We start from the raw sequence: 576,716 nt of genomic DNA, 5'->3' as shown, positions 1-576,716 counted from the left end.
AAAGATTGGAGTAATACCCCAATCCCCTCTGAGACAAAGGAACTAGCACTATGAGCCCAGCCTGGAGCATAGAGTGCAATACCTTTTTGAACTCCAGGGGCTTGTCCTGAAGACCCGTGGTGAAAAACTGGCTGGGAGGCCTCCGCCGGAAGGAGAGGGCGTACCCGTGAGAAACTACTTCTCTTTCCCAAGTGTCTGAGGTGGTCAGATGCCAACACTGGGTGAATTGAAGAAGTCGGCCTCCCACTTTGGGGTCCCCCAAAGAGAAGCCCATCCAGTCAGGCTGAAGGTTTGTCGTCAGACTTGGGAGCAGGACATTGGGTACTCCAAGCCTGCTTCTTTGGCTTTGTAGGTTTCTTGGTACCTGCCCGCCTCGGAAAGGACTGTACCCTAGACTTACCCTGGGTTCTATAGGGCCGAAAGGACGAAGAACCCGACCCTGATGGGACCGTAGCCGACGACAGGCACGCAGACTTGGCTGCCGCCAGAGTAGCCACAATTTTGTCCAGATCAGGGCCAAATAGGACTTGTCCATTAAAGGGCAAACCTTCCAAACGCTTCTTGGAATCTGCATCTGCTTCCAAGAACGCAACCATAAAGTGCGGTGAGCTGCCACTGCTGCCGAGGAGATCCTGGAAGCAAGGAGACCTATATCCAAAGCTGCCTCATTAATGTAGATGGCTGAATCCCTGAGATTACCCACCAACACCACCTGGTCAGGTGACGAGTCCGTGTCCAGAGACGCCTCCAAGCTATCAACCCAGCGCTCCATAGTCCTGGCCACCCAGCACACGGCCATAACCTGTCTGGCCGTCCCCCCAGCAAGGCAACACATGGATTTCAGACTTATTACAACCTTGCGATCCATAGGATTCTTTAAGGAGGACATGGAGAGCATAGGTAATGTAGCACTCTTCACTAGACGTGTGACATGCGAATCCACTTGTGGAGGGGTTTCCCACTTGAAGAAATAATTATCTGCAAAGGGGTATGCCACAGCCAAACGCTTTTGAGGCTGGTAACACTTACCCAAAGTTTTCCACGCTTCTTCCAGATGATCCACTAGGTGACCAGATAGGGGAAATACAGTGGTGTCACCTTTAATATCCTTAAAGGCATATTTTGATTTGGCCACAGGAGGATCGTCATCCGCAATAACCAAAGCCATAAGGACTGCACGTATAAGGCCAGATATACAGACCTTAGACTTAGACTCCGTCTCCTTAGTACGGAAAGGCTCCTGGTCAGAAAGGTCAAAAATTTCACCGTCATCAAACGATACATCATCCTGACCATACTGATCAGCCTGAGACTGCAAAGGTTGCTTATGCGGCCGCAATGACGACTCCCCCTGTAACGTCTGACAGGTGTTGCACCGTAGTGGACAGGGAACTAACCCAAGCAGGCTCTTGTACGACCTGAGGGGGCGAAAGAGGGAAACTCTGGGGTACCACTGTCTGGGGAACCACTGTATGGGAGACGACACCAATGACTGCTGTGAAAACCCCATCTGGGGAAACGCAGGGGGCGTCGCTAGCTGGCCCACCAGGGTTGTAAGTGCCTTAGCAAAACAAGCCCAGGGAGGTTCCTGCACAGTCGCAGAGACAGCAATAGGACGTGAGAGCAGAAAACACACCTTACATAACCCCTCAGAGTGCCCATCACCCTCCACCAATTGTACATGACATATGGTACATTTTGGGTGCATGGGAAAATCACGGTCACTGTCAGACAATAAATGTATAGTGAGGTAATAAACACCCTGCAACACCGCACCGCAAGGGCTTTAGCCGAGAAGAAATGGGATAGGTAAAATGGCTGACAGTCAGAAATAAAGTACAGGCAGCAGCGCTAGCATGAAGTCACATACAATGCAGAATAAACCCTGCACTACAGCGCTGAGCTCAACTACACAGACAGAGTCTGGTAGGAAACAGCGCCGCATACTCTGACCTTGCACTGCGGAGGAGAGGTATGCAGGGGGGACCCAGACCACGATGCCAGCATTCAGCAGCCTCTGCCACACTTTGCAAAAAAAAGATGGCCGCCAATGAGCAGAGAGGAGGCAGGTCCGGGGAAGGAGAGGCTGCACACATGGCTCAGACCACTGTGGAGAGGCCGTGTGCAGCGGGGGAGGCGCCGGCTACTGTGCAGGGAAGGCGCGCTCCCCAGCCTGCAATTAACCCCCAGGACGCCGGACGTGATTCTGGACACCGCCGCAGCCCGCTGTCCCAAGAGCTAAGTGGATGCGCAGGATAGTACCTGGCTCCACACTGCGGCCAGTCCCCGGGGAGCCCCCTACCTGTGGACGTAGGACTGTGTATTCCAGCAGGGACCCACCACGGGAGCCCACCGCTTACCTTATCCCCGTAAATCCAGCCACAGTCCAGGTAACCGGGGTCACCGCTAGCTGTGACCCCAGTTACCTACCAGGATCACCGGATCGGTACCGGCATCAACCCAGCGCACTGGTACACTGGTACCAGCGTGGTGGAGTGACAACATGGACGTCAATACTGACAGTCCATGTTGTACACTCAGATGTGCAGCCACAGCTGCCCGACAACTTCAGGGGCCAAAACAGCCCCCCTCAGTTAGAGGTGCTCCGACTCCGAGCCGGGAACCAACGAAACTGGGTGAGTGTCTGAGGCTCGGGGGCGGGGTATAGGAGAGGGACCCCAGTGCATCCTGGGAGGCTGAAAACTTTAACTCTGTGGTGCCCGATGCCTGACATCATCACCTATACCCCAAGGTATCCTGTGGAACCCTATGGACCCTGCAGTAGAAATGATTGGTTAAGATTTTCTGTACAGAGTTACGATCTTTTATAGGATTATTCGTAATTTACTCTAGTACTTTATAGTTTCTTGCTCTGTTCTGTTTCTCTATAGGTTGTTCTTACTATGTAACTGTGGTCATTGTCTGTGTGTCAGGGTATTTTACATCTACTCTTATAAAAAAGTGTCATTGCAGATTCTTTCACATAATACACTAATGCCCCTGTGACCTTCACCGTACTGCTGGTGTCATCACATAATACATTAATGCCCCAGTGATATATGATATAACACAGTATGAGGGTGAGCAGAGACATGCTATGGGGAATGATATAACACACAGTATGGGGGTGAGCAGAGACATGCTATGGGGAATGATATAACACAGTATAGGGGTGAGCAGAGACATGCTATGGGGAATGATATAACAGTATGGGGGTGAGCAGAGACATGCTATGGGGAATGATATAACAGTATGGGGGTGAGCAGAGACATGCTATGGGGAATGATATAACACAGTATGGGGGTGAGCAGAGACATGCTATGGGGAATGATATAACACAGTATGGGGATGAACAGAGACATGCTATGGGGAATGATATAACACAGTATGGGGGTGAGCAGAGACATTCTATGGGGAATGATATAGCACAGTATGGGGGTGAGCAGAGACATGCTATGGGGAATGATATAACACAGTATAGGGGGTGAGCAGAGACATGCTATGGGGAATGATATAACACAGTATAGGGGGTGAGCAGAGACATGCTATGTGGAATGATATAACACACAGTATGGGGGTGGGCAGAGACATGCTATGGGGAATGATATAACAGTATGGGGTGAGCAGTGACATGCTATGGGGAATGATATAACACAGAGTATGGGGGTGAGCAGAGACATGTTATGGGGATTGATATAACACAGTATGGGGTGAGAAGAGACATGCTATGGGGCATGATATAACACAGTATGGGGGTGAGCAGAGACATGCTATGGGGAATGATATAACACAGTATAGGGGGTGAGCAGAGACATGTTATGGGGAATGATATAACACAGTATGTGGGTGAGCAGAGACACGCTATGGGGAATTATATAACACAGTATGGGGGTGAGCAGAGACATGCTATGGGGAATGATATAACACAGTATAGGGGGTGAGCAGAGACATGCTATGGGGAATGATATAACACAGTATGTGGGTGAGCAGAGACATGCTATGGGGAATGATATAACACAGTATGGGGGTGAGCAGAGACATGCTATGGGGAATGATATAACACAGTATGGGGGTGAGCAGAGACACGCTATGGGGAATGATATAACAGTATGGGGATGAGCAGAGACATGCTATGGGGAATTATATAACACACAGTATGGGGATGAACAGAGACATGCTATGGGGAATGATATAACACAGTATGGGGGTGAGCAGAGACATTCTCTGGGGAATGATATAGCACAGTATGGGGGTGAGCAGAGACATGCTATGGGGAATGATATAACACAGTATAGGGGGTGAGCAGAGACATGCTATGGGGAATGATATAACACAGTATAGGGGGTGAGCAGAGACATTCTATGGGGAATGATATAACACAGTATGGGGGTGAGTAGAGACGTGCTATGGGGAATGATATAACACACAGTATGGAGTGACCAGAGACATGCTATGGGAAATGATTTAACACATACTGAACATAGATAGCTATAATGTGTGGTAGGACAGTCACTCTACAAGGACATGGGGAAAGTTCATATCCAGCAGGTTTTTTCACAATGATCCTTTTCTGCTACAAAGGCAGAAGTCACCTTGTCTCTGTCCAAAAGGGATCTCCCACCTAACTTAACATCATATGTCCAATGTTCTCCACTATTAACTTCTCCATACGGAAATCACCCACCAAACGTCCCCAGCTCCATTGAAGGCAGCACCAACCTAGCTACCTCCCACCTGATGCCCAAACACCATGCCTCTCCTTTATCCCCAAATATAGGTCACCCAACTAGCCCGCCCCTCCTCTGGACCACACATGCATATGTGCCCATGCAGAGTTGAAAGTTTCTGCAAGTTATGTCTGCCTGCATCTGGATAGGTGAGAGAGAGGCAGGCTAACCTAAGCTGGGTATGGTTTTTTCAAACATGTCCAAAACAGAATTGATCATCTTTCCCCTTTACAAGTCCCCAACCTCTCTCCCTCTCTCGCTTTCTGACGATAACCTCTTTCTCTTAACCACTCATCCCCCAAGTTTGCTGCCTACATGACATCTTCAACTCCTCCCTGTCCTTTACCCCACACATTCTATATATATATATATATATATATATATATATATATTTAATTCTTGCTGCATTTCCCACACTCAGAACATATAAGTGACTGTGTTACCTGTGTGAGTTCTCTGATGTCTTACAAGATTTGATATCTGTGTAAAACATTTCCCACACTCAGAGCATAGACATGGTTTCTCACCTGTGTGACTTCTCTGATGTGTAACAAGATCTGATTTCCGCGTAAAGCATTTTCCACACTCAGAACATGGAAATTGTTTCTCAACTGTGTGACATCTCTGATGTCTAACAAGATTTGATTTCCTCGTAAAACATTTTCCACACTCAGAGCATGGAAATGGTTTCTCACCTGTGTGACATCGCTGATGCCTTAGAAGAGCTGATTTCCGGGTAAAACATTTCCCACACTCAGAGCATGGAAATAGTTTCTCACCTGTGTGACATCTCTGATGAATTAGAAGAGCCGATTTCCATGTAAAACATTTCCTACATTCACAACATGGAAATGTTCTGTCACCTGGCTTAGCTGGCTGATGGGTAAGAAGCTTTATGGTCCATTAAAACATTTGGCATCTACAGAAGAGGGAAATTTTTTATCTATTGTACAAGATTTAGCAGATGCACCAATATCAGAGTTATCAGGAGAACACTCCCCATGATCAGAGGTAGCAGGTGATATATTTGCACTGTGAGGTACTGGATGTATAATTGGGGTAACTGGGTTTTCTCCAGGAGAATCTCGGGTGATATCATCATCTATTTTACAATTCTGAGTTATAACGAGATGATCCTCTGAGACATTCCGGCTGTGACATCCATCTGCTGGGAATAATATACATATACTGAAATATAAATGTTTGCCCACAATAAGATTCATTATTACACAATACAGACTGTGGTGAATGTTCCCAAATTGCCATGAAATGGGCAGATGCTGGGGGTAAAACATAAATAATTAACTGGCACCTCCTGAAGCTGATTGAGAGAATGCCAAGAGTGTGCAAAGCTGTCATCGAAGCAAAAGGGGGCTATTTTTGAGGAATCTAAAATATAAAACATTTTGATTTGTTTAACACTTTTTTGTTTACAACATAATTCCATGTGTGTTCTTTCATAGTTCTGATGTCTTCAGTATTAATCTACGATGTTGAAAATAATTTAAATAAACAAAAACAATTGAATGAGAAGGTGTGTCCAAACTTTTGGCTGGTACTATATATATATATATATATATATATATATATACACACACACACACACACACACACACACACACACACACACACATACTAACCACTTCCCTAGATAATCTTGTCTTTGCAGCTGCCCTGAGTTTGGGGCTGTGGGGGTGACCAGGTGGTTGTTTGGTGCTGTGGGGGTTGGGGGTAACTTCATGTGGCTGCTAATGACAAAGAGTGGTGAGCGGGAGGCCAGAAGGGGGTACAACTGTTTGGCAAACAATAGTGTGTGGGGGGAGGTAAGGATGGGCCAGCTGCTGCTACTACTTAAACTACCTACCTTTACCCCCTCCCTACCCCCAGCACTGGCTGCCCCTAGCTCCCTTCTTGCCCCCCAGCACTGTTGAAAATGCTGTCTGCCCTTACTACCCTGTATCCCCAGCTCTACTCCAACTTCTTCCTGCCTTTACCCACAGCTTTACACCAACTGCTGCTTGCCCTTAACCCCCTCTACCCCAACTGTTACCTGCCCCCAGCACTGCCCAAACTGCTTCCTGGCCTCATCCTCCATAATATGTGATGGGGCCCAGAAACAGTGTAGTAGGACCCCAATTTCTAAAAGTGAGGGGTCCCTGGGACCCACAATATTTTTTGTTCAGTGAGATCACTGCCACTTGGATCGATGTAACTGAAGGTCCCAGGAATGGACACAAGTTATCCCAACAGAAGCAGGCACAGATAGATCGAAAGCAGCCTCCGGAGGACCAAGCGAATCAATGCCTGGATGATCACAATCTTTTCCAAAGGCAGAAAGACATTCTTCAGAGAGCTGTGGAACAGCATACCAAGGAATATCACCCTCCTATGCGACAAGACAAAAATGGTCTCTTAAAAGTTATTAATCCAACAGTGAAATATTAACACCCGATGTATCATATGAACATGAGAGTGAATTATGTCTGAGGAAGGTGCCTTAATGACCTCCCTTGTATTCATGTTTGGGAATCAGAATGTGAAAAGAGGACTTGTCAGAACTCTTGGTTGGTACTGCAAAAATTATTCTGAGACATAAAACAGGAGACTAACAGGGACTGACTGAGATGTCTCCTGACTCCCCAACTAGGCAGATACATTTCCCTCATTAGTTTGTACTGACAGAGGAGAGTGAAGGATAAGAGAATGTTGTAGTGCCTGAGCAGGGAGAATATGTGACGCTTTTCTGTAATAAGTGATTATTACTCACCTGTGCTGATATCTGTAGGGATTTCCTCCTCCTTACACTGCTGATCACCCCCCATATACATCTCTTCTTCTCCCTCTATATCTTCTACCTTTATATCAGTCACATACGTCTCTTATCCCTCTGTATCTTCTACCTTTATATCAGTCACATACGTCTCTTCTTCTCCCTCTATATCTTCTGCCTTCATATCAGTCACATACGTCTCTTCTTCTCCCTCTATATCTTCTGCCTTCATATCAGTCACATACATATCTTCTTCTCCCTCTATATCTTCTGCCTTTATATCAGTCACATATATCTCTTCTTCTCCCTTTATATCTTCTGCCTTTATATCAGTCACATACATCTCTTCTCCCTCTATATCTTCTGCCTTTATATCAGTCACATACGTCTCTTCTTCTCCCTTTATATCTTCTGCCTTGATATCAGTCACATACGTCTCTTCTTCTCCCTCTATATCTTCTGCCTTCATATCAGACACATATGTCTCTTCTTCTCCCTCTATATCTTCTGCCTTTATATCAGTCACATACGTCTTTTCTTCTCCCTCTATATCTTCTGCCTTTATATCAGTCACATACGTCTTTTCTTCTCCCTCTATATCTTCTGCCTTTATGTCAGTCACATATGTCTCTTCTTCTCCCTCTATATCTTCTGCCTTCATATCAGTCACATATGTCTCTTCTTCTCCCTCCATATCTTCTGTCTTTATATCAGTCACATACATCTCTTCTTCTCCCTCTATATCTTCTGCCTTTATGTCAGTCACATACATCTCTTCTTCCTTTATATCTTCTGTCTTTATGTGAGCCACATATGTCTCTTCTTCTCCCTCTATATCTTCTGCCTTTATATCAGTCACATACGTCTCTTCTTCTCCCTCTATATCTTCTGCCTTTATATCAGTCACATACATCTCTTCTTCTCTTTCTATATCTTCTGCCTTCATATCAGTCACATACGTCTCTTCTCCCCCTATGTCTTCTGCCTTATTATCAGCCAGATCTTCACCCTAAATAACCCATAAAATATTGCAATCAGACTTCAATGAGATAACACAGACTAAAATTAGTAAATAAGACACATACAGCTGTTCTACACATCAGGAAAACAAATATAATACAGAATATACCTGGCGCCAATCTAGTAAAAACCTTAAATTAAGAAAAAACTTTTGAATTAAGAAAAATGAGGATTTATAAATAGATGCTGATTCTGCATGTCTCTAAATGGGAGATCTACTCACAAACCTCCTAGCCTAATAGGTGAACAGAGAAAAAAATTGGAAGAGAGCGCTGAAAACAGCAGTAATTATAAATACATTTATTAGATAATTAGCATAAAATTATATTATGATCAACATATAACAATTGCCAGCCAGCAATAACATAATCCAATAACCGGTTATTGGTCTGTAAGATTTAAATAATTACACACAAAAAAAAAGTTATAAAAATAATTTCCCATAAAAATATATAAAGCGACCTATTGCATTTAAAGGGTATTCCATAAGATGTTATATATCCTCTAAAAACAAACCACAAAAAAGCTGCAATACTTGTTTGGATAATCAATTATGAAGATACTTTTGTAGCAATAAATGTAGCTTTTCTTTCAGAGAAAGAAAGATACACAGTTTAACTCCTATTTGGCTTAATATCAAGCTGTCTTATAATACACACGTTCTCCGTTTATAAATAATTCAGCAGCTTCACTTGTGTAGCAGCTGAAAGCAATTTAAAAGATCTTATAGCAGTGTATTGTTTCTTATATTATCAGCTTAAATATGCATTTTAAAATAAACATATGTTAACCAAAAATATTGTGTATCAATCCTCTCTATTATGCAATTTGTTAAATATCCAACATGGCCATGTGGTAAAGAAAAAAGGAAAAAGGAAAAAAAGAAAAAAATATATTTTTTGTAGTGGAAAAAATTGTTCTTTTACCAGGATGTTGAGCCCGCAACTTTGGTCCACCAGACTTTAAACCGCTTTGAATGTCTCCGACTTCTTTAGCCCTCTATAGGGATTATAATGATCTGTCCCCTCTCTGTATGTTGCTCTACAGAGGAGGCATTTGACAGATAGGCTAGCTCTCTGTTCAATTCCTTTAGAGAGCAGGGTTATCCAATTGGTATCCTACAGAAAGCACTAGAGGAGGCCAAGACAACAAAAAGAGAAGACCTATTAAAATTAGAAGGCAAAAAGGCTCAGAGGTTACAAGAATATCAAAGAGGAAATACAGTAGGGGATAGATCAACACTATTTATTACCAAATATAATAGTTGTGAACATGAAATAAAATCAGCTATAGGAAAGAATTCCTCGATTTTACAAATGGACAATATCCTTAAAGGACAAGTCGATCTAGGCGGAAAGGTTATCTTCAGAAAATCCAATAACCTACAATCCAGTCTTGTTTCTAGTAATTTTCAAGGACTCCAACAAAATATAGAGAATAGAAACACCTGGTTACCCACGAAACCAAAGGGTTTCCATAAATGTGGGAGAAACCTATGTAACACATGTAGTCACACTAAACAAAAAACATTAGAATATATATCACATACGAACAATAAAAAATTTTATATTAAGGATTTTATAAATTGTCAATCATCTTATGTAATATATGTAATACAGTGTAAGTGCGGAAAACAATACGTAGGTAGAACTACTCGGAAACTCAACATCAGGTTTATGGAACACTGGAGGAACATATGTAAAGGTATAAAAACACACCCCCTTTCGAGCCATTTTGCCTACTGTAAGGAAACTTCTAGCAAAGATATAAATATCATAGGAATCAAACAAATTAAATCTACAGCACGAGGGGGGGATGGATTCAGCCGTCTCTGCACAAGAGAAGCCTTTTGGATTTACCAACTTAGAACTCTGGCCCTCATTCAGAGGCGGTCGGAGGATGCAAGCGGTCGCTCAGAAACTGGACGGCCGCTTGCATCCTGACAGCCCGCCTCTGTTTCAGTCGTTAGGCTGTGGGTTTACACCCACAGCTCTAATGACCACTAGGGTGATGGGGGCTTATGACGAGACCCTAGGGTAGGGTCTCACTTGTCGTAAGACCCGGAGAGCTTCTGGCTCTGTCAGAGCTGGAAGCTCTCCACTGACATCACTAGTAATGTCAGTGGGGCCTCCACCGAATGGCAGGCGTTCCCATGGGAACGCCTCCGTTTGGGCACTGTCGGTCATAGCGGGTCTCACGCATGCGCATGAAGGAGCCGGCTCCCTCGTGCGCATGCGCACTGGACAAACATCGATGCGGCCGTGCGGTCGTAGATCGTACGGCCGCCTCTGAATGAAGCCCTCTATTCCCAGAAGGCCTTAATGACACGATTGAACTAAATAGCGTTTTATTAGATCTCAGGCTAGATATACTGTCCCTTGGAGACTAGTTAGGATCAAAGTTCCCTTTGGACTATACAGCCCCCAATGGGAGAATATGTAACAGGTTTGGGATCTCTTCCTTTCTGTTTCTTCTCACCCCCCTCCCTCCACATGAATCCCTTCTATATGGGAAATTATTTTTATAACTTTTTTTGTGTGTGTAATTATTTAAATCTTACAGACCAATAACCGGTTATTGGATTGTGTTATTGCTGTTCTACACATCATACTGTATATTGACAGTCACTTTGGTATATTAGTGAGACCCTAAATCCCACCTACCTGATGCTCCTGTGGGATCCTGTGGTTCTCCTCTGTACAATCCTGGGAATAAAGAGGACGGAGACATCTCTCTGGGGTATTTCTGTTACTAGGTCCATCTGTAGGAGACACAGTGACTGAGTACATTGTATATATGTGATTATCAGGTGATGTGTGTATATAGGAGGCCCCCATACCTGCTCTCCCCTGTATAATAAATTAAATTCTTCTCTTACCCAGTGATGTGATGGGCCAGTGATCATCACGTCCTTGTACAGATCCCTGTGTTTCTCTATATACTCCCCCTCCTGCATGGAGACATAGACAGTGACATCCTGACACCTTATAGGTACCTGACACACAATGATAGTCATCACCCAGACACATTCCCTGGTGTTACTGTATAATGTCCCATTCCCAGCAGTCACCTCTCCAGTCATCATCCAGACACATCCCCCGGTGTTACTGTATAATGTCCCATTCCCAGCAGTCACCTCTCCAGTCATCACCCAGACACATCCCCTGGTGTTACTGTATAATGTCCCATACCCAGCAGTCACCTCTCCAGTCATCACCCAGACACATCCCCTGGTATTACTGTATAATGTCCTATTCCCAGCTGTCACCTCACCAGTCATCACCCAGACACATCCCCTGGTGTTACTGTATAATGTCCCATTCCCAGCAGTCACCTCTCCAGTCATCACCCAGACACATCCCCCAGTGTTACTGTATAATGTCCCATTCCCAGCAGTCACCTCTCCAGTCATCACCCAGACACATCCCCAGGTGTTACTGTATAATGTCCCATTCCCAGCAGTCACCTCTCTGGTCATCACCCAGACACATCCCTTGGTGTTACTGTATAATGTCCCATTCCCAGCAGTCACCTCTCCAGTCATCACCCAGACACATCCCCCAGTGTTACTGTATAATGTCCCATTCCCAGCAGTCACCTCTCCAGTCATCACCCAGACACATCCCCTGGTGTTACTGTATAATGTCCCATTCCCAGCAGTCACCTCTCCAGTCATCACCCAGACACATCCCCTGGTGTTACTGTATAATGTCCCATTCCCAGCAGTCACCTCTCCAGTCAGCAGCCGAAGGATCTTTTTGATGAGTTCCAAGATATTCTGGTCTTTGATTCTCTTATATATGAGTGAATGAGGTCGAGGCACCGTGATGGGGCTCTGGGTGCTGCTCAGTCCTCCTGACATACGAGGATGGATGCTGGTTGTCTCACAATCACTGAATGTCTTCTTCCCTACTGTATAATCCTATGTATTGGGGTAATCACCAAATATCACTGCATACACTTCCAGTTCCCTCATCTTGCCCCTGTATTATTATTAAATATATATACGTGAGGTCACAGTGAAACTCCCAGATCCCCTCACCTCCCCCAGTCATGTCCCTGTATTATTACTATAGATATAAGTGATGTCAATAACACTCCTAGATCCTCTCACCTCCCCAGGCATGTCCCTGTATTATTACAATATATATAAGTGATGTCACTGTGACACCTCCAGATCCCCTCACCTCCCCAGTCATGTCCCTGTGTTATTACTATAGATAAGTGATGTCACAGTGACACTCCCAGATCCCCTCACCTCCCCAGTCATGTCCCTGTATTATTACTATAGATAAGTGATGTCACAGTGACACTCCCAGATCCCCTCACCTCCCCAGTCATGTCCCTGTATTATTACTATAGATATAAGTGATGTCACTGTGACACCCCCAGATCCCCTCACCTCCCCAGTCATGTCCCTGTATTATTACTATAGATAAGTGATGTCACAGTGACACTCCCAGATCCCCTCACCTCCCCAGTCATGTCCCTGTATTATTACTATAGATAAGTGATGTCACTGTGACACCCCCAGATCCCCTCACCTCCCCAGTCATGTCCCTGTATTATTACTATAGATAAGTGATGTCACAGTGACACTCCCAGATCCCCTCACCTCCCCAGTCATGTCCCTGTATTATTATTACTATAGATAAGTGATGTCACAGTGACACTCCCAGATCCCCTCACCTCCCCAGTCATGTCCCTGTATTATTACTATAGATAAGTGATGTCACAGTGACACTCCCAGATCCCCTCACCTCCCCAGTCATGTCCCTGTATTATTACTATAGATAAGTGATGTCACAGTGACACTCCCAGATCCCCTCACCTCCCCAGTCATGTCCCTGTATTATTACTATAGATAAGTGATGTCACTGTGACACCCCCAGATCCCCTCACCTCCCCAGTCATGTCCCTGTATAATTACTATAGATAAGTGATGTCACAGTGACACTCCTAGATCCCGTCACCTCCCCAGTCATGTCCCTGTATTATTACTATAGATATAAGTGATGTCACTGTGACACCCCCAGATCCCCTCACCTCACCAGTCATGTCCCTGTATTACTATAGATATGTGATGTCACTGTGACACTCCCAGATCCTCTCACCTCCCCAGTCATGTCCCTGTATTAATACTATATAAGTGATGTCACTGTGACACCCCCAGATCCTCTCACCTCCCCAGTCACATCCCTGTATTATTGCTAGATATAAGTGATGTCACTGTGACACTCCCAGATCCCCTCACCTCCCCAGTCATGTCCCTGTATTATTACTAAAGATATAAGTGATGTCACTATGACACTCCCAGATCCTTTAGAATGTAAGCTCCTATGAGCAGGGCCCTCTACCCTCTTGTGCTTCTCCTTACTCTACCTACATCTACTTCTTACTCTCTACCAGGGCACGTAACACTTGGTTGCTTTGCATTGTTGCTGATATGGGTGTTATGGTCACAAATGTAGCAATGTACACTATCCTTGTCCTGTATTGTATTGCATTGCATTGTTTTGTACTGTAAGTCACTGTAAAACAACCTATTTGTTTATGTACTTTGTAAGGCGTTGCGGAACACTTGTGGCGCCATATAAATAAACGATAATAATAAAAATCCTCTCACCTCCCCAGTCATGTCCCTGTATTATTACTATAGATATAAGTGATGTCACTGTGACACTCCCAGATCCCCTCACCTCCCCAGTCATGTCCCTGTATTATTACTATAGATATAAGTGATGTCACTGTGACACTGCCAGATCCCCTCACCTCACCAGTCATGTCCCTGTATTATTACTATAGATATAAGTGATGTTACTGTCACACTCCCAGATCCCCTCACCTCCCCAGTCATGTCCCTGTATTATTACTATAGATATAAGTGATGTTACTGTCACACTCCCAGATCCTCTCACCTCCCCAGCCGTGTCCCAATAGTATTACTATAGTTATAAGTGATGTCACTGTGACACTCCCAGATCCCCTCACCTCCCCAGTCATGTCCCTGTATTATTACTATAGATATAAGTGATGTCACTGTGACACTGCCAGATCCCCTCACCTCCCCAGTCATGTCCCTGTATTATTACTATAGATATAAGTGGTGTCACTGTGACACTCCCAGATCCTCTCACCTCCCCAGTCATGTCCCTGTATTATTACTATAGATATAAGTGATGTCACTGTGACACTCCCAGATCCCCTCACCTCCCCAGTCATGTCCCTGTATTATTACTATAGATATAAGTGATGTCACTGTGACACTCCCAGATCCCCTCACCTCCCCAGTCATGTCCCTGTATTATTACAATAGATATAAGTGATGTCACTGTGACACTCCCAGATCCCCTCACCTCCCCAGTCATGTCCCTGTATTATTACTATAGGTATAAGTGATGTCACTGTGACACTCCCAGATCCTCTCATCTCCCCAGTCATGTCACTGTATTATTACTATAGATATAAGTGATGTCACTGTGACACTCCCAGATCCTCTCACCTCCCCAGTCATGTCCCTGTATTATTACTATAGATATAAGTGATGTCACTGTGACACTCCCAGATCCTCTCACCTCCCCAGTCATGACCCTGTATTATTACTATAGATATAAGTGATGTCACTGTGACACCCCCAGATCCCCTCACCTCCCCAGTCATGTCCCTGTATTATTACTATAGATATATGATGTCACTGTGACACTCCCAGATCCCCTCACCTCCCCAGTCATGTCCCTGTATTATTACTATAGATATAAGTGATGTCACTGTGACACCCCCAGATCCTCCTACCTCCCCAGTCATGTCCCTGTATTATTACTATAGATATAAGTGATGTCACTGTGACACTCCCAGATCCCCTCACCTCCCCAGTCATGTCCCTGTATTATTACTATAGATATAAGTGATGTCACTGTGACACCCCCAGATCCTCTCACCTCCCCAGTCATGTCCCTGTATTATTACTATAGATATAAGTGATGTCACTGTGACACCCCCAGATCCTCCTACCTCCCCAGTCATGTCCCTGTATTATTACTATAGATATAAATGTCACTATAAACCCTTAAATCCCCTCACCTCCCCAATTAGCAGATATATAATCTGTAAGGTTTACTACTATATTGACTGAGATTGATTTGGTCCAATGACATTAATGTATAACACTGACCATGATAATGTCATTGGACCAAATCAATGTTAGTCAATATAGTAGTAAACTTATTGCCTCCACCTCAAAGACACAAGCTGTACATCAGACTGTAACTGTTAATGAGATAGAGGCAAAACACACATCAGCAGTAATCCCACTTCCGGGTCCAGTGGAAGCGATCACGTCACCTGCACCCAATTCATACCAGAGGAATACCCTGTCCCCTCCTGGACACATCTCCACTATTGCTTCACTACAGAGAAAACACTGCAAAGGGGGTAAGTGGCACCGATGCCTGGCACTGCCTAGCGCATCAGGGTAGCCGCTCAGGAACCTCTTGTGCTGCCATCTCCTACTAATTTCTCTCATCCCAGAGAATGGTTGACCCACTATATGTGATCACCTATACTGAATGCTGACTGTACACTCTGGGAGTAAATACATGTCTGATCCTTCATTGCCATAGACAATATCAGACTGTATAGATCACATCAATAAGCTGCAAGCTATTATACTATTACAGTGACTGGACCGAGTGTAAGTGTTATAGACATCTATATAATGGTGATCTATGAATATATTAAGGACACTTTACATAGCTGTCTAGGAGGAGAGATTATATTCCTATGAATACAATATTATGACTTAATGCACAATATATGTGTATTATACATTGCACAGCCTAACAATGTGCAATGTTCATATATTAACCTGCTCAATGAAAACCTGCTCCCTGCAGAGCGTAACAAGCTCAGATGTATATTAGATGCCTCTATAATGTCCGAATAGCAATTTCCTCACTGCAGAGCTGAATAATGATTAATACATGTATAATATCCGGCTCGCTGGGCAGCTTACCTAAATCTGATGCCTGTATAGTAACCGGCTCGCTGGACAGCTTACCTAAATCTGATGCCTGTATAATAACCGGCTCGCTGGACAGCTTACCTAAATCTGATGCCTGTATAGTAACCAGCTCGCTGGACAGCTTACCTAAATCTGATGCCTGTATAATAACCGGCTCGCTGGACAGCTTACCTAAATCTGATGCCTGTATAATAACCCGCTCGCTGGACAGCTTACCTAAATCTGATGCCTGTATAATAACCGGCTCACTGGGCAGCTTACCTAAATCTTATGCCTCTATAGTAACCAGCTCGCTGGGCAGCTTACCTAAATCTGATGCCTGTATAATAACCCGCTCGCTGGACAGCTTACCTAAATCTGATGCCTGTATAATAACCCGCTCGCTGGACAGCTTACCTACATCTGATGCCTGTATAGTAACCGGCTCGCTGGGCAGCTTACCTAAATCTGATGCCTGTATAATAACCCGCTCGCTGGACAGCTTACCTAAATCTGATGCCTGTATAGTAACCGGCTCGCTGGACAGCTTACCTAAATCTGATGCCTGTATAGTAACCGGCTCGCTGGGCAGCTTACCTAAATCTGATGCCTGTATAATAACCCGCTCGCTGGACAGCTTACCTAAATCTGATGCCTGTATAGTAACCGGCTCGCTGGACAGCTTACCTAAATCTGATGCCTGTATAGTAACCGGCTCGCTGGACAGCTTACCTAAATCTGATGCCTGTATAATAACCCGCTCGCTGGACAGCTTACCTAAATCTGATGCCTGTATAATAACCCGCTCGCTGGACAGCTTACCTAAATCTGATGCCTGTATAGTAACCGGCTCGCTGGACAGCTTACCTAAATCTGATGCCTGTATAATAACCGGCTCGCTGGACAGCTTACCTAAATCTGATGCCTGTATAGTAACCAGCTCGCTGGACAGCTTACCTAAATCTGATGCCTGTATAATAACCGGCTCGCTGGACAGCTTACCTAAATCTGATGCCTGTATAATAACCCGCTCGCTGGACAGCTTACCTAAATCTGATGCCTGTATAATAACCGGCTCACTGGGCAGCTTACCTAAATCTTATGCCTCTATAGTAACCAGCTCGCTGGGCAGCTTACCTAAATCTGATGCCTGTATAATAACCCGCTCGCTGGACAGCTTACCTAAATCTGATGCCTGTATAATAACCCGCTCGCTGGACAGCTTACCTACATCTGATGCCTGTATAGTAACCGGCTCGCTGGGCAGCTTACCTAAATCTGATGCCTGTATAATAACCCGCTCGCTGGACAGCTTACCTAAATCTGATGCCTGTATAGTAACCGGCTCGCTGGACAGCTTACCTAAATCTGATGCCTGTATAGTAACCGGCTCGCTGGGCAGCTTACCTAAATCTGATGCCTGTATAATAACCCGCTCGCTGGACAGCTTACCTAAATCTGATGCCTGTATAGTAACCGGCTCGCTGGACAGCTTACCTAAATCTGATGCCTGTATAGTAACCGGCTCGCTGGACAGCTTACCTAAATCTGATGCCTGTATAATAACCCGCTCGCTGGACAGCTTACCTAAATCTGATGCCTGTATAATAACCCGCTCGCTGGACAGCTTACCTAAATCTGATGCCTGTATAATAACCCGCTCGCTGGACAGCTTACCTAAATCTGATGCCTGTATAGCAACCGGCTCGCTGGACAGCTTACCTAAATCTGATGCCTGTATAATAACCCGCTCGCTGGACAGCTTACCTAAATCCGATGCCTGTATAGTAACCGGCTCGCTGGACATCTTACCTAAATCTGATGCCTGTATAGCAACCGGCTCGCTGGACAGCTTACCTAAATCTGATGCCTGTATAGTAACCGGCTCGCTGGACAGCTTACCTAAATCTGATGCCTGTATAATAACCGGCTCGCTGGACAGCTTACCTAAATCTGATGCCTGTATAGTAACCGGCTCGCTGGACAGCTTACCTAAATCTGATGCCTGTATAATAACCGGCTCGCTGGACAGCTTACCTAAATCTGATGCCTGTATAGTAACCGGCTCACTGGACAGCTTACCTAAATCTGATGCCTGTATAATAACCGGCTCGCTGGACAGCTTACCTAAATCTGATGCCTGTATAGTAACCGGCTCGCTGGACAGCTTACCTAAATCTGATGCCTGTATAATAACCCGCTCGCTGGACAGCTTACCTAAATCTGATGCCTGTATAGTAACCGGCTCGCTGGACAGCTTACCTAAATCTGATGCCTGTATAATAACCGGCTCGCTGGACAGCTTACCTAAATCTGATGCCTGTATAGTAACCAGCTCGCTGGACAGCTTACCTAAATCTGATGCCTGTATAATAACCGGCTCGCTGGACAGCTTACCTAAATCTGATGCCTGTATAATAACCCGCTCGCTGGACAGCTTACCTAAATCTGATGCCTGTATAATAACCCGCTCGCTGGACAGCTTACCTAAATCTGATGCCTGTATAATAACCGGCTCACTGGGCAGCTTACCTAAATCTTATGCCTCTATAGTAACCAGCTCGCTGGGCAGCTTACCTAAATCTGATGCCTGTATAATAACCCGCTCGCTGGACAGCTTACCTAAATCTGATGCCTGTATAGTAACCGGCTCGCTGGACAGCTTACCTAAATCTGATGCCTGTATAATAACCGGCTCGCTGGACAGCTTACCTAAATCTGATGCCTGTATAGTAACCAGCTCGCTGGACAGCTTACCTAAATCTGATGCCTGTATAATAACCGGCTCGCTGGACAGCTTACCTAAATCTGATGCCTGTATAATAACCCGCTCGCTGGACAGCTTACCTAAATCTGATGCCTGTATAATAACCCGCTCGCTGGACAGCTTACCTAAATCTGATGCCTGTATAATAACCGGCTCACTGGGCAGCTTACCTAAATCTTATGCCTCTATAGTAACCAGCTCGCTGGGCAGCTTACCTAAATCTGATGCCTGTATAATAACCCGCTCGCTGGACAGCTTACCTAAATCTGATGCCTGTATAATAACCCGCTCGCTGGACAGCTTACCTACATCTGATGCCTGTATAGTAACCGGCTCGCTGGGCAGCTTACCTAAATCTGATGCCTGTATAATAACCCGCTCGCTGGACAGCTTACCTAAATCTGATGCCTGTATAGTAACCGGCTCGCTGGACAGCTTACCTAAATCTGATGCCTGTATAGTAACCGGCTCGCTGGGCAGCTTACCTAAATCTGATGCCTGTATAATAACCCGCTCGCTGGACAGCTTACCTAAATCTGATGCCTGTATAGTAACCGGCTCGCTGGACAGCTTACCTAAATCTGATGCCTGTATAGTAACCGGCTCGCTGGACAGCTTACCTAAATCTGATGCCTGTATAATAACCCGCTCGCTGGACAGCTTACCTAAATCTGATGCCTGTATAATAACCCGCTCGCTGGACAGCTTACCTAAATCTGATGCCTGTATAATAACCCGCTCGCTGGACAGCTTACCTAAATCCGATGCCTGTATAGTAACCGGCTCGCTGGACATCTTACCTAAATCTGATGCCTGTATAGCAACCGGCTCGCTGGACAGCTTACCTAAATCTGATGCCTGTATAGTAACCGGCTCGCTGGACAGCTTACCTAAATCTGATGCCTGTATAATAACCGGCTCGCTGGACAGCTTACCTAAATCTGATGCCTGTATAGTAACCGGCTCGCTGGACAGCTTACCTAAATCTGATGCCTGTATAATAACCGGCTCGCTGGACAGCTTACCTAAATCTGATGCCTGTATAGTAACCGGCTCACTGGACAGCTTACCTAAATCTGATGCCTGTATAATAACCGGCTCGCTGGACAGCTTACCTAAATCTGATGCCTGTATAGTAACCGGCTCGCTGGACAGCTTACCTAAATCTGATGCCTGTATAGTAACCGGCTCGCTGGACAGCTTACCTAAATCTGATGCCTGTATAATAACCGGCTCGCTGGACAGCTTACCTAAATCTGATGCCTGTATAGTAACCAGCTCGCTGGACAGCTTACCTAAATCTGATGCCTGTATAATAACCGGCTCGCTGGACAGCTTACCTAAATCTGATGCCTGTATAATAACCCGCTCGCTGGACAGCTTACCTAAATCTGATGCCTGTATAATAACCCGCTCGCTGGACAGCTTACCTAAATCTGATGCCTGTATAATAACCGGCTCACTGGGCAGCTTACCTAAATCTTATGCCTCTATAGTAACCAGCTCGCTGGGCAGCTTACCTAAATCTGATGCCTGTATAATAACCCGCTCGCTGGACAGCTTACCTAAATCTGATGCCTGTATAATAACCCGCTCGCTGGACAGCTTACCTACATCTGATGCCTGTATAGTAACCGGCTCGCTGGGCAGCTTACCTAAATCTGATGCCTGTATAATAACCCGCTCGCTGGACAGCTTACCTAAATCTGATGCCTGTATAGTAACCGGCTCGCTGGACAGCTTACCTAAATCTGATGCCTGTATAGTAACCGGCTCGCTGGGCAGCTTACCTAAATCTGATGCCTGTATAATAACCCGCTCGCTGGACAGCTTACCTAAATCTGATGCCTGTATAGTAACCGGCTCGCTGGACAGCTTACCTAAATCTGATGCCTGTATAGTAACCGGCTCGCTGGACAGCTTACCTAAATCTGATGCCTGTATAATAACCCGCTCGCTGGACAGCTTACCTAAATCTGATGCCTGTATAATAACCCGCTCGCTGGACAGCTTACCTAAATCTGATGCCTGTATAATAACCCGCTCGCTGGACAGCTTACCTAAATCTGATGCCTGTATAGCAACCGGCTCGCTGGACAGCTTACCTAAATCTGATGCCTGTATAATAACCCGCTCGCTGGACAGCTTACCTAAATCCGATGCCTGTATAGTAACCGGCTCGCTGGACATCTTACCTAAATCTGATGCCTGTATAGCAACCGGCTCGCTGGACAGCTTACCTAAATCTGATGCCTGTATAGTAACCGGCTCGCTGGACAGCTTACCTAAATCTGATGCCTGTATAATAACCGGCTCGCTGGACAGCTTACCTAAATCTGATGCCTGTATAGTAACCGGCTCGCTGGACAGCTTACCTAAATCTGATGCCTGTATAATAACCGGCTCGCTGGACAGCTTACCTAAATCTGATGCCTGTATAGTAACCGGCTCACTGGACAGCTTACCTAAATCTGATGCCTGTATAATAACCGGCTCGCTGGACAGCTTACCTAAATCTGATGCCTGTATAGTAACCGGCTCGCTGGACAGCTTACCTAAATCTGATGCCTGTATAGTAACCGGCTCAAAGAAAACCTGCTCCCTGCAGAGTGTAACAAGCTCAGATGTATATTAGATGTCTGTATCATGTCTGACTAGCAATTTCCTCACTGCAGAGCTGAATAATGATTAATACATGTATAATAACCGGATCACTGGACAGCTTACCTACATCTGATACCTGTATAGTATGCAGCTCGCTGGACAGCTTACCTAAATCTGATGCCTGTATAATAACCGGCTCACTGGGCAGCTTACCTAAATCTGATGCCTGTATAATAACCGGCTCGCTGGACAGCTTACCTAAATCTGATGCCTGTATAATAACCAGCTCACTGGACAGCTTACCTAAATCTGATGCGTGTATAGTAACCGGCTCACTGGGCAGCTTACCTAAATCTGATGCCTGTATAATAACCGGCTCAAAGAAAACCTGCTCCCTGCAGAGTGTAACAAGCTCAGATGTATATTAGATGCCTGTATAATGTCTGACTAGCAATTTCCTCACTGCAGAGCTGAATAATGATTAATACATGTATAATAACCAGCTCGCTGGACAGCTTAACTAAATCTGATGTCTGTATAATAACCGGCTCACTGGACAGGTTACCTAAAGCTGCTCCCTGTATAGTAACCGGCTCACTGGACAGCTTAACTAAATTCGCCACTTTCCACTCGCACGTCCTTGAGGGTGAGAGTTGGAAAGTAAAATCTTTATTTTTAAGTGAAAATGTGGGGGAACTGTGCTGAACCCCTTGGACATCCCCCCCCCACCCTAATTAAGCAATTGGAAGTTTCCAATTAGCTTAATTAGTGCTAAAATTACATTTCAGTTTTTGGGGTAAAACAAAACAATGGGCCTGATTCAGAGCCGTTCGCTATTTGCGGTCGTTCGTTCAAAAACAAGGGGTGGCTATTCAAATGATCCGTTCGCAAATTGCAGTCTGTTCACACCTCTAAGTCTGAATGAGCGAGCAAAACATACGCTCGTTTATTTGTTAAAAACGCCCCCTGGCCGCTCGCACCATACGTCATGTCCGCTATTTATTAGATTAATCGAGTACATCGACCGGCGTATGAACTGCTCGCTATTCTTGTGGTTGGTTTTTGCTACCACAATTTTGCGAACAGTTCTGGCTTAAAAAAAACCCAGTGACGTGGTCAATGACGCTGCTGTTTTAAATATGCACACCCATAAAACGCCCGTTTTGACCTTTAAGCACGCCTGCGTTCTGATTTCCACTCCCCGTTTTCAAGCACCTTCCCCTGTTACCACCCACATACGCCTCATCCTGTCACTCAAATTATCAGGCATTCGCTATTTTGCGAGCACATGAATTTCGGCCGCACTGACTGGTCCGCGCATGCGTATAACGATCCGTACGCATGCGCAGATGTGCGAACATCGCTCGGAACGAGCGTACTGCCGCTAGCGAGTGGCTCTGAATGAGGGCCAATGTCCTCAAATTATTCCAAAATCATCCCTTTTGTTACTTTTATTTGCATTTCTTGTTTAATTCGTTTGAGATTAAACTAAAAAAGTTTGTTTTTTTTATCATTTTCTTGCTTTTAAAAAAAAAGCACAAATCAGCCATTTGACACCATTTTAAAACCTACAGTAACTTCCTAATGGCCACAAACAATCTCCTATACGGTCCTGCTAACAAAATTATCCATTTTGGGGGGTCCAGGATTGCCTCCACATATTTTCATGCATTTCTCGCAAATTTCATTTGGCAGTCAATTTGCCCCCCTTCGCTGTGAGTAGTGCGAATAGGCATTTATAATTGGATTGGAGAATTCTCCGTAGTGCGCTTCGCGGCAAAGAGTCGCAATTCACACCTAATAGGAATGACCCCATAGAGCTGTACACATTATATACAGAGTCCTAAGAAGATGGCGGCATTATATACTGACCCCGAACCCGGCTGATTGGCTATACTCTATCTCTATGGATGAGACATTTCTACATATATATAGTTTTTAATATTTTTGCCTTTTTCTCATTATGAGATTGAATTATATAATTGTTATTGAATAATTAACCTCAGCAGGTGATACATCCCATTACACAGGCCTCAATCTTTTTGCTAATTTTTTTGTTCATTATTCAAATTTTACAGAAAATAAATGTTGTTTTAAGTCTGATATATACTAAATATACTTCTATATACTGTAACGTCTGAGTGGTCTCCACTTATAGGAGGCCCCAATCAGAGTCTCCGTTATCTGTATAACCACAGTCAGACATGTAACACTGAGTGACCAGTAAGTCTCCCCTTTCCCCCCAACCATAGAGCCCTGGTCAGTGTCAGAGGTTCCTGTGACCCAGCCCCATAAGGCTCCTCAGAGGCCGGCACACAGAAGGACACCACAGGCTACTCCCTCTGTATAATAATAATAACAGGACACCACAGGCTGCTTCATCTGTATAATAATAATAGGACACCACAGGCTGCTCCCCCTGTATAATAATAATAACAGGACACCACAGGCTACTCCCTCTGTATAATAATAATAGGACACCACAGGCTACTCCCTCTGTATAATAATAACAGGACACCACAGGCTGCTCCTCTTGTATAATTGCAGGACACCACAGGCTGCTCCCCCTGTATAATAATAAAATGACACCACAGGCTGCTCCACCTGTATAATACTAATAACAGTACACAAAAGGCTGCTCCCCATATCTAATAATAAATATAAGACACCACATGCTGCTCCTCCTGTATAATAATAGCACACCACAGGCTGCTCCCCTTGTATAGTAGGTACCACAGGCCGCTCCCCCTGTATAGTAGGCACCACAGACCACTCCCCCTGTATTGTAGGCACCACAGGCCGCTCCCCCTGTATAGTAGACACCACAGGCCGCTCCCCCTGCATAATAGGAACCACAGGCCACTCCCCCTGTATAGTAGGCACCACAGGCCGCTCCCCCTGTATAGTAGGCACCACAGGTCGCTCCCCCTGCATAGTAGGCGCCACAGGACGCTCCTGTTGCTTAGTAGGCACCACAGGCCGCTCCCCCTGCATAGTAAGTACCACAGGCTGCTCCCCCTGTTTAGTAGGACACCACAGGCTGCTCCCCCTGTATAGTAAGCATATTACCCTCGGATGTCGTACAGTGATGTCTCCTCTCTGCATTGTCCGAACTATTTGCAGTTATAACTTCCTGTTTGTGGAACGCACAGTCTGGAAGCCAAGTGGAACGCAGAGAAAAAAAGTCATGTGGAACGCACAGTCCGGAAGTCGTGTAGAACGCACAGATCGGAAGTCAGGTGGAACGCACAGACCAGATGTCAGGTGGAACGCACAGATAGATCCTCATAACCCGAATAACAATCCTGATGTCAGGTGCAGGGTGGAGCTTGGGGCGGGGTTACAGGCAGTGTCAGGGTGGGAGGGACTCTGGGGCCCTCAGGAGAGATGCGGCAGCAGCTGGTGACCCCACAGTGCCCTGAGGAGCAGCTCCATTGTCACTGATAGGTGTGCCCGGTATGGAGGTGATAGGTGTGCCCGGTATAGGGGGTGATAGGTGTGCCCGGTATAGGGGGGTGATAGGTGTGCCCGGTATAGGGGGGTGATAGGTGTGCCCGGTATGGGGGTGATAGGTGCGCCCGGTATGGGAAGTGATAGGTGCTCCCGGTATGAGGGGTGATAGGTGTGCCCGGTATGAGGGGTGTGATAAAATGCCTGGTATGGTGGGGACTAAGTGTGTCCACTAAGGGAGGAGAAGGTGCTAGGTTTCTCAATTAAGGGTATTGGGTCACTAAGTGTGCCCAGTAAGGGAGAAGGTGGTGTAAGTGTGCTGATTAAGGGTGCTGTGTCATTAAGTGTGTCCTGGGAGGGAGGAGAAGGTGCTAAATTTGTCAATTAAGGTTGTTGGGTCACTAAGTGTGCCCAGTAAGAGAGCGAGGGGTGCTAAGCGTGCCCAGTAAGAGAGGGAGGGGTGCTAAGTGTGCCAGGGAGGGAAGGGGTGCAAAGAGAGTGTTATGCTAAGTCTGCCCAGTAAGTTGGGGTTCCATTTTTGACTCGTCAATCCAGTCACTCGGGCTGTGATCAGTGGGGTACTGGAGTGCATCTATTAGGGCATGGGTGCATATTAAAATTATGCAGGGCTTGGCGCCCCTATGTAAGTGCCTAGCGGGAACGCTTTTCAGGTTGACTGTCTTATATTCAATTTTGGAAGATCTGATACAAATAAAAGTGACAAACATGCAACTTTAGAAGAAGCCAGGAAGGGGGCAATAACTTTCATGCCACTGTGTGTGTATATCTGTATCACTGAAGCCCCGGGTCCTATCCGTGTCTGACCCGGGATACCGAACAAGGGTTGAAAACAGGGCTTCTGATGACTTACCCCATTCAGACTGCCCATTGGACCCGGGTTATTCCTGGGTCATCGCTGTTCACACTAAACACTTGGAGATTATGTCATCTCCAAACTCCAAAGTTGGCCAATCAGCAGCCTTTTAGGCATGACCTGGGTCATACCTTTCACACCACCAGCTACCCTGGTTGGAGCCGGGAATAACCATGCTAGCAACCCGGGCTGACCCTTTCACATTGAACCAGGACCCAGATCATGCCGAATTGTATACATACATATATAGACTGAATGGCAAAAAGTAATGGGATAGCAGTATGTAAAGGTAACGGTGGGTGGCGTCACCATACTGTGACGTCTTGGAAATGCCCAGATCTGCACTGGCTAGGCTGCTCATGGCAAGGCAAGGTGAATTGTTGGTGTTCAAATTTGTACATGACAGTGGGTGTCTGATGGATGGGACATTCTAGTTCTGAAGTTGTGCGGACTCGTGATGTTGCTAATTGAACCCTGGAGGACTGGCAACATGGTGTGGTCTGATGAGTCACAGTTCCAAATTGTGTTGGGCTGATGGTAGGGTTAGGGTGTGGCGGAGACCCCAGTATGAATGGCCATCGATGGTTTCCATTGGATCACCATCAATGGCACAAACACCATATAAGGTGAACAATTGAAGGTTTGCACCCCTTGATGGTCATCTCTGATGTGAGTACAGTGGGTCGCGTGCCCCACCAAAAATTCAGTGCTGCTATGAAAAGAAGGCTCCCACTAATCCATCGATTGCAGGGAACCACTGATTTTCTGGCATCAATGGCAAAACTTGTTAACATTGGCCTGCAACCATCGATGTTTTGAAAACATGGATGGCCATCCCTAGACCCCAGTTGTCAACAAAGTATTGTGCAGGCTGGTGGTGGTCCCATAATGGTATGGGGTGTGTTCATGTGGCATGGGTCAGGTCCGCTGGTCTGATTGAACATGTCAGTGACTGGTAACTGCTACTTTGTATTGCTTGACGACCAATTACAGCAATTCATGGACTTCATGTACCCCCACAACAATGGAAAAATAAATCCTAGCCCATCTGGGCACTAAATAAACAATAAATTCCTTCTCTCAAAGTGGTAAGACCTACAGTGCTCACCACAAACATGGGCATATGCACAGTACTTACAAGTAGTACATCACAATGTCTATGAACAAGCCTGACTGCCTGCTCTCCCAGATATGAGACACTGAGCCAAACCCTGAAACAGTTTATATCAGCCTCATACAGGCGCAGTCACTAATTAGCCCGCTCTCAGGCTGAAGGCCTCAACATCTGAAACGGCCTTGTGGATGGAGCCATCCCTCCTCTCTCACATACACACCCCCAGGACCAGTTATCCAGCTTTATCTTAAAGCCCAAACTCTGATCAAGCAGACACAGACATTTCCGGGGGTTTTAAAACACATAGGTCAGAAATCTTGGACAAACATATTTGCCATTTAGCTCTTTACCAGTGCTTCTATCACAATAGATATATATCTATATAATATATATATGCTACTCAAGTAACCAGAACACAAGTGTTACCATCAGGACAACCACATACATGTGATCTGGATTGTTTCCCGAAAGTGAAGCCAAGTAACCTCATGAAGGAATAAAATGACATCTGGATAATTGAGAGTAATCCCGTTACTGACTGTGGGCCTGATTCAGCAAGGATCGCAATTGGTCGCAGGCTGGGATCACCATCATGGTTGATGGTGCCGGGTGGCCGTACAGCTGAATAAGCCTCCGCTTACTCAGGCTGGCCGGCTTGCGAGTCCAGACAACTGCGTATGTCTGCGCAGTCTCTGGGCTGCACACTCCCAGAAAACGGGGCGGGCACAACAAGAGAGGGCATGCACAATATGGCAGGCACACCACTCGCCTCCCATTACCAAATGCAACTCTCTACCCCTGGGCAGACCAAGCGGGAGCTAAATCCATGCATCTTCATACACTGCACTTCAACGCCAAAGAGGCACACCACCGCGGCTGCACAGGTAAGCGCAGTACCGAGCTTTGAAGATTCAGTTCATCTCCATTTAACTCACCAGATGGGGCCCTTCACAGACCTTACTATTAAACACCCAGACTTTCATTCCCAGACTTCATAATTTACATCCAACATCCTTTGTATGGACCTTTACATTTAATGTACTCCCACCTTCATTCCACCACCCACCACCATTTACCCAGTATCCAACTGGGAGAGCAGCTCACACCCAAACACTCTATTGTAGTATTTGCAATGGTGGGCAAAGATCTGACATTTATCTTGCATTCAGGATTTACAACAGAAAATCCCAATATCAATAAGGGCGTGTAGACTTCTAATATCTACTGTAGAGTTACAATCCCTTCAGTATCTTCTGCCTTTTCTCCATCCTAATAAAGCAGGACTGTAAAAGTTCTGTACAAATAAAGATCAATGAGACTATAGACACTTCTTTGTTTTTAGATAACCTTGCCCTGTCACGGGATGCTCAGGGGGCCCGGAACTTACCTGTGGGGTTGCAGGCTGATGGCGGTTAGCGTGGTGTGCGGGAAGGTCCTTGAGAGGTAGCGCTAGCCCAGGATGCAGCCTTGGTTTGTCTGCCACTCACCTCCGTGCCAACATACTTGGGCTTAGGTGTTCAGTCGTTGGGAGTGGTGTCTGAGTATTCTCCCCGGGGTCTGCTAGGGCTTTCATGCATGTGTCCTGGTTTCCGCAGTGCCGAGCATGGACGCAGCCATGTTGGTCTATATCATCTGACTAGTCTCTCCCAGTGGATAGTCTCTCAGCTGATCCTCTGATCCAATGACTAGCTACCCAGGGGTATTTTAGTCTGACTCCAGGAATTAGAAACTGCTGTTCAACTTCACTGTTCTAGTGACTTGTGATGCTCAACAAGTGTTGCTCTGTGCTATTTCCTTTGGAGTGTTGCTTCAGCCTACTCACAGTTCTCCAGTGTTCTTGTATTAGCTCCTATGCTAATTCTCAGTCTGAAACTTAAGTTCTCTCTCAGAAGTCCAGTGTTTTATATTGTTTTTCCTGTACATCTTGCAGTGTGCTGCTAGCTCTCCCGCAGCTTCCCTGTTACTGAGGTGTCAGGTTTCCTGTTAATTTCTAGTTAGCTCTCAGTTGGATCTATAGCAATCCCCAGTACATGCCTGGGTCCATTTCTCCATGCAAATCAGCACCTGAATCTGTTGCAGTTTTCATTACATTTCCCTGTGTTTTCAAGCAAGCCTGTGACTAGGCTCTAACATTCTCAAGTTCATCACCAGTGTTCAAGCATTCCGTTCATCACCAGTGTTCAAGTATTCCGTTCATAGCCTGTATTCTGTTCATCTGTTGTCTACTAGTTAAAGTGTCATCCTTGTTTCCTCGTCTCTCCAAGGTACCTAGTCAGAGGGCCGCAACCTCCTCACTCAGTGCGGCGAAACCCACATCCCAATTGGAGGGGTCATTGGTGAAGACCACCGAGTAGATTAGACTCTGTGCCTCTGGCTAGGTCTCGCCAACACCTGGGTTTGACCTTTACTGGGGAAACTAGGACTGTCACATTCTTAGCCATCCGAACCCCCCGGCTCACCGTCCTCCACAGAGGGACTCTTGCACTGGATCGTGACAGGCTGTGAGTCTGTAACTCTGATGGGTGCCACCATCTTGGATTTGGTCATAGGTCAGGAAGGAGCCAATCCAGTTGAAATGATTCATTATGGACTCTGGCAGCCAATCCAGCTCCAGCCTTGGGTACTTAAGGGCTTCCTGGGTGTCCTCAGTTTGCCAGTTGATAACGCTAAATAGTTCTGGATTACTTACAAAGCTTGTTATAGAGAGCACTGAAATAATTCCACACAAATACAGATTTTGAAATAAATGACAATGCTTTTACTTAAAGACAGCTTAATCATACATATATTTTGCCAAATACAACAAAAAAACATAGGTTATACCAACAGCAGTAGGGAAAACTTCTAAACAAAATGTGACACCCAGTACAGAATAGCAGTCAGCTAATACCTCATACATACGTAACGGCACCCCCGACCCTCGTTCTGTGCTCTCTCCTCTGTCTGCTCCCCCTCCCTCATTCTCTAATCACATTTATACCTTAACTTTGTTTATACCTCCAATTAATCTTTGTACGTACTAAGTCTTTATTGGCTATTTATGCCTTAGACATAGTGACATAATTCTGCGTTATATTATTGTTCCCATGTAGAAATCTGACATGGTCGCCCATTTATCCCTCATTTCTGCTTATTGCAGGTATATACTATCTCAGTTACCTCATTTGTTTATATAAAAGCGGAGACCTGCTACTGTCAGCTATTCTGTGTGTTAACATTTTAAACCTATAATTCTTATTGCTAAAACAAAATATATATATCAGCTCAGCCTACACATATCTCCACAGTTAATCACACGTGCAGAGACATAAAACACTAATCTCTATACACTTTATAATACATCATATAACATACTTTTAACAAAGATATAAAACAAAATGGCTGCTGCATCAGACACACACTTGCCTACATTTAGAGAAAAGGCAACTCGCACAAGAAATATATATATATTCTCATTTTTATATATGCCTTAAACTGCAGTGTGGGAAAGGTAACATAAGTATATATATATATATATATATATATATATACACACATATGAGTTGCTGAATGAATATGTACATGCACATATTCCTGTTTGGTCACAGTACAATGTCTTACACAGCTAGTCTGTGTGCTAGTTCTCTGTGCTCCTTGTCTTGCATTTGCCCTCAGTGCTCAGCTGGATAATTTGTTGCTGCCTGCTCCATTCATAGTGACACTGCCAGTCTGTTCTGATAACCTAACCACCACCTGCGCTATGTTACAGAGCCTCCTCCACCAGTATTCCCAGCCAGCACTGGTACTAGGTTCCCATACCTCAGCGTCGCCAAAGTGTTGTTTGAATACCCGGTGGGGTTACGCTTTTCTTGTTTTGGGTTTCTGTCCTGCGCATCACCCTATTAGGCAGAGACATTCATGAACAAGTACCCACTTTGTCCAGCCTCGTTCCAATATCAGGAAACTGCTCGCAAGGACTTCCCTGCATCCAGTCCGGGTCCACTTCCCTCAGGATGTAGTCAGGGTCCTGGCGGTGCCCATCCTGGTGGTTACAATACCGGCTTCAGGATCCCCTATGTTATTAGAGTTAGGCACTATCAGGAGGGTTAGGCTGCGGGAGAAGGTTAGGCTGCGGGATTGGTGGGTTAGGGTTAAATACCATTATGCATCAGTTTTAACCGTTGGGATTCTTCTGCCGGTATTGTAACTGTTGGGAAGGTCACCGCCAGGATATTATACACAACCCCATGTTACATGTAGTTTTATCCATCTGTTAGTTTTATATGAAAATTCAAAAATGTAGTGTCTGCTCTCTGATGGTCTGTTCTTGTTTAAAATGTTATTTCAGTCCTTCCCCGAACAAGATGTGCCCATAATTATTCCAAACTCCTTCTAGTGATGTCACACACTTCCCCATTTCTAGCAGTAATATTACACCAAATCCCCTCCAGTGATGTAACCCACATCTCCATTACTAGTTTTTTCAAATATGTCCAAATGTAAATTTAATATTTCTTCCTAACCAGGTCCCCAATACCTCCATACTGGTTATTCCCGATTGTTGCCTGGATGTTATCTTTAATTCCTCGCAGTCGTTCACTCCGCACAGTCTCAATTTATCTCATGTTTCCCACCTGTGTGACTTCTCTGATGTCTAATGAGATGTGATTTCTGTGTAAAACATTTCCCACACTCAGGACATGGAAACGGTTTCTCACCTGTGTGACTTCTCTCATGAGTTTCAAGACATGATTTCTGTCTAAAACATTTTCCACACTCAGAACATGGAAATGGTTTCTCACCTGTGTGACTTCTCTGATGTATAACAAGATCTGATTTCTGTGTAAAACATTTCCCACACTCAGAACATGGAAATGGCTTCTCATCTGTGTGACTTCTCTGATGTTTAGAAAAATGTGATTTCCGTTTAAAACATTTCCCACACTCAGAGCATGGAAATGGTTTCTCACCTGTGTGAATTCTCTGATGTGTAATGAGATGTGATTTCTGTGTAAAACATTTCTCACACTCAGAACATGGAAATGGTTTCACACCTGTGTGACTTCTCTGATGTGTAACAAGATTTGATTGCCGTTTAAAACATTTCCCACACTCAGAGCATGGATTTGATTTCTTACTTGTGTGATTTCTCTCATGTGCAACAAGATATGATTTTTGTGTAAAACATTTCCCACACTCGGCACATGGAAATGGTTTCTCACCTGTGTGACTTCTCTGATGTATAACAAGATCTGATTTCCGTGTAAAACATTTCCCACACTCAGAGCATGAAAATGGTTTCTCACCTGTGTGAATTCTCTGATGTGTAACAAGTTGTGATATATATGTAAAACATTTCCCACACTCAGGGCATGGAATAAGATTCTCACCTGTGTGACTTTTCTCATGTGTTTTAAGATTTGATTTGGTTGTAAAATATTTTCCACACTCAGGACATGGAAATGGTTTCTTACCTGTGTGACTTCTCTCATGTATTTCCAGACATGATTTCTGACTAAAACATTTTCCACACTCAGAACATGGAAATGGTTTCTCACCTGTGTGACTTCTACCATGTGCTCTAAGATATGATTTGGATGAAAAACATTTCCCACACTCAGGACATGGAAACGGTTTCTCACCTGTGTGACTTCTCTCATGAGTTTCAAGACATGATTTCTGTCTAAAACATTTTCCACACTCAGAACATGGAAATGGTTTCTCACCTGTGTGACTTCTCTGATGTGCAACAAGATATGATTTTTGTGTAAAACATTTCCCACACTCAGGACATGGAAATGGTTTCTCACCTGTGTGACTTCTCTCATGTGCTTCAAGATATGATTTATATCTAAAACATTTTCCACACTCAGGACATGGAAATGGTTTCTCACCTGTGTGACTTCTCTGATGCACTATAAGCTTTGATTTCTGTGTAAAACATTTCCCACACTCAGAACATGGAAATGGCCTGTCACCTGGCATAGCTGGCTGATGGGTAATAAGCTGTGTGTTCTGTTGAAAACATTTGGTATCTACAGAAGAGGGAAATATTTTATCTATTGTACAAGGTGTAACAGACGAACCAATATCAGAGTTATCAGAACAGTCCCTGTGATCAGAAGGATCAGGTGATCCATCTGAACTGTGAGATACTGAGCGTATAATTGGGGTAATTAGAGAATCTCGGGTGATATCATCATCTATTTCACAATTCGGAGTTATAACGAGATGATCCTCTGAGACCTTCCAGCTGCTACATCCATCTGCTGGGAATAAATTACATATATGGAAATATAAATGTTTGCCCACAACAAGATTCATTATTATACAATACAGACTGTGGTGAATGTCCCCAAATTGCCATGAAATGGGCAGATGTTGGGAGCAGTATATAAATCATTACCTGGCACCAAAATATACTATCAATAAATCTAAATATATACTCATGTGCCAGAAACTGAGACAGCTACTTCCATTCCCAGTACATGACACCCCACAAAAATTTGTATCTTTCTCAATTGATTTACTATATTTAGGCAGATATCTGTGTAATCTGTTATCATACAATATGCAGTGACGATGGCAGCATATTACGATATAAGTGACAATAAACGAAGCTTGATACTAAGTGTTTTCATGCAGTCACACAGGTGGCAGAGGCTCTTTCAGCAGGACAATGCATCACCACACTGGTCCACAGCCACCAGATTATTGCTGGAGTAGCTGTCCTATGAGTTTGGCATCATGAGTTGGTCTCTCATTTGCCAGATTTAAACTAAAAACCAGTGCTGATAGAGACAGGTGTAACATGCTGCTGCCTCCAGGCTTGTAGGGAAGAGGTGTAATATACATGAGATGTAGTGTAAGATAAGGTGTAAGCACCAGTGCTGATAGAGACAGGTGTAACATGCTGCTGCCCCCAGGCTTGCAGGGAAGAGGTGTAATATACATGAGATGTAGTGTAAGATAAGATGTAAGCACCAGTGCTGATAGAGACAGGTGTAACATGCTGCTGCCCCCAGGCTTGCAGGGAAGAGGTGTAATATACATGAGATGTAGTGTAAGATAAGGTGTAAGCACCAGTGCTGATAGAGACAGGTGTAACATGCTGCCCCCAGGCTTGCAGGGAAGAGGTGTAATATACATGAGATGTAGTGTAAGATAAGGTGTAAGTACCAGTGCTGATAGAGACAGGTGTAACATGCTGCTGCCCCCAGGCTTGCAGGGAAGAGGTGTAATATACATGAGATGTAGTGTAAGATAAGGTGTAAGTACCAGTGCTGATAGAGACAGGTGTAACATGCTGCTGCCTCCAGGCTTGCAGGGAAGAGGTGTAATATACATGAGATGTAGTGTAAGATAAGGTGTAAGTACCAGTGCTGATAGAGACAGGTGTAACATGCTGCCCCCAGGCTTGCAGGGAAGAGGTGTAATATACATGAGATGTAGTGTAATATAAGGTGTAAGTACCAGTGCTGATAGAGACAGGTGTAACATGCTGCCCCCAGGCTTGCAGGGAAGAGGTGTAATATACATGAGATGTAGTGTAATATAAGATGTAAGTACCAGTGCTGATAGAGACAGGAGTAACATGCTGCCTCCAGGCTTGCAGGGAAGAGGTGTAATATACATGAGATGTAGTGTAAGATAAGATGTAAGTACCAGTGCTGATAGAGACAGGTGTAACATGCTGCCTCCAGGCTTGCAGGGAAGAGGTGTAATATACATGAGATGTAGTGTAAGATAAGGTGTAAGTACCAGTGCTGATAGAGACAGGTGTAACATGCTGCTGCCTCCAGGCTTGCAGGGAAGAGATGTAATATACATGAGATGTAGTGTAAGATAAGGTGTAAGTACCAGTGCTGATAGAGACAGGTGTAACATGCTGCCCCCAGGCTTGCAGGGAAGAGGTGTAATATACATGAGATGTAGTGTAAGATAAGGTGTAAGCACCAGTGCTGATAGAGACAGGTGTAACATGCTGCTGCCTCCAGGCTTGCAGGGAAGAGGTGTAATATACATGAGATGTAGTGTAATATAAGATGTAAGTACCAGTGCTGATAGAGACAGGTGTAACATGCTGCCCTCAGGCTTGCAGGGAAGAGGTGTAATATACATGAGATGTAGTGTAATATAAGGTGTAAGTACCAGTGCTGATAGAGACAGGTGTAACATGCTGCCCCCAGACTTGCAGGGAAGAGGTATAATATACATGAGATGTAGTGTAAGATAAGGTGTAAGTACCAGTGCTGATAGAGACAGGTGTAACATGCTGCCTCCAGGCTTGCAGGGAAGAGGTGTAATATACATGAGATGTAGTGTAAGATAAGATGTAAGTACCAGTGCTGATAGAGACAGGTGTAACATGCTGCCCCCAGGCTTGCAGGGAAGAGGTGTAATATACATGAGATGTAGTGTAAGATAAGGTGTAAGTACCAGTGCTGATAGAGACAGGTGTAACATGCTGCCTCCAGGCTTGCAGGGAAGAGGTGTAATATACATGAGATGTAGTGTAAGATAAGGTGTAAGTACCAGTGCTGATAGAGACAGGTGTAACATGCTGCCCCCAGGCTTGCAGGGAAGAGGTGTAATATACATGAGATGTAGTGTAAGATAAGGTGTAAGTACCAGTGCTGATAGAGACAGGTGTAACATGCTGCTGCCCCCAGGCTTGCAGGGAAGAGGTGTAATATACATGAGATGTAGTGTAATATAAGGTGTAAGTACCAGTGCTGATAGAGACAGGTGTAACATGCTGCCCCCAGGCTTGCAGGGAAGAGGTGTAATATACATGAGATGTAGTGTAAGATAAGGTGTAAGTACCAGTGCTGATAGAGACAGGTGTAACATGCTGCCCCCAGGCTTGCAGGGAAGAGGTGTAATATACATGAGATGTAGTGTAATATAAGGTGTAAGTACCAGTGCTGATAGAGACAGGTGTAACATGCTGCTGCCCCCAGGCTTGCAGGGAAGAGGTGTAATATACATGAGATGTAGTGTAAGATAAGGTGTAAGCACCAGTGCTGATAGAGACAGGTGTAACATGCTGCTGCCCCCAGGCTTGCAGGGAAGAGGTGTAATATACATGAGATGTAGTGTAAGATAAGGTGTAAGTACCAGTGCTGATAGAGACAGGTGTAACATGCTGCCCCCAGGCTTGCAGGGAAGAGGTGTAATATACATGAGATGTAGTGTAAGATAAGGTGTAAGTACCAGTGCTGATAGAGACAGGTGTAACATGCTGCCCCCAGGCTTGCAGGGAAGAGGTGTAATATACATGAGATGTAGTGTAAGATAAGGTGTAAGTACCAGTGCTGATAGAGACAGGTGTAACATGCTGCTGCCCCCAGGCTTGCAGGGAAGAGGTGTAATATACATGAGATGTAGTGTAAGATAAGGTGTAAGTACCAGTGCTGATAGAGACAGGTGTAACATGCTGCCCCCAGGCTTGCAGGGAAGAGGTGTAATATACATGAGATGTAGTGTAAGATAAGGTGTAAGTACCAGTGCTGATAGAGACAGGTGTAACATGCTGCTGCCTCCAGGCTTGCAGGGAAGAGGTGTAATATACATGATATGTAGTGTAATATAAGGTGTAAGTACCAGTGCTGATAGAGACAGGTGTAACATGCTGCTGCCTCCAGGCTTGCAGGGAAGAGGTGTAATATACATGAGATGTAGTGTAATATAAGGTGTAAGTACCAGTGCTGATAGAGACAGGTGTAACATGCTGCCCCCAGGCTTGCAGGGAAGAGGTGTAATATACATGAGATGTAGTGTAAGATAAGGTGTAAGTACCAGTGCTGATAGAGACAGGTGTAACATGCTGCCCCCAGGCTTGCAGGGAAGAGGTGTAATATACATGAGATGTAGTGTAAGATAAGATGTAAGTACCAGTGCTGATAGAGACAGGTGTAACATGCTGCCCCCAGGCTTGCAGGGAAGAGGTGTAATATACATGAGATGTAGTGTAAGATAAGGTGTAAGTACCAGTGCTGATAGAGACAGGTGTAACATGCTGCCTCCAGGCTTGCAGGGAAGAGGTGTAATATACATGAGATGTAGTGTAAGATAAGGTGTAAGTACCAGTGCTGATAGAGACAGGTGTAACATGCTGCTGCCCCCAGGCTTGCAGGGAAGAGGTGTAATATACATGAGATGTAGTGTAAGATAAGGTGTAAGTACCAGTGCTGATAGAGACAGGTGTAACATGCTGCCCCCAGGCTTGCAGGGAAGAGGTGTAATATACATGAGATGTAGTGTAAGATAAGGTGTAAGTACCAGTGCTGATAGAGACAGGTGTAACATGCTGCCCCCAGGCTTGCAGGGAAGAGGTGTAATATACATGATATGTAGTGTAATATAAGGTGTAAGTACCAGTGCTGATAGAGACAGGTGTAACATGCTGCTGCCTCCAGGCTTGCAGGGAAGAGGTGTAATATACATGATATGTAGTGTAATATAAGGTGTAAGTACCAGTGCTGATAGAGACAGGTGTAACATGCTGCTGCCTCCAGGCTTGCAGGGAAGAGGTGTAATATACATGATATGTAGTGTAATATAAGGTGTAAGTACCAGTGCTGATAGAGACAGGTGTAACATGCTGCCCCCAGGCTTGCAGGGAAGAGGTGTAATATACATGAGATGTAGTGTAAGATAAGGTGTAAGTACCAGTGCTGATAGAGACAGGTGTAACATGCTGCTGCCTCCAGGCTTGCAGGGAAGAGGTGTAATATACATGAGATGTAGTGTAAGATAAGGTGTAAGTACCAGTGCTGATAGAGACAGGTGTAACATGCTGCCTCCAGGCTTGCAGGGAAGAGGTGTAATATACATGAGATGTAGTGTAATATAAGGTGTAAGTACCAGTGCTGATAGAGACAGGTGTAACATGCTGCCCCCAGGCTTGCAGGGAAGAGGTGTAATATACATGAGATGTAGTGTAAGATAAGGTGTAAGTACCAGTGCTGATAGAGACAGGTGTAACATGCTGCTGCCCCCAGGCTTGCAGGGAAGAGGTGTAATATACATGAGATGTAGTGTAAGATAAGGTGTAAGTACCAGTGCTGATAGAGACAGGTGTAACATGCTGCCCCCAGGCTTGCAGGGAAGAGATGTAATATACATGAGATGTAGTGTAATATAAGGTGTAAGTACCAGTGCTGATAGAGACAGGTGTAACATGCTGCTGCCCCCAGGCTTGCAGGGAAGAGGTGTAATATACATGAGATGTAGTGTAAGATAAGGTGTAAGTACCAGTGCTGATAGAGACAGGTGTAACATGCTGCCCCCAGGCTTGCAGGGAAGAGGTGTAATATACATGAGATGTAGTGTAAGATAAGGTGTAAGTACCAGTGCTGATAGAGACAGGTGTAACATGCTGCTGCCCCCAGGCTTGCAGGGAAGAGGTGTAATATACATGAGATGTAGTGTAAGATAAGGTGTAAGTACCAGTGCTGATAGAGACAGGTGTAACATGCTGCTGCCTCCAGGCTTGCAGGGAAGAGGTGTAATATACATGAGATGTAGTGTAAGATAAGATGTAAGCACCAGTGCTGATAGAGACAGGTGTAACATGCTGCCCCCAGGCTTGCAGGGAAGAGGTGTAATATACATGAGATGTAGTGTAAGATAAGGTGTAAGTACCAGTGCTGATAGAGACAGGTGTAACATGCTGCCTCCAGGCTTGCAGGGAAGAGGTGTAATATACATGAGATGTAGTGTAATATAAGGTGTAAGTACCAGTGCTGATAGAGACAGGTGTAACATGCTGCCTCCAGGCTTGCAGGGAAGAGATGTAATATACATGAGATGTAGTGTAATATAAGGTGTAAGTACCAGTGCTGATAGAGACAGGTGTAACATGCTGCCCCCAGGCTTGCAGGGAAGAGGTGTAATATACATGAGATGTAGTGTAAGATAAGGTGTAAGTACCAGTGCTGATAGAGACAGGTGTAACATGCTGCCCCCAGGCTTGCAGGGAAGAGGTGTAATATACATGAGATGTAGTGTAATATAAGGTGTAAGCACCAGTGCTGATAGAGACAGGTGTAACATGCTGCCCCCAGGCTTGCAGGGAAGAGGTGTAATATACATGAGATGTAGTGTAAGATAAGATGTAAGTACCAGTGCTGATAGAGACAGGTGTAACATGCTGCCCCCAGGCTTGCAGGGAAGAGGTGTAATATACATGAGATGTAGTGTAAGATAAGGTGTAAGTACCAGTGCTGATAGAGACAGGTGTAACATGCTGCCCCCAGGCTTGCAGGGAAGAGGTGTAATATACATGAGATGTAGTGTAATATAAGGTGTAAGTACCAGTGCTGATAGAGACAGGTGTAACATGCTGCCCCCAGGCTTGCAGGGAAGAGGTGTAATATACATGAGATGTAGTGTAAGATAAGGTGTAAGTACCAGTGCTGATAGAGACAGGTGTAACATGCTGCCTCCAGGCTTGCAGGGAAGAGGTGTAATATACATGAGATGTAGTGTAAGATAAGGTGTAAGTACCAGTGCTGATAGAGACAGGTGTAACATGCTGCCTCCAGGCTTGCAGAGAAGAGGTGTAATATACATGAGATGTAGTGTAATATAAGGTGTAAGTACCAGTGCTGATAGAGACAGGTGTAACATGCTGCCCCCAGGCTTGCAGGGAAGAGGTGTAATATACATGAGATGTAGTGTAATATAAGGTGTAAGTACCAGTGCTGATAGAGACAGGTGTAACATGCTGCCCCCAGGCTTGCAGGGAAGAGGTGTAATATACATGAGATGTAGTGTAAGATAAGATGTAAGTACCAGTGCTGATAGAGACAGGTGTAACATGCTGCCTCCAGGCTTGCAGGGAAGAGGTGTAATATACATGAGATGTAGTGTAAGATAAGGTGTAAGTACCAGTGCTGATAGAGACAGGTGTAACATGCTGCCTCCAGGCTTGCAGGGAAGAGGTGTAATATACATGAGATGTAGTGTAAGATAAGGTGTAAGTACCAGTGCTGATAGAGACAGGTGTAACATGCTGCCCCCAGGCTTGCAGGGAAGAGGTGTAATATACATGAGATGTAGTGTAATATAAGGTGTAAGTACCAGTGCTGATAGAGACAGGTGTAACATGCTGCCCCCAGGCTTGCAGGGAAGAGGTGTAATATACATGAGATGTAGTGTAAGATAAGGTGTAAGTACCAGTGCTGATAGAGACAGGTGTAACATGCTGCCCCCAGGCTTGCAGGGAAGAGGTGTAATATACATGAGATGTAGTGTAAGATAAGGTGTAAGTACCAGTGCTGATAGAGACAGGTGTAACATGCTGCTGCCCCCAGGCTTGCAGGGAAGAGGTGTAATATACATGAGATGTAGTGTAATATAAGGTGTAAGTACCAGTGCTGATAGAGACAGGTGTAACATGCTGCCCCCAGGCTTGCAGGGAAGAGGTGTAATATACATGAGATGTAGTGTAAGATAAGGTGTAAGTACCAGTGCTGATAGAGACAGGTGTAACATGCTGCCTCCAGGCTTGCAGGGAAGAGGTGTAATATACATGAGATGTAGTGTAAGATAAGGTGTAAGTACCAGTGCTGATAGAGACAGGTGTAACATGCTGCCTCCAGGCTTGCAGGGAAGAGGTGTAATATACATGAGATGTAGTGTAATATAAGGTGTAAGTACCAGTGCTGATAGAGACAGGTGTAACATGCTGCTGCCTCCAGGCTTGCAGGGAAGAGGTGTAATATACATGAGATGTAGTGTAATATAAGGTGTAAGTACCAGTGCTGATAGAGACAGGTGTAACATGCTGCTGCCTCCAGGCTTGCAGGGAAGAGGTGTAATATACATGAGATGTAGTGTAATATAAGATGTAAGTACCAGTGCTGATAGAGACAGGTGTAACATGCTGCTGCCTCCAGGCTTGCAGGGAAGAGGTGTAATATACATGAGATGTAGTGTAAGATAAGGTGTAAGCACCAGTGCTGATAGAGACAGGTGTAACATGCTGCCCCCAGGCTTGCAGGGAAGAGGTGTAATATACATGAGATGTAGTGTAAGATAAGGTGTAAGTACCAGTGCTGATAGAGACAGGTGTAACATGCTGCTGCCTCCAGGCTTGCAGGGAAGAGGTGTAATATACATGAGATGTAGTGTAAGATAAGATGTAAGCACCAGTGCTGATAGAGACAGGTGTAACATGCTGCCTCCAGGCTTGCAGGGAAGAGGTGTAATATACATGAGATGTAGTGTAAGGGAAGGTGTAAGTACCAGTGCTGATAGAGACAGGTGTAACATGCTGCCCCCAGGCTTGCAGGGAAGAGGTGTAATATACATGAGATGTAGTGTAAGATAAGGTGTAAGTACCAGTGCTGATAGAGACAGGTGTAACATGCTGCTGCCTCCAGGCTTGCAGGGAAGAGGTGTAATATACATGAGATGTAGTGTAATATAAGGTGTAAGTACCAGTGCTGATAGAGACAGGTGTAACATGCTGCCCCCAGGCTTGCAGGGAAGAGGTGTAATATACATGAGATGTAGTGTAAGATAAGGTGTAAGTACCAGTGCTGATAGAGACAGGTGTAACATGCTGCCCCCAGGCTTGCAGGGAAGAGGTGTAATATACATGAGATGTAGTGTAATATAAGATGTAAGTACCAGTGCTGATAGAGACAGGTGTAACATGCTGCCTCCAGGCTTGCAGGGAAGAGGTGTAATATACATGAGATGTAGTGTAAGATAAGGTGTAAGTACCAGTGCTGATAGAGACAGGTGTAACATGCTGCCCCCAGGCTTGCAGGGAAGAGGTGTAATATACATGAGATGTAGTGTAAGATAAGGTGTAAGCACCAGTGCTGATAGAGACAGGTGTAACATGCTGCCCCCAGGCTTGCAGGGAAGAGGTGTAATATACATGAGATGTAGTGTAAGATAAGATGTAAGCACCAGTGCTGATAGAGACAGGTGTAACATGCTGCCCCCAGGCTTGCAGGGAAGAGGTGTAATATACATGAGATGTAGTGTAAGATAAGGTGTAAGTACCAGTGCTGATAGAGACAGGTGTAACATGCTGCCCCCAGGCTTGCAGGGAAGAGGTGTAATATACATGAGATGTAGTGTAAGATAAGGTGTAAGTACCAGTGCTGATAGAGACAGGTGTAACATGCTGCCTCCAGGCTTGCAGGGAAGAGGTGTAATATACATGAGATGTAGTGTAATATAAGGTGTAAGTACCAGTGCTGATAGAGACAGGTGTAACATGCTGCCTCCAGGCTTGCAGGGAAGAGGTGTAATATACATGAGATGTAGTGTAAGATAAGGTGTAAGTACCAGTGCTGATAGAGACAGGTGTAACATGCTGCTGCCTCCAGGCTTGCAGGGAAGAGGTGTAATATACATGAGATGTAGTGTAAGATAAGGTGTAAGTACCAGTGCTGATAGAGACAGGTGTAACATGCTGCCCCCAGGCTTGCAGGGAAGAGGTGTAATATACATGAGATGTAGTGTAAGATAAGATGTAAGTACCAGTGCTGATAGAGACAGGTGTAACATGCTGCTGCCTCCAGGCTTGCAGGGAAGAGATGTAATATACATGAGATGTAGTGTAAGATAAGATGTAAGTACCAGTACTGATAGAGACAGGTGTAACATGCTGCCTCCAGGCTTGCAGGGAAGAGGTGTAATATACATGAGATGTAGTGTAATATAAGGTGTAAGTACCAGTGCTGATAGAGACAGGTGTAACATGCTGCCCCCAAGCTTGCAGGGAAGAGGTGTAATATACATGAGATGTAGTGTAAGATAAGGTGTAAGTACCAGTGCTGATAGAGACAGGTGTAACATGCTGCCTCCAGGCTTGCAGGGAAGAGGTGTAATATACATGAGATGTAGTGTAATATAAGGTGTAAGTACCAGTGCTGATAGAGACAGGTGTAACATGCTGCCCCCAGGCTTGCAGGGAAGAGGTGTAATATACATGAGATGTAGTGTAATATAAGGTGTAAGTACCAGTGCTGATAGAGACAGGTGTAACATGCTGCCTCCAGGCTTGCAGGGAAGAGGTGTAATATACATGAGATGTAGTGTAAGATAAGGTGTAAGTACCAGTGCTGATAGAGACAGGTGTAACATGCTGCCCCCAGGCTTGCAGGGAAGAGGTGTAATATACATGAGATGTAGTGTAAGATAAGGTGTAAGTACCAGTGCTGATAGAGACAGGTGTAACATGCTGCTGCCCCCAGGCTTGCAGGGAAGAGGTGTAATATACATGAGATGTAGTGTAAGATAAGGTGTAAGTACCAGTGCTGATAGAGACAGGTGTAACATGCTGCTGCCCCCAGGCTTGCAGGGAAGAGGTGTAATATACATGAGATGTAGTGTAATATAAGGTGTAAGTACCAGTGCTGATAGAGACAGGTGTAACATGCTGCCTCCAGGCTTGCAGGGAAGAGGTGTAATATACATGAGATGTAGTGTAATATAAGGTGTAAGTACCAGTGCTGATAGAGACAGGTGTAACATGCTGCCCCCAGGCTTGCAGGGAAGAGGTGTAATATACATGAGATGTAGTGTAATATAAGGTGTAAGTACCAGTGCTGATAGAGACAGGTGTAACATGCTGCTGCCTCCAGGCTTGCAGGGAAGAGGTGTAATATACATGAGATGTAGTGTAATATAAGGTGTAAGTACCAGTGCTGATAGAGACAGGTGTAACATGCTGCCCCCAGGCTTGCAGGGAAGAGGTGTAATATACATGAGATGTAGTGTAAGATAAGGTGTAAGTACCAGTGCTGATAGAGACAGGTGTAACATGCTGCTGCCTCCAGGCTTGCAGGGAAGAGGTGTAATATACATGAGATGTAGTGTAAGATAAGGTGTAAGTACCAGTGCTGATAGAGACAGGTGTAACATGCTGCCCCCAGGCTTGCAGGGAAGAGGTGTAATATACATGAGATGTAGTGTAAGATAAGGTGTAAGTACCAGTGCTGATAGAGACAGGTGTAACATGTTGCCCCCAGGCTTGCAGGGAAGAGGTGTAATATACATGAGATGTAGTGTAAGATAAGGTGTAAGTACCAGTGCTGATAGAGACAGGTGTAACATGCTGCTGCCCCCAGGCTTGCAGGGAAGAGGTGTAATATACATGAGATGTAGTGTAAGATAAGATGTAAGTACCAGTGCTGATAGAGACAGGTGTAACATGCTGCCCCCAGGCTTGCAGGGAAGAGGTGTAATATACATGAGATGTAGTGTAATATAAGGTGTAAGTACCAGTGCTGATAGAGACAGGTGTAACATGCTGCTGCCCCCAGGCTTGCAGGGAAGAGGTGTAATATACATGAGATGTAGTGTAAGATAAGATGTAAGTACCAGTGCTGATAGAGACAGGTGTAACATGCTGCCCCCAGGCTTGCAGGGAAGAGGTGTAATATACATGAGATGTAGTGTAAGATAAGGTGTAAGTACCAGTGCTGATAGAGACAGGTGTAACATGCTGCCCCCAGGCTTGCAGGGAAGAGGTGTAATATACATGAGATGTAGTGTAAGATAAGGTGTAAGTACCAGTGCTGATAGAGACAGGTGTAACATGCTGCTGCCCCCAGGCTTGCAGGGAAGAGGTGTAATATACATGAGATGTAGTGTAAGATAAGATGTAAGTACCAGTGCTGATAGAGACAGGTGTAACATGCTGCCCCCAGGCTTGCAGGGAAGAGGTGTAATATACATGAGATGTAGTGTAAGATAAGGTGTAAGTACCAGTGCTGATAGAGACAGGTGTAACATGCTGCCTCCAGGCTTGCAGGGAAGAGGTGTAATATACATGAGATGTAGTGTAATATAAGGTGTAAGTACCAGTGCTGATAGAGACAGGTGTAACATGCTGCCCCCAGGCTTGCAGGGAAGAGGTGTAATATACATGAGATGTAGTGTAAGATAAGATGTAAGTACCAGTGCTGATAGAGACAGGTGTAACATGCTGCCTCCAGGCTTGCAGGGAAGAGGTGTAATATACATGAGATGTAGTGTAAGATAAGGTGTAAGTACCAGTGCTGATAGAGACAGGTGTAACATGCTGCTGCCCCCAGGCTTGCAGGGAAGAGGTGTAATATACATGAGATGTAGTGTAATATAAGGTGTAAGTACCAGTGCTGATAGAGACAGGTGTAACATGCTGCCCCCAGGCTTGCAGGGAAGAGGTGTAATATACATGAGATGTAGTGTAAGATAAGATGTAAGTACCAGTGCTGATAGAGACAGGTGTAACATGCTGCCTCCAGGCTTGCAGGGAAGAGGTGTAATATACATGAGATGTAGTGTAATATAAGGTGTAAGTACCAGTGCTGATAGAGACAGGTGTAACATGCTGCCCCCAGGCTTGCAGGGAAGAGGTGTAATATACATGAGATGTAGTGTAAGATAAGGTGTAAGTACCAGTGCTGATAGAGACAGGTGTAACATGCTGCCCCCAGGCTTGCAGGGAAGAGGTGTAATATACATGAGATGTAGTGTAAGATAAGGTGTAAGTACCAGTGCTGATAGAGATAGGTGTAACATGCTGCCCCCAGGCTTGCAGGGAAGAGGTGTAATATACATGAGATGTAGTGTAATATAAGGTGTAAGTACCAGTGCTGATAGAGACAGGTGTAACATGCTGCCCCCAGGCTTGCAGGGAAGAGGTGTAATATACATGAGATGTAGTGTAAGATAAGATGTAAGTACCAGTGCTGATAGAGACAGGTGTAACATGCTGCCCCCAGGCTTGCAGGGAAGAGGTGTAATATACATGAGATGTAGTGTAAGATAAGGTGTAAGTACCAGTGCTGATAGAGACAGGTGTAACATGCTGCTGCCCCCAGGCTTGCAGGGAAGAGGTGTAATATACATGAGATGTAGTGTAAGATAAGGTGTAAGTACCAGTGCTGATAGAGACAGGTGTAACATGCTGCCCCCAGGCTTGCAGGGAAGAGGTGTAATATACATGAGATGTAGTGTAAGATAAGGTGTAAGTACCAGTGCTGATAGAGACAGGTGTAACATGCTGCCCCCAGGCTTGCAGGGAAGAGGTGTAATATACATGAGATGTAGTGTAAGATAAGGTGTAAGTACCAGTGCTGATAGAGACAGGTGTAACATGCTGCCCCCAGGCTTGCAGGGAAGAGGTGTAATATACATGAGATGTAGTGTAAGATAAGGTGTAAGTACCAGTGCTGATAGAGACAGGTGTAACATGCTGCCCCCAGGCTTGCAGGGAAGAGGTGTAATATACATGAGATGTAGTGTAAGATAAGGTGTAAGTACCAGTGCTGATAGAGACAGGTGTAACATGCTGCCCCCAGGCTTGCAGGGAAGAGGTGTAATATACATGAGATGTAGTGTAAGATAAGGTGTAAGTACCAGTGCTGATAGAGACAGGTGTAACATGCTGCCTCCAGGCTTGCAGGGAAGAGGTGTAATATACATGAGATGTAGTGTAAGATAAGGTGTAAGTACCAGTGCTGATAGAGACAGGTGTAACATGCTGCCTCCAGGCTTGCAGGGAAGAGGTGTAATATACATGAGATGTAGTGTAAGATAAGATGTAAGTACCAGTGCTGATAGAGACAGGTGTAACATGCTGCCTCCAGGCTTGCAGGGAAGAGGTGTAATATACATGAGATGTAGTGTAAGATAAGATGTAAGTACCAGTGCTGATAGAGACAGGTGTAACATGCTGCCTCCAGGCTTGCAGGGAAGAGGTGTAATATACATGAGATGTAGTGTAATATAAGGTGTAAGTACCAGTGCTGATAGAGACAGGTGTAACATGCTGCCTCCAGGCTTGCAGGGAAGAGGTGTAATATACATGAGATGTAGTGTAATATAAGGTGTAAGTACCAGTGCTGATAGAGACAGGTGTAACATGCTGCCCCCAGGCTTGCAGGGAAGAGGTGTAATATACATGAGATGTAGTGTAAGATAAGATGTAAGTACCAGTGCTGATAGAGACAGGTGTAACATGCTGGCTCCAGGCTTGCAGGGAAGAGGTGTAATATACATGAGATGTAGTGTAAGATAAGATGTAAGTACCAGTGCTGATAGAGACAGGTGTAACATGCTGCCTCCAGGCTTGCAGGGAAGAGGTGTAATATACATGAGATGTAGTGTAAGATAAGGTGTAAGCACCAGTGCTGATAGAGACAGGTGTAACATGCTGCCCCCAGGCTTGCAGGGAAGAGGTGTAATATACATGAGATGTAGTGTAAGATAAGGTGTAAGTACCAGTGCTGATAGAGACAGGTGTAACATGCTGCCTCCAGGCTTGCAGGGAAGAGGTGTAATATACATGAGATGTAGTGTAAGATAAGGTGTAAGTACCAGTGCTGATAGAGACAGGTGTAACATGCTGCCCCCAGGCTTGCAGGGAAGAGGTGTAATATACATGAGATGTAGTGTAAGATAAGGTGTAAGTACCAGTGCTGATAGAGACAGGTGTAACATGCTGCTGCCCCCAGGCTTGCAGGGAAGAGGTGTAATATACATGAGATGTAGTGTAAGATAAGGTGTAAGTACCAGTGCTGATAGAGACAGGTGTAACATGCTGCCCCCAGGCTTGCAGGGAAGAGGTGTAATATACATGAGATGTAGTGTAATATAAGGTGTAAGTACCAGTGCTGATAGAGACAGGTGTAACATGCTGCTGCCCCCAGGCTTGCAGGGAAGAGGTGTAATATACATGAGATGTAGTGTAAGATAAGGTGTAAGTACCAGTGCTGATAGAGACAGGTGTAACATGCTGCCTCCAGGCTTGCAGGGAAGAGGTGTAATATACATGAGATGTAGTGTAAGATAAGGTGTAAGTACCAGTGCTGATAGAGACAGGTGTAACATGCTGCCCCCAGGCTTGCAGGGAAGAGGTGTAATATACATGAGATGTAGTGTAATATAAGGTGTAAGTACCAGTGCTGATAGAGACAGGTGTAACATGCTGCTGCCCCCAGGCTTGCAGGGAAGAGGTGTAATATACATGAGATGTAGTGTAAGATAAGGTGTAAGTACCAGTGCTGATAGAGACAGGTGTAACATGCTGCCTCCAGGCTTGCAGGGAAGAGGTGTAATATACATGAGATGTAGTGTAATATAAGGTGTAAGTACCAGTGCTGATAGAGACAGGTGTAACATGCTGCCCCCAGGCTTGCAGGGAAGAGGTGTAATATACATGAGATGTAGTGTAAGATAAGATGTAAGTACCAGTGCTGATAGAGACAGGTGTAACATGCTGCCCCCAGGCTTGCAGGGAAGAGATGTAATATACATGAGATGTAGTGTAAGATAAGGTGTAAGTACCAGTGCTGATAGAGACAGGTGTAACATGCTGCCCCCAGGCTTGCAGGGAAGAGGTGTAATATACATGAGATGTAGTGTAAGATAAGGTGTAAGTACCAGTGCTGATAGAGACAGGTGTAACATGCTGCCTCCAGGCTTGCAGGGAAGAGGTGTAATATACATGAGATGTAGTGTAATATAAGGTGTAAGTACCAGTGCTGATAGAGACAGGTGTAACATGCTGCCTCCAGGCTTGCAGGGAAGAGGTGTAATATACATGAGACGTAGTGTAAGATAAGGTGTAAGTACCAGTGCTGATAGAGACAGGTGTAACATGCTGCCTCCAGGCTTGCAGGGAAGAGGTGTAATATACATGAGATGTAGTGTAAGATAAGATGTAAGTACCAGTGCTGATAGAGACAGGTGTAACATGCTGCCTCCAGGCTTGCAGGGAAGAGGTGTAATATACATGAGATGTAGTGTAAGATAAGATGTAAGTACCAGTGCTGATAGAGACAGGTGTAACATGCTGCCCCCAGGCTTGCAGGGAAGAGGTGTAATATACATGAGATGTAGTGTAAGATAAGATGTAAGTACCAGTGCTGATAGAGACAGGTGTAACATGCTGCCTCCAGGCTTGCAGGGAAGAGGTGTAATATACATGAGATGTAGTGTAAGATAAGGTGTAAGTACCAGTGCTGATAGAGACAGGTGTAACATGCTGCCTCCAGGCTTGCAGGGAAGAGGTGTAATATACATGAGATGTAGTGTAAGATAAGATGTAAGTACCAGTGCTGATAGAGACAGGTGTAACATGCTGCCTCCAGGCTTGCAGGGAAGAGGTGTAATATACATGAGATGTAGTGTAATATAAGGTGTAAGTACCAGTGCTGATAGAGACAGGTGTAACATGCTGCCCCCAGGCTTGCAGGGAAGAGGTGTAATATACATGAGATGTAGTGTAAGATAAGATGTAAGTACCAGTGCTGATAGAGACAGGTGTAACATGCTGCCTCCAGGCTTGCAGGGAAGAGGTGTAATATACATGAGATGTAGTGTAAGATAAGATGTAAGTACCAGTGCTGATAGAGACAGGTGTAACATGCTGCCCCCAGGCTTGCAGGGAAGAGGTGTAATATACATGAGATGTAGTGTAAGATAAGGTGTAAGTACCAGTGCTGATAGAGACAGGTGTAACATGCTGCCTCCAGGCTTGCAGGGAAGAGGTGTAATATACATGAGATGTAGTGTAAGATAAGGTGTAAGTACCAGTGCTGATAGAGACAGGTGTAACATGCTGCCCCCAGGCTTGCAGGGAAGAGGTGTAATATACATGAGATGTAGTGTAAGATAAGGTGTAAGTACCAGTGCTGATAGAGACAGGTGTAACATGCTGCTGCCCCCAGGCTTGCAGGGAAGAGGTGTAATATACATGAGATGTAGTGTAAGATAAGGTGTAAGTACCAGTGCTGATAGAGACAGGTGTAACATGCTGCCCCCAGGCTTGCAGGGAAGAGGTGTAATATACATGAGATGTAGTGTAATATAAGGTGTAAGTACCAGTGCTGATAGAGACAGGTGTAACATGCTGCTGCCCCCAGGCTTGCAGGGAAGAGGTGTAATATACATGAGATGTAGTGTAAGATAAGGTGTAAGTACCAGTGCTGATAGAGACAGGTGTAACATGCTGCCTCCAGGCTTGCAGGGAAGAGGTGTAATATACATGAGATGTAGTGTAAGATAAGGTGTAAGTACCAGTGCTGATAGAGACAGGTGTAACATGCTGCCCCCAGGCTTGCAGGGAAGAGGTGTAATATACATGAGATGTAGTGTAATATAAGGTGTAAGTACCAGTGCTGATAGAGACAGGTGTAACATGCTACCGCCTCCAGGCTTGCAGGGAAGAGGTTCAATATCCATGACAGGAAAAAGGAAGACAATGTCTAGATAGACACCAGATGTTAAACTGTCAATAGGTTGACAGGGACAAAAGGTAAACATAAAAATGGTTGTCTCTTTTTTTTTTTTTAGGGTTAGGCATTTACCGGAAGGTTGGGATTAGGCACCAGGAGGGAAGGTTGGGATTAGGCAGCAGGAGGGAAGGTTGGGATTAGGCACCAGGAGGGAAGGTTGGGATTAGGCACCAGGAGGGAAGGTTGAGATTAGGCACCAGGAGGGAAGGTTGAGATTAGGCACCAGGAGGGAAGGTTGAGATTAGGCACCAGGAGGGAAGGTTGGGATTAGGCACCAAGGGGAGGGTGAGGGTGACAATTAGAGTCAGAAGGAAAAAAAAATTATAGAAACCCGTACTTTACCAGATAATCCTGCATTTGCCGCTGCCCTGGGTTTGGTGCTGTGGGGGTTGGGGGTAATTTCCTGCGGCTGCTAATGACAGAGAAGAGTGGTGGGTGGGCGGCCAGAAGGGGGTACAACCATCTGGCAAACTATAGTGTGTGTGGGGAGGTGAGGATGAACCCTCTGCTACTTACTTTAAGATATGTACCCTTTACCCCCTCCCTACCCCCAGCACTGGCTGCCCCTAGCCCCCTCCTTGCCCCCCAGCACAGTCTTAACTGCTTCTTGCCCTCATCCTCTCATAATATATGATGGGTCCCATAAACAATGTAGTAGGACCCCAATTTCTAAAAGTGAGGGGTCTCTGAGACCCATAATATTTTTAGTTCAGCGTGATCACTGCCACTTGGATAGAAAATGTAACTGACGGTCCCTAAAATGGAACCTTCAGAACTGATCGGCCTCAGGGGACATAAGTTATCCCAACAGAAGCATGTACAGATGGATCGAAACCGGCCTCTTCCGCAGGACCAAGCAAATCAAAGCCCGGATGACAACAATGTTTTCCAAAGTAAAAAGACCTTCAGGGAGATGTGGAACAACATGCCCAGGAATATCACCCTCCTCTGTGACAGGACAAGAACGGTCTCTTTGAAGTTATTAATCCAACAGTGAAATATTAACACCTGATGTGTCAGACGAATATGGGACTGAATTATGTCCAAGGAAGAGGCCTTATTGACATCCCTTATATTAATTTTTGGGAATCAGGATGTGAAAAGATGTCTTGTCAGAACTCCTGGCTGGTACTGCAAAATTTATTCTGATACATAAAATAGGAGCCTAACAGGGACAGACTGAGATGTCTCCTGACTCCCCCACTAGACAGATAAATTTCCCTCATAAGTTTGTACTGACAGAGGAGGGTGTAGGATAAGAGACTGTTATAGTGACTGAGCAGGGAGAATATGTGACTCTTTTCTGTAATAAGTGTTTATTACTCACCTGTGCTGATATCTGTAGGGATTTCCTCCTCCTTACACAGCTGATCACCCCTCACATAAGTCTCTTCTCCTTCTATATCATCTGCCTTCCTATCAGTCACATACGTCTCTTCTTCTCCCTCTATAGCTTCTGCCTTCATATCAGTCACATACGTCTCTTCTTCTCCCTCTATAGCTTCTGCCTTTATATCAGTCACATACGTCTCTTCTTCATCCTCTGTATCTTCTGCCTTCATATCAGTCACATACGTCTCTTCTTCTCCCTCTGTATCTTCTGCCTTTATATCAGTCACATACGTCTCTTCTTCTCCCTCTATATCTTCTGTATTTATATCAGTCACATACGTCTCTTCTTTTCCTTCCGTATCTTCTGCCTTCATATCAGTAACATAAGTCTCTTCTTCTCCCTTTATGTCTTCTGCCTTATCAGCCAGATCTTTACCCTAAATAACCCATAAAATATTACCATTGGATTTCAATGAAATAACACAGTCGAAAATCAATAAATAAGACACACAGCTGTTCTACATATCATATAGTGGCAGACACTTTGGTATATTGGTGAGACCCTAAATTTCCATCTACCTGATGCTCCTGTGGGATCCTGTGATTCTCTTCTGTACAATTCTGAGAATAAAGAGGACGGGGAAATCTCTCTGGGGTATTTCTGTTACTGGTTCCATCTGTAGGAGACACACAGAGACTGAGTACATTGTATATATGTGATTTTCAGGTGATGTGTATATAGGGGGCCCCCATACCTGCTCTCCCCTGTACAATAAATGACAGTCTCCTCTTACCCAGTGATGTGAGGGGCTGGTGATTCTCCATCATCACGTCCTTGTACAGACCCTTGTGCTCCTCTATATACTCCCCCTCCTGCATGGAGACATAGACAGTGACATCCTGACACCTTATAGGAACCTGACACACACAATCATACAGTCATCACCCAGACACCTCCCCTGGTGTTACTGTATAATGTCCCATTCCCAGCAGTCACCTCTCCAGTCATCACCCAGACACAGCCCCTGGTGTTACTGTATAATGTCCCATTCCCAGCAGTCACCTCTCCAGTCATCACCCAGACACATCCCCTGGTGTCACTGTATAATATCCCATTCCGAGCAGTCACCTCAGCAGCTGAATGATCTTGTTGGTGAGTTCCAAGACCTGTTTTTTGAGTCTCTCATGTATCAGTGAGTGAGGTGGAGGCACCGTGATGGAGCTCTGTGTCCTGCTCAGTCCTCTTGACACACGGGGATGGATGCGGTTGTCTCACAATCACCGGGTGTCTTCTTCACTACAGTATAATCCTATGTATGTTGGGGGAGACACCAAATATCACTGCATACACTCCAAGATCTCTCATCTTGCCCCTGTATTATTATTAAAGATATATGTAATGTTACTGTTCCACTCCCAGATCCTCTCACCTCCCCAGTCATGTCCCTGTATTACTATAGATATAAGTGATGTCACTGTGACACACCCAGATCCCCTCACCTCCCCAGTCATGTCCCTGTATTATTACTATAGATATAAGTGATGTCACTGTGACATCCCCAGATCCACTCAACTCCACAGTCAGCAGGTTTACTGTATTGACTGAGATTGATTTGATCCAATGACATTAATGTATAACCCTGACCATGACAATGTCATTGGACCTCAATGTTAGTCAATATAGTAGTAAACTTATTGCCTCCACCTCACATAAAGACACAGGCTGTACATCAGGCTATAACTGTGAACAAGATAGAGGCAAAACACACGTCAGCAGCAATCCCACTTCTGGGTCCGGAAGCGATCACGTCACCTGCGTCCAATTCATACCAGGGGAATACCCTGTCCCCTCCTGGACACATCTCCACTATTGCTTCACTATAGAGAAAATCTGCACCGGGGTTAAGTGGCACTGATGCCCTACACTGCCTAGCGCATCAGGGTAGCAGGTCACTAACATCTTGTGCTGTCGTCTCCTACTAATCTCTCTCTCCCCAGAGCATGGTCCCCCAGTCTGTCATTCAGCGTTACATGCCCAGCACATCACTGAAAAGCAGGAGTGGGATGACCTATATAGCGTTGGATATAACCTCTATTCTTTATCTTATGCTCTTTTCTGTGCCTTATTACAGCCGTCCCACTATATGTGATCACCTATACTGAATGCTGACTTTACACTCAGTCTGGGAGTAAATACATGTCTGATACTTCATTGCCATAGACAATATCAGACTGTATAGATCACATCAATAAGCTGCAAGCTATTATACTATTACAGTGACTGGACCGAGTGTAAGTGTTATAGACATCTATATAATGGTGATCTGTGAATATATTAAGGACACTTTACATAGCTGTCTAGGAGGAGAGATTATATTCCTATGAATACAATATTATTACTTAATGCACAATATATGTGTATTATACATTGCACAGCCTAACAATGTGCAATGTTCATATATTAACCTGCTCAATGAAAACCTGCTCCCTGCACAGTGTAACAAGCTCAGATGTATATTAGATGCCTGTATCATGTCTGACTAGCAATTTCCTCACTGCAGAGCTGAATAATGACCAATACATGTATAGTAACCGGCTCACAGGACAGCTTACCTAAATCTGATGCCTGTATAGTAACCGGCTCGCTGGACAGCTTACCTAAATCTGATGCCTATATAGTAACCGGCCCGCTGGACAGCTTACCTACATCTGATGCCTGTATAATAGCCGGCTCGCTGGACAGCTTACCTAAATCTGATGTCTGTATAGTAACTGGCTCGCTGGACAGCTTACCTAAATCTGATGCCTGTATAGTAACCGGCTCGCTGGACAGCTTACCTAAATCTGATGCCTGTATAGTAACCGGCTGGCGGATGAGCTAAGTAATATGTGAGGACTGTTGCTCATTGCAGAGCTGATCAAGGTTTGACGTGTGAATAGGAAACGCCTCACGGTGGAGCTGATTAACACTTGCACAGTAACCTATACATTACAGAGCTGTATATATTACATACAGAATCCTAAGAAGACGGCGGCATTATCTACTGACACCGAATCCGGCTGATTGGCTAAAATCTATGGATTAGACATTTCTACGTATTACTGTATATAGTTTTTTATATTTTTGCATTCGTTATTGAATAATTAAGGTCAACAGGTGATACATTCCATTACACACAGGTCCCCAATCTTTTTGCTCATTATTTTTACTTTATAAAAAATAAAGTTAGTTATAAGTCTGATAAATGCTAAATATACTTCTATAGACTGTAACGTCTGAGTGGTCTCAATTTATAGGAGGCCCCAATCAGAGTCTCTATTTCTCCGTTATCTATATTACCAGTCAGACATGTAACACTGAGTGACCAGTATGTCTCCCCTTTCCCTCCAGCCATAGAGCCCTGGTCAGTGTCAGATTCCTGTGACCCAGCTCCATAAGGCTCCTCCGAGGCCAGCACACAACCAGACACCACAGGCTACTCCCTCTGTATAATAATAACAGGACACCACAGGCTGCTCACCCTATACAACAACAACAACAGTACACCACAGGCTGCTCCCCCTGTATAATAATAATTATAATAACACGACACCACAGGCTGCTCCCCCTATATAATAATAATAGGACACCACAAGCTACTCCCTCTGTATAATAATAACAGGACACCACAGGCTTCTCCCTCTGTATAATAATAATAGGACACCACAGGCTGCTCCTCCTGTATAATAAAAATATTAGGACATCACAGGCTGCTCCCCCTGTATAGTAGGACACCACAGGCTGCTCCCGCTGTATAATAATAATAGGACACCACAGGCTGCTCCCCCTGTATAGTAGCACACCACAGGCTGCTCTGCCTGTATAGTAGGACACCACAGGCTGCTCCGCCTGTATAGTAGGACACCACAGGCTACTCCGCCTGTATAGTAGGACACCACAGGCTGCTCCCCCTGTATAGTAGGACACCACAGGCCGCTCCCCCTGTATAGTAGGACACCACAGGCCGCTCCGCCTGGATAGTAAGACACCACAGGCTCCTCCCCCTGTATAGTAGACACCACAGGCCGCTCCCTCTGTATAGTAGGGCACCACAGGACGCTCCCCCTGTATATTAGAACACCACAAGCTACTCCCCCTGTATATTAGGCACAACAGGCTGCTCCCCCTGTATAGTAGGACACCACAGGCTGCTCCCCCTGTATAGTAGGACACCACAGGCTGCACCCACTGTATAATAGGACACCACAGGCTGCTCCCCTGTATAGTTGGACACCACAAGCTTTTCCCCCTGTATATTAGGACACCACAGTCTACTCCACCTGTAAAAAAGGCACAACAGGCTGCTCCCCCTGTATAGTTGGACACCACAGGCTGCTCCGCCTGGATAGTAAGACACCACAGGCTGCTCCGCCTGGATAGTAAGACACCACAGGCTCCTCCCCCTGTGTAGTAGGGCACCACAGGCTGCTCCCCCTGTATATTAGAACACCACAAGCTACTCCCCCTGTATATTAGGCACCACAGGCTGCTCCCCCTGTATATTAGGCACCACGGCCACTCCCACTGTTTAGTTGGACACCACAAGCTGCTCCTTCTGTATAGCAGGCACCACAGGCCGCTCCCCCTGTATATTAGGCACCACGGCCACTACCCCTGTTTAGTAGGACACCACAAGCTGCTCCTTCTGTATAGCAGGCACCACAGGCCGCTCCCCTGTATAGCAGGCACCACAAGCTACTCCCCCTGTATAGTAGGACACCACAGGCTGCTCCCCCTGTATAGTAGTTACCACAGGCTGCTCCCCCTGTATAGTAGGCACCACAGGGTGCTCCCCCTGTACAGTAGGCACCACAGGGTGCTCCCCCTGTACAGTAGGCACCACAGGGTGCTCCCCCTTTACAGTAGGCACCACAGGGTGCTCCCCCTGTATAGTAGGCACCACAGGGTGCTCCCCCTGTATAGTAGGCACCACAGGGTGCTCCCCCTGTATAGTAGGCACCACAGGTTGCTCCCCCTGTATAGTAGGCACCACAGGGTGCTCCCCCGGCAAAGAGGCACCACAGGGTGCTCCCCCGGCACAGTAGGCACCACAGGGTGCTCCCCCGTAGAGTAGGACACCACAATCTGCTCCCCTTTATAGTAAGACACCACAGGCTGCTTCCCTGTATAGTAGGACACCACAGGCTGCTCCCCCTGTATAGTAGGACACCACAGGCTGCTCCCCCTGTATAGTAGGACACCACAGGCTGCTCCCCCTGTATAGTAAGACACCACAGGCTGCTCCCCCTGTATAGTAGGCACATTACCTGCGGATGCCGGACACAGTGATGTCTCCTCTCTGCGTTTTGCCGCCCGAACAACCTCCCGGAATGTACAGTAATACTTCCTGCCTGTGGAACGCAAACACCGGAAATAGGTGAAGGACACAGACCGGAAGTAAGGTGGAACGCAAACACAGGAAATAGGTGGAGGGCACAGACCGGAAGTCAGGTGTGACGCACCGACAGATCCTCATATCCAGAAATAACTATCCTGACGTCAGGCGCTGGGCGGAGCCGGGGGCGGGGTTACAGGCTGTGTCCGGGTGCACAATCCCATCTGGTATCTGCTCATACTGTAGGGGGAGCTGTGGGGCTGCCCAGTATCTGTGTGAGTGCTGGGAATGCCCCCTACAGTGATGTACAGGGGGACATGCCGCCTACAGCGTTATTTACCCACCACAGGTGCCCTAATACACCTACTACTAAGTGTGCCCAGTAAGGGAGGGAGGGGCTCTAGGTGTGCCCAGTAAGGGAGGGAGGGGCTCTAGGTGTGCCCAGTAAGGGAGGGAGGGGCTCTAGGTGTGCCCAGTAAGGGAGGGAGGGGCTCTAGGTGTGCCCAGTAAGGGAGGGAGGTGGTCTAGGTGTGCCCAGTAAGGGAGGGAGGGGCTCCAGGTGTGCCCAGTAAGGGAGGGAGGGGCTCTAGGTGTGCCCAGTAAGGGAAGGAGGGGCTCCAGGTGTGCCCAGTAAGGGAAGGAGGGGCTCCAGGTGTGCCCAGTAAGGGAGGGAGGGAGGGGCTCTAGGTGTGCCCAGTAAGGGAAGGAGGGGCTCCAGGTGTGCCCAGTAAGGGAGGGAGGGGCTCTAGGTGTGCCCAGTAAGGGAAGGAGGGGCTCCAGGTGTGCCCAGTAAGGGAAGGAGGGGCTCCAGGTGTGCCCAGTAAGGGAGGGAGGGAGGGGCTCTAGGTGTGCCCAGTAAGGGAGGGAGGGGCTCCAGGTGTGCCCAGTAAGGGAAGGAGGGGCTCCAGGTGTGCCCAGTAAGGGAGGGAGGGGCTCCAGGTGTGCCCAGTAAGGGAGGGAGGGGCTCTAGGTGTGCCCAGTAAGAGAGGAGGGGCTCTAGGTGTGCCCAGTAAGGGAGGGAGGAGCTCTAGGTGTGCCCAGTAAGGGAGGGAGGGGCTCTAGGTGAGGCCAGTAAGGAAGGGACGAGCTCTAGATGTGCCCAGTAAGGGAGGGAGGGGCTCTAGGTGTGCCCTGTAAGGGAAGAGGGGGTGCTAGGTGTGCCAGTAAGGTTAGGAGGGGGTGCTAGGTGTGCCCAGTAAGGGAGGAGGGGGTGCTAGGTGTGCCCAGTAAGGGAGGAGGGGGTGCTAGGTGTGCCCAGTAAGGGAGGGAGGGGTTCTAGCTGTGCCCAGTAAGGGATGGAGGGGCTCTAGGTGTGCCCAGTAAGGGAGGAGGGGGCTCTAGGTGTGCTCAGTAAGGGAGGGGGGCTCTAGGTGTGACCAGTAAGGGAGGAGGGGGTGCTAGGTGTGCCCAGTAAGGGAGGAGGGGGTGCTAGGTGTGCCAAGGGAGGGAGGGGCTCTACGTGTGCCCATTAAAGGAGGGAGGGGCTCTAGGTGTGCCCAGTAAGGGAGGGAGGGGCTCTAGGTGTGCCCAGTAAGGGAGGGAGGGGCTTTAGTTGTGCCGAGGGAGGGGCTCTAGGTGTGCCCTGTAAGGGAGGGCGGGGGTGCTAGATGTGCCCAGTAAGGGAGGAGGGGTGCTAGTTGTGCCCAGTAAGGGAGAGGGGATGCTAGGTGTGCCCAGTAAGGGAGAGAGGGGCTCTAGGTGTGCCCAGTAAGGGAGGAGAGGCTCTAGGTGTGCCCAGTAAGGGAGGGACAGGCTCTAGGTGTGCCCAGTAAGGGTGGGAGGGGCTCAAGGTGTGCCCAGTAAGGAAGGAAGGGGCTCTAGGTGTGCCCAGTAAGGGAGTGACTCTAGGTGTGCCCAGTAAGGGGGGGAGGGGCTCTAGGTGTACCTAGTAAGGGAGCGAGGGGCTCTAGGTGTTCCCAGGTTGGGAGGGAGGGGCTCTAGGTGTGCCCAGTAAGGGAGCAGGGGGTGCTAGGTGTGCCCAGTAAGGGAGGGAGGGGCTCTAGGTGTGCCCAGTAAGGGAGGGAGGGGCTCTAGGTGTGCCCAGTAAGAGAGGAGGGGGTGTTAGGTGTGCCCAGAAAGGGAAGGAGGGGATCTAGTTGTGCCCTTTAAAGGAGGAAAGGTGGAGGTCCCATTTTTGACTCATCAGTCCACAGAACATTAGCCCACAAGGCTTGGGATTATCCATGTGGGGTTGGGTATGAAATGTCGGCAGTCAGAATCCCAACGCTGAGATCACTACAGGGCTAACATACGACATTTGTTGATCGGTATGCTAACCCTTTCTCTCTGATGCCTAACCCTAACCTCCTCCCCTAGTGCCTGAACCTAACCTCCCCATACCCTAATCTAACCATGCACCCATAGTGCTAGACCCTAATCCTCCCCCTAGTGCCTAACCCTCCCCCCAGACCCTCTACTTACCTTCGGCATCCTGATCGCCATGATGCCGGATGCATCCCATCAATGAGCTTTTGGCACGTCAAACAAACCTTTCTGTGTGTCCTCTTGGCTAGCAGTGGCGGTCACCTTGTAACTCTCCCATGGATGCCATCTTTGCCCAGTCTCTTTCTTATGAAGGAACCCTGACCGGAGACAGTAACTGAGGCAAGCGATACCTGCGGCTCCATAAGTTATCCTCTGTGTCCTGTTATCTTCTGGGTCCTGTTATCCTCTGAGTCCTGTTATCCTCTGGGTCCTGTTATCCTCTTGGTCCTTAGGTTGTCCTCTGGGTCCTGTTATCCTCTGAGTCCTGTTATCCTCTGAGTCCTGTTATCCTCTGGGTCCTGTTATCCTCTGGGTCCTTAGGTTGTCCTCTGGGTCCTTAGGTTGTCCTCTGGGTCCTGTTATCCTCTGGGTCCTGTTGTCCTCTGGGTCCTGTTATCCTCTGGGTCCTGTTATCCTCTGGGTCCTGTTATCCTCTGGTTCCTGTTGTCCTCTGGGTCCTGTTATCCTCTGAGTCCTGTTATCCTCTGGGTCCTGTTATCCTCTGGGTCCTTAGGTTGTCCTCTGGGTCCTTAGGTTGTCCTCTGGGTCCTGTTATCCTCTGGGTCCTGTTGTCCTCTGGGTCCTGTTATCCTCTGGGTCCTGTTATCCTCTGGTTCCTGTTGTCCTCTGGGTCCTGTTACCCTCTGGGTCCTGTTGTAATCTGGCTCCTGTAGTCCTCTGGGTCCTGTTGTCCTCTGGGTCCTGTCACCCTCTGGGTCCTGTTGTCCTCTGGTTCCTATTGTAATCTGGCTCCTGTAATCCTCTGGGTCCTGTTGTCCTCTGGGTGCTGTTATCCTCTGGGTTCTGTTATCCTCTGGCTCCTGTTATCCTCTGGGTCCTGTTGTCCTCTGGGTCCTGTTATCCTCTGGGTCCTGTTGTCCTCTGGGTCCTGTTGTCCTCTGGGTCCTGTTATCCTCTGGGTCCTGTTGTCCTCTGAGTCCTGTTGTCCTCTGGCTCCTGTTGTCCTCTGGCTCCTGTTGTCCTCTGGCTCCTGTTACCCTCTGGCTCCTGTTACCCTCTGGCTCCTGTTATCCTCTGGCTCCTGTTACCCTCTGGCTCCTGTTATCCTCTGGCTCCTGTTGTGACTTCCTGGATGAGCCTGGATGATGGGCACTTGGAGGAACTTTGGCAGCCGACCCCTCCCGAGGATGAGCCACCACTGTTAGTTCTCTCTCAGCGGTATAGTCTTTTTTTCACTTCTGTATATCAATGTGTCTGAGTCTGTATACGAAGTGCAACGAAAATCGTCATGATAAAAAGCTGCGGCTGCTGCATCTTAGCGCTCCGTGTACATATTCAGACTCGGTCGCACACAGATATACAAGTGTCACATATCACAATAATCAGCGCAGTCTTGTGCAGCGGTTCTGGGGTATCACGATGCTACCACAACTCAAATTCAGGGAAAAAGACGCTCGGCACACGGTGCTTCTTGCTGAGACCTTTTATCCAGCATGACGTTGCTGGAAAGGGTCTATGTATGTTATGTTTCCATTGGACAGGACTGGCAGTAACCGAGCCTGATTGTGTCCAGTCTTATTCATCCCAATTATCAGTTCCATTTGGTTCATTATTTGAATGAATAAGGGGCAATTACTATATCACACAGGGCCAGTTGGTGTTGAATAACTTTTTTTCCTTTCCAAAGTCAGGCTGTGATCAGAAGGGCACCAGAGCGCCCCCATAAGGGCAGGGGGCATTTAACACCCTTGTAGCCCCCTGTAAGAGCCTAGTGGGAACATTACCCAGGATGACTTTGTCTTATATTTAGTTTTGTTTGAAGATCTGAAACAAATAAAAGTGACAAATATGCAAAAATAGCAGAAGCCAGGAAGGGGGCAAAAACTTTCATGTCACTGTGTGTGTATATCTGTATCACTGACCGACCTGTATCTGACCTAGGATACATATGTATACACTGTAAGGCCAAAAGTCATGGGATAGCAGTAAGTAAAGGTAATGGTAGGTTGCATCACTGTACTGCGACATCTTGGAAATTCCCAGACCTGCACCATTTTTAGTCTGACATGTCGTGAATCAGGTTGACCACCATATAGGCTGCTCATGGCAAGGCGATGTGAAATATCAGAGTTCGATCGGGGCATGATAGTGGCTGCTTAGCAAATGGGACATTCCATTTCCAAAGCTGTACGGACATTCAACATTCCTCAGTCTGCGATGTCACATCATGTACCAGGAATACGTCATGGAAGCCATTACTACCCACCGTGCACAGCGCAGTGGCCGACCACAGGTGCTTAATGATAATGACCATCAGCATCTGGCCAGAATTGTCCAAAGTAACAGACAAGCGACACTGGCTCAAATCACATCCACATTCAGTGCAGGAGGTACCAGGCACATATCCAGCAGGTCAGAGCTTCCGTGGAATATGAGAGCAGAAGACCCACAAGAGTGACCCAGGTAACACTACGACACCAAAAACAGCATCTCACCTGGGCTCCTTATGTTGCTAATTGGACCCTGGAAGACTGACATGTAGTGTGGTCTAATAAGTCATGGTTCCAGTTGTATCGGGCTAATGGTAGGGTTAGGGGGTGGCGCGGACCCCATAAGGCCATGGACCCCAGTAGGGATGGACATCGGTGGGGTGTCCATTGATGGTTACCGTCATTGAGCCAATCAATGATTATCATCAATTGCACAAACACCATCTATGATGAACCATTGATGGTTTGCACCACTACGATTGTCACCTCTGCTGTGGGAACAGCAGGACGTGGGCCAGTCAAAAGTGGCTGGGGCTTAGCACCGCCAAGGACAGGGCAAAGGTGTATCATGGCAAGAAAAAAAAAAGAAACATCGGTTGCCCTCTCATCCATCACTGGCAGAAAACCATTGATTATCTGCCCTCAATGGCAAAACTAGTTAACATCAGCCGGAAACTTGATGTTTTGAAAACATCGGTAGTCGATGGCCATCCCTAGGCCTTAGTTGTCAACAAAGTATTGTGCAGGCTGGTGGTGGTTCCATAATGGTGTGGGGTGTGATCATCTGGCATGGGTCACGTCCGCTGATTTGCTTGAACATGTAATTGACCGTTAACCGTTACTTTGCATTGCTTGGTGACCAGTTACAGCCATTCATGGACTTATTGTACACGAAGATGGAATATTACAGTCCTCTCTCCTGATGAGACGAGCCTTGCTTAGGGTTGTCAGAGATCACCTGCCTGAGCTCCCCCTTCATGAGAAGTCCATAGGGGCATTGACAACCCAGAGCAGACCCCTATATGGTTGCAACTAGCTGCTAATATGTCTTTAACCACCTAACTGGCGTGGTGGCATGTGATGTGTCCGGAGCCAGAAGTACTTTGTCCGGTAAGGTCACATGACATGCCACCACACCAGCCGCTCTGTCCCCCGGCTTCTGCACAAGGACAAAGCAGTTACCCTCTGATCCCCTGGAAGTTAGGCGGCGGTCTGTGACTGCTGATAGTGCTGGAATCGCGCCCCAAAATATTGTGCGCTCAAAGTAAAAGTGCGAGATGGGGAAATGAGTTCCCCTCCAAGCACAAATATGCTGATCTCTGCGTGTGCTGTACTGAGAATCAGTGGCACTCTGCAACAAGGTGAGGGGGTGGCGCTAGGTCTCGGAGGGGAGGGGGCCATTTTTTGGCATTGAGATGGATATTAGTGTTGCCCATTAAATATATTCTCCTGCATCCACTAGGGGACACTGTAATGTACTATTATGGAGATTATATGACTTGTGTTGTCCAAACTATGTAAAAGCTAAAGTTCTTTATATGACATTCCAGCAGGGGATTACACATCAGCAATTGATATCAGCCAGGTGAGATGCAGCGCAGCATGACTAGGGCTACAGTCTAAAGCTGTTTTATTATGTCATCAACTTCCTTATATATCATCTCATTATAATGTTCATAAGTAAATAGTGCCATCATTTCATCTGTATCTATAATCAATCCTTTTTATATTGTAAAGTGATTTCTTTTCATTTATGTTGCCTATGTACAAATGTCCTGGGATGTAACTTAATGTCCGTAGGTAAAAAGTGTCTTGAGTTCCAGGAATATCAGCAAGAAATAAGGAAAATGATACATAAATGACATCTAGGTATTCTTTTTTCAAAAAGTGCATTTTCTATACGTGTACTGTAACCATAGCATTTCTAATATTGTTTCAAATACTGTAGTCTTGCCAGTGATTTATGTGACAAGCTTATGTTTTACACTCTACTAGTTAAGTCTACTCTGCTCTGTGTAGATCTGCATTAGTTTGCCTATGTCTGGCTACCTTTTACCATTGGACAGGTCAAAGGGTTGAATCCTCCATTTTAGTACTGCAGTATCTCTGTGTAACATGCTGACAGGCTGTGAAGTCTTCTGAACCCCACAAGGCTTATATCTTCTTACTGCTTACGCACACGCTCGCACACATGCATGTGCACTTTATTCTCTTATTTGTTATCACAAGTACAGTGACCTCTGCAGAACAAAAGTTGTATTATATGGACAAACATTCCGGTCTATGTTAATAAATGTACAAAGTTCCAGAAAACTCATTGTCTGTGGATTAAGAGATGAACTTGGTTTAGCTATGTGAATAGTTACACACTGCTTACGTGTAATGAGGGTCAGAATAGCAAGAAGATAACCTTTCTGCAGGCTCAAGCTATACAGACTTCAGCCAGGCTGGTGCAATCTCACCCATTACAGATCCACGATCCGGTGACTACGTCCATACAGCCGGAACTGCCCACAAGTTCGCTCCTGACTCATTGTCACACGCAGGTGGTCCCAGATATAGGGCGTGTTGTTGCAGTCAGTTTCACCACATGGAAGTCAAGTGTGTGCAGCACAGACCATCATCAGTCATACACCTGCAAACACCACGTCATGGCCGATTATAACTCTAATGTAGGAGGTGCTGCAAATGCAGATGATGAAACCCCTTCACAGCCCCAGCAGGCCCAAGATGGCACCAAACCTATACGTACAGTAAAGCTATCTTAAAAGTCCAGGGATAATGACATCAGTGAGAGAGCTGAATACCAAGAAAGACTAAAAAAAAAAGCATGGGATAGAACTGAAACGGATTTGCTTAAAGTGACAAATGCAAGGAGTGTTCAGGAACAAATTCAAAATACTCTCGATCAACTCAGGTCCAGTTATGTGACCTATAGATTGCAGTCAGAGAAATATTCCACCTTTTTAACTAAAACAAATGTGGAAGAAAGCTTGAAGGAACGTGACATTCAGAGAGACATTGATCAGGGACGTGACATTCTTATATGTAATGCAATCACAGATGCTGAAACTAGATTAGACTGCTTGAGGGAAGCTCAGTCCCAACGCTCTAGTTCATCTAGGCATTATTCAAACAAATCAAGATCATTGCATTCCAGCATGTCCACAATGAGTGCTGCCGCCATCAAAGCACACGCAGACACTGATGCTGCAAAAGCACGAGCCGCTTATACAAAAATGGAGATCGTATTAAAGTTAGAAAAAGCACGTCTGGAAGCCAGTTTAGAAGCCCTGTGTCAAGAGAAAGAAGCAGCTGCTGCTGTGGCACAAGCTGAGGCTCTTGAAGCAGCCGTAAACCGAGATAACAGAGAGGATCTAAGTAACCAAATTATGTCAGAAGAACCTAATAAACACACCAGAGAATATGTACTAAGTCATACCAGTAAGCACAGCAGCTCACCCTGCTCTGTCATTGAGGAACCAGTTGCCAATGCTGAACCTTTAAATATACAATCCGACAGGAACATTGGCAGTCTCTGCAATAATTCACTTCACCAAGCTCACATACAAAGTGGAGACAAGCCAGAGGATTCACTATCTTGCTTTCAAGAACAAAAACCTTACAGACTACAAATGCCTGACCAGCAGAAACCTGCCCCTCTCATCAGACAAAATAAGCAGAGTGATACATTAAATCACAACATCCTAAATACACCTCATCATACGCAGTCTGTTAAATCAGAGGTGACAGACTTAGTTAAATTCATGGTTTTCCATGAGCTAGTTAACATAGGACTTACAAAGTTTGATGACCGTCTAGAGAACTACAGATCGTGGAGGTCCAGCTTTGTGAACTCAATCAATGACCTGAACATCACTGTAAGTGAAGAACTTGATCGGTTAGCAAAATGGTTGGGAAGCAAGTCTTCAGGATACGTGAAAACACTGTCAGTCAATGTGAATAATCCCTCAGTAGGACTCAAGCTAGTTTGGGAATGACTTGAAGAGTGTTACAGTAACCCGGCAGTTATGGTAGAAGCCCTTCTCAACAAAGTTAAATACTTTCCCAAAATTTCTAACACAGATAATCAGAAATTACGAGAACTTGGAGACCTGTTGCTAGAATTAGAGTCAGCTAAATCTGATCCATTTTTACCAGGGCTAAGCTATTTAGATACTTCTCAAGGGGTGAAACCCATTGTTGATAAACTTCCATATAACATACAAGAAAAATGGACTTTCCAAGGCTCAAGGAAGAAAATCAAGTTGCATTTCCTCCATTCTATTTCTTTTCTAAATTCATTCAGAACTTAGCAAAAACAAGAAATAATCCAAGTTTTGCCCTTAACTCCCAAACTACAGCCAGTCCAGGTTATCCACAGGTGAAAGAACTGCAAAACGGTACAATAACTCCAAAATACCTATTTAAGTACACAAGACAGAGGTGAAAACATTTGCGACTTCTCCTTTCACATTGAGTACACCAGTAGAGGATCCAGATAGACAGAGCCCTCTGCACAAGACACCACACCATCTTAAGAAATGTCGTACTTTTAGAGAGAAACCTTTAGTAGAGAGAAAGAATTTACTTAAAAACTTTGGAATCTGTTTCTGATGCTGTTCCTCTACAAATCACCTCTCTAGAGACTGTAAATCTACAATTAAATATTTAGAGTGTGACAGTGAGAAGCATGTAACTGCTTTACACCCAGACACCTGTAACCCAAATTCTACCAACACCCTCAGCCCTGTGTCAAAGGACGGCGGGGAGAAGGAGAGTGAAAAGATGGAAACCTTAGTCACATCTACATGTACTGAGGTGTGCAAAGAAGGCGATACCAATCGATCCTGTTCAAAAATATGCTTGGTCAAGGTGTATCTCAAAGGACATTCCGAAACAGCCATCAGAATGTATGCCATTTTGGATGATCAAAGTAATAGATCTTTAGCTGAGTCAGAATTCTTTGAACTATTCAACATAGGGGAGAACCCCACTCCATACACACTAAACACGTGTGCCAGGACGAAAGATACATTAGGAAGAAGAGCAAGTATACTTATAATGGAGACTGTAGATGGAAGTCTAAAACTTTCTCTGCCTACACTTATAGAGTGTGATCAATTGCCAAACAACAGGAGTGAGATCCCTACACCTGACATTGCACGTCATCACCCTCACTTAAGAGCTATTGCTGATCACATCCCACAATTGGATAGCACTGCAAAAATTCTTCTTCTGCTTGGCAGAGACATACTGAGGGCACACAAAGTTTGTCAACAATGCAATGGCCCTCACAATGCACCCTTCGTTCAAAGACTTGACTTAGGATGGGTAATAGTGGGTGATGTTTGCATTAACAAGGTGCGCAGACCAGACCATGTCAATGCCTTCAAAACAAGCATGCTGGAAAATGGTCATGTATCCCTATTTGAATCATGCCCTAATCACTTCTTTATAAAAAAAAAAAGTCTTACCAGAACCTCAACAAGGTCCAGTGACTCATACTGACAGAGAGCTTACTACATGGAAGAAAGGTGGTGAAGGTCTTGGTGATGCTGTATTTCAGACAACAAAGGATGACAATAAAATTGCACACTCAATGGAAGACCAGATAGTTTCGAACAGCACCCGAGTTATGAAAGCGTTCAACTCTGAAGATTATGCAAAGGACTTAAAGAACTTAGATCTAGGTGTTGATACTCCAATTCAGCACAGTTTAGGAATAAGTTGGGATATAAAGACAGACACCTTTACATTCCCAGAGTCAAAGGAACAAAGACCATATACTCGAAGAGGTATTCTGTCAACAGTCTCTATGACCCACTTGGTTTTGCAGCTCCAGTAACAGTACAAGGGAAGTCTTTGCTAAAGGAGCTTTCAGCAGATTCACAAGACTGGGATGCACCACTACCTTCAGGAAGGAAACAAGAGTGGGAGATGTGGAAAGATTCCTTACGTTCCCTAGAACAAATCCAAGTTCCCCGTTGCTACACCCTTCTGTCACTTATTGCAGCAAAACACAAGGAGATTTGTATTTTCTCAGATGCTTCTACAAAGGCCATAGCTGCAGTCGCTTACCTAAAGGGGACAGATCCTAAGGGAGCTTGCCATGTTGGATTAATTCTAGGTAAAGCTAAGTTGGCACCACAACCTCAACACACTATCCCAAGACTCGAACTGTGTGGAGCTGTACTAGCAACAGAAATAGCAGAGCTTATATTAGCAGAATTAGACATCAAACCAGATGCAGTTAAATTCTACACTGATAGTAAGGTGATTCTAGGTTACATATATAACCAAACTAGAAGATTCCATGTGTATGTTGGGAACAGGGTGGAAATGATCAGAAGATCTTTCTTTCCGGAACAATGGAACTATGTGCCTACAGATAAAAACCCTGCAGATCATGTCACTAGGTCAGTTCCTGCAACACTTCTGATGAGTACTTCTTGGTTAACAGGTCCAACATTCTTGTTACATCCAAAAGATGAATCACTCATTACCAGAGACTCTTTCGAATTGATAAACCCTGAATCTGATGCAGAGCTTCACCCACAAGTAACTACTTTGTTCGTTACTACTGTTACAAAGGATCAGTTTGGTCTACATCGATTTGAATGGTTTTCAGAGTGGATGACCCTCATAAGAGCTGTAGCATGACTCATTCATATTTCACAGTGTTACCACAATAGATCCGATGATGGAACACAAAATTGTCAAGGGTGGCACATTTGTGAGAGATCATGCACTCCAAATGAACGCTATCAAGCAAGAACCTTTGTTCTCCACTGCATTTAGCATTTAACTTATGCTAAAGAGATTAGGTGCATCAAAAAGGAGGAAGAAATCCCTAAGGATAGTCCTCTCAGGACATTAAATCCCAGACTTGATGAAAAAGACTTGTACAAAAGACAGTGGAAACAGGTGCAGTATCTTGCTAATACCTTTTGGAATCATTGGAAGCGTGAGTACCTGACTATCGATGCAAATGGCAATCTAATTGCACCAACTTACAAGAAAATGACCTTGTGCTACTTAAAGACAAGCAGGTTAATCGAAATGAGTGGTCAATGGGACTAATTGTTGCAACCTTTCCCAGCGGAGATGGAAAGATTCGCAAAGTAGCAGTCAAAGTAATTAAACATGGAACTGCTAAGACATTCGTCAGACCAATTACAGAGACTGTGCTTCTTATGTCTCATAAGGATCATGTGTAATTCTTATCATTGCATTATTATGTTATTGTTCTTTTTCTTATGTGTTTGCATAGGTATATAATGATATCTATAAATATCAGACGGGGAGTGTACTGTAACCACAGCATTTCTAATATTGTTTGATATACTGTAATCTTGCCAGTGATTCTATGTGACAAGCTTATCACAAGTACAGTGACCTACTCTGCAGAACAAAAGTTGTATTATATGGACACACATTCCGGTCTATGTTAATAAATGTACAAAGTTCCAGAAAACTCATTGTCTGTGGATTAAGAGATGAACTTGGTTTAGCTATGTGAATAGTTACACACTGCTTACGTGTAATGAGGGTCAGAATAATATGTAAGCTTTTACTAAACTAGAATTTCTACTTCATATATACATGATCATTTATCAATATTTTATATCACTTATAAACATTGCAAGGTTATAGTAATAGCTTAATTTAGTTCACACAAATTCCTTTATTAGAGAAAAGTAAATCCACCCTCTGAGGCCTTTGGACCTTGCTTCAGAAACACCTCACTTATAATTTCCTTGATCCCTTTTTATAATTCTTTACATATAAACCTCTGAATCGCATCTCCCCTATATTAGGGAAGTGTTATGTTCAATTTAAAACCTCTATACAATCCTGCCTATGACCTCTAAGCAATCCTGCCTAAGACCTCTAAACCTCAGATGTCGCTATTTAGTGTTATCAATAGTCACACACAGCAATAAATATCTTCAGACATTGAATGTGTTTCCAACGCACAAAAAAGTTATTATTCAGTAAATAGAAAAGGTACTTAACACACACAATATAAACAATACCTGCAATAGTTACATTCAATATAGGTGCAGTCGATACATACGTATGCGCTCTGGAACCAGACCCCGGCATCAAAATGAAACTTCCATCACAGGAACAAGACTATGACTGAACTAGCTGGTTTCAGAGAGCCTGCTTATGAACCCTAACAGAGATAGGCAATACAATAGACATGAGCTGGCATATCTTCATTGGTTCTTCTTCTTTGATCTTCTGTTACGGTACAGTTCATTGGTCCATTCATACTTGAGATGTTCAGCCTTCCAGTGGCTCTTTGTGTGCTTTTTCCCGCTGCATAGTTAATCACTGGATACTCGATTCAATGTTCGTTTTCTTTCCCAATTCCATACAGTCCATAATTTGCAGACGCATGTAGCGATCTCCTCACCGATAGGACCGGAGATCTGCAATTACACAGCGGATCAGATTGGCACCAAACATGATCTGTTTATCTCGTACTAAACCATAAATATCATATAACATGCACTTTACAATATTGCTGATATAAATAAACTCTTGAATATTAACCTTTTATACAGTGGGACCATTTTAATGTAATTGTGTAATATGTAAGTATAGGCACAGTGGGAAAAGATGCTTGTTAGCGCTGTGCGGATGCGTGTTTGTACAGTACAGCATGGTACATTTTGGGCATGGTTATTCTTAAAATGGGCTTAGATACATCAGGGTATGGTTTCTGAAAGGATTGTTAAAAGTGTTCTTGTACGACTGAGTCGCACAACGCTAAATGACAACATCGCCATATGTACTTAGATCGTGAGCTGTATCTAAAATGGCGCTGGGTGAGAAGTCGCAAAATAGCGTCTTGCTGCCATTCGCAAGATGGCGTCATGCAGGTTCCGATTGTAAACAGATTCTGTGTCAGCCAATCATCCGGCTTCGACAGACCACCCCTTGATAGCCAATCAAACGCTATCACAACCTATTTGAATCTTTTTAGCTATGCATGAGAATATACAATTTAATGCTATTATGGTATGACACAGTTTGGTCATTTGAACCATTAGATAATGCATCTCAAGGAGGGTAAAACAACCCTTATACGCCATCTGCGGATACTATAAGGGATCATTGGCAGGATGTGGGAACTCATCTAACCTATAAAGGAAGTTTGGAATGGGGGAATGGGACTTCATTACCTAAGATGACTTAAAATAACATCAATGATATATTCATGCATACCCACACAAATCCAGATCACATTATCACAGGGTACATTCTAATTCAGGGTTGTAATACAGTACTTCCTTAACCTTGGTATCCATATCTCCATCACTTACCATCACCATCTCAATTCCTCGATCCACCCTAGGATGTTTCCTGCACTTCAACACATTAGGAACACATCTGACACATAAGCCAATTGCTAAGATGACACTGATTATAAGGATCAGAAGTTTACCCACTGTAGCCACCAAATTCTGGACCCACTCTCCTAGGCCGGAGAACCATTTCACAGGGTTCACCACTCCTTTACCTGCTCCTCAACTTCAGTCAATGAAGCATTATGGTTCTTCCGGAATTCCCATTTTAACTGCAGAATTTCGTCCATCTTCCGGTCTATCACCTCCTTGGGATCACTGGTGTTGTTAGTAATGTATGTGCAGCACTTTACTCCGAATTGGGTGGCCAATGTTACACAATACCCTCCAGTGACAGCTGTTAAATAATTTAACACTAATCTGTGTTGCACCAGTTCTTTCTCGTAAGCTTGTAATTCCTGACCTGCATACCTAAAGGTGTCATCATACATCTTGGTGATATTATCTATTAATTTTGCAAGGTCTTGAATATATCTAAAATTTAGAGTACCCCGAGCGATCCTGGTGGGATCTAGCGCTATCAATACTTGGAAACCAGTTGTCTCACTAATCAACTGTGTAGCTGTATGTACGTCACCAGGTATCATGTTTCTTTTGTCACGATGTTCATAATGTGTATGAAGATATGGAGATGGGGTGTTTTTATGAATACTAAGCATTTCACCATGTGTAAGGGTCATAATTTCTGGAAGTATTCTTCCCAAATAACACAATCCTTCTGAACTCAGGGAGAGCCACTTGTACGCTTTCCTACCACATATAAAATACACGTCGTCCGGGAGAACATAAGGGATTGAAAACATCATAGTCATTAAACACATTTCTCTTGCATATAATCCTCCTTCAGGTTCTCCCATTTGGTCCATACATGTTTCCGGTTGTATAACTCTGGCACAGTATCCCTCTGGTACCCTGCCAACCATTTCTTTGGTATCACTAAGTGTATACCGATACCTAAAGTGTCTCCCATTAGATCTAAATTGTGCTTAACAGATCATTGTGCTTAATTGTGCTTAACAGATCATCATCAGCTCTTATTGAGAAGGTCATCATCTGGTTATTCCCCGTCACTTCCCAACTCCCTGGTTTATTGGGGTTGGTTATGTTGAAACATAAAAGTGATCTATCTACTTGGAATTGATGGAGTTTGAAATGAGGTGGCTTGGATGAGAGGAATTTTCCATTCAACGTTTTCCCTTTTTTCAATTCTAAAATTTCTGAAATATTCAATGGAAATGGCACCAACCCTACATTATGCTGTCCCTGAGGCACGTGTGAGCACACCCAACAATCAGTTTGATTTAAAACTTTGCCTACCATGTTATGATAATCCTCTAAAGGATACCCACCCCAATACGGGTTATATCTAGATTGGCACCGTTGAATACATTTTTCATCAACTAGGGACCCACAAAGTTCACAAATATAAAAATCTTCAGACGATAAACCTTCACACTGTCCACGAGTTTCAGGTATCACAGATCTCTTAAATATTACTGTACTAAGATTAGTTAGACAAAAATATATTTTGAATTCCCGCACAGAGATTTTAATAGAGTTCATAATGTTGGTCTTAAACCCCCCTATTAATATATTTCAATTAGAATTGCATCCATATTACAGTGCGTATTCTACTTTTGAGTACTTTGGTATGGGGGAAATGGTGCTACCCTGCTCACTAAACAAGTATGAAGTCACATCAAAAAGAAAAACAGTGTGAGACTATTCAGGTGCACACAAAGACACTAGGATTAGTAATAACTAAACTAATAAAACATAACTTTTATTTCATATATATATAAAAAACGTTTATTTGTGTTTTTATTTTTATTTTTATTTTGCTGTTCCTTTAAAATAAAAGAAGATAAGTGTTCACAGTAAGAAAAAAGTGTTTAAAATTAAGGCCCTGATTCAGAGCTGGACGCTCTGACCAGAGCGCTCGCTCTGAATCAGGGCCCACCTCCATAATTATGGAGCGTCCTCCTGGACGTGCGTATAGCTGTGGGTCACCACCCACAGCATATACGAGCATGCAGAATGATGGTCGCGATGGTCTTGACCATCGCGACAATCGCCACTGCGAGCCGAAGCCTGCGGTTGAGTTTCTCAACTGCAAGGCCCGGAGTGATTTTGGCTCTATCAGAGCCAAAATCACTCCCACTGACATCACTAGTGATGTCAGTGGGGCCGGCTTCTGACGGTAGGCGTTCCCTTGCCGCATGAAATGCTTTGATTATGTACTCATTTGGGCGCTGTATTATTCAGACGTGGACCACCCAAACTCTATTTCTAAGGTCCGGGCTGCCCGTAGTCTATAGCCTCATCACTGCGTGTAGGCTATTCTGGATATTAGAACCACGCGCTTGTGTGAGCACCGAGTATTACAAATGCGCTAACATCATGGACCACCCAGACTGTGACTCAGTGGTCTGAACTCTCTACAGCCGATACGTATTTCGCCGGATGTCCGGCTTCCTCAGGGCAAGATTAGTCAGACACTCCCCTGATTGGCATAGCACTCCTCCTCTCGACTCCACTCCATTAACATCAACATCAGCTCCCATCTCCTTTATCTGTCCTATGTCACAGAAACTGGAAATCTCCAGACAAGCCCAGATGATGGAAACTCTGGAAGAGAATACAAAAATGAACACAGCGGACCAGTCCATTGCTGCAACTCTGATCTACAAATTTCTTTAGCTCAGATATCTCACTGTCACCTTTTAATCCTCCCGGAACAGTTTCGCAACTGACAGGTCCTCGTTATCTGCATCGACTCTGCCCTGTATCTCCACCAGTTGGTTAACCTTCCTACAGTGAGTGGAATGGACCCAGGTATCTCTCTCGGCCACCTTCAAGGATGTTGTACTCGTCAACAACACCTGATACAGACCTTCCCACCGATCAATCAGACAACCTGAGCGTAAAATTTTTTGGATCATAACAAATTCTCCAGGTTTAACATCATGACAGTTTGTCTCTGGCATATCGGGTGACAACAATTTCAGTTTATGCTGCTTCAACTGTTTACTCGTTGTTATAAGATACCTTACAGTGACCTCATTGTTACTTTTCAGATCTTCCTGTGGACTTACAATCAAATGAGGTTGTCTCCTGAACAGTATTTCAAAGGGGGACAGATTAAGAGGAGGTCTAGGAGTGGTCCTTATGCTATGTAGGACCAACGGTATTGCTTCTGGCCATCCTAGTCCAGTTTCAGCCATGATCTTACTTAATTTATTTTTGATAGTACCGTTCACTCTCTCCACCTTGGCACTGGCCTGTGGTTGATAGAGGGTGTGAAGTTTACTATCAATACCCATCAACTTACACATACTCTGGAAGACATCGCCGGTGAAATGAGTACCCCTATCACTCTCAATTATTCTAGGGATACTGTATCTACATACAAACTCCTGTACAATCTTTTCAGCAGTAAACACAGCAGTATTAGTGGCAGCTAGATAAGCCTCTACCCAATTAGAGAATACATCTGTACAAACTAATACATACTCAAGATTCCTGCAGGGTGGCAATTGGATGAAATCAATTTGTATTACCTGGAATGGTCCATCTGTTGAAGAGATGTGGGATGGTTCAGTTGGTATTGTTTTCCCAACATTCTTCCTTAAGCAAGTCAAAAAGGACATCGCCCTCTTCTCAGCTTGAGAAGAGAAGCCCGGTGCACACCAATATGCCCTGACCAACTTACACATACCTTGTTTTCCCAAGTGAGTCAGACCGTGTGCTGCCTCAGCCAAGCTTGGGTAGTATGCCTTGGGTGCCACCGGCTTACCTTGTCCATCTTTCCAAAGTCCAGAGGACTCCTGTCCTCATCCCTTTGACTTCCAGACTGCCTTTTCCTGGGTAGAACACAAATTTTGCATCTCAATTAATTTCTGCATGTCAATTGTTTGAAAAACCATCATTTGTTCAACAGGTAAATTTACTTTCAACCCTGCTGCCCACTTGGCAGCTTCATCTGCTTTGTTGTTACCCAAAGACACTGGGTTGTCCTCACATGTATGAGCTTTACATTTAATGACGGCCACTGCCTTTGGCATCTGGATCGCTGTCAACAGTCCTTTTATGTGCTACTGAGTGACTGCTGCTGTCATAAAATTTCTCAGATGCCATAGAGCCCCGAAATCGTGCACCACCCTGAACGCATATCTGGAGTCAGTGTAAATATTAGCAGATTTTCCTGCTGCCAATTCACATGCTCTTCTTAGTGCTACTAACTCCGCCACCTGGGCTGAGTGAGGAGGACCAAGAGGTTCAGCTTCTATGATGTCTTTGTCATTTACAACAGCATAACCTGTATATAATTCACCTGTGTCTATTTGTCTATGACAACTCCCATCCGTGTAAAGCATAAAATTTTCTAAGGGTGTATCACATATGTCAGGCCTAGCTGTAAAAGTTTGTTTCAGATAATCCATACAATCATGCGCATCAATATGCCCACTGAACTCACTTTCACTTTCCGCCAGCAACTCGTCTCCCTCCACCCTTTGTGCATCACGTTGCACATATGGTAAATACGTTGCTGGGTTTAACGTATTGCATCATTTAACAGTGATGTTTGCAGGTGCTATTAGAGCTAGTTCCCACTTGGTGAACTGAGCTGAAGAGACGTGTCTGGTTTGGGCAGAGTTCAGCAGAGCAGATACAACATGGGGAGTATAGACAGTCATATCATGGCCCAATACTACTACTAACAGAGCGGTGGCAGCAACCCTTCTTAAGCACGTTGGGAGTGATCTTGCCACAGTGTCTAATTGGGCACTGTAGTATGCTTCGGGCCTACTGGCATCACCATGTTTTTGTGTGAGGACACCTACTGCGCATCCTTCAGCTTCCGTACAATACAATTCAAATGGTTTTTCATAATCAGGTATTCCCAATGCAGGTGCTTTTGTTAGACTATCTTTAAGATTAAGGAAAGCTTGCTCTGATTGTTCTGTGTGTATGACACGAACGGGCTTTGAGGATGATGCCAATTCCTGCAAAGGCAAGGCCAAAATAGAAAAACCTGGAATCCACATTCTACAGTGTCCATACATTCCCAAGAAGGTACAAATTTGCTTTTGGTTTTGCGGCAGGGTCATGGTCTGTATGGCTTGGATTCTGTCATTTGTCAGATGTCGTAACCCTTGGGTTAGGCAATGTCCCAAGTATTTAAACTTAACCTGGCATGGCTGTAATTTGTCCTTAGCAACCTTGTGTCCTGTTTGCGAGAGATGAAGTAACAAAAGTTTAGTATCATTTAAACATGACATAAATGAATCAGAACATAGCAATAAATCGTCTACATATTGTATTAGAACAGATCCATTGGCAGGTAGAAAGGATTGCAAACAGTCGTGTAGGGCCTGGCAGAAGATACTAGGGCTGTCTATGAAACCCTGGGGAAATCGTGTCCATGTGTATTGTACCCCCTTGTAAGTGAAAGCAAAGAGGTACTGACAGGGTGTAAGGGAACAGAGAAGAAAGCAGAACAGAGGTCAATGACAGTGAAATGGGTTGCATTTGATGGGATCTGCATAAGGATTTGGCACTACTGGGAATTGGCTCTCTACCACCTTATTAAGTCCTCTAAGGACCTGTACTAGCCTGTAACCCCTCCCTCCAGCCTTCTTTACTGGAAAAATGGGACTGTTAGCTATACTTGCTGTATGTACTAAAATTCCCTGCTGTAATAACCGTTCAATCATGGAATAAACCCCTAATTCTACCTCTGGTTTTAATGGGTACTGGGGAATTTTTGGAGCTAGCCTATCACTTTTTAAGTTTACTATTACCGGAGCTACGTTTGCCATTAATCCAGTGTCCTGTCCATCCTTTGTCCAAAGCGAACTTGGTACAGTATCTGAGATAACATGTGTTCTACCTGGGATGACTTTTTATATGTAACCGTAGAGTGGAACATTAAACTTTGAGGAGTGTCCAACACATCCCTCACCTCATGTGCAAATCTCTCTGGGACATCTATAAATATACCATCAGGGGTACAATAGATGACACATCCCATCTTACACAATAAATACCTTCCCAGCAGGTTAGTAGGGGCCACTGCCGCCAGGAGAAATGAGTGCCTGGTATGCAATGGACCAATAGTAACCTCTGTAGATCTGGTTAAAGCATAATGTTTCACTTTACCTGTTACACCCATTGCTGGTACTGTCTCACTGGTTACCTGTAAATTGGATGAAGAATTTAAAACTGATCTGGTCGTCCCTGTATCTTCAAGAAAAGGATATTTGGTACCAGTTACATCAATTATCATTACCGGTTCTTCCCTAGTATCCCCAGTTAACCTGACTGGCTGTAGACTACAGGTATGACCTGACCCCTAGAGCTATCTTCTTCTAACACAGCATTCACAACCGCTATGTGGGCAGGTGATAGCTGTGGCTGTCCTGAATAGTGTGGGTGTCCCTCCTGTTGATACCTAGGGAACACCTGGCTTGCTTTGCAAAACCTACTTATATGGCCCTCCATGGACAATGCATTGCTACATCCTTTGTGTTCACTATACCCTGGGCATCCGGATTCCCATTGGGAACAGTTATTGTCCGGACAGGGTGGATGCCTAATGTACTACTACCCAGGGCTGTATTACCAGGTTGAGGGTTCAGCCTCTGACTATAACATATGGGGTTTACAGCTTCCGTAACTACGGGAGTTAATATTTCTTGTACTACTACTGGTGAAACCCCCTCTCTTGCTGGTGCCGGTGGTATTGTTACTTGTGCTTGTGGTGTGTGTAACATTTGGGTAACATGGGAAAGAGCAGACATTACAACAGGTTCATCATCTGCATCATAAACATGTTCCTTATAGTTGCAAAGAAAAGGGTACAAATTACTTGTTAAATTTTTATGATTTTTGTGATCGACTGCACCTTCACCTCTATCCGCATCGGGCGGCGGTGGTGCATATGTGTTAACAGTACCTTTGGCAATGCTACTTTGCAGTGCATGCTCGTTCCCTGGAGTCACTTGCAAGCGCTGTTTAGTGCTGTGCCTGTGCTCACTTGCACAGTGCATGTGGCACTGATTTGCATCACATACACTCCGCTGTTCCACACAATACTCTCGTGCTGCCACAACTTTAAACAATCATTAAACTTTACCCTTTTGTTTAGAGACCTCACCAAGCAAATACTGTCTCTAACATTGTTCAAGACTTATACATCAAAGCTACCAATCTTGGGAAAGGGCTTTCTACATTTCTTGGTCATCTTGACCCATATGTTACAGTATGCCATAGTGTACGCACCATACTTTTTAAACATTACATACCTTGCCGACCCTTGCGGCCCTTCCATCAGCAGCACTTTATCGATCGTTACTAGAGATTGTTTAGCACCCATATTTAAACAGTGTTAGGCAATTTCCAGAAAACGTCGACCTGTGAACGATTTTCAAAGAGCTACGTTCACGCACTCCCTCCCGCTATGCAGAGCCAACCCTTCTACCATTCACAGCCGGCTTTGCACAACGAGGAGCAGAATAAACACCTATTGTACTTACCCTACTTGTGGCTGTATTACCAAGCTTCAACCGCTCGCTTCTGCAAGCTTATACACCGGTTTCCCGCCCTTAGGGATCGTGTGTTAGCCAAAAACATAAAGAAAAAGAAAATGACTTGCTTTGTTAGTTGTTTCTCTTTTCCTTGTGGTAAATCACTTCAAGTTTTACCACACCGTTCCCTACTTCGAGTTTACTCCCACTGGTAGCATTTAGAAATTCCAATAACCCCTAACCTTGCCAGCAGTTTCACTCCCACAACACCCACTTCACAATCAAAGTTTACACAAAATTATGCGGTCCGATCGCTCTGCCCAAGGACTCTAGCTGATAAATGGACTTTGCGATTAATGGGTGTTCGGACCGAGAGGAACTCCCTGTCTCTCGATAACCACAATGTACCTGCTTTGTACACTGGCCCAGTGGTTTATATATCCTCGATAGGTTTATATATCCTCCACTGAGTTTACAATTTGAGGTTTGACCATACAGTGACCTCCACCCTCTCCAGGCTTAACAGACAATAGCCCCCACACACATGCACGCTTCAATCACTACCCTACTTCTGCGCAGAACAATGAAACCTTTTCCCAAAATCACAGCAGCACAATTTAGAAGTTTGAACAGGTAATCATACTACAAAACACAATGATTTATTTATTTTTTTTAATAATTTTATTGGAATTTTCAGGGTACAACAAGTAAAACACATCTGCATATACATTGGCATAGAAGAGACAAATGACACAAAAAGAAACAATATTCCTAGCCAAATGAGAAATAACAATAACACAGATAGGCTTCACAATTATAGAATGAAACAATCCCTGTTTATTTTATAGGTGATAAGGAATATCACTATCAGGAATGAAAAGGAGGAAAGAAAGACAAAGGGGAACAAAGAGGGGGGGATGCGAGGGAGTGTTAGTAAAGAACAGCAGGGGGGGTAAGGGGCAGGAAGGGAAGAGTTGGCATGGGGAGTCACCTCCGAGAGGTCATATTAGGCTAGGAATGCCTCTCCTGATAGGCTAGCCACGGAGCCCAAGTCTCCAAAAACGTAGAAACATTTTCATGAAGTAGACTAGTGATATATATTAGGTTATATGTAAGCCAGATCGAGCCCTGCAGGGCAGCCATGGACGGAGGGTCCAGTTTTTTCCAAGACGATGCAATCGCGCAATTAGCGGCATTGAGAATGTGCCTAACAAGGGATTGGATGAGTCTGTCACTGCTACCGACAGGTCGCGGGAGGAGGGAAAAGGATAAGCACGGGGGAATGGAGACATTTGTGACCTGTAGAATCAACCGATGCACTCTCTCCCAATAGCCTTTAATTTTAGGGCAATGCCACCAAATGTGAGCCAGGGTCCCCTCTCCTCCACAGCCCCTCCAGCACCTATCTGAGGACTGAGGGAAAATAGCCCGAATTCATGTAGGGACCAGATACCACCTATTCATTCTCTTGTATATGTTTTCCTTAATTCTGACACATATGGAAGACTTCGCCGTCAGCTCGCGGATCTTGATCCATTCTTTAGATGATTTTTTTTAAACATGCGGCAGCAATACAGAGAATATGCAGACACTAATGTGCGACTTACCCCCTAATACACTAATTTTACATGGAAGGAAAACACTTTTTATTTCTCCATCCCTGGTTCTAATCAGCATGCCTTGTTCTTACCTGGTTACGGTAGCGCTCTCTCAGCAACAGAGATAGTAGCAGGTTTTTCCAAGGCAAAGCATTCTTTTCCTGTCTATGGCGCCTTATGCACCCTTTTGCTGAGAGACCGATGCCATTGGTAACCGTGGAAGTGGCAGTGAGATTTCACTCTACGAGCCCCCAACTTTTATGTTCTATTTAAAACCTCTATACAATCCTGCCTATGACCTCTAAGCAATCCTGCCTAAGACCTCTAAACCTCAGATGTCGCTATTTAGTGTTATCAATAGTCACACACAGCAATAAATATCTTCAGACATTGAATGTGTTTCCAACGCACAAAAAAGTTATTATTCAGTAAATAGAAAAGGTACTTAACACACACAATATAAACAATACCTGCAATAGTTACATTCAATATAGGTGCAGTCGATACATACGTATGCGCTCTGGAACCAGACCCCGGCATCAAAATGAAACTCCATCACAGGAACAAAACTGTGACTGAACTAGCTGGTTTCAGAGAGCCTGCTTATGAACCCTAACAGAGATAGGCAATACAATAAACATGAGCTGGCATATCTTCATTGGTTCTTCTTCTTTGATCTTCTGTTGGTCCATTCATACTTGAGATGTTCAGCCTTCCAGTGGCTCTTTGTGTGCTTTTTCCCGCTGCATAGTTAATCGCTGGATACTCCATCAATGTTCATTTTCTTTCCCAATTCCATACAGTCCATAATTTGCAGACGCATGTAGCAATCTCCTCATCGATAGGACTGGAGATCTGCAATTACACAGCGGATCAGATTGGCACCAAACATGATCTGTTTATCTCGTACTAAACCATAAATATCATATAACATGCACTTTACAATATTGCTGATATAAATAAACTCTTGAATATTAACCTTTTATACAGTGGGACCATTTTAATGTAATTGTTTCATATGTAAGTATAGGCACAGTGGGAAAAGATGCTTGTTAGCGCTGTGCGGATGCGTGTTTGTACAGTACAGCATGGTACATTTTGGGCATGGTTATTCGTAAAATGGGCTTAGATACATCAGGGTATGGTTTCTGAAAGGATTGTTAAAAGTGTTCTTGTACGACTGAGTCACACAACGCTAAATGACAACATCGCCATATGTACTTAGATCGTGAGCTGTATCTAAAATGGCGCTGGGTGAGAAGTCGCAAAATGGCGTCTTGCTGCCATTCGCAAAATGGCGTCGCGCAGGTTCTGATTGTAAACAGATTCTGTCTCAGCCAATCATCCGGCTTTGACAGAAGCATTAAACCCTCACTGACTACTTTGGCCCCGATTCAGACCCGGACACTAGGCAGCGATAGCACGCTGTGGGCGATTGTTGCCCTTCTGAGCATGCGTATTCGGAAATATGAGCATTATTATTATTGATTAGTGAATATATAAAAGTGGGGTCTGAGGTTGTTGGTCTGAATGACAAATACTCTGTTCTTAGTGACTATCGGTCAGTATGTATTACGTTGGTTCTGATCTAATGGTGTCTAATCTGGTTGTAGTTTCCATGGCTGTGATACCAATTTTGCAAATGTAAAAATACGTCACATGCGCAAATATCGGTAACATTGACGCAGATTGAGCAGTCATTTTGCCCTTATGTCAGGTCGGACCTGCTGCAGCCTTTATGAGCTCTCCTGACATGCAGCTGTGTAGAAAAAATTGCATGGACTAATTTATTCATGCCCATGAAATGACGGTCACACGGACAGACACGCCTGCGTTTTTCAGACCACCCCCAAATCCTGCCCGCCTGTCACTCACTTTGCGATGGATTCCTCTGTGAATCCTTAGTCACAATGTGATCACTGCACATCTATGATCTAATTCAGGCCCATTGTCCCTAAAGTACAGCGGGGAGTGGTCTCTCCTCTGCATGTGAGCATCTGTGGATGTGACCATGGTCCTGGTGCCTCCAAGTTTGGAAATGATCTGTTATCTCTTCATCTCCCTCTAATACTTCCAGGAATCTCTCTCCCCAGGCTGCTCTGTGGCCAAATATGGGCTCAATAAGAGACGAGCAGCCAGTCCCTGGGGAACCAGTCCCTCTGCTACCAAGTTGGAGCTCTTTGGACGTCTTTGTAGAAACGAGCTGGCTGTGACCCTCTCTCACCAATTGCAGCTGCTAATGGAAGGGGGTCTCTTGGGACCTGGAGGCTGCTGCAGTCATTCCACCAGGGAGGTAAGATAAGTGCTCATTATTATATTACACCTTGTATCTAAATCTACAGGGAGCCAGCACCAGTGGTAACTTGAGAATGGCACCACAGCACATGTTATTAACCCCTCTCAGTGCCGCGGCCCATCTTGGCCACGTGGGCCGGGTCCCCAGTCACACCCATATTATATCAGATTTCTTCACAATTACAAATGTCACTTTGTTTTTATTCTTCAGAGATGAACACATCAGAGAATGTCCCAGGCACCTCAGAGTGAGGTAACCATGAAGTCACCATATAAGGTGGATGATAGAAAGAACAAATATAGCTTCTACTCACCTCTATCGTCTCAATATAACAGGCGGTAGAAACTCTCCCCAGCTCCCGGCACTAATTGAGATGTCTAAAAAATGGCACTTGACAAACTAGCAGCATATTTGGGAAGCCACGTGTCAGCCTTCAAAGAATAAACAATATTAAACACAAAAAGATTTCGACACAGTGCTTAGTATGGAATAATAATTAGAAATATACCACAATGTTCAATAAAAGTAATACTTTATAAGTTGAAACAAATATAGTAAAATTGCACAATGTTATGCACATAAATAATCACAGAAAAGATACCTAATAAAAACCATGTAAAATAACATTGTTGCTCCTTAGGAAAGACTGGCAGCAGCCTATGGGGTCAATCCAATTAGGTGCGATTTGCGATTTTCACTTCGAATTCGCATAGCGTATTCATTTTGTAATGCTATTAGCAACTCGCACTGAATCAGTCAGACTGAATTCGCAACGTTCCACTCACACCTCCATGAGGGGGAGAGATGGAAAGAAAAATCTCTATTTTAAGGTTAACATTTTGGGATACTGTGCTGAACCCCTTGGACACCCCCCCGCTAATGACCAATTAGGCATTTTGAAATTCCTAATTAGCTTATTTAGTCCTATAATTACATGTAATTTTTGGGGGTAAAAAAAAAAGACCCAAATTCACTTCAATATAATTTTTTTCATTAGGTTAGGCACCCCAAATTTAATTACAATAATTTTTTAGTTGAAAAATAATTATTTTTAGCATTTTTTACACATTTTTGAAATTGCCTGCAAAGTACCCCAAAATCATAATTTTTCATTTGCCTTTGTTTAATTAGTTTTAGGTTAAACAAAAAAAGTTTTTTTTTTATAATTTTCTTGCATCTTTTCAAAAAAACACAAATCAGCCATTTGATACCATTTCAAAACCTACAGTAACTTCCTAATGGTCACAAACAGCCTTCTATACGGTCCTGCTAACAAAATTATCTGTATTTTGGGGGGTCCAGGATGGTTTCCCCACATATTCATGCATTTCTCTCAAATCTCATTTGGCTGTCAATTTGCACCCCTCCACTGCCAGTTGTGCGAATGAGCAATTTTTATTGTATTGGAGAGTTCTCGGGAGTGCGCTTCGCTGCGTACTGTGCGAGTTTCAAGAAATAAACTCGCAATTCACACCTAATTGGATTGGGCCCTATAAGTTTAGTTGCAGCTTGACATATATAATGAACCAAATGTCTGTCCACACATCAAAGAATCGAATAGATGGATAAATGAATAGTGGATAACAGCCAGTCAGAGATAAATACAATTGGAGTATTTTTGTGTCTGTGCTGGAGTCCCAACACAGGCACTCGTAGGTAAAATCTCAATTTAACACAAAGAACCAGTGCTAAAAAGATGGACGGTAAATCTTTAAACAATAAAATTACATTTATTTGTAAAAAGCCAAGAAATAAGTATAATGTGCCACACACAATGAATAGATTGCCAACACTCTTAATATCTAGGTTCCACAAAGATATTATATACGGTATTGGAGCATAAATCTCTGTTCCTGTGTATTGAAAAAATTATATTGGTGCTGGTCTCTTTGTGTTTTATAGTGTGTGACTTAACAGGGTGTGACTATCCCTACACCAGCTGCTCTTGTGACAGCCCATCCCAATAGATTTTTTCTTTTGGTAAAATCTCAATTTACACTACCGGAGCTGGCTCTCATCCACGGTAGTCTCCGTAAGTAAGATGTCAGCTAATCAGAATTAGCCGTGCCTGCGGCTGTAAGCACGTGCCGCCTGCCTTTCCTGGGAACACTGTTTGACCGATAATATATCCACACTGCTCCCTTCTGGGAGTGTAACAAGCCGATAACAGATCTAATAGTCACAGCTGAGAGACCACACCACTTGTAACTCTATGGTATCAGGTCTTCCCCCATATCTCCAGGCACATGTTTCGGTTATAGGTGCGTGTGAGAGCAGTGACCACTACTCCGGATATCAGTGGTTTTGGAGCAGAATCACTTTCAAAGTCCAAAAAGATGGTGACTTCTGCTGTAATAAAGAAAATCAGACCCACTAGTGTCACCACGTTTTGTCTCTATATTTAGAGATTTTTTTTCAAGACTGACCATCGGCTCTGGGGTTGCTGTATATATCCTTATGGAGAAGGCTGCTTTTCATTAGTATCAATTAGGTGTTTGTGTGACATGTATAACAAAAGATAAATACATAAATGCTACTTTTGATTCAGAGGAAATCATTCTGTTATCTTATCATACATTGTTTTCATTTTTATTATAAGCATTATTATGTATATTATATACTCCTTTCTCTTTAGCATTTGTTTTTTTTGTATTTAATTCATCTGCATCTGTATTACTGATCAGTTGACATTAGAGAGAATTTATTCCAGCCTATGTGATTGATAACGTAATATGTTCTGGATTACTTACAAACTTTACTTGCTATAAAGAGAAATGAAATAATTCACACAAATACAGATTCTAAAATAAATGACAATGCTTTTACTTAAAGACAGCTTAATTATACATGTATTTTGCCAGTGCAGACTTACAACAAAAACATAGGTTATGCCAGCAGTAATAGGGAATACTTGTAAAATAAATTTGTGACACCCAGTACAGAATAGCAGTCAGCCAACTTCATACCTACGTACGGCAACGGCACCCCCGACCCTCGCTGTATGCTCTCTCCTCTGTTCTCCGACTGCTCCCTCCCCCCTCTTTCTCTTGTGAGCTTTATACTATAATTTTGACTAAACCTCCAATTAATCCAATAGGTAATGTTAATTTAATATTCGTACATGCTAGGCTCTAATTGGTTATGGGGGCCTTAGCCATAATATTGACACTATTCTGTTATCTTTTTGTTCTCATGTAGAATTCTAACATAATTGCTCATATATCCTTCATTTCTGGCTATTGCAGACAAATGCTATCTTCATTTAGATCATTTGTTTATATAACTGAGACTTGCTGTCATCTGTTCTGGACATGTTAAAACCAATACATTTTAAACCCATAATCCTCATGGCAAGAACAATGTGTATAACAGTTTAACCTATACATATCTCTGCAGCTAATCACACCTGCAAAGCAATAAAATACTAATCTCTACATTTTAATACATCATGTAACATACCTTTAGTTAAAATATCAAACGAGATGGCTGCTGCATCAGACACACACTTGCTTACTTTAGAGAGGAAAGGGAAGGCCTCATCCTCTGTAGGCCTGAGGCCATTCAATAAATGCAGTCTTCTGCAACTCGCACAACTAATATATATATATTCTCAATCATTTCTATATGTCCTAAATTGCAGTGCAGGAAAATAAAGTTACATAAGCATGCATATAGTCAGGTGCATAAATATTGGGACATTGACAGAATTTTCATATTTTGGCCTCTATTCACCACCACAATGGCTTTGAAATGAAACAAACAAGATGTGCTTTACCTGCAGACTTTCAGATTTAATTTGAGGGTAATTACATCCAAATCAGGTGAGCGGTGTAGGAATTTCAATGGTTTCTATATGTGCCTCCCACTTTTTAAGGGGTCAAAAGTAATGGGACAAACTAAACAATCCTAAATCTATCTTTTACTTTTTTTACTTATTTGTTGCAAAATTAAATATCATTAAACAAAATAGAGGCACATTGTACAATAAGTGTATAGGTGGTGATAAGGACGGCTGTAGCAGACCCCCATTTAAGGTGGAGGTGTGGCTTGGTGGGTTATCCTCACATTTGGGAGCCACTATTTTCAGGATGTAAGGTGCACAGATCATTAAGACACAGTAGAATATAGAAAAAACACTTGAAGTGAGATTTATTTAGAAGTCAGAACTGATTACAGCAGAACACAATACATGAAGGGAAGAGCCAGATACAACTGCAGGGCTTGGCGCAGACATCCAACACATCACCACCATGTCCACAGATTGATGCAAAAAGGGTCCTTCAGCAATACAGGGTCCTAGATGGATAACGTTGTTCAATGTCCCACATAATCCAGTGCAATGGGTTCCACAACAGACCCCTGGCAAAGCTTCAGCCTCAGGTCAGTGATTCTCCTCCTTATACATGATATGGGGAATGATATAACACAGTATGGGGGTGAGCAGAGACATGCTATGGGGAATGATATAACAGTATGGGGGTGAGCAGAGACATGCTATGGGGAATGATATAACACAGTATGGGGGTGAGCAGAGACATGCTATGGGGAATGATATAACAGTATGGGGGTGAGCAGAGACATGCTATGGGGAATGATATAACACAGTATGGGGGTGAGCAGAGTCATGCTATGTGGAATGATATAACAGTATGGGAGTGAGCAGAGACATGCTATGGGGAATGATATAACACAGTATAGGGGTTATTTCCATATGGAAATCACCCACCAAACCTCCCCAGCTCTATTGGAGGCAGCACCCAACTAGCTACCTCTCATCTGATGCCCAAATACCATGCCTCTCCTTTATCCCCACATATAGGTTACCCAACTAGCCTGCCCCTCCACTGGACCACACAATGCATTTGTGCCCATGCAGAGTTGGGAGAGTCTGCAAGTTATGGCTGCCTGCACTTGGATGGGTGAGACAAAGGCAGGCTAACATAAGCTGGGTATGTTTTTTTCAAACATGTACAAAACAGAATTGATCATCTTTCCCCTTTGCAAGTACCCAACCTCTCCCCCTCTCTCGCTTTCTGATAACCTCTTCATCCTGGGCATCCCAAGTTTGCTGCCTGCATGACATCTTCAACTCCTCCCTGACCTTTACCCTACACATTCTTAATATATGTCACTCTTGCTGCATTTCACACTCAGAATATAGAAGTGATTATGTCACCTGTGTGATTTATCTGATGTCTAACAAGAGTTGATTTGCGTGTAAAATATTTACCACACTCAGAACATAGAAGTGATTGTGTCACCTGTGTGATATTTCTGATGTGTAACAAGAGTTGATTTGCGTGTAAAATATTTACCACACTCAGAACACGGAAATGGTTTCTCACCTGTATGTATTCTCTGATGTCTATCAAGATCTGATTTGCGTGTAAAACATTTCCCACACTCAGAGCATGGAAATGGTTTCTCACCTGTGTGACTTCTCTGATGTCTATCAACATATGATTGACGTGTAAAACATTTCCCACACTCAGAGCATGCAAATGGTTTCTCACCTGTGTGACTTCTCTGATGTCTAACAAGAGTTGATATCACTGTAAAACATTTCCCACACTCAGAACATGGAAATGGTTTCTCACCTGTGTGACGTCTCTGATGCTTTAGAAGACCTGATTTCCATGTAAAACTTTTACAACACTCAGAGCATGGAAATGGTTTCTCACCTGTGTGACTTTTCTTATGTATAACAAGATCTGATTTCTGTGTATAACATTTCCCACACTCAGAGCATGGAAATGGTTTCTCACCTGTGTGATGTCTCTGATGCTTTAGAAGAGCTGATTTCCATGTAAAACTTTTACCACACTCAGAGCATGGAAATGGTTTCTCACCTGTGTGGCTTTTCATATGTATAACAAGATGTGATTTCTGTGTAAAACATTTCCCACACTCAGAGCAAGGAAATGGTTTCTCACCTGTGTGAATTCTCTGATGTGTATCAAAAGTTGATTTGCGTGTAAAACATTTCCCACACTCAGAACATGGAAATAGTTTCTCACCTGTATGTATTCTCTGATGTATAACAAGATCTGATATTTGTGTATAACATTTCCCACACTCAGAGCATGGAAATGGTTTCTCACCTGTGTGACTTTTCTTATGTATAACAAGATGTGATTTCTGTGTAAAACATTTCCCACACTCAGAGCATGGAAATGGTTTCTCACCTGTGTGACTTCTCTGATGTTTAACAAGATCTGATTTCTGTGTATAAAATTTCCCACACTCAGAGCATGGAAATGGTTTCTCACCTGTGTGACTTTTCTGATGTATAACAAGATTTGATTTCTGTGTATAACATTTCCCACACTCAGAGCATGGAAATGGTTTCTCACCTGTGTGACGTCTCTGATGCTTTAGAAGAGCTGATTTCCGTGTAAAACATTTAACACACTCAGAACATGGAAATGGTTTCTCACCTGTGTGATGTCTCTGATGTATAACAAGCTCTGATTTCCATGTAAAACTTTTACCACACTCAAAGCATGGAAATGGTTTCTCACCTGTGTGACTTTTCTGATGTATAACAAGATGTGATTTCTGTGTAAAACATTTCCCACACTCAGAACATGGAAATGGTTTCTCACCTGTGTGAAATCTCTGATGCCTTAGAAGAGATGATTTTCGTGTAAAACATTTCCCACACTCAGAGCATGGAAATTGCCTGTCACCTGTCTTAGCTGGCTGAAGGGTAATAAGGTTTGTGTTCTGTATAAAACGTTTGGCATCTACAGAAGAGGGAAATATTTTATCTGATGTAACAGATGCACCAATATCTGAGTTATTAGGAGAACACTCCCCATGATCAGAGGGATTAGGTGATATATCTGCACTGTGAGGTACTGGAGGTATAATTGGGGTAACTGAATCTCGGGGGATATCATCAATTTTACAATTCTGAGTTATGAGATGATCCTCTGAGACATTCCGGCTGCTACATCCATCTGCTGGGAATAATATACATATACAGAAATATAAATGTTTGCCCACAATAAGATTCATTATTATTCAGTACAGACTGTGGTGAATGTCCCCAAATAGCCATGAAATGGGAAGATGTTGGGAGTAATATATAAATCATTAACTGGCACCAAAATATAATATCGCAACTATATACTCATGTGCCAGAAACTGAGACAGCCACTTCCATTCCCAGTACATGACACCCCACCCCACAAGAAATTGTACCTTTCTCAGTTGATTTACTAATATATAGGCAGGTATCCGTATAATCTGTTATCATATAACTTGCAGTGAAGATTGCAGAATATTACTATATAAGAGACAATAAATGAGGCTTCAGAGTAGGTGTATTAATGCAGTCACTTAGGCGGCAGAGGCTCTATCAACAGGACAATGCACCACCACACAGGTCCACAGCCACCAGATCATGGCTGGAGGAGCTTTCCTATGAGTTTGGCATCATGAGTTGGTCCCTCATTTCCGGATTTGAACCCAATAGAACACATGTGGGATGACGGGTTCTACCAGCGGTGAATATAAGGGAATTGTGGATTATTCAGGAGGCCTGGTGTATACTATATACACAGCGCTTCATACAGCTTGTGGAGTCCATCCCTACAATGTGTTACTGCTGTAATCTAATCTGAAGAAGGACCTACCTGTTACTGGATGGGTGTCTCTAGCACATGAGCGTAAACATAGAGGGAGAGAGGTTTACTTGCTTCTATTAGTAATTTGTAGTATATTTTGTGACAAAAAGATGGTGTGTCTAATGTAGAGCTGAACTGTGCTTTATATCACTAATCCATTCTCTATTAATGAAATTGAAGCTGAAACAGGTGTAACATGCTGCTGCCTCCAGGCTTGCAGGAAGACGTACAATATCCATGAGATGTAGTGTAATATAAGCTGTAAGTACCAGTGCTGATAGAGACAGGTGTAACATGCTGCTGCCTCCAGGCTTGCAGGGAAGAGGTGTAATATACATGAGATGTAGTGTAAGATAAGGTGTAAGTACCAGTGCTGATAGAGACAGGTGTAACATGCTGCTGCCTCCAGGCTTGCAGGGAAGAGGTGTAATATACATGAGATGTAGTGTAATATAAGGTGTAAGTACCAGTGCTGATAGAGACAGGTGTAACATGCTGCCTCCAGGCTTGCAGGGAAGAGGTGTAATATACATGAGATGTAGTGTAATATAAGGTGTAAGTACCAGTGCTGATAGAGACAGGTGTAACATGCTGCCCCCAGGCTTGCAGGGAAGAGGTGTAATATACATGAGATGTAGTGTAAGATAAGGTGTAAGTACCAGTGCTGATAGAGACAGGTGTAACATGCTGCTGCCTCCAGGCTTGCAGGGAAGAGGTGTAATATACATGAGATGTAGTGTAAGATAAGGTGTAAGTACCAGTGCTGATAGAGACAGGTGTAACATGCTGCTGCCTCCAGGCTTGCAGGGAAGAGGTGTAATATACATGAGATGTAGTGTAAGATAAGGTGTAAGTACCAGTGCTGATAGAGACAGGTGTAACATGCTGCTGCCTCCAGGCTTGCAGGGAAGAGGTGTAATATACATGAGATGTAGTGTAAGATAAGGTGTAAGTACCAGTGCTGATAGAGACAGGTGTAACATGCTGCTGCCCCCAGGCTTGCAGGGAAGACGTACAATATCCATGAGATGTAGTGTAATATAAGCTGTAAGTACCAGTGCTGATAGAGACAGGTGTAACATGCTGCTGCCTCCAGGCTTGCAGGGAAGAGGTGTAATATACATGAGATGTAGTGTAAGATAAGGTGTAAGTACCAGTGCTGATAGAGACAGGTGTAACATGCTGCTGCCTCCAGGCTTGCAGGGAAGAGGTGTAATATACATGAGATGTAGTGTAATATAAGGTGTAAGTACCAGTGCTGATAGAGACAGGTGTAACATGCTGCCTCCAGGCTTGCAGGGAAGAGGTGTAATATACATGAGATGTAGTGTAATATAAGGTGTAAGTACCAGTGCTGATAGAGACAGGTGTAACATGCTGCCTCCAGGCTTGCAGGGAAGAGGTGTAATATACATGAGATGTAGTGTAAGATAAGGTGTAAGTACCAGTGCTGATAGAGACAGGTGTAACATGCTGCCCCCAGGCTTGCAGGGAAGAGGTGTAATATACATGAGATGTAGTGTAAGATAAGGTGTAAGTACCAGTGCTGATAGAGACAGGTGTAACATGCTGCCCCCAGGCTTGCAGGGAAGAGGTGTAATATACATGAGATGTAGTGTAATATAAGGTGTAAGTACCAGTGCTGATAGAGACAGGTGTAACATGCTGCTGCCTCCAGGCTTGCAGGGAAGAGGTGTAATATACATGAGATGTAGTGTAAGATAAGGTGTAAGTACCAGTGCTGATAGAGACAGGTGTAACATGCTGCTGCCTCCAGGCTTGCAGGGAAGAGGTGTAATATACATGAGATGTAGTGTAAGATAAGGTGTAAGTACCAGTGCTGATAGAGACAGGTGTAACATGCTGCCCCCAGGCTTGCAGGGAAGAGCTGTATCCATGACAGTATAAAGGAAGACAATGTCTAGATAGACACCAGATGTTAAACTGTCCGTAGGTAGACAGGGACAAAATGTAAACACAAAAATGGTTGTCTATTTTTTTTTAGGGTTAGGCATTTACCGGAGGGTTAGGGTTAGGCACCAAGAGGGAGGGTTGGGGTTAGGCACCAGGAGGGAAGGTTAGGGTGAAAACTAGGGTCAGAAGAAAAAAAAAATGTATAGAAACCCCCCCTTTCCCAGATAATCCTGCATTTGCCACTGCACTGGGTTTGGTGCTTTGGGTGTGAACAGGTGGCTGTTTGGTGCTGGGGGTAACTTCCTGCGGCTGCTAATGACAGAGAAGAGTGGTGGGTGGGCGGCCAGAAGGCAAACATAATCAACTGGCAAACAATAGTGTGTGGGGGGAGGTGAGGATGAACCCTCTGCTAATTACTTTAAGCTATCTACCCTTACCCCCTCCCTACCCCCAGCACTGGCTGCCCCTAGCCCCCTCCTTGCCCCCCAGCACAGTCTTAACTGCTTCTTGCCTTCATCCTCTCATAATATGTGAAGGGTCCCAGAAACAGTGTAGTAGGACCCCAATTTCTAAAAGTGAGGGGTTCCTGAGACCCATATTTTTAGTTCAGCGCGATCACTGCCACTTGGATAGTAAATGTAACTGAAGGTCCCTGGAATGGAACCTTCAGAACTGAGCGGCCCCAGAGGACACAAGTTATTCCAACAGAACTATGCACAGATGAATCGAAACCGGCTTCTTCCGCAGGAGCAAGTGAATCAAAGCCTGGATGACGACAATGTTTTCCAAAGGAAGAAAGACCTTCTTCACAGAGGTGTGGAACAGCATGCCCAGGAAGATCCTCCTCCTCTACAACAGGACAAGAACGGTCTCTTTGAAGTTATTAATTCAACAGTGAAATATTAACACCCGATGTGTCAGACGAACATGGGACTGAATTATGTCCAAGGAAGAGGCCTTAATGACCTCCCTTGTATTAATGTTTGGGAATCAGAATGTGAAAAGAGTACTTGTCAGAACTCTTGGTTGGTACTGCAAAAAATTATTCTGATACATAAAATAGGAGACTAATAGGGACTGACTGAGATGTCTCCTGACTCCCCTACTAGGCAGATACATTTCCCTCATTAGTTTTTACTGACATAGGACAGAAGATTGTTTTAGTGACTGAGCAAGGAGAATGTCACTCTTTTCTGTAATAAGTGTTTATTACTCACCTGTGCTGATATCTGTAGGGATTTCCTCCTCCTTACACAGCTCATCACCCCTCACATACGTCTCTTCTTCTCCTTCTATATCTTCTACCTTCATATCAGTCACATACATCTCTGCTACTCCCTTCATCTCTGTCAAATACATCTCTTCTTCTCTCTCTATATCTTCTGCCTTCATATCAGTCACATATGTCTCCTCTTCTCCCTCTATATCTTCTGCCTTTATATCAGTCACATATGTCTCTTCTTCTCCCTCCATATCTTGAGCCTTCATATCAGTCACATACGTCTCTTCTCCCTCTATATCTACTGTCTTCATATCAGTCACATATGTCTCTTCTTCCTCTATATCTTCTGTCTTCATATCAGTCACATATGTCTCTTCTTCTTCCTCTATATCTTCTGTCTTCATATCAGTCACATATGTCTCTTCTTCTCCCTCTGTATCTTCTGTCTTTATATCAGTTACATACATCTCTTCTTCTCGCTCTATATCTTCTGCATTTATATCAGTCACATACTTCTCTTCTTCTTCTATATCTTCTGCCTTTATATCAGTCACATACATCTCTTCTCCCTCTATATCTTCTGCCTTCATATCAGTCACATACGTCTTTTCTTCTCTCTCTATATCTTCTGCCTTCATATCAGTCACATACGTCTCTTCTTCTCCCTCTATATCTTCTGCCTTTATATCAGTCACATACGTCTCTTCTTCTCCTTCTATATCTTCTGCCTTTATATCAGTCACATACGTCTCTTCTTCTCCTTCTATATCTTCTGCCTTTATATCAGTCACATACGTCTCTTCTTCTCCCTCTATATCTTCTGCCTTTCTATCAGTCACATACGTCTCTTCTTCTCCTTCTATATCTTCTGCATTTATATCAGTCACATACGGCCCTTCTTTTCCTTCCGTATCTTCTGTCTTCATATCAGTCACATACGTCTCTTCTTCTCCCTTTATGTCTTCTACCTTACCAGCCAGATCTTCACCCTAAATAACCCATAAAATATTACTATCGGATTTCAATGAAATAACACAGTCTAAAATCAATAAATAAGACACACACAGCTGTTCTACACATCATATATTGACAGTCATTTTGGTATATTGGTGAGACCCTAAATTCCAATACCTGATGCTCCTGTGGGATCCTGTGATTCTGCTCTGTAGAATTCTGAGAATAAAGAGGACGGGGACATCTCTCTTTGGTATTTCTGTTACTGGTTCCATCTGTAGGAGACACACAGTGACTGAGGACATTGTATATATGTGATTATCAGGTGATGTTTATATATAGGAGACCCCATACCTGCTCTTCCCTGTACAATAAATGACATTCTCCTCTTACCCAGTGATGTGTGGGGCCGGTGATTCTTCATCATCACGTCCTTGTACAGACCCTTATGTTCCTCTATATACTCCCCCTCCTGCATGGAGATACAGACAGTGAGATCCTAACGCCTTATAGAAACCTAATACACACAATGTTACAGTCATCACCCAGACACTCTCTCTGGTGTTACTGTATAATGTCCCATTCCCAGCAGTCACCTCTCCAGTCAGCAGCTGAATGATCTTGTTGGTGAGTTCCAAGACCTTCTGTTTTTTGAGTCTCATGTATCAGTGAGTGAGGTGGAGGCACCGTGATGGGGCTCTGGGTCATGCTCAGTCCTCCTGACACATGGGGATGGATGCTGTTTGTCTCACAATCACCGGGTGTCTTCTTCACTACTGTATAATCCTGTGTATTGGGGAGACACCAAATATCACTGCAAACACGACCAGATCTCTCATTTTGCTCCTGTATTATTACAGCTATACGTAATGTCACTGTGACACTCCCAGATCCCTTCACCTCTCCAGTCATGTCCTTGTATTATTACTATAGATATAAGTGATGTCACAGTGACACTCCCAGAACCTCTCACCTCCCCAGTCATGTCCCTGTATTATTATTAAAGATATAGGTGATGTCACTGTGACACTTCCATATCCTCTCACCTCCCCAGTCATGTGCCTATATTATTACTATAGATATAAGTGATGTCACTGTGATACTCACAGATCCCCTCACCTAACCAGTCATGTCACTGTATTATTACTATAGATATAAGTGATGTCACTGTGACACCCCCAGATCCTCTCACCTCCCCAGTCAGCAGGTAGATAATCTCTAAGGTTTACTACTATATTGACTGAGATTCATTTGATCCAATGACATTAATGTATAACACTGGCCATGACAATATCACTAGACCAAATCAATGTTAGTCGATATAGTAGTGAAACAATTGGCTCTACTTCACATAAAGACACAGCCTGTACATCAGGCTATAACTGTGAACAAGATAGAGGCAAAACACATGTCAGCAGTAATCCCACTTCCAGGTGCAGTGGAAGCGATCACATCACTTGCACCTGATTCATACCAGAGGAATACCCTGTCGCCTCCTGGACACATCTCCACTTTTGCTTCACTACAGAGAAAAATCTGCACCGGGGGTAAGTGGCACTGATGCCCCCTGCACTGCCTAGCGCATCAGGGTAGCCGGTCAGGAACCTCTTGTGCTGTGGTCTCCTACTAATCTCTCTCACCCCAGAGCATGGTCCCCCAGTCTGTCAGTCAGCGTTACATGCCCAGCACAACACTGAAAGGCAGGAGTGGGATGACCAATATAGCGTTGGATATAACCTCTATTCTTTATCTTATGCTCTTTTTTGTGCCTTATTACAGCTGTCCCACTATATGTGATCACCTATACTGAATGCTGACTGTACACTCAGTCTGGGAGTAAATACATGTCTGATACTTCATTGCCATAGACAATATCAGACTGTATAGATCACATCAACTAGATGAAAGCTATTATACTATTCTAGTGACTGGACCGAGTGTAAGTATTAAAGACAGCTATATAATGGTGATCTATGAATATATTAAGGACACTTTACAAAGCTGTCTAGGAGAGCAGATTATACTTCTATGAATGCAATTTTATGACAATGCACAATATATGTGCATTATACATTGCACAGCCTAACAATGTGCAATGTTCATATATTAACCTGCTGTTAGGATCCGTGGGTAGCAGATCATCTTGCTGGCAGGTCCCAGCCATAGTTGCGACTGGGACACTGCATCAGGTCCTGTCCTTGTTCCAGCTGTTGCAGGCAGCTGGAATCCTGTTTTGTCTGTGTACAGCTCATAGCCTGTCATTCCTGCCTGTCTCTGTGCACTTCCCAGGTGCATACTAGTTACTCATCTGTCTATGTGCAGAGCTCAGGTGCACACTAGCCTGTCATTAGGAAAAGCTCTCTGCAGGAAATGGCTCTGATTGGACCCTGTATCTCTTAAGTTACAGCCAGCCCTGCACTCAGTACCGGTTATACTGTCTGACTACCGTGTATGTTGCTCTAGCCACAGTTACCTGAGTTCTTGCCGGTCTACCAAGTTCTACTGTTATTGTATCCTGATCCTGTCAGTAATCAGGCACAAAAACAGACAAACCTCAGGTGCACAACTCCAAATTATTGATAATATATAAATGCAATAAAATTTTGCAATCAATAGAGGTTTTTAGAATAATCTTGGCCAAGGTTATGGGCATACAAACCATATCCAGGTAACCTCTTTAGGGTAGGTCCCTAACATACTAGGATTCAAATCCAGAGCGCAGGACACCCCTAAACTGGCCCAGCTAAGCCGCCCCAGGTCACCGTCATAGTAAGAAAGGTGCATTGTGAAAGAGATAGATAGGAGCAGCTACTGCTGCATATAAAGAATGAAAATAAAAAAGTGAAGTACATGTATAATAAACAAACAGTGAAGGGTTAAAATGTGTTATATAAAAGAAAAATGTGTTATATTGCGGTGCCCTGAAACAGATCAACCAAAGCAATCCAGGGGGACCCACGCCCCAAAAAGTAACCAAAGTTACACTACAGTATATAACTTGTAGGAATTACCTAGAATTGTGCCTAATACTAGTGTGCATATACTATACCAGACTCCATGCTTTTAATCCAATAAGGTAGGGGTGCTAATCCAGAATGGGGGTGTCTCCTTTCCCTCAGAAGTGCAATAAAGCACATTAAATGGAGTATATGGGAAAGATTCCTGGACTTCACACCCTGAATATATATATAATGGCAGTCCAGGAATCTTTCCCATATACTAATTTAACGTGCTTTATTGCACACCTGAGGAAAAGGAGACACCCTCAGTCTGGATTAGCACCCCTACCTTATTGGTTTAAAAGCAGGGAGTCTGGTAATGTATATGCACACTGAAATTAGGCACAATTCTAGGTAAGTCCTACAAGTTATATACTGTAGTGCAACTTTGGTTCATTTTTGGGGCGTGGGTCCCCCTGGATTGCTTTGGTTGATCTGTTTCAGGGCACCGCATTATAACACATTTTTCTTTTATAACACAGTTTAACCCTTCACACTGTTTTTTTATTATACATGTACTTCACTTTTTTAATTTCATTCTTTATATGCAGCTGTAGCTGCTCCTATCTCTTTTACACTGCACTTTTCTTACTATGGCGGTGCCCTGGGGTGGCTTAGCTGGGCCAGTTTGGGGGTGTCCTGCGCTCTGGTTTTGAATCCTAGTATGTTAGGGACCTACCCTAAAGAAGTTACCTGGATATGGTGGGTAGGCCCATAACCTTGGCCATGATTATGCTAAAAACCTCTGATTGCAAAATTTTATTGCATTTATTTATTATTAATAATTTGGAGTTGTGCACCTGAGATTTGTCTGTTTTTATGCCTGCAATTAGTCTCATCAGGTAGCACCTCCCATTATATAAATATATATATATATATATATATATATGGAGAAAGTGAAACTGATAAAAGAGCGACCAATGTGCTAATCAATATTTTGATAAAGTGCAAAGTGAATCAATAAATAATGTGCAAATATGCAAGATTGAGTTATGTGCAAATAAACATAAATAGTATAAAGTGCATGTAGTTTAGTATGAATGACAAATATAGTTATGATTAAAAAAAGGGGGTAATTTATTACAAATAACAGCTGACCCTAATATATAGGGCAGTATAATAATGATTAAAAAACACAAAAATACATATATAAAATTACAAAGGGTAGGGATAAGGAATAGAGGGCTTATCTGAATCGCAATTAGGTAAGTTCATGTAAGGCTGGAACCAGGAGTCTCCAACGCGTTTCGTCCGTATAGTGGACTTCTTCAAGGGATGTACCTCTCCTGTTTGGGACCTGATATATATACCCCTTCAATAAGGATGATGGGAGGTGCTTAGAATTATGACCACTTCCGTTTTTTTAGAAAAGTTATTCAAACATCGTGGCTAATATATAGCTAAGGTAAAGTTCATTTATATAGGTAGATCGCTTCCACAGTGTGTGATTTTAAATAATAAAACTTGTTTGTTTTGGTGTTGTTTTGCGGAGTGAGCCTGGTCGTCACGTGATATCCGCTTCCTCACCTCCGCCCTGTTTGATGCAGCCTCTTACGTCACTTCCGCCCATTCACTTGCGTTGCACTACTCGTGTGTGCTGGATCATCATCTGCTATCCGCTGTGTTATTTCCGCCCGGCTGTAACGTGGCTTCTCGCGTCACTTCCGCCCATACGTTGTGAATGTTGTTATATTGTTAGCGGCCATGTTGCTGCACTTTATTTTCAAACGGCGGACATCTTGGTACTCCTTTTTATATCGGTATTTTAACTTTAAAGATGCTATTTCCACAGGAGATATTTCGCATATAACATCTATTGGTACCTACATAATGAAAAAAGTGGTTTTGTTAATATGTTCATGGGTACAAGTTAGTCAATATTCCCATATGCATCTAATATGTTGTTTTTTTTTTAAAAAAAATCACAGGTATTATCCAATGCTCAGAATTTATAAGAGAAATATTAATAAATAATTGTCAGTAGAAGACAGGAAGATAGCATATCATATATTATTTACTAAAAGTTAAAAAAGAGATGGATGCATGAAATCTAATAATTAATGTTTCCATCAATACACTTATAAGTATATGATATAAAAAATCTCAAAAAGATATATATTTATATGTGTTTTCCATATCCTAGAGTGGGATTTCTGGAGGAAAGTCTTTATATTATAGTCCAACATATAATTGGTCTTGATTTAAATCCTTCATATAGTTGATATCAGTTGGTCCTTCTGGTCCTGGATAGTCTTCAAATTCATTAGATTGACAGCTTAATAGTTAAGTGAGGCATTCTTGGTCCAAAAATGTTCGGATCATGACGGCATATTTTTCAGTCTCAATCTGGGACTACAGTACCTGGTATTCCCCAAAGGTCCCCCATCCGGGTACTAACCAGGCCCAACGTTGCTTAGCTTCCAAGATCAGACGAGATCGGGCATTTAAAACGAGGTATGACTGTAGATAACTATGAGACTCTAAATTACCGTCTAGGTTGATCACAAAAAAGGGGCTATCTCATAACTATCATTGAAGCCTCGTGGAGTCAAGGTATTGAGTTCAAAAATCCAGTACATTTCTCTTCTAGGTAGTTTATTCGCCAGATCTCCTCCTCTTTCTCCAGTTTGTACAAGTTCAATGGCCTTGAAAGTCAGATCATCAGGATTGGAATTATGATGCTGTAGGAAATGCCTTGAGACCGTGTGTCCCTCAACCTTATTTCTGATATTCCGGATGTGTTCCTGTATACTCAATTTAAGTGGTCGTTTAGTCTTACCCACATACTTGAGACCGCATGAGCACTCCAAAAGATAAATGACTGATGTGGAATTGCAATTAAGATGATGCTTAATTTTATATTCTTTATTATTCGAAGAATTCTAAAAAGTTCTCCTTTGTCTATGTAAATATTTACAGACAATGCATTTGCCACACTTATAACATCCTGGGCAGATATGAAATGTATTATGTTTTGGAACGGTAGTATTTCTTAACATACTTGGTGCAAGTATATCTTTCAGGTTTTTTGCTTTTCTAAAAACAATGGGAGGTTTCTTTGGGAGGGCTTCTTTTAAAACCGGATCCATCTTTAAAACTTTCCAATGTTTGGTGAAAGTATTTCTAATTTTGTTTTCATGGGCATTAAACGTAGTGATGAAGGGAATAATATTACTTTCCTCATTTGTATTTTTTTCTTTATATACCAATAGGCCTCTTCTCTCTAGTGATCGAGTCTTGGCAGCAGCTTCTGTCAAAACTCTAGTAGGGTAGTCTTTTTCAATAAACCTGGTGCTATAGAGTTGTATTTGTTCGCTGCAGTTCCTCTTGATTCTATGGAATGTTGAATAGGGAATATTCTCCTTCCACTTTCTGAGATGACCACTTTTGTAGTGAAGGTAACTGTTGGTATCTACCTTTTTTATAAAATTCTTTGTATGGATCTTTTTACCTTCTCCTATTAAAATCAAATGTAAAAATTCAATGGAGGTTTCATTGACGCAGGATGTGAATTTCAAATTCATATTATTTTTAGAAATATGATTTAAAAACAAATTAAAACTCTCTTTGGGTCCTTCCCATATTAATAAAATGTCGTCAATATATCGTTTGTATAGTATGATATTTTTCTTAAATGGGTTGTTGTCATAAACATATTCCTTTTTCCCAACATCCCATAAATAAATTCGCAAAGCTTGGTGCGAAAATGGTCCCCATTGCGGTACCACAGATCTGGTGAAAAAATGTATCTAAAAACTTAAAATAATTATGGTTTAAAATAAAAGCAATAATATCACATAAAAAGTCTGTGTGTATGTCGCTTATTGATGGATCCGTCTCAAGAAATTTTCTACATGCATTGATCCCCTTTTGATGCTCAATGCATGTATACAAAGATTGTACATCTATTGTCGCCCAAATGTAGGAATCTTTCCACTCCAATTTCTCTAAGATCTGTAGTATATTTGTAGTGTCTTTAAGATAAGATTGTAGATCCCTCACATACTTGCACAAAAAAATGTCCACATATTCCGATAAGTGTGACGTTAGTGAATCGATTCCTGCAATAATAGGTCTCCTGGGTGGATCAACCATAGATTTATGTATTTTTGGGAGAAAGTAAAAAATGGGAGTGGTGGGATTGGTAACAAGAAGGTATTGGAATTCATCTTTAGTTAGGATGCCATTGTGTAAACCATATACCAATAATGTTCTTAATTCTTCTATATAGTTCTCCATAGGATCACTTAAAAGCAAGCTATATGAATTAGTGTCTCCTAGGAGTCTATAAGATTCTTGAGTGTAATATGATCGGTCCATGATGACCAATCCACCCCCTTTATCTGCTTGTTTGATAACAATATTGTTATTACTTATTACTGGGGGACCTCTGGGACTACCAGGTACTGTAGTCCCAGATTGAGACTTAAAAATATGCCGTCATGATTCGAACATTTTTGGACCAAGAATGCCTCACTTAACTATTAAGCTGTCAATCTAATGAATTTGAAGACTATCCAGGACCAGAAGGACCAACTGATATCAACTATATGAAGGATTTAAATCAAGACCAATTATATGTTGGACTATAATATAAAGACTTTCCTCCAGAAATCCCACTCTAGGATATGGAAAACACATATAAATATATATCTTTTTGAGATTTTTTATATCATATACTTATAAGTGTATTGATGGAAACATTAATTATTAGATTTCATGCATCCATCTCTTTTTTAACTTTTAGTAAATAATAATATATGATATGCTATCTTCCTGTCTTCTACTGACAATTATTTATTAATATTTCTCTTATAAATTCTGAGCATTGGATAATACCTGTGATTTTTTTTAAAAACAACAACATATTAGATGCATATGGGAATATTGACTAACTTGTACCCATGAACATATTAACAAAACCACTTTTTTCATTATGTAGGTACCAATAGATGTTATATGCGAAATATCTCCTGTGGAAATAGCATCTTTAAAGTTAAAATACCGATATAAAAAGGAGTACCAAGATGTCCGCCGTTTGAAAATAAAGTGCAGCAACATGGCCGCTAACAATATAACAACATTCACAACGTATGGGCGGAAGTGACGCGAGAAGCCACGTTACAGCCGGGCGGAAATAACACAGCGGATAGCAGATGATGATCCAGCACACACGAGTAGTGCAACGCAAGTGAATGGGCGGAAGTGACGTAAGAGGCTGCATCAAACAGGGCGGAGGTGAGGAAGCGGACATCACGTGATGACCAGGCTCACTCCGCAAAACAACACCAAAACAAACAAGTTTTATTATTTAAAATCACACACTGTGGAAGCGATCTACCTATATAAATGAACTTTACCTTAGCTATATATTAGCCACGATGTTTGAATAACTTTTCTAAAAAAACGGAAGTGGTCATAATTCTAAGCACCTCCCATCATCCTTATTGAAGGGGTATATATATCAGGTCCCAAACAGGAGAGGTACATCCCTTGAAGAAGTCCACTATACGGACAAACGCGTTGGAGACTCCTGGTTCCAGCCTTACATGAACTTACCTAAATGCGATTCAGATAAGCCCTCTATTCCTTATCCCTACCCTTTGTAATTTTATATATGTATTTTTTAATCATTATTATACTGCCCTATATATTAGGGTCAGCTGTTATTTGTAATAAATTACCCCCTTTTTTTAATCATAACTATATTTGTCATTCATACTAAACTACATGCAGTTTATACCATTTATGTTTATTTGCACATATCTCAATCTTGCATATTTGCACATTATTTATTGATTCACTTTGCACTTTATCAAAATATTGATTAGCACATTGGTCGCTCTTTTATCAGTTTCACTTTCTCCATTTAAGTATTTTAACAAATCACCATTGTTATCACACTACTGTAGAGCTGACACCTATACCATTAGGGAGTGCTTTTATCTTTTGTTACCCTATATTTATCTCCCTGTGATTTTATATGTACATATATAATTTTTAAGGAAAAGTAAATTGTGCTTTTAGTTCACTTGGCGCTGTAGTCTACTATATTTACTCTCTCTATATATATATTTATATTCAGGGTGTGCAGTCCAGGAATCTTTCCTATATACCTGTCAGTAATCAGCCCTGCTGTATTATTACCACTGTCTTCTCAACTCGTGTGAGCAAGCTATTCTGCTAGCAGTGTTCTCCACCATACAGCCTCCAGTTTGTGTTTCTGCCACAACTGTGTACACCTGCTTGCTGTTTGGCTCCTGCACCTCGGCCCACATGGCTGCACCGTACTCTATCTGCATCATCACGGCTCAGTAGCCACATTCCGGCTACTGAGCTGCACTACAATCCCAAGACATCCCACAGACCATAGTGACCTGTTGCTGCTAAAGCACCTTGTGTTCTCTCTGTGTTGTGCCATCTTTCTGCAGCCTCACTCCAGCTAGCTCCAGTTGTGGAAGGACTGTCACACCTCTACCCAGTCTTGTCCGTTGTCAGCAATCCTGCGGTCTCATCGCCGTGAGAACCGTTTCACCAGCTCAGCAAAAACCTGCTCCCTGCAGAGCATAACAAGCTGACTAGCAATTTTCTCACTGCAGAGCTGACTAATGATTAATACATGTATAATAACCGGCTCGCTGGACAGCTTATCTAAATCTGATGCCTGTATAATAACCGGCTCGCTGGACAGCTTACCTAAATCTGATGCCTGTATAATAACCGGCTCGCTGGACAGCTTACCTAAATCTGATGCCTGTATAATAACCGGCTCGCTGGACAGCTTACCTAAATCTGATGCCTGTATAATAACCGGCTCGCTGGACAGCTTACCTAAATCTGATGCCTGTATAGTAACCGGCTCGCTGGACAGCTTACCTAAATCTGATGCCTGTATAATAACTGGCTCGCTGGACAGCTTACCTAATCTGATGCCTGTATAATAACCGGCTCGCTTGACAGCTTACCTAAATCTGATGCCTGTATAATAACCGGCTCACTGGACAGCTTACCTAAATCAGATGCCTGTATAGTAACCGGCTCGCTGGACAGCTTACCTAAATCTGATGCCTGTATAATAACCGGCTCGCTGGACAGCTTACCTAAATCTGATGCCTGTATAATAACCGGCTCGCTGGACAGCTTACCTAAATCTGATGCCTGTATAATAACCGGCTCACTGGACAGCTTACCTAAATCTGATGCCTGTATAGTAACCGGCTCGCTGGACAGCTTACCTAAATCTGATGCCTGTATAATAACCGGCTCGCTGGACAGCTTACCTAAATCTGATGCCTGTATAATAACCGGCTCGCTGGACAGCTTACCTAAATCTGATGCCTGTATAATAACCGGCTTGCTAGGCAGCTTACCTAAATCTGATGCCTGTATAATAACCGGCTCACTGCACAGCTTACGTAAATTGATGCCTGTATAGTAACCGGCTCGCTGGACAGCTTACCTAAATCTGATGCCTGTATAATAACCGGCTCGCTGGACAGCTTACCTAAATCTGATGCCTGTATAATAACCAGCTCGCTGGACAGCTTACCTAAATCTGATGCCTGTATAGTAACCGGCTCGCTGGGCACCTTACTTAAATCGGATGCCTGTACAGTAACCGGCTCGCTGGACATCTTACCTAAATCTGATGCCTATATAGCAACCGGCTTGCTGGACAGCTTACCTAAATCTGAAGCATGTATAATAACTGGCTCGCTGGACAGCTTACCTAAATCTGATGCCTGTATAATAACCGGCTCGCTGGACAGCTTACCTAAATCTGATGCCTGTATAATAACCGGCTTGCTAGGCAGCTTACCTAAATCTGATGCCTGTATAATAACCGGCTCACTGCACAGCTTACGTAAATCTGATGCCTGTATAGTAACCGGCTCGCTGGACAGCTTACCTAAATCTGATGCCTGTATAATAACCGGCTCGCTGGACAGCTTACCTAAATCTGATGCCTGTATAATAACCGGCTCACTGGACAGCTTACCTAAATCTGATGCCTGTATAGTAACCGGCTCGCTGGACAGCTTACCTAAATCTGATGCCTGTATAATAACCGGCTCGCTGGACAGCTTACCTAAATCTGATGCCTGTATAATAACCGGCTCGCTGGACAGCTTACCTAAATCTGATGCCTGTATAATAACCGGCTCGCTGGACAGCTTACCTAAATCTGATGCCTGTATAATAACCGGCTTGCTAGGCAGCTTACCTAAATCTGATGCCTGTATAATAACCGGCTCACTGCACAGCTTACGTAAATTGATGCCTGTATAGTAACCGGCTCGCTGGACAGCTTACCTAAATCTGATGCCTGTATAATAACCGGCTCGCTGGACAGCTTACCTAAATCTGATGCCTGTATAATAACCAGCTCGCTGGACAGCTTACCTAAATCTGATGCCTGTATAGTAACCGGCTCGCTGGGCACCTTACTTAAATCGGATGCCTGTACAGTAACCGGCTCGCTGGACATCTTACCTAAATCTGATGCCTATATAGCAACCGGCTCGCTGGACAGCTTACCTAAATCTGATGCCTGTATAGTAACCGGCTCGCTGGACAGCTTACCTAAATCTAATGCCTGTACAGTAACCCGCTCGCTGGACATCTTACCTAAATCTGATGCCTATATAGCAACCGGCTCGCTGGACAGATTACCTAAATCTGATGCCTGTATAGTAACCGGCTCGCTGGACAGCTTACCTAAATCTAATGCCTGTACAGTAACCCGCTCGCTGGACATCTTACCTAAATCTGATGCCTATATAGCAACCGGCTCGCTGGGCAGCTTACCTAAATGTGATGCCTGCATAGGAACCGCTCCCGGCTGAGCTAAGTAATATGTGAGGACTGTTGCTCATTGCAGAGCTGATCAAGGTTTGATGTGTGAATAGGAAACGCCTCACGGTGGAGCTGAATAACACTTGCACAGTAACCTATCCATTATAGAGCTGAATATATTACATACAGAATCCTAAGACGATGGCGGCATTATCTACTGACACAGAATCCGGCTGATTGGCTAAAATCTATGGATTAGACATTTCTGCATATTTATAGCTTTTAATATTTTTGCATTTTCTCATTAGGAGATTGAGTTATATAATTGTTATAGAATAATTAACCTCAACAGATGATACATCCAATTACACACAGGCCCCCAATCTTTGGCTCATTATTTTTATTTGATAAAAATAAAGGTTGTTTTAAGTTTGATACATACTAAATATACTTCTATAGACTGTAATGTCTGAGTGGTCTCCACTTATAGGAGGCCCCAATCAGAGTCTCCGTTATCTGTATAACCACAGTCAGACATGTAACACTGAGTGACCAGTATGTCTCCCCTTTCCCCCCAGCCATACAGCCCTGGTCAGTGTCAGAGGTTCCTGTGACCCAGCCCCATAAGGCTCCTCAGAGGCCGGTACACAAAAGGACACCACAGGCTGCTCCATCTGTAAAATAATAACAGGACACCACAGGCTTCTCCCTCTGTATAATAACAGGACACCACAGACTACTCCCTCTGTATAATAATAATTATAGTAAGTAAAAAACACCACAGGCTGCTCCCTCTGTATAATAATAATAATTAAAGGACACCATAGGCTGCTCCCCCTGTATAATAACAACTGGACATCAAAGGCTGCTCCTCCTGTATAATAATAATAAAATGACACCACAGGCTACTCCCCCTGTATAATAATAATTATAATAAAAGGATACAACAAGCTGCTCCCCTTGTATAATAGCCGGACACCACAGGCTGTCCCCTCTGTATAATAATCATTATAATAATAACAGGACACCACAGGCTGCTCCCTCTGTATAATAAAAACATTAGGACAGCACAGGCCGCTCCCCCGGTATAGTAAGCACTACAGGCCGCTCCATCTGTATAGTAGGACACCACAGGCTGCTCCCCCTATATAGTAGGCACCACAGTCTGCTCCCTCTGCATAGTAGGCACCACAGGCAGCTCCCCCTGTATAGTAGGCACCACAGGCCGCTCCCCCTGTATAATAGGCACCACAGGCCGCTCCCCCTGTATAATAGGCACCACAGGCCGCTCCCCCTGTATAGTAGGCACCACAGGCCGCTCCCCCTGTATAGTAGGACACCATAGGCCGCTCCCCCTGTATAATAGGCACCACAGGCCGCTCCCCCTGTATAATAGGCACCACAGGCCGCTCCCCCTGTATAATAGGCACCACAGGCCGCTCCCCCTGTATAGTAGGCACCACAGGCCGCTCCCCCTGTATAATAGGCACCATAGGCCGCTCCCCCTGTATAGTAGGCACCACAGGCCGCTCCCCCTGTATAGTAGGACACCACAGGCCGCTCTCCCTGTATAGTAGGCACCACAGGCCGCTCCCCCTGTATAGTAGGACACCACAGGCTGCTCCCCCTGTATAGTAGGCACATTACCTGCGGATGCCGGACACAGTGATGTCTCCTCTCAGCGTTTTACCTCCCTAACAACAACCTCCCGGAAATTAGTCATACTTCCTGCCTGTGGAAAGCAAACACCGGAAAAAAAGGTGAAACACACATACAGGAAGTTAAGTGGAACGCACAGGCCGGAAGTCAGGTGGAACGCAGAGGCCGGAAGTCAGGTGGAAAGCACAGACAGGAAGTCAGGTGGACCGCATAGACCGGAAGTCAGGTGGAACGCAGAGGCCGGAAGTCAGGTGGAACGCACAGACAGGAAGTCAGGTGGACCGCACAGACCGGAAGTCAGGTGGAACGCAGAGGCCGGAAGTCAGGTGGAACGCACAGAGTGAGCATAATTTCCAAAATAACTATCCTGACGTCAGGCGCTGGGCGGAGCCGGGGGCGGGGTTACAGGCTGTGTCCGGGTGCACAATCCCATCTGGTATCTGCTCATACTGTAGGGGGAGCTGTGGGGCTGCCCAGGATCTGTGTGAGTGCTGGGAATGCCCCCTACAGTGATGTACAGGAGGACATGCCGCCTACAGCGCTATTTACCCACCACAGGTGCCCTAATACACCTACTACTAAGTGTGCCCAGTAAGGGAGGGAGAGGCTCTAGTTGTGCCCAGTAAGGGAGGGAGGGGCTCTAGGTGTGACCAGTAAGGGAGGGAGGGGCTCTAGGTGTGCCCAGTAAGGGAGGGAGGGGCTCTAGGTGTGCCCAGTAAGGGAGGGAGGGGCTCTAGGTTTGCCCAGTAAGGGAGGGAGGGGCTCTAGGTGTGCCCAGTAAGGGAGGGAGGGGCTCTAGGTGTGCCCAGGGAGGGAGGGGCTCTAGGTGTGCCCAGTAAGAGAGGGAGGGGCTCCAGGTGTGCCCAGTAAGAGAGGGAGGGGCTCCAGGTGTGCCCAGTAAGGGAGGGAGGGGCTCCAGGTGTGCCCAGTAAGGGAGGTAGAGGGTGCTGTGTACTCAGTAAGGGAGGGAGGGGATGCTAAGTGTGCTCAGTAAGGGGAGGGGTGCTAAGTGTGCTCAGTAAGGGAGGGAGGGGGTGCTAAGTGTGCTCAGTAAGGGAAGGAGGGGGTGCTAAGTGTGCTCAGTAAGGGAAGGAGGGGGTGCTAAGTGTGCTCAGTAAGGGAGGGAGAGGGTGCTAAGTGTGCTCAGTAAGGGAGGGAGAGGGTGCTAAGTGTGCTCAGTAAGGGTGGAGGGGGTGCTAAGTGTGCTCAGTAATGGAGGGAGGGGGTGCTAAGTGTGCTCAGTTAGGGAGGGAGAGGGTGGTAAGTGTGCTCAGTAAGGGAGGGAGAGGGTGCTAAGTGTGCTCAGTAAGGGAGGAGGGGGTGCCTGGTGTGCTCAGTAAGGGAGGGAGAGGGTGCTAAGTGTGCTCAGTTAGGGAGGGAGAGGGTGGTAAGTGTGCTCAGTAAGGGAGAGAGGGGGTGCTATGTGTGCTCAGTTAGGGAGGGAGAGGGTGGTAAGTGTGGTCAGTAAGGGAGGGAGAGGGTGCTAAGTGTGCTCAGTAAGGGAGGAGGGGGTGCTAAGTGTGCTCAGTAAGGGAGGGAGGGGGTGCTAAGTGTGCTCAGTAAGGGAGGGAGGGGGTGCTAAGTGTGCTCAGTAAGGGAGGGAGGGGGTGCTAAGTGTGCTCAGTTAGGGAGAGAGGGGGTGCTAAGTGTGCTCAGTAAGGGAGAGAGGGGGTGCTAAGTGTGCTCAGTACGGAAGGGAGGGGGTGCTAAGTGTGCTCAGTAAGGGAGGAGGGGGTGCTATGTGTGCACAGTAAGGGAGGGAGGGGGTGCTAAGTGTGCTCAGTAAGGGAGGGAGGGGGTGCTAAGTGTGCTCAGTAAGGGAGGGAGAGGGTGCTAAGTGTGCTCAGTAAGGGAGGGAGGGGGTGCTAAGTGTGCTCAGTAAGGGAGGATAGGTTGCTAAGTGTGCTCAGTAATGGAGGGAGAGGGTGCTAAGTAAGGGAGGGAGGGATGCTAAGTCTGCTCAGTAAGGGAGGGGGTGCTAAGTGTGCTCAGTAAGGGAGGAAGAGGGTGCTAAGTGTTCTCAGGGAGGGAGGGAGGGTGTGCTCAGTAAGGGAGGGAGAGGTTTCTAAGTGTGCTCAGGGAGGGAGGGGGTGCTAAGTGTGCTCAGCGAGGGAGGGGGTGCTAAGTGTGCTCAGTGAGGGAGGGAGAGGGGGTGCTATGTGTGCTCAGTAAGGGAGGGAGAGTTTGCTAAGTGTGCTCAGTGAGGGAGGGAGGCGGTGCTAAGTGTGTTCAGTGAGGGAGGGAGAGGGTGCTAAGTAAGGGAGGGGGTGCTAAGTGTGCTCAGTAAGGGAGGGGGTGCTAAGTGTGCTCATTGAGGGAGGGAGAGGGTGCTAAGTGTGCTCAGTAAGTGAGGATGAGGGTGCTAAGTGTGCTCAGTAAGGGAGGGAGAGGTTGCTAAGTGTGCTCAGGGAGGGAGGGGGTGCTAAGTGTGCTCAGTGAGGGAGGGAGAGGGTGCTAAGTGTGCTCAGTAAGGGAGAGAGGGGGTGCTAAGTGTGCTCAGTAAGGGAGGGAGGGGGTGCTAAGTGTGCTCAGTAAGGGAGGGAAGAGGTGCTAAGTGTGCTCAGTAAGGGAGGAGGGGGTGCTAAGTGTGCTCAGTAAGGGAGGGAGTGGGTGCTAAGTGCGCTCAGTAAGGGAGGGAGGGGGTGCTAAGTGTGCTCAGTAAGGGAGGGAGGGGGTGCTAAGTGTGCTCAGTAAGGGAGGGAGAGGGTGCTAAGTAAGGGAGGGAGGGATGCTAAGTCTGCTCAGTAAGGGAGGGGGTGCTAAGTGTGCTCAGTAAGGGAGGAGGGGTTGCTAAGTGTGCTCAGTAAGGGAGGGAGAGGGTGCTAAGTAAGGGAGGGAGGGATGCTAAGTCTGCTCAGTAAGGGAGGGGGTGCTAAGTGTGCTCAGTAAGGGAGGAAGAGGGTGCTAAGTGTTCTCAGGGAGGGAGGGAGAGGGTGCTAAGTGTTCTCAGTAAGGGAGGGAGAGGGTGCTAAGTGTGCTCAGTAAGGGAGGGAGTGCTAAGTGTGCTCAGTGAGGGAGAGGGTGCTAAGTGTGCTCAGTAAGGGAGGGAGAGGGTGCTAAGTGTGCTCAGTAAGGGAGGGAGTGCTAAGTGTGCTCAGTAAGGGAGGGAGGGGGAGCTAAGTGTGCTCAGTAAGAGAGGGAGAGGGTGCTAAGTGGGCTCAGTAAGGGAGGGAGGGTGCTAAGTGGGCTCAATAAGGGAGAGGGTGCTAAGTGTGCTCAGTAAGGGAGGGGGTGCTAAGTGTGCTCAGTGAGGGATGGAGAGGGTGCTAAGTGCTCAGTTAGGGAGGGAGAGGGTGCTAAGTGTGCTCAGTAAGGGAGGGAGGGGGTGCTAAGTGTGCTCAGTAAGGGAGGGAGAGGGTCCTAAGTGTGCTCAGTGAGGGAGGGAGGGGGTGTTATGTGTGCCCAGTAAGGGAGGGAGAGGGTGCTAAGTGTGCTCAGGGAGGGAGGGAGGGGGTGTTATGTGTGCCCAGTAAGGGAGGGAGAGGGTGCTAAGTGTGCTCAGGGAGGGAGGGGGTGCTAAGTGTGCTCAGTGAGGGAGGGAGAGGGTGCTAAGTGTGCTCAGTGAGGGAGGGAGAGGGTGCTAAGTGTGCTCAGTGAGGGAGGGAGAGGGGTGCTAAGTGTGCTCAGTAAGGGAGGGAGAGGGTACTAAGTGTGCTCAGTAAGGGAGGGAGAGGTTGCTAAGTGTGCTCAGTAAGGGAGGGAGTGGGTGCTAAGTGTGCTCAGTAAGGGAGGGAGAGGTTGCTAAGTGTGCTCAGTGAGGGAGGGACGGGGTGCTAAGTGTGCTCAGTAAGGGAGGGGAGTGCTAAGTGTGCTCAGTAAGGGAGGGGGTGCTAAGTGTGCTCAGTAAGGGAGGGAGGGGGTGCTAAGTGTGCTCAGTAATGGAGAGGGTGCTAAGTGTGCTCAGTAAGGGAGGGAGGGGGTGCTAGAAAGGGAGGGAGAGGGTGCTAAGTGTGCTCAGTAAGGGAGGGGGTGCTACTTGTGCTCAGTGAGGGAGGGAGAGGGTGCTAAGTGTGCTCAGTAAGGGAGGGAGAGGGTGCTAAGTGTGCTCAGTAAGGGAGGGAGGGGGTGCTAAGTGTGCTCAGTAAGGGAGGGAGGGGGTGCTAAGTGTGCCCAGTAAGGGAGGGAGGGGGTGCTAAGTGTGCTCAGTGAGGGAGAGAGGGGGTGCTAAGTGTGCTCAGTAAGGGAGAGAGGGGGTGCTAAGTGTGCTCAGTAAGGGAGGGATGGGGTGCTAAGTGTGCTCAGTAAGGGAGGGAGGGGGTGCTAAGTGTGCTCAGTAAGGGAGGAGGGGGTGCCAAGTGTGCTCAGTAAGGGAGGGAGGGGGTGCTAAGTGTGCTCAGTAAGGGAGAGAGGGGGTGCTAAGTGTGCTCAGTTAGGGAGGGAGAGGGTGCTAAGTGTGCTCAGTAAGGGAGAGAGGGGGTGCTAAGTGTGCTCAGTACGGAAGGGAGGGGGTGCTAAGTGTGCTCAGTAAGGGAGGAGGGGGTGCTATGTGTGCACAGTAAGGGAGGGAGGGGGTGCTAAGTGTGCTCAGTAAGGGAGGGAGGGGGTGCTAAGTGTGCTCAGTAAGGGAGGGAGAGGGTGCTAAGTGTGCTCAGTAAGGGAGGGAGGGGGTGCTAAGTGTGCTCAGTAAGGGAGGATAGGTTGCTAAGTGTGCTCAGTAATGGAGGGAGAGGGTGCTAAGTAAGGGAGGGAGGGATGCTAAGTCTGCTCAGTAAGGGAGGGGGTGCTAAGTGTGCTCAGTAAGGGAGGAAGAGGGTGCTAAGTGTTCTCAGGGAGGGAGGGAGGGTGTGCTCAGTAAGGGAGGGAGAGGTTTCTAAGTGTGCTCAGGGAGGGAGGGGGTGCTAAGTGTGCTCAGGGAGGGAGGGGGTGCTAAGTGTGCTCAGTGAGGGAGTGAGAGGGGGTGCTATGTGTGCTCAGTAAGGGAGGGAGAGTTTGCTAAGTGTGCTCAGTGAGTGAGGGAGGCGGTGCTAAGTGTGCTCAGTAAGGGAGGGGGTGCTAAGTGTGCTCATTGAGGGAGGGAGAGGGTGCTAAGTGTGCTCAGTAAGTGAGGATGAGGGTGCTAAGTGTGCTCAGTAAGGGAGGGAGAGGTTGCTAAGTGTGCTCAGGGAGGGAGGGGGTGCTAAGTGTGCTCAGTGAGGGAGGGAGAGGGTGCTAAGTGTGCTCAGTAAGGGAGAGAGGGGGTGCTAAGTGTGCTCAGTAAGGGAGGGAGGGGGTGCTAAGTGTGCTCAGTAAGGGAGGGAAGAGGTGCTAAGTTTGCTCAGTAAGGGAGGAGGGGGTGCTAAGTGCGCTCAGTAAGGGAGGGAGTGGGTGCTAAGTGCGCTCAGTAAGGGAGGGAGGGGGTGCTAAGTGTGCTCAGTAAGGGAGGGAGGGGGTGCTAAGTGTGCTCTGTAAGGGAGGGAGGGGGTGCTAAGTGTGCTCTGTAAGGGAGGGAGGGGGTGCTAAGTGTGCTCAGTAAGGGAGGGAGAGGGTGCTAAGTAAGGGAGGGAGGGATGCTAAGTCTGCTCAGTAAGGGAGGGGGTGCTAAGTGTGCTCAGTAAGGGAGGAAGAGGGTGCTAAGTGTTCTCAGGGAGGGAGGGAGAGGGTGCTAAGTGTTCTCAGTAAGGGAGGGAGAGGGTGCTAGTAAGGGAGGGAGAGGGTGCTAAGTGTGCTCTGTAAGGGAGGGAGTGCTAAGTGTGCTCAGTGAGGGAGAGGGTGCTAAGTGTGCTCAGTAAGGGAGGGTGCTAGTAAGGGAGGGAGAGGGTGCTAAGTGTGCTCAGTAAGGGAGGGAGAGGGTGCTAAGTGTGCTCAGTAAGGGAGGGAGTGCTAAGTGTGCTCAGTAAGGGAGGGAGGGGGAGCTAAGTGTGCTCAGTAAGAGATGGAGAGCGTGCTAAGTGGGCTCAGTAAGGGAGGGAGGGTGCTAAGTGGGCTCAATAAGGGAGAGGGTGCTAAGTGTGCTCAGTAAGGGAGGGGGTGCTAAGTGTGCTCAGTGAGGGATGGAGAGGGTGCTAAGTGCTCAGTAAGGGAGGGAGAGGGTGCTAAGTGTGCTCAGTAAGGGAGGGAGGGGGTGCTAAGTGTGCTCAGTAAGGGAGGGAGAGGGTCCTAAGTGTGCTCAGTGAGGGAGGGAGGGGGTGTTATGTGTGCCCAGTAAGGGAGGGAGAGGGTGCTAAGTGTGCTCAGGTAGGGAGGGAGGGGGTGTTATGTGTGCCCAGTAAGGGAGGGAGAGGGTGCTAAGTGTGCTCAGGGAGGGAGGGGGTGCTAAGTGTGCTCAGTGAGGGAGGGAGAGGGTGCTAAGTGTGCTCAGTGAGGGAGGGAGAGGGGTGCTAAGTGTGCTCAGTAAGGGAGGGAGAGGGGTGCTAAGTGTGCTCAGTAAGGGAGGGAGAGGGTACTAAGTGTGGTCAGTAAGGGAGGGAGAGGTTGCTAAGTGTGCTCAGTAAGGGAGGGAGTTGGTGCTAAGTGTGCTCAGTAAGGGAGGGAGAGGTTGCTAAGTGTGCTCAGTGAGGGAGGGACGGGGTGCTAAGTGTGCTCAGTAAGGGAGGGGAGTGCTAAGTGTGCTCAGTAAGGGAGGGGGTGCTAAGTGTGCTCAGTAAGGGAGGGAGGGGGTGCTAAGTGTGCTCAGTAATGGAGAGGGTGCTAAGTGTGCTCAGTAAGGGAGGGAGGGGGTGCTAGAAAGGGAGGGAGAGGGTGCTAAGTGTGCTCAGTAAGGGAGGGAGAGGGTGCTAAGTGTGCTCAGTAAGGGAGGGAGGGGGTGCTAAGTGTGCTCAGTAAGGGAGGGAGGGGGTGCTAAGTGTGCTCAGTAAGGGAGGGAGAGGGTCCTAAGTGTGCTCAGTGAGGGAGGGAGGGGGTGTTATGTGTGCCCAGTAAGGGAGGGAGGGGGTGCTAAGTGTGCTCAGTAAGTGAGGGAGAGGGTGCTAAGTGTGCTCAGTAAGGGTGGGGGTGCTAGTAAGGGAGGGAGAGGGTGCTAAGTGTGCTCAGCAAGGGGGGGGTGCTACTTGTGCTCAGTGAGGGAGGGAGAGGGTGCTAAGTGTGCTCAGTAAGGGAGGGAGAGGGTGCTAAGTGTGCTCAGTAAGGGAGGGAGGGGTTGCTAAGTGTGCTCAGTAAGGGAGAGGGTGCTAAGTGTGCTCAGTATCGGAGGGGGTGCTAAGTGTGCTCAGTGAGGGAGGGAGAGGGTGCTAAGTGTGCTCAGTAAGGGAGGGAGAGGGTGCTAAGTGTGCTCAGTAAGGGAGGGAGGGGGTGCTAAGGGATCTCAGGGAGGGAGGGGGTGCTAAGTGTGCTCAGTAAGGGAGGGAGGGGGTGCTAAGGGATCTCAGTAAGGGAGGGGGTGCTGTGTGCTCATTATGGGAGGGGGTTCTAAGTGTGCTCAGTAAGGGAGAGAGGGGGTGCTAAGCCTGCTCAGTAAGGGAGAGAGGGGGTGCTAAGTGTGCTCAGTGAGGGAGGGAGGGGGTGCTAAGTGTGCTCAGTAAGGGGGAGGGGGTGCTAAGTGTGCTCAGTAAGTGAGGATGAGGGTGCTAAGTGTGCTCAGTAAGGGAGGGAGAGGTTGCTAAGTGTGCTCTGGGAGGGAGGGGGTGCTAAGTGTGCTCAGTGAGGGAGGGAGAGGGGTGCTAAGTGTGCTCAGTAAGGGAGGGAGGGGGTGCTAAGGGTTCTCAGGGAGGGAGAGGGGTGCTAAGTGTGCTCAGTAAGGGAGGGAGGGGGTGCTAAGTGTGCTCAGTAAGGGAGGAAAGTTGGAGGTTTGGTGGTTGTCCATGTGGGGTTGGGTATGAAATGCCGGCAGTCAGAATCCCAACACTGAGATCACTACCAGGTTAACATACAAACCCTAATCTCCTCCCCTACTGCCTGAACCTAACCTCCCCCACCCCTAAACTTAACCTTCCCCCCATAGTGCCAGACCCTTTGCCTAGTGCCTAACCCCAATCCTTCCCCCAGCCCCTCTTCTTATCTTCGGCGTTCTGGTGGTGATGTAAGCGTTGGCATCGTGACCTCCATGATGCCGGATGCATCCCATCAATGAGCTTTTGGCACATGTCAAACAAACCTTTCTGTGTGTCCTCTTGGCTAGCAGTGGTGGTCACCTTGTAACTCTCCCATGGACGCCATCTTTGCCCAGTCTCTTTGTTATGAAGGAACCCTGACCGGTGACAGTAACTGAGGTGAGTGATACCTGCAGCTCCTTAGGTTGTCCTCTGGGTTGCGTTATCCTCTGGGTCCTGTTATCCTCTGGGTCCTGTTACCCTCGGGGTCCTGTTACCCTCGGGGTCCTGTTATTCTGAGTCATGTTACCCTCTGGGTCCTGTTGTCCTCTGGGCCCTGTTACCCTCTGGGTCCTGTTGTCCTCTGGGTCCTGTTGTCCTCTGGGTCCTGTTGTCCTCTGGGTCCTGTTGTCCTCTGGGTCCTGTTGTCCTCTGGGTCCTGTTGTCCTCTGGGTCCTGTTACCCTCTGGGTCCTGTTACCCTCTGGGTCCTGTTGTCCTCTGGGTGCTGTTACCCTCTGGGTCCTGTTATCCTCTGGGTCCTGTTGTGACTTCCTGGATGAGCCTGGATGATGGGCACTTGGAGGAACTTTGGCAGCCGACCCCTCCCGGGGATGAGCCACCACTGTTAGTTCTCTCTGAGCGGTAGAGTCTCTTTTTCACGTCTGTATATCAATGTGTCTGAGTCTGTATACGAAGTGCAACGTAAATCATTGTGATAAAAAGCTGCGGCTGCTGCATCTTAGCACTCCGTGTACATATTCAGACTCGGTCGCACACAGATATACAAGTGTCACATATCACATTAATCAGCGCAGTCTTGTGCAGCGGTTCTGGTGTATCACGATGCTACCACAACTCTGCTTGCTGAGACCTTTTATCCAGCCTGACGTTGCTGGAACGGGTCTATGTATGTTATGTTTCCATTGGACAGGACTGCCAGTAACCGAGCCTGATTGTGTCCAGTCTTATTCATCCCAATTATCAGTTCCATTTGGTTCATTATTTGAATGAATAATTAAGGGGCAATTACTATCTCTCCTTCATCCACTAGGGGACGCTGGAGCTGAAGACACTGGGGTATCAAGTGTAAATGTAGAGAGCAACCCTGCAGAGATAAATACTAGTGAATGAATATTATATCAAAAACTCTTCAGATATACCCTTCTTCAAAAATGATCTGTTTATGGTGTCATTCCAACTTCCGTCATCATTATACAGGGTTCGGTGCTACCTTCCTCACTGAAACATGTACTTACTGTATATCAAAATAGAAAAGTAGGATGAGGATCAAAAGGAGCACTCCTGACGTTTATCTGTATCATACGTCTGTATCTTAATGCATAATGTATACTAAGGGCCAAATGTAATAGGGTGAGAGTTTAGGAAAGTGAGAGTTTCCTGACACTTTTTAAACTTTGCCAATGTAATAGAGTCCAAAAACAAAGTAACAGAGTGAACTTGCATATTTTTTTAGTCTTAAAAAACTCTCATGATTTAAAATCTCATTCAGATGTTTCCCTATTTTGAAGAGAAAACTGAACCAATGTGACACGTTACTGCTAAACTCTCACATTTTCTAAACTCTCACCCTATTACATTTGGCCCAATATCGATAATACATAACCTTTATTTATACCCCTTTCAGACCGAAAAGCAAATTACCGGATTAAACACTTCAACCCGGTAATTTGCCAATTTACACTCGTATTTCTCCTGTCTGAAAGGGTCAAGCCGGGTGTAAATTCCCGGGACTTCGATGCAGGAATTTACCGGGGTAGGAGACACGGGAATTTAGACCCGGGTTGACCCTTTCAGACAGAAGAAAAACCCCTTGTAAGGGCAGTATTAAATTTGAGGCGAAAAGTCGTTATTGGCAATAATTTATCGCCGATGATGTTGTTTTTGCCTGTTTGAATTATCCCTTTATTCAATTAAATTGAATTTTCACCGATGCAAGAACTCAATGTAAAAAAAATGGGGATAATTTTTCTCCAGCCTTTAGCTGGCGAAAAAAAGTGCAGGAAGCAGCTGACACTATGAAGGCGGAGAAACGCGTAGAAGGAAGGATCAGACTGCTCCCCGAATGACTGGACCACTGGCGGTTTAAACTTAGGACTGGCTAAAATATTACCGAGACTGAAGATCACCGACGGGTGACTGTATCGGACTTACCATTCACACTGGTGTACATACACCTGTCAGCAGAGAGCCAAGAGAAAAGTCCTTAGAGGGGATTATTATATGTTTTTTTTGTGATTATTATATGTTTTTTTTGTGATTATTATATGTTTTTTTTGTGATTATTATATGTTTTTTTTGTGATTATGTTTTTTTTGTGATTATTATGTTTTTTTGTGATTATTGTTTTTTTTGTGATTATTTTATGTTTTTTTTGTGAACAGCATCGGAGTTGAGAACTCTAAAAACCTAACCAGAACTGTGTTATACCAATTCTCTGTTGAGGAAATCAATATCCGTGTTTTAGCAAAATTTTGTCCTTGGAACTAACGCAAACTGATATATACTGCTCTATTAGATACAGATCACTCCAAATAAAGGAGTAGCTTACAGCTTATGAAATACAGCTACTGTACTGAATACTGTTAAGAGCTGAACATACTGTGCTTATATTTCATGAACATATGTCTGTAGAGAAGAGCACAAAAGTGCAATTAACCGCTTAGTTTTTGCCTATGCTGCTTATTTGTGCTATTTGAGTTAATTTACCCTTATTTTACTTTTTTTGTACATACCTTATGCATTTTCATGTGTTTTTAATTCATTTAATTTGATTTATTTTTACTTATTACATTTTATACTGTTTAGCGCCTGTCAGTGTGTGTTTTTGGGGTTTGTCAGTATTGGAGGGTCCAGTTCCTCCAGTCTGCGGCTGCTGTCAGTTTTAAATCACTATTTAGATTAACCAACTTTTTGAAATATACATTGATGTATTCACATTGTAATTTTTGGTACCATTAGAACTTAGGGGAGTCCAGCGCCTGTCTGTTTGTGTTTTTATGTTGAATAGAGTTTACCCGTTACTCTGTTTCAAAAAGTATCCTCTCCGCTTCATTTGAGTTACTTATATTGTCACATGAGAAACAATGTATCTTAGGGATAGTGCCTACGTCTCACGCTGACTGTACTATATGTAGATCACTTGTTCCACAGGTTCACTGTCGTTCATATCACTGATTGCCCAATATATCTGCCAGTGTGTACCCAGCTTTAGGAGCTGTTGTGGGGAGTTGGGAGTAAGGGGAAGAGAAGCATATGAGAGAAGAGGGCCCTGCTCGCAAGAGCTTACATTCTAAAGGGGAAGGGCAGACAGGGGGTGACATATAAGGGGGAGGCATCGATAATCGGTTTCATTAATGCCCCCAAATTCCACCGGATTGACCATTACTACAATTAATAGTCAATACAAGACAATTTCAGAAGAATAGGCATTAAAAGCAGAGCACCACTATTGGGTTACATTACACACAAGACAACACCAAAGACAGCTCCCCTTCATCACACAGCTTAACACAAATGCAACCCAGGTCATAGGATTCATCATCAATCCCTGGCCCAACCATCTCTTAGATGACCAACTTGCGAACATGCTTCTGGATAAACCCAGACTTATCCAGAAAAGCCGCGGACATAAAGGCCCTCATTCAGAGCCGTACGCTCTGAGCAGAGCGCACGCTCTGAATGAGGGCCGGGCTCCATTTTCATGGAGCGTCCTCCTGGACGCTCGTATAGCTGTGGGTCACCACCCACAGGCTATACGAGCGTGCTTTGCGATGGTCGAGACCATCGCGACCATCGAAATTGCGAGCCGGAGCCTGCGGTTGAGGTTTTCAACCGCAAGCACCGGAGTGATTTTGGCTCTATCAGAGCCAAAATCACTCCCACTGACATCACTAGTGATGTCAGTGGGCCGGCTTCTGACGGGAGGCGTTCCCGTGGGAACGCCCCCGTCAGGGAGGCACGCCCCCGGCACGCCCACCAAAGGGGGCGTGCTGTCAATCAACATTGACAGCACGCCCCCTTTGATCGGACACAACGAGCGAAGGACTTTCCTTCGCTCGTCGCGTCTGGCGCATGCGCACGACGGAGCTCCCTCCGTCGTGCGCATGCTCAGTGCATAACATCGACCCACTTGCGAGCGGACAGCCGCTCGTGAGTGGGTCTGAATCAGGCCCAAAGTCAGCTGGTTAAGAACCACATTCCACCATTGTCACACAAGAAAACTGACCAGCACCACAACCAAAGATGGGTTCTACTACTGTGGTACATGGACAAACTGCAGAACACTGAACGACAGAAGCATCAAACCCACCACCACTTCTCCACACACACAGGCAAAGCATACAACATACGGAACCATATCACCTGCAACACCAGTCACGTTATATACTGTACCTATTAGAGTGCCCATGCCACCATGAAACGTTAGAATAACAAAATACATTAGGAGCAAAACAAACGGACAAGACAACCTCAACGTCCTCCTCCATTTACTCAAACACCACAACAGAAGCACAAAAGGACTCACATTCACAGGCATCAAGACACCAAAAACTGGAGAGTAGGTGACCACACCAGGAAATTAAACAAAGAATAGATTCCGGGATTTTGTCCTAAAATTGACCGTTAATGAATCCCTGGATTTGCCAGCCAATGATTTTTTAAAATAATGACTTATCTTTCCCTGACATACAGTATAAAGTGCTTCAGTCTCTGACACATTGTTTAATAATGTAATTAGTCTTTTTATGTATAGACTAATACATATTATTATGATGTAATGAGTTTGATGTAATAACTTTAATGATAATTTAAGACACAATAATTTTGATGTAAGATACTAATACACATTATTATTATTATTATTATTAATAAATAAAATTATCATTATTTTTAAAATCATTATTATTATACATTATATGTATTTTTGGACTGGAGGTGATCAAAAGCTTATTTACAACTATTGTTTGTTACACGGATTAAATCAGACAAAGATAACTTACCACAAGCCTTAAAAGTTATGGGCGACAAAATTATACAACGCGGTTATGGCAAGACCGTGGGTCAGGAAGCTCTTGATTAATGTATGGGGCTTGACATACGTGAACTCCTGAAAATAGACAGAGATGATCGGAGGTCTGAACGCCTGATTTTTTCTACGACTTTTACAATCAGTTCCCATTTCATAAAATGTACAATATAACGGCCCCGGCACATTGTGTACGCTGAATCATTTTTTGGGTGAATTGTGCCAAGAACCACCAATGTTTTGTTACAAAGGTAGTAACTACATTAAAGACGTCATTAAGAATTCTGACGTAGAGGGTAAAGGACCCATTGGGTGGTTGGCACGGTAGCATTGGGGCATTTCACTGCTCAGGCTGCATTAATTGCAGATTTATGTTACCTGGTGACAGCTTCATAGATCCAAGGTCCAATAGATCATATAAGATCCATCAGCGTTTCACTTGCGAAAGTAAATTTGTCATATATGCAATAAAATGTCTGTACAATCACATTTATATTGGAAAAATCATCCGTATGCTAAAAGAATGAATAGCAATGCAGTTGAAAAGTTAGACACCAATACTCCGCCTGTGCCAAGGAATTTAGACTTCAAAAGACCATTCAATAGAGGGGTGATTGGAATAAATATCTGCTAAAGCGTAAAAGTAGATGGGTTGGCAATCTACAGACATTATCACTGTTTCAGGAGGGATCAGACAAAGAGATCCCAGATGGGTGGATCCAAAAAAAGAAACTTCAACAAACCATTTGATATATAAAAGTGTAAATTTATTATAGTACTTGGTTACAGCCGTTGAGTCCTTTATTACATGGTGAACATTCGGTGATTTTTTATTGGTTTGTTGTTTAAAAAAAAAATATTTTTTTTTATTTGATTTTTATTTTCTGTTTACTTTCATTATTTTGTTGTATTATTAGGGGATATAATTATATTTGTATAATTTGTGTTTTGCGCTGAATTTGGACAAGTTGAATGCGTTCCTTGTATTTATTATCCATGTTGTTTGTTGAACAGGTAATGACGTCAGCCAAACTCCATGCAGACATATCGTTATTAAAGCTGCACACACACAACGATTTTGTTACCAACGATTTTCTGAACGATTATCTGTCAGATTTTTTAAAGTGTAATGAACGATTTTTTTGAACTGCAAACGATTTTTGCATATTCCCTTAAAGAAAATCGTTCAGTTGACAAGTCTGACTGAACTACAAACGTGAACGCGAATGAACGATAATCGTTCATCGTTTGAAAAAATTGTTCACTTTCTGAGTCAAACGTTTATCGTTAAACGATATCGTTTAATGATAATCATTCAAAAAATCGCTGTGTGTGTATGCAGCTTAAGGTATTTGTATTATCCTGCCTTATTGCTGGTCCGATAGTAGAATGTTTTTTCTGGCGTTGTATATGTGAGCGCTATATTGATAAGTGGATGGTGCCGTGTGTGACAGGATGCTTCCTGGTAGCTATGGACATGCAGACACCTGGCCGGGTACTGCAGGTTCTCCCATTGGCTTGTATGCCGGACCGGACGTGATGCAGACCTGATTGGCACTATGGAGGCTGTAATGATTGGCGATGTGCCGCCATGCTGGAAGCTGTGTCTGAGCCACTTGGATATTGCATTCTGGGTGTAATTAGGGGACTGCATTTTTACACTGTATGATAGTTCTCTATATATATCAGGGCTGGGGCTTCAGTAACGCACCAGAGTTTGCAAACAGGTGTTTGTGATCTTATTAGTGAATGGGGGCTGAGTTATTTGGTTGGTGCCTTCGTGTTCCTATGTGTGTAGCAGGTATTGTGTTGTATTTGATGGGTCTCTGAAAAAGGTGGAAGCTTCTACCGATATGGACATTGGGCCCATGCATTCTTGATACTGATGGTAAGATGGGATAAGTTATGTACTACGCCTGTATATATACTGTTTTGAAGGAATCTGATAGCTGCTATTTATAAACAACACATTTGTGCACTTTATCATTGGTGTTCTGGTCTCTTACTGATCTCAGATGGGATTAATGAATGAATTTATGACTATTTAGTACGTGACTACAGCACCGAGTTTTTATCAAATTCACAAATGTATTTCACCCTAACTGTCCCTTAAAAGATATAGTATATATTTGTATAATAAATCACCCTTCTTAAGCTTATATTGTATACAAAACAAAGCATAGACATAATGACCACATGGAGTTATGAACATGAATGAAGCTGTTGATTGATGTGATTATAGTCCGTTATATAACCTGACATGTGTAATAGATAACTAGTTAGCATTCTAGAGCATGGTGACATTTAATAGTCTTTGTCACAATCTGTATATAATGCACCAACTGAGAGCAGAACACCACCGAATAGGCTCGGGAACTCCATTTTGGTGACTCCTGATACCCTCCACCCCTGCTCTCAGGTGATATTGCACCATAGACATAGTTTCTCCTGTATCAGTATCAACATAACAGGATACAGTTTTACATTTTCTATACTAGAACCAAATTTACCAACTAGTCATTTACCACCTTTAATCACCAAATATATTGCTAAAAACATAAGCAAAGCATATCCTACTAAATGTAAGATCCACATGAACCACCCTTTGATCCCAGAGAACAAATCAGCTAAATGTAGCCAGGATAGCCATCCTGTACCATCTAGATCATACTCTGAGTCATTGTGAGCTTGATCCAGGTGTCCATGTTTTTACTTAATTCTTTCCAGCTTACTGGAGTAGCTACTGTACATATGGGAGTGATTGTTCCAGCCATCAGTCATTCCATGTAGAGCCCCTCTAATTTTCTTTGCTCCAGTTGTTGTATAATGTCCATGGTGAGATAGGTCAGTCTCCTGTCCAGTCATCCACACTGTAAGAATCACTCCCACCATCACCACAGAAGATGTCCTTGTTCAGGTCTTGGGCCCAGCAGATTGAAATATGGCATCTTTGTGGTGTTCTATGTAGTCCTTGGATACAACCTGTGTGTGGGAAAATAGATAGGATTAGTGTCACCCTCTACTAACACATAGGGAATAAGGGATTAGTAATTATTGATCATCCTGACTGATACTATTTATGATTAAGACTTTACGGGGAGGTCTGATTACAAATCATAACCCAGTAATGTACAGATGCACTCTTTACAATATCATGTTGAAGGATTACACTGGAAGGACTGGATAATATAAAATACTGATTAAGTAGAGTATTTTCTGTATGGGAAAGAAATATCTTGGACCTTGATACATATTTTTTTCCATATGCCTTTGGACTAGAGATATAATAACTCCAAGATGATTTTTATTGCTTAGATATAATCCTGAAATATACCTACAAAACAACTCTCCCATACTAATCCCCATAATGGATATTTGGGATTGAGGTACCTAATGAGGAGTGGAGAAAATATGAATGTGATCCTAGGTTATTTTCCAGAATTAACAACTACATTTGACCTCCCCTATACTACTCAGTGGATGATATTGGATACTGACGATTATCCTATTCCCTATTTAAATAATAATAAACCATAAGATTGAACATGGTGGAACACACCCGGATACACAACTAAGACATTCTTACTAATAATAATCAATAAATACACAGAGGGACTCTTTGTATACACTCTTTTTTTATTATGTCAACACAATATTTGTGTGTCTGTGTCTAGAAACAACTTGTTTCTTTTAAGCATTTCACTGTTTGTGATTATATATACGGAAAAGGATTGAAATACCGGCGGCTGTTCAAATCCCAACAGTGGAAGCCCAACAGGAGAAGATCCTGATGCCAGGTGGTAAGTATCCTAACTCTCCTCTGCCCCCCTAGCCCTAACCCTCCCTTGGGGGTTCCTAACCCTAACCTCCCCTCAGTCGTTCCAAACCCTAAGTCCCCTTGTGGGTGCCTAATCCCAACCCCCCTTTCTGCACCCTAAACCTAACCCTCCTGGGGGTGTGCCTAACCCTAAACTCCCCCTAGTGGCACCTAAACCCACCTTCACCTAGTCTAATCCTAACCTTCTCTGGAGGGTGCCTAATCCTAAATCCCCCCCAGGGGCCCTAAACCTAAGCCCTCCATCCCTGAGGGAAGTTGAATACTTACCTGGCTCTTGGTGATCAACATGGCAGGGGTCAGTCTTCTGGCATCGGGATCAAGATAGGCATGGAAATACCGATGCCCAAGTCCCATGTCGGGTATGTAGTGTTGGGATTTAGACCAGCAGCATTGCGTCCACCAGTCTATTAACTACATCCCATACACGCAGGTATATATTTTACCAATTAAGAAATAAAGTTTATGTTTTAGCTAGAAATCAGTGCAACACAATAAAAGACTACTCCTTTCTGTTCTTCTAATCTTAGTGTATGCTATAGTCCTCAGTAGGCGGCACCTCCAACTCAATAACTGTACTATGATATGAATTATATATATGTACAGCATTCTACTGGGTGATATGGGGTCTTTAAGCTATTTATACTAATATTGTAGTACTGGTGCAGTAATTGTTTTCCCTTGTTTTGTGAGCATACTTCCCAAGGACCCTAATTTGTCCAAAAAGAAAGTGGTTTCAAGCAGATCATTTGGATGTGTCATGACACCGTTTGAAACAGTGTATCAAGATAGACTGAAGTGCACTGAAATAATGACCCCCTGAGCCAAAATAATTGGTAAAGTGTTTAAGATTGGAACACCGGGGAATTTAGGCACTAATGTTCATCTCATTCAATTCGGGTCAAAGTCCAAGGGCTTGTATCAATCAATTGGCCATCAACTTCTTTCTTATACACCAATACATCCTGTACCACTACTCATCCCCCCTTGTCAGCAGGTCATATTATAATATCTGTATAAGATGACATATCTCTCAAAGCTTCAAATTATGCCCTGGTCAAGTAATTGTGAGATTTCACCTGATAATGCTTTTATACCAAAGTTTTGTGTCTGACCCGGAGGCTGGAACAGATTTTTAACCTGGATCAGACCTGGAATTTCCCCAGCACCGACCCAGGATACTCCTGAGTCAGCGCTGTTCACACCCGAGTCGGGTCTGCAGTGACTCGGGTCTTCTGGCATTGAAGTGGATGTTTGGAGATGTCATCTCCAAGGGCCACTGAAGGCGGCCAATTGGCCAGCATGCAGCACGATCCAGGTCATTGTGACCCAGATCGCACCATTTACACTGCAGGGTGACAGGGGAACGACCCTTGGCCAACCCTGCAATCCCTGGAACTGGGTGGATCCATTTATACTGACAAAAATCCTGGGATGATGCACATTAACCTGGAATTTTTAGCTCGGTGTAAAAGGGGTATTAGATTCAAAAGGCATCACCTCCTTATCAAGCATATTGATGTAAGTTCTTATAGACGCATTATTTGAATTAGGCTCAAAGGTGGATCTGTAGTTTAATTTTTTCAACTGCAGAGGAACATCTGAGACCTTGTCAATCACAGGTTTGTGATTCCTTAAAGTGCTCATGTCATTTTAATTGTCAATTCACTTTGTATTTTTGCTATCCCCCAGTTCCTGCCATCAAAGTACCTTAATCTCAGCATCCGTCAGTTCCCGCATACACAAATTAAACACAGGATTCCTTGGTTTCTTCTGTCTCATCCATTGTCCGCCCCTCTGTGTATGTCTTCTCCAGGATCTTGAATTTGTCTGTGAGTGTGGTCACCTAAAGGGACACAGGATAACATACCACATGTATTATCACCATTATCAGAATCACTACATCATGAGAGGAACCAGAGTTATAATGAAAACAATGGAAGCCACGTCTCCTAAGCCTGTTACCTTCACCTTGGCCTCCATTAATCCATAAACACATATGATTTTGGTCATTGATGACTTTAGACAATTTACATATTTTAAATTGGATTAGATCTTTTATATGTAGCTAATTGCATTTGGAGTTTCTCCATCCAATTCATATTAATGTCTGATCCCAGTGTCCTTTTGTGTGCTGCTTCAGAGGGAGATATTTTCCCTTTTAATCACAGTTAATTCACATGTCCTCAATAACGAGTAACATTAAATCGTAATGACATTTGTTTAATATTGCAATCCAACGTTTGCAAAATTATGCATTATGTCACCCAATGGTAGGGGAATTCTTAACACAGAAACCGCACGTTATGCACTTTTCTTTATAGTTGTCACTTTAGGGTTACTCCATGATAAAAAATAATCCAACTCTCTCTATTTAAGTGTAAGCAGGTCACGGTAAAGCTGATCAACAGGTTTAGTCCCAGCGTCATCATATGTCTCCTTAATTAGGAATGATTCAGCCTCTGATTCTGAAAGTGACCATACCTGTCCCTGTGTCTGTATAGCCATATTAGTGGCTTCCCACATCTCATCAGTCATTTCTGCCATAATGAATCAATGCTGTGTAGCACAATTATGTAGTAGGATAAGCAACCAATATGTACAATATGAATATTCTATAAATGGTAGGACCATTATCTCACCATATCCATCAGTGCTGAGAGACGTTCTTCCAGCTGGTGGCTTTTACCCATGTTCTCCATCAGTGCTGAGAGACGTTCTTCCAGCTGGTGGTGTTCACCCATGTTCTCCTTATGGAACTGATGCAATGCGGCCACACTGCATGGGGGACAGAAATAAAAACAATGTATCCTGTATGATGTGTACATTAGAAATAGCAAAAGAAGAACAAAGTAATAGAATAGAGTGATAGACATACAGTATCAAATACTACGTGACTGTATATGTTGCAATAGCAGTGGCACTTGCGGAAATCTTTTGGACTTAAATTTGTGTGTTTTTGCCATGAGGCAAAAAGATGGAAACACAACTACATGGGGCACACTTGCTATTACTTATTTTATCACAGATTTGAGTTCTTTGATATTGTATCCCTGGAAGCACCACCAACATATATATACACTATTAGATTACTTCTGATTTATTGTGATACTGTCACGTGGCCTTTTACAAGCACATGCTTTTGGTGTGAGCTGAAGTCCCAGTTTCAATTTTAAAAAGTTGGGAGTTATGTTTTTAGTATATGTTTTACAAGTGTCTAGTGCTGGATCATCTCCCATTGTCTTCACAATTTTTTGGGCTTGTAATGTGTAATGTGGCACCTACAGAGAAAAACGTTGCCTACCCCTGTTCTAGAGCAAGATGTGAAAGCCATAATAAGACACTTCCAGATATGAGACTGCCTGTGGCTTGGAGCAGATACTCTGTTAAATAGTCAACCTTGTCAGACTGCATGATTTCCCAGGTATCATTGTGCTAGTAGCCATGGTTGTGGCATCTGTGTTGCATGTTTGTAACCTACTGATAACCAGCTGAGGGTTCCTTATCTCAAGGCTCAGAGATATACAGAATACCTGTCTGGGCAGCCATTAGCATCATGGGCCATATCCCTAAGTTGTCCAACTCCCCCATCAGCCTGCCAGCCATAGCCAAATGGCTGTCATGGTTCCCCGACAAGGCAGATGCAAATTTCATCCTACATTGCAGTCTCCAACAAAGTGCAAGCCAGGACACACCACAATCTAAATTCTGCCATTGATTTCCCACACATAGTCCAGAACAAGATGGTAGGTCCATTTTCCTCACCACCTATATGTGATCTCACCATATCTCCACTCAGTGTAGTTCCCTAAAAGGAGCAGGCAAATTCAGGCTTATCCAACACTTATCTTACAACAGCTTAGTGAAACACTCCATTGACAAAAACATTTGCAAGGTTCTTTACTAGTCTTGCTGGGCAGGAGCACTTGTGGCTAAATTAGACACTGAGTCAGCTTCCAGAGTTATTCCAAGTAACCAAGCTGTTTCAAACTTGTGGGTTTTAAATTTCAGTCACATTACTCTAGACAAATGCCTCGCCTTGGGATTTTGTGTGCTTATTTAGAGGAATTTACCATTTTCATACACTGGTTTCTGTACCTGGAACCAGCACAGCATCATAGGTGCAGTAACTAGATGATTTCCTGCTAACTGGCCTGCCAATTCTAACAAATATCAGCCTATGCAATTCTCACTGCAGCCCTTGCTCACCTCATTTGGAGCCCGCCTAACAAATAGACAAAACTGAAGGTCCTAGCACATCCATCACATTGTTGGACATTGACTTAGACACCTTAGCAGGCTGCTATTAGACAAGGTCAGCACCCTGTGGGAACATCTGTATGCAGTCACCCAGCCTAAGGAAGTAACAACAAGAAGTGCATAATCCTTCAGGTACCTACTTTACATGTACAGTCATAGCCATGGGAAGGGTGTTATGCAGGAAAATCTAAATGGCCAAGGCAGGCATAAAGGAACCCACCACTTTGTCACATTGTCCCAGAATATACACCAGGACATACAGTACCAGTCAAAAGTTTGGACACACCTTCTCATTCAATGGTTTTTGTTTATTTGAATTATTTTCAACATAGTACAATACTGAAGACATCAAAACTATGAAAGATCACATAAGGAATTATGTTGTAAACAAAAAAGTGTTGAAGGAGTTCCCAGAGGTGCTGAGCACTTGTTGGCTGCTTTTCCTTCACTCTGCGTCCAACTCATCCCAAACCAGCTCAATTGGGTTTAGGTCGGTTGATTGTTGAGGCCAGGTCATCTGACGCAGCACTCCATCACTTGTCCTTCTTGGTCAAGTAGCCCTTACATAGCCTGGAGGTGTGTTTCGGGTCATTGATTGTTGAAAAGCAAATGATAGTCCCAGTAAGCACAAACCAGATGGGATGGCATGGCGCTGCAGAATGCCGTGGTAGCCATGCTGGTTAAGTGTGCCTTGAATTTTGAATAAATCACCAACAGTGGCACCAGCAAAGCACCCCCACACCATCACAGCTCCTTCTCCTCCTCCATGCTTCACAGTGGGAGCCACACATGCAGACGCCATCCGCTTACCTTCTCTGCATCTCACAAGACACAGCGGTTGGAACCAAAAATCTAAAATTTGGACTCATCAGACCAAAGTACAGATTTCCACTGGTCTAATGTCCATTCCTTGTGTTTCTTGGCCCAAACAATTCTTTTCTTCTTGTTGTTCATCCTTTGCAGCATTATGACCACGAAGGCCTGATTCACGCAGTCTCCTCTGAACAGTTGATATTGAGATTTGTCTGCTACTTGAACTCTGTGAAGACTTTGGACCTCATTCAGAGTCGGATGTTGCGGCCGCACGGTCGTAGGGGAAAGGGGCCGGATATGCAAATGAAGCGATCACAAGTTGCGGTCCTAAGATGAGATCGTTAGCTGAACGACCGAGGGTAAGAAGCGATCGTAAGACTAAATCATGCCCCCTTCTCGAACACAACACACGTCATCTCCTGGGATATAAGGATTAATCGCGTCCATCGGGAACCATCGGAGCTGGCCGTAGAGCTTAAGGTTGACCATACCCTCTCTTAAGCACTATGATCAAGTCAGTGTTCAAACCTCCCATGTCACATGTGCCATGACACTACTTTGTTAATTATGCACTCCCATTAAACGCCGTTTGCATAATTAGGCATGCCTGCGTTCGAATCTCCACTCCCCCATTTTCAAGCACCTTCCCCTGTTACCACCCACAAACGGTTCATTCTGTCACTCAAACTAACGACCTGGCTGTGTTCAAGGAGAGAGAAATTTCTGATCGTAACAGCTAGTTTGCGCACGCGCATTGTGAACTTTACGCATGCGCAGTTTAGTGAACATCGGCTGTGTACGACCGTGCGGCAGCAATGACCGACTCTGAATGAGGTCCTTTATGTGGTCTCTAATCTGAGGTGCTGTTAAGTAGCAGTTTCTGAGGCCTGTAACTCTAATGAATTTATCCTCTACAGCAGAGGTAACTCTTGGTCTACCATTCCTGGGGCGGTCCTCATGAGAGCCAGTTTTATCATAGTGTTTGATGGTTTTTGCAACTGCACTTGAGGATAAATTCAAAGTTCTTGAAATTTTCCTTATCGACTGACCTTCATGTCTTAAAGTAATGATGGACTGTCGTTTCTCTTTACCGAGTTGAGTGGTTGGTGCCATAATATGGATTACAACAGTAGTCAAATAGTGGTGTCCACTGTGTTCTAACCAGAGCCGGACTGGGACTAACCCTACCTCTGCACCACACAACTGATGGTTTCAAACACATTAAGAAGGCAAGTAATTCCACAGGTCGACTCTTGATAAGGCACACCTGTTACTTCAAAACCATTCCAGGAGACACCTCATGGTGCTGACTGAGAGAATGCCAAGAGTGTGCAAAGCTGTCATCCAAACACAAGGGGCTACTCTGAGGAATCTAAAATATAAAACATTTTGATTTGTTTAACACTTTTTTGTTTACAACATAATTCCATATGTGATCTTTCATGGTTTTGATGTCTTCAGTATTAATCTACTATGTTGAAAAGAATTCAAATAAATAAAAACCATTGAATGAGAAGGTGTGTCCAAACTTTTGACTGGTACTGTACATGTATGGATCTCATTCCAAGAGAATTTTAATGGCATCCAGTTTTGGTATCAAGCATGTTATAGCATAAAATAGATTGCTCTTGGGGAGGTATCAGGGCCTACTTCCAGGGGGAATGGTGTGTCAAACCATGGCTAACATGCTGAGAAAGCAGAGGCTTCACCAAAAACCTATGGCCGTTATAGCTATCGCCCATTGTAATAGCCCTGGGACTCAGATAAGACCACACACTATTTTGGCTCAACAATTTAAGCATAGTCCAGGCTATCAATAGACAACAAGCGTCATCACAGTCTTCGCTAAAGCTACTGCAACATTTCGTACTCATGTTCCTTACAGGGAACTTCATGTTTAAGGCCCGGCATTTCTCAGGCCCAGTAAATATCATGGTAGATAGCCTATCATGCTTCCAGTGACAATGATTCAGAAAGTCTGCCCTTAGCACCCAATTAAAAGCCTCCTTTGGCCACATCCTAAAAAAATCCTAAAAAGGTTCAAATTGGCTCAAAGATCTCTTTTAATTTCTTTCTAATGAGACTCAACTAGGCTCAGAGATCTTGAAATGAGGGAGGGGTTAGCTCTCATCTTCCAATGTATCAATCCCCCCCTCATACACACATGCCAAATGTATTAAACAATTTGTGAGCCTGCCTACATTTGCTGGCTAGGGTTACAGGTATCTGTGGGTCACAGCAGGGTGCCAGATGGTAGACCCTAAGATCTTGCTTTGTGGTCAAGATGTCACCAGCTACTCCTTTAGGCCATTCAGCAAGAGAGGTCACTACAGCTGCATCCATGGCTATGCACATGGGCAACCCACTGTGTCAACGCTAATGGTAGGAAACATACAAAGGCACATCAGTGCATAGGTGACTGGCTTAGCTGAGGAAGCTGGGAGTGAGGACTGGCATGCACCACATGAGGCCAACATGTGGATGGTGTCTGCTGCCCCATCTGTTAGTCTCCACCAACATCCTCAATTTAACAAGTTTCATTTATTTAATAAAAGCTGTGACGTAATTTCCCCATGTACAAGGCACTTTTCTGATTATTTCTTGTGTTGGGTGTTACAGGCACAGCACGGAAAGAAAAGATAAAGGAATCAGAAGGCAGCACATTATCTATGGCCCCTACACCTGAACTGCGTAACCAAATGTTCCCACTAGAAATTAGCCACTTTTATCCTTCCCCAGAGATCTGTACACTAGTGTGGGTATTAGGACATATGCCATTCATTACTGTACAATGTAGTAACATTAGGGAAGTACAAGGAGATTTTACCTGTCGGCTGTTTCTTTCACCAGATGTTCCTGGCTCTGCCGTTCTTGCTGTTGCTTTGTATGCTGGTAGTTGTCCTTCATGTAAGATTCCCAGGACAGCAGCGATGACTCCTGGTCTTTTTCTAGCTTCAGTCCTGCAAGGACAATGTGTGACAATTTCTGCAACCTGATTATTACAGAGCTTACACATATATGCTTAATCCCAAGGCAATGGCGGTTTCATACTCAGTACACTGTAGTCTTGTGCTTGTAGATTACAAATGGTGTCTTTCAGGACAATCAGGACAAGGTACAGATTGTACAACAGGATGAATGGTGGTGGAAAAGGTGGGCGCTCATTGTATTCTTTTATTAGACCAAAGCGATGAAACTTCCAGTAGTGATCTGTCTGATTATCAACATCTCCAATTGTCTTACTGAGACAGGAAGAAAGAAAAAGTTACAAACATTGAAAATAAACCATGCTCTTCTCAATCTATAATCTGTACAAAGAGGTGTGGGCACTGAGACCTTATCTCTTCTGTACAACAAAGAGTGAGGCCTTATCATATCCTTATACCAGGTGGTCTGACCATAGAATATCAGTATAACATATAGTGGGGCCTTATCATATCTCTATAACAGGTGGTCTGACCATAGAATATCCTTATAACAGATAGTTGGGCCTTATCATATTCCTATAACAGGTGTTCTGACCATAGAATTTCTGTATAACAGATAGTGGGGCCTTATCATTTCCCTATAACAGGTGGTCTGACCATAGAATATCCTTATATCATATGCTGGGGCCTTATCATATCCCTATAACAGGTGGTCTGACCATAGAATATCCTTATAACAGATAGTGGGGCCTTATCTTTTCCTTATGACTGGTGGTCTGACCACAGAATAGTCTTATAACTGATAGTGGGCCTAATCATATCCCTATAACTAGTGGTCTGACCATATAATAGTCTTATAACAGATGGTGGGACCTTATCATATCCCTATAACAGGTGGTCTGACCATATAATAGTCTTATAACAGATAGTGGGGCCTTACCAAATCCTTATACTTGATACGGCATGCGTGGAAGTTGCAATTATAAAAATAGATTTTGAATAACTTTGGAGGGAGGAGCTAATGTGTGTGACCTGCTAAATGCTTCCAAAAGGCCATAAGAATGACAAATGTCTCTATAAACACATTACAGAATGACCTTTATAGTTTATGGACACCTCTCACGCATTGAGTAAATTGCATGATATCACCTTAAGAGACAGTGCCATGCTACTCACGTGTGTTGAAGAGACCTTGTATATGTTATAAATCACTAACCTAATATAATGGACATGGAGCGAGGAAAAGAAGTGAATGATTTTCTCCTATATCTGCTCAGATTCACTTAAGCTAAAATGTACTTAATATTCAATTATATATTCTACATTCAAATACATAGTAGAACTCAGAAAAAGTTTTGCCTCTACATATACTAACTTGAACTTAGAGTGATGAGAAACCAAAACTTATGTTTTCCATGGACAATGCAGAATACACATATAACATGTTGATCTGGCTGAGATATATTGACGACATTCTGACAATTTGGAAAGGGAAGTGAGACTACTAAATGAAAGGCAAAAATGTGCATCTGGCTCCTTGAGGATAAGCTAGTGCTATGCCTGTCCTTCCTTACTTCCAGCACTCAACCTTCTTCACTGAGGTTACCAGGTACTTCAATTGACTTTACAACTAGATAAGAAAAGTATCTACTGAACTTAAGTTGCTACAATTATCAATCAATGCTGATACTAACTATATTACACTTGTTACATATTGGTTCAGACTTATATGAGTAAACCTTTATAAGTTGGCTTTTTAGATGATTGGTATTACTGTATATGTATATATTTACATTTTTATTTATTCACTGTTTTATAACCTGTATGTGACTAATAAATGCACTGCTTGATTTTTATACCCTGGCACAAAACCCTCTTACTCAGTATAGAAAAGGTGTAAAAAAACATGAAAACAGGAAAATTAGTGCTAGTAATGGCAGAAGAACAAATTGTGTGTTCAGAAATGTCACAAATCCCTAAGGAGAGTCTAAGGGTGTCTGGAGTACTACTGTAACCCTCTAGCCTATAGAGGAATTAGTGAATCCTTGCACGTGTTTTGGTTATATTTATATTTATTATGTTTATTCTGCATGCACCTACAGTGATGTCTATAAAATGCTGTATTATTATATTTGGTGTTATATACTTTTATATGTAAGTATAAATGGAATTAAGTTATAAATATAAAGGTTTTAAGAAAGGTCTGGGGATGTTAAATGGGATTGTAGACTCACACCCATTATGAGACAAAAGTGATAGCAATTTCCATTCAGGACACAAGAAATGAATTGGACCAGGCTGGTTTAAATAGTGTTCAAATTCTAAGCAACATTTATCTTCTGATGAATCATATGTACTGTCTATGGAGAAACACGTAAAGACCCACTAATAATGGTGCTTGGACTTCACCTCTTGTCACCTAGTGTACCCACCTGCGACTGGGGAGCATTGCAGGACTGTGGCAAAAAGGAACATAGGCCCTCATTCAGAGCCGCTCGTTAACAGCAGTACGCTCGTTGCGTTCCGATGTTGACTAACCGCGCATGCGTCGGTTACACTGCGCATGTGCGTACGGCAGATTGCGAGCTTTTCTTGACTCGTTCCTAAAATAGCGTACAGGAAGTGACATGTCAAATGTGATTGACAGAACAGGGCGTTTTAGGGTGTTGACGGGGGTGGAGATGGAAAAACGCAGGCGTGGCGAGGCATTTTTGGGGCGTACATACATTAGCAGATGCGAGCGTAAAATGTGTTCGGACCGACTCATACGTCACTGGATGATCCTCTTTCACTTCAAAATGCTCGCACAGCTTAGGGTCTGGATTACTCGACCACATTGGCGATGGCTTTCTCCTCCGTCCCGGGACTCCTCGATGTTGTTGCGATTAATCGCGGGAGGGCAGAAAAGCAATTAGTGTTGTATTGAAAACCGGCTTGGTATGTGTTTGGAAAGCAGTTTTTTGGGATAGCACAAAACCGTACGCAGGTGGAACTCAGAGCTGCTAATGTCAGGATGACACAATCAATTTGCGTACATTTGTGGGCGTTTATTTTGGCCTCAATTTGGTGGTTATGGCCTATTGTAACAATAATGTCATCATGTTTTAATTTTCTCACCATTTTATTTGTGCCTCTTGAATTTGCCTCGTTATATGAATTTTTAAACGTTCCTTAAAGAGCCCTTTTTTTTTTTTTTTGGCCAGTTTTTGCCTTTTGGGCCAGGATTAAATGTAACCCATTTGTACAATAATTTCACAATCCAATGTCAGATTTTTTGTTTCAATTTATTGCTCAAACAAATAAAAAAACAAATAAAATATTGGGGACATATTTTTTGCCCAAAGATATGTTCACAAATCAAACAAATTGGCCCAACATAACGGTTGACATAAACATACAAAAAAAAAAAAAAAAACATTTCACAAGAAAGGAGAGGGAAGTTTTGACCATAAAGGAATATGAGCCAAGCACAGAAGGATTGTGGGAAAAGTCACCATTGCTGTCACCGTTTTTTCACCCGTTTGGATGGGGGAGGGAGGGCGCCAGACCGGGTCCGGGATGTCATCGGGCTGGCCTGTCCAGAGGCAGATGTTGTGGCCTCTGGACTAGGCACAGGGCTAGGCACATTTGGAGGATTGGCTGATGTTGTGCCAGAGGTGGAGGATCCTGATGTTCCGGCAGGAAGGGAGGTCGGCTCCACCATGTGCTGGCGAACGAGCTGCTCCAGGGCATTGGCTATGCGGATGTTGGCCCTGGTATTTTCCGCCAGGGCCTGAGCAATGGTCACGTTGGCCGCAGCATTTTGCTCCAGGGCCTCAGCCACCCGTAGCAGACTGGCGTTCATCCTCTGCAGAATCTCCGTATGGAAATCCGATTTGAAATTGAGTTCTGTGAGGAGGGACACTGCCTGCGAGGGGGATTGCCCTGGACTGGCTTCTGCAGGGTCCTCAGCCGGATGTACTGGTTCCTCCCCTGCCGAGCCAGCAGAAATTCGGTGGCCAAGGCTCCCCTCTGGAGCAGAGTCATCCGCCTGTGTCTCTGTTAGGAAAAAAGAGAAAAGCCTCACATTAGAATCTACATATTGGCACAATAACATTTCTGAGTTGATGGCATCAAAAGATTTACCTGAGACAACATGAGGAGCCGCAAAGTCTGGCATGTCCGTATCCATGTTGGACACGCCAAACACCTCCACAGACTGCACACACCCCTGTGCCAGCTCTTCTAAATCCGTCAACTCCAATGACACAGGGGTGGGACCCCCACCTGTCCCCCTTGCATGCCTAGCCCTGTCAGCAAGTTTTTGCTTTAGGTGATATTTGAAGTCGCCCCATCTGTGGGAAAAAATGGAAGCCATTATCCTTTGTTTTAAAATGGTGTTTGTTTTTAGGGGGGGCAAGGGTTTACTTACCGCCGTTTGACATCCTGGGCTAGACGGACATAATCACCCACCCTATTGACAGCAACAGCTACCTCTTCCCACATTCTCCACTTCTAGCTTAGACTCATATTCCTGTCTGCCTGTGGCAGGATGTCCACACACTTCTGTATCAAAACCTCCATCTCCTTTCTTGTGAAATGTGGCTGCCTTTTTTTTTTGGCCACTTTGGCCGGAATACTCGGGCCAGCAGCTTCTTCCATGTCATCCTCCTCACCTATTTGTGTAAATTTTGAGAATTCACAAAATCACAACTTGCCCAATCTTATGTTTCAAATTAATCATTGATACAAAATGCATGAAAGACTTACCGCCTGACTCTTGGGCATTGTTTCCCTGGTCTGTCGCCATGTCTGAGGTCCAAACAAGAAATACACCAGAATTTGAATGTGTTTTCGTGACGTATTTATACATGCGTCCTTATTTTGCGGCCGCATCATTGATTGTGCGTCCCTATGATCCCTCCTTAATTTGTGCGGGAAACGAAACACTATTTATGGCTTGGTGTGTCTCGAGTCGAGGTGGCGTTTTTGGATTGTTGGAGGTTACCTTGGCTGGAGTTTATTGATTGCGTATAAAGGAGTTGGCGGTTGGAGATTCTTTTGTTGGGTAGATTTGCGTTTTTATTTTCCGTTCTCTTTGTTGGTTTATATTTTTTGGACCTCGTTTCTTGATTTGGTAAGTTTTGTGAAGTCTAACTTTTGATCAATTGTTGTTTCATTGTGTTTCTTCTTTTTTGTAAATTTTGGATCCATAATTTCTTCTATTTTAGTTTTTGATTATTTTCGAACCAAAAGACCTTTTCATTTGGACTCTTATATATTTGCTCTTGGTAAGTCCATTTTTTATCTTGTATTTGCGAACTAATTAGCGCATTTTTACTACTTACTCTTGTGACTTGTATTTGCAAACTAATTAGCGCATTTTTAATACTTACTCTTGTGACTTGTATTTGCGAACTAATTAGCGCATTTTAAAATGCTTATTAATCATTTTAACTTTTTTGAAGTTTCCCTTTCACTTTTTGTGCAAACATTTCAACCCATTTTGATGTACTGTGTGAAATGTCGTTTTGCTGTTTTGCCAAATGTGTGTTTCGCATATTTTAAGTTTGGTCTAGCACAAAATTTAGAAACAAAAATGCACAGAGTGAAATGTGTCAAGTAATTTTGTTGTTTATTTTCAGTTTGGACGTATCATGACAATACCCCGGCATGTAAGCAGCAATGGATGGTATCATCAAGCTAAGTTGTTTTAATTTACTTTTGGGGTGTGTCAAAAGCCTTACATTGAAATCTTTGAATTTCAGGTAGATCTGGGGCGGATTGTTCTGGCCATGCTCCCGGAAGCCGACCAACCTCAATCTCGTCCCAGGCATAGGCATCGTAGGCATGCAAGGCCCCAGATATTTCGAACATGTGTCACCCTTTTTGGAATGCCCGATGATGAGGTTTTAAGACACTACCGTCTACCTCCCAAAATCATCATAGACACTCTCTCATTAATAGAAAGTGATCTGGAGCGGCAAATTGACAGTCCAACAGCAATACCACCACTTACGCAATTTATGGCGGTGTTACATTTCTGTGCCTCAGGATCGTTTCAAACAACGGTGGGAATAGTGGTGGGCATCTCCCAATCCTCCTTTTCCCGGATCCTGAGGGCAGTGATGGAGGCACTTTTCAAGCACCTCCATCATTTTATTCAAATGCCTTTGGATATGGGTGCCCTTAGTGTGGCCAAGGCCAATTTTTACCAAATAGCTGGCTTCCCACACATCATAGGGGTTGTGGATGGTACTCACATACCACTTCAGCCTCCAGCACGGCTGGAGGCCATATTTCGAAACAGGAAACACTATCACTCCCTGAATGTAATGGTGGTATGTGATGCCTCCCTCCAGATCCTGTCCCTGAATGCGAAATTACCCGGAAGTGCACATGACTCCTTCATCATCCGGCAATCAGGGATATGGCACAAATTAAACAGCCTACAAGCTGGTGATGCGTGGCTTCTGGGTAAGTGGAGACCTTTAGTACATAACAATGTTAAGCTTGATACACAGTGTTCCTGATGTTGTCTATTCTTTTTCACAGGAGACAGTGGATATCCTTGCATGTCCTGGCTGCTCACTCCTTATTTGGCTCCCACACCAGGCCCACAAAGTGCATATAATTCCGCACTTACAGCCACCAGGCAAGTGGTGGAGCGCTGTATCGGCCTTTTAAAAGGCCAATTCCGATGCCTCCACCGCTCTGGTGGCGAGCTCATGTATTTGCCGGATATGGTGTCGAAAATTGTGGTCCTGTGTGGGATATTTCACAACATCGCCATAAGGAGTGGTGTCCCAATGCAGCCAGAGGATGCCTTACCTGAGGATGGCCCCCCGAGGTTGGTCGGAGGTGAGTATGTGGGGGGGCCATACGCGATGATGTGGTGGCCAGATTTTTTAGGTAAGTTTTTACAAAACAACAGTGTTTATACCTAATGTGTTTGGGTTTGTTTGCGAACCTCTAATTTTTTGTTGATTTTTTCACCATCTTCTGTTTGTTCACATAATCTTTGGCACTCCAACGCTCACTACTTCCAGCTACCCTTACCAAACCTGGATCTGGACATTTTGTGAATATATTATGGAACCCATATCGCAACGCCATGTTTGTGGAATCATGTTGGCATGGTACTTCGTCAACCAGTTCTTGATTTGTTGTTTTTGTTTGGTATGTGTTGTATTTGAGATTATCACTGTGTTTTTTTTGTGAGTGACCACTTTGATTTATCAGTTATGTTTTGAATAAATGTTTGTAGAGTGAAATGTTCTTCCTTTTTTTGGACGTTACCAGCAAGTGTAACCAGGTTCACACACGGTACATTTGACTAAGGGGTAATCCAGTACTGTCGCCAGTTGAGCTAAAATGAAATATGTTTTCAGGTTCAAAACCCACACCAAAAGGAAGCCTGTACAATCATTTGGCTTTGTAAGATTGGCCTAAGCAGCTTGCACACCAACTAGGAACCTGTAAAATGTAGAAATATCTAATTGACACTACACCCAAAAAGGGAAATGACATTGTGACTGTTATGTGTTTCTTGTGGCTGTTTTACATACAAATACAAAACCCAATCTTACTTTAAAAAAATGGAAATCCTTGCAGGAACAGTCTACTTATGTCAGGGTAAACAATCTTTGGGTTTGAAAAAACGAATTAGCCGGAACGTATGTTTGAAAAATACAATTTATTTTGTAAAAGAAAAAGCAAAAAAAAAAAACTAATGACGAAGGATGCTAGACAGACGGTCAAGGGCCACGAGCACCCCAATTATATGTTGGCGCATCTGGGCCACACAGTCTTGTACATCTTGACGACGCCTCTGTTCCTCTGTGGGTGAGAAAAGTGTGTGGATTAATACAACAATAGGGAAACCACATTAAAAATTAAAAAAAACAACGAAATGACTCCAAAAAAAAAAAAAACTCAAAAAAATGAAATGGGGGCTGCAAAAAATACAAGGCCTATGTACAAATTCCCCCAAGTGTGATATGTGTATGTTGAAATCAGCAGGAACAGGTAAAGGCAATCTGCTAAATCACCAAAAGTCGACCCAAAAACCCCGAATAAAGGAACGACACATGATTACATACAAACAGTTTGTGCTTAAAAAAAAGGCTAAAGAAAAACATACCGGTTGACAAAACGGCAGCTCCGGAAGTCCCACCATCGTCCTCCTCGGAGGAGCCTCCATTCCCCAAAGATCGGGGCGGGGTTATTACGGACTCCGGGGAGGGGGTAATTGGAAGAGGGGTGGTTGGAGGAGAGGGGGAAGTGGGACGGAGGGGAAGGAGGCCCGACATTTCTGGGAGAGGGTCTTGGAAGGCTGGGGAGGAGTGGGGAATAGGGGAATTATTGGGGGTGGAGTGTTGGCTGGGGGTTGGGGAGAGTTGGCGTGACCGCCGTCTGGCCGGACAGTGACGGCGTAGTCTTGGCTGTCCCCCTAAAAGATGTCAAACAAATTGTGGTTAGTTTCAGCACAAATCCTGGCCAAAAAACAATTTAAAATCAACCCCCACAAACAAAAAACATGCAAATATGAGGAGAATGAATAAATATGAAATAGAGGGAAAACATGGCCATGCAAATATGAGGAGAATGAATAAATATGAAATAGAGGGAAAACATGGCCATGCAAATATGAGGAGAATGAATAATTATGAAATAGAGGGAAAACATGGCCATGCAAATATGAGGAGAATGAATAATTATGAAATAGAGGGAAAACATGGCCGTGCAAATATGAGGAGAATGAATAATTATGAAATAGAGGGAAAACATGGCCAGGCAAATATGAGGAGAATGAATAATTATGAAATAGAGGGAAAACATGGCCAGGCAAATATGAGGAGAATGAATAATTATGAAATAGAGGGAAAACATGGCCAGGCAAATATGAGGAGAATGAATGAATATGAAATAGAGGGAAAACATGGCCATGCAAATATGAGGAGAATGAATAATTATGAAATAGAGGGAAAACATGGCCATGCAAATATGAGGAGAATGAATAATTATGAAATAGAGGGAAAACATGGCCATGCAAATATGAGGAGAATGAATAATTATGAAATAGAGGGAAAACATGGCCATGCAAATATGAGGAGAATGAATAAATATGAAATAGAGGGAAAACATGGCCAGGCAAATATGAGGAGAATGAATAAATAGGACAGACATGAAAACATGCACACGCAGTTTGGGCCACAAAGACAAACATGAAAAACAAAAAACATAAAACTTACTTTCTGAAATCTGCATGCGAAAGCATGCCAGCAAGCTAGGCGTTTGCCGTTGCAGGTCCGACCACCTGCGCTCCAGCTGGCCGATGTTGCGGCGTGAGCCGAAGGAGCGCAGGCGGGCCCGTGCCTCCGCATATGCGGAACGCTTCTGCCGGTTGGTGATGGGTGGAGGCTGGCTGGTGATACGCCTATCTATCACCTCCGTTAGCACCAGCAGCTCGCGCCTGGTGAATGCGGAGGCTCTCATGATGGCAATGGTGTTTTTCCTAAAAATAATTTTTGATAAAGTGGCCAAAAAATTACTGATTGGCTAATGTATTTGGGAAATTAACAGGAGCAATTCTATTGGTTAGTGTATGAGTCATGTGTTCGACAGGGCCAGAAATCTCTGGAGAGTTATGATAGGCTTGATGCAGTGACATGCGTAAGCAAATTTAAATAAAGAAATGAACCCCGGGTAACATGCGGGGATCCAAAGCAATAGAACAATTGTTTAATTGTGGGTAACATGTTTTTTGAGCAATAAAAGCGAATGTTTAAGCCGTACGTATTCTGCGGGAAAACAAACACTGACAAGAGTAAAGTTTCTTGCATTGTGTTGAAAAAAAAACAAAAACTAATTGATACATTGATTGGCATGATACGATTGATGGAGGTAGGCAGAATAAAGGAGCAGGTAATCGACATCTGACAAGGCCACTTCCGGTTTATACTTGTGCGTGCGTTCCCTTCAAGCCATTTCGGGGATGTACGCTCGCTATTTCGCACGCTCGTTAGTTAGAGGAGGGGTCGTCAGAGTTTGGGGAGGATTTTTAGATGCGTTCGAAAATACGAGCGAACCCTTGAATTTAAATATTTTTGTACGTACGCCTAACGTACGTTCGCCCGCTTGCGAGTGGGTCTGAATCAGGCCCATAGTTTTTGGCTGAGTGACATTATTGCCGCTCTTCATAAGAACACATGCCATCGGGGTAAGAATGCAATCATCCTCCATATAGGCCCTAACTGTGGTTGATTTTTATACCCCAGTGCAGATTTTGTTTATTATTCTGGTGTATTTTGTGAGGTTGGCATTGCCTCATTTGAGGTCTGTATGAGGATTTGTACACCAGCTAAGCTGCATAACAGGTGCCAAGTCATTATTAAGGATTAATCTTAGTAAGAAGGTATTGCATTGTCACATGAGGCAGAAGAAGATTCCTAGCTGATGGGACCTTTTGTCCCTGTCAACCTATTGCCTGTCTATTATCTGTTGTCTATCTAGATGTTATCTATCTAATTCCTGTCTATATTTTATATCAAACCCATCCATACCTAAAATATAAAAAAAAATGTTTTGCCAACTACATCCATCTAGCTTGGCCAGTATATTACATTAACTAGGGACATGTTAAGAAGCGACTCATTGATAAATCTTCCTTAGCAGGCAGCAGCACCAGTGTGATTGTACATGAGCAGTTTTATTATTTATTATTGGTAAATCTCTGCCCTGGCAGTCTAGCGTGTTCTATCCTTCTGGTGGTCCGGTGTGAAATGGCACCAGAATTACTACGGGAGGGACTTCTATCAAATCCAAAACCTGTGAGATCTGATGCCAGGATGATGACGTTTTGCCTCAATTTGGAATCCAAACCTGGTGGCAATTCCCGAGCCGGGGCTCGGATCTACTCAGATCCCTGAAGTTTGGATGGGCTCAGTTTTTAGAAAACCTGAGCCTGCACATGTGTAATAATAAGAGGTCAAATACACAAGTGTGATCTAGTAGATTATTCAATGCATGAGAAGTGTTCTAGAATACAAGACTACCATTAATGGTGAGCCATGCCACAGTATCCATTACTCTGCATGAGTTATTGGATATATCATGCCCCACAAGTGTTCTGTCCCAGAAGCCAAGACTCATTGGAAGTGACAGACACAATTTATATGAGAACCATAGCAGACAAATCATGGAGGAATTATTCTTACTTGATCATTGCAATCAACAGATTGAGCAGAAGAATGTTGGCAAAAAGGAGATACAAGCACAATAGAAGTGTGGTCAGCCATCCTGGGAATAATGGGTTGCCAGAGCCATCATTATAAACACATTTAGGCAAAGTAGGATCAGTGCCATTCTGGGTACATTCTGCAGGGTCAAAGTTAAAATCTGATGAAAAAATATAAAATACAGTTATATTATTATCCTCTAAATCTTGTGCCATCTATGTACAGCAGGACACTGTGGAACTTATGCTGAGTTGGACAGAAATAGAACTTTCTTGATCCTCCACTAGATTCATATAAAAAAGGCGAGTACCCGCCAAATGTCTACATAGTGTGGTACCTCTCTGCCCTAGTTACCCACCAGTCATATTATTGGTGCCTCACTGTCCTGATTAACTGCCAGTCATATTATTGGTGCCTCCTTGACCCAGTTACCCACAAGTCATATTATCAATGCATACCTGCCCTGGTTTTCTGCAAGTCATATTTAAAGTTGCTACCTGCCCTGGTTATCTGTCAGTGATATTATCAGTGCCTACCTGCCCTGGTTACCCGGCAGTCAAATTATCAGTGCACACATGCAACATTCTATATAAGGTGCAACAGATCAGCCTGGATCAGACATATTAATGCTTATATAAAGATGTGTGTCACCTCTTTGGAGTACTTGCAAGTGGATAACCTCAGTCCAAGTACAGCATGAAAGCAAGTAACATATTCCCTGCACATAGTTTCACATTCAACTCAGCATAAGCCCCCTTATTTCAATATGAAATCAGTCATAACCAGCCACATAGTACCAGGTAACTTACTGTCCATGTCTGGTGGAAGCTGTCCAAAAACAATTAGATACGGGTAATAGACAACATCCCGAATGATCCAGCTAAGCCTAGTTTCATTAGAGTATAGAATCACCTGATTTGCAACTCCATAGGCAAAAATAAAAATAACCAAAAGGAAAAGGAAGAAGAAAATGTCCTTCACCTGGAGAAAGCAAATTAATAACACAAATACTGATCAATTACACAAACACTGATCAATAACAAACAATGATCAATACCACAAACACTGGTCAATTACACACACTGATTAATAACACAATCACCAATCAATTACACACAGTGATCAATAACAAACACTTATTAGCTGCAGTACACAAACACAAATAAAATGCATACACTGTTCAATAACACACATTGGTCAATAACACACATACTGATCAAATTACACTGACTAATCAATACCACAATTTATGATCAATACCACTAACACTGATCAATTACACACACTCATCAATAAGACAATCAATTACACAAATACTGATCAATTACACACATTGATCAATAACACAATCACTAATTAATTACACACAGTGATCAATAACACAGGCATTGATCAATTCCACAAACAATGATCAATTACGCACACTGATCAATTAAACAAATACTGATCGATTACACAAACACTGGTCAAATACAATACACAATCACTAATCAATACCACTGATCAGTAACAAACACAGATCAATTACACAATCACTGATTAATAACACTGATCTGTTATACAATCACTGATTAACTACACAAACTCTGATCAATTACACAAATATTGATCAATTACACACACTTATCAATAACACAAACACTAATGACGTACATAGACATTAATCAATTACACAATCACTGATCAGTAAAACAAACACTGATCAATTACACAAACACTAATTAATTATACAATCACTGATCAATAGCAAAATCACTGATCAACTACACAATCACTGATCAACAACTCAAATACTTAACAAACAGTTATCAATTACACAATAACTGATCAGTAGCAAAATAACTGATTAACTACACAATTGCTCATCAATTATGCAATTACTAATTAATTATACACTCAATGATTAATTACATTAAAGTTGATCAATTACACGAACACTAATCGATGGCAATGATCAAAAACAAAAAACACTGATTAATAACACTGACCAATTCCACAAACATCAATTACACATACACTGATCAATTACACATACACTGATCAACTATACAAAAACTGATCAATTACAGTACACAAACTCTGTTCAACTACACAAACTCTGTTCAACTACACAAACTCTGTTCAACTACACAAACTCTGTTCAACTACACAAACTCTGTTCAACTACACAAACTCTGTTCAACTACACAAACTCTGTTCAACTACACAAACTCTGTTCAACTACACAAACTCTGTTCAACTACACAAACTCTGTTCAACTACACAAACTCTGTTCAACTACACAAACTCTGTTCAACTACACAAACTCTGTTCAACTACACAAACTCTGATCAATTAGACAAATACTAATCAATAATATAAACACTGATCAATTATTATTTTCCATTCTCTAAATGAAAGAACAGAAGGATCTGGGAGCAATGATGGCAAATACCGATGGGTATTGTATAGGAGGGAATCAAGGTGGCAGAACGCTTCAGATTAAATTACGACTACATGTGTAAGATCCTGCGGCCAATTGAGAGGGTAAATATTTCATAGAACAGATTTTAAAACTGTGTATCTCTAATTGTGGGTGTACAGGGAGTCTCCCATATCCAAATATTCCGAAATACGGAATATTCCGAAATACGGAATAATTTTGGCATGACTGAGTTAATAAAACCTTTGATTTTTGATAGTTCAATGTACACAAACTTTGTGTAAGGCACAAATTATTAAAAATATGGTATAAAATTACCTTCAGGCTGTGTGTATCAGGTGTAAATGAAACATAAATTTATTTCATGTATGTACACAAACTTTGCTTGAGCCACAAAATTATTGAAAATATTGTATAAAATGAGCTGCAGGCTATGTGTATAAGGTGCATATAACACATATATGCATCCTGTGTGTATATTGGGGTCCCATTCCCAAGATATCTCATTATGATATGCAATTATTCCAAAATACGGAATATTCCGTTATCCAAAATACCCCTGGTCCCAAGCACTTTGGATATGGGAGACTCAACCTGTGTATATATATATATATAAAATATACATAGTCTTTGGAATTTTCTCAGATACGTATCTCACCATTCTACGAATCATAACGATCTTAGGACCTAGAAATTTGCTGACGGTGAAGATATGGACGAGACGGAAGCAGAATACCATAAAGGCCTGGGACAGCAACACTCGGCCCAGATACTCTGTTTCCATTGGACCCAATCTAGAAGAGAAAATACATTTAGCAGAAGAATTTGCTTCTATAACATAAAGCCTGGCTTAGAGATGTACGTTATTGGCTTTTGGACGCAGCTGCTATGTGAAAATATGCTACTACCGCAGGAGGTTGTACAGACAGGTTCCTCCTGCCAGCTTCTGTTATCTGCTGCTCAGTCCAAAAATAGCCACAGACCCCTCTGCATGACCATCGGGCATCTGAGTAATCCTCAGGCTACTCAGAATGGGCAGGAAAGGCGCAGACAGTGGGATCAGAGTCTACAGAATGAGACAGATAACACTGTACAACGCTAAGACAGGCCCATCATTGTCTAATACAAGTCACAATAATATCCAAATGCTGGAAAAAGACAGACATCACTCACACTCCCTTTCTGTACTCATATACAGGCATCACTCACACTCCCTATCTGTACTCATACATCACTCACTCCCTATCTGTACTCATATACAGGTGTCACTCACACTCCCTTTCTGTACCCATATACAGGCATCACTCACACTCCCTATCTGTACTCATATACAGGCATCACTCACACTCCCTATCTGTACTCATATACAGGCATCACTCACACTCCCTTTCTGTACCCATATACAGGCATCACTCACACTCCCTATCTGTACTCATATACAGGCATCACTCACACTCCCTATCTGTACTCATATACAGGCATCACTCCCTATCTGTATGCATAAAAAGGCATCACTCACACTCCCTATCTGTACTCATATACATCACTCACACTCCCTATCTGTACTCATATACAGGCGTCACTCACACTCCCTTTCTGTACCCATATACAGGCATCACTCACACTCCCTATCTGTACTCATATACAGGCGTCACTCACACTCCCTTTCTGTACCCATATACAGGCATCACTCACACTCCCTATCTGTACTCATATACAGGCATCACTCACACTCCCTATCTGTACTCATATACAGGCATCACTCCCTATCTGTATGCATAAAAAGGCATCACTCACACTCCCTATCTGTACTCATATACATCACTCACACTCCCAATCTGTACTCATATACATCACTCACACTCCCTTTCTGTACTCATATACATCACTCACACTCCCTTTCTGTACTCATACATCACTCACACTCCCTTTCTGTACTCATACATCACTCACACTCCCTTTCTGTACTCATATACAGGCATCACTCACACTCCCTATCTGTACTCATATACAGGCATCACACACTCCCTATCTGTACTCATATACAGGCATCACACACACTCCCTATCTGTACTCATATACAGGCATCACACACACTCCCTATCTGTACTCATATACAGGCATCACTCACACTCCCTATCTGTACTCATATACAGGCATCACTCACACTCCCTATCTGTACTCATATACAGGCATCAGTCACACTCCCTATCTGTACTCATATACAGCATCACACACCCTCCCTATCTGTACTCATATACAGGCATCACTCACACTCCCTATCTGTACCCATATACAGACATCACTCACACTCCCTATCTGTACTCACATACAGGCATCACTCACACTCCCTATCTGTACTCATATACAGGCATCAGTCACACTCCCTATCTGTACCCATATACAGACATCACTCACACTCCCTATCTGTACTCACATACAGGCATCACTCACACTCCCTATCTGTACTCATATACAAGCATCACTCACACTCCCTATCTGTACTCACATACAGGCATCACTCACACTCCCTATCTGTACTCACATACAGGCATCACTCACACTCCCTATCTGTACTCACATACAGGCATCACTCACACTCCCTATCTGTACTCACATACAGGCATCACTCACACTCCCTATCTGTACTCATATACAAGCATCACTCACACTCCCTATGTCACAATTGGTGCTCGAGGGTTACCTGTATCAGGTGATGAACTGGAAACACTGGAGGCCAGCTGGACTGGAACCATGGGGGATATGAATAGCTCTTTTTATAAAAGAAGTGGGTAGCAGTGAGAACTGCCTTGGGTGATGAGTGACTGGAACCTTGAGAGGTTGGAATGAGACCAGAAGGAACTTGGTGGGACCGGACTGGGACCGGCAGGTAGGCAGACTGAGCTGGTCGGGGTACCAGTAGATGAGCTTGCAGACAGATGGTAGCGTGGAAGCTACTTGTTGTGGCTTGGGAAGCCGTGGGTAGACGTGGTAGCATGGAAGCTACTTGGAGTGGCCTGGGAGCCGTGGGCGAGAGGTGGTAGCGTGGAAGCTATTTGGTGCGGCCTGGGAGCCGTGTGGAGAAGCTGGTAGCTGGGTAGCCACTTGGAGAAGCTGGTAGCGTGGAAGCTACTTGGAGCGGCCTGGAAGCCGTAGGCAAGAAGTGGTAGCATGGAGGCTACTTGGTGCGGCCTGGGAGCCGTGTGGAGAAGCGGGTAGCGTGGATAGTCACTTGGAGAAGCTGGTAGTGTGGAAGCGACTTGGAGTGGCTTGGGAGCCGTAGGCGAGAAGTGGTAGCGTGAAAGCTACTTTGTGCGGCCTGGGAGCCGAGTGGAGAAGCGGGTAGCGTGAATAGTCACTTGGAGCGGCCTGGGAGCCGGAGGCGAGAAGTGGTAGCGTGGAAGCTACTTTGTGCGGCCTGGGAGCCGTGTGGAGAAGCGGGTAGCGTGGATAGTCACTTGGAGCGGCCTGGGAGCCGTGTGGATAACTGAACGTAGCAGGCTTTACAGATAGCACTGGTCTAGGAACCAGCAGGAGCCTGGGACACACTGGAACTCAGGTACAGCTACTGCACAAGTTGTACACCATGGAACGTAACAAGATGTTCAAGCACTGAGTGCTATTAGAGGAGGATCTATATACCAAGTGTCTGGCAGCGATTGGTGGATGCAGACAGGTGGTCTGGCAGTGGCATTCAGAGTGGAGCAAGACACAGCATGCAAAAGGAGTATTCATCTCTGCAGCTCTGAGAGTCAGGACCACACCTGTGATTCCAATTAAGACTAGCAATGCTCACAGACAGAGCAGGGTCCAGGTGGTTAATCAGTTTGGCTAGGAGAGCAGTCTGCACACACAGATATCACAACCAGCATGATTCAGTCAGAGCAGATGTCCCAGGAGAATTGCAAACACAGATCCATGGAGCAGCTGACAGAGGTAAGTCTCAAGGCAAAAAGGTGACAACTAGACAGGATCGTGACACCCTATCTGTACTCATATACAGGCATCACTCACACTCCCTATCTGTACTCATATACAGGCTTCACTCACACTCCCTATGTGTACTCATATACAGGCATCTCTCACACTCCCTATCTGTACTCATATACAGGCATCGCTCACACTCCCTATCTGTACTCATATACAGGCATCGCTCACACTCCCTATCTGTACTCATATACAGGCATCACTCACACTCCCTTTCTGTACTCATATACAGGCATCACTCACACTCCCTATCTGTACTCATATACAGGCTTCACTCACACTCCCTATGTGTACTCATATACAGGCATCTCTCACACTCCCTATCTGTACTCATATACAGGCATCGCTCACACTCCCTATCTGTACTCATATACAGGCATCACTCACACTCCATATCTGTACTCATATACAGGCATCATTCACACTCCCAATCTGTACTCATATACAGGCATCACTCACATTCCCTATCTGTACTCATATACAGACATCACTCACACTCCCTATCTGTACTCATATACAAGCATCACTCACACTCCCTATCTGTACTCATATACAGGCATCACTCACACTCCCTATCTGTACTCATATACAGGCTTCACTCACACTCCCTATCTGTACTCATATACAGGCATCATTCACACTCCCAATCTGTACTCATATACAGGCATCACTCACATTCCCTATCTGTACTCATATACAGACATCACTCACACTCCATATCTGTACTCATATACAGACATCACTCACACTCCCTATCTGTACTCATATACAGGCATCACACACACTCCCTTTCTGTACTCATATACAGGCATCACTCACACTCCCTATCTGTACTCATATACAGACATCATACACACTCCCTATCTGTACTCATATACAGGCATCGCTCACACTCCCTATCTGTACTCATATACAGACATCACTCACACTCCCTATCTGTACTCATATACAGGCATCACACACACTCCCTTTCTGTACTCATATACAGGCATCGCTCACACTCCCTATCTGTACTCATATACAGGCATCACTCACACTCCCTTTCTGTACTCATATACAGGCATCACTCACACTCCCTATCTGTACTCATATACAGGCTTCACTCACACTCCCTATGTGTAATATACAGGCATCTCTCACACTCCCTATCTGTACTCATATACAGGCATCGCTCACACTCCCTATCTGTACTCATATACAGGCATCACTCACACTCCATATCTGTACTCATATACAGGCATCATTCACACTCCCAATCTGTACTCATATACAGGCATCACTCACATTCCCTATCTGTACTCATATACAGACATCACTCACACTCCCTATCTGTACTCATATACAAGCATCACTCACACTCCCTATCTGTACTCATATACAGGCATCACTCACACTCCCTATCTGTACTCATATACAGACATCACTCACACTCCCTATCTGTACTCATATACAGGCATCACACACACTCCCTTTCTGTACTCATATACAGGCATCACTCACACTCCCTATCTGTACTCATATACAGACATCATACACACTCCCTATCTGTACTCATATACAGGCATCGCTCACACTCCCTATCTGTACTCATATACAGATATCGCTCACACTCCCTATCTGTACTCATATACAGGCATCACTCACACTCCCTATCTGTACTCATATACAGGCATCACTCACACTCCCTATCTGTACTCACATACAGGCATCGCTCACTCCAATAGAATTATTTCAATCTTGAGTTGAGCTTTGGACACTGTCTCCAAATCAACAAATAACATATCTTACTCCTGTAAGACAATCTCTAGCTACACCCATCATATCTCTTTATGAACAAAATCTCACCTGCAGATGAGCCCCAGAGCAAACAAACACAATGAAACTACATCCACCTTGTTCCAGAACTCGCTGATGTACGGGGTAAATCCATGTTCCTTCTCTTTAAAAAATAACTACAAGAAAAAACATCCTGACTGTCAGAGAAATGAAAACTTCATGAGGAAAACGTGACGGTATGGAAGCATTAAACATATCACATTTTTACTAAGAATGGGAAAAGGTAAATTATAAATGTACAGATAGGCAGAGAAAAACAAGATAAAAAGAGACAGGTAAATAAAGAATAGAGAGAGAAAGGCAACAAGAAACAGGATACATAGAGAGACAGGAGGAGAGAAACAGGATACATAGAGAGACAGGACGAGAGAAACAGGATACATAGAGAGACAGGAGGAGAGAAACAGGATACACAGAGAGACAGGAGGAGAGGAACAGGATAAATAGAGAGACAGGAGGAGAGGAACAGGATAAATAGAGAGAGACAGGAGGAGAGGAACAGGATCCATAGAGAGACAGGAGGAGAAGAACAGGATCCATAGAGAGACAGGAGGAGAATAACAGGATAAATAGAGAGACAGGAGGAGAGGAACAGGATGCATAGAGAGATAGGAGGAGAGGAACAGGATACACAGAGAGACAGGAGGAGAGGAACAGGATACATAGAGAGACAGGAGGAGAGGAACAGGATAAATAGAGAGACAGGAGGAGAGGAACAGGATACATAGAGAGACAGGAGGAGAGGAACAGGATACATAGAGAGATAAGAGGAGAGGAACAGGATACATAGAGAGACAGGAGGAGAGGAACAGGATAAATAGAGAGACAGGAGGAGAGGAACAGGATATATAGAGAGACAGGAGGAGAGGAACAGGATACATAGAGAGATAGGAGGAGAGGAACAGGATACATAGAGAGATAGGAGGAGAGGAACAGGATACATAGAGAGATAGGAGGAGAGGAGCAGGATACACAGAGAGGCAGGAGGAGAGGAACAGGATACATAGAGAGACAGGAGGAGAGGAACAGGATACATAGAGAGATAAGAGGAGAGGAACAGGATACATAGAGAGACAGGAGGAGAGGAACAGGATAAATAGAGAGACAGGAGGAGAGGAACAGGATATATAGAGAGACAGGAGGAGAGGAACAGGATACATAGAGAGATAGGAGGAGAGGAACAGGATACATAGAGAGATAGGAGGAGAGGAACAGGATACATAGAGAGATAGGAGGAGAGGAGCAGGATACACAGAGAGGCAGGAGGAGAGGAACAGGATAAATAGCTCTCTATACAGGAGGAGAATAACAGGATAAATAGAGAGACAGGAGGAGAGGAACAGGATACATAGAGACACAGGAGGAGAGGAACAGGATACATAGAGAGACAGGAGGAGAGGAACAGGATACATAGAGAGACAGGAGGAGAGGAACAGGATACATAGAGAGACAGGAGGAGAGGAACAGGATAAATAGAGAGACAGGAGGAGAGGAACAGGATACATAGAGAGATAGGAGGAGAGGAACAGGATACATAGAGAGACAGGAGGAGAGGAAGAGGATACATAGAGAGACAGGAGGAGAGGAACAGGATACATAGAGAGATAGGAGGAGAGGAACAGGATAAATAGAGAGACAGGAGGAGAGGAACAGGATATATAGAGAGACAGGAGGAGAGAAACAGGATACATAGAGAGATAGGAGGAGAGGAACAGGATAAATAGAGAGACAGGAGGAGAGGAACAGGATACATAGAGATACAGGAGGAGAGGAACAGGATACATAGAGAGACAGGAGGAGAGGAAGGGGATAAATAGAGAGACAGGAGGAGAGGAAGGGGATAAATAGAGAGACAGGAGGAGAGGAACGGGATAAATAGAGAGACAGGAGGAGAGGAACAGGATACATAGAGAGACAGGAGGAGAGGAACAGGATACATAGAGAGATAGGAGGAGAGGAACAGGATACATAGAGAGACAGGAGGAGAGGAAGAGGATAAATAGAGTGACAGGAGGAGAGGAACAGGATACATAGAGAGACAGGAGGAGAGGAACAGGATATATAGAGAGACAGGAGGAGAGGAACAGGATAAATAGAGAGACAGGAGGAGAGGAACAGGATATATAGAGAGACAGGAGGAGAGGAACAGGATAAATAGAGAGACAGGAGGAGAGGAACAGGATACACAGAGAGATAGGAGGAGAGGAACAGGATAAATAGAGACAGGAGGAGAGGAACAGGATACATAGAGAGAGAGGATGAGAGGAACAGGATAAATAGAGAGACAGGAGGAGAGGAACAGGATAAATAGTCAGAGACAGGAGGAGAGGAACAGGATAAATAGTCAGAGACAGGAGGAGAGGAACAGGATAAATAGAGAGACAGGAGGAGAGGAACAGGATACATAGAGAGACAGGAGGAGAGGAACAGGATACATAGAGAGATAAGAGGAGAGGAACAGGATAAATAGACAGAGACAGGAGGAGAGGAACAGGATAAATAGAGAGACAGGAGGAGAGGAACAGGATACATAGAGAGATAGGAGAAGAGGAACAGGATACATAGAGAGACAGGAGGAGAGGAAGAGGATAAATAGAGAGACAGGAGGAGAGGAACAGGATACATAGAGAGACAGGAGGAGAGAAACAGTATAAATAGAGAGACAGGAGAGGAACAGGATACATAGAGAGACAGGAGGAGAGGAACAAGATACATAGAGAGACAGGAGGAGAGGAACAGTCTAAATAGAGAGACAGGAGGATATGAAAAGGATAAAAAGAGAGACTGGCAGAGAGGAATAGGAAGAGAGAGAGACAGGAAAAGGGGAATGGATAAATTGAGAGACAGGAGGAGAGGGACAGGATACATAGAGAAACAGGAGGAGAGGAACAGGATACATAAAGAGACAGGAGGAGAGGAACCGGATACATAGAGAGACAGGAGGAGAGGAACAGGATACATAGAGAGATAGGAGGAGAGGAACAGGATACATAAGAGAGGAGGAGACAGGAGGAGAGGAACAGGATACATAGAGCGACAGGAGGAGAGGAACAGTATAAATAGAGAGACAGGAGGAGAGGAACAGGATACATAGAGAGACAGGAGGAGAGAAACAGTATAAATAGAGAGACAGGAGAGGAACAGGATACATAGAGAGACAGGAGGAGAGGAACAAGATACATAGAGAGACAGGAGGAGAGGAACAGTCTAAATAGAGAGACAGGAGGATATGAAAAGGATAAAAAGAGAGACTGGCAGAGAGGAATAGGAAGAGAGAGAGACAGGAAAAGGGGAATGGATAAATTGAGAGACAGGAGGAGAAGAACAGGATAAAAGAGAGACAGGAGGAGAGGAACAGGATAAGAGAGACAGGAGGAGAGGAACAGGATAAGAGAGAGACAGGAGGAGAGGAACAGGATAAGAGAGACACAGTGCTAATCCCAGGCCTTCCTGACTTGCAGACTGAATAGCAATTGACACACCATTTTCATACAGAATATAAATTACAGAACATCACACAATATCATAATTTGTGAGGGCCTATTCTCCACATATATATGTTTTATATTTTTGTTTGGCATATAGGAACATGTGATTACCACTTTTTACTCAAACTTCCGGTTCTGTTTATATTTGGTTTTACCAATAGAGTTTTGCTTTTATTAGGAATACTCCCACCCCTACTAAACTATCCTTGAAAAAGTGTCCGGAGTGACATGAAACGTTGGACTTAGTAGGGGTAAACATTCAGGAGAAGCTGGGAGAGACACTGGCATCTGATGTCATGAGAAGCTGCCGCAGTGGCTATTTTCTCCTGAATCCCCGCTGAAGAACACCGGCAGTTGTTAGGGTGAAGAGGAGCAATGCAGAATATCACCGATCTCTAGGTAGGGTTAAATAGGGTCACCAGCCACCACAGCCCAACTTGGGGCACAAGTGGACTCTCCCAGTCATGGACACCGGACCTTCCATCGCCTTCCCTTCTCCAATACCAATTTTTTTTAAAAGACTAATAAACATTGTGTTTATCTTTTTGTTTTGGTTGATGCTTACTCTTTTATATCACATACACAAGCACTCGGTTTTTTAAACCTTAAAACATAGAAACAGAATTTGGCGGCAGATAAGAGCCACTTGGCCCATCTAGTCTACCGCTCTTCATTTATCATTTTGGAAACTTCAACCCTATATGCTCCTTACAGGGCAGTATTTATTAATATTTATTCATATGCATCCTCGTGTGTTTCTATCTCTCTTCCTGTTCCTCTAGTGTCCCCCTTCCAATTCTTGCAGTGAGTTATTCTCACCCCCTCCCCCTATTCCTCCCACATTTCCTCTCACCCCCTCCACCTATTCCTCCTATGTCTTTCTCTCATCTAGGCTGTGTCATGCAGTATAATCTGACAATTATCCCACATTGTTTTGTATTGATGTGGATTATTGCATATCCCAATTCAAATGGACCCCATACATACCCAGTCCCCATGGCACCACGTGTGTTGTCAACATGCTGACTCTGCCATTATTATTACTACAACACTTAGCCAAGACTCCTGCAGTAATCACACTGTCTATAAGTCACTGATGGACTATATAAAGGACACTGGCAGGTACAGGGCTGTTACTATACATCAGTATAATATAAATAATTTGAATAGTACCTGTCGTAGCTCCTCACACAGGAGGGAGAAGACCCAGACATACAGAAGGTATTCTGTCCAAGATGGGAACGTCTGAAAATCGATCATCAGGACATAAGCAAAGAGCCCCAGGAAGATGATGTATGACACAACATTATAATAGAACTTGATGATTGGGGAATTGTAGAAGTCCTTAAACTTCACCCAACAGCTGCAGGGTTTACATTTGAGAGAGAGAATGAGACATTATCCATTAGTATCATAACGGTATGAGAACATCATTCAGCAGCAGAGAAGACTAGACGTTTTTTTTCACTGTCACCATTTAACGTGTTTAGATGCTGAGCCTGTGGACATTGTGATAATGTAGATGTAGAACACTGGGCCTGATTCAGAGCCGGACGCTCTGACAAGAGCGCTTGCTCTGAATCAGGGCCGTCCTACCTAAAATTGGAGCGGCCTCCTGGGTCACCCACAGCTTATGCGAGCGGCCAAAAAGATGGTCGCGATGGTCAAGACCATCAGGCTTGCGACGAGACCCTTGTGATAGAGTCTCGTTGGCTGCAAGCCCGGAGTGCTTTTGGCTCTAGTGATGTCAGTGGGGCCGAACCCAGATGGTAGGCGTTCCCATGGGAACGCCTCCATCTAGGCAGCCACGCCCCCGGCACGCCCACCAAAGGGGGTGTGCTGTCAATCACCATCGACAGCACGCCCCCTTTGGTGCGAGACCCATAACGACGGCTTCCCCATCATTATTCGGGTCTCACGCATGCACACGATGGAGGCGCCTCCGTCGTGCGCATGCGCATTTGGGCAACATGGTCCCGCTTGCGAGTGCTCTGCGCTCGCGAGCGGGTCTGAATCAGGTCCACTGTTAGATATTTGCTCAGTGTCCTTTTTTGTTAGATGTTAGTATAATTCTCACCTATTACAGAGCCTTTTGTGATACCCCATATAATTCTAGATGCTGATTAATATGAGATGCAGTCACTATGTCAACAATCACAATATTGACAGTCATAATGTCAGCACCAAAATGCCAACATGAGGGTTAGGCTATGCTGCACAGGGGAGTGTTAGGGCTAGGCTGTAAGAGCAGAGGGTTAGACACTGGGGGAGGATTAGGCTAGAAGTGGAGGATTAGGGCTAGGTTGTGGTACTTAAGGGTTAGACACTGGGGGGAGGATTAGGCTAAGGAGTGGCGGATTAGGGCTAGGTTATGGTAGTTAAGGGTTATACACTGGGAGGAGGTTAGGCTAAGGAGTGGAGGATTAGGGCTAGGCTGTGGTAGTTAAGGGTTAGACACTGGGGGGAGGGTTAGCCTAAGGAGTGGAGGATTAGGGCTTGGTTGTGGCAGTTAAGGGTTAGACACTGGTGGAGGATTAGGCTAAGGAGTGGAGGATTAGGGCTAGGCTGTGGAAGTTAAGGGTTAGACACTGGGGGGAGGATTAGGCTAAGGAGTGGATGACTAGGGCTAGGCTGTGGTAGTTAAGGGTTAGACACTAGGGGAAGGGTTAGGTACTAGGGGGAAGGTTAGACTACTTTAGAGGAGGATTAAGAACTATGTGGAGGGTTAGTCTACAGGGTTGGAGAATTAGACACTAAAGGGAGGGTTAGGCTACAGGAGAGGAGGATTAGGTACTAAAGGGAGGGTTAGGTTGCAGGAGTGGAGGATTAGGCACTAGGGGTAGGGTAAGGCTACAGGAGTGGAGGATTAGGCTGCAGGAGAGGAGGATAAGGCACTAGGGGGAGGGTTAGGCTGCAGAAGTGGAGGATAAGGCACTAGGGGGAGAGTTAGGCTGCAGGAAGGGAGGATTAGGTACTAGAGGAGGCTTCAGCTGCAGTAGTTTAGTGCTGTAAATGTTAGGGTGAGGCTGTGGGAACAGAGGCTTAGGTACTGGGAGAGGGTTTGGCAGCAGAGTGGAGGATTAGGGCTAGGCTCTGGTAGTTAAGGGTCAAGTACTGGGGAAGTTAGTTTTAGGCTGTGGGAGCAGAAGGTTAGGCACTAATGGGAGTTTTAGGCTACTGGTGAAGAGGATTAGGCACTAGGGGAGGGTTAGGCTGCATGAGTTATGGATTAGGCACTAGGGGGAGTCTTAGGCTGCGGGAGCAGAGGATTAGGCACTTGTGGGAGGGTTAGGCTGCAGGAGTTGAGTGCTGTAAATGTTAGTGGTAGGCTGTGGGAACAGATGGTGAGGCAATGGGAGAGGGTTAGGCAGCAGAGTTGAGGATTAGGGCTAGACTGTTTTAGTTAAGGGTTAGGTACAGGGGGAAAGTTAGGGTTAGGCTGTGGTAGGCAAGGGTCAGGTACTGGAGGAGTTTTAGGCTGCGTGAGAAGAGGATTAGGCACTAGTGGAAAGGTTAGGCTGCAGGAGTGAATGATTAGGCACTAGGGGGAGGGTTAGGCTGCAGGAGTGGAGGAGTAGGCACTAGGAGGAGGGGAGGCTGTGGGAGCAGAGGGTCAGACACATGGGGAGTTTTAGGCTGCAGTAGCGGAAGATTAGGCACTAGAGGGAGAGTTAGGCTGCAGGAGTGGAGCATTAGGCACTGGGTGGAGAGATAGGCTGCAAGAGTGGAGGATACAAAAACAACGGTGTTAGATGTTAGGAAGGCTGATTTTGCAGTGAAGATGTGTAAGCGAATCTTTGGCAGAGTGGAGGAACTTGAAAGGAGCAGGTGAGGTGGGAACATGTTAAAAGTGCAATATTAAAGGCAACAGACCTTTGTATCAAAAGGGTTAGGGAAACCACAAGGAAAAGGAGCCAGTGTGGTTTGGGAAAGAGGTAGTAAGTATTGTGAATGCAAAAAAGATGGCCTTTAGGAAATACAAGCAGACGTAAAGTAATGAGGACAAAGAGGAGTATCTTGTAAAACAGAAGGAGGCTAAGAAAAGCTGAGGAGAAGATGGCACAGTCAGTGGGTAAAGGGGGCAAAACTATTTTTAAGTATCTATAGAAAGCAAAAGGAGAAAAACAAAAGGTGGAATAAAAAGACTAAAGACAGAAAGAGGGAGTCTTGTTGAGGGAGACAATGTAATAGCTGATCATCTTAATCATTATTTTTGCTCAGTAATCACTACTGAGAGAGAGGGGAAGGGGCCACAGTTACGTTACAGGTGTGATCAGAAAAATGAGGTAGGAACAGGCACATTTACATAGGAGAAGATCCTAACAGAACTCTCAATACTGAAAGTGGATAAATCAATGGGGCCAGATGGGATACATCCAAGGATACTAAATGAGCTTAAAGGGGTGCTGGTAACACCATTAACAGAATTATTCAACCAGTCACTAGCTACTGGTGTAATTCCAGAGGACTGGAAAAGAGCAAATGTCCCACTGCACAAAAGTGGAAGCAAGGAAGAGGCCAGCAACTAGCAACCAGTGATCCTTACATCAGTAGTAGGGAAATTGATGGAAACACTCTTAAAAGAAAGATTTGTAGATTATCTCAAATCCAGCAATTTGCAGGATCCCAAACAGCATGGATTTACTGGGGGGAGATCATGTCACACAAATCTTATTGACTTTTTTGACTGGGTGACTAAGGAAATAGATAAAGGGGGGCCATAGATATAGCTTATCTAGACTTTAGTAAGGCTTTTCACACTGTTCCACATCAGACTGTTAAATAAACTGGAAAGCTGGGATTGGATACAAAGATAGTTGAATGGATAAGATCATGGCTGTTGGAGTTGAGTTCTGTAAATGTTAGGGTGAGACTGTGGGAGCAGAGGACTAGGCACTGGGAGAGGGTTAGGCCGCAGAGAGGAGTATTAGGGCTAGGCTGTGGTAGTTAAGGGTCAGGCACTGGGGGAAAGTTAGGGTTAGGCTGTGGTTTAAGGGAATTACTCGCCACTAGATTACAGTAAAATAAATCATTAGTCCGAGAAGACACAGTCGGTGCAACCAAACTGTTTTGTTGACTTTTCTAATCAGTGGTGACATGATGAATATTACAAACATGTTGACAAAAAAATAACAAACCTGATAAAGATAACTAATACAGGCTCAATATTACCTAGATTGCTGCCGGGGGAGAGGGTTCAGCTTCCTATTCTAGCACTAACCTTCAGCAGCACCCTATTGTAGTTACTTTCACCACACCTTAACAGAGAGGCAGGAGGTCCCAAACAGCAATACTATTATCTTTACTTGAACAAGGTGGATGTAGAAGACTATATGCACTTTTGTATATAAGAGCCATGAACATTGGAAATAATGTACAATAAATATAATTTCAACCAGAGCTGCCCCTATAATTTAAAAAGGGGCATGGTCTTGTTGGGAAGGAAAGTACCCCAATTCAAATTATACCATAAAGTAATGCAACCTAATTCACATTACAATACACAGTAGTGTCTCTTATACACATTATGCCACACAGTATTCCCCTTTAAAAATTATGCCACACAGTAGTGCCTCTTACACATTATGCCACACAATAATGCCCCTTACACATTATGCCACACAATAGTGCCCATTACACATTGTGCCACACAGTATTCACCTTTAAACATTATGCCACACAGTAATGCCTATTACACTTATTGATTTATCTTTACACATCTATTCTTTTACACTTCACTATCATCTTTTTTCCCCTTTTCATGTGATGCCCTGGGGATGGTCCTAGGCTGGAATTTTTTTGGGTGCCTTGCTTCTCGGACGTGAACCCCTTAATGTTAGGGACGCTGGTATAGAGGAGCCTTGATATCGGCCCAGCGCTTATTCATATATTTGCAAATGTATGTAACCAATACCTCTGAATTTCTATTATCATGTAGGATTCAAGTATTTTTGATTTAGCTGCAGTGTGCTGGGGGCAAATTCCTTTTTTCTGTGTTCATTACAAGAGGTTACCCTTTGGGCTACATGGGGCACCTGCTACCTTCCAAAGAATGATGAATAGGACTCTATGACCCCATAGACGATATGCTGCAGCTTATCTGGATGATGTGGTCATACATAGTCCTGATTGGCAGTCTCACTTACCCAGAGTACAAGCAGTGTTAGACTCCATCTTTAAGGCAGGTCTGACGGCCAACCCGAAAAAGTGTTGTCGAGGGATGAAGTAAAATATCTGGGATACACCATTGGCAGAGGTTTGATAAAACCACAGCTCAATAAGATTGAGGCAATACAGAACTGGCCACGACCCCTCAATAAGAAGCAGGTGAGAGCCTTCTTAGGGATCACTGGATACTATAGGAGGTTCATACCCAGTTTTGCCACCATTGTGGTCCCACTTACTGACCTTACCAAGGGCAAACAAAAAACCATGGTGGAATGGGGTCCAGAAGCGGAGAAAGCTTTCCAAGAATTAAAAATAGCCTTATGTACCCAACCTGTTCTGGTGACCCCTGACTTTGACAAAGAGTTTGTGGTACAAACCAATGCGTCCGGTGTAGGCATCGGAGCCGTCCTGTCCTAAAGCAGAGAGGGTGAGGAACACCCTATTTTTTACCTGAGCAGGAAATTGAATATCCATGAGAGAAACTATGCCACAGTGGAGAAGGAAGCTTTGGCCATAAAATGGGCATTAGAAACTCTCAGGTACTATTTGGTGGGAAGAAAGTTCAAACTGATTACTGATCATGCCCCTCTGAAATGGATGTCCGAAAACAAGGACAGTAACGCAAGAATAACGAGATGGTTCTTGGCACTACAAACCTTTAAATTTTTGGTAGAGCACAGACCAGGAAGCCAGCTGGCCAATGTAGATGCATTGTCATGCATTCATTGCTTGGGGGCTTCAGTTGTTCTGCCCCACAGGTTAAAACAAAGGGGGGGATATGTGATAGGATCACTGGTAAAGTGGTCAGTGGTAGATACAGTACATTTGTCCTAGGTTTTTGACCTATGTGTTCTAAAAAACCCCAGGAGAAAGTCTGCAGTGAAGCAGATTTGAGTGTCGGCTTTTGGAAAACCCGGTTTGGGTCCTGGCCGTGTGGATGTGAGGAGAGGGTGGGCTCAATCCACAACCCACTCCAGGTTTTGGTTTTTAGGCCTGTTAGCAGGCTTATTAGGATCTGCACCTGGAACTGGTGGATATAGGCTGTGTGTTATTGTAAGCTAGTGTCTCATATCTGGGAGAGCAAGCAGACTGGCTGGTTCAGAGACACTTGGTGAAAACTACCTGTAAGTCTTGGTCATGCGCTTGTGTTGATGGTGGAGGCAGTAGGCCCCACTGGTTCTTTAGAGAGGGAACCTCTTGTCTAGTTAGCGCCCAGACGGACTAGAGTTTACTTTTATGTTTTGTTTTCCTTTTCCATTGCACAATAAAAGCTGGTGCCAACCAGCTAGTATGAGACCCCAGACTGGTGTACTATTTTTTCCGGCTGCTGTGTGTGTGAAGAGGGAGCCCATCTACCCCAGGAGATGGAAGAGAGAGAGATAGAGAGAGATAGAGAGAGAGAGAGAGAGAGAGAGAGAGAGAGAGAGAGAGAGAGAAAACACGGCTCCCACAGGTGTGTGTAAGTCAGGTGTATTGTAATTTAACAATTACTCCAATACAGCAACAAATCCCAATATATAAGGGCGTCAACTCAATGTCAAAAAAGAAAATACTGGTAAAAGTATTAATAATAAATATAGAAATTGGATTGACTTCAGAGCGACTAAGTTGCTAAAATGTGCTCATAACGTGAATTCAATAAATATTATAAATGAACAAACCCAATATAAAATTCATAGAAATAAAGTGCCAGTGCATAAATACATATAAACCAATAATAAACAATTTATTAAGAAACACAAATTCATATAATGGAAAAAATAGGGGACTGGGGGGAGGGAGGGAACATAGGGAATATACAATATTATAAGAGTAAGCAATATATGCTATTCAAATGGATAACTTAGTAAAGGAATATAAAAGAAGGATCAGAATAAAAAATATTTCATGCCGTTTAAAAAAGGAAGCATTCCTTTTTTAAAAAATAAATAGATAATAAATAAATTAGCAGCTTAACTGAGTGGACAAAGTGGAGGTGGATTATTTCATATGTCCAAGAGGCAAGGTCTGGTCACTCCCTATATATATATATATATATATATATATATATATATATATATATCATTGTGAAAGTGGGGAGGGGGTTGGTGGGTCCTGTTCTCTGTGGTGGTAGCCATTGTCAGGTATGTGGGTGTCAGCAGTCACCATTTAAATGGTCAGGACCATATTCTGTATTGTTGTCTACTCTCCAGCACATATTCAATTGGGGGAGGAAAAGAGTGTTCTGCTACCATTATATTATAAGGTAGGGAAGGCCATCGTTGGGGTGGCCATCGATGGTTATCATCAATGGTCCCATCGGTGATTGCCATTGATGGCATACAAACCATCTTTGGTGAACCATCAATGGTTTACACCCCCTTGATGGTCAACTCTGCAGCGGGCACGATGACACACAGACCAATAAAAATGGGGGTGGGGCTTAGTGGTCACTGGGGATGGGGCTAAGCTCTATCCTGCTGATAAAAAAAAACATCGGCTCCTGCTCATCCATCGATGGCAGTGAAACATTTGTCCTCTAACATCGATGGCAAAAGTAGTTGACATCAGCCAGTAACCATCAATGTTTTTGAAATGTCGATGATATTATAAGAAGTACTCCACCTGAAATTGTCTAGTTATTAGCACTGTGTCTGTATAAGAAAAAATAGAATTACTGTACTATTACATTTCCCCACTTCTGCCTCATATAGAGCCTCGGTTTTCCATTATTCCTTACGTGTGAATCTCGGCTGTATTACTGTTCTTGTCATTTTTATGTTTGAACTCAGCATTTCCAGCTTTTCGATAAAGATAACATGAAATTAGCAGCACTGCCAGCATTCAGCTCTCACTGTACAGCTACAACAAATCCACAACTGAAGTAGGGCACAGGCTGCAGACTTGTTTAAAAGCTGCATAGGTTTTTAATTCAAAGTGTTTTTTTTCTAAGTGGTATTACATTTATAGCATAATTTAAAGAGTAAGACAGGAGATAAACAGGAGGAACACAGGAGGGCAACATTTAAAAAGAACTGTCTACAACTTGGAAACAATTGAAAAGGATCTTCTGAGCATCTGGGCACCCTGTAACTCAGCCACCTACTGTCATTATAACCTGGACACACCTTTTGCCATCACCCTGCTTCTACATTGCCAGCAACTACCAGTTAGTTTGCTGCACTTTTATTTTTGTATTTATGTTTTTATACTCTACACCAGGGGTGGCCAAACTCGGTCATTGAGAGCTACCAACAGTGCATGTTTTCCAGGTCTCCTCACAGAATGACAAGTGAAATAATTAGCTCCATCTGTGGATCTTTCAAAATGTGTCAGTGAGTAATGACTACACCTGTGCACCTGCCGGGTGACCTGGAAAATGTGAACTGTTGGTAGATCTCAAGGACCGAGTTTGGCCACCCCTGAACCACTGTCAGTTTTACTCTATAAAAATGTAGTATCTACCATTGTTTCACATCTATACATTTTTAAGAACACTTTATCCTAATTTTAAAGTCCTGCATATTGAACAGCTCCAAACTCCCTTTCTTTATAATATACTCTTGTAGTTGTGCCTTTACATCTACTAGCACTGCTCTCCTTCTATCTGATTGTTGGACATGTTAACTGTACTATTCCTGTATCTCACACTCATCACTACTATCACCATTTCTCTCCCAATTCCCTCATCTACACTATGTGGTCCATTTACTAAAGTGAGAGTTTTTAGAAGTGAGTTTTAAAAGTGATGTTGCCCAAAGCAACCAATCAAATTCTAGCTGTTATCTTCTAGAAGGTGCTAGGTAAATGTTAAGTAGAATCTGATTGGTTGCTATGGGCAACATCACTTTTAAAACTCACTTCTAAAAACTCTCACTTTAGTAAATTTACACCTCTGTCTCTTTTCTTATACTCCCCCCTCACTCAACAGCTACATAATACTCTCCTATACCACCAGTTCCCATCTATTTTCTCCCTCCATAGTCTCCCCCACCTTCTCCTCCCCATCCTTCCTCTCCTCTGTCTCCCTTCATCCCATTTAGTACTCTCCACTTCATCTCCCATAACTCCATTATTATTTACTTCTATTCCACCATGGTCCTGCTACACCACCACTAAGCCCTGCACCCTCTCTTTTCTCAAAGTTTCCTCATCTCCACCCACACCAAACTAAACCTCCACTTCCTCATTCAGAAGCCCACCAGATACCCATACTCTCCTCATCCCTCTTCTCTATATCACTTTCACCTCCACACTATAGAAACCCTAATAAGCTCATTATTCTCTCTCCTCCTAATTCTGTCACTCTCTCCTGTGCCCTCTGGAAAGCCAGTTCTGTCTATAATAAACTGGTCCCACTCCATGACAGCTTCATCTCCCTGAATCTCCTAACCATCACTAAATCCTGGATCTATCCAACTGACACCACTTTTCCTGCAGCTATCTCCATTGGGGGCCTCACATTATCTCACACACCCTGGCCTGGAGATTGCCAGGCTGGTGGTATTGGGATCCCTCTATCCTCTGGTCACTCCCACCAACTCTTACCTTCTAAACTCTCCATTTTATTCTTTCCATTCATCATCCATGATATTCGCCTCATCCAACTTTTTGGAGTAGCTGCCTTTTATTGTCCCCCTGGCCTTAGTTTAAAATCCCTTGATAACTTTGCTTCCTGGCTACTAATCTTCAAATGGGCTCTCAAGACCCCTTTCTTCCTTAAAGCTTTCCAGTACTCATCCTAACCCACTACTCCATGTTCCTTCCTCACAATCTAGCCCATCTGTGTAACCCGTTTGTCTGCCCCACCCATAAAGGAATGTAAGATCTCATGAGCAAGGCCTCTTACCTCACATGCTTCTTCTTCCCTTACTTATACTTTCATTTACAATGGCACCTAACACTTGGTTGCCGACACCCTGCTGCTTATTTAAGTGTTATGCAGCAATGTTTATAAATCATGTATTTGTCCTGCATTGTTTGTACTGTCAGCCACTGCCAGGCACCACCACTGGCAGCCTTTCTAGCAGGGTGGTGCTGGCTCCTATCATTTTCACAGCTCCTTCTATGACAGAATCCCTCACCACCTCCACCCCCCTGTGCCCCGGCAGCCTCTCCATAACTCTGTTGCTGAGCAGGACACAGGGGGGTGAGCAGATGGAGGGATGGATCTCCAGTCTAACTGTCAGCTGCAGCAGACAGCTCTTATATACATCTCTCAAACCGGACCCTCTTTCCCTGACAGGAGCCAAATCACTCCCTACCTCACTATACCCCTTCTTCTGTGAATGCGTATCCCATACAGAGACACATCTTTGCCACATAGAGATGTACCATATAAACACGGAATACATATACCAGTGTACATAAATGACTTCAATAAATATTGTTAATATAGAACTAAATGGCTTTTACCTAAGAGAAGTGTACATTTATGATATATATATTTATATATATATATAGAATATGTCATCCTCACATATGTATTATTATGAATTACAATGCACATGTTTTTAATAATATCTATACATAATATATATATATATATATATATATATATATATTGATTGATTGTGACAGGGTCAGCATAATTCCACATGAAGTAAATGTGGAATATCCAGATCTCCCAGGTTTGGCAGAGCACAGGCATTGGGATTGTGTAATGTCCAGTTCTAGTGTTGTCTCAATCAGAATCTGGAAGGCAGCTGATTAGGCACCTGTGTGAAGCTGGTTTAAGAACTGCAGAGTCACTGGGAAAACTGAGCCTGTCAGTGAGATAGTCGCCCAGCTTATAGGCCCGGGGGTGACTAGTGTTAGGGGTCCTGGACCTGTGAGTCCACTGAAGAAATATTGCTATTTGGAAGACTTTGTGTAACATCTTGCCTGTGGAACTGACATATCCTGTAAACCTGCCTGTGGTGAGCAATAAAGCTACTGATGGATTTTACCCAGTCTACGTGATACTTGTCACATTTGGAACCCAAACAGGGACTTGCTGGAAATTGCTATGCAGCAAGAGCCCAGATACAGTGACCGGATCCACCCACAGCAGCAGTGAGACACATTGCAGGATGCTAGCCACTGCACAGTGGCTTGGTGAGTCTGAGTCGCTTTACAAGCAGCTGGATAGGTGAGTGTGGTAGGCCAGCCATAAAGCAGTAGTTGTTCACAGTGATAATTTGTCTGTGTATATGCAAATTGTGCACAATATAAAAACTACTTAATTCCTATGTATGTGGTTGAATACCCAGGGAATGTAGTGCAGTTTTAAAGCCAGCTGTTATAGATTGCTGGGGATCTGGCTTACAAAAGAGAATTTATAAAGCCTCCTAAGTTTGTCCATAAAGGGATAAAGCAGGGTAATATGGAGGAGCTTTTGAAAAGTTTTGCTGAATTCGCTGCAGGACAACAAGCTCTGGCAGCAGGGCAACAAGCACAAGTGCAGGGACAGCAAACTTTGATTCAGGGTGAACAAACTCAAATTCAGTTACTACATGCAGAGTTAACTGAAATGAAGAAAGGTGGGCAGAAGCAAGAGATGTTATAGAAGCTTACTCCATCTGATGACATTGAAGCTTTTCTATGCACCTTTGAGCATACTGCTGCATGTTTAAAATAGCCTGAGGAGGAGTGGTCTGCCATACTTGTGCCTTGTCTCACAGGGGAACCTCAGAGAGCATATTTTGATTTAAATGTGACTGAGGCAAACTCCTATCCACACTTGAAAAAGGCCATATTAAGCAGAGTTGGAGTGACTGGCCTAGCAAAGCTCAGGAGTTTCAGGAATGGCAGCTAAATTTGTCTGAAGCTCCAAGGGTCCAGCTGGCCAAATTAGCCAGGCTGAGTAAGGCATGGTTGCAGCCGGATAAGAACTCTGCTCAGTGTATAGTAGAGGTGGTGGCTTTGGACCATGCTGTGTGGGTACTAGACCATGTGGTGCAACAGTGGGCTCTACTGGCTGATCCTCAAACATTTGAGGAGTTAGCGATGGTGATTGAGCGGTACCTGATTCTTGGGAAGTTAAACAGAGCTAAACAGGGATTCCAGCCAGTTCCCAAGCATAGAACCCAGGTCGCAATTGTTAAAGCCAACAATCCAAATCCAGTTCTGTGTTTTGACTGTGGCGAGCCGGTCATTTGTGCTGGCACTGCCCAAAGCAGGGTGAGCCGATGGACTGTAGTGCTGGAAAAACAACTTGGCCAGTTGTCAGCAAGACTGCTGGAAGCACTTCTCCAGTGCAAACCACCTTGTTTCATTGATGGTGCAAGTGGAAGCCGGGGGTCTGGGCCTTAGTGGATACTGGCAGTGAATTAACCATCATCTCTGCCAACCTGGTTCCACCTGGGGCTGATCAGGTGCTACCCCTAGGTTATATGTGTACATGGGGATGTAGAAGAATGCCCCTGAGTGCACTTCCCAATAGTGATCAAAGGGCAATCCCTGAAGATGATAGCCATAGTAGCCGCCAGACCACCCTACCCATTGATCCTAGGTCGGAACTTTCCATTGTTACAAGAAGTGGTTACCTGGCATGATGATAGCAGAAGGTCCACATCAGAGTTGTCCAAGGAGCCAAGCTCTGCTGTTTCCCAAAGTTTGGTGGCTGTATCACCTTCCGTGGCCAATGAGCAACAGGAGGGGAGGGAGACCGGGGCACAGTGGGTTCCCATTGGCAAGGAAGTGTCCTTGAAGGACTTTGGCCAGGATCAACAGAATGATGGGAACTTGATAAATGCATTTGAAAATGTTGTAGAGAATCATGGCTGTACCAGCAGAAGGTGTACCATACTTTGCATTGAAAAATGTTTTGTTATATCGTGTAACCTATTTGCAGGGTAAGAGAGTAGACCAATTGTTGGTTCCCCAGAAACACGAGAAGTTGATGTTAAGGGCAGCTCATACACACCTGTGGGGTGGCCATTTGGGGGAGGAGATATCTCTCCAGCATATTCAGTTAAGATCCTACTGGCCCGACACTCATGCAGCAGTAAAAAAGTATTGTCAGGAATGTCCAGTGTGTCAGAAGACAGCACCCCGGCCAGGGATTCGGGCACCCTTGGTTCCTGTCCCTGTCATTTCTTTACCTTTTGTGATAATTGATATGGATATGATAGGGCCAGTGGAAAAAACTGCTTGTGGACATCAATACATATTAGTGGTGGTAGAGGTACCCCAATCCTTTACATGATTTAGTCCATTTGAACTCCTCTATGGGAGGCAACTTAGAGGTATTTTAGATCTGTTGAAAGAAGGATGGGAACAACAGTCATGCCAAGAGACTAACATCGTTCAGATATTGACCCAATTGTATGGCAGTTTAAGGCAAATTGCACCACTCATGAACGAGAACATGGATAGGGCACAACAGAGGCAAAAGCGTTGATATGACGTGACTGCAGTTAATTGGTCTTTTAAACTTGGAGACAGGGTACTGTTTCTGGTACCCACCAATGAGAGCATAATGTATGCCCAGTGGCGAGGCCCATTTGAAGTTATAGAGGCAGTGGGACCTGTTAATTATAAGATTCGACAGGACGGTAGAAGGAAAGAAGTGCAAATCTACCATGTAAACCTGTTAAAAACCTGTTCAGCCCTCTTTGGTTGCCAATAAAACCCCAGAATGTCAGGTACCCATTGTAGTTACCCTTAATCCCCGCCAGAAACAGGAGGCGGTGAGTTTAGCAGCATGGCACCAAGATGTGTTCTCTGCCATTCCAGGGAAACCCCAACTTATCCAGCATGATATAGTTACTCCTCCCGGTTGTAATAAAACAGAGGTCATACTGTATACCTGAGGCAGAGCAGGCAGCGGCTAAACAGGAAGTAGAGGAAACGCTGCACCTAGGGGTCATAGAGGAATCAAATAGCGATGGAATAAGTCCATAGTTTTAGAGCCTAAGTCTTCAGGTGCTTAAAGATTCTGCAATGATTTTCGCAAATTAAATAAAGTGTCACAGGTTGATTCCTATCCGATGCCCCGGGGTGGACGAGCTGGTGGAGAATTTAGCAAACAGCCAGTATCTCACCACCCTAGATTGGACAAAAGGGTATTGGCAGATTCCTTTAACTGAGGCTGCTAAGACCAAAACAACCTTCTCTACCCCAGAAGGTTTGTTTCAGTATAAAATGCTGCCGTTTGGTCTGCATGGGGCTCCGGCAACCTTCCAGAGGATATGAACAGGTTGCTGTGATCTCACAAGGAATATACAGCTGCATATCTAGATGACATAGTCATCTTTAGCCCTGACTGGGAGTCACACCTTCCAAGAGTAGAAGCAGTGTTGCAGTCTTTACGGGCACATGGGTTTACTGCTAATCCTGAGAAGTGTGCCATTGGAAAGGTGGAGGCAAAATATTTGGGATATGTTGTAGACATAGGGCAGGTAAAACCTCAGCCCAGTAAGGTGAAATGGGCGCCTGGTCGTACTCGACAGAATGACTGGCAGGGACTGGATCCTCTCAGATCCAGGCCCGCCACCGATGCCCGCACAGACTCCAGGTCCCAATAACATCACGAGCCATGATTGGCTCATAGTGGCCATCTTGGAATTTCAAAAATGGCGCTATGTAGGCCCTCCGCTGATGCCAGCACAGGCACCAGGTCCCGCTGTTGCCGCTGCCCGGGTCTCGCCACTGCCGATGACGTTGCAAATTGTGATTGCCTCACGTCGGCCATCTTTAACTTTCAAAAATGTCCTCCGCAAGCCAATCACAGCTCGCGACATCATCAGAGGTGGCGAGAGCCAGGCAGCGGCTGCTGTGGCACCCGGCACCTATGAAGAAGACAACAGAAGTCCTGGGGAGGTGGTAACCATGCAAAAGAGCTAATTGGCTGATACCTACCAGACAAAGATGCTGAAGCCCTGGCAGGTTGGCGCCCACCAGGCAAAGATGCCAGAAGTCCTAGTGAGTGGCGGCCATGCTAAAGAGCTGACATAGGCTGCCGCCCACTAGGCAGAGATGCCAAATCCCTGGTGGGTTGGCACCCATCAGGTGAAGAAGCCAGAAGTACTAGTGGGTGGGAGCTATAAATAAGAGCTGATACAGGCTGCCACGCACTAGGTGTCGATGCCAAATCCCTGGCGGGTTGGCACCTGCCAGGTGAAGATGCCATAGCCCTGGCAGGTTGGCGCCCGCCAGGCGAAGATGCCGGAAGTCCTAGTTGGTGGCAGCCACAAAAAAGAGCTCACACAGGCTGCTGCCCACTAGGTGAAGATGCCGAAGCCCTGGCAGGTAGGTGCCCACCAGGCAAAAATTCCAGAAGTCCTAGTGGGTTGCAGCCATGAAAAAGAGCTGTTACAGGCTATCACCCACTAAGCGGAGATGATGAAGCCCTGGCAGGTTGGCACCCACCAGGCAAAGATGCCAAAGCCCTGGTGGGTTGGCGCCTGCCAGATGAAGATGCCTGAAAGTCCTAGTGGGCGGCAATAAAGAAAAAGAGCTAACACAGGCTGCCGCCCACTAAGTGAAAATGCCAAAGCCCTGATGGGTATATGCCCACCAGGTGAAAACACCAAAGTTCTGGCAGCTTGGTGCCCGACAGGCAAAAACACTGAAGACCTGGTGGGTTGGCACCAGCCAGATGAAGACACCAAAGTCCTGGGGTGGCAGCAGCCATGCAAAAGAGTATAAAGGCCGCTGCCCCCAGGTGAAGGTGCAGATAAAATAAATTTTAGTTAAAAAATTGGTGTCTGGTTATATTACTATTTCTTTTACAGGTGTACAGGGTACTACAGGTACCAGTTAGCCCAAAATGCTCCGCTTGCTTGTTTTCCAAGTACCAGCATGCGGTGGAGGCTTGCTGAGACCTATAGTTCACCTGTAAAAGAAAATATTCTTTAAAATGCACCACATTACACAATCAACCCAGTACCCACCACCCAAAGGTGCTGGGAATAGACCCGGGCTATCAGCATGGTCCTGGGGTGCCCTGGAGAGGGGGATCCCTTTTTTGGGGGGTGTCCCCAGCTTCCCAGGGATCCCTGGCCTGGGCTGACTAGCAGTCAGGGATAATGCTTCGGCTAGGGGGTCCAGTGAAAGGGCTTCCCTTACTGTGGCATCACCACCCCGCTAGAAAAGATCCTGTGCTGGTTCTGGTAAATACAGGGGGTCCCTATGCATTTTTTCTTCCTGTATTTCCAGTACCAGGACCGGCTCAGAGCCCAGTGCTGGTTGCGCTGAATACGGGTGATCTCTGCATCATTTGTCCCCTGTATTTTGGCAACCAGGGCTGGTTCTGACTGGCCCGGTACTGGTTGTGCTTAAGTACAGGGGACCCCTATGTCCTTTGTCCCCTGTATTTATGCACAACTAGGGGGGTGGGTCCCTTCACACAATCAACCATCCAGCAGGACTGGGTGAAAGGCACGGGGGGTAGCGGGCATTAGTTGCGGCCAGGAAACCTGTGGTGGTGGTGCAGGAGTTAGGATTCAGAGGAGGTAGCAGCACACAGATACAGGCTCTGTTCTGCATCTGTGTATAAATAAACAGAAGCATGGACAGAATTAGTAAGACCTGTCTGTGCTTCTGTGTTTAAAAAAAAACCTGTGTAAAAAAAAATAGCGTGGACTCCCCCCAAAAAAAACCCCAGCACTGGGCTTTGGAGACTCAGTACTGGTTGTGCTAAATACAGTGGAAAAATTACGTAAGTGTCCCTAATGTTACAGCACCAGGCTTTTCAGAACCAGTCCTGGTTGCTAAAATACAGGGGGACAAATGATGTATTGGTCCCCCGTATTCAGCGCAACCAGCGCTGGGCTCTAAGCCAGTCCTGGTTCTAGAATTACAGGGGGAAAAATGCGTAGGGTCCCCCTGTATTTAACAGAACCAGCACCTGACCCTTTCTATGGGGGGGTGATGCCACAGCCAGGGGAGTTCTTTCATCGGGCCCCCTAGCCAAAGCATTACCCCTGACCACTAGTAAGGCCAGGCTGGGAATCCCTGGGGAGCTGGGGACCCCCCAAATAAAGGGGTTCCCCTCTCCAGGGCACCCCAGGCCCAGGCTGATAGCCTGGGGCTATCGACCTGTGCTTAATACAGAAAACCCCTACGTTGTTTGTCCCCTGTGTTTAGCACAATCAGCACTGGGGCTCCAATGCCCAATGCTGGTTGTGCGGTGGGGGCACATCATTTTTTTTTTTAAATTACACATTCATTTTTTAAAACAATGCATGGATGGATCTCATTGATCCGTCCATGCATCTGTGTCTTATTGATTTCATCTTCTCTGGTGCATGCCCAGCACCAGTGAGTCCCTCTGTAGCCCACTGATGCTTCTGTGTATGGTTCTGTTGCTGCCACTGCTCTGCACCCCCACTGCTGCCACTGCCCCACACACCTGCAGCCTGCCCCTGCAGCTGTCTCTCCCTCTGCATCCTTAAAACACCTCCCGTGTGTTGTCTGCTCCTCCACCTGTGTTAGTGTACCTATTTGTTGTCCTTCTGCCCTGAATGTGGCCCAGTTTGCTCATCAAAACCCTGATGGTTAATAAATTATACAAAAAGCAATGAAATTGTGTAGACTAAAACACCTTACCGTTTCACATTAAGGATTTTTAGACATGATCTGAAATTTCACAAAACCTACTGAATTTGTGCCACTCAAGCTAGAAAAAACAATGAAATTATAATCATTAAGGCTGATGCCTTAATAGACGTGTTCCTTGCACAATACAGATATGGTATGCCATCAAACCCTGTTGTTAACTGAAGATTCAGCACTCTCACAGAGTGAGATTGCTGTCACTCACAAAATGGTGGAGCTGCTAATTCACAGAATTGTGTGCTCATTGGAATTCACACATGCAGTCTATGCAACTGAGGTCTGAGCAGTTATGTGGCTCCCACATCCCACTCAGTGCCCACAATCTTCCCATTCATTCACTACAACAATCCCACTGGGCTCCAACATCCTTCTCACTCCATACATCCATCTCATTCAGAATACACATTCAGCTCCCTATTTGCTAAAACTATCATAGTCTATGCATGTACAATGTCTGTGCCTCCATGCTGCACAGATAGTGGTGTGTCCTCCCCCAACTGCGGACACTAGGACAGTGGGAGGTATGTATATATGTCATACTGTATATAACATTTGTCAACCCATGTGCACATATTACCTCAGAATAAATTTTTTAGATTAATATTGTAGAAACTTTAACCATTAACTTGGGTTACATATAATTATGTGGCCCTGGAGGTCTCTCTGTAAGCAGCTGGTGTGTGTGGTGCAGGTGATTGTTGCTCCAGCTGGGGAGAGGGTCTTATTTTGTGTAGTGTAAGTGAGGATGGGATTGGTGGATCCTGTTCTCTGTTGTCATTGCCAATGTGTTTTGGTGGGTGCCATTGTCAAGTATGTGGGTGTCAGTGATGTCACCATTTAAATGGACAGGACCACTTCTTTGCCTACCTGGTACAAATTGCTCTGCTCCTGGACTTTCCACCTAATGTATGATTGCAGCCACCTGTGTTGAGCTAGGAGACAGGTGTTTCACCACCACAGGTGTGTGCAATCATACATTAAGTGGGAAGTCCAGGAGCAGAGAAATTTGTACCAGGTGGAACAGGTCATGTTGGCTAGTCTGCTGTTGTCTACTCTCCCTCACACATTCACTTGGGGGGGTTATAGTGTTCTGCTACCATTATATTAGAAGGTAGGGATGGCTATCGGTAGGGTGGCCATCGATGGTTACCATTGATGGTCCCATCAGTGATTGCCATTGATAGCACACAAACCATCCACGGTGAACCATCGAAGGTTTGCACCCCCTCGATGATCACTATTGCTGTGGGCACGCCGGGCCGCAGTCCAATCAGTAATAACCGTAGGCGGGGGAGGCTAGGCTCCTTCCTGCCACTAAAAAAACACATCAGCTCTTGCTCATCCATTCATGGCAGAGAACTATTGGTTCTCTGCCACTGATGGAAAAAGTACAGTAGTTGACATCGACTAGTAATCATTGATGTTTTAGAAACTTCAATGGTCAATGGCCATCCCTATTATAAGGTGCTCACAAAGGACAGTACTCCACCTGAAAAAGCACTGTGTCTGTATAAGAATAACTAGCATTACATTTCCCCCACTACTTCCTAATATAGAGCTTCAGTTTTCCTTTATTCCTTACCCGTGATTCTCGGGTGTATCACTTTTCATGTTATGTTTTTGCTTGAATTCATAATTTTCAGATTCTTTTCTAGAAGAAAACAGAATAAATTAGCAGCGTTTCTAGTGTTTAGTACTCGCTGTACAGATCCAGTATATCCACAACATGTTATTATATTTATCAGGCAAAAGGACATACAGCACCAAACCACAAATAGATTTTCCAGCCTCAGGGCCTGATTCAGACCCGGACGCTATTTGCGGACGCTCGTTCTTAAAAAGGGCCAGATATTTAAATTGAACGCTCGCTCTTTGCGTTGTGTTGATGCCTCTATGTCTGTGCAAGCGTCCGAAAAATGTGCTCGCTATTTTGTAAAGACGCCCCTTTGCCGTTCGCATCATACGTCATCTCCATTATTTATTAGATTAATCGGGAACATCGAAAGGCATCTGAACTGCTCGCAGTGCCTGTGGTAGGATTTTCTTCCCGCAATCACTGCGAGCAGTTCAGGATAAAAGACAACCAAGTGATGTGGTCGATGACGCTCCTTTACTAATTATGCACTCCCATTAAATGCCGTTTTGACCGTTAGGCACGCCTGCGTTCGGATCTCCACTCCCCCATTTTCAAGCACCTTCCCCTGTTACCACCCACAAACGGTACATTCTGTCAATCAAATTAGCAGCCCTTCGCTGTTTTATGAGCGCAATGACTGGTTTGCGCATGCACAGTTGTGCGACCATCGCTCAGAGCGAACGAGCGGCCGCTTACGAGCAGCTCTGAATCAGGCCCTCAGTTCAGTTATCAGCACTCATCATTCTTAGGGGGAATTCAATTATGCTCAAGGTTTACTGCGCTGGCAATAGCTCCGGGTTTCACTCCAGAGCTGTTCATATGTATAATCTGCATTTTCCATCTGCGGTAAACCATAGGTTAATATGTGCTAACTCATAGATTTCAAGCAAATGCTGGAGCTATCGGTTTCCCTGCGTGTTACATTGCATAGTCTGTATTTTACTGTGGATTATTATTTGCTGCTCCTGAGGTTGTGAGAAGAAATCCTCCCATGGGGCTTAGTGCCCAGGACTCCTGCAGTCAATTGAATCAGGCAGTGAATTTATTTAGCTGTGGAGTCATCCCCTAATACCTCTTTTCCCTCAAAAACAAAGGTCCGACCTGGGTTTTGGACATGGTTCCAACCCTGGTCAGACCCAGGTCAGACCCATTTACACTGCACCTTCGATCTGGGTTACTCCCAGGTCAGCCCTGTTCACACTGAACCTGGGTCTGCCCTGCTAAACCTGTGAGGTCATAAAAAGTGTGAGGTGACTGCTCCACAAGCACAAATCAGCTCATTTTAGGCATGATCCAGGTCAGATAACCCGGGTTGCACCGTTTACACTGCACCATTACCCGGGTCCATCCTGGGTCCAACCCTGGTAGCTACCTGGGTTGGATTGCTGGGTCACTTGACCTGGGTTATTTTTTAGAGACCCTTTTACACTGAGCTGCGACCTCGGGTAAACCCAGGTTTTTGCTCTGGTGTAAAAGGAGTATTATACCTCTTTTCCACCAAAAACCCAGGTCCGACCTGGGTTTTTGGACATGGTTCCAACCCTGGTCACACCCAGGTCAGACCCATTTACACTGCAGCTTTGATCTGGGTTACTCCCAGGTCAGCCCTGTTCACACTGAACTCAGGACTGCCCTGCTAAACCTGTGAGGTCATAAAAAGTGGGAGGTGAATGCCCCACAACCACCAATCAGCTCATTTTAGGCATGACCCAGGTCAGATAACCCGGGTTGAACCGTTTACACTGCACCATTACCCAGGTCCATCCTGGGTCCAACACTGGTAGCTACCTGGGTTGGATTGCTGGGTCACTTGACCTGGGTAATTTTTCAGGAACCCTTTTACACTGAGCTGCGACCCGGGTAGACCCAGCAAAAACCCAGGTTTTTGCTCTAGTGTAAAAGGGGTATAAGTGAGAAGAACTCATAACTGCAATGTTACTAGGTCTGGTAGACTAACCTGTAGGAGATGAGACCACTGTAGATGAGGGGAAACAGTAACATACACAGCAAAATCTGCAGAAAGCCATTATCCACTGACAGTTTCCCCCACCAGGTCTTCGTGAGGAACATCTGTGGAGACAGACAACACATACAGCTATCACATCATAACATCCTGATTACATAGTGTGACAATTATTAATGTCCCTATTTAATGCAATCTGATTTTAAGTTACTGTAACATATAAATATAAAATCAGTTTGACATACCGGCACTTACACTTTTGCGCTGTCCGTCCCCTGCACACATGCTTTAGTAGGCTATATCACAAATCAGCGAGAGATGGGGCTGTGATATGTCACCTTACATGATAGAGAGTGGCCTCCCTGCTGTCCTCCTCCTTGGCACCACCGGCACTCCGATGCTAAACTTACAGTAAATAACCACAGCAGGTGCCCTCCAATCACCTTATCCCAAAAGGGAAAGGAACAAACAAAAACCATGTAAGGTGGCACTGTAACCGACTTGACAAAAGCACTTGAAGTCCCAGTAGAGATATCAACATTTAAGAACTTTACTGTCCAGATGAAACAACATTAAAGTTCTGAAACATTGATATATATATACTGGGACTTCAAGTACCTTTGTCAAGTTGGTTAGGGTCTGTGTGGGCCTGCCTCAGAGGTGTGCACTGCTGATCCTGAGGGTGCATCTGTTTATGGTGTTGCTACAGTGATAATACACAAATCCTGGCTTCAGTAGCCTGCTTGTAAATGAGCAAGCACTGAAATGCCCACTCCCAGCATCTCCGCGCATTGTAACGCCGCCGGTGATACATCACGTGCCACCATCAGCGCAGCACTGCGTGCACTATCTACACTTTCACAATCCCCAGGTACAGTTTAACTGTGGCTGTAACTCTGCACCGAAATCACTGATACACCCATGGAACGTACAAGCCATCGTACTTTACTCTTAGTGGCAATGTCAATCAGTCAAGTTACTGTAAGAGGATATTCTATCATGGGTAACATTACTGCACTTCCTGGGCTATTTTCGGTAATTGCACTTCTGCATTTGTAGAGTCCTGACTAATTAGGCTGAATTCTGCGGCAACACTGCTATTCCTGCCACAGCTGTGTGGCTGACATCCATCCCCAGCATACATCCACTGTGGGGATGACGACTGCTGGGGGCACTATATAAAGGGCACTGCATAGGGGGGGACTATTACTGGGGGCACTATATAAAGGGCACTGCATAAGGGGATACCACTACTGGGCGCACTACATTGTGGGGACTGCTACTGGGGGCACAGCATAAGGGGGAACACTATATAGGGCACTGCATTTGGGGGGACCACTACTGGGGGCACTGAGTAAGGGAAACTAATTGGGGGCTGTATAAGGGGGACCACTACTATGGGCCTGCATAAGAGGGACCACAACTGCATACTGGGGGTACTGTATAAGGGGCACTACTGGGGTTAAGGTGCATATGGATAGGAATGTTCAGCATGAAAATAAAGTGGTGTGTCATGTTGACACGCCCCATTTTTAAGTGACCACGCCCATTTTTTTTTTTTTTCCGTGCGCAACTTCGGCGCGCGCACATATCCAGGGGGGCTCCCTTTTCAAATTTGCCTTGGGCTCCAAATACCCTAGTTATGCCACTGGTATTTCTACTAACAAGGGATATATACAATTTCTCTAAAAAGAATCTTGTCTGAAGGTTTACATGGAATTACAAATCAGCAGTGCTTATGCTATTAAGGTGACCTGGAACATTTTATTCTTGTTGTCAGAATATTCTATCTAACAAACTTTAGGAGATTTTTTTTTTTTTGCTGACACAAATAGTAAGTTATAAAGTTGGGCCAGACTCAGCTATATACTTTTCTATTCTTTTTAATTATTAATCTTTATGAGCACTAGGTGAATCTTTAAAAGTATTACTATACCAACTGATATACTGTTGCAACAAGTGAACTTTTATTGGATACCTTGTTTTTATTAATTGTAAGTAGGTCTCATCAATAGCTGGGGGAATTGTATGCGTCGATATTCCATCTGAGATTATTTCTTTTCTTCTTATGCACTATAATTATTTATATATTTTTAGCTGTTGTTGTGTCATTTTAAGTCTGTCTTGTACTTCATTAAATTATTAACTATCATTTAACACATTTGGCTTTTGTGGAGTCACTGTGCTCCTTTACATGATTGGCAATATCTTTGATATATTCTGTGGGTCAGATCCTCAAAGGTAGCAGCAGTCCCACAAGCCACTTATTTTTATATCTAAATAATTGTTTAAAACCACTAATAGACATTATTGTGTAGCTCCTTATATCTTTGTGTATTGTTTAGTTTCCTGTTGGTACCCATATGAGGCGCCTGGGGTCAGGAAATATGTCTTAAATGTTTGTTTAAGTATTAGAGTACATAGATTGGCAGACTCCATCAGGAGGGATGTCATTATTATTATTACCAGTAATTTATATAGCGCACACATATTCCATGGCGCTTTACAGAGCATATTTGGCCATTCACATCAGTCCCTGCCCCAGTGGAGCTTACACTCTATATTCCCTACCACATGCTCACACACATACACAAATATTCCCTACCACATGTACACACACACACACACATACAAACTAAGGTTAATTGTTCTTGGGAGCCAATTAACCTACCAATATATTTTTGGAGTGTAGGTGGAAACCGGAGTACCCGGAAGAAACCCACGCAAGCACAGGGAGAATATACTAACTCCACACAGTTAGAGCCATGGTGAGAATTGAATGACCTCAGTGCTGTGAGGCAGTAATGCTAACCATTACACCGTCTGTGCGGCCATTGATTATAGATATTCGGACTGTCATTTTGGCTAGTGAATACCACATCTAGAGTTAGTTGTTGGCACCAGATAAGTTAATATGCTTACACAATCAGTTGAAGTCACTGTGTCTGTTCTGTGATTCTGACTCAGTTACTGGGTGAGCCAATCATCCTCCACAGCATAGATCCAAAAGTAAATCCAAGGAATCCTTATGATGAAGGATCAATTATTTACATTCCACTCTTTTGCCACAAGTCAGTGACTTAGTGAAATGGTGGGATACTGTGGTATTCTCATATAATCTGTGGACTAGGTGGGACAATTAGACCCCAGATTATGAGGTAGTCTGTAGAGTAGGGGGGAACACCCCAGATTTTGAAATAGTCTGCTGTCTATGGGTAACAGTGACAGCCATCCCTTGGACTCCCATGGATGTAATGTACCTGGTGATGGGTTCTGAAGGAAATGTAGAAATTCTTTAATAGGTGCAGATCACTGATACAGGGCACCTCAGATAAAGATAAGTTACAGGATATGGAAAGCAGACACAGAAAGTATATTCAGGATAAAGATTTGCAAAAACAAGTGAATCAGCGTGTTGAAATGGCAAGCAGATTGAAATTGGAGATGGAACTGGATGACTTGGATGATGATATGTGCTCATTGAACCTGAGAACAGTCAGGACAAACTCAGATGGTCACAGAGTCAGATGTTGGGAAAAGGAAAGAAAGTCAGATTAATCTCCATTATCCTGATTGGAGATGTCTAAATTGTGAATTTTGTAATGTGTCAGGAGATAACAACTTATGTCAGAGTTGTGGTTCACCCTGGTCTGAGTTTTGTCCCCCTTATAAAAATAGACCATCCCAAGAGAAATATAACAAAATACTTAGACAAACTTAGGGGTAAAAGTACCTGGATATGTATATTTACTAATGGTTTACATTATTAATCTAATAAAATTTGTGCACTATGTAAATATCATCATCCAGGAGTACCCCCCAACCTGTTAATGGGCCCCTCCGCTCCCCCTCTGTCATACAGAGATACTTTAAAACCTACAGGGATTTACCATATGACAGTTAAACACAGATATGAAGGATCAGATGGGGAGTTTTAACACACAGAAATAAAAATGAAGTTTCATACAGTGTAATGAATTGTGTAGAGGACAGACAGGAGTGTAAAATGAGAGATACATAGAGTTTCTGCCAGGATAATTTAGTCCTTGCTGATAACAATGGAATGTCTGAAATACAGAGTTTCACAGAGGTGTGTAGCTGGGAGGCAGAGGATGAAAAATGCAATTGTACTTACAAGAAAACTGAAATTAATGATGAATGGAGGAGTGAGCATGTAATGAGAGAGACAGGCAAACTCATAACAAAAGATCAGACCAGTTCAGATCACTCAGATGAGGTGACAACATGTGAGAATGATTATGAATGCAGAGACTATGCCAAGAGATCACAGTTGAAATTGATGCAGGAAAATGTGACGAGATGTGGGCAGAGAATCAGGAAGCATCTGGATGCCCATTACAAAAGGTGGAGCTAAGTGAAGGGGTGGAATTGATGCCTGTCACATTTCCTGATGAGACATGGGCATTACTAAGAGCCAGGGGGTGGGAGGCAGGCAGTATTGCAGTCATAGGTCATGCCCCTGAGACAGAAGATGATCCCCATGAGGAAAGTATATTTACAACATGTGAAACTCATTCTGTAATTGTAGAATTTAATAACGAAAAGTGGGAGTGGTGATTTTCAGTAACCTGCAGGAGGGGTTGGTGGAAACACACTGACACTGATGAAGAACAACGTGCCTTCACTTATGGTGATGCACAACAGTTTTGCACTTACAACAGAAACTGATTGGGGTTTAGTTGACATAGATTTTGTGAATGGTAATGAAATTCAGACCCCTATGTATCTCCTGACAAACCTTATCAGTCAATGGTTTTGAAACAGCCAAAAGATGTACATTTACAAGCTGAGATGTTGATTGCTGCAGAGATATCAGCAGAAAAATTGGATGTGCATTACAAAGAAGCACAGAAAAAGACCTTGATAGATGTAGAATATTCTACAATAGACTAGCAAAAAGGAGAAGAGTTAATTTATACAGGCCTACTGTGATTTAATACTCCACAGACATACAGATCGGAGATTTGAGTTGGTAGAGCTCAGAGAGATAAGTTCTTTACTCAACTGGCCTAGATCCAAAAAAAAAAAAGGATTTATATAAAAGTAGACCTCAGGCTGCATCCCTAGAACCCAACACACTTCTCATTATTTTGAGAGCCATAGATTAAATTCACAAAGAAAGAGTAGAAAGACATACTAAATCTACCCCTTAACCTGTTTATGTTATAACCACAGACAACAGAAACTATTGAGACACCTCTCAGCTGCCAGACTCAACAAGTATGAAGTAGCATTACTCCCACCATCCTATGTCACCATCAAATGATGTACAGTTTTTTTACCCAACTACCCTATTACCGCTGGGTCCAATAGAAGGGAAACATAATTATAATAATGATGCAGATGACCGTGTAAGAGACTCAGATATCATAACTTTTTTCTCTGATGACTCTGATTGTCTTGACTTAATGATACTAGAGACAAGTGACATTCCTACCATGGCTTATGCACCTCTTCAGGATGCAAAGCTTCACCCTTTTGTTGATGGGGTGAGCTGCACACAGGTAATGCAGTAACCACAGATACTGATATTCTTATAGGAGGCCCTACCTGCCTTCCAGCTCAGCACAAGAAGCCAAACTGTGAGCCCTAGCAGCCACCTGTAAATAGGTAGAAGGGCACAGTAAATATTTATACTGATTCAAGATATGCATATGGAATTGCTCATGATTAAGGCCCAATAAGGAAGATTTTATTAGGTCATCTGGCAAGCCTATTAAAAATGCAACAAAGATAAATATGTGGACGTGTGCGCTATTCAGCTGCTGGTAGGTGGTATCAAAAATGAAAGTGTCCCCACACCTTCACCAAGATATAACATGCACAACAAAGGTATTGAAACCTCCTTTCTAGCGCTGACAATACATTACAATTGCAGATTCCCTCTGGGGTTTCTCCCAGGTAAGTCCCCACAGGATGTGTGAGGTTACTTTCAGTATAAATCCCCGGGTTGATACCCAAAAATAAGGGGAAATGGTACATATAGTGAAGTACAATTTATTACATATAAACAAACAGATATAAAATTAAACACAGGAAAAATGGCATCCAAAAATTAGAGAGAGAATAGAGTATTTATCCCCATTGGCTGAAAAGGCTGCAATTACCGGCTGGATGTCTTTTGCAAAGTTCGTAGTGAACACAAACCCGTGTGATGTCCGGAATCTCTCACTGGTTGTCTGCTTTACCCTACTCTGCCGGATCACGTGCTGCCTGCCTCTGAGCGGTGACTCCGTCTCCTCATACACCAACGCATTTCTACCCCGTGCTGGGGTCTTTTTCAAGGTGGTAGCGGATGCCTTCATGCTTTCTCATCTCTCTTAAATACTCTATCTAATCATATGGACACGGGCACAGCTGATCCCGCTCAGAGGCAGGCAGCACGTGATCCAGCAGAGGAGAGTAAAGCAGACAACCAGTGAGAGATTCCGGACATCACACGGGTTTGTGTTTACTACGAACTTTGCAAAAGACATCCAGCTGGTAATTGCAGCCTTTTCAGCCTTCCAACTTGTCTGCTTTTGTCAATTTTTTTTTCTTACAAACACATGTGGTTAAGTTAAAATCATATATTTATTTATCACTTGTGATGTAGAATCTCTATATTCTAATATTCTTCATAAACAGGGTCTTTGTGTACTGGATATGTATCTCAAATTAGATAGTTCCCTTAGTGATGAGATGCCAATTTATTCTAGATTCAGTTGAATTCATATTAACACACAATTACTTTACTTTTGATAATACATTTTTTCTACAGGTGATGAGTACCGCCATGGGCACCAGGTTCGTCCCAAGTTTTGCAAATTTAAATATTGGCAGGTTGGAGGAGTTGATGATTTGGAATGGTCCATTTGGCACAAACCAGGTGCTTTATGGTCATCACATAGATGATTTGTTTTTAGTTTTTGATGGTGATTCACAGCTGGCTAGTTCATTCACACATTACCTTAACACTAACACTTTTGGTTTAAAATTCACTAGCACTATGCACAGGACATCTATTACTTTTTTGGATATTACCCTTTCGGTTACGGGAAATACTGTGGTCACATCTACATACCACAAGGAAGTTGACAGTGGGAACTTTCTCAACTATGGTAGTTGTCACCATCGGCCGTGGTTGAGGAACATTCCCAAGAGTCTGCTTTATAGATTGAGGTGTAACTGCTCTGATATAGATCAATTTAATACTCAGGCTAATGATTTATTGAAGTCTCTCTATGTACAAGGATACCCTGTGGACATTTTAGGTTCTGCTTTTGAATCAGCCATGGATAAAGACAGGGATTCTCTACTCAGTATGGTTGACAAGACTTATAGTGTACAAAGTGTAGACAGACAGTTTTGATTTAAAATTTGTGACTTGGCTGAGATGGGTGTTCTCTGACTTTCCTGATGAAGACTGCGAAGGTGCACAAGATGTTTTAGAGAGAGTTGTGTCAAATGTTTGGGAAACTCCTGGATGGTGGGATACTGAATGTTAAAGCTCCCTTTCCCTCCATGTCCTGGACAATGCCCACAATGCACCACTAGATAGCACCATGTAACTAGTTCTTTTACCCTCCAAACTGTTTCAATATTTAACAATATTTGGTTTCCTAATTTATTTACAATATATTTACTTTTTCTTTTTTATTTGTGGTAACTTTTATTACTTTATAATTTAAAAAGAAAAATTGCAAAAAAAATCAATTTGGGGGGGATACACAACTTTTTGGGGGGATTTTTGTACTTCCTGTGTAAATATAGACTTTTTTCAGCTTATGTGTTTGTTAATTTGAGGTAATAAAGTAGAAAATGATAAAGTGAAAAAAAAATTGTGACTAAATATAATTCCTTTTCACAGGATATGAAAACTGTCATTAATAAGTATTATCCAATTTTGAAAACTGATAATGTACTCTCTACTTGTTTAGGACAAAAAACAAAAATCATCTTTAAGAAGGCAATGAACCTTTAGAGGCATTTAGCACCAAGTCATTTCAGATCTAAAGCTATTTTGGATGGTAGGCCTAATAATTGGTTGAACAACTATTCCCACGCAATGAGAAAGGGGAACTTGGTTGTATTACTTGCCAGTTTATGATAGACAAGAGTACTTGTCATAAATCATATTCAAGTGGTCTACCATTTGATATACACAACAATATTAACTGTAGAACATCATATGTTATATACGTCATCACCTACATCTGTGGTATTCAGTATGTGGGAAGAACGACCCGCATGTTACTTACTTGTTTCTTGGAACATAGAAGGAATGTTCAAAAAAGGAGTGAAAACTCACAGCTTGTCACGACATGTTAGAACCCAGCATGGGGGTGATGTAAAGGTTCTCAGTCTACAGGGAATTGAGCATATCAAAGAAACATCAAGAAGTGGGGATAATTTTTATTTATTATGCAAAAGAGAGGCCTTTTGGATATTCTGATTAGGGACATTATTTCCATGGGGGTCTGTATGATTGCATTGAGCTTAATAACATTTGTACCTAAGTACTTTGCGTCATAGTTTGGGAGTCTTTATCTGATTACAATTATAGTTTTTTTTATTTTCTTTGGCCCTATTTTTTGTGAGTGATTATTTGTAGTTGATCTATTGTCAACTTATTAAGTGAAGTCTACAATATCACATTAGGGGATCCTGAGGTATCAATTTCCATCTGAATTATTCATTGATAGATAATTCCCCCCCACATTTTTTTCATAAAACATTAACTTTTTGGTTAGTCTTCTATAGGATTTGATCACTGTTTTTTTTTTGTTACAGATCTATGCTATTAGTCTGCTGTGCCACAGAGTTTCGCTGCTGTGTAAGAATCAAATATTCCACAGTTATTTATTTATTTATGTTTGATAACATTTACTGATTAATAATCAAATATACAAGTTTTACATCTAGTATAATGCTCATTGCTATTAATAAGATAATAACATATATCTAAATTATTTCTTAAAATAGAAACTTCTACAAAAAAGTGTTGGCAGACTTCTAGTGGGATTCGAACACTGGTTGCCTGGTCACTGGTCCATGCTATTAGCTTGCTGAGCAAAAGAGCTTGTCTGCTTTTTAAGCTTTAAATATGTCATCTATCTAGATACTTTTACTGATTAATAATCAGGTACACATGTTTTGTTCTTGCATAATGTTTAATTAATTTTAGAATAGGTGTATTTATATGGAGTTCTCTCTGATGCAATTGTATTTCATTAAAATATTTTATGGGACTATAAATGTTTTTTATGATGAACTTATTGTATTGTTAGCTGTGCTGGTGATTTCAACAATTATAATCACCTGGGAATAATTATTATGCAAAATGATATGTGATTGGATATTGGCCATTTAAATATCTGGTCTGACTGAGCCACAATTTTATCTTCTGAGGAAACCATTGTAGGTTCTAATAACGGAGAAACGTATTAAGTTTGTGGATCTAATACTGGCTGATTGACGAGTGGACCCGCTTAACATTGTGGTGCTATGGATGTAAAATCTCCGGTTTTCTATACAAGAGCCGTGACATCTTTCCATATCCTGGTGCTGATGTGTTGCTCCCATTGCTTATGAGGTCATCGCACTGGCAAGCGGTAATTCTGATTACCAGATGGGGAACGTAATTCACAGAGGATTGCCCTACACCGTTACTATCTGGGGACTTTGCCTTTGCTCAGGATTTTCCTAAGGGTGGTGAGACTATATGGATGCAAATTATGTTGACACACTGGCTCTGCTAATCAAGTACCTATACCACTAGTGGATCTCCACATGATCTTTTGAATGATATTTCTAAGCAACTATAATCTGCCAGTCATCAGTGATATTTCTCTGAGTACAATATATGTTGATATAGCAAATTAGCTATATTGTATATTTTATCTCAATCCCATTGATGTATTTTTATGTAATGTTATATGTGCATTAAAAATTTTTATTAATGAATTCAGCGCTCCCTTGGGTATATATATAGATGGTTGAGTGCCGTGGATTAAGCCTGTCATTTATTTAAATTTTGTGGTCACACTTGCTAGGGCACCCTGTTTTTCAAATGTAAGACAAACTTTTTTCTTTTTCCAGGTGCTTATTAACTGAAATCCCTGGGTGTGGTCCTGTCTCTTTAAGCCAGGACCCATTTTCATGTTTAAAATGTATGCAAGCTTGAGCCAAAGGTGGCAGACCAAGATCATTTTTCTGAGAATCAGTGTAGGGACTGGCCAGATGGGAATGACCGTGAAGCGATGGTCAGCTTAACAAATTATTGCAATATTTTGTAACCAACATTCCCTGTATTTAAAGGAGTTGCAGTTTGAAAAGCATGTGAGTGCCGAGTTTGTATGATATTTTTATATATATATATATATATATATATATATATATATATTTATATACACACAATTGGTCTATGTTGTTCTTAATTGGGTAGCTTTTCCAGCGCTATTATTGGGAGCTGCTATATAGCTAACAATTGTTTTGTTATTGTATTTTATTTGTTGCACTATATTTTTATACATAGGTATTTTTATGCCATATATTGCCTTCCTGTGTCTTTTTGCAGAGATGCAGACTTTGGGTGAACAATAGTTCAGCTCCACTTCTAAGGGAATCTTACTGGTTAGGACATGGGGCAGTTACTGTATAACCAGAGTGTTTTAAGTTTTATATTATTGAAGGTTTGCAGTTTCCATGGTGAAAAGCAGAAAGACAACAGCATATAGAAATTGTAAGATCAGTATGGGTTAACTATACAGTGGTGATTTCAACAGTGTATCATGGGTCTCTAGTTACTGTGTGGGAAAAGACTAATATTACCTTTAGAGATGGTAAAATATATTTAGCTGATGGTTCGTTCATTGCTTCATTGTGGGAAGTTCTCAGTTCTCTCCAGAAGGTGTTGCCATTCATCCAGTGCCAGGCACATTGCCAGTAACTCTTGATTTCCAATGGTATAGTTTTTATCAGCAGGAGAGAATTTTCATGAAAACCCACACAAATCCATTCTTCCATCTTCGCAGTTTGGGACTGTACTGCCCCTACTCCAACTGAGGAGGCATCAACCTCCTGAGTAAAGGGTTGATCCAGCTGTGATTGGCGGAGGATGGGTGCTGTAGTGAATGCTGTTTTCAATTTCTGGAATGCCAACACAGCCGAGGTTGGCCAGCGAGAAGTATTAGCTCCTTTCTTGGTGAGAGCAATGATTGGAGAAACTAGAGTGGAACATTTTTAAATGAACCTTCTATAGTAGTTTGGGAATTGTAGGAAGCGCTGGGTGGCTTTTAATGAACAAGGTTGGGGCCATTCTAAAATGGCACTTAGTTTGACAGGATCCATCCGAGGGGAATTTCCAGAGATAATATGACCCAGGAATGGCACCGAGGATTGCTCAAACTGACACTTAGAAATCTTCCCAAAAAGACAATGATTTTGGAGACATGATAAAACCTCTCACACATGAAGTCGATGCAATTGTAGGTTCTTGGAAAAAATTAAAATTTCGTCTAAGTAGACTACCACAAATTTATAGAGAATGTCCATGAAGAGCTCATTTACATGGAATGCTGCTGGTGCATTACATAATCCAAAAGGCATCACAAGATATTCAAAGTGACCATCCTTGTATTAAAAGCAGTTTTCCATTCATCCCCTGCCTTGATGTGAATTAGGTTGTAGGCTCCGCGGAGATCCAGTTTAGTAAAGAAATAAGCCCCACAGACTTTGTCAAATAATTTGGAGATGAGTGGCAGGGGATACTGATTTTTAATGGAAATTAGGTTGAGCCCTTGATAGTCGATGCAAGGCCTGAGCCCTCCATCCTTCTTGCCTACAAAGAAGAACCCTGCTCTGGCCAGAGAGATTGATGGCTGGATAAATCCTTTGACTAAATTTTCTTTAATGTAATCAGCCATGGTCGCTGTTTCTGGTACCGAGAGAGGATAAATAAGGCCTTGAGGAGGCATCTTTCTGGGGTAAAGTTCTATACTACAGTCCCAGGCACGATGAGGAGGCAACTTGTCTGCCGCTTGTTCACAGAACATGTTGGCAAAATCACGATTAGGCTCCGGTAAATAGGGATCAGGGGAAACTTCAAAAACTCCCGGAACAGGAGATTTGACAACAGAGCTGACAGCAACTGAATGGATATGGATCGTAATCATATGGGATAAACATCCTTGAGAACAATTTGGTCCCCAGGTCAGAATTTGCATATTGGACCAATCCAATGTAGGATTATGTTTTCTTAACCAAGGTAGACCCAAACTAAATCATATATGGTCTTCGGAAGGACCAAAAATTCCAGCATTTCTTGATGAAGGGTTCCTAACCTGAGTAACACTGGATGATAGATGGATGAGATAGACTCTCCAAGAATGGTGTTGCCATCTACTCCAGAAAGAGACAACTTATTGCGTAACGGGGTAACTGGAATACACAGAGTTCATACTAAGATTCGGAAATAATATTTCCGGTTGCTCCGGAATCCACCAGGGCTTTTAAATTCTTTGTCCTGGACTTGTGGGAAAGGGACACGGGTAAAAGGCTATCCATTATCTGGAAAGGCTTGATCACAACCCCTAACTGAACACATGGGTCTTGTGTTTCCTGAAAGAAGAGGACAATTCTTGAGTATGTGCTCTGGAGCAGCACAATACAGGCAGATTCCATTCAGATGTGGTCAGCCAAGATTTATTAACCTGCATGGGCTACACCTTGTTGGTGGCAGGAGAAAAAGCATGGGTACTGCGGAATGGCCGGTCCTGGAAATGATCACCTCGCCCTCTACTAGCCCATTGATTCCTATAACATAGGTCAATCTTGATACATAAAGATATTACATCAGCAAAGGACTCTGGAAGATCCCGAGAGGCTAGCTCGTCCTTCATCCTCTCAGATAGCCCATGAAGGGAAGCTGCTTTGAGAGCCTCCTGGTTCCACTTTAGTTCCAAGGCGATGGTTTGGAATTGGACTACATATTGTCCTACAGTGCAAGTTCCCTGATGGACACGAAGGATATCTGAAAAGGCGGAATAATCAAGTTCATCAAAAATTATTTTAAAAGAAGAAATTAAGTTGTCATAATTGGACACCAGAGGATCAGCTTGCTCCCAAAACGTGGAAACCCAGTCCAGAGTAGTTCCTGTCAATAGAGAAATAACATATGCCACTTTTGAATTAGATGTAGGAATATTTTGTGGTAAACACTCAAAATTGTATTTCACATTTATTAATAAACCCCCAGCACCATCGGTAATTACCATCAAAGCGATCTGGAGATGCAATTTGGAGGCGAGATTTTAGAGGCACTGCAACTTGAGGCTGAACTGTAGGATCTGAAGGAGCTGAGGTGGCAGGAGGTGGAAGTATCATAGCCAAAGTAGTCTGGACCGAAAATAGTTGTCCTTAGAGCTCCTGTAAATACTGAGCAACTTAATGCTGTGCTGCCTCCTGATTATCCATATGTGAGGCAAGATCCTGTAATGCCCCAGTACCCTGGGACCCAGAGGCTTCCATTGGGCCTGAACAAACTGTCACACTTGACACTGGAGTATTGAAAGCAGGAGTCCAAGGTTGCAGAAGAAATCGGAGGTAAGGAGCCTGAATATATGATCTCCTCATCCACAGAAATTGGATATTGATGAGACCTGATCAAAGGTGCGGAGTCTAACCTGCTGTGAGGTAATCTCCAGTGACCCCTACAATTGGAATATGGGTTTCAGCTGCTCCCGGCAGACAGGTCGCGGTCCTTTGATCAGGTATCCAAAATCCATGGAAATATAGAGTCACACAGATGGTGGCCCAAGAGATATGTCTCTAAAAGAGGCACTACTGCACCAAGAGATGATACTACTGTACCCACAGGTTGAGATGTTAAACACGCTATTGTACTCGGAAGTGGTACCTTACACGCCGGCAGAGGTTTTATGACACACTGTTGCACTAAGAGCTGGCACCTGGGTTTGCACACAGGCATAGATGTTCTGATGCACTGTTGCACTGAAAGGTGGCACTTGGAATTTGCACACAGGCAGAGATGTTTAGGTTGCACTGAAAGGCAGCACTCGGAGAGGCACACAGGCAGATATGTTCAGTCGCACTGTAGCACAAGTATATAACACTTGGAATACTTGAGGTAATAGCAAGGGAACCTGGAACGAGGACACAACTAGTTTACACTAGAAATGACAAACATTGTTCAATCAACTTCCTGGAATTCTGGGGCTGGATATATATCCATAGGTAGCTTTTGATAGAAGGACAGCATCAGCTGACTAAGACCATGCTACCATTGGTGGAGATTCTATCACATGAGAAGGACTGTCACGGTGGCACCCATGACGGAAACCACAATATCCAAAACACAGGGCCGCCCATAGAAATCCACTAGCACTTAAGGCAGAATCCTCAGCATGTCACCCACTGCCACACCTGACGTCTGACTGCACAAGAAGTCAGGGGAAGCTGGCACAGTGGTGAGTAATGGACGATCCTAGGTTGAAGCCTGACAATTATTGTCTGTTATCAGAGCTTTTCTGTCCTGCCATGTCCAAGTAAACATGATCTGTCTTTGGGTAAGACTCTGGGATTATAAGTCTCAGGACCTCATGCAGAGTCGGTCGTTGCGGTCGCACGGTCGTAGGGGAAAGGGGCCGGATATGCAAATGAAGCGATCACAAGTTGCGGTCCTAAGATGAGATCATTAGCTGAATGACCGAGGGTAAGAAGCGGTCGTAAGACTACATCACGCCCCCTTCTCGTTCACCACACACGTCATCTCCTGAGATATAAGGATTAATCACGACCATCGGGAACCATCGGAGCTGGTCATAGAGCTTAAGGTTGACCATACCCTCTCTTAAGCACTACGATCAAGTCAGTGTACAAACCTCCCATGTCACATGTGCCATGACACTACTTTGTTAATTATGCACTCCCATTAAACGCCGTTTGCATAATTAGGAACGCCTGCGTTCGGATCTCCACTCCCCCATTTTCAAGCACCTTCCCCTGTTACCACCCACAAACGCCTCATTCTGTCACTCAAACTAACGACCTGGCTGTGTTCAAGGAGAGAGAAATTTCTGATCGTAGCAGCTAGTTTGCGCATGCGCATTGCGAACTTTACGCATGTGCAGTTTAGCGAACATCAGCTGTGTATGACCGTGCGTCCACAACGACCGACTCTGAATGAGGTCCTCAGTAACAAGGCTTTAATATGTGCTTATATGTGCTTCTGTGTTTATAGGTGGATGATTGAGTGAGTGATTGATTTATATTGCACATGGGAATGTGTATCTGTCCCTTTTGAAACCTTCCTAAGATTAAGCACATTTAGCAAAACGTGCATCAGGACGCCACAGGACACGCGCTACATGGTGTGCCCTGCATGTTTTTACCTGTGTTTCCACGTAATGACTTCTGTCTGTTGATAGTGATTTACATGAGACATTCATGATTCTATGGAGCGAGACATGGAGCGACGGTTTGCCCGTCGCTATCCGGGTCTCGCGCATGCGCATGACGGAGCCGGCTCCATCGTGCACATGCGCTCTGGACCACCATCGATCCGGTTGCGAGCGCTCAGCGCTTGGGACCGGGTCTGAATCAGACCCTGAGTAAAGTACTCTCCCTGCGATATTCAGCATAATTGCAATGGCTGTATTGCCAGGAAACTAATAAATATGGACGGCGATTGTGCCACAATATAGTTTGATACAACGAATGAAACAATGGCCCTCATTCAGAGCCGTACGCTCTGAGCAGAGCGCACGCTCTGAATGAGGGCCGGTCTCCATGAAAATGGAGCGTCCTCCTGGACGCTCGTATAGCTGTGGGTCACCACCCACAGGCTATACGAGCGTGCATTTTGATGGCCGCGATGGTCGTGACCATCGCGACCATCGAAACTGCGAGCCGGAGCCTGCGGTTGAGGTTTTCAACCGCAAGCTCCGGAGTGATTTTGGCTCTATCAGAGCCAAAATCACTCCCACTGACATCACTAGTGATGTCAGTGGGCTGGCTTTTGACGGGAGGCGTTCCCGTGGGAACGCCTCCGTCAGGGAGGCACGCCCCCGGCACGCCTACCAAAGGGGGCGTGCTGTCAGTCAACATCGACAGCACGCCTCCTTTGATCAGACACAACGAGCGAAGGACTTTCCTTCGCTCGTCGCGTCTGGCGCATGCGCACGACGGAGCTCCCTCCATCGTGCGCATGCTCAGTCCAGAACATCGACCCACTTGCGAGCGGACAGCCGCTCGCGAGTGGGTCTGAATCAGGCCCAACATGTCTGAATACAATTGGGTCAATTTGAAAAAGGATACAATTATCAATAATATTATTTTAATTACACTGAATTGATACAGTACTTGTAGCACAGGATATAAGTTTACTGAATCAAACCACACTTGGAGATGATTTTGAGCAGAATGGTAGTAAGGAATTCACAATTTCTTCCTCCAAATCACATGGTATACCACAATAGGAAATCAGAAGATCCCTAACTGAGTGACTACTACCTGTTATGGAATTGATCACAGTATTGGTTATTGCTATAATTAAATGGGCAGAAGTACATATAGGAGCAGATATGTGAGATATCTCATGGTGCGCACACACGATACGAGTTTTATGAGCGATTTGAACGATATCGTTCATATCGTTATCATTCATATCGTTCACTTTTTGGCAGTCACCAACCTGACAACAACCAACGATGCGCGATAATGAGATCTGTAGTCTTTCATAAATATCTATCAGTGTGTACATCCAATGTCTATCATATATATCTATCAGTGTGTACACCCAATGTCTATCATATATATCTATCAGTGTGTACACCCAATGTCTATCATATATATCTATCAGTGTGTACACCCAATGTCTATCATATATATCTATCAGTGTGTGCACCCAATGTCTATCATATATATCTATCAGTGTGTACACCCAATGTCTATCATATATATCTATCAGTGTGTGCACCCAATGTCTATCATATATATCTATCAGTGTGTGCACCCAATGTCTATCATATATATCTATCAGTGTGTACACCCAATGTCTATGATATATATCTATCAGTGTGTACATCCAATGTCTATCATATATATCTATCAGTGTGTACATCCAATGTCTATCATATATATCTATCAGTGTGTGCACCCAATGTCTATCATATATATCTATCAGTGTGTGCACCCAATGTCTATCATATATATCTATCAGTGTGTGCACCCAATGTCTATCATATATATCTATCAGTGTGTACACCCAATATCTATCATATATATCTATCAGTGTGTACATCCAATGTCTATGATATATATCTATCAGTGTGTACATCCAATGTCTATCATATATATCTATCAGTGTGTACATCCAATGTCTATCATATATATCTATCAGTGTGTACATCCAATGTCTATCATATATATCTATCAGTGTGTACACCAATGTCTATCATATATATCTATCAGTGTGTACACCCAATGTCTATCACATATATATCTATCAGTGTGTAGACCCAATGTCTATCATATATATCTATCAGTGTGTACATCCAATGTCTATCACATATATATCTATCAGTGTGTACATCCAATGTCTATCATATATATCTATCAGTGTGTGCACCCAATGTCTATCATATATATCTATCAGTGTGTACACCCAATGTCTATCATATATATCTATCAGTGTGTACACCAATGTCTATCATATATATCTATCAGTGTGTACACCCAATGTCTATCACATATATATCTATCAGTGTGTAGATCCAATGTCTATCATATATATCTATCAGTGTGTACACCCAATGTCTACCACATATATATCTATCAGTGTGTAGACCCAATGTCTATCATATATATCTATCAGTGTGTACATCCAATGTCTATCATATATATCTATCAGTGTGTACACCCAATGTCTATGATATATATCTATCAGTGTGTACATCCAATGTCTATCATATATATCTATCAGTGTGTACATCCAATGTCTATCATATATATCTATCAGTGTGTGCACCCAATGTCTATCATATATATCTATCAGTGTGTACACCCAATGTCTATCATATATATCTATCAGTGTGTACATCCAATGTCTATCATATATATCTATCAGTGTGTACACCCAATGTCTATCATATATATCTATCAGTGTGTACACCCAATGTCTATCATATATATCTATCAGTGTGTGCACCCAATGTCTATCATATATATCTATCAGTGTGTACACCCAATGTCTATCATATATATCTATCAGTGTGTGCACCCAATGTCTATCATATATATCTATCAGTGTGTGCACCCAATGTCTATCATATATATCTATCAGTGTGTACACCCAATGTCTATGATATATATCTATCAGTGTGTACATCCAATGTCTATCATATATATCTATCAGTGTGTACATCCAATGTCTATCATATATATCTATCAGTGTGTGCACCCAATGTCTATCATATATATCTATCAGTGTGTGCACCCAATGTCTATCATATATATCTATCAGTGTGTGCACCCAATGTCTATCATATATATCTATCAGTGTGTACACCCAATATCTATCATATATATCTATCAGTGTGTACATCCAATGTCTATGATATATATCTATCAGTGTGTACATCCAATGTCTATCATATATATCTATCAGTGTGTACATCCAATGTCTATCATATATATCTATCAGTGTGTACATCCAATGTCTATCATATATATCTATCAGTGTGTACACCAATGTCTATCATATATATCTATCAGTGTGTACACCCAATGTCTATCACATATATATCTATCAGTGTGTAGACCCAATGTCTATCATATATATCTATCAGTGTGTACATCCAATGTCTATCACATATATATCTATCAGTGTGTACATCCAATGTCTATCATATATATCTATCAGTGTGTGCACCCAATGTCTATCATATATATCTATCAGTGTGTACACCCAATGTCTATCATATATATCTATCAGTGTGTACACCAATGTCTATCATATATATCTATCAGTGTGTACACCCAATGTCTATCACATATATATCTATCAGTGTGTAGATCCAATGTCTATCATATATATCTATCAGTGTGTACACCCAATGTCTACCACATATATATCTATCAGTGTGTAGACCCAATGTCTATCATATATATCTATCAGTGTGTACATCCAATGTCTATCATATATATCTATCAGTGTGTACACCCAATGTCTATGATATATATCTATCAGTGTGTACATCCAATGTCTATCATATATATCTATCAGTGTGTACACCCAATGTCTATCATATATATCTATCAGTGTGTACACCCAATGTCTATCATATATATCTATCAGTGTGTACACCCAATGTCTATCATATATATCTATCAGTGTGTACACCCAATGTCTATCATATCTATCAGTGTGTACACCCAATGTCTATCATATATATCTATCAGTGTTTACACCCAATATCTATCATATATATCTATCAGTGTGTGCACCCAATGTCTATCATATATATCTATCAGTGTGTACACCCAATGTCTATGATATATATCTATCAGTGTGTACATCCAATGTCTATCATATATATCTATCAGTGTGTACATCCAATGTCTATCATATATATCTATCAGTGTGTGCACCCAATGTCTATCATATATATCTATCAGTGTGTAGACCCAATGTCTATCATATATATCTATCAGTGTGTACATCCAATGTCTATCATATATATCTATCAGTGTGTGCACCCAATGTCTATCATATATATCTATCAGTGTGTACACCCAATGTCTATGATATATATCTATCAGTGTGTACACCCAATGTCTATCACATATATATCTATCAGTGTGTACACCCAATGTCTATCATATATATCTATCAGTGTGTACACCCAATGTCTATGATATATATCTATCAGTGTGTACACCCAATGTCTATCACATATATATCTATCAGTGTGTACACCCAATGTCTATCATATATATCTATCAGTGTGTACACCCAATGTCTATCATATATATCTATCAGTGTGTACACCCAATGTCTATCATATCTATCAGTGTGTACACCCAATGTCTATCATATATATCTATCAGTGTTTACACCCAATATCTATCAAATATATCTATCAGTGTGTACACCCAATGTCTATCATGTATATCTATCAGTGTGTACACCCAATGTCTATCATATATATCTATCAGTGTGTACACCCAATGTATATCATATACATCTATCAGTGTGTACACCCAATGTCTATCATATATATCTATCAGTGTGTGCACCCAATGTCTATCATATAGATCTATCAGTGTGTACACCCAATGTCTATCATATATATCTATCAGTGTGTACACCCAATGTCTATCATATATATCATCAGTGTGTACACCCAATGTCTATCATATATATCTATCAGTGTGTACACCCAATGTCTATCATATATATCTATCAGTGTGTACACCCAATGTCTATCATATCTATCTATCAGTGTGTACACCCAATGTCTATCACATATATATCTATCAGTGTGTACACCCAATGTCTATCATATATATCTATCAGTGTGTACACCCAATGTCTATCACATATATATCTATCAGTGTGTACACCCAATGTCTATCATATATATCTATCAGTGTGTACACCCAATGTCTATCATATATATCTATCAGTGTGTACACCCAATGTCTATCATATCTATCAATGTGTACACCCAATGTCTATCATATATATCTATCAGTGTTTACACCCAATGTCTATCAAATATATCTATCAGTGTGTACACCCAATATCTAGCATATATATCTATCAGTGTGTACAACCAAAATCATTTGACCTGCACTACAGAAAGTTGGAGGGAAATTTATCAACGATATCTATGGTTGTTCATGTTGTTCCATGTGTATGCAATATTAGTGTGAGATAATCTCCAATCTAATTATGCAGGGAGACATCATTGTCAGATTTGATCATGATCCATATAGTCTGTTATATTTAGTTTATGTTGGTCTCACAATACTGCTATTGGAATATCAAATTGAATTATTCCGGAGTTGATAGCTTTCTAATGATAGGGAATATATTGAAATGTGAAGGGGATATCTTTCAATCTTATCACCCCAAGTGGAGTACATTGTGTCAATGATAATTATCATTTACCTTATCCATTTGTGATTATAATTGCTATGAATATATCAACAACAGATAATATAGGGAGCATATATGAATAATTAATTAGGACAACTAACTATTATTGGGTTATATTCAATGTTAATAAATGAATAAGTGTACTATACATGCTTTTCATAACAGACAGAATTAGTAATTTTGTGTGTGGATACCACTGACTTTTAGATAACTTATACACTTATTTTATAAAAAAAAAATATTTAAAATTATGAGAAAAACTTAAAAATTATAATATTTTGCTGATTTTATTCTACTGAATAAATAAAAGTTATGTTTTAGTATATAAGTGAGGGTCACTATGTAATCTAAGAACAATTGGATATCAGTCCATGAGTGCCCCTTAATAGGAATACTTTGTTTCTTTTTCTTTGATTGTGTCCAACTTTATTCCTGGGTGCACCTCCCTATTATTTTGAAGTTGAATAATACAGTTAGACTACCAGGGACAATGAGTATTTAGATCTGTGCCGACATTCTTCTGTTCTATATAGCCATTTTTTAAAAGATGACTATAGGAAATTATAAGTAAAACTGGGAGAAGAATAATGTCCTCCTGACCTGTGTAGGAGACTGTCAGGGACCTCAGTAAGTATCCCTGATGGGTTGCACCCAAACTATGGTCAGAGTGCAGAACTTTGAATATTTTTACTGTATCTTTTATTGCCACCCCCTGTTGTCAATACACAATGGGGCCACAGGTCTCCAAACCATTTATCACAGCTATACAGGCTTGGTGACACAACTCCCATACAGGTAATTGGTCATCCCCTGCTTCTAACAATTAATACCAGATAATAGCATAACGCCAGCATTCTAATAGTCTCCTCAAAGACTGTGGCCCTCATTCACAGGCGGTCGCAAGAAGCGATCGCTCTCTATGAATGAGGGTGTGCGCTGCCTTTTTTAAAGTACGGCCTCCTGGTCGCAAGCTAAGCTGTGGGTTACCACCCACAGCTTAGCTTGCGACCAGGGTGATGGTCGCTATGGTCATCACCATCATGACCATCGGGGCTTACGACGAGACCCTAAGGTTGGGTCTCAGCACTCATAAGCCCAAGGGAGCTTCCTGCCCTATTTGAGCAGGAAGCTCCCCACTGACATCATTGATGATGTCAGTGCGGCCGTCCACAAAACGGCAGGCATTCGCATGGGAACGCCTCCGTTTGTGTAGGCTCCCCCCCGCCTACAAAATGGGCCGAGCTTTGGATCAAGTTCGACAGCCGCCCCTTTTGTAGAGAGCTCTGGAGCGTGAGATTTTCTCTCTCGCTTCGGGGGTTGCGCACACGCAGTGCGGCCGCTGTGCATGTGCAGCCCTTACCATGGAGTCGGTTGCGAGCACATCGGCGCTTGCGACCGACTCTGAATGAGGTCCTGTGTCCTGGAGAGAATAAGAATCAGACTGATAAAGAATACTTTATTTACAAAATGATTGTAAAATTTCTATAATTTAAGCATTGTACTAAGAAGAAAGGTTACATGTGCTGCAATTTTACAGAATTAGCACACATGTTATCCATGCTGGAACTACAGCAGAAGCAGAAGTCAGTAGAATCTCAGTCATAATGATCCCCAAAATCTGAATGCAGAAGAAAGGATGCTTATCCCTCTTATCAGATTACTATCACACACTTGTGATGACTTCATCCAAGTCTCTGCTGACTGGTTAATTAGTTAATCAAATTTGCATCCACACAGACCCGCCACATCACTATTAACTTAAATTCAAATATTTTGACATAACTTCAGTGGGGTAAGGACCACCTAAAATGTGGTTTGCTCACATTAATCTCTACTATTTTAACTGCAATGTGAGTGTCAATATGATGCATTGTGATGGGTGAGAGATTATGGACCTCATTCAGAGTCGGTCGAAGCGGCTGCACGGTCGTACGCCACCGATGTTCGCTATACTGCGCATGCGTAAAGTTCGCAATGCGAGTGCGCAAACTAGCCGCTATGATCAGAAATTTCTCTCTCCTTGAACACAGCCAGGTCGGTAGTTTGAGTGACAGATTGAGGCGTTTGTGGGTGGTAACAGGGGAAGGTGCTTGTGAACGGGGGAGTGGAGATCCGAACGCAGGCGTGCCTAATTATGCAAACGGCGTTTTATGAGAGTGCATACGGTTTATGGGAGTGCATAATTAACAAAGTAGCGTCATGGCACATGTGACATGGGAGGTTTAAACACTGACCTGATCGTAGGGCTTAAGAGAGGGTATGGTCAACCTTAAGCTCTACGACCAGTTTCGATGGTGCCCGATGGTCTCAATTAATCCTTATATGGCCGGATATGACGTGTAATGTGTATGAGAAGTGGGCGTATTTTTTATCTTCCGGCCACTTCCTCCCCTTGGTCGGGCTGCTAATGATCCGAACTTAGGGACGCAACATGCGAGTGCATCATTTGCATATCCGGCCCCTTTTCCCGTACGACCGCTTCGACCGACTCTGAATGAATGGGGTCCTATATCTCTTCAGCCACCTATTCGAGGGATTTCCTAATCGCATCAAACCTTAGCTATTTTTTAAGGAATTTTCCAAGCTCTGTGGGACGATGTGCGCCCTGAATGAACATCGTCCCGCGTGTCCCTGGCAGGGGTGTGCTCAGTGTCGTTAATGACACTGAGCACACATACTGAACAAAATCAAGAACGATTTAATCCCCGAACATGTCCAACCAGACAATATTGTCAGGTTGGACAGGAGGTTCGGGCGATGAAAGAAAACTACAAACGGCAAACGGAAGCGCGCATTTATAGTTTTTGTTCATCGTTTTGGGGCAACTACTGAATGATTTTTTTGAACGTTTTGTCGTTAACAACAAATCGCTCAAAAAATCATTCCGTGTGTACGCACCATTAGTTAACATAGAAGTAACAATTTTACATCCTAAATCGGATGAAAGATGATGAGGATTTTGATCTGCCTTTATCTAATCACACATGAATGATCAGATGGCATACACTTGAGGTTTGGTTACCTCCCAATGTGCTTCCTTCCTTTAGATGCAAGTACTGACAAAATGCTGTGCAAACCACATGTCCTTTCAGGTAATTGGAGTGTCCTAGTGACAAAGTTACCCTAAGTCAATGTAAATTTTAATTTTGGCTTCTTGGTTCCAGGATGTCCTCAGAGCTATGCATTCTAATAACCACACAGGCTCACCTCAGTGTGCCCTTAGTGAATTAACATGCTAATGAAACTTCCTATTCATCTGTGTCTGCAGAAATCAATTCATCTGTATATAGTTCCTGTGAGACACAGTGGAATTATCATTCTATAGACATACTGTATGTCACATATCGACAAAACACATAACTGGCAAGGCCCTAACATTGATATTTATCCACATGTACATTTGACTAGCAGTGAGTGCAAAGTCCAGATTCCTGTGAGGCTGAAGGTGTCAGGACTGGCAATGGATGGGCTGAGCTCTCCAAAAAAATAGATGCAATGGTTCAAAAACTTCTTTCCCACAAGATGAGAGAGGACTGCTCCAAGAGAAGAGTCAGAGTAACCAACATCAACAACAAAAAGTAGTTTGGGATCTTCCAGTGCTGATGCAATGAAGCTTCTGGCACTTTGGGCAGCAATGTATAAATAGCTCTTACTAGAAAACATGCTTTTCATTCTTCAGGATAGACCAATTACCACCTCCTGCAATGTTGCAGGCTTCATACTCAGACTCCCTGAGAGGACAATATATGCTCACAATTGCATTTACAGTAGGCCAATGTATAGTTCTGTCATTTCTTATGGAGTCTTTCTAGCACAGGTCCTGATTTAGATCTGGATACAATGCAGATAATTACACAGATTGAGTGATTGTTAGCCATGGTACATGTGTGTAAGCCACTCTGAACTCTCAGTGATTGATCTGTGATTACACTCACATAGAGGATTCACTTGCAACATGAGTGACAGGTAGTCAGCATTTGGGGGAGGTAATGGGGAGTGGGTAGTAAAACTCAGGCATGTCAGTACTGTTTTCTGGTTGTCCATATTATTAGCAACTAATTTCTGGCAGTATTAGAGCCCTCTGTGTGTCTGGAGACCCGCTGTGTCTGCGGCACCTTACACGTACTCAGAAGACTGACGGACGCCTGATCTACATTTGAAGTTTCTGGTTTTGTGCGTGATCAGCAGATGTCAGATGCTTTCAGTGGGTGTCTTTATGCACTGGATGGCGAGTGAGTCATTAGCATGTTTTGCAATTGCAATACATAAGAGAGAGCAGCTGCGATGGCATTTGAGGGCACATCTGAATCAGGCCTACAGTGCAGACACGTTTGAAATGTTCTTTGACTTTATCCAAAAAATTATGTTGTCCAGATAAGAAACTATAAATTGATCTAGTAGATCTCTTTAATGAAATTCTGAAAAGCACCTCATCTCACAACCCTATTCAAACAAGACTGATAACCCCATGGAGCTCAAGCTCTACAAGATTTTTACCTTTCTATAAGGAAATTCATGAATTTAAGGGAATGTGAACTTTTTTTAATGTAGTCTTATTTAACTCCCTGGAGGTGATATTATAGGATCCAATGTTTTAAAATGGACGATTTTCTGGTGACTCTGGGCCTGATTCAGAGACGAACGCTCTGACAGAGCGCTCACTCTGAATCAGGTCTGTTTTTTTTTAAATGGATCGGCCTCCTGGCCGCTCACATAGCTGAGGGTGACCACCCACAGCGTTTGCAAGCGGCCAGGTTGATGGTCACGATGGTCTCGACCATCGTGACCATCGGGGCTTGCGACGAGACCCTTGTGGTAGGGTCTCGCCCATCGCAAGCCCAAGAGAGCTTTCGGCTCTAACAGAGCTGGAAGCTCTCCACTGACATCCCTAGTGATGTCAGTGGGGCCGCCCCCAAACGGCAGGCGTTCCTTTGGGAATGCCTCCGTTTGGCCGGCCACCCCCCCGGCCCGCCCAAAAAATGGGGCGAGCTGTCACTTACCATCGACAGCTCGCCCCCTTTGGTGCGAGACCCGGAGCGATGGAGCGCCCGTCGCTATCCGGGTCTCACGCATGCGCACGACGGAACTGGCTCCTTCATGCGCATGCCCAGTGGGCCACCATCGACCCAGTTGCAAGCGCTCAGCACTTGCGACTGGGTCTGTATCAGGCCCTCTGCTCTTTCAAATGAGTGTGACCCTGAATTAATGAAAATGAGGATTTGGAAAATATTCCCCCATTCCTGGACGTTTTCATTTTTCAGCAGTATAGGACGTTATTGTCTGGTGATCACACTGATCAGTAGATAATTATTTTAAGGGGGCACAAAATTTGAAAGAGTCAGTTCCACTGAAGTGAGGATGCCTTAACTCTGTAGGTGCCGGGATGGAGGAAATAGTGGACTTTCAGTACCTCCTCCCACCTCCCAAACCCATCACCTCTAATTCAGATATTTTTCGTACTGTAGAGTAAGACCTCTTTAATGCCATGTGTGCCAATACTAAGGATGAGTGGGACTTACCTTCAGCATTTATGAAGCACATGCTGAGAATTAATCATCCTTAGTAATGATGTAATTATAGGACCAGACAATTTGAAAATAAGATAAAGAACTGAGTATACCAACCTGAACACCTCCATGAGACATAAAGATCTTAGCATCTGACTTCCGTGCAAGTTCCAGGATGGTGGATTTTCCCCATTTGGAAGACTCATGGATCAGGAGACTTTCAGCTCGTTTCTTGTCATTAGAATAACATTCAGAAAAAACATCTAACCAAAGACACAGAAAAGGCTTCAGAACATGGTGGAAGAAAAGATAATAAGGACAGAAGGAAAAATACATAGGGCCATATTCAATTTGAGGCGAAACCCAGTTATCTGTGATAGTTTATTGCCGATGATGTATTTTTCCCTATTGTCATTATCCCCGTATTCAATTACAAAGACTTTTTGCCAGTGCGAAAAGTCAACATAAAATAAAGGGGATAATTTTCGCCAGCCTTCATCTGGCAAAAAAAATATGCTGTATTGGGGTTTAGGGGTGCAGGCTTTAAAATAATAGCCTGCAGCCCTGGGAATGACCCCTAAAAACAATGTGTGCAAAAGAAATTTTTGGGGAAAAAATCGGGACACCCCAAATTTTTTATTTTATTTTGGGGTTAAAAAACAAAATGGAGAAGACACATGCGGCAGGTGTTTTCTTTATTGCGGGTAGTAGCGGCAGGTGAATTTTTGAAGAATTTTTAAAAATCATTTTAGGGACATAAAAATATGCTTGCACCCATTTTCATTTACCCCAAATTTGATGGGTATAGTTATTTTTTCCCCAAAAAATTGCTAAATGCTCTTCTGCATCACCTTCTTCTAAGCCGCATTTATGCACCTGCCGCGGCTATTTAAAAACCTGATTTCCTTCAGCAGGCAAAAACGGCGGTACCCATAGTGACCAATCGTGTCAGGACATCTTTAGGGGGGGGGCAAGGATGATTTCCCAAAAATAAAATTTTTTTTGCCGCTTCCTGTTTCACCGGGTCCCGTTTTCGCGTCCTTTGAAATTGAATGCGGGGAATATCGGGCACGCGCGCAAGACTTTTCTGCCTGGAAAACAGGCGAAGGAGGTGAAAAGACCAGCAAGCGAAAAGTCTGGATTTTTTGCCTCAAATTGAATACGGGCCATAGATGGGAAGTTTGATTCAGATGAAGAGCCTGATTGAGATTTGGGAATACTGTAAAGCTGGGTACACATTTAACAATATTGCTAATGAATTGTCCGATTCTGATGCGTTGGAATGACAAATCAGCAATATCGTTCAGCGTGTATGTACTACATCATGAAGTGTGCGCTCCCGTGGGGTCGTCAGTCATGTCTCCTGATCTTATTTATATGCAGTAAGATTAGGCTATGTGGCTGACGATCCCATGCAGTGCTATGGTGGGGAGGTGGCTTTTCGGATGGTCATGCATCAGATTGCCCAGTGTGTACGGGCGTTCCAATATGTCAGCCCATCCGCGCTGGGATAGTGGGTCACATTGCTGGGTACACAATTGTTCAGTGTGTACCCAGCTTAAGTAACTGTGCATCTTGGTGACACCATGCTACACTACAAGTGGGGCAGATGTAAAATGTGCAGAGATCATTAGATTTGGGAGGGTTGCGTCCAAACTGACATCTAATTTACAGTGTAATAATAAAGCTGTGCAGCATCCGTGAGCTACATGCAAAAGCAGCCAGTATTTACCCCACTTGCAAAACAAATGTATGTATTTGCACCCCGTGCATTGCAACATGGTTTGTCCAGGTACACAGTTACTTGCTCTGTCTTACTCTATTCCCAACTCTGAGTCAGGTCGTAAGTGTTTATAATATTGCTCCATTATTGGGGATAATGGACGGGATGTACTAAGGTTGCGGGGTACATTCTGCCAGTCACCACAGCCTCACTAATCCCATATGCAATTAGTATCGCAAAGGACAGCTCTTGTGATAAGAGCTGTACTTTGTGAAGCAGCCGATGCCGGGTGAGGGGGTATCCGTGGGACCCCGCCCCCTCCGAGCTCCGGGAGCTTCCTGCTGGTCACCTGTGCAGGAAATCCCAGGCTCCTCCTCCTCCTCCCTGCACCTGCAAGAAGATTAAGAGGAGGCGGAGGCGGAGGACCCAGGTGGAACACGGGCCGGCATGCAGGACACTCAGGTGAGTGAGGGCCAGTGCTGGGTGTCTGTGAGGCAGTGGCAAAGTGTCGGGTGCGGGATGTGGTAAGAAGCCCATAGGCTTCTATAGGGTAACACCAGGTTTTTCTGGTGTTACCCCCCTCACCAATAATAGGGTGGCCGAGGCTTAGTACATATGCGGTAAAAACCCTGAAAACTGAGTTTTTACTGCATTTTTTCTTTAGTACATCCTGTCCAATAGTAATTATCTTACCCTTAGCTCGCTTCTCATATTCATCAGCCAGTGCTGTTATTTCCTCCATTTTCTCACTGTCCTCCTCCTCATTAGCCAGGGCTTTCAGGACCTTGGTGCAAAACAGGGCCCCAGCTACACAGTCCCGTGACTGTAGGGAACAGAGGACAACTTACTGCACAGATCAAGTGATCACCCCAAACCCTGGAGCGATTATTTATTGCAATTGTCATATTTCTCTATTTTAATGTTTTCATTTCAATGCTATGTATTTGCTTAAAATGAATATTCCTGTATATTGTGCATCCAGTTAGTATAAATTGTGGCCCTTTATGTGCAATGAGAGTGAGGGGTGAGTGTAAGAAGAGGGGGCCATAAGATGTATTATAATGTAGGGGTAATAAAGTACATTAGTCATACTAGGTTCCAGACGGTCTCTGCAAGTTCTGACCGATGTTGGACAATGCACCAGATGAGGAGATCACGTACAGGGTGCTCCAGCGGTTTTGTCTGAAAATGACACATAACAGGTGACAATCACTACGGTGGTTCCAAGAAACAGCAATAACAGCTTCAAGCTCCTGGCTCTATGGCCCTGATTCAGAGCAGGACGCTCTGACAGAGCGCTCGCTCTGAATCAGGGCCGGGCTTGACCACCCACAGCTATTGGGAGCGGCCATGATGATTGTCGCGATGGTCAAGACCATCGCGACCATCGGGCTTGCGACGAGACCCTTGTGGTAGGGTCTCGTTGCCGCAAGCCCCAGAGAGATTTCGGCTCTAACAGAGCCGGAATCTCTCCACTGACATCACTCGTGATGTCAGTGGGACCACCTCCAAACGGGAGGCATTCTCAAGGGAACGCCTCCGTTTGGCCGGCCATGCCCCTGGCCCGCCTACCAAAGGGGGGGGGGGAAGCAGTCACTCACCATCAACAGCTCGCCCCCTTTGTTGCGAGACCCGGAGTGACGGAGAGCCTGTCACTATCCAGGTCTCGCGCATACGCACGACGGAGCCGGCTCTGTCGTGCGCATGCCCAGTAGGCCACCATTGACCCAGTTGTGAGAGCACAGTGGTTGCGACCGGGTCTGAATCAGGCCCTATGTACTCTGTATATCTACTCTTTATCGAATAAGCTCACTGGTACTAACAACTACTATACTAGCTCCATGCTAAGGACACATGCACATATTATCTATATACAGTATACAGAGGTTATTCACAGCTGCTGATAATCAGAATCCAAAAAAACCTTTATTTAGAAAGTATTAAATCCCAAGGGCAATGATATAATATGCCAGGAATGACACCAATATAATGTATTACACACAAATACAAAGGAACCCAGATATTCACCCCTCTCACAGAAAGTAACTGATATAAGAAACATAAGTATGCTATAATTCAATCATTTGGCTCTTTTGAGCATGAAATTTACTATTGTTTTAGGATATTTTGCTGTTGTTAACTTTTTTCACAAAGGCTATATTTCATGTAGTAGCCTCTCCTTACCCTGCTGTGCGGGATGTAGTTATATTACCGACAGCCGGGATGCTGGCTGTCAGAATCCCGACATCAGAAGCCCGGCCCGGGACTAAAGTAAGGCATCGAAATCCCAACACCTGTCACCAAAATTCTGACAGCAGCCATCTCGAACAAAGGTAAGCGAGGCCTGTTAGGTCTTAGCCATGGGGGGGATTAGGTTTAGGGACCCCTGGGGTGAGATTAGGGTTAGGCACCACTCAGGGAGGGTTAGGGTTAGGCAACGCTAATGGAGGGTTAGGGGGGAGGGAGGGGAAGGGTTAGGGTTTGTATTTTTTTTTTTTTTACAAAAAATGTGTCTAAATCGCAATTTGATGTGACTAGGATGCACAAGGAGGCTTTGCAGATTTATTCTATATGCAAGACTTGCATACCGGTGTGCACCTGAGACTGTGATTGGAACTTGGTGTGGAATAAAGCTGTGGTTGTCCATTCGTAGCACTTCATATGCTGATTCATACACACTAATGGTGCATACACACGGTACAATAAAAATGCACGATATATATCGTTATCATTTATATTGTGCATTTTTCGGGCCCTTCCAACCCTGCAACGACCAGTGATGCACTGGCATGTATGGACGATAGCGGGCTGAAGCCGAATTTATAAGAAACATTATATTTTACATAATTCAAAATTTACATTTGCTTTATAATGAATACAGCTCATGCAATTCAATATGGCCTTTGCACAGCCATTTTGCTTTGTACACACTCAAAAGAAGTAATGAGTTGAGATATCTTTAAGGACAACTCCCTATGAAAGTGTTTATCTGAAAAAGTGTACAAGAGCTTGTCCATTTATGTATAATTCTGGGCAAGAGAAACATATGTACCAAATATAGAGATATAGTGATGATGAGCATCTCATGAAGGAATCTATTTCTTTGCCAAAGGAACGAGGCAACAAGAATAAACTATGTCTATTTGATGAATGTTATATTTGAATATGCTTGCATAATGTGGAATAATGTAGAATCTTATGATGTCGTCAGTGGGTGTACAGGGGGGTGTATTAAATGAAGATATAAAACCTCTGTAATGAAATCAATCGTTGTTATAGTTGCATTATAACCCTGGGGGGATATGTGCTCCCAGTTAAGGTCTAGATCTATTTATTTAATTAATTAATAAATTATAAATTCTTAAGTGTAATGGATTGGAGTCTATATTACTTTATGCAACAATGAAACACCAGGTAAAAATTAGGATTGAACAAGCGATATCAACCCTCACCCTTGCATGCATTTCAACCTGGTCGATATCGACCAAGTTACATAGGGACCCTTGATCGTTGATTGTGGGTCACTGACCCATCATTGCTGGGTTGGTGGTGTGCTGGATGATCAATATCAACCGTCCAGCACTCAGGGAGATCGTACAGCAATATCATTATCACTGACGATTGTCCCGTGTGTCTGCACCATAACACATACAGACACATCTTAAAAAACATATATACTTACTATTTAAACTGCTGATTCAACAGCAGGTTGCTCATGGGGATGATGCTAAGATGTGCAAGGACCTGAGCATCTCTTCTAGCTATACTGTATATATATATATATATATATTTTATTGTATACATCCAAAACACCCAGCCTGTTACAAACCCCCTGATCCTTACCTTTCCCTGGCTTGTCTTTTCTTCTGGGTACAATGGCTCTGTATGCCTTCTCAGAAGCTCTTGTAAGACATGGGATATGTGGTGTAGATTAATGGTGGATGATCCTTTGACCTTGGCCGGTCTCTGTAATTTGCTGTGAATCAGAGTAGATGGGTCGGTGTCATTGTACAAGTCTGTGAGCGTTTTCCTGGTGAGGAACTCTGAGAGACTCACTCCATGATCCAGGAAGAGTTTGACAAAGTCAGGTTTATCTTCAGTCAATGACTGCCTTAGACTTTGGTAAAGGTCAGAGGGCTGCAACAGAACAAACCAGTACAAAGTGCATGGATAGAAAGGACACATACATATTAATAATTAAACAGAATATTAGCAAAATGGATGGACCCAGGCTTTCTAGTCCCAGAGTCTAGATGGGTGAAGACAGTAACAAAAGCCTATATATCATGAACACTAGAACATTAGCTTAAAAATTAAGGTGCCTATTTATCATTGGGGGCTGGGTGAACGCTTAGTAATTAAGTGTCCAACTCGCCATGAGTTTTGGCGCTGAATACTTAATTACAGGAGCAATTCCTTATTTCTCTGGTGTGAGAACAGCTGCTCTGAAAAGTAGATTTCTCCATGATCCCCTATATGAGGTTCTGGTTTTGTTGTGGACCCGGGGTGGTAATAGGAGCAGACACTGAAGCAGATTTAAAAATAAACGTGGAGTTTTTAATGAGTGGCTTAACAGACATGAATGTGGACAAACAAAAAGTCCGGGTTTAGCACTAAAGTGCACTTGGGAAACTGTAGTGAAGCAATGGGAAAAAGTCCAGGTAGTGATAACAGAGGGCAGTCCAGTATTCCAGGGTGCGTGAGGCTGAAATTCATTGCAGGCTGAGGTGAATGGCAGGCTGAGAAATAATCTCCAGGGAAAATGCAAGTGGAGGCAGGGTGCAGGGTAACAGCTGACACAGGTACTCAGGCAAGGGAGAGGCAATGGAGGAGGCAGGAGAATCCAGCGGGGCTGGAACAGGCAGGGTGAAGCAGGCTAGATAATGATACCAACAGGCAGGTGAATGAGCACAGGATCTCTCTCTCAGCTCTCCCTGAGAAACACGTTGCACTGGCAATGAGAGGAAGCTCAGCACTCCCTTATATACCCAGTGCTGCACTGTGACAGGCCAGAGAGAGCATGTGACACACCATGATAGGGCAACTAGATCACATGACCGGAGGCAAGATGGCAGTGACAATGCCAGAGCAGAACGGAAGCACCACCAGGCCTAACCAGACCAGAGTGACAGTATGCCCGCACAGGACTATGCGCAGCCAATGTACCCCACCAGATACCAGCACCACCACTAGATGCCCCTCGCCATAGCGTCCTCACAGGTAATACCTGCTGGCCGGCATGCCGAGAAACCCTGGTCGTGACACCCTAACATGGCTACTGAAATAACTGGTGCTGTGATGGCCTTCTGGTTATGTGTGATCTGAGGGCATGCATGCAAACAGCCACAGGGCCACCATGTGGAAGGAGTAGGGCTAGATGAGCAGATGCCATCTAAGGATGGCATTGGTTCCTTCAAGCAAAGTCTGAAAACCTCCATAGACCCCTCTCACAGCAGGAAGCTACAACTGAAATATAAACATTTTTAAAGACAGAAAGAAACCTGCTGACATATATGATAATATGATAAACTTGGTGAAAAAATTGGTCCATCGGTTATAGAAATAATACAATCCCATAAATTGAGTTTATGAGCATTCTGAAATGTCTTAGAGGAAACTTAGATTTGATTGTGGATTAGTGCATCTGAGGAGATGTAATTGGCGCTGTGGATATATTAGGGTGTCATCACATTGAAAATAAAGCTTATGTGTGGTGTGTAAACATGTTTAAATGTCACCAGGTGGGATCTGTAGGTACCGCTGACGTCTCCAACATTTCCCCTAAGGGAGCTATTGTCACCTGATCTTATTAGGGCAAGTAGTCATCTGGAGGCATGAGGATAAGTCGCATGACCGCTTGCATTCGGCCATGTTGTGCTGGTTAGTTGGTCAGCTACAGAATCACCCATGGGTCAATTCTAGGATTTGAAATATGCTTAAATGGATTATCTTTTCTGGCTTGGCAAGTGGTTGCCTTTCCTTCTTTCCCATGCTTAGGTTGACTCCCTGGAGCCAGGCCTTGTTGTGAACTTTGTAATTGGGGGAGGCTCGATGACCACCCTCCATTATGAAAGAGGAATAAATTCTCAAAGCCAGCCTGTATGAGATACTCTCTGCCATGTATATCTCACAGTTTCTTTCTTGTTTATTGTACAGGCCGAGACATAGGACATACAGGCTATATGGTTTCAAGAATGGAAAGATGTAAGGTTACAGGTTTTTCTTATCAAATATGAGTAGAGATGTGTGCTGACCTCTGTGTTTAGTTTTGGATTTGCCCAAAATTCCTTATATGATTTGGTTTTGAAGTTAATTAATAATGTTAAAAAACAGGTTAATCATTTTTAGTTCCTACATTACTATTAAGATCGTTGCTGATCATTTAGTACATCCAGTTTTATAAATGAATACCTCATTTTAATAAGAAGATATTGACAAGACTGGGGATAAGAACTTGAAGATTTCTCTGTCACAAGTCACAGGTGGGTAGTGGATGCTAATTCGTATTTGGGATTGGCGAGACCTATTACTGAGGCATGGGGCCAAATGTTATACGGTGTCTGTTCACTAGAGCTCACATTTTTTTCAGTGTTACTAAAACTCTCCATTCTCAAACTCGCATCCAGATGTTTTCACATTGAAAACAATCAACTCGCCCAATGTAATAGTAATAGGGTCTGTTTTAGGCTCGCAAAAAAAAGATAACCAAAAGTCCCCAAATAATAGACATGCTTCAGGCTACCGAGTACATCCTGAGCAGGTCAGATTAACACAGAAGCATGCACATATCCATGAGATATGTACATGTTTCTGTGTGTACTTATGTAAATCATTTAAAAAGTAATTAAAAAAATTACATGCACCCCCTCCCCAAAAGCCTCACCAGCCCCGGGCTTTATAAAGCCTGTCCTGGTTCTAAAAATACAGGGGACAAAATGCGTAGGGGTCCCCTGTATATTAAGAACCAGCACAGGGCTTTGCAGAGCCGGTCCTGGTTATGGAAAAATGGGACAAAACCAGTAGGGGTCCCCTGTAAATTCCATAACCAGCACCGGGCTCTTTCTAGCGTGGCAGGGGGGGAGGGGTAATACCACAGCAAGGGTAAACCTTTAACTGGTTTACCCGGCCAAAGCATTACTCCTGACCACTAGTCAGCCTAGGCCAGGGATCCCTGGGGAGTTGGTGACCCCCCAAAAAAGGGGTCCCCCTCTCCAGGGCAGCCCAGGCCTAGACTGATAGCCCGAGGCTATCCCCGGCACCCTAGGGCAGTGGATGCCGGGTTGATAGTGTTAGGCATTCAGCATGGAATCCCGGCTGCGGCAGCCCGACCAAACAGCAGAGACTGGCAGCGGAAGACCGACAGCGCTGGAAATCCCAATCATCCCTAAGGTAAGTATATAGTATACTAACTAACCCCCCTAACCCTAACCCTCCTTAGGGGTGCCTACCCCTAACCTCCCCCCTCTAAGTGCCTAACCCTAACTGCCCTTCCCTGCTGCCTAAACCTAAGTCCCCCTGGGGGGTGCCTAACCCTAAGTCCTCCCGGGGTGCCCTAAACCTAACCCTCCCCCCCCGCGGCTGTGCACTCGTGGTGCGCGGCATCCTTTCGATCGGGATGCCGGGCGCCGGTCTAGATTTTAGACGCCTGTCATTTAACCCTAGCCGGGATAGTGTAGACGGGAAGCCGGCGGTCGGGATTGCGACCGCCGGCTTCCTAAATGAATCCCAGTGTTAGTGTGTAGTGTAAAATAAATGGTTAAATATTGTCTTTATTTGTGGAACTGAGGGCAAACAAGGACAGTAGTCGCTCATAGAATGGGTAATGAGGTTATACCACAAGCTGCTCTCTCGGGAAGTATCCCCACTTCCTTAGACGGTTAGAAACCGATAGATAAAGCGCTCTGTGGTAGTAGAGTAAGTAAGATTAATGCTTAAGATCTGACTAGATCTTGATGCTCATGTGGATCTGTGTGGAATGACAAATGAGGGTGTAGAGATATGTGTAACAACTGGTGGTCAAAAACTTGAGGCTGGGTGTTCGGACTGGAGTCCCCTAGGATTGAAAAAGTCCAGTGATACAGGAAAGTTCACTAGTATCGCTGTATAAGTCAGTAATGTACGTATACCCAGGTAAATTATCCACAGTATGGGTAATGTTCAACAAGGGAAGACAATTGTCCCAGGTTGGAAAAAACTGTCGGCAGGGTGTTGTATGGGTATGAATAGACCTTGTCCGGGAAATGTTTATAAGTAGCCTCCTCCTTCCCTGCCCTCACCACCTCAGGAAAGGAAGGCAGTATCAGAGTGACAGGTACACTAGAATGCAGTGTCTTAGGTGAGGAATAATTGCTTACCTGACCATGATGCCTGCTGGTCCTGCACATTCTTGCATCCGCAATCACTGTGTGTAAGTGTAAGTGAGGAGCCTATAATGGATACTGATGACTATGTACTCAGGTCTAATTCAAAAAACTGTTTAATGAACAGTGAAAATAACAAAAAATACCCATCAAACAGGGATTATTGATTAAAAGTACATGGGTAATTGTAATAATGACCCAACGCATTTCATCTCACTAGGAGACTTTTTCAAGGGCAAATGTTGTTTGTAGTGACCCCTCCATATTATATAGTATCCTCCTCATTCGTTAGTCCCCGGGTGTGGTGGCGCTGCACTTCCGGGTGTTCCTTCCAGGTTGTGCACGCCACATTTATGTAGTGGAAGTCAGACACTGACCTCCGTGAGTAATATTATGACCAGATGCCTGGCAGCGAAGTCTCAGTGCCGCCTTCTAGTTGCAGAGAGTTGGAGTGATGTAACCGTCCATCTCTCTTGTCCTCAATAGTGGCGGCGGCCATCTTTGGTTAGATTATTTGTGTATAATGTACAGACCGTTTGTTGTAGGTTTAAAATAGCGGCCATAATTGGGTGTATTAAGATAATCACAGTTATAATCCATAATGATGAGTGGAAGGTTATACTGAAGTCTAATTCAGTAATGGATCTATTAGAAATATTAAATAAATTATATTAAACAATTGGTATCATAATAATAATAAATAGGTGGTTGTGTTTAATGCACACCAATTTATCTGTAAGTATCTTCATTATAGACAAACATCAGTCTTGGTTAGTAGTAAATAAAGCATTATAGAATGATCAAATGAATTTATGGAGACAGATGGTGATGATTGTGATGACTGCAGGATAATCCTCAATATATATCAACAGATTATTTAGTGTGCATCAGCAATGTGGGGTGTTTTAGAGATCTTATTTGTGGAACTCCATGTACCAGCAAGCTTCCCCCGCATGCTGGTATTTGGAGAACCACAAATACCAGCATGCGGGGCATTACAGGCCCACTGGCACTTGTGGCACTTGTACAACCAAAGCAATACATACTGTAAATGAACACAACATACACCGTGAAAGTAAAATTTTATTATTACATACATGCACACTCACACTCACTATCACACATACTCACCAAAGTAATCCACATTGGTACCTATAAAAAAATCCATACTCACCTCTCCTATACGTAGTTCACGTTCACTTCATTCCCTGTAGGCATCCAAAGGGTTAAAATGATAAACCGGGAAAAAAATGTACCAAGTCGAACTGAGTAAACACGTGCGCCCAGTCATTGAAGGAGCTGCCAGCCAATTAACGGCCATCTCCGTCGGAGCAGCTCGCTGATTGGCTGAATACGGTCAGCCTGTCTTCCCCATAGACTTCAATTGGGAGAAATCTCCATTGAAGTCTATGATGGGAACCGCGACATTGTACCTACTGAAGTAACCACAAGGTTAATTGAAATTAACATTATCCACTGTCCCTGCGGTTTAGCATACATAAGAAAGATGTATTGTACAGTAAGGCAAAGAATGGCACAGCACTGCACACCATCAGGCAAGCCTTAAAGGGTAAGGACAGTGACCAACTGGTAGCCCGCCACTTTTGTGTACTTACACATCCTCTGGCAACTCTAACCTACAAGATTATTGATCAAGTACCTTTGTCCAAGAGAGAAGGAGACAGAGAAAAACAACTTTTACAGTTGGAGGCCAAATGGAAACACTGAATGAATACTGTAGCACTTTTTCGACTTAATGTCTCCTGTTTCTTTTGAAACTTTAACTTTTTTCCATCTTCTACATACAGGTTGGACCTTGGAGATACCGATCCTATTTGAGAATGTATAGTGGTCCTCCTTCTAGTGGAGTTGATATCACAGAGGTCCCTTGTTTGGCTCCTTTGGCTGTTTTGCAGTATTGGCTGATTTTCAGTATTTGTCATCAGAATTTGTCATCATTTTTGTCTTTCTACTATCCTGGGCTGAAACTTACATCTGGTGAGCAGGGCGGCTACCATACAAGTCAATTATGACCATACTAACACTGAAAGTGCCCGATCTCGTCCGATCTTGGAAGCAAAACAGTGTTTGGGCTGGTTATTACTAGGGAGGGAGACCACCTAAGAATTCCAAGTGTTGTGATATAATCTGGGGTCATATACCCTTGCCACCCTTCATTACAGTGTGCCCACATTTTGTCCTCTTTTCTGTCTTGCGTTATATACCATTACTTCATCAGCTTCTATGCCAACAGGGGGCCCAGTGGATGACCTTTTGGAGAAGATTTATCCCTTCATCTTACCCATATAATCCTTTTCATTACCACCCATAGAATCCCAAGGAGGAAAGTTAAGAACAGAATTGAAGAGAGACCCCGATATCGGGTGAGGGAATATTCATCCAGGAATTATGAGAATAGAAATAGAAGAAGAGATAATTGGGGTCAATATGAAAAAGGAGGCAAAAATTATGAGATCGAACAAAAGAGGAGACAATTTAATGAGTATACAAACTGGAATAAAACAAGGTGGGGTAACAGGAGAGCCACCATGCAACATACACCTAACCGGGTACCGATTTCTAATCGGTTCACAGTATTAGATAGGGAGGTTTTTCTGGAGAGGGACAAAGGAAGGAAAAAAACAGATATAATAAGAGGAAAGAAATATATACATAGAGGAAAAAGAGAGGGTAAAATGTCTAGAAAGACATACAGAGTAACGCCCGATTCTAACAGTATAAGTTCACAGTTGAACAAAGAGAATGACTCGTCAAAGATATTTAACTTAAGCTCACACATACTAAAAAAGGAAGAGGTGAACCTATTACAAAAGGGTTTAAAATTCGCTCCAGTAAATAAGTTGAACAAATTTGATGTGTATGTTGACATATAGAAATTTATTAGGCATTAATCCCTGAAAAATAACTTTATAAATCAAGGGGAATGTAAAGAGGATCTTAACATTTAACCCTAAATATAGCAAAGGCTGTTTTCTGTAGGGTTTAACAGAATTGTATGCACAGTAGTAGAGCAATTAGAATTAAAACAAAATATGACATATAACCTAACACAGATAGAATTTAATGTTCTGCAACAACTGGGGAAAAAAATCATAATATCATCATCAAGCCAGCAGACAAGGAGGTAGCATAGTTATAATGGACACCGAAAAATATAACCAAGAAATTATGAAACAATTGGGAGATAGGGATACATATAACCTATTAAAGGGTAACCCGACAGAACGGATTGAAAAAAAATGTATTACCCTTGTCTCCCAATATGAAGAAAAAGGTGTTATAACTAAACAAAAGAAGAGATATCTAATCAAAAAACACCCAGTCCTTCCAGTTATATATATATATCTATACAACCAAAAATCCATAAAGATCCAACCAATCCCCCAGGCAGAACCATCATTGCCGGCACTGATTCTGTCACATGTAATTTGGCACACTTTATAGACTTTCATCTACAGCCAGTGGTCATAAAGGTTAAATCTTATGTGAAAGATACTATAGACACCATTAGGATTTTAAAAAACACCCCGATACCTGAACATTGTTTTTTGGTTACTGCAGATGTCACTGCCCTCTACAAATATAATAGACCATAAATTGGGCATTAATGCAGTGGAGTACGCTATCAGAAAGAACCCAGAAACTATGAGTGAAAACAAAATGAATTTTATTAAGGACTCTTTAGATTTTATTCTTAATAATAACTATTTTTGGTTCAATGGACAATATTATATACAGAGAAAAAGGATTGCTATGGGTAGTCGGGTCGCACCGGCATATGTTAATCTATTTATAATCTGGTGGGAGAATTTAGTAATTTGGGGATATAACCCATTTTTAGACAAAATTACGGTTTGGATTAGGTTTATAGATGACATATTTTTTATCTGGAATGGGGGGAAGAAGATCTTAATAGATTTTGTGAGAATCTCAACAGAAATGATTTTAGTATCCATCTAACATTTAATATCAACCAGAGGGAAGTGAATTTCTTAGATTTAGTTATTTTTTCAACAGATGAGGGTATAGCCACAAGGAATTACAATAAACCTACAGATAGCAATTCCTACATTAACATAAATAGTCATCATCATCCTAGATGGCTCAGGAACATCCTGAAAAAGTCAGATTCAGAGGATATGTAGGTATTGCACGAAAGATGATAAATTCATAGAGCAAGCAGAAAGTCTACGTCAAAAATTCCTGCCTAAAGGATATAACAACAATAATATAGAAAATGTAATTAAAAAGATAGGCAAGAACCCACAAAATGAATTGTTAACATATAAAAATAAAGACCATAAGAATAAGAAACCAAAAGTGTCATTTATTACTACGTTAATAATCAATATAAAACAATTGAACATATCATTAGGAAAAATTGCTTCCTTCTCCAACAGGATCCTATACTTAAGGAAATCATACCACAGAAACCTTTCTTTACATATAGAAGAGCCCCTAATTTGAACAATAAACTAGTCAAAAGTGCCATACCGGAGAAGAGAACAGGAAGATTAAAGACTAAAGGTGTGGCTCATGTTTGGTGTGTACCACACACACCAAACAAGTCACAAAACTAGAAACCGTTGATTCTAAATCCAATCAAATAATATTCAAAATACAGGAGTTTATGACATGCAACAGCAGCAACTGTATTAACATGATTGAATGCACCTGTGGGCTACAGTATATTGGCAAAACTTCAAGGAAACTTAGGGAAAGGTGGGCAGAACATCTTGGCAACATTAGGAAAGGTGTTATCAATCATGCCCTCTCAAAACACTTTCAAGAAAAACACCAAAATTCTGTTAAGGGCATTAAATACATAATGGGAATTAAGAAAGTAGGAGGCAATCGGTGGACAAAAGGGTGGAAACATTTCTGGAAAAAGCAGAAATGAGACTCATATATGAGGCCAAAACATTGGAACCATATGGACTTAATGCCAACTTTGAATTGAAATGGTTTTTATGAATATATGGTTTTTATGTGTGTATTTTATGTGTCTATATTTTACCCCCTCTGGTTGACTTTTTTTTATATATTTTTTATATTTATTATATTTATATATTTTATGTAATTTTGTACATGCATTTTATGACATTATCGTTGTTGTACATATTTTATAACAGTATACCCATTGTATATGTATAGCCACAAAGCACTTTACATATACAGTATATGCAGTACACTTTAATGAAGAATCAATGGTTCAGCTCCATGGACTTAGTTCCACACTATTTGATTGATAGCAAGCGAAGCTGAATTAGGTGGCATATGGAATGTTCTGTTAGGAAATATATCCCACACCATATGGGGTACTGAATGGGGTACTACCTTAGGGACAGGCAGTTATCTGCTGCGCTACACTAGGAGATATGCATTACTAGCGGTGAAGATCACCTGCCGGTCATTGGTGTCACATGGTACGTTCAAAGAACATTGAGGTATAAAGAGTGATAGCACAGGAAAGGCCAGGTGTGAGAATGTATTATATGGAGGTCAGAGAGAACAGTGAGGTATAAGGGTGATAGCACAGGAAAGGCCAGGTGTGAGAATGTATTATATGGAGGTCAGAGAGAACAGTGAGGTATAAGGGTGATAGCACAGGAAAGGCCAGGTGTGAGAATGTATTATATGGAGGTCAGAAAGAACAGTGAGGTATAAGGGTGATAGCACAGGAAAGGCCTGGTGTGAGAATGAATTATATGGAGGTCAGAAAGAAAAGTGAGGTATAAGGGTGATAGCACAGGAAAGGCCAGGTGTGAGAATGCATTACATAGAGGTCAGAGAGAACAGTGAGGTATAAGGGTGATAGCACAGGAAAGGCCAGGTGTGAAAATGTATTATATGGAGGTCAGAGAGAACAATGAGGTATAAGGGTACCGTAAAGGCCAGGTGTGAGAATGTATTATATGGAGGTCAGAGAGAACAGTGAGGTATAAGGGTGATAGCACAGGAAAGGCCAGGTGTGAGAATGTATTATATGGAGGTCAGAGAGAACAGTGAGGTATAAGGGTGATAGCACAGGAAAGGCCAGGTGTGAGAATGTATTATATGGAGGTCAGAGAGAACAGTGAGGTATAAGGGTGATAGCACAGGAAAGGCCAGGTGTGAGAATGTATTATATGGAGGTCAGAAAGAACAGTGAGGTATAAGGGTGATAGCACAGGAAAGGCCAGGTGTGAGAATGAATTATATGGAGGTCAGAAAGAAAAGTGAGGTATAAGGGTGTAGGCACAGGAAAGGCCAGGTGTGAGAATGTATTATAAGGAGGTCAGAGAGAACAGTGAGGTATAAGGTTGATAGCACAGGGAAGGCCAGGTGTGAGAATGTATTATATGGAGGTCAGAAAGAACAGTGAGGTATAAGGGTGATAGCACAGGAAAGGCCAGGTGTGAGAATGTATTATATGGAGGTCAGAAAGAAAAGTGAGGTATAAGGGTGATAGCACAGGAAAGGCCAGGTGTGAGAATGTATTATATGGAGGTCAGGGCGAACATTGAGGTATAATGGTGATAGCACAGGAAAGGCCAGGTGTGAGAATGTATTATATGGAGGTCAGAGAGAACAGTGAGGTATAAGGGTGATAGCACAGGAAAGGCCAGGTGTGAGAATGTATTATATGGAGGTCAGAGAGAACAGTGAGGTATAAGGGTGATAGCACAGGAAAGGCCAGGTGTGAGAATGTATTATATGGAGGTCAGAGAGAACAATGAAGGATAAGGGTGATAGCACAGGAAAGGCCAGGTGTGAGAATGTATTATATGGAGGTCAGAGAGAACAGTGAGGTATAAGGGTGATAGCACAGGAAAGGCCAGGTGTGAGAATGTATTATATGGAGGTCAGGGGGAACATTGAGGTATAATGGTGATAGCACAGGAAAGGCCAGGTGTGAGAATGTATTATATGGAGGTCAAAAAGAACAGTGAGGTATAAGGGTGATAGCACAGGAAAGGCCAGGTGTGAGAATGTATTATATTGAATTCAGAAAGAACATTGAGGTATAAGGGTGATAGCACAGGAAAGGCCAGGTGTGAGAGAATGTATTATATGGAGGTCAGAGAGAACAGTGAGGTATAAGGACGATAGCACAGGAAAGGCCAGGTGTGAGAATGTATTATATGGAGGTCGGAGAGAACAGTGAGGTATAAGGATGATAGCACAGGAAAGGCCAGGTATGAGAATGTATTATACGGAGATCAGAGAGAACAGTGAGGTATAAGGGTGATAGCACAGGAAAGGCCAGGTGTGAGAATGTATTATATGGAGGTCAGAAAGAACATTGAGGTATAAGGGTGATAGCACAGGAAAGGCCAGGTGTGATAATGTATTATATGGAGGTCAGAGAGAACAGTGAGGTATAAGGATGATAGCACAGGAAAGGCCAGGTGTGAGAGAATGTATTATATGGAGGTCAGAAAGAACAGTGAGGTATAAGGGTGATAGCACAGGAAAGGCCAGGTGTGAGAATGTATTATATGGAGGTCAGAGAGAACATTGAGGTAAATGGGTGATAGCACAGGAAAGACCAGGTGTGAGAATGTATTATATGGAGGTCAGAAAGAACAGTGAGGTATAAGGGTGATAGCACAGGAAAGGCCAGGTGTGAGAATGTATTATATGGAGGTCAGAGAGAACAATGAGGTATAAGGGTGATAGCACAGGGAAGGCCAGGTGTGAGAATGTATTATATGGAGGTCAGAAAGAACAGTGAGGTATAAGGGTGATAGCACAGGAAAGGCCAGATGTGAGAATGTATTATATGGAGGTCAGAGAGAACAATAAGGTATAAGGGTGATAGCACAGTAAAGGCCAGGGGGGAGAATGAACTATATGGAGGTCAGAAAGAACAGTGACGTATAAGGGTGATAGCACAGGAAAGGCCAGGTGTGAGAATGTATTATATGGAGGTCAGAGAGAACAGTGAGGTATAAGGGTGATAGCACAGGAAAGGCAAGGTGTGAGAATGTATTATATGGAGGTGAGAAAGAACAGTGAGGTATAAGGGTGATAGCACAGGAAAGGCCAGGTGTGAGAATGTATTATATGGAGGTGAGAAAGAACAGTGAGGTATAAGGGTGATAGCACAGGAAAGGCCAGGTGTGAGAATGTATTATATGGAGGTCAGAAAGAACATTGAGGTATAAGGGTGATAGCACAGGAAAGGCCAGGTGTGAGAATGTATTATATGGGAGGTCAGAAAGAACATAGAGGTATAAGGGTGATAGCACAGGAAAGGCCAGGTGTGAGAGAATGTATTATATTGAGGTCAGAAAGAACATTGAGGTATAAGGGTGATAGCACAGGAAAGGCCAGGTGTGAGAATGTATTATATGGAGGTGAGAAAGAACAGTGAGGTATAAGGGTGATAGCACAGGAAAGGCCAGGTGTGAGAATGTATTATATGGAGGTCAGAAAGAACATTGAGGTATAAGGGTGATAGCACAGGAAAGGCCAGGTGTGAGAATGTATTATATGGGAGGTCAGAAAGAACATAGAGGTATAAGGGTGATAGCACAGGAAAGGCCAGGTGTGAGAGAATGTATTATATTGAGGTCAGAAAGAACATTGAGGTATAAGGGTGATAGCACAGGAAAGGCCAGGTGTGAGAATGTATTATATGGAGGTGAGAAAGAACAGTGAGGTATAAAGGTGATAGCACAGGAAAGGCCAGGTGTGAGAATGTATTATATGGAGGTCAAAGACAACAATGAGGTATAAGGGTGATAGCACAGTAAAGGCCAGGGGGGAGAATGTATTATATGGAGGTCAGAGAGAACAGTGAGTTATAAGGGTGATAGCACAGGAAAGGCCAGGTGTGAGAATGTATTATATGGAGGTCAGAAAGAACAGTGAGGTATAAGAGTGATAGCACAGGAAAGGCCAGGTGTGAGAATGAATTATATGGAGGTCAGAACGAAAAGTGAGGTATAAGGGTGATAGCACAGGAAAGGCCAGGTGTGAGAATGTATTACATGGAGGTCAGAGAGAACAGTGAGGTATAAGGGTGATAGCACAGGAACGGCCAGGTGTGAGAATGTATTACATGGAGGTCAGAAAGAACAATGAGGTATAAGGGTGATAGCACAGTAAAGGCCAGGTGTGAGAATGTATTACATGGAGGTCAGAGAGAACAGTGAGGTATAAGGGTGATAGCACAGGAAAGGCCAGGTGTGAGAATGTATTATATGGAGGTCAGAGAGAACAGTGAGGTATAAGGGTGATAGCACAGGAAAGGCCAGGTGTGAGAATGTATTATATGGAAGTCAGAGAGAACATTGAGGTATAAGGATGATAGCACAGGAAAGGCCAGGTGTGAGAATGTATTATATGGAGGTCAGAGAGAACAGTGAGGTATAAGGGTGATAGCACAGGAAAGGCCAGGTGTGAGAATGTATTACATGGAGGTCAGAGAGAACAGTGAGGTATAAGGGTGATAGCACAGGAAAGGCCAGGTGTGAGAATGTATTATATGGAGGTCGGAGAGAACAGTGAGGTATAAGGGTGATAGCACAGGAAAGGCCAGGTGTGAGAATGTATTATATGGAGGTCAGAGAGAACAGTGAGGTATAAGGGTGATAGCACAGGAAAGGTCAGGTGTGAGAATGTATTATATGGAGGTCAGAAAGAATAGTGAGGTATAAGGGTGATAGCACAGGAAAGGCCAGGTGTGAGAATGTATTATATGGAGGTCAGGGGGAACATTGAGGTATAATGGTGATAGCACAGGAAAGGCCAGGTGTGAGAATGTATTATATGGAGGTCAGAAAGAACATTGAGGTATAAGGGTGATAGCACAGGAAAGGCCAGGTGTGAGAATGTATTATATGGGAGGTCAGAAAGAACATAGAGGTATAAGGGTGATAGCACAGGAAAGGCCAGGTGTGAGAGAATGTATTATATTGAGGTCAGAAAGAACATTGAGGTATAAGGGTGATAGCACAGGAAAGGCCAGGTGTGAGAATGTATTATATCGAGGTGAGAAAGAACAGTGAGGTATAAGGGTGATAGCACAGGAAAGGCCAGGTGTGACAATGTATTATATGGGAGGTCAGAAAGAACAGTGAGGTATAAGGGTGATAGCACAGGAAAGGCCAGGTGTGAGAATGTATTATATGGAGGTCAGAGACAACAATGAGGTATAAGGGTGATAGCACAGTAAAGGCTAGGGGGGAGAATGTATTATATGGAGGTCAGAGAGAACAGTGAGGTATAAGGGTGATAGCACAGTAAAGGCCAGGGGGGAGAATGAATTATATGGAGGTCAGAAAGAACAGTGACGTATAAGGGTGATAGCACAGGAAAGGCCAGGTGTGAGAATGTATTATATGGAGGTCAGAGAGAACAGTGAGGTATAAGGGTGATAGCACAGGAAAGGCCAGGTGTGAGAATGTATTATATGGAGGTGAGAAAGAACAGTGAGGTATTAAGGTGATAGCACAGTAAAGGCCAGGGGGGAGAATGAATTATATGGAGGTCAGAAAGAACAGTGACGTATAAGGGTGATAGCACAGGAAAGGCCAGGTGTGAGAATGTATTATATGGAGGTCAGAGAGAACAGTGAGGTATAAGGGTGATAGCACAGGAAAGGCCAGGTGTGAGAATGTATTATATGGAGGTGAGAAAGAACAGTGAGGTATTAAGGTGATAGCACAGGAAAGGCCAGGTGTGAGAATGTATTATATGGAGGTGAGAAAGAACAGTGAGGTATAAGGGTGAAAGCACAGGAAAGGTCAGGTGTGAGAATGTATTTTATGGAGGTCAGAGAGAACATTGAGGTATAAGGGTGATAGCACAGGAAAGGCCAGGAGTGAGAATGTATTATATGGAAGTCAGAAAGAACATTGAGGTATAAGGGTGATAGCACAGGAAAGGCCAGGTGTGAGAATGTATTATATGGAGGTCAGAAAGAACATTGAGGTATAAGGGTGATAGCACAGGAAAGGCCAGGTGTGAGAATGTATTATATGGGAGGTCAGAAAGAACATAGAGGTATAAGGGTGATAGCACAGGAAAGGCCAGGTGTGAGAGAATGTATTATATTGAGGTCAGAAAGAACATTGAGGTATAAGGGTGATAGCACAGGAAAGGCCAGGTGTGAGAATGTATTATATGGAGGTGAGAAAGAACAGTGAGGTATAAGGGTGATAGCACAGGAAAGGCCAGGTGTGATAATGTATTATATGGTAGGTCAGAATGAACAGTGAGGTATAAGGGTGATAGCACAGGAAAGGCCAGGTGTGAGAATGTATTATATGGAGGTCAGAGACAACAGTGAGGTATAAGGGTGATAGCACAGGAAAGGCCAGGTGTGAGAATGTATTATATGGAGGTCAGAGAGAACAGTGAGGTATAAGGGTGATAGCACAGGAAAGGCCAGGTGTGAGAATGTATTATATGGAGGTCAGAAAGAATAGTGAGGTATAAGGGTGATAGCACAGGAAAGGCCAGGTGTGAGAATGTATTATATGGAGGTCAGGGGGAACATTGAGGTATATTGGTGATAGCACAGGAAAGGCCAGGTGTGAGAATGTATTATATGGAGGTCAGAAAGAACATTGAGGTATAAGGGTGATAGCACAGGAAAGGCCAGGTGTGAGAATGTATTATATGGGAGGTCAGAAAGAACATAGAGGTATAAGGGTGATAGCACAGGAAAGGCCAGGTGTGAGAATGTATTATATGGAGGTGAGAAAGAACAGTGAGGTATAAGGGTGATAGCACAGGAAAGGCCAGGTGTGATAATGTATTATATGGGAGGTCAGAAAGAACAGTGAGGTATAAGGGTGATAGCACAGGAAAGGCCAGGTGTGAGAATGTATTATATGGAGGTCAGAGACAACAATGAGGTATAAGGGTGATAGCACAGTAAAGGCCAGGGGGGAGAATGTATTATATGGAGGTCAGAGAGAACAGTGAGGTATAAGGGTGATAGCACAGTAAAGGCCAGGGGGGAGAATGAATTATATGGAGGTCAGAAAGAACAGTGACGTATAAGGGTGAAAGCACAGGAAAGGCCAGGTGTGAGAATGTATTATATGGAGGTCAGAGAGAACAGTGAGGTATAAGGGTGATAGCACAGGAAAGGCCAGGTGTGAGAATGTATTATATGGAGGTGAGAAAGAACAGTGAGGTATAAGGGGGATAGCAAAGGAAAGGCCAGGTGTGAGAATGTATTATATGGAGGTGAGAAAGAACAGTGAGGTATAAGGGTGATAGCACAGGAAAGGCCAGGTGTGAGAATGTATTATATGGAGGTCAGAGAGAACATTGAGGTATAAGGGTGATAGCACAGGAAAGGCCAGGAGTGAGAATGTATTATATGGAAGTCAGAAAGAACATTGAGGTATAAGGGTGATAGCACAGGAAAGGCCAGGTGTGAGAATGTATTATATGGAGGTCAGAAAGAACATTGAGGTATAAGGGTGATAGCACAGGAAAGGCTAGGTGTGAGAATGTATTATATGGGAGGTCAGAAAGAACATAGAGGTATAAGGGTGATAGCACAGGAAAGGCCAGGTGTGAGAGAATGTATTATATTGAGGTCAGAAAGAACATTGAGGTATAAGGGTGATAGCACAGGAAAGGCCAGGTGTGAGAATGTATTATATAGAGGTGAGAAAGAACAGTGAGGTATAAGGGTGATAGCACAGGAAAGGCCAGGTGTGATAATGTATTATATGGGAGGTCAGAATGAACAGTGAGGTATAAGGGTGATAGCACAGGAAAGGCCAGGTGTGAGAATGTATTATATGGAGGTCAGAGACAACAATGAGGTATAAGGGTGATAGCACAGTAAAGGCCAGGGGGGAGAATGTATTATATGGAGGTCAGAGAGAACAGTGAGGTATAAGGGTGATAGCACAGGAAAGGCCAGGTGTGAGAATGTATTATATGGAGGTCAGAAAGAACAGTGAGGTATAAGGGTGATAGCACAGGAAAGGCCAGGTGTGAGAATGAATTATATGGAGGTCAGAAAGAAAAGTGAGGTATAAGGGTGATAGCACAGGAAAGGCTAGGTGTGAGAATGTATTACATGGAGGTCAGAGAGAACAATGAGGTATAAGGGTGATAGCACAGTAAAGGCCAGGTGTGAGAATGTATTATATGGAGGTCAGAGAGAACAGTGAGGTATAAGGGTGATAGCACAGGAAAGGCCAGGTGTGAGAATGTATTATATGGAGGTCAGAGAGAACAGTGAGGTATAAGGGTGATAGCACAGGAAAGGCCAGGTGTGAGAATGTATTATATGGAGGTCAGAGAGAACAGTGAGGTATAAGGGTGATAGCACAGGAAAGGCCAGGTGTGAGAATGTATTATATGGAGGTCGGAGAGAACAGTGAGGTATAAGGGTGATAGCACAGGAAAGGCCAGGTGTGAGAATGTATTATATGGAGGTCAGAGAGAACAGTGAGGTATAAGGGTGATAGCACAGGAAAGGCCAGGTGTGAGAATGTATTATATGGAGGTCAGAAAGAATAGTGAGGTATAAGGGTGATAGCACAGGAAAGGCCAGGTGTGAGAATGTATTATATGGAGGTCAGGGGGAACATTGAGGTATAAGGGTGATAGCACAGGAAAGGCCAGGTGTGAGAATGTATTATATGGAGGTGAGAAAGAACAGTGAGGTATAAGGGTGATAGCACAGGAAAGGCCAGGTGTGATAATGTATTATATGGGAGGTCAGAAAGAACAGTGAGGTATAAGGGTGATAGCACAGGAAAGGCCAGGTGTGAGAATGTATTATATGGAGGTCAGAGACAACAATGAGGTATAAGGGTGATAGCACAGTAAAGGCCAGGGGGGAGAATGTATTATATGGAGGTCAGAGAGAACAGTGAGGTATAAGGGTGATAGCACAGTAAAGGCCAGGGGGGAGAATGAATTATATGGAGGTCAGAAAGAACAGTGACGTATAAGGGTGATAGCACAGGAAAGGCCAGGTGTGAGAATGTATTATATGGAGGTCAGAGAGAACAGTGAGGTATAAGGGTGATAGCACAGGAAAGGCCAGGTGTGAGAATGTATTATATGGAGGTGAGAAAGAACAGTGAGGTATAAGGGTGATAGCACAGGAAAGGCCAGGTGTGAGAATGTATTATATGGAGGTCAGAGAGAACAGTGAGGTATAAGGGTGATAGCACAGGAAAGGCCAGGTGTGAGAATGTATTATATGGAGGTCAGAAAGAACAGTGAGGTATAAGGATGATAGCACAGGAAAGGCCAGATGTGAGAATGTATTATATGGAGGTCAGAGAGAACAGTGAGGTATAAGGGTGATAGCACAGGAAAGGCCAGGTGTGAGAATGTATTATATGGAGATCAGAGAGAACAGTGAGGTATAAGGGTGATAGCACAGGAAAGGCCAGGTGTGAGAATGTATTATATGGAGGTCGGAGAGAACAGTGAGGTATAAGGGTGATAGCACAGGAAAGGCCAGGTGTGAGAATGTATTATATGGAGGTCAGAGAGAACAGTGAGGTATAAGGGTGATAGCACAGGAAAGGCCAGGTGTGAGAATGTATTATATGGAGGTCAGAAAGAATAGTGAGGTATAAGGGTGATAGCACAGGAAAGGCCAGGTGTGAGAATGTATTATATGGAGGTCAGGGGGAACATTGAGGTATAATGGTGATAGCACAGGAAAGGCCAGGTGTGAGAATGTATTATATGGAGGTCAGAAAGAACATTGAGGTATAAGGGTGATAGCACAGGAAAGGCCAGGTGTGAGAATGTATTATATGGGAGGTCAGAAAGAACATAGAGGTATAAGGGTGATAGCACAGGAAAGGCCAGGTGTGAGAGAATGTATTATATTGAGGTCAGAAAGAACATTGAGGTATAAGGGTGATAGCACAGGAAAGGCCAGGTGTGAGAATGTATTATATGGAGGTGAGAAAGAACAGTGAGGTATAAGGGTGATAGCACAGGAAAGCCCAGGTGTGATAATGTATTATATGGGAGGTCAGAAAGAACAGTGAGGTATAAGGGTGATAGCAAAGGAAAGGCCAGGTGTGAGAATGTATTATATGGAGGTCAGAGACAACAATGAGGTATAAGGGTGATAGCACAGTAAAGGCCAGGGGGGAGAATGTATTATATGGAGGTCAGAGAGAACAGTGAGGTATAAGGGTGATAGCACAGGAAAGGCCAGGTGTGAGAATGTATTATATGGAGGTCAGAAAGAACAGTGAGGTATAAGGGTGATAGCACAGGAAAGGCCAGGTGTGAGAATGAATTATATGGAGGTCAGAAAGAAAAGTGAGGTATAAGGGTGATAGCACAGGAAAGGCCAGGTGTGAGAATGTATTACATGGAGGTCAGAGAGAACAGTGAGGTATAAGGGTGATAGCACAGGAACGGCCAGGTGTGAGAATGTATTATATGGAGGTCAGAGAGAACAGTGAGGTATAAGGGTGATAGCACAGTAAAGGCCAGGTGTGAGAATGTATTATATGGAGGTCAGAGAGAACAGTGAGGTATAAGGGTGATAGCACAGGAAAGGCCAGGTGTGAGAATGTATTATATGGAGGTCGGAGAGAACAGTGAGGTATAAGGGTGATAGCACAGGAAAGGCCAGGTGTGAGAATGTATTATATGGAGGTCAGAGAGAACAGTGAGGTATAAGGGTGATAGCACAGGAAAGGCCAGGTGTGAGAATGTATTATATGGAGGTCAGAAAGAATAGTGAGGTATAAGGGTGATAGCACAGGAAAGGCCAGGTGTGAGAATGTATTATATGGAGGTCAGGGGGAACATTGAGGTATAATGGTGATAGCACAGGAAAGGCCAGGTGTGAGAATGTATTAAATGGAGGTCAGAAAGAACATTGAGGTATAAGGGTGATAGCACAGGAAAGGCCAGGTGTGAGAATGTATTATATGGGAGGTCAGAAAGAACATAGAGGTATAAGGGTGATAGCACAGGAAAGGCCAGGTGTGAGAGAATGTATTATATTGAGGTCAGAAAGAACATTGAGGTATAAGGGTGATAGCACAGGAAAGGCCAGGTGTGAGAATGTATTATATGGAGGTGAGAAAGAACAGTGAGGTATAAGGGTGATAGCACAGGAAAGGCCAGGTGTGACAATGTATTATATGGGAGGTCAGAAAGAACAGTGAGGTATAAGGGTGATAGCACAGGAAAGGCCAGGTGTGAGAATGTATTATATGGAGGTCAGAGACAACAATGAGGTATAACGGTGATAGCACAGTAAAGGCTAGGGGGGAGAATGTATTATATGGAGGTCAGAGAGAACAGTGAGGTATAAGGGTGATAGCACAGTAAAGGCCAGGGGGGAGAATGAATTATATGGAGGTCAGAAAGAACAGTGACGTATAAGGGTGATAGCACAGGAAAGGCCAGGTGTGAGAATGTATTATATGGAGGTCAGAGAGAACAGTGAGGTATAAGGGTGATAGCACAGGAAAGGCCAGGTGTGAGAATGTATTATATGGAGGTGAGAAAGAACAGTGAGATATTAAGGTGATAGCACAGGAAAGGCCAGGTGTGAGAATGTATTATATGGAGGTGAGAAAGAACAGTGAGGTATAAGGGTGATAGCACAGGAAAGGTCAGGTGTGAGAATGTATTTTATGGAGGTCAGAGAGAACATTGAGGTATAAGGGTGATAGCACAGGAAAGGCCAGGAGTGAGAATGTATTATATGGAAGTCAGAAAGAACATTGAGGTATAAGGGTGATAGCACAGGAAAGGCCAGGTGTGAGAATGTATTATATGGAGGTCAGAAAGAACATTGAGGTATAAGGGTGATAGCACAGGAAAGGCCAGGTGTGAGAATGTATTATATGGGAGGTCAGAAAGAACATAGAGGTATAAGGGTGATAGCACAGGAAAGGCCAGGTGTGAGAGAATGTATTATATTGAGGTCAGAAAGAACATTGAGGTATAAGGGTGATAGCACAGGAAAGGCCAGGTGTGAGAATGTATTATATGGAGGTGAGAAAGAACAGTGAGGTATAAGGGTGATAGCACAGGAAAGGCCAGGTGTGATAATGTATTATATGGGAGGTCAGAATGAACAGTGAGGTATAAGGGTGATAGCACAGGAAAGGCCAGGTGTGAGAATGTATTATATGGAGGTCAGAGACAACAGTGAGGTATAAGGGTGATAGCACAGGAAAGGCCAGGTGTGAGAATGTATTATATGGAGGTCAGAGAGAACAGTGAGGTATAAGGGTGATAGCACAGGAAAGGCCAGGTGTGAGAATGTATTATATGGAGGTCAGAAAGAATAGTGAGGTATAAGGGTGATAGCACAGGAAAGGCCAGGTGTGAGAATGTATTATATGGAGGTCAGGGGGAACATTGAGGTATATTGGTGATAGCACAGGAAAGGCCAGGTGTGAGAATGTATTATATGGAGGTCAGAAAGAACATTGAGGTATAAGGGTGATAGCACAGGAAAGGCCAGGTGTGAGAATGTATTATATGGGAGGTCAGAAAGAACATAGAGGTATAAGGGTGATAGCACAGGAAAGGCCAGGTGTGAGAGAATGTATTATATTGAGGTCAGAAAGAACATTGAGGTATAAGGGTGATAGCACAGGAAAGGCCAGGTGTGAGAATGTATTATATGGAGGTGAGAAAGAACAGTGAGGTATAAGGGTGATAGCACAGGAAAGGCCAGGTGTGATAATGTATTATATGGGAGGTCAGAAAGAACAGTGAGGTATAAGGGTGATAGCACAGGAAAGGCCAGGTGTGAGAATGTATTATATGGAGGTCAGAGACAACAATGAGGTATAAGGGTGATAGCACAGTAAAGGCCAGGGGGGAGAATGTATTATATGGAGGTCAGAGAGAACAGTGAGGTATAAGGGTGATAGCACAGTAAAGGCCAGGGGGGAGAATGAATTATATGGAGGTCAGAAAGAACAGTGACGTATAAGGGTGATAGCACAGGAAAGGCCAGGTGTGAGAATGTATTATATGGAGGTCAGAGAGAACAGTGAGGTATAAGGGTGATAGCACAGGAAAGGCCAGGTGTGAGAATGTATTATATGGAGGTGAGAAAGAACAGTGAGGTATAAGGGTGATAGCACAGGAAAGGCCAGGTGTGAGAATGTATTATATGGAGGTGAGAAAGAACAGTGAGGTATAAGGGTGATAGCACAGGAAAGGCCAGGTGTGAGAATGTATTATATGGAGGTCAGAGAGAACATTGAGGTATAAGGGTGATAGCACAGGAAAGGCCAGGAGTGAGAATGTATTATATGGAAGTCAGAAAGAACATTGAGGTATAAGGGTGATAGCACAGGAAAGGCCAGGTGTGAGAATGTATTATACGGAGGTCAGAAAGAACATTGAGGTATAAGGGTGATAGCACAGGAAAGGCTAGGTGTGAGAATGTATTATATGGGAGGTCAGAAAGAACATAGAGGTATAAGGGTGATAGCACAGGAAAGGCCAGGTGAGAGAGAATGTATTATATTGAGGTCAGAAAGAACATTGAGGTATAAGGGTGATAGCACAGGAAAGGCCAGGTGTGAGAATGTATTATATAGAGGTGAGAAAGAACAGTGAGGTATAAGGGTGATAGCACAGGAAAGGCCAGGTGTGATAATGTATTATATGGGAGGTCAGAATGAACAGTGAGGTATAAGGGTGATAGCACAGGAAAGGCCAGGTGTGAGAATGTATTATATGGAGGTCAGAGACAACAATGAGGTATAAGGGTGATAGCACAGGAAAGGCCAGGTGTGAGAATGTATTATATGGAGGTCAGAAAGAACAGTGAGGTATAAGGGTGATAGCACAGGAAAGGCCAGGTGTGAGAATGAATTATATGGAGGTCAGAAAGAAAAGTGAGGTATAAGGGTGATAGCACAGGAAAGGCCAGGTGTGAGAATGTATTACATGGAGGTCAGAGAGAACAATGAGGTATAAGGGTGATAGCACAGTAAAGGCCAGGTGTGAGAATGTATTATATGGAGGTCAGAGAGAACAGTGAGGTATAAGGGTGATAGCACAGGAAAGGCCAGGTGTGAGAATGTATTATATGGAGGTCAGAGAGAACAGTGAGGTATAAGGGTGATAGCACAGGAAAGGCCAGGTGTGAGAATGTATTATATGGAGGTCAGAGAGAACAGTGAGGTATAAGGATGATAGCACAGGAAAGGCCAGGTGTGAGAATGTATTATATGGAGGTCAGAGAGAACAGTGAGGTATAAGGGTGATAGCACAGGAAAGGCCAGGTGTGAGAATGTATTATATGGAGGTCAGAGAGAACAGTGAGGTATAAGGGTGATAGCACAGGAAAGGCCAGGTGTGAGAATGTATTATATGGAGGTCGGAGAGAACAGTGAGGTATAAGGGTGATAGCACAGGAAAGGCCAGGTGTGAGAATGTATTATATGGAGGTCAGAGAGAACAGTGAGGTATAAGGGTGATAGCACAGGAAAGGCCAGGTGTGAGAATGTATTATATGGAGGTCAGAAAGAATAGTGAGGTATAAGGGTGATAGCACAGGAAAGGCCAGGTGTGAGAATGTATTATATGGAGGTCAGGGGGAACATTGAGGTATAAGGGTGATAGCACAGGAAAGGCCAGGTGTGAGAATGTATTATATGGAGGTGAGAAAGAACAGTGAGGTATAAGGGTGATAGCACAGGAAAGGCCAGGTGTGATAATGTATTATATGGGAGGTCAGAAAGAACAGTGAGGTATAAGGGTGATAGCACAGGAAAGGCCAGGTGTGAGAATGTATTATATGGAGGTCAGAGACAACAATGAGGTATAAGGGTGATAGCACAGGAAAGGCCAGGTGTGAGAATGTATTATATGGAGGTCAGAGAGAACAGTGAGGTATAAGGGTGATAGCACAGGAAAGGCCAGGTGTGAGAATGTATTATATGGAGGTGAGAAAGAACAGTGAGGTATAAGGGTGATAGCACAGGAAAGGCCAGGTGTGAGAATGTATTATATGGAGGTCAGAGAGAACAGTGAGGTATAAGGGTGATAGCACAGGAAAGGCCAGGTGTGAGAATGTATTATATGGAGGTCAGAAATAACAGTGAGGTATAAGGATGATAGCACAGGAAAGGCCAGGTGTGAGAATGTATTATATGGAGGTCAGAGAGAACAGTGAGGTATAAGGGTGATAGCACAGGAAAGGCCAGGTGTGAGAATGTATTATATGGAGATCAGAGAGAACAGTGAGGTATAAGGGTGATAGCACAGGAAAGGCCAGGTGTGAGAATGTATTATATGGAGGTCGGAGAGAACAGGTGAGGTATAAGGGTGATAGCACAGGAAAGGCCAGGTGTGAGAATGTATTATATGGAGGTCAGAGAGAACAGTGAGGTATAAGGGTGATAGCACAGGAAAGGCCAGGTGTGAGAATGTATTATATGGAGGTCAGAAAGAATAGTGAGGTATAAGGGTGATAGCACAGGAAAGGCCAGGTGTGAGAATGTATTATATGGAGGTCAGGGGGAACATTGAGGTATAATGGTGATAGCACAGGAAAGGCCAGGTGTGAGAATGTATTATATGGAGGTCAGAAAGAACATTGAGGTATAAGGGTGATAGCACAGGAAAAGGCCAGGTGTGAGAATGTATTATATGGGAGGTCAGAAAGAACATAGAGGTATAAGGGTGATAGCACAGGAAAGGCCAGGTGTGAGAGAATGTATTATATTGAGGTCAGAAAGAAGCATTGAGGTATAAGGGTGATAGCACAGGAAAGGCCAGGTGTGAGAATGTATTATATGGAGGTGAGAAAGAACAGTGAGGTATAAGGGTGATAGCACAGGAAAGCCCTGGTGTGATAATGTATTATATGGAGGTCAGAAAGAACAGTGAGGTATAAGGGTGATAGCACAGGAAAGGCCAGGTGTGAGAATGTATTATATGGAGGTCAGAGACAACAATGAGGTATAAGGGTGATAGCACAGTAAAGGCCAGGGGGGAGAATGTATTATATGGAGGTCAGAGAGAACAGTGAGGTATAAGGGTGATACCACAGGAAAGGCCAGGTGTGAGAATGTATTATATGGAGGTCAGAAAGAACAGTGAGGTATAAGGGTGATAGCACAGGAAAGGCCAGGTGTGAGAATGAATTATATGGAGGTCAGAAAGAAAAGTGAGGTATAAGGGTGATAGCACAGGAAAGGCCAGGTGTGAGAATGTATTACATGGAGGTCAGAGAGAACAGTGAGGTATAAGGGTGATAGCACAGGAACGGCCAGGTGTGAGAATGTATTATATGGAGGTCAGAGAGAACAGGTGAGGTATAAGGGTGATAGCACAGTAAAGGCCAGGTGTGAGAATGTATTATATGGAGGTCAGAGAGAACAGTGAGGTATAAGGGTGATAGCACAGGAAAGGCCAGGTGTGAGAATGTATTATATGGAGGTCAGAGAGAACAGTGAGGTATAAGGGTGATAGCACAGGAAAGGCCAGGTGTGAGAATGTATTATATGGAGGTCAGAGAGAACAGTGAGGTATAAGGGTGATAGCACAGGAAAGGCCAGGTGTGAGAATGTATTATATGGAGGTCAGAAAGAATAGTGAGGTATAAGGGTGATAGCACAGGAAAGGCCAGGTGTGAGAATGTATTATATGGAGGTCAGGGGGAACATTGAGGTATAATGGTGATAGCACAGGAAAGGCCAGGTGTGAGAATGTATTAAATGGAGGTCAGAAAGAACATTGAGGTATAAGGGTGATAGCACAGGAAAGGCCAGGTGTGAGAATGTATTATATGGGAGGTCAGAAAGAACATAGAGGTATAAGGGTGATAGCACAGGAAAGGCCAGGTGTGAGAGAATGTATTATATTGAGGTCAGAAAGAACATTGAGGTATAAGGGTGATAGCACAGGAAAGGCCAGGTGTGAGAATGTATTATATAGAGGTGAGAAAGAACAGTGAGGTATAAGGGTGATAGCACTGGAAAGGCCAGATGTGATAATGTATTATATGGGAGGTCAGAAAGAACAGTGAGGTATAAGGGTGATAGCACAGGAAAGGCCAGGTGTGAGAATGTATTATATGGAGGTCAGAGACAACAATGAGGTATAAGGGTGATAGCACAGTAAAGGCCAGGGGGGAGAATGTATTATATGGAGGTCAGAGAGAACAGTGAGGTATAAGGGTGATAGCACAGGAAAGGCCAGGTGTGAGAATGTATTATATGGAGGTCAGAAAGAACAGTGAGGTATAAGGGTGATAGCACAGGAAAGGCCAGGTGTGAGAATGAATTATATGGAGGTCAGAAAGAAAAGTGAGGTATAAGGGTGATAGCACAGGAAAGGCCAGGTGTGAGAATGTATTACATGGAGGTCAGAGAGAACAGTGAGGTATAAGGGTGATAGCACAGGAACGGCCCGGTGTGAGAATGTATTACATGGAGGTCAGAGAGAACAGTGAGGTATAAGGGTGATAGCACAGTAAAGGCCAGGTGTGAGAATGTATTATATGGAGGTCAGAGAGAACAGTGAGGTATAAGGGTGATAGCACAGGAAAGGCCAGGTGTGAGAATGTATTATATGGAGGTCAGAGAGAACAGTGAGGTATAAGGGTGATAGCACAGGAAAGGCCAGGTGTGAGAATGTATTATATGGAGGTCAGAGAGAACAGTGAGGTATAAGGATGATAGCACAGGAAAGGCCAGGTGTGAGAATGTATTATATGGAGGTCAGAGAGAACAGTGAGGTATAAGGGTGATAGCACAGGAAAGGCCAGGTGTGAGAATGTATTATATGGAGGTCAGAGAGAACAGTGAGGTATAAGGCTGATAGCACAGGAAAGGCCAGGTGTGAGAATGTATTATATGGAGGTCGGAGAGAACAGTGAGGTATAAGGGTGATAGCATAGGAAAGGCCAGGTGTTAAAATGTATTATATATAGGTCAGAGAGAACAGTGAGGTATAAGGGTGATAGCACAGGAAAGGCCAGGTGTGAGAATGTATTATATGGAGGTCAGAAAGAATATTGAGGTATACGGGTGATAGCACAGGAAAGGCCAGGTGTGAGAATGTATTATATGGAGGTCAAGGGGAACATTGACGTATAATGGTGATAGCACAGGAAAGGCCAGGTGTGAGAATGTATTATATGGAGGTCAGGGGGAACATTGAGGTATAATGGTGATAGCACAGGAAAGGCCAGGTGTGAGAATGTATTATATGGAGGTCAGAGAGAACAGTGAGGTATAAGGGTGATAGCACAGGAAAGGCAAGGTGTGAGAATGTATTATATGGAGGTCAGAGAGAACAGTGAGGTATAAGGGTGATAGCACAGGAAAGGCCAGGTGTGAGAATGTATTATATGGAGGTCAGAGAGAACAGTGAGGTATAAGGGTGATAGCACAGGAAAGGCCAGGTGTGAGAATGTATTATATGGAGGTCAGAAAGAATAGTGAGGTATAAGGGTGATAGCACAGGAAAGGCCAGGTGTGAGAATGTATTATATGGAGGTCAGGGGGAACATTGAGGTATAATGGTGATAGCACAGGAAAGGCCAGGTGTGAGAATGTATTATATGGAGGTCAGAAAGAACATTGAGGTATAAGGGTGATAGCACAGGAAAGGCCAGGTGTGAGAATGTATTATATGGGAGGTCAGAAAGAACATAGAGGTATAAGGGTGATAGCACAGGAAAGGCCAGGTGTGAGAGAATGTATTATATTGAGGTCAGAAAGAACATTGAGGTATAAGGGTGATAGCACAGGAAAGGCCAGGTGTGAGAATGTATTATATGGAGGTGAGAAAGAACAGTGAGGTATAAGGGTGATAGCACAGGAAAGGCCAGGTGTGATAATGTATTATATGGGAGGTCAGAAAGAACAGTGAGGTATAAGGGTGATAGCACAGGAAAGGCCAGGTGTGAGAATGTATTATATGGAGGTCAGAGACAACAATGAGGTATAAGGGTGATAGCACAGTAAAGGCCAGGGGGGAGAATGTATTATATGGAGGTCAGGGAGAACAGTGAGGTATAAGGGTGATAGCACAGGAAAGGCCAGGTGTGAGAATGTATTATATGGAGGTCAGAAAGAACAGTGAGGTATAAGGATGATAGCACAGGAAAGGCCAGGTGTGAGAATGAATTATATGGAGGTCAGAAAGAAAAGTGAGGTATAAGGGTGATAGCACAGGAAAGGCCAGGTGTGAGAATGTATTACATGGAGGTCAGAGAGAACAGTGAGGTATAAGGGTGATAGCACAGGAACGGCCCGGTGTGAGAATGTATTATATGGAGGTCAGAGAGAACAGTGAGGTATAAGGGTGATAGCACAGTAAAGGCCAGGTGTGAGAATGTATTATATGGAGGTCAGAGAGAACAGTGAGGTATAAGGGTGATAGCACAGGAAAGGCCAGGTGTGAGAATGTATTATATGGAGGTCAGAGAGAACAGTGAGGTATAAGGGTGATAGCACAGGAAAGGCCAGGTGTGAGAATGTATTATATGGAGGTCAGAGAGAACAGTGAGGTATAAGGATGATAGCACAGGAAAGGCCAGGTGTGAGAATGTATTATATGGAGGTCAGACAGAACAGTGAGGTATAAGGGTGATAGCACAGGAAAGGCCAGGTGTGAGAATGTATTATATGGAGGTCAGAGAGAACAGTGAGGTATAAGGCTGATAGCACAGGAAAGGCCAGGTGTGAGAATGTATTATATGGAGGTCGGAGAGAACAGTGAGGTATAAGGGTGATAGCACAGGAAAGGCCAGGTGTGAGAATGTATTATATGGAGGTCAGAGAGAACAGTGAGGTATAAGGGTGATAGCACAGGAAAGGCCAGGTGTGAGAATGTATTATATGGAGGTCAGAGAGAACAGTGAGGTATAAGGGTGATAGCACAGGAAAGGCCAGGTGTGAGAATGTATTATATGGAGGTCAGAGAGAACAATGAGGTATAAGGGTGATAGCACAGGAAAGGCCAGGTGTGAGAATGTATTATATGGAGGTCAGAGAGAACAGTGAGGTATAAGGGTGATAGCACAGGAAAGGCCAGGTGTGAGAATGTATTATATGGAGGTCAGGGGGAACATTGAGGTATAATGGTGATAGCACAAGAAAGGCCTGGTGTGAGAATGTATTATATGGAGGTCAAAAAGAACAGTGAGGTATAAGGGTGATAGCACAGGAAAGGCCAGGTGTGAGAATGTATTATATTGAGGTCAGAAAGAACATTGAGGTATAAGGGTGATAGCACAGGAAAGGCCAGGTGTGAGAATGTATTATATGGAGGTGAGAAAGAACAGTGAGGTATAAGGGTGATAGCACAGGAAAGGCCAGGTGTGAGAATGTATTATATGGAGGTGAGAAAGAACAGTGAGGTATAAGGGTGATAGCACAGGAAAGGCCAGGTGTGAGAATGTATTATATGGAGGTCAGAGAGAACATTGAGGTATAAGGGTGATAGCACAGGAAAGGCCAGGAGTGAGAATGTATTATATGGAAGTCAGAAAGAACATTGAGGTATAAGGGTGATAGCACAGGAAAGGCCAGGTGTGAGAATGTGTTATATGGAGGTCAGAAAGAACATTGAGGTATAAGGGTGATAGCACAGGAAAGGCTAGGTGTGAGAATGTATTATATGGGAGGTCAGAAAGAACATAGAGGTATAAGGGTGATAGCACAGGAAAGGCCAGGTGTGAGAGAATGTATTATATTGAGGTCAGAAAGAACATTGAGGTATAAGGGTGATAGCACAGGAAAGGCCAGGTGTGAGAATGTATTATATAGAGGTGAGAAAGAACAGTGAGGTATAAGGGTGATAGCACAGGAAAGGCCAGGTGTGATAATGTATTATATGGGAGGTCAGAATGAACAGTGAGGTATAAGGGTGATAGCACAGGAAAGGCCAGGTGTGAGAATGTATTATATGGAGGTCAGAGACAACAATGAGGTATAAGGGTGATAGCACAGTAAAGGCCAGGGGGGAGAATGTATTATATGGAGGTCAGAGAGAACAGTGAGGTATAAGGGTGATAGCACAGGAAAGGCCAGGTGTGAGAATGTATTATATGGAGGTCAGAAAGAACAGTGAGGTATAAGGATGATAGCACAGGAAAGGCCAGGTGTGAGAATGAATTATATGGAGGTCAGAAAGAAAAGTGAGGTATAAGGGTGATAGCACAGGAAAGGCCAGGTGTGAGAATGTATTATATGGAGGTCAGAGAGAACAGTGAGGTATAAGGGTGATAGCACAGGAAAGGCCAGGTGTGAGAATGTATTATATGGAGGTCAGAGAGAACAGTGAGGTATAAGGGTGATAGCACAGGAAAGGCCAGGTGTGAGAATGTATTATATGGAGGTCGGAGAGAACAGTGAGGTATAAGGGTGATAGCACAGGAAAGGCCAGGTGTGAGAATGTATTATATGGAGGTCAGAGAGAACAGTGAGGTATAAGGGTGATAGCACAGGAAAGGCCAGGTGTGGGAATGTATTATATGGAGGTCAGAGAGAACAGTGAGGTATAAGGGTGATAGCACAGGAAAGGCCAGGTGTGAGAATGTATTATATGGAGGTCAGAAAGAATAGTGAGGTATAAGGGTGATAGCACAGGAAAGGCCAGGTGTGAGAATGTATTATATGGAGGTCAGGGGGAACATTGAGGTATAAGGGTGATAGCACAGGAAAGGCCAGGTGTGAGAATGTATTATATGGAGGTGAGAAAGAACAGTGAGGTATAAGGGTGATAGCACAGGAAAGGCCAGGTCTGATAATGTATTATATGGGAGGTCAGAAAGAACAGTGAGGTATAAGGGTGATAGCACAGGAAAGGCCAGGTGTGAGAATGTATTATATGGAGGTCAGAGACAACAATGAGGTATAAGGGTGATAGCACAGTAAAGGCCAGGGGGGAGAATGTATTATATGGAGGTCAGAGAGAACAGTGAGGTATAAGGGTGATAGCACAGTAAAGGCCAGGGGGGAGAATGAATTATATGGAGGTCAGAAAGAACAGTGACGTATAAGGGTGATAGCACAGGAAAGGCCAGGTGTGAGAATGTATTATATGGAGGTCAGAGAGAACAGTGAGGTATAAGGGTGATAGCACAGGAAAGGCCAGGTGTGAGAATGTATTATATGGAGGTGAGAAAGAACAGTGAGGTATAAGGGTGATAGCACAGGAAAGGCCAGGTGTGAGAATGTATTATATGGAGATCAGAGAGAACAGTGAGGTATAAGGGTGATAGCACAGGAAAGGCCAGGTGTGAGAATGTATTATATGGAGGTCGGAGAGAACAGTGAGGTATAAGGGTGATAGCACAGGAAAGGCCAGGTGTGAGAATGTATTATATGGGAGGTCAGAAAGAACATAGAGGTATAAGGGTGATAGCACAGGAAAGGCCAGGTGTGAGAGAATGTATTATATTGAGGTCAGAAAGAACATTGAGGTATAAGGGTGATAGCACAGGAAAGGCCAGGTGTGAGAATGTATTATATGGAGGTGAGAAAGGACAGTGAGGTATAAGGGTGATAGCACAGGAAAGGCCAGGTGTGATAATGTATTATATGGGAGGTCAGAAAGAACAGTGAGGTATAAGGGTGATAGCACAGGAAAGGCCAGGTGTGAGAATGTATTATATGGAGGTCAGAGACAACAATGAGGTATAAGGGTGATAGCACAGTAAAGGCCAGGGGGGAGAATGTATTATATGGAGGTCAGAGAGAACAGTGAGGTATAAGGGTGATAGCACAGGAAAGGCCAGGTGTGAGAATGTATTATATGGAGGTCAGAAAGAACAGTGAGGTATAAGGGTGATAGCACAGGAAAGGCCAGGTGTGAGAATGAATTATATGGAGGTCAGAAAGAAAAGTGAGGTATAAGGGTGATAGCACAGGAAAGGCCAGGTGTGAGAATGTATTACATGGAGGTCAGAGAGAACAGTGAGGTATAAGGGTGATAGCACAGGAACGGCTAGGTGTGAGAATGTATTATATGGAGGTCAGAGAGAACAGTGAGGTATAAGGGTGATAGCACAGGAAAGGCCAGGTGTGAGAATGTATTATATGGAGGTCAGAGAGAACAGTGAGGTATAAGGGTGATAGCACAGGAAAGGCCAGGTGTGAGAATGTATTATATGGAGGTCAGAGAGAACAGTGAGGTATAAGGGTGATAGCACAGGAAAGGCCAGGTGTGAGAATGTATTATATGGAGGTCAGAAAGAATAGTGAGGTATAAGGGTGATAGCACAGGAAAGGCCAGGTGTGAGAATGTATTATATGGAGGTCAGGGGGAAAATTGAGGTATAAGGGTGATAGCACAGGAAAGGCCAAGTGTGAGAATGTATTATATGGAGGTGAGAAAGAACAGTGAGGTATAAGGGTGATAGCACAGGAAAGGCCAGGTGTGATAATGTATTATATGGGAGGTCAGAAAGAACAGTGAGGTATAAGGGTGATAGCACAGGAAAGGCCAGGTGTGAGAATGTATTATATGGAGGTCAGAGACAACAATGAGGTATAAGGGTGATAGCACAGTAAAGGCCAGGGGGGAGAATGTATTATATGGAGGTCAGAGAGAACAGTGAGGTATAAGGGTGATAGCACAGTAAATGCCAGGGGGGAGAATGAATTATATGGAGGTCAGAAAGAACAGTGACGTATAAGGGTGATAGCACAGGAAAGGCCAGGTGTGAGAATGTATTATATGGAGGTCAGAGAGAACAGTGAGGTATAAGGGTGATAGCACAGGAAAGGCCAGGTGTGAGAATGTATTATATGGAGGTGAGAAAGAACAGTGAGGTATAAGGGTGATAGCACAGGAAAGGCCAGGTGTGAGAATGTATTATATGGAGATCAGAGAGAACAGTGAGGTATAAGGGTGATAGCACAGGAAAGGCCAGGTGTGAGAATGTATTATATGGAGGTCAGAAAGAACATTGAGGTATAAGGGTGATAGCACAGGAAAGGCCAGGTGTGAGAATGTATTATATGGGAGGTCAGAAAGAACATAGAGGTATAAGGGTGATAGCACAGGAAAGGCCAGGTGTGAGAGAATGTATTATATTGAGGTCAGAAAGAACATTGAGGTATAAGGGTGATAGCACAGGAAAGGCCAGGTGTGAGAATGTATTATATGGAGGTGAGAAAGAACAGTGAGGTATAAGGGTGATAGCACAGGAAAGGCCAGGTGTGATAATGTATTATATGGGAGGTCAGAAAGAACAGTGAGGTATAAGGGTGATAGCACAGGAAAGGCCAGGTGTGAGAATGTATTATATGGAGGTCAGAGACAACAATGAGGTATAAGGGTGATAGCACAGTAAAGGCCAGGGGGGAGAATGTATTATATGGAGGTTAGAGAGAACAGTGAGGTATAAGGGTGATAGCACAGGAAAGGCCAGGTGTGAGAATGTATTATATGGAGGTCAGAAAGAACAGTGAGGTATAAGGGTGATAGCACAGGAAAGGCCAGGTGTGAGAATGTATTATATGGAGGTCAGAGAGAACAGTGAGGTATAAGGGTGATAGCACAGGAAAGGCCAGGTGTGAGAATGTATTATATGGAGGTCAGAGAGAACAGTGAGGTATAAGGATGATAGCACAGGAAAGGCCAGGTGTGAGAATGTATTATATGGAGGTCAGACAGAACAGTGAGGTATAAGGGTGATAGCACAGGAAAGGCCAGGTGTGAGAATGTATTATATGGAGGTCAGAGAGAACAGTGAGGTATAAGGCTGATAGCACAGGAAAGGCCAGGTGTGAGAATGTATTATATGGAGGTCGGAGAGAACAGTGAGGTATAAGGGTGATAGCACAGGAAAGGCCAGGTGTGAGAATGTATTATATGGAGGTCAGAGAGAACAGTGAGGTATAAGGGTGATAGCACAGGAAAGGCCAGGTGTGAGAATGTATTATATGGAGGTCAGAGAGAACAGTGAGGTATAAGGGTGATAGCACAGGAAAGGCCAGGTGTGAGAATGTATTATATGGAGGTCAGAGAGAACAATGAGGTATAAGGGTGATAGCACAGGAAAGGCCAGGTGTGAGAATGTATTATATGGAGGTCAGAGAGAACAGTGAGGTATAAGGGTGATAGCACAGGAAAGGCCAGGTGTGAGAATGTATTATATGGAGGTCAGGGGGAACATTGAGGTATAATGGTGATAGCACAGGAAAGGCCTGGTGTGAGAATGTATTATATGGAGGTCAAAAAGAACAGTGAGGTATAAGGGTGATAGCACAGGAAAGGCCAGGTGTGAGAATGTATTATATTGAGGTCAGAAAGAACATTGAGGTATAAGGGTGATAGCACAGGAAAGGCCAGGTGTGAGAATGTATTATATGGAGGTGAGAAAGAACAGTGAGGTATAAGGGTGATAGCACAGGAAAGGCCAGGTGTGAGAATGTATTATATGGAGGTGAGAAAGAACAGTGAGGTATAAGGGTGATAGCACAGGAAAGGCCAGGTGTGAGAATGTATTATATGGAGGTCAGAGAGAACATTGAGGTATAAGGGTGATAGCACAGGAAAGGCCAGGAGTGAGAATGTATTATATGGAAGTCAGAAAGAACATTGAGGTATAAGGGTGATAGCACAGGAAAGGCCAGGTGTGAGAATGTGTTATATGGAGGTCAGAAAGAACATTGAGGTATAAGGGTGATAGCACAGGAAAGGCTAGGTGTGAGAATGTATTATATGGGAGGTCAGAAAGAACATAGAGGTATAAGGGTGATAGCACAGGAAAGGCCAGGTGTGAGAGAATGTATTATATTGAGGTCAGAAAGAACATTGAGGTATAAGGGTGATAGCACAGGAAAGGCCAGGTGTGAGAATGTATTATATAGAGGTGAGAAAGAACAGTGAGGTATAAGGGTGATAGCACAGGAAAGGCCAGGTGTGATAATGTATTATATGGGAGGTCAGAATGAACAGTGAGGTATAAGGGTGATAGCACAGGAAAGGCCAGGTGTGAGAATGTATTATATGGAGGTCAGAGACAACAATGAGGTATAAGGGTGATAGCACAGTAAAGGCCAGGGGGGAGAATGTATTATATGGAGGTCAGAGAGAACAGTGAGGTATAAGGGTGATAGCACAGGAAAGGCCAGGTGTGAGAATGTATTATATGGAGGTCAGAAAGAACAGTGAGGTATAAGGATGATAGCACAGGAAAGGCCAGGTGTGAGAATGAATTATATGGAGGTCAGAAAGAAAAGTGAGGTATAAGGGTGATAGCACAGGAAAGGCCAGGTGTGAGAATGTATTATATGGAGGTCAGAGAGAACAGTGAGGTATAAGGGTGATAGCACAGGAAAGGCCAGGTGTGAGAATGTATTATATGGAGGTCAGAGAGAACAGTGAGGTATAAGGGTGATAGCACAGGAAAGGCCAGGTGTGAGAATGTATTATATGGAGGTCGGAGAGAACAGTGAGGTATAAGGGTGATAGCACAGGAAAGGCCAGGTGTGAGAATGTATTATATGGAGGTCAGAGAGAACAGTGAGGTATAAGGGTGATAGCACAGGAAAGGCCAGGTGTGGGAATGTATTATATGGAGGTCAGAGAGAACAGTGAGGTATAAGGGTGATAGCACAGGAAAGGCCAGGTGTGAGAATGTATTATATGGAGGTCAGAGAGAACAGTGAGGTATAAGGGTGATAGCACAGGAAAGGCCAGGTGTGAGAATGTATTATATGGAGGTCGGAGAGAACAGTGAGGTATAAGGGTGATAGCACAGGAAAGGCCAGGTGTGAGAATGTATTATATGGAGGTCAGAGAGAACAGTGAGGTATAAGGGTGATAGCACAGGAAAGGCCAGGTGTGGGAATGTATTATATGGAGGTCAGAGAGAACAGTGAGGTATAAGGGTGATAGCACAGGAAAGGCCAGGTGTGAGAATGTATTATATGGAGGTCAGAAAGAATAGTGAGGTATAAGGGTGATAGCACAGGAAAGGCCAGGTGTGAGAATGTATTATATGGAGGTCAGGGGGAACATTGAGGTATAAGGGTGATAGCACAGGAAAGGCCAGGTGTGAGAATGTATTATATGGAGGTGAGAAAGAACAGTGAGGTATAAGGGTGATAGCACAGGAAAGGCCAGGTCTGATAATGTATTATATGGGAGGTCAGAAAGAACAGTGAGGTATAAGGGTGATAGCACAGGAAAGGCCAGGTGTGAGAATGTATTATATGGAGGTCAGAGACAACAATGAGGTATAAGGGTGATAGCACAGTAAAGGCCAGGGGGGAGAATGTATTATATGGAGGTCAGAGAGAACAGTGAGGTATAAGGGTGATAGCACAGTAAAGGCCAGGGGGGAGAATGAATTATATGGAGGTCAGAAAGAACAGTGACGTATAAGGGTGATAGCACAGGAAAGGCCAGGTGTGAGAATGTATTATATGGAGGTCAGAGAGAACAGTGAGGTATAAGGGTGATAGCACAGGAAAGGCCAGGTGTGAGAATGTATTATATGGAGGTGAGAAAGAACAGTGAGGTATAAGGGTGATAGCACAGGAAAGGCCAGGTGTGAGAATGTATTATATGGAGATCAGAGAGAACAGTGAGGTATAAGGGTGATAGCACAGGAAAGGCCAGGTGTGAGAATGTATTATATGGAGGTCGGAGAGAACAGTGAGGTATAAGGGTGATAGCACAGGAAAGGCCAGGTGTGAGAATGTATTATATGGAGGTCAGAAAGAACATTGAGGTATAAGGGTGATAGCACAGGAAAGGCCAGGTGTGAGAATGTATTATATGGGAGGTCAGAAAGAACATAGAGGTATAAGGGTGATAGCACAGGAAAGGCCAGGTGTGAGAGAATGTATTATATTGAGGTCAGAAAGAACATTGAGGTATAAGGGTGATAGCACAGGAAAGGCCAGGTGTGAGAATGTATTATATGGAGGTGAGAAAGGACAGTGAGGTATAAGGGTGATAGCACAGGAAAGGCCAGGTGTGATAATGTATTATATGGGAGGTCAGAAAGAACAGTGAGGTATAAGGGTGATAGCACAGGAAAGGCCAGGTGTGAGAATGTATTATATGGAGGTCAGAGACAACAATGAGGTATAAGGGTGATAGCACAGTAAAGGCCAGGGGGGAGAATGTATTATATGGAGGTCAGAGAGAACAGTGAGGTATAAGGGTGATAGCACAGGAAAGGCCAGGTGTGAGAATGTATTATATGGAGGTCAGAAAGAACAGTGAGGTATAAGGGTGATAGCACAGGAAAGGCCAGGTGTGAGAATGAATTATATGGAGGTCAGAAAGAAAAGTGAGGTATAAGGGTGATAGCACAGGAAAGGCCAGGTGTGAGAATGTATTACATGGAGGTCAGAGAGAACAGTGAGGTATAAGGGTGATAGCACAGGAACGGCTAGGTGTGAGAATGTATTATATGGAGGTCAGAGAGAACAGTGAGGTATAAGGGTGATAGCACAGGAAAGGCCAGGTGTGAGAATGTATTATATGGAGGTCAGAGAGAACAGTGAGGTATAAGGGTGATAGCACAGGAAAGGCCAGGTGTGAGAATGTATTATATGGAGGTCAGAGAGAACAGTGAGGTATAAGGGTGATAGCACAGGAAAGGCCAGGTGTGAGAATGTATTATATGGAGGTCAGAAAGAATAGTGAGGTATAAGGGTGATAGCACAGGAAAGGCCAGGTGTGAGAATGTATTATATGGAGGTCAGGGGGAAAATTGAGGTATAAGGGTGATAGCACAGGAAAGGCCAAGTGTGAGAATGTATTATATGGAGGTGAGAAAGAACAGTGAGGTATAAGGGTGATAGCACAGGAAAGGCCAGGTGTGATAATGTATTATATGGGAGGTCAGAAAGAACAGTGAGGTATAAGGGTGATAGCACAGGAAAGGCCAGGTGTGAGAATGTATTATATGGAGGTCAGAGACAACAATGAGGTATAAGGGTGATAGCACAGTAAAGGCCAGGGGGGAGAATGTATTATATGGAGGTCAGAGAGAACAGTGAGGTATAAGGGTGATAGCACAGTAAATGCCAGGGGGGAGAATGAATTATATGGAGGTCAGAAAGAACAGTGACGTATAAGGGTGATAGCACAGGAAAGGCCAGGTGTGAGAATGTATTATATGGAGGTCAGAGAGAACAGTGAGGTATAAGGGTGATAGCACAGGAAAGGCCAGGTGTGAGAATGTATTATATGGAGGTGAGAAAGAACAGTGAGGTATAAGGGTGATAGCACAGGAAAGGCCAGGTGTGAGAATGTATTATATGGAGATCAGAGAGAACAGTGAGGTATAAGGGTGATAGCACAGGAAAGGCCAGGTGTGAGAATGTATTATATGGAGGTCAGAAAGAACATTGAGGTATAAGGGTGATAGCACAGGAAAGGCCAGGTGTGAGAATGTATTATATGGGAGGTCAGAAAGAACATAGAGGTATAAGGGTGATAGCACAGGAAAGGCCAGGTGTGAGAGAATGTATTATATTGAGGTCAGAAAGAACATTGAGGTATAAGGGTGATAGCACAGGAAAGGCCAGGTGTGAGAATGTATTATATGGAGGTGAGAAAGAACAGTGAGGTATAAGGGTGATAGCACAGGAAAGGCCAGGTGTGATAATGTATTATATGGGAGGTCAGAAAGAACAGTGAGGTATAAGGGTGATAGCACAGGAAAGGCCAGGTGTGAGAATGTATTATATGGAGGTCAGAGACAACAATGAGGTATAAGGGTGATAGCACAGTAAAGGCCAGGGGGGAGAATGTATTATATGGAGGTCAGAGAGAACAGTGAGGTATAAGGGTGATAGCACAGGAAAGGCCAGGTGTGAGAATGTATTATATGGAGGTCAGAAAGAACAGTGAGGTATAAGGGTGATAGCACAGGAAAGGCCAGGTGTGAGAATGTATTATATGGAGGTCAGAGAGAACAGTGAGGTATAAGGGTGATAGCACAGGAAAGGCCAGGTGTGAGAATGTATTATATGGAGGTCAGAGAGAACAGTGAGGTATAAGGATGATAGCACAGGAAAGGCCAGGTGTGAGAATGTATTATATGGAGGTCAGACAGAACAGTGAGGTATAAGGGTGATAGCACAGGAAAGGCCAGGTGTGAGAATGTATTATATGGAGGTCAGAGAGAACAGTGAGGTATAAGGCTGATAGCACAGGAAAGGCCAGGTGTGAGAATGTATTATATGGAGGTCGGAGAGAACAGTGAGGTATAAGGGTGATAGCACAGGAAAGGCCAGGTGTGAGAATGTATTATATGGAGGTCAGAGAGAACAGTGAGGTATAAGGGTGATAGCACAGGAAAGGCCAGGTGTGAGAATGTATTATATGGAGGTCAGAGAGAACAGTGAGGTATAAGGGTGATAGCACAGGAAAGGCCAGGTGTGAGAATGTATTATATGGAGGTCAGAGAGAACAATGAGGTATAAGGGTGATAGCACAGGAAAGGCCAGGTGTGAGAATGTATTATATGGAGGTCAGAGAGAACAGTGAGGTATAAGGGTGATAGCACAGGAAAGGCCAGGTGTGAGAATGTATTATATGGAGGTCAGGGGGAACATTGAGGTATAATGGTGATAGCACAGGAAAGGCCTGGTGTGAGAATGTATTATATGGAGGTCAAAAAGAACAGTGAGGTATAAGGGTGATAGCACAGGAAAGGCCAGGTGTGAGAATGTATTATATTGAGGTCAGAAAGAACATTGAGGTATAAGGGTGATAGCACAGGAAAGGCCAGGTGTGAGAATGTATTATATGGAGGTGAGAAAGAACAGTGAGGTATAAGGGTGATAGCACAGGAAAGGCCAGGTGTGAGAATGTATTATATGGAGGTGAGAAAGAACAGTGAGGTATAAGGGTGATAGCACAGGAAAGGCCAGGTGTGAGAATGTATTATATGGAGGTCAGAGAGAACATTGAGGTATAAGGGTGATAGCACAGGAAAGGCCAGGAGTGAGAATGTATTATATGGAAGTCAGAAAGAACATTGAGGTATAAGGGTGATAGCACAGGAAAGGCCAGGTGTGAGAATGTGTTATATGGAGGTCAGAAAGAACATTGAGGTATAAGGGTGATAGCACAGGAAAGGCTAGGTGTGAGAATGTATTATATGGGAGGTCAGAAAGAACATAGAGGTATAAGGGTGATAGCACAGGAAAGGCCAGGTGTGAGAGAATGTATTATATTGAGGTCAGAAAGAACATTGAGGTATAAGGGTGATAGCACAGGAAAGGCCAGGTGTGAGAATGTATTATATAGAGGTGAGAAAGAACAGTGAGGTATAAGGGTGATAGCACAGGAAAGGCCAGGTGTGATAATGTATTATATGGGAGGTCAGAATGAACAGTGAGGTATAAGGGTGATAGCACAGGAAAGGCCAGGTGTGAGAATGTATTATATGGAGGTCAGAGACAACAATGAGGTATAAGGGTGATAGCACAGTAAAGGCCAGGGGGGAGAATGTATTATATGGAGGTCAGAGAGAACAGTGAGGTATAAGGGTGATAGCACAGGAAAGGCCAGGTGTGAGAATGTATTATATGGAGGTCAGAAAGAACAGTGAGGTATAAGGATGATAGCACAGGAAAGGCCAGGTGTGAGAATGAATTATATGGAGGTCAGAAAGAAAAGTGAGGTATAAGGGTGATAGCACAGGAAAGGCCAGGTGTGAGAATGTATTATATGGAGGTCAGAGAGAACAGTGAGGTATAAGGGTGATAGCACAGGAAAGGCCAGGTGTGAGAATGTATTATATGGAGGTCAGAGAGAACAGTGAGGTATAAGGGTGATAGCACAGGAAAGGCCAGGTGTGAGAATGTATTATATGGAGGTCGGAGAGAACAGTGAGGTATAAGGGTGATAGCACAGGAAAGGCCAGGTGTGAGAATGTATTATATGGAGGTCAGAGAGAACAGTGAGGTATAAGGGTGATAGCACAGGAAAGGCCAGGTGTGGGAATGTATTATATGGAGGTCAGAGAGAACAGTGAGGTATAAGGGTGATAGCACAGGAAAGGCCAGGTGTGAGAATGTATTATATGGAGGTCAGAAAGAATAGTGAGGTATAAGGGTGATAGCACAGGAAAGGCCAGGTGTGAGAATGTATTATATGGAGGTCAGGGGGAACATTGAGGTATAAGGGTGATAGCACAGGAAAGGCCAGGTGTGAGAATGTATTATATGGAGGTGAGAAAGAACAGTGAGGTATAAGGGTGATAGCACAGGAAAGGCCAGGTCTGATAATGTATTATATGGGAGGTCAGAAAGAACAGTGAGGTATAAGGGTGATAGCACAGGAAAGGCCAGGTGTGAGAATGTATTATATGGAGGTCAGAGACAACAATGAGGTATAAGGGTGATAGCACAGTAAAGGCCAGGGGGGAGAATGTATTATATGGAGGTCAGAGAGAACAGTGAGGTATAAGGGTGATAGCACAGTAAAGGCCAGGGGGGAGAATGAATTATATGGAGGTCAGAAAGAACAGTGACGTATAAGGGTGATAGCACAGGAAAGGCCAGGTGTGAGAATGTATTATATGGAGGTCAGAGAGAACAGTGAGGTATAAGGGTGATAGCACAGGAAAGGCCAGGTGTGAGAATGTATTATATGGAGGTGAGAAAGAACAGTGAGGTATAAGGGTGATAGCACAGGAAAGGCCAGGTGTGAGAATGTATTATATGGAGATCAGAGAGAACAGTGAGGTATAAGGGTGATAGCACAGGAAAGGCCAGGTGTGAGAATGTATTATATGGAGGTCGGAGAGAACAGTGAGGTATAAGGGTGATAGCACAGGAAAGGCCAGGTGTGAGAATGTATTATATGGAGGTCAGAAAGAACATTGAGGTATAAGGGTGATAGCACAGGAAAGGCCAGGTGTGAGAATGTATTATATGGGAGGTCAGAAAGAACATAGAGGTATAAGGGTGATAGCACAGGAAAGGCCAGGTGTGAGAGAATGTATTATATTGAGGTCAGAAAGAACATTGAGGTATAAGGGTGATAGCACAGGAAAGGCCAGGTGTGAGAATGTATTATATGGAGGTGAGAAAGGACAGTGAGGTATAAGGGTGATAGCACAGGAAAGGCCAGGTGTGATAATGTATTATATGGGAGGTCAGAAAGAACAGTGAGGTATAAGGGTGATAGCACAGGAAAGGCCAGGTGTGAGAATGTATTATATGGAGGACAGAGACAACAATGAGGTATAAGGGTGATAGCACAGTAAAGGCCAGGTGGGAGAATGTATTATATGGAGGTCAGAGAGAACAGTGAGGTATAAGGGTGATAGCACAGGAAAGGCCAGGTGTGAGAATGTATTATATGGAGGTCAGAAAGAACAGTGAGGTATAAGGGTGATAGCACAGGAAAGGCCAGGTGTGAGAATGAATTATATGGAGGTCAGAAAGAAAAGTGAGGTATAAGGGTGATAGCACAGGAAAGGCCAGGTGTGAGAATGTATTACATGGAGGTCAGAGAGAACAGTGAGGTATAAGGGTGATAGCACAGGAACGGCTAGGTGTGAGAATGTATTATATGGAGGTCAGAGAGAACAGTGAGGTATAAGGGTGATAGCACAGGAAAGGCCAGGTGTGAGAATGTATTATATGGAGGTCAGAGAGAACAGTGAGGTATAAGGGTGATAGCACAGGAAAGGCCAGGTGTGAGAATGTATTATATGGAGGTCAGAGAGAACAGTGAGGTATAAGGGTGATAGCACAGGAAAGGCCAGGTGTGAGAATGTATTATATGGAGGTCAGAAAGAATAGTGAGGTATAAGGGTGATAGCACAGGAAAGGCCAGGTGTGAGAATGTATTATATGGAGGTCAGGGGGAAAATTGAGGTATAAGGGTGATAGCACAGGAAAGGCCAAGTGTGAGAATGTATTATATGGAGGTGAGAAAGAACAGTGAGGTATAAGGGTGATAGCACAGGAAAGGCCAGGTGTGATAATGTATTATATGGGAGGTCAGAAAGAACAGTGAGGTATAAGGGTGATAGCACAGGAAAGGCCAGGTGTGAGAATGTATTATATGGAGGTCAGAGACAACAATGAGGTATAAGGGTGATAGCACAGTAAAGGCCAGGGGGGAGAATGTATTATATGGAGGTCAGAGAGAACAGTGAGGTATAAGGGTGATAGCACAGTAAATGCCAGGGGGGAGAATGAATTATATGGAGGTCAGAAAGAACAGTGACGTATAAGGGTGATAGCACAGGAAAGGCCAGGTGTGAGAATGTATTATATGGAGGTCAGAGAGAACAGTGAGGTATAAGGGTGATAGCACAGGAAAGGCCAGGTGTGAGAATGTATTATATGGAGGTGAGAAAGAACAGTGAGGTATAAGGGTGATAGCACAGGAAAGGCCAGGTGTGAGAATGTATTATATGGAGATCAGAGAGAACAGTGAGGTATAAGGGTGATAGCACAGGAAAGGCCAGGTGTGAGAATGTATTATATGGAGGTCAGAAAGAACATTGAGGTATAAGGGTGATAGCACAGGAAAGGCCAGGTGTGAGAATGTATTATATGGGAGGTCAGAAAGAACATAGAGGTATAAGGGTGATAGCACAGGAAAGGCCAGGTGTGAGAGAATGTATTATATTGAGGTCAGAAAGAACATTGAGGTATAAGGGTGATAGCACAGGAAAGGCCAGGTGTGAGAATGTATTATATGGAGGTGAGAAAGAACAGTGAGGTATAAGGGTGATAGCACAGGAAAGGCCAGGTGTGATAATGTATTATATGGGAGGTCAGAAAGAACAGTGAGGTATAAGGGTGATAGCACAGGAAAGGCCAGGTGTGAGAATGTATTATATGGAGGTCAGAGACAACAATGAGGTATAAGGGTGATAGCACAGTAAAGGCCAGGGGGGAGAATGTATTATATGGAGGTCAGAGAGAACAGGGAGGTATAAGGGTGATAGCACAGGAAAGGCCAGGTGTGAGAATGTATTATATGGAGGTCAGAAAGAACAGTGAGGTATAACGGTGATAGCACAGGAAAGGCCAGGTGTGAGAATGAATTATATGGAGGTCAGAAAGAAAAGTGAGGTATAAGGGTGATAGCACAGGAAAGGCCAGGTGTGAGAATGTATTACATGGAGGTCAGAGAGAACAGTGAGGTATAAGGGTGATAGCACAGGAACGGCTAGGTGTGAGAATGTATTATATGGAGGTCAGAGAGAACAGTGAGGTATAAGGGTGATAGCACAGTAAAGGCCAGGTGTGAGAATGTATTATATGGAGGTCAGAGAGAACAGTGAGGTATAAGGGTGATAGCACAGGAAAGGCCAGGTGTGAGAATGTATTAAATGGAGGTCAGAAAGAACATTGAGGTATAAGGGTGATAGCACAGGAAAGGCCAGGTGTGAGAATGTATTATATGGGAGGTCAGAAAGAACATAGAGGTATAAGGGTGATAGCACAGGAAAGGCCAGGTGTGAGAGAATGTATTATATTGAGGTCAGAAAGAACATTGAGGTATAAGGGTGATAGCACAGGAAAGGCCAGGTGTGAGAATGTATTATATGGAGGTGAGAAAGAACAGTGAGGTATAAGGGTGATAGCACAGGAAAGGCCAGGTGTGATAATGTATTATATGGGAGGTCAGAAAGAACAGTGAGGTATAAGGGTGATAGCACAGGAAAGGCCAGGTGTGAGAATGTATTATATGGAGGTCAGAGACAACAATGAGGTATAAGGGTCATAGCACAGTAAAGGCCAGGGGGGAGAATGTATTATATGGAGGTCAGAGAGAACAGTGAGGTATAAGGGTGATAGCACAGGAAAGGCCAGGTGTGAGAATGTATTATATGGAGGTCAGAAAGAACAGTGAGGTATAAGGGTGATAGCACAGGAAAGGCCAGGTGTGAGAATGAATTATATGGAGGTCAGAAAGAAAAGTGAGGTATAAGGGTGATAGCACAGGAAAGGCCAGGTGTGAGAATGTATTACATGGAGGTCAGAGAGAACAGTGAGGTATAAGGGTGATAGCACAGGAACGGCCCGGTGTGAGAATGTATTACATGGAGGTCAGAGAGAACAGTGAGGTATAAGGGTGATAGCACAGTAAAGGCCAGGTGTGAGAATGTATTATATGGAGGTCAGAGAGAACAGTGAGGTATAAGGGTGATAGCACAGGAAAGGCCAGGTGTGAGAATGTATTATATGGAGGTCAGAGAGAACAGTGAGGTATAAGGGTGATAGCACAGGAAAGGCCAGGTGTGAGAATGTATTATATGGAGGTCAGAGAGAACAGTGAGATATAAGGCTGATAGCACAGGAAAGGCCAGGTGTGAGAATGTATTATATGGAGGTCGGAGAGAACAGTAAGGTATAAGGGTGATAGCACAGGAAAGGCCAGGTGTGAGAATGTATTATATGGAGGTCAGAGAGAACAGTGAGGTATAAGGGTGATAGCACAGGAAAGGCCAGGTGTGAGAATGTATTATATGGAGGTCAGAAAGAATATTGAGGTATACGGGTGATAGCACAGGAAAGGCCAGGTGTGAGAATGTATTATATGGAGGTCAGGGGGAACATTGAGGTATAATGGTGATAGCACAGGAAAGGCCAGGTGTGAGAATGTATTATATGGAGGTCAGAGAGAACAGTGAGGTATAAGGGTGATAGCACAGGAAAGGCAAGGTGTGAGAATGTATTATATGGAGGTCAGAGAGAACAGTGAGGTATAAGGGTGATAGCACAGGAAAGGCCAGGTGTGAGAATGTATTATATGGAGGTCAGAAAGAATAGTGAGGTATAAGGGTGATAGCACAGGAAAGGCCAGGTGTGAGAATGTATTATATGGAGGTCAGGGGGAACATTGAGGTATAAGGGTGATAGCACAGTAAAGGCCAGGTGTGAGAATGTATTATATGGGAGGTCAGAAAGAACATAGAGGTATAAGGGTGATAGCACAGGAAAGGCCAGGTGTGAGAGAATGTATTATATTGAGGTCAGAAAGAACATTGAGGTATAAGGGTGATAGCACAGGAAAGGCAAGGTGTGAGAATGTATTATATGGAGGTGAGAAAGAACAGTGAGGTATAAGGGTGATAGCACAGGAAAGGCCAGGTGTGATAATGTATTATATGGGAGGTCAGAAAGAACAGTGAGGTATAAGGGTGATAGCACAGTAAAGGCCAGGTGTGAGAATGTATTATATGGAGGTCAGAGACAACAATGAGGTATAATTGTGATAGCACAGTAAAGGCCAGGGGGGAGAATGTATTATATGGAGGTCAGAGAGAACAGTGAGGTATAAGGGTGATAGCACAGGAAAGGCCAGGTGTGAGAATGTATTATATGGAGGTCAGAAAGAACAGTGAGGTATAAGGGTGATAGCACAGGAAAGGCCAGGTGTGAGAATGAATTATATGGAGGTCAGAAAGAAAAGTGAGGTATAAGGGTGCTAGCACAGGAAAGGCCAGGTGTGAGAATGTATTATATGGAGGTCAGAGAGAACAGTGAGGTATAAGGGTGATAGCACAGGAAAGGCCAGGTGTGAGAATGTATTATATGGAGGTCAGAGAGAACAGTGAGGTATAAGGATGATAGCACAGGAAAGGCCAGGTGTGAGAATGTATTATATGGAGGTCAGAGAGAACAGTGAGGTATAAGGGTGATAGCACAGGAAAGGCCAGGTGTGAGAATGTATTATATGGAGGTCAGAGAGAACAGTGAGGTATAAGGCTGATAGCACAGGAAAGGCCAGGTGTGAGAATGTATTATATGGAGGTCGGAGAGAACAGTGAGGTATAAGGGTGATAGCACAGGAAAGGCCAGGTGTGAGAATGTATTATATGGAGGTCAGAGAGAACAGTGAGGTATAAGGGTGCTAGCACAGGAAAGGCCAGGTGTGAGAATGTATTATATGGAGGTCAGAGAGAACAGTGAGGTATAAGGGTGATAGCACAGGAAAGGCCAGGTGTGAGAATGTATTATATGGAGGTCAGAGAGAACAGTGAGGTATAAGGATGATAGCACAGGAAAGGCCAGGTGTGAGAATGTATTATATGGAGGTCAGAGAGAACAGTGAGGTATAAGGGTGATAGCACATGAAAGGCCAGGTGTGAGAATGTATTATATGGAGGTCAGAGAGAACAGTGAGGTATAAGGCTGATAGCACAGGAAAGGCCAGGTGTGAGAATGTATTATATGGAGGTCGGAGAGAACAGTGAGGTATAAGGGTGATAGCACAGGAAAGGCCAGGTGTGAGAATGTATTATATGGAGGTCAGAGAGAACAGTGAGGTATAAGGGTGATAGCACAGGAAAGGCCAGGTGTGAGAATGTATTATATGGAGGTCAGAGAGAACAGTGAGGTATAAGGGTGATAGCACAGGAAAGGCCAGGTGTGAGAATGTATTATATGGAGGTCAGAGAGAACAATGAGGTATAAGGGTGATAGCACAGGAAAGGCCAGGTGTGAGAATGTATTATATGGAGGTCAGAGAGAACAGTGAGGTATAAGGGTGATAGCACAGGAAAGGCCAGGTGTGAGAATGTATTATATGGAGGTCAGGGGGAACATTGAGGTATAATGGTGATAGCACAGGAAAGGCCTGGTGTGAGAATGTATTATATGGAGGTCAAAAAGAACAGTGAGGTATAAGGGTAATAGCACAGGAAAGGCCAGGTGTGAGAATGTATTATATTGAGGTCAGAAAGAACATTGAGGTATAAGGGTGATAGCACAGGAAAGGCCAGGTGTGAGAATGTATTATATGGAGGTGAGAAAGAACAGTGAGGTATAAGGGTGATAGCACAGGAAAGGCCAGGTGTGAGAATGTATTATATGGAGGTGAGAAAGAACAGTGAGGTATAAGGGTGATAGCACAGGAAAGGCCAGGTGTGAGAATGTATTATATGGAGGTCAGAGAGAACATTGAGGTATAAGGGTGATAGCACAGGAAAGGCCAGGAGTGAGAATGTATTATATGGAAGTCAGAAAGAACATTGAGGTATAAGGGTGATAGCACAGGAAAGGCCAGGTGTGAGAATGTATTATATGGAGGTCAGAAAGAACATTGAGGTATAAGGGTGATAGCACAGGAAAGGCTAGGTGTGAGAATGTATTATATGGGAGGTCAGAAAGAACATAGAGGTATAAGGGTGATAGCACAGGAAAGGCCAGGTGTGAGAGAATGTATTATATTGAGGTCAGAAAGAACATTGAGGTATAAGGGTGATAGCACAGGAAAGGCCAGGTGTGAGAATGTATTATATAGAGGTGAGAAAGAACAGTGAGGTATAAGGGTGATAGCACAGGAAAGGCCAGGTGTGATAATGTATTATATGGGAGGTCAGAATGAACAGTGAGGTATAAGGGTGATAGCACAGGAAAGGCCAGGTGTGAGAATGTATTATATGGAGGTCAGAGACAACAATGAGGTATAAGGGTGATAGCACAGTAAAGGCCAGGGGGGAGAATGTATTATATGGAGGTCAGAGAGAACAGTGAGGTATAAGGGTGATAGCACAGGAAAGGCCAGGTGTGAGAATGTATTATATGGAGGTCAGAAAGAACAGTGAGGTATAAGGGTGATAGCACAGGAAAGGCCAGGTGTGAGAATGAATTATATGGAGGTCAGAAAGAAAAGTGAGGTATAAGGGTGATAGCACAGGAAAGGCCAGGTGTGAGAATGTATTACATGGAGGTCAGAGAGAACAGTGAGGTATAAGGGTGATAGCACAGGAACGGCCAGGTGTGAGAATGTATTACATGGAGGTCAGAGAGAACAATGAGGTATAAGGGTGATAGCACAGTAAAGGCCAGGTGTGAGAATGTATTATATGGAGGTCAGAGAGAACAGTGAGGTATAAAGGTGATAGCACAGGAAAGGCCAGGTGTGAGAATGTATTATATGGAGGTCAGAGAGAACAGTGAGGTATAAGGGTGATAGCACAGGAAAGGCCAGGTGTGAGAATGTATTATATGGAGGTCAGAGAGAACAGTGAGGTATAAGGATGATAGCACAGGAAAGGCCAGGTGTGAGAATGTATTATATGGAGGTCAGAGAGAACAGTGAGGTATAAGGGTGATAGCACAGGAAAGGCCAGGTGTGAGAATGTATTATATGGAGGTCAGAGAGAACAGTGAGGTATAAGGGTGATAGCACAGGAAAGGCCAGGTGTGAGAATGTATTATATGGAGGTCGGAGAGAACAGTGAGGTATAACGGTGATAGCACAGGAAAGGCCAGGTGTGAGAATGTATTATATGGAGGTCAGAGAGAACAGTGAGGTATAATGGTGATAGCACAGGAAAGGCCAGGTGTGAGAATGTATTATATGGAGGTCAGAAAGAATAGTGAGGTATAAGGGTGATAGCACAGGAAAGGCCAGGTGTGAGAATGTATTATATGGAGGTCAGGGGGAACATTGAGGTATAAGGGTGATAGCACAGGAAAGGCCAGGTGTGAGAATGTATTATATGGAGGTGAGAAAGAACAGTGAGGTATAAGGGTGATAGCACAGGAAAGGCCAGGTGTGATAATGTATTATATGGGAGGTCAGAAAGAACAGTGAGGTATAAGGGTGATAGCACAGGAAAGGCCAGGTGTGAGAATGTATTATATGGAGGTCAGAGACAACAATGAGGTATAAGGGTGATAGCACAGTAAAGGCCAGGGGGGAGAATGTATTATATGGAGGTCAGAGAGAACAGTGAGGTATAAGGGTGATAGCACAGTAAAGGCCAGGGGGGAGAATGAATTATATGGAGGTTAGAAAGAACAGTGACGTATAAGGGTGATAGCACAGGAAAGGCCAGGTGTGAGAATGTATTATATGGAGGTCAGAGAGAACAGTGAGGTATAAGGGTGATAGCACAGGAAAGGCCAGGTGTGAGAATGTATTATATGGAGGTGAGAAAGAACAGTGAGGTATAAGGGTGATAGCACAGGAAAGGCCAGGTGTGAGAATGTATTATATGGAGGTCAGAGAGAACAGTGAGGTATAAGGGTGATAGCACAGGAAAGGCCAGGTGTGAGAATGTATTATATGGAGGTCAGAGAGAACAGTGAGGTATAAGGATGATAGCACAGGAAAGGCCAGGTGTGACAATGTATTATATGGAGGTCAGAGAGAACAGTGAGGTATAAGGGTGATAGCACAGGAAAGGCCAGGTGTGAGAATGTATTATATGGAGGTCAGAGAGAACAGTGAGGTATAAGGGTGATAGCACAGGAAAGGCCAGGTGTGAGAATGTATTATATGGAGGTCGGAGAGAACAGTGAGGTATAAGGGTGATAGCACAGGAAAGGCCAGGTGTGAGAATGTATTATATGGAGGTCAGAGAGAACAGTGAGGTATAAGGGTGATAGCACAGGAAAGGCCAGGTGTGAGAATGTATTATATGGAGGTCAGAAAGAATAGTGAGGTATAAGGGTGATAGCACAGGAAAAGCCAGGTGTGAGAATGTATTATATGGAGGTCAGGGGGAACATTGAGGTATAATGGTGATAGCACAGGAAAGGCCAGGTGTGAGAATGTATTATATGGAGGTCAGAAAGAACATTGAGGTATAAGGGTGATAGCACAGGAAAGGCCAGGTGTGAGAATGTATTATATGGGAGGTCAGAAAGAACATAGAGGTATAAGGGTGATAGCACAGGAAAGGCCAGGTGTGAGAATGTATTATATGGAGGTCAGAAAGAATAGTGAGGTATAAGGGTGATAGCACAGGAAAGGCCAGGTGTGAGAATGTATTATATGGAGGTCAGGGGGAACATTGAGGTATAATGGTGATAGCACAGGAAAGGCCAGGTGTGAGAATGTATTAAATGGAGGTCAGAAAGAACATTGAGGTATAAGGGTGATAGCACAGGAAAGGCCAGGTGTGAGAATGTATTATATGGGAGGTCAGAAAGAACATAGAGGTATAAGGGTGATAGCACAGGAAAGGCCAGGTGTGAGAGAATGTATTATATTGAGGTCAGAAAGAACATTGAGGTATAAGGGTGATAGCACAGGAAAGGCCAGGTGTGAGAATGTATTATATGGAGGTGAGAAAGAACAGTGAGGTATAAGGGTGATAGCACAGGAAAGGCCAGGTGTGATAATGTATTATATGGGAGGTCAGAAAGAACAGTGAGGTATAAGGGTGATAGCACAGGAAAGGCCAGGTGTGAGAATGTATTATATGGAGGTCAGAGACAACAATGAGGTATAAGGGTGATAGCACAGTAAAGGCCAGGGGGGAGAATGTATTATATGGAGGTCAGAGAGAACAGTGAGGTATAAGGGTGATAGCACAGGAAAGGCCAGGTGTGAGAATGTATTATATGGAGGTCAGAAAGAACAGTGAGGTATAAGGGTGATAGCACAGGAAAGGCCAGGTGTGAGAATGAATTATATGGAGGTCAGAAAGAAAAGTGAGGTATAAGGGTGATAGCACAGGAAAGGCCAGGTGTGAGAATGTATTACATGGAGGTCAGAGAGAACAGTGAGGTATAAGGGTGATAGCACAGGAACGGCCCGGTGTGAGAATGTATTATATGGAGGTCAGAGAGAACAGTGAGGTATAAGGGTGATAGCACAGTAAAGGCCAGGTGTGAGAATGTATTATATGGAGGTCAGAGAGAACAGTGAGGTATAAGGGTGATAGCACAGGAAAGGCCAGGTGTGAGAATGTATTATATGGAGGTCAGAGAGAACAGTGAGGTATAAGGGTGATAGCACAGGAAAGGCCAGGTGTGAGAATGTATTATATGGAGGTCAGAGAGAACAGTGAGGTATAAGGATGATAGCACAGGAAAGGCCCAGGTGTGAGAATGTATTATATGGAGGTCAGAGAGAACAGTGAGGTATAAGGGTGATAGCACAGGAAAGGCCAGGTGTGAGAATGTATTATATGGAGGTCAGAGAGAACAGTGAGGTATAAGGCTGATAGCACAGGAAAGGCCAGGTGTGAGAATGTATTATATGGAGGTCGGAGAACAGTGAGGTATAAGGGTGATAGCACAGGAAAGGCCAGGTGTGAGAATGTATTATATGGAGGTCAGAGAGAACAGTGAGGTATAAGGGTGATAGCACAGGAAAGGCCAGGTGTGAGAATGTATTATATGGAGTTCAGAAAGAATATTGAGGTATACGGGTGATAGCACAGGAAAGGCCAGGTGTGAGAATGTATTATATGGAGGTCAGGGGGAACATTGAGGTATAATGGTGATAGCACAGGAAAGGCCAGGTGTGAGAATGTATTATATGGAGGTCAGAGAGAACAGTGAGGTATAAGGGTGATAGCACAGGAAAGGCAAGGTGTGAGAATGTATTATATGGAGGTCAGAGAGAACAGTGAGGTATAAGGGTGATAGCACAGGAAAGGCCAGGTGTGAGAATGTATTATATGGAGGTCAGAGAGAACAGTGAGGTATAAGGGTGATAGCACAGGAAAGGCCAGGTGTGAGAATGTATTATATGGAGGTCAGAAAGAATAGTGAGGTATAAGGGTGATAGCACAGGAAAGGCCAGGTGTGAGAATGTATTATATGGAGGTCAGGGGGAAAATTGAGGTATAATGGTGATAGCACAGGAAAGGCCAGGTGTGAGAATGTATTATATGGAAGTCAGAAAGAACATTGAGGTATAAGGGTGATAGCACAGGAAAGGCCAGGTGTGAGAATGTATTATATGGGAGGTCAGAAAGAACATAGAGGTATAAGGGTGATAGCACAGGAAAGGCCAGGTGTGAGAGAATGTATTATATTGAGGTCAGAAAGAACATTGAGGTATAAGGGTGATAGCACAGGAAAGGCCAGGTGTGAGAATGTATTATATGGAGGTGAGAAAGAACAGTGAGGTATAAGGGTGATAGCACAGGAAAGGCCAGGTGTGATAATGTATTATATGGGAGGTCAGAAAGAACAGTGAGGTATAAGGGTGATAGCACAGGAAAGGCCAGGTGTGAGAATGTATTATATGGAGGTCAGAGACAACAATGAGGTATAAGGGTGATAGCACAGTAAAGGCCAGGGGGGAGAATGTATTATATGGAGGTCAGAGAGAACAGTGAGGTATAAGGGTGATAGCACAGGAAAGGCCAGGTGTGAGAATGTATTATATGGAGGTCAGAAAGAACAGTGAGGTATAAGGGTGAAAGCACAGGAAAGGCCAGGTGTGAGAATGAATTATATGAAGGTCAGAAAGAAAAGTGAGGTATAAGGGTGATAGCACAGGAAAGGCCAGGTGTGAGAATGTATTACATGGAGGTCAGAGAGAACAGTGAGGTATAAGGGTGATAGCACAGGAACGGCCCGGTGTGAGAATGTATTATATGGAGGTCAGAGAGAACAGTGAGGTATAAGGGTGATAGCACAGGAAAGGCCAGGTGTGAGAATGTATTATATGGAGGTCAGAGAGAACAGTGAGGTATAAGGGTGATAGCACAGGAAAGGCCAGGTGTGAGAATGTATTATATGGAGGTCAGAGAGAACAGTGAGGTATAAGGGTGATAGCACAGGAAAGGCCAGGTGTGAGAATGTATTATATGGAGGTCAGAGAGAACACTGAGGTATAAGGATGATAGCACAGGAAAGGCCAGGTGTGAGAATGTATTATATGGAGGTCAGAGAGAACAGTGAGGTATAAGGCTGATAGCACAGGAAAGGCCAGGTGTGAGAATGTATTATATGGAGGTCGGAGAGAACAGTGAGGTATAAGGGTGATAGCACAGGAAAGGCCAGGTGTGAGAATGTATTATATGGAGGTCAGAGAGAACAGTGAGGTATAAGGGTGATAGCACAGGAAAGGCCAGGTGTGAGAATGTATTATATGGAGGTCAGAGAGAACAGTGAGGTATAAGGGTGATAGCACAGGAAAGGCCAGGTGTGAGAATGTATTATATGGAGGTCAGAGAGAACAATGAGGTATAAGGGTGATAGCACAGGAAAGGCCAGGTGTGAGAATGTATTATATGGAGGTCAGAGAGAACAGTGAGGTATAAGGGTGATAGCACAGGAAAGGCCAGGTGTGAGAATGTATTATATGGAGGTCAGGGGGAACATTGAGGTATAATGGTGATAGCACAGGAAAGGCCTGGTGTGAGAATGTATTATATGGAGGTCAAAAAGAACAGTGAGGTATAAGGGTGATAGCACAGGAAAGGCCAGGTGTGAGAATGTATTATATTGAGGTCAGAAAGAACATTGAGGTATAAGGGTGATAGCACAGGAAAGGCCAGGTGTGAGAGAATGTATTATATGGAGGTCAGAGAGAACAGTGAGGTATAAGGACGATAGCACAGGAAAGGCCAGGTGTGAGAATGTATTATATGGAGGTCGGAGAGAACAGTGAGGTATAAGGATGATAGCACAGGAAAGGCCAGGTATGAGAATGTATTATACGGAGATCAGAGAGAACAGTGAGGTATAAGGGTGATAGCACAGGAAAGGCCAGGTTTGAGAGTGTTTAATATGGAGGTCAGAGAGAACAGTGAGGTATAAGGGTGATAGCACAGGAAAGCCCAGGTGTGAGAATGTATTATATGGAGGTCAGAGAGAACAGTGAGTTATAAGGGTGATAGCACAGGAAAGGCCAGGTGTGATAATGTATTATATGGAGGTCAGAGAGAACAGTGAGGTATAAGGATGATAGCACAGGGAAGGCCAGGTGTGAGAGAATGTATTATATGGAGGTCAGAGAGAACAGTGAGGTATAAGGGTGATAGCACAGGAAAGGCCAGGTGTGAGAATGTATTATATGGAGGTCAGAGAGAACATTGAGGTAAAAGGGTGATAGCACAGGAAAGACCAGGTGTGAGAATGTATTATATGGAGGTCAGAAAGAACAGTGAGGTATAAGGGTGATAGCACAGGAAAGGCCAGCTGTGAGAATGTATTACATGGAGGTCAGAGAGAACAGTGAGGTATAAGGGTGATAGCACAGGAACGGCCAGGTGTGAGAATGTATTACATGGAGGTCAGAGAGAACAGTGAGGTATAAGGGTGATAGCACAGTAAAGGCCAGGAGTGAGAATGTATTACATGGAGGTCAGAGAGAACAGTGAGGTATAAGGGTGATAGCACAGGAAAGGCCAGGTGTGAGAATGTATTATATGGAGGTCAGAGAGAACAGTGAGGTATAAGGGTGATAGCACAGGAAAGGCCAGGTGTGAGAATGTATTATATGGAGGTCAGAGACAACAATGAGGTATAAGGGTGATAGCACAGTAAAGGCCAGGGGGGAGAATGTATTATATGGAGGTCAGAGAGAACAGTGAGGTATAAGGGTGATAGCACAGGAAAGGCCAGGTGTGAGAATGTATTATATGGAGGTCAGAAAGAACAGTGAGGTATAAGGGTGATAGCACAGGAAAGGCCAGGTGTGAGAATGAATTATATGGAGGTCAGAAAGAAAAGTGAGGTATAAGGGTGCTAGCACAGGAAAGGCCAGGTGTGAGAATGTATTATATGGAGGTCAGAGAGAACAGTGAGGTATAAGGGTGATAGCACAGGAAAGGCCAGGTGTGAGAATGTATTATATGGAGGTCAGAGAGAACAGTGAGGTATAAGGATGATAGCACAGGAAAGGCCAGGTGTGAGAATGTATTATATGGAGGTCAGAGAGAACAGTGAGGTATAAGGGTGATAGCACAGGAAAGGCCAGGTGTGAGAATGTATTATATGGAGGTCAGAGAGAACAGTGAGGTATAAGGGTGATAACACAGGAAAGGCCAGGTGTGAGAATGTATTATATGGAGGTCGGAGAGAACAGTGAGGTATAAGGGTGATAGCACAGGAAAGGCCAGGTGTGAGAATGTATTATATGGAGGTCAGAGAGAACAGTGAGGTATAAGGGTGCTAGCACAGGAAAGGCCAGGTGTGAGAATGTATTATATGGAGGTCAGAGAGAACAGTGAGGTATAAGGGTGATAGCACAGGAAAGGCCAGGTGTGAGAATGTATTATATGGAGGTCAGAGAGAACAGTGAGGTATAAGGATGATAGCACAGGAAAGGCCAGGTGTGAGAATGTATTATATGGAGGTCAGAGAGAACAGTGAGGTATAAGGGTGATAGCACAGGAAAGGCCAGGTGTGAGAATGTATTATATGGAGGTCAGAGAGAACAGTGAGGTATAAGGATGATAGCACAGGAAAGGCCCAGGTGTGAGAATGTATTATATGGAGGTCAGAGAGAACAGTGAGGTATAAGGGTGATAGCACAGGAAAGGCCAGGTGTGAGAATGTATTATATGGAGGTCAGAGAGAACAGTGAGGTATAAGGCTGATAGCACAGGAAAGGCCAGGTGTGAGAATGTATTATATGGAGGTCGGAGAACAGTGAGGTATAAGGGTGATAGCACAGGAAAGGCCAGGTGTGAGAATGTATTATATGGAGGTCAGAGAGAACAGTGAGGTATAAGGGTGATAGCACAGGAAAGGCCAGGTGTGAGAATGTATTATATGGAGTTCAGAAAGAATATTGAGGTATACGGGTGATAGCACAGGAAAGGCCAGGTGTGAGAATGTATTATATGGAGGTCAGGGGGAACATTGAGGTATAATGGTGATAGCACAGGAAAGGCCAGGTGTGAGAATGTATTATATGGAGGTCAGAGAGAACAGTGAGGTATAAGGGTGATAGCACAGGAAAGGCAAGGTGTGAGAATGTATTATATGGAGGTCAGAGAGAACAGTGAGGTATAAGGGTGATAGCACAGGAAAGGCCAGGTGTGAGAATGTATTATATGGAGGTCAGAGAGAACAGTGAGGTATAAGGGTGATAGCACAGGAAAGGCCAGGTGTGAGAATGTATTATATGGAGGTCAGAAAGAATAGTGAGGTATAAGGGTGATAGCACAGGAAAGGCCAGGTGTGAGAATGTATTATATGGAGGTCAGGGGGAAAATTGAGGTATAATGGTGATAGCACAGGAAAGGCCAGGTGTGAGAATGTATTATATGGAAGTCAGAAAGAACATTGAGGTATAAGGGTGATAGCACAGGAAAGGCCAGGTGTGAGAATGTATTATATGGGAGGTCAGAAAGAACATAGAGGTATAAGGGTGATAGCACAGGAAAGGCCAAGTGTGAGAGAATGTATTATATTGAGGTCAGAAAGAACATTGAGGTATAAGGGTGATAGCACAGGAAAGGCCAGGTGTGAGAATGTATTATATGGAGGTGAGAAAGAACAGTGAGGTATAAGGGTGATAGCACAGGAAAGGCCAGGTGTGATAATGTATTATATGGGAGGTCAGAAAGAACAGTGAGGTATAAGGGTGATAGCACAGGAAAGGCCAGGTGTGAGAATGTATTATATGGAGGTCAGAGACAACAATGAGGTATAAGGGTGATAGCACAGTAAAGGCCAGGGGGGAGAATGTATTATATGGAGGTCAGAGAGAACAGTGAGGTATAAGGGTGATAGCACAGGAAAGGCCAGGTGTGAGAATGTATTATATGGAGGTCAGAAAGAACAGTGAGGTATAAGGGTGAAAGCACAGGAAAGGCCAGGTGTGAGAATGAATTATATGAAGGTCAGAAAGAAAAGTGAGGTATAAGGGTGATAGCACAGGAAAGGCCAGGTGTGAGAATGTATTACATGGAGGTCAGAGAGAACAGTGAGGTATAAGGGTGATAGCACAGGAACGGCCCGGTGTGAGAATGTATTATATGGAGGTCAGAGAGAACAGTGAGGTATAAGGGTGATAGCACAGTAAAGGCCAGGTGTGAGAATGTATTATATGGAGGTCAGAGAGAACAGTGAGGTATAAGGGTGATAGCACAGGAAAGGCCAGGTGTGAGAATGTATTATATGGAGGTCAGAGAGAACAGTGAGGTATAAGGGTGATAGCACAGGAAAGGCCAGGTGTGAGAATGTATTATATGGAGGTCAGAGAGAACACTGAGGTATAAGGATGATAGCACAGGAAAGGCCAGGTGTGAGAATGTATTATATGGAGGTCAGAGAGAACAGTGAGGTATAAGGCTGATAGCACAGGAAAGGCCAGGTGTGAGAATGTATTATATGGAGGTCGGAGAGAACAGTGAGGTATAAGGGTGATAGCACAGGAAAGGCCAGGTGTGAGAATGTATTATATGGAGGTCAGAGAGAACAGTGAGGTATAAGGGTGATAGCACAGGAAAGGCCAGGTGTGAGAATGTATTATATGGAGGTCAGAGAGAACAGTGAGGTATAAGGGTGATAGCACAGGAAAGGCCAGGTGTGAGAATGTATTATATGGAGGTCAGAGAGAACAATGAGGTATAAGGGTGATAGCACAGGAAAGGCCAGGTGTGAGAATGTATTATATGGAGGTCAGAGAGAACAGTGAGGTATAAGGGTGATAGCACAGGAAAGGCCAGGTGTGAGAATGTATTATATGGAGGTCAGGGGGAACATTGAGGTATAATGGTGATAGCACAGGAAAGGCCTGGTGTGAGAATGTATTATATGGAGGTCAAAAAGAACAGTGAGGTATAAGGGTGATAGCACAGGAAAGGCCAGGTGTGAGAATGTATTATATTGAGGTCAGAAAGAACATTGAGGTATAAGGGTGATAGCACAGGAAAGGCCAGGTGTGAGAGAATGTATTATATGGAGGTCAGAGAGAACAGTGAGGTATAAGGACGATAGCACAGGAAAGGCCAGGTGTGAGAATGTATTATATGGAGGTCGGAGAGAACAGTGAGGTATAAGGATGATAGCACAGGAAAGGCCAGGTATGAGAATGTATTATACGGAGATCAGAGAGAACAGTGAGGTATAAGGGTGATAGCACAGGAAAGGCCAGGTTTGAGAGTGTTTAATATGGAGGTCAGAGAGAACAGTGAGGTATAAGGGTGATAGCACAGGAAAGCCCAGGTGTGAGAATGTATTATATGGAGGTCAGAGAGAACAGTGAGTTATAAGGGTGATAGCACAGGAAAGGCCAGGTGTGATAATGTATTATATGGAGGTCAGAGAGAACAGTGAGGTATAAGGATGATAGCACAGGGAAGGCCAGGTGTGAGAGAATGTATTATATGGAGGTCAGAGAGAACAGTGAGGTATAAGGGTGATAGCACAGGAAAGGCCAGGTGTGAGAATGTATTATATGGAGGTCAGAGAGAACATTGAGGTAAAAGGGTGATAGCACAGGAAAGACCAGTTGTGAGAATGTATTATATGGAGGTCAGAAAGAACAGTGAGGTATAAGGGTGATAGCACAGGAAAGGCCAGCTGTGAGAATGTATTACATGGAGGTCAGAGAGAACAGTGAGGTATAAGGGTGATAGCACAGGAACGGCCAGGTGTGAGAATGTATTACATGGAGGTCAGAGAGAACAGTGAGGTATAAGGGTGATAGCACAGTAAAGGCCAGGAGTGAGAATGTATTACATGGAGGTCAGAGAGAACAGTGAGGTATAAGGGTGATAGCACAGGAAAGGCCAGGTGTGAGAATGTATTATATGGAGGTCAGAGAGAACAGTGAGGTATAAGGGTGATAGCACAGGAAAGGCCAGGTGTGAGAATGTATTATATGGAGGTCAGAGACAACAATGAGGTATAAGGGTGATAGCACAGTAAAGGCCAGGGGGGAGAATGTATTATATGGAGGTCAGAGAGAACAGTGAGGTATAAGGGTGATAGCACAGGAAAGGCCAGGTGTGAGAATGTATTATATGGAGGTCAGAAAGAACAGTGAGGTATAAGGGTGATAGCACAGGAAAGGCCAGGTGTGAGAATGAATTATATGGAGGTCAGAAAGAAAAGTGAGGTATAAGGGTGCTAGCACAGGAAAGGCCAGGTGTGAGAATGTATTATATGGAGGTCAGAGAGAACAGTGAGGTATAAGGATGATAGCACAGGAAAGACCAGGTGTGAGAATGTATTATATGGAGGTCAGAGAGAACAGTGAGGTATAAGGGTGATAGCACAGGAAAGGCCAGGTGTGAGAATGTATTATATGGAGGTCAGAGAGAACAGTGAGGTATAAGGGTGATAGCACAGGAAAGGCCAGGTGTGAGAATGTATTATATGGAGGTCGGAGAGAACAGTGAGGTATAAGGGTGATAGCACTGGAAAGGCCAGGTGTGAGAATGTATTATATGGAGGTCAGAGAGAACAGTGAGGTATAAGGGTGCTAGCACAGGAAAGGCCAGGTGTGAGAATGTATTATATGGAGGTCAGAGAGAACAGTGAGGTATAAGGGTGATAGCACAGGAAAGGCCAGGTGTGAGAATGTATTATATGGAGGTCAGAGAGAACAGTGAGGTATAAGGATGATAGCACAGGAAAGGCCAGGTGTGAGAATGTATTATATGGAGGTCAGAGAGAACAGTGAGGTATAAGGGTGATAGCACAGGAAAGGCCAGGTGTGAGAATGTATTATATGGAGGTCGGAGAGAACAGTGAGGTATAAGACTGATAGCACAGGAAAGGCCAGGTGTGAGAATGTATTATATGGAGGTCGGAGAGAACAGTGAGGTATAAGGGTGATAGCACAGGAAAGGCCAGGTGTGAGAATGTATTATATGGAGGTCAGAGAGAACAGTGAGGTATAAGGGTGATAGCACAGGAAAGGCCAGGTGTGAGAATGTATTATATGGAGGTCAGAGAGAACAGTGAGGTATAAGGGTGATAGCACAGGAAAGGCCTGGTGTGAGAATGTATTATATGGAGGTCAGAGAGAACAATGAGGTATAAGGGTGATAGCACAGGAAAGGCCAGGTGTGAGAATGTATTATATGGAGGTCAGAGAGAACAGTGAGGTATAAGGGTGATAGCACAGGAAAGGCCAGGTGTGAGAATGTATTATATGGAGGTCAGGGGGAACATTGAGGTATAATGGTGATAGCACAGGAAAGGCCTGGTGTGAGAATGTATTATATGGAGGTCAAAAAGAACAGTGAGGTATAAGGGTAATAGCACAGGAAAGGCCAGGTGTGAGAATGTATTATATTGAGGTCAGAAAGAACATTGAGGTATAAGGGTGATAGCACAGGAAAGGCCAGGTGTGAGAATGTATTATATGGAGGTGAGAAAGAACAGTGAGGTATAAGGGTGATAGCACAGGAAAGGCCAGGTGTGAGAATGTATTATATGGAGGTGAGAAAGAACAGTGAGGTATAAGGGTGATAGCACAGGAAAGGCCAGGTGTGAGAATGTATTATATGGAGGTCAGAGAGAACATTGAGGTATAAGGGTGATAGCACAGGAAAGGCCAGGAGTGAGAATGTATTATATGGAAGTCAGAAAGAACATTGAGGTATAAGGGTGATAGCACAGGAAAGGCCAGGTGTGAGAATGTATTATATGGAGGTCAAAAAGAACATTGAGGTATAAGGGTGATAGCACAGGAAAGGCTAGGTGTGAGAATGTATTATATGGGAGGTCAGAAAGAACATAGAGGTATAAGGGTGATAGCACAGGAAAGGCCAGGTGTGAGAGAATGTATTATATTGAGGTCAGAAAGAACATTGAGGTATAAGGGTGATAGCACAGGAAAGGCCAGGTGTGAGAATGTATTATATAGAGGTGAGAAAGAACAGTGAGGTATAAGGGTGATAGCACAGGAAAGGCCAGGTGTGATAATGTATTATATGGGAGGTCAGAATGAACAGTGAGGTATAAGGGTGATAGCACAGGAAAGGTGTGAGAATGTATTATATGGAGGTCAGAGACAACAATGAGGTATAAGGGTGATAGCACAGTAAAGGCCAGGGGGGAGAATGTATTATATGGAGGTCAGAGAGAACAGTGAGGTATAAGGGTGATAGCACAGGAAAGGCCAGGTGTGAGAATGTATTATATGGAGGTCAGAAAGAACAGTGAGGTATAAGGGTGATAGCACAGGAAAGGCCAGGTGTGAGAATGAATTATATGGAGGTCAGAAAGAAAAGTGAGGTATAAGGGTGATAGCACAGGAAAGGCCAGGTGTGAGAATGTATTACATGGAGGTCAGAGAGAACAGTGAGGTATAAGGGTGATAGCACAGGAACGGCCAGGTGTGAGAATGTATTACATGGAGGTCAGAGAGAACAATGAGGTATAAGGGTGATAGCACAGTAAAGGCCAGGTGTGAGAATGTATTATATGGAGGTCAGAGAGAACAGTGAGGTATAAAGGTGATAGCACAGGAAAGGCCAGGTGTGAGAATGTATTATATGGAGGTCAGAGAGAACAGTGAGGTATAAGGGTGATAGCACAGGAAAGGCCAGGTGTGAGAATGTATTATATGGAGGTCAGAGAGAACAGTGAGGTATAAGGATGATAGCACAGGAAAGGCCAGGTGTGAGAATGTATTATATGGAGGTCAGAGAGAACAGTGAGGTATAAGGGTGATAGCACAGGAAAGGCCAGGTGTGAGAATGTATTATATGGAGGTCAGAGAGAACAGTGAGGTATAAGGGTGATAGCACAGGAAAGGCCAGGTGTGAGAATGTATTATATGGAGGTCGGAGAGAACAGTGAGGTATAAGGGTGATAGCACAGGAAAGGCCAGGTGTGAGAATGTATTATATGGAGGTCAGAGAGAACAGTGAGGTATAATGGTGATAGCACAGGAAAGGCCAGGTGTGAGAATGTATTATATGGAGGTCAGAAAGAATAGTGAGGTATAAGGGTGATAGCACAGGAAAGGCCAGGTGTGAGAATGTATTATATGGAGGTCAGGGGGAACATTGAGGTATAAGGGTGATAGCACAGGAAAGGCCAGGTGTGAGAATGTATTAAATGGAGGTGAGAAAGAACAGTGAGGTATAAGGGTGATAGCACAGGAAAGGCCAGGTGTGATAATGTATTATATGGGAGGTCAGAAAGAACACTGAGGTATAAGGGTGATAGCACAGGAAAGGCCAGGTGTGAGAATGTATTATATGGAGGTCAGAGACAACAATGAGGTATAAGGGTGATAGCACAGTAAAGGCCAGGGGGGAGAATGTATTATATGGAGGTCAGAGAGAACAGTGAGGTATAAGGGTGATAGCACAGTAAAGGCCAGGGGGGAGAATGAATTATATGGAGGTTAGAAAGAACAGTGACGTATAAGGGTGATAGCACAGGAAAGGCCAGGTGTGAGAATGTATTATATGGAGGTCAGAGAGAACAGTGAGGTATAAGGGTGATAGCACAGGAAAGGCCAGGTGTGAGAATGTATTATATGGAGGTGAGAAAGAACAGTGAGGTATAAGGGTGATAGCACAGGAAAGGCCAGGTGTGAGAATGTATTATATGGAGGTCAGAGAGAACAGTGAGGTATAAGGGTGATAGCACAGGAAAGGCCAGGTGTGAGAATGTATTATATGGAGGTCAGAGAGAACAGTGAGGTATAAGGATGATAGCACAGGAAAGGCCAGGTGTGACAATGTATTATATGGAGGTCAGAGAGAACAGTGAGGTATAAGGGTGATAGCACAGGAAAGGCCAGGTGTGAGAATGTATTATATGGAGGTCAGAGAGAACAGTGAGGTATAAGGGTGATAGCACAGGAAAGGCCAGGTGTGAGAATGTATTATATGGAGGTCGGAGAGAACAGTGAGGTATAAGGGTGATAGCACAGGAAAGGCCAGGTGTGAGAATGTATTATATGGAGGTCAGAGAGAACAGTGAGGTATAAGGGTGATAGCACAGGAAAGGCCAGGTGTGAGAATGTATTATATGGAGGTCAGAAAGAATAGTGAGGTATAAGGGTGATAGCACAGGAAAAGCCAGGTGTGAGAATGTATTATATGGAGGTCAGGGGGAACATTGAGGTATAATGGTGATAGCACAGGAAAGGCCAGGTGTGAGAATGTATTATATGGAGGTCAGAAAGAACATTGAGGTATAAGGGTGATAGCACAGGAAAGGCCAGGTGTGAGAATGTATTATATGGGAGGTCAGAAAGAACATAGAGGTATAAGGGTGATAGCACAGGAAAGGCCAGGTGTGAGAGAATGTATTATATTGAGGTCAGAAAGAACATTGAGGTATAAGGGTGATAGCACAGGAAAGGCCAGGTGTGAGAATGTATTATATGGAGGTGAGAAAGAACAGTGAGGTATAAGGGTGATAGCACAGGAAAGGCCAGGTGTGATAATGTATTATATGGGAGGTCAGAAAGAACAGTGAGGTATAAGGGTGATAGCACAGGAAAGGCCAGGTGTGAGAATGTATTATATGGAGGTCAGAGACAACAATGAGGTATAAGGGTGATAGCACAGTAAAGGCCAGGGGGGAGAATGTATTATATGGAGGTCAGAGAGAACAGTGAGGTATAAGGGTGATAGCACAGGAAAGGCCAGGTGTGAGAATGTATTATATGGAGGTCAGAAAGAACAGTGAGGTATAAGGGTGATAGCACAGGAAAGGCCAGGTGTGAGAATGAATTATATGGAGGTCAGAAAGAAAAGTGAGGTATAAGGGTGATAGCACAGGAAAGGCCAGGTGTGAGAATGTATTACATGGAGGTCAGAGAGAACAGTGAGGTATAAGGGTGATAGCACAGGAACGGCCAGGTGTGAGAATGTATTATATGGAGGTCAGAGAGAACAGTGAGGTATAAGGGTGATAGCACAGTAAAGGCCAGGTGTGAGAATGTATTATATGGAGGTCAGAGAGAACAGTGAGGTATAAGGGTGATAGCACAGGAAAGGCCAGGTGTGAGAATGTATTATATGGAGGTCAGAGAGAACAGTGAGGTATAAGGGTGATAGCACAGGAAAGGCCAGGTGTGAGAATGTATTATATGGAGGTCAGAGAGAACAGTGAGGTATAAGGGTGATAGCACAGGAAAGGCCAGGTGTGAGAATGTATTATATGGAGGTCAGAAAGAATAGTGAGGTATAAGGGTGATAGCACAGGAAAGGCCAGGTGTGAGAATGTATTATATGGAGGTCAGGGGGAACATTGAGGTATAATGGTGATAGCACAGGAAAGGCCAGGTGTGAGAATGTATTAAATGGAGGTCAGAAAGAACATTGAGGTATAAGGGTAATAGCACAGGAAAGGCCAGGTGTGAGAATGTATTATATGGGAGGTCAGAAAGAACATAGAGGTATAAGGGTGATAGCACAGGAAAGGCCAGGTGTGAGAGAATGTATTATATTGAGGTCAGAAAGAACATTGAGGTATAAGGGTGATAGCACAGGAAAGGCCAGGTGTGAGAATGTATTATATGGAGGTGAGAAAGAACAGTGAGGTATAAGGGTGATAGCACAGGAAAGTCCAGGTGTGATAATGTATTATATGGGAGGTCAGAAAGAACAGTGAGGTATAAGGGTGATAGCACAGGAAAGGCCAGGTGTGAGAATGTATTATATGGAGGTCAGAGACAACAATGAGGTATAAGGGTGATAGCACAGTAAAGGCCAGGGGGGAGAATGTATTATATGGAGGTCAGAGAGAACAGTGAGGTATAAGGGTGATAGCACAGGAAAGGCCAGGTGTGAGAATGTATTATATGGAGGTCAGAAAGAACAGTGAGGTATAAGGGTGATAGCACAGGAAAGGCCAGGTGTGAGAATGAATTATATGGAGGTCAGAAAGAAAAGTGAGGTATAAGGGTGATAGCACAGGAAAGGCCAGGTGTGAGAATGTATTACATGGAGGTCAGAGAGAACAGTGAGGTATAAGGGTGATAGCACAGGAACGGCCCGGTGTGAGAATGTATTATATGGAGGTCAGAGAGAACAGTGAGGTATAAGGGTGATAGCACAGTAAAGGCCAGGTGTGAGAATGTATTATATGGAGGTCAGAGAGAACAGTGAGGTATAAGGGTGATAGCACAGGAAAGGCCAGGTGTGAGAATGTATTATATGGAGGTCAGAGAGATCAGTGAGGTATAAGGGTGATAGCACAGGAAAGGCCAGGTGTGAGAATTGTATTATATGGAGGTCAGAGAGAACAGTGAGGTATAAGGATGATAGCACAGAAAGGCCAGGTGTGAGAATGTATTATATGGAGGTCAGAGAGAACAGTGAGGTATAAGGCTGATAGCACAGGAACAGGCCAGGTGTGAGAATGTATTATATGGAGGTCGGAGAGAAACAGTGAGGTATAAGGGTGATAGCACAGGAAAGGCCAGGTGTGAGAATGTATTATATGGAGGTCAGAGAGAACAGTGAGGTATAAGGGTGATAGCACAGGAAAGGCCAGGTGTGAGAATTATTATATGGAGTTCAGAAAGAATATTGAGGTAATACGGGTGATAGCACAGGAAAGGCCAGGTGTGAGAATGTATTATATGGAGGTCAGGGGGAACATTGAGGTATAATGGTGATAGCACAGGAAAGGCCAGGTGTGAGAATGTATTATATGGAGGTCAGAGAGAACAGTGAGGTATAAGGGTGATAGCACAGGAAAGGCAAGGTGTGAGAATGTATTATATGGAGGTCAGAGAGAACAGTGAGGTATAAGGGTGATAGCACAGAAAGGCCAGGTGTGAGAATGTATTATATGGAGGTCAGAGAGAACAGTGAGGTATAAGGGTGATAGCACAGGAAAGGCCAGGTGTGAGAATGTATTATATGGAGGTCAGAAAGAATAGTGAGGTATAAGGGTGATAGCACAGGAAAGGCCAGGTGTGAGAATGTATTATATGGAGGTCAGGGGGAACATTGAGGTATAATGGTGATAGCACAGGAAAGGCCAGGTGTGAGAATGTATTATATGGAGGTCAGAAGAACATTGAGGTATAAGGGTGATAGCACAGGAAAGGCCAGGTGTGAGAATGTATTATATGGGAGGTCAGAAAGAACATAGAGGTATAAGGGTGATAGCACAGGAAAGGCCAGGTGTGAGAGAATGTATTATATTGAGGTCAGAAAGAACATTGAGGTATAAGGGTGATAGCACAGGAAAGGCCAGGTGTGAGAATGTATTATATGGAGGTGAGAAAGAACAGTGGAGGTATAAGGGTGATAGCACAGGAAAGGCCAGGTGTGATAATGTATTATATGGGAGGTCAGAAAGAACAGTGAGGGTATAAGGGTGATAGCACAGGAAAGGCCAGGTGTGAGAATGTATTATATGGAGGTCAGAGACAACAATGAGGTATAAGGGTGAATAGCACAGTAAAGGCCAGGGGGAGAATGTATTATATGGAGGTCAGGAGAGAACAGTGAGGTATAAGGGTGATAGCACAGGAAAGGCCAGGTGTGAGAATGTATTATATGGAGGTCAGAAGAACAGTGAGGTATAAGGGTGATAGCACAGGAAAGGCCAGGTGTGAGAATGAATTATATGAAGGTCAGAAAGAAAAGTGAGGTATAAGGGTGATAGCACAGGAAAGGCCAGGTGTGAGAATGTATTACATGGAGGTCAGAGAGAACAGTGAGGTATAAGGGTGATAGCACAGGAACGGCCCGGTGTGAGAATGTATTATATGGAGGTCAGAGAGAACAGTGAGGTATAAGGGTGATAGCACAGTAAAGGCCAGGTGTGAGAATGTATTATATGGAGGTCAGAGAGAACAGTGAGGTATAAGGGTGATAGCACAGGAAAGGCCAGGTGTGAGAATGTATTATATGGAGGTCAGAGAGAACAGTGAGGTATAAGGGTGATAGCACAGGAAAGGCCAGGTGTGAGAATGTATTATATGGAGGTCAGAGAGAACACTGAGGTATAAGGATGATAGCACAGGAAAGGCCAGGTGTGAGAATGTATTATATGGAGGTCAGAGAGAACAGTGAGGTATAAGGGTGATAGCACAGGAAAGGCCAGGTGTGAGAATGTATTATATGGAGGTCAGAGAGAACAGTGAGGTATAAGGCTGATAGCACAGGAAAGGCCAGGTGTGAGAATGTATTATATGGAGGTCGGAGAGAACAGTGAGGTATAAGGGTGATAGCACAGGAAAGGCCAGGTGTGAGAATGTATTATATGGAGGTCAGAGAGAACAGTGAGGTATAAGGGTGATAGCACAGGAAAGGCCAGGTGTGAGAATGTATTATATGGAGGTCAGAGAGAACAGTGAGGTATAAGGGTGATAGCACAGGAAAGGCCAGGTGTGAGAATGTATTATATGGAGGTCAGAGAGAACAATGAGGTATAAGGGTGATAGCACAGGAAAGGCCAGGTGTGAGAATGTATTATATGGAGGTCAGAGAGAACAGTGAGGTATAAGGGTGATAGCACAGGAAAGGCCAGGTGTGAGAATGTATTATATGGAGGTCAGGGGGAACATTGAGGTATAATGGTGATAGCACAGGAAAGGCCTGGTGTGAGAATGTATTATATGGAGGTCAAAAAGAACAGTGAGGTATAAGGGTGATAGCACAGGAAAGGCCAGGTGTGAGAATGTATTATATTGAGGTCAGAAAGAACATTGAGGTATAAGGGTGATAGCACAGGAAAGGCCAGGTGTGAGAGAATGTATTATATGGAGGTCAGAGAGAACAGTGAGGTATAAGGACGATAGCACAGGAAAGGCCAGGTGTGAGAATGTATTATATGGAGGTCGGAGAGAACAGTGAGGTATAAGGATGATAGCACAGGAAAGGCCAGGTATGAGAATGTATTATACGGAGATCAGAGAGAACAGTGAGGTATAAGGGTGATAGCACAGGAAAGGCCAGGTTTGAGAGTGTTTAATATGGAGGTCAGAGAGAACAGTGAGGTATAAGGGTGATAGCACAGGAAAGCCCAGGTGTGAGAATGTATTATATGGAGGTCAGAGAGAACAGTGAGTTATAAGGGTGATAGCACAGGAAAGGCCAGGTGTGATAATGTATTATATGGAAGTCAGAGAGAACAGTGAGGTATAAGGATGATAGCACAGGGAAGGCCAGGTGTGAGAGAATGTATTATATGGAGGTCAGAGAGAACAGTGAGGTATAAGGGTGATAGCACAGGAAAGGCCAGGTGTGAGAATGTATTATATGGAGGTCAGAGAGAACATTGAGGTAAAAGGGTGATAGCACAGGAAAGACCAGGTGTGAGAATGTATTATATGGAGGTCAGAAAGAACAGTGAGGTATAAGGGTGATAGCACAGGAAAGGCCAGGTGTGAGAATGTATTACATGGAGGTCAGAGAGAACAGTGAGGTATAAGGGTGATAGCACAGGAACGGCCAGGTGTGAGAATGTATTACATGGAGGTCAGAGAGAACAGTGAGGTATAAGGGTGATAGCACAGTAAAGGCCAGGAGTGAGAATGTATTACATGGAGGTCAGAGAGAACAGTGAGGTATAAGGGTGATAGCACAGGAAAGGCCAGGTGTGAGAATGTATTATATGGAGGTCAGAGAGAACAGTGAGGTATAAGGGTGATAGCACAGGAAAGGCCAGATGTGAGAATGTATTATATGGAGGTCAGAGAGAACAGTGAGGTATAAGGGTGATAGCACAGGAAAGGCCAGGTGTGAGAATGTATTATATGGAGGTCAGAGAGAACAGTGAGGTATAAGGATGATAGCACAGGAAAGGCCAGGTGTGAGAATGTATTATATGGAGGTCAGAGAGAACAGTGAGGTATAAGGGTGATAGCACAGGAAAGGCCAGGTGTGAGAATGTATTATATGGAGGTCGGAGAGAACAGTGAGGTATAAGGCTGATAGCACAGGAAAGGCCAGGTGTGAGAATGTATTATATGGAGGTCGGAGAGAACAGTGAGGTATAAGGGTGATAGCACAGGAAAGGCCAGGTGTGAGAATGTATTATATGGAGGTCAGAGAGAACAGTGAGGTATAAGGGTGATTGCACAGGAAAGGCCAGGTGTGAGAATGTATTATATGGAGGTCAGAAAGAATAGTGAGGTATACGGGTGATAGCACAGGAAAGGCCAGGTGTGAGAATGTATTATATGGAGGTCAGGGGGAACATTGAGGTATAATGGTGATAGCACAGGAAAGGCCAGGTGTGAGAATGTATTATATGGAGGTCAGAGAGAACAGTGAGGTATAAGGGTGATAGCACAGGAAAGGCAAGGTGTGAGAATGTATTATATGGAGGTCAGAGAGAACAGTGAGGTATAAGGGTGATAGCACAAGAAAGGCCAGGTGTGAGAATGTATTATATGGAGGTCAGAGAGAACAATGAGGTATAAGGGTGATAGCACAGGAAAGGCCAGGTGTGAGAATGTATTATATGGAGGTCAGAGAGAACAGTGAGGTATAAGGGTGATAGCACAGGAAAGGCCAGGTGTGAGAATGTATTATATGGAGGTCAGGGGGAACATTGAGGTATAATGGTGATAGCACAGGAAAGGCCTGGTGTGAGAATGTATTATATGGAGGTCAAAAAGAACAGTGAGGTATAAGGGTGATAGCACAGGAAAGGCCAGGTGTGAGAATGTATTATATTGAGGTCAGAAAGAACATTGAGGTATAAGGGTGATAGCACAGGAAAGGCCAGGTGTGAGAGAATGTATTATATGGAGGTCAGAAAGAACAGTGAGGTATAAGGACGATAGCACAGGAAAGGCCAGGTGTGAGAATGTATTATATGGAGGTCGGAGAGAACAGTGAGGTATAAGGATGATAGCACAGGAAAGGCCAGGTATGAGAATGTATTATACGGAGATCAGAGAGAACAGTGAGGTATAAGGGTGATAGCACAGGAAAGGCCAGGTTTGAGAGTGTTTAATATGGAGGTCAGAGAGAACAGTGAGGTATAAGGGTGATAGCACAGGAAAGCCCAGGTGTGAGAATGTATTATATGGAGGTCAGAGAGAACAGTGAGGTATAAGGGTGATAGCACAGGAAAGGCCAGGTGTGATAATGTATTATATGGAGGTCAGAGAGAACAGTGAGGTATAAGGATGATAGCACAGGAAAGGCCAGGTGTGAGAGAATGTATTATATGGAGGTCAGAAAGAACAGTGAGGTATAAGGGTGATAGCACAGGAAAGGCCAGGTGTGAGAATGTATTATATGGAGGTCAGAGAGAACATTGAGGTAAAAGGGTGATATCACAGGAAAGACCAGGTGTGAGAATGTATTATATGGAGGTCAGAAAGAACAGTGAGGTATAAGGGTGATAGCACAGGAAAGGCCAGGTGTGAGAATGTATTATATGGAGGTCAGAGAGAACAATGAGGTATAAGGGTGATAGCACAGGGAAGGCCAGGTGTGAGAATGTATTATATGGAGGTCAGAAAGAACAGTGAGGTATAAGGGTGATAGCACAGGAAAGGCCAGGTGTGAGAATGTATTATATGGAGGTCAGAGACAACAATGAGGTATAAGGGTGATAGCACAGTAAAGGCCAGGGGGGAGAATGAATTATATGGAGGTCAGAGAGAACAGTGAGGTATAAGGGTGATAGCACAGGAAAGGCCAGGTGTGAGAATGTATTATATGGAGGTCAGAGAGAACAGTGAGGTATAAGGGTGATAGCACAGGAAAGGCCAGGTGTGAGAATGTATTATATGGAGGTCAGAAAGAACATTGAGGTATAAGGGTGATAGCACAGGAAAGGCCAGGTGTGAGAATGTATTATATGGAGATCAGAAAGAACAGTGAGGTATAAGGGTGATAGCACAGGAAAGGCCAGGTGTGAGAATGTATTATATGGAGGTCAGAAAGAACAGTGAGGTATAAGGGTGATAGCACAGGAAAGGCCAGGTGTGAGAATGTAGTATATGGAGGTCAGAGAGAACAGTGAGGTATAAGGGTGATAGCACAGGGAAGGCCAGGTATGAGAATGTATTATATGGAGGTCAGAAAGAACATTGAGGTATAAGGGTGATAGCACAGGAAAGGCCAGGTGTGAGAATGTATTATATGGAGGTCAGAAAGAACATTGAGGTATAAGGGTGATAGCACAGGAAAGGCCAGGTGTGAGAATGTATTATGTGGAGGTCAGAGAGAACAGTGAGGTATAAGGGTGATAGCACAGGAAAGGCCAGGTGTGAGAATGTATTATATGGAGGTCAGAGAGAACAGTGAGGTATAAGGGTGATAGCACAGTAAAGGCCAGGTGTGAGAATGTATTATATGATGGACAGAAAGAACAATGAGGTATAAGGGTGATAGCACAGGAAAGGCCAGGTGTGAGAATGTATTATATGGAGGTCAGAGAGAACAGTGAGGTATAAGGGTGATAGCACAGGAAAGGCCAGGTGTTAGAATGTATTATATGGAGATCAGAAAGAACAGTGAGGTATAAGGGTGATAGCACAGGAAAGGCCAGGTGTGAGAATGTATTATATGGAGGTCAGAAAGAACAGTGAGGTATAAGGGTGATAGCACAGGAAAGGCCAGGTGTGAGAATGTAGTATATGGAGGTCAGAGAGAACAGTGAGGTATAAGGGTGATAGCACAGGGAAGGCCAGGTGTAAGAATGTATTATATGGAGGTCAGAAAGAACAGTGAGGTATAAGGGTGATAGCACAGGGAAGGCCAGGTATGAGAATGTATTATATGGAGGTCAGAAAGAACATTGAGGTATAAGGGTGATAGCACAGGAAAGGCCAGGTGTGAGAATGTATTATATGGAGGTCAGAAAGAACATTGAGGTATAAGGGTGATAGCACAGGAAAGGCCAGGTGTGAGAATGTATTATGTGGAGGTCAGAGAGAACAGTGAGGTATAAGTGTGATAGCACAGGAAAGGCCAGGTGTGAGAATGTATTATATGGAGTTCAGAGAGAACAGTGAGGTATAAGGGTGATAGCACAGTAAAGGCCAGGTGTGAGAATGTATTATATGATGGACAGAAAGAACAATGAGGTATAAGGGTGATAGCACAGGAAAGGCCAGGTGTGAGAATGTATTATATGGAGGTCAGAGAGAACAGTGAGGTATAAGGGTGATAGCACAGGAAAGGCCAGGTGTGAGAATGTATTATATGGAGGTCAGAGAGAACAATGAGGTATAAGGGTGATAGCACAGGAAAGGCCAGGTGTGAGAATGTATTATATGGAGGTCAGAAAGAACATTGAGGTATAATGGTGATAGCACAGGAAAGGCCAGGTGTGAGAATGTATTATATGGAGGTCAGAGAGAACATTGAGGTATAAAAGGTGATAGCACAGGAAAGGCCAGGTGTGAGAATGTATTATGTGGAGGTCAGAAAGAACAGTGAGGTATAAGGGTGATAGCACAGGAAAGGCCATGTGTAAGAATGTATTATATGGAGGTCAGAAAGAACAGTGAGGTATAAGGGTGATAGCACGGGGAAGGCCAGGTGTGAGAATGTATTATATGGAGGTCAGAAAGAACATTGAGGTATAAGGGTGATAGCACAGGAAAGGCCAGGTGTGAGACTGTATTATATGGAGGTCAGAGAGAACAGTGAGGTATAAGGGTGATAGCACAGGAAAGGACAGGTGTGAGAATGTATTATATGGAGGTCAGAGAGAACAGTGAGGTATAAGGGTGATAGCACAGTAAAGGCCAGGTGTGAGAATGTATTATATGGAGGTCAGAGAGAACAGTGAGGTATAAGGGTGATAGCACAGTAAAGGCCAGGTGTGTGAATGTATTATATGATGGACAGAAAGAACAATGAGGTATAAGGGTGATAGCACAGGAAAGGCCAGGTGTGAGAATGTATTATATGGAGGTCAGAGAGAACAGTGAGGTATAAGGGTGATAGCACAGGAAAGGCCAGGTGTGAGAATGTATTATATGGAGGTCAGAGAGAACAGTGAGGTATAAGGATCATAGCACAGGAATGGCCAGGTGTGAGAATGTATTATATGGAGGTCAGAGAGAACAGTGAGGTATAAGGATCATAGCACAGGAATGGCCAGGTGTGAGAATGTATTATATGGAGCTCCTACCTTCCAGGTCCGGTCTTTAGTAAATATTTCCTTCTTTACAATATCTGCTCGATTCCAGGAAATAGCAAGTGTTAGCTGTTTTTCCCAATCCTCCTTCCCACCATGATCAGTACTGTGAGACGCTGCCAGACAAATAACCACCAGTCAATTACTAGGATTATAAACCTACCCTAATGACACAGCCCAGTCATTCAGTAATACACAGCTCTATACAATAAGACTTCGCTATCATTCTCCAGACTACACCACATCATTCATCTTATCAGAGATATGTCTGCAGGATAGCGACACTCACTGTAAGATCTACTTGGAATGACCGTCATCATCTAATATATAACTAAACCCTATCTCATGTGCCAGCGCCAGTACCTGTATTACGGATATGGCCTCTGTCAGAATGACGTAATATAGGCCCTGATTCAGAGCCGGACGCAAGTGGCTGTTCGTTCGCTCCGAGCGATGTTTGCCCAACTGCGCATGCGTACGGATCGTAATACGCATGCGCGAACCAGCCAGTGCGGCCGAAAATCGTTTGTTCGCTATATAGCGAGTGCCTGCTATTTTGAGTGACAGAATGAGGCGTATGTGGGTGGTAACAGGGGAAGGTGCTTGAAAACAGGGAGTGGAGATCAGAACGCAGGCGTGCTTAAAGGTCAAAACGGGCGTTTTATGGGTGTGCATAATTAATACAGCAGCGTCATTGACCCTGTCACTTGGTTGTGTCATAGCCAGAACTGCTCGCAAAATAGTGGTAGGAAAAACCAACCACAAGAATAGCGAGCAGTTCATACGCTGTTCGATGTACTCGATTAATCTAATAAATAGCGGACATGACGTATGATGCGTGCGGCCAGGGGGCATTTTTAACAAAAAAACGAGCGTATGTTTTGCTCGCTCATTCAGACTTAGAGGTGTGAACAGACTGCAATGTGCGAACGGATCATTTGAATAGCCACCCCTTGTTTTTGAACGAACAACCGCAAATAGCGAACGGCTCTGAATGAGGGCCATAGTCTGTTATTATACTGCATGAAGAGAACTGTTTTTACAGAGCTGTTTAATAGAGTACCTCCCATCAGCAAAATTGCAGTGTAGTCTCTATACTGCACAAGTGCAGATCTTCAGGAAAATGGCTGCTGTACCATTTTCCTGGTGATTTCTCCAGCACCAGACTCTGGGATGTAAGTATAATGTATGGGTGCAGGCAGTGGCGTAAGTTCATCCCAGACGCCCGGAGGCAAGTTATAATTTGGTGCCCCCCCCCGTCACAGCCGCTGACACTGTAATGTAGCAACTCGCATGAAGACCAACTATAGATAGATGAGGGCAGCAGCTGATGGCCTGACACGGAGCTCTCCACTAGTGTATGGTGGCTTCTCAGGTGCCGTGAAGGGCCATGATGGTACACCCAGGGTACATAGTTACAGCACTAAGTGGGGGGAATATGCTGTGGACAATGGAGGAGGTGCCCCCTTCAGAGCTGGAGCCCGGTGGCAGGCGCCTCCATTGTCTCCCATAGTTCTGCCCCTGGGTGCAGGGTGTGTGGTGTGGGCCCCCCTGGACCTCAGGGCAATGGCCACCACATACAGTACCCTGAACTCTCTGACCTTTCAGCACTGCTTGTAAAATGACGGCGTCCATCCCATATTCTCCCACATTCTCTTCCTGGAGGATGGTCAGCAGGGATTTCTCTTGAACAATCTTCTTTATCTGTTGGACACGAGGACATAAGTGTCAGGAAAATATAATATTATAAGCTCTGACATGTAACAGATCTGTCTCTCTCTCTACAGCGAGACATATAGGTCAGAGCTTACTGAAATTGTTAACATGATCGCACGCTATGGGAGCTGAAGCTGCATAGGTCCTCACTGGCCCCACCCACAAGCGGCACTTCCTGTCAATCACTCAGCGTTGGCTCTGCATAGTCACTGCGATCGCAGTCCCAATCGCAGTGACCGGTTCACACACGTGCACTGCATTGCATCTACCGTACATGCGCAGAACACAACAATCGGAAGATTGCGTGCGTATTAGCAACTTTATTCCTTGCTGAATCCGACACTTTGATCCTAGACAAACCGTGGTGCTTTTGATGTTAGGAGCAGCCGCACAGTTAACACTAGACTTACCGGATATATCCTAATACCTCCCTTTACTGATGGGAGTCAATTGACCATTGACTCTCTCCTTCCATTGTTGACTCATGTTTCGAGTGTCAATGTGTTTTTTTTGGCAATACTAGAGTTAAAGTACATGTCACTAGGCACCTTAAAGGAAACACGCTCAGCGCAACAAAGTGGAAATTGCATTTTGTCAGTTGCGGAAATTTTTCTGAAGCCAGATAGCGAGTTCATTCTCTTGCGGACATATTACAGTATATGGAATTGGAAACCAAAAATGTGCAGCAAGTCATATCTTCTGGTAATGTATAAATGCAGAGCAACTGCATACGGATGGTTTATTTTACCATAAATATATGGTTTATCAGCATCAGACACGATATTAAGTTACACAATAAACATCAACAAACTACAGCATCAAATTTTTCCATTGTTACTGCAACGAAACATAGGAGGGGTCATATGCCCACACCTGGTAAAGAGAGGTAAAAAGGCTAAACACAGGTTTTCTAATGGTTTTCAAAAAGTTTTTTAGTCACTTTTTTATACAATCGCCCAAATTATTAAAAGCCACAAGATTTTGTATCCATAAGTTCCTAAACAACAGAACAGCGGTGCTTCAAAATTTGAAGGACAGCGTAATGAAGGTGCAATCTGACTGAGCCAGGTTAAACCCCGTGGTTGTGGTAGCAGTATACCTTTAAGGACTTTGATGTTGGTGTCAATCATTAGTCTTAGCCTATAGGGTGCCTTGGGGGTTTGGCCTTGCTGGTATATAAGGTTTGTTATCATAAAGGCTCAGCCTCTTTGTTTTTGGAAATCCCACCCTCCCTCCCTGTTTGTGGTGTGTTGTGGCGGAGAGAACGGTAGTGTGCTTTTAGTTATACAAATTAGATGGGTGCGCTCCCCTGGTTCAATGATAGGCCAGAAACGTCCCTACCGGGAATGACATAGCCCGTCCGGGCATGCTTTATGCTGGAGAGTTGAACACCAATGGTGATGTGTTTGGTCTGCGTATGTTTTGTGGGTGTGTCCATTCTTTGCTGTCCACCACCATACTAAGTTTATGCTCACAATCAAGTTCAATTGGCAACTTCTATTTATCTAATTCGATAGCCCAAATTCAATTATTTATTAATTATTAATTAATTATTAATAATCTGAAATTCGGCTAAGTGACATCAAGGCAGCCGCTTGCAGGGCAAGTCATTAGCACGCCCACTATGTATCGGCGAGCGATCACTTTTTGTTTGTAGCCAGTCTTGAGACGCCCACTTGCATACATCATCTCCAGGAAGTGCTAGAAACCAGTGGTACATCGAACACCTTCGGAAGCGATCGCAACGCTTGAGGTTGATTATACCCTGCCACAAGCACTGTAAGCACTTCAGTGTAGATTTCAACCAAGTGACGCGTCCTATGACGCTGGCTGTTAATTATGCACACCTCTGAAACGGCGTTGAATTTCTCAGGCACGCCTGCGTTCACACCTCCCCTCCCACGTTTCAAGTGGCCTGCTCCTGTTACCTCCCACAAACGGCTTGACCTGACACTCATTCAGCTGGGCTGGCTATGCTTGGCGAGCGAGAGTTTACCCATCGCTCGTACAATTTCGCCCACGTGCAATGTAAAGCATACGCATGGCCAGATTGAAATACATCGGCTGCGTACGAGCAAGCGGCCGCTTGCGAGAGGGTCTGAATTAGGCCCATAGTGTTTAGCAGCCATTAGGCCCAAGGCAGCTGTGGGTTTTAGGCCCTTGACTATCAAGCAGGGAACTGCCCACAATTAGGCCTGAGGCATGAAATACTAACTAGACCAAAGAGCCACTTTAGGTGTCATATAGCGAGGGAGCGATAAGCCCCCACACTAACCTGGACTAACTCACGGTTGAGTGACAAACCACGGAGAGTTAAACATAATGGTACTGAGGGCCTAATTCAGACCCGCTCGTGAGCGCTGAGCACTCGCAAGCGGGTCGATGTTGCCCAAATGCGCATGCGCACGACGGAGGCGCCTCCGTCGTGCGCATGCGCGAGACCCGAATAACGACGGGGAAGCCGTCATTATGGGTCTTGCACCAAAGGGGGCATGCTGTCGATGGTGAGTGACAGCACGCCCTCTTTGGTGGGCGTGCCGGGGGCGTGGCTGCCCAGACGGAGGCATTCCCATGGGAACGCCTACCATCTGGGTCCGGCCCCACTGACATCACTAGCCAACGAGACCCTACCGCAAGGGTCTCGTCGCAAGCCCCGATGGTCGCGATGGTCTTGACCATCGCGACCATCTTTTTGGCCGCTCGCATAAGCTGTGGGTGGTCACCCACAGCTATGCGAGCGGCCAGGAGGCCGCTCCAATTTTAGCTAGGACGGCCCTGATTCAGAGCGAGCGCTATATGTATTAAATAAAATAAATGTAATTGTGGCACCTTTAAAAAAATTTATATTAATTAATGAACAATTGTATGTTTATAGCTCCTTTTAGGAGAATTGATGGGTCCCTTGTCTTTTTTGGATTGTTTGTTTAAATAGCAAAAAACTTTGTTTTCAAAACCAGAACTTCCTCCAGGGAGTGAATTAAAAAGGCGGTAGCCATGTGCTTCTCCATCATTATGGATTGAAATGGTAGAATAATAAAAAATTATTCTAATTAAATTTATAAGCTAAAAATTTAAGGGTGCCACATGTTAAAAGGATATATAAAGTTCCTATGTATAATATATAATGTAAGTCATTTTTAATAAAGAAAATGGTATTTCTATATTGAATATGTACGGTGTAGGTGTTCAAAATGTTAGTTGTTAAAAATTCTGAGTATAAAATTTCATAATAAAATGTCCTGTTTTTATAAAAATGCATTTAATTTGATAGCTGTATTTAATCCGCACGGGTGCAAAGTCTTCAATTCATAAATCCATCTTGTTTCCGCTCTTTTCAGGTTAATAACTATATTTCCTCCTCTCCAATTGCGGTGGATTTTTTGAACAGCTGTAAACTTTAATCCTTCTGGGTTCTTCATATGAACTTCTAAAAAATTATTTGAAACACTGTGGGTCACTAAGCCTCTTTTAATGTTATAGACATGTTCCGATAATCTGGTTCTCAATTTTATCTTTGTCTGGCCCACATATTGCAGGCCACACAGACATTCCAGAAAATAAATCACTTCTTCACTTTCACATGTTGTAAATTCTTTATTTGTATATATTTTCCCAGTAATTTTAGATTTAAATTCTGTCAGTGGTTTCATAGTTGATAATTTTTGATTTTTACATGCCGGACATTTAAGACAAAAATGGTGACCCTTGTTCCAAGATGTGTGATTTTCTTCTAATGGAATAAAACTTCTTACCAGTTCTTGCTTCATATTTCTTGCTCTTTTATAGATTACATGTGGTTTCTCAAGAATTATGGAATTTAAATCTGTGTCCAATTTCAGAATGTGCCAGTGTTTTTTTAATAATGTTTCTATTGTTTTGTTGTTGCTATTAATTCATTTCCTCATTCTGATTCCTTTGTTTATAAGTGATAAGACTATTTATTTCCAATTTTTTAACTTTTTCCAACTCAAATACTGTAAATTGGGTAGTGGGCTGCTGTATACATTGGGGTGGAGGCTGCATAATATAATAGGTTGGGTCTGTACATGCTGCCATTATGAAAATAAATAGAATGAAAATATATGATGTATGTGACTCACTTTCTCAATCCACATGCTAATCTCATGTTCAGTGATGTTCTTAGTCTTGGTGATAGGGTCATTCTCCTCCTGGAAATGGTTCTGCAGTTTCTCCTTGATGTCGGAGTCGGTCATTTTGGAAGAACTAGGATTTGCCATCTCTGCGATAATGTCTGCAACACCCCCAGATCCTTTCACGATGACACATGGGGTCTTATTACCCATGGAGCTGTCTATGGTCTGTAGAAAGGAGAATGTGGACATCAGCTGATAATTCTGTAGGTAATGACCAGTCAAGTTACTTTTATTGTTGGAAGTAGTTTATATAGCTGTACTCACTGTTATAATACACACTCTGGATGGACCAGAGCCTGTAGCGGAGCAGGTCTACAGTGAGATCACAGCTGGTGACTCTCCTCTTTAGGGTAGCAGGGCAGGGTCTGGACTTCTGGATACAGTGGGGTAATTACAAGGGTCTCTGGAGCTAATAGGAGGGTGTCCATCCTCCACCATGTTGCTCATACACAGAGGCAAGATGGCACCGCACATGCACAGATACACTACTGGTTGCCATCTTGGATAGGGAAATTAAGCTTGTCTTCAGGAACCATTTTGTTCGAGACTGCGCAGTAGTGCACTCCACTACTAACAAATGCAACAATTATCAACTTGTTGTCAAAATTGTCACAACTTCAAGTTCCCTCTTATTTTAAACTGCTTAATTCATGACAAACAGCTCAGCAACCTCAACCAGGATGTGCTAAGTCTGATCCATAACTACACTACAGACACACAAGTGTAGACGCACTTCCAACTGGACATGGATTGTATCTAGTGGATGCCAAGTACCCAGTCCTTTATTTAGCAGCTAGATATACCATGGGGCATTTGTTTGACTGGGCACCTTAACAGCTCATTGATCTCTTTTTCTATGGCAGGTGACCAGGTATCTACACTTCTTCCACACAACTCAGCCAGGTCACTAGTGATTACTCTGATTGTGCCTCTGGCAGGAATGTGACCTCCATCACTCTGACAGGTAATTACTAACTTTCAGAAACTACCACTGGGCTCCCATTGGGATTTAGGTTTCACCAGGAGACAAGAACTATAACCATCAAGACCAAAGACCCAAGTTAGGAATGGCCAGGACAGTAATGCCTAGAGATAGATCTATGGTGTGAGAGGTGTCCAGCACCTCATAGATTAGTGGATCCTGTGCAGCAATAAAAGGACCTGACAGCTCTGATAGGACCAGTGACTACAGCTCACAGTGTAGGGACCACACCAGCTGAGGAGCTCAGAGGACCAGCATTAATGAAGAACATAGAGAAAGTGACATAGATACAAGGTAAGGAGGAACACATGGTTCTAGTAGAACTCACTTCAAGGGTTCCGGGGCCACCTCCCAGCACCACACACACAATAGGGATATTTATGGCAGTCTCTGAAATACATAATTAATAACTTGATTTTATTAATGCAAAATCCCATTCCAAACTTGTATCACTCACATTATTCAAAAAAGTGTTTATTATTTATCGCAATTAACCCTAATAACACACTATTCAGCCAGCTCATCAGCTAAAATAAAGACAATGACACCACAGTACTGGATTAAGCGTCACAGCTTTTATTAATTGTAATGACCACATTTTAATTCATAGAGGGTGGCAAAGATGCTGTTAAGAACCAACCCTAGCCAACTCAATCACTTAAAATTGAGATGACTAAAATACCCCTCCCCCCATAAAGATATAAACTACGCTACAAAGGACTCACCACCTTTTACTATGACACAGTTCGGACGCTCCCACAAAGAAGTGCCCTCTATTCCCCTAGGGGTAGGACACACCCATTGTCCTTCAAAAGGGTAAGTAACCCACAATGACTACTTACTGTATGTCACATGTGGCTGCTGGCTAGTAGCGCCATTCTGCCACCACCAGGTTAAAAACGGAGCTTATAACCCAACTTACTCCAAAAAATAGAACACCCCTAAACCCAATAAAGAAAGACGCACACTATCTGCTATAGAATACTGTGGACGCTGTAAACTTAATAAGTGATACATTGGTTTATCGCTTCCAACTTTATACAACCTTCTTAACTAAACTTAACTTAACTAATAAATAACGACACAGACACAAAGCAGCTTGGCTAAAAGGTCACAGCTTTTGTTAATAATTAATTAATTAACCTAACCGAGGTGGCAAGAGACGCTGCAAGCTCAGTTCTAGCTTTTAGAAATACGAGTGACTCGAGGGATGACTAAAACGACCCACCTATAGATGCACTTACGATGTGGTGGTCTCGCTTCCCTCCTGAGCCAATCCAAACGCCTCCGTACAAAAACATTCGGGTCCCCTCATACAGAAAAGGACAAATTCACCATGCACCTTGAGGGCAAGCGCCCCCACAACGTTTTATTGCGCCACATGAAGCCACTGAGCTGCAGCGAACTCCCGCCAAGCCAGGCAACAAAGGAAGACTGGCCCGCCACCAAAGAAAAACGAATCTAGAAAGGAAAGCAGATCCTTGATGAACAGCCTAAGGCCAAGAGCATTTAAATGCACACCATCCGGGCGAAAATAATGATCCAAGTCGCCAGTCAAAAAGCTGTGATGCACAACCACACCTCCCAAGGAAAGCACATGCCGATCCACCACCACATTCACCTTCTTTCTCGTTCTGTCTACAGCCAAGTAATTCCGAGCGCCCCTCCAAGTCAAACGAGGAACCATTTCTGACCAAACTATCCGTACTCCTGGCCAACGCATTCGCACCTCCTCCAATAGTCCTCGCAACTGAACAATCAATTCCACACCTTTCAGATGGCCCACATCGTTACCACCAACATGCAACACCAACCACTCCGGCACCCCCCAAGAAGCAACAGATGAGATCAACAAATCAAGAACAGCCTCCACACGCAAACCCCTCACTCCAATCCATCTCACGCTACGTCCACCAAGCAACAAACTAGCATGTTTAGCCAGCCCATGTTTCTCCGCCCAAAACACATAGGAATGACCCACAAACCAGACCTGTCCATCTTCCCTTGCAGGTGCTGAAAAGGAAAAACAAGCCTAACCATGAGAAACTGTAGAAAACCACCACCACAACACAACTTAAATGACAAAGAAAACATGGCAACTAACTAGCAGGGATGCATAATGAGGAAAACAAAGAACCCGAGTGAAGAAGAAAAACTAAAAAACCCGACCCGTGAACCAAAGTGGTCAAATCATGGCTCCCGGGGGGAAAAACAAAAAAATCCCTTCACATCCCCAATTGTTGAACGCTAGCCGTTCATCAATTGGCAGGTAAACAACGTTTTCGGGTTAGCAAGGTGCGCACTATAACTTATCACAGCGCACATAAGACTTGTAAGCAGCAGACTTCCATCTACCTACATTTTGAATGGCCGTGGGAGAAGCCCCTGCTAAAGCCGCGCAAGTAGCCGCGCCTATGCGAAAAAAATGAGTCCCAAATGTTGAGAAGTCTAAACCTAACTCGCCTAAGGCGCGCCTAAAAATAGCAGCAAATTGGAACTTAGGGCCTGATTCAGAGCCGGACGCTCTGACCAGAGCGCTCGCTCTGAATCAGGGCCCTCCTACCTATTCTTGGAGTGGCCTCTTGGACGCTCGCATAGCTGTGGGTTACCACCCACAGCTTATGCGATCGTCCATGATGATGACCATCGGGCTTGTGACGAGACCCTGCGGTAGGGTCTCGTTGCCGCAAGCCCTGGAGTGCTTTTGGCTCTATCGGAGCCAAAATCACTCCCACTGATATCACTAGTGATGTCTGGGAACGCCTCCATCTGGCAGCCATGCCCCCGGCACGCCCACCAAAGGGGGCGTGCTGAATCTCACCATCGACAGCATGCCCCCTTTGGTGCAAGACCCTGAGCGACGGCTTCCTCGTCGCTCGCCGGGTCTCGCGCATGCGCACGACGGAGCTCCCTCCATCGTGTGCATGTGCATTTGGGTACCATCGACCCACTTGCGAGCATCCTACGCTCATGAGCTGGTCTGAATGAGACCCTTAGTGAGGGGTGTGCCATCAACGTGCACCAGCCACTGCGATCCCCCAGATGGGCGCACACCCATGTAGGAGGATGCCAACTTAACGGGGCACACCAAATTGCCGTCCTGACGATGCAGGGTGACCCATCTACCTCTCCCCATCTGATTTGTCTTGGAGAATCTTATTTTACATAACACAGTAGAATCCCTAAACACAACATCCGATAACAACAGGCCGGAGGAAGCCGACTTTTTACTAGCTGCCACTAACTCTCCAACTCGGAATGCACCGTAAAATGCGGCCGCTAATGCCAAACTAAAAAGCGCCACTTCAAATGAATCCGTAGTTACCTTTTCCAGGACCGACAGCAAAGACTGCAGAAGCTGTTGGTCCACCGGCCGACGTGAGTGAGTCGGCGCAAACGGGGAACTCCTTGGCCCAACCTTTTAGGGCTTTCATTATCATGATTGATTTAGTGGGGTCATAAAGACCCTTAAGTTTGCAAAAGAACGTTATCCCCGCGAGCGCCGCAACAATGGTCTCCCTGGACCTGCCCTGTTGGTGTTTAAACCAGACAAAAGACAAAATCAAGTTCTGGTCAGCCTTACCCTCCATGGCAGGCTGGGCGCAATAAGCCCGCCAATCCTGCCAGGTCGCCGTGTATGTTCTGAGGGTTGACTGGGCAAGTGAATGCCGCACTAAGCCCTCTAACCTGGCCTGATAATCTGCCATACAAACGAGGGGCAAACTAAACCTTCAGGGGAAGCACATGGAGCTAGGGAGAGGAAACGCGCAAACTGGAAATGGGACAATGCGTAAGCTATATCATTGACTGCGCCAGGGACATGACACGCCGTGAAACTAATATTCGACTCCAGGCAACGCAACAGCAAATGACACAATAGGTGTAAGGCAAAAGGGGAAGCCGCTCTCTGATTGTTAATGGCGTGTACTACACCTAAATTATCACACCAAAATTTAACGTGACGGTTGCTCAAACGCGTCCGCCATAGCTCAACAGCAACCACAATAAGAAATAGTTCCAAAAGTAATAAGTTGCTGGTGAGGCCCTCACTGCGCCATTCTGGAGGCCACGGGGCAGCGCACCAATCTCCATCAAAATAAGCCCCGAAGCCAGATGACCCGGCAGCGTCAGTGAAGAGCTGCAGCACCTTGTTGGCCACGGGAGGCGAAGGCCAAATGCGTTAGCCATTAAACTGAACCTGGAATCTGGCCCAAACCCAGAGATCATCTTTAATCTTGGCCGACAGATGGATGTAGTGATAAGGACGTAGTACCCCTGCCGTGGCCCTTTCTAGTGGTCAGGGATAATGCTTTGGCCGGGGAAACCGGTGAAAGGTTTTCCCTGGCTGTGGCATTATCCCCCTGCTAGAAAGAGTTCGGTGCTGGTTCAGGAATTTTCAGGGGACCCCTACTCGTTTTGTCCCCTGATTTTCCAGAACCAGGACCAGCTCAACAAAGCCCTGTGCTGGTTCTTAATATACAGGGGCCCCCTACGCATTTTGGCCCCTGTATTTTTAGAACCAGAACAGGCTTTATAAAGCCCGGGGCTGGTTATGCTTTTGGGGAGGGGGTGCACTTTTTTTTTTTTTTTAACACACACAGAAGCCATCACGGATCTCACTGATCTGTGATGGCTTCTCTAAAACTCGTACCTTTTAATGCTACTCGCATTAAAAGGTGTCAGTTTACATAGTCCTAACTCGCCTAAACTCGCAAGTGCAGTAGCCTCGAGCTGAAAAGTGCGCAGGCTATTGAATTTGCGAGTTTCAGTACAAACTCGCACTTTTAAAAAGTGCGAGAAAGTGCGAGTTTGTACTGTTACTAAAACTGACTACCTATTACATTTGGCCCATAATCTTCACCATCTGAGTTTTTTCATACTACACATTGGCCCTGATTCAGACTCACTCGCAAGCGGCTGTCCGCTCGCAAGTGGGTCGATGGTCTGCACTGAGCATGCGCACGACGGAGGGAGCTCCGTCGTGCGCATGCGCCAGACGTGACGAGTGAAGGACTTTCCTTCGCTCATTGTGTCTGATCAAAGGGGGCGTGCTGTCGATGTTGATTGACAGCACGCCCCCTTTGGTGGGCGTGCCGGGGGCGTGCCTCCCTGATGGAGGTGTTCCCAAGGGAACGCCTCCCGTCAGAAGCCGGCCCACTGACATCACTAGTGATGTCAGTGGGAGTGATTTTGGCTCTGATAGAGCCAAAATCACTCCGGGGCTTGCGGTTGAAAACCTCAACCGCAGGCTCTGGCTCGCAGTTTCGATGGTCACGATGGTCACGACCATCGCGGCCATCAAACTGCACGCTCGTATAGGCTGTGGGTGGTGACCCACAGCTATACAAGCATCCAAGAGGACGCTCCATTTTTATGGAGGACGGCCCTCATTCAGAGCGTGCGCTCTGCTCAGAGCGTACGGCTCTGAAAGAGGGCCATTGTCTCTATTCACCTTTGTCTCCACATATTTATGAAAATACTCACACTCTCCTGGAGAACAACAAGGGAAGATATAAATTACCTCTATGATCAGTATGTTTTTTCTGTTAAAACATCAGCGCCATCTTCTGCACCGACTACTATTTTTTCAAGGAAATGATTTGAGCAATACTGTAATATTTAATGTTACAATATGTTCATATGATATGTTGCAAAGTTAATTTAATTATGAATGATACAATGTTTGCACTTATATAATAAAAACTATCCTCCAAGATAGCATAAAATCCTGAGTTCCAGTAGATTAAAATGTTACTTTGTTTGTGAGTGTAAATTACTAGTAAATGTTACTGGCTTGAATTTATATATCTTGTTGTAATGGTGGTTATCCAAAACTATTAAAGAAACTATCTTTTTAATAAAGTGAAACTTATTTGGAACCACTTGTTGCAACCTTCAATGTCTAGACAACCCTCCTTACCTCTCTGTCGCAACAATAAGACCAAAAAGAAAGAGAAAGATATTCTCTTATTGTGGGGCACTCAAACTACTATAATATATAAAACTTAGATTTTATTATGTATGCTATTAACATAATGAAAGAATGTGACAAATATCTATCCGTGAACACTGAAAAAACAAAACAAACACAACATGTAATCTGGGCCACAGTAGGTCCAGTTATGAGAGACTGATAAGAGATAGGAAAAAAGTTTTCAACAATAGAAGCAAAACAACCTGAATAAAGTGGTATGGTTGAAGAGCTTTACATCACACCCCCATATCACCCATTTAGTGGGGTATTATTTATTTATTTCTATTATTTATTACCAGTATATAAATATAGCAAACACATATTCCGCAGCGCTTTACAGAGGATATTCGGCCATTCAAATCAGTCCCTGCCCCAGTGGAGCTTACAATCTATATTCCCTATCACATGATCACACACATACACTAGGGGTAATTCGTGTTAGGAGCCAATTAACCTACCAGTATATTTTTGGAGTGTGGGAGGAAACCGGAGCACCCAGAGGAAACCCTCGCAAGCACAGGGAGAATATACAAACTCCACACAGTTAGGGTCGTAGTGGAAATCGAACCCATGACCTCAGTGCTGTGAGGCAGTAATGCTAACCATTACACCGTCTTTGCTACAGACTTGGTGTCCGCATACAGGATTCAATTACGGAGTCAATAGTAAGTGATATTTCTCTATGCAACAACAAGAAGTCAAAGTCAGAACAACCAACCTTCGTCACATCAGTTGGGCAGGGAGATGGCTCCCATCGAGGAACCCATTCCATGGCAACCGCTTTGCCCATAACAATGCCATACTACTTTGGGGCCCCATGGATGTTGATTTACTTTGGGGATGCATGTATATCAGGCACCGGTACATTTACAGAATTTAAATACAAATTACAATCAATGTTCAAACTGTACCCACTTAGTGATGTATAGAAAGTGGAGATCCACTTTGGGTAGTTAAAAAGCCCCGCTTTACATGAAGTGACATCAGAGAACTGCCAAAAATATCTTTGAAAAACTAGTCTCTATTATTGACTCTCAAACTCTGTCCAAATTAAAGAGGCACATTTATGTGAGGAAGCAACAGCCCCACATGTTGCACTGGCAAAGAAGGAAGGCTGTGGACCTTCCTAAATACCTGGTGCCACGCTGTGGCTGGCTGGAAAGAGCACATGACCCACCAGGATTGGACAGCTTGAATCACATGGCCACAGGCAAGATGGCGGCGCCCATGCCAAATGGAACGGAAGCACCGCCAGGCCTCACCAGCCCTAGTGACAATGTGCCCACACAGAACCACGCGCAGCCAATGCCCCTTGCCAAACACCAGCACCGTTGCCAGACACCCCACGCCACAATGACCTCACAGGTAATGCCCAGTGACCACCATGCCAAGAAACCCTGGCCGTGACAGTACCCCCCCTTATGGGTGGCCTCAGGATACTCACCAGGATTCTCTGTATGGGCAGCATGGAACCTCTTGATGAGTGCAGGAGCATGGATATCTTGGGCATCGGTCCAATAATGTTTCACTGGGCCGTAGCCCCTCCAATCCAACAGGTACTGCAAATGTCCTCTGTGGATACGAGAATCCAAGACCTGAGAGACCTCAAACTCCATGCCCCTTTCAGTCTGGACACGGGGAGGAGCAGGCAGGACTCTGTGGAATTTGTTCAGCACCAGGGGTTTAAGCAGGGAGACATGAAAGGAATTGGGAATTTTCAGATAAGGGGGTAACTGAAGGTGATAAGCCATGGGGTTAATGATTTCTATGATGGAGAAGGGTTCGATGAAGCATGGAGCAAATTTCATAGATGGTACTCTAAGCCGTAGGTTCCGGGTGGACAACCAGACTTGGTCTCCAACTTGCATACGTGGTACTTTCCTACGCTTCTTATCAGCTTGCAATTTGTAACGGGGAAACGCCTTCTCCAGGTCAGCACAATCTTGAGACCAAATTGATGCAAATCTCTGTATAGTGTCTTCTACAGCTGGAATATCAAAGACGGGCAGACTTTGAAATTCAGGGACCCGAGGATGAAGTCCATAGACCACTTGGAATGGAGTTTGGTTTGTGGAAGAGTGGTAGGAGGCATTATGTGCAAATTCAGCCCATGGCAGCAATACAGACCAATTGTCTTGGGAAGATGTCATAAGGTCTCAAGGTCTTGATTAACCCTCTCAGTGGAACCATTGCTTTGTGGGTGATAAGCCGTAGAAAAATTTAGCTTCACTTGCAATACAGAACATAAGGCTCTCCAAAATTTTGCTGTGAACTGAACACCACAGTCAGAGACTATCTCAGCAGGAAGACCATTGAGACGGAAAATATGTTGAACGAACAAGTGAGCCAAGTCAGGAGCAGAAGGCAATTTCTTTAGTGATATGTAATGGACCATTTTAGAGAATCTGTCTACTACGACCCAGATGGTAGTGAACCCTTGAGAGTTCGGCAGATCCGTGACGAAGTCCATGGAGAGATGCGTCCATGAACATGATGGAATAGGTAGTGGCAACAACTCACCAGCAGGAGCCTGATGTGAAGATTTATGCTGGGCACATGAAGAACTAGAAGAAATGAACTCCGACACATCCGCTTTCATGGATGGCCACCAATAGCCTCTCTTTAAAAATTCCAAGGTCTTTCGGGTACTTGAGTGACCTGCAAAGTGAGAGGAATGAGCCCAGGTGAGGAGCTGCTCCCTTAACTCCGGTGGCCACAAAGGACTTCCCAGTAGGGGGCTGTAGCTGTAAGGTGGCGAACACTCTTGACTCCAAAACAGCGGTATTCAGTTGATTCTCCGATTTGTCATCACAGAGGAGAGATCTGGACAGAGCATCTGCCTTTTGATTAAGGGCTCCAGACCGGAAGGTCAGGGTGAAATGGAATTGAGCAACAAATATTGCCCATCGGGCCAAATGAGGACTCACACACTGAAGATTCTTGAGGAAAAGGAGATTTCTATGGTCCGTGAAGACAGTGCGGGGAAACTTGGCCCCTTCCAGTAGGTATCTCCATTCCTTTTAATGCCAACTTCACTGCCAAGAGTTCTTGTTCACCAATAGCATAATTTCTTGGAGAAAAACCCACAGGGATGAACTCGATTATCCTCATAACGCTGGGGGCAGCACAGACGGTGTAATGGTTAGTGTTACTGCCTCACAGCAATGAGGTCATGGGTTCAATTCCCACCATAGCCCTAACTGTGTGGAGTTTGTATATTCTTCCTGTGCTTGCGTGGGTTTCCTCCGGGTACTCCGGTTTCCTCCCACACTCCAAAAATATACTGGTAGGTTAATTGGTTCCCCACAATAATTAACCTGTGTGTGTAAAGCGTTCTGGAAAATGTGTGTGCTATATAAATAACTGGTAATAATAAATAATAATAGCGCTGGGAAAGAACTGCACCCACGGCCTCTGATGACACATCCACCTCCAATAGAAATGGCCTATCCAGATCAGGTTGTCGTAAGACAGGAGCAGAAATAAACGCCTGTTTTAAAAGCTGGAAGGCAGTCTCTGCCTCAGGTGACCATAGGGCAGGATTAGCGTCTTTTCAGGTCAGAGCGGTAATGGGAGCCAATAATGATGAAAATCCTTTACTAAAGCGTCTATAGTAGTTGGCAAACCCAAGCAATCTCTGGATGGCTTTCAAAGTTTGAGGACGGGACCAATCCAAAATCGCCTGCACCTTCTTGGGAACCATTTCTAGACTGGAGCAGGAGATGAGGTAACCAAGGAATGGCACACTGGGTACACCAAAGACAAATTTCTCCAATTTGCGGTAAAGGTGGTTCTTTCTTAGATGGGACAATACTTCCTTCACATGTTCATGATGTTTCACTACAGAAGACAAAAAAATCAATATATCGTCCAGGTAAACTACAACCGAGATGTACAACAAGTCCTTGAAAATCTCATTAACAAAGCCCTGAAACACGACAGGGGCATTGCACAACCCAAAGGGCATCACTAGGTATTCAAAGTGTCCATCTCTAGTATTAAAGGCGGTCTTCCATTCATCACCAGTGCGAACACGGATGAGATTATAAGCCCCTCTCAGATCCAACTTTGAGAATATGATGGACCCCTTAACTCTGTCGAACAACTCTGTGATCAGTGGAAGTGGATATCGATTATTGACCGTTATATCATTAAGGCCCCGGTAGTCTATACAAGGTCTTAGGCCTCTGACCTTCTTGCCGACGAAAAAGAACCCAGCTCCAGCAGGAGAGGTGGAAGGATGAATAAAACCTTCAACTAGGTTGTCCTGGATGTATTCGGACATGGCTTGAGTCTCAGGCACGGAGAGAGGATAGGTGCAACCACGAGGTGGCATCTTGTCAGGCATCAGCTCGATTGGACAATCTCATTCTCTGTGAGGAGGTAAGACATTCGCCTGTTGTTCAGAAAAAATGTCAGAGTACATCTGGTACTCCTTGGGAATAGCTGGAGATATTAACAAAGCTGTCTTTCTTACAGGTCATATCTTGGGAAGACAGGATTTCTGACAGTCAATTCACCATGAAAGAATCTGCATTGAACACCAGTCTATCCTGGGATTATGTTGGCATAACCAGGGTAGTCCTAAAATGATTTCTTGGGAAGCCTCAGGTATCACTAAGAACTTTAAAGACTCAGAGTGAAGTGCCCCAACATGGACTATTAATGGTTGAGTCTCCTTGGTGACCACTCCTTTAGCTAGAGCCCATCCATCTACAGAGGTCAGGGAAATTGCATGATTGAGAGATGAACAAGGAATCTGTAGTTTATGAACTAGGCTGGAAGTCATGAAGTTTCCGGCTGCTCCAGAGTCTAATAGAGCAGAAACGAAGACAGGTTTGGGATTGAGATCCAAAGCTAAGGAAATTTGAAATCTTTAGTATTTGGGGACGGGCTCACAACTCCTAACTTGATGTCCCCAGGGTCAGTTAGGAATGGGCTGTTGAAGACTAATTTACATAATTCCATATTTACATATGCTTTATGCTGTATAATGAAGCAGTACATGAGATTTAACAGGGCATTGGTACTTCCATTTTGTTTCTCTGTCCAAACTTAGTTTTAAATGGAAATGAGTGTATGTGTTTAAGGCCGCACCCGAGGGAAACTGTTTATCTAACACAGTGAAGAGAAAATGCCCATATATGTGTCCTTGTGCTGGGGAAACTATTCAGACTAAATATGGGATGTAATACTCCATGAGTATCACTCAAAAGGAATTCAGTTTCGAGTCTGATTGTCAAGGAGGAGTTAACAAAAATAAGCTTTGTCTATTATCTGATAATGGTAGTGGGCGTTAAATGGGCGTATAATCTGAATATTGTAATAATGTATAAGTACTGTGTAACAATGTCAATCGTGGTTATTCCTGCATTATAACCCTGGGAGAATATGTCCCAGTTAAAAGGGCTTGATCTAATTATCTAATTAATTAATAAAATGACAAATTCTTAAGTATACTGGTTTGGAGAATATTACTTATTATGGAACAACACCTGTTAAAGGTAATTTTAAACAGGGCATTTCCCAATTTATGAGAGCAGGAGGCCACCAGGTGACCCGAATCTCCACAGTATAGACAGAGGTTTTTTAGCATCCTTCTCTGGTGTTCCTCTTTGGAGAGATGGGTTTGGTTCACCTGCATAGGCTCCTCATCAGTAGGAGGATGGGGTGGACGGGTAGGCAAGGGATGTGTAAATGATCTTTGCCAGTCAGTTCTGTGCTTTTCAGCCTGACGTCCTCTGAAGCGTAGGTCAATTTTGTTGCAGAGCGAGATCATATCATTTAAATTAGTGGCAAGCTCACGGGTAATCAGATCATCTTTTAGTCGGTCCGAAAGGCCATGCCAAAAGGCTGAGGTGAGGGCCTCCTCATTCCACTTAAGCTCTGATGCCAAGGTTTCAAAATGTATGGCATATTGGCTGACAGGATGGGTTCCTTGTCTCAGGGTCAGGATACTGGATGATGCTGACACAGTGCGACAGGTTCATCAAAAATCCTCCTGAATGATGATACAAAGTCTGTATAGTTATCCAGCAGCGAGTCTGAATGCTCCCAGAGTGGGGAGGCCCAATCCAAAGCCGAGCAGGACAACAAAAACACAATGTATGCCACTTTAGTTCTAGCAGTGGGAAAGTTATCAGGCTGTAATGTAAAGTCTATATCACACTGATTTAAGAAACCACGACAGGTAAGGTACAGGTACTCTCTCTCAGCCGCAGCTGAGAAACACATTGCACTGGCAAGGAAGGAAGGCTCTGGACCTTCCTAAATACCCGGTGCTGCACTGTGACTGGCTGGAAAGAGCACATGACCCACCAGGATTGGACAGCTTGAATCACATGGCAGCAGGCAAGATGGCGGCGCCCATGCCAAACGGAATGGAAGCACCGCCAGGCCTCACCAGCCCTAGTGACAATGTGCCAGCACAGAACCACACGCAGCCAAATGCCCCTCGCCAAACACCAGCACTGCTGCTAGACACCCCTCGCCCCAATGACCTCACAGGTAATACCCGTGACCACCATGCCGAGAAACCATGGCCGTGACAGTCGGAAATTTCAAAATCCAGATTGTCCATTCCTTCAATTTAAAGAAACTGTAATGAAAATTCTGGGACTGAATCAAAGTTCTGAAGTTGACTGCTCCACAGCAGAATCTGCAGAGATCAGAGGCACCTACAATGTTAGTTACGTTGGAAGGCAAGACCCTCCAGCACCTGGAGAGTCCATTGTACAACATGCACAAGTGCCCTCTTGTCCTTATCCAACCAGGGTAATGAAAGGTTAGATAGCAGAGCTTACACAAGGTCTCACCGAGATGTGTCAGGAGCTGAAAGTTCTAAAATGGGAACAGGTCTCAACTAGGCCTGGTATTCTGATTGTGGGCTGCATACTAATCCTAGATGGGATACCCATAGCAGCTCAGAAAGATGATCCTCTGATCAATTTGACATCCAGAGAAGGTCCATATGCAGGCATTGCAACCAGAGTGGTCATGTTGAGCGCAATTGCCATGAACAAGAAAATTTAATAATGAGAAGTCCTGAGGCCGAGTACCAGCCCTCTGGAAGAATAGAGAGAATAGGTCGATATTTAGAAGAAGAACAACACCACGAGGGTGCAAGTTCAAACATGCCCCCTCTCTGACCATCACCTTCATAGCATGAACCTCAAGAATGTAGAGAATGAGTGAGGCAGTTCAGAGGGTATGAGCGGAAAAGAGTAACCAGAGGATAGACGGACCACATGACCACCACCATGGTGACCTCTGGGTCAAGGGGTGTAAGAGAATGCCCCTAGAGGAGAGAACTGAGAAGTGGTGTCAGAGGAGGAAATCCATGTTTTGGTGATGGGTAGGGGATTGATGTATTTGGAGATAAAAAAAAGGTCATGGATAAGTACCAGTTTATTACAGACAGAGCTGACATTCCAGATGGCACAGAAGAGGAAGACAGAGTTTGTTGGAGAGATGTGGATGAGATTATCAGGGTTGCTGTAGCATGGAGGTGAGATTAACTAATCTCTTCTTCAACTAATGCATGCCGCCTTTCATGTCAACTGATTACGTCCTCCCACTCCTGCCTCCAAGATTTTCTCCACACTGCTCCCCACCTTTGGAACTCTCTCCCTCTCCCCAGCATACTCTCCACCTCTTTTCATTTCTTCAAATGGGCTCTCAAGACCCACTACTTCATTAAAACCTTCCAGCTATCATCCTAACTTGCTGCTACATGTTCCTTCCTACCCATCTACCCCATCTGTGTCACACCTGTTTGCCTGCCCCTCCCATTTAGAATGTAAGCTTTTATGATCAGGGCCCTCCACCCTCTTGTGCTTCTCCCTACTTTACTTTTATCTACTTCTTACTCCCTACTAGGGCACCTAACACTTGTTTGCTTATGCTTGGCTGCTTATGTGGGTGTTATGGTTGCTAATGTAGCAATGTATATTATCCATGTCCTGGTTCTGTATTGTATTGTATTGTTCTGTAAGTCACTGGTCAACAATTGGTTTATGTACTTTGTAAGGCGCTGAGGAACACTTGTGGCACCATATAAATAAATTATAATAATAATACATTTGGAGGAAAATTATGCAGAGAATGTGGAGATGGTGAATGCTCCTGGGCTAGGAAGGGAAATTTCAGGTGGTAAGCAGGGAGGGACTTCGGTATGATGCAGATAGAGGTGAGGAGAAGAGACAGGGAGCAGGTCCTAAAGGTAGTGGAGCTGGACCATGGTGGGGAAGTAGTGTGAAAATGGAGTAATAGGAGACATGGGGGAGGGAAGCAGGGAGGTAGAAGGGAGAAGGAGGAGAGGAGAATTGTAAAGGGAAGGATAGAGGTGGGAACAGGGGGTCGGATAAAAGATAATGTTGGTACTATGAAGAAAAGATGGGCAGTGTGTGGATGAGGTAAATAGGGAAAGGAAAACTGGAGATAGGAATTAAGGCTGTATGTGATGCAGTAAATTTGCAGAAATGCAGATGAAAGTAAAGTGATGGTAAATCTTTGGGCACAAAGACATGAGGCTGTTATTATTAAGCAGAATAATTATGGATATTTTGTGGGTGCAGAAAGTAAATACTAAAGTAGACAATGTTAGAAGTCAGAAGATGCAAGGCAAGTCTAAAAAGCACTGATAATTCAGATAGAGCTATTATGGGTATGAAGGCAAAACGGCATTGGTACAGATATGCAGCCTGACGTATACGAAAACAAAAAGCCCGATACTTTCAAGCAAGGTGGTAAGTTCTAGCAGTGTCCAAGCAGGACTTGACAATGGCAGCCTCCGTCAGCACATGCCCCAACCTCGGAACTCCAAACTCACTACCTAACTCCCAAAATGTTCTCACACTTCTAAGCAACACTGTTTTTGCACTGACTTCATCTATTACAAAGTGATGCCTTTCTCCTATGTCTCCACTTCACCTCTCTCCAAACATTCATATTCAAGTTTGTAATTTCCTCCCAGTCTTCCAATGACTCTTTGCTACAGAACCTTATACACCCTCCGCTGTCCCCTTCCTCACTTTCCTTTCTCCCTCAGAGCCCTTAACTTTACCACCTATTTCACATTAAAAATGAGTGCTATACACCGGACATTTCATCATCTCAGTTTCATGCAACTAGGGTTGAAGTCCATACTCTACTTTTATCATCTCAATCTTCTACTTGTCTAGTTGACCCCATTCCCGGTCACCTTCTCTATTCCATTTTTCTCTTTCAAGCCTGTTTTTATCACTTCTATCATTAATATCCCCTCTCTTGACCCAGGCTCTTTCCATCTACCACCTATATATCTTGGCCTTTGCCTCCAAAATCCTTAAGATGTTTGTTTATAGCTTCTTCACCACCACTCCCTTGTAGATCCACTTCGGTCTCCTTCTTAGATCCACTTCTGCTCTCTCCACTTCACAGAAGGTTACTAACGAACTTCTTACAGTAAAATGTAGCAACCCAGGTCTCTTTTGTCATCCTTCTGGAAATATCTGTGTTCTTTGATGCTATGGACCACCCTCTCCTCCTTCAGACACTCTGGTCATTTGGCCTCCATGACTCTGTCCTTTCTTGATCATCCATCTATATTGCAATCTGCTCCTTCTAAGTCTCCTCCTGTGACTCCACCCCACTCTTCCCTCTATCTGTCAGTGTACTCCAAGGGTCTGTTATTGCCCCCTTATGTTCACCCTTGGAGATATCATTTGGCCTTCAGTACTACCTATAGTATATGCTAATGACACCCAAATGTATCACTTTTCCTCTGATTTCTCTTCCTCAAATCACTCTTGTGTCTCTGTATTTCTGCTCTGTCCTGCTGGATGTTAGAGCACATTCTCAAAATCAATACAGTATGTCTGAAAAATAACTCATTGTTTTCACCTTATCCCGGATTCCTTACTTCTGCTACTCTTTCTATTTGTTGACACCACCAAGTTCTCCTTAGTCCCTCAGACCTTCTGTCTGGGAGACATTCTACCTCTACTTCACTCCCCACATTTAGTCTATCTCACAATCTTGCCTTTTCCACCTTAATAATATCAGACATCTTCTCACCATTGATGACATCAAAATTCTCATTTGTCACCCTTATCTAGTCAGCATCCCAAACACAACAGATACATTTTTAAACTTCTCACTCTCACTTAATAAGTCCTTAATCAGAACACTTCCTCCTTTTCTCCTACATTAACCAAACTAACATGGCTATAAAAGCCCAGAAATTAATGATATAATCTCTTATTCATTACCCAATTTAGAACCTGGAGTTACATCGGCCATGTCTGATAATATATTTCCCTTCTCACCTTCCTTCTTCATTGATTGTTTAGAGATGAATTTCTCCAGGGCAGTTCGCAGTTTTATTTCCACCCCATATTGTCCTTGTGTCCCATCGTCCACCAGAATAAAATGTGTGTGGTTGTTATCCAGACAGCACAAATTCCCCTGAGATCCTTCATCCATTGGGTACGCAGCTGGAGGTTCTTCCTATAATGATTTAAACATAATAAATAGAAATAAACATTTTTTCTCCCACCGCGCTGTGATTGTTACTGCCGGGACAGGTGTAGGTCATGAAACATCTAAAACATGGAAGGAACATGCGTAAAACATTCAGAAAAATTATTTAAATGTCAACAAATAAGGCCTCCCAGGTGTATATGAGCAGGACGGAGTCTTGTACTATATACAGAATGATTGGTAGATCCCCCTCAATAGCTGAGGAGCTGTTACTTACAAAACATAGTGATTGTGTCTCATACTGTACTATGGGGCTGAGTTAGAGATGTACGGAAACCTGATGGTTAGCACATATTTCCAATTGTAAGTGGTCTTCGCTGGGGCAGGACCCACACTGAGCATATGCAGTATTGGTCTGAGACCCCGCACACAGTCCAGCAGCAGACTGTCAATGGGTGGGGAGAGGGCATCGATGGCCTTCTCATTCCCAAATGAATGTGTGTCTCTGCCATTGGGGGGAAGGAAAAGGTCATGACCTCTGATGGCTGATGGAGATTTCCTGGTCTCTTCTGAGCATCTGCAATCGCTGGCTGGAGTAACCCCATGATCACTCAGCTGTCCGAAGGATCATGTAGATGATTTGATGTTGTGTCCAAGGATGCAGCTCAGATGAGTGATGCATGCAGGAGCCGTGACGCCTCCTGCTGCATTACTATAATATAGTGATTACAGCTGATACCATGTTAGCACCTGTGATAACACATCCATCTGAGCCTGAATCACCCCCTAAGTGAAGCCAGCAGCACAGAAGATTTCCATGGTAGGGGGGCAGAGCTTATCCTCTCCATGTAGGTAAAATCTACTCAGAATGGAGAACCCTAAAACTCCAAAAGACTGTGTAGCATACACAGGCTGGAGCCAGTTCGAATACCTGCCAGAGACAGGACTGGGACTTTGATTAGGAGAGACTGTGTTTGCAGATTAGCTGCACAATGATAGTAAGGGGCAAAGAAGTGAGTTTCTTGCCCTAAATTGGGCATTTTTTGTGCATTTATATTGTACCTACAGTAATTGATACTGAAAGGTAAATCACCATTCCGTTCATTTACCTAAAATCCTGTGTTGGATCCTGATTGAGCACCTTAGGTACTGCACAAATTCACCACTAACCGAGCTAATTATATATATATATATATATATATATATCCCTTGAAGAAGTCCAATACAAGGACGAAACGCATTGGATGCTACTGCTCTTTACCTTCTCTCATGAACTTACCAGTTTTCATAATCAGATAAGCTAATTTCAATCTTATTTATTTGTATCTTCTAAAATAATTTTTTACCCTTGTAATAGCACATTTTTATGTTGTTTGTATAATATTCCCTTTTTTTATTTTTTTTATAAATAAATTTGTTTTTATATTTTACACACCTTTTATATATATTTATTATATATAGATATATATCTATGTATTTACGTATTTATATTTTACATATTTCTGTATTGTGTTAACACTTATTGAAATATGGCACTTTACCTTCTAGCACCTTATTTAAACAAGGTTATACAAGCACAATTGGCGCTCACATTCCTGTTCCATTAATTTTATCTGTTTTTGTGTATCAGATCACCACTGATACATTTTCTAGTGGTTGAGCTGACACCCATACTTTCAGGGAGTGCTTGATATATTTTTGTTTCATATAAATAGTAAAATAAGATACATAGAGTTGACCTATAACAAGAAGTCTCTATATTGGATTGGCGCTGTAATCTTCATTTGCACATATATATATATATATATATATATATATATATACATTATCCCTGCCATACTATCCCTATACACTGGAAAGTCATGGATTTCACACACATATATATATATATATATATATATATATATATAAATATGCCACATGGATGAGGAGTGTATATTATATATATATATATATATATATATTGTGATAGAAGCACAGAGGAACCAGCAAGTCCCTCTGACATAGGCAACTGTGGGAAGATTAGCCACCCACAGCAGTGGGTGGCACAAACATGTGGCAGTTCAACTATCAGCATGGTACAATTAGGAAACAGAGTGGCACTGTAGTGTCAGACAGGTTGGCAGTTTAATAAACTAATACAACCCCATATTAGATCAGAGCCCCAAAGGAGGGGGGAGTATTTATGTAGTGGAAGGCAGGGAAATGAAGGGAGAATTGATTCATATGTAATAGTTACAGCTAACTCCAAATCAGCCTATAGTATACTAAAAATAAATATGAGAAGACTGATCTGCTTGCCATACTACCCCCCTAATTGTGTAACTCACTCCTGTAGTACATTTTTGTACACCAGAGTGTATGAGGAATAAAAAAAAAAACAACAACTGCCCACTACAACACACCAAACTCACACTGCGTGGAGACACACAGCACTTAACAATAGAAGAAATATTTTTTTTCACCTTTTTTTAATTAGCAGCTCAGCTGACACCGCGTGCAGTCACAGCACTTACATGTACTTGATCAAAAATGCACTGGGCACAGAGCACAGATGTTTTACAAAGCAATAGAATATTAATTTTTTCACTTTTTTAAATTTGCAGCTCAGCTGACAGTGCTTTTATATGTAGGTGAACAAATGCACTGGGGGACAGCGCAGCCAGGTTGTATAAACAAACAAAAAAACCTTTTAAACTTAGTAATTGTTTTTTTTTTGCAAATAACAACTGCGGAGTCATACCGCTTATATTGCAGTGGGGTATGGACTGGGGAGCCACACAGCTTATATTGTAGTGGGGTATGGACTGCGGAGTCACACAGCTTATATTGCAGTGGGGTATGGACTGCGGAGTCACACAGCTTATATTGCAGTGGGGTATGGACTGCGGAGTCACACAGCTTATATTGCAGTGGGGTATGGACTGCGGAGTCACACAGCTTATATTGCAGTGGGGTATGGACTGGGGAGCCACACAGCTTATATTGTAGTGGGGTATGGACTGCAGAGTCACACAGCTTATATTGTAGTGGGGTATGGACTGCGGAGTCACACAGCTTATATTGTAGTGGGATATGGACTGCGGAGTCACACAGCTTATATTGTATTGGGGTATGGACTGCGGAGTCACACAGCTTATATTGTATTGGGGTATGGACTGCGGAGTCACACAGCTTATATTGCAGTGGGGTATGGACTGGGGAGCCACACAGCTTATATTGTAGTGGGGTATGGACTGCGGAGTCACACCGCTTATATTGCAGTGGGGTATGGACTGGGGAGTCACACAGCTTATATTGCAGTGGGGTATGGACTGGGGAGCCACACAGCTTATATTGTATTGGGGTATGGACTGCGGAGTCACACAGCTTATATTGTAGTGGGATATGGACTGCGGAGTCACACAGCTTATATTGCAGTGGGGTATGGACTGGGGAGCCACACAGCTTATATTGTAGTGGGGTATGGACTGCAGAGTCACACAGCTTATATTGTAGTGGGATATGGACTGCGGAGTCACACAGCTTATATTGTAGTGGGATATGGACTGCGGAGTCACACAGCTTATATTGCAGTGGGGTATGGACTGCGGAGTCACACAGCTTATATTGTATTGGGGTATGGACTGCGGAGTCACACAGCTTATATTGCAGTGGAGTTTGGCCTGCAGAGTCACAAGGCAGCATCACTGTGTGAAAGTTAGACTAGTAATAATAATTCTTGCACTATAAAAAATAATAAACAATGATTTGCTATCTGCCTGTACTGTAAATCTAGCTTGGCCAATATTAACACAAAGGGGATTGGAGTGGACACAGCAACCACTGGAGGTGGAGAGGGTGGACACACCACAGCAGCCACTGGACACAAGGACCGCAATTCAATTGATTTCTCGCTCCCGATCTCCCATCTAAAGTGATGAGAGATCTCGAGGCTATATTAAATTGTTACAGATGGTCCCGCTGATCGCTCACAAAGAGGCCAGGTTTAGCCATGTTAATTGGCTAAACCCGACCAAAATGCTGGGCCCCCATTGTGAAAAGTGCCGTTTGGTCCAACAATACGGGTCACTTTCTCATGCATTTTAGCTCACCACCGCTGGGGGGTGTGAGCTGAAATGCAGGTGCCGGCAGCTGTTCGCGCCTGATAGGATCAACAATTGAATAGCTCTATTGGGCGCGAGGTGGGATCAGCTGCCGGTGAAAAAAATGTAATTACACCTAGGGAGTGAATGGACACATTGCACAGCACAGCTCAGCAGATTGGAGTCAGTGTGAAATGGTGCCCAAATCACCATGGGAGAGTCGTCTATAGAATCCAAAACCCACAAGAATCCCACTCCGGGATCATGACGTTTTGCCTCAATTTGATATCCAAGCAAAGCCGGAACACCCGAGCCACTGCTCGGATTCAATCAGATCAAGGAAGTTCGGGTGGGCTCAGTTTTCAGAAATCCGAGCCCGCACATCTCTAGTTATTTATTAATCAAATTGGTAAAAATAAGCACAAAATTACAATAGCAATATGTGGTATCTGCTTCCTGGGTATCTGTGAAGCCTCCTCCCAGATATGACCTTTCTGTCCCTCTGTACATTTGTTGTTTTTGCTTCAGGTGTAACCAGGGCACAGGGAGAAATGCCCGGATGTGTCCTCCAGGTATGTAAGTCACTGTGACACAGTCAGGGTGCGGTCTATCATCTTATCTTACTTTATTAGGGGTGCACACACCTTTCCTCACCTCCCTTGTGGTGTATTTAGCACAATTCACATTGTTAATGTGGATGTAATAATAAAATAGGTTATATAAATTTGTAAACGTTAATTTGTTCATAAAAATTGTATTATGTGTCCTGCCGAGCCCATTCTGGTGAATAATTCCCTGCATCAGGTCCCCTGCAGCCAATGCACATATATCACTTATATCACCATCAGCCGACGGATGCGTTATCAAGGGCAGATGGGGAGGGGTGGGATATATATAATTAAACTGCCCCCTATTCAGAGCCTCCTGTAGCTGTAACAAGCAGACTGTCATCCAATTTGGAAGGACTTTAATTAGGAAATGAGAAGCCGGATTCCACAAGAAAACAAATAGTGGAATAAAGTGTCTGATAGTGGGAATATGACTCTGTACAATGTGATAACAGTGAGAATAGACAGATAAATGAATAACAAGACTAAACTGTAATACACTCTTACTGTACACAATGATAACACAGCAATAAAACATGTGTCTGTCCATTTTCGTGCTGGTGTCACATTGTACAGCCTGCACATAACATACATTCACATTGTATTTCTATTGTCATCAGAAATGGTGCAATAATTCTATTTATTGTTTTACTGAGACAATGAGGCAGATAGTATAGGGGGGGTACACGCCCACATGGCACTATACACACCCACACAGCCCTGGCCACACCCACATAGCACTGACCACACCCACACAGCCCTGGCCACACCCACATAGTACTGGCCACACCCACATAGCACTGACCACACCCACACAGCACTGGATGCACCCACACAGCAGTGACCACACCCACATGGCACTGAGCAGGCCCACACAGCACAGATCACCACCACACAGCAAAGGCCACACCCACACAGCACTGGCCACACCCTCAGAGCACTGGCCATGCCCACACATCACTGGCTACACCCCCACTACACTGGCCACACCCACACAGCACTAGTCACACCCACACAGCACTGGTAACACCCACACAGCACTGGCCATACCCACACAGCACTGACCACACCCACACAGCACTGGGCAGGCCCACACAGCACAGATCACCACCACACAGCAATGGCCACACCCACACAGCACTGGCCACACCCACACAACACTGGCCACACCCACACAACACTGGCCACACCCACACAGCACTGGCCACATCTACTCTATATTAAGCCCTTGATCATTTTACTTCCAGGCCCACACAACCCATAATTCAGCTCTGCATAAAATCTCTTTATAAAATAAAATAAATGGTATCAATCATTTTCTGTTACTGCAGTGAAAACATTTCTTGGTGCAGGAAATCCTGAGAGTATTCCCATATTTTTATAGCTCCAATAATTTTAAACTTACTGGAGTTCCTGCGGTGACTGCAGGTTGCACCCTATCACATAAGCTCCAAGGTCTCTACATGAATAGACCCCAGAGCATTTTAGGTGACTGTTCTACTGGCTCTATTTGTGGATTCTGACTCATTTACTGACACAAGGCTGCTGTAAGAAGACAAACACCCCAAATCTCAATAGATCTATTCTGTTAACACTCATCCTTTCTGTAATATAACAATTAATGACAACATTTTAGGGGCTGCAAATAACAGACTAACGATTTATTCCTTCGAAAATTATGGCAGGGTCAAGAGCCTAACACTACAATTCCTCATGGAACTATATTCCTCATACAACTATATGTATTTCTTGAATGATGGTTTGAGAACAATGCAGAAGACTGCTAGGAGAAAATGCAGAAGACTGCTAGGAGACAATACAGAAGACTGCTAGGAGACAATACAGAAGACTGCTAGGAGACAATGCAGAAGACTGCTAGGAGGCAATACAGAAGACTGCTAGGAGACAATGCAGAAGACTGCTAGGAGGCAATACAGAAGACTGCTAGGAGGTAATACAGAAGACTGCTAGGAGGCAATACAGAAGACTGCTAGGAGACAATACAGAAGACTGCTAGGAGACAATACAGAAGACTGCTAGGAGATAATACAGAAGACTGCTAGGAGGCAATACAGAAGACTGCTAGGAGACAATGCAGAAGACTGCTAGGAGACAATACAGAAGACTGCTAGGAGACAATGCAGAAGACTGCTAGGAGATAATACAGAAGACTGCTAGGAGACAATACAGAAGACTGCTAGGAGACAATACAGAAGACTGCTAGGAGACAATGCAGAAGACTGCTAGGAGACAATACAGAAGACTGCTAGGAGACAATGCAGAAGACTGCTATGAGATAATGCAGAAGACTGCTAGGAGACAATACAGAAGACTGCTAGGAGACAATACAGAAGACTGCTAGGAGACAATACAGAAGACTGCTAGGAGACAATGCAGAAGACTGCTATGAGATAATGCAGAAGACTGCTAGGAGACAATACAGAAGACTGCTAGGAGACAATACAGAAGACTGATAGGAGATAATACAGAAGACTGCTAGGAGACAATACAGAAGACTGCTAGGAGACAATACAGAAGACTGCTAGGAGGTAATACAGAAGACTGCTAGGAGGCAATACAGAAGACTGCTAGGAGACAATACAGAAGACTGCTAGGAGATAATACAGAAGACTGCTAGGAGGCAATACAGAAGACTGCTAGGAGACAATACAGAAGACTGCTAGGAGACAATACAGAAGACTGCTAGGAGGTAATACAGAAGACTGCTAGGAGACAATACAGAAGACTGCTAGGAGACAATACAGAAGACTGCTAGGAAGCAATACAGAAGACTGCTAGGAGACAATGCAGAAGACTGATAGGAGACAATACAGAAGACTGCTAGGAGACAATACAGAAGACTGCTAGGAGACAATACAGAAGACTGCTAGGAGACAATACAGAAGACTGCTAGGAGACAATGCAGAAGACTGCTAGAAGGCAATGCAGAAGACTGCTAGGAGGCAATACAGAAGACTGCTAGGAGACAATACAGAAGACTGCTAGGAGACAATACAGAAGACTGCTAGGAGACAATACAGAAGACTGTTAGGAGGCAATACAGAAGACTGCTAGGAGGCAATACAGAAGAGTGCTAGGAGACTATACAGAAGACTGCTAGGAGACAATGCAGAAGACTGCTAGGAGACAATGCAGAAGACTGCTAGGAGACAATGCAGAAGACTGCTAGGAGGCAATGCAGAAGACTGCTAGGAGGCAATGCAGAAGACAGCTAGGAGGCAATGCAGAAGACTGCTAGGAGACAATGCAGAAGACTGATTAGAGGCAATGCAGAAGACTGATAGGAGGCAATACAGAAGACTGCTAGGAGACAATACAGAAAACTGCTAGGAGACAATACAGAAGACTGCTAGGAGACAATGCAGAAGACTGCTAGGAGACAATACAGAAGACTGATAGGAGGCAATGCAGAAGACTGCTAGGAGACAATACTGAAGACTGCTAGGAGACAATACAGAAGACTGCTAGGAGACAATACAGAAGACTGCTAGGACGTAATGCAGAAGACTGATAGGAGGCAAAGACAATGCAGAAGACTGCTAGGAGGCAATACAGAAGACTGCTAGGAGACAATACAGAGGACTGCTAGGAGACAATGCAGAAGACTGCTAGGAGACAATGCAGAAGACTGCTAGGAGACAATGCAGAAGACTGCTAGGAGACAATACAGAAGACTGCTAGGAGACAATACAGAAGACTTCTAGGAGACAATACAGAAGACTGCTAGGAGGCAATACAGAAGACTGCTAGGAGGCAATACAGAAGACTGCTAGGAGGCAATACAGAAGACTGCTAGGAGACAATACAGAAGACTGCTAGGAGACAATACAGAAGACTGCTAGGAGGCAATGCAGAAGACTGCTAGGAGACAATGCAGAAGACTGCTAGGAGACAATGCAGAAGACTGATAGGAGACAATGCAGAAGACTGCTAGGAGACAATGCAGAAGACTGCTAGGAGGCAATGCAGAAGACTGCTAGGAGACAATGCAGAAGACTGATAGGAGACAATGCAGAAGACTGATAGGAGGAAATGCAGAAGACTGCTAGGAAGCAATGCAGAAGACTGCTAGGAGACAATGCAGAAGACTGCTAGGAGACAATGCAGAAGACTGCTAGGAAACAATGCAGAAGACTGCTAGGAGGCAATGCAGAAGACTGCTTGGAGGCAATACATAAGACTGCTAGGAGGCAATACAGAAGACTGCTAGGAGACAATACAGAAGACTGCTAGGAGACAATACAGAAGACTGCTAGGAGACAATACAGAGGACTGCTAGGAGGCAATACAAAAGACTGATAGGAGGCAAAGACAATGCTGAAGACTGCTAGGAGACAATACAGAAGAGGAGACAATACAGAAGACTGCTAGGAGGCAATACAGAAGACTGTTAGGAGACAATACAGAAGACTGCTTGGAAACAATACAGAAGACTGCTAGGAGACAATACAGAAGACTGCTAGGAGACAATACAGAAGACTGCTAGGAGACAATACAGAGGACTGCTAGGAGGCAATACAAAAGACTGATAGGAGGCAAAGACAATGCTGAAGACTGCTAGGAGACAATACAGAAGAGGAGACAATACAGAACACTGCTAGGAGGCAATACAGAAGACTGCTAGGAGACAATACAGAAGACTGCTTGGAAACAATACAGAAGACTGCTAGGAGACAATACAGAAGACTGCCAGGAGACAATACAGAAGACTGCTAGGAGGCAATACAGAAGACTGCTAGGAGACAACGCAGAAGACTGCTAGGAGACAACGCAGAAGACTGCTAGGAGACAACGCAGAAGACTGCTAGGAGACAACGCAGAAGACTGCTAGGAGACAACGCAGAAGACTGCAAGGAGACAACGCAGAAGACTGCAAGGAGACAACGCAGAAGACTGCTAGGAGACAATGCAGAAAACTGTTAGGAGGCAATGCAGAAGACTGCTAGGAGGCAATGCAGAAGACTGCTAGGAGACAATGCAGAAGACTGCTAGGAGACAATACAGAAGACTGCTAGGAGACAATACAGAAGACTGCTAGGAGACAATACAGAAGACTGATAGGAGACAATACAGAAGACTGCTAGGAGGCAATACAGAAGACTGCTAGGAGGCAATACAGAAGAGTGCTAGGAGACTATACAGAAGACTGCTAGGAGACAATGCAGAAGACTGCTAGGAGACAATGCAGAAGACTGCTAGGAGACAATGCAGAAGACTGCTAGGAGGCAATGCAGAAGACTGCTAGGAGGCAATGCAGAAGACTGCTAGGAGGCAATGCAGAAGACTGCTAGGAGGCAATGCAGAAGACTGATAGGAGGCAATGGAGAAGACTGATAGGAGGAAATACAGAACAATGCTAGGAGACAATACAGAAGACTGCTAGGAGACAATACAGAAGACTGCTAGGAGACAATGCAGAAGACTGCTAGGAGACAATACAGAAGACTGATAGGAGGCAATGCAGAAGACTGCAAGGAGACAATTCTGAAGACTGCTAGGAGACAATACAGAAGACTGCTAGGAGACAATACAGAAGACTGCTAGGAGGTAATGCAGAAGACTGATAGGAGGCCAAGACAATGCAGAAGACTGCAAGGAGGCAATACAGAAGACTGCTAGGAGACAATACAGAGGACTGCTAGGAGACAATGCAGAAGACTGCTAGGAGACAATGCAGAAGACTGCTAGGAGACAATGCAGAAGACTGCTAGGAGACAATGCAGAAGACTGCTAGGAGACAATGCAGAAGACTGCTAGGAGACAATACAGAAGACTGCTAGGAGACAATGCAGAAGACTGCTAGGAGACAATGCAGAAGACTGCTAGGAGACAATGCAGAAGACTGCTAGGAGGCAATGCAGAAGACTGCTTGGAGGCAATACATAAGACTGCTAGGAGGCAATACAGAAGACTGCTAGGAGACAATACAGAAGACTGCTAGGAGACAATACAGAGGACTGCTAGTAGGCAATACAAAAGACTAATAGGAGGCAAAGACAATGCTGAAGACTGCTAGGAGACAATACAGAAGAGGAGACAATACAGAAGACTGCTAGGAGGCAATACAGAAGACTGCTAGGAGACAATACAGAAGACTGCTTGGAAACAATACAGAAGACTGCTAGGAGACAATACAGAAGACTGCTAGGAGACAATACAGAAGTCTGCTAGGAGGCAATACAGAAGACTGCTAGGAGGCAATGCAGAAGACTGCTAGGAGACATTGCAGAAGACTGCTAGGAGAGAATGCAGAAGACTGCTAGGAAGAAGACTGCTAGGAGACAATGCAGAAGACTGCTAGGAGGCAATGCAGAAGACTGCTAGGAGGCAATGCAGAAGACTGCTAGCAGACAATGCAGAAGACTGCTAGGAGACAATGCAGAAGACTGCTAGGAGACAATACAGAAGACTGCTAGGAGGCAATACAGAAGACTGCTAGGAGGCAATACAGAAGACTGCTAGGAGACAATACAGAAGACTGCTAGGAGGCAATACAGAAGACTGCTAGGAGGCAATACAGAAGACTGCTAGGAGACAATACAGAAGACTGCTAGGAGACAATACAGAAGACTGCTAGGAGACAATACAGAAGACTGATAGGAGACAATATAGAAGACTGACAGGAGACAATGCAGAAGACTGCTAGGAGGCAATGCAGAAGACTGCTAGGAGACAATGCAGAAGACTGCAAGGAGACAATGCAGAGGACTGCTAGGAGACAATGCAGAAGACTGCTAGGAGACAATGCAGAAGACTGCTAGGAGACAATGCAGAAGACTGCTAGGAGACAATGCAGAAGACTGCTAGGAGACAATACAGAAGACTGCTAGGAGACAATGCAGAAGACTGATAGGAGGCAATACAGAAGACTGATAGGAGGAAATACAGAAGACTGCTAGGAGACAATACAGAAGACTGCTAGGAGACAATATAGAATACTGCTAGGAGACAATGCAGAAGATTGATAGGAGGCAATACAGAAGACTGCTAGGAGGCATTACAGAAGACTGCTAGGAGACAATACAGAAGACTGCTTCGAGACAATACAGAGGACTGATAGGAGGCAATGCAGAAGACTGCTAGGAGACAATACTGAAGACTGCTAGGAGACAATACAGAAGACTGCTAGGAGACAATACAGAAGACTGCTAGGAGATAATACAGAAGACTGCTAGGAGGTAATGCAGAAGACTGATAGGAGGCAAAGACAATGCAGAAGACTGCTAGGAGGCAATACAGAAGACTGCTAGGAGACAATACAGAGGACTGCTAGGAGACAATACAGAGGACTGCTAGGAGACAATGCAGAAGACTGCTAGGAGACAATGCAGAAGACTGCTAGGAGACAATGCAGAAGACTGCTAGGAGACAATACAGAAGACTGCTAGGAGACAATACAGAAGACTGCTAGGAGGCAAAACAGAAGACTGCTAGGAGGCAATACAGAAGACTGCTAGGAGACAATACAGAAGACTGCTAGGAGACAATACAGAATACTGCTAGGAGGCAATGCAGAAGACTGCTAGGAGACAATGCAGAAAACTGCTAGGAGACAATGCAGAAGACTGATAGGAGACAATGCAGAAGACTGATAGGAGGCAATGCAGAAGACTGCTAGGAGACAATGCAGAAGACTGCTAGGAGACAATGCAGAAGACTGCTAGGAGACAATACAGAAGACTGCTAGGAGACAATACAGAAGACTGCTAGGAGACAATACAGAAGACTGCTAGGAGACAATACAGAAGACTGCTAGGAGACAATGCAGAAGACTGCTAGGAGGTAATACAGAAGACTGATAGGAGACAATACAGAAGACTGCTAGGAGACAATACAGAAGAGTGCTAGGAGGTAATACAGAAGACTGCTAGGAGGTAATACAGAAGACTGCTCAGTGACAATACAGAAGACTGCTAGGAGACAATACAGAAGACTGGTAGGAGACAATACCGAAGACTAGGAGACAATACAGAAGACTGCTATGAGGCAATGCAGAAGACTGCTAGGAGACAATACAGAAGACTGCTAGGAGACAATGCAGAAGACTGCTAGGAGACAATACAGAAGACTGCTAGGAGACAATGCAGAAGACTGCTAGGAGACAATGCAGAAGACTGCTAGGAGACAATACAGAAGACTGCTCAGTGACAATACAGAAGACTGCTAGGAGACAATGCAGAAGACTGCTAGGAGACAATGCAGAAGACTGCTCAGTGCCAATACAGAAGACTGCTAGGAGACAATGCAGAAGACTGCTAGGAGACAATGCAGAAGACTGCTAGGAGACAAAACAGAAGACTGCTCTGTGAAAATACAGAAGACAGCTAGGAGACAATGCAGAAGACTGCTAGGAGACAATGCAGAAGACTAGGAGACAATACAGAAGACTGCTAGGAGACAATGCAGAAGACTGCTAGGAGACAATGCAGAAGACTGCTAGGAGACAATGCAGAAGACAGCTAGGAGACAATGCAGAAGACTGCTAGGAGATAATGCAGAAGACTGCTTGGAGACAATGCAGAAGACTGCTAGGAGACAATGCAGAAGACTGCTAGGAGACAATGCAGAAGACTGTTAGGAGACAATGCAGAAGACTGTTAGGAGACAATGCAGAAGACCGCTAGGAGACAATGCAGAAGACCGCTAGGAGACAATGCAGAAGACCGCTAGGAGACAATACAGGAGACCGATAGGAGACAATACAGGAGACCGCTAGGAGACAATACAGAAGACCGCTAGGAGGCAATACAGAAGACTGCTAGGAGACAATGCAGAAGACTGCTAGGAGACAATGCAGAAGACTGCTAGGAGACAATGCAGAAGACTGCTGGGAGACAATGCAGAAGACTGCTGGGAGACAAAGCAGAAGACTGCTAGGAGGCAATATAGAAGACTGCTAGGAGACAATACAGAAGACTGCTAGGAGACAATGAAGAAGACTGCTAGGAGACAATGCAGAAGACTGCTAGGAGACAATGCAGAAGACTGCTACGAGACAATGCAGAAGACTGCTAGGAGTCAATGCACAAGACTGCTAGGAGACAATACAAAAGACTGCTAGGAGATAATACAAAAGACTGCTAGGAGATAATACAGAAGAGTGCTAGGAGAGAATACAGAATACTAGGAGACAATACAGTAGACTGCTAGGAGACAATGCAGAAGACTGCTAGGAGGCAATGCAGAAGACTGCTAGGAGGCAATGCAGAAGACTGCTAGGAGACAATGCAGAGGACTGCTAGGAGACAATACAGAGGACTGCTAGGAGACAATACAGAAGACTGCTAGGAGACAATACAGAAGACTGCTAGGAGACAATGCAGAAGACTGCTAGGAGACAATGCAGAGGACTGCCAGGAGACAATACAGCAGACTGCTAGGAGACAATGCAGAAGACTGCTTGGAGACAATGCAGAAGACTGCTAGGAGACAATGCAGAAGACTGCTAGGAGACAATACAGAAGACTAGGAGACAATACAGTAGACTGCTAGGAGACAATGCAGAAGACTGCTAGGAGGCAATGCAGAAGACTGCTAGGAGACAATGCAGAAGACTGCTAGGAGACAATACAGAGGACTGCTAAGAGACAATACAGAAGACTGCTAGGAGACAATGCAGTAGACTGCTAGGAGACAATGCAGATGACTGCTAGGAGACAATGCAGAAGATTGCTAGGAGGCAATGCAGAAGACTGCTAGGAGGCAATGCAGAAGACTGCTAGGAGGCAATGCAGAAGACTGCTAGGAGCCAATGCAGAAGACTGCTAGGAGACAATGCAGAAGACTGCTAGGAGACAATGCAGAAGACTGCTAGGAGACAATGCAGAAGACTGCTAGGAGACAATGCAGAAGACTGCTAGGAGACAATGCAGAAGACTGCTAGGAGACAATGCAGAAGACTGCTAGAAGGCAATGCAGAAGACTGCTAGGAGACAATGCAGAAGACTGCTAGGAGACAATGCAGAAGACTGCTAGGACACAATGCAGAAGACTTCTAGGAGACAATGCAGAAGACTGCTAGGAGACAATGCAGAACACTGCTAGGAGACAATGCAGAACACTGCTAGGAGACAATACAGAAGACTGCTATGTGGCAATGAAGACTGCTAGGAGACAATACAGAAGACAGCTAGGAGGCAAAACAGAAGACTGCTAGGATATAATACAGAAGACTGCTAGGATATAATATAGAAGACTGCTAGGAGACAATACAGAAGACTGCTAGGAGGCAATGCAGAAGACTGCTAGGATATAATACAGAAGACTTCAAGGATTTAATACAGAAGACTGCTAGGAGGCAATGCAGAAGACTGCTAGGAGACAATACAGAAAACTGCTGGGAGACAATACAGAAGACTGCTAGGAGACAATACAGAAGACTGCTAGGAGACAATACAGAAGACTGCTAGGAGACTATACAGAAGACTGCTAGGAGGCAATACAGAAGACTGCTAGGAGGCAATACAGAAGACTGCTAGGAGACAATACAGAAGACTGCTAGGAGACAATACAGAAGACTGCTAGGAGGCAATGCAGAAGACTGCTAGGAGACAATGCAGAAGACTGCTAGGAGACAATGCAGAAGACTGATAGGAGACAATGCAGAAGACTGCTAGGAGACAATGCAGAAGACTGCTAGGAGGCAATGCAGAAGACTGCTAGGAGACAATGCAGAAGACTGATAGGAGACAATGCAGAAGACTGATAGGAGGAAATGGAGAAGACTGCTAGGAAGCAATGCAGAAGACTGCTAGGAGACAATGCAGAAGACTGCTAGGAGACAATGCAGAAGACTGCTAGGAGACAATGCAGAAGACTGCTAGGAGGCAATGCAGAAGACTGCTTGGAGGCAATACATAAGACTGCTAGGAGGCAATACAGAAGACTGCTAGGAGACAATACAGAAGACTGCTAGGAGACAATACAGAAGACTGCTAGGAGACAATACAGAGGACTGCTAGGAGGCAAGACAAAAGACTGATAGGAGGCAAAGACAATGCTGAAGACTGCTAGGAAACAATACAGAAGAGGAGACAATACAGAAGACTGCTAGGAGACAATACAGAAGACTGCTAGGAGACAATGCAGAAGACTGCTAGGAGACAATGCAGAACACTGCTAGGAGACAATGCAGAAGACTGCTAGGAGACAATGCAGAAGACTGCTAGGAGACAATGCAGAAGACTGCTAGAAGGCAATGCAGAAGACTGCTAGGAGACAATGCAGAAGACTGCTAGGAGACAATGCAGAAGACTGCTAGGACACAATGCAGAAGACTTCTAGGAGACAATGCAGAAGACTGCTAGGAGACAATGCAGAACACTGCTAGGAGACAATGCAGAACACTGCTAGGAGACAATACAGAAGACTGCTATGTGGCAATGAAGACTGCTAGGAGACAATACAGAAGACAGCTAGGAGGCAAAACAGAAGACTGCTAGGATATAATACAGAAGACTGCTAGGATATAATATAGAAGACTGCTAGGAGACAATACAGAAGACTGCTAGGAGGCAATGCAGAAGACTGCTAGGATATAATACAGAAGACTTCAAGGATTTAATACAGAAGACTGCTAGGAGGCAATGCAGAAGACTGCTAGGAGACAATACAGAAAACTGCTGGGAGACAATACAGAAGACTGCTAGGAGACAATACAGAAGACTGCTAGGAGACAATACAGAAGACTGCTAGGAGACTATACAGAAGACTGCTAGGAGGCAATACAGAAGACTGCTAGGAGGCAATACAGAAGACTGCTAGGAGACAATACAGAAGACTGCTAGGAGACAATACAGAAGACTGCTAGGAGGCAATGCAGAAGACTGCTAGGAGACAATGCAGAAGACTGCTAGGAGACAATGCAGAAGACTGATAGGAGACAATGCAGAAGACTGCTAGGAGACAATGCAGAAGACTGCTAGGAGGCAATGCAGAAGACTGCTAGGAGACAATGCAGAAGACTGATAGGAGACAATGCAGAAGACTGATAGGAGGAAATGCAGAAGACTGCTAGGAAGCAATGCAGAAGACTGCTAGGAGACAATGCAGAAGACTGCTAGGAGACAATGCAGAAGACTGCTAGGATGCAATGCAGAAGACTGCTTGGAGGCAATACATAAGACTGCTAGGAGGCAATACAGAAGACTGCTAGGAGACAATACAGAAGACTGCTAGGAGACAATACAGAAGACTGCTAGGAGACAATACAGAGGACTGCTAGGAGGCAAGACGAAAGACTGATAGGAGGCAAAGACAATGCTGAAGACTGCTAGGAAACAATACAGAAGAGGAGACAATACAGAAGACTGCTAGGAGGCAATACAGAAGACTGCTAGGAGACAATACAGAAGACTGCTTGGAAACAATACAGAAGACTGCTAGGAGACAATACAGAAGACTGCTAGGAGACAATACAGAAGACTGCTAGGAGACAATACAGAGGACTGCTAGGAGGCAATACAAAAGACTGATAGGAGGCAAAGACAATGCTGAAGACTGCTAGGAGACAATACAGAAGAGGAGACAATACAGAACACTGCTAGGAGGCAATACAGAAGACTGCTAGGAGACAATACAGAAGACTGCTTGGAAACATTACAGAAGACTGCTAGGAGACAATACAGAAGACTGCCAGGAGACAATACAGAAGACTGCTAGGAGGCAATACAGAAGACTGCTAGGAGACAACGCAGAAGACTGCTAGGAGATAACGCAGAAGACTGCTAGGAGACAACGCAGAAGACTGCTAGGAGACAACGCAGAAGACTGCTAGGAGACAACGCAGAAGACTGCAAGGAGACAACGCAGAAGACTGCAAGGAGACAACGCAGAAGACTGCTAGGAGACAATGCAGAAAACTGTTAGGAGGCAATGCAGAAGACTGCTAGGAGGCAATGCAGAAGACTGCTAGGAGACAATAAAGAAGACTGCTAGGAGACAATACAGAAGACTGCTAGGAGACAATACAGAAGACTGCTAGGAGACAATACAGAAGACTGATAGGAGACAATACAGAAGACTGCTAGGAGGCAATACAGAAGACTGCTAGGAGGCAATACAGAAGAGTGCTAGGAGACCATACAGAAGACTGCTAGGAGACAATGCAGAAGTCTGCTAGGAGACAATGCAGAAGACTGCTAGGAGGCAATGCAGAAGACTGCTAGGAGGCAATGCAGAAGACTGCTAGGAGGCAATGCAGAAGACTGATAGGAGGCAATGGAGAAGACTGATAGGAGGCAATACAGAAGAATGCTAGGAGACAATACAGAAGACTGCTAGGAGACAATACAGAAGACTGCTAGGAGACAATGCAGAAGACTGCTAGGAGACAGTACAGAAGACTGATAGGAGGCAATGCAGAAGACTGCTAGGAGACAATTCTGAAGACTGCTAGGAGACAATACAGAAGACTGCTCGGAGACAATACAGAAGACTGCTAGGAGGTAATGCAGAAGACTGATAGGAGGCCAAGACAATGCAGAAGACTGCAAGGAGGCAATACAGAAGACTGCTAGGAGACAATACAGAGGACTGCTAGGAGACAATGCAGAAGACTGCTAGGAGACAATGCAGAAGACTGCTAGGAGACAATGCAGAAGACTGCTAGGAGACAATGCAGAAGACTGCTATGAGACAATGCAGAAGACTGCTAGGAGACAATGCAGAAGACTGCTAGGAGACAATACAGAAGACTGCTAGGAGACAATGCAGAAGACTGCTAGGAGACAATGCAGAAGACTGCTAGGAGACAATGCAGAAGACTGCTAGGAGGCAATGCAGAAGACTGCTTGGAGGCAATACATAAGACTGCTAGGAGGCAATACAGAAGACTGCTAGGAGACAATACAGAAGACTGCTAGGAGACAATACAGAAGACTGCTAGGAGACAATACAGAGGACTGCTAGGAGGCAATACAAAAGACTAATAGCAGGCAAAGACAATGCTGAAGACTGCTAGGAGACAATACAGAAGAGGAGACAATACAGAAGACTGCTAGGAGGCAATACAGAAGACTGCTAGGAGACAATACAGAAGACTGCTTGGAAACAATACAGAAGACTGCTAGGAGACAATACAGAAGACTGCTAGGAGACAATACAGAAGTCTGCTAGGAGGCAATACAGAAGACTGCTAGGAGGCAATGCAGAAGACTGCTAGGAGACATTGCAGAAGACTGCTAAGAGAGAATGCAGAAGACTGCTAGGAAGAAGACTGCTAGGAGACAATGCAGAAGACTGCTAGGAGGCAATGCAGAAGACTGCTAGGAGGCAATGCAGAAGACTGCTAGGAGGCAATGCAGAAGACTGCTAGGAGACAATGCAGAAGACTGCTAGGAGACAATGCAGAAGACTGCTAGGAGACAATGCAGAAGACTGCTAGGAGGCAATACAGAAGACTGCTAGGAGGCAATACAGAAGACTGCTAGGAGACAATACAGAAAACTGCTAGGAGACAATACAGAAGACTGCTAGGAGACAATACAGAAGACTGACAGGAGACAATATAGAAGACTGACAGGAGACAATGCAGAAGACTGCTAGGAGGCAATGCAGAAGACTGCTAGGAGACAATGCAGAAGACTGCAAGGAGACAATGCAGAGGACTACTAGGAGACAATGCAGAAGACTGCTAGGAGACAATGCAGAAGACTGCTAGGAGACAATGCAGAAGACTGCTAGGAGACAATGCAGAAGACTGCTAGGAGACATTGCAGAAGACTGCTAGGAGACAATGCAGAAGACTGCTAGGAGACAATGCAGAAGACTGCTAGGAGAAAATACAGAAGACTGCTAGGAGACAATGCAGAAGACTGATAGGAGGCAATACAGAAGACTGATAGGAGGAAATACAGAAGACTGCTAGGAGACAATACAGAAGACTGCTAGGAGACAATACAGAAGACTGCTAGGAGACAATGCAGAAGATTGATAGGAGGCAATACAGAAGACTGCTAGGAGGCATTACAGAAGACTGCTAGGAGACAATACAGAAGACTGCTTCGAGACAATACAGAAGACTGATAGGAGGCAATGCAGAAGACTGCTAGGAGACAATACTGAAGACTGCTAGGAGACAATACAGAAGACTGCTAGGAGACAATACAGAAGACTGCTAGGAGATAATACATAAGACTGCTAGGAGGTAATGCAGAAGACTGATAGGAGGCAAAGACAATGCAGAAGACTGCTAGGAGGCAATACAGAAGACTGCTAGGAGACAATACAGAGGACTGCTAGGAGACAATGCAGAAGACAGCTAGGAGACAATGCAGAAGACTGATAGGAGACAATGCAGAAGACTGCTAGGAGACAATGCAGAAGACTGCTAGGAGACAATACAGAAGACTGCTCAGTGACAATACAGAAGACTGCTAGGAGACAATGCAGAAGACTGCTAGGAGACAATGCAGAAGACTGCTCAGTGACAATACAGAAGACTGCTAGGAGACAATGCAGAAGACTGCTAGGAGACAATGCAGAAGACTGCTAGGAGACAAAACAGAAGACTGCTCTGTGAAAATACAGAAGACAGCTAGGAGACAATGCAGAAGACTGCTAGGAGACAATGCAGAAGACTAGGAGACAATACAGAAGACTGCTAGGAGACAATGCAGAAGACTGCTAGGAGACAATGCAGAAGACTGCTAGGAGACAATGCAGAAGACAGCTAGGAGACAATGCAGAAGACTGCTAGGAGATAATGCAGAAGACTGCTAGGAGACAATGCAGAAGACTGCTTGGAGACAATGCAGAAGACTGCTAGGAGACAATGCAGAAGACTGCTAGGAGACAATGCAGAAGACTGTTAGGAGACAATGCAGAAGACCATTAGGAGACAATGCAGAAGACCGCTAGGAGACAATGCAGAAGACCGCTAGGAGACAATGCAGAAGACCGCTAGGAGACAATACAGGAGACCGATAGGAGACAATACAGAAGACCGCTAGGAGACAATACAGAAGACCGCTAGGAGGCAATACAGAAGACTGCTAGGAGACAATGCAGAAGACTGCTAGGAGACAATGCAGAAGACTGCTAGGAGACAATGCAGAAGACTGCTGGGAGACAATGCAGAAGACTGCTAGGAGACAAAGCAGAAGACTGCTAGGAGACAATACAGAAGACTGCTAGGAGACAATGCAGAAGACTGCTAGGAGACAATGCAGAAGACTGCTAGGACACAATGCAGAAGACTTCTAGGAGACAATGCAGAAGACTGCTAGGAGACAATGCAGAACACTGCTAGGAGACAATGCAGAACACTGCTAGGAGACAATACAGAAGACTGCTATGTGGCAATGAAGACTGCTAGGAGACAATACAGAAGACAGCTAGGAGGCAAAACAGAAGACTGCTAGGATATAATACAGAAGACTGCTAGGATATAATATAGAAGACTGCTAGGAGACAATACAGAAGACTGCTAGGAGGCAATGCAGAAGACTGCTAGGATATAATACAGAAGACTTCAAGGATTTAATACAGAAGACTGCTAGGAGGCAATGCAGAAGACTGCTAGGAGACAATACAGAAAACTGCTGGGAGACAATACAGAAGACTGCTAGGAGACAATACAGAAGACTGCTAGGAGACAATACAGAAGACTGCTAGGAGACTATACAGAAGACTGCTAGGAGGCAATACAGAAGACTGCTAGGAGGCAATACAGAAGACTGCTAGGAGACAATACAGAAGACTGCTAGGAGACAATACAGAAGACTGCTAGGAGGCAATGCAGAAGACTGCTAGGAGACAATGCAGAAGACTGCTAGGAGACAATGCAGAAGACTGATAGGAGACAATGCAGAAGACTGCTAGGAGACAATGCAGAAGACTGCTAGGAGGCAATGCAGAAGACTGCTAGGAGACAATGCAGAAGACTGATAGGAGACAATGCAGAAGACTGATAGGAGGAAATGCAGAAGACTGCTAGGAAGCAATGCAGAAGACTGCTAGGAGACAATGCAGAAGACTGCTAGGAGACAATGCAGAAGACTGCTAGGATGCAATGCAGAAGACTGCTTGGAGGCAATACATAAGACTGCTAGGAGGCAATACAGAAGACTGCTAGGAGACAATACAGAAGACTGCTAGGAGACAATACAGAAGACTGCTAGGAGACAATACAGAGGACTGCTAGGAGGCAAGACGAAAGACTGATAGGAGGCAAAGACAATGCTGAAGACTGCTAGGAAACAATACAGAAGAGGAGACAATACAGAAGACTGCTAGGAGGCAATACAGAAGACTGCTAGGAGACAATACAGAAGACTGCTTGGAAACAATACAGAAGACTGCTAGGAGACAATACAGAAGACTGCTAGGAGACAATACAGAAGACTGCTAGGAGACAATACAGAGGACTGCTAGGAGGCAATACAAAAGACTGATAGGAGGCAAAGACAATGCTGAAGACTGCTAGGAGACAATACAGAAGAGGAGACAATACAGAACACTGCTAGGAGGCAATACAGAAGACTGCTAGGAGACAATACAGAAGACTGCTTGGAAACATTACAGAAGACTGCTAGGAGACAATACAGAAGACTGCCAGGAGACAATACAGAAGACTGCTAGGAGGCAATACAGAAGACTGCTAGGAGACAACGCAGAAGACTGCTAGGAGATAATGCAGAAGACTGCTAGGAGACAACGCAGAAGACTGCTAGGAGACAACGCAGAAGACTGCTAGGAGACAACGCAGAAGACTGCAAGGAGACAACGCAGAAGACTGCAAGGAGACAACGCAGAAGACTGCTAGGAGACAATGCAGAAAACTGTTAGGAGGCAATGCAGAAGACTGCTAGGAGGCAATGCAGAAGACTGCTAGGAGACAATAAAGAAGACTGCTAGGAGACAATACAGAAGACTGCTAGGAGACAATACAGAAGACTGCTAGGAGACAATACAGAAGACTGATAGGAGACAATACAGAAGACTGCTAGGAGGCAATACAGAAGACTGCTAGGAGGCAATACAGAAGAGTGCTAGGAGACCATACAGAAGACTGCTAGGAGACAATGCAGAAGTCTGCTAGGAGACAATGCAGAAGACTGCTAGGAGGCAATGCAGAAGACTGCTAGGAGGCACTGCAGAAGACTGCTAGGAGGCAATGCAGAAGACTGATAGGAGGCAATGGAGAAGACTGATAGGAGGCAATACAGAAGAATGCTAGGAGACAATACAGAAGACTGCTAGGAGACAATACAGAAGACTGCTAGGAGACAATGCAGAAGACTGCTAGGAGACAGTACAGAAGACTGATAGGAGGCAATGCAGAAGACTGCTAGGAGACAATTCTGAAGACTGCTAGGAGACAATACAGAAGACTGCTCGGAGACAATACAGAAGACTGCTAGGAGGTAATGCAGAAGACTGATAGGAGGCCAAGACAATGCAGAAGACTGCAAGGAGGCAATACAGAAGACTGCTAGGAGACAATACAGAGGACTGCTAGGAGACAATGCAGAAGACTGCTAGGAGACAATGCAGAAGACTGCTAGGAGACAATGCAGAAGACTGCTATGAGACAATGCAGAAGACTGCTAGGAGACAATGCAGAAGACTGCTAGGAGACAATACAGAAGACTGCTAGGAGACAATGCAGAAGACTGCTAGGAGACAATGCAGAAGACTGCTAGGAGACAATGCAGAAGACTGCTAGGAGGCAATGCAGAAGACTGCTTGGAGGCAATACATAAGACTGCTAGGAGGCAATACAGAAGACTGCTAGGAGACAATACAGAAGACTGCTAGGAGACAATACAGAAGACTGCTAGGAGACAATACAGAGGACTGCTAGGAGGCAATACAAAAGACTAATAGCAGGCAAAGACAATGCTGAAGACTGCTAGGAGACAATACAGAAGAGGAGACAATACAGAAGACTGCTAGGAGGCAATACAGAAGACTGCTAGGAGACAATACAGAAGACTGCTTGGAAACAATACAGAAGACTGCTAGGAGACAATACAGAAGACTGCTAGGAGACAATACAGAAGTCTGCTAGGAGGCAATACAGAAGACTGCTAGGAGGCAATGCAGAAGACTGCTAGGAGACATTGCAGAAGACTGCTAAGAGAGAATGCAGAAGACTGCTAGGAAGAAGACTGCTAGGAGGCAATGCAGAAGACTGCTAGGAGGCAATGCAGAAGACTGCTAGGAGGCAATGCAGAAGACTGCTAGGAGTCAATGCAGAAGACTGCTAGGAGACAATGCAGAAGACTGCTAGGAGACAATGCAGAAGACTGCTAGGAGGCAATACAGAAGACTGCTAGGAGGCAATACAGAAGACTGCTAGGAGACAATACAGAAAACTGCTAGGAGACAATACAGAAGACTGCTAGGAGACAATACAGAAGACTGATAGGAGACAATATAGAAGACTGACAGGAGACAATGCAGAAGACTGCTAGGAGGCAATGCAGAAGACTGCTAGGACACAATGCAGAAGACTGCAAGGAGACAATGCAGAGGACTACTAGGAGACAATGCAGAAGACTGCTAGGAGACAATGCAGAAGACTGCTAGGAGACAATGCAGAAGACTGCTAGGAGACAATGCAGAAGACTGCTAGGAGACATTGCAGAAGACTGCTAGGAGACAATGCAGAAGACTGCTAGGAGACAATGCAGAAGACTGCTAGGAGAAAATACAGAAGACTGCTAGGAGACAATGCAGAAGACTGATAGGAGGCAATACAGAAGACTGATAGGAGGAAATACAGAAGACTGCTAGGAGACAATACAGAAGACTGCTAGGAGACAATACAGAAGACTGCTAGGAGACAATGCAGAAGATTGATAGGAGGCAATACAGAAGACTGCTAGGAGGCATTACAGAAGACTGCTAGGAGACAATACAGAAGACTGCTTCGAGACAATACAGAAGACTGATAGGAGGCAATGCAGAAGACTGCTAGGAGACAATACTGAAGACTGCTAGGAGACAATACAGAAGACTGCTAGGAGACAATACAGAAGACTGCTAGGAGATAATACATAAGACTGCTAGGAGGTAATGCAGAAGACTGATAGGAGGCAAAGACAATGCAGAAGACTGCTAGGAGGCAATACAGAAGACTGCTAGGAGACAATACAGAGGACTGCTAGGAGACAATGCAGAAGACTGCTAGGAGACAATGCAGAAGACTGATAGGAGACAATGCAGAAGACTGCTAGGAGACAATGCAGAAGACTGCTAGGAGACAATACAGAAGACTGCTCAGTGACAATACAGAAGACTGCTAGGAGACAATGCAGAAGACTGCTAGGAGACAATGCAGAAGACTGCTCAGTGACAATACAGAAGACTGCTAGGAGACAATGCAGAAGACTGCTAGGAGACAATGCAGAAGACTGCTAGGAGACAAAACAGAAGACTGCTCTGTGAAAATACAGAAGACAGCTAGGAGACAATGCAGAAGACTGCTAGGAGACAATGCAGAAGACTAGGAGACAATACAGAAGACTGCTAGGAGACAATGCAGAAGACTGCTAGGAGACAATGCAGAAGACTGCTAGGAGACAATGCAGAAGACAGCTAGGAGACAATGCAGAAGACTGCTAGGAGATAATGCAGAAGACTGCTAGGAGACAATGCAGAAGACTGCTTGGAGACAATGCAGAAGACTGCTAGGAGACAATGCAGAAGACTGCTAGGAGACAATGCAGAAGACTGTTAGGAGACAATGCAGAAGACCATTAGGAGACAATGCAGAAGACCGCTAGGAGACAATGCAGAAGACCGCTAGGAGACAATGCAGAAGACCGCTAGGAGACAATACAGGAGACCGATAGGAGACAATACAGAAGACCGCTAGGAGACAATACAGAAGACCGCTAGGAGGCAATACAGAAGACTGCTAGGAGACAATGCAGAAGACTGCTAGGAGACAATGCAGAAGACTGCTAGGAGACAATGCAGAAGACTGCTGGGAGACAATGCAGAAGACTGCTAGGAGACAAAGCAGAAGACTGCTAGGAGGCAATACAGAAGACTGCTAGGAGACAATACAGAAGACTGCTAGGAGACAATGGAGAAGACTGCTAGGAGACAATGCAGAAGACTGCTAGGAGACAATGCAGAAGACTGCTAGGAGACAATGCAGAAGACTGCTAGGAGTCAATGCACAAGACTGCTAGGAGACAATACAAAAGACTGCTAGGAGATAATACAAAAGACTGCTAGGAGATAATACAGAAGAGTGCTAGGAGAGAATACAGAATACTAGGAGACAATACAGAAGACTGCTAGGAGACAATACAGAAAACTGCTAGGAGACAATACAGAAGACTGCTAGGAGACAATACAGAAGACTGATAGGAGACAATATAGAAGACTGACAGGAGACAATGCAGAAGACTGCTAGGAGGCAATGCAGAAGACTGCTAGGAGACAATGCAGAAGACTGCAAGGAGACAATGCAGAGGACTGCTAGGAGACAATGCAGAAGACTGCTAGGAGACAATGCAGAAGACTGCTAGGAGACAATGCAGAAGACTGCTAGGAGACAATGCAGAAGACTGCTAGGAGACAATGCAGAAGACTGCTAGGAGACAATGCAGAAGACTGCTAGGAGACAATGCAGAAGACTGCTAGGAGACAATACAGAAGACTGCTTAGAGACAATGCAGAAGACTGATAGGAGGCAATACAGAAGACTGATAGGAGGAAATACAGAAGACTGCTAGGAGACAATACAGAAGACTGCTAGGAGACAATGCAGAAGATTGATAGGAGGCAATACAGAAGACTGCTAGAAGGCATTACAGAAGACTGCTAGGAGACAATACAGAAGACTGCTTCGAGACAATACAGAAGACTGATAGGAGGCAATGCAGAAGACTGCTAGGAGACAATACTGAAGACTGCTAGGAGACAATACAGAAGACTGCTAGGAGACAATACAGAAGACTGCTAGGAGATAATACAGAAGACTGCTAGGAGGTAATGCAGAAGACTGATAGGAGGCAAAGACAATGCAGAAGACTGCTAGGAGGCAATACAGAAGACTGCTAGGAGACAATACAGAGGACTGCTAGGAGACAATGCAGAAGACTGCTAGGAGACAATGCAGAAGACTGATAGGAGACAATGCAGAAGACTGCTAGGAGACAATGCAGAAGACTGCTAGGAGACAATACAGAAGACTGCTCAGTGACAATACAGAAGACTGCTAGGAGACAATGCAGAAGACTGCTAGGAGACAATGCAGAAGACTGCTCAGTGACAATACAGAAGACTGCTAGGAGACAATGCAGAAGACTGCTAGGAGACAATGCAGAAGACTGCTAGGAGACAAAACAGAAGACTGCTCTGTGAAAATACAGAAGACAGCTAGGAGACAATGCAGAAGACTGCTAGGAGACAATGCAGAAGACTAGGAGACAATACAGAAGACTGCTAGGAGACAATGCAGAAGACTGCTAGAAGACAATGCAGAAGACTGCTAGGAGACAATGCAGAAGACAGCTAGGAGACAATGCAGAAGACTGCTAGGAGACAATGCAGAAGACTGCTAGGAGACAATGCAGAAGACTGCTTGGAGACAATACAGAAGACTGCTAGGAGACAATGCAGAAGACTGCTAGGAGACAATGCAGAAGACTGTTAGGAGACAATGCAGAAGACTGTTAGGAGACAATGCAGAAGACCGCTAGGAGACAATGCAGAAGACCGCTAGGAGACAATGCAGAAGACCGCTAGGAGACAATACAGGAGACCGATAGGAGACAATACAGAAGACCGCTAGGAGACAATACAGAAGACCGCTAGGAGGCAATACAGAAGACTGCTAGGAGACAATGCAGAAGACTGCTAGGAGACAATGCAGAAGACTGCTAGGAGACAATGCAGAAGACTGCTGGGAGACAATGCAGAAGACTGCTAGGAGACAAAGCAGAAGACTGCTAGGAGGCAATACAGAAGACTGCTAGGAGACAATACAGAAGACTGCTAGGAGACAATGGAGAAGACTGCTAGGAGACAATGCAGAAGACTGCTAGGAGACAATGCAGAAGACTGCTAGGAGACAATGCAGAAGACTGCTAGGAGTCAATGCACAAGACTGCTAGGAGACAATACAAAAGACTGCTAGGAGATAATACAAAAGACTGCTAGGAGATAATACAGAAGAGTGCTAGGAGAGAATACAGAATACTAGGAGACAATACAGTAGACTGCTAGGAGACAATGCAGAAGACTGCTAGGAGGCAATGCAGAAGACTGCTAGGAGGCAATGCAGAAGACTGCTAGGAGACAATGCAGAGGACTGCTAGGAGACAATACAGAGGACTGCTAGGAGACAATACAGAAGACTGCTAGGAGACAATACAGAAGACTGCTAGGAGACAATGCAGAAGACTGCTAGGAGACAATGCAGAGGACTGCCAGGAGACAATACAGCAGACTGCTAGGAGACAATGCAGAAGACTGCTTGGAGACAATGCAGAAGACTGCTAGGAGACAATGCAGAAGACTGCTAGGAGACAATACTGAAGACTAGGAGACAATACAGTAGACTGCTAGGAGACAATGCAGAAGACTGCTAGGAGGCAATGCAGACGACTGCTAGGAGACAATGCAGAAGACTGCTAGGAGACAATACAGAGGACTGCTAAGAGACAATACAGAAGACTGCTAGGAGACAATGCAGTAGACTGCTAGGAGACAATGCAGATGACTGCTAGGAGACAATGCAGAAGACTGCTAGGAGGCAATGCAGAAGACTGCTAGGAGGCAATGCAGAAGACTGCTAGGAGGCAATGCAGAAGACTGCTAGGAGCCAATGCAGAAGACTGCTAGGAGCCAATGCAGAAGACTGCTAGGAGACAATGCAGAAGACTGCTAGGAGACAATGCAGAAGACTGCTAGGAGACAATGCAGAAGACTGCTAGGAGACAATGCAGAAGACTGCTTGGAGACAATACAGAAGACTGCTAGGAGACAATGCAGAAGACTGCTAGGAGACAATGCAGAAGACTGTTAGGAGACAATGCAGAAGACCGTTAGGAGACAATGCAGAAGACCGCTAGGAGACAATGCAGAAGACCGCTAGGAGACAATGCAGAAGACCGCTAGGAGACAATACAGGAGACCGATAGGAGACAATACAGAAGACCGCTAGGAGACAATACAGAAGACCGCTAGGAGGCAATACAGAAGACTGCTAGGAGACAATGCAGAAGACTGCTAGGAGACAATGCAGAAGACTGCTAGGAGACAATGCAGAAGACTGCTGGGAGACAATGCAGAAGACTGCTAGGAGACAAAGCAGAAGACTGCTAGGAGGCAATACAGAAGACTGCTAGGAGACAATACAGAAGACTGCTAGGAGACAATGGAGAAGACTGCTAGGAGACAATGCAGAAGACTGCTAGGAGACAATGCAGAAGACTGCTAGGAGACAATGCAGAAGACTGCTAGGAGTCAATGCACAAGACTGCTAGGAGACAATACAAAAGACTGCTAGGAGATAATACAAAAGACTGCTAGGAGATAATACAGAAGAGTGCTAGGAGAGAATACAGAATACTAGGAGACAATACAGTAGACTGCTAGGAGACAATGCAGAAGACTGCTAGGAGGCAATGCAGAAGACTGCTAGGAGGCAATGCAGAAGACTGCTAGGAGACAATGCAGAGGACTGCTAGGAGACAATACAGAGGACTGCTAGGAGACAATACAGAAGACTGCTAGGAGACAATACAGAAGACTGCTAGGAGACAATGCAGAAGACTGCTAGGAGACAATGCAGAGGACTGCCAGGAGACAATACAGTAGACTGCTAGGAGACAATGCAGAAGACTGCTTGGAGACAATGCAGAAGACTGCTAGGAGACAATGCAGAAGACTGTTAGGAGACAATACTGAAGACTAGGAGACAATACAGTAGACTGCTAGGAGACAATGCAGAAGACTGCTAGGAGGCAATGCAGACGACTGCTAGGAGACAATACAGAGGACTGCTAAGAGACAATACAGAAGACTGCTAGGAGACAATGCAGTAGACTGCTAGGAGACAATGCAGATGACTGCTAGGAGACAATGCAGAAGACTGCTAGGAGGCAATGCAGAAGACTGCTAGGAGGCAATGCAGAAGACTGCTAGGAGGCAATGCAGAAGACTGCTAGGAGCCAATGCAGAAGACTGCTAGGAGCCAATGCAGAAGACTGCTAGGAGACAATGCAGAAGACTGCTAGGAGACAATGCAGAAGACTGCTAGGAGACAATGCAGAAGACTGCTAGGAGACAATGCAGAAGACTGCTAGGAGACAATGCAGAACACTGCTAGGAGACAATGCAGAAGACTGCTAGGAGACAATGCAGAAGACTGCTAGGAGACAATGCAGAAGACTGCTAGAAGGCAATGCAGAAGACTGCTAGGAGACAATGCAGAATACTGCTAGGAGACAATGCAGAAGACTGCTAGGACACAATGCAGAAGACTTCTAGGAGACAATGCAGAAGACTGCTAGGAGACAATGCAGAACACTGCTAGGAGACAATGCAGAACACTGCTAGGAGACAAAACAGAAGACTGCTATGTGGCAATGAAGACTGCTAGGAGACAATACAGAAGACAGCTAGAAGGCAAAACAGAAGACTGCTAGGATATAATACAGAAGACTGCTAGGATATAATATAGAAGACTGCTAGGAGACAATACAGAAGACTGCTAGGAGGCAATGCAGAAGACTGCTAGGATATAATACAGAAGACTTCAAGGATTTAATACAGAAGACTGCTAGGAGGCAATGCAGAAGACTGCTAGGAGACAATACAGAAAATTGCTGGGACACAATACAGAAGACTGCTAGGAGACAATACAGAAGACTGCTAGGAGACAATACAGAAGACTGCTAGGAGACTATACAGAAGACTGCTAGGAGGCAATACAGAAGACTGCTAGGAGACAATACAGAAGACTGCTAGGAGACAATACAGAAGACTGCTAGGAGGCAATGCAGAAGACTGCTAGGAGACAATGCAGAAGACTGCTAGGAGACAATGCAGAAGACTGATAGGAGACAATGCAGAAGACTGCTAGGAGACAATGCAGAAGACTGCTAGGAGGCAATGCAGAAGACTGCTAGGAGACAATGCAGAAGACTGATAGGAGACAATGCAGAAGACTGATAGGAGGAAATGCAGAAGACTGCTAGGAAGCAATGCAGAAGACTGCTAGGAGACAATGCAGAAGACTGCTAGGAGACAATGCAGAAGACTGCTAGGAGACAATGCAGAAGACTGCTAGGAGGCAATGCAGAAGACTGCTTGGAGGCAATACATAAGACTGCTAGGAGGCAATACAGAAGACTGCTAGGAGACAATACAGAAGACTGCTAGGAGACAATACAGAAGACTGCTAGGAGACAATACAGAGGACTGCTAGGAGGCAAGACAAAAGACTGATAGGAGGCAAAGACAATGCTGAAGACTGCTAGTAGACAATACAGAAGAGGAGACAATACAGAAGACTGCTAGGAGGCAATACAGAAGACTGCTAGGAGACAATACAGAAGACTGCTTGGAAACAATACAGAAGACTGCTAGGAGACAATACAGAAGACTGCTAGCAGACAATACAGAAGACTGCTAGGAGACAATACAGAGGACTGCTAGGAGGCAATACAAAAGACTGATAGGAGGCAAAGACAATGCTGAAGACTGCTAGGAGACAATACAGAAGAGGAGACAATACAGAACACTGCTAGGAGGCAATACAGAAGACTGCTAGGAGACAATACAGAAGACTGCTTGGAAACAATACAGAAGACTGCTAGGAGACAATACAGAAGACTGCCAGGAGACAATACAGAAGACTGCTAGGAGGCAATACAGAAGACTGCTAGGAGACAACGCAGAAGACTGCTAGGAGACAACGCAGAAGACTGCTAGGAGACAACGCAGAAGACTGCTAGGAGACAACGCAGAAGACTGCAAGGAGACAACGCAGAAGACTGCAAGGAGACAACGCAGAAGACTGCTAGGAGACAATGCAGAAAACTGTTAGGAGGCAATGCAAAAGACTGCTAGGAGGCAATGCAGAAGACTGCTAGGAGACAATACAGAAGACTGCTAGGAGACAATACAGAAGACTGCTAGGAGACAATACAGAAGACTGCTAGGAGACAATACAGAAGACTGATAGGAGACAATACAGAAGACTGCTAGGAGGCAATACAGAAGACTGCTAGGAGGCAATACAGAAGAGTGCTAGGAGACCATACAGAAGACTGCTAGGAGACAATGCAGAAGTCTGCTAGGAGACAATGCAGAAGACTGCTAGGAGGCAATGCAGAAGACTGCTAGGAGGCAATGCAGAAGACTGCTAGGAGGCAATGCAGAAGACTGATAGGAGGCAATGGAGAAGACTGATAGGAGGCAATACAGAAGAATGCTAGGAGACAATACAGAAGACTGCTAGGAGACAATACAGAAGACTGCTAGGAGACAATGCAGAAGACTGCTAGGAGACAATACAGAAGACTGATAGGAGGCAATGCAGAAGACTGCTAGGAGACAATTCTGAAGACTGCTAGGAGACAATACAGAAGACTGCTCGGAGACAATACAGAAGACTGCTAGGAGGTAATGCAGAAGACTGATAGGAGGCCAAGACAATGCAGAAGACTGCAAGGAGGCAATACAGAAGACTGCTAGGAGACAATACAGAGGACTGCTAGGAGACAATGCAGAAGACTGCTAGGAGACAATGCAGAAGACTGCTAGGAGACAATGCAGAAGACTGCTAGGAGACAATGCAGAAGACTGCTAGGAGACAATGCAGAAGACTGCTAGGAGACAATACAGAAGACTGCTAGGAGACAATGCAGAAGACTGCTAGGAGACAATGCAGAAGACTGCTAGGAGACAATGCAGAAGACTGCTAGGAGGCAATGCAGAAGACTGCTTGGAGGCAATACATAAGACTGCTAGGAGGCAATACAGAAGAGTGCTAGGAGACAATACAGAAGACTGCTAGGAGACAATACAGAAGACTGCTAGGAGACAATACAGAGGACTGCTAGGAGGCAATACAAAAGACTAATAGCAGGCAAAGACAATGCTGAAGACTGCTAGGAGACAATACAGAAGAGGAGACAATACAGAAGACTGCTAGGAGGCAATACAGAAGACTGCTAGGAGACAATACAGAAGATTGCTTGGAAACAATACAGAAGACTGCTAGGAGACAATACAGAAGACTGCTAGGAGACAATACAGAAGTCTGCTAGGAGGCAATACAGAAGACTGCTAGGAGGCAATGCAGAAGACTGCTAGGAGACATTGCAGAAGACTGCTAGGAGAGAATGCAGAAGACTGCTAGGAAGAAGACTGCTAGGAGACAATGCAGAAGACTGCTAGGAGGCAATGCAGAAGACTGCTAGGAGGCAATGCAGAAGACTGCTAGGAGGCAATGCAGAAGACTGCTAGGAGACAATGCAGAAGACTGCTAGGAGACAATGCAGAAGACTGCTAGGAGACAATGCAGAAGACTGCTAGGAGGCAATACAGAAGACTGCTAGGAGGCAATACAGAAGACTGCTAGGAGACAATACAGAAAACTGCTAGGAGACAATAAAGAAGACTGCTAGGAGACAATACAGAAGACTGATAGGAGACAATATAGAAGACTGACAGGAGACAATGCAGAAGACTGCTAGGAGGCAATGCAGAAGACTGCTAGGAGACAATGCAGAAGACTGCAAGGAGACAATGCAGAGGACTGCTAGGAGACAATGCAGAAGACTGCTAGGAGACAATGCAGAAGACTGCTAGGAGACAATGCAGAAGACTGCTAGGAGACAATGCAGAAGACTGCTAGGAGACAATGCAGAAGACTGCTAGGAGACAATGCAGAAGACTGCTAGGAGACAATACAGAAGACTGCTAGGAGACAATGCAGAAGACTGATAGGAGGCAATACAGAAGACTGATAGGAGGAAATACAGAAGACTGCTAGGAGACAATACAGAAGACTGCTAGGAGACAATACAGAAGACTGCTAGGAGACAATGCAGAAGATTGATAGGAGGCAATACAGAAGACTGCTAGGAGGCATTACAGAAGACTGCTAGGAGACAATACAGAAGACTGCTTCGAGACAATACAGAAGACTGATAGGAGGCAATGCAGAAGACTGCTAGGAGACAATACTGAAGACTGCTAGGAGACAATACAGAAGACTGCTAGGAGACAATACAGAAGACTGCTAGGAGATAATACAGAAGACTGCTAGGAGGTAATGCAGAAGACTGATAGGAGGCAAAGACAATGCAGAAGACTGCTAGGAGGCAATACAGAAGACTGCTAGGAGACAATACAGAGGACTGCTAGGAGACAATGCAGAAGACTGCTAGGAGACAATGCAGAAGACTGATAGGAGACAATGCAGAAGACTGCTAGGAGACAATACAGAAGACTGCTAGGAGACAATACAGAAGACTGCTAGGAGACAATACAGAAGACTGCTAGGAGGCAATGCAGAAGACTGCTAGGAGACAATGCAGAAGACTGCTAGGAGACAATGCAGAAGACTGATAGGAGACAATGCAGAAGACTGCTAGGAGACAATGCAGAAGACTGCTAGGAGGCAATGCAGAAGACTGCTAGGAGATAATGCAGAAGACTGATAGGAGACAATGCAGAAGACTGATAGGAGGAAATGCAGAAGACTGCTAGGAAGCAATGCAGAAGACTGCTAGGAGACAATGCAGAAGACTGCTAGGAGACAATGCAGAAGACTGCTAGGAGACAATGCAGAAGACTGCTAGGAGGCAATGCAGAAGACAGCTTGGAGGCAATACATAAGACTGCTAGGAGGCAATACAGAAGACTGCTAGGAGACAATACAGAAGACTGCTAGGAGACAATACAGAAGACTGCTAGGAGACAATACAGAGGACTGCTAGGAGGCAATACAAAAGACTGATAGGAGGCAAAGACAATGCTGAAGACTGCTAGGAGACAATACAGAAGAGGAGACAATACAGAAGACTGCTAGGAGGCAATACAGAAGACTGCTAGGAGACAATACAGAAGACTGCTTGGAAACAATACAGAAGACTGCTAGGAGACAATACAGAAGACTGCTAGGAGACAATACAGAAGACTGCTAGGAGACAATACAGAGGACTGCTAGGAGGCAATACAAAAGACTGATAGGAGGCAAAGACAATGCTGAAGACTGCTAGGAGACAATACAGAAGAGGAGACAATACAGAACACTGCTAGGAGGCAATATAGAAGACTGCTAGGAGACAATACAGAAGACTGCTTGGAAACAATACAGAAGACTGCTAGGAGACAATACAGAAGACTGCCAGGAGACAATACAGAAGACTGCTAGGAGGCAATACAGAAGACTGCTAGGAGACAACGCAGAAGACTGCTAGGAGACAACGCAGAAGACTGCTAGGAGACAACGCAGAAGACTGCTAGGAGACAACGCAGAAGACTGCTAGGAGACAACGCAGAAGACTGCAAGGAGACAACGCAGAAGACTGCAAGGAGACAACGCAGAAGACTGCTAGGAGACAATGCAGAAAACTGTTAGGAGGCAATGCAGAAGACTGCTAGGAGGCAATGCAGAAGACTGCTAGGAGACAATGCAGAAGACTGCTAGGAGACAATACAGAAGACTGCTAGGAGACAATACAGAAGACTGCTAGGAGACAATACAGAAGACTGATAGGAGACAATACAGAAGACTGCTAGGAGGCAATACAGAAGACTGCTAGGAGGCAATACAGAAGAGTGCTAGGAGACTATACAGAAGACTGCTAGGAGACAATGCAGAAGACTGCTAGGAGACAATGCAGAAGACTGCTAGGAGACAATGCAGAAGACTGCTAGGAGGCAATGCAGAAGACTGCTAGGAGGCAATGCAGAAGACTGCTAGGAGGCAATGCAGAAGACTGCTAGGAGGCAATGCAGAAGACTGATAGGAGGCAATGGAGAAGACTGATAGGAGGAAATACAGAACAATGCTAGGAGACAATACAGAAGACTGCTAGGAGACAATACAGAAGACTGCTAGGAGACAATGCAGAAGACTGCTAGGAGACAATACAGAAGACTGCTAGGAGACAATACAGAAGACTGCTAGGAGACAATACAGAAGACTGCTAGGAGGTAATGCAGAAGACTGATAGGAGGCCAAGAAAATGCAGAAGACTGCAAGGAGGCAATACAGAAGACTGCTAGGAGACAATACAGAGGACTGCTAGGAGACAATGCAGAAGACTGCTAGGAGACAATGCAGAAGACTGCTAGGAGACAATGCAGAAGACTGCTAGGAGACAATGCAGAAGACTGCTAGGAGACAATGCAGAAGACTGCTAGGAGACAATACAGAAGACTGCTAGGAGACAATGCAGAAGACTGCTAGGAGACAATGCAGAAGACTGCTAGGAGACAATGCAGAAGACTGCTAGGAGGCAATGCAGAAGACTGCTTGGAGGCAATACATAAGACTGCTAGGAGGCAATACAGAAGACTGCTAGGAGACAATACAGAAGACTGCTAGGAGACAATACAGAAGACTGCTAGGAGACAATACAGAGGACTGCTAGGAGGCAATACAAAAGACTAATAGGAGGCAAAGACAATGCTGAAGACTGCTAGGAGACAATACAGAAGAGGAGACAATACAGAAGACTGCTAGGAGGCAATACAGAAGACTGCTAGGAGACAATACAGAAGACTGCTTGGAAACAATACAGAAGACTGCTAGGAGACAATACAGAAGACTGCTAGGAGACAATACAGAAGTCTGCTAGGAGGCAATACAGAAGACTGCTAGGAGGCAATGCAGAAGACTGCTAGGAGACATTGCAGAAGACTGCTAGGAGAGAATGCAGAAGACTGCTAGGAAGAAGACTGCTAGGAGACAATGCAGAAGACTGCTAGGAGGCAATGCAGAAGACTGCTAGGAGGCAATGCAGAAGACTGCTAGCAGACAATGCAGAAGACTGCTAGGAGACAATGCAGAAGACTGCTAGGAGACAATACAGAAGACTGCTAGGAGGCAATACAGAAGACTGCTAGGAGGCAATACAGAAGACTGCTAGGAGACAATACAGAAGACTGCTAGGAGGCAATACAGAAGACTGCTAGGAGGCAATACAGAAGACTGCTAGGAGACAATACAGAAGACTGCTAGGAGACAATACAGAAGACTGCTAGGAGACAATACAGAAGACTGATAGGAGACAATATAGAAGACTGACAGGAGACAATGCAGAAGACTGCTAGGAGGCAATGCAGAAGACTGCTAGGAGACAATGCAGAAGACTGCAAGGAGACAATGCAGAGGACTGCTAGGAGACAATGCAGAAGACTGCTAGGAGACAATGCAGAAGACTGCTAGGAGACAATGCAGAAGACTGCTAGGAGACAATGCAGAAGACTGCTAGGAGACAATACAGAAAACTGCTAGGAGACAATGCAGAAGACTGATAGGAGGCAATACAGAAGACTGATAGGAGGAAATACAGAAGACTGCTAGGAGACAATACAGAAGACTGCTAGGAGACAATATAGAATACTGCTAGGAGACAATGCAGAAGATTGATAGGAGGCAATACAGAAGACTGCTAGGAGGCATTACAGAAGACTGCTAGGAGACAATACAGAAGACTGCTTCGAGACAATACAGAAGACTGATAGGAGGCAATGCAGAAGACTGCTAGGAGACAATACTGAAGACTGCTAGGAGACAATACAGAAGACTGCTAGGAGACAATACAGAAGACTGCTAGGAGATAATACAGAAGACTGCTAGGAGGTAATGCAGAAGACTGATAGGAGGCAAAGACAATGCAGAAGACTGCTAGGAGGCAATACAGAAGACTGCTAGGAGACAATACCGAGGACTGCTAGGAGACAATGCAGAAGACTGCTAGGAGACAATGCAGAAGACTGCTAGGAGACAATGCAGAAGACTGCTAGGAGACAATACAGAAGACTGCTAGGAGGCAAAACAGAAGACTGCTAGGAGGCAATACAGAAGACTGCTAGGAGACAATACAGAAGACTGCTAGGAGACAATACAGAAGACTGCTAGGAGGCAATGCAGAAGACTGCTAGGAGACAATGCAGAAAACTGCTAGGAGACAATGCAGAAGACTGATAGGAGACAATGCAGAAGACTGATAGGAGGCAATGCAGAAGACTGCTAGGAGACAATGCAGAAGACTGCTAGGAGACAATGCAGAAGACTGCTAGGAGACAATACAGAAGACTGCTAGGAGACAATACAGAAGACTGCTAGGAGACAATACAGAAGACTGCTAGGAGACAATACAGAAGACTGCTAGGAGACAATGCAGAAGACTGCTAGGAGGTAATACAGAAGACTGATAGGAGACAATACAGAAGACTGCTAGGAGACAATACAGAAGAGTGCTAGGAGGTAATACAGAAGACTGCTAGGAGGTAATACAGAAGACTGCTCATTGACAATACAGAAGACTGCTAGGAGACAATACAGAAGACTGCTAGGAGACAATACCGAAGACTAGGAGACAATACAGAAGACTGCTAGGAGACAATGCAGAAGACTGCTAGGAGACAATACAGAAGACTGCTAGGAGACAATGCAGAAGACTGCTAGGAGACAATACAGAAGACTGCTAGGAGACAATGCAGAAGACTGCTAGGAGACAATGCAGAAGACTGCTAGGAGACAATACAGAAGACTGCTCAGTGACAATACAGAAGACTGCTAGGAGACAATGCAGAAGACTGCTAGGAGACAATGCAGAAGACTGCTCAGTGACAATACAGAAGACTGCTAGGAGACAATGCAGAAGACTGCTAGGAGACAATGCAGAAGACTGCTAGGAGACAAAACAGAAGACTGCTCTGTGAAAATACAGAAGACAGCTAGGAGACAATGCAGAAGACTGCTAGGAGACAATGCAGAAGACTAGGAGACAATACAGAAGACTGCTAGGAGACAATGCAGAAGACTGCTAGGAGACAATGCAGAAGACTGCTAGGAGACAATGCAGAAGACAGCTAGGAGACAATGCAGAAGACTGCTAGGAGATAATGCAGAAGACTGCTAGGAGACAATGCAGAAGACTGCTTGGAGACAATGCAGAAGACTGCTAGGAGACAATGCAGAAGACTGCTAGGAGACAATGCAGAAGACTGTTAGGAGACAATGCAGAAGACTGTTAGGTGACAATGCAGAAGACCGCTAGGAGACAATGCAGAAGACCGCTAGGAGACAATGCAGAAGACCGCTAGGAGACAATACAGGAGACCGATAGGAGACAATACAGAAGACCGCTAGGAGACAATACAGAAGACCGCTAGGAGGCAATACAGAAGACTGCTAGGAGACAATGCAGAAGACTGCTAGGAGACAATGCAGAAGACTGCTAGGAGACAATGCAGAAGACTGCTGGGAGACAATGCAGAAGACTGCTGGGAGATAAAGCAGAAGACTGCTAGGAGGCAATACAGAAGACTGCTAGGAGACAATACAGAAGACTGCTAGGAGACAATGGAGAAGACTGCTAGGATACAATGCAGAAGACTGCTAGGAGACAATGCAGAAGACTGCTACGAGACAATGCAGAAGACTGCTAGGAGTCAATGCACAAGACTGCTAGGAGACAATACAAAAGACTGCTAGGAGATAATACAAAAGACTGCTAGGAGATAATACAGAAGAGTGCTAGGAGAGAATACAGAATACTAGGAGACAATACAGTAGACTGCTAGGAGACAATGCAGAAGACTGCTAGGAGGCAATGCAGAAGACTGCTAGGAGGCAATGCAGAAGACTGCTAGGAGACAATGCAGAGGACTGCTAGGAGACAATACAGAGGACTGCTAGGAGACAATACAGAAGACTGCTAGGAGACAATACAGAAGACAGCTAGGAGACAATGCAGAAGACTGCTAGGAGACAATGCAGAGGACTGCCAGGAGACAATACAGCAGACTGCTAGGAGACAATGCAGAAGACTGCTTGGAGACAATGCAGAAGACTGCTAGGAGACAATGCAGAAGACTGCTAGGAGACAATACAGAAGACTAGGAGACAATACAGTAGACTGCTAGGAGACAATGCAGAAGACTGCTAGGAGGCAATGCAGAAGACTGCTAGGAGACAATGCAGAAGACTGCTAGGAGACAATACAGAGGACTGCTAAGAGACAATACAGAAGACTGCTAGGAGACAATGCAGTAGACTGCTAGGAGACAATGCAGATGACTGCTAGGAGACAATGCAGAAGACTGCTAGGAGGCAATGCAGAAGACTGCTAGGAGGCAATGCAGAAGACTGCTAGGAGGCAATGCAGAAGACTGCTAGGAGCCAATGCAGAAGACTGCTAGGAGACAATGCAGAAGACTGCTAGGAGACAATGCAGAAGACTGCTAGGAGACAATGCAGAAGACTGCTAGGAGACAATGCAGAACACTGCTAGGAGACAATGCAGAAGACTGCTAGGAGACAATGCAGAAGACTGCTAGGAGACAATGCAGAAGACTGCTAGAAGGCAATGCAGAAGACTGCTAGGAGACAATGCAGAAGACTGCTAGGAGACAATGCAGAAGACTGCTAGGACACAATGCAGAAGACTTCTAGGAGACAATGCAGAAGACTGCTAGGAGACAATGCAGAACACTGCTAGGAGACAATGCAGAACACTGCTAGGAGACAATACAGAAGACTGCTATGTGGCAATGAAGACTGCTAGGAGACAATACAGAAGACAGCTAGGAGGCAAAACAGAAGACTGCTAGGATATAATACAGAAGACTGCTAGGATATAATATAGAAGACTGCTAGGAAACAATACAGAAGACTGCTAGGAGGCAATGCAGAAGACTGCTAGGATATAATACAGAAGACTTCAAGGATTTAATACAGAAGACTGCTAGGAGGCAATGCAGAAGACTGCTAGGAGACAATACAGAAAACTGCTGGGAGACAATACAGAAGACAGCTAGGAGACAATACAGAAGACTGCTAGGAGACAATACAGAAGACTGCTAGGAGACTATACAGAAGACTGCTAGGAGGCAATACAGAAGACTGCTAGGAGGCAATACAGAAGACTGCTAGGAGACAATACAGAAGACTGCTAGGAGACAATACAGAAGACTGCTAGGAGGCAATGCAGAAGACTGCTAGGAGACAATGCAGAAGACTGCTAGGAGACAATGCAGAAGACTGATAGGAGACAATGCAGAAGACTGCTAGGAGACAATGCAGAAGACTGCTAGGAGGCAATGCAGAAGACTGCTAGGAGACAATGCAGAAGACTGATAGGAGACAATGCAGAAGACTGATAGGAGGAAATGCAGAAGACTGCTAGGAAGCAATGCAGAAGACTGCTAGGAGACAATGCAGAAGACTGCTAGGAGACAATGCAGAAGACTGCTAGGAGGCAATGCAGAAGACTGCTTGGAGGCAATACATAAGACTGCTAGGAGGCAATACAGAAGACTGCTAGGAGACAATACAGAAGACTGCTAGGAGACAATACAGAAGACTGCTAGGAGACAATACAGAGGACTGCTAGGAGGCAAGACAAAAGACTGATAGGAGGCAAAGACAATGCTGAAGACTGCTAGGAGACAATACAGAAGAGGAGACAATACAGAAGACTGCTAGGAGGCAATACAGAAGACTGCTAGGAGACAATACAGAAGACTGCTTGGAAACAATACAGAAGACTGCTAGGAGACAATACAGAAGACTGCTAGGAGACAATACAGAAGACTGCTAGGAGACAATACAGAGGACTGCTAGGAGGCAATACAAAAGACTGATAGGAGGCAAAGACAATGCTGAAGACTGCTAGGAGACAATACAGAAGAGGAGACAATACAGAACACTGCTAGGAGGCAATACAGAAGACTGCTAGGAGACAATACAGAAGACTGCTTGGAAACAATACAGAAGACTGCTAGGAGACAATACAGAAGACTGCCAGGAGACAATACAGAAGACTGCTAGGAGGCAATACAGAAGACTGCTAGGAGACAACGCAGAAGACTGCTAGGAGACAACGCAGAAGACTGCTAGGAGACAACGCAGAAGACTGCTAGGAGACAACGCAGAAGACTGCTAGGAGACAACGCAGAAGACTGCAAGGAGACAACGCAGAAGACTGCAAGGAGACAACGCAGAAGACTGCTAGGAGACAATGCAGAAAACTGTTAGGAGGCAATGCAGAAGACTGCTAGGAGGCAATGCAGAAGACTGCTAGGAGACAATACAGAAGACTGCTAGGAGACAATACAGAAGACTGCTAGGAGACAATACAGAAGACTGCTAGGAGACAATACAGAAGACTGATAGGAGACAATACAGAAGACTGCTAGGAGGCAATACAGAAGACTGCTAGGAGGCAATACAGAAGAGTGCTAGGAGACCATACAGAAGACTGCTAGGAGACAATGCAGAAGTCTGCTAGGAGACAATGCAGAAGACTGCTAGGAGGCAATGCAGAAGACTGCTAGGAGGCAATGCAGAAGACTGCTAGGAGGCAATGCAGAAGACTGATAGGAGGCAATGGAGAAGACTGATAGGAGGCAATACAGAAGAATGCTAGGAGACAATACAGAAGACTGCTAGGAGACAATACAGAAGACTGCTAGGAGACAATGCAGAAGACTGCTAGGAGACAATACAGAAGACTGATAGGAGGCAATGCAGAAGACAGCTAGGAGACAATTCTGAAGACTGCTAGGAGACAATACAGAAGACTGCTCGGAGACAATACAGAAGACTGCTAGGAGGCAATACAGAAGACTGCTAGGAGACAATACAGAAGACTGCTAGGAGGCAATACAGAAGACTGCTAGGAGACAATACAGATGACTGCTAGGAGACAATGCAGAAGACTGCTAGGAGACAATGCAGAAGACTGCTAGGAGACAATGCAGAAGACTGCTAGGAGACAATGCAGAAGACTGCTAGGAGACAATGCAGAAGACTGCTAGGAGACAATACAGAAGACTGCTAGGAGACAATGCAGAAGACTGCTTGGAGACAATGCAGAAGACTTCTAGGAGACAATGCAGAAGACTGCTAGGAGGCAATGCAGAAGACTGCTTGGAGGAAATACAGAAGACTGCTAGGAGACAATACAGAAGACTGCTAGGAGACAATACAGAAGACTGCTAGGAGACAATGCAGAAGATTGATAGGAGGCAATACAGAAGACTGCTAGGAGGCATTACAGAAGACTGCTAGGAGACAATACAGAAGACTGCTTCGAGACAATACAGAAGACTGATAGGAGGCAATGCAGAAGACTGCTAGGAGACAAAACTGAAGACTGCTAGGAGACAATACAGAAGACTGCTAGGAGACAATACAGAAGACTGCTAGGAGATAATACAGATGACTGCTAGGAGGTAATGCAGAAGACTGATAGGAGGCAAAGACAATGCAGAAGACTGCTAGGAGGCAATACAGAAGACTGCTAGGAGACAATACAGAGGACTGCTAGGAGACAATGCAGAAGACTGCTAGGAGACAATGCAGAAGACTGATAGGAGACAATGCAGAAGACTGCTAGGAGACAATGCAGAAGACTGCTAGGAGACAATACAGAAGACTGCTCAGTGACAATACAGAAGACTGCTAGGAGACAATGCAGAAGACTGCTAGGAGACAATGCAGAAGACTGCTCAGTGACAATACAGAAGACTGCTAGGAGACAATGCAGAAGACTGCTAGGAGACAATGCAGAAGACTGCTAGGAGACAAAACAGAAGACTGCTCTGTGAAAATACAGAAGACAGCTAGGAGACAATGCAGAAGACTGCTAGGAGACAATGCAGAAGACTAGGAGACAATACAGAAGACTGCTAGGAGACAATGCAGAAGACTGCTAGGAGACAATGCAGAAGACTGCTAGGAGACAATGCAGAAGACAGCTAGGAGACAATGCAGAAGACTGCTAGGAGATAATGCAGAAGACTGCTAGGAGACAATGCAGAAGACTGCTTGGAGACAATGCAGAAGACTGCTAGGAGACAATGCAGAAGACTGCTAGGAGACAATGCAGAAGACTGTTAGGAGACAATGCAGAGGACTGCTAGGAGACAATACAGAGGACTGCTAGGAGACAATACAGAAGACTGCTAGGAGACAATACAGAAGACAGCTAGGAGACAATGCAGAAGACTGCTAGGAGACAATGCAGAGGACTGCCAGGAGACAATACAGCAGACTGCTAGGAGACAATGCAGAAGACTGCTTGGAGACAATGCAGAAGACTGCTAGGAGACAATACAGAAGACTAGGAGACAATACAGTAGACTGCTAGGAGACAATGCAGAAGACTGCTAGGAGGCAATGCAGAAGACTGCTAGGAGACAATGCAGAAGACTGCTAGGAGACAATACAGAGGACTGCTAAGAGACAATACAGAAGACTGCTAGGAGACAATGCAGTAGACTGCTAGGAGACAATGCAGATGACTGCTAGGAGACAATGCAGAAGACTGCTAGGAGGCAATGCAGAAGACTGCTAGGAGGCAATGCAGAAGACTGCTAGGAGGCAATGCAGAAGACTGCTAGGAGCCAATGCAGAAGACTGCTAGGAGACAATGCAGAAGACTGCTAGGAGACAATGCAGAAGACTGCTAGGAGACAATGCAGAAGACTGCTAGGAGACAATGCAGAACACTGCTAGGAGACAATGCAGAAGACTGCTAGGAGACAATGCAGAAGACTGCTAGGAGACAATGCAGAAGACTGCTAGAAGGCAATGCAGAAGGACTGCTAGGAGACAATGCAGAAGACTGCTAGGAGACAATGCAGAAGACTGCTAGGACACAATGCAGAAGACTTCTAGGAGACAATGCAGAAGACTGCTAGGAGACAATGCAGAACACTGCTAGGAGACAATGCAGAACACTGCTAGGAGACAATGACAGAAGACTGCTATGTGGCAATGAAGACTGCTAGGAGACAATACAGAAGACAGCTAGGAGGCAAAACAGAAGACTGCTAGGATATAATACAGAAGACTGCTAGGATATAATATAGAAGACTGCTAGGAGACAATACAGAAGACTGCTAGGAGGCAATGCAGAAGGACTGCTAGGATATAATACAGAAGACTTCAAGGATTTAATACAGAAGACAATACAGAAAACTGCTGGGAGACAATACAGAAGACAGCTAGGAGACAATACAGAAGACTGCTAGGAGACAATACAGAAGACTGCTAGGAGACTATACAGAAGACTGCTAGGAGGCAATACAGAAGACTGCTAGGAGGCAATACAGAAGACTGCTAGGAGACAATACAGAAGACTGCTAGGAGACAATACAGAAGACTGCTAGGAGACAATACAGAGGACTGCTAGGAGACAATGCAGAAGACTGCTAGGAGACAATGCAGAAGACTGCTAGGAGACAATGCAGAAGACTGCTAGGAGGCAATGCAGAAGACTGCTTGGAGGCAATACATAAGACTGCTAGGAGGTAATACAGAAGACTGCTAGGAGACAATACAGAGACTGCTAGGAGACAATACAGAAGACTGCTAGGAGACAATACAGAGGACTGCTAGGAGGCAAGACAAAAGACTGATAGGAGGCAAAGACAATGCTGAAGACTGCTAGGAGACAATACAGAAGAGGAGACAATACAGAAGACTGCTAGGAGGCAATACAGAAGACTGCTAGGAGACAATACAGAAGACTGCTTGGAAACAATACAGAAGACTGCTAGGAGACAATACAGAAGACTGCTAGGAGACAATACAGAAGACTGCTAGGAGACAATACAGAGGACTGCTAGGAGGCAATACAAAAGACTGATAGGAGGCAAAGACAATGCTGAAGACTGCTAGGAGACAATACAGAAGAGGAGACAATACAGAACACTGCTAGGAGGCAATACAGAAGACTGCTAGGAGACAATACAGAAGACTGCTTGGAAACAATACAGAAGACTGCTAGGAGACAATACAGAAGACTGCCAGGAGACAATACAGAAGACTGCTAGGAGGCAATACAGAAGACTGCTAGGAGACAACGCAGAAGACTGCTAGGAGACAACGCAGAAGACTGCTAGGAGACAACGCAGAAGACTGCTAGGAGACAACGCAGAAGACTGCTAGGAGACAACGCAGAAGACTGCAAGGAGACAACGCAGAAGACTGCAAGGAGACAACGCAGAAGACTGCTAGGAGACAATGCAGAAAACTGTTAGGAGGCAATGCAGAAGACTGCTAGGAGGCAATGCAGAAGACTGCTAGGAGACAATACAGAAGACTGCTAGGAGACAATACAGAAGACTGCTAGGAGACAATACAGAAGACTGCTAGGAGACAATACAGAAGACTGATAGGAGACAATACAGAAGACTGCTAGGAGGCAATACAGAAGACTGCTAGGAGGCAATACAGAAGAGTGCTAGGAGACCATACAGAAGACTGCTAGGAGACAATGCAGAAGTCTGCTAGGAGACAATGCAGAAGACTGCTAGGAGGCAATGCAGAAGACTGCTAGGAGGCAATGCAGAAGACTGCTAGGAGGCAATGCAGAAGACTGATAGGAGGCAATGGAGAAGACTGATAGGAGGCAATACAGAAGAATGCTAGGAGACAATACAGAAGACTGCTAGGAGACAATACAGAAGACTGCTAGGAGACAATGCAGAAGACTGCTAGGAGACAATACAGAAGACTGATAGGAGGCAATGCAGAAGACAGCTAGGAGACAATTCTGAAGACTGCTAGGAGACAATACAGAAGACTGCTCGGAGACAATACAGAAGACTGCTAGGAGGTAATGCAGAAGACTGATAGGAGGCCAAGACAATGCAGAAGACTGCAAGGAGGCAATACAGAAGACTGCTAGGAGACAATACAGAGGACTGCTAGGAGACAATGCAGAAGACTACTAGGAGACAATGCAGAAGACTGCTAGGAGACAATGCAGAAGACTGCTAGGAGACAATGCAGAAGACTGCTAGGAGACAATGCAGAAGACTGCTAGGAGACAATACAGAAGACTGCTAGGAGACAATGCAGAAGACTGCTTGGAGACAATGCAGAAGACTTCTAGGAGACAATGCAGAAGACTGCTAGGAGGCAATGCAGAAGACTGCTTGGAGGCAATACATAAGACTGCTAGGAGGCAATACAGAAGACTGCTAGGAGACAATACAGAAGACTGCTAGGAGACAATACAGAAGACTGCTAGGAGACAATACAGAGGACTGCTAGGAGGCAATACAAAAGACTAATAGCAGGCAAAGACAATGCTGAAGACTGCTAGGAGACAATACAGAAGAGGAGACAATACAGAAGACTGCTAGGAGGCAATACAGAAGACTGCTAGGAGACAATACAGAAGACTGCTTGGAAACAATACAGAAGACTGCTAGGAGACAATACAGAAGACTGCTAGGAGACAATACAGAAGTCTGCTAGGAGGCAATACAGAAGACTGCTAGGAGGCAATGCAGAAGACTGCTAGGAGACATTGCAGAAGACTGCTAGGAGAGAATGCAGAAGACTGCTAGGAAGAAGACTGCTAGGAGACAATGCAGAAGACTGCTAGGAGGCAATGCAGAAGACTGCTAGGAGGCAATGCAGAAGACTGCTAGGAGGCAATGCAGAAGACTGCTAGGAGACAATGCAGAAGACTGCTAGGAGACAATGCAGAAGACTGCTAGGAGACAATGCAGAAGACTGCTAGGAGGCAATACAGAAGACTGCTAGGAGGCAATACAGAAGACTGCTAGGAGACAATACAGAAAACTGCTAGGAGACAATACAGAAGACTGCTAGGAGACAATACAGAAGACTGATAGGAGACAATATAGAAGACTGACAGGAGACAATGCAGAAGACTGCTAGGAGGCAATGCAGAAGACTGCTAGGAGACAATGCAGAAGACTGCAAGGAGACAATGCAGAGGACTGCTAGGAGACAATGCAGAAGACTGCTAGGAGACAATGCAGAAGACTGCTAGGAGACAATGCAGAAGACTGCTAGGAGACAATGCAGAAGACTGCTAGGAGACATTGCAGAAGACTGCTAGGAGACAATGCAGAAGACTGCTAGGAGACAATGCAGAAGACTGCTAGGAGACAATACAGAAGACTGCTAGGAGACAATGCAGAAGACTGATAGGAGGCAATACAGAAGACTGATAGGAGGAAATACAGAAGACTGCTAGGAGACAATACAGAAGACTGCTAGGAGACAATACAGAAGACTGCTAGGAGACAATGCAGAAGATTGATAGGAGGCAATACAGAAGACTGCTAGGAGGCATTACAGAAGACTGCTAGGAGACAATACAGAAGACTGCTTCGAGACAATACAGAAGACTGATAGGAGGCAATGCAGAAGACTGCTAGGAGACAATACTGAAGACTGCTAGGAGACAATACAGAAGACTGCTAGGAGACAATACAGAAGACTGCTAGGAGATAATACAGAAAACTGCTAGGAGGTAATGCAGAAGACTGATAGGAGGCAAAGACAATGCAGAAGACTGCTAGGAGGCAATACAGAAGACTGCTAGGAGACAATACAGAGGACTGCTAGGAGACAATGCAGAAGACTGCTAGGAGACAATGCAGAAGACTGATAGGAGACAATGCAGAAGACTGCTAGGAGACAATGCAGAAGACTGCTAGGAGACAATACAGAAGACTGCTCAGTGACAATACAGAAGACTGCTAGGAGACAATGCAGAAGACTGCTAGGAGACAATGCAGAAGACTGCTCAGTGACAATACAGAAGACTGCTAGGAGACAATGCAGAAGACTGCTAGGAGACAATGCAGAAGACTGCTAGGAGACAAAACAGAAGACTGCTCTGTGAAAATACAGAAGACAGCTAGGAGACAATGCAGAAGACTGCTAGGAGACAATGCAGAAGACTAGGAGACAATACAGAAGACTGCTAGGAGACAATGCAGAAGACTGCTAGGAGACAATGCAGAAGACTGCTAGGAGACAATGCAGAAGACAGCTAGGAGACAATGCAGAAGACTGCTAGGAGACAATGCAGAAGACTGCTAGGAGACAATGCAGAAGACTGCTTGGAGACAATGCAGAAGACTGCTAGGAGACAATGCAGAAGACTGCTAGGAGACAATGCAGAAGACTGTTAGGAGACAATGCAGAAGACTGTTAGGAGACAATGCAGAAGACCGCTAGGAGACAATGCAGAAGACCGCTAGGAGACAATGCAGAAGACCGCTAGGAGACAATACAGGAGACCGATAGGAGACAATACAGAAGACCGCTAGGAGACAATACAGAAAACCGCTAGGAGGCAATACAGAAGACTGCTAGGAGACAATGCAGAAGACTGCAAGGAGACAATGCAGAAGACTGCTAGGAGACAATGCAGAAGACTGCTGGGAGACAATGCAGAAGACTGCTAGGAGACAAAGCAGAAGACTGCTAGGAGGCAATACAGAAGACTGCCAGGAGACAATACAGAAGACTGCTAGGAGACAATGGAGAAGACTGCTAGGAGACAATGCAGAAGACTGCTAGGAGACAATGCAGAAGACTGCTAGGAGACAATGCAGAAGACTGCTAGGAGTCAATGCACAAGACTGCTAGGAGACAATACAAAAGACTGCTAGGAGATAATACAAAAGACTGCTAGGAGATAAAACAGAAGAGTGCTAGGAGAGAATACAGAATACTAGGAGACAATACAGAAGACTGCTAGGAGACAATACAGAAAACTGCTAGGAGACAATACAGAAGACTGCTAGGAGACAATACAGAAGACTGATAGGAGACAATATAGAAGACTGACAGGAGACAATGCAGAAGACTGCTAGGAGGCAATGCAGAAGACTGCTAGGAGACAATGCAGAAGACTGCAAGGAGACAATGCAGAGGACTGCTAGGAGACAATGCAGAAGACTGCTAGGAGACAATGCAGAAGACTGCTAGGAGACAATGCAGAAGACTGCTAGGAGACAATGCAGAAGACTGCTAGGAGACAATGCAGAAGACTGCTAGGAGACAATACAGAAGACTGCTAGGAGACAATGCAGAAGACTGATAGGAGGCAATACAGAAGACTGATAGGAGGAAATACAGAAGACTGCTCAGTGACAATACAGAAGACTGCTAGGAGACAATGCAGAAGACTGCTAGGAGACAATGCAGAAGACTGCTAGGAGACAAAACAGAAGACTGCTCTGTGAAAATACAGAAGACAGCTAGGAGACAATGCAGAAGACTGCTAGGAGACAATGCAGAAGACTAGGAGACAATACAGAAGACTGCTAGGAGACAATGCAGAAGACTGCTAGGAGACAATGCAGAAGACTGCTAGGAGACAATGCAGAAGACAGCTAGGAGACAATGCAGAAGACTGCTAGGAGATAATGCAGAAGACTGCTAGGAGACAATGCAGAAGACTGCTTGGAGACAATGCAGAAGACTGCTAGGAGACAATGCAGAAGACTGCTAGGAGACAATGCAGAAGACCGTTAGGAGACAATGCAGAAGACCGTTAGGAGACAATGCAGAAGACCGCTAGGAGACAATGCAGAAGACCGCTAGGAGACAATGCAGAAGACCGCTAGGAGACAATACAGGAGACCGATAGGAGACAATACAGAAGACCGCTAGGAGACAATACAGAAGACCGCTAGGAGGCAATACAGAAGACTGCTAGGAGACAATGCAGAAGACTGCTAGGAGACAATGCAGAAGACTGCTAGGAGACAATGCAGAAGACTGCTGGGAGACAATGCAGAAGACTGCTAGGAGACAAAGCAGAAGACTGCTAGGAGGCAATACAGAAGACTGCTAGGAGACAATACAGAAGACTGCTAGGAGACAATGGAGAAGACTGCTAGGAGACAATGCAGAAGACTGCTAGGAGACAATGCAGAAGACTGCTAGGAGACAATGCAGAAGACTGCTAGGAGTCAATGCACAAGACTGCTAGGAGACAATACAAAAGACTGCTAGGAGATAATACAAAAGACTGCTAGGAGATAATACAGAAGAGTGCTAGGAGAGAATACAGAATACTAGGAGACAATACAGAAGACTGCTAGGAGACAATACAGAAAACTGCTAGGAGACAATACAGAAGACTGCTAGGAGACAATACAGAAGACTGATAGGAGACAATATAGAAGACTGACAGGAGACAATGCAGAAGACTGCTAGGAGGCAATGCAGAAGACTGCTAGGAGACAATGCAGAAGACTGCAAGGAGACAATGCAGAGGACTGCTAGGAGACAATGCAGAAGACTGTTAGGAGACAATGCAGAAGACCGTTAGGAGACAATGCAGAAGACCGCTAGGAGACAATGCAGAAGACCGCTAGGAGACAATGCAGAAGACCGCTAGGAGACAATACAGGAGACCGATAGGAGACAATACAGGAGACCGCTAGGAGACAATACAGAAGACCGCTAGGAGGCAATACAGAAGACTGCTAGGAGACAATGCAGAAGACTGCTAGGAGACAATGCAGAAGACTGTTAGGAGACAATGCAGAAGACCGTTAGGAGACAATGCAGAAGACCGCTAGGAGACAATGCAGAAGACCGCTAGGAGACAATGCAGAAGACCGCTAGGAGACAATACAGGAGACCGATAGGAGACAATACAGAAGACCGCTAGGAGACAATACAGAAGACCGCTAGGAGGCAATACAGAAGACTGCTAGGAGGCAATGCAGAAGACTGCTAGGAGACAATGCAGAAGACTGCTAGGAGACAATGCAGAAGACTGCTGGGAGACAATGCAGAAGACTGCTAGGAGACAAAGCAGAAGACTGCTAGGAGGCAATACAGAAGACTGCTAGGAGACAATACAGAAGACTGCTAGGAGACAATGGAGAAGACTGCTAGGAGACAATGCAGAAGACTGCTAGGAGACAATGCAGAAGACTGCTAGGAGACAATGCAGAAGACTGCTAGGAGTCAATGCAGAAGACTGCTAGGAGACAATGCAGAAGACTGCTAGGAGACAATACAGAAGACTGCTTAGAGACAATGCAGAAGACTGATAGGAGGCAATACAGAAGACTGATAGGAGGAAATACAGAAGACTGCTAGGAGACAATACAGAAGACTGCTAGGAGACAATGCAGAAGATTGATAGGAGGCAATACAGAAGACTGCTAGGAGGCATTACAGAAGACTGCTAGGAGACAATACAGAAGACTGCTTCGAGACAATACAGAAGACTGATAGGAGGCAATGCAGAAGACTGCTAGGAGACAATACTGAAGACTGCTAGGAGACAATACAGAAGACTGCTAGGAGACAATACAGAAGACTGCTAGGAGATAATACAGAAGACTGCTAGGAGGTAATGCAGAAGACTGATAGGAGGCAAAGACAATGCAGAAGACTGCTAGGAGGCAATACAGAAGACTGCTAGGAGACAATACAGAGGACTGCTAGGAGACAATGCAGAAGACTGCTAGGAGACAATGCAGAAGACTGATAGGAGACAATGCAGAAGACTGCTAGGAGACAATGCAGAAGACTGCTAGGAGACAATACAGAAGACTGCTCAGTGACAATACAGAAGACTGCTAGGAGACAATGCAGAAGACTGCTAGGAGACAATGCAGAAGACTGCTCAGTGACAATACAGAAGACTGCTAGGAGACAATGCAGAAGACTGCTAGGAGACAATGCAGAAGACTGCTAGGAGACAAAACAGAAGACTGCTCTGTGAAAATACAGAAGACAGCTAGGAGACAATGCAGAAGACTGCTAGGAGACAATGCAGAAGACTAGGAGACAATACAGAAGACTGCTAGGAGACAATGCAGAAGACTGCTAGAAGACAATGCAGAAGACTGCTAGGAGACAATGCAGAAGACAGCTAGGAGACAATGCAGAAGACTGCTAGGAGACAATGCAGAAGACTGCTAGGAGACAATGCAGAAGACTGCTTGGAGACAATGCAGAAGACTGCTAGGAGACAATGCAGAAGACTGCTAGGAGACAATGCAGAAGACTGTTAGGAGACAATGCAGAAGACTGTTAGGAGACAATGCAGAAGACCGCTAGGAGACAATGCAGAAGACCGCTAGGAGACAATGCAGAAGACCGCTAGGAGACAATACAGGAGACCGATAGGAGACAATACAGAAGACCGCTAGGAGACAATACAGAAGACCGCTAGGAGGCAATACAGAAGACTGCTAGGAGACAATGCAGAAGACTGCTAGGAGACAATGCAGAAGACTGCTGGGAGACAATGCAGAAGACTGCTGGGAGACAATGCAGAAGACTGCTAGGAGACAAAGCAGAAGACTGCTAGGAGGCAATACAGAAGACTGCTAGGAGACAATACAGAAGACTGCTAGGAGACAATGGAGAAGACTGCTAGGAGACAATGCAGAAGACTGCTAGGAGACAATGCAGAAGACTGCTAGGAGACAATGCAGAAGACTGCTAGGAGTCAATGCACAAGACTGCTAGGAGACAATACAAAAGACTGCTAGGAGATAATACAAAAGACTGCTAGGAGATAATACAGAAGAGTGCTAGGAGAGAATACAGAATACTAGGAGACAATACAGTAGACTGCTAGGAGACAATGCAGAAGACTGCTAGGAGGCAATGCAGAAGACTGCTAGGAGGCAATGCAGAAGACTGCTAGGAGACAATGCAGAGGACTGCTAGGAGACAATACAGAGGACTGCTAGGAGACAATACAGAAGACTGCTAGGAGACAATACAGAAGACTGCTAGGAGACAATGCAGAAGACTGCTAGGAGACAATGCAGAGGACTGCCAGGAGACAATACAGCAGACTGCTAGGAGACAATGCAGAAGACTGCTTGGAGACAATGCAGAAGACTGCTAGGAGACAATGCAGAAGACTGCTAGGAGACAATACTGAAGACTAGGAGACAATACAGTAGACTGCTAGGAGACAATGCAGAAGACTGCTAGGAGGCAATGCAGACGACTGCTAGGAGACAATGCAGAAGACTGCTAGGAGACAATGCAGAACACTGCTAGGAGACAATGCAGAAGACTGCTAGGAGACAATGCAGAAGACTGCTAGGAGACAATGCAGAAGACTGCTAGAAGGCAATGCAGAAGACTGCTAGGAGACAATGCAGAATACTGCTAGGAGACAATGCAGAAGACTGCTAGGACACAATGCAGAAGACTTCTAGGAGACAATGCAGAAGACTGCTAGGAGACAATGCAGAACACTGCTAGGAGACAATGCAGAACACTGCTAGGAGACAATACAGAAGACTGCTATGTGGCAATGAAGACTGCTAGGAGACAATACAGAAGACAGCTAGAAGGCAAAACAGAAGACTGCTAGGATATAATACAGAAGACTGCTAGGATATAATATAGAAGACTGCTAGGAGACAATACAGAAGACTGCTAGGAGGCAATGCAGAAGACTGCTAGGATATAATACAGAAGACTTCAAGGATTTAATACAGAAGACTGCTAGGAGGCAATGCAGAAGACTGCTAGGAGACAATACAGAAAACTGCTGGGAGACAATACAGAAGACTGCTAGGAGACAATACAGAAGACTGCTAGGAGACAATACAGAAGACTGCTAGGAGACTATACAGAAGACTGCTAGGAGGCAATACAGAAGACTGCTAGGAGACAATACAGAAGACTGCTAGGAGACAATACAGAAGACTGCTAGGAGGCAATGCAGAAGACTGCTAGGAGACAATGCAGAAGACTGCTAGGAGACAATGCAGAAGACTGATAGGAGACAATGCAGAAGACTGCTAGGAGACAATGCAGAAGACTGCTAGGAGGCAATGCAGAAGACTGCTAGGAGACAATGCAGAAGACTGATAGGAGACAATGCAGAAGACTGATAGGAGGAAATGCAGAAGACTGCTAGGAAGCAATGCAGAAGACTGCTAGGAGACAATGCAGAAGACTGCTAGGAGACAATGCAGAAGACTGCTAGGAGACAATGCAGAAGACTGCTAGGAGGCAATGCAGAAGACTGCTTGGAGGCAATACATAAGACTGCTAGGAGGCAATACAGAAGACTGCTAGGAGACAATACAGAAGACTGCTAGGAGACAATACAGAAGACTGCTAGGAGACAATACAGAGGACTGCTAGGAGGCAAGACAAAAGACTGATAGGAGGCAAAGACAATGCTGAAGACTGCTAGGAGACAATACAGAAGAGGAGACAATACAGAAGACTGCTAGGAGGCAATACAGAAGACTGCTAGGAGACAATACAGAAGACTGCTTGGAAACAATACAGAAGACTGCTAGGAGACAATACAGAAGACTGCTAGCAGACAATACAGAAGACTGCTAGGAGACAATACAGAGGACTGCTAGGAGGCAATACAAAAGACTGATAGGAGGCAAAGACAATGCTGAAGACTGCTAGGAGACAATACAGAAGAGGAGACAATACAGAACACTGCTAGGAGGCAATACAGAAGACTGCTAGGAGACAATACAGAAGACTGCTTGGAAACAATACAGAAGACTGCTAGGAGACAATACAGAAGACTGCCAGGAGACAATACAGAAGACTGCTAGGAGGCAATACAGAAGACTGCTAGGAGACAACGCAGAAGACTGCTAGGAGACAACGCAGAAGACTGCTAGGAGACAACGCAGAAGACTGCAAGGAGACAACGCAGAAGACTGCAAGGAGACAACGCAGAAGACTGCTAGGAGACAATGCAGAAAACTGTTAGGAGGCAATGCAGAAGACTGCTAGGAGGCAATGCAGAAGACTGCTAGGAGACAATACAGAAGACTGCTAGGAGACAATACAGAAGACTGCTAGGAGACAATACAGAAGACTGCTAGGAGACAATACAGAAGACTGATAGGAGACAATACAGAAGACTGCTAGGAGGCAATACAGAAGACTGCTAGGAGGCAATACAGAAGAGTGCTAGGAGACCATACAGAAGACTGCTAGGAGACAATGCAGAAGTCTGCTAGGAGACAATGCAGAAGACTGCTAGGAGGCAATGCAGAAGACTGCTAGGAGGCAATGCAGAAGACTGCTAGGAGGCAATGCAGAAGACTGATAGGAGGCAATGGAGAAGACTGATAGGAGGCAATACAGAAGAATGCTAGGAGACAATACAGAAGACTGCTAGGAGACAATACAGAAGACTGCTAGGAGACAATGCAGAAGACTGCTAGGAGACAATACAGAAGACTGATAGGAGGCAATGCAGAAGACTGCTAGGAGACAATTCTGAAGACTGCTAGGAGACAATACAGAAGACTGCTCGGAGACAATACAGAAGACTGCTAGGAGGTAATGCAGAAGACTGATAGGAGGCCAAGACAATGCAGAAGACTGCAAGGAGGCAATACAGAAGACTGCTAGGAGACAATACAGAGGACTGCTAGGAGACAATGCAGAAGACTGCTAGGAGACAATGCAGAAGACTGCTAGGAGACAATGCAGAAGACTGCTAGGAGACAATGCAGAAGACTGCTAGGAGACAATGCAGAAGACTACTAGGAGACAATACAGAAGACTGCTAGGAGACAATGCAGAAGACTGCTAGGAGACAATGCAGAAGACTGCTAGGAGACAATGCAGAAGACTGCTAGGAGGCAATGCAGAAGACTGCTTGGAGGCAATACATAAGACTGCTAGGAGGCAATACAGAAGAGTGCTAGGAGACAATACAGAAGACTGCTAGGAGACAATACAGAAGACTGCTAGGAGACAATACAGAGGACTGCTAGGAGGCAATACAAAAGACTAATAGCAGGCAAAGACAATGCTGAAGACTGCTAGGAGACAATACAGAAGAGGAGACAATACAGAAGACTGCTAGGAGGCAATACAAAAGACTGCTAGGAGACAATACAGAAGATTGCTTGGAAACAATACAGAAGACTGCTAGGAGACAATACAGAAGACTGCTAGGAGACAATACAGAAGTCTGCTAGGAGGCAATACAGAAGACTGCTAGGAGGCAATGCAGAAGACTGCTAGGAGACATTGCAGAAGACTGCTAGGAGAGAATGCAGAAGACTGCTAGGAAGAAGACTGCTAGGAGACAATGCAGAAGACTGCTAGGAGGCAATGCAGAAGACTGCTAGGAGGCAATGCAGAAGACTGCTAGGAGGCAATGCAGAAGACTGCTAGGAGACAATGCAGAAGACTGCTAGGAGACAATGCAGAAGACTGCTAGGAGACAATGCAGAAGACTGCTAGGAGGCAATACAGAAGACTGCTAGGAGGCAATACAGAAGACTGCTAGGAGACAATACAGAAAACTGCTAGGAGACAATAAAGAAGACTGCTAGGAGACAATACAGAAGACTTATAGGAGACAATATAGAAGACTGACAGGAGACAATGCAGAAGACTGCTAGGAGGCAATGCAGAAGACTGCTAGGAGACAATGCAGAAGACTGCAAGGAGACAATGCAGAGGACTGCTAGGAGACAATGCAGAAGACTGCTAGGAGACAATGCAGAAGACTGCTAGGAGACAATGCAGAAGACTGCTAGGAGACAATGCAGAAGACTGCTAGGAGACAATGCAGAAGACTGCTAGGAGACAATGCAGAAGACTGCTAGGAGACAATACAGAAGACTGCTAGGAGACAATGCAGAAGACTGATAGGAGGCAATACAGAAGACTGATAGGAGGAAATACAGAAGACTGCTAGGAGACAATACAGAAGACTGCTAGGAGACAATACAGAAGACTGCTAGGAGACAATGCAGAAGATTGATAGGAGGCAATACAGAAGACTGCTAGGAGGCATTACAGAAGACTGCTAGGAGACAATACAGAAGACTGCTTCGAGACAATACAGAAGACTGATAGGAGGCAATGCAGAAGACTGCTAGGAGACAATACTGAAGACTGCTAGGAGACAATACAGAAGACTGCTAGGAGACAATACAGAAGACTGCTAGGAGATAATACAGAAGACTGCTAGGAGGTAATGCAGAAGACTGATAGGAGGCAAAGACAATGCAGAAGACTGCTAGGAGGCAATACAGAAGACTGCTAGGAGACAATACAGAGGACTGCTAGGAGACAATGCAGAAGACTGCTAGGAGACAATGCAGAAGACTGATAGGAGACAATGCAGAAGACTGCTAGGAGACAATACAGAAGACTGCTAGGAGACAATACAGAAGACTGCTAGGAGACAATACAGAAGACTGCTAGGAGGCAATGCAGAAGACTGCTAGGAGACAATGCAGAAGACTGCTAGGAGACAATGCAGAAGACTGATAGGAGACAATGCAGAAGACTGCTAGGAGACAATGCAGAAGACTGCTAGGAGGCAATGCAGAAGACTGCTAGGAGACAATGCAGAAGACTGATAGGAGACAATGCAGAAGACTGATAGGAGGAAATGCAGAAGACTGCTAGGAAGCAATGCAGAAGACTGCTAGGAGACAATGCAGAAGACTGCTAGGAGACAATGCAGAAGACTGCTAGGAGACAATGCAGAAGACTGCTAGGAGGCAATGCAGAAGACTGCTTGGAGGCAATACATAAGACTGCTAGGAGGCAATACAGAAGACTGCTAGGAGACAATACAGAAGACTGCTAGGAGACAATACAGAAGACTGCTAGGAGACAATACAGAGGACTGCTAGGAGGCAATACAAAAGACTGATAGGAGGCAAAGACAATGCTGAAGACTGCTAGGAGACAATACAGAAGAGGAGACAATACAGAAGACTGCTAGGAGGCAATACAGAAGACTGCTAGGAGACAATACAGAAGACTGCTTGGAAACAATACAGAAGACTGCTAGGAGACAATACAGAAGACTGCTAGGAGACAATACAGAAGACTGCTAGGAGACAATACAGAGGACTGCTAGGAGGCAATACAAAAGACTGATAGGAGGCAAAGACAATGCTGAAGACTGCTAGGAGACAATACAGAAGAGGAGACAATACAGAACACTGCTAGGAGGCAATACAGAAGACTGCTAGGAGACAATACAGAAGACTGCTTGGAAACAATACAGAAGACTGCTAGGAGACAATACAGAAGACTGCCAGGAGACAATACAGAAGACTGCTAGGAGGCAATACAGAAGACTGCTAGGAGACAACGCAGAAGACTGCTAGGAGACAACGCAGAAGACTGCTAGGAGACAACGCAGAAGACTGCTAGGAGACAACGCAGAAGACTGCTAGGAGATAACGCAGAAGACTGCTAGGAGACAATGCAGAAGACTGCAAGGAGACAACGCAGAAGACTGCAAGGAGACAACGCAGAAGACTGCTAGGAGACAATGCAGAAAACTGTTAGGAGGCAATGCAGAAGACTGCTAGGAGGCAATGCAGAAGACTGCTAGGAGACAATGCAGAAGACTGCTAGGAGACAATACAGAAGACTGCTAGGAGACAATACAGAAGACTGCTAGGAGACAATACAGAAGACTGATAGGAGACAATACAGAAGACTGCTAGGAGGCAATACAGAAGACTGCTAGGAGGCAATACAGAAGAGTGCTAGGAGACTATACAGAAGAGTGCTAGGAGACTATACAGAAGACTGCTAGGAGACAATGCAGAAGACTGCTAGGAGACAATGCAGAAGACTGCTAGGAGACAATGCAGAAGACTGCTAGGAGGCAATGCAGAAGACTGCTAGGAGGCAATGCAGAAGACTGCTAGGAGGCAATGCAGAAGACTGCTAGGAGGCAATGCAGAAGACTGATAGGAGGCAATGGAGAAGACTGATAGGAGGAAATACAGAACAATGCTAGGAGACAATACAGAAGACTGCTAGGAGACAATACAGAAGACTGCTAGGAGACAGTGCAGAAGACTGCTAGGAGACAATACAGAAGACTGATAGGAGGCAATGCAGAAGACTGCTAGGAGACAATTCTGAAGACTGCTAGGAGACAATACAGAAGACTGCTAGGAGACAATACAGAAGACTGCTAGGAGGTAATGCAGAAGACTGATAGGAGGCCAAGACAATGCAGAAGACTGCAAGGAGGCAATACAGAAGACTGCTAGGAGACAATACAGAGGACTGCTAGGAGACAATGCAGAAGACTGCTAGGAGACAATGCAGAAGACTGCTAGGAGACAATGCAGAAGACTGCTAGGAGACAATGCAGAAGCCTGCTAGGAGACAATGCAGAAGACTGCTAGGAGACAATACAGAAGACTGCTAGGAGACAATGCAGAAGACTGCTAGGAGACAATGCAGAAGACTGCTAGGAGACAATGCAGAAGACTGCTAGGAGGCAATGCAGAAGACTGCTTGGAGGCAATACATAAGACTGCTAGGAGGCAATACAGAAGACTGCTAGGAGACAATACAGAAGACTGCTAGGAGACAATACAGAAGACTGCTAGGAGACAATACAGAGGACTGCTAGGAGGCAATACAAAAGACTAATAGGAGGCAAAGACAATGCTGAAGACTGCTAGGAGACAATACAGAAGAGGAGACAATACAGAAGACTGCTAGGAGGCAATACAGAAGACTGCTAGGAGACAATACAGAAGACTGCTTGGAAACAATACAGAAGACTGCTAGGAGACAATACAGAAGACTGCTAGGAGACAATACAGAAGTCTGCTAGGAGGCAATACAGAAGACTGCTAGGAGGCAATGCAGAAGACTGCTAGGAGACATTGCAGAAGACTGCTAGGAGAGAATGCAGAAGACTGCTAGGAAGAAGACTGCTAGGAGACAATGCAGAAGACTGCTAGGAGGCAATGCAGAAGACTGCTAGGAGGCAATGCAGAAGACTGCTAGCAGACAATGCAGAAGACTGCTAGGAGACAATGCAGAAGACTGCTAGGAGACAATACAGAAGACTGCTAGGAGGCAATACAGAAGACTGCTAGGAGGCAATACAGAAGACTGCTAGGAGACAATACAGAAGACTGCTAGGAGGCAATACAGAAGACTGCTAGGAGGCAATACAGAAGACTGCTAGGAGACAATACAGAAGACTGCTAGGAGACAATACAGAAGACTGCTAGGAGACAATACAGAAGACTGATAGGAGACAATATAGAAGACTGACAGGAGACAATGCAGAAGACTGCTAGGAGGCAATGCAGAAGACTGCTAGGAGACAATGCAGAAGACTGCAAGGAGACAATGCAGAGGACTGCTAGGAGACAATGCAGAAGACTGCTAGGAGACAATGCAGAAGACTGCTAGGAGACAATGCAGAAGACGGCTAGGAGACAATGCAGAAGACTGCTAGGAGACAATGCAGAAGACTGCTAGGAGACAATACAGAAAACTGCTAGGAGACAATGCAGAAGACTGATAGGAGGCAATACAGAAGACTGATAGGAGGAAATACAGAAGACTGCTAGGAGACAATACAGAAGACTGCTAGGAGACAATATAGAATACTGCTAGGAGACAATGCAGAAGATTGATAGGAGGCAATACAGAAGACTGCTAGGAGGCATTACAGAAGACTGCTAGGAGACAATACAGAAGACTGCTTCGAGACAATACAGAAGACTGATAGGAGGCAATGCAGAAGACTGCTAGGAGACAATACTGAAGACTGCTAGGAGACAATACAGAAGACTGCTAGGAGACAATACAGAAGACTGCTAGGAGATAATACAGAAGACTGCTAGGAGGTAATGCAGAAGACTGATAGGAGGCAAAGACAATGCAGAAGACTGCTAGGAGGCAATACAGAAGACTGCTAGGAGACAATACCGAGGACTGCTAGGAGACAATGCAGAAGACTGCTAGGAGACAATGCAGAAGACTGCTAGGAGACAATGCAGAAGACTGCTAGGAGACAATACAGAAGACTGCTAGGAGGCAAAACAGAAGACTGCTAGGAGGCAATACAGAAGACTGCTAGGAGACAATACAGAAGACTGCTAGGAGACAATACAGAAGACTGCTAGGAGGCAATGCAGAAGACTGCTAGGAGACAATGCAGAAAACTGCTAGGAGACAATGCAGAAGACTGATAGGAGACAATGCAGAAGACTGATAGGAGGCAATGCAGAAGACTGCTAGGAGACAATGCAGAAGACTGCTAGGAGACAATGCAGAAGACTGCTAGGAGACAATACAGAAGACTGCTAGGAGACAATACAGAAGACTGCTAGGAGACAATACAGAAGACTGCTAGGAGACAATACAGAAGACTGCTAGGAGACAATGCAGAAGACTGCTAGGAGGTAATACAGAAGACTGATAGGAGACAATACAGAAGACTGCTAGGAGACAATACAGAAGAGTGCTAGGAGGTAATACAGAAGACTGCTAGGAGGTAATACAGAAGACTGCTCAGTGACAATACAGAAGACTGCTAGGAGACAATACAGAAGACTGCTAGGAGACAATACCGAAGACTAGGAGACAATACAGAAGACTGCTAGGAGACAATGCAGAAGACTGCTAGGAGACAATACAGAAGACTGCTAGGAGACAATGCAGAAGACTGCTAGGAGACAATACAGAAGACTGCTAGGAGACAATGCAGAAGACTGCTAGGAGACAATGCAGAAGACTGCTAGGAGACAATACAGAAGACTGCTCAGTGACAATACAGAAGACTGCTAGGAGACAATGCAGAAGACTGCTAGGAGACAATGCAGAAGACTGCTCAGTGACAATACAGAAGACTGCTAGGAGACAATGCAGAAGACTGCTAGGAGACAATGCAGAAGACTGCTAGGAGACAAAACAGAAGACTGCTCTGTGAAAATACAGAAGACAGCTAGGAGACAATGCAGAAGACTGCTAGGAGACAATGCAGAAGACTAGGAGACAATACAGAAGACTGCTAGGAGACAATGCAGAAGACTGCTAGGAGACAATGCAGAAGACTGCTAGGAGACAATGCAGAAGACAGCTAGGAGACAATGCAGAAGACTGCTAGGAGATAAGGCAGAAGACTGCTAGGAGACAATGCAGAAGACTGCTTGGAGACAATGCAGAAGACTGCTAGGAGACAATGCAGAAGACTGCTAGGAGACAATGCAGAAGACTGTTAGGAGACAATGCAGAAGACTGTTAGGTGACAATGCAGAAGACCGCTAGGAGACAATGCAGAAGACCGCTAGGAGACAATGCAGAAGACCGCTAGGAGACAATACAGGAGACCGATAGGAGACAATACAGAAGACCGCTAGGAGACAATACAGAAGACCGCTAGGAGGCAATACAGAAGACTGCTAGGAGACAATGCAGAAGACTGCTAGGAGACAATGCAGAAGACTGCTAGGAGACAATGCAGAAGACTGCTGGGAGACAATGCAGAAGACTGCTGGGAGATAAAGCAGAAGACTGCTAGGAGGCAATACAGAAGACTGCTAGGAGACAATACAGAAGACTGCTAGGAGACAATGGAGAAGACTGCTAGGATACAATGCAGAAGACTGCTAGGAGACAATGCAGAAGACTGCTACGAGACAATGCAGAAGACTGCTAGGAGTCAATGCACAAGACTGCTAGGAGACAATACAAAAGACTGCTAGGAGATAATACAAAAGACTGCTAGGAGATAATACAGAAGAGTGCTAGGAGAGAATACAGAATACTAGGAGACAATACAGTAGACTGCTAGGAGACAATGCAGAAGACTGCTAGGAGGCAATGCAGAAGACTGCTAGGAGGCAATGCAGAAGACTGCTAGGAGACAATGCAGAGGACTGCTAGGAGACAATACAGAGGACTGCTAGGAGACAATACAGAAGACTGCTAGGAGACAATACAGAAGACAGCTAGGAGACAATGCAGAAGACTGCTAGGAGACAATGCAGAGGACTGCCAGGAGACAATACAGCAGACTGCTAGGAGACAATGCAGAAGACTGCTTGGAGACAATGCAGAAGACTGCTAGGAGACAATGCAGAAGACTGCTAGGAGACAATACAGAAGACTAGGAGACAATACAGTAGACTGCTAGGAGACAATGCAGAAGACTGCTAGGAGGCAATGCAGAAGACTGCTAGGAGACAATGCAGAAGACTGCTAGGAGACAATACAGAGGACTGCTAAGAGACAATACAGAAGACTGCTAGGAGACAATGCAGTAGACTGCTAGGAGACAATGCAGATGACTGCTAGGAGACAATGCAGAAGACTGCTAGGAGGCAATGCAGAAGACTGCTAGGAGGCAATGCAGAAGACTGCTAGGAGGCAATGCAGAAGACTGCTAGGAGCCAATGCAGAAGACTGCTAGGAGACAATGCAGAAGACTGCTAGGAGACAATGCAGAAGACTGCTAGGAGACAATGCAGAAGACTGCTAGGAGACAATGCAGAACACTGCTAGGAGACAATGCAGAAGACTGCTAGGAGACAATGCAGAAGACTGCTAGGAGACAATGCAGAAGACTGCTAGAAGGCAATGCAGAAGACTGCTAGGAGACAATGCAGAAGACTGCTAGGAGACAATGCAGAAGACTGCTAGGACACAATGCAGAAGACTTCTAGGAGACAATGCAGAAGACTGCTAGGAGACAATGCAGAACACTGCTAGGAGACAATGCAGAACACTGCTAGGAGACAATACAGAAGACTGCTATGTGGCAATGAAGACTGCTAGGAGACAATACAGAAGACAGCTAGGAGGCAAAACAGAAGACTGCTAGGATATAATACAGAAGACTGCTAGGATATAATATAGAAGACTGCTAGGAGACAATACAGAAGACTGCTAGGAGGCAATGCAGAAGACTGCTAGGATATAATACAGAAGACTTCAAGGATTTAATACAGAAGACTGCTAGGAGGCAATGCAGAAGACTGCTAGGAGACAATACAGAAAACTGCTGGGAGACAATACAGAAGACAGCTAGGAGACAATACAGAAGACTGCTAGGAGACAATACAGAAGACTGCTAGGAGACTATACAGAAGACTGCTAGGAGGCAATACAGAAGACTGCTAGGAGGCAATACAGAAGACTGCTAGGAGACAATACAGAAGACTGCTAGGAGACAATACAGAAGACTGCTAGGAGGCAATGCAGAAGACTGCTAGGAGACAATGCGGAAGACTGCTAGGAGACAATGCAGAAGACTGATAGGAGACAATGCAGAAGACTGCTAGGAGACAATGCAGAAGACTGCTAGGAGGCAATGCAGAAGACTGCTAGGAGACAATGCAGAAGACTGATAGGAGACAATGCAGAAGACTGATAGGAGGAAATGCAGAAGACTGCTAGGAAGCAATGCAGAAGACTGCTAGGAGACAATGCAGAAGACTGCTAGGAGACAATGCAGAAGACTGCTAGGAGACAATGCAGAAGACTGCTAGGAGGCAATGCAGAAGACTGCTTGGAGGCAATACATAAGACTGCTAGGAGGCAATACAGAAGACTGCTAGGAGACAATACAGAAGACTGCTAGGAGACAATACAGAAGACTGCTAGGAGACAATACAGAGGACTGCTAGGAGGCAAGACAAAAGACTGATAGGAGGCAAAGACAATGCTGAAGACTGCTAGGAGACAATACAGAAGAGGAGACAATACAGAAGACTGCTAGGAGGCAATACAGAAGACTGCTAGGAGACAATACAGAAGACTGCTTGGAAACAATACAGAAGACTGCTAGGAGACAATACAGAAGACTGCTAGGAGACAATACAGAAGACTGCTAGGAGACAATACAGAGGACTGCTAGGAGGCAATACAAAAGACTGATAGGAGGCAAAGACAATGCTGAAGACTGCTAGGAGACAATACAGAAGAGGAGACAATACAGAACACTGCTAGGAGGCAATACAGAAGACTGCTAGGAGACAATACAGAAGACTGCTTGGAAACAATACAGAAGACTGCTAGGAGACAATACAGAAGACTGCCAGGAGACAATACAGAAGACTGCTAGGAGGCAATACAGAAGACTGCTAGGAGACAACGCAGAAGACTGCTAGGAGACAACGCAGAAGACTGCTAGGAGACAACGCAGAAGACTGCTAGGAGACAACGCAGAAGACTGCTAGGAGACAACGCAGAAGACTGCAAGGAGACAACGCAGAAGACTGCAAGGAGACAACGCAGAAGACTGCTAGGAGACAATGCAGAAAACTGTTAGGAGGCAATGCAGAAGACTGCTAGGAGGCAATGCAGAAGACTGCTAGGAGACAATACAGAAGACTGCTAGGAGACAATACAGAAGACTGCTAGGAGACAATACAGAAGACTGCTAGGAGACAATACAGAAGACTGATAGGAGACAATACAGAAGACTGCTAGGAGGCAATACAGAAGACTGCTAGGAGGCAATACAGAAGAGTGCTAGGAGACCATACAGAAGACTGCTAGGAGACAATGCAGAAGTCTGCTAGGAGACAATGCAGAAGACTGCTAGGAGGCAATGCAGAAGACTGCTAGGAGGCAATGCAGAAGACTGCTAGGAGGCAATGCAGAAGACTGATAGGAGGCAATGGAGAAGACTGATAGGAGGCAATACAGAAGAATGCTAGGAGACAATACAGAAGACTGCTAGGAGACAATACAGAAGACTGCTAGGAGACAATGCAGAAGACTGCTAGGAGACAATACAGAAGACTGATAGGAGGCAATGCAGAAGACAGCTAGGAGACAATTCTGAAGACTGCTAGGAGACAATACAGAAGACTGCTCGGAGACAATACAGAAGACTGCTAGGAGGCAATACAGAAGACTGCTAGGAGACAATACAGAAGACTGCTAGGAGGCAATACAGAAGACTGCTAGGAGACAATACAGAGGACTGCTAGGAGACAATGCAGAAGACTGCTAGGAGACAATGCAGAAGACTGCTAGGAGACAATGCAGAAGACTGCTAGGAGACAATGCAGAAGACTGCTAGGAGACAATGCAGAAGACTGCTAGGAGACAATACAGAAGACTGCTAGGAGACAATGCAGAAGACTGCTTGGAGACAATGCAGAAGACTTCTAGGAGACAATGCAGAAGACTGCTAGGAGGCAATGCAGAAGACTGCTTGGAGGCAATACAGAAGACTGCTAGGAGGCAATACAGAAGACTGCTAGGAGACAATACAGAAGACTGCTAGGAGACAATACAGAAGACTGCTAGGAGACAATACAGAGGACTGCTAGGAGGCAATACAAAAGACTAATAGCAGGCAAAGACAATGCTGAAGACTGCTAGGAGACAATACAGAAGAGGAGACAATACAGAAGACTGCTAGGAGGCAATACAGAAGACTGCTAGGAGACAATACAGAAGACTGCTTGGAAACAATACAGAAGACTGCTAGGAGACAATACAGAAGACTGCTAGGAGACAATACAGAAGTCTGCTAGGAGGCAATACAGAAGACTGCTAGGAGGCAATGCAGAAGACTGCTAGGAGACATTGCAGAAGACTGCTAGGAGAGAATGCAGAAGACTGCTAGGAAGAAGACTGCTAGGAGACAATGCAGAAGACTGCTAGGAGGCAATGCAGAAGACTGCTAGGAGGCAATGCAGAAGACTGCTAGGAGGCAATGCAGAAGACTGCTAGGAGACAATGCAGAAGACTGCTAGGAGACAATGCAGAAGACTGCTAGGAGACAATGCAGAAGACTGCTAGGAGGCAATACAGAAGACTGCTAGGAGGCAATACAGAAGACTGCTAGGAGACAATACAGAAAACTGCTAGGAGACAATACAGAAGACTGCTAGGAGACAATACAGAAGACTGATAGGAGACAATATAGAAGACTGACAGGAGACAATGCAGAAGACTGCTAGGAGGCAATGCAGAAGACTGCTAGGAGACAATGCAGAAGACTGCAAGGAGACAATGCAGAGGACTGCTAGGAGACAATGCAGAAGACTGCTAGGAGACAATGCAGAAGACTGCAGGGAGACAATGCAGAAGACTGCTAGGAGACAATGCAGAAGACTGCTAGGAGACATTGCAGAAGACTGCTAGGACACAATGCAGAAGACTGCTAGGAGACAATGCAGAAGACTGCTAGGAGACAATACAGAAGACTGCTAGGAGACAATGCAGAAGACTGATAGGAGGCAATACAGAAGACTGATAGGAGGAAATACAGAAGACTGCTAGGAGACAATACAGAAGACTGCTAGGAGACAATACAGAAGACTGCTAGGAGACAATGCAGAAGATTGATAGGAGGCAATACAGAAGACTGCTAGGAGGCATTACAGAAGACTGCTAGGAGACAATACAGAAGACTGCTTTGAGACAATACAGAAGACTGATAGGAGGCAATGCAGAAGACTGCTAGGAGACAAAACTGAAGACTGCTAGGAGACAATACAGAAGACTGCTAGGAGACAATACAGAAGACTGCTAGGAGATAATACAGAAGACTGCTAGGAGGTAATGCAGAAGACTGATAGGAGGCAAAGACAATGCAGAAGACTGCTAGGAGGCAATACAGAAGACTGCTAGGAGACAATACAGAGGACTGCTAGGAGACAATGCAGAAGACTGCTAGGAGACAATGCAGAAGACTGATAGGAGACAATGCAGAAGACTGCTAGGAGACAATGCAGAAGACTGCTAGGAGACAATACAGAAGACTGCTCAGTGACAATACAGAAGACTGCTAGGAGACAATGCAGAAGACTGCTAGGAGACAATGCAGAAGACTGCTCAGTGACAATACAGAAGACTGCTAGGAGACAATGCAGAAGACTGCTAGGAGACAATGCAGAAGACTGCTAGGAGACAAAACAGAAGACTGCTCTGTGAAAATACAGAAGACAGCTAGGAGACAATGCAGAAGACTGCTAGGAGATAATGCAGAAGACTGCTAGGAGACAATGCAGAAGACTGCTTGGAGACAATGCAGAAGACTGCTAGGAGACAATGCAGAAGACTGCTAGGAGACAATGCAGAAGACTGTTAGGAGACAATGCAGAGGACTGCTAGGAGACAATACAGAGGACTGCTAGGAGACAATACAGAAGACTGCTAGGAGACAATACAGAAGACAGCTAGGAGACAATGCAGAAGACTGCTAGGAGACAATGCAGAGGACTGCCAGGAGACAATACAGCAGACTGCTAGGAGACAATGCAGAAGACTGCTTGGAGACAATGCAGAAGACTGCTAGGAGACAATGCAGAAGACTGCTAGGAGACAATACAGAAGACTAGGAGACAATACAGTAGACTGCTAGGAGACAATGCAGAAGACTGCTAGGAGGCAATGCAGAAGACTGCTAGGAGACAATGCAGAAGACTGCTAGGAGACAATACAGAGGACTGCTAAGAGACAATACAGAAGACTGCTAGGAGACAATGCAGTAGACTGCTAGGAGACAATGCAGATGACTGCTAGGAGACAATGCAGAAGACTGCTAGGAGGCAATGCAGAAGACTGCTAGGAGGCAATGCAGAAGACTGCTAGGAGGCAATGCAGAAGACTGCTAGGAGCCAATGCAGAAGACTGCTAGGAGCCAATGCAGAAGACTGCTAGGAGACAATGCAGAAGACTGCTAGGAGACAATGCAGAAGACTGCTAGGAGACAATGCAGAACACTGCTAGGAGACAATGCAGAAGACTGCTAGGAGACAATGCAGAAGACTGCTAGGAGACAATGCAGAAGACTGCTAGAAGGCAATGCAGAAGACTGCTAGGAGACAATGCAGAAGACTGCTAGGAGACAATGCAGAAGACTGCTAGGACACAATGCAGAAGACTTCTAGGAGACAATGCAGAAGACTGCTAGGAGACAATGCAGAACACTGCTAGGAGACAATGCAGAACACTGCTAGGAGACAATACAGAAGACTGCTATGTGGCAATGAAGACTGCTAGGAGACAATACAGAAGACAGCTAGGAGGCAAAACAGAAGACTGCTAGGATATAATACAGAAGACTGCTAGGATATAATATAGAAGACTGCTAGGAGACAATACAGAAGACTGCTAGGAGGCAATGCAGAAGACTGCTAGGATATAATACAGAAGACTTCAAGGATTTAATACAGAAGACAATACAGAAACTGCTGGGAGACAATACAGAAGACAGCTAGGAGACAATACAGAAGACTGCTAGGAGACAATACAGAAGACTGCTAGGAGACTATACAGAAGACTGCTAGGAGGCAATACAGAAGACTGCTAGGAGGCAATACAGAAGACTGCTAGGAGACAATACAGAAGACTGCTAGGAGACAATACAGAAGACTGCTAGGAGACAATACAGAGGACTGCTAGGAGACAATGCAGAAGACTGCTAGGAGACAATGCAGAAGACTGCTAGGAGACAATGCAGAAGACTGCTAGGAGGCAATGCAGAAGACTGCTTGGAGGCAATACATAAGACTGCTAGGAGGCAATACAGAAGACTGCTAGGAGACAATACAGAAGACTGCTAGGAGACAATACAGAAGACTGCTAGGAGACAATACAGAGGACTGCTAGGAGGCAAGACAAAAGACTGATAGGAGGCAAAGACAATGCTGAAGACTGCTAGGAGACAATACAGAAGAGGAGACAATACAGAAGACTGCTAGGAGGCAATACAGAAGACTGCTAGGAGACAATACAGAAGACTGCTTGGAAACAATACAGAAGACTGCTAGGAGACAATACAGAAGACTGCTAGGAGACAATACAGAAGACTGCTAGGAGACAATACAGAGGACTGCTAGGAGGCAATACAAAAGACTGATAGGAGGCAAAGACAATGCTGAAGACTGCTAGGAGACAATACAGAAGAGGAGACAATACAGAACACTGCTAGGAGGCAATACAGAAGACTGCTAGGAGACAATACAGAAGACTGCTTGGAAACAATACAGAAGACTGCTAGGAGACAATACAGAAGACTGCCAGGAGACAATACAGAAGACTGCTAGGAGGCAATACAGAAGACTGCTAGGAGACAACGCAGAAGACTGCTAGGAGACAACGCAGAAGACTGCTAGGAGACAACGCAGAAGACTGCTAGGAGACAACGCAGAAGACTGCTAGGAGACAACGCAGAAGACTGCAAGGAGACAACGCAGAAGACTGCAAGGAGACAACGCAGAAGACTGCTAGGAGACAATGCAGAAAACTGTTAGGAGGCAATGCAGAAGACTGCTAGGAGGCAATGCAGAAGACTGCTAGGAGACAATACAGAAGACTGCTAGGAGACAATACAGAAGACTGCTAGGAGACAATACAGAAGACTGCTAGGAGACAATACAGAAGACTGATAGGAGACAATACAGAAGACTGCTAGGAGGCAATACAGAAGACTGCTAGGAGGCAATACAGAAGAGTGCTAGGAGACCATACAGAAGACTGCTAGGAGACAATGCAGAAGTCTGCTAGGAGACAATGCAGAAGACTGCTAGGAGGCAATGCAGAAGACTGCTAGGAGGCAATGCAGAAGACTGCTAGGAGGCAATGCAGAAGACTGATAGGAGGCAATGGAGAAGACTGATAGGAGGCAATACAGAAGAATGCTAGGAGACAATACAGAAGACTGCTAGGAGACAATACAGAAGACTGCTAGGAGACAATGCAGAAGACTGCTAGGAGACAATACAGAAGACTGATAGGAGGCAATGCAGAAGACAGCTAGGAGACAATTCTGAAGACTGCTAGGAGACAATACAGAAGACTGCTCGGAGACAATACAGAAGACTGCTAGGAGGTAATGCAGAAGACTGATAGGAGGCCAAGACAATGCAGAAGACTGCAAGGAGGCAATACAGAAGACTGCTAGGAGACAATACAGAGGACTGCTAGGAGACAATGCAGAAGACTGCTAGGAGACAATGCAGAAGACTGCTAGGAGACAATGCAGAAGACTGCTAGGAGACAATGCAGAAGACTGCTAGGAGACAATGCAGAAGACTGCTAGGAGACAATACAGAAGACTGCTAGGAGACAATGCAGAAGACTGCTTGGAGACAATGCAGAAGACTTCTAGGAGACAATGCAGAAGACTGCTAGGAGGCAATGCAGAAGACTGCTTGGAGGCAGACATAAGACTGCTAGGAGGCAATACAGAAGACTGCTAGGAGACAATACAGAAGACTGCTAGGAGACAATACAGAAGACTGCTAGGAGACAATACAGAGGACTGCTAGGAGGCAATACAAAAGACTAATAGCAGGCAAAGACAATGCTGAAGACTGCTAGGAGACAATACAGAAGAGGAGACAATACAGAAGACTGCTAGGAGGCAATACAGAAGACTGCTAGGAGACAATACAGAAGACTGCTTGGAAACAATACAGAAGACTGCTAGGAGACAATACAGAAGACTGCTAGGAGACAATACAGAAGTCTGCTAGGAGGCAATACAGAAGACTGCTAGGAGGCAATGCAGAAGACTGCTAGGAGACATTGCAGAAGACTGCTAGGAGAGAATGCAGAAGACTGCTAGGAGACAATGCAGAAGACTGCTAGGAGACAATGCAGAAGACTGCTAGGAGACAATGCAGAAGACTGCTAGGAGGCAATACAGAAGACTGCTAGGAGGCAATACAGAAGACTGCTAGGAGGCAATGCAGAAGACTGCTAGGAGGCAATGCAGAAGACTGCTAGGAGACAATGCAGAAGACTGCTAGGAGACAATGCAGAAGACTGCTAGGAGACAATGCAGAAGACTGCTAGGAGGCAATACAGAAGACTGCTAGGAGGCAATACAGAAGACTGCTAGGAGACAATACAGAAAACTGCTAGGAGACAATACAGAAGACTGCTAGGAGACAATACAGAAGACTGATAGGAGACAATATAGAAGACTGACAGGAGACAATGCAGAAGACTGCTAGGAGGCAATGCAGAAGACTGCTAGGAGACAATGCAGAAGACTGCAAGGAGACAATGCAGAGGACTGCTAGGAGACAATGCAGAAGACTGCTAGGAGACAATGCAGAAGACTGCTAGGAGACAATGCAGAAGACTGCTAGGAGACAATGCAGAAGACTGCTAGGAGACATTGCAGAAGACTGCTAGGAGACAATGCAGAAGACTGCTAGGAGACAATGCAGAAGACTGCTAGGAGACAATACAGAAGACTGCTAGGAGACAATGCAGAAGACTGATAGGAGGCAATACAGAAGACTGATAGGAGGAAATACAGAAGACTGCTAGGAGACAATACAGAAGACTGCTAGGAGACAATACAGAAGACTGCTAGGAGACAATGCAGAAGATTGATAGGAGGCAATACAGAAGACTGCTAGGAGGCATTACAGAAGACTGCTAGGAGACAATACAGAAGACTGCTTCGAGACAATACAGAAGACTGATAGGAGGCAATGCAGAAGACTGCTAGGAGACAATACTGAAGACTGCTAGGAGACAATACAGAAGACTGCTAGGAGACAATACAGAAGACTGCTAGGAGATAATACAGAAGACTGCTAGGAGGTAATGCAGAAGACTGATAGGAGGCAAAGACAATGCAGAGGACTGCTAGGAGGCAATACAAAAGACTAATAGCAGGCAAAGACAATGCTGAAGACTGCTAGGAGACAATACAGAAGAGGAGACAATACAGAAGACTGCTAGGAGGCAATACAGAAGACTGCTAGGAGACAATACAGAAGACTGCTTGGAAACAATACAGAAGACTGCTAGGAGACAATACAGAAGACTGCTAGGAGACAATACAGAAGTCTGCTAGGAGGCAATACAGAAGACTGCTAGGAGGCAATGCAGAAGACTGCTAGGAGACATTGCAGAAGACTGCTAGGAGAGAATGCAGAAGACTGCTAGGAAGAAGACTGCTAGGAGACAATGCAGAAGACTGCTAGGAGGCAATGCAGAAGACTGCTAGGAGGCAATGCAGAAGACTGCTAGGAGGCAATGCAGAAGACTGCTAGGAGACAATGCAGAAGACTGCTAGGAGACAATGCAGAAGACTGCTAGGAGACAATGCAGAAGACTGCTAGGAGGCAATACAGAAGTCTGCTAGGAGGCAATACAGAAGACTGCTAGGAGACAATACAGAAAACTGCTAGGAGACAATACAGAAGACTGCTAGGAGACAATACAGAAGACTGATAGGAGACAATATAGAAGACTGACAGGAGACAATGCAGAAGACTGCTAGGAGGCAATGCAGAAGACTGCTAGGAGACAATGCAGAAGACTGCAAGGAGACAATGCAGAGGACTGCTAGGAGACAATGCAGAAGACTGCTAGGAGACAATGCAGAAGACTGCTAGGAGACAATGCAGAAGACTGCTAGGAGACAATGCAGAAGACTGCTAGGAGACATTGCAGAAGACTGCTAGGAGACAATGCAGAAGACTGCTAGGAGACAATGCAGAAGACTGCTAGGAGACAATACAGAAGACTGCTAGGAGACAATGCAGAAGACTGATAGGAGGCAATACAGAAGACTGATAGGAGGAAATACAGAAGACTGCTAGGAGACAATACAGAAGACTGCTAGGAGACAATACAGAAGACTGCTAGGAGACAATGCAGAAGATTGATAGGAGGCAATACAGAAGACTGCTAGGAGGCATTACAGAAGACTGCTAGGAGACAATACAGAAGACTGCTTCGAGACAATACAGAAGACTGATAGGAGGCAATGCAGAAGACTGCTAGGAGACAATACTGAAGACTGCTAGGAGACAATACAGAAGACTGCTAGGAGACAATACAGAAGACTGCTAGGAGATAATACAGAATACTGCTAGGAGGTAATGCAGAAGACTGATAGGAGGCAAAGACAATGCAGAAGACTGCTAGGAGGCAATACAGAAGACTGCTAGGAGACAATACAGAGGACTGCTAGGAGACAATGCAGAAGACTGCTAGGAGACAATGCAGAAGACTGATAGGAGACAATGCAGAAGACTGCTAGGAGACAATGCAGAAGACTGCTAGGAGACAATACAGAAGACTGCTCAGTGACAATACAGAAGACTGCTAGGAGACAATGCAGAAGACTGCTAGGAGACAATGCAGAAGACTGCTCAGTGACAATACAGAAGACTGCTAGGAGACAATGCAGAAGACTGCTAGGAGACAATGCAGAAGACTGCTAGGAGACAAAACAGAAGACTGCTCTGTGAAAATACAGAAGACAGCTAGGAGACAATGCAGAAGACTGCTAGGAGACAATGCAGAAGACTAGGAGACAATACAGAAGACTGCTAGGAGACAATGCAGAAGACTGCTAGGAGACAATGCAGAAGACTGCTAGGAGACAATGCAGAAGACAGCTAGCTGACAATGCAGAAGACTGCTAGGAGATAATGCAGAAGACTGCTAGGAGACAATGCAGAAGACTGCTTGGAGACAATGCAGAAGACTGCTAGGAGACAATGCAGAAGACTGCTAGGAGACAATGCAGAAGACTGTTAGGAGACAATGCAGAAGACTGTTAGGAGACAATGCAGAAGACCGCTAGGAGACAATGCAGAAGACCGCTAGGAGACAATGCAGAAGACCGCTAGGAGACAATACAGGAGACCGATAGGAGAAAATACAGAAGACCGCTAGGAGACAATACAGAAGACCGCTAGGAGGCAATACAGAAGACTGCTAGGAGACAATGCAGAAGACTGCTAGGAGACAATGCAGAAGACTGCTAGGAGACAATGCAGAAGACTGCTGGGAGACAATGCAGAAGACTGCTAGGAGACAAAGCAGAAGACTGCTAGGAGGCAATACAGAAGACTGCCAGGAGACAATACAGAAGACTGCTAGGAGACAATGGAGAAGACTGCTAGGAGACAATGCAGAAGACTGCTAGGAGACAATGCAGAAGACTGCTAGGAGACAATGCAGAAGACTGCTAGGAGTCAATGCACAAGACTGCTATGAGACAATACAAAAGACTGCTAGGAGATAATACAAAAGACTGCTAGGAGATAATACAGAAGAGTGCTAGGAGAGAATACAGAATACTAGGAGACAATACAGAAGACTGCTAGGAGACAATACAGAAAACTGCTAGGAGACAATACAGAAGACTGCTAGGAGACAATACAGAAGACTGATAGGAGACAATATAGAAGACTGACAGGAGACAATGCAGAAGACTGCTAGGAGGCAATGCAGAAGACTGCTAGGAGACAATGCAGAAGACTGCAAGGAGACAATGCAGAGGACTGCTAGGAGACAATGCAGAAGACTGCTAGGAGACAATGCAGAAGACTGCTAGGAGACAATGCAGAAGACTGCTAGGAGACAATGCAGAAGACTGCTAGGAGACAATGCAGAAGACTGCTAGGAGACAATACAGAAGACTGCTAGGAGACAATGCAGAAGACTGATAGGAGGCAATACAGAAGACTGATAGGAGGAAATACAGAAGACTGCTAGGAGACAATACAGAAGACTGCTAGGAGACAATACAGAAGACTGCTAGGAGACAATGCAGAAGATTGATAGGAGGCAATACAGAAGACTGCTAGGAGGCATTACAGAAGACTGCTAGGAGACAATACAGAAGACTGCTTCGAGACAATACAGAAGACTGATAGGAGGCAATGCAGAAGACTGCTAGGAGACAATACTGAAGACTGCTAGGAGACAATACAGAAGACTATTAGGAGACAATACAGAAGACTGCTAGGAGATAATACAGAAGACTGCTAGGAGGTAATGCAGAAGACTGATAGGAGGCAAAGACAATGCAGAAGACTGCTAGGAGGCAATACAGAAGACTGCTAGGAGACAATACAGAGGACTGCTAGGAGACAATGCAGAAGACTGCTAGGAGACAATGCAGAAGACTGATAGGAGACAATGCAGAAGACTGCTAGGAGACAATGCAGAAGACTGCTAGGAGACAATACAGAAGACTGCTCAGTGACAATACAGAAGACTGCTAGGAGACAATGCAGAAGACTGCTAGGAGACAATGCAGAAGACTGCTCAGTGACAATACAGAAGACTGCTAGGAGACAATGCAGAAGACTGCTAGGAGACAATGCAGAAGACTGCTAGGAGACAAAACAGAAGACTGCTCTGTGAAAATACAGAACACAGCTAGGAGACAATGCAGAAGACTGCTAGGAGACAATGCAGAAGACTAGGAGACAATACAGAAGACTGCTAGGAGACAATGCAGAAGACTGCTAGGAGACAATGCAGAAGACTGCTAGGAGACAATGCAGAAGACAGCTAGGAGACAATGCAGAAGACTGCTAGGAGATAATGCAGAAGACTGCTAGGAGACAATGCAGAAGACTGCTTGGAGACAATGCAGAAGTCTGCTAGGAGACAATGCAGAAGACTGCTAGGAGACAATGCAGAAGACTGTTAGGAGACAATGCAGAAGACTGTTAGGAGACAATGCAGAAGACCGCTAGGAGACAATGCAGAAGACCGCTAGGAGACAATGCAGAAGACCGCTAGGAGACAATACAGGAGACCGATAGGAGACAATACAGAAGACCGCTAGGAGACAATACAGAAGACCGCTAGGAGGCAATACAGAAGACTGCTAGGAGACAATGCAGAAGACTGCTAGGAGACAATGCAGAAGACTGCTAGGAGACAATGCAGAAGACTGCTGGGAGACAATGCAGAAGACTGCTAGGAGACAAAGCAGAAGACTGCTAGGAGGCAATACAGAAGACTGCTAGGAGACAATACAGAAGACTGCTAGGAGACAATGGAGAAGACTGCTAGGAGACAATGCAGAAGACTGCTAGGAGACAATGCAGAAGACTGCTAGGAGACAATGCAGAAGACTGCTAGGAGTCAATGCACAAGACTGCTAGGAGACAATACAAAAGACTGCTAGGAGATAATACAAAAGACTGCTAGGAGATAATACAGAAGAGTGCTAGGAGAGAATACAGAATACTAGGAGACAATACAGTAGACTGCTAGGAGACAATGCAGAAGACTGCTAGGAGGCAATGCAGAAGACTGCTAGGAGGCAATGCAGAAGACTGCTAGGAGACAATGCAGAGGACTGCTAGGAGACAATACAGAGGACTGCTAGGAGACAATACAGAAGACTGCTAGGAGACAATACAGAAGACTGCTAGGAGACAATGCAGAAGACTGCTAGGAGACAATGCAGAGGACTGCCAGGAGACAATACAGCAGACTGCTAGGAGACAATGCAGAAGACTGCTTGGAGACAATGCAGAAGACTGCTAGGAGACAATGCAGAAGACTGCTAGGAGACAATACTGAAGACTAGGAGACAATACAGTAGACTGCTAGGAGACAATGCAGAAGACTGCTAGGAGGCAATGCAGACGACTGCTAGGAGACAATGCAGAAGACTGCTAGGAGACAATACAGAGGACTGCTAAGAGACAATACAGAAGACTGCTAGGAGACAATGCAGTAGACTGCTAGGAGACAATGCAGATGACTGCTAGGAGACAATGCAGAAGACTGCTAGGAGGCAATGCAGAAGACTGCTAGGAGGCAATGCAGAAGACTGCTAGGAGGCAATGCAGAAGACTGCTAGGAGCCAATGCAGAAGACTGCTAGGAGACAATGCAGAAGACTGCTAGGAGACAATGCAGAAGACTGCTAGGAGACAATGCAGAAGACTGCTAGGAGACAATGCAGAACACTGCTAGGAGACAATGCAGAAGACTGCTAGGAGACAATGCAGAAGACTGCTAGGAGACAATGCAGAAGACTGCTAGAAGGCAATGCAGAAGACTGCTAGGAGACAATGCAGAATACTGCTAGGAGACAATGCAGAAGACTGCTAGGACACAATGCAGAAGACTTCTAGGAGACAATGCAGAAGACTGCTAGGAGACAATGCAGAACACTGCTAGGAGACAATGCAGAACACTGCTAGGAGACAATACAGAAGACTGCTATGTGGCAATGAAGACTGCTAGGAGACAATACAGAAGACTGCTAGGAGGCAATGCAGAAGACTGCTAGGATATAATACAGAAGACTTCAAGGATTTAATACAGAAGACTGCTAGGAGGCAATGCAGAAGACTGCTAGGAGACAATACAGAAAACTGCTGGGAGACAATACAGAAGACTGCTAGGAGACAATACAGAAGACTGCTAGGAGACAATACAGAAGACTGCTAGGAGACTATACAGAAGACTGCTAGGAGGCAATACAGAAGACTGCTAGGAGACAATACAGAAGACTGCTAGGAGACAATACAGAAGACTGCTAGGAGGCAATGCAGAAGACTGCTAGGAGACAATGCAGAAGACTGCTAGGAGACAATGCAGAAGACTGATAGGAGACAATGCAGAAGACTGCTAGGAGACAATGCAGAAGACTGCTAGGAGGCAATGCAGAAGACTGCTAGGAGACAATGCAGAAGACTGATAGGAGACAATGCAGAAGACTGATAGGAGGAAATGCAGAAGACTGCTAGGAAGCAATGCAGAAGACTGCTAGGAGACAATGCAGAAGACTGCTAGGAGACAATGCAGAAGACTGCTAGGAGACAATGCAGAAGACTGCTAGGAGGCAATGCAGAAGACTGCTTGGAGGCAATACATAAGACTGCTAGGAGGCAATACAGAAGACTGCTAGGAGACAATACAGAAGACTGCTAGGAGACAATACAGAAGACTGCTAGGAGACAATACAGAGGACTGCTAGGAGGCAAGACAAAAGACTGATAGGAGGCAAAGACAATGCTGAAGACTGCTAGGAGACAATACAGAAGAGGAGACAATACAGAAGACTGCTAGGAGGCAATACAGAAGACTGCTAGGAGACAATACAGAAGACTGCTTGGAAACAATACAGAAGACTGCTAGGAGACAATACAGAAGACTGCTAGGAGACAATACAGAAGACTGCTAGGAGACAATACAGAGGACTGCTAGGAGGCAATACAAAAGACTGATAGGAGGCAAAGACAATGCTGAAGACTGCTAGGAGACAATACAGAAGAGGAGACAATACAGAACACTGCTAGGAGGCAATACAGAAGACTGCTAGGAGACAATACAGAAGACTGCTTGGAAACAATACAGAAGACTGCTAGGAGACAATACAGAAGACTGCCAGGAGACAATACAGAAGACTGCTAGGAGGCAATACAGAAGACTGCTAGGAGACAACGCAGAAGACTGCTAGGAGACAACGCAGAAGACTGCTTGGAAACAATACTGAAGACTAGGAGACAATACAGTAGACTGCTAGGAGACAATGCAGAAGACTGCTAGGAGGCAATACAGAAGACTGCTAGGAGACAATACAGAAGACTGCTAGGAGACAATACAGAAGACAGCTAGGAGACAATGCAGAAGACTGCTAGGAGATAATGCAGAAGACTGCTAGGAGGCAATGCAGAAGACTGCTAGGAGGCAATGCAGAAGACTGCTAGGAGACAATACAGAAGACTGCTAGGAGACAATACAGAAGACTGCTAGGAGACAATACAGAAGACTGCTAGGAGACAATACAGAAGACTGATAGGAGACAATACAGAAGACTGCTAGGAGGCAATACAGAAGACTGCTAGGAGGCAATACAGAAGAGTGCTAGGAGACCATACAGAAGACTGCTAGGAGACAATGCAGAAGTCTGCTAGGAGACAATGCAGAAGACTGCTAGGAGGTAATGCAGAAGACTGCTAGGAGGCAATGCAGAAGACTGCTAGGAGGCAATGCAGAAGACTGATAGGAGGCAATGGAGAAGACTGATAGGAGGCAATACAGAAGAATGCTAGGAGACAATACAGAAGACTGCTAGGAGACAATACAGAAGACTGCTAGGAGACAATGCAGAAGACTGCTAGGAGACAATACAGAAGACTGATAGGAGGCAATGCAGAAGACTGCTAGGAGACAATTCTGAAGACTGCTAGGAGACAATACAGAAGACTGCTCGGAGACAATACAGAAGACTGCTAGGAGGTAATGCAGAAGACTGATAGGAGGCCAAGACAATGCAGAAGACTGCAAGGAGGCAATACAGAAGACTGCTAGGAGACAATACAGAGGACTGCTAGGAGACAATGCAGAAGACTGCTAGGAGACAATGCAGAAGACTGCTAGGAGACAATGCAGAAGACTGCTAGGAGACAATGCAGAAGACTGCTAGGAGACAATGCAGAAGACTGCTAGGAGACAATACAGAAGACTGCTAGGAGACAATGCAGAAGACTGCTAGGAGACAATGCAGAAGACTGCTAGGAGACAATGCAGAAGACTGCAAGGAGGCAATGCAGAAGACTGCTTGGAGGCAATACATAAGACTGCTAGGAGGCAATACAGAAGAGTGCTAGGAGACAATACAGAAGACTGCTAGGAGACAATACAGAAGACTGCTAGGAGACAATACAGAGGACTGCTAGGAGGCAATACAAAAGACTAATAGCAGGCAAAGACAATGCTGAAGACTGCTAGGAGACAATACAGAAGAGGAGACAATACAGAAGACTGCTAGGAGGCAATACAGAAGACTGCTAGGAGACAATACAGAAGATTGCTTGGAAACAATACAGAAGACTGCTAGGAGACAATACAGAAGACTGCTAGGAGACAATACAGAAGTCTGCTAGGAGGCAATACAGAAGACTGCTAGGAGGCAATGCAGAAGACTGCTAGGAGACATTGCAGAAGACTGCTAGGAGAGAATGCAGAAGACTGCTAGGAAGAAGACTGCTAGGAGACAATGCAGAAGACTGCTAGGAGGCAATGCAGAAGACTGCTAGGAGGCAATGCAGAAGACTGCTAGGAGGCAATGCAGAAGACTGCTAGGAGACAATGCAGAAGACTGCTAGGAGACAATGCAGAAGACTGCTAGGAGACAATGCAGAAGACTGCTAGGAGGCAATACAGAAGACTGCTAGGAGGCAATACAGAAGACTGCTAGGAGACAATACAGAAAACTGCTAGGAGACAATAAAGAAGACTGCTAGGAGACAATACAGAAGACTGATAGGAGACAATATAGAAGACTGACAGGAGACAATGCATAAGACTGCTAGGAGGCAATGCAGAAGACTGCTAGGAGACAATGCAGAAGACTGCAAGGAGACAATGCAGAGGACTGCTAGGAGACAATGCAGAAGACTGCTAGGAGACAATGCAGAAGACTGCTAGGAGACAATGCAGAAGACTGCTAGGAGACAATGCAGAAGACTGCTAGGAGACAATGCAGAAGACTGCTAGGAGACAATGCAGAAGACTGCTAGGAGACAATGCAGAAGACTGCTAGGAGACAATGCAGAAGACTGATAGGAGGCAATACAGAAGACTGATAGGAGGAAATACAGAAGACTGCTAGGAGACAATACAGAAGACTGCTAGGAGACAATACAGAAGACTGCTAGGAGACAATGCAGAAGATTGATAGGAGGCAATACAGAAGACTGCTAGGAGGCATTACAGAAGACTGCTAGGAGACAATACAGAAGACTGCTTCGAGACAATACAGAAGACTGATAGGAGGCAATGCAGAAGACTGCTAGGAGACAATACTGAAGACTGCTAGGAGACAATACAGAAGACTGCTAGGAGACAATACAGAAGACTGCTAGGAGATAATACAGAAGACTGCTAGGAGGTAATGCAGAAGACTGATAGGAGGCAAAGACAATGCAGAAGACTGCTAGGAGGCAATACAGAAGACTGCTAGGAGACAATACAGAGGACTGCTAGGAGACAATGCAGAAGACTGCTAGGAGACAATGCAGAAGACTGATAGGAGACAATGCAGAAGACTGCTAGGAGACAATGCAGAAGACTGCTAGGAGACAATACAGAAGACTGCTAGGAGACAATACAGAAGACTGCTAGGAGGCAATACAGAAGACTGCTAGGAGGCAATACAGAAGACTGCTAGGAGGCAATACAGAAGACTGCTAGGAGACAATACAGAAGACTGCTAGGAGACAATACAGAAGACTGCTAGGAGGCAATGCAGAAGACTGCTAGGAGACAATGCAGAAAACTGCTAGGAGATAATGCAGAAGACTGATAGGAGACAATGCAGAAGACTGATAGGAGGCAATGCAGAAGACTGCTAGGAGACAATGCAGAAGACTGCTAGGAGACAATGCAGAAGACTGCTAGGAGACAATGCAGAAGACTGCTAGGAGACAATACAGAAGACTGCTAGGAGACAATACAGAAGACTGCTAGGAGACAATGCAGAAGACTGCTAGGAGGTAATACACAAGACTGATAGGAAACAATACAGAAGACTGCTAGGAGACAATACAGAAGAGTGCTAGGAGGTAATACAGAAGACTGCTAGGAGGTAATACAGAAGACTGCTCAGTGACAATACAGAAGACTGCTAGGAGACAATACAGAAGACTGCTAGGAGACAATACAGAAGACTAGGAGACAATACAGAAGACTGCTAGGAGGCAATGCAGAAGACTGCTAGGAGACAATACAGAAGACTGCTAGGAGACAATGCAGAAGACTGCTAGGAGACAATACAGAAGACTGCTAGGAGACAATGCAGAAGACTGCTAGGAGACAATGCAGAAGACTGCTATTAGACAATGCAGAAGACTGCTCAGTGACAATACAGAAGACTGCTAGGAGACAATGCAGAAGACTGCTAGGAGACAATGCAGAAGACTGCTCAGTGACAATACAGAAGACTGCTAGGAGACAATGCAGAAGACTGCTAGGAGACAATGCAGAAGACTGCTAGGAGACAAAACAGAAGACTGCTCTGTGAAAATACAGAAGACAGCTAGGAGACAATGCAGAAGACTGCTAGGAGACAATGCAGAAGACTAGGAGACAATACAGAAGACTGCTAGGAGACAATGCAGAAGACTGCTAGGAGACAATGCAGAAGACTGCTAGGAGACAATGCAGAAGACAGCTAGGAGACAATGCAGAAGACTGCTAGGAGATAATGCAGAAGACTGCTAGGAGACAATGCAGAAGACTGCTTGGAGACAATGCAGAAGACTGCTAGGAGACAATGCAGAAGACTGCTAGGAGACAATACAGAAGACTGCTAGGAGACAATGCAGAAGATTGATAGGAGGCAATACAGAAGACTGCTAGGAGGCATTACAGAAGACTGCTAGGAGACAATACAGAAGACTGCTTCGAGACAATACAGAAGACTGATAGGAGGCAATGCAGAAGACTGCTAGGAGACAATACTGAAGACTGCTAGGAGACAATACAGAAGACTGCTAGGAGACAATACAGAAGACTGCTAGGAGATAATACAGAAGACTGCTAGGAGGTAATGCAGAAGACTGATAGGAGGCAAAGACAATGCAGAAGACTGCTAGGAGGCAATACAGAAGACTGCTAGGAGACAATACAGAGGACTGCTAGGAGACAATGCAGAAGACTGCTAGGAGACAATGCAGAAGACTGATAGGAGACAATGCAGAAGACTGCTAGGAGACAATGCAGAAGACTGCTAGGAGACAATACAGAAGACTGCTAGGAGACAATACAGAAGACTGCTAGGAGGCAATACAGAAGACTGCTAGGAGGCAATACAGAAGACTGCTAGGAGGCAATACAGAAGACTGCTAGGAGACAATACAGAAGACTGCTATTAGACAATACAGAAGACTGCTAGGAGGCAATGCAGAAGACTGCTAGGAGACAATGCAGAAAACTGCTAGGAGACAATGCAGAAGACTGATAGGAGACAATGCAGAAGACTGATAGGAGGCAATGCAGAAGACTGCTAGGAGACAATGCAGAAGACTGCTAGGAGACAATGCAGAAGACTGCTAGGAGACAATACAGAAGACTGCTAGGAGACAATACAGAAGACTGCTAGGAGACAATACAGAAGACTGCTAGGAGACAATGCAGAAGACTGCTAGGAGGTAATACACAAGACTGATAGGAGACAATACAGAAGACTGCTAGGAGACAATACAGAAGAGTGCTAGGAGGTAATACAGAAGACTGCTAGGAGGTAATACAGAAGACTGCTCAGTGACAATACAGAAGACTGCTAGGAGACAATACAGAAGACTGCTAGGAGACAATACAGAAGACTAGGAGACAATACAGAAGACTGCTAGGAGGCAATGCAGAAGACTGCTAGGAGACAATACAGAAGACTGCTAGGAGACAATGCAGAAGACTGCTAGGAGACAATACAGAAGACTGCTAGGAGACAATGCAGAAGACTGCTAGGAGACAATGCAGAAGACTGCTAGGAGACAATGCAGAAGACTGCTCAGTGACAATACAGAAGACTGCTAGGAGACAATGCAGAAGACTGCTAGGAGACAATGCAGAAGACTGCTCAGTGACAATACAGAAGACTGCTAGGAGACAATGCAGAAGACTGCTAGGAGACAATGCAGAAGACTGCTAGGAGACAAAACAGAAGACTGCTCTGTGAAAATACAGAAGACAGCTAGGAGACAATGCAGAAGACTGCTAGGAGACAATGCAGAAGACTAGGAGACAATACAGAAGACTGCTAGGAGACAATGCAGAAGACTGCTAGGAGACAATGCAGAAGACTGCTAGGAGACAATGCAGAAGACAGCTAGGAGACAATGCAGAAGACTGCTAGGAGATAATGCAGAAGACTGCTAGGAGACAATGCAGAAGACTGCTTGGAGACAATGCAGAAGACTGCTAGGAGACAATGCAGAAGACTGCTAGGAGACAATACAGAAGACTGTTAGGAGACAATGCAGAAAACTGTTAGGAGACAATGCAGAAGACTGCTAGGAGACAATGCAGAAGACCGCTAGGAGACAATGCAGAAGACCGCTAGGAGACAATGCAGGAGACCGATAGGAGACAATACAGAAGACCGCTAGGAGACAATACAGAAGACCGCTAGGAGGCAATACAGAAGACTGCTAGGAGACAATGCAGAAGACTGCTAGGAGACAATGCAGAAGACTGCTGGGAGACAATGCAGAAGACTGCTGGGAGACAATGCAGAAGACTGCTGGGAGACAAAGCAGAAGACTGCTAGGAGGCAATACAGAAGACTGCTAGGAGACAATACAGAAGACTGCTAGGAGACAATGGAGAAGACTGCTAGGAGACAATGCAGAAGACTGCTAGGAGACAATGCAGAAGACTGCTAGGAGACAATGCAGAAGACTGCTAGGAGTCAATGCACAAGACTGCTAGGAGACAATACAAAAGACTGCTAGGAGATAATACAAAAGACTGCTAGGAGATAATACAGAAGAGTGCTAGGAGAGAATACAGAATACTAGGAGACAATACAGTAGACTGCTAGGAGACAATGCAGAAGACTGCTAGGAGGCAATGCAGAAGACTGCTAGGAGGCAATGCAGAAGACTGCTAGGAGACAATGCAGAGGACTGCTAGGAGACAATACAGAGGACTGCTAGGAGACAATACAGAAGACTGCTAGGAGACAATACAGAAGACTGCTAGGAGACAATGCAGAAGACTGCTAGGAGACAATGCAGAGGACTGCCAGGAGACAATACAGCAGACTGCTAGGAGACAATGCAGAAGACTGCTTGGAGACAATGCAGAAGACTGCTAGGAGACAATGCAGAAGACTGCTAGGAGACAATACAGAAGACTAGGAGACAATACAGTAGACTGCTAGGAGACAATGCAGAAGACTGCTAGGAGGCAATGCAGAAGACTGCTAGGAGACAATGCAGAAGACTGCTAGGAGGTAATGCAGAAGACTGATAGGAGGAAATAATGAAGACTGCTAGGGGACGATACAGTAGACTGCTAGGAGACAATACAGAAGACTGCTAGGAGGCGACTGCTAGGAGACAATGCAGAAGACTGCTAGGAGACAACGCAGTAGACTGCTAGGAGACAATACAGAAGACTGCTAGGAGGCGACTGCTAGGAGAAAATGCAGAAGACTGCTAGGAGACAATGCAGAAGACTGCTAGGAGACAATACAGAAGAATGCTAGGAGACAGTACAGAAGACTGCTAGGAGACAATACAGAAGACTGCTAGGAGACAATACAGAAGACTGCTAGGAGACAATGCAGAAGACTGCTAGGAGGCAATGCAGAAGACTGCTAGGAGGCAATACAGAAGACTGCTAGGAGACAATGCAGAAGACTGCTAGGAGACAATGCAGAAGACTGCTAGGAGACAATGCAGAAAACTGCTAGGTGGCAATGCAGAAGACTGCTAGGCGCCAAAACAGAAGACTGCTAGGAGGCAATACAGAAGACTGCTAGGAGACAATACAGAAGACTGCTAGGAGACAATACAGAAGACTGCTAGGAGACAATGCAGAAGACTGCTAGGAGGCAATGCAGAAGACTGCAAGGAGAGAATGCAGAAGACTGATAGGAGATAATGCAGAAGACTGCTAAAAGGTAATGCAGAAGACTGCTAGGAGAGAATGCAGAAGACTGATAGGAGATAATGCAGAAGACTGCTAGAAGGGAATGCAGAAGACTGCTAGGAGACAATACAGAGGACTGCTAGGAGACAATACAGAAGACTGCTAGGAGACAATGCAGTAGACTGCTAGGAGACAATGCAGATGACTGCTAGGAGACAATGCAGAAGACTGCTAGGAGGCAATGCAGAAGACTGCTAGGAGGCAATGCAGAAGACTGCTAGGAGCCAATGCAGAAGACTGCTAGGAGCCAATGCAGAAGACTGCTAGGAGCCAATGCAGAAGACTGCTAGGAGACAATGCAGAAGACTGCTAGGAGACAATGCAGAAGACTGCTAGGAGACAATGCAGAAGACTGCTAGGAGACAATGCAGAAGACTGTTAGGAGACAATGCAGAACACTGCTAGGAGACAATTCAGAAGACTGCTAGGAGACAATGCAGAAGACTGCTAGGAGACAAAGCAGAAGACTGCTAGAAGGCAATGCAGAAGACTGCTAGGAGACAAGGCAGAAGACTGCTAGGAGACAAGGCAGAAGACTGCTAGGACACAATGTAGAAGACTTCTAGGAGACAATGCAGAAGACTGCTAGGAGACAATGCAGAACACTGCTAGGAGACAATGCAGAACACTGCTAGGAGACAATACAGAAGACTGCTATGTGGCAATGAAGACTGCTAGGAGACAATACAGAAGACAGCTAGGAGGCAAAACAGAAGACTGCTAGGATATAATACAGAAGACTGCTAGGATATAATATAGAAGACTGCTAGGAGACAATACAGAAGACTGCTTGGAGGCAATGCAGAAGACTGCTAGGATATAATACAGAAGACTTCAAGGATTTAATACAGAAGACTGCTAGGAGGCAATGCAGAAGACTGCTAGGAGACAATACAGAAAACTGCTGGGAGACAATACAGAAGACTGCTAGGAGACAATACAGAAGACTGCTAGGAGACAATACAGAAGACTGCTAGGAGACAATGCAGAAGACTGCTAGGAGACAATACAGAAGACTGCTATGTGGCAATGAAGACTGCTAGGAGACAATACAGAAGACAGCTAGGGGGCAAAACAGAAGACTGCTAGGATATAATACAGAAGACTGCTAGGATATAATATAGAAGACTGCTAGGAGACAATACAGAAGACTGCTAGGAGGCAATGCAGAAGACTGCTAGGATATAATACAGAAGACTTCTAGGATTTAATACAGAAGACTGCTAGGAGGCAATGCAGAAGACTGCTAGGAGACAATACAGAAAACTGCTGGGAGACAATACAGAAGACTGCTAGGAGACAATGCAGAAGACTGCTGGAGACAATGCAGAAGACTGCTAGGAGACAATGCAGAAGACTGCTAGGAGACAATGCACAAGACTGCTAGGAGACAATACAGAAGACTGCTAGGAGACAATACAGAAGACTGCTAGGAGGCAATGCAGAAGACTGCTAGGAGACAAAACAGAAGACTGCTAGGAGACAATGCAGAAGACTGCTAGGAGACAATGCAGAAGACTGCTAGGAGACAATACAGAAGACTGCTAGGAGACAATGCAGAAGACTGCTGGAGACAATGCAGAAGACTGCTAGGAGACAATGCAGAAGACTGCTAGGAGACAATGCACAAGACTGCTAGGAGACAATACAGAAGACTGCTAGGAGACAATACAGAAGACTGCTAGGAGGCAATGCAGAAGACTGCTAGGAGACAATACAGAAGACAGCTAGGAGGCAATACAGAAGACTGCTAGGAGACAATACAGAAGCCCGCTAGGAGAAATTACAGAAGACTGCTAGGAGGTAATACCGAAGACTGCTAGGAGACAATGCAGAAGACTGCTAGGAGACAATACAGAAGACTGCTAGGAGACATTACAGAAGGACTGCTAGGAGACAATACAGAAGACTGCTAGGAGACAATGCAGAAGACTGCTGGGAGGTAATACAGAAGACTGCTAGGAGACAATACAGAAGACTGCTAGGAGAAGACTGCTAGGAGACAATGCAGAATACTGCTAGGAGACAATACAGAAGACTGCTAGGAGACAATACAGAAGACTGCTAGGAGAAAATGCAGAAGACTGCTAGGAGACAATGCAGAAGACTGCTAGGAGACAATACAGAAGACTGCTAGGAGACAGTACAGAAGACTGCTAGGAGACAATACAGAAGACTGCTAGGAGACAATACAGAAGACTGCTAGGAGACAATGCAGAAGACTGCTAGGAGGCAATGCAGAAGACTGCTAGGAGGCAATACAGAAGACAGCTAGGAGACAATGCAGAAGACTGCTAGGAGACAATGCAGAAGACTGCTAGGAGGCAATACAGAAGACTGCTAGGAGACAAAACAGAAGACTGCTAGGAGGCAATACAGAAGACTGCTAGGAGACAATACAGAAGACTGCTAGGAGACAATACAGAAGACTGCAAGGACACAATGCAGAAGACTGCTAGGAGGCAATGCAGAAGACTGCTAGGAGAGAATGCAGAAGACTGATAGGATATAATGCAGAAAACTGCTAGAAGGGAATGCAGAAGACTGCTAGGAGAGAATGCAGAAGACTGATAGGAGATAATGCAGAAGACTGCTAGAAGGGAATGCAGAAGACTGCTAGGATACAATGCAGAAGACTGCTAGGAGACAATGCAGAAGACTGCTAGGAGACAACGCAGAAGACTGCTAGGAGACAATACAGAAGACTGCTAGGAGGCGACTGCTAGGAGACAATGCAGAAGACTGCTAGGAGACAACGCAGAAGACTGCTAGGAGACAATACAGAAGACTGCTAGGAGGCGACTGCTAGGAGAAAATGCAGAAGACTGCTAGGAGACAATGCAGAAGACTGCTAGGAGACAATACAGAAGACTGCTAGGAGACAGTACAGAAGACTGATAGGAGACAATACAGAAGACTGCTAGGAGACAATACAGAAGACTGCTAGGAGACAATGCAGAAGACTGCTAGGAGGCAATGCAGAAGACTTCTAGGTGGCAATACAGAAGACTGCTAGGAGACAATGCAGAAGACTGCTAGGAGACAATGCAGAAGACTGCTAAGAGACAATGCAGAAAACTGCTAGGTGTCAATGCAGAAGACTGCTTGGAGACAAAACAGAAGACTGCTAGGAGGCAATACAGAAGACTGCTAGGAGACAATACAGAAGACTGCTAGGAGACAATACAGAAGACTGCTAGGAGACAATGCAGAAGACTGCTAGGAGGCAATGCAGAAGACTGCTAGGAGAGAATGCAGAAGACTGATAGGAGATAATGCAGAAGACTGCTAAAAGGTAATGCAGAAGACTGCTAGGAGAGAATGCAGAAGACTGATAGGAGATAATGCAGAAGATTGCTAGAAGGGAATGCAGAAGACTGCTAGGAGACAATGCAGAAGACTGCTAGGAGACAATGCAGACGACTGCTAGGAGACAATGCAGAAGACTGCTTGGAGACAATGCAGAAGACTGCTAGGAGACAATACAGAAGACTGCTAGGAGGCAATGCAGAAGACTGCTAGGAGACAATGCAGAAGACTGCTAGGAGACAATGCAGAAGACTGCTAGGAGACAATGCAGAAAACTGCTAGGAGACAATGCAGAAGACTGCTAGGAGACAATGCTGAAGACAGCTAGGAGACAATGCAGAAGACTGCTAGGATACAATGCAGAAGTTTGCTAGGAGACAATACAGAAGACTGCTAGGAGGCAATACAGAAGACTGCTAGGAGACAATGCAGAAGACTGCTTGGAGACAATGCAGAAGACTGCTAGGAGACAATGCAGAAGACTGCTACGAGACAATGAAGAAGACTGCTAGGAGACAATACAGAAGACTGCTAGGAGACAATACAGAAGACTGCTAGGAGACAATGCAGAAGACTGCTAGGAGGTAATACAGAAGACTGATAGGAGACAATACAGAAGACTGCTAGGAGACAATACAGAAGAGTGCTAGCAGGTAATACAGAAGACTGCTAGGAGGTAATACAGAAGACTGCTCAGTGACAATACAGAAGACTGCTAGGAGACAATACAGAAGACTGCTAGGAGACAATACAGAAGACTGCTAGGAGACAATACAGAAGACTAGGAGACAATACAGAAGACTGCTAGGAGGCAATGCAGAAGACTGCTAGGAGGCAATGCAGAAGACTGCTAGGAGGCAATGCAGAAGACTGCTAGGAGACAATGCAGAAGACTGCTTCGAGACAATACAGAAGACTGCTAGAAGACAATGCAGAAGACTGCTAGGAGACAATGCAGAAGACTGCTAGGAGACAATACAGAAGACTGCTCAGTGACAATACAGAAGACTGCGAGGAGACAATGCAGAAGACTGCTAGGAGACAATGCAGAAGACTGCTCAGTGACAATACAGAAGACTGCTAGGAGACAATGCAGAAGACTGCTAGGAGACAATGCAGAAGACTGCTAGGAGACAAAACAGAAGACTGCTCAGTGACAATACAGAAGACAGCTAGGAGACAATGCAGAAGACTGCTAGGAGACAATGCAGAAGAATAGGAGACAATGCAGAAGACTGCTAGGAGACAATGCAGAAGACTAGGAGACAATACAGAAGACTGCTAGGAGACAATGCAGAAGACTGCTAGGAGACAATACAGAAGACTGCTAGGAGACAATACAGAAGACTGCTAGGAGACAATGCAGAAGACTGCTAGGAGACAATGCAGAAGACTGCTAGGAGACAATACAGAAGACAGCTAGGAGACAATGCAGAACACTGCTAGGAGACAATGCAGAAGACTGCTAGGAGACAATGCAGAAGACTGCTAGGAGACAATGCAGAAGACTGCTAGGAGGCAATGCAGAAGACTGTTAGGAGGCAATGCAGAAGACTGCTAGGAGACAATGCAGAAGACTGCTAGGAGACAATGCAGGAGACTGCTAGGAGACAATACAGGAGACTGCTAGGAGGCAAAACAGGAGACTGCTAGGAGGCAACACAGAAGACTGCTAGGAGGCAACACAGAAGACTGCTAGGAGACAACACAGAAGACTGCTAGGAGACAACGCAGAAGACTGCTAGGAGACAATGCAGAAGACTGCTAGGAGACAATGCAGAAGACTGCTAGGAGACAACGCAGAAGACTGCTAGGAGACAACGCAGAAGACTGCTAGGAGGCAACGCAGAAGACTGCTAGGAGACAATGCAGAAGACTGCAAGGAGACAATGCAGAAGACTGCTAGGAGACAATGCAGAAGACTGCTAGGAGACAATGCAGAAGACTGCTAGGAGAGAATACAGAAGACTAGGAGACAATACAGTAGACTGCTAGGAGACAATGCAGAAGAATGCTGGGAGGCAATGCAGAAGACTGCTAATAGACAATGCAGAAGACTGCTAGGAGACAATACAGAGGACTGCTTGGAGACAATACAGAGGACTGCTAGGAGACAATACAGAAGACTGCTAGGAGACAATACAGAAGACTGCTAGGAGACAATGCAGAAGACTGCTAGGAGACAATACAGAGGACTGCTAGGAGACAATACAGTAGACTGCTAGGAGACAATGCAGGAGACTGCTTGGAGACAATGCAGAAGACTGCTAGGAGACAATGCAGAAGACTAGGAGACAATACAGTAGACTGCTAGGAGACAATGCAGAAGACTGCTAGGAGACAATACAGAGGACTGCTTGGAGACAATACAGAGGACTGCTAGGAGACAATACAGAAGACAGCTAGGAGACAATACAGAAGACTGCTAGGAGACAATGCAGAAGACTGCTAGGAGACAATACAGAGGACTGCTAGGAGACAATACAGTAGACTGCTAGGAGACAATGCAGGAGACTGCTTGGAGACAATGCAGAAGACTGCTAGGAGACAATGCAGAAGACTAGGAGACAATACAGTAGACTGCTAGGAGACAATGCAGAAGACTGCTAGGAGGCAATGCAGAAGACTGCTAGGAGACAATGCAGAAGACTGCTAGTAGACAATACAGAACACTGCTAGGAGGTAAAGCAGAAGACTGATAGGAGGAAATAATGAAGACTGCTAGGAGACAATACAGTAGACTGCTAGGAGACAATACAGAAGACTGCTAGGAGGCAATGCAGAAGACTGCTAGGAGACAATGCAGAAGACTGCTAGGAGACAATACAGAGGACTGCTAGGAGACAATACAGAAGACTGCTAGGAGACAATACAGAAGACTGCTAGGATACAATACAGAAGACTGCTAGGAGACAATGCAGAAGACTGCTAGGAGACAATACAGAGGACTGCTAGGAGACAATACAGTGGACTGCTAGGAGACAATGCAGAGGACTGCTTGGAGACAATGCAGAAGACTGCTAGGAGACAATGCAGAAGACTGCTAGGAGACAATGCAGAAGACTAGGAGATATTACAGTAGTCTGCTAAGAGACAATGCAGAAGACTGCTAGGAGACAAAACAGAAGACTGCTCAGTGACAATACAGAAGACAGCTAGGAGACAATGCAGAAGACTGCTAGGAGACAATGCAGAAGACTAGGAGACAATGCAGAAGACTGCTAGGAGACAATGCAGAAGACTAGGAGACAATACAGTAGACTGCTAGGAGACAATGCAGAAGACTGCTAGGAGGCAATGCAGAAGACTGCTAGGAGACAATACAGAAGACTGCTAGGAGGTAATGCAGAAGACTGATAGGAGGAAATAATGAAGACTGCTAGGGGACAATACAGTAGACTGCTAGGAGACAATACAGAAGACTGCTAGGAGGCAATCCAGAAGACTGCTAGGAGACAATGCAGAAGACTGCTAGGAGATAATACAGAGGACTGCTAGGAGACAATACAGAAGACTGCTAGGAGACAATGCAGAAGACTGCTAGGAGTCAATGCAGAAGACTGCTAGGAGACAATGCAGAAGACTGCTAGGAGGCAATGCAGAAGACTGCTAGGAGGCAATGCAGAAGACTGCTAGGAGACAACGCAGAAGACTGCTAGGAGGCAACGCAGAAGACTGCTAGGAGACAATGCAGAAGACTGCTAGGAGACAATGCAGAAGACTGCTAGGAGACAATGCAGAAGACTGCTAGGAGACAATGCAGAAGACTGCTAGGAGAGAATACAGAAGACTAGGAGACAATACAGTAGACTGCTAGGAGACAATGCAGAAGACTGCTGGGAGGCAATGCAGAAGACTGCTAGGAGACAATGCAGAAGACTGCTAGGAGACAATACAGAGGACTGCTTGGAGACAATACAGAGGACTGCTAGGAGACAATACAGAAGACTGCTAGGAGACAATACAGAAGACTGCTAGGAGACAGTGCAGAAGACTGCTAGGAGACAATACAGAGGACTGCTAGGAGACAATACAGTAGACTGCTAGGAGACAATGCAGGAGACTGCTTGGAGACAATGCAGAAGACTGCTAGGAGACAATGCAGAAGACTAGGAGACAATACAGTAGACTGCTAGGAGACAATGCAGAAGACTGCTAGGAGGCAATGCAGAAGACTGCTAGGAGACAATGCAGAAGACTGCTAGGAGACAATACAGAACACTGCTAGGAGGTAATGCAGAAGACTGATAGGAGGAAATAATGAAGACTGCTAGGAGACAATACAGTAGACTGCTAGGAGACAATACAGAAGACTGCTAGGAGGCAATGCAGAAGACTGCTAGGAGACAATGCAGAAGACTGCTAGGAGACAATACAGAGGACTGCTAGGAGACAATACAGAAGACTGCTAGGAGACAATACAGAAGACTGCTAGGATACAATACAGAAGACTGCTAGGAGACAATGCAGAAGACTGCTAGGAGACAATACAGAGGACTGCTAGGAGACAATACAGTGGACTGCTAGGAGACAATGCAGAGGACTGCTTGGAGACAATGCAGAAGACTGCTAGGAGACAATGCAGAAGACTGCTAGGAGACAATGCAGAAGACTAGGAGATATTACAGTAGACTGCTAAGAGACAATGCAGAAGACTTCTAGGAGACAAAACAGAAGACTGCTCAGTGACAATACAGAAGACAGCTAGGAGACAATGCAGAAGACTGCTAGGAGACAATGCAGAAGACTAGGAGACAATGCAGAAGACTGCTAGGAGACAATGCAGAAGACTAGGAGACAATACAGTAGACTGCTAGGAGACAATGCAGAAGACTGCTAGGAGGCAATGCAGAAGACTGCTAGGAGACAATACAGAAGACTGCTAGGAGGTAATGCAGAAGACTGATAGGAGGAAATAATGAAGACTGCAAGGGGACAATACAGTAGACTGCTAGGAGACAATACAGAAGACTGCTAGGAGGCAATCCAGAAGACTGCTAGGAGACAATGCAGAAGACTGCTAGGAGACAATACAGAGGACTGCTAGGAGACAATACAGAAGACTGCTAGGAGACAATGCAGAAGACTGCTAGGAGTCAATGCAGAAGACTGCTAGGAGACAATGCAGAAGACTGCTAGGAGGCAATGCAGAAGACTGCTAGGAGGCAATGCAGAAGACTGCTAGGAGACAATGCCGAAGACTGCTAGGAGCCAATGCAGAGGACTGCTAGGAGCCAATGCAGAAGACTGCTAGGAGACAATGCAGAAGACTAGGAGATATTACAGTAGACTGCTAAGAGACAATGCAGAAGACTGCTAGGAGATAAAACAGAAGACTGCTCAGTGACAATACAGAAGACAGCTAGGAGACAATGCAGAAGACTGCTAGGAGACAATGCAGAAGACTAGGAGACAATGCAGAAGACTGCTAGGAGACAATGCAGAAGACTAGGAGACAATACAGTAGACTGCTAGGAGACAATGCAGAAGACTGCTAGGAGGCAATGCAGAAGACTGCTAGGAGACAATACAGAAGACTGCTAGGAGGTAATGCAGAAGACTGATAGGAGGAAATAATGAAGACTGCTAGGGGACAATACAGTAGACTGCTAGGAGACAATACAGAAGACTGCTAGGAGGCAATCCAGAAGACTGCTAGGAGACAATGCAGAAGACTGCTAGGAGACAATACAGAGGACTGCTAGGAGACAATACAGAAGACTGCTAGGAGACAATGCAGAAGACTGCTAGGAGTCAATGCAGAAGACTGCTAGGAGACAATGCAGAAGACTGCTAGGAGGCAATGCAGAAGACTGCTAGGAGGCAATGCAGAAGACTGCTAGGAGACAACGCAGAAGACTGCTAGGAGGCAACGCAGAAGACTGCTAGGAGACAATGCAGAAGACTGCTAAGAGACAATGCAGAAGACTGCTAGGAGACAATGCAGAAGACTGCTAGGAGACAATGCAGAAGACTGCTAGGAGAGAATACAGAAGACTAGGAGACAATACAGTAGACTGCTAGGAGACAATGCAGAAGACTGCTGGGAGGCAATGCAGAAGACTGCTAGGAAACAATGCAGAAGACTGCTAGGAGACAATACAGAGGACTGCTTGGAGACCATACAGAGGACTGCTAGGAGACAATACAGAAGACTGCTAGGAGACAATACAGAAGACTGCTAGGAGACAATGCAGAAGACTGCTAGGAGACAATACAGAGGACTGCTAGGAGACAATACAGTAGACTGCTAGGAGACAATGCAGGAGACTGCTTGGAGACAATGCAGAAGACTGCTAGGAGACAATGCAGAAGACTAGGAGACAATACAGTAGACTGCTAGGAGACAATGCAGAAGACTGCTAGGAGGCAATGCAGAAGACTGCTAGGAGACAATGCAGAAGACTGCTAGGAGACAATACAGAACACTGCTAGGAGGTAATGCAGAAGACTGATAGGAGGAAATAATGAAGACTGCTAGGAGACAATACAGTAGACTGCTAGGAGACAATACAGAAGACTGCTAGGAGGCAATGCAGAAGACTGCTAGGAGACAATGCAGAAGACTGCTAGGAGACAATACAGAGGACTGCTAGGAGACAATACAGAAGACTGCTAGGAGACAATACAGAAGACTGCTAGGATACAATACAGAAGACTGCTAGGAGACAATGCAGAAGACTGCTAGGAGACAATACAGAGGACTGCTAGGAGACAATACAGTGGACTGCTAGGAGACAATACAGAGGACTGCTTGGAAACAATGCAGAAGACTGCTAGGAGACAATGCAGAAGACTGCTAGGAGACAATACAGAGGACTGCTAGGAGACAATACAGAAGACTGCTAGGAGACAATACAGAAGACTGCTAGGATACAATACAGAAGACTGCTAGGAGACAATGCAGAAGACTGCTAGGAGACAATACAGAGGACTGCTAGGAGACAATACAGTGGACTGCTAGGAGACAATGCAGAGGACTGCTTGGAGACAATGCAGAAGACTGCTAGGAGACAATGCAGAAGACTGCTAGGAGACAATGCAGAAGACTAGGAGATATTACAGTAGTCTGCTAAGAGACAATGCAGAAGACTGCTAGGAGACAAAACAGAAGACTGCTCAGTGACAATACAGAAGACAGCTAGGAGACAATGCAGAAGACTGCTAGGAGACAATGCAGAAGACTAGGAGACAATGCAGAAGACTGCTAGGAGACAATGCAGAAGACTAGGAGACAATACAGTAGACTGCTAGGAGACAATGCAGAAGACTGCTAGGAGGCAATGCAGAAGACTGCTAGGAGACAATACAGAAGACTGCTAGGAGGTAATGCAGAAGACTGATAGGAGGAAATAATGAAGACTGCTAGGGGACAATACAGTAGACTGCTAGGAGACAATACAGAAGACTGCTAGGAGGCAATCCAGAAGACTGCTAGGAGACAATGCAGAAGACTGCTAGGAGATAATACAGAGGACTGCTAGGAGACAATACAGAAGACTGCTAGGAGACAATGCAGAAGACTGCTAGGAGGCAATGCAGAAGACTGCTAGGAGACAATGCAGAAGACTGCTAGGAGGCAATGCAGAAGACTGCTAGGAGGCAATGCAGAAGACTGCTAGGAGACAACGCAGAAGACTGCTAGGAGGCAATGCAGAAGACTGCTAGGAGACAATGCAGAAGACTGCTAGGAGACAATGCAGAAGACTGCTAGGAGACAATGCAGAAGACTGCTAGGAGACAATGCAGAAGACTGCTAGGAGAGAATACAGAAGACTAGGAGACAATACAGTAGACTGCTAGGAGACAATGCAGAAGACTGCTGGGAGGCAATGCAGAAGACTGCTAGGAGACAATGCAGAAGACTGCTAGGAGACAATACAGAGGACTGCTTGGAGACAATACAGAGGACTGCTAGGAGACAATACAGAAGACTGCTAGGAGACAATACAGAAGACTGCTAGGAGACAGTGCAGAAGACTGCTAGGAGACAATACAGAGGACTGCTAGGAGACAATACAGTAGACTGCTAGGAGACAATGCAGGAGACTGCTTGGAGACAATGCAGAAGACTGCTAGGAGACAATGCAGAAGACTAGGAGACAATACAGTAGACTGCTAGGAGACAATGCAGAAGACTGCTAGGAGGCAATGCAGAAGACTGCTAGGAGACAATGCAGAAGACTGCTAGGAGACAATACAGAACACTGCTAGGAGGTAATGCAGAATACTGATAGGAGGAAATAATGAAGACTGCTAGGAGACAATACAGTAGACTGCTAGGAGACAATACAGAAGACTGCTAATAGGCAATGCATAAGACTGCTAGGAGACAATGCAGAAGACTGCTAGGAGACAATACAGAGGACTGCTAGGAGACAATACAGAAGACTGCTAGGAGACAATACAGAAGACTGCTAGGATACAATACAGAAGACTGCTAGGAGACAATGCAGAAGACTGCTAGGAGACAATACAGAGGACTGCTAGGAGACAATACAGTGGACTGCTAGGAGACAATGCAGAGGACTGCTTGGAGACAATGCAGAAGACTGCTAGGAGACAATGCAGAAGACTGCTAGGAGACAATGCAGAAGACTAGGAGATATTACAGTAGACTGCTAAGAGACAATGCAGAAGACTTCTAGGAGACAAAACAGAAGACTGCTCAGTGACAATACAGAAGACAGCTAGGAGACAATGCAGAAGACTGCTAGGAGACAATGCAGAAGACTAGGAGACAATGCAGAAGACTGCTAGGAGACAATGCAGAAGACTAGGAGACAATACAGTAGACTGCTAGGAGACAATGCAGAAGACTGCTAGGAGGCAATGCAGAAGACTGCTAGGAGACAATACAGAAGACTGCTAGGAGGTAATGCAGAAGACTGATAGGAGGAAATAATGAAGACTGCTAGGGGACAATACAGTAGACTGCTAGGAGACAATACAGAAGACTGCTAGGAGGCAATCCAGAAGACTGCTAGGAGACAATGCAGAAGACTGCTAGGAGACAATACAGAGGACTGCTAGGAGACAATACAGAAGACTGCTAGGAGACAATGCAGAAGACTGCTAGGAGTCAATGCAGAAGACTGCTAGGAGACAATGCAGAAGACTGCTAGGAGGCAATGCAGAAGACTGCTAGGAGGCAATGCAGAAGACTGCTAGGAGACAATGCCGAAGACTGCTAGGAGCCAATGCAGAAGACTGCTAGGAGCCAATGCAGAAGACTGCTAGGAGACAATGCAGAAGACTAGGAGATATTACAGTAGACTGCTAAGAGACAATGCAGAAGACTGCTAGGAGACAAAACAGAAGACTGCTCAGTGACAATACAGAAGACAGCTAGGAGACAATGCAGAAGACTGCTAGGAGACAATGCAGAAGACTAGGGGACAATGCAGAAGACTGCTAGGAGACAATGCAGAAGACTGCTAGGAGGCAATGCAGAAGACTGCTAGGAGACAATACAGAAGACTGCTAGGAGGTAATGCAGAAGACTGATAGGAGGAAATAATGAAGCTTGCTAGGGTACAATACAGTAGACTGCTAGGAGACAATACAGAAGACTGCTAGGAGGCAATCCAGAAGACTGCTAGGAGACAATGCAGAAGACTGCTAGGAGACAATACAGAGGACTGCTAGGAGACAATACAGAAGACTGCTAGGAGACAATGCAGAAGACTGCTAGGAGTCAATGCAGAAGACTGCTAGGAGACAATGCAGATGACTGCTAGGAGGCAATGCAGAAGACTGCTAGGAGGCAATGCAGAAGACTGCTAGGAGAAAACGCAGAAGACTGCTAGGAGGCAACGCAGAAGACTGCTAGGAGACAATGCAGAAGACTGCTAAGAGACAATGCAGAAGACTGCTAGGAGACAATGCAGAAGACTGCTAGGAGACAATGCAGAAGACTGCTAGGAGAGAATACAGAAGACTAGGAGACAATACAGTAGACTGCTAGGAGACAATGCAGAAGACTGCTGGGAGGCAATGCAGAAGACTGCTAGGAAACAATGCAGAAGACTGCTAGGAGACAATACAGAGGACTGCTTGGAGACAATACAGAGGACTGCTAGGAGATAATACAGAAGACTGCTAGGAGACAATACAGAAGACTGCTAGGAGACAATGCAGAAGACTGCTAGGAGACAATACAGAGGACTGCTAGGAGACAATACAGTAGACTGCTAGGAGACAATGCAGGAGACTGCTTGGAGACAATGCAGAAGACTGCTAGGAGACAATGCAGAAGACTAGGAGACAATACAGTAGACTGCAAGGAGACAATGCAGAAGACTGCTAGGAGGCAATGCAGAAGACTGCTAGGAGACAATGCAGAAGACTGCTAGGAGACAATGCAGAACACTGCTAGGAGGTAATGCAGAAGACTGATAGGAGGAAATAATGAAGACTGCTAGGAGACAATACAGTAGACTGCTAGGAGACAATACAGAAGACTGCTAGGAGGCAATGCAGAAGACTGCTAGGAGACAATGCAGAAGACTGCTAGGAGACAATACAGAGGACTGCTAGGAGACAATACAGAAGACTGCTAGGAGACAATACAGAAGACTGCTAGGATACAATACAGAAGACTGCTAGGAGACAATGCAGAAGACTGCTAGGAGACAATACAGAGGACTGCTAGGAGACAATACAGTGGACTGCTAGGAGACAATGCAGAGGACTGCTTGGAGACAATGCAGAAGACTGCTAGGAGACAATGCAGAAGACTGCTAGGAGACAATGCAGAAGACTAGGAGATATTACAGTAGACTGCTAAGAGACAATGCAGAAGACTTCTAGGAGACAAAACAGAAGACTGCTCAGTGACAATACAGAAGACAGCTAGGAGACAATGCAGAAGACTGCTAGGAGACAATGCAGAAGACTAGGAGACAATGCAGAAGACTGCTAGGAGACAATGCAGAAGACTAGGAGACAATACAGTAGACTGCTAGGAGACAATGCAGAAGACTGCTAGGAGGCAATGCAGAAGACTGCTAGGAGACAATACAGAAGACTGCTAGGAGGTAATGCAGAAGACTGATAGGAGGAAATAATGAAGACTGCTAGGGGACAATACAGTAGACTGCTAGGAGACAATCCAGAAGACTGCTAGGAGACAATGCAGAAGACTGCTAGGAGACAATACAGAGGACTGCTAGGAGACAATACAGAAGACTGCTAGGAGACAATGCAGAAGACTGCTAGGAGTCAATGCAGAAGACTGCTAGGAGACAATGCAGAAGACTGCTAGGAGGCAATGCAGAAGACTGCTAGGAGGCAATGCAGAAGACTGCTAGGAGACAATGCCGAAGACTGCTAGGAGCCAATGCAGAAGACTGCTAGGAGCCAATGCAGAAGACTGCTAGGAGACAATGCAGAAGACTGCTAGGAGACAAGACAAAACAGAAGACTGCTAGGAGACAATGCAGAAGACTGCTAGGAGACAATGCAGAAGACTGCTAGGAGACAATACAGAAGACTGCTAGGAGACAATACAGAAGACTGCTAGGAGACAATGCAGAAGACTGCTAGGAGACAATGCAGAAGACTGCTAGGAGACAATGCAGAAGACTGCTAGGATACAATGCAGAAGTTTGCTAGGAGAAAATACAGATGACTGCTAGAAGACAATGCAGAAGACTGCTAGGAGACAAAACAGAAGACTGCTCAGTGACAATACAGAAGACAGCTAGGAGACAATGCAGAAGACTGCTAGGAGACAATGCAGAAGACTAGGAGACAATGCAGAAGACTGCTAGAAGACAATGCAGAAGACTAGGAGACAATACAGAAGACTGCTAGGAGACAATGCAGAAGACTGCTAGGAGACAATGCAGAAGACTGCTAGGAGACAATACAGAAGACTGCTAGGAGACAATGCAGAAGACTGCTAGGAGACAATGCAGAAGACAGCTAGGAGACAATACAGAAGACTGCTAGGAGACAATGCAGAAGACTGCTAGGAGACAATGCAGAAGACTGCTAGGAGACAATGCAGAAGACTGATAAGAGGCAATGCAGAAGACTGTTAGGAGACAATGCAGAAGACTGCTAAGAGACAATGCAGAAGACTGCTAGGAGACAATGCAGAAGACTGCTAGGAGACAATGCTGGAGACTGATAGGAGACAATGCAGGAGACTGCTAGGAGACAATGCAGAAGACTGCTAGGAGGCAATACAGAAGACTGCTAGGAGACAATACAGAAGACTGCTAGGAAACAATGCAGAAGACTGCTAGGAGACAATGCAGAAGACTGCTAGGGCACAATGCAGAAGACTGCTAGGAGACAAAGCAGAAGACTGCTAGGAGGCAATGCAGAAGACTGCTAGGAGACAATACAGAAGACTGCTAGGAGACAATGCAGAAGACTGCTAGGAGACAATACAGAAGACTGCTAGGAGACAATGCAGAAGACTGCTAGGAGACAATGCAGAAGACTGCTAGGAGACAATGCAGAAGACTGCTAGGAGACAATACACAAGACTGCTAGGAGATAATACAGAAGACTGCTAGGAGAGAATACAGAAGACTAGGAGACAATACAGTAGACTGCTAGGAGACAATGCAGAAGACTGCTAGGAGACAATGCAGAAGACTGCTAGGAGACAATACAGAGGACTGCTAGGAGACAATACAGAAGACTGCTAGGAGACAATACAGAAGACTGCTAGGATACAATACAGAAGACTGCTAGGAGACAATGCAGAAGACTGCTAGGAGACAATACAGAGGACTGCTAGGAGACAATACAGTGGACTGCTAGGAGACAATGCAGAGGACTGCTTGGAGACAATGCAGAAGACTGCTAGGAGACAATGCAGAAGACTGCTAGGAGACAATGCAGAAGACTAGGAGATATTACAGTAGACTGCTAAGAGACAATGCAGAAGACTTCTAGGAGACAAAACAGAAGACTGCTCAGTGACAATACAGAAGACAGCTAGGAGACAATGCAGAAGACTGCTAGGAGACAATGCAGAAGACTAGGAGACAATGCAGAAGACTGCTAGGAGACAATGCAGAAGACTAGGAGACAATACAGTAGACTGCTAGGAGACAATGCAGAAGACTGCTAGGAGGCAATGCAGAAGACTGCTAGGAGACAATACAGAAGACTGCTAGGATGTAATGCAGAAGACTGATAGGAGGAAATAATGAAGACTGCTAGGGGACAATACAGTAGACTGCTAGGAGACAATACAGAAGACTGCTAGGAGGCAATCCAGAAGACTGCTAGGAGACAATGCAGAAGACTGCTAGGAGACAATACAGAGGACTGCTAGGAGACAATACAGAAGACTGCTAGGAGACAATGCAGAAGACTGCTAGGAGTCAATGCAGAAGACTGCTAGGAGACAATGCAGAAGACTGCTAGGAGGCAATGCAGAAGACTGCTAGGAGGCAATGCAGAAGACTGCTAGGAGACAATGCCGAAGACTGCTAGGAGCCAATGCAGAAGACTGCTAGGAGCCAATGCAGAAGACTGCTAGGAGACAATGCAGAAGACTAGGAGATATTACATTAGACTGCTAAGAGACAATGCAGAAGACTGCTAGGAGACAAAACAGAAGACTGCTCAGTGACAATACAGAAGACAGCTAGGAGACAATGCAGAAGACTGCTAGGAGACAATGCAGAAGACTAGGAGACAATGCAGAAGACTGCTAGGAGACAATGCAGAAGACTAGGAGACAATACAGTAGACTGCTAGGAGACAATGCAGAAGACTGCTAGGAGGCAATGCAGAAGACTGCTAGGAGACAATACAGAAGACTGCTAGGAGGTAATGCAGAAGACTGATAGGAGGAAATAATGAAGACTGCTAGGGGACAATACAGTAGACTGCTAGGAGACAATACAGAAGACTGCTAGGAGGCAATCCAGAAGACTGCTAGGAGACAATGCAGAAGACTGCTAGGAGACAATACAGAGGACTGCTAGGAGACAATACAGAAGACTGCTAGGAGACAATGCAGAAGACTGCTAGGAGTCAATGCAGAAGACTGCTAGGAGACAATGCAGAAGACTGCTAGGAGGCAATGCAGAAGACTGCTAGGAGGCAACGCAGAAGACTGCTAGGAGACAACGCAGAAGACTGCTAGGAGGCAACGCAGAAGACTGCTAGGAGACAATGCAGAAGACTGCTAGGAGACAATGCAGAAGACTGCTAGGAGACAATGCAGAAGACTGCTAGGAGACAATGCAGAAGACTGCTAGGAGAGAATACAGAAGACTAGGAGACAATACAGTAGACTGCTAGGAGACAATGCAGAAGACTGCTGGGAGGCAATGCAGAAGACTGCTAGGAAACAATGCAGAAGACTGCTAGGAGACAATACAGAGGACTGCTTGGAGACAATACAGAGGACTGCTAGGAGACAATACAGAAGACTGCTAGGAGACAATACAGAAGACTGCTAGGAGACAATGCAGAAGACTGCTAGGAGACAATACAGAGGACTGCTAGGAGACAATACAGTAGACTGCTAGGAGACAATGCAGGAGACTGCTTGGAGACAATGCAGAAGACTGCTAGGAGACAATGCAGAAGACTAGGAGACAATACAGTAGACTGCTAGGAGACAATGCAGAAGACTGCTAGGAGGCAATGCAGAAGACTGCTAGGAGACAATACAGAACACTGCTAGGAGGTAATGCAGAAGACTGATAGGAGGAAATAATGAAGACTGCTAGGAGACAATACTGTAGACTGCTAGGAGACAATACAGAAGACTGCTAGGAGGCAATGCAGAAGACTGCTAGGAGACAATGCAGAAGACTGCTAGGAGACAATACAGAGGACTGCTAGGAGACAATACAGAAGACTGCTAGGAGACAATACAGAAGACTGCTAGGATACAATACAGAAGACTGCTAGGAGACAATGCAGAAGACTGCTAGGAGACAATACAGAGGACTGCTAGGAGACAATACAGTGGACTGCTAGGAGACAATGCAGAGGACTGCTTGGAGACAATGCAGAAGACTGCTAGGAGACAATGCAGAAGACTGCTAGGAGACAATGCAGAAGACTAGGAGATATTACAGTAGACTGCTAAGAGACAATGCAGAAGACTTCTAGGAGACAAAACAGAAGACTGCTCAGTGACAATACAGAAGACAGCTAGGAGACAATGCAGAAGACTGCTAGGAGACAATGCAGAAGACTAGGAGACAATGCAGAAGACTGCTAGGAGACAATGCAGAAGACTAGGAGACAATACAGTAGACTGCTAGGAGACAATGCAGAAGACTGCTAGGAGGCAATGCAGAAGACTGCTAGGAGACAATACAGAAGACTGCTAGGAGGTAATGCAGAAGACTGATAGGAGGAAATAATGATGACTGCTAGGGGACAATACAGTAGACTGCTAGGAGACAATCCAGAAGACTGCTAGGAGGCAATCCAGAAGACTGCTAGGAGACAATGCAGAAGACTGCTAGGAGACAATACAGAGGACTGCTAGGAGACAATACAGAAGACTGCTAGGAGACAATGCAGAAGACTGCTAGGAGTCAATGCAGAAGACTGCTAGGAGACAATGCAGAAGACTGCTAGGAGGCAATGCAGAAGACTGCTAGGAGGCAATGCAGAAGACTGCTAGGAGACAATGCCGAAGACTGCTAGGAGCCAATGCAGAAGACTGCTAGGAGCCAATGCAGAAGACTGCTAGGAGACAATGCAGAAGACTGCTAGGAGACAAGACAAAACAGAAGACTGCTAGGAGACAATGCAGAAGACTGCTAGGAGACAATGCAGAAGACTGCTAGGAGACAATACAGAAGACTGCTAGGAGACAATACAGAAGACTGCTAGGAGACAATGCAGAAGACTGCTAGGAGACAATGCAGAAGACTGCTAGGAGACAATGCAGAAGACTGCTAGGATACAATGCAGAAGTTTGCTAGGAGAAAATACAGATGACTGCTAGAAGACAATGCAGAAGACTGCTAGGAGACAAAACAGAAGACTGCTCAGTGACAATACAGAAGACAGCTAGGAGACAATGCAGAAGACTGCTAGGAGACAATGCAGAAGACTAGGAGACAATGCAGAAGACTGCTAGGAGACAATGCAGAAGACTAGGAGACAATACAGAAGACTGCTAGGAGACAATGCAGAAGACTGCTAGGAGACAATGCAGAAGACTGCTAGGAGACAATACAGAAGACTGCTAGGAGACAATGCAGAAGACTGCTAGGAGACAATGCAGAAGACAGCTAGGAGACAATACAGAAGACTGCTAGGAGACAATGCAGAAGACTGCTAGGAGACAATGCAGAAGACTGCTAGGAGACAATGCAGAAGACTGATAAGAGGCAATGCAGAAGACTGTTAGGAGACAATGCAGAAGACTGCTAAGAGACAATGCAGAAGACTGCTAGGAGACAATGCAGAAGACTGCTAGGAGACAATGCTGGAGACTGATAGGAGACAATGCAGGAGACTGCTAGGAGACAATGCAGAAGACTGCTAGGAGGCAATACAGAAGACTGCTAGGAGACAATACAGAAGACTGCTAGGAAACAATGCAGAAGACTGCTAGGAGACAATGCAGAAGACTGCTAGGGCACAATGCAGAAGACTGCTAGGAGACAAAGCAGAAGACTGCTAGGAGGCAATGCAGAAGACTGCTAGGAGACAATGCAGAAGACTGCTAGGAGACAATGCAGAAGACTGCTAGGAGACAATACAGAAGACTGCTAGGAGACAATGCAGAAGACTGCTAGGAGACAATGCAGAAGACTGCTAGGAGACAATGCAGAAGACTGCTAGGAGACAATACACAAGACTGCTAGGAGATAATACAGAAGACTGCTAGGAGAGAATACAGAAGACTAGGAGACAATACAGTAGACTGCTAGGAGACAATGCAGAAGACTGCTAGGAGGCAATGCAGAAGACTGCTAGGAGACAATGCAGAAGACTGCTAGGAGACAATACAGAGGACTGCTAGGAGACAATACAGAGGACTGCTAGGAGACAATACAGAAGACTGCTAGCAGACAATACAGAATACTGCTATGAGACAATGCAGAAGACTGCTAGGAGACAATACAGAGGACTGCTAGGAGACAATACAGTAGACTGCTAGGAGACAATGCAGAAGACTGCTTGGAGACAATGCAGAAGACTGCTAGGAGTCAATGCAGAAGACTGCTAGGAGACAATACAGAAGACTAGGAGACAATACAGTAGACTGCTAGGAGACAATGCAGAAGACTGCTAGGAGGCAATGCAGAAGACTGCTAGGAGACAATGCAGAAGACTGCTAGGAGACAATACAGAAGACTGCTAGGAGGTAATGCAGAAGACTGAAAGGAGGAAATAATGAAGACTGCTAGGAGACAATACAGTAGACTGCTAGGAGACAATACAGAAGACTGCTAGGAGGCAATGCAGAAGACTGCTAGGAGACAATGCAGAAGACTGCTAATAGACAATACAGAGGACTGCTAGGAGACAATACAGAAGACTGCTAGGAGACAATACAGAAGACTGCTAGGAGACAATGCAGAAGACTGCTAGGAGGCAATGCAGAAGACTGCTAGGAGGCAATGCAGAAGACTGCTAGGAGCCAATGCAGAAGACTGCTAGGAGACAATGCAGAAGACTGCTAGGAGACAATGCAGAAGACTGCTAGGAGACAATGCAGAAGACTGCTAGGAGACAATGCAGAAGACTGCTAGGAGACAATGCAGAAGACTGCTTGGAGACAATGCAGAAATCTGCTAGGAGACAATACAGAAGACTGATAGGAGACAATGCAGAAGACTGATAGGAGACAATGCAGAAGACTGCTAGGAGACAATGCAGAAGACTGCTAGGAGACAATGCAGAAGACTGCTAGGTGACAATGCAGAAGACTGCTAGGAGACAATGCAGTAGACTGCTAGGAGACAATACAGAAGACTGCTAGGATACAATACAGAAGACTGCTAGGAGACAATGCAGAAGACTGCTAGGAGACAATACAGAGGACTGCTAGGAGACAATACAGTGGACTGCTAGGAGACAATGCAGAGGACTGCTTGGAGACAATGCAGAAGACTGCTAGGAGACAATGCAGAAGACTGCTAGGAGACAATGCAGAAGACTAGGAGATATTACAGTAGACTGCTAAGAGACAATGCAGAAGACTTCTAGGAGACAAAACAGAAGACTGCTCAGTGACAATACAGAAGACAGCTAGGAGACAATGCAGAAGACTGCTAGGAGACAATGCAGAAGACTAGGAGACAATGCAGAAGACTGCTAGGAGACAATGCAGAAGACTAGGAGACAATACAGTAGACTGCTAGGAGACAATGCAGAAGACTGCTAGGAGGCAATGCAGAAAACTGCTAGGAGACAATACAGAAGACTGCTAGGAGGTAATGCAGAAGACTGATAGGAGGAAATAATGAAGACTGCTAGGGGACAATACAGTAGACTGCTAGGAGACAATACAGAAGACTGCTAGGAGGCAATCCAGAAGACTGCTAGGAGACAATGCAGAAGACTGCTAGGAGACAATACAGAGGACTGCTAGGAGACAATACAGAAGACTGCTAGGAGACAATGCAGAAGACTGCTAGGAGTCAATGCAGAAGACTGCTAGGAGACAATGCAGAAGACTGCTAGGAGGCAATGCAGAAGACTGCTAGGAGGCAATGCAGAAGACTGCTAGGAGACAATGCCGAAGACTGCTAGGAGCCAATGCAGAAGACTGCTAGGAGCCAATGCAGAAGACTGCTAGGAGACAATGCAGAAGACTGCTAGGAGACAAGACAAAACAGAAGACTGCTAGGAGACAATGCAGAAGACTGCTAGGAGACAATGCAGAAGACTGCTAGGAGACAATACAGAAGACTGCTAGGAGACAATACAGAAGACTGCTAGGAGACAATGCAGAAGACTGCTAGGAGACAATGCAGAAGACTGCTAGGAGACAATGCAGAAGACTGCTAGGATACAATGCAGAAGTTTGCTAGGAGAAAATACAGATGACTGCTAGAAGACAATGCAGAAGACTGCTAGGAGACAAAACAGAAGACTGCTCAGTGACAATACAGAAGACAGCTAGGAGACAATGCAGAAGACTGCTAGGAGACAATGCAGAAGACTAGGAGACAATGCAGAAGACTGCTAGGAGACAATGCAGAAGACTAGGAGACAATACAGAAGACTGCTAGGAGACAATGCAGAAGACTGCTAGGAGACAATGCAGAAGACTGCTAGGAGACAATACAGAAGACTGCTAGGAGACAATGCAGAAGACTGCTAGGAGACAATGCAGAAGACAGCTAGGAGACAATACAGAAGACTGCTAGGAGACAATGCAGAAGACTGCTAGGAGACAATGCAGAAGACTGCTAGGAGACAATGCAGAAGACTGATAAGAGGCAATGCAGAAGACTGTTAGGAGACAATGCAGAAGACTGCTAAGAGACAATGCAGAAGACTGCTAGGAGACAATGCAGAAGACTGCTAGGAGACAATGCTGGAGACTGATAGGAGACAATGCAGGAGACTGCTAGGAGACAATGCAGAAGACTGCTAGGAGGCAATACAGAAGACTGCTAGGAGACAATACAGAAGACTGCTAGGAAACAATGCAGAAGACTGCTAGGAGACAATGCAGAAGACTGCTAGGGCACAATGCAGAAGACTGCTAGGAGACAAAGCAGAAGACTGCTAGGAGGCAATGCAGAAGACTGCTAGGAGACAATACAGAAGACTGCTAGGAGACAATGCAGAAGACTGCTAGGAGACAATACAGAAGACTGCTAGGAGACAATGCAGAAGACTGCTAGGAGACAATGCAGAAGACTGCTAGGAGACAATGCAGAAGACTGCTAGGAGACAATACACAAGACTGCTAGGAGATAATACAGAAGACTGCTAGGAGAGAATACAGAAGACTAGGAGACAATACAGTAGACTGCTAGGAGACAATGCAGAAGACTGCTAGGAGGCAATGCAGAAGACTGCTAGGAGACAATGCAGAAGACTGCTAGGAGACAATACAGAGGACTGCTAGGAGACAATACAGAGGACTGCTAGGAGACAATACAGAAGACTGCTAGGAGACAATACAGAATACTGCTATGAGACAATGCAGAAGACTGCTAGGAGACAATACAGAGGACTGCTAGGAGACAATACAGTAGACTGCTAGGAGACAATGCAGAAGACTGCTTGGAGACAATGCAGAAGACTGCTAGGAGTCAATGCAGAAGACTGCTAAGAGACAATACAGAAGACTAGGAGACAATACAGTAGACTGCTAGGAGACAATGCAGAAGACTGCTAGGAGGCAATGCAGAAGACTGCTAGGAGACAATGCAGAAGACTGCTAGGAGACAATACAGAAGACTGCTAGGAGGTAATGCAGAAGACTGAAAGGAGGAAATAATGAAGACTGCTAGGAGACAATACAGTAGACTGCTAGGAGACAATACAGAAGACTGCTAGGAGGCAATGCAGAAGACTGCTAGGAGACAATGCAGAAGACTGCTAATAGACAATACAGAGGACTGCTAGGAGACAATACAGAAGACTGCTAGGAGACAATACAGAAGACTGCTAGGAGACAATACAGAAGACTGCTAGGAGACAATGCAGAAGACTGCTAGGAGACAATACAGAGGACTGCTAGGAGACAATACAGTGGACTGCTAGGAGACAATGCAGAGGACTGCTTGGAGACAATGCAGAAGACTGCTAGGAGACAATGCAGAAGACTGCTAGGAGACAATGCAGAAGACTAGGAGATATTACAGTAGACTGCTAGGAGACAATGCAGAAGACTGCTAGGAGGCAATGCAGAAGACTGCTAGGAGACAATGCAGAAGACTGCTAGGAGGCAATGCAGAAGACTGCTAGGAGGCAATGCAGAAGACTGCTAGGAGCCAATGCAGAAGACTGCTAGGAGACAATGCAGAAGACTGCTAGGAGACAATGCAGAAGACTGCTAGGAGACAATGCAGAAGACTGCTAGGAGACAATGCAGAAGACTGCTAGGAGACAATGCAGAAGACTGCTTGGAGACAATGCAGAAATCTGCTAGGAGACAATACAGAAGACTGATAGGAGACAATGCAGAAGACTGCTAGGAGACAATGCAGAAGACTGCTAGGAGACAATGCAGAAGACTGCTAGGTGACAATGCAGAAGACTGCTAGGAGACAATGCAGAAGACTGATAAGAAGCAATGCAGAAGACTGTTAGGAGACCATGCAGAAGACTGCTAAGAGACAATGCAGAAGACTGCTAGGAGACAATGCAGAAGACTGCTAGGAGACAATGCTGGAGACTGATAGGAGACAATGCAGGAGACTGCTAGGAGACAATACAGAAGACTGCTAGGAGGCAATACAGAAGACAGCTAGGAGACAATACAGAAGACTGCTAGGAAACAATGCAGAAGACTGCTAGGAGACAATGCAGAAGACTGCTAGGAGACAATGCAGAAGACTGCTAGGAGACAAAACAGAAGACTGCTCAGTGACAATACAGAAGACAGCTAGGAGACAATGCAGAAGACTGCTAGGAGACAATGCAGAAGAATAGGAGACAATGCAGAAGACTGCTAGGAGACAATGCAGAAGACTAGGAGACAATACAGAAGACTGCTAGGAGACAATGCAGAAGACTGCTAGGAGACAATACAGAAGACTGCTAGGAGACAATACAGAAGACTGCTAGGAGACAATGCAGAAGACTGCTAGGAGACAATGCAGAAGACTGCTAGGAGACAATGCAGAAGACTGCTAGGAGACAATGCAGAAGACAGCTAGGAGACAATGCAGAAGACTGCTAGGATACAATGCAGAAGACTGCTAGGAGACAATGCAGAAGACTGCTAGGAGACAATGCAGAAGACTGCTAGGAGGCAATGCAGAAGACTGTTAGGAGGCAATGCAGAAGACTGCTAGGAGACAATGCAGAAAACTGCTAGGAGACAATGCAGGAGACTGCTAGGAGACAATGCAGGAGACTGCTAGGAGGCAACACAGGAGACTGCTAGGAGGCAACACAGAAGACTGCTAGGAGGCAACACAGAAGACTGCTAGGAGACAATACAGAAGACTGCTAGGAGACAACGCAGAAGACTGCTAGGAGACAATGCAGAAGACTGCTAGGAGACAATGCAGAAGACTGCTAGGAGACAACGCAGAAGACTGCTAGGAGGCAACGCAGAAGACTGCTAGGAGACAATGCAGAAGACTGCTAGGAGACAATGCAGAAGACTGCTAGGAGACAATGCAGAAGACTGCTAGGAGACAATGCAGAAGACTGCTAGGAGAGAATACAGAAGACTAGGAGACAATACAGTAGACTGCTAGGAGACAATGCAGAAGACTGCTGGGAGGCAATGCAGAAGACTGCTAGGAGACAATGCAGAAGACTGCTAGGAGACAATACAGAGGACTGCTTGGAGACAATACAGAGGACTGCTAGGAGACAATACAGAAGACTGCTAGGAGACAATACAGAAGACTGCTAGGAGACAATGCAGAAGACTGCTAGGAGACAATACAGAGGACTGCTAGGAGACAATACAGTAGACTGCTAGGAGACAATGCAGGAGACTGCTTGGAGACAATGCAGAAGACTGCTAGGAGACAATGCAGAAGACTAGGAGACAATACAGTAGACTGCTAGGAGACAATGCAGAAGACTGCTAGGAGGCAATGCAGAAGACTGCTAGGAGACAATGCAGAAGACTGCTAGGAGACAATACAGAACACTGCTAGGAGGTAATGCAGAAGACTGATAGGAGGAAATAATGAAGACTGCTAGGAGACAATACAGTAGACTGCTAGGAGACAATACAGAAGACTGCTAGGAGGCAATGCAGAAGACTGCTAGGAGACAATGCAGAAGACTGCTAGGAGACAATACAGAGGACGGCTAGGAGACAATACAGAAGACTGCTAGGAGACAATACAGAAGACTGCTAGGATACAATACAGAAGACTGCTAGGAGACAATGCAGAAGACTGCTAGGAGACAATACAGAGGACTGCTAGGAGACAATACAGTGGACTGCTAGGAGACAATGCAGAGGACTGCTTGGAGACAATGCAGAAGACTGCTAGGAGACAATGCAGAAGACTGCTAGGAGACAATGCAGAAGACTAGGAGATATTACAGTAGACTGCTAAGAGACAATGCAGAAGACTGCTAGGAGACAAAACAGAAGACTGCTCAGTGACAATACAGAAGACAGCTAGGAGACAATGCAGAAGACTGCTAGGAGACAATGCAGAAGACTAGGAGACAATGCAGAAGACTGCTAGGAGACAATGCAGAAGACTAGGAGACAATACAGTAGACTGCTAGGAGACAATGCAGAAGACTGCTAGGAGGCAATGCAGAAGACTGCTAGGAGACAATACAGAAGACTGCTAGGAGGTAATACAGAAGACTGATAGGAGGAAATAATGAAGACTGCTAGGGGACAATACAGTAGACTGCTAGGAGACAATACAGAAGACTGCTAGGAGGCAATCCAGAAGACTGCTAGGAGACAATGCAGAAGACTGCTAGGAGACAATACAGAGGACTGCTAGGAGACAATACAGAAGACTGCTAGGAGACAATGCAGAAGACTGCTAGGAGTCAATGCAGAAGACTGCTAGGAGACAATGCAGAAGACTGCTAGGAGGCAATGCAGAAGACTGCTAGGAGGCAATGCAGAAGACTGCTAGGAGACAACGCAGAAGACTGCTAGGAGGCAACGCAGAAGACTGCTAGGAGACAATGCAGAAGACTGCTAGGAGACAATGCAGAAGACTGCTAGGAGACAATGCAGAAGACTGCTAGGAGACAATGCAGAAGACTGCTAGGAGAGAATACAGAAGACTAGGAGACAATACAGTAGACTGCTAGGAGACAATGCAGAAGACTGCTGGGAGGCAATGCAGAAGACTGCTAGGAGACAATGCAGAAGACTGCTAGGAGACAATACAGAGGACTGCTTGGAGACAATACAGAGGACTGCTAGGAGACAATACAGAAGACTGCTAGGAGACAGTACAGAAGACTGCTAGGAGACAATGCAGAAGACTGCTAGGAGACAATACAGAGGACTGCTAGGAGACAATACAGTAGACTGCTAGGAGACAATGCAGGAGACTGCTTGGAGACAATGCAGAAGACTGCTAGGAGACAATGCAGAAGACTAGGAGACAATACAGTAGACTGCTAGGAGACAATGCAGAAGACTGCTAGGAGGCAATGCAGAAGACTGCTAGGAGACAATGCAGAAGACTGCTAGGAGACAATACAGAACACTGCTAGGAGGTAATGCAGAAGACTGATAGGAGGAAATAATGAAGACTGCTAGGAGACAATACAGTAGACTGCTAGGAGACAATACAGAAGACTGCTAGGAGGCAATGCAGAAGACTGCTAGGAGACAATGCAGAAGACTGCTAGGAGACAATACAGAGGACTGCTAGGTGACAATACAGAAGACTGCTAGGAGACAATACAGAAGACTGCTAGGATACAATACAGAAGACTGCTAGGAGACAATGCAGAAGACTGCTAGGAGACAATACAGAGGACTGCTAGGAGACAATACAGTGGACTGCTAGGAGACAATGCAGAGGACTGCTTGTAGACAATGCAGAAGACTGCTAGGAGACAATGCAGAAGACTGCTAGGAGACAATGCAGAAGACTAGGAGATATTACAGTAGACTGCTAAGAGACAATGCAGAAGACTTCTAGGAGACAAAACAGAAGACTGCTCAGTGACAATACAGAAGACAGCTAGGAGACAATGCAGAAGACTGCTAGGAGACAATGCAGAAGACTAGGAGACAATGCAGAAGACTGCTAGGAGACAATGCAGAAGACTAGGAGACAATACAGTAGACTGCTAGGAGACAATGCAGAAGACTGCTAGGAGGCAATGCAGAAGACTGCTAGGAGACAATACAGAAGACTGCTAGGAGGTAATGCAGAAGACTGATAGGAGGAAATAATGAAGACTGCTAGGGGACAATACAGTAGACTGCTAGGAGACAATACAGAAGACTGCTAGGAGGCAATCCAGAAGACTGCTAGGAGACAATGCAGAAGACTGCTAGGAGACAATACAGAGGACTGCTAGGAGACAATACAGAAGACTGCGAGGAGACAATGCAGAAGACTGCTAGGAGTCAATGCAGAAGACTGCTAGGAGACAATGCAGAAGACTGCTAGGAGGCAATGCAGAAGACTGCTAGGAGGCAATGCAGAAGACTGCTAGGAGACAATGCCGAAGACTGCTAGGAGCCAATGCAGAAGACTGCTAGGAGCCAATGCAGAAGACTGCTAGGAGACAATGCAGAAGACTGCTAGGAGACAAGACAAAACAGAAGACTCCTAGGAGACAATGCAGAAGACTGCTAGGAGACAATGCAGAAGACTGCTAGGAGACAATACAGAAGACTGCTAGGAGACAATACAGAAGACTGCTAGGAGACAATGCAGAAGACTGCTAGGAGACAATGCAGAAGACTGCTAGGAGACAATGCAGAAGACTGCTAGGATACAATGCAGAAGTTTGCTAGGAGAAAATACAGATGACTGCTAGAAGACAATGCAGAAGACTGCTAGGAGACAAAACAGAAGACTGCTCAGTGACAATACAGAAGACAGCTAGGAGACAATGCAGAAGACTGCTAGGAGACAATGCAGAAGACTAGGAGACAATGCAGAAGACTGCTAGGAGACAATGCAGAAGACTAGGAGACAATACAGAAGACTGTTAGGAGACAATGCAGAAGACTGCTAGGAGACAATGCAGAAGACTGCTAGGAGACAATACAGAAGACTGCTAGGAGACAATGCAGAAGACTGCTAGGAGACAATGCAGAAGACAGCTAGGAGACAATACCGAAGACTGCTAGGAGACAATGCAGAAGACTGCTAGGAGACAATGCAGAAGACTGCTAGGAGACAATGCAGAAGACTGATAAGAGGCAATGCAGAAGACTGTTAGGAGACAATGCAGAAGACTGCTAAGAGACAATGCAGAAGACTGCTAGGAGACAATGCAGAAGACTGCTAGGAGACAATGCTGGAGACTGATAGGAGACAATGCAGGAGACTGCTAGGAGACAATACAGAAGACTGCTAGGAGGCAATACAGAAGACTGCTAGGAGACAATACAGAAGACTGCTAGGAAACAATGCAGAAGACTGCTAGGAGACAATGCAGAAGACTGCTAGGGCACAATGCAGAAGACTGCTAGGAGACAAAGCAGAAGACTGTTAGAAGGCAATGCAGAAGACTGCTAGGAGACAATACAGAAGACTGCTAGGAGACAATGCAGAAGACTGCTAGGAGACAATACAGAAGACTGCTAGGAGACAATGCAGAAGACTGCTAGGAGACAATGCAGAAGACTGCTAGGAGACAATGCAGAAGACTGCTAGGAGACAATACACAAGACTGCTAGGAGATAATACAGAAGACTGCTAGGAGAGAATACAGAAGACTAGGAGACAATACAGTAGACTGCTAGGAGACAATGCAGAAGACTGCTAGGAGGCAATGCAGAAGACTGCTAGGAGACAATGCAGAAGACTGCTAGGAGACAATACAGAGGACTGCTAGGAGACAATACAGAGGACTGCTAGGAGACAATACAGAAGACTGCTAGGAGACAATACAGAATACTGCTATGAGACAATGCAGAAGACTGCTAGGAGACAATACAGAGGACTGCTAGGAGACAATACAGTAGACTGCTAGGAGACAATGCAGAAGACTGCTTGGAGACAATGCAGAAGACTGCTAGGAGTCAATGCAGAAGACTGCTAGGAGACAATACAGAAGACTAGGAGACAATACAGTAGACTGCTAGGAGACAATGCAGAAGACTGCTAGGAGGCAATGCAGAAGACTGCTAGGAGACAATGCAGAAGACTGCTAGGAGACAATACAGAAGACTGCTAGGAGGTAATGCAGAAGACTGAAAGGAGGAAATAATGAAGACTGCTAGGAGACAATACAGTAGACTGCTAGGAGACAATACAGAAGACTGCTAGGAGGCAATGCAGAAGACTGCTAGGAGACAATGCAGAAGACTGCTAGGAGACAATACAGAGGACTGCTAGGAGACAATACAGAAGACTGCTAGGAGACAATACAGAAGACTGCTAGGAGACAATACAGAAGACTGCTAGGAGACAATGCAGAAGACTGCTAGGAGACAATACAGAGGACTGCTAGGAGACAATACAGTGGACTGCTAGGAGACAATGCAGAGGACTGCTTGGAGACAATGCAGAAGACTGCTAGGAGACAATGCAGAAGACTGCTAGGAGACAATGCAGAAGACTAGGAGATATTACAGTAGACTGCTAGGAGACAATGCAGAAGACTGCTAGGAGGCAATGCAGAAGACTGCTAGGAAACAATGCAGAAGACTGCTAGGAGGCAATGCAGAAGACTGCTAGGAGGCAATGCAGAAGACTGCTAGGAGCCAATGCAGAAGACTGCTAGGAGACAATGCAGAAGACTGCTAGGAGACAATGCAGAAGACTGCTAGGAGACAATGCAGAAGACTGCTAGGAGGCAATGCAGAAGACTGCTAGGAGACAATGCAGAAGACTGCTAGGAGACAATGCAGAAGACTGCTAGGAGACAATGCAGAAGACTGCTAGGAGACAATGCAGAAGACTGATAGGAGACAATGCAGAAGACTGCTAGGAGACAATGCAGAAGACTGCTAGGAGACAATGCAGAAGACTGCTAGGTGACAATGCAGAAGACTGCTAAGAGGCAATGCAGAAGACTGCTAGGAGGCAATGCAGAAGACTGCTAGGAGACAATGCAGAAGACTCCTAGGAGACAATGCAGAAGACTGCTAGGAGACAATGCAGAAGACTGCTAGGAGACAATGCAGAAGACTGCTAGGAGACAATGCAGAAGACTGCTAAGAGACAATGCAGAAGACTGCTCGGAGGCAATGCAGACGACTGCTGGGAGGAAATGCAGACGACTGCTAGGAGACAATGCAGAAGACTGCTAGGAGACAATGCAGAAGACTGCTAGGAGACAATGCAGAAGACTGCTAGGTGACAATGCAGAAGACTGCTAGGAGGCAATGCAGAAGACTGCTAGGAGACAATGCAGAAGACTGCTAGGAGACAATGCAGAAGACTGCTAGGAGACAATGCAGAAGACTGCTAGGAGGCAATGCAGAAGACTGCTAGGAGGCAATGCAGAAGACTGCTAGGAGGCAATGTAGAAGACTGCTAGGAGGCAATGCAGAAGTGCTAGGAGACATGCAGAAGACTGCTAGGAGGCAATGCAGAAGACTGCTAGGAGACAATGCCGAAGACTGCTAGGAGACAATGCAGAAGACTGCTAGGAGACAATGCAGAGGACTGCTAGGAGACACTTCAGAAGACTGCTAGGAGACAATGCAGATGACTGCTAGGAGACAATGCAGAAGACTACAAGGAGGCAAAGCAGAAGACTGCTAAGGGAAAATACAGAAGACTGCTAGGAGACAATACAGAAGACTGCTAGGAGACAATGCAGAGGACTGCTAGGAGACAATGCAGAAGACTGCTAGGAGACAATACAGAAGACTGCAAGGAGACAATACAGAAGACTGCTAGGAGACAATACAGAAGACTGCTAGGAGACATTGCAGAAGACTGCTAGGAGACAATGCAGAAGACTGATAGGAGACAATAGAGAAGACTGATAGGAGACAATACAGAAGACTGATAGGAGACAATGCAGAAGACTACTAGGAGACAATGCAGAAGACTGCTAGGAGACAATACAGAAGACTGCTTGGAGACAATGCTGAAGACTGCTAGGAGACAATGCAGAAGACTGCTAGGAGACAATGCAGAAGACTGCTAGGACACTATACAGAAGACTGCTAGGAGACAATACTGAAGACTGCTAGGAGACAATACAGAAGACTGCTAGGAGAGAATACAGAAGACTGATAGGAGAGAATACAGAAGACTGCTAGGAGGTAATACAGAAGACTGCTAGGAGACAATACAGAAGACTGCTAGGAGAAGACTGATAGGAGACAATGCAGAAGACTGCTAGGAGACAATGCAGAAGACTGCTAGGAGACAATGCAGACGACTGCCAGGAGACAATGCAGAAGACTGCTAGGAGACAATGCAGAAGACTGCTAGGAGGCAATGCAGAATACTGCTAGGAGGCAATTCAAAAGACTGCGAGGAGACAATACAGAAGACTGCTAGGAGACAATGCAGAAGACTGATAGGAGACAATGCAGAAGACTGATAGGAGACAATGCAGAAGACTGCTAGGACACAATGCAGAAGACTGCTAGGAGGCAATGCAGCAGACTGCTAGGAGGCAATGCAGCAGACTGCTAGGAGACAATGCAGAAGACTGCTAGGAGACAATGCAGAAGACTGCTAGAAGGCAATGAAGAAGACTGCTAGAAGACAATGCAGAAGACTGCTAGGAGGCAATGCAGAAGACTGCTAGGAGACAGTGCAGAAGACTGCTAGGAGACAATGCAGAAGACTGCTAGGAGACAATGCAGAAGACTGCTAGGAGGCAATGCAGAAGACTGATAGGAGGCTATGCAGAATACTGCTAGGAGGCAATACAGAAGACTGCTAGGAGACAATACAGAAGACTGCTAGGAGACAATACAGAAGACTGCTTGGAGACAATGCAGAAGACTGCAAGGAGACAATGCATAAGACTGCTAGGAGACAATGCAGAAGACTGCTAGGAGACTATACAGAAGACTGCTAGGAGACAATACTGAAGACTGCTAGGAGACAATACAGAAGACTGCTAGGAGAGAATACAGAAGACTGATAGGAGATAATACAGAAGACTGCTAGGAGGTAATACAGAAGACTGCTAGGAGACAATACAGAAGACTGCTAGGAGAAGACTGATAGGAGACAATGCAGAAGACTGCTAGGAGACAATGCAGAAGACTGCTAGGAGACAATACAGAAGACTGCTAGGAGACAATGCAGAGGACTGCTAGGAGACAATACAGAAGACTGCTAGAAGGTAATACAGAAGACTGCTAGGAGACAATACAGAAGTCTGCTAGGAGACAATACAGAAGACTGCTAGGAGATAATACAGAAGACTGCTAGGAGGCAATACAGAAGGCTGCTAGGAGACAATACAGAAGACTGCTAGGAGACAATACAGAAGACTGCTAGAAGGTAATACAGAAGACTGCATGGAGACAATACAGAAGACTGCTAGGAGACAATGCAGAAGACTGCTAGGAGGCAATGCTGAAGACTGCTAGGAGACAATACAGCAGACTGCTAGGAGACAATACAGAAGACTGCTAGGAGGCAATGCAGAAGACTGCTAGGAGGCAATGCAGAAGACTGATAGGAGGCAAGGCAGAAGACTGCTAGGAGACAATGCAGAAGACTGCAAGGAGACAATACAGAAGACTGCTAGGAGACAATGCAGAAGACTGCTAGGAGACAATGCAGAAGACTGATAGGAGACAATACAGAAGACTGATAGGAGACAATACAGAAGACTGATAGGAGACAATGCAGAAGACTGCTAGGAGACAATGCAGAAGACTGCTAGGAGACAATACAGAAGACTGCTTGGAGACAATGCAGAAGACTGCTAGGAGACAATGCAGAAGACTGCTAGGAGACAATGCAGAAGACTGCTAGGAGACAATACTGAAGACTGCTAGGAGACAATACAGAAGACTGCAAGGAGAGAATACAGAAGACTGATAGGAGATAATACAGAAGACTGCTAGGAGGTAATACAGAAGACTGCTAGGAGACAATACAGAAGACTGCTAGCAGAAGACTGATAGGAGACAATGCAGAAGACTGCTAGGAGACAATGCAGAACACTGCTAGGAGACAATGAAGACGACTGCTAGGAGACAATGCAGAAGACTGCTAGGAGACAATGCAGAAGACTGCTAGGAGGCAATGCAGAAGACTGCTAGGAGGCAATACAAAAGACTGCGAGGAGTCAATACAGAAGACTGCTAGGAGACAATGCAGAAGACTGATAGGAGACAATGCAGAAGTCTGATAGGAGACAATGCAGAAGACTGCTAGGAGGCAATGCAGAAGAATGCTAGGAGACAATGCAGAAGACTGCTAGGAGACAATGCAGAAGACTGCTAGAAGGCAATGAAGAAGACTGCTAGGAGACAATGCAGAAGACTGCTAGGAGACAATGCAGAAGACTGCTAGGAGACAATGCTGAAGACTGCTAGGAGGCAATGCAGAAGACTGCTAGGAGACAATGCAGAAGACTGCTAGGAGACAATGCAGAAGACTGCTAGGAGACAATACAGAAGACTGCTAGGAGGCAATACAGAAGACTGCTAGGAGACAATACAGAAGACTGCTAGGAGACAATACAGAAGACTGCTGGAAGGTAATACATAAGACTGCTAGGAGACAATACAGAAGACTGCTAGGAGGCAATACAGAAGGCTGCTAGGAGGCAATACAGAAGACTGCTAGGAGACAATACAGAAGACTACTAGGAGGCAATACAGAAGACTGCTAGGAGACAATACAGAAGACTGCTAGGAGACAATACAGAAGACTGCTAGAAGGTAATACAGAAGACTGCTAGGAGACAATACAGAAGACTGCTAGAAGGTAATACAGAAGGCTGCTAGGAGACAATACAGAAGACTGCTAGGAGACAATGCAGATGACTGCTAGGAGACAATGCAGAAGACTGCTAGGAGACAATACAGAAGACTGCTAGGAGACAATGCATAAGACTGCTAGGAGGCAATGCTGAAGACTGCTAGGAGACAATACAGCAGACTGCTAGGAGACAATACAGAAGACTGCTAGGAGGCAATGCAGAAGACTGCTAGGAGGCAATACAGAAGACTGATAGGAGGCAATGCTGAAGACTGGTAGGAGACAATACAGAAGACTGCAAGGAGACAATACAGAAGACTGCTAGGAGACAATACAGAAGACTGCTAGGAGACAATGCAGAAGACTGCTAGGAGACAATGCAGAAGACTGATAGCAGACAATACAGAAGACTGATAGGAGACAATACAGAAGACTGATATGAGACAATGCAGAAGACTGCTAGGAGACAATACAGAAGACTGATAGGAGACAATACAGAAGACTGCTAGGAGATAATGCAGAAGACTGCTAGGAGACAATACACAAGACTGATATGAGACAATACAGAAGACTGCTAGGAGACAATGCAGAAGACTGCTAGGAGACAATGCAGAAGACTGCTAGGAGACAATGCAGAAGACTGCTAGGAGACAATGCAGAAGACTGCTAGGAGACAATGCAGAAGACTGCTAGGAGACAATGCAGAAGACTGCTAGGAGACTATACAGAAGACTGCTAGGAGACAATACAGAAGACTGCTAGGAGACAATACAGAAGACTGATAGGAGACAATGCAGAAGACTGCTAGGAGACAATACAGAAGACTGATAGGAGACATACAGAAGACTGCTAGGAGACAATGCAGAAGACTGCTAGGAGACAATGCAGAAGACTGCTAGGAGGCAATACAGAAGACTGCTAAGAGGCAATGCAGAAGACTGCTAGGAGACAATACAGAAGACTGCTAGAAGGCAATGCAGAAGACTGCTAGGAGACAATACAGAAGACTGCTAGGAGACAATACAGAAGACTGCTAAGAGGCAATGCAGAAGACTGCTAGGAGACAATACAGAAGACTGCTAGAAGGCAATGCAGAAGACTACTAGGAGACAATGCAGAAGACTGCTAGGAGACAATACAGAAGACTGATAGGAGACAATACAGAAGACTGCTAGGAGACAATGCAGAGGACTGCTAGGAGACAATGCAGAAGACTGCTAGGAGACAATACAGAAGACTGCTAGGAGACAATACACAAGACTGCTAGGAGACAATACAGAGGACTGCTAGGAGACAATACAGAAGACTGCTAGAAGGCAATGAAGAAGACTGCTAGGAGACAATGCAGAAGACTGCTAGGAGACAATGCAGAAGACTGCTAGGAGACAATGCTGAAGACTGCTAGGAGGCAATGCAGAAGACTGCTAGGAGACAATGCAGAAGACTGCTAGGAGACAATGCAGAAGACTGCTAGGAGACAATACAGAAGACTGCTAGGAGGCAATACAGAAGACTGCTAGGAGACAATACAGAAGACTGCTAGGAGACAATACAGAAGACTGCTGGAAGGTAATACATAAGACTGCTAGGAGACAATACAGAAGACTGCTAGGAGGCAATACAGAAGGCTGCTAGGAGGCAATACAGAAGACTGCTAGGAGACAATACAGAAGACTACTAGGAGGCAATACAGAAGACTGCTAGGAGACAATACAGAAGACTGCTAGGAGACAATACAGAAGACTGCTAGAAGGTAATACAGAAGACTGCTAGGAGACAATACAGAAGACTGCTAGAAGGTAATACAGAAGGCTGCTAGGAGACAATACAGAAGACTGCTAGGAGACAATGCAGATGACTGCTAGGAGACAATGCAGAAGACTGCTAGGAGACAATACAGAAGACTGCTAGGAGACAATGCATAAGACTGCTAGGAGACAATACAGAAGACTGATAGGAGACAATACAGAAGACTGCTAGGAGATAATGCAGAAGACTGCTAGGAGACAATACACAAGACTGATAGGAGACAATACAGAAGACTGCTAGGAGACAATGCAGAAGACTGCTAGGAGACAATGCAGAAGACTGCTAGGAGACAATGCAGAAGACTGCTAGGAGACAATGCAGAAGACTGCTAGGAGACAATACAGAAGACTGCTAGGAGACTATACAGAAGACTGCTAGGAGACAATACAGAAGACTGCTAGGAGACAATACAGAAGACTGATAGGAGACAATGAAGAAGACTGCTAGGAGACAATACAGAAGACTGATAGGAGACATACAGAAGACTGCTAGGAGACAATGCAGAAGACTGCTAGGAGACAATGCAGAAGACTGCTAGGAGGCAATACAGAAGACTGCTAAGAGGCAATGCAGAAGACTGCTAGGAGACAATACAGAAGACTGCTAGAAGGCAATGCAGAAGACTGCTAGGAGACAATACAGAAGACTGCTAGGAGACAATACAGAAGACTGCTAAGAGGCAATGCAGAAGACTGCTAGGAGACAATACAGAAGACTGCTAGAAGGCAATGCAGAAGACTACTAGGAGACAATGCAGAAGACTGCTAGGAGACAATACAGAAGACTGATAGGAGACAATACAGAAGACTGCTAGGAGACAATGCAGAGGACTGCTAGGAGACAATGCAGAAGACTGCTAGGAGACAATACAGAAGACTGCTAGGAGACAATACACAAGACTGCTAGGAGACAATACAGAGGACTGCTAGGAGACAATACAGAAGACTGCTAGGAGACAATACAGAAGACTGCTAGGAGACAATGCAGAGGACTGCTAGGAGACAATACAGAAGACTGCTAGGAGACAATACAGAAGACTGCTAGGAGGCAATACAGAAGACTGCTAGGAGACAATGCAGAGGACTGCTAGGAGACAATACAGAAGACTGCTAGGAGACAATACAGAAGACTACTAGGAGACAATGCAGAAGACTGCTAGGAGACAATACAGAAGACTGCTAGGAGACAATGCAGAAGACTGCTAGAAGGCAATGAAGAAGACTGCTAGGAGACAATGCAGAAGACTGCTAGGAGACAATGCAGAAGACTGCTAGGAGACAATGCTGAAGACTGCTAGGAGGCAATGCAGAAGACTGCTAGGAGACAATGCAGAAGACTGCTAGGAGACAATGCAGAAGACTGCTAGGAGACAATACAGAAGACTGCTAGGAGGCAATACAGAAGACTGCTAGGAGACAATACAGAAGACTGCTAGGAGACAATACAGAAGACTGCTGGAAGGTAATACATAAGACTGCTAGGAGACAATACAGAAGACTGCTAGGAGGCAATACAGAAGGCTGCTAGGAGGCAATACAGAAGACTGCTAGGAGACAATACAGAAGACTACTAGGAGGCAATACAGAAGACTGCTAGGAGACAATACAGAAGACTGCTAGGAGACAATACAGAAGACTGCTAGAAGGTAATACAGAAGACTGCTAGGAGACAATACAGAAGACTGCTAGAAGGTAATACAGAAGGCTGCTAGGAGACAATACAGAAGACTGCTAGGAGACAATGCAGATGACTGCTAGGAGACAATGCAGAAGACTGCTAGGAGACAATACAGAAGACTGCTAGGAGACAATGCATAAGACTGCTAGGAGGCAATGCTGAAGACTGCTAGGAGACAATACAGCAGACTGCTAGGAGACAATACAGAAGACTGCTAGGAGGCAATGCAGAAGACTGCTAGGAGGCAATACAGAAGACTGATAGGAGGCAATGCTGAAGACTGGTAGGAGACAATACAGAAGACTGCAAGGAGACAATACAGAAGACTGCTAGGAGACAATACAGAAGATTGCTAGGAGACAATGCAGAAGACTGCTAGGAGACAATGCAGAAGACTGATAGGAGACAATACAGAAGACTGATAGGAGACAATACAGAAGACTGATAGGAGACAATGCAGAAGACTGCTAGGAGACAATACAGAAGACTGATAGGAGACAATACAGAAGACTGCTAGGAGATAATGCAGAAGACTGCTAGGAGACAATACACAAGACTGATAGGAGACAATACAGAAGACTGCTAGGAGACAATGCAGAAGACTGCTAGGAGACAATGCAGAAGACTGCTAGGAGACAATGCAGAAGACTGCTAGGAGACAATGCAGAAGACTGCTAGGAGACAATACAGAAGACTGCTAGGAGACTATACAGAAGACTGCTAGGAGACAATACAGAAGACTGCTAGGAGACAATACAGAAGACTGATAGGAGACAATGCAGAAGACTGCTAGGAGACAATACAGAAGACTGATAGGAGACATACAGAAGACTGCTAGGAGACAATGCAGAAGACTGCTAGGAGACAATGCAGAAGACTGCTAGGAGGCAATACAGAAGACTGCTAAGAGGCAATGCAGAAGACTGCTAGGAGACAATACAGAAGACTGCTAGAAGGCAATGCAGAAAACTGCTAGGAGACAATACAGAAGACTGCTAGGAGACAATACAGAAGACTGCTAAGAGGCAATGCAGAAGACTGCTAGGAGACAATACAGAAGACTGCTAGAAGGCAATGCAGAAGACTACTAGGAGACAATGCAGAAGACTGCTAGGAGACAATACAGAAGACTGATAGGAGACAATACAGAAGACTGCTAGGAGACAATGCAGAGGACTGCTAGGAGACAATGCAGAAGACTGCTAGGAGACAATACAGAAGACTGCTAGGAGACAATACACAAGACTGCTAGGAGACAATACAGAGGACTGCTAGGAGACAATACAGAAGACTGCTAGGAGACAATACAGAAGACTGCTAGGAGACAATGCAGAGGACTGCTAGGAGACAATACAGAAGACTGCTAGGAGACAATACAGAAGACTGCTAGGAGGCAATACAGAAGACTGCTAGGAGACAATGCAGAGGACTGCTAGGAGACAATACAGAAGACTGCTAGGAGACAATACAGAAGACTACTAGGAGACAATGCAGAAGACTGCTAGGAGACAATACAGAAGACTGCTAGGAGTCAATACAGAAGACTGCTCAGTGACAATGCATCTGTATGAGACATGGGTGTTTATGGAGGGAGTTTATGGACAAGTTTCCATGCAGAGGAACCTCATCCTCCACTTGTATTATCCATGTAGCTACAAATTGTAGCAAACTCAAAGATGGATGGTCTCCAGCTAGATGGAGATTTTTATGTCCAGGGTACTATACTGATACATATATAGGGGTTGTTCCCATGGAGGGTTATATCCTGATACTCTAATGGTGAAGCTGTGACTCAATCACTACAGTAAGAGATGTGAGGATGACTCCTTGTCACACAACTGAGAATTGCACCATAATGTCCAAGTGTGGAGGAAATTGTGATCACATTTTTTATTTTTTGTGTTGTATCTTCAGGTTAAAATTTGCAGATTTTACATAGCAACCACATTATACATCCCCATATTTTACTGTGTCTCTTACTAGAAGATGTGGGGATGGGTTCTTTATCCCACACCCCAACTCTTAATCCTTTACAGATATTATTAGTTCAAAAATGTCAATATTGAGTGTTAATCTTTCTGCCTTCTCTCATTCCCTGGGTAATAACATCCTATATACTGTACTTGTAATTTTTTAGTCTTTCAAACTTTTTTTGTTATAAAATTTGTATTTGTTGTATTTTGGTAAAGTTTACAGAAAGCAGCAGGTGATAGGAATTAATGTATAAATGAATCATTGATGGAATATAAAATAAATAAAATGATCACATAGGACAGATGTGAGAGTCCATAAATAACTGAAGACTATTTGGGTGACAATGTTGGGAAGTGAGATTTGGGATAGGGAAAGATATAGCTGTAGGGTGATGCAAAGTATTCTGGGAATTTACCTCTTTTTTGACCAGGCGTTCCCTGTTATGGATGATACCCCAGGTGGCGATGCCGATCAGGACAAGCTTTGGTTGGCTCCAACTGAAATCCCGCACAGCCTCTCCCACATATTTCATCACCCCAGCATGAGTACCGCCGGTAATGATCCAGGCACCTGAATGGAGAGACAAGCACAAGTGTCAGTGCCAGAAGATGAAAGGTGCACCCTGGGGGGAACTCCTGTGATGGGATCCTTACACCCCGCCCCACAAGCTCATTTTAAACACTATCCTACTAAATCACACATGGCCATTGTGAAAGCTTAGTTTATAAGAAACGTTATATGTTACATTATTCCATATTTACAGTTAGTGTGTTCAACACATAATATGTTTTATAGTGCAGTCCAATGCATGACCTGTGAACACAATTATATATAGTAAATGAGTTGAGTTTTCTTTAAGACAACTCCCTGCAAAACCTGTTTTTCATAAGACTCTGACCATTTATGTATAATTCTGTGCTAAGGATAAGACCAGATCCAAATATGGGTAAGAGTGGAGACGATAAACATCCCATAACATAATAAATTACAAATTCTTAACTATATTGGATTGTAGTCGATTACTTTATGCAACAATAGAACACCTAATTTATAAATAGTTTTGAACACCTTCTTCCTATGGTGGGTAGACTCTATGGGACCTATTTATTTACATTATTTTTAGTAAAATAAAGTGATAAAGGCTGTTTTGTGTTTTCACACCCTTTTCACATTATTTTAGTAACACCTAAATTTACTAAAGGACAATTGGAGTAGAATTCGTAAAATTCTACTCCAAGCCCTAATTATCAATTTTTTTTAGTAAGCAGAACACATTTCCCATAATTTTAATGGGAAATGTGATCTGGCCAAAGTTACTAAAAATAGTGAAAAAATACCGGGGGAAGCCCTGTGATAATAACGCCACCTGGAGGAGCCGTTATCCAGGGTCTTCCCCGGTTACTGTACTCCTGCTCTGATCTAACAGGCAGAGCAGAGCCCGGAGCCAGCCCCAGTGATTAGCTGTGTGGTCTAAACAGATCACAAACTGAAAATATATTAAAAAAAAGAACTTACCTGTGTCCAGGGCTGGTGATCGGTGCTTGGTGATGTCCTCCATGGGCTCTGGTCAGCTGGTCTCCCAGCTCCTGCACTGTGAACCTGGTCATCTGCTGCATAGAACAGCTGACCAGGTCACAGTGCAGGATGGGAGACCAGCTGACCAGAGCACGGGGAGAACATCAACAGAGCATCGATAACCTGACCGGATGTAAGAGAAAATAAAGGGAGGGAAGGTTGCAGATGGGTCAGCCCCGGTGGTCCGCAACAAGGGGGGATCAAGGGGGAGTGTAGCGGCATATGTGCGGCACCCCTTGGCTGCGGAGGGAATTCGCAGGGACAAAGCTTTATCGAAAGCTTTGTCCCTGCAAAGGATTTTTAATAAATCCCTGTGATATTGCCTGAATAATGTGGATTGTAGTAAATATGCCCCTGTATAATTTATATACTTGTATGAGTAGTGTCCTCACCTTTCACTGACTGTACCACTGCAGATCATTGTTGTTTACTATTTATTTATGTAGCACCTCCAATATACGCAGCACTGTACAGAAAATATACAGCATTCATATCAGTCCCTGCCCAAATGAAACAAGAGCACCTGCAGGAAACTCTCTCAAACATGGGAAGAACATACAAGATGAGCCATGACCAGGAATTGAACTCATAACCTCGGTGCAGTAAGGTAGTAATACTTTCCATAAAGCCTTCAAAACCCTGTATACATTATTAGTAACCTCGGTGCCGATCTGACTTAGGGGTAAATTTACTCAGAATCGAGTGTGGACGAGTTAGCATTCTCTGGAGAGTTTTGCCATTTTTTGCAACTCAGAAATTTACTAACATCTAACTGGGGAGAGAAGTCTCATTTGCTACAGGACAACTAGGGAGAGTTAGCAAAGATGTTTCATTTCACCATTGGCCAAACTCACGAACCATTTCTCTACTAAAGATAGGATTCAGGAATTTACCAATAATCGAGTTTTATAACATTTACGAGAATGGGTAAAATCGTGTCCATAATCGGGAAACCAATTCACCTGCCTGTGAGATACGAGATTGCAGAAACATACATAGATCAGTGTGATCCATGTATGTTTCTGCCTGTAAATAGCCAAAAAAGTGTTGAAATGTAAAAAAGAAAATGATGTGGGGTCTCCCCATGGTGAAAGGGTTCCCTGTCTGTAACATTACACTCTGGTAAGTTTGAGCCCGGTGCTAGTTTTAACCCGGGACCCCCCCACACCATTTTTTCACAGAGCCCAGTGCTGGTTCATAAAATACGGAGGCATCTAACACATTTTGTCCCCCATATATTTAGAACCAGGACTGGCTCAGGAGCCCAGGGATGGTTATGCTTTTGGGGTGGAACCACACATATTTTTTTTATTTTTTTTTTATATTTTTTTTATTAAAAAATACACACATTCAACCTGCACATACCTCGCTGATATGTGCAGGCTGCATGTTTAGGTGTGTTTGGCTGCAGTCAGACACAAGGAACTCGCCAGAGAAAACTCGATCTCATTCACCATCAAAAACTTGATTCAGCCAAACTCGATTCTAAGTAAATTTGTGAATTTGATTTTACAAAACTCTCCAGAGTTCCGGCAAAGCTCAAGTTTGTAATTGAGCAAACTTGGGACAAACTCGATTTAAATTTACCCCTTAGGGCCGATTTCAATTAAGTGTGAAATCTGATAATTTTTGACAAGAAAAATGAGAATTCTGAAGAGTTTTGCCAAAAAAATGCGAAAATAGGTGAAAAAGTCAGGAAATTATGTCTGTTCCCCAAAAAATGGCTAACGTACATCGGAAAATAATTTAGAAGTGTATTATTGGCTGTAATTTAGGCTACTTAAATTGCGTCGGTTAGCTGTAATTTGCGTATATACTTTTTTTTTTTAAATGATACAAAGCTATTTTTTCCAGGAAATTACTGTTCCACATAAATTGGGGTACATTAAAATGGGTGTAAGTATAGTTTAGTGTCGTAAAAGCGCACTTTTAAAATCCATTAAAAAAGCACCTGCTGCAACCAGGTGCAATGTTTAAAACACTTGATGGATCCATATGGAAATCCCCCCCGAAATACCAGACCCAATACGTTAAACCCACTATTAATTATTTTTTTTAGACCAAAACTTTGACAGGTAGTTTTTCACCAAATTACGCAACTTTCCAAAAAAATTTAGGTTAATTTATCATTAGGGAAGGGGTGTCCAAAGGGTACTGAAAGAAATCCCCACATTTTAAGTAAAAAATAGGGATTTTGCTTTTTTTTTTTCACCTGGTCTGAGGTGGTGAAAACTTTTTGCCTGTTTTTCACTGAGGAGCTCAAGCTCAAAGTTTTTTCTCTCCAATTATTAATCATTGTTGTTTGAAAGTTTCATAGAAACTTTGATGTTGTAGATTTTGACCAGCAAATTATTATTTCCTGTTCTACTGTAGGGATCAGACTCAATAATCCATTTCTTGTCCAGCCAGGGAATAAACATTCCCATGTTCTGGAAATAAAGAATCTTTTCCTTGTCTGAAGCTCAGCATTATGGAAAGAGGATGATGGAGGACAGCAGATAAGTGGGAGAGAAATGGACAGAATAAGAGGACAAGACTGGCAGGGAAAAGCATTGTGGAGATACATGAGGCCTCCTCACCTGTGCTCTCTGCTGCTTTCACAAGACCCCGACTGAACTGCTCTTTCAGCCTTGGGCTGATGCTGAAGTTTTTGGCCCCTCCGGTCACTGATATCAGAAGATTGGGTGCACTGAGACCCCATTGTTTAGTCATGAGGTCATACAATATGCTGGGTGTAGTGTCACATGATGCCCGCACATACTGTAGAAAAACATAGGCCAGTGTGAGATACTTATACACTGTATTCAGACAAACAGTAGGTATGATCTGTAAAATGAGCTTTTAGTGCCATGGGTGATGCCCTAAATGTGTCAGACCCCCCACAATGCCCTAGAAGACATTCTGAATCTTGCACTCACCTTTGCCCATGTTAGGGTGGTTCCTGTGAAGGTCATAACTCCATAGGAGTCACTAGGGTATTCTCTGACATGTTTCTGATGACTACATGTGGTTTCTGGAGCTGGGATATTCTGGTCATTGCTCTCTCTGGTTTGGCCACAGCCACTGGTCTCTCTGAGTGAGGAATAGTGAAATGGTGACAGGTTTCCTGGTGTCATTACAGGTGGGGGATACATGATATAGATCCACATTCATTGCAATAAATAATTAATGGATTCAGATTCTTCCAAAATACATGAAAAATTACCTGCCCACGAGAGATTCAGACCAATCACAGTACATGGAACCATAAAGTAGCCAATCAGTAAGCTGTATAACTATGCACCCTGCATCTCCTACAAATCTGTGTATTCAGTACTAGCATAGATACCTGATTATTATTATCCCTTATAGCTTACATATTTTATACCATCACTAAAAAAACATTGACTGGCGCAAAATATCTCTGGTATATTATACCTGCATTCAGCATGTTGTCTTTTATTAAGATGGAATAAAATTGTGGACATGGTCAGAATGCTGACAGTCTCTTTTCATGTGAATTTATCCATAGAACTAACATTAACTGTAATCCTAACCATCACAGTAACCCTAATGTTAATGCTATTCCTATTGGTGACCTCAACCATAATGGTAACCATAATTAACCCTAACAGTAACCCTAATGCTATTCCTAATGGTAACTCTAATAGTAACACTAATGTTAATGCTATTCCTAATGGTAACCTTAACTAACCCTAATATTAACCCTAATTCTAATGCTATTCCTAATGGTAACCTCAACCATAATGGTAACCATAACTAACCCTCACAGTAACCCTAACACAAATGCTAATCCTAATAGTAACCCTAATGCTAACTCTAACTAACCCAATTAGTAACCCTAATGATAATTGTCACAACAAAACACAGGAAACTTTGGTAAGAGGGCTGGAAGTTGGGGTACTATGGTGTGGAGTGACAGCAGATGAAGAGGAAGTAGGTGTGTCTTCCTCCTTAGCTAGATCTGAGTGTTGGTGAGACCTGACCAGATGCGCAGAGTCTAACCCACTTGTGGTTTTCACCAGTGACCCCTCCAATTGGGATTTGGGCTCCACGGCACCCACTGGGCAGGTCACTGCCCTCTGGTCAGGTACCCAGAAACTAGCAATGAGACAAAGTGGCAGGGTAGAGAAAGATAACTACCCACACTGGGAATTAAATCGTAGAGAACACACTGGTGAGAGACACATAGAGAATGTACTTAAACAATGACTCGTATAGGGAGTACACTGGAAAATTGCACATAAAGGATTCACTGCAAATTGACACATAAAAGATTCACTAGAGATTAACTTGTAGGAGGTACACTGGGGAATATTGCTGAGACTAGAGAAAATGTATTGAGCGCACTTGTAATCCAGGTGCAGGAGAGGATACGACATGCATTTAGGAACCAGAGGCAAGATAGGGTACTGAGGGTACTTGTATCCAGATGAAGGTTAGGGTACTGGATGCACTTGAGATCCAGAGGCTGTACAGGGTACTGAGAAAGTACACAGGAGATCAGCACAGAGGTAATAAAGTATAACACTAGGGATCAGCATGTGAGTTGAATAATATAACACAAAAGATCAGCATGAGAGCTGAAATAGCTAACACTGGGAGTCAGTGTGAGAGCTGTAAAATATAACATAAGGGATTAGCATGAGAGCTGAAATATATAACACAAGGGATAAGCGTGAAAGCTGAAATATATAACACTAGGGATCAGCATGAGAGCTGAAATATATAACACTAGGGATCAGCGTGAAAGCTGAAATAAATAACACTAGGGATCAGCATGAAAGCTGAAATAAATAACACTAGGGATCAGCATGAAAGCTGAAGTAAATAACACTAGGGATCAGTGTGAGAGCTGAACACCAGAAATCATCATGAGAGCTGAACACCAGAAATCATCATGAGAGCTGAAAACCAGAAATCATCATGAAAGCTGAACACCAGAAATCATCATGAGAGCTGAAAACCAGATATCAGCGTGAGAGCTGAACACCACAAATCAGCATGAGAGCTGAACACCAGAAATCAGCATGAGAGCTGAACACCAGAAATCAGCGTGAGAGCTGAACACCAGATATCAGCCTGAGAGCTGAACACCAGAAATCATCATGAGAGCTGAACACCAGAAATCATCATGAGAGATGAGCACCAGAAATCATCATGAGAGCTGAACACCAGATATCAGCGTGAGAGCTGAACACCAGATATCAGTGTGAGAGCTGAACACCAGAAATCATTATGAGAGCTGAACACCAGAAATCATTATGAGAGCTGAACACCAGAAATCATTATGAGAGCTGAACACCAGAAATCATCATGAGAGCTGAACACCAGATATCAGCGTGAGAGCTGAATACCAGATATCATCATGAGAGCTGAACACCAGAAATCAGCATGAGAGCTGAACACCAGAAATCATCATGAGAGCTGAACACCAGATACCAGCATGAGAGCTGAACACCAGAAATCATTATGAGAGCTGAACACCAGAAATCATCATGAGAGCTGAACACCAGATATCAGCGTGAGAGCTGAATACCAGATATCATCATGAGAGCTGAACACCAGAAATCATTATGAGAGCTGAACACCAGAAATCATTATGAGAGCTGAACACCAGAAATCATCATGAGAGCTGAACACCAGATATCAGCGTGAGAGCTGAATACCAGATATCATCATGAGAGCTGAACACCAGAAATCATTATGAGAGCTGAACACCAGAAATCATCATGAGAGCTGAACACCAGATATCAGCGTGAGAGTTGAATACCAGATATCATCATGAGAGCTGAACACCAGAAATCATTATGAGAGCTGAACACCAGAAATCATCATGAGAGCTGAACACCAGATATCAGCGTGAGAGCTGAATACCAGATATCATCATGAGAGCTGAACACCAGAAGTCAGCATGAGAGCTGAACACCAGAAATCATCATGAGAGCTGAACACCAGATACCAGCATGAGAGCTGAACACCAGAAATCAGTGTGAGAGCTGAACACCTAAAATCAGCGTGAGAGCTGAACACCAAAAATCAGCATGAGAGCTGAACACCTGAAATCAGCGTAAGAGCTGAACACCAGAAATCATCATGAGAGCTGAACACCAGGAATCATCATGAGAGCTGAACACCAGATATCAGCGTGAGAGCTGAACACCAGAAAACAGCATGAGAGCTGAACACCAGAAATCAGCATGAGAGCTGAAAACCAGAAATCATCATGAGAGCTGAACACCAGAAATCATCATGAGAGCTGAAAACCAGATATCAGCGTGAGAGCTGAACACCACAAATCATCATGAGAGCTGAACACCAGAAATCATCATGAGAGCTGAAAACCAGAAATCATCATGAGAGCTGAACACCAGAAATCATCATGAGAGCTGAAAACCAGATATCAGCGTGAAAGCTGAACACCACAAATCAGCATGAGAGCTGAACACCAGAAATCAGCATGAGAGCTGAACACCAGAAATCAGCGTGAGAGCTGAACACCAGATATCAGCCTGAGAGCTGAACACTAGAAATCATCATGAGAGCTGAACACCAGAAATCATCATGAGAGCTGAGCACCAGAAATCATCATGAGAGCTGAATACCAGATATCAGCGTGAGAGCTGAACACCAGATATCAGCGTGAGAGCTGAACACCAGAAATCATTATGAGAGCTGAACACCAGAAATCATTATGAGAGCTGAACACCAGAAATCATCATGAGAGCTGAACACCAGATATCAGCGTGAGAGCTGAACACCAGATATCATCATGAGAGCTGAACACAAGAAATCAGCATGAGAGCTGAACACCAGAAATCATCATGAGAGCTGAACACCAGATACCAGCATGAGAGCTGAACACCAGAAATCAGTGTGAGAGCTGAACACCTAAAATCAGCATGAGAGCTGAACACCAAAAATCAGCGTGAGAGCTGAACACCTGAAATCAGCGTAAGAGCTGAACACCAGAAATCATCATGAGAGCTGAACACCAGATACCAGCATGAGAGCTGAACACCAGAAATCAGCGTGAGAGCTGAACACCAGATATCAGCGTGAGAGCTGAACACCAGAAATCATTATGAGAGCTGAACACCAGAAATCAGCCTGAGAGCTGAACACCAGAAATCATCATGAGAGCTGAACACCAGAAATCATCATGAGAGCTGAACACCAGATATCAGCGTGAGAGCTGAATACCAGATATCATCATGAGAGCTGAACACCAGAAATCAGCATGAGAGCTGAACACCAGAAATCATCATGAGAGCTGAACACCAGATACCAGCATGAGAGCTGAACACCAGAAATCAGTGTGAGAGCTGAACACCTAAAATCAGCATGAGAGCTGAACACCAAAAATCAGCATGAGAGCTGAACACCTGAAATCAGCGTAAGAGCTGAACACCAGAAATCATCATGAGAGCTGAACACCAGGAATCATCATGAGAGCTGAACACCAGATATCAGCGTGAGAGCTGAACACCAGAAAACAGCATGAGAGCTGAACACCAGAAATCAGCATGAGAGCTGAAAACCAGAAATCATCATGAGAGCTGAACACCAGAAATCATCATGAGAGCTGAAAACCAGATATCAGCGTGAGAGCTGAACACCACAAATCATCATGAGAGCTGAACACCAGAAATCATCATGAGAGCTGAAAACCAGAAATCATCATGAGAGCTGAACACCAGAAATCATCATGAGAGCTGAAAACCAGATATCAGCGTGAGAGCTGAACACCACAAATCAGCATGAGAGCTGAACACCAGAAATCAGCATGAGAGCTGAACACCAGAAATCAGCGTGAGAGCTGAACACCAGATATCAGCCTGAGAGCTGAACACTAGAAATCATCATGAGAGCTGAACACCAGAAATCATCATGAGAGCTGAGCACCAGAAATCATCATGAGAGCTGAACACCAGATATCAGCGTGAGAGCTGAACACCAGATATCAGCGTGAGAGCTGAACACCAGAAATCATTATGAGAGCTGAACACCAGAAATCATTATGAGAGCTGAACACCAGAAATCATCAAGAGAGCTGAACACCAGATATCAGCGTGAGAGCTGAACACCAGATATCATCATGAGAGCTGAACACCAGAAATCAGCATGAGAGCTGAACACCAGAAATCAGCATGAGAGCTGAACACCTGAAATCAGCATGAGAGCTGAACACCAGAAATCAGTGTGAGAGCTGAACACCAGAAATCATCATGAGAGCTGAACACCAGGAATCATCATGAGAGCTGAACACCAGATATCAGCGTGAGAGCTGAACACCAGAAAACAGCATGAGAGCTGAACACCAGAAATCAGCATGAGAGCTGAAAACCAGAAATCATCATGAGAGCTGAACACCAGAAATCATCATGAGAGCTGAAAACCAGATATCAGCGTGAGAGCTGAACACCACAAATCATCATGAGAGCTGAACACCAGAAATCATCATGAGAGCTGAAAACCAGAAATCATCATGAGAGCTGAACACCAGAAATCATCATGAGAGCTGAAAACCAGATATCAGCATGAGAGCTGAACACCACAAATCAGCATGAGAGCTGAACACCAGAAATCAGCATGAGAGCTGAACACCAGAAATCAGCGTGAGAGCTGAACACCAGATATCAGCCTGAGAGCTGAACACTAGAAATCATCATGAGAGCTGAACACCAGAAATCATCATGAGAGCTGAGCACCAGAAATCATCATGAGAGCTGAACACCAGATATCAGCGTGAGAGCTGAACACCAGATATCAGCGTGAGAGCTGAACACCAGAAATCATTATGAGAGCTGAACACCAGAAATCATTATGAGAGCTGAACACCAGAAATCATCATGAGAGCTGAACACCAGATATCAGCGTGAGAGCTGAACACCAGATATCATCATGAGAGCTGAACACCAGAAATCAGCATGAGAGCTGAACACCAGAAATCATCATGAGAGCTGAACACCAGATACCAGCATGAGAGCTGAACACCAGAAATCAGTGTGAGAGCTGAACACCTAAAATCAGCATGAGAGCTGAACACCAAAAATCAGCGTGAGAGCTGAACACCTGAAATCAGCGTAAGAGCTGAACACCAGAAATCATCATGAGAGCTGAACACCAGGAATCATCATGAGAGCTGAACACCAGATATCAGCGTGAGAACTGAACACCAGAAAACAGCATGAGAGCTGAACACCAGAAATCAGCATGAGAGCTGAACACCATAAATCATCATGAGAGCTGAACACCAGATATCAGCATGAGAGCTGAAATAAATAACACTAGGGATCAGCATGAAAGCTGAAGTAAATAACACTAGGGATCAGTGTGAGAGCTGAACACCAGAAATCATCATGAGAGCTGAACACCAGAAATCATCATGAGAGCTGAAAACCAGAAATCATCATGAAAGCTGAACACCAGAAAACATCATGAGAGCTGAAAAACAGATATCAGCGTGAGAGCTGAACACCACAAATCAGCATGAGAGCTGAACACCAGAAATCAGCATGAGAGCTGAACACCAGAAATCAGCGTGAGAGCTGAACACCAGATATCAGCCTGAGAGCTGAACACCAGAAATCATCATGAGAGCTGAACACCAGAAATCATCATGAGAGCTGAGCACCAGAAATCATCATGAGAGCTGAACACCAGATATCAGCGTGAGAGCTGAACACCAGATATCAGCGTGAGAGCTGAACACCAGAAATCATTATGAGAGCTGAACACCAGAAATCATTATGAGAGCTGAACACCAGAAATCATTATGAGAGCTGAACACCAGAAATCATCATGAGAGCTGAACACCAGATATCAGCGTGAGAGCTGAATACCAGATATCATCATGAGAGCTGAACACCAGAAATCAGCATGAGAGCTGAACACCAGAAATCATCATGAGAGCTGAACACCAGATACCAGCATGAGAGCTGAACACCAGAAATCAGTGTGAGAGCTGAACACCTAAAATCAGCGTGAGAGCTGAACACCAAAAATCAGCATGAGAGCTGAACACCTGAAATCAGCGTAAGAGCTGAACACCAGAAATCATCATGAGAGCTGAACACCAGGAATCATCATGAGAGCTGAACACCAGATATCAGCGTGAGAGCTGAACACCAGAAAACAGCATGAGAGCTGAACACCAGAAATCAGCATGAGAGCTGAAAACCAGAAATCATCATGAGAGCTGAACACCAGAAATCATCATGAGAGCTGAAAACCAGATATCAGCGTGAGAGCTGAACACCACAAATCATCATGAGAGCTGAACACCAGAAATCATCATGAGAGCTGAAAACCAGAAATCATCATGAGAGCTGAACACCAGAAATCATCATGAGAGCTGAAAACCAGATATCAGCGTGAGAGCTGAACACCACAAATCAGCATGAGAGCTGAACACCAGAAATCAGCATGAGAGCTGAACACCAGAAATCAGCGTGAGAGCTGAACACCAGATATCAGCCTGAGAGCTGAACACTAGAAATCATCATGAGAGCTGAACACCAGAAATCATCATGAGAGCTGAGCACCAGAAATCATCATGAGAGCTGAACACCAGATATCAGCGTGAGAGCTGAACACCAGATATCAGCGTGAGAGCTGAACACCAGAAATCATTATGAGAGCTGAACACCAGAAATCATTATGAGAGCTGAACACCAGAAATCATCATGAGAGCTGAACACCAGATATCAGCATGAGAGCTGAACACCAGATATCATCATGAGAGCTGAACACCAGAAATCAGCATGAGAGCTGAACACCAGAAATCATCATGAGAGCTGAACACCAGATACCAGCATGAGAGCTGAACACCAGAAATCAGTGTGAGAGCTGAACACCTAAAATCAGCATGAGAGCTGAACACCAAAAATCAGCGTGAGAGCTGAACACCTGAAATCAGCGTAAGAGCTGAACACCAGAAATCATCATGAGAGCTGAACACCAGGAATCATCATGAGAGCTGAACACCAGATATCAGCGTGAGAACTGAACACCAGAAAACAGCATGAGAGCTGAACACCAGAAATCAGCATGAGAGCTGAACACCATAAATCATCATGAGAGCTGAACACCAGATATCAGCATGAGAGCTGAAATAAATAACACTAGGGATCAGCATGAAAGCTGAAGTAAATAACACTAGGGATCAGTGTGAGAGCTGAACACCAGAAATCATCATGAGAGCTGAACACCAGAAATCATCATGAGAGCTGAAAACCAGAAATCATCATGAAAGCTGAACACCAGAAATCATCATGAGAGCTGAAAACCAGATATCAGCGTGAGAGCTGAACACCACAAATCAGCATGAGAGCTGAACACCAGAAATCAGCATGAGAGCTGAACACCAGAAATCAGCGTGAGAGCTGAACACCAGATATCAGCCTGAGAGCTGAACACCAGAAATCATCATGAGAGCTGAACACCAGAAATCATCATGAGAGCTGAGCACCAGAAATCATCATGAGAGCTGAACACCAGATATCAGCGTGAGAGCTGAACACCAGATATCAGCGTGAGAGCTGAACACCAGAAATCATTATGAGAGCTGAACACCAGAAATCATTATGAGAGCTGAACACCAGAAATCATTATGAGAGCTGAACACCAGAAATCATCATGAGAGCTGAACACCAGATATCAGCGTGAGAGCTGAATACCAGATATCATCATGAGAGCTGAACACCAGAAATCAGCATGAGAGCTGAACACCAGAAATCATCATGAGAGCTGAACACCAGATACCAGCATGAGAGCTGAACACCAGAAATCAGTGTGAGAGCTGAACACCTAAAATCAGCGTGAGAGCTGAACACCAAAAATCAGCATGAGAGCTGAACACCTGAAATCAGCGTAAGAGCTGAACACCAGAAATCATCATGAGAGCTGAACACCAGGAATCATCATGAGAGCTGAACACCAGATATCAGCGTGAGAGCTGAACACCAGAAAACAGCATGAGAGCTGAACACCAGAAATCAGCATGAGAGCTGAAAACCAGAAATCATCATGAGAGCTGAACACCAGAAATCATCATGAGAGCTGAAAACCAGATATCAGCGTGAGAGCTGAACACCACAAATCATCATGAGAGCTGAACACCAGAAATCATCATGAGAGCTGAAAACCAGAAATCATCATGAGAGCTGAACACCAGAAATCATCATGAGAGCTGAAAACCAGATATCAGCGTGAGAGCTGAACACCACAAATCAGCATGAGAGCTGAACACCAGAAATCAGCATGAGAGCTGAACACAAGAAATCAGCGTGAGAGCTGAACACCAGATATCAGCCTGAGAGCTGAACACTAGAAATCATCATGAGAGCTGAACACCAGAAATCATCATGAGAGCTGAGCACCAGAAATCATCATGAGAGCTGAACACCAGATATCAGCGTGAGAGCTGAACACCAGATATCAGCGTGAGAGCTGAACACCAGAAATCATTATGAGAGCTGAACACCAGAAATCATTATGAGAGCTGAACACCAGAAATCATCATGAGAGCTGAACACCAGATATCAGCGTGAGAGCTGAACACCAGATATCATCATGAGAGCTGAACACCAGAAATCAGCATGAGAGCTGAACACCAGAAATCATCATGAGAGCTGAACACCAGATACCAGCATGAGAGCTGAACACCAGAAATCAGTGTGAGAGCTGAACACCTAAAATCAGCATGAGAGCTGAACACCAAAAATCAGCGTGAGAGCTGAACACCTGAAATCAGCATAAGAGCTGAACACCAGAAATCATCATGAGAGCTGAACACCAGGAATCATCATGAGAGCTGAACACCAGATATCAGCGTGAGAACTGAACACCAGAAAACAGCATGAGAGCTGAACACCAGAAATCAGCATGAGAGCTGAACACCATAAATCATCATGAGAGCTGAACACCAGATATCAGCATGAGAGCTGAACACCAGAAATCAGCATGAGAGCTGAACACCTGAAATCAGCATGAGAGCTGAACACCAGAAATCATCATGAGAGCTGAACACCAGATATCAACGTGAGAGCTGAACACCAGATATCAGCATGAGAGCTGAACACCAGATATCAGCATGAGAGCTGAACACCAGAAATCAGCATGAGAGCTGAACACCAGAAATCAGCATGAGATGAACACCAGAAATCAGCATGAGATGAACACCAGAAATCAGCATGAGGGATGAACATGCACACTAAGGTGGAGAAGCACCAGAGAGTATCTCAGCATGGAGTCTGGAGTGATGTAACAACCACAGTCACAGGAAAGTGAATGAAATCAACTTCCTCTTACCTGAAGTCTTGCTTTATACCCTTAGGTAGCCATCCATTGGAGGAGAGCATCAGCTGAGAGTTGGCAAGGCTACCACTGGATGAGGGACTAGTCAGGTGATAGAAGCTAACATTGCTGCACCTATGACCGCCAAAACTGGACCAAGATGCACACATGGAAATCCTAGCAGACCCTGGTGACCCTAGCACACCACCTGCTGCTGATCCCAGCATCTGACCATCAGGAAGATCAGGGGAAGCTGGTGCAATAGTGAGTAGTGGCCAATCCCAGACTACATCCTGACAGCTAATGCTATTCCTAATGGTAACTCTAACCAAACCAAATAGTTACCCTAATGCTAATGTTATCCCTAATAGTAACCCTAACCATAAACATAACCTTAACACTAATGCTATTCCTCATGGTAAACCCTAATGATAAACTTAACAATAATTCCATTCCTAAGGGTAACCCTAAAGCTAGCCCTTCATTTCATTTGTCAATATTTTACTTTAAGTGTCAACATCACAAAAATAGACTTTCTAGTGTGACCATTATGAATCTTGATATTGTCATCGTCCATTTCCTCACTGCATCCCCTGAATAACATAATGGTTCTCTGTTCTTGTTATTATGTCACCAAGTTGTAAAAATACAAGAAATTTATTGTTTTCTCAACTTATGTGTTTGCTAAATGGGAACATTTTGTGATGCATAGAATATGGTCCTATGTACATTACACTATTATAGTATATTATTATTATATTATTACATGGGGACTTCTGCCATGTTATCAAATGAGAGAAAAAGAGAAATACGATGCTTAGCACAGAAGAGCAGACCAAGCATTTGTTACAGGCAAATGGGTACAGAAATATATTTTTCCTATATTCATATTAATAGTGGTGAGAAAACATATAAATAAAGTCATTTATAAAGTAATTACCCTCCATCTGATGTTTGTAGGATATCAATCTTAATAACCTGTGAATAAAAGAAAAACAATGAAAAGACTAACAGTATAAGAGTGGTCAGTGAGGAGACAGTATAAGAGTGGTCAGTGAGGAGACAGTATAAGAGTGGTCAGTGAGGAGACAGTATAAGAGTGGTCAGTGAGGAGACAGTATAAGAGTGGTCAGTGAGGAGACAGTATAAGAGTGGTCAGTGAGGAGACAGTATAAGAGTGGTCAGTGAGGAGACAGTATAAGAGTGGTCAGTGAGGAGGAGACAGTATAAGAGTGATCAGTGAGGAGACAGTATAAGAGTGGTCAGTGAGGAGGAGACAGTATAGGAGAGGTCAGTGAGGAGACAGTATAAGAGTGGTCAGTGAGGAGACAGTATAAGAGTGGTCAGAGAGGAGACAATGTAAGAGTGGTCAGTGAGGAGACAGTATAAGAGTGGTCAGTATAGGAGTGGCTAGTGAAGAGGAGACAAAACAATAGTGGCCAGTGAGGAGGAAACATCACAAGAGTAGTCAATGACAAGGAGACATCACAAGCATAGCCAGTAAGAAGGAAATATCAGAAAAACGGTCAGTGAGGAGGAGACAGCACTAGAGTGGACATTGAACAGGAGACATTAGAAGAGCAGTTAGTGAGGAGAAAGAACAAGAGTGGCCAGTGATGAGGACATACTGTATTACAACACTGATCAGAGAGGATTAGTCATCACAAAATTGGCTAGTGATAAGAAAACACAAGAGTGTTCAGTGACAAGGATACTTTCAAAAAGGTGGTCAGTGAGGAGGAGAAATCACAAGAGTTTAAGGATGAGACAGTGTGAGCAGTTATAAAAGATATCACAGGGGTGGTCCATGAGTGATAGAAAGAACAAATGGTTATATTGAAGAAGATTTCACAAGAGTGGTCATAGAAAAGAAGACATCACAAGAGTGGTTAGTGAGAAAAAGAAGGTGACATCACAAGAGTGAGGAGTGAGGAGGAGACATCACAGGAGTGGTCAGTGAGAAGGAGACAGAACAGGATTTGTCATAGTGGAGGAGACAACACAACAATGGTCAGTGAAAAGAAAACAGCACAAGACTGGTCAAAAAGGGTCACCCTTATGATGAGACATCATAAGGGTGATCAGTACGAAGGAAACTGCACAACAGTGGTCATTGAGAAGGAGGCATCACAAGAATGGTTAAAAAGAAAGCACAAAAGTGGCCAGTGAGACATAACAAGAGTGGTCAGAGCTGAGGAGGAAATACAGCAGTGGTCAGTGAGAAGTCAGCACAAGGATGGTCAGTAATCACAAGAGTGTCAGAGAGAAAAATACATCAATAATGTGGTCATTGAGGAGAAGAAAGTGCAATAATGGTCATTGAGAATGAGAAATCACAAAACTGTGAGAAGGAAATATAAGAGTGGTGAGAAAGAAGGAAGGATCACAGTGGTGGTCCAAGAGGAAGAGGCAGAACAAGAATGTTCAGAATGGAGGAGACATTACAAAAGTGGTTAGTGAGAAGAAAATAGCACAAGAGTGGTCAGTGAGGAAGAAACATCAAAAGAGCGATCAATGAGAAGGAGACATCACAAGTGTGGTCAGAAAGATAAAGACATCACAAGAGAGGTCAATGAAAAGGAGCTAACACAAAAGTGGTGAGTGAGGAGACATCACAGAAGTGGTCAGTGAAGAAGATGCAGAGCAATATTGGTCAGAGTGAAAACACAAGAATGATCAAAAATGATGCAACATCATAAGAGTATTCTGTGAAAAGAAAACATCACAAAAGTGGTAATTCTGGAGGAGATTAATCATTATTATTATTATTATTATTATTATTATTATTATTAATTTATTTATTTATATGGTGCCACAAGGGGTCCACTGCACTTAACAAAGTACGAACACAGAAACCGTATAAACAAAATCACAAATGAAAGTGACATATAATACATAACATGGACATTGTTTATAAACATTGGTGCATCAGAGGTCATAATACTCAGGGCAGCAGAATAAAAAGTTTGGGAGCCATTTTAGGTATTGGTGAAGAGATGATGGTAGAAGTGAGGTAATGAAAAGCATATGAGGGAAGAGGGCCCTGCTCATGAGAGCTTACAGTATAATGGAAAGGGAAAGAAAGACAGGGGTGACACAGAGGGGAGAGACAATAACCAATGAGCATGGGCCAGTGAGTTAGGATGAGAGCTTGAAGGCTTTGATGAAGAAGTGGATCTTTAGAGCCTATTTGAAATTTTATAGAGGTGAAGAGTCTTATAGGGAGAGGGAAAGCATTCTAGAAGTTAGGAGCAGCACAAGCAAAATCTTAGAGGCTGGAGTGATAGGGCATAAATAGCTGGCCAAAGAGGCAGAATTCATGGGTGAAGTGAAGTGGATGGGTGGGAGTGTGAAGCAAGTTAAGGTCAGCAATGTAATGATTGGGTGAGGACTTTGTAAGTGAGTTTGAGAATTTTAAATTGAGTTCTGAATGGGAAGGGGAGCCAGTGAAGGGTTTGTAGGAGAGGGAAAGCAGAGGTAGAGTATTTGGAAAAGAAGATGAGCCAAGCAGCAGCATTGAAGACTGAATGTAGTGGAGACAGGTGGGAGTCAAGGAGGCCGAAGAAGAGGGGGTTGCAGTTATCAAGTCTTGGGATGATCAGTGTGTGGATGAGGGCCTTAGTTACTTTCAGGGTGAGAAAGGTTCTGATCCCGAAGATATTTTTGAGTTGGAAATGGCAGGACTTTAAGAGGTATTGGATGAATGGTTTGAAGGAGAGGGAGTAGCCAAGAATGACTCCAAGACAAAACACTTGTGGCTAGAGGACATGGTGGTGATGTCAATAGATATAGAAAATGTGGGAGGTGAGGGTATTTGGGAGGGTGGGAAGATTATTATCTCAGTCTTTGACATATTATGTTTAAGAAGGTTTACATTTAAGAAAGCAGTTGGACATCCAGGAGAAAATAGCTGATAGAGTTTTGTAGATACAAGTGAGGAGAGAGGGGGAGAGGTCAGGGGATGAGAGGTAGATCTGAGTGACTTCAGCATAGATATGATATTGGAGGCCAAAAAAACTGATAAGCCTATCTAAACAGGAAGTATATTATTATTAGGAGATGTCCAAGAACAGAAACATGGGGACACCTACTGGCAGAGAAAGTGGGGAGGAAGTGGAGTCATTAGAGGAGATTTAGTAAGAATGGTCAGAGCAGTAGGAAGACAGCCAGGAGAGAGCAGAGTCATGCAGACTGAGGGAGTGAAGGATTTGCAGGAGAAGATGGTGGTGCATAGTGTCTAAAGCAGCAGAGAGGTTGAGGAGAATAAGCAGAGAGTAGAAGAGTTTGGGTTTGGCAGCAAGGGAATCATTTCTGACTTTAGTGAGTGCAGTTTATATGGAATGGAGAGGTTGAAAGCCAGACTGAAATGAGTCCAGCAGGGAGTGGAAGGTAAGAAAGTCGAGGTGGTTGTAGACAATACACTCAAAGACTTTTTGTAGGAAAAACAGAGTAGAGACATAAGGCAGTAGCTAGAAAGAGTTTCAGAATAGAGGCTGGGTTTTGTAAGAATGGGGATGCAAGGCCATGTTTAAATGTAAAGGGGACAGTGCATGATGAGAGGAATAGTTTGAAGAGATGCTAGAGATGGGAATAGGCAAAAGGAGAGAAGGGATGGGGTCAAGGGGGAGGTGAAAGGGACTGGATTAGGGCCATGACTTCTATTCCAGATGCTGGGGAGAAAGTAAACAACATTGGTAAATTGGATGTGAAGTGACAGGGTGGAGAAAATGGGATGGGATGCTAAGGGTCTGGTGGGATGTGATGTCAGACTTATGGCTTCAATTTTATAATGTGAAGTGGGTGGCATAGACAAGAGCAGAAAGTGAGGAAGAGAGTCAAGGAAGGGAGAGCAGAGGAGGGACGAAAAGACAATGGGGGTTGGATAATTGGGAGGAGATAAGTGTCTTGAAATAAGACTGTTAGAGAGGGAAATAGCAGCACTGTATGTTGAGATCATACATTTGAGATGGAGGAAGTCAGCATTGGACAGTGATTTCCTCCACTAATGCTCAGCAGTACAATGACACTTTTGAAGCTACTGTATCTGGTGCATTTGGATGGCCAAGGTTGAGGTGTGGATCTGCAAGAGTGAGTAGCGATTGCCAGAGCAACAGAGTCAAGAGCAGAAGTAAGGGAGACCTTGTAGAGATAAACCACTTGGTCAGGGCAGGAGAGAAGGTCCATGGGGGAGAGAAGTGAGTCAAGCAGGAAAGATAAGGATTCATTGTCAGAAGCCACGCTTAGTGATTGTAGCCTTGAGAGGCAGAGGTAGAGAAAGGGTAATAAATAAGTTAAAAGAGAGAAGATGATGGCCACAGAGAGGAAATTGTGCATTAGTAAAATCAGAATTATCCCATCAGTGAGTGAAGACTAAATCAAGTGAGTATCCACTCACATGGGAGGGTGAGGAGGTCCATTGAGAGAAACCAAATTACATTGCAAGGGTAAGGAGTTTAGAGGCAGAGTGGTCAGTAGGGATGTCATTAGGAATATTAATGTCACCTAAGATGATGGAAGGAAGTTCTGAAAAGAGGAAGTGGGGGAGCCAGGAAGCAAAGTTGTCAAGGAATTTGGAAAGTGGGCCAGGGGGACAATAGATAGCTACATGAAGGTGAACATATCAGAAGAGGTGAATACTGTGTACCTTTAATTTGGAGAATAAGAGGGATGGAAAGAAGAGTATTTAGTAGGATCAAATGGAGGAATAAAGGACTCCTACACAACAACCATGATGACTCCCAGGCCAGTGGGTTTGAAAGAACACAAGGCCCTCAAAGGTGAGAGCTGTGGGAGAAGCGGTGCCTGAGGAGGAGATCCAGGTTTCAGTGTGGCTAGGAGGAACAGGGAGATAGAGATGAAGAGGTCATGGGTGAGGACCAGTTTATTACAGACAGATCTGGTACTCCAGAGGGCAAAGGAGACAGGGACCAAGTGAGTGGGAGATATATAAGAGATATATAAATGCTATTATTTGGGTTGCTGTAGAATGGAGGTGAGTAGATTTAGAACAGTGACATGAACAGAGTGTAGTGATAGTGTGGGCTCCTGAGCAAAGAATGAAAATGGCAGGTGGTGAGTAGGGAGGTAATTTAGTGTGATACAAATGGAGGTGAGCAGAGGTGACAGGGACAGACAGGAAGGAGTAATGCTTAGTGGTGGAATAGCAGGGCCATGGAGGGAGGGAGGTGATTGAGACTGGAGGAACAGGAGGAGAGGGAGAGGGAAGCAGAAGGGTTGAATGGAGACTGAGCAGGGAAAAGAGGGTGAAGATGAGATGGAGGAGATTAGAGGGTGAGGAGAAGGGTGAGAACAGGAGGTAAAGCATTATGTAGACCCTGACTGAGGGGGTGGTTGAAGTAATGATGATCATGGTATGGGTGAGTGAAATAGGGGAAATATACTGTGTTGTTTAGAAGAGTGCAGTTAAATTGTCAAAAATGCAGGTAAAAACAGTGCCACAAAATATCTGAGCACAGCTACAACCGTGTATTGAAAAGAGAAGTGTCTGAGAATTAATGGGTGCAGGAATTAGATATTAAAATAAACATTGTTTAAAGTGGGTAGATGTGAAACTATAGCACAAGGGTAGTTAGTGAGAAGTAGACATCACAATAATGGTCATTGAGGAGACATCACAAAAATGATTAGTGAGAAGAAGAAAGCACAATAGTGGTCATGGACCAGGAGACATCACAAGAGCGGTCATGCAGGAAGAGACATCACAAGAGTGGTCATGCAGGAGGAGACATCACAAGAGTGGTCATGCATGAGGAGACATCACAAGAGTGGTCAATGAGAAGGAGACAGTGTAAGAGTGGTCAGTGAGGAGGAGAAAGTATGAGTGGTCAGTGAGGAGGATACAACGTAAGAGTGGTCAGTGAAGAGGAGATACCCATGGGTAGATACAGATTGGCTGGAGATGTCAGCTGAGTCCCTTACTGAACAAGATTGGCCTGAATCTGATCACCTGATGTAGGGCAAGATGGCGCCATCCATGTTGCTGACCCAGGGAAACAATGCCATGAGGGACACCATTACTCCACCACAAATCCAGCTCAGTGCAGACATGAGCAGTGCTATCGGCACTCACGGAATTCTCCATGGAGACCACCATAGTTGCATGGATAGGGGGTCCCCTGACTGCCAGAGCATGCCAGCATCTGACCAGCAGCTGAAAAAGGTAAGACACAGGGCCTGCTGATGAGGAAAAAGGTAATATGAAGCCCTTCTCCAAGTTTTCCATAATAAAATCCAACATGGCTTGAGTCTCGGGGAGAGAGAGGATATGTACGACTTCTGGGTGGTGTCTTTCCAGGTATCAGGTCAATTGGACAGTCCCAGTCCATGTGTAGAGGCAGGATATCCACTGCCTATTTACTAAACACATCTTTGAAGCTTTGATAAACCAAAGATAATTTGACAATTTCAATCGTAGAAGACTAGACAGGAACCACCAAAAAATTTTTAAAACAAGAAGCATTCCAGGCTGTAATTGAATGGTGAACCAATCCAGTTGAGGACTGTGTTGCCGTAACCAGGGAAGACCAAGAAAAATAGTTTGAGAGGCTGTTGGTATTACCAGGAAGCATATAGATTCAGAGTGAAGGACACCCACTTGAAGAGTGAGAGTAGTTGTTCTATGAGTAACAATAGCATCAGAAATGTGACTTCCATCAACAGTGGTTAGAGCCAAGTGTCGTAGTAGCATAACCATGGCCAACTGATGTTTGATGACGTAATCCTGGGTAATTAAATTTTCTGCTGCTCCAGAATTAAGTAACGCTGAGATGATCTTAGGTGTTCCAGTTTAACAGGAATATTTGCTTTAGACTTCCTGGGAGATACAGGTTCTCCTCCTAACTTGACCTCTCCTGCACAAGTTAGGAGCAGGGGTTTCCCGGACAAAGAGTACAGGTTTTCAGCAAGTGATCCGAGTATCCACAATAAAGAAAAGAGATGTTCCTTTTGCCGTCTAAGGTGCTCCTCTTTAGACAGGTTACACCAATTGATCTGTAGCATTTCATCATTGGAATAGATCAGAGATGTTGGACTTGGCTTAGGACGTGGTTTTGGACATTCATTCCTGGATTTCTCTAGCATTCGCTCCTTTTGCCACAGATCAACCAGGTTGCAAATAGAGATTATATCATCTAGGCGAGTAGGAAGGTCTCGGGTCACCAAGTTATCCTTTATTTTATCTGGGAGGCCGCTCCACAAGACAGAAATCATCATGTCTTCATTCCAGTTTACTTCCATTTCTGGAGTCTGGAACTGGATGACATACTGACCGACAGTCTTTCCAACATGACATAATCTCAGGGTATTGATGGAAGCAGATGTGGTTCTACCCGGTTCACCAAAAATTTTCCAGAATGTTGAAATAAGCCAGTATGATCAGAAAGCAGGGAGTCAGAATTCTCCCAGAGTGGAGATGCCCATTCGAGTGTTTGACCAGTTAAGATAGAGATAATATAAGCTATATGTATTCTGGTGGTAGGGAAATTTGATCAATGTAATTCAAAGCAGATCTCACACTGACTCAAGAACCATCTACAATGCTTAGGATTTCAATCAAAACTGCTGGGAGGTGAAAGACAGAGGGAAGAACATGAGGCAGATGAAGAAGTACTGGTGGAGAGGCTGGAGTGCAAGCGACTGAAGGAGACATGGTAAGTAACTACTAAATCTCATCTAGACTTGATGTCAGACTTTGAATGAACTGTACCAGCTGTTTCTATGAAGATACTTGTAGTTCCAAGCATTTCCACACATTCTGCAAGACTCCAAGTCCCGAACCCTTAGCATTAGTCGAATCCAGTTGTGGGCCCGTGCCAACTGTCAGGATTTTATGTGATTCTGTGTTTTCAACCCTGTGCGTGGGTCATGTGGGTTTGGACTGGAGGAGTGTGAGAAGCTGGAAGGTTTAATGTAATTCCTTCACATCAAATAAGATACTCTTAGCTGGTCCATGGAGGAAAATACTAAGAGGATACAATGGGGAACGGAAACTAGCACCAAGATGTGGTGAAGACACAGAGCAGGGGTGTGGAGACTTGCCCCGCTGGTGGTCTTCATCAGGGAATCCCACAAGGGATTGACTGTGAAATATTGGACTTTAACAGATGACTGTGGAATATTGGGCTTTCACCAATGACTGAGGAATATCGAACTTGCACCAATGACTGTGGAATATCAGACTTGCACTGATGACTGAGGAATATTGGACTTGCACCGATGACTGAGGAATATTTTACTGCACCAATGGCTGGAGGGTAAGGAGCCAAGGCAGCGTTAACACCAGTGGAATCACTAACAGATTCAGAGCAGCAGTCAGGATCCAGTGAAGTCATCTGGGAGTATAAGGGAGCACAGATAAAAAGCTCACATGCAGAACAGTGTGATGTATGGCACTGACAACCAAGGCTCTGCTGACCTGGAAGCTTTATACCCATGGGTAGATCCAGATTGGATGGAGGTGTCAGCTGAGTCCCTGACTGAACAGGATTGGCCTGAATACTATCACCTAAAGTAAGGCAAGATGTGTTGTCCATGTTGCTGAGCCATGGAACTCAATGCCATAAGGGACGCCAGTATTACACCCCAAATCCAGCTCAGTACATACATGAGCAGTGCTATTGGCACTCAAGGAATCCACCTAGCAGACCACCATAGCTGCGCAGGTAGCACATCCCCTGACCACCAGAGTACACCGGCATCTGACCATCGACCGAATAGGTAAGAAACAGGGCCTGGGTTTGGGCACATTACCCATATTCATGACAAATATGATGAAGTAGTGGGTCTAGAGAGCCCATTTGATAATTTGTAGAGAGGTAAAAAGTCTGATAGGGAGAAGGAGAGAGTTCCAGAGGTAGGGAGCAGCACAGGCAAAATCTAGGAGGTGGGAGTGGGAGGAAGTAATCAATTGGCAGGAGAGACGGAATGCATTTGATGAGCAAAGTTGGGGGGCAGGAGTGTGAAGGGAGATGAGGTTGGAGATGTAAATGTGAGAGGACTTATTGAAGGTTTTGTGAGTGTAAGAAAGTTGAATTTGGTTGTAAAGAGGAAGGCAAGCCAGTGTAGGGCTTGTAGGAGAGGGGCAACATATGTAGAGTGTTTGGAGATGAAAATGAGCTGAGCAGCAGCATTGAGGACAGATTGGAGTGGAGAGAGGTGGGAGTCAGGGTGGACACATAAGAGGAGGTTGCAGTAGTCTAATCTGGAGATGACCAGTGAGTGGATGATGGTCTTAGTAGCATCCAGGGTTGAGAAAGGGTCTATTCTTGGAAATATATTTGAGATGGAAATGGCAGGACTGCGAGAGGTGCTGAATGTGTGGTTTGTAGGAGAGGGAGGAGTCCTGGATGACTATAAGACTTTTGGGGATAGAGGAGATAGTTGTTCTGTCAATTGCTCAAAGGCTCCCCTATGCCTCTGTTTTATTGACAGACAGAGGCATTTGTGGGCTGGTGTGGGGATGGAGATGACCTGCATTCATGGAAATGGGGGCGTGTCACCCGAGTTTTCAAGGAAGGACAAGACAAGGGTCTGCATCATTGATACGGACTTCCTGGCCTTGCAAGCTGACCTGCCTGCATGAGCTGAGACTTACTGTGCTGGCTGGTGCCACACAACATCATATCCGATGGTCACAATGATGATACCAGGTTGTGACTTTGGTTGCAGCGGTAGGACGATATATGCTTACAGGAGGGATCTCTTCACTTCAGATGCCTCCTGCAGCATTTTAATTTTAGCAGGACAGAGTTGTAGAGCAGCTTGTGTGTGGAATTGAAATTCCATTCAGTGCTGAATCAGACCCATAAAGAATAATACGGGTTTTACAGAAATTCTGGTGCCCTTATGTCTTATATATAAGAAAATATTTTGAAAAAATCCTTAGTCATATTCCAGCTATTTTTAATTTCTCATACTCATCAATAAGCTCATTGATAAAAAAAGATCGAACTCAAGGATAAGACAGCTGAGACAGGTACCTCAATCTCCAATATGTTAGAGCTCTCTCATTACCACCCACATAACAGAGAGATGAGGCATCATGGAGATCCAGTACCTACCACCCACATAACAGAAAGATGATGCAGCATGGAGATCCAGTACCTACCACCCACATAACAGAGAGATGAGGCAGCATGGAGAGACAGTACCTACCACCCACATAACAGAGAGATGAGGTGGCATGGAGAGACAGTACCTACCACCCACATAACAGAGAGATGATGCAGCATGGAGATCCAGTACCTACCACCCACATAACAGAGAGATGAGGCAGCATGGAGAGACAGTACCTACCACCCACATAACAGAGAGATGAGGCAGCATGGAGAGACAGTACCAACCACCCACATAACATAGAGATGAGGCAGCATGGAGAGACAGTACCTACCACCCACATAACAGAGAGATGTGGCGGCATGGAGAGACATTACCTACCACCCACATAACAGGGAGATGAGGCAGCATGGAGAGACAGAACCTACCACCCACATAACAGAGAGATGAGGCAGCATGGAGAGACAGTACCTACCACCCACATAACAGAGATGATGCTGCATTTAGAGACAGTACCTACCACCCACATAACAGAGAGATGAGGCAGCATGGAGAGACATTACATACCACCCACATAACAGAGAGATGAGGCAGCATGGAGAGACAGTACCTACCACCTACATAGCAGAGAGTTGAGGCAGCATGGAGAGACAGTACCTATCACCCACATAACAGAGAGATGAGGCATCATGGAGAGACAGTACCTACCACCCACATAACAGGGAGATGAGGCGGCAAGGAGAGACATTACCTACCACCCACATAACAGGGAGATGAGGCAGCATGGAGAGACAGTACCTACCACCCACATAACAGAGAGATGAGGCAGCATGGAGAGACAGTACCTACCACCCACATAACAGAGATGATGCAGCATGGAGAGACAGTACCTACCACCCACATAACAGAGAGATGAGGCAGCATGGAGAGACATTACATACCACCCACATAACAGAGAGATGAGGCAGCATGGAGAGACAGTACCTACCACCCACATAACAGAGAGATGAGGCAGCATGGAGAGACAGAACCTACCACCCACATAACAGAGAGATGAGGCAGCATGGAGTGACAGTACCTACCACCCACATAACAGAGAGGTGAGGCAGCATGGAGAGACAGTACCTACTACCCACATAACAGAGAGAAGAGGCAGCATGGAGAGACAGTACCTACCACCCACATAACAGAGAGATGAGGCAGCATGGAGAGACAGTAACTACCACCCACATAACAGGGAGAAGAGGCAGCATGGAGAGACAGTACCTCCCACCCACATAACAGAGAGATGAGGCAGCATGGAGAGACAGTACCTACCACACACATACCAGAGAGATGAGGCAGCATGGAGAGACAGTACCTACAACCCAAATAACATAGAGGTGAGGCAGCATGGAGAGACAGTACCTACCACCCACATAACAGAGAGATGAGGCAGCATGGAGAGACAGTACCTACCACCCACATAACAGAGAGATGAGGCAGCATGGAGAGACAGTACCTACCACCCACATAACAGAGAGATGAGGCAGCATGGAGAGACAGTACCTACCTCCCACATAACAGAGAGATGAGGCAGCATGGAGAGACAGTACCTACCACCCACATAACAGAGAGATGAGGCGGCATGGAGAGACAGTACCTACCACAAACATAACAGAGAGATGAGGCAGCATGGAGAGACAGTACCTACCACCCACATAACAGAGAGATGAGGAAGCATGGAGAGACAGTACTTACCACCCACATAACAGAGAGATGAGGCGGCATGGAGAGACAGTACCTACCACCCACATAACAGGGAGATGAGGCAGCATGGAGAGACAGTACATACCACCCACGTAACAGAGAGATGAGGCAGCATGGAGAGACAGTACCTACCACCCACATAACAGAGAGATGAGGCAGCATGGAGAGACAGTACCTACCACCCACATAACAGAGAGATGAGGCAGCATGGAGAGACAGTACCTACCACCCACATAACAGAGAGATGAGGCAGCATGGAGAGACAGTACCTACCACCCACATAACAGAGAGATGAGGCAGCATGGAGAGACAGTACCTACCACCCACATAACAGAGAGATGAGGCAGCATGGAGAGACAGTACCTACCACCCACATAACAGAGAGATGAGGCAGCATGGAGAGACACTACCTACCACCGACATAACAGAGAGATGAGGCAGCATGGAGACAGTACCTACCACCCACATAACAGAGAGATGAGGCGGCATGGAGAGACAGTACCTACCACGCACATAACACAGAGATGAGGCAGCATGGAGAGACAGTACCTACCACCCACATAACAGAGAGATGAGGCAGCATGGAGAGACAGTACCTACCACCCACATAACAGAGAGATGAGGCAGCATGGAGAGACAGTACCTACCACCCACATAACAGAGAGATGAGGCAGCATGGAGAGACAGTACCTACCACCTACATAACAGAGAGATGAGGCGGCATGTAGAGACAGTATCTACCACCCACATAACAGGGAGATGAGGCAGCATGGAGAGACAGTACCTACCACCCACATAACAGAGAGATGAGGCAGCATGGAGAGACAGTACCTACCACCCACATAACAGAGTGATGAGGCAGCATGGAGAGACAGTACCTACCACCCACATAATAGAGAGATGAGGCAGCATGGAGAGACAGTACCTACCACCCACATAACATAGAGATGAGGCAGCATGGAGAGACAGAACTTACCACCCACATAACAGAGAGATGAGGCAGCATAGAGAGACAGTACCTACCACCCACATAACAGAGAGATGAGGCAGCATGGAGAGACTGTACCTACCACCCACTTAACAGAGAGATGAGGCAGCATGGAGAGACAGTACCTACCACCTACATAACAGAGAGATGAGGCAGCATGGAGAGACAGTACCTACCACCTACATAACAGACAGATGAGGCAGCATGGAGAGACAGTACCTACCACCCACATAACAGAGAGATGAGGCGGCATGGAGAGACCATACCTACCACCCACATAACAGAGAGATGAGGCGGCATGGAGAGACAGTACCTACCACCCACATAACAGAGAGATGAGGCAGCATGGAGAGATAGTACCTACCACCCACATAACAGAGAGATGAGGCGGCAAGGAGAGACAGTACCTACCACCCACATAACAGAGAGATGAGGCAGCATGGAGAGATAGTACCTGCCACCCACATAACAAAGAGATGAGGCAGGATGGAGAGACAGTACTTACCACCCACATAACAGAGAGATGAGGCAGCATGGAGAGACAGTACCTACCACCCACATAACAGAGAGATGAGGCAGCATGGAGAGACAGTACCTACCACCCACATAACAGAGAGATGAGGCAGCATGGAGAGACAGTACCTACCACCCACATAACAGAGAGATGAGGCAGCATGGAGAGACAGTACCTACCACCCACATAACAGAGAGATGAGACAGCATGGAGACACAGTACCTACCACCCACATAACAGGGAGATGAGGCGGCATGGAGAGATAGTACCTACCACCCACACAACAGAGAGATGAGGCGGCATGGAGAGACAGTACCTACCACATACATAACAGAGAGATGAGGCAGCATGGAGAGACAGTACCTACCACCCACATAACAGAGAGATGAGGCAGAATGGAGAGACAGTACCTACCACCCACATAACAGAGAGATGAGGCAGCATGGAGAGACAGTACCTACCGCCCACATAACAGAGAGATGAGGCAGCATGGAGAGACAGTACCTACCACCCACATAACAGAGAGATGAGGCAGTATGGAGAGATAGTACCTACCACCCACATACCTAACATAGAGATGAGGCAGCATGGAGAGACAGTACCTGCCACCCACATAACAGAGAGATGAGGCAGCATGGAGAGACATTACCTACCACCCACATAACAGAGAGATGAGGCAGCATGGAGAGACAGTACCTACCACCCACATAACAGAGAGAAGAGGCAGCATGGAGAGACAGTACCTACCACCCTCATAACATAGAGATGAGGCAGCATGGAGAGACAGTACCTACCACCCACATAACAGAGAGATGAGGCAGCATGGAGAGACAGTACCTACCACCCACATAACAGAGAGATGAGGCATGGAGAGATAGTACCTACCACCCACATAACAGAGAGATGAGGCAGCATGGAGAGACAGTACCTACCACCCACATAACAGAGAGATGAGGCTGCATGGAGAGACAGTACCTACCACCCACATAACAGAGAGATGAGGCAGCATGGAGAGACAGTACCTACCACCTACATAACAGAGAGATGAGGCAGCATGGAGAGACATTACCTACCACCCACATAACAGAGAGATGAGGCAGCATGGAGAGAGAGTACCTACCACCCACATAACAGAGAGGTGAGGCAGCATGGAGACACAGTACCTACCACCCACATAACAGGGAGATGAGGCGGCATGGAGAGACAGTACCTACCACCCACACAACAGAGAGATGAGGCGGCATGGAGAGACAGTACCTACCACATACATAACAGAGAGATGAGGCAGCATGGAGAGACAGTACCTACCACCCACATAACAGAGAGATGAGGCAGCATGGAGAGACAGTACCTACCACCCACATAACAGAGAGATGAGGCAGCATGGAGAGACAGTACCTACCACCCACATAACAGAGAGATGAGGCAGCATGGAGAGACAGTACCTACCACCCACATAACAGAGAGATGAGGCAGCATGGAGAGACAGTACCTACCACCCACATAACAGAGAGATGAGGCAGCATGGAGAGACAGTACCTACCACCCACATAACATAGAGATGAGGCAGCATGGAGAGACAGTACCTGCCACCCACTTAACAGAGAGATGAGGCAGCATGGAGAGACATTACCTACCACCCACATAACAGAGAGATGAGGCAGCATGGAGAGACAGTACCTACCACCCACATAACAGAGAGATGAGGCAGCATGGAGAGACAGTACCTACCACCCTTATAACATAGAGATGAGGCAGCATGGAGAGACAGTACCTACCACCCACATAACAGAGAGATGAAGCAGCATGGAGAGACAGTACCTACCACCCACATAACAGAGAGATGAGGCATGGAGAGATAGTACCTACCACCCACATAACAGAGAGATGAGGCAGCATGGAGAGACAGTACCTACCACCCACATAACAGAGAGGTGAGGCATGGAGAGACAGTACCTACCACCCACATAACAGAGAGATGAGGCGGCATGGAGAGACAGTACCTACCACCCACATAACAGAGAGATGAGGCAGCATGGAGAGACAGTACCTACCACCCACATAACAGAGAGATGAGGCAGCATGGAGAGACAGTACCTACCACCCACATAACAGAGAGATGAGGCAGCATGGAGAGATAGTACCTACCACCCACATACCTAACAGAGAGATGAGGCAGCATGGAGAGACAGTACCTACCACCCACATAACAGAGAGATGAGGCAGCATGGAGAGACAGTACCTACCACCCACATAACAGAGAGATGAGGCAGCATGGAGATACAGTACCTACCACCTACATAACAGAGACATGAGTCAGCATGGAGAGACAGTACCTACCACCCACATAACAGAGAGATGAGGCATGGAGAGATAGTACCTACCACCCACATAACAGAGAGATGAGGCAGCATGGAGAGACAGTACCTACCACCCACATAACGGAGAGATGAGGTGACATGGAGAGACAGTACCTACCACCCACATAACAGAGAGGTGAGGTGGACATGGAGAGACAGTACCTACCACATACATAACAGAGAGTTGAGACGGCATGGAGAGACTGTACCTACCACCCACATAACAGAGAGATGAAGCAGCATGGAGAGACAGTACCTACCACCCACATAACAGAGAGATGAGGCATGGAGAGATAGTACCTACCACCCACATAACAGAGAGATGAGGCAGCATGGAGAGACAGTACCTACCACCCACATAACAGAGAGGTGAGGCATGGAGAGACAGTACCTACCACCCACATAACAGAGAGATGAGGCGGCATGGAGAGACAGTACCTACCACCCACATAACAGAGAGATGAGGCAGCATGGAGAGACAGTACCTACCACCCACATAACAGAGAGATGAGGCAGCATGGAGAGACAGTACCTACCACCCACATAACAGAGAGATGAGGCAGCATGGAGAGATAGTACCTACCACCCACATACCTAACAGAGAGATGAGGCAGCATGGAGAGACAGTACCTACCACCCACATAACAGAGAGATGAGGCAGCATGGAGAGACAGTACCTACCACCCACATAACAGAGAGATGAGGCAGCATGGAGATACAGTACCTACCACCTACATAACAGAGACATGAGTCAGCATGGAGAGACAGTACCTACCACCCACATAACAGAGAGATGAGGCATGGAGAGATAGTACCTACCACCCACATAACAGAGAGATGAGGCAGCATGGAGAGACAGTACCTACCACCCACATAACGGAGAGATGAGGTGACATGGAGAGACAGTACCTACCACCCTCATAACAGAGAGGTGAGGTGGACATGGAGAGACAGTACCTACCACATACATAACAGAGAGTTGAGACGGCATGGAGAGACTGTACCTACCACCCACATAACAGAGAGGTGAGGTGGACATGGAGAGACAGTACCTACCACATACATAACAGAGAGTTGAGACGGCATGGAGAGACTGTACCTACCACCCACATAACAGAGAGGTGAGGTGGACATGGAGAGACAGTACCTACCACATACATAACAGAGAGTTGAGACGGCATGGAGAGACTGTATCTACCACCCACATAACAGAGAGGTGAGGTGGACATGGAGAGACAGTACCTCAACTGTTTTTACCACAATATATAATAAATAGCATCCTCTGTTCCTGCTCATGTAAACTTGTGACATAGAAACTGTTCAGCTCTTGGTCCATGTTTTTTTTTGGGATACCCCACTTTATCTGGTGCTATACACTATTTTTTAGAGGAAACACAGTAAAGTAAACCTTAAAATTTACAGTGTGGTAAAATCAAAGTCACCAATATATAGAATTACATAATCTCCTCCTTTATGTGTATTGAATACTGTAGATGTGTAAATAATTTAGTTTACTGAATGTTCATAGTTTTGTGTATAAATTTCTCACATTTCCATCAGCAGTGTCCTGCAGCAATTTTATCATCTCAGGTCCATTTTTTTGGTCTGGAATATTAGTCTTACTCATTGTGCTCCAAATGATATATGAGAATATGAATGTCTGGTCCTATGATCTTGTCATCCTGTGAGAGAAAACAAAGAACATACTGTATAAAAATAAGAAGACTGATCATACAGCATAAGGACACCCCTCTCCCTCTAACTGTGTAATAAGATGCCCTCATGGTGGCCCAAAAACAAACATACTGTAATCACCATCACACTGAGCAACAAGGGGTGTGCAGGGCACCCACCCAACACACACTCACTCTAATAGCAGGAACCAAAATGTCAGCATCATACTGAGTAACAGGTACTTAGTGCTCCCACCCAACAAACACTCACTCTAATAGGGAACCAGAACATCAGCCTCACATCACCATCACACTGAGTAACAGGAGGTCCTCAGTGCTCCCACCCAACAAACACTCACTCTAATAGGGAACCAGAACATCAGCCTCACATCACCATCACACTGAGTAACAGGAGGTCCTCAGTGCTCCCACCCAACACACACTCACTCTAATAGGGAACCAGAACATCAGCATCACATCACCATCACACTGAGTAACAGGAGGTCCTCAGTGCTCCCACCCAACACACACTCACTCTAACAGGAGGAACCAGAACATCAGCATCACATCACCATCACACTCAGTAACAGGATGTCCTTAGTTCTCCCACCCAACAAACACTCACTCTAATAGGGAACCAGAACATCAGCCTCACATCACCATCACACTGAGTAACAGGAGGTCCTCAGTGCACCCACCCAACACACACTCACTCTAATAGGAGGAACCAGAACATCAGCATCACATCACCATCACACTCAGTAACAAGATGTCCTTAGTTCTCCCACCCAACAAACACTCACTCTAATAGGGAACCAGAACATCAGCCTCACATCACCATAACACTGAGTAACAAGAGGTCATTAGTACACCCACCCAACACACACTCACTCTAATAGGGAACCAGAACATCAGCCTCACATCACTATCACACTGAGTAACAGGAGGTCCTCAGTGCTCCCACCCAACACATACTCACTCTAATAGGAGGAACCAGAACATCAGCATCACATCACCATCACACTGAGTAACAGTAGGTCCTCAGTGCACCCACCCAACACACACTCACTCTAATAGGAGGAACCAGAACATCAGCATCACATCACCATCACACTGAGTAACAGTAGGTCCTTAGTGCACCCACCCAACACACACTCACTCTAATAGGAGGAACCAGAACATCAGCATCACATCACCATTACACTCAGTAACAAGATGTCCTTAGTTCTCCCACCCAACAAACACTCACTCTAATAGGGAACCAGAACATCAGCCTCACATCACCATCAAACTGAGTAACAGGAGGTCATTAGTGCACCCACCCAACACACACTCACTCTAATAGGGAACCAGAACATCAGCCTCACATCACTATCACACTGAGTAACAGGAGGTCCTTAGAGAACCCACCCAACACACACTCACTCTAATAGGGAACCAGAACATCAGCATCACATCACCATCACACTGAGTAACAAGAGGTCCTTAGTGCACCCACCCAACACACACTCACTCTAATAGGGAACCAGAACATCAGCATCACATCATCATCACACTGAGTAACAAGATGCCATTAGTGCTCCCACCCAACACACACTCACTCTAATAGGGAACCAGAACATCAGCCTCACATCGCCATCACACTGAGTAACAGGAGGTCCTTACTGCACTCACCCAACACACACTCACTCTAATAGGGAACCAGAACCTCAGCATCACATCACCATCACACTGAGTAACAGGAGGTCCTCAGTGCACCCACCCAACACACACTCACTTTAATAGGAGGAACCAGAACCTCAGCATCACATCACCATCAAACTAAGTAACAGGAGGTCATTAGTGCACCCACCCAACACACACTCACTCTAATAGGGAACCAGAACATCAGCATCACATCACCATCACACTGAGTAACAAGAGGTCCTTAGTGCAACCACCCAACACACACTCACTCTAATAGGGAACCAGAACATCAGCATCACATCAACATCACACTGAGTAACAAGATGCCATTAGTGCTCCCACCCAACACACACTCACTCTAATAGGGAACCAGAACATCAGCCTCACATCGCCATCACACTGAGTAACAGGAGGTCCTTACTACACTCACCCAACACACACTCACTCTAATAGGGAACCAGAACCTCAGCATCACATCACCATCACACTGAGTAACAGGAGGTCCTCAGTGCACCCACCCAATACACGCTCACTTTAATAGGAGGAACCAGAACCTCAGCATCACATCACCATCACACTGAGTAACAGGAGGTCCTCAGTGCACCCACCCAACACATACTCACTCTAATAGGAGGAACCAGAGCCTCAGCATCACATCACCATCACACTGAGTAACAGGAGGTCCTCAGAGCACCCACCCAAACACACTCACTCTAATAGGAGGAACCAGAACATCAGCATCACATCACCATCACACTGAGTAACAGGATGTCCTCAGGGCTCCCACCTAATACACACTCACTCTAATAGGAGGAACCAGAACATCAGCATCACATCACCATTACACTCAGTAACAAGATGTCCTTAGTTCTCCCACCCAACAAACACTCACTCTAATAGGGAACCAGAACATCAGCCTCACATCACCATCAAACTGAGTAACAGGAGGTCATTAGTGCACCCACCTAACACACACTCACTCTAATAGGGAACCAGAACATCAGCATCACATCACCATCACACTGAGTAACAAGAGGTCCTCAGTGCACCCACCCAACACACACTCACTCTAATAGGGAACCAGAACATCAGCCTCACATCACTATCACACTGAGTAACAGGAGGTCCTCAGTGCACCCACCCAACACTCACTGACTCTAATAGGAGGAACCAGAACATCAGCATCACATCACCATCACACTGAGTAACAGGATGTCCTTAGTTCTCCCACCCAACAAACACTCACTGTAATAGGGAACCAGAACAGCAGCCTCACATCGCCATCACACTGAGTAATAGGAGGTCCTTAGTGCACCCACCCAACACACACTCACTCTAATAGGGAACCAGAACATCAGCCTCACATCGCCATCACACTGAGTAACAGGAGGTCCTCAGTGCTCCCACCTAATACACACTCACTCTAATAGGAGGAACCAGAACATCAGCATCACATCACCATTACACTCAGTAACAAGATGTCCTTAGTTCTCCCACCCAACAAACACTCACTCTAATAGGGAACCAGAACATCAGCCTCACATCACCATCAAACTGAGTAACAGGAGGTCATTAGTGCACCCACCCAACACACACTCACTCTAATAGGGAACCAGAACATCAGCATCACATCACCATCACACTGAGTAACAAGAGGTCCTCAGTGCACCCACCCAACACACACTCACTCTAATAGGGAACCAGAACATCAGCCTCACATCACTATCACACTGAGTAACAGGAGGTCCTCAGTGCACCCACCCAACACTCACTGACTCTAATAGGAGGAACCAGAACATCAGCATCACATCACCATCACACTGAGTAACAGGATGTCCTTAGTTCTCCCACCCAACAAACACTCACTGTAATAGGGAACCAGAACATCAGCCTCACATCGCCATCACACTGAGTAATAAGAGCTCCTTAGTGCACCCACCCAACACACACTCACTCTAATAGGGAACCAGAACATCCGCCTCACATCGCCATCACACTGAGTAACAGGAGGTCCTCAGTGCTCCCACCCAACACACACTCACTCTAATAGGGAACCAGAACATCAGCATCACATCACCATAACACTGAGTAACAAGAGGTCCTTAGTGCTCCCACCCAACACACACTCACTCTAATAGGAGGAACCAGAACATCAGCATCACATCACCATCACACTGAGTAACAAGATGCCATTAGTGCTCCCACCCAACACATACTCACTCTAATAGGGAACCAGAACATCAGCATCACATCATCATCACACTGAGTAACAAGATGCTTTTAGTGCTCCCACCCAACACACACTCACTCTAATAGGAGGAACCAGAACATCAGCATCACATCACCTTCACACTGAGTAACAAGATGCCATTAGTGCACCCGCCCAACACACACTCACTCTAATAGGGAACCAGAACATCAGCATCACATCATCATCACACTGAGTAACAAGATGCCATTAGTGCTCCCACCCAACACACACTCACTCTAATAGGAGGAACCAGAACATCAGCATCACATCACCTTCACACTGAGTAACAAGATGCCATTAGTGCACCCGCCCAACACACACTCACTCTAATAGGGAACCAGAACATCAGCATCACATCATCATCACACTGAGTAACAAGATGCCATTAGTGCTCCCACCCAACACACACTCACTCTAATAGGAGGAACCAGAACATCAGCATCACATCACCTTCACACTGAGTAACAAGATGCCATTAGTGCACCCGCCCAACACACACTCACTCTAATAGGGTACCAGAACATCAGCATCACATCACGATCACACTGAGTAACAGGAGATCCTTACTGCACTCACCTAACACACACTCACTCTAATAGGGAACCAGAACCTCAGCATCACATCACCATCACACTGAGTAACAGGAGGTCCTCAGTGCACCCACCCAACACACACTCACTTTAATAGGAGGAACCAGAACCTCAGCATCACATCACCATCACACTGAGTAACAGGAGGTCCTCAGTGCACCCACCCTACACATACTCACTCTAATAGGAGGTACAAGAACCTCAGCATCACATCACCATCACACTGAGTAACAGGAGGTCCTCAGAGCACCCACCCAACACACACTCACTCTAATAGGAGGAACCAGAACATCAGCATCATATCACCATCACACTGAGTAACAGGATGTCCTCAGTGCTCCCACCTAATACACACTCACTCTAATACTGAACCAGAACATCAGCATCACATCAACATCACACTGAGTAACAAGAGGTCCTTAGTGCAGCCACCCAACACATACTCCCTCTAATAGGGAACCAGAACATCAGCATCACATCATCATCACACTGAGTAACAGGAGGTCCTCAGTGCACCCACCCAACACATACTCACTCTAATAGGAGGAACCAGAACATCAGCATCACATCACCATCATACTGAGTAACAAGATGCCATTAGTGCTCCCACCCAACACATACTCACTCTAATAGGAGGAACCAGAACATCAGCATCACATCAACATCACACTGAGTAACAAGAGGTCCTTAGTGCAGCCACCCAACACATACTCACTCTAATAGGGAACCAGAACATCAGCCTCACATCACCATCACACTGAGTAACAAGAGGTCCTTAGTGCACCCACCCAACACATACTCACTCTAATAGGGAACCAGTACATCAGCATCACATCATCATCACACTGAGTAACAAGAGGTCCTTAGTGCACCCACCCAACACATACTCACTCTAATAGGGAACCAGAACATCAGCCTCACATAACCATCACACTGAGTAACAAGAGGTCCTTATTGCTCCCACCCAACACACACTCACTCTAATAGGGTACCAGAACATCAGCATCACATCATGATCACACTGAGTAACAAGAGGTCCTCAGTGCTCCCACCCAACACACACTCACTCTAATAGGAGAAAACCAGAACCTCAGCATCACATCACCATCACACTGAGTAACAAGACGTCCTCAGTGCTCCCACCCAACACATACTCTAATAGGAGGAACCAGAACATCACCCTCACACTGAGTAATAGGAGGTCCTTTGTGCTCCCACCTAATACACACTTACTCTAATAGGGAACCAGAACATCAGCATCACCATCAAATTAAATAACAAGATGTCCCTAGTAGCACCCAACCTACAAACATACTGTACATTCTCATACTTAATATCCATAACTTCAGCCTCACATCATCACACTGAGTATACCTACATGAGGAAAAGTTCTGTTAAACCATTCAGCTTAATCCACACTCCAGCTCATACAGTGACCCAAAGGGATCCTGCCCGAAATCATCAATCCCCTAGTAACATAACACAACACTGAGTAAAAAGTGGTACTCAGGGCAGCCAATAAAAAAACATACTCTAATAGGAGGAACCAGAACATCAGCCTCACACACCGTCACTATAGATGTGTCCTGCTACATCTTTGCTCATAGTGCTGCATTCTGGCTTATCCATGCCATGGCATGTCAGTACCAGTTATGGCAGATCCTGCACATTATGTCGTGGCAAGGCATATTGTATGCCACGAAAGACTACACACCATGCAGTACACAGTTTAACCACTTGGTGGTGAACGTTCCACTGATGAAAACTACAGTACTGAATATAATACTGTAGCAGTGCCAATCTCTTTTGCAACTTTACAGCAGGTAAAGTGTACAATACTGTACAATGTCAAAATGCAGCTGGGTGGCATACAGTAGCACAGAAATGCCAGGTGTTGGCAGACAGTAACATAGAAATGTATTTATTCAGGAGAGTTCCTTAAGAATATTGAACTTGAATTGCTCTATCTTTATTTAATGCTGGTTGTGCGTCTTCTGGCCAACACAGATAAGTATTTCTATAAATGACAGAAATAATAACCAAATAATTCATTTTCAATCCTGTAGTGAAGATTTAAAAGAAAAAAAATATAAAAAAAAAATACCGATGTCTATTGTTCATTCATGAGAAAGCTCAGGGCCTGATTCAGCGAGGATCGCTATCCTGCTTATATGCACGCAGCGCAGTTGCTAATATCAGCAGTGATATGTAAATGATTGCATTCGCATTGTGATCTCAGCCTATCATAAGGACGCCCACTTCCCCTTACTAACATCTGTGTACTTGGGCAACACAGCAAAATAATCTGTAACATCGAGTAACATCGGACCCATACGCAGAGGTAAGACAGGTCAGACCTCACTCAGGAATTGCTTACTTCAGGTCACGCTATGAGGGGTCAGGCTGCGTATGGTATTGCAGTAGATAATTTATTGCATTACAATGCACTGGCATGCTTGCGTTTGCCCGACCACCACCCTTCACCACCCACAAATGGCACTTCCTATCAATCACCCTGCTCTGGGTCTGCGTAGTCTCTGCAGACACAGTTCCCATTGCAATTGCTAGTTCACGCACATGCACTGTGATGCATTGGCATGCGTGATGCAAATGAATCGACCGATTGCGTGCGTCTTTGCAACTGCAAACCCCGCTGAATCAGGCCCACAGTCCAGTACTACCGTATAGTGTAATGAAAGAGAGGTTCTGTCAGCCAATCAGCAGAGGGCTGCCCTGTGCAGTTTAGGAAAAGCGACATCTGGTGGACAGAACGTTGTATTACACTCTCCAGCTTTCCAGGGCTTCAGTATTACAGCCTTGAAGAAGAGACCCAGTTTCTCGAAACGCGTCAGAGGCTACACCTGTAATCACTTCCAAGGACTCTGAATTTTTCCTACAGGATCTGACTTCCGTTTGGGTAAAGCGTAAGGAGCCTTGCAGGGCAACCCGGGCACCCTACAATTCAACACCCGCTGGCTCCCCATCACCCACCGGGTATAATATCCTGTACTTTTTTGCCTACTACCAAGTGTACAATTATTACCATTTATTTGTACATTGCATGATAGTGCTTATTTTAACCACAGGAGTCACATTTCCTGCTGTAATCAGAACCCACCAGACTTGACATTTGTTTTATGTTTCATGTCTATATTCATCCACAACTTTTTTTATTGAGTATATTTACATAAATATATATCAGTCACCTATTGCAAATGTCTAATGTCCATGGCAGATACCGTTTTTCTGCATCATCCAGTGTTTGACAACCGATCCTGTGAATTCTCATCCTTTTTGAATCTAAAGCATGTTTTTACTATATGCATTTATATTTCATGCATTACCCTGTATACGTGATTAAATTTCATATTATGTCTACACTGACCTATGTCATCTATACGGTCGACTCCATCAGGAACGCCTAAGCACATGTTAATGCCTACCTTTAGACACACAATTCAGACTTTGCTTTTCACTAGGGAAAACCCATTACCATTCACGGCCCACTTACCCTCAACAGGAGCGCCCGGTTTCACCAACACACCACAAAAACTTCAGTACGTTACATTGTGCCTTACTGCAGCATGCTGCGAGATACATCTCCATGACAGGGCGCAGCTAGCATGGCACGCTACAAGGCATATGGTGCAAGGATGTAGCAGGACACATCTGTATTACACTGAGTATCAAGATGATCTCAGGGCACAAACCAAAGAAGCACTCACTCTAGTAGGAGTAACCAGAACATCTGCTTCACATAACTATTACACTGTTCAATAAGAGGTCCTCAAACCCCCCCCCCCCAACAAACACACACTCTAGTAGGAGGCACAAGAACATCAGCCTCACATTAGTATCAAAATGGGTAATATAAGGCACTCAGGGGGTCCCATCAAACAAATACACACTCTAATAGGAATAACCAGAACATCAGCATCACACTAACAAGAGGTCCTCAGTGCACCCACTCAACAAACACACATTTTCATGGAAGAAACCAGAACATCAGCCTCACATCATGATCACACTAAGTAGAGAGTTTCCCAGGGAACCCACCCAACAAACACATATTCTCATAGGAGGAACCAGAATCTTAGCCTCACATCATGATAAAGCAGACAAATAAGAGGTTCTTAGGTCACTCACCTAACAAACACATACTCTAATATTAGAAACCAGAACATCAGCCTCAGATCCCCATCACACTAACAAGAGGTCCTCAGTGCACCCATCCAACAACTCTCATAGGAGGAAGCAGAACATCAGCCTCACATCCACATCACACTAACAAGAGGTCCTCAGTTCACCCATCCAACAAACACATACTCTAATAGGAGGAACCAGAACATCAGCCTCACATCATGATCACATTGAGTAGAGAGTTTCTCAGGGAACCCACCTAACAAACACACATTCTCAGAGGAGGAACCAGAACCTTAGCCTCACATCATGATAAAACAGTGTAATAAGAAGTCATCTACTTAATAAACACTTTCTAATAGGAAGAACCAGAACATCAGCCTCAGATCCCCATCACACTAACAAGAAGTCCTCATAACACCCATCCAACAAACACATAGGGACGTATTCAATTAGGTGTGAAAAGTCATGTTTGGAGATAAGCGTTCGCATGGCAAAGTTATCACCGCATTTTCCAGTTTTGATGCGATCTTATCACATACTTTCTCAATGCGCTGCCGCTATTTGCCCTATTCAATTGCAAAACATGTGAAAACGCATATGTGCGGTAATTGTGCTAGCAAAACTAGCGAAAAGTACAGCACATTTTGGGGAAATCAGTCTGTACCCCATAAAAAACCTAACTAACACAGGAAATCAATATTGAAGTGTATTAATAGCCCTAATGAAAGTTTTTTGGGTTTTTAAATTGTGAGAAATGGCTTTTATGATTATTTGCTTAAATGTGGATATATGATAAAAAGCTATTTCTTTTGGAGAAAATAAATGCTGTAGATAAATTAGGGGGGAGAGTAAAATGGGGGCTGGTATATTTCTGTCTATAAAGTGCACTTTTAAAAATTTTTAAAAATACACCTGTAGCCACGAGCAATCCTAAAAATACCTGTCCCCGCCATACAGCCCCCAAATACCTGTCCCCTTCAAACAGACCCCAAGTACCTGTCCCCATCCATACAGCCCCCAAATACCTCTCCCCTCCATAGAGCCCCCCAATACACCTGTCCCCTCCATACAGCACCCCCATATACCTGTCCCATCCATACAGCCCCCCAAATACCTGTCCCCTCCAAACAGACCCCAAGTACCTGTCCCATCCATACAGCCCCCAAATACCTCTCCCCTCCATAGAGCCCCCCAATACACCTGTCACCTCCATACAGCACCCCCATATACCTGTCCCATCCATACAGCCCCCCAAATACCTGTCGCATCCATACAGCCCCCAAATACCTGTCCCATCCATACAGCACCCCCATATACCTGTCCTATCCATACAGCACCCCCATATACCTGTCCCATCCATACAGCACCCCTATATACCTGTCCCATCCATACAGCACCCCCATATACCTGTCCTATCCATACAGCAACCCCATATACCTGTCCCATCCATACAGCACCCCCATATACCTGTCCCATTTATACAGCACCCCCACATACCTGTCCTATCCATACAGCACCCGCATATACCTGTCCCATCCATACAGCACCCCCATATACCTATCCTATCCATACAGCACCCCCATATACCTGTTCCATCCATACAGAACCTCCATATACCTGTCCCATCCATACAGCATCCCATATACCTGTCCCATCCATACAGCCCCCCAAATACCTGTCCCATCCATACAGCACCCCATATACCTGTCCCATCCATACAGCACCCATATACCTGTCCCATACATACAGCACCCCATATACCTGACCCATCCATACAGCACCCCATATATCTATCCCATCCATACAGCACCCCAAATACCTGTCCCATCCATACAGCACCCCAGTATACCTGTCCCATCCATACAACACCCCCATATACCTGTCCCATTTATACAGCACCCCCATATACCTGTCCCATTCATACAGCACCCCCATATACCTGTCCTACTCATACAGCACCTCATATACCTGTCGTATCCAGATAGCACCCCCATATACCTGTCCCTCTCATACGGCACCCCCATATACCTGTCCCATCCATACAGCACCCCATATACCTGTCCCATCCATACAGCACCTCCATATACCTGTCCCATCCATACAGCACCCCCATATACCTGTCCTATCCATACAGCACCAAATATACCTGTCCTATCCATACAGCACCCCCATATACCTGTCATATCCATACAGCACCCCCATATATCTATCCCATTCATACAGCACCGCCATATACCTGTCCCATCCATACAACACCCATATACCTGTCCCATCTATACAGCACCACCGTATACCTGTCCCAACCATACACCACCCCCATATACCTGTCCCATTCATACAGCGCCCCATATACCTGTCCCATCCATACAACACCCATATACCTGTCCCATCTATACAGCAACCCCATATCCCTGTCCCATCCATACAGCACCCCATATACATCCATACAGCCCCCCAAACACCTGTCCCATCCATACAGCACCCCCATATACCTGTCCCATCCATACAGCACCCCATATACCTGTCCCATCCATACAGCACCCCCATATACCTGTCACATCCATACAGAACCCCATATACCTGTCCCATCCATACAGCACCCCCATAAACCTGTCCCATCCATACAGCACCCCAAACACCTGTCCCATCCATACAGCACCCCCATATACCTGTCCCATCCATACAGCACCCCATATACCTGTCCCATCCATACAGCACCCGAAACACCTGTCCCATCCATACAGCACCGCCGTATACCTGTCCCTTCTATACAGCAACCCCATATCCCTGTCCCATCCATACAGCACCCCATATACATCCATACAGCCCCCCAAACATCTGTCCCATCCATACAGCACCGCCATATACCTGTCCCATCCATACAGCACCCCATATACCTGTCCCATCCATACAGCACCCCATATACCTGTCCCATCCATACAGCACCCCCATAAACCTGTCCCATCCATACAGCACCCCATATACCTGTCCCATCCATACAGCACCCCCATAAACCTGTCCCATCCATACAGCACCCCAAACACCTGTCCCATCCATACAGCACCCCCATATACCTGTCCCATCCATACAACACCCCATATATCTGTCCCATCCATACAGCACCCCATATACCTCTCCCACCTATACAGCACCCGAAACACCTGTCCCATCCATACAGCACCCCCGTATACCTGTCCCATCCATACAGCACCCCCATATACCTGTCCCATTCATACAGCACCCCATATACCTGTCCCATCCATACAGCACCCCATATACCTCTCCCATCCATACAGCACCCCCATACACCTGTCCCATCCATACAGCACCCCATATACCTGTCCCATTCATACAGCACCCCATACACCTGTCCTATCCATACAGCACCCCCATACACCTGTCCTATCCATACAGCACCCCCATACACATGTCCCATCCATACAGCACCCCATATACCTGTCCCATCCATACAGCGCCCCATACACCTGTCCCATCCATACAGCACCCCCATACACCTCTCCCATCCATACAGCACCCCATATACCTGTCCCATCCATACAGCACGCCATATACCTGTCCCATCCATACAGCACCCCCATATACCTGTCCCATCCATACAGCACCCCATATACCTGTCCAATCCATACAGCACCCCATATACCTGTCCCTTCCATACAGCACCCCATATACTTGTCCCATTCTTACAGCCCCCTATATACCTGTCCCATCCATACAGTATCCCATATACCTGTCCCATCCATACAGCACCCCCATATACCTGTCCTATCCATACAGCACCCCCATATACCTGTCCCATTCATACAGCACCCTCATATACCTGTCCCATTCATACAGCACCCTCATATACCTGTCCCATCCATACAGCACCCCCATATACCTGTCCCATCCATACAGCACCTCCATATACCTGTCCCATTCATACAGCATCCCATATACCTGTCCCATTCATACAGCCCCCCAAATACCTGTCCCATCCATACAGCACCCCATATACCTGTCCCATCCATACTGCACCCATATACCTGTCCCATACATACAGCACCCCATATACCTGACCCATCCATACAGCACCCCATATACCTATCCCATCCATACAGCACCCCATATTCCTGTCCCATCCATACAGCACCCCAGTATACCTGTCCCATCCATACAGCACCCCCGTATTCCTGCTGTCCCATTCATACAGTTCCCCCATATACCTGTCCCATTCATACAGCACCCCCATCTACCTGTCCTACTCATACAGCACCTCATGTACCTGTCGTATCCATACAGCACCCCCATATACCTGTCCCTCTCATACAGCACCCCCATATACCTGTCCCATCCATACAGCACCCCATAAACCTGTCCCATCCATACAGCACCTCCATATACCTGTCCCTTCCATACAGCACCCCCATATACCTGTCCTATCCATACAGCACCAAATATACCTGTACTATCCATACAGCACCCCCATATACCTGTCATATCCATACAGCACCCACATATATCTGTCCCATTCATACAGCACCCCCATATCCCTGTCCCATCCATACAACACCCATATACCTGTCCCATCTATACAGCACCCCCATATCCCTGTCCCATCCATACAGCACCCCATATACATCCATACAGCCCCCCAAACACCTGTCCCATCCATACAGCACCCCCATATACCTGTCCAATCCATACAGCACCCATATACCTGTCCCATCCATACAGCTCCCCCATATTCCTGTCCTATCCGTACAGCACCCCATATACCTGTCCCATCCATACAGCACCCCCATATACCTGTCACATCCATACAGCACCCCATATACCTGTCCAATCCATACAGCACCCCCATAAACCTGTCCCATCCATACAGCATCCCAAACACCTGTACCATCCATACAGCACCCCCATATACCTGTCCCATCCATACAACACCCCATATATCTGTCCCATCCATACAGCACCCCATATACCTCTCCCACCCATACAGCACCCGAAACACCTGTCCCATCCATACAGCACCCCCGTATACCTGTCCCATCCATACAGCACCCCCATATACCTGTCCCATCCATACAGCACCCCCGTATACCTGTCCCATCCATACAGCACCCCATATACCTGTCCCATCCATACAACACCCATACACCTGTCCCATTTATACAGCAACCCCATATCCCTGTCCCATCCATACAGCACCCCATATACATCCATACAGCCTCCCAAACACCTGTCCCATCCATACAGCACCCCCATATACTTGTCCCATCCATACAGAACCCCATATACCTGTCCCATCCATACAGCACACCCATAAACCTGTCACATCCATACAACACCCCTTATACCTGTCCCATCCATACAGCACCCCCATAAACCTGTCCCATCCATACAGCACCCCAAACACCTGTCCCATCCATACAGCACCCCCATATACCTGTCCCATCCATACAGCACCCCATATATCTGTCCCATCCATACAGCACCCCATATACCTGTCCCATCCATACAGCACCCCATATACCTGTCCCATCCATACAGCACCCGAAACACCTGTCCCATCCATACAGCACCCTCTTATACCTGTCCCATCCACACAGCACCCCCATATACCTGTCCCATCCAGACAGCACCCCATATACCTGTCCCATCCATACAGCTCCCCCATATACCTGTCCTTTCCGTACAGCACCCCCATATACCTGTCCCATCCATACAGCACCCTCATATACCTGTCCCTCCATACAGCTCCCCAATATACCTGTCCCATCCATACTGCACCCCCATATACCTGTCCCATCCATACAGCACCACCGTATACCTTTTCCATCCATACAGCTCTCCCATATACCTGTCCTATCCGTACAGCACCCCCAAATACCTGTCCCATTCTTACAGCCCCCCATATACCTGTCCCATCCATACTGCACCCCCATATACCTGTCCCATCTATACAGTACCCCCATATACCTGTCCCATCCATACAGCACCCCCATATACCTGTCCCATCCATACGGCCCCCCCATACACCTGTCCCATCTATACAGCTCCCCCATACACCTGTCCCATCCATACAGCACCCCCATACACCTGTCGTATCCATACAGCACCCCCATATACCTGCCCCATCCATACAGCACCCTCATATACCTGTCCCTCCATACAGCTCCCCAATATACCTGTCCCATCCATACTGCACCCCCATATACCTGTCCCATCCATACAGCACCACCGTATACCTGTCCCATCCATACAGCTCTCCCATATACCTGTCCTATCCGTACAGCACCCCCATATACCTGTCCCATTCTTACAGCCCCCCATATACCTGTCCCATCCATACAGCACCCCCATATACCTGTCCCATCCAGACAGCACCCCATATACCTGTCCCATCCATACAGCTCCCCCATATACCTGTCCTTTCCGTACAGCACCCCCATATACCTGTCCCATCCATACAGCACCCCCATATACCTGTCCCATCCATACGGCCCCCCCCATACACCTGTCCCATCTATACAGCTCCCCCATATACCTGTCCCATCCATACAGCACCCCATATACCTGTCCCATCCATACAGCACCCGAAACACCTGTCCCATCCATACAGCACCCTCTTATACCTGTCCCATCCATACAGCACCCCCATATACCTGTCCCATCCAGACAGCACCCCATATACCTGTCCCATCCATACAGCTCCCCCATATTCCTGTCCTTTCCGTACAGCACCCCCATATACCTGTCCCATCCATACAGCACCCTCATATACCTGTCCCTCCATACAGCTCCCCAATATACCTGTCCCATCCATACTGCACCCCCATATACCTGTCCCATCCATACAGCACCACCGTATACCTGTCCCATCCATACAGCTCTCCCATATACCTGTCCTATCCGTACAGCACCCCCATATACCTGTCCCATTCTTACAGCCCCCCATATACCTGTCCCATTCATACAGCACCCCCATATACCTGTCCCATCCAGACAGCACCCCATATACCTGTCCCATCCATACAGCTCCCCCATATACCTGTCCTTTCCGTACAGCACCCCCATATACCTGTCCCATCCATACAGCACCCCCATATACCTGTCCCATCCAGAGAGCACCCCATATACCTGTCCCATCCATACAGCACCCCCATATACCTGTCCCATCCATACAGCACCCTCATATACCTGTCCCTCCATACAGCTCCCCAATATACCTGTCCCATCCATACTGCACCCCCATATACCTGTCCCATCCATACAGCACCACCGTATACCTGTCCCATCCATACTGCTCTCCCATATACCTGTCCTATCCGTACAGCACCCCCATATACCTGTCCCATTCTTACAGCCCCCCATATACCTGTCCCATCCATACGGCCCCCCCATATACCTGTCCCATCTATACACTACCCCCATATACCTGTCCGATCCATACAGCACCCCCATATACCTGTCCCATCCATACGGCCCCCCCATACACCTGTCCCATCTATACAGCTCCCCCATACAGCTGTCCCATCCATACAGCACCCCCATATACCTGTCGTATCCACACAGCACCCCCATATACCTGCCCCATCCATACAGCACCCCATATAAATGTCCCATCCATACCGCACCCCCATATACCTGTCCCATCCATACAGCACCCCATATACCTGTCCCATCCATACAGCACCCCATATACCTCTCCCATCCATACAGCACCCCCATACACCTGTCCCATCCATACAGCACCCATACAGCACCCCATACACCTGTCCCATCCATACAGCACCCCCATACACCTGTCCTATCCATACAGCACCCCCATACACCTGTCCCATCCATACAGCACCCCATATACCTGTCCCATCCATACAGCGCCCCATACACCTGTCCCATCCATACAGCACCCCCATACACCTCTCCCATCCATACAGCACCCCATATACCTGTCCCATCCATACAGCATGCCATATACCTGTCCCTCTCATACAGCACCCCCATATACCTGTCCCAACCATACAGCACCCCATATACCTGTCCCATCCATACAGCACCTCCATATACCTGTCCCTTCCATACAGCACCCCCATATACCTGTCCTATCCATACAGCACCAAATATACCTGTCCTATCCATACAGCACCCCCATATACCTGTCATATCCATACAGCAGCACCCCCATATACCTGTCCCATCCATACAACACCCATATACCTGTCCCATCTATACAGCACCCCCATATCCCTGTCCCATCCATACAGCACCTCATATACATCCATACAGCCCCCCAAACACCTGTCCCATCCATACAGCACCCCCATATACCTGTCCCATCCATACAGCACCCATATACCTGTCCCATCCATACAGCTCCCCCATATTCCTGTCCTATCCGTACAGCACCCCATATACCTGTCCCATCCATACAGCACCCCCATATACCTGTCACATCCATACAGCACCCCATATACCTGTCCCATCCATACAGCACCCCCATAAACCTGTCCCATTCATACAGCACCCCAAACTCCTGTCCCATCCATACAGCACCCCCATATACCTGTCCCATCCATACAACACCCCATATATCTGTCCCATCCATACAGCACCCCATATACCTCTCCCACCCATACAGCACCCGAAACACCTGTCCCATCCATACAGCACCCCCGTATACCTGTCCCATCCATACAGCACCCCCATATACCTGTCCCATTCATACAGCATCCCATATACCTGTCCCATCCATACAACACCCATACACCTGTCCCATTTATACAGCAACCCCATATCCCTGTCCCATCCATACAGCACCCCATATACATCCATACAGCCCCCCAAACACCTGTCCCATCCATACAGCACCCCCATATACTTGTCCCATCCATACAGCACCCCATATACCTGTCCCTTCCATACAGCACACCCATAAACCTGTCACATCCAAACAGCACCCGTTATACCTGTCCCATCCATACAGCACCCCCATAAACCTGTCCCATCCATACAGCACCCCAAACACCTGTCCCATCCATACAGCACCCCCATATACCTGTCCCATCCATACAGCACCCCATATATCTGTCCCATCCATACAGCACCCCATATACCTGTCCCATCCATACAGCACCCCATATACCTGTCCCATCCATACAGCACCCGAAACACCTGTCCCATCCATACAGCACCCTCTTATACCTGTCCCATCCATACAGCACCCCCATATACCTGTCCCATCCAGATAGCACCCCATATACCTGTCCCATCCATACAGCTCCCCCATATACCTGTCCTTTCCGTACAGCACCCCCATATACCTGTCCCATCCATACAGCACCCTCATATACCTGTCCCTCCATACAGCTCCCCAATATACCTGTCCCATCCATACTGCACCCCCATATACTTGTCACATCCATACAGCACCACCGTATACCTGTCCCATCCATACAGCTCTCCCATATACCTGTCCTATCCGTACAGCACCCCCATATACCTGTCCCATTCTTACAGCCCCCCATATACCTGTCCCATCCATACTGCACCCCCATATACCTGTCCCATCTATACAGTACCCCCATATACCTGTCCCATCCATAGAGTACCCCCACATACCTGTCCCATCCATACGGCCCCCCCCATACACCTGTCCCATCTATACAGCTCCCCCATACACCTGTTCCATCCATACAGCACCCCCATACACCTGTCGTATCCATACAGCACCCCCATATACCTGCCCCATCCATACAGCACCCTCATATACCTGTCCCTCCATACAGCTCCCCAATATACCTGTCCCATCCATACTGCACCCCCATATACCTGTCCCATCCATACAGCACCACCGTATACCTGTCCCATCCATACAGCTCTCCCATATACCTGTCCTATCCGTACAGCACCCCCATATACCTGTCCCATTCTTACAGCCCCCCATATACCTGTCCCATCCAGACAGCACCCCATATACCTGTCCCATCCATACAGCTCCCCCATATACCTGTCCTTTCCGTACAGCACCCCCATATACCTGTCCCATCCATACAGCACCCTCATATACCTGTCCCTCCATACAGCTCCCCAATATACCTGTCCCATCCATACTGCACCCCCATATACTTGTCCCATCCATACAGCACCACCGTATACCTGTCCCATCCATACAGCTCTCCCATATACCTGTCCTATCCGTACAGCACCCCCATATACCTGTCCCATTCTTACAGCCCCCCATATACCTGTCCCATCCATAGAGTACCCCCATATACCTGTCCCATCCATACGGCCCCCCCCATACACCTGTCCCATCTATACAGCTCCCCCATACACCTGTCCCATCCATACAGCACCCCCATACACCTGTCGTATCCATACAGCACCCCCATATACCTGCCCCATCCATACAGCACCCTCATATACCTGTCCCTCCATACAGCTCCCCAATATACCTGTCCCATCCATACTGCACACCCATATACCTATCCCATCCATACAGCACCACCGTATACCTGTCCCATCCATACAGCTCTCCCATATACCTGTCCTATCCGTACAGCACCCCCATATACCTGTCCCATTCTTACAGCCCCCCATATACCTGTCCCATCCAGACAGCACCCCATATACCTGTCCCATCCATACAGCTCCCCCATATACCTGTCCTTTCCGTACAGCACCCCCATATACCTGTCCCATCCATACAGCACCCTCATATACCTGTCCCTCCATACAGCTCCCCAATATACCTGTCCCATCCATACTGCACCCCCATATACTTGTCCCATCCATACAGCACCACCGTATACCTGTCCCATCCATACAGCTCTCCCATATACCTGTCCCATCCGTACAGCACCCCCATATACCTGTCCCATTCTTACAGCCCCCCATATACCTGTCCCATCCATACTCCACCCCCACATACCTGTCCCATCTATACAGTACCCCCATATACCTGTCCCATCCATAGAGTACCCCCATATACCTGTCCCATCCATATGGCCCCCCCCATACACCTGTCCCATCTATACAGCTCCCCCATACACCTGTCCCATCCATACAGCACCCCCATACACCTGTCGTATCCATACAGCACCCCCATATACCTGCCCCATCCATACAGCACCCTCATATACCTGTCCCTCCATACAGCTCCCCAATATACCTGTCCCATCCATACTGCACACCCATATACCTGTCCCATCCATACAGCACCACCGTATACCTGTCCCATCCATACAGCTCTCCCATATACCTGTCCTATCCGTACAGCACCCCCATATACCTGTCCCATTCTTACAGCCCCCCATATACCTGTCCCATCCAGACAGCACCCCATATACCTGTCCCATCCATACAGCTCCCCCATATACCTGTCCTTTCCGTACAGCACCCCCATATACCTGTCCCAACCATACAGCACCCCATATACCTGTCCCATCCATACAGCACCTCCATATACCTGTCCCTTCCATACAGCACCCCCATATACCTGTCCTATCCATACAGCACCAAATATACCTGTCCTATCCATACAGCACCCCCATATACCTGTCATATCCATACAGCAGCACCCCCATATATCTGTCCCATTCATACAGCACCCCCATATACCTGTCCCATTCTTACAGCCCCCCATATACCTCTCCCATCCATACAGCACCCCATATACCTGTCCCATCCATACAGCACGCCATATACCTGTCCCTCTCATACAGCACCCCCATATACCTGTCCCAACCATACAGCACCCCATATACCTGTCCCATCCATACAGCTCCCCCATATACCTGTCCTTTCCGTACAGCACCCCCATATACCTGTCCCATCCATACAGCACCCTCATATACCTGTCCCTCCATACAGCTCCCCAATATACCTGTCCCATCCATACTGCACCCCCATATACTTGTCCCATCCATACAGCACCACCGTATACCTGTCCCATCCATACAGCTCTCCCATATACCTGTCCTATCCGTACAGCACCCCCATATACCTGTCCCATTCTTACAGCCCCCCATATACCTGTCCCATCCATACTGCACCCCCATATACCTGTTCCATCTATACAGTACCCCCATATACCTGTCCCATCCATAGAGTACCCCCATATACCTGTCCCATCCATACGGCCCCCCCCATACACCTGTCCCATCTATACAGCTCCCCCATACACCTGTCCCATCCATACAGCACCCCCATACACCTGTCGTATCCATACAGCACCCCCATATACCTGCCCCATCCATACAGCACCCTCATATACCTGTCCCTCCATACAGCTCCCCAATATACCTGTCCCATCCATACTGCACACCCATATACCTGTCCCATCCATACAGCACCACCGTATACCTGTCCCATCCATACAGCTCTCCCATATACCTGTCCTATCCGTACAGCACCCCCATATACCTGTCCCATTCTTACAGCCCCCCATATACCTGTCCCATCCAGACAGCACCCCATATACCTGTCCCATCCATACAGCTCCCCCATATACCTGTCCTTTCCGTACAGCACCCCCATATACCTGTCCCAACCATACAGCACCCCATATACCTGTCCCATCCATACAGCACCTCCATATACCTGTCCCTTCCATACAGCACCCCCATATACCTGTCCTATCCATACAGCACCAAATATACCTGTCCTATCCATACAGCACCCCCATATACCTGTCATATCCATACAGCAGCACCCCCATATATCTGTCCCATTCATACAGCACCCCCATATACCTGTCCCATTCTTACAGCCCCCCATATACCTCTCCCATCCATACAGCACCCCATATACCTGTCCCATCCATACAGCACGCCATATACCTGTCCCTCTCATACAGCACCCCCATATACCTGTCCCAACCATACAGCACCCCATATACCTGTCCCATCCATACAGCACCTCCATATACCTGTCCCTTCCATACAGCACCCCCATATACCTGTCCTATCCATACAGCACCAAATATACCTGTCCTATCCATACAGCACCCCCATATACCTGTCATATCCATACAGCAGCACCCCCATATATCTGTCCCATTCATACAGCACCCCCATATACCTGTCCCATCCATACAACACCCATATACCTGTCCCATCTATACAGCACCCCCATATCCCTGTCCCATCCATACAGCACCCCATATACATCCATACAGCCCCCCAAACACCTATCCCATCCATACAGCACCCCCATATACCTGTCCCATCCATACAGCACCCATATACCTGTCCCATCCATACAGCTCCCCCATATTCCTGTCCTATCCGTACAGCACCCCATATACCTGTCCCATCCATACAGCACCCCCATATACCTGTCACATCCCTACAGCACCCCATATACCTGTCCCATCCATACAGCACCCCCATAAACCTGTCCCATTCATACAGCACCCCAAACACCTGTCCCATCCATACAGCACCCCCATATACCTGTCCCATCCATACAACACCCCATATATCTGTCCCATCCATACAGCACCCCATATACCTCTCCCACCCATACAGCACCCGAAACACCTGTCCCATCCATACAGCACCCCCGTATACCTGTCCCATCCATACAGCACCCCCATATACCTGTCCCATTCATACAGCATCCCATATACCTGTCCCATCCATACAACACCCATACACCTGTCCCATTTATACAGCAACCCCATATCCCTGTCCCATCCATACAGCACCCCATATACATCCATACAGCCCCCCAAACACCTGTCCCATCCATACAGCACCCCCATATACTTGTCCCATCCATACAGCACCCCATATACCTGTCCCATCCATACAGCACCCCCATAAACCTGTCCCATCCATACAGCACCCCAAACACCTGTCCCATCCATACAGCACCCCCATATACCTGTCCCATCCATACAGCACCCCATATATCTGTCCCATCCATACAGCACCCCATATACCTGTCCCATCCATACAGCACCCCATATACCTGTCCCATCCATACAGCACCCGAAACACCTGTCCCATCCATACAGCACCCTCTTATACCTGTCCCATCCATACAGCACCCCCATATACCTGTCCCATCCAGATAGCACCCCATATACCTGTCCCATCCATACAGCTCCCCCATATACCTGTCCTTTCCGTACAGCACCCCCATATACCTGTCCCATCCATACAGCACCCTCATATACCTGTCCCTCCATACAGCTCCCCAATATACCTGTCCCATCCATACTGCACCCCCATATACTTGTCCCATCCATACAGCACCACCGTATACCTGTCCCATCCATACAGCTCTCCCATATACCTGTCCTATCCGTACAGCACCCCCATATACCTGTCCCATTCTTACAGCCCCCCATATACCTGTCCCATCCATACTGCACCCCCATATACCTGTCCCATCTATACAGTACCCCCATATACCTGTCCCATCCATAGAGTACCCCCATATACCTGTCCCATCCATACGGCCCCCCCCATACACCTGTCCCATCTATACAGCTCCCCCATACACCTGTTCCATCCATACAGCACCCCCATACACCTGTCGTATCCATACAGCACCCCCATATACCTGCCCCATCCATACAGCACCCTCATATACCTGTCCCTCCATACAGCTCCCCAATATACCTGTCCCATCCATACTGCACCCCCATATACCTGTCCCATCCATACAGCACCACCGTATACCTGTCCCATCCATACAGCTCTCCCATATACCTGTCCTATCCGTACAGCACCCCCATATACCTGTCCCATTCTTACAGCCCCCCATATACCTGTCCCATCCAGACAGCACCCCATATACCTGTCCCATCCATACAGCTCCCCCATATACCTGTCCTTTCCGTACAGCACCCCCATATACCTGTCCCATCCATACAGCACCCTCATATACCTGTCCCTCCATACAGCTCCCCAATATACCTGTCCCATCCATACTGCACCCCCATATACTTGTCCCATCCATACAGCACCACCGTATACCTGTCCCATCCATACAGCTCTCCCATATACCTGTCCTATCCGTACAGCACCCCCATATACCTGTCCCATTCTTACAGCCCCCCATATACCTGTCCCATCCATACTGCACCCCCATATACCTGTCCCATCTATACAGTACCCCCATATACCTGTCCCATCCATAGAGTACCCCCATATACCTGTCCCATCCATACGGCCCCCCCCATACACCTGTCCCATCTATACAGCTCCCCCATACACCTGTCCCATCCATACAGCACCCCCATACACCTGTCGTATCCATACAGCACCCCCATATACCTGCCCCATCCATACAGCACCCTCATATACCTGTCCCTCCATACAGCTCCCCAATATACCTGTCCCATCCATACTGCACACCCATATACCTGTCCCATCCATACAGCACCACCGTATACCTGTCCCATCCATACAGCTCTCCCATATACCTGTCCTATCCGTACAGCACCCCCATATACCTGTCCCATTCTTACAGCCCCCCATATACCTGTCCCATCCAGACAGCACCCCATATACCTGTCCCATCCATACAGCTCCCGCATATACCTGTCCTTTCCATACAGCACCCCCATATACCTGTCCCATCCATACAGCACCCTCATATACCTGTCCCTCCATACAGCTCCCCAATATACCTGTCCCATCCATACTGCACCCCCATATACCTGTCCCATCCATACAGCACCACCGTATACCTGTCCCATCCATACAGCTCTCCCATATACCTGTCCTATCCGTACAGCACCCCCATATACCTGTCCCATTCTTACAGCCCCCCATATACCTGTCCAATCCATACGGCCCCCCCCATATACCTGTCCCATCTATACACTACCCCCATATATACCTGTCCCATCCATACAGCACCCCCATATACCTGTCCTATCCATACGGCCCCCCCATACACCTGTCCCATCTATACAGCTCCCCCATACACCTGTCCCATCCATACACCACCCCCATATACCTGTCGTATCCACACAGCACCCCCATATACCTGCCCCATCCATACAGCACCCCATATAAATGTCCCATCCATACCGCACCCCCATATACCTGTCCCATCCGTACAGCACCCCATATACCTGTCCCATCCATACAGCACCCCATATATCTCTCCCATCCATACAGCACCCCCATACACCTGTCCCATCCATACAGCACCCCATATACCTGTCCCATCCATACAGCACCCCATACACCTGTCCTATCCATACAGCACCCCCATACACCTGTCCTATCCATACAGCACCCCCATACACCTGTCCCATCCATACAGCACCCCATATACCTGTCCCATCCATACAGCGCCCCATACACCTGTCCCATCCATACAGCACCACCATACACCTCTCCCATCCATACAGCACCCCATATACCTGTCCCATCCATACAGCACGCCATATACCTGTCCCACCCATACAGCACCCCCATATACCTGTCCCATCCATACAGCACCCCATATACCTGTCCCATCCATACAGCACCCCATATACCTGTCCCTTCCATACAGCACCCCATATACTTGTCCCATTCTTACAGCCCCCTATATATCTGTCCCATCCATACAGTATCCCATATACCTGTCCCATCCATACAGCACCCCCATATACCTGTCCCATCCATACAGCGCCCTATATACCTGTCCTATCCATACAGCACCCCCATATACCTGTCCCATTCATACAGCACCCTCATATACCTGTCCCATCCACACAGCACCCCCATATACCTGTCCCATCCATACAGCACCTCCATATACCTGTCCCATTCATACAGCATCCCATATACCTGTCCCATGCATACAGCCCCCCAAATACCTGTCCCATCCATACAGCACCCCATATACCTGTCCCATCCATACTGCACCCATATACCTGTCCCATACATACAGCACCCCATATACCTGACCCATCCATACAGCACCCCATATACCTATCCCATCCATACAGCACCCCATATACCTGTCCCATCCATACAGCACCCCAGTAAACCTGTCCCATCCATACAGCACCCCCATATTCCTGTCCCATTCATACAGTTCCCCCATATACCTGTCCCATTCATACAGCACCCCCATCTACCTGTCCTACTCATACAGCCCCTCATGTACCTGTCGTATCCATACAGCACCCCCATATACCTGTCCCTCTCATACAGCACCCCCATATACCTGTCCCATCCATACAGCAGCCCATATACCTGTCCCATCCATACAGCACCTCCATATACCTGTCCCTTCCATACAGCACCCCCATATACCTGTCCCATCCATACAGCACCCCATATACCTGTCCCATCCATACAGCACGCCATATACCTGTCCCATCCATACAGCACCCCCATATACCTGTCCCATCCATACAGCACCCCATATACCTGTCCCATCCATACAGCACCCCATATATCTGTCCCTTCCATACAGCACCCCATATACTTGTCCCATTCTTACAGCCCCCTATATATCTGTCCCATCCATACAGTATCCCATATACCTGTCCCATCCATACAGCACCCCCATATACCTGTCCCATCCATACAGCGCCCTATATACCTGTCCTATCCATACAGCACCCCCATATACCTGTCCCATTCATACAGCACCCTCATATACCTGTCCCATCCATACAGCACCCCCATATACCTGTCCCATCCATACAGCACCTCCATATACCTGTCCCATTCATACAGCATCCCATATACCTGTCCCATTCATACAGCCCCCCAAATACCTGTCCCATCCATACAGCACCCCCATATACCTGTCCCATCCATACTGCACCCATATACCTGTCCCATACATACAGCACCCCATATACCTGACCCATCCATACAGCACCCCATATACCTATCCCATCCATACAGCACCCCATATACCTGTCCCATCCATACAGCACCCCAGTAAACCTGTCCCATCCATACAGCACCCCCATATTCCTGTCCCATTCATACAGTTCCCCCATATACCTGTCCCATTCATACAGCACCCCCATCTACCTGTCCTACTCATACAGCACCTCATGTACCTGTCGTATCCATACAGCACCCCCATATACCTGTCCCTCTCATACAGCACCCCCATATACCTGTCCCATCCATACAGCAGCCCATATACCTGTCCCATCCATACAGCACCTCCATATACCTGTCCCTTCCATACAGCACCCCCATATACCTGTCCTATCCATACAGCACCAAATATACCTGTCCTATCCATACAGCACCCCCATATACCTGTCATATCCATACAGCACCCCCATATACCTGTCCCATCCATACAACACCCATATACCTGTCCCATCTATACAGCACCCCCATATCCCTGTCCCATCCATACAGCACCCCATATACATCCATACAGCCCCTCAAACACCTGTCCCATCCATACAGCACCCCCATATACCTGTCCCATCCATACAGCACCCATATACCTGTCCCATCCATACAGCTCCCCCATATTCCTGTCCTATCCGTACAGCACCCCCATATACCTGTCCCATCCATACAGCACCCTCAAATACATGTCCCTCCATACAGCTCCCCCATATACCTGTCCCATCCATACTGCACCCCCATATACCTGTCCCATCCATACAGCACCCCCGTATACCTGTCCCATCCATACAGCTCCCCCATATACCTGTCCTATCCGTACAGCACCCCAATATACCTGTCCCATCCATACAGCACCCCTCATACCTGTCCCTTTCTTACAGCCTCCCATATACCTGTGCCATCCATACGGCCCCCCCATATAACTGTCCCATCTATACAGTATCCCCATATACCTGTCCCATCCATACAGCACCCCATATACCTGTCCCATCCATACGGCCCCCCATATACCTGTCCCATCTATACAGCTCCTCCATACACCTTTCCCATCCATACAGCACCCCCATACACCTGTCCTATCCATACAGCACCCCCATATACCTGCCCCATCCATACAGCACCCCATATAACTGTCCCATCCATACAGCTCCCCCAAAACACCTGTCCCATCCATACATCCCCCCCAAAATTCCTGACCAAAAACTTTATACCCATTTTCCAACACTTTTTACATTTTCACCCCAAAAATGACAAATCATTATTAGGGATATTTAAGCTCATTTAATTTTTTTTTGTTTAATTAGTCACTAGGGGGTGTATACAAAGCGTTATGAACCAAGGGCCTGATTAAGGACCTGATTCAGAGCCGCTCGTAAGCGTCCGCTCGTTCGCACTGAGCGATGTTCGCACATCTGCGCATGCGTACGGATCGTTATACGCATGCGCGAACCAGTCAGTGCGGCCGAAAATCGTTTGTTTGCTATATAGCGAATGCCTGCTACTTTGAGTGACAGGAGGAGGCGTATGTGGGTGGTAACGGGAAGGTGCTTGGAAACGGGGAGTGGAGTTCAGAACGCAGGCGTGCTTAAAGGTCAAAACGGGCGTTTTAAGGGAGTGCATAATTAATACAGCAGTGTCATTGACCACGTCACTGGGTTATTTTATAGTCAGAACTGCTCGCAATATAGTGGTAGGAAAAACCAACCACAAGAATAGCGAGCAGTTCATACGCTGTTCGATGTACTCGATTAATCTAATAAATAGCGGACATGACGTATGGTGCGAGCGGCCAGGGGGCATATTTTTCAAAATTCCGTTTTGCTCGCTCGTTCAGACTTAGAGGCGTGAACAGACCGCAAAGAGCGAACGGTTCATTTGAATAGCCACCCCTTGTTTTTGAACGTACGACCGCAAATAGCGAGCGGCTCTGAATCAGGGCCTAAGACCGACTCGCAAGTGCTATGCGCTCCCAAGTGAGTCGATGGCTGGGCAGTGCGCACGCCCCGGAGCAAGAGAGAAATTCTCTTGCTCCGGTGCTCGCTACAAACGGGGTGGCTGTCAATGTTGATCGACAGCTTGCCCCGTTTTGTAGGCGGGGAGGGGGGGTGGCTGGCCAAACGGTGGTTTTCCCGAAGGAACGCCTGCCATTTGGGGGTGGCCCTACTGACATCACGAGTGATGTCAGCAGTGAGCTTCCGGCTCTATTAGAGCCAGAAGCTCACTGGGGCTTGTGGCAGACGAGACCCTACCACAAGGGTCTTGTGGCAAGTCCCGATGGTCGCGACCATCACCTGGCCGCTTGCTAAAGCTGTGGGTGGTCACCCACAGCTTAGCGAGCGGCCAGGAGGACGGACACATAAAAAAAAAAAAAACGTCCTTCAGACCTGCGAGCTGCGTCCGGCAGCGAGCGGGTCTGAATCAGGGCCAAAGTCCCCACATTTTTAGCCAAAAATAGAGATTTTGCTAATTTTTTCACCTACTCTGAGATGGTAGAAACTTTTTGCCGGTCTCTGCATATGGAGTTTTCGCACATGCAATTTTATATGATGATAAGCATGCATGCATCAAAAGTTCGCATTGGCGGACTCTATTTGCCAAATGCGACTTATTGCACCTAATTGAATACGGCCCTCATTCTCTCAGGAGGAACCAGTACATCAGCCTCACATTAAGGTTAAACAGTGTAATAAGAGGTCCTTAGGTCACCCACCTAATAAACACACTCTAATAGGAGGCATAATAACGTCAACTTCACATCACTATCAAAACGGGTAATATGAGGCCCAGAAATATGAATACTAAGAGAGAGCTTGATGGAAGAGTGAGGTTTATTTGTCTTCTAATATATTAAAAATAAAGAAAAGACACAGATGCTAATTTAGCTTATGGCAGAACCGCGTTCACAGGCACCGGACCACCGGCTAGCTGAGTAAGCCTCAGCTTAATAAGGTTGGCCAGCTTGTGAAGCAAGGAAACTGTGTCTGTGGACACATCGCCTGGCCTTGCCACTCCAGGAAAACATGGAACGCTGGCTGTCCCCAACCCTTAAATGTCTCTACCTGTCAATCAATCAGAGACAGAAAAGAGGCTGCGTGCAATCACATTTGCAGAACAAGTCCTCAGGACACATACCCAGCAGACACACACTAACAGGAGGAACCAGAACATCAGCCTCACATCATGATTAAACAGTCCTTAGGTCACCCACGTAATAAACACACTCATAAGATGAACCATAACATCAGCCTCATATCACCATCACACTAACAAGAGGTCCTCAGGACACCCATCCAACAACTCTCATAGGAGGAACCAGAACATAAGCCTCACATCCCCATCACACTAACAAGAGGTCCTCAGGACATCCATCCAACAACTCTAATATTAGGAACTAAAACATCAGCCTCACATCCCCATCACAATAACAAGAGGTCCTCAAGATATCCATCCAACAACTCTAATAGGAGGAACCAGAACATCAACCTCACATCTCCATCACGCTAACAAGATGTCCTCAGGACACCCATCCAACATCTCTCATAGGAGGAACTAGATCATCAGCTTCACATCACAATCACACTAACAAGAGGTCCTCAGGACATCCATCCAACAACTCTAATATCAGGAACTAAAACATCAGCCTCACATTCCCATCACAATAACACAAGAGGTCCTCAGGACATCCATCCAACAACTCTCATAGTAAGAACTAGACCATCAGCCTTACATCCCCATCAAACTAACAAGAGGTGCTCAGGACATCCATCCAACAACTCTAATTGGAGAAACTAGAACATCAGTCTCACATCATGACCACACTGAGTAGAGAGTTTCCCAAGGAACCCAACCAACACACATTCTTAGAGGAGGAACCAGAACCTTAGCCTCACATCTTGATAAAACAGTGTAATGAGAATTCCTTAGGTCACCCATCTAATAAACACACTCTAATAGGAGGCATAATAACATCAACGTCACATCACTATCAAAAAGGGTGATATGACACCCTCACTGGCACCCACCCAAAAACATAAACTCTAATAAGAGAAATCAGAGCACCAGTCTCACATCATAATCACACTCAGTAATAGGAGGTTCTCAGGGCATCCAACTAGCTAACACATACTCTTATAGGAAGAACTAAAACATGAGGCTCACAACACCATTGCTTTCAATTATAGAATGCCCTCAGGGCACCACCCAGCCTCACATCACCAGTATGTGCCCCCATCACACCTATTACCAGTCTGTGCCCCATTACACACAATTTATTTTGATATTACTGTATATTGGGTTATTAGGGGGTTCCCTCTTACCGTTAGTAACCTCTTGTTATTGACTTTGCCCACTGTACTGTGGTCATGCAACTTCACTGCAACCACCAAGCTTCTTCACCCGCACTTGTTACCACTTTCTTCCACCCAGGACAGTACGTCAGCAACTTCTGGGTATGTGTGGACACTCTGCAGCAACACTTCTTGGATAGTGTCATCTAACTTCCACTGGTCCCTCACCATGGACCAGTCCCAGCCCGGTAGCTGGCAGAGGGCTTTAGCTTGGAGACACTCTTCTCAATCCTTAACAGCTGGAGAGCAGAATAGTGTCTGTGCTCTTCTGTTGGTCACAGGATACAGGCAGATACGTCACATTAAAAGTCAAGATGTTTATTGCTCAATGTCTTCAAAAAGACAGATACTCCACAGCTTTAGTGTACAGGCATCTCCTGAAGTACAGACCTCTCTGGGGGTCAAAAGATTTCTTCATTTCAGGCTCACATCCTCTATCTTTATATGAAGAGCATATAATACAACAGGCTACAGCCCTGCCCCACCCCAATATCTGGGCAACTACCTCACACTATATAAATAAATCTTACACTTCTCAGGAACTGGTAAATTACTTTCATTATTATAACACATGTATAGGCATCAAACCAGTTTGTGTTTTTCAATCTTACCAGTTCTTAGGAAGTTGCACAATAAGTAAATACGCCCTGAGGTGCATTGGCTGTAATCAGTGGCTTTGGACATTTAACACTACAAGTAGTTTAGGATCAGTGGCGTAACTAGGGCAAGGCGAGCAGGGTGCGTGCCCTGGGTACCGTGGGTCCGGCCCACCCTAGTTAGCCACCAGTGTAGCGCCAGCCGCAGTGAGTGCGGTCAGCGCTACACATTTACACAGGACCAGCGCTAGGCTTCCAGCACCGGTCTTGTGCTGAACACCTGAGCCCGTTCCCTCCCCCTGAGCGCTTGCCCAATAGTGCCAGGAGATGGGCTCAGGCTGTGCATAACACACACATCGCCGCCAGTGCTGGCAGTGATGCGTGTGTTAAACAGCAGCCAATGAGAGTCAGATAGACTCTCATTGACTGCTGCAGCACCCACTGTAAGAGCCGGACTTCCGTCCGGCTCCTGCAGTGGGTAATGGGACAGACGTCATGACATCATGACGTCTCTCCCATTATGCTGAGCGCTCTAGCCCTGGAGGACTGGCGGGCGGCGGCGGCGGGAGAGGTGTCGTGGTCCGGAGCAGCAGCGTGGATTCAGGTAAGTATGTTTTTATATATTTTTTTTTAAAACCTGGCAGCACTACTGGGGGCACAACGGGGGAGAGGGGTGGCTACTACTGGGGGGACCTCTACTGGGGGTGGTGGCACAACAGGTGGGGGTGGCTACTACCATTATTGGGAGGACCTCTACTGGGGGGGGCTATTACTGGGGGCACCATTATTGGGAGAACCTCTACTGTGGGGGGCTATTACAGGGGGCACTTAATCGGGAGGGGGAACCTCAACTGGGGACCACTACTTGGGGGGGACTACTACTGGGGGCATTATAAGATGGGCCTACTACTAGGGGCACTGCACTGGGGGGACCACAACTGGGGGCAATAACAGGAAGGACCACTACAGGGACCACTGGATAGGGGGGGGTCACTACTAGGGGCCTGCATCAGGGGGACCACTATTGGGGGCACTGCATGGGGGGGGACAACTGCTGGGGGCACTATATAATTGGCTTACTTCTAGGGGCACTGCGGGGACCTCTACAGGGGGGGATCACTACTGGGTGCCTGCATAAGGGGGACCACTACTGGGAAAACTGCATGGGGGGATCACTACTGGGGGCCTGCATCAGGGGGACCACTATTGGGGGCACTGCATGGGAGGGGGGACAACTGCTGGGGGCACTATATAATTGGCTTACTTCTAGGGGCACTGCGGGGACCACTACAGGGGGGGATCACTACTGGGTGCCTGCATAAGGGGGACCACTACTGGGAAAACTGCATGGGGGGGACTACTGCTGGGGGCACTATATAAAGGGCACTGCATGGGGGGGACTACTACTGGGGGCACTATATAAAGGGCACTGCATAAGGAGATAACACTACTGGGTGCATTGCATTGTGGGGACTGCTACTGGGGGCACTGCATAAGGGGGAACACTACATGGGGCACTGCATTTGGGGGGACCTCTACTGGGGGCACTGAGTAAGGGGAACTAATTGGGGGCTGTATAAGGGGGACCACTACTGGGGATACTGTATAAGGGGCACTACTATGGGCCTGCATAAGAGGGACCACAACTGCATACTGGGGGTACTGTATAAGGGGTACTACTGGGGTTAAGGTGCATATGGATAGGAATGTTCAGTGTGAAAATAAAGGGGTGTGTTATGTTGACATGCACCATTTTTAAGTGACCACGCCCATTTTTTCCACGGCGCGCACACATATCGGGATGTTGGGGGGGGGCCTCCCTTTTCAAATTTGCCCTGGGCTCCAAATACCCTAGTTCCGCCACTGTTTAGAATGATTATTATATATCACTGAACAAGTGGTTCCAATTGTCAATGCCCTGTAAAACAAAATAGTTTGGTAACCCTCCTGTAAGTACATAGCTTATACATGTGTTTCCACAACTGCACACAGCAATTAAATATAATATGTTAAATACAACAAGAAATAAACATTTATAGAACATGGCGCCCAACACCTGTCAGCCATTTGCAACTGGTGCTCTGCACCTACGGGTCCATTTAAAGATGGCACCATGGCATGAGGGTGAACCCCTTCAGTGTCGTGGCCGCCATTTTTAAAAATGTGTGACGGGTCTCCGGCCGCTCGCCATGACTCAAATATTCCAAAATCCAGAGAAGAGAAAAAAGGAATCCGTTTCATGTGGGTGCACTCATATCCCCAATAAAGATTTATAATTCTTTTAAAATTATTTATTTATTAGATATGCATTAAAATACAGGTATCTGGATCCCTATGTAGTAATGAGAGTGCTAATTAATTGCTTAGTATTCCAAATATTTAAATCAATCATATCTATATACCCTCAAATAGGGTCACATGTAGCGAAATATAAAAAAAAATGAATACAGGTTGAGTCTCCCATATACAAATATTCCGAAATACGGAATCATTTTGGTATGACTGAGAAAATGAGACCTTTGATTTTTGATGGTTCAATGTACACAAACTTTGTCTAAATCACAAATTATTGAAAATATTGTATAAAATGACCTTCAGGCTGTGTGTATAAGGTGTATATTATACATAAATGCAGACTGTGTGTATAAGGTGTATATAATACATAAATGCAGACTGTGTGTATAAGGTGTATATAATACATAAATGCAGGCTGTGTGTATAAGGTGTATATAACACATAAAGGCAGGCTGTGTGTATAAGGTGTATATAACACATAAATGCATTCTGTATGTATATTGGGGTCCCATTCCCAAGATATTTCATTATGGTATACAATTATTCCAAAATACAGAATATTCTGTTATCCAAAATACCCCTGGTCCCAAGCATTTTGGATATCGGAGACTCAACCTGTAGTAAGAAAATAGATTTGTGATGAGGAAAAATTAAATTGTGTCTAATGTAAAGATAAAAACAAGGTTGTGCGCTGTCTATAATCTTCAATATATAATAATATCTTAATCAGTAAGGGAAAGGGAGGGGGGAATATGGGGTCTCACCAAGAAAGTGTATTTATAAGACCACCCTATTTCTGTTATCACATTGATACTCAAATCTTATCAATATGTATTATTATAGGGGGGGCTACTCCGGGACAGATCAATAATCACATCACAAGAAGAAAGAGGCAAAGAATCCCATATGAGAGCACATTGTATTATATTCAGGTTAAAACATACCCTTTATTATTACAGTGGTTACTTAAAACCACAGCAAAATAAAGAAAGAACAAGAATTCACAAAAAAGAAATATTAAAATAATCTAAAATGTAAAGTAATGCTCAGTCCAGTGTCACTTATTTATACACATAATAGTGTTATAGTGTGTCTAAAGTATTGTACCCGCTAATATCTATGATATAGACTAATCTCTAATAATTAGGGGTGTGCACCGGCCACTTTTCGTGTTTTGTGTTTTGGTTTTGGATCTGGATCTTTCTTCGTGTTTTGGATCTGGATTGGTTTTGCCAAAACCACCCTTCCGTGTTTTGGGTTCTGGGTTTTGTGTTTTGGATCTGTATTTTTTTTTTAAAAAGCATAAAAACAGCTAAAATCACAGAATTTGTTGGTTTCTCTGCTCCTATGCTATTATTAACCTCAATAACCTTAATTTCCACTCATTTCCAGTCTATTCTGAACACCTCACACCTCACAATAGTGTTTTCATGTCCAAAAGGTTGCACCGAGGTAGCTGGATGACTATGCTAAGCGACACGAGTGGGCGGCACAAACACGTGACCCATCTAGGAGTGACACTGCAGTGGCAGACAGGATGGCAGTTAGAAAAACTAGGCCCCAAACTGTACATAATGCAAAGAAAAAAAAGAAGTGCAAGATGGAATTGTCCTTGGGCCCTCCCACCCACCCTTATGTTGTATAAACAGGACATGCACACTTTAACAAATCAATCATTTCAGCGCCAGGGTCTGCCACACAACTGTGGCTGAAATGATTGGTTCGTTTGGGCCCCCACAAAACAAGCTGGAAATTAATGTGTCCCTGCACAAACTGGCTCTACGGAGGCAAGATGTCATCCTCATCCTCCTCATCCACCGATTCCTCACCCTCTTCAGTGTGTACATCCTCATCCTCACAAAGTATTAACTCGTCCCCACTTGAATCCACCACCACAGGTCCCTCTGTACCTTCTGGAGGCTGGTCTCCCTGGAAGAGCTGATAATTCATTTTGATGAACATCATCTTCTCCACATTCTGTGGAAGCAACCTCCTACGCCTTTCGCTGACAAGGTTCCCGGCTGCACTAAACACTCTTTCGGAGTACACACTGGAGGGGGGGCAACTCAGGTAAAATAGAGCCAGCTTGTACAGGGGCCTCCAAATTGCCTCTTTTTCCTGCCAGTACAGGTATGGACTGTCTGACATGCCTACTTGGATGCTGTCACCGATGTAATCCTCCACCATTCTGTCAATGGTGACAGTATCATATGCAGTGACAGTAGACATGTCAGAAATTGTTGCCAGGTCCTTCAGTCCAGACCAGATGTCCAAACTTGGTCCTGCCTGCCCTGCATCACCGCCAGCGGGTTGCTTAGGATACCTAAGTTTTTTCCTGGCAGCCCCAGTTGCGGGAGAAAATGAAGAAGGAGCCGTTGACGTGTCACGTTCCGCTTCAGCTGACAGTGTGTTCACCAGCAGGTCTTTGCACCTCTGCAGGCTTGTGTCGGCCGGAAAGAGAGACACCACATAGGCTTTAAACCTAGGATCAAGCACGGTGGCCAAAATGTAGTGGTCTGATTTCAACAGATTGACCACCCTGGAATCCTGGCAAAGCGAATGAAGGGCTTCATCCACAAGTCCCACATGCCGAGCGGAATCGCTCCGTCTTAGCTCCTCCTTCACTTTCTCCAGCTGCTTCTGCAAAAGCCTGATGAGGGGAATGACCTGACTCAAGCTGGCTGTGTCTGAACTGACTTCACGTGTGGCAAGTTCGAAGGGCTGGAGAACCTTGCACAACACGGAAATCATTCTCCACTGCGCTTGAGTCAGGTGCATACCCCCTCCTTTGCCTATGTCATAGGTGGATGTATAGGCTTGTATGGCCTTTTGCTGCTCCTCCATCCTCTGAAGCATATAGAGGGTTGAGTTCCACCGCGTCACAACCTCTTGCTTCAGGTGATGGCGGGGCAGGTTCAAGAGTGTTTGCTGGCGCTCCAGTCTTCAGCACGCAGTCGCTGAATGGCGAAAGTGGCCAGAAATTTTTCGGGCCACCCAAAGCGTCTCCTGCACGCCCCTGTCGCTTTTCAGAAAATTCTGCACCACCAAGTTTATTGTGTGAGCAAAACATGGGACGTGCTGGAATTTGCCCAGATGTAATGCCCGCACAATATTGGTGGCGTTGTCAGATATCACAAATCCCCAGGAGAGTCTAAGTGGGGTAAGCCACTGGGCGATGATTTCCCTCAGTTTCTCTAAGAGGTTGTCGGCGGTGTGCCTCTTACTGAAACCGGTGATACACAGCGTAGCCTGCCTTGTAACGAGCTGGCGTTTCTGAGATGCTGCTACTGGTGACGCTGCTGCTGTTGCTGCGTAAGGTGATACATCTACCCAGTGGGCTGTCACAGTCATATAGTCCTTAGTCTGCCCTGTTCCACTTGTCCACATGTCCGTGGTTAAGTGGACATTGTGTACAACGGCATTTTTCAGGACACTGAGGACACTTTTTCTGACGTTTCTGTACAGTCTCGGTATCGCCTGCCTAGTGAAGTGGAATCTAGACGGGATTTGGAACCGGGGACACACTACCTCCATCAATTGTCTAAATCCCACTGCACTAATGGCGGATACCGGACGCACGTCTAACACCAACATAGCAGTCAAGGCCTCAGTTATACGTTTTGCTTCAGGATGACTGCTGTCGTACTTCATCCTCCTCGCTAAGGACTGTTGGAGGGTCAATTGTTTAGTAAAAGTAGTGGTGTTCCTACTTCCTCTCTGGGATGATGAACGACTCCCAGCAGCAGCAACAGCAGCAGCGGCAGCAGTAGGCGTAGCAATGCAGGATCCTCCAGAGGAATCCCGGATAGGAGAGTCAGTCATGCCAGTGACATGGCCTGCAGGACTACTTCCGATCCTGACTAAGGAGGAAATTGACGAGGAGGGAGTTGATGGTGTGGTTTGCAGGCGCTTGGATACAACAGGACAACGGGATTTAGGTGTCCCTGGACTGCTTACGGTCTTAGCCAAAGTTTCTGAACTTGACAGTAACTTTTTATGAACGCGCTGCAGGTGCCGTATAAGGGAGGATGTTCCTAGGTGGTTGACGTCCCTACCCCTACTTATTTCACCTTTACATATGGTACATATGGCAAGACAGTTGTTGTCCGGATTTGGATAGAAATATTGCCAGACCAAAGAGGTGGAATGTTTGGTCTTCTGCCCAGGCATGACCGTGATGGGCTTTTTCATCCCACGGACAACAACTGTCTCCCCCGGAGCCTGATTTAAACAAACCACATCACCATCAGAATCCTCCTCGCCAACTTCCTCCTCAGCGCCAGCTACACCAGTATCCTCATCCTGTTGTACTTCAACAGTGACATCTTCAATTTGCATATCAGCAAGTGGACTGTGGGTGCTCCTTTCAGCACTTGCAGGGGGCGTGCAAATGGTGGAAAGAGCCACCTCTTCCCGTCCAGTGCTGGGAAGGTCAGGCATCGCAACCACCACCACACTTGGACTCTCCTTGGGGATTTGTGATATCTTCTTAGAAAGCACAGTTCTTCGCTGTGCTTTTGCCAGCTTAACTCTTTTGATTTTTTTAGTGGGAGGAGGGCTTCCATCGTCATGTGAAGCTGAACCACTAGTCATGAACATACTAGGGATCGACCTTAGCCGTTCCTTGCCACTCCGTGTCGTAAATGGCATATTGGCAAGTTTACGTTTCTCTTCAGCTGATTTAAATGTCTTTTTCAAGGTCATTTTCCTGAACTTTGCCATTTGGGATTGTATGTGCCCTCTACTATGACATTGGGCATCGGCCTTGGCAGACGACGTTGATGGCATGTTATCGTCTATGTCATGACTAGTGGCAGCAGCTTCAGCACTAGGAGGAAGTGGTTCTTGATCTTTCTCTATTTTATTTTTATCGGAGAAAGTTTGGTCCTCCATTTATGTTATATCGATTTGATATATACGTGCGGCTAAACACAGAAAATAATTTTTTTTTTGGTTTGGACTGGAGTGTACTTTGTGGGTTACAGCACCCTTTAACGGTCAAGCCAGCCGGCCCTTTACTTATGACACAGGCGCACTCTTGGCACTACTTTGTTGATGCACGTGCGGCTACTGCGCACACAATTCACAAACACAGAAAATAATTTTTTTGGGGTTTGGACTGGAGTGTACTTTCGGGGGTTACAGCACCCTTTAACGGTCAAGCCAGCCGGCCCTTTACTTATGACACAGGCGCACGCTTGGCACTACTTTGTTGATGCACGTGCGGCTACTGCGCACACAATTCACAAACACAGAAAATAATTTTTTTTTGGTTTGGACTGGAGTGTACTTTCGGGGGTTACAGCACCCTTTAACGGTCAAGCCAGCCGGCCCTTTACTTATGACACAGGCGCACGCTTGGCACTACTTTGTTGATGCACGTGCGGCTACTGCGCACACAATTCACAAACACAGAAAATAATTTTTTTTTGGTTTGGACTGGAGTGTACTTTCGGGGGTTACAGCACCCTTTAACGGTCAAGCCAGCCGGCCCTTTACTTATGACACAGGCGCACGCTTGGCACTACTTTGTTGATGCACGTGCGGCTACTGCGCACACAATTCACAAACACAGAAAATAATTTTTTTTTGGTTTGGACTGGAGTGTACTTTCGGGGGTTACAGCACCCTTTAATGGTCAAGCCAGCCGGCCCTTTACTTATGACACGGGCGCACGCTTGGCACTACTTTGTTGATGCACGTGCGGCTACTGCGCACACAATTCACAAACACAGAAAATAATTTTTTTTTTGGTTTGGACTGGAGTGTACTTAGGGGGTTACAGCACCCTTTAACGGTCAAGCCAGCCAGCCCTTTACTTATGACACAGGCGCACGCTTGGCACTACTTTGTTGATGCACGTGCGGCTACTGCGCACACAATTCACAAACACAGAAAATAATTTTTTTGGGGTTTGGACTGGAGTGTACTTTCGGGGGTTACAGCACCCTTTAACGGTCAAGCCAGCCGGCCCTTTACTTATGACACAGGCGCACGCTTGGCACTACTTTGTTGATGCACGTGCGGCTACTGCGCACACAATTCACAAACACAGAAAATAATTTTTTTTTGGTTTGGACTGGAGTGTACTTTCGGGGGTTACAGCACCCTTTAACGGTCAAGCCAGCCGGCCCTTTACTTATGACACAGGCGCACGCTTGGCACTACTTTGTTGATGCACGTGCGGCTACTGCGCACACAATTCACAAACACAGAAAATAATTTTTTTTTTGTTTGGACTGGAGTGTACTTTCGGGGGTTACAGCACCCTTTAACGGTCAAGCCAGCCGGCCCTTTACTTATGACACAGGCGCACGCTTGGCACTACTTTGTTGATGCACGTGCGGCTACTGCGCACACAATTCACAAACACAGAAAATAATTTTTTTTTTGGTTTGGACTGGAGTGTACTTTGGGGGTTACAGCACCCTTTAATGGTCAAGCCAGCCGGCCCTTTACTTATGACACAGGCGCACGCTTGGCACTACTTTGTTGATGCACGTGCGGCTACTGCGCACACAATTCACAAACACAGAAAATAATTTTTTTTTTGGTTTGGACTGGAGTGTACTTTCGGGGGTTACAGCACCCTTAACGGTCAAGCCAGCCGGCCCTTTACTTATGACACAGGCGCACGCTTGGCACTACTTTGTTGATGCACGTGCGGCTACTGCGCACACAATTCACAAACACAGAAAATAATTTTTTTTTGGTTTGGACTGGAGTGTACTTTCGGGGGTTACAGCACCCTTTAACGGTCCAGCCAGCCGGCCCTTTATTTATGACACAGGCGCACGCTTGGCACTACTTTGTTGATGCACGTGCGGCTACTGCGCACACAATTCACAAACACAGAAAATAATTTTTTTTTTGGTTTGGACTGGAGTGTACTTTCGGGGGTTACAGCACCCTTAACGGTCAAGCCAGCCGGCCCTTTACTTATGACACAGGTGCACGCTTGGCACTACTTTGTTGATGCACGTGCGGCTACTGCGCACACAATTCACAAACACAGAAAATAATTTTTTTTTTTGTTTGGACTGGAGTGTACTTTCGGGGGTTACAGCACCCTTAACGGTCAAGCCAGCCGGCCCTTTACTTATGACACAGGCGCACGCTTGGCACTACTTTGTTGATGCACGTGCGGCTACTGCGCACACAATTCACAAACACAGAAAATAATTTTTTTTTTGGTTTGGACTGGAGTGTACTTTCGGGGGTTACAGCACCCTTAACAGTCAAGCCAGCCGGCCCTTTACTTATGACACAGGCGCACGCTTGGCACTACTTTGTTGATGCACGTGCGGCTACTGCGCACACAATTCACAAACACAGAAAATAATTTTTTTTTGGTTTGGACTGGAGTGTACTTTCGGGGGTTACAGCACCCTTTAACGGTCAAGCCAGCCGGCCCTTTACTTATGACACAGGCGCACGCTTGGCACTACTTTGTTGATGCACGTGCGGCTACTGCGCACACAATTCACAAACACAGAAAATATATTATTTTTTTAGCACTTGGGGGGAGCACCCCTGATGGACAGAGCACCCCCTGGACAACACTACAGCACTCCTTTAGGACTGGGACACTGCACAGGACTTTGGAGTGGACACAGCCCCTATGGAGAACTGACTGCACAACACAGTCCAGCCAGCCCCTATGGACTTTGAAGTAGTGGACACAGCCCCTATTAACAACAGCAGCACAACACAGCCAGCCCCTATGGACTTTGAAGTAGTGGACAACAGCAGCACTACACTACACTACACTACACAGCCCTAACTCCCACCCTCCCTCTTCACTGTCCACAGCCGAGTGAGAAAATGGCGCCGACGCGGGTACCTTATATAGGATCCAAAACCCGCGAGACTCGGAAGGCGGGATGATGACGTTTTGCCTCGATTTCAGATCCGAGTCAGGCGGGAAAAGTCGAGCCTGACTCGGATCGGACTCGGATCGGGGGGGCTCGGGGGGGTTCGGATTTCAGAAATCCGAACCCGCTCACCCCTACTAATAATACTCTGATTCAATCTTCAATTGTATAGTGAATTGGATCCCTATAGAGTATTAATTAAGACAATTTACTGTCAGATCTTTATTAAATAGTTCAATAGGGATCGGTATGATTTACCCGACGCCGGAAGACCAGCAGTGAAGATTCCGACAAGGTAAGTGAATCAACTATTTATAACCCTCCCCCCCTAACCCTTCTTTAGGGGTCGATAACTCTAACCTCCCCCTAGTGCCTAACCCTAACCTCTCCCGGGGGGGTGCCTAGCCCTAACCACCCCCGGTGGTCCCTAACCCTAACCACCCCGACTCCTAACCTAACCCTAACACTCCCGGGGGGGTGCCTAACCCTAATCCCCCTTCCCCTAGCCTAACCCTAAGCCTCCCGGGGGGTGCCTAACCCTAAGCCCCCTTCCCCTAGCCTAAAACCCTAACCCTCCTGGGGGGGTGCCTAACCCTATCCCCCCTTACCCTAGCCTAACCCTAACCCTCCTGGGGGGGTGCCTAACCCTATCCCCCCTTACCCTAGCCTAACCCTAACCCTCCTGGGGGGGTGCCTAGCCCTAAGTCCCCCAAGTAGCCCCTAACCTAACCCTCCCCCCCGGCGGCTGTCCGCTCCCGCCTCACGGCTTACCTTCGTTCAGTATGCCGGGCGTCGGGCTCCCGGCGTAGGGATAATCTTAGGCGTTGGGATTCCGACGCCTATCATTAAACATCTGCCGGGATTTGACAGTCAGGAAGCCAGCAGTCGGCATTTTAACCGTCGGCTTCCTGACTACATCTCGTTCCATATTGCTTAGTGTACCCCATTGGGACCTATATCACTCCCATATTAGCATAATGTTTTCTACATACCATATATAATAATATACTGATCACGTAGGGATATGCTTAACAAAATCTGGCCCTGATTCAGAGCCGGACGCTCTGACAGAGCGCTCGCTCTGAATCAGGGCCGTCCTTCTTGATTTTTAGAGCAGCCTCCTAGACCGCTTGCATAGCTGTGGGTGACCACCCACAGCTATAGCGAGCGTCCAAAAAGATGGTCGCGATGGTCAAAACCATCGCGACCATCGGGCTTGCGACAAGACCTTTGTGGTAGGGTCTCGTTGCCACAAGTCCTGGAGTGCTTTCAGCTCTATCAGAGCCGAAGGCACTCCCACTGATATCACTTGTGATGTCAGTGGGGCCGGCCCCAGACGGTAGGCATTCCCATAGGAACGCCTCCGTCTGGGCAGCCACGCCTCCGGCACGCCCACCAAAGGGGGCATGCTGTCTCTCACCATTGACAGCACGCCCCTTTGTAGTGAGACCCGGAGCGACGGCTTGGCCGTCGCTATACGGGTCTCGCACATGTGCGCGACGGATCCGGCTCCCTCATGTGCATGCGCACTGGGCAAACATCGACCCGCTTGCGAGCACTCAGCGCTCACGAGCGGGTCTGAATTAGGCCCTCTGCCCACTATATAAGGACTTGTAAGAGTCCCAGTTAAGAAGTCTACTAAGGAGATCTATTTAGGAATTATGTATTTCCACTCCATGTATTATATCACCATTATTAGACACTTCTACTTCACTGTTAAATATTATCTAATTCCCCAAATAATTGGGTCTTATTGTGTTAGAGTTTCATTATTGAAGGGAAAACATTAAATAATCACAAGTCCAAACACAGGACATACTTATGATATTTTAATGATTTATAAATACCACAATAATCAGGTGATATATAGGTCTCATGGTATATTTGTGGTTCACTTTTACTGTAAATCAATTGGAGTGCTTCAGAGTTTAATCCTGTGAGGTTCTGATTTTGTTGTGGACCCGGGGTGGTGATAGGGGCAGACACAGAAGCAGATTTAAATAAAAAGGTGGAACTTTTAATAAGTGACTTAGAAGACATGGGAATGGCAAACGAAAAAGTCCAGGTATAGCACTAAAGTGCACTTGATAACTGCAGTGAGGTAAATGGGAGAATTTCCAGATAGTGACAGACATGAACAGTCCAGTATGCAGGTGTGGTGAGCTGTAACAGAATGCAGGCAGAGGTAATGAAGTCCAGCTGGGTGTGAGTGGAAGCAAGGTGCAGGGAAACAGCAGGTTCAGGTACTCAGGCAGGTGAGAATGTAAATGGAGGGTGCAGGGTGAGTCCAGCAGGTTGGAGCAGGCAAGGTAACAGGCTAGGTAGCATTTCCAAGGAGGCAGGTAAGGCACAGGTACTCTCTCTCAGCCACAGCTGAGAAACATGTTGCACTGTAAAAACAAGGAAGGCTCTGGACCTTCCTATATACCCGGTGCCGCACTGTGACTGGCCGGAAAGAGCACATGACCCACCAGGATTGGACAGCTTGAATCACAAACCGAACGAAAGCACTGCCAGGCCTCGCCAGCCCTAGTGACAATGTGCCCATACAGAACCACGTGCAGCCAATGCCCCTCGCCAAACACCAGCACCGCTGCCAGACACCCCTCGCCACAATGACCTCACAGGTAATACCCAGTGGCCACCATGTCGAGAAACCCTGGCCGTGACAGTGCCCCCCCTTATTGGTGGCCTCAGGACACTCACCAGGCTTTTCTGGATGGGCAGCATGGAACCTCTTGATGAGTGCAGGATAATGGATATCTCGGGCATCGGTCCAACAACGTTCCTCTGGGCCGTAGCCCCTCCAATCCAACAGGTACTGCAAATGTCCTCTGCGGATACGAGAATCCAAGACCTGAGAGACCTCAAACTCCACTCCCCTTTCAGTATGGACACGGGGAGAAACAGGCAGGGCTTTGTGGAACCTGTTCAGCACCAGGGGTTTAAGCAAGGAGACATGAAAGGAATTGGGAATTTTCAGATAAGGGGGTAACTGAAGGAGATAAGCCATGGGGTTAATGATTTCTATGATGGAGAAGGGCTCGATGAAGCATGGAGCAAATTTCATAGATGGTACTCTAAGCTGTAGGCACCGGGTGGACAACCGGACTTGGTCTCCAACTTGCATACGTGGTACTTTCCTACGCTTCTTATCAGCTTGAAATTTGACACCTTCTCCAGGTCAGCACGAACTTGAGACCAAATTTATGCAAATCTCTGTATAGTGTCTTCTACAGCTGGAACATCAAAGACGGGCAGACTTTGAAATTCAGGGACCCGAGGATGAAGTCCATAGATCACTTGGAATAGACTTTGGTTCGTGGAAGAGTGGTAGGATACATTATGTGCAAATTCAGCCCATGGCAGCAATACAGACCAATTGTCTTGGGAAGATGTCATAAAAATCCTCAGGAAGGTCTCAAGGTCTTGATTAACCCTCTCAGTGGAACTGTTGCTTTGTGGGTGATAAGCCATAGAACAATTCAGCTTCACTTGCAATACAGAACATAAGGCTCTCCAAAATTTTGCTGTGAACTGAACACCACGGTCAGAGTCTATCTCGGCAGGAAAACCATGGAGACGGAAAATATGTTGAACGAACAAGTGAGCCAAGTCAGGAGCAGAAGGCAATTTTTTTGTGGTATATAATGGACCATTTTAGAGAATCGGTCTACTACGACCCAGATGGTAGTGAACCCTTGAGAGTTCGGCAGGTCCGTGATGAAGTCCATGGAGAGATGTGTCCATGGACGGGATGGAATAGGTAGTGGCAACAACTCACCAGCCAGAGCCTGACGTGAAGATTTATGCTGGGCACACGAAGAACAAGAAGAAATAAACTCCATGTCTGCTTTCATGGATGGCCACCAATAGCCTCTCTTTAAAAATTCCAAGGTCTTCCAGGTACCTGAGTGACCTGCAAAGCGAGAGGAATGAGCCCAGGTGAGGAGCTGCTTCCTTAACTCCGGGGCCACAAAGGACTTCCAAGTAGGGGGCTGTAGCTGTAAGGTGGCGAACACTCTTGACTCCAAAACAGGGGTATTTAGTTGGTTCACCGATTTGTCATCACAGAGGAGAGATCTGGACAGAGCATCTGCCTTTAGATTAAGGGCTCCAGACCTGAAGGTCAGGGTGAACTGGAATTGAGCAAAAAATATTGCCCATCGGGCCAAATGAGGACTCACGCACTGAAGATACTTGAGGAAAAGGAGATTTCTATGGTCCGTGAAGACAGTGAAGGGAAACTTGGCCCCTTCCAGCAGGTATCTCTATTCCTTTAATGCCAACTTCACTGCAAAGAGTTCTTGTTCACCAATAGCATAATTTCTTTCGGCACAAGAAAATGTCTTGGAGAAAAACCCACAAGGATGAACTCGATTATCCTCATAAAGCTGGGAAAGAACTGCACCCACGGCCTCAGATGATGCATCCACCTCCAATAGAAATGGCCTATCCAGATCTGGTTGTTGTAAGACTGGAACAGAAATAAACGCCTGTTTTAAAAGCTGGAAGGCAGTCTCTGCCTCAGGTGACCATAGGGCAGGATTAACATCATTTCGGGTCAGAGCGGTAATAGGAACCAATAATGATGAAAATCCTTAAATAAGCAATCTCTGGATAGCTTTCAAAGTTTGAGGACGGGACCAATGCAAAATCGCCTACACCATCTTGGGATCCATTTCTAGACAAGAGCCAGAGATGACGTAACCAAGGAATGGTACACTGGGTCCCCCAAAGACACATTTCTCCAGTTTGCAGCAAAGTTGGTTCTTATAATACTTCCAAAACATGTTTATGATGTTTTACTGTAGAAGACGAAAAAATCAATATCTCGTCCAGGTAAACAACAACCGAGACATGCAACAAGTCCCGAAAAATCTCATTAACAAAGCCCTGAAACATGGCAGGGTCATTGCACAACCCAAAGGGCATCACAAGGTATTCAAAGTGCTCTACCTCCATGACCCCTCCATACTCACCACTACCTATCTGCACTACCTCCCTGACTCCTCCATACTCACCACTACCTATCTGCACTACCTCTCTAACCCCACCATACTCACCATTACCTATCTGTACTGCCCCCCCGGATCCCTCCATACTCACCACTACCTATCTGTACTACCTCCCTGACCCCTCCATACTCACCACTACCTATCTGCACTACCTCCCTGACCCCTCCATACTCACCACTACCTATCTGCACTACCTCCCTGACCCCTCCATACTCATCACTACCTATCTGCAATACCTCCCTGACCCCTCCATACTCACCACTACCTATCTGTACTACCCCCTGACCCCTCCATACTCATCACTACCTATCTGTACTACTCCCTGACCCCTCCATACTCACCACTACCTATCTGTACTACCTCCCTGACCCCTCCATACTCACCACTACCTATCTGTACTACCTCCCTGAACCCTCCATACTCACCACTACCTATCTGTACTACCTCCCTGATCCCTCCATACTCACCACTACCTATCTGTACTACCTCCCTGACCCCTCCATACTCACCACTACCTACCTGCACTACCCCCTGACCCCTCCGTACTCACCACTACCTATCTGCACTACCTCACTGACCCCTCCATACTCACCACTACCTATCTACACTACCTCCCTGACCCCTCTATACTCACCACTACAAATCTGCACTACCTCCCTGACCCCTCCATACTCACCACTACCTATCTGCACTACCTCCCTGACCCATCCATACTCACCACTACCTCTCTGCACTACTTCCCTGACCCCTCCATACTCACCACTACCTATCTGTACTACCTCCCTGACCCCTCTATACTCAACACTACCTATCTCTACTACCTCCCTGACCCCTCCATACTCACCACTACCTATCTGCACTACCCCCTGACCCCTCCATACTCACCACTACCTATCTGCACTACCTCCCTGACCCCTCCATACTCACCACTACCTATCTGTACTACCTACCTGACCCCTCCATACTCACCACTACCTATCTGTACTACCTCCCTGACCCCTCTATACTCACCACTACCTATCTCTACTACCTCCCTGACCCCTCCATACTCACCACTACCTATCTGCACTACCCCCTGACCCCTCCATACTCACCACTACCTATCTGCACTACCTCCCTGACCCCTCCATACTCACCACTACCTATCTGTACTACCTCCCTGACCCCTCCATACTCACCACTACCTATCTGTACTACCTCCCTGACCCCTCCATACTCACCACTACCTATCTGTACTACCTCATTGACCCCTCCATACTCACCACTACCTATCTGCACTACCCCCTGACCTACCCCCTGACCCCTCCATACTCAGCACTACATATCTGCACTACCTCCCTGACCCATCCATACTCACCACTACCTCTCTGCACTACCTCTCTGACCCCTCCATACTCACCACTACCTATCTGTACTACCTCCCTGACCCCTCCATACTCACCACTACCTATCTACACTACCTCCCTGACCCCTCCATACTCACCACTACCTATCTCTACTACCTCCCTGACCCCTCTATACTCACCACTACATATCTGCACTACCTCCCTGACCCCTCCATACTCACCACTACCTATCTGTACTACCTCCCTGACCCCTCTATACTCACCACTACATATCTGCACTACCTCCCTGACCCCTCCATACTCACCACTACCTATCTGCACTACCTCCCTGACCCCTCCATACTCACCACTACCTCTCTGCACTACTTCCCTGACCCCTCCATACTCACCACTACCTATCTGTACTACCTCCCTGACCCCTCCATACTCACCACTACCTATCTGTACTACATCCCTGACCCCTCTATACTCACCACTACATATCTGCACTACCTCCTTGACCCCTCCATACTCACCACTACCTATCTGTACTACCTCGCTGGCCCCTCTATACTCACCACTACCTATCTGTACTACCTCCCTGACCCCTCCATACTCACCACTACCTATCTGCACTACCTCCCTGACCCCTCCATACTCACCACTACTTATCTGCACTACCTCCCTGACCCCTCCATACTCACCACTACCTATCTGCAATACCTCCCTGACCTTTCCATACTCACCACTACCTATCTGTACTACCCCCTGACCCCTCCATACTCATCACTACCTATCTGTACTACTCCCTGACCCCTCCATACTCACCACTACCTATATGTACTACCTCCCTGACCCCTCCATACTCACCACTACCTATCTGCACTACCCCCTGACCCCTCCATACTCACCACTACCTATCTGCAATACCTCCCTGACCTTTCCATACTCACCACTACCTATCTGTACTACCCCCTGACCCCTCCATACTCATCACTACCTATCTGTACTACTCCCTGACCCCTCCATACTCACCACTACCTATCTGTACTACCTCCCTGATCCCTCCATACTCACCACTACCTATCTGTACTACCTCCCTGACCCCTCCATACTCACCACTACCTACCTGCACTACCCCCTGACCCCTCCATACCCACCACTACCTACCTTCACTACCCCCTGACCCCTCCGTACTCACCACTACCTATCTGCACTACCTCACTGACCCCTCCATACTCACCACTACCTATCTACACTACCTCCCTGACCCCTCTATACTCACCACTACATATCTGCACTACCTCCCTGACCCCTCCATACTCACCACTACCTATCAGCACTACCTCCCTGACCCATCCATACTCACCACTACCTCTCTGCACTACTTCCCTGACCCCTCCATACTCACCACTACCTATCTGCACTACCTCCCTGACCCATCCATACTCACCACTACCTCTCTGCACTACTTCCCTGACCCCTCCATACTCACCACTACCTATCTGTTCTACCTCCCTGACCCCTCCATACTCACCACTACCTATCTGCACTACCCCCTGACCCCTCCGTACTCACCACTACCTATCTACACTACCTCCCTGACCCCTCCATACTCACCACTACCTATCTGTACTACCTCCCTGACCACTCTATACTCACCACTACCTATCTCTACTACCTCCCTGACCCCTCCATACTCACCACTACCTCTCTGCACTACCCCCTGACCCCTCCATACTCACCAATACCTATCTGCACTACCTCCCTGACCCCTCCATACTCACCACTACCTATCTGTACTACCTCCATGACCCCTCCATACTCACCACTACCTATCTGTACTACCTCCCTGACCCCTCCATACTCACCACTACCTATCTGCACTACCCCCTGACCCCTCCATACTCAGCACTACATATCTGCACTACCTCCCTGACCCATCCATACTCACCACTACCTCTCTGCACTACCTCTCTGACCCCTCCATACTCACCACTACCTATCTGTACTACCTCCCTGACCCCTCCATACTCACCACTACCTATCTACACTACCTCCCTGACCCCTCCATACTCACCACTACCTATCTCTACTACCTCCCTGACCCCTCTATACTCACCACTACATATCTGCACTACCTCCCTGACCCCTCCATACTCACCACTACCTATCTGTACTACCTCCCTGACCCCTCTATACTCACCACTACATATCTGCACTACCTCCCTGACCCCTCCATACTCACCACTACCTATCTGCACTACCTCCCTGACCCCTCCATACTCACCACTACCTCTCTGCACTACTTCCCTGACCCCTCCATACACACCACTACCTATCTGTACTACCTCCCTGACCCCTCCATACTCACCACTACCTATCTGTACTACCTCCCTGACCCCTCTATACTCACCACTACATATCTGCACTACCTCCTTGACCCCTCCATACTCACCACTACCTATCTGTACTACCTCGCTGGCCCCTCTATACTCACCACTACCTATCTGTACTACCTCCCTGACCCCTCCATACTCACCACTACCTATCTGCACTACCTCCCTGACCCCTCCATACTCACCACTACTTATCTGCACTACCTCCCTGACCCCTCCATACTCACCACTACCTATCTGCAATACCTCCCTGACCTTTCCATACTCACCACTACCTATCTGTACTACCCCCTGACCCCTCCATACTCATCACTACCTATCTGTACTACTCCCTGACCCCTCCATACTCACCACTACCTATATGTACTACCTCCCTGACCCCTCCATACTCACCACTACCTATCTGCACTACCCCCTGACCCCTCCATACTCACCACTACCTATCTGCAATACCTCCCTGACCTTTCCATACTCACCACTACCTATCTGTACTACCCCCTGACCCCTCCATACTCATCACTACCTATCTGTACTACTCCCTGACCCCTCCATACTCACCACTACCTATCTGTACTACCTCCCTGATCCCTCCATACTCACCACTACCTATCTGTACTACCTCCCTGACCCCTCCATACTCACCACTACCTACCTGCACTACCCCCTGACCCCTCCATACCCACCACTACCTACCTTCACTACCCCCTGACCCCTCCGTACTCACCACTACCTATCTGCACTACCTCACTGACCCCTCCATACTCACCACTACCTATCTACACTACCTCCCTGACCCCTCTATACTCACCACTACATATCTGCACTACCTCCCTGACCCCTCCATACTCACCACTACCTATCAGCACTACCTCCCTGACCCATCCATACTCACCACTACCTCTCTGCACTACTTCCCTGACCCCTCCATACTCACCACTACCTATCTGCACTACCTCCCTGACCCATCCATACTCACCACTACCTCTCTGCACTACTTCCCTGACCCCTCCATACTCACCACTACCTATCTGTTCTACCTCCCTGACCCCTCCATACTCACCACTACCTATCTGCACTACCCCCTGACCCCTCCGTACTCACCACTACCTATCTACACTACCTCCCTGACCCCTCCATACTCACCACTACCTATCTGTACTACCTCCCTGACCACTCTATACTCACCACTACCTATCTCTACTACCTCCCTGACCCCTCCATACTCACCACTACCTCTCTGCACTACCCCCTGACCCCTCCATACTCACCAATACCTATCTGCACTACCTCCCTGACCCCTCCATACTCACCACTACCTATCTGTACTACCTCCATGACCCCTCCATACTCACCACTACCTATCTGTACTACCTCCCTGACCCCTCCATACTCACCACTACCTATCTGCACTACCCCCTGACCCCTCCATACTCAGCACTACATATCTGCACTACCTCCCTGACCCATCCATACTCACCACTACCTCTCTGCACTACCTCTCTGACCCCTCCATACTCACCACTACCTATCTGTACTACCTCCCTGACCCCTCCATACTCACCACTACCTATCTACACTACCTCCCTGACCCCTCCATACTCACCACTACCTATCTGTACTACCTCCCTGACCCCTCTATACTCACCACTACATATCTGCACTACCTCCCTGACCCCTCCATACTCACCACTACCTATCTGTACTACCTCCCTGACCCCTCTATACTCACCACTACATATCTGCACTACCTCCCTGACCCCTCCATACTCACCACTACCTATCTGCACTACCTCCCTGACCCATCCATACTCACCACTACCTCTCTGCACTACTTCCCTGACCCCTCCATACTCACCACTACCTATCTGTTCTACCTCCCTGACCCCTCCATACTCACCACTACCTATCTGCACTACCCCCTGACACCTCCATACTCACCACTACCTATCTGCACTACCTCCCTGACCCCTCCATACTCACCACTACCTATCTGTACTACCTCCCTGACCCCTCCATACTCACCACTACCTATCTGTACTACCTCCATGACCCCTCCATACTCACCACTACCTATCTGCACTACCCCCTGACCCCTCCATACTCAGCACTACATATCTGCACTACCTCCCTGACCCATCCATACTCACCACTACCTCTCTGCACTACCTCTTTGACCCCTCCATACTCACCACTACCTATCTGTACTACCTCCCTGACCCCTCCATACTCACCACTACCTATCTACACTACCTCCCTGACCCCTCCATACTCACGACTACCTATCTGTACTACCTCCCTGACCCCTCTATACTCACCACTACATATCTGCACTACCTCCCTGACCCCTCCATACTCACCACTACCTATCTGCACTACCTCCCTGACCCATCCATACTCACCACTACCTCTCTGCACTACTTCCCTGACCCCTCCATACTCACCACTACCTATCTGCACTACCTCCCTGACCCCTCTGTACTCACCACTACCTATCTGCACTACCTCCCTGACCCCTCCATACTCTCCACTACCTATCTACACTACCTCCCTGACCCCTCCATACTCACCACTACCTATCTGTACTACCCCCTGACCCCTCCATACTCACCACTACCTATCTGCACTACCTCCCTGACCCCTCCATACTCACCACTACCTATCTGTTCTACCTCCCTGACCCCTCCATACTCACCACTACCTATCTGTACTACCTCCCTGACCCCTCCATACTCACCACTACCTATCTGTACTACCTCCCTGACCCCTCCATACTCACCACTACCTATCTGTACTACCTCCCTGACCCCTCCATACTCACCATTACCTATCTGTACTACCTCCCTGACCCCTCCATACTCACCACTACCTATCTGTACTACCTCCCTGACCCCTCCGTACTCACCACTACCTATCTGTACTACTCCCTGACCCCTCCATACTCACCACTACCTATCTGCATTACCCCCTGACCCCTCCATACTCACCACTACCTCTCTGCACTACCTCCCTGACCTCTCCATATTCACCACTACCTATCTGATCCCTCCATACTCACCACTGTCTATCTGCACTTCCTCCCTGACCCCTCCATACTCACCACTACCTATCTGCACTACCTCCTTGACCCCTCCATACTCAGCACTGCCTATCTACACTTCCTCCCTGACCCCTCCATACTCACCACTACCTCTCTGCACTACCTCCCTGACCTCTCCATATTCACCACTACCTATCTGCACTACCTCCCTGACCCCTCCATACTCACCACTACCTATCTGCACTACCTCCCTGACCCCTCCATACTCACCACTACATATCTGCACTACCTCCCTGACTCCTCCATACTCACCACTACCTATCTGTACTACCCCCTGACCCCTCCATACTCACCACTACCTATCTATACTACTCCCTGACCCCTCCATACTCACCACTACCTATCTGCACTACCTCCCTGACTCCTCCATACTTACCATTACCTATCTGTACTACCTCCCTGATCCCTCCATACTCACCACTACCTCTCTGTACTACCTGCCTGACCCCTCCATACTCACCACTACCTATCTGCACTTCCTCCCTGACCCCTCCATACTCACCACTACCTATCTGCACTACCTCCCTGACCCCTCCATACTCACCACTACCTATCTGTACTGCCTCCCTGACCCCTCCATACTCACCACTACCTATCTGTACTACCTCCCTGACCTCTCCATACTCACCACTACCTATCTGCACTACTCCTGACCCCCTCCATACTCACCACTACCTATCTGTACTACCCCCTGACACCTCCTTACTCACCACTACCTGTCTGCACAACCCTCCCTGACCCCTCCTTATTCACCACTACCTATCTGCACTACTCACCTGACTCCTCCATACTCACCACTACCTATCTGCTTGTAACCCCCCCTTTAAACTCTTAAGGGGATACCGTGATCGCATGCTAAGACATAGTTTGCGTACTAATGTCTTGCTATGCGATCGCGGGATTTGCATACTTGGGCAGCTGACAGCTGCGTGCAAACGCCGCTTAGCGAACGGGTCTGAATCAGATCCTTAGTCCCTTGTAAACCAAGAGGACACATCATGCATTTACCACATGTAAAAAACCCTTTTGTTTTTCCTAAAGGGAAACCAATATTCGTGTTTTCACTTGTACCTGATAATAGACAGGGGTTGCATATGGTTTTAGTGTTTTGGCTCTCCTAAAGACTATGGGCCTTATTCAGACCCAGTCGCAAGCTCTGAGCGCTCGCAACTGGGTCGATGCTCGCACCAAATGGGGCGAGCTGTCGATGGTGATTGACAGCTCGCCCCATTTGGGAGGCGGGCAGGGGGGGTGGCTGGCCAAACGGAGGCGTTCCCGCCAGGCCATCCATTTGTATCAGGCATCATTTCTTTGACAGAAAGAATTTCTGAATATACAGATGTTTTTTCAAAAATATGTTCCATTGTTAGATACATATGTTAAAGACTCACGTTTTACAATTATTGGAAACTTTTACTTGGAATAAGGAATTATGTTGGGGGACTATTGATGTGAAGTCCCTGTATACCTCTATCCCACAAGGATGCATTCAGGAAGCCGATGGTTGAAATGCCGACCGCCGGCTTCCTGACTGTCTAATCCCGGCAAGGGTCTAATGACAGGCGTCAAAATCCCAACACCTGTCACTTTACCTATGCCGGGAGCCCAACGTCTGGCAAACCGATTGAAGGTACACCGGGAGCAGGGGGGGAGAGTTAGGTTAGGGACTCCCGGGGGGGGACTTAGGGTTTGGCACCCCTCTGGGAGGGTAAGGTTTAGGCTAGGGGAAGGGGAGGATAAGGTTAGGCACCCCTGGGGGGAGGTTAGAGTTAGGCACCCCCCCAGGAGACTTAGGTTTAGGCTGTGAGGAAGGGGGGGCTAGGTTTAGGCATTTACAGGGGGGTTAGGGTTAGGCACTTGGGGGGAGGTTAGGGTTAGGCACCCCTAAGGGAGAGTTAGGGTTAGGGGGGTAGGTTAGTAATAGATAAAATACTTACCTGCCGGGATCTTCATTGCCGGTCTTCCGCCGTCGGGTATAGAACATGCGTCCGGCGGTATTCCATATCAATCCCATCCCACATAATAAGGGGTTACAATGTATAGATATTGCTGATGATCGTGAGATGGATTCACATAAAATAATGTTTTTTTTCGATAAACTGTCTTAGATTTGTGTTAGAACATAATTTTTTCAGCTTCTTAGAAGAATTTTTCCTTCAAATCTGTGGAATTGCAATGGGGAAAATTTGCGCACCCAGCCTCGTAAATTTATATATGGGAGAGTGGGAGAGAAAATATGTACTAAATAATGACCCCTTTGCAGCAAATGTTGTGCTTTTTAAGCGCTACATAGACGACATATTGGTCATATGGCGCGGCACAAAAAACGAGTTTGAAATATTTGTTAAATATATGAATATTAATGACTGTAACTTATCATTTACATTTAACTTCCAAGAAGAAGAAATTTAATTTTTAGAATTAGTGCTTAGTGCAAAGAATTGTCAGGAGGACAATAAGAATATAGAGACAGACACATTTTTTAAGGAAGTTGACAGCAATAATGACTTGGATTTTGATAGATGTCATCACAAAAAATTGGAAGAAACATCGACCGTTTTCACAATTAGTCAGGCTCAGACAGAATTGCACTTCAGGGAAAAAGTTTGAAGAACCAGCAGAAACTTACAAAAGCAGATTTCTTGAAAAATTAGATTCCTTTATTATTAATTAATGCAGCGATTGCTAAAGCCAAGAAATTAGACAGAAACAATTTAATTAAATATAAAATGCCAAATTTAATAGAAAAAGAAAAGGTAAATAACATGTATTGTCCATTTGTAACCCAATATAATTGTTCTAATAATGAAATACAGAAAACTTAAATGCAGTACTGGCATAATATTCAGATGGACCCAGTTTTATATGAACATGTTGCTGCCAAACCAGATATAGGCTTTAGGAGAGCCAAAACACTAAAACCAAATTTAGCAAACAGTCTATTATCAGGTACAAGTGAAAACATGAATATTGGCTTCCAAAACAGAAGGATTTTTTACATGTGGTAAATGCAAGGTGTGTCCTCATGGTTTGAAAGGGACTAAATCCTTCAGCAGTGAAAAAAAACCCTGAAAAAGAATTTAAAATAAAGGGGCTAATTAATTGTAACACAACCCATGTAATATACCTATTAGAATGTGGATGCAGTAAGAGGTATGTGGGAAAAACAAAAAGAGCCTTAAAATTTCTAATTTTGGAACACTTAAGAAATATAAAAAATATGGTAGAAAATCACAGTTTTCCCTTACATTTTAAACAATGTTATCCTTGTAATCCCACAACTCTGAAATGTATGGATCTTGATCATATACCGGTTGATATAAGGAGAGGTGATAAACTTAATTGGCTGGGCATGACAGAAACATTTTGGATAGTAACTCTGATTATGTTATACCCAAATGAGATTACCCTTTTTACCTAAATCTTCACTGCTTTGTCTCCAGTAATTTGGCGACACATGTGAGTGTTTCTAAATGCTGTATATTGTTAGATTCTTAATTAGCTAATGATTCTGTATAAAACTCCATAAGAAAAGTATTCAGTCACTTTAAGATAAGATTATAATCTACAAAAGAAAAACCTCTGGGCACTGTTCTTATTGACGACAATATATTACTAACTGATTTGCAGCTTTCTAAAGGGTATTTCACCCTATAGGTTTAATTGAAAAAATTATCTTTATGAAAAAATTTCCATAAAAAAGAAAAAAGCTCTATTCATTTAGTTGGAATTGAAATATTTAATTTATTAATAGTAGTAATTCTGTAGAAATATATACAGTATATTAGAAAATGATCAAAGATCACAACAACAATTAATAGACTCAATATAATCCAATATATGAATAAGACCTCCCAATAACAGATCAATACATTTGTTAATAAAATTGCCTTCCAACAATTTCACTATACACACATATTAATTATTCCTTATTATCATATCTTAGTAATATATTCATAATTAGTGTACAACCACTAGTGAATAACTTGCATATAAAAACTGTTATTGTTTAAAAAATTTGATTTCGAAAGCATGCTATAAAAAACAATAATAAGGCCTTATTTGGGTCCCAGAAAAAATATTACCAGAAAAAAAAATTCCTTTATGTACAGTCACTTAGTAACTCATTAATAGGATCCTTTCCACAACTTGTTGATTTATATATATATTTTGTGTAGCTTTATGGAACTTCAATCAGTCTCTCAAATAAAGCTATTTCTGACAGTCTCCTTATAATGGCTGAATGTCCACACAGTCCAAATCCCCAGTAAATATAGTTGGAAATTTATATCACCTGCTGCCAGTATTTCGCAACCATGCAGCCATATTTTTAAAGCACTTTATATAAAAATTAATACTTCTCCATTGGGTCCGTTCTCCGGTGATCAGCTCAAAAACATCCAGCATTATCAGAGAAATGGGGGCAATGTATAACGCATTTCTCCGCCTGCAAACACAGCGTCATTGGCTTCTTCAGATACAACTTTCATCCCCTTTACCTCCAATATTTATAGCGGGGAACTCTCTGCCATTGATCGCTGGGCATGCATGCATAGTCCACACCGTGTGACCTAAGCCTCATTATGAGTCAGTGCTTATATTTATATCACTACATGTATATGTGAAAAAAAAATGCAAGAATCAGTGCAATTTGTGCTGCAATCAATATCGTTAAAAAAATCAGTGAGATCCATCTATGCATTATCGAAATAAAAAATGTTTAAAAATTAGGAGAAATTTTAAAAAATGTAGCTCAATCAGCTCTGGGTTTTTGAGACCTAGAACTGGTTGTTAAAATATAGGGGACAAACGAAGTAGGGGTTCACCATATTTAGAATGACCAGCATCGGCCTTTTCAGAGCCTGTCCTGGTTGTAAAAATACAAGGGACACTTAGGGGTTCTCCTGTATTTATTTTAACTAGCACTGGGCTCAGCTGAGTCGGTCATGGTTACGGAATTATAGGGATTAAAAAGAGTAGGGGGATGTATTTATTATCCATAATCAGCACCGAGTAATTTCTAGTTCTATTTCTAATCCCGGTCACAGCATTAGCCTTGACCACTAGTTAGCCTAGGCCGGGATCCCTGGGGAGGTGGGAACCCCCCAAATAAAGGTGTTGTCCTCTCCAGGAGCACCCCAGCTTTGGACTGACAGCACGGTCTTACCCTCAGAACCCTTGGAGTGGTGGGTGCTGGGTTGTATAATCAAAATGTGTACATCAATTAAAATAAGTAAAAATCAGAGATGTGCAGTTCGGTTCTCCAGAAATCCGAATCCACCCGAATTTCGTGAATCTGGGTAAATCCGAATCGCGGTTCTGATCTCCTGAAGGAGATCTTGGTAAATCCGAGTTGTGGTTCTGATCTTTTTGCAGTTCGGAACTCGGATTCTAAATCCAAATTTTGGGTTTTGGATTGCATAATTTATTTATTTTTTTAAAGATCTGTTTATTTTGGATTTTCAAGTTTCAAGTGACAGAAAAAATAGAAAATGTTACAGGCAGATATCAATAACAGTAAATAACAATGTGCAATAATTATACAACGGTAACATGGGAAAAGCAAACTGATGTGTAGATTCAGACGCTAAACATACATTAGGGAAGTAGAAATATAGTCCCAGTTAGAATAATAATTGTATAACTGTACAAAAATAGCCCATAAACAATATTATAATATCCCCGCAAAAAAGTAAAACAATACATATGGATATCTGGATAAAAACACAAAAAATAACAGCAAGAAATACAAATATTAGAAAAAAGGAGGGGAGGGGGTGGAGGAAGAAAGGCAGCGTTGCAGAAGAATCAACAAAGAGAGAATACTTGGTGAATATCAGGGTGATGTACAGAGCTTGTCCCCTGAGCATACATACTATATATAGGAACATCCAGGTTTACAATTGATCAAAAGGAAATACAATACATAAGAATTTCCTTTTCTTTCAAGATAACTGTCTTAGTAAATACCATGAGGTAGTCTCAAACACCTTCAAAATCTGAGCTTGTGTAGGGGAGTCCAGTGATTCAATATATGCGCCCCATTTTTTATAAAAGGATATAACCACTGCTTCCAGCGCAGGGAAAACTGCTTGTCTATCATAATACAGGGTCTGGAGCATAATAGACTTAACCGTTCCCAAAAAGGGAGGGGAAGGGGAGGTCCAAGCACATAAAATGACTTTTTAGCTACGGTGACAATGATAGTCAGTAATGGGACTATGCAAGATTTATCAGGGCCCAAATCCCAGTTTGTGAAATTAGTACATAATAAGCCCAACGGATCACTATAAAGTTTTAGGTGAAAAATAGAGTTAATAAAGATCATTACCTTACCCCAGAACTTTGCGATCTTAGGGCGTGTCCAGAAATTATGAAAAAACGTAGCATTCGGGCGCCTGCATTTTAAGCAATCACCCGTCTCCCCTTGCACCATAAAGCTCCTGCGAGCCTGCGAAATATATGCTCTATTAATAGTTTTGATGTGAACCTCTTGTAGCCAGGAACAGCGCAAAAATGTAAGAGTAGCATCATAAGTATGTAACAAGCAGTCCATGGAAGTGACAGTAGCCAGGTCTCTGCTCCATGATAACAATGTATGTTTCCTGCCTTGTCATCATACGAACTCCCCACCAGATCTGTAGTAAGATACTTAGTCTTATAGGGGTGTACCACGAGAAAGGATAGGAGACTGTGCAGAGGGTCAGGCGAATTAGAGGAATGAACCGGGAATTGAAGAGAACGAGCATAATGAGTGGCTGGAAGGTACATATAGAATTGTCTGTGTCGAATATGGGCATCAGTATGGAGGGTAGAGAATAACTCCACCTGGGTTGAAAATGTCCTTAATTAAGGCAACACCCTTCTGTTTCCACTGGCAAAAGCCAGAGTTATCTAGTCCTGGTGGGAACATAGGGTTACCAGTAAAAGGGATATTCTTCCAGGCGGTATAGGGTCTAGATAGTTTGGTGCAAATAGCTCTCCAGGCCAAATAGGTATCATGAAATAAGACATTATGAAATATGTGAGTTGGGATAGATTTTCTAGGTGTATGCAACAAAGCAGCAGCTGAGTAAGGTGATAACATAACTACCTCAGTAGGCGTATGGGTATATGTTTCCCTGTTCAACAACCAATCACCAATATACCTAAAATGCAGCGCCCTATGTGACACAGTCAGGTTAGGGGGTCCCTCTCCTGGGTAGAGGACTCCTTCCTTACACACACAGCAGCTGGGAAACAGTATGCCAGACTGGATTCGAGTACAAGCTGGTCGGCGCCAGTCTTTATTGTACAATGTCAGAAATAACATAAAGAAAACAAACATAAATCCTAGCCCTGTCGGGGCACTAACTTCACAAGTGACTTCCCTCACTACAAGAACCTGGCAGGGCCTAATGCCCTCGCCAGCAACAAAGCACAGCCCAGTACTTACAAATAGGTTTTTCAAGTGTCTCTGAGCAAACTCCCTGCCTGCTCTCCCAGGTGAGACAATCAGCCCTCAACACACTAGGCTTATATTGGCCACTCTCAGGTGGAAACCCTAACAAGCCTGTTACCAGGCTAAGAGAACCAAAACCTGGAGTGGCCGTGGGTGGAGCCCTCCCTCTCCTCTCACCCACAACCCCCAGGTCCCAAACCGGCTTTTCAAAAAGCCGAGACTCAAGCCTGCTACACTGTAGACTTTCTCCTGGGGATTTTAAACACATAGGACAGGAATCTGGGATAAATGTCCCTGTCACAGACCACTTTACCAGTGATCCTATCACATATCCCCTCCCTTTGTTTTGACCTGTGGGGTGGAACAACTGAAGCCCCCAAACAATGAATGCGTGACAACGCGTCTGCATTGGCCAGCTGGCTTCCTGGCCTGTGTTCCACTGAAAAATTAAAAGTTTGTAATGCCAAGAACCATCTCGTAATTCTCGCATTACTGCCCTTATTTTCGGACATCCACTTCAAAGGGGCATGATCAGTGATCAATTTGAAGTTTCTTCCAACCAAGTAGTACCTGAGAGCCTCTAACGCCCACTTTATGGCCAACGCCTCCTTCTCCACTGTGGCACCGGGTAGGCATCGAATTTTGAAACACTGTTTAACTTTCGGAAGTCATTGCAGAAATGCACACTCCCGTCGGGCTTTGGAATCAACACAATGGGACTTGACCATTCACTATGTGATACTTCAATAACCCCTAACTCTAGCATATTTTTAATTTCTTTCGACACCGATGCTCTTGGTGCTTCTGGTGACCTATAGGGCTTTAGATTAACTTTAACCCCTGGGTCAGTGATGATGTCATGTTTAACGACCGAGGTTTTCCCAGGTACGTCAGAGAACAGCACCCTATTTCTGACCAGAAACTCCTTGACCTCTCGTTGTTGAATTGCCAACAGGGTTTTTGCCACTGTCACTTCGGGAACTAAGGGCCCTGGATTTACTGGAGGGACTCGGACGGCCAACAGTACTGTTCTATCTTTCCAGGGCTTTAACAGATTTTTATGGCATATCTGTTCCGGCTTTTTTTTCCCCGGCTGGTAAACTTTGTAATTGACCTGTCCCACTCTTTCTAAGATTTCAAAGGGCCCTTGCCATTTAGCCAAAAGTTTATTTTCCACAGTGGGAACCAACACTAACACTCTGTCCCCAGGAGCAAAGCTGCGTAACCGAGCATTGTGGTTGTATACCCTCTGCCGTGCCTGTTGAGCCGGTTTCAGGTGCTCTCTTACTATCGGCACCTCTATAATAGGCACTGGAACTAGTGGACCCTTAAAATGTGGCCTGGGAGCATGATACTGATACTCAGGGCAGGATGCGCAAAAGTCAGACACCTCTTTATGAAGCCCGGGCCAGAAAAACCTCTGCATTATTCGCTCAGTGGTTTTCTCTACCCCTAGATGGCCTGCCATTATATGACCATGGGCCAGATCCAACACTGTTCTTCTGTAGGCTTTGGGAACTATTAGTTGTTCCACAATATCTTCCCTTTTCTTAGTCACCTGATATAACAAATCCGGACACATTGCCATGTGGGGATAGGACAAAGGACTATCAGGGTCTACGGGTTTACCATCAACTACTTTTACATTCTCCCTGGCTTTTACCAAAGTAGGGTCATTCAACTGCTCCACGGCAAAGACCTCTCTTCTGACCTCTAAATCAGGCAGATGATCACCTGGCCCAACAACACTTCCCACCTCAATGGGAGGCACATCAGTTGGCGGGCCACCGTCACGCTCCGCATTCTCTAGTTCGCCAATCATAGTAGAAAAAGGGAGTACCTCTGACTCAGAAGATACTCCATCCTCCACTACACTGACAACCTTCTCAAATGGATCGGGGTTGTTCACTTCTGGAACAAAACGGCTTTCCCACAACTTCCAGAAGTGAGCAAAGTCTCTCCCCAATATTGCATCGTACATCAGACCATGCACCAAACCCACAGAAACTATAACAGAACCACATGGTGTCTCGATGTTCACCTCGGCAGTAACATAATATCGAGTATCCCCATGTATGCAGGTCACACCAACAGTTTTCCCTGTACGCCTCAAGGGGTTCACCAGCTCAGCTTTCATAAGTGTCACCAAGCTACCAGAGTCTAACAGTGCCTCTACTCAGTTGCCATCTACAGTGAGTACACACATGTGCTTATCAGTCTCAGCCTGCCGGTCAGCCGTACAGGCTGTCTGTGCAAAGAAAGACCCCCTGCGGTAGACATGAGCAGTATCACATTGCATAGGTTCAGTTGTAAGTGAACAATTAGCGGAAATATGGCTGAAGTCACCACACCGGAAACACTGAATCATATTAATGTCTAGTCGTTTACGGGGCAAGAACCTTCCTGGCCTGGCAGGCCTGTCTCCAGGTTCTACACCCTCATTCTTAGGTACATCCCACCGCCCAGCACCCTTCTCCCCTGGAACAGTCTTACCAGTGTCGGTGGGAGTTCGCCGGGGCGCCATCGGGGCTCGGTGGGGCATACTCCTCAGCTCCTTAGCCACCACGTACCTCTCCACTAGCTCGACCAACTGGTCCATGGACTTAGGGTCTGCATGGCTCACCCACTTGCACAGAGTCGCGGGTAACGATCACAGGTAACGGTCCATCACGACCCTTTCCACGATCTGTGGTCCCGTCAGCGTCTCGGGCTGTAGCCATTTTGAGGACAGATGGACGAGGTCATGCATCTGTGAACGTGGAGGCTTGTCCATATGGAACTCCCAGCAGTGGACCCATTGGGCACGAACAAAGGGGGTGACTCCCAAGCGAGTCAGGATCTCCTGTTTTAGTTTTTTATAGTCCTTGGCATCAGCCAGGCATAAGTCGAAATAGGCCTTTTGTGGCTCCCCAGACAGAAAAGGTGCCACCAGACTTGCCCACTGCTCCTTGGGCCAACTCTCCCTTTTGGCCGTTCTTTCAAATGCGGCGAGATAGGCCTCCACATCATCGCCCGAAGTCATCTTTTGGAGGAAGTGACTGGCTCGTATGGAGTGAGTGGTGGTGGGAGGACCAGTAGTAACATCTCTGGGCCGGGCGACCAGGTGCTGTACCACCTCTTTTATGGCCTGGCAGGTTTCCTCGATGGCGACCTGTTGTTGCCTCTGGGCCATCTCCAAGGCCAACAGTTGCACCCTGGTGGATTCCTGCTGAGCTCTGGTAGATTCCTGCTGAGCCCTGGTAGATTCCTGCTGAAGTTTGTTCGTCTCCTGCTGAGCTCCTGTAGCTTCCTGCTGAGCCCTGGTAGATTCCTGCTGAGCTGCTGTAGCTTGGAGCAAGGCCTTAATAATGTCCTCCATTTTGTCCTGGGGTGTAGGTTGGAAGCTGAACCTTGCCTCTCTGAGCATTGGCTGACGCCTCCTCTATGGGACTCCAAGGACACAGTGTTATTTCCACACTCACAAATTGGGTGTCTGTCCCTTTAATTTTTAAACGAAAAGTTTTCCTCTCGCTGCAACTTCAGTGTGTGTGGGTGCCCGCATTCTCCACCATATTGTGACACAGTCAGGTTAGGGGGTCCCTCTCCTGGGTAGAGGACTCCTTCCTTACACACACAGCAGCTGGGAAACAGTATGCCAGACTGGATTCGAGTACAAGCTGGTCGGCGCCAGTCTTTATTGTACAATGTCAGAAATAACATAAAGAAAACAAACATAAATCCTAGCCCTGTTGGGGCACTAACTTCACAAGTGACTTCCCTCACTACAAGAACCTGGCAGGGCCTAATGCCCTCGCCAGCAACAAAGCACAGCCCAGTACTTACAAATAGGTTTTTCAAGTGTCTCTGAGCAAACTCCCTGCCTGCTCTCCCAGGTGAGACAATCAGCCCTCAACACACTAGGCTTATATTGGCCACTCTCAGGTGGAAACCCTAACAAGCCTGTTACCAGGCTAAGAGAACCAAAACCTGGAGTGGCCGTGGGTGGAGCCCTCCCTCTCCTCTCACCCACAACCCCCAGGTCCCAAACCGGCTTTTCAAAAAGCTGAGACTCAAGCCTGCTACACTGTAGACTTTCTCCTGGGGATTTTAAACACATAGGACAGGAATCTGGGATAAATGTCCCTGTCACAGACCACTTTACCAGTGATCCTATCACACCTAGTAAATGTGAGAATATCGGGGAGCCCCAGCCCTCCATGAGACCTAGGAAGTAGTAACTTGTTCACTGCCAACCGGGCTCTGCCATCTCTCCACAGAAATTTGGTAAAGAGCTTGGTGCAGGTTTTTATGTCTGCTAGTGACATGCTAATCAGGAGCATTTGTATGGAGTCAGATAATTTGGGGAAAGCTACACTTTTAAGTAATGCGATTCTACCAAGTAGAGACAAGGGAAGCATCTTCCAGGTACCCAGCAATTTAGTCAGTGGGGCAATAATAGGAGTATAATTAAGACGATATAGGGAGGAGGTAACCACAGGAATATTAATACCTAAGTATGTGAAATGGGAGGCTGTAACACGAAAATGTTGATAGGCAGGATCCCTCAAATCCGCTGCCAGGATATTCACAAGAGGCATCAATTCTGATTTGTGTAAATTTATTTTATACCCTGCAAATGATCCAAACTGGGCTAACAGAGAAATAATACTTGGTATAGACGAAGCGGGGTTGGAAACAAACAGGAGCATGTCGTCTACAAATAGTGACAATTTAAGCTCGGCCGAACCAATACGTATACCTGTAAAGCTATGTGACTGACGTAGTGCTACAGCCAAGGGTTCCAGGGCTATCACAAATAAAAGGGGAGACATAGGACAACCCTGACGAGTGCCTCTATGTACATAGAAGGGAGCAGATAGGAAGCCATTGCTGGATACCTGGGTGGAAGGGGCAGTGTATAAAGCTTTCAATAAGGAAATAAATTTAGGAGGAAAACCAAATTTCATCAAAGTATAGTACAGGTAATCCCATGTGACTAAGTGAAATGCTTTCTCCGCATCCATGGAAATAATAACCTGTGGGCAAGATGAGACCACAGGCGACTGCAGCACAGAAATCACTTTGCGAATATTTACAGTGGAGTGGCAACCCCAGATAAATCCAGTCTGATCTGAACCAATAACATCAGGTAATAAAACTTTCATCCTATTAGAGATCATTTTCATTAATAGTTTATAGTCCACATCTAGCAAGGATATAGGCCTATAGGAAGCAGGCAGTGTGACATCTCTACCGGGCTTGGGCAGAACCCTAAGTATAGCAGGGTTAAATGTAAAGGTATAGAGGCTTCAGAAAGAATAGCATTATAAAATGATACCAAGGGAGAGCATACATGGGAGGAAAGGATTTTAAAGAATTCCCCTGAGTATCCGTCTGGGCCGGGAGCTTTAAGCGCCTTTAAACCCTTAATACCATTGGAAACCTCATCCTGGCTGATGGGAACAGTGAGGGATTCTGCCTGCTCAGGGGAGAGGGTCTGCAAGACCAGTTAATCCCAGGTCCTGCTTCTGAGCATGATCTATGACAGGATCAGAATATAAATCAGTATAAAATGCCCCAAAGGAATTAACAATGTCCTTCCCCTTTCTGGACACAAGGTGCCAATAATGAGGTAATAGTAGAGGGGGTGGAATGGGTACGCAGCAGATTAGACATCAGCCTCCCTGACTTATTGCCACGTTTATAAAAGTGGCAGCACTTCAGAAAGGTCTGATCCAGAACCCCACTGAAGTGCGCCCTAGCCCGCGTGTGAGCCTCACGGGTGGTGGGGTTAGAATCAAGTTTGAATACTCTGAATGATTCGGTCAGTTCTGCCTGGGCCTTTAAGTACAATTTGGAACAATCTTTCCTATATTAGACATGTAGGTGATTATTTCTCCCCTAAGAACAGATTTGGCGGTTTGCCAGTATAAAGCCGGGTTATCTATATGTTCGGCATTATTCGTTGCATATTCACACCATTTTGCTTCCAGCATATTACGAAATGTAACTGAGTTGGCTAGGTAAGACGGAAATCTCCAAGGTTTATAGGATCCCGTATCTACCAAAGGAGTCAGCGTGAACCAAATCAGTGCATGATCGGATAATCCGATGGGCTCTATACCTGCATCATCCACTCTGCAAAGCAAAGAGTCTGAAAGTAATGTGTAGTCTATACGGGACAGTGTGGTGTGGGCAGCGGGCAAACAAGTGAATTCTCTATCTGTAGGGTGGAGTACTCGCCACACGTCTATCAGGCATAATTCCGATGCCAGGGAAGGGAGGCCTAGGGACGGGGCAGCACGGTGTCTGGAAGGAGGCTGCTGTCTATCCATGTAAGGGGAGAAAACCATGTTAAAGTCTCCACTAAAAATAAGTGAGGAGTCCATATAAGGGCATAATTTACCCAATAGAACCTGAAAAAACCATCTGGAGTACTGATTGGGAGCGTACAAATTACATATTGCAAACCTCTCACCTGCTATACTAAGGTCAGTGATTGTATATCTCCCCAATGGGTGTGAGTAGGAGAAGTGAATTTGTGGGGCCAATTGTTTCCTAATCAGGGCAACCACACCACGTTTCTTAGAGTTATAAGAGGCCGAGGCTAATACAGAAAATCCCATGGTGTTAAGTTTTAAAATTTCAGGAGGCAGCAAATGATTTTCTTGTAACATAACCACATCAATATGCAATTTACGAATATATGCCAAGAGACATTTATGTTTTATGGGGGAGTTAATGCCCCCCACATTACAGGAACAAAATTTGAGATTAGTCATAATGCAATTTTAAGCATAGAAAAAGACCAGGGACAATGCAAATAATACATGAAAATATATAAATATGTACCCAAGGTTCATACAGCTACAGGTTATGAAACATGACATATTGCTGATAAGATAACCACTTGGAAATAGTAAAAGCTCTAGAGACTCTGCGACACTGCTGGGATAGGGAAATGGGGTACAAAGTAATAATGAGAAAAAAAAAGAGAAAAAAAAACATACATGGAGAAAAAAAATATATAACACGGGCAAGGAACATGAGTCCTTGCAAGCCACCAGGCCAGAAATCAGGACTTCCCGGTGTATATATGGAATATATCAGTAACTACAAATAGGAGAGCAGTGAATAAGGCTCCAGGAAGCTGCAGCTAAATCTGAGCAGTTCACCCATATGCATAAACATAGACCAACCATCAACATAAACATAAACTAGCCATCAACATAAACATAGACCAGCCATCAACATAAACATAGACCAGCCATCAACATAAACATAGACCAGCCATCAACATAAACATAGACCAGCCATCAACATAAACATAAACTAGCCATCAACATAAACATAGACCAGCCATCAACATAAACATAGACCAGCCATCAACATAAACATAGACCAGTCATCAACATAAACATAGACCAGCCATCCACATAAACATAGACCAGCCATCAACATAAACATGACCAGTCATCAACATAAACATAGACCAACCATCAACATAAACATAAACTAGCCATCAACATAAACATAGACCAGCCATCAACATAAACATAGACCAGCCATCAACATAAACATAGACCAGCCATCAACATAAACATAAACTAGCCATCAACATAAACATAGACCAGCCATCAACATAAACATAGACCAGCCATCAACATAAACATGACCAGTCATCAACATAAACATAGACCAGCCATCAACATAAACATAGACCAGCCATCAACATAAACATAGACCAGCCATCAACATAAACATAGACCAGCCATCAACATAAACATAGACCAGCCATCAACATAAACATAGACCAGCCATCAACATAAACAATGACCAGCCATCAACATAAACATAGACCAGCCATCAACATAAACATAGACCAGCCATCAACATAAACATAGGCCAGCCATCAACATAAACATAGACCAGCCATCAACATAAACATAGACCAGCCATCAACATAAACATAGACCAGACATCAACATAAACATAGACCAGTCATCAACATAAACAATGACCAGCCATCAACATAAACATAGACCAGCCATCAACATAAACATAGACCAGCCATCAACATAAACATAAACTAGCCATCAACATAAACATAGACCAGCCATCAACATAAACATAAACTAGCCATCAACATAAACATAGACCAGCCATCAACATAAACAATGACCAGCCATCAACATAAACATAGACCAGCCATCAACATAAACATAGACCAGCCATCAACATAAACAATGACCAGCCATCAACATAAACAATGACCAGCCATCAACATAAACAATGACCAGCCATCAACATAAACAATGTGGGTGGAACAATGTGCAAACATATTGTCAGGACAGTCGCCACCGCAAGCGACAATAATATAACACAACAAATTATAAGGAATAAATAATTCAAGTAATTGAAACAATTACATCAATAAAGAGCAAAAAATAATCACATACATAGATCAAAAAATCAGGAACAATCTATATAGAGAGATATAAACCTCCGTGATAAAAGGCAATATATAAAGATAGAGGATAATGAAACTTATAGAACCTATATGTCAGCCCTGAGAGTCCATATGGGAGCAAGAATCGTCAGCAGCCGTTTCAGTCTCCTTACGAAGAAATGCAGCAGCGTCCCCTGCAGAAGAAAAGTCCACGGAGGAGTCCCCAGTAAATATACGTAGACGAGCCGGGAACAGCAGGGCAAAGCAGCGATTATCCTTAACCAGGTTAGCACACACCTGATTAAAAACTTTGCGGGCTCTTGTGACCTCTGCCGAATAGTCCTGGAATATGAAGATCTTGCGACCATCCCATGTAAGCGTGCAATGCTTTCTGGAAGCTTGCCATATTGCCTCACGGTGGAGAAAATTCAGACAGCGAAAGATGGTAACTCGAGGGCGAACCTCCGGGTTGTCTCGCAGCGGGCCGATACGGTGAGCACATTCTATCACAATGTCGCCACAGGAGTCCCGTACATCAAGCATGTCCAACAGAGAGGTGGTGAAAAAATGAGTAAGTGCGTCACCTTTAAGTGACTCCGGGAGGCCAACTATGCGCAAATTGTTTCTCCTTGAGCGGTTTTCTAAATCATCAAGCTTGTTAAGAATTCGATAATATTCTTTCTGTAAGGCATCATATTGTTGCTTCAGTAGAAAAACATCATGGAAAACCTCTCCCACCTTAGTTTCATTAGATTGCACCCTCTGTGTAAGCTGCAGTATATTGTGATTAGCTTCCTGGAGTGCTTGCTTAAAAGACTCAGCTTGTTCCTGCATCAGAGGAGCCATGGTTGTTTTAATAGCTTGAACTATGTCAGCATAAGTGGCTAAAGCATGAGGAGGGGTCTGTGAGGAAGAGGGAGAGGCAGAGGTGGCTGGGTGTGGTGACTGTGTGTGAGTTGTGGCCATCTTTGATTCACCCCTCACCTTTTCTTGCTTCTGGTGCTGCTGTTTAGGGGGCATGAGAGGTGTAAAATACTTTTCCATGCACAGCCAAAATGTTCCTTACAATAGCGGTGGCAAAGTCCCGACTTTTCAGACCCTCAGGAGGTCTGGGAGCAGTGTAAAAGCTGCAGCTATAAGGGAGCTGTCTCAGACTGCAGCCATCTCTCACGGGGGCGAAGCCGGAAGTATCTGGATTGCATAAATTACATGATTTTAGCTATTTATAAAACTATTTATCTATTTATTTATTGTTTTAAATCCAGATCCAAAACCAAAACACTTGAGGGTGGTTTTAAAAAACCAAATCCAGATCCAAAACATTGAAGGACATACAGATCCAAAACCAAAACACAGGGGTCGGTGCACATCCCTAGTAAAAATATTGGATTTAGCATTAGAAATACAGGTTCCAGCAAGCCTCCACTGCAAGCTGTTTCTAGGAGAACCACAATTTCCTGCATGAAGGGAATTAGGTGCCTGCTGATATCTGTTGTTCACCTGTAAAAGAAACATTCAAATTTTGCTCACACACACCATTATAGTACAATATAATTTACACACACACTCACTCTTGTTCACACCATCTCATAAACTCTCCTAGTATCCTTGAAGTCATTCAAGTACCTGTCCAATTAGTATTCTAGTGATACTTGAAAAATAAAAATTCCATACTCATCTTCCCTTTTTCATGGATCATGTACTCAACATTCCAAAATATGTCTCCATGCAATATATGATAGAGGTTCATCAGATCCTCCATACAATAGGGACGCCCAGTGCTGGATTCTTATCAGTGTACGTTGTAGCTTACCAAGATTGACTTTAGTTAGGTCGATGGATTTAGAGTGGCCATCTTGGCCTTGCAGCAGGTCAAAATTGCCACAGCCTAAATTTCAATTTAGTCTCGCAGTTCTGCGTGTATACTCTTAGGGGTAAATTAACTAAGAATCGAGTCTGATTGAGTTTTCCTTTTTTTTTTCAACTTGATTTGCATCACCAAAACTTGGGTGATTTGAGGCTTCTGAAACTCACAAATTTACTAAGAAGTGAGTTTAGCTGAGATCGAGTTGTCTGATGGTGAAGCAGATCGAGATATCTCCCCCCGAGTAGCAAGTTTAGATAGAGATTACTCACCCGAGATTGCAGTGTCTACTCTCTGCCTAACTCTCCCGTACAAGCAGCCTGCACATATCAGTGAGATATATGAAGGCTACTTGTGTGTTGTACCTGTAAGAAAAGGGTTAATTTTTTTTACAAAAATTATGTAGTGTCCCGCCCAAATAGCATAACCAGCCCCGACCTGCTCAACCAGTCCTGGTTCCTAAAAATACAGGGGCAAAAATGAATAGGGTCCCCCCATATTTTAGGAACCAGCATCTAGCTGCTGAGCCAGTCCTAGTTTTAAAAATAGGGGCGAAAAATGTGTAGGGGTCCCCCATAATTAAAACCAGCATCGAACTCAAATCTGGGCCAGGGTGTAATGCCACAGCCAGGGGACCCTATCACTGGGTCTCCCCAGCCAAAGTATTCGCACCCCAAGCTGGTCAGCCCAAGCCTGGGATCTCAGGGTAGGTGGGGACCCCCAATAAAGGGATGGGGAGGTGGGGACCCCCCAATAAATGGATCCCCACCTCCTGAGCTCCCCAGGCTTAGTCTGATGTCCGGGGCTGTGGGTACAGGGGTAATAGTATTGTAAATAGTGCAAAACTATTATTTTTTTACCATGGAACTAAAGGAGGAAGGGATTAGGGTACTTTCAAATCACATATTTGGAGTCTCAACATTTGTAGGTTACCGGATAGCCAACCCTGTAATTAGCCAGGATATTTCCGGGAACTTAAGTACTTGATGATAAATATTGTGCTCAATTTTGAATGATGCAACACAAGATTTTTTTCTCCAGCTGTACCTTGAAGATTCCCATTGGTCAGCTAGGGCTGCCTAATGTATGCAATGATACATGTGGTGTGTGCATTCTACCAGTGGTTACTTCCTATAATGTGTGTATTTTCAGTGACCGGGTAGCTGATGCCAATAGTCTGTGGTGTCTTTATAACTGGGGGGGAAACCGTGTAAGTCAAACAACTTTTGAAATGAAACCATTGCTGCAAAGTCAATATCTGTAGTGAATCAGTAGTCACTGTACTGCTGCCCTTAACTTTGGAATTCTAAATGATATAAAATACATAATAATATTATATTATAAATAAAAAAAATTCTTACTCCACTTACCCATAAAGAATTTTTTGTTAATTTATTCCTAATTTTTCTCGAATCTCTCCGGTCTTCTAAAGGATCATTTTGGTCTGGATGTAGACACAGAGATCTCAGGTTCATCCTCACATGGTGAATTCTCTGTAACTTTAAATTCCTCCTGCAGTTTCTCCTCAGATGATGGTTTATTTACATGAAGTGTTTGCATTTTTTAACCATATATTCCCATTTTTTCATCTAAATAGGAGAATTTATTTTTGCCAATCTTTGAGTTCACATATATTTGTAGATATATGGGAACATTTTCATCAAGATGATGGAGGTAATCTACATGCGCTTCTCCTATTTTATTAACCTCTTCTTTAAAATTCAGAAATTCTTGCAACAATTTGGCATATTCTGAATTCATTTGTTTCTTATATGTCTCTAATGTAGCATTTATCATTCATTTCACCTATGGAAGGCATGGTGGTGTTATTACATCTTGAAGATTTTTCAAATGGAATGTCGTCCAAATTTGTTATTTCGGAATTCAAATTTGAATTCTCGATTTCATCCATGGATTTCAATCCATGTTTACCAAGTGGCTTATTTGAATTTTTTGCTGTAGAAGTAACATATTTTGGTTGAGGTCTTATTATGTCAATTAATGTTAAAGATGAGTCATCTGAGTCAACGGCCAAAATAATTTTCCTTTTGTTTGAAGAAATATTCCAAACTCTCTCCTACAAATACATAAATAAAATTTTTTTGCACTTAAGTAAAACCATTCTCAAAATAAATAATAAAATATAAGCCATCCGTCCTCCCCCGGAATAATCTGGAGGACTGGAAGTCAAGTGGCCATGGCCAGTTTGTCCCAGATGTTGTGAGCAGTCTTCTGGCTGAAGGTCTCTGCAGCATCTAAGCTGAAGAGTAGAACATCAAGGCTTGTGCATTTAATGCACAGCCAACTTGCCCACATATGCCCGGTGTACCACCGCCGACTGCCTGCATTTCCAGATGCCTGCCTCCACTGGAAGGTCTCTGTAGCAGGATCCATTACACTCTGCATGTGAAGAGTCCAACATTATACCACTGCCACCACCCACCCTCCCAGCTGCCTGTGTTGACCCAACCCCTGGCAGTTTCTGTGACAGGTCATACAGGAGTCACAGCCTAAGAGCCCTTCATACTTGCATCCACGTACCTACTTAGAATTTGAGAAAAATCAGAGATGGTCGTATGACGCCCATGTTTTAAGGACACATCCCACTTGACACATAGCCACGCCCATATTTTAATCATGTACTTAAATTGAGTCCCCATAACCCCACTTTAAAATGTCAACTTAAAAAAATACACATAATTATATGCTTATAAATACATACATACATAGATCCATACATACATACACAGACATACATACATGCAGGTTGGGTATGAAATTCCAGGCTGTCGGGATGCTGCTGTTCAGAATACCAACAGCGGCATTCCAACATCCAGAATCCCGACACCCATAGGAACTGCCAGTATTTCCCTACCCTATCCCCTACCCTAACCCTCCCTCCCTGGTGTCTAAACCTAAACCCTCTCTCTAAAGCTTAAACCTAACCTCCCCCTCCTCACACCCTAAACCTAACACTCCCTCCCCGGTGCCTAAATCTTACCTCCCCCTAGTGCCTAAACCTAACCTCCCCTTCCCCGCACCCTAATCCTAACACTCCATTCCTGATGCCTAACTCTAACTCTCCCCCTAATGCCTAACCCTAACCTTGCTACCCAACGCTAACATCCCCCTACACCCCGATACTTACCTTCGGGAGGCCGACGATCGGGATACTGGTGCCGGGATCCCGACCTGTTCGGATTTTGGTGCATCCCGCATGCCAGGATTCCAACTACATCCCCATACATATATACATACATACATACACATTACTTTTTAAGGAAGTATCCAATTTTTTTCTTCTATGGTCAAATTTGTTATCGTTAGATGTGGTGGCCTCTTCATCAAAGTTGAAATGTTGTTGGAAAGGTAGATTTTTTTTACTTAGTTTTTTTTTTTTTTTTTTAAATCCAGAAACATCTATAATGGGCAAAAAATGTATAGTGTCATAATATAAAAAAAAATAGAAAAAATATAGTTTTCGTGGTTTTTACTACTTTTTTATATACATGTAGTAATCACCTAAATGTTATGCATTCTGGAGCTTTTTATCTAAGTTTAACACCAGTTTCAAGTATCATAATGCAGTAGATTCCTATAGTCTTCTTTTTAGGATGCACAACCTTAGGACAAGTCAGTATCCGAGGTGCATGTTAGCAAATAAATTTGTCTACACCTTGCAATGTAAGGCACTCTAAGGTCCAAAACAAAGGCCACAACAACTCTTTTGTTAGGTCATCAATGTTTCTAGATAGTTTGATCCATCGTCAAGATGTAAACATCCTGACAAAGGAATCAACTATCCAAAATGTTGATGACCTGACAGGTGAGTTGTTGTGGCCTTTATTTTGGATCTCTTAGAGTGCCTTACATTGCTGGGATATAGATATATACAGTATATAGATATACATATATCTACATTTGCTTTTTTTAATTTATATTTATATATATATATATATATATATATATATATATATAGAGAGAGAGAGAGAGAGAGAGAGAGTCAGGTGCATACACATTGGGACATTAACAGAATTTTCATATTTTGGCCTCTATTCACCACCACAATGGCTTTGAAATGAAACAAACAAGATGTGCTTTAACTGCAGACTTTCAGATTTAATTTGAGGGTAATTACATCCAAATCAGGTGAACGGTGTAGGAATTACAATGGTTTCTATATGTGCCTCCCACTTTTTAAGGGGCCAAAAGTAATGGGACAAACTAAACATTCCTAAATCTAACTTTCACTTTTTAATACTTTGTTGCAAATCCTTTGCAGGCAATTACAGTCTGAAGTCTGGAATGCATAGACATCACCAGACGCTGGGTTTCATCCCTGTTGATGCTCTGCCAGGCCTCTACTGCAAATGTCTTCAGTTCCTGCTTGTTCTTGGGGCATTTTCCCTTCAGTTTTGTCTTCATCAAGTGAAATGCATGCTAAATCGGATTCAGGTCAGGGGATTGACTTGGCCATTGCATAACATTCCACTTTTTAGCCTTAAAAAACTTTTTGATTGCTTTTGCAGTATGCTTCGGGTCATTGTCCATCTGCACTGTGAAGCACCGTCCAATGAGTTCTGAAGCATTTGACTGAATATGAGCATATTATATTGCCTGAAACACTTCAGAATTCATTCTGCTGCTTTTGTCAGCAGTCACATCATCAATAAATACAAGGGAACCAGTTCCATTGGTAGCCATACATGCCCACGCCATGACACTACCACCACCATGCTTCACTGATGAGGTGGTATGTTTTGGATCATGAGCAGTTCCTTTCCTTCTCCAAACTCTTCTCTTCCCATCACTCTGGTACAAGTTGATCTTTGTCTCATCTGTCCATAGGACGTTGTTCCAGAACTGTAATGGCTTTTTTAGATGTTGTTTGGCAAATTCTAATCTGGTCTTCCTGTTTTTGTGGCTCACCAATGGTTTACATCTTGTGGTGAACCATCTATATTCACTCTTGTGAAATCTTCTCTTGATTGTTGACTTTGACACATATACACATACCTCCTGTAGAGTGTTCTTGATTTGGCCAACTGTTGTGAAGGGGTTTCTCTTCACCAGGGAAAAAATTCTTCTGTCATCCACCACAGTTGTTTTCTGTGGTCTTCCGGGTGTTCCTTTTGGTGTTGCTGAGCTCTCCGGTGCATTCTTTCTTTTTAAGAATGCTCCAAACAGTTAATTTGGCCACACCTAATGTTTTTGCTATCTCTCTGATGGGTTTGTTTTGATTTTTCAGCCTAATGATGGCTTGCTTCACTGATAGTGACAGCTCTTTGGATCTCATATTGAGAGTCGACAGCAACTGATTCCAAATGCAAATGTCACACCTAGAATCAACTCCAGATCTTTTACCTGCTTAATTGATAATGAAATAATGAGGGAATAGCCCACACCTGTCCATGAAATAGCTTTTGAGTTGATAGTCCCATTACTTTTGGCCCCTTAAAAAGTGGGAGGCACATATAGAAACCGTTGTAATTCCTACACCGTTCACCTGATTTGGATGTAATTACCCTCAAATTAAATCTGAAAGTCTGCAGTTAAAGCACATCTTGTTTGTTTCATTTCTAAGCCATTGTGGTGGTGGATAGAGGCCAAAATATGAAAATTCTGTCAATGTCCCAATATTTATGCACCTGACTGTAAGTGATGTCACTGTGACACTCCCAGATCTCCTCACCTCCCCATTCATGTTCCTGTATTATTACTACAGATATAAATTATGTCTCTGTGACACTCCCAGATCCCCTCACCTCCCCAGTCATGTCCCTGTATTATTACTATAGATATTAGTGATGTCACTGTGACACTCCCAGATCCCCCTCACCTCCCCAGTCATGTCCCTGTATTATTACTATTGATATAAGTGATGTCACTGTGACACTCACAGATCCCTCACATCTTGTTTGTTTCATTTCTAAGCCATTGTGGTGGTGGATAGAGGCCAAAATATGAAAATTCAGTCAAAGTCCCAATATTGATACACCTGACTGTATATATACATATATATATTGACATCAGGAGAGATAGTAGAGATGAATAGATTTAAATATAAATATAAACTGTATTATAATAGCTATTATATAATAAAAGGTAGTTAGAGATTATATCATTTAAAAATAATTAAATTAAAATTTAAGTAATTATCTATTAGATTATTACCTGAATCAGTTCTAGTTGATGGGAGCGATTCTGAATCTATTCTCAACAATGGCTGTAGGACAAATTTTCTCTCTAAGCTTCTTCTCTAACATATTTAAAATAATATGTATTGGTCCTCCCCCACCGGTTTCTTGATGTGTTTGTTAATTAAAGAGAGCTTTCACTGTAGAATTTTTTACAAACATAAGGAGTGTGTGGCACTTGCCCTACTGATGTCACAGATGTAGCAATATTTTTCCATATTGTGGCACGTTTTTCCATGGAAAATTGCAATCCAGATTTTTTTCCGAATAAATATTTAGACTTATTCACAACACCTTCAATTAAGGTCACGTTCTCTAAACATGAACATTTTCCCATTTTTCTTATCTCCCTTCACAACACATTCATCTTCATTAGAAGAGATTTCAATTGATTTTTCTTCAGGTGAATTTCCAGTATTTTCATAGCTGGAATCAGACATATTTGTTATTCAATATTCAAAAAAGATGTAATATAAATTATATTTACATAGATAATTAAAAAAAAATACATACATTTAATGATATTTTATATATTATTTATATTAATATCAAAATATACAATTTTATAATAGTATCATCACATACATTTTTATTTTTTTCAAAAACCCAGACTGTAAAATTGTGTATTCCTAGTGGAGGCCCCCAGTGCAGGACAGATACATTTATATCTCTCCTCTAAACCCCAAGGTAATTTCCAGAAGCTGACAGTATGTGATTATGTGCAGTATCAACTTCCTCCACTTCAATGTTAGACTTCTCCTAAATGTATAGATTATTAATTACAAGGACTCTGGATACATTAAACATTGAACATATGCCATATAATAATAAAATATAATTTTCATAAAAAAAACTAATCTATTGAGACAGTTTTAAATTGTAGCATTACTGCTTTAATTGAAAACATACATCGCAGTATTCCACTATTACAAGTATGGCTAGATAACAAGCACTCAAATAACATTTCAACCCAGACATTTTATTCTACATAAACAACTTTTCATTCAAAATAACAAAAACTGTCTATGTAAAACAAATTTATAGCGTTCCTGCTAGGATTTTTTATAGGGGCACTCAGCTTTTCACAAATTTAAATTAACATAATGAGCCCATCACCTCTTAGTGGTAACATTCATAAACCTGCAAATTCCATATTAAGCCACGGGCAAAAATGTTAAGCACGTGAGAAATAGGGTGTGTAGTGGTCACTGCCGGTAATTGAGTACTGTGCACGTACACCTGGCAATAAACTCACAGAGACAGAAGTTCTTCGGGAAAGACTGGGATGTCTTTAAGTGATGATCACAACCTATAGCGTAACTAGGGTATTGGGAGCCCAGGACAAGATGAAAATGGGTCCCCCTCTATGTGCATGCACCAAAAAGTGGGCGTTGCCACAAGGGGCATGGCCACTGAAAATAGAGGGCGTGTCAACATGACACATCACTGTTTCTTGTAACATTTCTTTCCATTCCATATGCACCTTAATGCCCCCAGTAGTACCCCTCTTTCAATGCCCACTGTAGTAGTGCCACTTATGCAATGTCCCCAGTAGCAGTGCCCCTCTTGCAATGCCCACTGTAGTAGTGCCACTTATGCAATGTCCCCAGTAGCAGTGCCCCATTTAGTAGTGCCCCTTATACAGTGCCCCTGCCCCCAGTAGTGCACCCTTATACAGTGTCCCAGTGGTGCCCTTTATACCTTTATACAGTGCCCCAGTAGTGGTACCTCCTATGCAGTGCCCCTTATACAGTGCCCCTATGCAGTGCCCCCAGTAGTAATCCCCCTATGCAGTGCCTGGAGTAGTGCCCCTAGTAGTGGTCCCCACTATGCAGTGCCCCCAGTAGTGATCCCCCTTATGCAGTGCCCCTTATACAGTGCCCCCAGTAGTTCCTCTTATACAGTGCCTCCAGTAGTGCCCTTTAAACAGTCTCCCTATGCAATGCCCCTAGTAGTGCCCCTTATACAATGCCCCCAGTAGTGCCACTTATACAGTTCCCCCAGTAGTGGTCCCCCCTATGCAGTGCCCCCAGTAGTGATACAGTGCCCCCTATGTAGTGCCCCTTACATATATAACACACAGACTTACACACACAAAACACAACTTACCTAAAACCCTGCTCCTGCCATGCCCGCAGCTGTCCGCGCCTCCGTCCCCCCACTCGGCACTATGGGAGAGACATCATGAAGTCTATCCCATCACCCAATGTGGGAGCTGGAAGGCGGAGTTTATGAGTGAGCTCCAGCCATGGGTGCAGCAGCCAATGAGAGATGTCTGTCTGACTCTCATTGGCTGCTAAAACAAACACACAGCCGCCAGGTAGTACGAGTGTACTACACTGACCAAAATGGACCTGGACCATGGCCAGCATCACCCAACACCCTCACATCCCTTCATGATGCCGGTCCGATGGCGCCCAAGGCACGAGCCCTTGCCCACCCCGCATGGTTACTTCACTGATAAAAACCCCAACAGTAATTTAAAGGGGGGTAATTCATATATACATGCCCCCTCTTTGGGTGCTCATGCTTTAAGCTTGCACAGGAATTCCCCTTTCTAGGTCCATTTCTGTACCAAGATTAATATATATATAAATATATATTAGGGATGAGCGGTTTGGATTCAGTGGAATCCGAACCGCTCCGAACACTGGGGTTCTGAGTCCACCGGAGCCATGGCTCGGGTGTTCCTGCCTGACTCGGATCCCACTTGGAGGCCGAACGTCATCCTCCCGACATTGGATTCTCGCGAGTGATTGTTTCTATATAAGGAGCCGCGACCAGGACTCGGCACTATTTCACTGTTCACTCGCAAGCGGCGCACTGCTCTGTGATGTCTCTCTGCATATGCTAAAGTGGCTGTGTCCAGAATGGCTGTGCTGGTAAAGTGACACTAGGGGGCCCACTGCACGCTGATGTATGCTGCGCTACTCTGCCCATCTGCTCCAGTATAAATAAAGTTAAATGATATTTTTTTTAAATTATAAAAAAAGGTAAAAAAAATTAATAAAGGTTTTTAAAAAAAAGTTTTGTGTGCCATATCCCACTGTGTACTGTATGCAAGCACTTAGACTCCTTGGGCCATAGCCATCTGTGTATACTGTATACAATCACTGAGACTCCTTGGGCCATAGCCCTCTGTGTATACTGTATACAATCACTGAGACTCCTTGGGCCATAGCCCTCTATGTATACTGTATACAATCACTGAGACTCCTTGGGCCATAGACCTCTGTGTATACTGTATACAATCACTTAGACTCCTTGGGCCATAGCCCTCTGTCTATACTGTATACAAGCACTGAGACTCCTTGGGCCATAGACCTCTGTGTATACTGTATACAACCACTTAGACTCCTTGGGCCATAGCCCTTTGTGTATACTGTATACAAGCACTGAGACTCCTTGTGCCATAGCTCTCTGTGTACTGTATAAAAGCACTGAGACTCCTTGGGCCATACTCCACTGTGTATACAAATACTGTGACTCCTTGGGCCTTAGCCCTCTGTGTATACTGTATACAATCACTTAGACTCCTTGGGCCATAGCCCTCTGTCTATACTGTATACAAGCACTGAGACTCCTTGGGCCATAGACCTCTGTGTATACTGTATACAACCACTTAGACTCCTTGTGCCATAGCCCTCTGTGTATACTGTATACAATCACTGAGACTCCTTGGGCCATAGCCCTCTGTCTATACTGTATACAAGCACTGAGACTCCTTGGGCCATAGACCTCTGTGTATACTGTATACAACCACTTAGACTCCTTGTGCCATAGCCCTCTGTGTATACTGTATAAAAGCACTGAGACTCCTTGTGCCATACTCCACTGTGTATACAAATACTGTGACTCCTTGGGACTTAGCCCTCTGTGTATACTGTAAACAAGCACTGATACTCCTTGGGCCATTGACCTCTGTGTATACTGTATACAAGCACTGAGACTCCTTGTGCCATAGCCCTCTGTGTACTGTATACAAGCACTGAGACTCCTTGGGCCATACTCCACTGTGTATACAAATACTGTGACTCCTTGGGACATAGCCCTCTGTGTATACTGTAAACAATCACTGATACTCCTTGGGCCATATACCTCTGTGTATACTGTATACAAGCACTGAGACTTCTTGGGCCATACTCCACTGTGTATACTATATACAAGCACTGAGACTCCTTGGGCCACAGCCCTCTGTGTATACTGTATACAAGCACTGAGACTCCTTGGGCCATAGACCTCTGTGTATACTGTATACAACCACTTAGACTCCTTGGGCCATAGCCCACTGTGTCTACTATATACAAGCACTGAGATTCCTTGTGCCATAGCCCTCTGTGTACTGTATACAAGCACTGAGACTCCTCGGGCCATACTCCACTGTGTATACAAGTACTGTGACTCCTTGGGCCTTAGCCCTCTGTGTATACTGTAAACAAGCACTGATACTCCTTGGGCCATAGACCTCTGTGTATAATGTATACAAGAACTGATACTCCTTGGGCCATACTCCACTGTGTATACTGTATACAAGCACTGAGACTCATTGGGCCATAGACCTCTGTGTATATGGAATACAAGCACTGAGACTCCTTGGGCCATACTCCACTGTGTATACAAGTACTGTGACTCCTTGGGCCATAGCCCTCTGTGTATACTGTAAACAATCACTGATACTCCTTGGGCCATAGACCTCTGTGTATACTGTATACAAGCACTGAGACTTCTTGGGCCATACTCCACTGTGTATACTATATACAAGCACTGAGACTCCTTGGGCCACAGCCCTCTGTGTATACTGTATACAAGCACAGAGACTCCTTGGGCCATAGACCTCTGTGTATACTGTATACAACCACTTAGACTCCTTGGGCCATAGCCCTCTGTGTCTACTATATACAAGCACTGAGATTCCTTGTGCCATAGCCCACTGTGTACTGTATACAAGCACTGAGACTCCTCGGGCCATACTCCACTGTGTATACAAGTACTGTGACTCCTTGGGCCTTAGCCCTCTGTGTATACTGTAAACAAGCACTGATACTCCTTGGGCCATAGACCTCTGTGTATAATGTATACAAGAACTGATACTCCTTGGGCCATACTCCACTGTGTATACTGTATACATGCACTGAGACTCCTTGGGCCATAGACCTCTTTGTATATGGAATACAAGCACTGAGACTCCTTGGGCCATACTCCACTGTGTATACAAGTACTGTGACTCCTTGGGCCATAGCCCTCTGTGTATACTGTAAACAAGCACTGATACTCCTTGGGCCATAGACCTCTGTGTATAATGTATACAAGAGCTGAGACTCCTTGGGCCATACTCCACTGTGTATATTGTATACAAGCACTGAGACTCCTTGGGCCATAGACCTCTGTGTATATGGAATACAAGCACTGAGACTCCTTGGGCCATACTCTACTGTGTATACAAGTACTGTGACTCCTTGGGCCTTAGCCCTCTGTGCATACAAGCAGTGAGACTCCTTGGGCCATACCCCACTGTGTATACAAGTACTGTAAATCCTTGGGCCTTAGCCCTCTGTGTATACTGTATACAAGCACTGAGACTCCTTGGGCCATACTCCTGTGTATACAAATACTGTGACTCCTTGGGCCTTAGCCCTTTGTGTATACAAGCACTGTGACTCCTTGGGCCATACCCCACTGTGTATACAAGTACTGTGACTCCTTGGGTCATAGCCCTCTGTGTATGCAAGTACTGTGACTCCTTGTGCCATAGCCCACTGTGTATACAAGTACTGTGACTCCTTGGGCCTTAGCCCTCTGTGTATACAAGCACTGAGACTCCTTGGGCCATACTCCACTGTGTATACAAGTACTGTGACTCCTTGGGCCTTAGCCCTCTGTGCATACAAGCACTGAGACTCCTTGGGCCATACCCCACTGTGAATACAAGTACTGTGAATCCTTGGGCCTTAGCCCTCTGTGTATACTATATAAAAGCACTGAGACTCCTTGGGCCATACTCCACTGTGTATACAAGTACTGTGACTCCTTGGGCCTTAGCCCTTTGTGTATACAAGCACTGTGACTCCTTGGGCCATAGCCCTCTGTGTATACTGTATACAACCACTGAGACTCCTTGGGCCATAGCCCTCTGTGTATACTGTATACAAGCACTGAGACTCCTTGGGCCATACTCCACTGTGTATACAAGTACTGTGACTCCTTGGGACTTAGCCCTCTGTGTATACAAGCACTGAGACTCCTTGGGCCATACCCCACTGTGTATACAAGTACTGTGACTCCTTGGGCTTTAGCCCTCTGTGTATACTGTATACAAGCACTGAGACTCCTTGGACCTTACTCCACTGTGTATACAAGTACTGTGACTCCTTGGGCCTTAGCCCTCTGTGTATACAAGCACTGAGACTCCTTGGGCCATACCCCACTGTGTATACAAGTACTGTGACTCCTTGGGCCATAGCCCTCTGTGTATGCAAGTACTGTGACTCCTTGTGCCACAGCCCACTGTGTATACAAGTACTGTGACTCCTTGTGCCATAGCCCACTGTGTATACAAGTACTGTGACTCCTTGTGCCATAGCCCACTGTGTATACAAGCACTGTGACTCCTTGGGCCGTAGCCCACTGTGTATACAAGTACTGTGACTCTGCTGGCTGTACCCCACTGGGTGGGAGGGAGGGCCCAAGGACAATTCCATCTTGCACTACCTTTCATTTCTACCACTGCTGTGTGGTAATGTTTTATAGATGTGCTTTATACTGCGGTGTCTGTGCCTCAGCTCTGTCGCTTAGTAAACAGTCAGCTCACTGCAGCTTTTGGCCAATAATGGTGAAAACAATATTGTGAGCTGTGATGTGGTCTAAATTGACTGTAAATGACTGGAAAGTAATGTAATTGAGGTTAATAATACTCTAGGGGGGGAAAGCCCAAATTATGTGATTTTAGCTTTTTTGTACATTTATGTAAGAAATCCAAAACCACATCCAAAACCAGTCACGGCAGTTTGGTAACTTAAAATCCAAAGCCAGACGATCAATCAGAGCCAAATCCAGCAAAAATGGTCCCGCGCACATCTCTAATATATATATATTATATCAGAGAACTGGACCCACCCGAACTTCCAGATCCAAGGCAAGAACCAAGCTTGGCTCGCGTTTTCCTGTCTGACTCGGATCTCAAAATGAGGCAAAACATCATCCTCCCATTGTCAGATTGTCGCGGGTTTTGGATTCTATAAAGGTTCCGGTGATCGGCACCGTTTTCACTCTGGATGGTGAACTGAACAGACATGTTGCTGTCACTCTCTGTGTCAGTGTGTTGTCCAACTTGTCCTGTCAACATCTGGGGCTGAAGGCTGCTGCTGTGTTGTCCATAAAGGGGCTGGGGCTGCAGTATATAAAGGGGGGCTTCAGTGGGTGCTGCAGCTGCTGTGTCACTTGTCCTGTCAATCAAGGGGCTGCTGCTGTGTTATATTATACATTAGGGCTGCTGTTGCTGTCCTGTCCATCAAGGGGCTAGGGATGCAGCCCATTAAGGTGTGCTGTGTTGTCCAGGGGGGGGTACTCTGTCAATCAGGGGTGCTCTACCCCAGTGTAAAAAAAGAAAAGTGCCTTTTTTTATGATGTTCATCAAAATGAATTACACATTCCCAGAGGAAGACCTTTACCAGCAATTAAGTCAAAGAAATACAGAGCACCTGTAATGGTGGATTCCAGCGGGAACGAATTAATATTGTGTGAAGAAGAGGAGGATGCACACACTGATGGGGATGACGATGATGACATCTGATCTTACCTATGTTGTAAAGCCAGTTAGTGCATGGGATCATTACCACCAATGTCCACTGTGCAGTGGCAGCTTGTTTTGTGGGGGCCCAAACAAACCAATCATTTCAGCCACAAGTGGCAGTCCCTGTCGCTGAAGTGATTGGTTTGTTAGACTGTGAATGTCCTGTTTCATATATACCACATAAGGGTGGGTGGGAGAGCCCAAGGACAATTCAATCTTTCACCTCTTTTCTTTGCATTATGTGCTGTTTGGGGCATTGCTGCCTGACATTTTTTAATTTTATAGTTTATGAATGTCCAGAAATGAATGGCCACAGACAGCATCTCCTGCATCCCCCTATCATTTTGGGTGGGCAGAGATCTACAGGCTGCTTTCCTCTGATGTAAACAGCAAGTCTTGATCCCATTATCCCTAACAACCTTCCAAGTACCAGCATGCGCGGGAGGCTTGCTGGGACCTGCAGTTCCACAGCAAAAGACTATATTTAATACTATTTCAAATGCACTACACTTACACTATCAACCCACCACCCAGGGGTGGTGGGGATAGCCCTGGGATACCAGCCTAGGCTAGGGGGGGTTCCCAACTCCCCAGGGATCTCTGGCCTGGGCTGACTAGCAGTCAGGGCTGATGCTGCAGCTGGGGGGCCTGGTGATAGGGCTCCCCTGGCTGTGTCATCAGCCCCCTGGTGCATGGTTCTGGAGATTACAGGGGGACCCTACTCAATTTTTTCCCCTGTAATTCCAGAACCAGGACTGGCTCCCAGAGCCCAGTGCTGGTTGTACTAAGTACAGTGGAACCCTACGCAATTTTTCCCCTGTACTTAGACAACCAGGACTGGCTATGAAAAGTCCGGGGCTGGTTCTGTTTTAGGGGGGGACCCCACGTCATTTAAATAAAAATTAAATCTTTCTAAGCTTGTAAAGTAAGATACATGCATGCATCTCACTGATGTATGCATGTATCTGTGTGAAAATGAACTGCTCATGCTAAAAGTGAAAGCATGAAGCAGTTCTATTCAATTGGGGATTTGCATTTCATTTTGAAGTTCGATTTTGTGTTTGATTTCAAACTGAATAATAGTAAATAAGTGATTAGTTCGTAGGTCTATGTAAAAGTACCAATTTTTTCCAATGTTTGATTTCAGTGCGAATTGAGTAAAATTCAGTTTTAAGTTCGATTTGGCCTTTAGTAAATTCCCAAATACAAAATCGAATGTAAATTATATGCAAATCGAATGCAAAATCACTCAAAAATAAAAATCGAACTTTAGTAAATTTACCCCTTAGACTCTCCTCAGAAACTTGTGACATTTCTGAACACACAGTTTGTTCTGCCTCAGTGTTTTTTTAGCACTGAAATTTTGGGTTTTCATTTTTGACACCTCTTTAGACTCAGAATGAGACCCTGTTGCATTGTCATGTCAGGCAGAAGAAGATGCCTGACTGGAAGCAGTTGCAGAACCACTATTCAGAAATAAAGAACAAGGCCTGAGCCTTTCCTTGCCAATGCATGTGGTGTATGGCATGTTTCCAATTTTATGTTTTTCTGTAAGCAACTTTCCCTTTATTTGAGGTGTTTTTTTAGCAATGTAAAATACGGTTTTGATTTTAAAAGCCCCTAGTGAAACACTGTATGCCCTTTAGCACTGGCTTTAGTAAATTACATTGATGCCATAACATCATGACTGGTGGCAGCAACTGGAGTGCTAGTGCTTGGTTGCTGCTCCTGCTGTTCTATTGATTGTTGTCATCCATATAAAACTCCTAAAGTTTTTTGAACCCTATATTTTTTACAATAACAAATGGCCAACTGACTGCGAAGCACTGTGCACATAATATTAAGGCAGTAGCCTGTGACCCACTGACCGTTAGTGTTAAAAAGACACAGTACCACGGCCTGAAGTTTTTTTTAACAGTGACACACACTATTTTCTCAAACGACACACAAGTGATATAATATAGATTCATGTTCCTACACTTTCAAAATAATAAACAATATTTTGCTGACTATCAAAAATAAACTAGCTTGGCCAGTATTTACTCTAAGGGACTCAGGGACATGTGGGTGCCACTGCCCATCAAACATAGTGTCACTTTGTACAGTAGTTCTTCAAGTTGAAATTGAGAGAGAAGTCTTGAACGTGAACTTGTTTCACAGCTCTGCTGTATCTCCTTCCCCTCCGGCGGTCCTGTGACAAATTGTGCCCAAATCACCAAGGATCCACAACACGAGAGGTCCGACACAAGAAAGATGATATTTTGTCTTATTTTGGAATTTGAAAATGGTGGTGAGATCTGAACTGGTGCTTGGGTCGGCTTGCTTTAGGTAGGTAACAGTTTCCCAGAAACCGAACCCCCTTATATCTACCCATAACACATAAACCAGTCTATGTTCCCATTACACATGTTTCCAGTCTGTGCTCCCATCACACGTTACCATTCTCTACCCTCATGTGACCAGATGACTTCACCTCCACAGGTGATCACAGATTATTTTGATCTCACTGGATCTTGGATTTTTAGGGATTCCCTCTAATTGTCTTTAACCACCTGTTGTTGACTCTGACCATTGCATGGTGGGCATGTAACTTCACTGCCACCACCACACCCACCACACACCCTCATTGGCACCACTTACTTCCACAGAAGCCCTTATGTAACCAACTGGAACCGCTTACTTCTGAGTATGTGTGGGCACTGCTGTAACACTTTCTATATAGTGTCCCATAACTGTCACTGGTCCCTCACCATGGACAAGTCTCTGCCCAGTAGCTGGCAGAGGGCTTTAGATTGGAGACATTTGGCTCAATCCAGGACAGCCAGAGAGCAGTATAGCATTTTAAACTATTCTGTGGCCACATAATACAAGTAGATGCATCATATTAAAAGGCAAAATGTTTATTGGTCAATGTCTTCAGTGATTCACCAATGAAAATCCAATAAGTGACACACCCATCCCCCTTTTCTGCTTGGTTCTTTTCCATATAAAATACCAGAACCCTGAGCACCATCATATCCTTGACAAAGGCCTCTGAGAAGGCTGAAATGCATTGGACATTTTGGACATACCCATTCATTCATCTCCCACCATTATCTACCACCCACCTTCCAGCAGTCTCCTCGGTAACCTGACCGAGTTGAGCCGCTGCCGATTCTGCTGAGCCTGGAGAGCACGAGATCTCGCAATATCGCGGGACCCAGAAGTCTCACAGTGTAGCAGAGTGGATCGAGCTTCCCAGCAACGCATGGACAGTGCGCTGTATCACACAGGGACACAGGACAATGGGAACAAGGACATCAAGTCAACAATCGTTGTCCACCAGGAGGTGGATGAAAAAGGATGCTGAGGGTGAGTTTAGTGCACCTGTGGGATACGAGACACCACCCCACCAGACACAACCCACACGCCTCGTGTATCATCAGACATTATTGACTGAGCAACACAAGTTATATTAACTTCATCCCATCCCTCATCCATTTTTTCAATCCATGTACATAGAGAACTATTTGCTCACACCAAGTATATACCATATATATTATATTTAGTGTGCCACAGAGCACATAAGATGGGAGCATTGTGCATATAATTTCTTATTTCATAAACAGCCATCTGCATCCATTTTTTCAATACCAGTAAAAGGTTATCCACATCGGGTATCGTAACCGCCGATCGTATGACAACGCGTTCAACATAAGTGTACTTGTGCACTCACTCATTCATAGCCACATGAGGGTGGGCGCGCCGGTGGTCTTGTACACATATATCCACATACCATACTTGCCGACTATCTGGCTGCTCCTTCCGGGAGGGAGCAGCCAGATCGGCAGAACAGGGGGCGTGGCCGGCAAAAGGGGGCGTGGCCGGGTGGGCTGAAGGCAGTTTCCGGGTGTGAGAGGGCGGGGCCACGCGATCACGTCATTTTGGCCCCGCCCCCGCTACACAATGCCGAAATACAGGCATTGTGAAGCAGGGGGCGGAGCCAAAATTACGCGAATCGCGTCAGCGGCCCCCCGCTGAAGGGGGTTTATCAGGTACTGGCGGGGGGGAGACAGGGGATCGGCGGCATGCAGGAGGCTTGCCTGCCTTTCCGGGGGGACGGGAGCTGCACCCGTTTATCGGGAGGCTCCCGCCCGAATCGGGAGGGTAGGCAACCCTGCCACATACGTGTGTATATACGCTGTCTATTGAAAAAAAAGACAGTTACTCCTTAGCATAGTGTAAAGGTATCACCAGAAGTACAGACCTCACAGACTGTCAGATGATATTTACATACCAGGCTCACATCCTCTTTCTTTATAGCAGACAATACAACAGGCTACAGCCCAGCCCAGCCCCAACCTCTACCTCTAGGGCATATATCTCACACTATATAAATAAATCCTACATTTCTCAGGAACTGGTAAATTGCTTTCATTCTTCCAAACAGCTAGGCATCTAATGAGTTTGGCTCTCCCAATACTTTCACCTTCAGTTCTTAGGAAGTTGCACAATAAGTAAATACTCCCTGTAATGCATTGTCTGTAATCAGAGGCTTTGGATATTTAACACTACAGGTACTTAGGTCAGGATAATTAACATATCACTAATGCTGGGCTTACACTAAACATTGGGGCAGATGTATGAAGCTCTGGGAAGTGATAAAGTGCAGAGTGATAAACCACCAGCCAATCAGCTCCCAACTGTCATTTTTCAAACACAGCCTGTGAGATGACAGTTGGGAGCTGATTGGGTGGCCGTTTATCACTCTGCACTTTATCGCTTTCCAGAGCTTCATACATCTGCCCCATTATCTGTCAGATATCTGTCCAATCTGGCTGGTTGGAATGAGAACCTGGTAATGTATGGGAGCAAATGACAAATGACGGTCAATCATATGGTTTTAAACACTGGAAAACTGACATAAAACAATTGTTCAACATGGTTAAATTCATGTTATTTTACCAATTTGTCTGAACGACCATATTTGTCTGTTTTCCAGTGTTTGCGAGCAAATGGACGATTGTCATTGGCTCCCAAACATTACCAGGTTTTCATTTCACCCAGCCAGATTGGACAGATATCTGACAGATAATTGTATAGTGTATGTCCAGCATAACTAATAAATGTCCTATGAACAAGTGGTTCCAATTGTCAATGCCCGGTAGAATAAAATAGCTTTGTAACCTTCCTGTTAGTGCATAGCCTATACATTTAAACGTACATATTCCACAGATGCGCACAGCACATTAAATATACTGTAACATGTTAATACAACAATAAAGATACATTTACAGTACATAGCAGCCAACACCTGTAACTAATCTGAAATTGGGGTTCTGCACCAACAGGTTAATTTAAATATGGTATAAGGATTGACCCCTTTGGTGCCATGGCTGAAGGAAGCTGAACAGTACTGGGGAATCGGCTGAGACCCAGAACAGAGGTGCGGAGTCTAACACGCCAGTGGTTTTCACCAGGGATCGCCTGCAAGGGAGTTTGGGTTCATCTGCACCAGACGTGCAGGTCGAGGTCCTCTGCTTGGGTTTCTCTGTACTGGGAGATGTACTGAGGACCTCATTCAGAGGCGGTCGCTCGGGAGCGATCGGTAGCACCCAAAGTGACCGAGAATATGCAAAATGAGCGCTCTATCGCAACGCACATCTTAAGCGCGGAAACACCCACAACACTGAAAGCACACCTCCTATCTCTATGGCCTAATTCAGAGTCGGTCGCCGACGGCAACCTACGTCAGCACGATTAACACCTGTTACAGTGCTAATTGCCTACAGACATCGGTTGAGGTAAAAACCATCGCCTGCACTCGCAATGCTTAAGGTAGACCCTGGGCTACCCTTAGCTCTGCGAGCAGTAGCATCGTTAGTGCAACGAGATGACGTGTGTGATGACTCGCTCAGTAATATATGCACGCCCTTAAAACGCCCTTCTTAAGGTCAACCACGCCTGCGTGCGCACCATCACACCCCCGTTCACAAGCACCTTCCCCTGTAACCACCCACAAACGGCACGAAATGTCAATCTCAGCTACGACCTCGTAGTGACTAGCGAGCAAGAGGATTGCGGTCGGGAAGACAGGCTTGCGCACGCGCACTGCCATGTACATGCATGCGCAGTTGAAAAAAACATCGCTCGCTACGTCCAATCGCTCCGTGCGACCGCCTCTGAATGAGGTCCTGAATCTCTGGGAAAGAACCGGACTGGACGATATGGGGATGGAACTGATGGTGCAGGTTATCGGACTGGAACCAATATAGAGATAAACATGTTTTAGCTGATTCTCACTCACCCAACATTTCTGTTATAGGATTTGGACGCTAGAAATGACAGATGTGGGAATCAGGTCAGGAGCATTTTGAAGTTAAACTGGTTTATTGTAACACAAAATATTCCAGACAATGCCTGGAATAAACACACCAAGGCCAGCGTAGCTGGGAACGTTGGGTATGGCTGGAGAACGGTCCCATCAAAGCAGAAAAAAATAAACGCAAGTAAACTTAAGCTGGGTACACACATAACGATGTGTACCCAGCCGATGTCGTGAGTGTTGGGACCCAGAGGGAGTCCTGGCTTCTGACAAGGGGGGTGCGGGCCACACCCGGATGTCACCCACCAAGGGGTGACACCAAGGTGCTGGCTCCCTCTCAGTGACAGGATCCGGGCTCCTGTCACAGTGAGGGAGCCGGCACTCCACACCTCCGGCACCCCCCACCACACCAGCTATGATACCCAGAGCATGAGCCAGAGTTCGGGGGTGAGGCCACACCCCCTGTTAGCGAGGCCACATCCCTGTCCATGAGGCCACATCCCTTTTTGGCGGCACGCACCGCCACTGCAGTTATCATACCGATGCCGACATTGAGGGTACACACCAGATGATTTGAACTAATTGTTGTTCCGATGTGTCAGAATGGTCCAAATCGGGCAAAAAATCGTCTAGTGTGTGCTTGAACCAATGGTAATCTGTAAGGCCCATGGAAGCAGCATTGGTGGTCAGGAAGTCCAAGGCAGAAGAACATGAAAGCTGAGTGGCTGGAACATGGAAGTATACATCCAGGGAAAACAAAGACCAGCCAGGTGCATGGTACGGGGCAGGAATACATAGTCAGTGACACAGGTGCAGGTGGTTACACAGGGGAGTGACAGACTCTTACATGAGACGAGAGCAGAAAATGTCCAAATACATGAGCAGCGCCTCTGGTAGCACAGAGGTACTGCAGGCCAGACACAGATACATGAGCAGCAGCTCTGGTAGCACAGAGGTACTGCAGTTTTGAAAATTTATACTGGGTAAATTACAACTACTGCTCCCATCAGATGCTGTTTTAGTGATTGCCTCAGCACAGTTTTGAAAATTTATACTGGGTAAATTACAACTACTGCTATACTAAGAGCAATTTATCTAAAGGAAGTTAGGAATGTATTGTGAATCTGTGTTGGCCTCCCCCTTCTCACAAATTGTTTATCTTAGACTTTATTGCATCCCAATTTAGTGTGTGTTAGAGCTTTTGGGGTGGGGTCCCAATCAGTGAGCATAGAGACACATGTTTGTAACTTTAGATATTACTGCTCCCACAGGCTGCATAGCCGGAGGCTGCCATAGTCTGTGTTAAGATTCAAAGTGTTCTGATTATAAGTGTAAATACAATTTGATAACTAAGTCGGAGTTACGCTGGAGGAAAACTGAGGGAAAAGAAACTCAAAACCAAAACACTTTCTGAACAACATGAAGCAACATACTTAAGTGAATGAACAAAATCAACATCTTCTGCTGTATGCATATCCAGGCAACTACTTACTGCACTCACTGCTCGGACACTGCAAGTGCTCCCCTGTCTGTGTGCTGCTCTGACACTGCAAGTGCTCCCCTGTCTGTGTGCTGCTCTGACACTGCAAGTGCTCCCCTGTCTGTGTGCTGCTCTGACACTGCAAGTGCTCCCCTGTCTGTGTGCTGCTCTGACACTGCAAGTGCTCCCCTGTCTGTGTGCTGCTCTAGTTGATTGATCTTTGTTGATCAGAACACTTTGGACTGGATCAGCTCGGGTACATTGTAATTTTGTCCTCATTCATTTTGTATTGCCTTTTCCCATTGTGTCACATCTATCCACTTTAATCATTTGTTTATAAGCTAATTCCTGCACCCACTACTCACATACCTCTCCTTTATATATCACTTTTGGAGCTGCGCTCATACATTACCAGCGCTGTTCTTTACATGTATTTTTGAACATTTAACAACTTTAATCCACACTGACTCTATATCTCACAGCCTCCACTCCAGTTTACATCTCAATTACTACCTTGTCCACAGCATGAACACCCTTACTTCACACAACCCCCATATTCTATGTCCACATAATCCTCTACTTTATCCATCCCTCTCTTCCCCCTCCTGTTTCCTCCACTTGCTGTTCTTCCTTTTTTTTCTCTCATCAGTCTGCTTCCAACCCTCTGCTTCTTTCCCCCACCTCTCCTATACCTCCACTCTCAACCACCTCCCTCCATGGTCTTGTTACCCCACTACTAAGCCCCATTCCCTCCTCGTTCTGTCTGTCACCTCCAGGGCTGCCAAGAGAAATTCTGGGCCCGGGTACTGCAACATCCTGTGGGACCACATCATGTATGGCTGCACCCATTTGTGAGTGGGTCTAGCATGTGAGATGCACCCACTCACAGGAGCATGGCATAGCACCCAGCAGCTGGAACTAAAGTAGTCACTACTGTATTAGGATGGCGGGACAGTCCCATAATAGCTGCATTTCTTGTCAGGCTGTATATAGATGCTAAAATGTAACACACAAATTAAAGTGCTTCTACTTTACTTTGTACATCTCTCATGTAAATAACACAAACAATCTATTTTCTGTCATAGAGACAGATGTATGAAGGACTTAATTTTTACATAACATCAGGTCGTCTTATACACACACATTCCGCAGCACATATCCTAACCCCCTGCTCCATGCTCCTTCCTCACTATCTACCCCTCTGTGTCGCCCCTGTCTGTCTGCCCTTCCCCTTTAGAATGTAAGCTCTCACGAGCAGGGCCCTCATCCTCACGTGCTTCTCCTCCCCCTACTTATAGTATAATTTACTCCTAACTCCCCACAATGGCACCTACCACCTGGTTGCTCATGTCCTGCTGCTTGTGTTTTGCAGCTGAGTTTATAACCTTGTCCTTGTCCTGTATTGTTTTGTATTACTATTAACTGTTTTTCTTGTGTGCTCATTTATGTACTGTGTAAGGCGCTGCGGAACCTTTGTGGCGCCATATAAATAAAGGATAATAATAATAATAATAATAATAATACTGCAGGCCAGACACATACATGAGCAGCACCTCTGGTAGCACAGAGGTACTGCAGGCCAGACACATACATGAGCAGCACCTCTGGTAGCACAGAGGTACTGCAGGCCAGACACAGAATAAGGACAGTTGACCTCATTCAGAGTCGGTCGTAAGCGGCCGCTCGGTCGTACGCATCCAATGTTTCCAAATCATGCATGCATACGATTAGTTGTGAGCATGTGCGTACGAGACCTTGCGATCCAAAATGCTGTCGATCGTACGGCTTACGAGCAGGAAGTGGCTTCCGGGAGTTGATTGACATGAAAGGCTGTTTGTGGGTGGTGACGGGGGTGGTGGTCTAAAAACGCAGGCGTTCCTCACCATTTTCAGGGCGTTTCAGGGGTGTATATAAATTTCCTGCTACGACCAACATAGAAGGCCGGAAGTAGTAAAACGTCACTCTGCGAGCAGGTTAGAGGCCTGGCTGATCGTACAGCTTGAGGTTGGGTATGTGCTCTCATGCACCAGAGTACAATCGATACTATCGAATGTGACTGATGTTATGTTTGATGTTTCTATTTTGTGCCACACAATGGAAGCAGCTAATAATCGTTTGTTGTTGCTAATAATACTGCTAATTGGCTTGTAATTGATTCAGCTGCGTTAGCATTAGCGAATAATAAGAATAAATATATTTCATGGGGACGGCTTATTCTATGCGGTTTTTTGTTAATGTTTGGTGCAATTTGAACACAACACACAACACACAAGCGGCCGCAACCATCAGAAGAAAACTAACATACAGCGACTGACAATGACTGACAACGATCGACTCGATTGCTAGAGGAAGTGCTTTGTTCACATTTGGGCATCACTTTGGTTGCGACCGACCGGCCATGCGATCGCTTCCTTTTTCAGTTTTGCGGTCGTTGGGCCTATGACCGAGCGGCTGCTTACGACCGACTCTGAATGAGGACCAGAGTTCTAACTCCAAAGTACACAACAAGTAAACAGCAGGAGTTAGATGTACAGTAGTTATGATCCTGGCGGATTGTATGCCAGCACTCAGGGTGCTGGTGCCGGAATCCAGCATCCTGACCACAACTATTAGGGTTAGGGGTTAGGGTTAGGCACTAGGGGGAGGGTTTTGGTTAGGGTGGGAGGGTTAGGTTTAGTCGCCTGGAGGAAGGGTTAGGTTTAGACTGTAGAGAGAGAGGGTTAGGATTAGGGGTAGAGGTAGGGTTAGCCTTCTTACAGGTAGGTGTCGGCATTGTAACTCAGTCAGGATGCCAGCATTGGGATCCTAAGAGCCGACATCCCATTCCCAACCCAGTAGGAATATGTGGAGATTGATCAGCAAGCAAATTCAAATGGGCAGATGGAGGTTTGCAGAGCCAGAGCAGAAGGTAGATCCTATGGTCAGGTGCAAAGCAAAGGAGGAGAGTAGATCAAGTCCATACACAGTAATACAGAAGATAGATCCAAATAGGCAAATTATATCTTTCGGAGTGGGGTCAGGCAGTTAATTATGTATGTACAAAATGAAGACAGAAAGCAGAGCAGATACATGTGTTAATCACCTAGCACTGCCTGTGATGTAAATTCTCACTATAAGTGCTTATAGGGGAAGGTCTCATACATACTGGTGTACACATTGTACAGTATACTGTGCAGCTCATACAATCACCTAGCACTGCCTGAGATGTAAATTCTCACTATAAGTGCTTATGGGGGAAGGTCTTATACATACTGGTGTACATTATACAGTATACTGTGCAGCTCATATAATCACCTAACACTGCCTGGGATGTAAATTCTCACTATAAGTGCTTATGGGGGAAGGTCTCATACATACTGGTGTATACAGTATACTGTGCAGCTCATATAATCACCTAGCACTGCCTGTGATGTAAATCCTCACTATAAGTGCTTATGGGGGAAGGTCTTATACATAATGGTGTATACATTATACAGTATACTGTGCAGCTCATATAATCACCTAGCACTGCCTGGGATGTAAATTCTCACTATAAGTGCTTATGGGGGAAGGTCTCATACATACTGGTGTATACATTATACAGTATACTGTGCAGCTCATATAATCACCTAGCACTGCCTGGGATGTAAATTATCACTATAAGTGCTTATGGGGGAAGGTCTCATACATACTGGTGTATACATTATACCAGGGGTTCCCAACCACGGTCCTCAAGGCACACTAACAGTCCAGATTTTGAGGATAGCCATACTGGAGCACAGGTGACTTAATTAGTACCTCAGTTATTTTGATTTAACAATCTGTGCTCAAGCCTGGATATAACCAAAACCAGGACTGTTAGTGTGCCTTGAGGACCGAGGTTGGGAATCACTGCATTATACAGTATACTGTGCAGCTCATATAATCACCTAGCACTGCCTGGGATGTAAATTCTCACTATAAGGACCTCATTCAGAGTCGGTCATTGCGGCTGCACGGTCGTACGCCACCGATGTTCGCTAAACTGCGCATGCGTAAAGTTCGCAATGCACGTGCGCAAACTAGCGGCTACGATCAGAAATTTCTCTCTCCTTGAACACAGCCAGGTCGGTAGTTTGAGTGACAGATTGAGGCGTTTGTGGGTGGTAACAGGGGAAGGTGCGTGAAAACGGGGGAGTGGAGATCTGAACGCAGGCGTGCCTAATTATGCGAACAGCGTTTTATGGGAGTGCATAATTAACAAAGTAGTGTCAAGGCACACGTGACATGGGAGGTTTTACACTGACATGATCGTAGAGCTTAAGAGAGGGTATGGTCAACCTTTAGCTCTACGACCAGTTCCGATGGTTTCCGATGCTCACGATTAATCGTTATATGGCTGGAGATAACGTGTAATGCGTACAAGATGGGGGCATTTTTTTAGCGATCCGACCGCATCCTCCCCTTGGTCGGCCAGCTAACGATCCGACCTTAGGGATGCAACGTGCATGTGCATCATTTGCATATCCGTCCCCTTTTCCAGTACGACCGTGCGGCCGCAACGACCGACTCTGAATGAGGTCCTAAGTGCTTATGGGGAAGGTCTCATACATACTGGTGCATACATTATACAGTATTCTGTGCAGCTCATATAATCACCTAGCACTGCCTGGGATGTATATTCTCACTATAAATGCTTATGGGGAAGGTCTCATATATACTGGTGTATACATTAGTAACAGCTGTGCAACTCATATAATCACAATGGGAATGAGGAATCCCTCTTAGCCTGCATGCAATACACCAGCTCTGCAAGTCAGGATGCTGAGCATTCTACTAAAGTGAGAAGCAAGAGTGATAGGCGATTGCTTAGAATGTGCAACATAGATAAATGACTGTGATAATATACCTCTCTTCACCAAGTTACTTACAGGAGCTACAGGATTATAAAAAAAATGGAGAATAAATATTTGTCCGCTGCACCATATCATGTCCTACTCATCAATAAGAACAGTTTTCCCCTCATCTTTGGGTTAACAATAATTTATCTTTGTCACAAATAAGGGTTTTGTGCCCCAGTAACCATGCCCGGCAGTGCCATGTCACCGTGCTCCGTGCATGGTAAAACACATGCTGTGAAACATTCGGCACAGGTAGTAGTTATTTCCCAGGTACAAAACATGTTGTGACAAACAGGATACAACAATGACAGTGAGGAAATAATTGGCATTAGAATGAATATTATTAAACAGTTTGCCAAAATAAAGGATAGGTCTTCAGTAAGCCAAATGTTGCCAGGAATGTTCTGTGTGCATCGTGCTAACAAGCCTTAGCCTGAGCCAGATGCCCTGAGGGAGCAAAGGAAGGTTACTAATGTTTTAGCTGGAGATGATAATCCCATTGTTATGGTCTGGGTTGTTTGTGGACCCGGGGTGGTAGCAGGAGCGATCACAGAAGCGGGTTTGAATAAAAAACTAGGGGCCTGATTCAGACCCACTCGCGAGCGGCTGTCCGCTCGCAAGTGGGTCGATGTTATGCACTGAGCATGCGCACGACGGAGGGAGCTCCGTCGTGCGCATGCGTCAGACGCGACGAGCGAAGGAAAGTCCTTCGCTCGTTGTGTCCGATCAAAGGGGGCATGCTGTCAATGTTGATTGACAGCATGCCCCCTTTGGTGGGCGTGCCGGGGGCGTGCCTCCCTGACGGGGGCGTTCCCACGGGAACGCCTCCCGTCAGAAGCCGGCCCACTGACATCACTAGTGATGTCAGTGGGAGTGATTTTGGCTCTGATAGAGCCAAAATCACTCCGGAGCTTGCGGTTGAAAACCTCAACCGCAGGCTCCGGCTCGCAATTTCGATGGTCGCGATGGTCTCGACCATCGCGGCCATCACAAAGCACGCTCGTATAGCCTGTGGGTGGTGACCCACAGCTATACGAGCGTCCAGGAGGACGCTCCATGAAAATGGAGCCCGGCCCTCATTCAGAGCGCGCGCTCTGCTCAGAGCGTACGGCTCTGAATGAGGGCCTAGGTTTTTTAATATGTGCTTGAGTAGACATAAAATATGGCAGTAAATAAAAGTCCAGGAATATATAAATGTGCACAAGAGTTCTGTGGTGGGAGCAATGGGGTTAATGTCCAAGCAGAAACAATTAGAGCTGTCCAGGTGTGCAGGTAGTGAGACTGAAAATAATCAAGCAGGTATGCAGGTAGTGAGACTGAAAATAATAAGCCAGGTATGCAGGTAGTGATTAGATACAGGGAAAAGGAAAAGGGGGAGAAAAATATATCTGCACTCTGTCATTGATGTACTAATAAACCCCTATATAATCAATGAATCAATATTACATGTATTCACGGGGGTGCAGCCTTAATCAACTAAGTTGAATCATATAGTAAAAAGGAAAAAGTAGTTGTGGAGAATGGGCGCACAGAAAATACAACATATTAAAATGGCAGATCCACTAACGTGTTGATTATTAGGATGCGCTGAGAAGCATACATTCACTTAGTATATTGTTCAGTACAACAGTGAAACGCGTCGGCGTCACTGGCAGCTCCATAATATTTCCCTATCTATACCAGATGCTAATTTAATCGGCACACACAATGCCAGTGACTAAGTCCTTGGAGTATATGGGACTCAATCCATATTACTAGATCGATACTGATGATATATACAGTGTCAATGACTATTATTTGATCAGATGTGGATTGATTACAAATTGACCTTTACTGTCATTATAGGTAAAGCCATTAGATGTCCCAGATCTTTAAACCTTACTTAGTATTACAAATACAGGAAGCATTGTGTAATAAATAAAAAATCTAATACCTTTGAGAATGTATCATTGATACTGTTGTACTGAACAATATACTAAGTGAATGTATGATTCTCAGCGCTGGTTGTGTCCCTTTTCTATATATAGCAAAGTTAACATTCATGAATCATTGTGGACTGGGAAATAACCAGCCTGATATAACTACTTAAGCAATTATCTTGATTACATTGTTAACCTGACATCCTAATAATCATGAAAGGATGTTTATTTATGAAACATCATAGCATCTAAGAAGGGAAGAGTCAATTAATATCACTGAGATAGGCATTGAGATAACAATAGACTCAACACAGCAACACGTTAGTGGATCTGCCATTTTAATATGTTGTATGTTTTGTTTGATATCAATCTTTTAACCTTATATTTCACTGTTTATATTCCCTTTTAAGGGGGCTAAACAATTTTAGGTAGTAACCAATAAAAGTAATATTTTATTTTTGTGATCATATAACAAAATTTTCTGTGCGCCCATTCTCCACAATTACTTTTTCCTTTTTACTATATGATGCAGGAAATAATAAGCCAGGTGTGCAGGTAGTGATGCAGGAAATAATAAGCCAGGTATGCAGGTAGTGATGCAGGAAATAATAAGCCAGGTATGCAGGTAGTGATGCAGGAAATAATAAGCCAGGTATGCAGGTAGTGATGCAGGAAATAATAAGCCAGGTATGCAGGTAGTGAACTGAAGCGCAGGATGTCAGCAGGCTCAGGCACTCAGGTATGGGCAAGGGTGGTGGAGGAAGTGGGGTAGTCCAGTGGGAGCTAGGAGCAGACTGGCAGACTGGCAGACAGCGAATTCACAGGAACAGGATAAGCACAGAGAACTCCCTCTCAGCTAGGCTGAGATACACGTTGCACTGGCAAAGAAGGAAGGCACTGACCCTTCCTAAATACCCCATGCCGTGCTGTTACTGGCCGGACGGAACATGTGACTCACCAGGATTGGCCAGCCCCATCACATGACCAACAGGCCCGCACAACAACGCGCGCAGCCAAAGTCCCCCGCCAGACACCAGCTCCACCACCAGACAGCCCGCGCCACAACCTCACAGGTAACACCCGCCTAGCGCCATGCTGAAATCCCTGGCCGTGACACCCATTACATACATGGGTGGGAGCTTTTATTGTGTTCTCTATGAAAGAATATGAACCTGCTGGTAACCATATAGTACATCATGGACCGCAATTGATTAGGCTCCTGGGGTTACGGATGGAGATCCCGTACGTGTGTCTGTATAAGACCGCGCTGTCTCTCTTATCTGTGCTGGGAAGATCTTTTTCAAACTTAATTTTATCATTTCGTATAGCGATATTTTAATACAGGCTACATTGTAGTTTTATTTTTCTGTCATCTCTAACATAACTTTTGGGCCTGATCGAGAGATAAATGCAACAGAAATTTGCACGCAGATTGAGCGATTATATGCCATTGCGCAGGCATATTCATCGCGGTGCGCAAAGGCAGCAGGGGGTCCGCTGTGCGTTCACGCAGACCACAGAGACCCATTGCAGATTGATTGACAGGAAGGGACCATTTGGGGGTTGAGACAGGGGGGGTTAGCTAAACACAGGCGTGCCTGGCCGTTTGAATGCCATTACATGGGCATGCATTAAATTAGCCACTACAATGGCATATGCAGCTCTGCGTGGCAGAAGAGCTCCCTGGCCTGCGTAAAATGGCCGCCGATGAACTTCTATGGTAGCGATGTTTAAGTAGGTATAAGTAGTTGCACGCAGGTGAGAAGGCAGCAGTGGGGTCTTTATGCCCGGGTGATCTTTGCTAACAGTAGCATAAATTTGCAACTGCATTGTGTACGGAGACGCATTTGCGATCACATTAACGTACATCTCTGAATCAGGCTCTTTAATATAATTTACTAGTATCAGGTTGTGGCCTTGGATCGGCCGCTACTCACCTTAGCGCTGGCTTCCCTTGTCCTCTCGAGCGGTCAGACGCCAGGTGCGGCGAGTGACGCACTGAGGATTATTCATGGGGTCTGCTAGGACATCCATATGCTTGCTCCATGATTTTGTTCCTGCGGTTACCATCATGGATACAGCCATGACAGTCTACATCACCTGATTAGCCCTTTACCCAACGGTAGCATTGGTTGCTGTCAGCTGACACTATCCTCCAATGGACTTGCTACCTTAGGGTATTTAGCCGAGCTCTGGGCAACAGGAAGTTGCCTGTACAACATTGTTACTTCCAGTAAATACTTGCTGTTGCAGTGTTTCAGGTTCCATGCTCCCTTCTTCTAGCAATATATTCCTAGTGTGTGTGTGTGTACTTAGGGCCTGATTCAGAGCCGCTCGCTCTGAATCAGGGCCAGGCTTTTTTTTTTTTGGAGCGGCCTCTTGGCCACTCGCATAGCTGTGGGTGACCACCCACAGCTATAGAGAGCGGCCATCATGATGGTCACAATGGTGACCATCGGGCTTGCGACGAGACCCTTGTGGTAGGGTCTCGTTCAACGCAAGCCCCAGAGAGCTTTCGGCTCTAACAGAGCCGGAAGCTCTCCACTGATATCACTTGTGATGTCAGTGGGGCCGCCTCCAAACGGCAGGCATTCTAACGGGAAGGCCTCCGTTTGGGCAGCCACCACCCTGGCCCGCCCACCAAAGGATGCGAGCTGTCAATCAACATCGACAGCTAGCCCCCTTTGGTGCAAAACCAGGAGCAACGGATTGCCCATCGGTAGCCGGGTCTCGCGCATGCGCATGCGCTGTGGGCCACCATCGACCAGGTTGCGAGTGCTCAGTGCTTGCGACCGGGTCTGAATCAGGCCCTTAGTACATCATCCGAGTACTATCTCCTAGTGTCATCCTCCTGTGCCAGTTCTGTGTCTGAAGCCACAGGGTGGTTACTTAGTACGTCATCCGAGCACTATCTTCTAGTGTCATCCTCCTGTGCCAGTTCTGTGTCTGAAGCCACAGGGTGGGTACTTAGTATGTCATCCGAGCACTATCTCCTAGTGTCATCCTCCTGTGCCAGTTCTGGGTCTGGATCAACAGGGTGTGTACTCAGTAAGTCACCCAAATGCAAAACTTCCAGTATCATTCTCCTGTGCTTTCCATGGGTTCTGTTTCCCACTTGTGCCGGATACCTGATCAAAGGGCCGCGACCTGCTTGCTGGGAGCAGCTTGAACCCATAACCCGATTGGAAGGGTCACTGGTGAACACCTCCAAGTAAGTTAGACTCCGTGCCTTTGGTTAGGTCTAGCTAATATCCGGTACTTGTGGATGAGGAAGGCATATATCCATGTCCCTTACCTCCATGTCCTTTCCCAACCTGGGTCCCCAACTTCCAATCCCTCTGCAGAGGATCTCCGCAGCCTAAACGTGACAACTAGCTGATGTGCCCAGTTTCACCCAGGTAGATATTTACTATATTAATTTCCTTAATTCCATTTTAATTTATATTCTTAGTTCATTTTATGCTTCTGGGAGTGTGGTAATATCCATTTAAACATTTTTTTTTTTACTTTTTTTAGTATGAATGATTTGAAGGATGGGCTATGTAACCACATTGGTGGTTTTCTCTTCAGGTGCTAGGGTATATCCTAGCTGTAAGATGTGCTAGGGTCTTCACTACTGTGCCTAGGCCTACAGGGATGGTCATCTTTCCTTAAGACTCAGTATACTCTCTGTCCCATCAGAAACATCGTCCTTCAAGTGGACCCTCATGTTCTTCCCGAGTTTCCAGATGAGGAACCACAGATATGTTTTGATGCACACCTTAACTTTGTCAGCTTGAGTTCCCCTCACTACTGCTTGCAGAGTCCGCTGGAAGTTTCCAGCTAACAGCATGGTGACACCCCCTATCACTCCATCGTTGCCCCTGATGTATTTGGGGGTTCTGCTCAGTGCCTCAAAAAAATCCTTGTGTGCCTTGGCACTCTTGTCCCAGACAATGATCTTACAGTGTTAAGTCCTAAAGCAGTGGCAGCTCCAGAGATGTGGCTGCAGCGCAGTCCACTAATCAAGTATGGGAGCCACACCAACTGCCACCCCCAAATGCTACCAAACATCACTGGCAGCTGGTGTGACTCCCTTATTTGAATATTGGACTATGTAAGTGCTAGACATGTATGACACAACTTGAGGGGGTGTGGTGTAATGGCATGGCTGTTCTGGGAAGGACTAAACATATGATGGAGGACAGACCATTAGATAACAGACACCGCACCGCTGAGGTTACTTATACAGTGCCATCAGAAAGTTTGCCCCTTTCCGATTTCTAGTTTTGCATATATGTTAAACTTAATTCTCTCAGATCTTATAAACAAAATAAAATATAAGACCAAGACAACCAGAATAAGCACAAACTACACTTTTTAAATTGTCACTTCATTTATTGAAGGACAAAAAAGTTATCCAACACCTATATCACCCATGTAAAAAATAAATTGCCCTTCCTATATCCAAGCAGAACATAACGACTTGCCTCACATTTGTAAAAAAAAAAAAACTTTCATGATCCCCCAAACCTTTTGGGCCAATAATCTGTTGACTGATGGGTCAAATATTGAACTGTTTGGCAGACACAGGTCCCATTACATCTGGTGTAAAGGTAACACAGCATTCCAATTACATCATACCAACAGTCACACATGGTTGTGGTAGCGTGATGGGGTAGGGATGCTTTGCAGCTTTAGGACCTTGGTAACATCATTATTAACGGAATTATGAATTCTGCTCTCTACCGGAAAATTCTGTAGGAGAATGTCCGGTCATATAGGCCATGGTCTCTAGCTCAAGTTCAATTGTGTTATGGAGCAAGACAATGATCCAAAGCACAAGAGCAAGTCCACCTCTGAATAACTATAAAGAAACAAAATGAAGGTTTTGGAGTGGGCTAGTCAATGTCCTGACTTGAATCCAATTGAGACACTCGCGCTGGACCTTAAACAGGCAGTCCATACTCAACAAACCTCAAATGTGGCTGAATTAAAACAATTCTGCATAGAAGAATGGGACAAAATTCCTTCATATCAATGTGAAAGACTCATCTCCAGTCATTGAAACCATTCGCTTGCAGATGATACTCCTAAAGGTGGCACAATGAATGTTTTATATGGGTGATATACACTGAAGTGCCAAAAATAATAAGATAGCATCCTAGCATCGTGTAGGTCCCCCTCTAGCCCAGGGAATTGCAGCAACTGGATGTGCCATCAATTCCATAAGTGGACGGAAGACCATCTGGATAGCTTCCCACAGCTCCCTGAAATTTGTAGGTACATGATCTTGGGTGTAAATGGACCTCTCCAACACATCTCATAAATGCTCGATTGGGTTCATGTTGGGCAAATGTGATGGCCATACCATTCGTCTGAACTCTCTAAAATGCTCCTCAAACGAATTCTGGACAATTTGAGACCAATGACACAGTACATTATTCTGAATGGCTGCAAATGGTCATCAAGCAATGCAATGTAGCGGTTACCAGTCAATGACGTGTTCGATGGACCAGTGGACATACCTGATGCCATGTGAACACACCCACACCATTATGGAACCACCTCCAGCCTAAACTGTGCCTTGTTGATAACTGGGATCCATGGCCTCATGGGGTCTTGTCACGACCGGGCACTTGGGATACCTCTATTGAGGTAGAGAACCGGGGGGGTTAGGATAAGGATGAATAAATGTAGGAACAGTAACTAGAACTCCTGGTTGCGGCCAAACCCAGGTTTGGATAGACCTGCCCAGAGGTGCGGAGTCTAACTCACTGGGTGGTGTATTCCAGTGACCCCTCCAATTGGGATTTGGTTTTCGCCACAACAAGTGAGCAGGTAGCGGCCTCTGGACAAGTACCTGGGAATGGCAGAAGACCAAAACAAATACTAAACTACAAGGACTGGAAACACTAGGGATACTGGAATTGAAGAACACTAAAAGATTACTGAAAAGGAATGGCATTTGAAACACTAGGAGAAGATAATCCAGAGATAAACTTGTACTGAGATTCGGGTAGCGAGTACACAGATGTAGACTTGGGACACACTGGAGGTGTGGACACGGACTTGCACTGGGATACTGGTAACGAACACACTAGGGTTAACTTGAGACGCAATGAAGGTTTGGACACGGACTTGCACTGGGATACTTGTAACAAACACACAAGGGTTAACTTGAGACGCACTTTAGGTGCGGACACGGATTTTCACAGAGACACTGGTAACAAATACACAGCTGAGTTAACACAGACAGTTTAGCTTGGAGTCTGAATAACATTACAATTTAAGCATGAAGGGAGAAACTTGGAAATCTTGCAATCAGCTACACAGGTGAGAACAGTTAACACAGAAAGTTCAGCTAGGGATCTGAACAGCACACAGGAGAAAGTATAGCTGGAAGTCACTGGAACATTGGAGACAAGAAGTACTGTTGGTCTTGAAAGAACAGCAGTGTTGTCATACAGCGAAGTTGAATAGCAGTTTCCTGTTCCTGGAGTCAGACTTAAATACCCCTGGGTAGCTGATCATTGGATCAGAGGATCAGTTGGGTGACCACAGGGCTGCCATTGGGGGAGACTGATGAGGTGAGATGAACAAACATGGCTGCGCCCATGCCTGCTAACACAGGAGTCAGGACGCACGCATGGAAGACCTAGCAGACCCCGGAAGAAATCCTCAGCCCTAACCCACCACTACAACTAGCGCCTGCACACCTCGGAGCCCAGAGACACCAGCTCAGTGGTGAGTAAAGGCCGATCCCAGGCCACATCCTGATAGGTCTGCACCATACCCAAATCCTACACTCAGCCGGAACCTGGAATCATGACTCATCAGACCACACCACATCTTGCTAGTCCTCCAGGGTCCAATTAGCGATGCCACAATCCCAGGTGAGGTGCTGTGTACAGTGTTGTAGTATTAACAGGGGCACTCTGGTGAGTCTTCTGCTTCCGTATCCCATGGAAGCAAAAGAACAATACAGTGACCTCCTGGATATGCGCCTGGTACCTCCTGCATTGAATGTAGATGTGGCTTGAGCCAGTGTCACCATGGATAATTCTGGCCAGATACCACTAGCCACGTTCAATAAGCACCTGTGGTCAGCCATTGCATTGTCCACAGTGGGTGGTAATGCCTTCCATGAGGTATTCCTGATAAACACGTGGCAATGTAGGTCGAGGAATGTTGAATACCTGCACAACTTTGGAAATGGAATGTCCCATGCGTCGGGCATCCACTATCATGCCCGTTCAAACTCTGATAATTCACATCGCCTTGCCATGACCAGCCTAGCTGTGTTCAAACTGACTCATGAGATGTCAGATTACAACTGATAAAGGTCTGGGCATTTCCAGGAAGCCACAGTACAGTGATACCACCTACCCTTACCTTTACATACTGCTATTCCATGACTTTTGCACTTCAGTGTAGGGGTTGTATAACTTTTTTTTTCCTTCATTACACGAAATGATCATTTAAAAGCTGAACTTTCTATTCATTTTTGTTTAAATGTCTGAAATAATTGTGACAATTATGCAAAAATAGAAGGGGGAAAACTTTTTCACACCACAGTAACACAGGGGGATAAATGTGGGTGTAAAATTAACATTGCTGTGTGCTCTGTACATTACAAAAAGAACGTGGCACAAATCGGGCTTCCAGTGTGTGGGGCACCTAGTGCGGCCGCATTTTACATGGGCTCCAGACCTCAACTACTTGCATTTGTAGAAAACTGGACCTTTACCCTACAAATTAGCCCTAACTGTGGGTTGCAGCTGCATTAATACATTAGGGAGGATTTCCATCCTGGTCTCGGGTCTGGAGCCATCGAAGTCGAGCCTCCAACATGCTAGGCGTTCATGACCGCCCCCTGCCATCTTTGGGTGCATGTACAGGGAATGATCTGGAACCTCTTTCGTTGTGACCACTCTACTTTCTCCCCTGTGGAGTAATCACCGTCGGAGCTTACTGTCTCCCTCTGTGACATCTGAGCTGCTGACTCCACACTTGGTCTCCTGGGGCTGAGGCGATTCCTGTGCTCCCATCCTCAATCCTCTGGTACCTATGGGCAACGTGGCTGAGAAGTCTCCATTAGCTGCTATTGATCACTGCCAGCCAGGCTGGTTCATGCCACACATCCCACCCTGCTGAGGAGCTGCCCTCCCACCACACACTACCATCTCCCCGCATGGCCTACTGGGAATCTATCTCCCTGCTCCGGTGGAGATATTCCCCTCGTGGGCTACAGGACGCCACCGGTGGCTTGCAGTCACTGTCTGTGCATTGCCCCTATAGGTGGCCAGTAAGCCACTCCGCCTCCACGGACTTTACTGAATGACGTCAGATCTCTACTGATAAATGTGGCAACCACTTAGGTCATAATGACGTCTTACTGATAGTTGTATTTATTCCTGGTCAGACAGTCGCCATGAGCAACTGGCAGCGACATATTTGTTACAGCGATTTGGAAGGAGACACGGAAAATGTGATGAAAGTGTGCGCCCGTCTTATTGTCTACGGTCTGACACGTAACCCTCAGCGGTGCCCTATGTGCCCGTTACCCCATCCAGCGGTCTCATGGGGGATATAGGGGGGGTTCTGTGCATTAGAGGGGACTATGGACCATGATATTAGTGTTATTTAGGGGCATCCCACGTTACAGGGATCATATATGGTAAACATTTCCCGTGGTGTATCCTGGAATATCAGATGTATGTGCCCCCGCTACACGCCTGTCCCAGGGTACATGCCGCATTACTATGGGACAGGCAGGGCCCTCCGCACTTCCACTATAATAAAGCAGTGTTATCATAGGTATCCCAAAGGTGACAGACTA

General features: G+C 44.9%; 4 protein-coding genes and 1 pseudogene across 5 annotated transcripts; 1 reads left to right on the top strand and 4 right to left on the bottom strand.

Moving 5' to 3' along the window:
• Positions 1-30,102: 30,102 nt before the first annotated feature.
• Positions 30,103-108,032, bottom strand: LOC148454258 (uncharacterized). Its single transcript, XM_088461152.1, is given in 8 exon segments — positions 30,103-33,363; positions 87,967-88,045; positions 88,047-89,755; positions 93,553-94,546; positions 94,689-94,786; positions 94,905-94,983; positions 95,108-95,297; positions 107,954-108,032. Coding segments are annotated over 7 exon segments (4,473 nt in total). The 5' UTR covers positions 95,174-95,297; positions 107,954-108,032; the 3' UTR covers positions 30,103-31,915.
• On the bottom strand, positions 33,483-57,291 carry LOC148454260 (uncharacterized). 2 transcript variants are annotated; one of them, XM_088461149.1, is made up of 7 exons: positions 57,205-57,291; positions 53,027-53,207; positions 52,692-52,770; positions 52,477-52,574; positions 51,893-52,334; positions 50,908-50,977; positions 33,483-33,573 (listed from the first exon to the last, which is right to left on the bottom strand). In XM_088461149.1, the coding sequence occupies exons 3-7, from the start codon at positions 52,723-52,725 to the stop codon at positions 33,561-33,563; spliced, it is 657 nt and encodes a 218-aa protein (XP_088317275.1). In that variant the 5' UTR covers positions 52,726-52,770; positions 53,027-53,207; positions 57,205-57,291; the 3' UTR covers positions 33,483-33,560. The 2 variants fall into 2 exon arrangements, with proteins under 2 accessions (XP_088317275.1, XP_088317276.1); XM_088461150.1 differs by having other exon boundaries at positions 33,531-33,570.
• Positions 99,860-99,978, bottom strand: LOC148454259 (5S ribosomal RNA; annotated as a pseudogene).
• A 15,653-nt stretch (positions 108,033-123,685) lies between the features above and the next one.
• LOC148454257 (transient receptor potential cation channel subfamily M member 2-like) lies at positions 123,686-457,505 on the bottom strand. The gene is given in 27 exon segments (XM_088461125.1): positions 123,686-123,939; positions 126,503-126,638; positions 127,435-127,570; positions 132,693-132,825; positions 132,917-133,107; positions 143,991-144,171; positions 144,821-144,992; positions 147,092-147,227; positions 152,266-152,372; positions 156,918-157,107; positions 176,017-176,085; positions 178,028-178,140; positions 204,842-204,987; positions 207,141-207,270; positions 207,540-207,659; positions 210,273-210,584; positions 284,389-284,510; positions 285,996-286,098; positions 290,211-290,429; positions 291,575-291,636; positions 307,528-307,708; positions 435,333-435,487; positions 439,072-439,252; positions 439,411-439,564; positions 449,807-449,926; positions 450,732-450,769; positions 457,407-457,505. Coding segments are annotated over 26 exon segments (3,669 nt in total). The 3' UTR covers positions 123,686-123,939; positions 126,503-126,539.
• Positions 457,506-458,117: 612 nt separating this feature from the next.
• Positions 458,118-498,296, top strand: LOC148454256 (uncharacterized). Its single transcript, XM_088461124.1, has 9 exons — positions 458,118-458,199; positions 458,355-458,460; positions 478,923-478,999; positions 479,458-479,569; positions 480,555-480,764; positions 482,726-482,979; positions 483,199-483,337; positions 484,185-484,437; positions 498,129-498,296. The coding sequence occupies exons 1-9, from the start codon at positions 458,118-458,120 to the stop codon at positions 498,294-498,296; spliced, it is 1,401 nt and encodes a 466-aa protein (XP_088317250.1).
• Positions 498,297-576,716: the final 78,420 nt, after the last annotated feature.

The sequence above is a fragment of the Taudactylus pleione genome, unplaced genomic scaffold (assembly GCF_031769625.1).
Source record: "Taudactylus pleione unplaced genomic scaffold, aTauple2 ptg001020l, whole genome shotgun sequence".
NCBI classification, from domain to species: Eukaryota; Metazoa; Chordata; class Amphibia; order Anura; family Myobatrachidae; genus Taudactylus; species Taudactylus pleione.
The sequence above is the reverse complement of the archived record's forward strand: the minus strand, read 5'-3'. Positions and strand labels throughout refer to the sequence as shown.

Excerpts from the sequence above, each read along its gene's own strand:
- LOC148454256 (XM_088461124.1), top strand. The coding sequence starts at position 458,118 with ATGGAAGCAGATGTGGTTCTACCCGGTTCACCAAAAATTTTCCAGAAT. Across the intron at positions 479,570-480,554 it reads CCCATCCATACAGCACCGCC|TATCCCATATACCTGTCCCA; the intron begins GTATACCTGTCC and ends CCATCCATACAG. Across the intron at positions 484,438-498,128 it reads ATACAGCACCCCATATAAAT|GAGGAACCAGAACATCAACC; the intron begins GTCCCATCCATA and ends CAACTCTAATAG.
- LOC148454260 (XM_088461149.1), bottom strand. The coding sequence starts at position 52,725 with ATGATGGAGAATCACCAGCCCCTCACATCACTGG. Across the intron at positions 52,575-52,691 it reads CCAGCCCCTCACATCACTGG|ATGGAACCAGTAACAGAAAT; the intron begins GTAAGAGGAGAC and ends TGTCTCCTACAG. Across the intron at positions 50,978-51,892 it reads CCCTACAGATATCAGCACAG|CAGCCGCAGGAAATTACCCC; the intron begins GTGAGTAATAAA and ends CTCTGTCATTAG.